Source organism: Scyliorhinus canicula, chromosome 11 (genome assembly GCF_902713615.1).
Source record: "Scyliorhinus canicula chromosome 11, sScyCan1.1, whole genome shotgun sequence".
Taxonomy (NCBI): domain Eukaryota; kingdom Metazoa; phylum Chordata; class Chondrichthyes; order Carcharhiniformes; family Scyliorhinidae; genus Scyliorhinus; species Scyliorhinus canicula.
The window spans coordinates 116,492,207-117,068,922 of record NC_052156.1 but is presented as its reverse complement, the minus strand read 5'-3'; the positions used below and the strand labels follow the sequence as shown (position 1 = coordinate 117,068,922).

The window sequence follows — 576,716 nt, the reverse complement described above, 5'->3', positions numbered from 1 at the left end:
ATCATGACAGTGCAGAAGGAGGCCATTTGGCGCATCGTGTCTGCACCAACCCTCTGAAGGAACACCCTACCTCGGCCCACGCCCCCACCTAGTAACGCAGTAACCCCACCTACCCTTTTTAGACATTAAGGGGAAATTTGAGCATGGCACATTTAACCTGCACATCTTTGGACTGTGGAAGGAAACTGGAGCACCTGGAGGAAACCCATGTAGACGCTGGGAGAACGTACAAACCCCATATAGACAGCCACCCAAGGTTGGAATTGAACCTGGGGTCTCTGGCGTTGTGAGGCAGCAGTCTAACTACTGTGCCACCGTGCGCCCATTATTCCATAAAAAGTGAACGTTCCCTCAGGTCAGTGATTTACTAATTGACTTCCAAGTGTGAGAACTTTGTACACCCTGTGAAGGAGCAGCAAATCAGTGACAGCAGCTTTCAATGTGCAAACGTGCAGGTGTACAAATGTCAGAAGTCGCTGTCCATGTTGCATTGTAATGATGATGATCTGGGCCAGTGTTTCACGGCACCCATATTTTAATCTGCTGATTGATGTCGAGTGGCTTCAGGAAATCAGTCAAGGATTTCAGACATCATAAACAAAATTAGGAGATAACCGATCAATAGAAATTATGTGATCAATTTGGTGAGACCATAAAAACTAAAGAAATAGAAGCTGGAGTCATCTGACCGTTCAAGTGTGCTCCACCATTCAAGAATATCATGGCTAATCTTCTACCTGAGCCCCACCTTCCCAAACTATCCCCATATCACTTAGTACTCAAAGATATATCAGCATCAGTCTTCAATATACTCAATGGGCGGGAATTTTCCGTTATTCCTGCCAGCTGGATCTTCTGGTCTCGCCGACGGCAACACCCCACTGTGGTCCCCCAGAAGAGAAGGGTGTAAAATACAGGGAAGCCCCCACAAGCCAACCTGTAATCCTGGGGTGGTCCTTGAAGACACGGGGGATCTCTGAGTGCCCCAGGGTGTAGCTGTCATGCATGCTCCCAAGGTAGTGGGCACACACGTGAATGATCCTCAGGTGGTGGTCGCACAGGATTTGGACATTCAGGGAGTGGAACCCCTTCCTGCTAAAATAGGGCACGTCCCGATGCCTCGGTGCTCTCAGGGTGACATGCATGACCTGGGGCATCCCGGTGAATGCATAAAATCTTGCAGCCCGGGCATCTTGGTGGACTTTGTCCAGCTCTTGGGTGATATAGTCTGATGCCTGGGCAAACAGAGCATCCATCACCTCCCGGATGCACCTGTGGGCTGTAGATTGTGATTCACCACACAGGTCCCCGCCCGCGCCCTGGAATGATCCAGTGATGTAAACGTTTGGGGCTGCAGTGACCATCATGGCCACCAGGAGCGGGTGTCCTCCTCCGCCATAGTCTCTGTTTGGTCGGACAGACAGGCTGCAGCTATCATTGCCATTGTTTTGGTTCTCCACAATATTTAAAGATGGCTGTAAGGCCTCACAGACGCAAAGCCCCTCACCCCCAGGACCAAGGACGACTCCCTACCTGGAATGCTTCAGCCCCCGACCAAGTCTGACACCCCCTGAGGGGTCCCCCCATCTCCCGAAGCACTGGGTCAGCAGCTCTGGTGTCCTTAAGCTGCATGTCGTAAAATAGAAATGTTTACTCACCTGTCAATCGCCCTCAGTAGCCATTGCACCAGCTCTACATTTTTGGAAAGGACTACTAACAACTTCCTCATGACTTCCCGCTGGGGAATCAGGTAATTCCCGGCAGGCTGCTGTATTCAACTTCAATCTCGCTAATGACATTGAAATGAACGCAAATGAGGGCTAATGATATTCTCGCCATTTTTGGCCGTGATCCGGATCTCAACAGGGTAGCCGGCTGGGTGAATGGCAAAATGGTTTGTGCCTGCCGCGAATCTCGATTTTCCCCTCACCCGCTGCGCCCGGATCCGCACTGCGCGCGACATAGTCTCTGAATCACGCTCAAGGAGACCTAAACTGCACACAGTACTCCAGCCGTGGCCTCACAAATTCTCCGTATAATTGTTGTCAGACTTCTTTACTCTTATATTCCCATCCATTTAAAAAGGAAACAATTAATTTTATTTGCTTTCTTAATTGCTTGCTGTACCCACACGTTATCTTTCTGTGATTCCTTTCCAGGTCCCTCTGAAAACAAACATTTTCCCGTCTTTCACTATATAAAAATTTTTTTAGTTTTTCCTTCCAAAATGGATAACTTAACATTTTGCCACACTGTAATTAAGCAGCCATGCCCTTACACATTTGCCGAACTGTTTATAGCCCCCTGCATTCTCCTTCTCCTTACTCGTCACTTCACCATCATTTCCCTCATTTGACTGATCAATATTGATTATAAATAGCTGAGGCCCGATTATTGATCTTTGTGATGCCCCAGTATTTATAGCCTTTCAACCTGTAAATGCTCCATTTGTCCCTCTGACTTGTTTTCTGGCCAGTAACAAATCCTCAATCGATGCTAATGTATTACCCCCATCCCATGAGTCCTAGTTTTGTTTAATAATGTTTAATTTTCCGAAGATTATTTCTTAAAATAGGCTAGATCCTGTAATAATTGCTCAATGGATTTGAAGTTGCTACAGCTGACACTGATTAAATGTATTATCCAGAAAACAAATCACCAGACTGATTTTTAAAAATTATTTCACGGAATGTCCAGGACCATCATACATTTCCCATAATTAATTGCCCTTGAGAAGGTGATGGTGAGCTGCCTAATTGAACCTCTGCACACCGTCCTGTGCAGGTACACACGCAGTGCTGAAAGGAAGGGAGTTTCAGGATTTTGATCCCATGGCTGCGAAGGAAAGTCATTATAGTTCCAAGTCTGAATGGTGTGTGGTTTGGAGGGGGGGGGGGGGAATGGGGGGGGAGCATGGGGTTTTCCACTCCCACCGAAGTCAATGGAATTTTGAATGGCTCGCCGCATTTTCCAGTCCCTACCCGCTCCGTGACAGGGTCATAAAATTCTGCCCCATGTGTCTACTACTCTTGTCCTTGTAGGTATTAGAGGTCCCAGGCTTGTAAGGTGCTGTCAAAGGAGCCTTGGTGAGTTGTTTCAGTGCAATCCATACATAGAGCACACTGCTGCCGTAGTGGAGGAAGTGAATGTTACTGTAAATGGGCTGCCAATCAAGCAGGCTGATCTGTCTTGGATGGTGTTGAGCTTTTTTAGTGTTGTTGCCGGTGCTCTCATCCAGGCACATGGAGAGTTTTCCATCACACTCCAAACTTGGGATGACCTGGGACTGAGATGATTAGCCTCCATCAGCCACAATCAATTTTCTTTGTGTTAGATATGATACCAACCAGCAGAGACTTTCCCCCCTGATTAGAACATAGAACAGTACAGCACAGAACAGGCCCTTCGGCCCTCAATGTTGTGCCGAGCCATGATCACCCTACTCAAACCCACGTATCCACCCTATACCTGTAACCCAACAACCCCCCCCTTAACCTTACTTTTATTAGGACACTACGGGCAATTTAGCATGGCCAATCCACCTAACCCGCACATCTTTGGACTGTGGGAGGAAACCGGAGCACCCGGAGGAAACCCACGCACACAGGGGGAGGACGTGCAGACTCCACACAGACAGTGACCCAGCCGGGAATCGAACCTGGGACCCTGGAGCTGTGAAGCATTTATGCTAACCACCATGATACCCTGCTGATTCTTATTGATTTTGATTTTGCCACGGCTCCTTGATGCCACATTCGACCAAATGTTGATGTCAACAATAGTTGTTCTCACCTCCCTCTTGATTTCAGGTCTCTTGTCCTTTGTAGAACAAGACTGTAATGAGGTGTGGAACTAGGCCCTGGCAAATCAAACTGAGCATCAGTGAGCAGGTTAATGCTGTGTAAGTGCTGTTTGATTAGCACTGTCAACATCACCTTGCTAATGATTGAGAGAATGCTGATGGGGCCTTAATTGGCCCGATTGGATCCCTCCTGTTTTATGGACAGGACATACCTGGACAATTTTCCATGTTGTTGGGTAGATGCCAGTGTTGTAGCTGTACTGAAACAGCTTGGCATGGGGTAGCTCAGTGTACGGCTAGTTCTGTAGCACAAGTCTTCACTAGTATTGGCAGGATGTTGTCAGGGCCCACATGCAGCATTCAGTGCCTTCTTGATATCGCATGGAATGAATCAGGTTGGCTGAAGCTGGGGACGCTGGGAGGTAGCCGAGGTGAATCATCCACTCAGCATTTCTGGCTGTGGATGGTTGCAAATGCTTCAGCCTTGTCTTTTGCACTGATGTGCTGGGCTCCCCCGTCATGGAGGATGAGGATATTCGTGGAGCATCCTCCTTCTGTTAGTTGCTTAATTGTCCACTACCATTCACAATTGGAAATGACAGGACAGCAGATCTTTGATCTAATCTATTGTTTCAGGGATCCCTTAGCTGTCTATCACATGCTGTTTAGCATGCAAATAGTCCTGTGTTGTAGCTTCACCAGGCTGACACCTCATTTTTAAAAATGCCTGGTGCTGCTCCCAGAATGCCCTCCTTCACTCTTCATTGAATTAGCGTTGATTTCTTGGCTTGATGGTAATAAGTAGAGTGGGGGATATGCTGGGCCCTGAGGTTACAGATTGTGATTGGATGCAATTCTGCCACTACCGATGTCTCATCTTGCCTCATGGATGCCCAAGTCTAAGTTGCTATATCTGTTCTGAAGTCTATCCTATTAAACGCGGTGGCAGTGCAACACAACACAATGTAGAGTGAAGGCAGGTCTGTGCAGTGGTCACTCCTACAATACCTTTATGGACAAATGCATCTGTGGCGGTAGTTGGTGAGAACAAGGTCAAGGAGGTTTTTCCCTCTCTTTGATTCTCTTACCACCTGCTGCTGACCCAGACTGCCAGTTATATTCTCAGAGTTGGCCAGCTCAGACAGTAGTGGTGCTACCGAGCCATTCTTCATGATGAACATTAAAGTCCGCCACCCAGATAGCATTCTGTACCCTTGCCACCTCCACTGATTCCTCCAAGTGGTGTTCACCATGGAGGAGTACTGATTCCTTAGCTGAGGGAGGGCAGTAGGTGGTAATCAGTAGGCGCTTACCTTTCCCATGTTTGACCTGATGCTATGAAACTTCATGGGGTGCGGACTCAATGTTGAGTACTCACTGTGCTGCCATATCTGTTGGGCCTACCCTGCCGTGGGACAAGACATACCCAAGTGCTTGTAATGGTGGTGTTTGGGACATTGTAAAGAATGGCTCTGTAAGTATGACTACATCAGGCTATTGCTTGACTGATCTGTGAGATTGCTCTCCCAATTTTGGGACAAGCCCTCAGATGGTAGTTAGGAGGACTTTGCAGGGTCGACAGGGCTGGGCATACTGTTGTCATTTCCAATGCCCCAGTTTTATTCTTTTTTGACTTTTCTATTGTGTTCTGGTCCAACTGAATGACTTGCGAGGAGCATTTCGGAGGACTGTTCCAAGTTTGCCACCTGGCTGTGGGTCTGGAATCGTGTGTAGGCCAGACCAGGTAAGGATGGCAGATTCCTTTCCCTACAAGGACTTGAGAAAATCAGATGGGTTTTTAATGACAATCAGGGTACGTTTCATGGCATCATTACTGAAACAAGCTTTCAATTCCAGATTTCTTAGATGGTGGGTATTTCTGTTAATAAATGACATGAAAACACTGGCAACTCCGACCCTAACCCGTGGATTGGCAAAACATATGCCAAATAGTTATTTCCAAGAATATTATATCTTGATGATATGCCACCATGGGTGGTACAGTGGTTAGCACTACTACCTTACAGCGCCAGGGACCTAGTTTCATTCCGACCTTGGGTGACTATTTGAAGTTTGCACATTCTCCCCGTGTCTGCGTGGGTTTCCTTCAGGTACTCTAGTTTCCTCCCCCAATCCAAAGATGTGCATATGAGGTGGGTTGGCCATGTTAAATTGCCCCTTGGTGTCCAAAGGTTCAGTAGGGTTTTGGGGATGGGGCGGGTGAGTAAGCCTGGGTAGGGTGTTCTTTCAGAAGATCGGTGCAGACTCGATGGGCCAAATTACCTCCTTCTGCACTGTTCGGATTCTATGATTATGTGGAAAATACTCTCACGGACTTTCTATTAAGTGATAATGCATCTAGTCACCTAGGGTAGAAAAGAAACATGCAAGTTTCTGTTGTGAATAACTATTCACCCAACCCAAGTATTTGACTATCTTCGCAGTAGATTCCATGCCTAGATAAATGTCAGAAGTGTTGTATAGGAACATTCTTTTTCGCTCAGATGTAAAATGATTAGCCAGGTATGAAAACTACCTAACAAGTATTAACTTGTGGTGTTGTTTACCCTCTGCAACCCCAGGATCCTCACACAAGCTGAATGATCTGTGCACATTCGAAACAAAACAAAACATGTCAAAAATCTCCAGGAGCTTTGTCAATGTCAGAAAAAGGGAAGGTAGATTTGACTTTTTTAAATCTTCCTCAGAGGTTTAGTCTACTCGAGTTTCCCAAGTCAAATTATCGTTTGTGATCTTCAATTTTGCTTTCAGAATTTGATCCTCAAAGATAGCTACTGGGGAATCAACTCAGATTAGTGCTCCCTTTGTCAGGATTGACTGTGTAATAATAATATTTTATTAGTGTCACAAGTAGGCTTACATTAACACTGCAATGAAGGTGCTGTGAAAGTCCCCTTGTCGCCAAACCCCGGCACCTGTTTGGGTACAGTGAAGGAGAATTCAGAATGTCTAATTCACCTAACAAGCACGGCTTTTGGGACTTGTGGGAGGAAACCACAGCACCCGGAGGAAACCCATGCAGACTGGGGGAGAACGTGCAGACTCCGCACAGAGCGACCCAAGCCAGGGACCTTCGTGCTGTGAAGCAACAGTACTGATTGTGCGCTACCGTGCAAGTAGCACATTGCCTAATCTAAGACTGAAGAGGTGAACTGGATAAAAACAGGAAATGTAAGAAAAACTCAGCGAATCTGGCAGCATCTGTGGAGAGAGAAACAGAATTAATGTTTCAAGTCCCTATGACTCTTCTTCAGGGCTGCTTCAGAACTGGATAGCCCAGCTTCCCTCCTGTTACCACAGTTATGCTAATTTAAAGACCCAATGAAGATCACTTTTCCAATTAACATCAACAAAACACAGAATAATGAGCATTTCATATAGGATCCTTGGCTGCCATATTCACCTACCTATGTGCAGTTACCAATATAAATCTATTGTGTGTAAGTGAAATATTTCATTACATACCTTCAGAGAAATGTAAAACTTCTATTCAGATCAGTAATGATCATCAGTGCTTTTTTATTCTTATTATTTTCTATTCTCTGTTGAAAACATTGACTGTCTCTCCATGAGGTACCTCAGGCATGACCCCAGAAGGAAACAACAGTTTAGACCAATATTCTTATTCCCCTGTTTTACTGGTGTTCCATTTTGAAGTGTTCAAGACCAGCTCAGGCCAGTATTCTTAGTCCCACATTTTGCTGTTTTCACCTTCTGGGCTTTTTCAGTGATGAGAAACTTTTTAATTATGTGCGATGGAGTAGATGGGCATTGTAGTCAAGCTTGAAACTGATTGTCTGATTGTCTGATTTGTATAGCTTCACTATACAGCCTTCCTCTGACACTTGGTAACTGGTTACTGATTGGATTTTTATTCCACAGTAAGAAGTCTTACAACACCAGGTTAAAGTCCAACATGTTTGTTTCAAACACTAGCTTTCGGAGCACTGCTCCTTCCTAACCTGGAAGGAGTTGCGCTCCGAAAGCTAGTGTTTGAAACAAACATATTGGACTTTAACCTGGTGTTGTAAGACTTCTTACTATGCTCACCCCAGTCCAACGCCGGCATCTCCACATTATAGATTTTTATTGTCAGTTAAAGTTTCCAGTCTCCTTTCAAATTTAATCTGATAGGTATGAAAATTCAGCTTGCGAGGCAACCTGGAAACTGAGCCCAGAATGGGCGGCATGGTAGCACAGTGGTTATCACTATTGCTTCACAGCGCCAGGGTCTCAGGTTAGATTCTCAGCTTGGGTCACTGTCTGTGTGGTGTCTGCACGTTCTCCCTATATCTGCATGTGTTTCATCCAGCAGCTCCAGTTTCCTCCCACAAGTCTCGAAAGATGTGCTCTGAGGTGAATTGGACGTTCTGAATTCTTTCTCAGTGTATCCGAACAGGTGCCGTAGTGTGGCAACGAGGTGATTTTCACAGTAACTTCATTGTTAATGTAAGCCTACTTGTGACAATAATAAAGATTATTATTATTCGAATGCACTGGAAACTGTGCCGATTTTCCTGTGAAGTTATGCTCGACTAGCACATTCAAACAGCATAGTCAAACGTATTTGATTAGTGACTGCAGCAGGGCATCCTCCACCATCACAATGAGGAGTAGGCTTGCAAAGAAATTAGCTCTTCAGAAAACTGATTTAATAATCTTGGCCTGTCTTCTTAATTGGTTTTAACTGACTATAGTTATAGGCCTTATGTACCAAGGGCCGATCTTAAAAATAATGAAAATGGATTAATGTGAACAAGGGTGCCTTAACCTCTTGGTGTACTGAGTTGACCATCCTAAAATGGTGTAACCAGCTGGAACTCACCACTCTACCCCGGACCCGTAACCAATTTTGTGGGCAAACACTTTTGGAACTATTCAAAAAGATCACAGATACTCAAACACAAAGCGTTTGTAGGCATAACCCACACTTAAAATTCCAGTCTTTTGAACTATTTCATTTCACCCTGCCCAGATTCCACTGCTTTCTACTCAAAATCATGTGGGAACTCTCCATGCCATGAAACAATGATGTATGTGGTGCTATGATGAATTTGATGAAAGAGCGCTCCCATTTTCCTGCTTTACTCAATGGGATTGCCTATTACTTTGACTGCAGCGTATGCATTTCCAGTGTCTGATTTTAACGGACGGCGAATCATACCGGCTGCAAATTACCTGCACTGCACTCTCATTGTGGAAAGGTCCGTGCTGACAGGGCTAAACCATAAGACTTGCTCCTGCAGGCTAGGAAGTTCCTCAGACTGGCTTTACTCAAAGTGTTTTGGTTCATGGGGCTAGACTGTTTAAATCATTTGGTGGGAAACTTGCAGGATCAGATGAAATGCTGGTTTTACACGCCACCAAATATTACCAGGGACTTGCGCTAAAGTAAAAGTGGTGGAGTGGGGCCAGCTCCAAGAAACATCTCGACTATGGACATGCAATAAACCAGTAAGCCTCTTGTTTCCCAGTAATTTAACCAATCATGGTATTTATCCATATGGCTGTTCCTTTTTTTCCAATTCGTCATTTGCATAATGGCATGAGAACCATTTAGCCCTTTACTCCCAGCGTCAAATAAAAATATTGGTGGGTTATTTTGGAAGGAAGGTGAAGGAGGTTCCCACTGATGGGAAAAGTAAGTGAACTATGCCCTTTACACTCAAATACACACATACCCTGAGGCAGTCTCTTACTGTGTTTCGTACTTAAATAGGGGAAATACCACGGGAAATACCATGTATAATCATAACATGGTTGGCAAGGCAACCAGTTGTCACAGAAAAGTGAATGGAATATGGTCCCCAAAACAGAGTGAGAAAAAGCATTTACGAGAAACAGAATTTTACTCAGTCCTTGTCAGCGATTAGCAGCATTTTTGTGTATTACAGATAGGCAGACGATGTTGGTTTTCCATTTTCATAGAAACAGTGTGGAATATTGCAGAATATATTCTCAAAAACAGTGGGCAGGATTCTCCGGTCGCCGAAGCGGAAATCGCGCTCTGCGATTGGCCACAGAATACCAGTTTACGACCAAATCGGGGACAGGCCGCTTTCGTGATGCTCTGCCTCCTTCAAAGTGGTGTACTCGCAGAGTACGTCGCGCGCTTTACGCTTTATCGACGCCCTCGAGACGTTGCCTGAGGCCCAGCCCCCCTCCCGATGCTCCGCCCCCAACCGGCCGAGTTCCCGACGGCGCCGGCCGCTTGTGGTATCATCCGTCGGGAGCTCGACATAGCGGCTATGGACTCAGTCCAGTGCCGCCAAAGTCGGGGGAGGGCCGATTCATAGGCAGGAGGGACTTTGACAGGGGCTGGGGGCACTGTTGGGGTGTGGTCCGTGGCTCGTGAGCCGGCCAAAGGGGGGCACTATTTCACGGGCCGGGTCCGCGAGCAGCAGGCGCCATGCATATCGGCCCAGCTGTTGCAGGTTGCCACCGTGCGCATGCGCAGCCACGGACCAGGCAATTCTCCAGGCTGGATCAGCAGCTAGAGCTGGGTGCTCTAAGCTGCCTGCATGCTAGCCCCCAGCTAACTGGAGGATCGGTGGCCATTTTACACCAAATTGTCAGTGGTAAAACGCCACCGTTCCCACGCTGGCATGGGGACACAGCTTCAAAATCGGAGAATCCAGCCCAATACTTAAAAGGCCCTTGTGAAGGGCAGCATGGTGGCCTAGTGGTTAGCACAACCGCCTCACGGCGCTGAGGTCCCAGGTTCGATCCCGGCTCTGGGTCACTGTCCGTGTGGAGTTTGCACATTCTCCCCGTGTCTGCGTGGGTTTCGCCCCCACAACCCAAAAATATGCAGAGTAGGTGGATTGGCCACGCTAAATTGCCCCTTAATTGGAAAAAATTATTGGATAATCTAAATTTATTTTAAAAAAGGCCCTTGTGTGAATTTCCATTGAGGACATTCAACCTCCCCCATATCCCTTAGAACTCTGAAGGAGGAGCTGTAGAAAGCGCAGATAACTAGCTCAACTGACATTTGCACTGTTGTTCCAGGGGTACCATAGCGGCCAGCATGAAGTTTGCTGTCCGTCCTTCAGTGATGCTGGCAATTGTGATAGATACGTCCCAACGTGTTGATATTTAATATAAAGTTGGGAATTAGAAACAACTGCCAAACATAAAAATAAAGGCTGATTTTACAAATGCTAGAGAGCCTCATCCACCAGACATGTAACCTGAGGAATCCCAGGGAAGCCACCATCACGTTCTTCCCATTTGAATAAAAACAGCTTGGGTTGTGGCCCCCTCCAATTTTCTGATCCGCTTGGCGGCCAGTTCCGTGCATTCATTACATTCTATCTACAGAATTAATGAAAAAAAACGACAGGAATAAATATTACTTTCATAAATTAAATATTCCGCAAATAATGCAGCAATGTGGAATGTGCATGCCATGTATTTTTCCATTTATTGTATGCATGCTCGTGGAATCTGCACGTTCTCCCCTTGTCTGCGTGGGTTTCCTCCGGGTCCTCCGGTTTCCTCCCACAAGTCCCGAAAGACGTGCTGTTAGGTAATGTGGACGTTCTGACTTCTCCCTCCGTGTACCCGAACAGGCACCGGAATGTGGCGACTAGGGGCTTTTCACAGTAACTTCATTGCAGTGTTAATGTAAGCCTACTTGTGATAATAACGATTATTATTATTATTTCATGCAATGATTCGTTGGGGATATTTTTGGAATAGCCCCATGATACTACCAGGAACAATCAAACTCAGTCACATCACAATGGTCTCAAATTTTCACTGAAGTAACAAGATTATATTGCGCCTTGGTGAACATATAGCTCCAGATTTCTGTTTCCTAACATTCTATAAGTGGGGCTGGCTAGCATATTGGCTAGACAGCGAGCATGTGGTCAGATTAATGTCAACAGTACGGTTTTTTCTCAGTTCCGGCTGAGATAGATTAGGGGCCTGCCTCCTTGTCCTATCTGGATTAAAATATCATAGCACTTTGCTGTGGATTTACGAATAATCACCTGCTTTCGGGCAGGGAACTGAAGAAAACTATTTAATCTGCTGCGGTGGGCTGTTTAATTTTTTTCTGGAACTGTGCATATTTTTCTTTGGTCATCCATTTGCCTGACTTAAGGAACAATCACAAAGATTCTGTTAGAAATGTCATGCCATATGACTGGCAGCTGGACAATTTAGGAGGCAGCTCCAAACATTGCGTTTTGCTTGTGCTGTTGGGAGGGCTTGAATCTAACTCAGCAGGGGTGTGAGAACCAAGAGGAAATATTAGACAGGAATACCAGGATGCACAAAATACTGTGAGAGACAGATAGCTCTAGTACTGTAAGAGAATGGTAAGTTAATAGGTGAAGTCGGAGTAAGGGACAAAGCAATGACGTCTAAATCAGGGTTACTGTGCAAGTATGTGAATGCATGGAGTACAGTGAATAAGATTGGGGTTGTGGAAATATGATGTTGTGGTGATAACAGAAGCCTGGCTCAAGGAAGGGCAGAACTGGGCGTTAAATATTCCTGGGTACAAAGTGTTCAGAAAAGAAAGGAAAGGAAGGAATGGAGGAGGGGTGGCAGGATTGGTTAAGGGGAGCATTCCAGTGATGGAGAAAGAGGATGTCTCAGATGGTTTAAGGACAGAATCAATTTGGCTGGAGCTAAGGAACAAAAAGGGTACAATTACATTGCTCGGTGTAGTCTGTAGACCATCAACTAGTGAGAAGAATGCAGAAGAAAAACGTGCAGGGAAATTATAGAGAGATGCAAACATTATAGCCTAGTTATAATGGAGAACCTTAATCAACCGAATGTAGATTGGGACAGTGGTAGTGTAAAGGGCGTGGAGGGGTAAAATTTCTTAGATTGTGTTCAGGATAATTTTCCACAACAGTGTATGTCCAGTCCAATAAGAAAGGATGCACTGTTTGAGCTGGTTCTTGGAAATGAGGTGGACCAAGTAGATCAAGTGTCAGTGCGACATTTAGGAGGCAGTTATCATTGTATCACAAGGCTTAGCATGATGATAGAAAAGGAAAATAGGAAAACCAGAGTAAAAAAAAACTAACTTGGGGGGGGAGCCAACTTCAATGGGACAAGAACAGAGCTAGGCCAGTTAGACTGGACTGAAACGTTGTTGGGGAACTTCAGAACTCTCGGTGAGCAATGGGATACCTTTAAAACCAAAATGGTCTGGACATTAAAGGTATATTCCTTTAAAAGGGAAAGGGAGGAGAAACAAATCCAGAGCTCCCTGCATGAAAAAGGAGATAGAAATTAAGATAAGGAAGACAAAATGTACTTCTGGAAGGTGCCAGGTAGAAAATACAATTGAGAACCAAGAGGAATACAGACGATTAAGAGGGGAGGTGTAAAAAGAAGTGAAGAGGGATTGTCAGAAAAGACTGGCAGCTAAGGGGATTTGCACATGGAGACAGGGGTCATGGTTGAGGTAGTAAGTGAATGCTTTGCAACTGCCTTTACCAAGGAGGAAGATGCTACACAGGCCAATGTGACAGACAACAAAAGTCTGTCTGCAGAAGTGTTCAAAATTAATAACGAGGAAGTGTTGAATACACTTTTGACACTTGAAGTGTGAGGTGATGCCTTTTGGAAGGAAGAACATAGAGAGACAATTCAAATTTTTTTTTTTTTTAATTATAAATTTAGATTACCCAATTATTTTTTCCAATTAAGGGGCAATTTAGCGTGGCCAATCCACCTACTCTGCACATTTTTGGGTTGTGGGGGCGAAACCCACGCAGACACGGGGAGAATATGCAAACTCCACACGGACAGTGACCCAGAGCCGGGATCGAACCTGGGACCTCAGCGTCATGAGGCGGTTGTGCTAACCACTAGGCCACCGTGCTGCCCTAGAGACAATACAAAATAAGGGGCAACATCCAAAAGGCAGCATCCCTCACAGTGCAGTGCTCATTGCACTAAAGCGGCATCCTAACTTTTGTGCTCAGGTCTCTGGAATGGGATATGGACCCACAAACTTCAGGCTCAATGATGAGAACAAATACTGAGGTTATTTTACAAGTGTGTGTGTGGCGAGTGGGAAATGACGACCCACAACCTTTCAAAGGGTGAGTTATGTTGTCCACTTCCAGGGTAAACTCAGAAATTTACCCCATGAAGAACTAAACACCAGTAAGAGGATCCCATAACTGAAAGCAGACAGTGTCAGGCATGATAAACGTGAGCAATTGTCATATTTTATATTCTTTATTGCTTTGTAGCAATGTTATTAAAACCTGGGTTAAGGTGCATACAGGCAGAATGACTGCTATATCAGTGACAAAGGTGTTGTAAAAGTGAGGTAATCATTGATTTGCAGGTGAAGTGTTCTGCTAATCGATTTTGAGAACTACTTACTTATTTATTGATAGCTAGCTAATAGAGTATTGTTTAGGTTTGAAGGCCCCCTGGGGTGTAGATAATTTATGAGGGGTATTATATTTGGTCCTGGCTAAATAAGTCAAAGGGGCATCTTGTAAGAAGAGACAAAATTATGCCTTATGCTTTGGGTGCAGATGATGTAGTTAATGGGAGGAGCCAGGTCTGTCTCAAATGTTGGTAGGTCCGAGAACTCTAAAATTAAGTATTTCAGTTTGGTCCTGAAAGGTTCTTTCTCCAAAGATTCTGCACAGAGAAAAACAGAAAAACAAGTAAAACCCCGGTTGTTAACCTTATTCATAAGTGCTATTTAACATATATTGGTTTGCTAAATTGAAATATAGTGGCAGGTTTAGGAAGTAAGTGAAGGTTTCTTATTTTACATAAGAACTGTCGTAGCTGTTAATTGTAAAGCTATCTCTTAATTGCTTTATTAAAACATTTAATTCCAATATTCAACATTTCACATTTTAAAACAAAATATACACACCCAACTCACTGACCCAGACCCAATAAGAACCCTCTCCTCCCCTTCTCCACCCCCCTCCACTCAACAGTCATCGGCAACCAACTTTCCAAAATGCAGAATGAACAAACCTCAACTCTTGTGGAACCCATCTCTATCCCGCCTTAGAGCAACTTTCAACTTCTCCAGGGCTAAGAACTGCACTAGGTTCCCCCCGCTACACTGAGGCACAGGGTGGGGAAGCTGACCTCCAACCCCACAAGACCCGCCTGCGCGCGTTCAGTGAGGCGTAGGCTAAGATGTCTACCCCACACCCGTCTGCAACTCCGGCCCATCCAGAATCTCAAATACGCCTTCCAGGGGACCAGGCTTCACATCTACGTGCAAAACCCCCAAGATGGTGATGAAAATCACCCTCCAAAACGTTTCTGACTTCAGGCAGGACCTGAACATATGCACATGATTAGCAGGGTCCCTCCCACAACATTTGCAAGCATTCTCTACTCCCTCAAACAGCCGGCTCATCCTTGACAGGTGTGCCCTGTACACCACCTTCAACTGTATCAATCCCTGCTTTGCACACAAGGTTGAGGCATTCACCCTCTGCAGCACCTCGCACTACAATCCCACATTCAACGCTGACCCAACTCCTATCCTACTTAGCCATGATCCCCTTATTGTCCTCCAAAATCCTCCCATAAATCGCCGAGACAACCCCCCTCTCCAACCCACCTACTGACAACACCTCCTCCAGCAATAAGGAGGCAGGTAATATCGGGAAGGTCAACAAGACCTTTCTTGCATTGTCCCGCACCTGCATGTACCAGAATTGGCTTTTGGTGAGAGACACCCGGTCAGAATGGTGACGTAGTATGTGAGGGGATTGAGGGAAACATTAGTGGTCAGGTTTCTGGAGCACTATCTGGTGTGCACCATACTGCTGATGATGCACATCAGGTGGAGGCAGGAACCCCCAGGCAAGACAGCAGTTAGAGGGCTGCTGGATCCCAGGACCCTGCTGCCTCCCAGCCTGATGTTGAGCTTACGGAAGAACAAAACAAAGAAAATTACAGCACAGGAACAGGCCCTTCGGTCCTCCCAGCCTGCGCTGATCCAGATCCTTTATCTAAACCTGTTGCCTATTTTCCAAGGTTTACTTCTCTCTGTTCCCCACCCATTCATATATCTGTCCAGATGCATGTTAAATGATGCTATCGTGCCTGCCTCCACCACCTCCGCTGGCAAAGCATTCCAGGCACCCACCACCCTCTGCGTAAAAAACTTTCCACACACATCTCCCTTAAACTTTTCCCCTCTCACCTTGAAATCGTGACCCCTTGTAATTGACACCCCCACTCTTAGAAAAAGCTTGTTGCTATCCACCCTGTCCATACCTCTCATAATTTTGTTGACCTCAATCAGGTCTCCCCTCAACCTCCGTCTTTCCAATGAAAACAATCCTAATCTACTCAACCTTTCTTCAAAGCTAGCACCCTCCATACCAGGCAACATCCTGGTGAACCTCCTCTGCACCCTCTCTAAAGCATCCACATCCTTCTGGTAATGTGGCGACCAGAACTGCACGCGGTATTCCAAATGAGGTACACCCGAGCTGATGGAGACGTTAGGGTACGCAGCAACGCATGGTACCGAGGCCAACACTGCTAGGATGGCGCCCACAGTGGAGATCCTGGTGCACGACTCCAACAACATTGGCGAAGGTGTCCAAGGCATTGTGCATCGATGATAGCCATAGCTGAGGGTCTCTGCAAAATGCCCGATTCACTGGGCGATGTCACCCAGTACCAGGCTGACCTTGATGAAATGCTATGGGACATGGCCCGCTCTCAGCTGGGAATGGCCGAGGCGCTGCAGAGCTAGGTGGGCATTGACGAGGCACTACAAAGCATGGCCCAGTCACTGAGGTGCATCGCCGAGGGCATCGACACCTTGGTGCAGGCATCGGGGAGCCACCAGAGCGTTCAACAGTCAGCAAAGGAACAGGGCGGCACGGCACTGTGCCGGCACCCTCTGGCCCCAGAGAACGCCTGCCAGGGGCATCAAGGGCCACAGGACGAGGTCAGCAGCTGGCTGCCCCACCTATGATGTGCATCCGGGGGACACACCTAGACGTTGTGGTAGAACTAGGGGGACAAAGCCATCGAGGTGAGGAGCGGCGAGGTTGAGGGGATTAGGAAGTGGGTGAGGGGCAGTGGAGGGTTGGGACACCATCGGTAAGTTGTGCAGGTCGGCCGGCGTGGGTCGCGAAGATCGGCCGGCGTGGGTCGTGAAGGTCGGCCGGGTTGGGTCCCGAAGATTGGCCAGTTGGTAAAACTGGGTCCCCGGAAAAAAAGTTTGAAGAACACTGCTCTAAAGGGTATAGGCCTAAAATGTTTAATCTCTCCTCATGACAAACCCCTCGGGCTGGATTCTCCGTTTTTGGGACTATGTCCCCAAGCCGTCGTAAAAACTGTGGCCTTTCATGCTGGAAAAACTGGCGTGAAAAGGCCCCATATTCATAGCGCTGCAGGGGGCTAGCAGGGACCTGTCATGAATCTAGCAGCTTTAGCTGCAGATACGGGCCCCCGCACTTCCGTGTCGGAGGCCGCGCATGCGCATGGCGGCAGCCTCCAGCGGCCTACCGTGCTCCATGGCAGACTCAGACCACAGAGCTGGACCGCCCAAATAGTGCCCCCGATCGGCCGTAAGCCCAACCCGGACTGCACGTCCAAAATTAGCCCGGTCCCGTATGAGGCTCCCCCTGCCCTCCGATTGGCCTGCCCATGACCATGGTGGCCATAGACTGAGTCTGCAGCCGCCACGGCATCACGAATGGCAGGACCACATCAGATCCACTCCATCGGGACTTCAGTCGGTCGGGTGCGGAGAATAGCGGGGCGGGCCTCCAGCAATGGCTGCAGGTAATGGATACACAGCGCGGCGTACTCTCCAAGTACGCCGGTTTTCAGGGGCCAGAGACTCAGGGAACCACCGCCAGTCCCGATTCCATGCACGGAAATGGATTCTCCACCCCAGCGCGGACGCGATTTCGGCGTCAGGGTGCAGAGAATACAGACCCAGATCTCTGGAATCTATCTAGTGAACCTCCTCTGAACTACCTCCAATGCCATTATATCTTTCTTCAAATAAGGGGACCAAACTGTGCACAATACTCCGAGTGTGGTCTTTCCAATGCCTTTTATAGTTACAACGACACTCCCTTACCTTTATACTCAATTAATTTTGTATAAATGCCAACATTCCATTTCAAAGAAGTAATAGCTGTTGCTGAGGTAGCAGGTGTAAGGAACAGGTGAGTGAAAAAGTAGTAAGTTTTCAGTTTCTGCCTAAACTGCTTTGTAACTTCAAGGCAGGGGTGACTAATGAGAGGGGCCTCTTATATGAGTGGGATAGGGGGGTCTCTGATGGGGGGGTCTCTGATATGATTGTCTCTGGGAGGTCGTCTCTGATATGGGGGTCTCTGCAGGGGTGTTCTCGAGTGAGAGTCTCTGATGAGGGGTCTGATGGGGGTCTCTGGTGGCAGGGTCTGATGGGGATCTCTTGTGAGGGTCTGATGGAGATCTCTGGGGGAGGTCTGATGGGGATCTGAAGAGGGGTCTGATGGTTGGCCTAATGGGGTCTCTTGTCGGGGGTCTGATGAGAGTCTCTGGTGGGAATCTCTGGTGGAGATCTGGTGTGGGTCGTGGTGGGGTTGTGTCACCCTCATGCATGTGTTGAGGGGGGGAGTGATGCAGCAATTCTCGTTGTTGGGGGAGGGAGTAGAATTTGAATTGTAGTGGGAGGGGGCCAGTCTGCAGCCGCCAAGTTGGGTTTACGAAAACTCAGACCACATGTGACCTGTGCGGTCGGGAACTCGGCCCATCGGGGGCGGACCATCAGGGGAGAGCCTCAAAGCGACACGCTGATACTATCACAGCAGCAGGCGGCGCGCTCCTCGATGACCCCGATTTGGAGGGGGCGGAGCAGCTGGAATATGACTCCGGCCCGGATTCAGTCGCAAACTTCGGTCAGCAAAGGGGCTGGTTTATCACAGTGGGCTAAGTAGCTGGCTTGTAACACAGAACAATGCCAGCAGCGCGGGTTCAATTCCCGTTCCGGCCTCCCCGAACAGGCGCCGGGAAGTGGCGACGAGAGGCTTTTCACGGTAACTTAATTGAAGCCTACTTGTGACAATAAGTGATTATTATTATTATTATTATTAAACGGGGATTCTCTGCCCGATCGCCGAATACGATTTTGGCGCCGGGCAACGGAGAATCCAAATGGAGATTCCAGACCCCTATTATTTCTTACCATAAAGCTCACCCCTTGTGCATAAAACACTTTTTGCGGCATTAACCCGTCAAGACGTAACTCAAAGCGTAATTGCTGCTTCCATAGACTTCTCGCTTGGCATTCTCAATAATTCCCAAGGCTTTCATCACTTAATGGGAACTGTTCTGTCTGTTCTCTTGTCGGCCGTTAGTTCAACAGAGCCCATGCCAAACACTATCCTCTTTCTGCTACAGAGCAAGCTCAGTGTTAAAAAAAATATACATTACGAGATTGGTGGCTGGAATTCCACTGATGAAGCCTTTGATGATGCTGATGATCTTGCCGGGTCTGCTTCCAGTATTATCCATCAACTGCGCATCCAATTTCTACTAGCCCAAGCCAGAGACAGCTTTCTGTTCTGCCAATGGCGTGAGCTGGAATGATGCAGCAGTATTTTCCCTATAATGAGAAACAACGGCATGTGTGGCCATCCTTTGCTGCTTATTGATGCTGGAATGTCTTCAGCACATGGAAAAAAATAGAGTATCCAAGAGCTCGACTGTTTCACAGATTGCGTTGAAAGCATATATCAACATGATTATCTGTCCTTTGGCAAACTTGCAAGTGAATGAAATGTGCAAAATGCCATCAGGTTCAGAATTTCATTGAGATACATACAAAATTATTCCACAGGGAAAGAGATGCAGCACAAATCAAACAGGAATATCCAAATCAGGAAGAGAAGTCCAGAAAATAAGGGATATTCCACAGTTGTGCCAATGTGTAGTGATCCTTTCAGCTCATGAATCCACATGAGTTCAACCTAAGGTATTTTGTAGGTATCTGATCACACACAGAGTCACTGTATAGCACAATCAGCAGGTGGCAAGAACTTGTCCGTGCTCTGTTAGGTCTCTCCATATCAACCAGAGAACCAACGATTACCTGACAGAGAAGGAAGTTGATTCATTTTACTTGATCTGTCTAGTCACCTAAAGATTACTTTGTTTAGTCATTCCTTTAGAACTTATAAAAAAAGAACCTCATGATCTAAAACAGAAGGGTGCTTCTCTCTATCATTACATTAACATAAATACTTTCCCCTCACTGGCATCATGACTTGGGCCTGATGGCCTACGACAGCATTCCTAATTCACAACTCCATGTGAAACATCACTGTCAGATTGCCTTGAACCATTTGCTTCTTGACATAAAATATAGGTAGAAAATCAGAAAGATTTAGCAATTTATAAAATTAGGCACCAAACAAAAGTTTTCTCTTCAAGAGATTGTTGTTTAGGATTATTGTTCAGGCTCCACACAGACAGTGACCCAAGCCGGGTCCCAGGTTCGAATCCCGGCTTGGGTCAATATCTGTGCGGAGTCTGCATGTTCTCCCTGTGTCTGCGTGGGTTTCCTCCGGGTGCTCTGGTGTCCTCCTACAAGTCCCGAAAGACGTGCTGTTATGTAATTTGGACATTCTGAATTCTCCCTCTGTGTACCCGAACAGGAGCCGGAATGTGGCGACTAGGGGCTTTTCACAGTAACTTCATTGCAATGTTAATGTACGCCTACTTGTGACAATAAAGATTATTATTATTATTTTGAAAACAATTGTCATACGAGTTGAGTGAGGCCCGTCTTCTTGTTCTTTTTAAGCTTAGCAGAGATGCTGGAATCAGTCTTTTGCAGTTCTAAAGCCAGGTTCACAGTTGGCTTGTGTTTTGGAGAAAAAACTGGCTTCAGAGAAGACACGGAGATGAGAAAGTTAAATCTAAAGAGAATTTCTCCTGGGGAAGTACTTCACCTTGTGCAATCTTAAAGGTTCATTAGCCTACTGAGGGAAAAAACGTTTTCCTTCGTTTTCATGAACCTCTTGTGCTCTCTTGTGAAACTGCATCTTTGTCTCTACTTATGGCTATGATCTTTGGGTTGAATCAATGTTTTCTGGAGCAGGCAGGTTGTAGGGACTATTGCTAGGTATTCCACTGCAACATTTAAAAGACGAACAGGTACCAGAACAAGTGTTCCCTTTTTGTAAACATGATCACTAATTAGAAGCACATAACAAATATATACTTCTTTTTTTTTAATAAACATTTTATTGAGGCATTTTTGGTATTACAACAACAAAGTAAACAATGTACATGAATCAATAAACATAGTGCAAAAGCCGTCTCCCTCCCTTACAGGTCCCACCTTTATTAACACCCTACTCTAAGGTGGCCTAACCCCAACTCACAATTAATTTTCCGCAAAGAAGTCAAATGGTTGCCACCTCCTGGTGAACCCTAACAGTGACCCTCTCAAGACGAACTTGATTTTCTCCAAATAAAGGCTAGCCATGTCCGATAGCCAGGTCTCCGACTTCGGGGGCTTTGAGACGCTCCAAGCTAGTAGTATCCGTCTCTGGGCTACCAGGGAAGCAAAGGCCAGAACGTCTGCCTCTTTCTCCTCCTGGATTTCTGGATCTACCGACACCCCGAAAATCGCCACCTCTAGATTCGGTGCCACCCTTGATTTTAACACCGTGGACATGACATCTTCAAACCCATGCCAAAATCCACTAAGCTTCGGACATGCCCAGAACATGGTCCGCTGGTCCTCTCGCACACTTTGCACACCTGTCTTCCACCCCAAAGAATCTGCACATCTGGGCCACAGTCATGTGAGCCCGATGAATGACTTTGAATTGTATCAGGCTGAGCCTGGTACATGTTGTGGACGCGTTGGCTCTACTCAATGTGTCCGCCCATAGACCATCCTCCATCTCTCCTTCCAGCTCCTCCTCCCACTTGCGCTTCAGCTCCTCAGTCTGCGTCTCCTCTCACCCCATAAGTTCCTTGTAAATGTCAGAGACACTCCCTTCTCCCACCCACCCTCTGGAAACTACCCTGTCCTGTATCCTCTTGGTGGTAGGAACGGGAATGTTGAAACCTGCCTACGTAGGAAGTCCCGCACCTGCAGGTACCTAAATTTGATTCCCCTCGCTAACCCAAACTTCTCCTCCAGCGCCCTCATACTCGGAAAGCTCCCCTCTATAAACATATCCCCCATCCTCTCAATCCCTTCTCTCCGCTATATCTGGAAACCCCCATCCATACTACCCGGGGCAAACCGGTGATTATTATAGATTGGGGACCAGGCCGATGCTCCATCTGCTCCCACATGTCTCCTCCATTGCTCCCAGACTCTCAGGGCCGCAAGCATCACAGGGCTGGTGGAGTACCGTGCCGGTGGGAACGGCAGAGGCGCCGTTACCAAAGCCCCCAGACTGGAGCCCTTGCATGAAGCCACCTCCATACGCTCCCATGCCGACCCTCCCCCCACCACCCACTAACAAATATATATTTTTAACTAGGCCAATAGCTGGTCTTGGTCAACGGCTCTTTGAAAGCTCTGGATGTGTATTTATTTTCAATTTATTGTGCAACACCACCAGTGTGTAAGAGCCTATAGTAAATAGAATGTGATCATAATACAGGTATTCATATAAGGAAACAATCTGCATTTATATTATACCTTTTAGAACGACAAGATGTCCCACAACACTTGTATTTTTGAGGTGTAATAACTGCTGTCTATTGCACTGCAATCTATCACATGCAAAGTAATACTTGCTGGAATTTTAGGTAGGAATTGCTGAAAAGTGGTGGATTGTCTGTAGTAAGTTGGGTGAGATGGGGGGGGGCACTGTGCCCATCACCTACCTGCCTCTGCTGGTACTTTACCAGTGGTGGTTTAGGTGGCAGGCAGCTTACCCACTCTTAAACCACTTAAGGCCTTTAAGTGGCCAATTAATACCAGTAATAGAGGGCAGCTTTCCTACGGACTCTGAGGGCTTCCACTTTATCAGACACTCTATGGCCCGTGGAGGACTCCTTTCCCTCAGAATGAACCCACCCTTTCACTGAGGCCTTATTGATTGGCCTCAGTGAAACCCAACCCCACTTGCTTGCACTCCAGGGTTACCTCTATTCTGGCCATTCCCGGGATTGCTGCAGATCCAAGAGCAGTGGCCACCGCTTTCAGTGGCTGGGGCTGGCAAGCTGCTAGACAACCAGATAGCCATCAGGAGTCATGCATGTCCTTCAGATGTCTCTGGAAACCCTCTATGTTCTCTAAGGGCACGTAGACAAGCAACATCTGGTGGGCTGCTGAAGCCCATGTTCAGGAGTCACAAAGTCCTTCAGTTGCCGGCCAGAAAATTGTGAGAGATTATGCAATGGAGTAGAATTGCAACGTTGCCCCAGCTCACTGAGTCACCTGTGTTAGAGTTCATTTGGGGGCGTGACACATCATCAGTTCACTTCTGAAATTCTGGAATTGATATTCCTTTCAGAACGTTGCATATTTTGCTCACTACAGAAGCTTTGGAATGGTACGTCAGTCTAAATGAATCACTGTCTGGTCCAGTTACTGTCTGGTGCATTTCTTAATACTAGGTTTTATAGGTCAAGTTAAAAGCTATGTTGAAGTTATTTGCCATGATTTAGCTAACAAGGCTCCTACCTCTGAGATCCTTCTAAGTTAGATTACTAACAATATTATACTGCTTCAGATACTGAATCACAAGGAAGTGTCTGATGGTAGGCTGCCTGATGTATGCACCCAGCATGCAAGGAGTGACCTTCTAAAATTGCAGGGAAGGACCCTGTTTAATGTTTCAGCTGTTTTTTCCCCAAGAGCTCCAGGATTCCAACATTGGGACCAAGTGGCAGTGAGACTAGCTCAGTCATTTTATGGATGATGAGTCTGGTCTCAATCTGGCCAGATGAGAGGACCAGCAGCTCTGAAGTCTCGGCAGTTCCACTCAGGCAGGTGAGTGGCAAATGGCATTATCCATACGGTCCATGCATAAAAGAGTGACTCATCGTGATAAGGTAATGCCTCATAGCCTTACTGCAGTCCATCTAGTCTGCAGGCGGAGTGACCATTGTGGGTGCCTGACCCTTCCACACAGAGAGCTGAGATGCTCAGGAAGTGCTGAGCCAGGAAGTGCTGAGACAGGGGCTGATTTAGCTGATTTAGCTCACTGGGCTAAATCGCTGGCTTTTAAAGCAGACCAAGCAGGCCAGCAGCACGGTTCGATTCCCGTATCAGCCTCCCCGGACAGGCGCCGGAATGTGGCGACTAGGGGCTTTTCACAGTAACTTCATTGAAGCCTACTTGTGACAATAAGCGATTTTCATTTCAAGTGGGGTCGGCATCGAGGGCACCAGCAAGCATTGCTAATGTCATGCCTCTGTGAGCTTTATCCCTCTATCTTGATGCACTCACTGCTCTGGAGGGTGCTGCCCCACAACCCTTGTGGACAACCTGTAGAGCATCAACCACATGGCCCACAATCCAGTGGGTGATTTGTAAGAGTGAAAGCATGAAATAGATACCTGAAACCCAAATGTTCTCAGCTCCACTCTCTCTCTTTGCTCAGGATAGCCTACAGCACAACAGGGGAAAGAGAGAGAGAGACAAGGAGAGAGAGAAGGAGAGAGAGAGAGAGAAGACGGGAGGGAACCAATCTGAACTGAAGAACGTTACAGAGTTTGAGGAGTCGGCAGCTGAGTTGATACTGGAGGAACCGGACTGAGCCTGTGCAGATAGAGAGGTCAGTGTGCAGCTTCCATCCAGTACGGATCTATGCAGAACATCACACACAGAAACATAAGGGCCACGTTTTGCTCCCTGTTGGAGGTAGCTCATGCAGTCACTCACACTCTCCTCTCTCACTTACAGATGAGACCAGGAAGAGGGGAAGGCCAGAAGAAGTAACCCTGTCCAGCTGTTCCACCAGCCCACAGACGGCCAAGGGCATTGGGGAGGAGGAAGAAAGTGCACCTATAGAGGCATCACAGAGTCACCTGTACTCTCCAACAGCCCAGAGACACACACCTCTGTGGGTACTAAATCTAGTTTAGACAGGGTCTAACATTCCGATAGCCACCGCATGCGCACACAGAAGGAAGCAGGACCAGCCAAGATCATGGTACTTGGAGGTTGGGGAAGAGGCGACTGCAGTGTCTGAGTCAGATGATGAGCCTCTGGGATCAGGATGAATGGGCAGGACCTGCCTGAGATGCTGGAGATGCAACGGGAGGCAGGGGAACATCAAGCAGAGGTAGCGGATGTTTTATTAAACTTCTAGCAATATACTACTGAATGTAATATATGTTACTCAATACTATTCTATTTCTGGTTTTCTGAAACTTGATGAAAAAGACTCAAAGTCGTCCAGTAATAACAAAAGATTTATTGAGTAACTGAACAATAATTTTGTGAGTTCTTTACTTTAATATTAATACTAGCAATAAGGTTAACAAGGTCTAAATACAGTAACTATGTTTAACTACACTAACACTCTGAGCTAATCTACACTCCTGCTCTCTCATCACAGTACACCCAAAAGAGAGCGGGGAGCAGAATGAGCTTGCTTTTATACCCCTGTTAGTACTGCCCTCTAGTGATCACTTTAACCCCTTATGTACATGCACATACAGAGATCACTAAAGTGGAGGCCTCAACAGAGAAGTATAGGAAGCAGAACAGTCTGTTTGCCTGCTCTCTATTGAAGTGGTTCCAACCAGCGTGCACAGGATGGTGAGCACCATGGAGATACCCATTCAGCAGAACACCTAGTTTCTATCGAAGGTGCACTCTGACGTGGACTCCATCACTGTAGGCATGGTTGAGCTTTTGTTGTGGCTACGTGAGAGGGGAATGGGGAACCACAACCTCCTTCCAGATGCCGTTTCTCATCAAGGAGTCAGGCAGGGGCTCATACCACATCCCGGAAGTTCCTGCAGTGTGAAGATCCACTTCCTGGAATCTCCTGCAGTGTGAGGATCCACATCCTGGAATCTCCTGCAGTGTGAGGATCCACATCCTGGAATCTCCTGCAGTGTGAGGATCCACATCCTGGAATCTCCTGCAGTGTGAGGATCCACATCCTGGAATCTCCTGCTGTGTGAAGATTCACATCCTGGAATCTCCTGCTGTGTGAAGATTCACATCCTGGAATCTTCTGCAGAGCAAAGATCCACTTTCTGGAATCTCCTGCAGTGTGAAGATTCACATCCTGGAATCTCTTGCAGTGTGAGGATCCATATCCTGGAATCTCCTGCAGTGTGAGGATCCATATCGTGGAATCTCCTGCAGTCTGAAGATCCACTTCCTGGAATCTCCTGCAGTGTGAAGATCCACTTCCTGAAATCTCCTGCAATGGGAAGATTCACATCCTGGAATCTCCTGCAGTGTGAGGATCCACATCCTGGAATCTCTTGCAGTGTGAAGATTCACATCCTGGAATCTCCTGCAGTGTGAAGATCCACATCCTGGAATCTCCTGCAGTGTGAAGATCCACTTCCTGGAATCTCCTGCAGTGTGAAGATCCACATCCTGGAATCTCCTGCAGTGTGAAGATTCACATCCTGGAATCTCCTGCAATGTGAAGATTCACATCCTGGAATCTCCTGCAGTGTGAAGATCTACATTGTGGAATCTCCTGCAGTGTGAAGATTCACATCCTGGAATCTCCTGCAGTGTGAGGATCCATATCGTGGAATCTCCTGCAGTGTGAAGATCCACATCCTGGAATCTCCTGCAGTGTGAAGATCCACTTCCTGGAATCTCCTGCAGTGTGAAGATCCACATCCTGGAATCTCCTGCAGTGTGAAGATTCACATCCTGGAATCTCCTGCAATGTGAAGATTCACATCCTGGAATCTCCTGCAGTGTGAAGATCTACATTGTGGAATCTCCTGCAGTGTGAAGATTCACATCCTGGAATCTCCTGCAGTGTGAGGATCCATATCGTGGAATCTCCTGCAGTGTGAAGATCCACATCCTGGAATCTCCTGCAGTGTGAGGATCCATATCGTGGAATCTCCTGCAGTGTGAGGATCCATATCGTGGAATCTCCTGCAGTGTGAAGATTCACATCCTGGACTCTCCTGCAGTGTGAAGATCTACATTGTGGAATCTCCTGCAAAGAGAAGATCCACATCCTGGAATCTCATGTAAAGCGAAGATCCGCATTTGAAATTTCTGTCGTGTGAATATTCACATCTTCGAATCTCCCACAGAGTGAAGATCCATGTGGTTGATGCTTCACCCACCCACTGCTGCATGTGGTGTTCCAGACTCCATGGCTATTGCAGGTATCCACCTTTCACTCTCTGCAATTTCCTCAGGCCTTCTTCCAGGTGAGTCCTGACATGTCCACATCACTCTGGGCCAGAGTTCCAGAGCAGCGTGATATCCTCTGGTGGTGTAAATAATTGGGCAGGGGGGACAATTCCAGTCAGGGCTTCATCTTAATCATTAATGATATGCAATAGTCATATTTTTTTTTTGACCAACCTGTCCTTCCCCACTCTATTGGTGTGTGTGTGTAATCTTCAAGTGTGTGCTGTGAAACTCAGGGTGTGTTTTATTATTTGATTTAGATTGCTTTAAGCATAATAAAGCTTTCTTTTTTTGAATAAATTTAGAGTACCCAATTATTTTTTCCCAATTAAGGGGCAATTTAACATGGCCAATCCACTTACCCCGCACATCTTTGGGTTGTGGGGGTAAAACCCACGCAGACACAGGGAGAATGTGCAAACTCCACACGGACAGTGATCCAGGGCCGGGATGCGAATCCGGGTCTTCAGCGCCGTTGGCAGCAGCGCTAACCACTGCACCACCGTGCCACCCACAATAAAGCTTTCTTTGTCAAACTCAAGAAAACCTGTCCAATTGGTTCTTTGGTGATCACAGCACGTATCGAGTTAAGTACTCACTAATTTGGCAAGTGCATCCATTAAAAAAAAACACAGTTTGCGGTTAAACAAGGAGGGAAATAAGGGGACATTCAGCCTGTTATTCATATGGTGGCATATTTGCACCAAAGGATGAGAGTGCACAGCTATTGCAATACAAGCAGGCATTGAACCTAGGAATTTACTATGGCAATCAGGAGAGATTCAGTTAGTACGCATGTTACAGTGGGGACAAAGGAGGTTTCCATTGGTTTCCATTGGTATGATGTGCCACATAATGTGGTTTAACTGTTGAAGAGGAACAGATTTGCAAGCTAACCTTCTGCAGATTTAATCTTCAAGTGACCTTTGCTATCTGTGGTTGAATTGAGATAAAATGTTTGCAAAACAATTTTAAGATTAGAAATGAAGTAAATGAAGAAATGTCCCACTGGCCAGTTTGAATGATAGACAAGCCTCTGGCCCCTACACATGCCCAACATCCCAAAAGTACAGGATATGTGAAAGAAGCCTTGCTTCATTTGGAGACACGATGGGCCCGTGGTCTCCCTCCGCCCTTTAACAATTCTGTGATTTTGTGATTCTGCCATTTCCCCCTCCCCCAATTCCTTTCCCCTCATCCCTCTGAGGAATTCACAGGCTTCCATTTGGCAGTTCCCTTTCACAGGATGATCAAGGCTCGGAACAGATGTGGAGAAATGTTCCCATTTCTCCACGCCCTCCCTTTGACATAGTGCTCACAGAATGTACTTCATAAAGATTTCCAAGTAACCGATTGCTCGGTGAAGAATTTATTTCCGAAACGCCGAAATGTTTGTGAAGCAGAGCCAGACAATGCGCAATATCTCAGAATGTTGCATCTACTTCAGTTAAGTCCTTGGATTTCATAAGCTCATTGCCGCTGCGTTAAATTTTAATGCAGAACACTTGGTAACACTAGAATGGTGAAAGAAACTTTGTAACATTAATGAAGCTGTTCTGTGACCTCCTGGTGCCGACAAACATCATAGGAGAACACGGCTTGTACAATTAGGGAAGAAAGCTATGGTAACAGTGAGTGCCATAAGTTTCTCATATCAGTGATATAAATGTTAACTAGAAATACTGTATTATTAGGATGTTCAGAACTGTAAGGGCTAACGTGGGACTGGGGAAAGCAGTACTGATGATGTAGAGCAGGCTTGTCCAACAGGCAGCTCGGGAGCCTTTCAGTGCAGCCTGATTGTGTCCCTTGAAGCCACTCTATATGTCCCGCAAAGCCCCTCCATGTGCCCCACAAAGTCCCTCTATATGTCCCGCAAAGCCCCTCTGATGCACTATCAATTACGACGAGACGAGAGTAGAATGTAATCAAGGCTTTATTACATGGAGATGTGTGGCCTCCTACAGCAGCTGATGAAATGGCTGCTGTACGGAGAGCACACATATTTATACTCCGCCTACTGGGCGCAGCCAGGGGAAGGGTGTGCCGGGGGAAGGGAGGGTAGCGCCGGGGCAGAGGGGGGGGTGTATGGGGAACCAGCTGGTGCCAGGTCCCTGAGGGAGACTGTGTCTTGGCGGCCGTTGGGGTACGCTACGTAAGCGTGCTGCGGGTTGGCATGGAGTAGCTGTACCCTCTCAACCAACGGGTCCGCCTTGTGGAGTTGCACGTGTTTATGGAGGGGAAGGGGTCCTGGAGTTGCCAGCCATGTTGGGAGTGAAACTCCGGAGGTGGACTCCCTGGGGAAGGCAAAGAGACGTTTTGTTAGCCGCGGTGCACAGGAGCGACCGAATGGAGTGAAGTGCTTCGGGGAGGATCTCCTGCCAGCGGGAGGTCGGGAGATTTCTGGACAATAGGACCAGCTGGACCGTCCCATTGTCCCGCTCCACCTGCCCATTTCCCCGGGGGTTGTAGCTGGTCATCCTGCTTGAGGCAATGTACCTGTTGAGCAGGAACTGGCGGAGCTCATCACTCAAAATGAGGATCCCCGGTCGCTGTGGACGTAGGCGGGGAAACCGAATAGAGCGAAGATGGTGTTGAGGGCTTTGATGACGGTGGCAGACGTCACATCAGGGCATGGGACGGAAAAGGGGAATCAGGAATATTCGTCGACCACACTGAGAAAGTACATGTTGCGGTCAGTGGAGGGGAGGCGCCCTTTGAAGTCCACGCTGAGGCGTTCAAAGGGGCGGGAGCCCTTCACCAGGCGTGCACGGTCTGGCCGGTAGAATTGCGGTTTACACTCCGCGCAGACCTGGCAGTCTCTGGTGATAGCCCTGACTTCCTCGATGGAGTAGGGCAGATTGCGGGCCTTAATGACGTGGTAAAAATGGGTAACTCCTGGGTGACAGAGATTGTCGTGCAGGGTCCGGAGTCTGTCCACTTGTGCGCTGGCACATGTACCTCAGGACAAGGCATTGGGGGGCTCGTTGACCTTACCGGGGCGATACAAAATCTCGTAAGTGTAGATGGAGAGCTCAATCCTCCACCTCAAGATTTTGTGTTGTGTGTTGTTGAACATGTAGGCAACCGACCGTTGGTCAGTGAGGAGAGTGAATCTCCTGCCGGCCAGGTAATGCCTCCAATGTCGCACAGCTTCAACAATCACTTGGGCCTCTTTTTCAATGGAGGAGTGCCGAATTTCGGAGGCATGGAGCGTGCAGGTAAAGAATGCCACGGGCCTGCCTGCCAGGTTGAGGGTGGCGGCCAGAGCGACATCTAATGCATCGCGAGGGGATGTAATGTAAGGGGAGCGTATCGTCGACCGTGTGCATCGCGGTCTTGGTGATGTCAGCCTTGATATGGTCGAAGGCCTGGTGAGCTTCGGCCGTCAGTGGGAAAACGGTGGATTGAATGAGTGGGCGGGCCTTGTCCGCATAGTTTGGGACCCACTGGGCATTAAACGAAAAGAACCTCAGGCATCGTTTGAGGGCCTTGGGGCAGTGGGGGAGGGGGAGTTCCATGAGGGGGCGCATGCGATCGGGGTCGGGCCCTAGAATTCCGTTCGGAACCACATAGCCGAGGATGGCTCATCAGTTCGTGCTGAACACACACTTCTCCTTGTTGTAAGTTAGGTTGAGGAGAGTGGCGGTGTGGAGAAATTTGGAAAGGTTAGCGTTGTGGTCCTGCTGGTCATGGCCGCAGATGGTGACATTGTCCAGGTACGGTAAAGTGGCCCGCAGTCCATACCGGTCAACCATTTGGTCCATCTCCCATTGGAAGGCCGAGACTCCATTGGTGACGCCGAAGGGAACCCTGAGGAAATGGTAAAGGCGGCCGTCTGCTTCGAACGCAGTGTATGGGCGGTCCGCCTTACGGATGGGGAGCTGGTGTTGGGCAGATTTCAGGTCCACTGTTGAGAAGACACGGTACTGTGCAATTTGATTGACCATATCAGATATGCGTGGGAGGGGGTACGCGTCGAGCTGCGTGTTGATGGTCTGACTGTAGTCAACGACCATCCTGTTTTTCTCCCCTGTTTTCACCACTACCACTTTAGTTCTCCAGGGGCTGTTGCTGGCCTCGATGATACCTTCCCGCAGCAGCCGCTGGACCTCAGACCTGATGAAGGTCCTGTACTGGGCGCTGTACCGTCTACTCCTGGTGCAACGGGTTTGCAATCCGAGATTAGGCTTGCAAAAAGGGAAGGCGGGTTGACCTTAAGGGTCGCAAGGCCGCGCACAGTAAGGGGTGGTAAGGGCCCGCCAAATTTCAGGGTTAGGCTCTGGAGGTTGCACTGGAAGTCCAGGCCGAGTAGCAAGGCAGCGCAGAGGTTGGGAAGGACGTAGAGGCGGAAGCCGCTGAACTCTACACCCTGGACTGTGAGGGTGGCGATGCAGTACCCCCGGATCACCACGGAGTGGGATCCGGAGGCCAGGGAGATTCTCTGGTTAGCGGGGTGTGCCGCAAGGGAGCACCGCCTTACCGTATAGGGGTGGATGAAGCTCTCAGTGCTCCCGGAGTCCAGAAGGCAGGATATCTCGTGCCCGTCGACCTTCACCTTTTTCGAAGATGTCGCTTGGTTATGCGGTCGAGACTGGTCAATCGTGAGGCTGGTCGTTGGCGGTTGCAGGCGATGAGCGGCCCGATGAGGTGCCCGACGCGCACGGGTCCTGAGACGGGTAAGATGATGGCGTCCATGGGCTACACGTGTCCTGGGGCAGGCACGATGGCAGCGCCCATTGGTTCTGAGGCAGGCAAGATGGTGGCCCCCACAGGTCGCACGTGTTGTGAGTAGAGCAAGATGGCGGCGCCCATGGGCCGCACGTGGTCTGAGGAGGGGAAGCTGGCGGTGCCCACTGGCTGCACGTGGGGGGGGGGACATTAGCGGCGATTGGGCGGGCCTGGCACACTGCAGCGAAATGTCCCTTCTTGCCACCTGCATTGCATTGCTCTGTATCGTGCAGCACTGCCGGGGGTGTTTTATCTGTCCGCAGAAGTAGCATTTGGGTCCCCCGGGGTTGGTTGGATGCCGCGCGGCGCAGGCGTGGGGTTGGCTGGGGGGTTCGCTGATGGGGTCCATGATGGGGTGGCCGTCGGCGGGGTTCATGATGCACAGGGGTGGTGGGCTGTGCGGTCGGGGGCAAAAGCCTGTATGTTGCGTGAGGCGACTAAGTGAGAGCGCTGGTTTCTTGGTCGCCGCGAGGTCAAGCGTGGCCCCTTCAAATAGGCACTGGCGGATGTAGTCAGACCATATGCCTGTAACGAATGCGTCTCTCATTAGCAGGTTCGAACGTTCAGTGGCCGAAACGGCCTGGCAGTCACAGTCTCTCTCCAGGGCGAGCAGGGCACGCCAGAAATCTTCCACAGACCGGGAAGTTGGTGCCGCGTGGACAGGAGGTGCCTGGCATAGATTTTGTTGGTCCGCTGAGTGTAATTCTCCTTCAGTAGCGCCATGGCTTCAGCGTAGGTCGGCGTGTCCTGGATGAGGGGAAAAACATTGGAGCTCAGCCGCGTGTACAGAATCTGGAGCTTCTGTGCTTCTGGGATTGGGTCTGGCGCAGACCCGATGTAGGCTTCAAAACAGGCGAACCAATGTTCAAAGTCCTTTTTGGCATTGTCTGTTTGAGGATGCAGCTGCAGGCGATCCAGCTTGATGTGGAGGTCCATCTCTGAAAAATCTCTGTGTAATAAATTGATGCACTATCAATTACGACAAATGAGAGTAGAATGTAATCGAGGCTTTATTACACAGAGATGTGTGGCCTCCTACAGCAGCTGATGAAATGGCTGCTGTACGGAGAGCACACACATTTATACTCCGCCTACTGGGCGGAGCCAGCAGGCAGGGATCTACCCCCGTACCAGTAATACAGGGGCCTTACTGTAAAACCCATATATACAATATAATACATTAGTGGTGACTACCACACCCTCCAAGTGCCCCACAAAACCTCTCTAATGTGGCACATGAAGCCACTTCTGGTAACTTCTAAATGCAGATGAGTGAAATTAAAGATTTTACCTGGGGCTGCTCCTCCAATCACAGGCTGTTCCTTTCCAGTGTTTGCTGGCTACAGGCTCACTATTGAACCAATCAGCAGCAGAAGGAGGATAGAAGCAGTCCCTGATTGGAAAACAACAGACACCGTCGGCGGTGAGTGAGCTGAGGGCTGCCAGACCTGGGTGAAGTGAGGGTGAGGTGGGGCTGGAGCCCAGGGAAACCAAAGTTCTGGTACACCTGGAATGGAGATGGCGTGTGTAAGAAAAATGTTGAAACAGGTAGAGTCACAAGGAAGTAGTGGGTTGCAATAGATAGCTGGTGGAAGTCGGCAAAATAATAATCTTTATTAGTGTCACAGATAGGCTTACATTAACACTGTAATGAAGTTACTGTGAAAATCCCCCAGTCGCCACACTACGGCGCCTGTTCAGGTACACTGAGGGAGAATTCAGAGTGTCTAATAAGCACGTCTTTCGGGCATAAAGATAGTGGGCGGTATTCTCTGTCGGCCACCCCTGAATTCGGACAAGGCGATTGGGCGGTGAATCAGTTCCAACACCGAAATTGCGGCAGGCGCTGATTTCACGCCAAATCGCAATTCACGCACGTACAGTGAACACCATTTACATATCATTAGCGTACGGGGGCAGATCCCTGCCTGCTGGCTCTGCCCAGTAGGCGGAGTATAAATATGTGTGCTCTCCGTACAGCAGCCATTTCATCAGCTGCTGTAGGAGGCCACACATCTCAGTGTAATAAAGCCTCAATTACATTCTACTCTCGTCTTATCGTAATTGATAGTGCATCAATTTATTACACAGAGATTTTTCAGAGATGGACCTCCACATCAAGCCGGATCGCCTGCAGCTACATCCTCAAGCAGACAACGCCAAAAAGGACTTTGAACATTGTCTAGCCTGTTTTGACCAGTATTCTCTGGGGCCTCCACGATTTTCTGCCTCCGATAGGCCGAATTCCCGACGAAACCGGCATCGTGGCTAACGAGGGAGAGAGAGGAGGTAGGACACAGGGAGGCGGGACTGCACTGCTGACCCTGACACTGGCTGGGGTGGAATGGGTGGGGTGGGGCAGGGGAATGGGCCGTGTGGCCGGGGTGACCCCCACGGGTCTAGTGCAGTTCCCAGGCACGCCATCTTGTTGCGCATCCACTGACCACCCAACTTGGCCCCTGGTTCTGCATAGTGACACCGACTGTGTGGGTGTCCCACCAATCTCCACCTTCCACCTCTACAACTTAGCCCCACTCTCCATCCCACCACCCCCACATCATACCCTCCACCATGTCACCCCTCCCCAGCCGCCACCCGCCAGCGAGGTATCATGCAGCCTACTCAAGGGCAAAGCCGACAGTAGCCGATACGGGGGCACCAGAAGGGGGCCGTGGAGCAAAGAGCTGGCAAGGATGGTGCCAGATGATGGTACCCCTGGCAGCAAGGATAGGCGCCAGGGCCAGAGGCCACCATAGTGCCAGGAACCGAAGGGCCAGGGGTGCGGGGTTGGGGGAGGGAGGCATGTGGGGCCAGAGCCCTGTAGCCTGTTGGACCTGGTTGGGCATTGCGATGTGCTAACATGTCAGCCTTTAACCCCTGCATTCAATGGATATTGGAATTCAACCAGCAATGGTGGCCTTCCTGCTAGTCGTTGCAGACCTGGGGGATGCCCTGGGCTGTACGAGCTGGAGCTGCTCGAGGAGGAGGAGGAAGATGCTGCAGCGGAACCTGCTGGAAAGGAAAGGAAGCAGCCACCCAGGATGGAGAGCCGGTCGCCCAACAGGCCGAGGAGGAGGTGTAAAAGAGGCGACGCATGAGGCCTGGTGTGTACCGGCAGCGCCTGTCATTTGAGGACCTGCCACACCGGCCATGCCGTTGAAGACTCCTGCTGAGCACGGAGACAGTGCGACATATCTGCCAGATTACTGTGTGCCTGGCACTGTGGGGAACGGGGCAGGACACCCACTCCCGGTGGCCATCAAGGTGACGGTCACCCTGAACCTTTATGCCATGGGGTCTTTCCAGGTGCCAAATGGGGACCTGTCCAGGATCTCACAGAGCTGGGTGCACGGGTGTATCGCACTATCATGGAGGCCCTATATGTTCATGCTGCACAGTATATCCATTTCAATGTGGACCGAGCCCACCGGGATGCCTGGACAGCGGGATTCGCTGCCATCGCTGAGATTCTCCGAGTCCAGAGGGTGATCGACGGAATGCTTGTCCTCCTACGAGCACCTGCAGATAACAGACTGCTCTACACAAACTGAAACGGTTTCCACTCGATTGCCCACAGTACCAGTTCCCTCCATCCACCTGGGTAATTCCTGCATGCGAGCTGGCCATTCCATCACACGGTCCCATCAGATCCCTGGGATGATGGTGATGGGGATGATCGGGGGGGGCACGGGTAAGGGGGGAGCCCAACCCTCCCCACCCTCAACGTCCGCCCATTCCCTCCTCTCTGGCCTGCCGAGACCAGCCCACCCCTCAAACCCATCTAACAAAGCACCGATGCAGGTTGCAACAGTGGTAACAGGTATTTAATGTGCACAAATATGTACAGATACATGCCCCAGCCCCTATGACTAAACTGTGCCTTGCACCCGTGCCAACTTAACTGGTGTCTTTCTGGCCTTTCAGGCACTAACGCCATGTCTAGGTGGATCCCCGGAAGGTAGAGCAGGAGTGGAGGTGGCCTGCTGTGATTCCTGCCCTGCGACCTGGGACCCCGTTGGCGGGTGTCTTCTGGGGCACCCGGGCCTGAATGGGTCTGGCTGCTGCTCGGGTGCTCCAGTTGTTGTGGTGCCAACTTGTTCTGCCCACTGCCCACCAGATACGCTGCGGCGAGGAGGGGGGGGGGCAAATCCGAGGTGCTGTGGTCTTCCAGGACCTCCCTTGCAGGAGTCACCAGTATGGGCGCCAACACCTCCTCCTCCTTCGGGGTGCCCGATGCTCCGAGATACTCCATGGGTCGGGGGTACGAGCGGAGTTATCCACTGAGGCTCCCCCGCCACCTGGCATTGCCAGTCCTGGAGGCCCACTCTGGTCTAGACCAAGGGCAGCACGGTAGCATGGTGGTTAGCATAAATGCTTCACAGCTCCAGGGTCCCAGGTTCGATTCCCGGCTGGGTCACTGTCTGTAAGGAGTCTGCACGTCCTCCCCGTGTGTGCGTGGGTTTCCTCCGGGTGCTCCGGTTTCCTCCCACAGTCCAAAGATGTGCGGGTTAGGTGGATTGGCCATGCTAAATTGCCCGTAGTGTCCTAAAAAGTAAGGTTAAGGGGGGTTGTTGGGTTACGGGTATAGGGTGGTTACGTGGGTTTGAGTAGGGTGATCATTGCTCGGCACAACATCGAAGGCCGAAGGGCCTGTTCTGTGCTGTACTGTTCTATGTTCTATGTTCTAAAGTCTGCATGCTTGTGGCCATGAGCACAGAGAGCGGACCATCTCTGTCTGGGACTGCACCACATCACGATGCAACTGTGCCACCACCTTCTGGGTCTGTGTCACATCAGCCAGTGAGGGTACCATCTCCCTCTGGGACTGGGCCACCTCCCTTCGTGCCTGTGCTACATCGGACAGCACCTGGGCAATGCCATCAGCGTTCCCAGCCATGGCCTGCTGTGACTGGGCCATGCTGAGGAACGCCGCTGTAATTTCCAAGTGGCTCTGGCACATCGCAGCCTGTGAGACAGCACCCTCTCCTGGGCCTTGGCCCCCATCTGCACAGAATGCCCCAGATCTTGGACATGCTGATCCATAGCCTCCAATGCCTCCACCGTGGACACTACACGTGCGGTGTTGGCCTGGGTGGAATGCATGGCCAGCCGCACCTCCTGCTCCTGCAAGTGGTTGGACTCCTCCAGCTGCACCTGCAAGTTCTGGATGCTCACTGACAACACCCAATGCAGTAGCTGGCTCGGCGACTGGTGCAGCACGATGGTACAGTGGTTAGCACTGTTGCCTCACAGTGCCAGGGACCCAGGTTCAATTCTGGCCTTGGGTGACTGTGTGGAGTTTGTACGCTCTCCCCCTGTCTGCGAGGGTTTCCTCCAGGTGCTCCCTGGCAACTTCCCTTTCCTTTGGGCTACCGACCATGTCCAGGGCCTTCTACTCAGCCATGGTCAGGGTCACAGGTCTAGGGATCCCACTCCAGATTTCTCCCGTTCCCAGGTGGCATTCTCCTGTGGGGGGGGGGAACAGAAAACAAACAGTGTTAAACAGTCCGACGCATGCAGTGCAGAGGGTGGGTAGCTGATGGCCCCAGTGGCCAGAGCACCCAGCTATGGTAGCCGGTATGGGTGCCGGCATGTGGTGCAGGGTGGAGGTATGGACGTCCTCCATGTTGGGGTGGGGGGGATGGGGGTTAGTGCTAGGGGCACAGTGCTGCCTCCCCACCCTGGCCACCCTGAGGAGGTTGTGCATTTCATTCCTGCACTGCTGGCCGGTCCGAATGGTGTTGCTGACCGCCTCTGCCACCTGTACCCTGACATGGCAAATGGCGGCAGCTGGCATCCTCCTTCCCGGGCGGGGGTAGAAGGTAGCCTGCCTATCTTCCACCGCGTCCAGGAGGGTCTCCAGCTCGGGTTCAGTGAACCGGGGTGCCGCTCTCCTTGCTGCCACCTTATTGGCTGGGATGGTGTGTGTAGGTAGTGCAGTGTGTATATACAGCTGCAGATTGTCAGCCTCCTGAGTGCCAATTGTGAAACCAATGAATCCAGCACCGTTTCTCATTGGAATCAATTGTGTTCCATCTGCCGCCAGGTCTAGCTCCTCCTCAGCTGCTGGTCCAGGGTCCAGGTGCGATGCCAGTTTTGCTGTCGTGGAACTCCATGAATCGTGCCCCGGTGAAGGTCCCCAACTCCTTAAGAATGAAGAAGTAAGGAAACAGTCTGACCTGAGAGAAGTGCGCGAAACTTGAAGACCACAAATCCACAGTTGGATATCACCTATAAAGCCTCATTACAGAAGGGCAGTAGAAAAATCCACTGTGCAGCGTTAAGTGGCCTCCACCAGAGCATTCATTGCAAGACCCGAAATAAAGCAGAGAGAATGAATGAATTGCAAAAGGGTAAGTCAACTCCAAAACAAAGAGGCTGAAATAAGCATTTAAATTCATTGCATTCATCAGGCAGCCTGGCAGATCGATCTTTTTCACCAGCCCAGCTTGAAGAACGCTGCAGAGCCAGCCCCATGGTTGTAAATTGTGCTTAGTGTCCAAAACTGCCCTTAGTGTTGGGTTGGGTTACTGGGTTATGGGGATAGGGTGGAGGTGTTGACCTTGAGTAGGATGCTCTTTCCAAGAGCCGGTGCAGACTCGATGGGCCGAATAGCCTCCTTCTCTACTGTAAATTTTATGAAAAGCGATAAGCAAGCAAAATTTCACAAGCGAGTTCAAAAGCCTGGGAATGCATAGACTCTTTTCTAAATGAATGCTACAGATTGGGCTGAAGATTGTGCTTACGGGGATCTTAAGTCTGAGTTGGTAAGGAACCACACAGTAGTGGGAGTGGCTGATGATACTCTTTCAGACGTACTCCAATTTAGAAAGATCCAACTTTGCAAAAAAGCCACAAAGTAAAGGCCCTCCAACAGGGACAAAGGCTAAAATGGTGGCCTCAGGCTAAAATGGTGGCTGGCCAAGGCCAAACCGCCCGATCCGGGGAAGGTCACCAACCCCCTCCGGCGAGCTACGGGCCTAGAGCCTGGCAGGTACAAGCAAATAAGGTGAAATAGAACAAAACCTCAAAGGAACACCTGAAACAAAGGGGGCTGGGGGGATGGGGAGAGGAGAGAGAGCGGGGGAGGGGGAGGGGGGGGCAATCGACAGGGGGCGAGAGAGAAAGCGAAGTGAAATAACTTTACATATGTAAATACATGACAATCACCTTTTGTAAGTTATATATTCCAATAAAAATATTGCACGATAACAAAAAAAGAAAGGGTGAGTCGGTGGGGGGGGGGGGGGGGGGGGGGGGGGGGGGGGGGGGGGTTTGGGGAAGTGGGGTTGGGGTTTTGGTGGTTATTTCCAATGTTTAGCCTTTGTAAATTGTATCTGGTCCACTCAGATTTGTTTATTTTGTCTTGTATAAAATGAAAAACTTTAATAAAAACATTTTCGAAAGAGAAAAAAATAAACAGTTATTGTTCAACCACACAAGTCTTTAGACCTTGTCATGATACAACATGCAACCGTACGATCTACTTGCATTATCAGCTGGAGCCTAAACTTAATAGTAACTTGGAATTGCTAACAGGAACAGAAGTGCATCCAGCTAAGTGACTCAACACTGCCAGTTACCAGTAAATACATGTAACAACGCTACAAGATGTAGTTTGATTGTAAGAATTTAAAAGGTCCTTGTAAAATGTTCAGAACATTTCCTTGGGGGTGATTGTTAACAATCAGCAATGACGTGAAATACTGATCTTAGACTGGCCTTACGTGATGTGTAAGAGAAAACTAGCATTTCATTTGCCTTTTTTTTTTATAAATGTTTTTTTATTGAGTTTTCATATTTTATATATGACAAATTACAAGTTATTAGAGAGAGAGAAAAAAAAAGGAAAACACAAAAATTTTACATGAATATTTACAGGTAAGCATCTTCATAACAATAATTGTGGCCGCCCCCTTTAGCCAGCATACATATTTTACATTCCCCAATATGGCCGAGGCACATGTTTATAGGCATTTATTTATAGTTTGGTTTTGGGCCTTGGCTTGCCATCAAACCCCCATACCAAGCCCGTAGCCCCCCCCCCCCCCCCTCCCCCCGGCTACCTTCCCCCGATTCCCGCCCATTTTCCCCTGGTTCTTGGCCACCCGACTATTCTTCCTCATGTACGTTGGCCACAAACAGGTCCCGGAACAGTTGCATGAATGGCTCCCACGTTCTGTGGAAGCCGTCGTCCGACCCTCGGATGGCGAATTTGATTTTCTCCATTTGGAGAGATTCCGAGAGGTCGGACAGCCAGTCTGCAGCTCTGGGTGGTGCTGCTGACCGCCAGCCAAACAGGATTCTACGGCGGGCAATCAAGGAGGCAAAGGCAAGGGCGTCCGCCCTCCTCCCCAGGAATAGATCTGGCTGGTCTGAAACTCCGAAGACCGCCACTATCGGGCATGGCTCCACCCTCACCCCCACCACTTTGGACATAGCCTCGAAGAAGGCTGTCCAGTACTCCACAAGTCTGGGGCAAGACCAGAACATGTGGGCGTGGTTGGCCGGGCCTCTCTGGCACCGCTCACATTTGTCCTCCACCTCCGGGAAGAACCTACTCATACGGTTTCTCGTTAAGTGGGCTCTATGTACCACTTTTAGTTGCGTCAGGCTGAGCCTTGCGCACGTGGAGGTGGAGTTGACCCTATGCAGTGCTTCGCTCCAGAGTCCCCACCCGATCTCCATCCCCAGGTCGTCCTCCCATTTCCTTCTTGTTGCGTCCAGTACGGTGTCGTCCCTGTCTACCAGTCGGTCATACATGTCACTACAGTTCCCTTTCTCTAGGATACTTGCGTCCAGTAGGTCTTCCAATAGTGTCTGTCGTGGCGGTTGTGGGTACGTCCTTGTCTCCTTTCGTAGGAAGTTTTTGAGCTGCAGGTACCGTAGCTCGTTCCCCCCAGCTAGCTGAAATTTCTCTGTCAGTTCGTCCAGTGTTGCGATCCTGTCGTCCGTGTATAGGTCCCTGACTGTCAGTGTCCCGCCGTCCTGCCTCCACCTTTTGAAGGTGGCGTCGGTCAGTGCTGGTTTGAACCTATGGTTGTTGCAGATGGGAGCCTTGTCCGACATTTTGTACAGGCCAAATTGCTGCCGCAGTTGGTTCCAGGATTGGAGGGTGGCTGTCACCACTGGGCTGGTGGAGTGTTTTTTGGGTGGGGATGGGAGTGCTGCCGTGGCGAGGGCCCGGAGGGAGGTTCCCATGCAGGAGGCCTCCTCCGCACACACCCACTCGGCTTCTGGCTCCTGGATCCATCCCCTTACTCGCTCGGCTGTTGCCGCCCAGTGGTAGAATTGTAGATTCGGGAGGGCTAGCCCCCCCCTGGATTTTGTTTTTTGTATGACCTTCTTTGGGATCCTAGCATTTTTACCCCCCCATACGAACGCCATGATATGTTTGTCCAGCGCTTTGAAAAAGGCCTTGGGGATGTAGATCGGAATGGATCTAAACAGGAAAAGGAACCTGGACAGTACGTTCATTTTGATCGTCTGGACTCTCCCCGCGAGGGAGAGCGGGAGTGTGTTCCATCTTTGCAGGTCCTTTTTAACTTCCTCCGTCAGGCTGGTGAGGTTCCATTTGTGGATCCCTTTCCAGTCATGGGCTATTTGGATCCCCAGGTAGCGGAATTTATTTCGGGCTTGTTTGAACCACAGGCCCTTTAGTGCTGCCCCCCCCCCCCCCCCCCCCCCCCCCCCCCCCCCCCTTGCGGGTGTACTGGGAAGATCTCACTTTTGCTCATGTTGAGTTTGTAGCCCGAGAAGGCTCCAAACTCTTTCAGGAGCGCTATGATTCCGTCCATGCTGCTTTGTGGGTCCGAGATATAGAGGAGCAGATCATCCGCATAGAGTGAGACTCTGTGCTCTCTACCTCCCCTTCGGATCCCCCTCCAATTTTTTGCTGCCCTGAGCGCGATTGCTAGCGGTTCGATTGCTAGTGCGAACAGCAGCGGGGATAGTGGGCATCCTTGTCTGGTGCCCCTGTGCAGCTGGAAGTATTGGGAGTTGGTATTGTTGGTCCGTACACTCGCCATGGGAGCGTTGTATAGGAGCTTTACCCAAGCGGTGAACCCTGTTCCAAGCCCGAACCGCTCCAGTACCTCTATGAGGTATTTCCATTCGACTCTGTCGAAGGCCTTTTCTGCGTCCAGGGAGACGATCACCTCTTGTGTTCTCTCCCCGGAGGGGGTCATTATCACGTTCAGCAGGCGCCTGATGTTCGCGGTAAGCTGTCTACCTTTGACGAAGCCCGTCTGGTCCTCTGTGACCACCTCAGGTACACAGTCTTCTAGCCTTTTGGCTAGGATTTTGGCCAGTATTTTGGCGTCTGCGTTCAGCAGAGATATGGGTCTGTATGACCCACATTCCGTTGGGTCTTTGTCTTTCTTAGGTATCAGCGAGATTGAGGCCTGTGCTAACGTGGGTGGCAGTGCATTTGCCTTTTTAAGATTTTTTTCTGTTTACATTCAAACTTTAAAAATTTTTGGCCAAGGCTTTCCGCTATTGGGACAGTCGTTAATCCAGGCACGTTATGCACACAAAATTGCACTCGTTTTCAGAAATACTTTTTTATAGAATCATGAAATTTTCCAGCACAGAAGGAGGCCATTCGGCCCATCATGTGTGATAGAACATAGAAAATAGAACATTACAGCGCAATACAGGCCCTTCGGCCCTCGATGTTGCGCCAACCTGTGAAACCACTCTAAAGCCCATCTACACTAGTCCCTTATCATCCATATGTTTATCCAATGACCATTTAAATGCCCTTAATGTTGGCGAGTCCACTACTGTTGCAGGCAGAGCATTCCACACCCTTACTACTCTCTGCGTAAAGAACCTACCTCTAACATCTGTCCTATATCTCCCCTCAATTTAAAGCTATGTCCCCTCGTGCTGGACATCACCATCCGAGGAAAAAGGCTCTCAATATCCACCCTATCTAATCCTCTGATCATCTTGTATGCCTCAATTAAATCACCTCTTAACCTTCTTCTCTCTAACAAAAACAGCCTCAAGTCCCTCAGCCTTTCCTCATAAGATCTTCCCTCCATACCTGGCAACATCCTGGTAAATCTCCACTGCACCCTTTACAATGCTTCAACATCCTTCCTATAATGTGGCGACCAGAACTGCACGCAATACTCTAAATGCGGCCGCACCAGAGTTTTGTACAGCTGCAACATGACCTCATGGCTCCGAAACTCAATCCCTCTACCAATAAAAGCTAACACACCTTACGCCTTCTTAACAACCCTATCAACATGGGTGGCAACTTTCAGGGTCCTATGTACATGGACATTGAGATCTCTCTGCTCATCCACACTACCAAGAATCTTACCATTAGCCCAGTACTCTGTCTTCCTGCTACTCCTTCCAAAATGAATAACCTCACACTTTTCTGCATTAAACTCCATTTGCCACCTGTCAGCCCAGCTCTGCAGCTTATCTATGTCCCTCTGTAACCTGCAATATCTTTCCACACTGTCCACAACTCAACCGACTTTAGTGTTGTGGTGAATGTGATTCACACTGGATTATAATCTGTATATACATGGGTCTATATTGTAAGTGCAGTTGCACTACCTGTCCTCCAGGGGGAGTAGCTCTGGGAATGCTCGAGTTGTACGGGGCTTCTCCCTTGGCTCTGCCCAGGACTCCTCCCCCCCGAAACCGCTGTATAAAGATCAGTGCCACATGGTCAGCCGGCCAGTTCACCGAAAGTTCAATGACTAATAGGCTGACTCTGTTGTGAGTATATTAAAACCGCTATTCTAATCCTACAAGCACGTGTCCGTAGAATTGTTGGTTCCAACAAGTGTCATCTGCAAATTTACTCACCCATCCTTCTACGCCCTCCTCCATTTATAAAAATGACAAACAGCAGGGGCCCCAAAACAGATCCTTGTGGTACGCCACTAGTAACTGAACTGCAGGCTGAACATTTCCCATCAACCACCACCTTCTGTCTTCTTACAGCGAGTCAATTTCTGATCCAAACTGCTAAATCACCCTGAATCCCATGCCGCCGTATTTTCTGCAATAGCTTACCGTGAAGAACCTTATCAAATGCTTTACTGAAATCCATATACACCACATCAACTGCTTTACCCTCGTCCAGCTGTTTGGTCACCTTCTCAAAGAACTCAGTAAGGTTTGTGAGGCACGACTTACCCTTCACAAAACCGTGTTGACTATCCCTAATCAAATTATTCCTTTCTAGATGATTATAAGTCCTATCTCTTATAAACCTTTCCAAGACTTTGCCCACAACAGAAGTAAGGCTCACTGGTCTATAGTTACCGGGGTTGGCTCTACTCCCCTTCTTGAACAAGGGGACAACATTTGCTATCCTCCAGTCTTCTGGCACTATTCAAAGATTAAAGCCAAAGGCTCAGCAATCTGGCTTCCCAGAGAATCCTAGGATAAATCCCATCCGGCCCAGGGGGCTTATCTATTTTCACACTTTCCAGAATCGCTAACACCTCCTCCTTATGAACCTCAAGCCCTTCTAGTCTAGTAGCCTGTATCTCAATATTCTCCTCGACAACATTGTCTTTTTCCTGCATGAATACTGATGAAAAATATTCATTTAGCACCTCTCCTATCTCCTCAGACTCCACGCACAACTTCCAACTACTGTCCTTGACTGGCCCTACTCTTACCCTAGTCATTCTTTTATTCCTGACATACCTATAGAAAACTTTAGGGATATCCTTGATCCTACCTGCCAAAGACATCTCATGTCCCCTCCTGGCTCTTCATAGCTTTCTCTTTAGGTCCTTCCTAGCTAACTTGTAACTCTCGAGCACCCTAACTGAACCTTCACGTCTCATCTTTACATAAGCCTCCTTCTTCCTCTTGACAAGTGATTTAACTACTTTAGTAAACCACGGTTCCCTCGCTTGACCACTTCCTCCCTGCCTGACTGGTACATACTTATCAAGGACACGCAGTAGCTGTTCCTTGAACGAGCTCCACATTTCAATTGTGCCCATCCCTGCAGTTTCCTTCCCCATCCTATGCATCCTAAGTCTTGCCTTATTGCATCATAATTGCCTTTTCCTCAGCTAGTCCCAGGGCGACATGGCTAGTCCCATTCCCCAGCCCTATCTCTGTAGCCCTCTAAATTCATCACTTTCAAACAGATGTCCAGCTCTCTTTTGAAATCTCCGATGGAATCCACCTCCACCACTCCCCCAGGCACCACAACTCTCTTAATAAAGATGTTTCTCCTCATCCCACTCCTAACTCTCTTGCTGACCATCTTGAAATTGGGACCCTGAGTCATTGACCTACCCACTAGTGGAAACAGAATATCCTTCTTTGCTGTGTCAAAATTGTTCATAATTTTGAACACCTTAATCTTTTCTGCTCTCAAGAGAATAAGCCCAATTTCTCTAATCTTTCCTTGTATTTAAGATTCATTTTAGTAAATCTCCTCTGCACTCGCTCTAGGGCTTTAACATCCTTCCTTAAATAGGTGCCCAGAACTGAACACAATACTCCAAATGTGGTCTGACCAATGATTGGGAGAGGTGTAGCGTCACTTCCTTGCTTTTATATTTTCTACCTCTATTTATAAACACAAAGATCCTATAAGCCTTCTTAACAACTGTTTCTTCATGTCTGGCCAGCTTCAGAGAATTATGCACTTGAACCCAAGGTCCCTCTGCTCCTGCCCTCCCCTCAAAGTTGTACCATTGAGCTTATATTGTCTCCCCATGTTTCTTCTCCCAAAATGCATTACCTCACATTTCTCTGCATTGAAACACAGCTGCGAGGTGTCTGCCCATTTAACCAACTTGTCAACGTCCCTCTGAAGTCGCTCAACGTCATCCTCACAATTCACTATTCTCCCCAGCTTAGTATCATCTGCAAATTTTGAGATATTTCCCTCAACACCCTTCTCTGAGTTGTTTATATAAATCAGAAAAAGCAAGGGTCCCAACACTAAGCCCTGGGGAACATCATTTCAACTCATTTCCAGTCTGAGAAATGCCCATCTATACCTACTGTTGAGTTCATGCAAGTGGTCACACAGGAAGCATAAGGAATGAAAGGTTTATTTGCAGTCGGACAAAGACTTATATACACTGGGCCCAGAAGGGACTACGTGCCCAGCCCATACTCAAGCTGGGGTTTTTGGTTTGCTCTCCCACTGATGTGGGAGGTCCGCCCCTCAGTGGGGAAGCTCATACTCCACAAGCCTTATCAGCCCGGCCCCATGGGTCCCTTGTAGGTTACAACACCTATCTTCTGTTTCATATCTTTTAGCCAACTTCTAATCCATGTCACCAAGGATCCATCAATCCCAAACATTTCTAATTTGCTAACCAACCTGCCATGTGGCACCGTATCAAATACTTTCTGAGAGTCCAAATATACAACATCCACAGCACTACCCTCATCTACAGCCTGTGTTGCCTCGTCAAAGAACTCAATTACATTTATCAGACATGATCTCCCCTTGACAAAGCCATGTTGACTGTCTAGTATTAAATTATTTTTCTCTAAGTGGACATTTTTCTCATCCTGTATTATTTTTAAATTTAAAACATTTTTAGAAATTGAGTGTCCAATTCATTTTTTTTCAATTAAGGGGCAATTTAGCTTGGCCAATCCACCTACCCTGCATATCTTTGAGTTGTAGGGATGAAACTGATGCAAACGCGGGAGAATGTGCAAACTCCACATGTACAGTGACCCAGAGCCGGGTTCGAAACTGGGACCTCGGCGCCATGAGGCAGCAGTGCTAACCACTGCCACCGTGCTGCCCCACATCCTGTATTATGGCCTCCCTCAGTTTTCCCACTATTTATTTATTTATTTTAAAAAAAATTTTAGTGTACCCAATCTCTTTTTTCCAATTAAGGGTCAATTTGGCATGGCCAATCCAACTAGCCTGCAGATCTTTGGGTTGTGGGGGCGAAACCGACACAAACACGGGGAGAATGTGCAAACTCCACACGGACAGTGACCCAAAGCCGGGATTGAACATGGGACCTCGGCGCCGTGAGACGACAGGGCTAACCCACTGTGCCACCGTGCTGCCCATGTTTTCCCACTATTTATGTCAAGCTGACAGGTTTGTAGTTTCCTGTGTTATCCTTTGCCCATTTCTTTAAAAATGGGGTCATATTTACAAACCTCCAGTCCCCCGGGACTAATCTTGTGTTCAGATAGGCCTGGAAAATTTCTGTCAATGGCTCCACAACTTGCTTCCTTCCTCTCTCAGCAATGTAGGATTCATCCCATTGGGTATGGCGACTTCCCTACTTGGAGTGCTGTCAGCCTTTTTAGCAACTCTTATTTATCTATCACTATACAGCTCAGTTGCCCAACACCCACATTTTCGACTGGGCCATTGTCACCATCTTCTATTTTGGTAAAGACAGAAGCAAAGTACTGATTTAATACCGCTTCAGTGAGCAGTTTACCTTGCTTGTCCCTTATGGGCTCCATTCTATCCTTCACTAATCTTTTACTATTAATATGTTTGAAGAACGTTTTTCTATTTGTTTTAGCACAGCCTGCCATAATTTCCTCATGCTTCCTCTTAGCCTTCCTTATTTCTGCCTTAGCCTCTCTCCTGCACTTGAGATGCTCTTCATGATTTCCATTGCCATTATTATTCTGGCATTATCATCTGCCTTTTTTTATACCTTATTTTCTCCACAATAACCTTAGTCATCCAGGGTACTCTAGATTTGGATACTCCACCTTTATTTCTTAATGATATGTCCCTAGCTTGCACCCTATTCATCACTCCTTTGAAAGCCTCCCATTTTTCATCTACTGTTTTATCCACTGAACTGTGTTTCCAAATAAACCTGCTCCAGTTCAACTTTTAGACCCCTAAAATTTGCCCTCTTCCAGTCAGGGATCTAAATCCGTAACTGATTTTTATCCTTTTCCAACATAATACTGAACCTTATTATATTATGATCGCTATTTCCCAACTCCTTTCCACTCTGATGTTCTCCACCTGGCCTGCCTCATTTCCTTGGAGCAGGTCCAGCATAGCTTCCTCCCTGGTAGAACTAGAAAGGTACTGCTCCGGAATGCTCTCCTGCACACACTGCAGGAATTTATCCCATTCCATGCACCACACTCTACCTTTCTCCCAGTCTACCTTAGGGTAATTGAAATTCCCAATTATCACAACCTTCTTGTCGTGCAGATTTCCATAATCTGCCGACAAATGCTTTTTTCTACTTCCTCTGTACTATTTGTAGGTCTATAATAAACATCCCCGTGTCTGCGTGGGTTTGCTCTGGGTGCTCCGGTTTCCTCCCACAGTCCAGAGATGTGCAGGTTAGGTGGATTGGCCATGATAAATTTCCCTTAGTGTCCAATAAGGTTAAATGGGGTTACTAGGGTTCCGAGGATAGGGTGGAGGTGTGGGGCTTAAGTGGGCTGCTCTTTCAGGGCCGATGCAGACTCGATGGGCTAAATGGCTTCCTTCCGCACTGTGAATTCTATGTTCTATCCAGCAAAATAATTGTTTCCTCCGTTTCTCACCTCTAACCATATAGATTCTAATTCTCTACTTCCACAGCTTGTCAATGGGGGGTGGGAGAATCCCCGGGGGGCGGCGCGAATCCCGCCCTGATGTCGGCTGCCGTATTCACCACCGCCGGTTTTCGGGCGGGGGCGGGATTCCTGCCACGTCGGTCGGGGGTGGCCCCCCAATGGGCCGAGCAGTCGTCCATTTTTGGCCAGTCCCGCCGGCGTGAATCACTCAACTCACGCATCGGCGGGATCTGGCAGGTAAGTGGACGGGGCGGTCCTCGGGGGGGGGCGCGGAGGGATCCGACCCCGGGGGTGCCCCCACAGTGGCCTGGCCTGCGATCACGGCCCACCGATCTGCGGGCGGGCTTGTCCCGTGGGGGCAGTTCCTCCCACGCCGGCCAGTCTGCGCATGCGCAGAACCACACCGGCCATTTCGCGCATGTGCGAGATCACGCCGGCCCTTCAGCACATGCGCGAATTAACGCTGTCCCTTCGGCACCAGCTGGAGCGTTGCCAACCCCTCCGGCGTCCACCTTGCCCCCGAAAGTGTGGAGAATTCCGCACTTTCGGGGGCTGTTGACGCCGGAGTGGTTGGCGCCGGATTTCCCGCCAGCGTGAGGACTTAGTCCTCAGAAGGGAGAATCCTGGCCGGGGTTTCCCATTGAAGCCACCCCATGCCGCTGAGAAACCCGTTGGTGGGAGTGTGAGCCGGCGGGGACAGAGAATCCCACCACCAGCGAACAGCCAGGCAATCCTGCCCAATATTTCTATTTAAGGGAACACTTCCTCAAACTGTCCTTTTCGCAAAGGAATTATTCACGTTTATATGGCTGCCATCCTACTGAAGTACATCTTGAGACAGTAGGGTGGAAAATTTGTACGATATTTGTCATAAAGTTATATCTGATCCAAAAGTGCTTAAAACTTAGGTATAATGCAGAATAATGTCTCATTTTCCTCTTTTCTCTCCCTTTAAAGCATATAAGCTTGACATAGAACATAGAACATACAGTGCAGAAGGAGGCCATTCAGCCCATCGAGTCTGCACCGACCCACTTAAGCCCTCACTTCCACCCTATCCCCGTAACCCAAGAACCCCGCCTAACCCTTTTGGCCACTAAGGACAATTTATCATGGCCACCCACCTAACTTGCATGTCTTTGGACTTGGGAGGAAACCGGAGCACCCGGAGGAAACCCACACGGACACGTGGAGAATGTGCAGACTCCGCACAGACAGTGACACAGCAGGGAATCGAACCTGGGACACTGGCGCTGTGCTTGTATCCACTTGTGCTTCCGTGCTGCCCATTCACTTGTGCATGTCAATGACGGTATTTCTTTGTTGTATATTTTTTGGCATTATTTTAATATGACAGTTAGACGAATTATGAAACCCAACATGTAGAAGAAGGCAATTTACTTACTTTTGTTCACTAAATAAGATGCACTCATTATTTCAGTAAAATTATTTTCCTACTCAGTAAAAATGAAAAAAATGCTGAACAATACATTTCTCTGCAGTCTGCGGCAGGATAGTGCTCAATCCAATAGTGTTATCTTCCAAGCCAAAAGCCAGCTTTATAATGACAACCGGATAAGGGAGGAGTTGAATGGCATTTCCACAGAATCTTGTTTATGATTACATTCTTACACAGAACATAGATAATCTTATGTTTTGCTATTAAGAGAGAATGAGCCAGAATGATCCACTTCTATCTAATACTGTCAGCAAATAGACAATTGAAAAATAGAAACTGCTATTTGCAGCTTCATGCATTGTCTTCAGGCGTGGCAATAGAATTCAAGTTACCATGTCAACAACTTTTATCAAATGATAAGAGTAGAGTTCTCGCCAAAATATTCACATTTTCTTACCAGAAAGCAAGAGTTGGAATTCCTCTTACCCTACCCCCACACCAGTTCAAACCATGATTATTTACTTTTATCCATTGGAGAATTTAACATTCTGCTGTGGTCTGGAATCTGTGCTGAGAGTCATAGAAAATGTAGCTTACAGCACATACAGATGTCATTCAGTTTATTATGCCAAGACTGGTGATAGTTCTAAATGGAGCTACCTAATCTAATCCCACTGGAGTGCAGTGGGCAGCATTCCTGCCTCTGAGCCAGAAGCTCCAAGTTCGAGTCCCGCTCTGGGAGTTAATGGCCAAGGAAGGTGTGTTCATAATATAGTCAAGCATTTTGATTCTCAGCCTGCAAATCCTTCCAAAATGCCTATGGCAGGTGGTAAGAGTGTGAGAGTCACCTGGTCAGCCAGAACCTACAGAAGATAAAGAGAAGCGACTGCAGTACCTTGCCAAGCATGGGCCAACGCATGGAAGCCCATGTTTGCCAATGCTCAATTAGGGCTTGATACCTGAAGACAGAACAAATCTAATCATATTTCCCCATCCTTTTCCTGTAATTTTATATCACATCCTCGTTTATATAATTATAAGAATTTCCCGTGCCACCAACTTGTGGTAAAGTATTCCAGTGTGCTCCAGAAATCTTTTCGGAAAAGATGTTTCCCTTAATTCGGCACTGTTGGAAAATTGGTTATTTGAGAAGCTGTGGGGAATTGATGAGTGGAAGTTAGAGGGTTCTTTACAAGAGAGAAATATGGCACAATCCAACGGGAATGTTTCTGAGGGCGCTATTGCCCCAAAAGGCAACAAAGATCTCTAGCAAGTGTGCTTACCCGCGTGTTTCCAGGCGTTCACAATTCCAATGAACACATGGGAATTCAATATGACTCGTGTTGTATAAGGGGCCTGAACGGGGAATGTGTGACCGAGGCTGCACATAGCCCCATTTTGTATTGTGGGGAGCTCAGCCGCCAGAACTCCCTATTGTAGCGAGAGATCTCCGAGGCTCCCAAAATGATCCCCGACCACCCCCTCAGCCGGAATGCACTATGCAGTATTGCCTTAAGATTTATCTCAAGACATGAAACAGCATTCTCTGCTGCACCGAGGCTGTATATGCAGATGTCTCTTCTCCAGTGCTTTGGGGAGTCTCGCTCCTGACCCTTGGTTCTGAGTGAACGCTCCCTTGCACCTTATTATTCTCCTTGTGATTTTTGTTAACAGCACCTCGTTGTTGCCTCATTTCACACTGTTTACTAATGCTGACTTATTCATTGTTCTCAGCCTGTTGTTTGTCCTTGGAGGCCATTTGATTAATGACCTCAAACGATGGGCTAATTATTAAACTTCAGCAAGGAGCGATGCAGAAAGAGTGAACCAAATAAGCGCTTTTTGATTACTCTGAATATACTAATTCTGTTGTTTATTGAGTGAATACATATCTCTTAAATCAAAATGTTCATCTTTATTAGCACTCAGGAAAAGCACAGAGAATAACTTTAGCCATGAATTGATCAAATTCTGCAGTCATCCGTGTTCAAGGCCAGAGGAACGTAAATTCCTGTTCAAAGTCAAAGGACCTTTGCCTGGTCTGTCAAATTTTCCATCCCGTCCGTGACGATTCGCACCAGGGACAGGACCAAAAAATCCAGGCTTTAGATTTTGCCACGATCCAAAGCTAGAATGGCCCCCAAAGTATTTTGCCTAGAACTAAAGGCTCAGTTGACAGGGGTAAACGTTGTGACTTGGTGCTCCTAATTTAGAGCATTCCCCAGTATGAGCGTACATCAGGAATTTGGGTATAAGAGCCAGTCCACTCAATGTTCACAGTGGCACAGTGGTTAGCACTGCTGCCTGACAGCGCCAGGGACCTGCGTTCGATTCCGACCTTGGGTGAGTCTGTGTGGAGTTTGCACTTTCTCCACGTGCCTGCATGGGTTTCATCCGGCTGCTCCAGTTTCCTCCCACAGTCCAAAGATGCGCAGGTTAGGTGGATTGACCATGCTAAATTTCCCTGTAGTGTCCAAAGATGAGCAGGTTGAGTGGGGTTATGGGCGAGTTGGGTCTGGGTGGAGTGCTCTTTCAGAGAGTTGGTGCAGATTTGATGGGCTGAATGGCCTCCTTCTACAATGTAGGAATTCTATGGTTCTATTTCCAACTTTTTTCGCACTCATGGGGTCGATGAGCAAATCTAGGAAAGTCTGACAGAATATTAAACATGAGTTAATAAAAAAACAGAGATATGAAAAGAAGCAACTTGCTGAGCAAAAAGAAACAAAGCTAAATTCATAATTTTAATTATGAGTAAGAACTAAAGATGATGATTCAAGAGTGAGTGTGTGTATATGGCTCACTCCCAGTCTCAGAATGCTCAGTCACTCATCCTCACCCACTCAGTTAATGGATGTGAGTATGTGGTGGTTTAACTCACTCTTACTTAGCCGGGACCCTGTTTTGCCTCGTACCTCCTCCACCTTTCTCCAGATTCCTGGAGTCCAGCTTCACTCTCCGAACTTTGACCCTGCTCCTGCTCCAGCTCCCATTCATGCTTCCACTCCAGGACATGCTCCCACTCCAAACCACGCTCTTGCTCCAGGCCATGGCTCTGTTTCCAGCCCGGCTCTGGATGCACATCTGGCCTTAGCCCCACTCCTGGAGTGGACACAGACAAGTGGTAGGCCGGGTTCCAGACCGCAGGCTTCCGGATGGACAAGCCTATTCTGAGCTGTGTGGGCCTTGAATCAGGCACTCGGACCTCCACAGCAGAATTTCCTAAGCTTGAGGAGATAACATTTACCCCATTGTCACCTGAATGAATTGAACAAGCATAGGGAATCTCAGTAATTTTCACATTTTTGTATGTTTATGTATTTATCATTATTTTGTATTTTGACCACTGTACTTCAGTGAATGACATTTCAAATAAATAAGTGTGCCTGAAACACAATGGCAGGAAGTCAGTATATTCCCGGTTAGTCCAGGGGTTAGTCATCTCACTTGGCTGGATGGCTGGTGATGCAGAGCAAGGCCAGCAACATGGGTTCAATTCCTGTAGTGGCTGAGGTTATTCATGAAGGCCGAGAATGCCTGACATGTGGTGATTCTCAGGTTAAATCACAACCAGTCATCTCTCTCCCCATCAAAGGGGAAAACAGCCTATGGTCGTCTGGAACTATAGTGACTTTATATTCCCTGTGAAAAGTTAATCAATAGAGGATGCTTACTCCAACAGATGTAATGTGTACAGTCTACAGTAATGATTTTTGAATGTCTCTAATTTGAAGTAGCATCTATTAAGTTAAGTTCCTCCATCCTCTATTAATGCATTAATGTTTAACAGTTGGATACACAGTTCATTGCAGATTGTGTCAGTATTGCCGAGATGAATGGGTAATGTGCCAAATAACATTGTTGGCTCCATTAGAAGAGTATCAAAAAACTGGCAACTAGTGGTAATATTTATTAAGAACAGAAAATCAGCCTTAATTCTCATCTTTGAGTTTAAATATCTTCAAGACCCTGCCTCTCCTTATCTCTGGCCTCTCTCCCAACCTTTCAGTCACCCTCACCCCACCCCAACCCCTCCCCCCAACCCCCCAGAATTCTCTGTTCCTCTGATTCTGGCCTTTAGCGCATTCTCCCCATCATCCCACTATAGGTGCCCTTGCCTCTAGTTATCTAGGACCCATGTTGTCGACTTCTCCCTCAAAAGCAGTTGTTTTCCCACCTCCCTCTCCTCCCTTAAAACCTCCCTCTTTATATCTCTTCACTTAATTTAGTTGATTACCCCTCTGAGAGGCACCCATTGTTTTCTATGTTCTCCATGTGCAAATTGTGGTTGAAATCCACAGAAAAGCTAAGGTTTAAACATAGCTCCAGGTCCATTTGCTATCCTTCAACGTACGTGGGTCTATACTTTGGATAACCAATCTATCGTTTTTTTCCGCCATCACCCCAGACTCATAGGGTGTCAGCAAACTCCAGGTTGGGGGTGTCAATATCTGAATGCGGGACCATTATACCTTCTCAGCCACTCCTCTAATCATCAAGGCTCAGAATCCTTAATGGTGTAAGAAAGAATTGCACCAAAACACTTGGGTCGAAGGATTTTTTTTTGAGAGGGAGGCAAGTACTTAGTGACTGGAAGGTTTGCGTTTCATGAAATGGAAGGACTAAGTAATGAGCAATAATCCAGGCGGAGAGGACTGGGTGGGATACATGGCAGGAACAGACCATTCAGATGGAGTCGAACGAGGCAGTGGACAGATTTGAAGATGAGGACGGAACTTGTAGTCAATTGTATGGCGCACGTGGGTTCAGTGGAATTCGGAATGAATGGGCATGACAGACATGTGGTACCAGAGTGACAAATTCTGAATTAGCTGAAGTGTGTGAAGGGCAACAGACTAAAGGAGTTGAGCTGGAGACCAATCAGGTCACCAAGGCTGTTCACAGGCAGATTAACCCTTGGATGGTAACATGGGAATTTGCCAAACACATGCATTTTGTTTTTTTTTTAAAATAAATTTAGATTAGCCAATTATTTTTTCCAATTAAGGGGCAATTTAGCGTGGCCAATCCACCTACTCTGCACATTTTTGGGTTGTGGGGGCGAAACCCACGCAGACACGGGGAGAACGTGCAAACTCCACACGGACAGTGACCCAGAGCCGGGATCGAACCTGGGACCTCAGCGCCGTGAGGCGGTTGTGCTAACCACTAGGCCACCGTGCTGCCCTCACATGCATTTTGTTAAGGTTGAATTAGGGAAATTTTGATTCACAAAGAATATAAAGTTCGGCATGGAGCTCACAGAGCTGAGTTTACTCGCCTTGCTCAGCTCCGCTGGCACAGTGATCAGAGAAAAGTTGCTGAGCATTCTTCTTTGACTTTTTAGGGAACTTCACTGAGGGAAGGTGGAGCTGCTTCTTCATCTGAAGTAGGCCAAAACGATCTATTTTAATGAGGAGAGCAGTTGCCTTATATTGCTGCACACGTGCATTTGCAAAGATATGCAAAGAATCCTGCAGCTATCCTACACTTTCCTGGTCCCACCACCCTTCCTGATTCTGTCCAGGACATAGCCAGAGAAATCAGCCCTTATAAGAATAGAAGTAGCTCTGGAGTTGACGGAGGCAGAAAGATAGAGTCGAATCTCATCAGCATATGGGAGTTAGTCCCGTGCTTGTAGATAATGTCACAAAGAAACAATACATCAATAATGGATCAGAATCAACCAACAATGACGATTCAAAGTAAACCAGAGGAACAACTCTTGCGTGCACAGGAAAATAAATAGTTTGAAAAGATGTAGTGACCACAGTGGCATAGTTTTGAGTGGAACCAAAAGAGTGCCGCGCCATTAAATGGACTTTGGAGGAGAGTGGAGTGGTCAACTGTGTGAAAGGTGTTAGGGAGGATGTGAAGCAAACCTTGGTTGCAACAATGGATAAAATAAATAGCTCTTTCTGAGACAACTGGTTTCAGTGACTAGCTGTAATATTTCACCACAAAACTGTTATTTTTACATGAAGAATGCTATCAGTCACTTCTTAATGTGACCAAGAATACTGAACAGCCCATTCCAAAGTCTCCAAGAAACACGATGGCCTCCACTTTACCCTGGATGGTTACATGAAAAGTAAGCTGGATGCATGGTTGATAGTGGGTATGGAGTACTGAGGGTTGTGTCCATTGCAACATGTCTGAATGGGACACATTCAATGAACCAGCGGATGCAACTCCACCCATATTCAATTTGCTTTTGCCTGAAGCATAGAACATAGAACAGTACAGCACAGAACAGGCCCTTCGGCCCTCAATGTTGTGCCGAGCCATGATCACCCTACTCAAACCCACGTATCCACCCTATACCCGTAACCCAACAACCCCCCCCTTAACCTTACTTTTATTAGGACACTACGGGCAATTTAGCATGGCCAATCCACCTAACCCGCACATCTTTGGACTGTGGGAGGAAACCGGAGCACCCGGAGGAAACCCACGCACACAGGGGGAGGACGTGCAGACTCCACACAGACAGTGACCCAGCTGGGAATCGAACCTGGGACCCTGGAGCTGTGAAGCATTTATGCTAACCACCATGCTACCCTGCTGCCCCGCACCTTGAACTTTCATGGTTTTGGCAAGAAGTTGGATCATGCCAGTTTGAACTTCCTTGTACATAATCTGTAGAAGGGCTGTTTATTCAAAGGTCCTGTTATTATTTGGTCGAACGTATTCCTCAGAAGTGTCACAGGAGCTTGTTGATGCCAAAACTAGTTTGAATCTTTTGGCCAATCACTGCAAATTTCTGAAATTTAAAGCTTGCTGTAATATGTTTTTCTACAAGGTTCGATAATGATTTCACTCTGTTGATCATCTTCGTTTTATGTAATGGACTGTTTACATTTAATTTACAAAGTTGCCAGTATAATTTATAATAATACTGTAGTTGCAGGAGTGTTCAAAGTAACACATTTTTCAAATTAATCTGTGCAAATGTTCATCTTGAATCCATATGTTTTTTCTTAAGATTCTCCTGTGAATATGGTTTGCTGGCACTTTGTGCTGTGTATTCATGTTTGTTCCTCGTTGTAACAAGGTCACTTTAAGAGTCCTGATCACATGACATGTCGATGATGTCATCAGCCTGTAGAGTAAACACCTTTCCAATAAAGGTCTTGTTTGTTTGTATCTTCATGGTCTGCAAGCCTATCCTTTAAAAATATCACAAGGAATATTGGCAATGAGGAGGTCAGAACCACACTGGCAGACTCCCAGAGAAGTTCAAAAAAAAAGAAAAATCAGGAACTTCTGCTGGCGGCATGTAGGAGGAGGTCGCATGTTGAGATGCTCCCACTACAGTCCTGAGTTTTAGGCCCTTTTCACCTGTTTTGTGTGAGGAAAATGGCATGAAAATTTATCCCCATCAAGAGTAATTGATGGAGGAGGCCAAGAACTTTTGGAAAAATCAGGGTGGAAGAATTCAAACACAAGTCCACCAGGAAATTCCATCACAATGGAAGGGTACGTGGAAGGGAAGATGGCGAAGGTGAGTGGGCCGGGAAGGGCCGCCTATATAACTGTGAATACATCGACGGAGGTGACGGCGGTGGAGTTCGAACGACAGTTCAATTAACACTGTGAGAGGCAAGGGAGGGAGATGCTGGAGTCCCTCAAGCCTTCGGTGGAGGACTTGCTGCCCCGATAAGGGAGATGCTTGGAAGAACGTCGAAGACAGTGTGGGAGCAGGGCAAGGCATTGAAAGGGGTGGAGGAGGCACTGTCAAGTGACCACCTCGCCTTGCTTGAAGCTGAAATGGCCAAGATGGAAGATTGGAATAGGGGCCTTTGCGCAAAGGTGGAGGACATTCAGAACCGGCCTCGGAGGCAGAACGTGCGTATTTTGGGGTTGCCGGAGGGTATGGGGGGACCGAGGCCAACAGAGAAATACTGAGGAAGTTGATGGGGGAAGAGGAAAATGTCCCCCCCATACAATGAAGTTGGATAGGATCTACCGATCCATCTGGCCGAAGCCGCGAGTGAACAAGTTGCCAAGGGCGGTGATCATGTGCTTTCAAAGCTACCAGGCGAAGGAGAAGGCATTGAGCTGGGCCAAGCAGATGTGGGAGCAAAGTAAGAAGGGATTGTGATTCAAATCTACCAGGTTCTCACGGTGGCTTTGGCGAAAAGGAGACCATCCTTCAATAAAGCAAAGGCGGCGCTATATGAAAGTGGATTGTGCTTCGGGATGGTATACCCAGCGCGCAATGAGAGAGACCATTATTTCGAGATGGCAGAGGAGGCAGATGTGTTCTTTCAAGCAGAAAGACTGGGACTTGGCTGATCATGGCGGATGATCATGAGGACTGGTCGTGGCTGGTCAGGGCTAATGTTTTGATAAATTTTTATGTTCTTGTTTGCCCAGCTGTTAGAACATATAGTGCAGAAGGAGGCCATTCGGCCCATCGAATCTGCACCGACCCTCAAGCCCTCACTTCCACCCCAGCCCGTAACCCAATCACCCCTCCGAAACATTTTGGTCACTAAGGGCAATTTATCATGGTCAATCCACCTAACCTGCACGTCTTTGGACTATGGGAGGAAACCGGAGCACCCGGAGGAAACCCACACAGACACGGGGAGAACGTGCAGACTCCGCACAGACAGTGACCCAGCGGGGAATCGAACCTAGGACCCTGGTGCTGTGAAGCCACAGTGCTATTCACTTGTGCTGCCATGCTGTTCTTTTTTTAAATTTAAAAATAATTTATTTTCCAATTAAGGGGCAATTTAGGGAGGCAAATTCACCTACCCTGCATATCTTTGGATGGATGGCAAGTATTTGGAGGACCCTACCCCAGAGCTTATGGCGAACAGGAAGTTGTTGCAGGGACAGTTTGACCTGGTGTCCGTGGATAAGGCGGTGCAGCATTTGAGACGGGTGAGGGGGGCAGTATATGAATACGGGGCGAGGACCAGCAGGCTGCTGGCTTGCCAGTTGAGGCGGCAGGTGGCGTCCCAGGAAATCATTCAGATACAGAAGGTGAATAGAGTGTTTGAGGCGTTTTACAAAGTGTAGGGGGAGCATAGTGTGTCTCTGTAGCAGCTTCAGAAGCTACATTTTAAAAGCTTGGTGAGCAGGCTGAACACAGGCCTAGAGAGATGGGATATTCTGTCTCAGTCGTTAGCTGGGCGAGTGAAAACGGTGAAGATTAATATCTTGCCACGGTTCTTGTTCCTGTTTCAACGTCTGCCAGCGTTTCTACCAAAGGCGATCTTTGTAGGGGTGGAAAACATGATTTTGTCGTTTATATTGGCAGGAAAGGATACGAGGATCTGAAGAGTGCTCCACTGGCAGTCGGGGGGGTTGGGGCTGCTGAAACTGATTTCCTAGTATTGGGCGGCGAATGCGGCAAAGGTGTTGGGGTGGTGGAGGGATCCGGAGTCAGGTTGGGTAAAGGTGGAGGCCGGGTCGTGTGAGGTGAAAATGAAAATCGCTGATTGTCACGAGTAGACTTCGATGAAGTTACTGTGAAAAGCCCCTAGTCGCCACATTCCGGCGCCTGTTCGGGGAGGCTGGTACGGGAATTGAATGGTGCTGCTGGCCTGCCTTGGTCTGCTTTCAAAGCCAGCGATTTAGCTCAGTGTGCTAAACCAGGTGATGGGATTGCGGGCACTGGTGACAACCTCGCTCCTGCTCAGTGCTGGCAGGAAGAGAGTTCCAAGATTTTAAACCAGCAGAAGTGATGGAACACTGAAAAATGAAAAATGAAAATCGCTTATTGTCACGAGTAGGCTTCAATGAAGTTATTGTGAAAATCCCCTAGTAGCCACATTCAGGCGCCTGTCCGGGGAGGCTGGTACGGGAATTGAACCATGCTGCTGGCCTGCTTGGTCTGCTTTAAAAGCCAGCGATTTAGCCCAGTGAGCTAAACCAGCCCACTGCATTGTCACATTGGAGACCATTCAGCTCACTGTACTCGAGTTACTAGCTCAACTTTAACTGAAGCTGAGTATTCTTTTTTTTTCAAATATTTTTTATTCTCCTTTTTCACATTTTCTCCCAAATTTACACCCACCAACAATAAACAATAATCAGTAACGAATGTAATGTCAATCCCCATATCAATAACAGCGATCCCATCCTCCCACCAAACCCCAAACATTAGTCCGCACGTTCACATAAACAAATGACAAAAAGGAATCAGGAATCACCCATCGCCACCATTAACACACACCGCCCCAACCCCCCCACCGACCCCGCCAACTAATGTTCGATGTTACCCAGATCTTGAAAGTGCATAATGAATAATCCCCATGAATTGTAGAACCCCTCCGTCCTTCCCCTCAGTTCAAACTTAACCTTCTCAAGAGTCAAGAATTCCAACAGATCCCCCCGTCAAGCGTTTGGGCGATCAACGAGGCAAAGGCTACAACATCTGCCTCCGCACCCATTTCCAACCCTGGCTGGTCCGACACTCCCAGGGGCCGGGGTCCAGTTTCACGTGCGTCATTTTAGAAATTAACCTAAAATCCTCCTTCCAGTAATCCTCGAGCTTTGGCCAGGACCAAAACATATAAACGTGATTAGCGACACACCCCCCCCCCCCGAGCAATGTTCACTCACATCTTCTACTCCTTCAAAGAATCAGCTCATCCTCGCCCTTGTGAGATGTGCTCTGTATACCATCTTCAGCTGTGTCAGCCTCAACCTCGCTCACGAGGTGGAGGCATTCACTCTCCGGAGCACCTCACACCAGAACCCCTCCTCCATATCCTCTCCCAACTCTTCCTCCCACTTTGCTTCGATCCCTTTCCAGTGGTGCCTTCTCCTCTTCCAAAATAGCTCTGTAAACCGCTGACACTCCCCCCTTCTCTAGTCCCCCTGTCGTCAGCACCTCCTCCAGCAATGTGGAGGCCGGCTCCACCGGGAAGCTCTGTATCTCCTTTCTGGCAAAATCTCGAACCTGCATGTACCTTAACATTTCCCCCTGCTCCAGCACATACTTCGCTTCCAGCTCCTTCAGTCCTGCAAACCGACCCCTAAGAAACAAATATTTTAGAGTCTTAATCCCCTTCTCCTCCCATTTCCGAAAATTTCCATCCCACCTCTCTGGCTGAAATCTGTGGTTCCCCCGAATGGGCATTTCCCTTGACCCTGCCCCAAACCCGAAGAGTTGGCGAAACTGCCTCTAAATTCTCAATGAAGCTATTATTACCGGACTCCCTGAGTATTTCCCCGGGGCTATCGGGAGCGGTGCTGTTGCTAGTGCTTTCAGTCCCGACCCCCTGCACAAACTCTTCTCCATTCTGACCCACTGGGAATCAACTATTCTAATCCCAATTTTATTCCCCATATTATTCATTTAAATATGTGTGCCATCTTTAAACAATGGCCTGAATTCTCCAGATAGCAGACGGTCGCCACCTGCCATTCGAAGAAGCCATGGGGAACACATCCCTACTATAAAAGCTCAAGAGGCCCAAGAAGGTAAGTTGAAATGAAGTTTAATTCAACAACAAAAGACAAAGGCTGCAACGCGGCTACAGTCCAAAGGTCCCAAACGGTATTAGTAATCACGTCAATTCCATCTGGGCCGGATTGTATCAGGCAATTTTTCTGAGTCCCAGTTGATGGGGCTCCATCCACTGGCGGGGCAGATTGTATTCCACAAGTCCCATGGAGCGATCAATTGGGATGTCCCCGCGTGAGTCTCGTGAGAGTGAATCACATATCCCCACAACGTACCCCCCCCCCCCCCCACAAAGTCCAATGGTCGTCCTGCAGCTGGTTGCAGATGGGGGTGTCTTTCTCCGCTTTGCCTGTGGCTGTTCTTCTAGCAGCTGTGGGGCTGGGTCGTTGGCGGGGGGGGGGGCACGGTATGTCAGGACGTGCCTTTCTGCTGTTGAACACCAAGGGGTTATCTGGGAGGTCTGTCTCTGACCACAATGTTCTCTGAGAGCACTGACACTGTCCATATCTGATGCCGAGTCGTCCACTTCCTGCAGGCCTGGGCTCAGGTCCTTGCTGGGAATTATTTTTTTGGCTCAAGGATGGCAATCAGGGGGATGAGAGACTGATTCATCTGATGTTGCTCTGCGGCGTGCTCCCTGCACTTGAGGTGGTCCACGTATTTTTGCACGGTCCGCCCTCTATCCTTGACCATATATGAAACCGACCCTATTCTCTCCATTATAGTTATGGGCGGTATGGTGGCACAGCGGTTAGCACTGCTGCCTCACAGCTCCAGGGACTCGATTCAAATCCAACCTCGGGTGACTGTGTGGAGTTTGCACTTTCGCCCAGTGTCTGTGTGAGTTTCCTCTGGGTGCTCCGGTTTCCTCCCACAATCGGGGATAGGATGGGAGATTGGGCCTAGGTGGGTGCTGTTTCAGAGGGTCAGTGCAGATTCAATGGGCTATTTGGCCTCCTTCTGCACTGCAGGGATTCTATGATTCCAGTCCCTGGGTCCACTGGGTGCCTTTCCCGAAATTCCGAAAGTAGACAGCGTTCCCGGGTATAAAACCTCTGTCACCTGTTCAGTGATCGTGATTCTTCTTCTGGACAAACTGTGACTTTAATCGACTAGGACAGTGCCTGCCTGCGACTGCTCTGCTAGTGGGAGCTGCCTACAGGGCTACTGCTCTTTGTACCTCCCCTCAAGGGGTGGAGCCAGGGGCGGAGCCCACAAAGGCACCAATATGATACATCACAGGTAATACCTTACAATGGTCCATAGGTGGAGCCCTCATGGGCAACAGAGTGGTACAGTTACACATATGGTGAATGGTTACTGCAATACGTTCACTATAATCAACCCCTGTTAAAGAAATGAAGTCCGGCGGGTGTGAAGGGTTCACAAGTTCAGGCTGTCTGGCGCCCGCGCTGTGATCGCCGAAGCTCTGGTATCGCAGCTGGCCCTGGTGGCGAACTCGTCCGTACGGGCATGGGTAGTGAAGTTGTTGGTGCGGGTACGCCTGTCTTCTGGAGCTTCGTTCCTGTGGGTTGGTGAAGGGGGAATGGTGGGGGGGGGGGGGGGGGAGTTGCGGGTGGCATGTAGGGGCGGAGGCGCTGGTCAGCGTAGGTTGGGGCAGGGTAAGTTGCAGTGGTAGTGGAACCTGCGGGCGCTAGGTCCTGGAGGGAAACCTTATCCTGTCAGCCGTCGGGGTGTTCTATGTATGCGTACTGGGGGTTGGTGTGAAGGAGCTGGACCCTCTCGACCAGGGGGTTGGACATATGGCTCCTGACGCGTTTGCGGAGTAGGACGGGCCACGGTGTCTTCAGCCAGGACGGAAGCGAGGCCCCGGAAGTGGATTTCCTGGGGAAAACAAACAGGCGGTCATGAGGGGTCTCGTTTGTAGCCGTACAAAGGAGGGACCTAATAGAGTGGATTGCGTCCGGGAGGACCTCCCGCCAGTGGGAGACTGGGTGATTCCTAGACCGTAGGGCCAGGATGTCGGCCTTCCAGACCGTCGTGTTCGCCCTCTCCACCTGCCCGTTTCCCCGGGGGTTATAACTGGTAGTCCTGCTCAAGGCGATGCTCTTACCGAGCAGGTACTGATGCAGTTCATTGCTCTGTGAACGTACGTGGGGAAACCAAACAGGGTGAAGACACTATGTAGGGCTTTAATGATGGTGTCAGCGGTCATGTCGGGGCAGTGGATTGCAAAGGGGAAGCGGGAGAATTTGTCAATAATGTTGAGGAAATATGTATTGCGGTTGGTGGAGGGGATAAATCTTTGAAATCGATACTGAGGCGCTCAGAGGGCCGGGATGCCTTTACCAGGTGGGCCTTATCCGGCCGATAGAAGTGCGGCTTGTACTCCGCGTAGATCGGGTCATGGCTCTGACCTCCTCAGTGGAGTAGGGCAGGTTGCGGGCCTTGATGTAGTGGAGAAGCCGGGTGACCCCTGGGTGGCAGACGTCATCGTGGATAGCCCAGAGTCGATAGTCTTGCGCGCTGGCACACATGCCGCAGGACAGGGCATCTGGGGGCTCGTTGAGCTTCCAAGGACAATATACTATATCGTAATTATAGGTGGAGAGTTCGATCCTCCACCTCAAGATCTTATCATTCTTGATTTTGCCCCGCTGTGTATTTGTGGTAGTATGACTAGGGGTATTATGGTACCTTGGAGTGTGAGCTGCCATTGGTGAAGAGAACTCGCTGCCCATTGGCCCAGGTATGTCATGTGCCTCTCAGCCGATTGGCTGAGAGGTAGGTAGCTCCGCCTACGAGGTGGGGTATAAGAACCCGTGTTCCCTGGCAGTCAGCCATTCTTCTGTAAGTCTGCTGCCGGGTCCACTTCTTGTGTATTAAAGCCTATCGTTCAGACTTTATCTACGTTTCGTGTCCATTGATTGTGCATCAATTTAATACATAAGATTTTAAAGGATGTAGCTTCGCATCAAGCCGGAGTGTCTTCGACTCAACCCGCACGCAGCGAATGCAACAGCAGCATTTAAGCACTGGCTGGCTTGCTTCAATAGCTACCTGAGTACAGCCGAAAACGTCCCAATGAGGGAACGGAAATTGCACATCCTCCACTCGTGCGTCGGCACCGCCGTGTACACGCTCATAGAGGACACGACAGACTACGACGCGGCCATGGACTTACTTAAAGGACATTTCATACGGCCGGTGGACCAAGTCTACGCTCGGCACTTACTGGCCACGAGGCAGCAACTACCTGGTGAGTCTCTGGATGCATTTTACCGTGCCCTCCTCGTGCTGGGTAAGAACTGCAGCTGCCCACAGGTTTCTGCGGCCGAGCATACCGAACGTCTGATCAGAGACGCCTTCGTTGCAGGTATGCAGTCCTTGCAGATCCGTCAAAAACTTTTAGAGAGAGAGAGACTTTAAGCCTCACGGAGGCACGGGCCCTCGCCTCCTCCCTAGATGGTGCAAATCGGAATCATCGCACGTACACCCCCGACCGCGCGGCGGCCCCCTGGGCAGCGTGAAACGCCAGCTCCCTCACCCCCACGGACTCGGACCCCCCCCCCCCCCCCCCCCCCCCCCCCCCGCCTGCGCTACAGGGCACCACGATAAACCCACAGGGCCCCGCTGCTATTTCTGCAGCCAGGCAAAGCACCCCCACCAGCGCTGCCCGGCCCGCTCCGCAGCCTGCAAGGGCTGCGGCAAGAACTTTGTGGCCGTTTGCCAATCCAAAGCGGTCGCTGCGGTCCCGAGCAGTGACTGCGGGTCCTCCTCCCCGCTCTCCTCAGGGGCCCCCTGCGACCCACGGACCTCGCTGCCCCACCCCCACCGCCACGTGCGATCCCCGGGCCTCGCCATTTTGGCCCCCCGACTCCACGTGTGGGGAACGGGCGGCGCTATTTTGCCCACCCCCCACCATGTGCGGCCAACGGGTACCGCCATCTTGGATCGGCACCGAGGACCCCGCAGGTGTCTACTCTCTGCCTGATGACGATTCGGAGTTTCTGCCATGACTCGCCTCAATCACATTGGACCAGTCGCGGCTCGCACTCTATCCACCTCAACCACGAAGATCCTCCTCAACGGCCACGAGACAAGCTGCCTGCTGGACTCCAGGGGCACAGAGAGTTTCGTCCACCCCGCCACGGTAAGGCGCTGCGCTCTTCCTGTTTACCCAGTCAAACAAAAAATCACTCTGGCCTCCGGTTCGCACTCGGTCCAGATCACGGGGTGCTGCATAGCGGACCTCACGGTCCAGGGGAGGGAGTTTAAAAATTACAAGCTTTTTGTCCTTCCTCACCTCTGCGTGGCAGCACTCCTGGGGTTAGATTTCTAGTGCAACCTCCAGAGCTTAACATTCAAATTCGGCGGTCCCTTACTGTCTGCAGCCTCACGTCCCTCAAGGTCGATCCCCCGTCCTTGTTTGCAAATCTCACCCCGGATTGCAAACCCGTCGCCACCAGGAGCAGCAGGTACAGTGCCCAGGACTGGACCTTCATCAGGTCCGAGGTCCAATGGCTTCAGAAGGAAGGGGTCATCGAGGCTAGCAACAGCCCCTGGCGAACACAAGTGCTGGTGGTAAAGACCGGGGGGAAAAACAGGATGGTCATAGACTACAGTCAGACCATCAACAGGTTTACGCAGCTGGACACGTACCCTCTCCCATGTATCTCTGACCTGGTCAACAGGATCGCGCAGTACAAGCTCTTCTCCACGGTGGACCTCAAGTCCGCCTACCATCAGCTCCCCATCCGTGCGAGTGATCGAAAGTACACTGCGTTCGAAGCGGATGGGCGACTCTACCACTTTTTAACGGTTCCCTTCGGTGTCACAAACGGGGTCTTGGTCTTCCAACGGGTGATGGACCGAATGGTTGACCAATACGGTTTACGGGGCAACCTTCCCGTATCTCGATAACGTCACCATCTGCGGTCACGATCAGCAGGACCACGACACCAACCTCCGAAAATTCCTCCGAACCGCAAAACTCCTTAATCTGACCTACAACAAGGACAAATGCATGTTTAGCACCGACCGTCTAGACCGGCTACGTAGTGCGTAACGGAGTAATAGGCCCCGACCCTGAATGCATGCGCCCCCTGATGGAGCTTCCCCTCCCCCACTCCCTCAAGACCCTCAAGCGCTGTTTGGGCTTCTTTTCATATTACGCCCAGTGGGTCCCCAATTACGCCGACAAAGCTCGTCCCCTCATCCAATCAGCCACTTTTCCCCTGTCGATGGAGGCCCGCCAGGCCTTTAGCCGCATCAATGCAGACATTGCAAAGGCTATCAATGAGCCCCTTCACTTCCAGGTCGAGAGCGACGCGTCCGATGTAGCTCCGGCAGCCACCCTCAATCAAACGGGCAGACCCGTGGCCTTCTTCTCCCGTACCCTCCACGCTTCCGAAATCTGCCACTCCTCAGTCGAGAAGGAAGCACAGGCCATAGTTGAAGCTGTGCAACATTGGAGGCACTATCTGGCCGGCAGGTGGTTCACCCTCCTCACAGACCAACAGTCAGTGGCTTTCATGTTCGACAACGCACAGAGGGGCAAAATAAAGAACGACAAGATCTTGCGGTGGAGGTTCGAACTGTCCACCCACAATTACGACATCTTGTATCGTCCTGGGAAGCTAAATGAGCCTCCCGATGCCCTGTCCCGCGGCACCTGTGCCAACGCACAAGTGGACCGCCTCCGAACCCTCCACGCGGGCCTCTGCCGTCCGGGGGTCACCCGCTTTTTCCACTTTATAAAGACCCGTAACCTGTCCTACTCCATCGAGGAGGTCAGGACAGTGACTAGGGAATGCCACATCTGCGCAGAGTGCAAGCCGCACTTCTACCACCCCGAACAAGAGCATCTGATAAAGGCGTCCTGCCCCTTTGAAAGTCTCAGCATGGACTTCAAAGGTCCCCTCACCTCCAACAACTGCAACACGTACTTCCTCAACGTGATTGACGAGTACTCCCGCTTCCCGTTCGCCATCCCCTGCCCCGACATGACCACAACCACCATCATTAAAGCCCTACACACCACCTTCTCCCTGTTCGGATTCCCCGCTTATATTCATAGCGATAGGGGGTACTCCTTTATGAGTGATGAGCTGCGTCAATTCCTGCTCAGCAGGTGCATCTCCTCCAGCAGGACGACCAGTTACAACCCCGGGGTAATGGACAGGTCGAGAGGGAGAACGGTACGGTCTGGAAGACCGTCCTGCTGGCCCTACGGTCCAGATATCTCCCAGTCTCCCACTGGCAAGAGGTCCTCCCAGACGCCCTCCATTCTATCCGGTCACTCCTCTGTACATCCACTAACCAAACGCCTCACGAACGCCTTCTTGTTTTTCCAAGGAAGCTTTCCTCAGGGACTCCGCTCCCGACCTGGCTGGCTACCCCCGGGCCCATCCTGCTCCGGAAACACGTGCGGGTGCACAAGTCGAACCCGTTGGTCGAAAGAGTCCAGCTACACCACTCTCAACAGGGGGTGAATGTGGTAGTATGACTAGGGGTATTACGGTACCTGGGAGTGTGAGCTGCCATTGGTGCAGAGGACTCACTGCCCATTGGCCCAAGTATGTCATGTGCCTCTCAGCCGATTGGCTGAGAGGTAGGTAGCTCCGCCTACGAGGCAGGGTCTAAGAACCCGTGTTCCCTGACAGTCAGCCATTCTTCTGTACGTCTGCTGCCGGGCCACTTCTTGTGTATTAAAGCCTATTGTTCGGACTTTATCTACGTTTCGTGTCCATTGATTGTGCATCAGTATTTTCGATTGTGAAGGCTACCGATCGTTGGTCGGTAACGAGGGTAAACCTCCTACCCGCGAGGTAGTGCCTCCAGTGCCGCACGGCTTCCACGATGGCTTGGGCTTCTTTTTCGACCGAGGGGTGTCAAATTTCAGAGGCAGTGAGGGTGCGTGAAAAAAATGCAACTGGCCTGCCAGCCTGATTGAGGGCAGCGGCGAGGGTGACCTGTCGCGTTGCTCTCCACCTGGAAAGGGACGGACTAGTCCACCGCGTGCATCACAGCTTTGGCGATGTCCACCTTGATGTAACATCAATTGTCCAATGGGGAGATGTCCCTTTGGCCTATGGTGGCCATCGTGTTTGACCATGATGGTGTTTTGGTGGTGTCTGGGTCAAGTAATTCCTATCGTTGGGAGGGTGGGGGGCAATGCTTGTTGGAATGGGGCCCGGCCTACACTGTGTACGTCTGAATCCATGGAACCCTCGAGCTCCAGGAACCCCTTTTCCACATTCTTGCAGGAGAGCGACGGTTCTATGGCCCTTTTTTAGATCCAAGGTCAGTTCTGCTAACAGATTCCTATGAGTCACCATATTGTTAATGCCCCACACCAAACAATCTCCCAAATCTCTCAGGGAGCAATGGGCCAAAGTTACAATGCTCTGTCACCTTGTGAAGCCGCATCAGAAATCCCATAACTGATTACCTAGGGGTTCGCCTCGTCTGTATTAAAACGGTATCTCTGCATTATTACCGATGGCTTAGGGTCGTAATGATTTGCGACAAATTCGCTAAAGGTTCCTGCGTCTGGGGCCGCCTGGTAGATGGGGCTCTTGATTGTGCTGAATGTTTGGGCTCACATGCGGTCAGGAATATTACCTTTCGTCGGCCGTCTTCAACAATATATTTGCTTGGAAGAAATACAGCATCCATTCGGTATACTGGGCCCAGTCTTCTACGTCTGTGTCGAAGGCCTCTAACCTCCTGAAAAGTGCTATTTTTAAAGTCTCGCCAACCTCGCTCTCTTGCTGGGAACGGTGTGGTCAGGACCTTGGGCTGAATTCGCCGCCATCGGGATGCTCAGTTTTGCCGCAGCCCAGGGGTTTCCCAGCGGCATGGGGCTGCCCCACAATTGGAAACCCCATTGATCAGCTGGCAAAATGGAGAATCGCGATGAAGTGCTGAACCAGAAATCTGGCACAGCGGGACGGAGAAACGCCACTCAATGTTTTCCCCGTTGCCAGTACAAAAGCTCACGAGGCCCAAGGAGATAAATTCAAACAAAGTTTAATTCAACAACAAGAGCAACAGCCATAATGTGGCTTAAGGTCCAAAGGACTCGATCATGCCAGTCCCAATCTGGGCTGGGCTTCTCCCCAATAAGGCGATTTTTACAACCCCAAGCTGGGTGGGCTTCTCTCCCCCCCCCCCCCCCCAGTGGGGGAGCTCGTATTCCACAAGTCCCACTGGGAGATCAATTGGAGTGTCCTCATGGGTCTCATGAGGTTTATTACACCTGCCAACTCCAACTATCCCACAGCCAATCAACATTCCAATGAATGTTGATTAGCTGCAGGCGGGTCTTCCACCCCCCCCCCCCCCCCCCATAAGAGGTAGTCAGATTGGGCGGCAGCTCTCCAGTCCCTGCAGTGGAGCAGGGGTCACAGGTGTTGGGTGTATGGCATGTTTGAAGGTCACTGAGGCTTAAGGGGAGGGTGCCCCAGTCAGAACAGGAACTTAGAAACTTGGGTGTATGGCATGTTTGAAGGTCACTGAGGCTTAAGGGGAGGGTGCCCCAGTCAGAACAGGAACTTAGAAAGAGCCCCTTCCCACCCCGCACATCTCGCTGAGATCTAACTTTGATTCTTCCTGGCCTTCCCCCACGGAGGAGCAAAGGTCCTGCAATCCTGAAAATGCAGTGGACAGAAGAGGAACTGCACCAATTTGCCTGAGCCAAAGTACCGGAGTACGGTAAGTGCAAAGGGACCCAGGGTGGAGTGGTCAGGGAAAGCCTGGGAAGTAGCAAGGGGTCATTTAGGGTGTGGAGCAGGGGTCACAGGTGTTGGGTGTATGGCATGTTTGAAGGTTACTGAGGCTTAAGGGGAGGGTGCCCCAGTCAGAACAGGAACTTAGAAAGAGCCCCTCCCCACCCCGCACATCTCGCTGAGATCTAACTTGGATTCTTCCTGGCCTTCCCCCACGGAGGAGCAAAGGTCCCGCAATCCTGAAAATTGAGGCTGAGTGGGAATCGGCCCTTTCTTGGCTATTAGTTAGGCTCATAAGGGCCTCAATTTGGGCAAGGGCAGGCTTTCCATTTAAGGCCTTGCATGTGCCAGCACAAGATCACTATGTGGTTTGGTTGGTTGGGAACCTGGCGGGAATCCCATCACTGCAATTTCACGCTCCCCAGCGCCCCTTCTCGCCTGCCAGTATCAACCTGCTGGTTGTAAAATTCAGGCCAGTATTATAGCCTCGGTTCTAGTCTCCTACTTGTGATCATGCATTTCCAGATTCCAGTTAACCTATCTGAAAGATTTCTCCAACCTAGATAGTGATTTGTGGTAAAGGACTCCGCTCACATTCTCTCTAGCCTTTTTAATAACCTTGTTTTTTCAGCTACTTTAAGGTATTACTTTTCCTTGATGAGAACAGTATGGCTGACGTTGTGGTCCAGGCTATATTTAGGGTTGGAATGCACAGTTGTTGGTGCAAAGCCAGCTTGTGCTGTGAGCTGACTGCTGGCAATTTTGTAGAGGTCACCTTATTTGCATAATTAGTCATAACTGCCTGCTTGTGCAGGGAACAGGGAGTAATCACAAACTCACACTTTAACAGAAATTTGTAGAGAATGGCCATGTAACAGTAAGTTTCTGGATGGTGTGCCACTTTTGCTAATACTGATGTGTAGGTTGGCACATTACCATTACTGTCCACTTGAACAAAAAAATGCAAGTCTTTAATTTATATCATATTTACCGCAGCCGTGGGATGATCCAAAGTGCTTTCCAAGCAATTAAGTAGTTTTGAAGTCTTGTCACTGTTGTAATGTAGAAAACGCTGCAACCAATTTGCACATAGCAACCACCCATAAACAGCAAAGTAATACTGACAAGATTATGGTGAACAGACTTGGGTGGGGGGGGGGGGGGGGGGGGGGGGGGGGTCAAGAAGTGAGTTAATCACAGTAGGATTCCTAGCCTTTGATCTGCTCTGGTAGCCACAGTATTAATATGTTCAGTTACTGATCCACGGTAACCCCAGGATGTTGGTTGTAGTGGACTCAGCGATGGTAATGCCATTGAATGTCAAGGGGCGATGGTTAGATTGTTAATCTGAAAGAGTTAGAGGGAAAAAATTGCTTCCTCACGGTAGCATGGTGGTTAGCATCAATGCTTCACAGCTCCAGGGTCCCAGGTTCGATTCCCGGCTGGGTCACTGTCTGTGTGGAGTCTGCACATCCTCCCCGTGTGTGCGTGGGTTTCCTCCGGGTGCTCCGGTTTCCTCCCACAGTCCAAAGATGTGTGGGTTAGGTGGATTGGCCATGCTAAATTGCCCGTAGTGTAAGGTTAATGGGGGGATTGTTGGGTTATGGGTATACGGGTTACGTGGGTTTAAGTAGGGTGATCATTGTTCGGCACAACATCGAGGGCCGAAGGGCCTGTTCTGTGCTGTACTGTTCTATGTTCTAACTCCAATGTAACTATTTAAAGAACCCTGACACAGCCTTGCATGGGATTCCCTCCACACACACAATCCACCAGCGGACTCGCATTCAGCCTCTGATCTTCGGGTAAGCGTTCTCCAAGGCGGCCATGCAGAATCGCCGAGCAGAAACTTCTAGCCAAGTTCCGCACACATGAGCACGGCCTCAACCGGGACCTTGGATTCATGTCGCATTACATTCAAACCCCCCCCCCCCCAAATCTGGCCTGTGCTTGCGAAATCCGACCAACTGTCCTGGCTTGTGACAATTCACACCTCTTTAACCTGTGATTATCCCTCTCTCCAGTTGCTCTGTAGACCTGTAGACTTAATTACCTGCAAAGTCTTGCATTCAAAGTATCGTATTGCATCTTTGACTTTGTTTCTGGAACCCACCTCTTCGTTAACCCGAGGAAGGAGCAGTGTTCCGAAAGCTAGTGATTCAAAAAAACCTGTTGGACTTTAACCCGGTGTTGTCAGACTTCAAACTGTGCTCACCTCAGTCCAATGCCGGCATCTCCACATCAAGGATAGATGAAGGGGAACCAGCAGATGTAATATCATAGATTTCCAAAATGTGTTTGATAAGGTATCACACAAAAGGCTACTTAATAAGATAAGAGTCCGTGGTGTTGAGGGTAGCATATTTGCACGGATAGAGGATTGCTACCTAACAGAACATGGACAGTTCGGATAAGAAGGGCCCAGGGCATCTCATCGATGGCGGCAAACCCCACTGCCGGGCATCCAGGTGGGTTCGGTCCACATTGAAGTGGACGTATTGATACGCCTGGGCATATAGGGCGTTCCTGACGGCATGGATGCACCTGTGCCTGTGAGATCCCACTCAGCGCCTGGAAGGACCCCGCCACATAAAAGTTCAGGACGACCATCATCTTGACAGCCAGCGGGCGGGGGTGTCCTCCAAGTCACCCCCGGGGTGCCAGGTGTGTCATGATCTGGTAGATATGGCACCATGTCTCCCATCTCAGCCGGAGTCTTCAACGGCATGCCCGGTCCGGCAGGTCCTCAAATGTCAGGTGCTGCCGGTACACACGAGGCCTTATGCGGCACCTCCATGGCACCTCCTCCTCCTCAGCCTGTTGGGCGGCTGGCTCTCCATCCTGGGCGGTGGCCTCCTGTTCCTCTGCGGCACTGCTGCCCTCTCCGCTGCTGCCAGCTCAGCTGCTGCAGCTTCCTCCTCCTCGAACAGTGCCAGCTCGTACAGCCGTAGGGCATCCCCCAGGGCTGCGGCGACTAGGAGGAAGGCCACCATTGCTGGTTGAATTCCAATATCTATTGTCTGCAGGGAGTGAAAGGCTATGTTAGAGTGAAAGAAATGTTAGCGTGGTACATACCCCTGTGCCCAACCAGGTCCAATGGGCTACATGGTGGCCCGGTTGGCACTGCTGGCTCTGCCCCCGCATGTTCTTCCTCCTCCCGTACCCGCACTGCTAGCCACATCCCCCTGTAGGAGCTACAGTGGGCATTGCCCTGGGTGGGCTGCCTGATGCCCCGCCGGCGGGGTGGCAGCCAACTGGGTGCCGGGTGGTATGGCAGAGAGTGGGGTGCGGTTTGAGGGATCGGGCCACCCATACGGCCAGTTTCACTCTGCAGAACCAGGGGCCAAGATGGGTGGCCAGTGCAGTGCGCAGCAGGATGACTGCCTTGCTGGCTATGATTGGACTCCCCCCGCAGTCCCGTGGAGGGTCACACCAGCCGCACGGCCTGTTCCCCCACCACCCCGCTCCCCTGTCCTGGCAGGGACCCCTCCCACCCCACCCCAGCCAGCCTGGCTAGTGTCCGGCTCGGCAGCCCACCGTCGCGTTTCTCTGTGTCTTACCTCCTCTCTCTCTCCCTCATCAACCCCAACGTCGGTTTCACATTTTTTAAAAGCATAAGTGAACCAGGCCGTTGGGAACTCGGCCCTTTGAAGACGGAGAATCGCAGAGGCCCTGGAGAATACCAGGTTGGGCCCGCTAATGACATGCAAACGGTGTTTACTGTACATGGGTTCCGGAACCCATTGACGCCGCTGTCGAGGTGACGGAGAATTCAATTTGCCGTCAAATCGGCAGATGCTGCGATTGTGGTGTCCAAACCTATTCTCCACCGTTTTGCAATTTCAGCGGCAGCCAATGGAGAATCCCGTCCTGTGTCCTTGGATGAGATAGGGGAATGGAAGATCTTTGGTAGTTATGGGCAGTTCTGGAGACATGGAGGGCTTCGCTGGAGGAGATGAAGAAAAAATGCAGGAAGCGTTGGGTGTTCATTTGAGGGGAGGGTGTGTGTGGAGTGAGGCCCTATATAGGATAAACTCTACCTCTTTCGTATGCAAGAATCAGCCTTATACAGGCTAAAGTACATGATTAAAACACGCATGAGTGGGTTCTTTATGGAGATGGATGACAGATGTGAGCCTTGTTCAAGGGGGCTGGCAAACCATTGGGACATGTTTTGGTTCCTGCCCTAAATTAAGAAAATTCTGGGAGTCTTTCTTTGAGACTATGTCAGAGATTTGGGGGATTAAGTTGGAGCCACGCCCATGGGTAGTGATATTTGGGATATCGGATGAGTCAGAGCTGCAGGAGGGAAAAAGGGCTGATGTATTGGCCTTTGCCTCCCTGATAGCCTAGAGGTGGATTCTGCTAGGGTGGCGGACGCTAAAGTCGCCGAGGGCGATGGCATGGATGGTACATCGAACAGAGTTCTTACATCTGGAGAGAATAAAGTACACCATTAGGGGGTCGGAGCAGGTGTTCTCTTCAAGATGGAGGCTGTTTATCTCCTTTAAGAATTCATAGTCTTCAGCAAATAGAGGGAGGGTAGATAGGGTTGGGTGGGGAGGGCTGCACAAAAACAGACTGAAGGGTTGAGTTGGTTGGTTGTTTGTTTATTATGAACATTGTATAAAGTTTGATGAGCGTTGTGCATATAGTAAAATAGTAAATGTCCTCAAAATAAATATTTAAAAATCTATACAAGGCACTAGCTGGACCACACCTGGAATACTGTGAACAGTTTTGGCCCCCTTATCTAAGGAAAGATTTACTGGCATGACATGAAATGAAAATCGCTTATTGTCACAAATAGGCTTCAAAGAAAGTTACTGTAAAAAAGCCTCTAGTCGCCACATTCCGGCGCCTGTTCGGGGAGGCTGGTATGGGAATTGAACCATGCTGCTGGCCTGCCTTGGTCTGCTTTCAAAGCCAGCGATTTAGCCCTGTGCTAAACAGCATTGGAGGCTATCCAGAGAAGGTTCACTAGGTTGATCCTGGGTATGGAGCGAATTCCTTATAGGCGAGGTTAAGTGGATTGCGCCTGTGCTCATTGGATTTTAGAAGAATGAGAAGCAACCGTACTGATATGTATAGGATTCTCAGGGGGTGTGACAGGGTAGCTGCTGAGAGGTTGTTTCCCCTTGTGGGTGAATCAAGGACCAAAGGCCAAAGGGCATAATCTCAGAGTAAGGAGTCACCCATTTAAGACAGAGATGAGGAGGAATATCTTCACTCAGAGAGTAGAGAATCTGGGGAATTCTTTACCACAGGGAGCTGTAGATGTTAGGTCATTAAGTATGTTCCAGGCTGAGATAGACAGATTTTTAATCCGTTAGGGAATCAAGGGAAATGGGAATAAAGTGGGCTATTTGAGGGTTATGTCAGATCGGCCATGGTCTCATTGGATGGCAGAGCAGATTCGATGTGCAAAATGACCTATTTCTGCTTCTACACCTCATGGTCTTATGGACCCACCTCTCTGGTCTGCCCTCCCCCCCCCCCCCCCCCCCCCCCAACTCCGATCTGCTCCACCCCCCTTCTCTCTGGTCCGACCCACCACTCTCTCTGAACTGACATGATCCCCCCCCTCCCTCATTCGATCTAACCTAACCTCCGCCACCCGGTCTGCACCGCCCCCCCCACCCCCCCCACCGGGTTCCTAGTTTGACCCCTCTCGCCTCCCCAGTCCGACCCTCTCCTGTCTTTGGTACCCCCCTCCCCTCTGTCCATCCCTCCTATCTGGTCTAACCCCTGCCACTCTCCAGCCCGAATCCCCTCCTCTCTGGTTTGACACCCCTCTTTCTGGTACAAACCCCCCCCACTATTGCCTGAACCACTTACCTTTTAATTGCCGCTTTAAACATTAATGCCATTAAAAGGGGGTGTTTCTCACCACTCTGTGCCCCAGTTACTTCACTGCTCCTGTCCCACCCAGTCTGAGTGAGGAAGGTTGGGCAGGACAGTGGCTTCGAATCCCCGCTTGGGTAAATCCACCGAGAGTGGCAATCCGCCAGAGATTGGCACTCTGAGGAAGTTACTGGCCAAGATTTATCGAATCACAAACATTTCAGAAAAAAAAACATTTGTTCCATTCTGCCTGAGCCCTTCAACCGATGACACCTCTGCCATACCACAGGCGAGGTAAACCCCAGCAAGAGTCCAATGCCACTTTTCTCTTCCCTTCCCAGAAGGAAAAAAGCAGTTCAAAATGATCAAAAACTAGTACTACTGGAGGCCCAAACTCAGGTATACATTTTGGACCAGTTTGCACAGTCATTTCCAAGTTTTCTGTTTTTTTTCTTTCTAGCCACCAAAAATTAAGAGAATACCTTTGGGTTGGAAATATAACAGTAATCGTTCTGAGTTTGTGCATGCCAGGAACATTCCTTGTGGTTTTCCATCCATAGATTGTAAGGACTGCGGTCGCAATTACCAAATGTGTGCTCTGCATTGGGAGCAAACATTCAAGTTACCGAGTGATTATGGTATTGGAGCAGCAACTCAGAGTTCGTGAATTCACAATCATCCATGACAAGTTTTGAAATTGTGTTCAGTGACCTATCTAGAGATCTTGAAATCTGCCGGATTGTTGTAAAATCCAAACTGCTTCACTGCATCTTTTAGAGAAGGCAATCTGCCACTTCCACCTGATCTCACCGACATGTGTCTCCATAGAATCCCTACAGTGCAGAAGGAGGCCATTCGGCCCATCATGTCTGCACCGGTCCTCCAAAAGAACATCCTAGCTAGGCCCACTCCTTCCACCTTATCGCTGTGACCCCATAACCCCACCTAATTTGCATACCTTTGGACTCCAGGGGGCAATCTAGCATGGCCATTCCACTTAACCTGGACTGTGGGAGGAAACTGAAGCTCCTGGAGGAAACCCACATAGGCAGTGGGGGAGCATGCCAACTCCACACAGACAGTCACCCAAGGTTGGAATTGAACTTGCGCCCCTGACGCTGTGAGGCAGCAGTGCTAATCACTGTGCTATTGTGCCGCATCGAGTAGCACACTTTCGGGTTAACTTCTAAATAATCTCACAGAAACTAGGAATGGACAAAAAATATTCCAATACCAGTCTTGCCCACATCCCAAAATTAAAATAAAAACAGGCGCAAGGTGCAACAATTTCCCTTCATCTAGTTTACAAGTGTATGGGGAAATAGAAGGGCAGAGGTATTAATTGGATAGTGTTCTCAAAGAGCTGGCAGACACATTATGGGATGGATAGCTGCCTTCTGTGTTTTAGGATTATGCAGCATCTTCAACAGTTGCCAGATTTGGAGCACCAGTGATATGAGCTAATTGGCCGCTAATCACTTCAGGATTTCTCTTCATTGTTTTCTGACGGAACCTCCCTAGAAGCTGGTTTCAGCCCGAAACCAGCTGCAATTGGGTGCAGTGCTGTTTGACTGAAATGAGTCTGCTGTGAGCTTTGTGAAGTGCTTCGTAAAATACAAAGTTATAAAAGAGAAAGGAAAAATCAACTGGGATCTCGCCACCTGTATTTCTGTAGTCATTCGCTAAGGTGAGATGCAAGTGATATCCCACAAGTTTGCCATGGGCAGGGGTGTGCCGATGGTTGATCGGGAGTTGTTCCTGGCATCTGAATGCAGACGTGTCCATGTGAGAAATTAGTGTCAATGTTTAGGAAGTGGTGTGTGGTCAGCGCGTAGCTTCTGTTGGGTGGTACTGCTTACAGCAGAGCTAGTGCAATCAGGATGGGCAGGGTTTTCAGTCAAATAAGGGGCAGACGGCTACTTAAGATACCCACCTCAATATGATGAAGCAAAATAGACTTACATTTATATCGTGCTTTTCTCAACCATCAATATTTCAAAGTGCTTTACTGTCAATTAAATGCTTTTTTAAAAGTGTAGTTACTGCTGTTAAGTAGGAAATGCAGTCGCTAATTTGTACACAGCAAGATCCCACAAACAGCAATATGGTAATGACTAAACTTAAGCAGGAGAATCCGGTTAATAAGATCATGAAATGTTGGTCCGAGACAATAGAAGAGGTCCTACGTGACTGCTTGGAGTCAGTGGATAGAACTCAGTGACCAACCTAATCGAGCCAGGTCTGAGGCGTTCAGATAGGCGTCCCTGAGCTACACAAGAAATCCAGATACTGCCTCTGCAAAGTCATCAGGGATGTCAAGAGACAATACCAGACTAAGCTAGAGTCACAGACTAACGTTACAGACTTGCGTCGGTTGTGGCAAGGTACAATACAACATAACGGGCTACAAAGCAAAGCCGAGTAGAATCTCTGGCAGCAACACAACCCTCCCCGATGAAGTCAATGCATTCTATGCTTGGTTCGAGCAGGAAACCATCAAACTGTTGTCAACTGCCCCAGCAGCCTCGGACACACCTATACCTACAGTCACAGCTTCCGAAGTCAGATCGGTCTTCTTAAAAGTGAACCCTCGGAAAGCAATGGGTCCTGACGGGATCCCTGATCATGCACTCAAATCATGCACGGGCCAACTGGCAGATGTGTTCGTGCATCTTCAACTTCTCCCTACTCCTACATCAAAAAGGCCATGATCATACCTGTGCCAAAGAAGAACCAGGCAATGTGCCTCAAAGACTACCACCCGTTGAAATGACATCGATCATTATCAAATACTTCGAGAGGTTGGTCATTGGTCACATCAATAGGTTTGAAAACTGCTTCTTCTCCGCTGTTACAAGACTCCTGAATGACCCTCTTCTGGACTGATCTGATCTCTTCACACATCTTCTCTACTGAGTAGTACTGCACTCTGTATGCTCATCCGTTGCCTATGTCTATGTATTTACATTGTGTATTTATGTATGTCCTATGTTCTTTTCATGTATGGAATGATCTGTCTGGACTGCACACAGAGCAATACTTTTCACTGTATCTCGGTACATGAGAGAATAAAACAAATCCAATCCAATCTAAATCGAAAAATCTATTTTTTGTGATGTTGATTGATGGATAAATAGCAGCCAGGACATCAGGGAGAACTCTTCTTCTGAGCAATGCCTTGGGATCTCTTGCACCCACTCAAGCAAACAAATGGGGTGTCGGTTTAACATCTCATCCAAAAAACCTCAGAGCAGAATAGGGTGAAAGCGGATTCAGGAAAATGATCAGTGAGTTCATGATTAAGGGAGTTGTGAGGGAAAGACCCACTGTAATATCACTGAGAATGTAGAGAACAATGTCCTTGCTTTGTCCATTTCCCTTTCATACCAGGACTTCCCCGTGGCATTATTTATTCCATATTCAATCTTTTATGACAGACACATCAGGTTAATAGGAGAGAACAGTAACACGGTTAATGGCGCAAATGTATTTCCTTATTTGTGATAATTAACACAAGAACACTGACTGTTGGTCATCCAGTGAACTTGCATTAGATTTTATTGTGGCGTTGGTGTTGTCTTCAGCATTATTAGCTATGGTTTGCTATCAGACTACAGGATGTCACCCATGATGAACTTCACCCTTCAATGCAGAACTTCAAATATTGGGTTGACCGCGACTAAAAGAACAATAGCCCACACCCAGCACTGCCAACTTGGCCAGCTCCATTGCGAAGATGGGCCAAATCCTCCACAATTTTCAAGGATACGGGTCAGCACTTCAACAAGTTACAGTTCACAGCATCTCGGAGGTCTCGTGGATCATAGTCTACATGAGCGGATATTTTGAAGATGTGCTCCTCCCATGCAAAAAGATGCCTGTCCTCCCCAAAAAAGTAACAACCTGGCCCTTCATGCCCCATGTCATGGTATGCCCCCAAACATCCCTTTTGGCCCCTCATCCATTGTGTGACCGTCAACAACTACAACAGTCCCTCAAGCCATGCCAAGGATCCCATGGCCACTCATGCCCCCTATGCTAATCTGTGTCCTCACCGACCCCAATTGCCCCTCATGCCATCTATGTCAAGCTGTGCACTTCCATGCCCAATGACCCACAATATACTGTTTAGAAACAATGGACCCTATGATGGCAATAGAGTGAATTTAAAAATCTTTTTAAAAAAGTCATTCATTCAGAACTTTCAACAAAAAGAAAAACACAACAATATAAGCAACAACACCCCCCCACCCCCAGGTACAGACCCCAGCCAATATTGCGTACACAGACAATGTCACCTTCCCCAACCACCAGGCGTTGGTTCTCCTATCCTTACTCATCACTCCCATGTCTCCCCTTTCCCCCCTCCCTCCCCCCTGCTGACAGCTTAATTCTTCTCAAAGAAGTCTATGAATGGCTGTCACCTCCGAGCAAACCCCTACAACAAACACCACATGGCAAATTTAATTTTATCGAGTTTGAGAAATCCCGCCGCCATGTCGCTAACCCGCACACCCGCTGGGCTCCCTGGTCTTCCGACACACTAAAGATCGCCATCTCGGGACTTGGAACCACCCTCACTTTTGAGACCTCTGACATAACGTCAGCAAACCCCTGCCAGAAACCCCTCAGCCTCGGACATGCCCAAAACATATGGACATGGTTCACAGGACCCCCTTCACAGCGCCCACACCTATCCTCCACCTCCTCAAAAAAACCTCATCCAGGCCACAGTCATTTGTGCTCTGTGGACCACCCTAAACAGGCACATGACAAGGATGCATTAACTCTCCTCAGGGCATCCTCCCATAACCCAGTCACGTACCGGTGCCCACACTGAACCCCCTCTAATCCCATGTGCTGCCTTCACTGTCCTCTCACACTCAGGGCTGCCACTATTACCGGGCTTGTGGAGTACCGAGCCAGCGAGAACGGCAGAGGTGCCGTTAAGTGACCAGCCTGGTCAGGGGGCATCTTGCCCCGCCTCCCCCCCACGCCGATCAACCATACTCTCTCTTGGGCCAACCTCCGGCCCATGTCCCGCACCTCCCCAGGCCCGCCCTCGGGTGCCCACCGTACTCGATCCTCCTCCCCTTACACTTTAAATACCCTTCCCCTGTCAGCAGTACTCCCCCCTCCCCCAGATCCCCCAGCAACAACCTCTGCCCCCATCCCCCCCACTGACCTCCCACTCACTCCTCATTTCACTTCCGTGAACTAGCCCGCCCAGCTAGCCTGGCAGCCCCTGCCCATGGTGCCTAGCATGATTCTCCCCCCCCCCCCCGCTCGTACATTAGTGCAAACAAACCAAACACAGCCTCTCCCCAAGCCCAAACAAAGACAGCAACCCCCCTTCTCTTAACAAAAGAACAAACCTGAAGCTAATAAAGAAAGAAACGGCCCCAAACATAAGTTAACAGCAACATCACGGTATCTCCACCAAAGTTCAATGTCCTCCTTCTCCTGCCAGTTCATTTTTCCGACAAATTCTGCCGCCACATCCACCGAGCCAAAGTACAATTCCCGGCCTTCGTAGGTCACCCACAGACGTGCCGGGTACAGTAGCCCAAACTTTATCCCCATGGGGCTATTTTATTTTAGGGCTCTAATGGATACCCGGGCTGAGAAAGAGCCCAGAAATCCATGAGTCTGTTGTCTTACATGTGGTCAGTCAGCAAGGTACCTTTAAGATGGCCGGCAGCTGTGGGCTCATGATGCAGCCTGAAGCAGTGACTTAATGAAAGAAGAGAAAGCTGGGCCTATAATAAACACGTTCTGAGGAATAGCCTCAAGATACTTCTCCAGTATACCCAGAATTCACAGTGATGACTTTCTTGGCCTCATTCCCAATGCATTGAACTGAAAACGAATCAAAGATTTTTGCTCAGTTCTAGAGTGGCTTAGCACAGTCTTGCTTTCTCAGCAAATAATCACACAAATAATCCACAAAGTTGAAAGAATTGCTTGATTTTCTGTTTTGCACTTACTGACCCGGGGGGCAGGAAATGTTCCCCAAGGTCTCTTTAAGTTACTCAGACATTTTTTGAATACAACAAAGAAACTATCCACATATGATATTGTGGAGAAGCAGAATGATCTGGCCGATCTCCACATGCCAGGAGACAGCTCAACGCTCAGAAGCCTCTACTCCAGGTCCCGGAACAACAGATTTCCATTTTAGGAAAACGGATAGCACAGCACAGAAGGAAGCTATTCAGGCCATCGAGTATGTGCTGGCTCTGTCATGGATCAATTCAGATTGTCCCACTTCCCTACTCTTTCCTCAAAACCATGTATTTTTTCCCTTTCAAACAAGCATTTATCAATTAACTCTTGACGGCTACTAATGAATCTGAATCCAGCACCCTATCAGTCCAGTGCATTCCAAATCTTAATCCACGTGTTGCGTTAAAAAAAAAAATCTCCCTCTAGTTATTCTTACTCCCTCTAGTTATTCTTATTCTTAAATCACCTTAATTTTGTACCCTCTGGTTATTGACTCTTCAGTCTCTGTAAACAGCTTCTTTTTATTCACTCTCTCTAAACTCTTCACGATTGTGAACATTTCTATCCAATCATTTCTCTTTCCTCGTTCACTGGAGTAAGAAGAGCCCCTGCTGCTCAAATCTGTCCAGTAATTTAAATCTCTCATCCCTGGAACCATTTTAATAACTTTTCTGTGCCCCCTCCAAAATCTTCATGTTCTTCCTAAAGTATTGTACCCAGAATTGGACACAATCCTCCAGCCGGAGCTGAAATAGTGATTCATTTCGATTTAGCATAGCGTTCTAGCTTTTAATGTCTTGGCCTCTATTTACAAAGTCCATGATCCCACATGCTTTATTACCTCCTTTGTTAATCTGTCCTGCCATTGATGTGCACAACCACTGCCAGGTCTCTCTCTTCTTGCACCCTTTCATAATCACGTCTTATAGATAGTATTTCCTCTCCTCCCTCTTCCGACAAGAACATATCACCTCACCCTTTCTGCATTGAATTTCAGCCTTCATGTGTCGCCAATTCCATCACATTCTTTCTAACCTCTTGAGGTCTTACTATCTTCCTCACTGATTGCTGCATTTCCAAGTTTTGTCACATCTGCAAATTTTGAAATTCTTTTCCTGTACGCTCAAAATGAAGTCATAAATGTCTCTCCAAAATGACAGTGTGCCCAGTACTGAATCTTGGGCAACATTACTGCAGGTCAAATTAATCATATATGATTTTCTCTTAAAATAAATCTGTGCTGGATCTCTTTCATTACTCCATGGTTGTCTAAGCCGTTCTTGATTTTCTCCTGGCTTATTGTATCAAAAATCCTCCTCACTACATACATTAACCGGCTGGCCTGTACTTGCTAGGTTCATCCTTCTCTTCCTTGAACAAGGGAGGAACTAATTGCAATCCTCCAGTTTTCTGACAACACCCCTGTATCTTAAGAGGATGGGGAGACTGACCAGCACCTCCGCAATTTCTCTGCAATCACCCATACTCCCCTCAGCAATATAGGATGCATGCTATCTGACAGAGTGGCTCATCCACTTTAAGCACTGCCAGCGTTTCCGGTACCTCCTCTTTAACTATTTTTATCTCATCCAATATCTTGGCAACCTCCTTGTTTACTCTAACTTTGGCAATGTCCTTTTCCTTTGTGAACACAGATGCAAAGTGTTTATTTTTCAAAAAGTGTATTCCTTTCTCAGACTGACAAAGCCATTACACAGAGTGGACAGGGCAAGCCCCTCATCCATCTCCTTGCTTGCTCCAAAAAACAATTCAAATTCAAGTTCAATACCTCAGCCATGCCTCCAATAACAGACAACCATTTCAATCCCACAGCAGTCCCACAGTTGCTCTGACAATCCTTTTTACTGTTAATATGCCTGTAATATGCCTTTGGATTCCCGATATGCATTACTCCAATTTATTATTGCTTCAAAAATCCAGAATCAAACTGGGAGCAGAGAGCAATGAGGCTTAATGGATCTTAGCTCAGAAGCAGTGTATCTGAATGGTTGTTCAAAGATGCACCTGGGCAACCCCTCCTTCCAAGTTCTCGGGTAAGGATTTCATAGCAATCTCCCTGCATTGGGAAGATCTACAAAATGTGATTTAAATCGCAAACTTCAGATGGTTCTGACAATATTGTTTCCATTTAGCCTCAGTAAGCATTGTTCTTAAATAGCCTTCTCTATAGCTGGATGGGAAACAGTGATCTTGCAATCTGATGTGACCATGAATTCACTAAAGACACGATTGGAAGTAAATAGTGGTTTTAATAGTCTTACAACTGTGCCAGCCTGCGACCAGAGGAACTGAGAGCAGGCTTACGGCTGCAACACTTTATACTCCCAGTAGTGGGAGGGGCCATGGGCGGAGCCAAGGGTCGAGCCCTGTACAAGCTCCTTATCTCCCCCTATGGGCAGAGCCGCGCAACGGCTCACATACAGAGCCCACAAGGACATAACATAATGCAATGCAATACAGTGTGAATTACAATACAGTATAATTCACCACACAATCATCTCATGGGTTGACTATTTTCCAGAACAAATGAATAGCTCAAGGCCCGTGAGGGGGACCAAGATGATATGCCTCGGGCAAGTGCTGCCTGCAACAACAAATTGAAAAGACTTGGGGCTTTTTGATGCAAAGGCTATGAAAAGGACTCCATACCATGTTAGAGTTCTGTGACAATGAAAATTCTGCAGGATCCTGGCCTGTGGCCCAGTTTTTCTGAGTATATGTAGCAGCTGTTCCATATTTCCATGTGTCTTGCCAAATGAAAGGGCTCTTCCCATGTCATCATGTTTGTAAAAGGAGTCTTCAAGTTCATACATCCTCATCAGATCATTCCTCAATCCAAACATGGTAACGTTAACCCCATTCTCCAGAAACGCATTCACAGAGCAGAAGGTGACCATTGATCTCATTGTGCCTCTGCTGGTCCAATGAATCGCACTCCTCTGATCTTTCCCCATTGGCCTGTAAACATCTTCTATTCAAGTATTTAACCAATTCTCTTTTGGAAGTTAATATTGAATCTGCTTTCTTCCTCTGTCAAACTTTGCATTCCGGCTGATAACAACTTGTTTTGTTAAAAACGTTTCTCCTCATTTCTCCCCAGGATATTTTGCCAACTAACTCATATCTGTATCCTCTGCTTACTGACCCTCCTGCTAGTGGAAGCAATTTCTCCTGACCTAATCTATCAAACAGATTATTAGTTTGAACACTTCTATTCTCCCTTGATCTATGTATCTATGAACTCTTTGCTGCTGTCGAGAACCATCTCAGTTTTTCTAGTCTCTGCACATAGCTGAAGTGGCTCATCCCTGTTCCCATCTCCTCTGCACCAACTCCAACAAACTCCAATAATTGACTGCTTTCTAAAGTGTGGTGCCCAGAATTGGTCACAATGCAGTAACTGAGGGCTGATCAGTTTCTCATTAGCAAACTCATGGACAGGATTCGCCCAGGATGCGCATACATGGGGATGATGTCAGCAGACGCTGACGCTCCCGCGCATGCGTGGACCAGCGCCGGCCGGCGGAGTCCCTTCGGCCCCAGCTGGCGCGGAGCCAAAGGCCTTCCACGCCGGCTGGCGGGGGCGCAAACCACTCCGGCGCCGTCCTAGCCCCTGAAGGGGCGGCCCGACGCCGGAGTGGTTCCCGCCATTCCACTGCGCCATTTCTACCCGCCTCGCCGATTCCCGGAGAATCCCGCCCATGGTTTCCCACTTTCAATCCCATGTCTTAATTGTAGTAAACTATGGGCATTCCCTTCTGTACCCTTTATTAATCAATCCTTATTACCGCAACTATACTGGGCTCATAGGCACATAAACCTAGGTGTGTGCGATAGTGGGGCTCATTCCCTTTGCCTGAATTACTAGCCTCCAAGCTTCCCGGATATGGGGCCTTGGGCCTCATTATAATGAAATCAGTAAGGGTGTAACAACCAGGCCATGAACAGTAGAGAAAAATGAGAGATTGGTTCTGGGGGGGGGGGGGGGGGTCAAGGATCTTTCATGGTCAAGGTTCGGAGATTGGGGTCAGGAGCAGCAGTGATGGTGGGAGGAGAGTGGCCAGGTTGTGGGAGAGGTGAACTGCCATGATCATTTCCTTTAATATGGGTTCAAAACAAATCAAGTAACTAAATTAAGTTAGTTAAAAAACGCGAATTACAATGGCAGGGTAGGTGTTATGTTGCAGCTGTGGAATGTAGGAATTTTTAGACACCAAGGTGATCCATTGCTAACAGGTCTGCAGGAAGTGTAAGCAGCTAGAGAACTTCTAGATCAGGATTATTGATCGAGAAGCTGAACTGCAAACCTTGCACAACATAAGGGAGGGGGAGAAATACCTGGACACTTTGTTCTAGAATACAGTCACGCTTCTTGGAATAAGGGGCTGGATTCTCCGTTAAAGCGGCTAAGTGCCGGTGCCAGCGGAGCATGTGTGGTCTTTTATGACTGGAAAATTGGTGTGAAACTCTCACCGATTCCGGCACCGGTGAGGGACTAGCATCGGCGGTGACTGAAACTCCCACCACGTGCGCCGAAAATGGCCGGGTTCTGGGCCATGCATGCACCCAGCTGAGGACCTGCAGTGGCCGTGCTGTACAGCATGGTGCCAGCTGTGTGTGAACCCATAGCCCACACCCAAGCTACCCCCTGCCCACCCTCCACCAGTCTCTCCACCGCACCCCCCCCCCCCCCCCATCTCCCAGCCAGTGGCACGGATCCTGGCTGAGTGTGGCGGCGCTGGACACAGTCCGCAGCTGGCACGTTGGGTTCCTGATTGCTGGGACCATGCGTGTACCGCGCCGCCGGGAACTCGGTCCCTCGTGGGCGGAGCATCGTGGGTGGGACGGCCAATGATGCGCCAATGTCATTGAAACGGTGCGTGTCACAATGACCCCAGTTTAGAGGGGGCGGTGTATGATGGACCAGCGTCAAACCAGCGCCAGCCCCGATTTCAGCGTGAAAATCCATTCTCCACTCGATCGCCAAACATGATTTTGATGTCGGGCTATGGAGAATCCCATCCAAGGTCTTTGTTTTAGTCGGCACTGACGGACAGGAGAATGTGGTCGTGAGTGAGGAAGTTAAAGGGACTGAGCAGACAGTAGTGGTGGAGCCTCAGACTTTGCAATTACCAAACAGATTTGAGGTGCTCACAATCTGTGTAATGAAAGCATGGGTGCAGGGTGGATAAACAGACTAGCCATGGCGCTATGCTACAGGAAGCCAGTCAAGCAGAGGGAGCAAACAGGAAATGTAGTCATTGTAGGGGAGAGTATAGTGAGGCAGAAAAGACACTGTTCTCGGCAGCAAAGAAGAGTCCAAAAGACTGTGTTGCCTGCCCAGTGCCATAGTTTGAGTCAGCTGCTGAGGACTGGAGAGGAATTTGCAATGGGAGGAGGAGGATCCAGTTGTCGTGGTCCATGTAGGCACTGTTAACATAGACAGCACAAGGAAAGAGGTTCCGTATAGTCAACATGAAGAGCTAGGTACTGATGTGCTATCTGTGTTGGTCTAACATCGACTGCAACTGGATGCAGTAAAATGAGAAACAGGCTTCCGACACAGGCAATGGTCCAACACTGTTTTATTGAACCCGTTGATTGCTGTACATAATCTGCTGTGGGTTGACATTCTATTAACCTAACGGATAACCTCCTACTGGCTTGACCAGACTAGCTCTCTATCACATGGTGATGATGTTCATTGGCCTTTGCACTGCAACTATCTCCCTGGCTGTGTCCTGTGTGAGAGAGGGAAAGCCTTAATGCCCTGTGGGCTTGAAGTGGTGGTGTCCTGTCTGGTGATTGGTTGTTCCGTGTCGTGTGTGTTCATTGGTTATCCTGTGTGTCAATCACTGCCTGTCTGCATCTCATGATATACATGAGTGGTTATTATGACATCTCCCCCTTTTAAAATAAATTTTGGAACGTGGCTGTATATGCACGCATAACTGTGTACAAGTGGGGAATGAATGAACATATGTACATGGGAAGCTGTCTATTGTGCAGATACAGAGCAAACTGAACAAAATTTACAAGATTTAGGTCTATAGATTCAGTCTTTGAGGTGGCCGACGAATTCCTGTCGATCGCCGCAGAGGTGGAGGGGGGACGCCGGCGCCTGGACAGGTGGGATGGCTGCCATCTCGGTGGCCTTGTGGACAGGTGGGATCTCTGCCAGATCGGTGGCCTCGTGGTGCAAGATGTCCGGAGGAGGCATGATGACATGCGGAGAGGTGCGGTCGGGTGATGGGCAGGGAACTTTACGCAGCGCCCTCCTGTTGCGCCGTAAAATGGAGCCATCAGCCATTTGGACAACCGAAGATCTGGGAGCAGCCTATCTGACGACAACAGCTGGGGCTGACCAACCTCCCTCAGGCAGCTGAACGCGAACAACATCGTCGAGAGCCAGCGCAGATACGTGGCATGAGCATCATACGTGATCTTTTGCTGGTCCCTGGATCGCTGCACCTTCTACAGCACCGTGAGATGGTCAAGGTCTGGAACATGGATGGTTGGAACAGTCGTCCTCAAGTTGCGGTTCATAAGCAACTGCGCCAGAGACAAACCAGTTGACAGAGGGGTTGCCCTGTATGCCAATAGCACCAGGTGGAAATCCGAGGCTGAATCTGCAGCCTTGCACAGCAACCGCTTGCCAATGTGGACCCCTTTCCCGGCCTTCCCGTTTGATTGCGGGTAATGGGGACAACATGTGATATGACTAAAGTGGTAGGATCGAGCAAAGTCGGCCCACTCTTGGCTGTAGAAACATGGACCGTTGTCACTCATTGCTGTGAGTGGTATCCCATGCCTGGCAAACGTCTCTTTGCAGGCTTTGATGACGGACTTTGACGTGAGGTCCGCCAGTTTCGCCACTTCCGGTTAGCTGGAATTAGTCGGCCTGGAGCACATAATCACACCCATTGGCGCGAAAGAGGTCTATCCCCACCTTGGACCACAGAGAGGTCACGATCTCGTGCAGTTGCAGCGTTTCCTTGGGCTGAGCTGGTTGAAACTTCTGGCATGTTGTGCAGTTGAGGACCATGTTGGCAATGTCTTGGCTGATGCCAGGCCAATAAACTGCCTGCCGAGCTCTGCGTCGATATTTCTTGACCCCCAGGTGATCCTCATGGATCTGTCTGAGCACCATGTTTTGCATGCTTTCGGGAATGACGATTCTATCTAGTCTAAGAAGAATCCCCTCAACAACCGTCAGCTCATCCTTAACGTTCAAGAATTGGGGGCACTGCCCCTTTTGCCAGCCATGGACGAGGTGCATCATCACGCTCTTCAGTAGGGGATCTTTGGCAGTTTCTTTGCATATTTGTATAACTCGTTTATCAGTGGCTGGGAGGTTGCTGGCACACAGCTGCACTTGTGCTTCAATGTGGTGAATGAAGTCGCCCTGTTCACACGGCGTGGTGATGGACCGGGATAGGGCATCCGCGACGATCAGCTCCTTACCCGGTATGTCAACGAGTTTAAAGTCATATCGGCGGAGACGAAGAAGAATGCGCTGCAGCCGAGGTGTCATGTCATTTAAATCGTTTTGGATTATGTGGACTAAAGGCCTGTGGTCTGTTTCCACCGTGAACTTTGGCAGGCTGTACACATGATCATGAAACTTGACTATTCCTGTCAGGAGACCCAAGCACTCCTTTTCGATCTGGGCATACCGTTGTTCGGTCGGAGTCATAGCCCTGGAGGCGTATGCCACTGGAGCCCAGGACGGGGAGTCGTCTCGCTGGAGGAGCACCGCCCCAATGCTGCCCTGGCTTGCGTCAGTGGATATCTTGGTATCCTTGGCTGGGTCAAAGAATGCAAGTACTGGGGCTGTGGTGAGCTTCGCCCTCAGCTCAAGCCACTCTGCTTGACGTGTGGGAAGCCACTGGAACACTGTCGACGCTTTTACAAGATGCCGGAGGGCTGTGGTGTGGGATGCAGTGTTGGGAATGAATTTCCCGAGAAAATTCACCATCCCGAGTAAACGGAGGACCCTCTGGGGTCTTCATGGCATTGATTGCCAGCACCTTGTCAGCGTCAGGTTGCACACCCTGCTGTGAAATGTGGTCACCCAGAAACTTGATAGCGGACCTACCAAATGAGCATTTGGCCCTGTTGAGTTGGAGGCCGTTTTCATGTATCCTCTGGAAAACTTGTTTGAGGCGAGCAATGTGATCCTCGGGCGTCGTGGACCAGATGATCACGTTGTCCACATAGACTCGCACCCCCTCGATGCCCTCCATCATTTTCTCCATAATGCGATGAAATACTTTGGAAGCTGATATGATACCAAAAGGCATGCGATTGTAACAATACCTGCCGAACAGAGTGTTAAACGTGCACAGCTTCCGACTGGACTCATCCAGCTATATCTGCCAGAACCCAAGGGAGGCGCCCAGCTTGGTAAAGAATTTGGCATTAACCATCTCACAGGTTAACTCTTCACGCTTCGGGATCGGGTAGTGCCCACGCATGATGTTGTGATTCAGGTCTTTGGGATCAATGCAAATGCGGAGTTCACCAGAGGGCTTCTTGACGCAGACCATGGAGCTGACCCAGTCTGTTGGTTCCGTGACCTTTGAGATGATACCCTGGTCTTGGAGCTCTCATAGCTGCATTTCCAGATGATCCTTGAGAGGTACCAGCACCCAGCGTGGTGCATGGATGACTGGGATGGCATCCGGTTTGAGCAATATCTTGTAACGATATGGGAGCATGCCCATTCCATCAAACACGTTGTGGTATTGCGTGAGAATGTCGTCTATCTCAGCCTGGAGATTTACATTGGGCGAGGCAGTCGCCGGTGTCAAGGACATGGCATGGATACGCTGGACCAAATTTAGGAGTTTGCATGCACGAGCACCGAGCAGGAATGCCTTGTGAGGCCGGATGATCTCGAATCATAACGTAACTTTGATTGCCTTGTGAGATACACCTAGCTGACACAAACCACCAGCAGCTATGGCATTGCCATTGTAGTCAAGGAGCAGGCAGGTTGGTGGAAGAATGCTAAGTTGGTCTCGGATGCTGTTGAGGTCCGACTGTGATACGAGGTTTGCAGATGCGCCAGTGTCCAATTTAAATCGGATGCGAGACTGGTTAAACGTGACGACAGCACACCACTCGTCATCAGGATCCACAGTGAGGATTAAAAGGTGGTTTGCAGGCACGGTGGAGGCCAGCTCACGCATGGTGATTATGCCCACCCAATATGGAGACTCGAGGCAATCAGCATCGGGGTCCGTTGGGCTGTAGGGATCTGAATCCTGCATGCCTTGTTGTACGCAGTGGACATGTCTGAGCTGCAGCTGGGATCGCTGGTTGTTGGTCCGTGGAGCGGACCTGCATAAGGCCGCTTAATGCCCAGCCTATCCACACTGCAGACATCGCCTTCCTTTGGCTGGACATTGCCGCTTTAAATGGGCGGAGCCACAATTTGGACACGTCATGACGCTGACGTCGGCGCGTTCCGTGTGCCATCATGCATGTGCATTGTGGTCGGCCGACGTTCGCACATGCGCATCGGGGTTTTCAGCCTCATCGTCCACCCGGTCATGGCGCGCATGCGTGGGGACCCAGGAAAAGCATGCGAAACGGCCACTCCTCGATGCTCAGGCCTTGCATTTTTGCTATGGCCTGCACCCTTTCTACCTCGTGGGAGACTAGTTTTTCATTTTTTGGCACCCTGATGCGGGAGTAACAATTCCTGGCATGCTCATGGACAATGCACCTTTCAATGGTGACGGAGAGGGTCAACTGTTTGATTTTGAGGAGCTTCTCCCGCAGGGAGTTGGACTGGACCCCGAAAACGATCTGATCCCGGATCATGGAATCAGCCGTCGAGTCATAATTACATGACTGCGCTAGGATGCGGAGATGGGTCAAGAAGGACTGAAAAGGTTCATCCTTACCCTGAAGCCTCTGCTGGAAGATGTACTGTTCAAAGCTCTCATTCACCTCAATGTCGCAGTGGTTGTCGGATTTCAGCAGAACCGTCTTGAACTTCGTCTTGTCTTCGCCATCGGCAAACGTGAGCGAGTTATAGATGTGGATGGCGTGGTCCCCCGCAGTCGACAGAAACAGCGCGATCTTTCAGGCATCCGATGCTGCCTCGAGGTCAGAGACCTCGATATACAGGAGGAACTTCTGTTTGAAGACTTTCTAGTTGGCGCCGAGGTTGCCGGAGATCTGGAGTTGTGGAGGATCTTTTCCATGCCGTTGGATGGCTGCAATGCTGGTCATTGCAGATTCACTCGAGGTAGGTTCGTTAGAGTTAATAGCTCTCTGGTACCATGATGTGTTATCTGTGTTGGACTAACATCGACTGCAACTGGGTGCAGTAAAACGAGAAACAGGCTTCCGACATAGGAGATGGTCCAACACTGTTTTATTGAACCTGTTGAGTGCTGTACATAATCTGCTGTGGGTTGACATTCTATTAACCTAACGGATAACCTCCTACTGGCTTGACCAGACAAGCTCTCTATCACATGGTGATGATGTTCATTGGCCTGTGCACTGCGACTATCTCCCTAGCCGTGTCCTGTTAGAGAGAGAGAGCCTTAATGCCCGTGGGCTTTATAGTGGTGGTGTCCTGCCTGGTGATTGGTTGTTCTGTGTTGTGTGTGTTCATTGGTTATCCTGTGTGTCAATCACTGCCTGCTGGCATCTCATTGATCTACATGAGTGGATATTATGACAGGTACCAAATTAAGAAGCAGAACCTCAAGGTAATGAACAAAAACAGAAAATACTGGACAATCTCAACAGGTCTGACAGCATCTGTGGAGAAAAGGGAACTAATGTTTTTGTTTCAGATTCCAGCATCTGCAGTAATTTGCTTTCACCTCAGACCCCCTAACAGTAATCACAATGTAGGACTAGGTACACAAGAAGAACTATTGGGTGCTTGTGAAAAAGAGACAGCAATAATCAAGGGTGATTGTAATCATAGAATTTATAGTACAGAAGGAGGCCATTCGGTCCATTGAGTCTGCACTGGCTCTTGGAAAGAGCACCCTACCAGGCCCATATCTCCACCCTATCCCCATAACCCAACCCAACACTGGGGGCAATTTAGCATGGCCAATCCACCTAACCTGCACATCTTTGGACTGTGGGAGGAAACCGGAGCACCCGGAGGAAACCCACGCACACATGGGAACAACATGCAGACTCAGCACAGACAGTGACACAAGCCGGGAATCGAACCAGGGACCCTAGAGCTGTGAAACAATTGTATTAACCACTATGCTACCGTGTTGCCCCCATAATCTCCATAAAAACTGGGAAATCAGATTGGCCTGCACAAGGAGTTCATAGAACGCTTTTGAGATAGTTTCTTAGAGAAGCACGCTCTGGGAGCAACCAAAGAGCAAGTTGTATTAGACTTGCTATTGTGTAATGTGGCCAGATTAATTAATGACCGCATAATTTAAACACCCCTAGATAGCTTTTCCACAATATGATTGAATTTTATATTCAGTTCGAAAGGGAAAAGCGTGGGTCTATGACTAATATTTTAAACCTAAATAAGGACAACTATGTGGGCCTGATAGCTGAACTAGCTGAAGTGAACTTGAACACCAGGCTAGGGGTTACATCAATAGAGAAGCTGTGGCAGACATTTAAGGGGATATTTCAGAATATTCACAACACGTATATTCCTACTATAAAGACAAATTCTAAGGGAAGGTCCCAACATCTGTGATTAACTAAAGAAGTTAAGGAAAGGATCAAACTTAAGGAAAAAACATATGCAACGGCAGAAAGATGAGTGCCAGGTCAGATGTTGGATTGCAATATAAAAAAATGGCAGAGAATGACTATATGGATAATCAGGAGAAAAAATTTAGAGTATGAGAGGAAGCTAGTTAGTAATGTAAAAATTGAGAGTCAGGGTTTCTGCGGGTATTTAAAAAGGGAAAGAGTGAGCAAAGCGAATGTTGGCCCTCCAGCAAGTGACAAAGTTAATGAAAATGAAAAATGAAATGAAAATCGCTTATTGTCACGAGTAGGCTTCAATGAAGTTATTGTGAAAAGCCCCTAGTCGCCACATTCCGGCGCCTGTCCGGGGAGGCTGGTACGGGAATCGAACCCTGCTGCTGGCCTGCTTGGTCTGCTTTAAAAGCCAGCGATTTAGCCTAGTGAGCTAAACCAGCCCCAGTTAATAGTCGATATCAGCCACGCTGGGCCACAACAACCTGCTTTTCGGAGCAACGTGGCCGTTGGATCATGCCCACTGTCTCACTTAATCCTCATCCTTATACCTGCCAATTGAACAGGTTTCAGGACTTCTTTTGTGACTTTTGAAATTCTTTATCGTTCAGTAAGATCTTGTGTGTCACCTCATCAGCTGTTCAATTTCCTCCCCTCTATGTTACCTGTTCAATTTCCTCCCCTCTATGTTACCATCCGCTTTTGTCCTTAATCCTTCCTGCCCCCACCCCAGGAAAAATGTTTCCCTTTGTTATTTTTTGCACCTCATTCACCTTTCCCCTAGCTCTGCATTTGCTTATAAACTGTTAACATCTTTAATCTTGCTCCAATTCTGATGCAAGATCATTGATCAGAAATGGTTGCTGGAATTCTCTGGCTGTTGGGATTCTCTTTTCCCACTGGGAACGCACCCCCATCCTTGGGTTTCCCGGCAGCTTTGATGGGAAATCCCATTGACAAGTGGCGGGAAGAGAGAATCCTGCTGCCATCGAACCGCTGCGAAACATGTGGCTGGGGGACCAGAGAACTCTGTTTCTCTCTCCACAGATGCTGCCTGATCTGTTGAGTATTTCTAGGGTTTTTTGTTTTTATTACAGGGTGCACACATTCACAGGAATGTGCTTTTGTTCATGGTGTTGACACTTGTTGCCAGCTATTGCCTATTCTTCCTGCTTTGTAAGGGGCAATGAAAGGAGTCCGCACTGAGTTGTAGAGAAAAGCAAAATTTATTTTACTCAACGCATTAACTATTATGTATAGCGGCAGTAGTTTGCTACCGGGTCTTCAAGCGTTGGTGTCTGACTGGTCGACTCTATTAATACAAAGGCACATTAACTGTCTTAAGGGTCCCCCCACCCCTATCGGGGGAGCTCGTATTCTGCAAGCTCCATGTGGTAGTGGATCATCCCTACCCCGTGACACCCGTGAAGGTTATAACATTTTAGTTGTGATGGCGTGACTATATTTGTCATCTCATGGAGAATGGAGTGGGAATAAAGCTGAGGCTTAGACTGATAGACTATTACAGCACAGAAGGAGACATTTCACCCATCTGCCTGTACTGACTCTCTGAAAGAGCGAGTTAATAGTCCTGCCCCTTCCAGTTAGCCTGGCAAATCCCCCCCCCCCCCCCCCCCCATTCAAGTAGTTATCCAATTCCCTTTAGACTGTAATAATTACGTTTTCTTTCACCACTTTCAGGTAGTGTTCCATTGAGTAAAACAACATCTCATTTAGCCACCAGTCAATTTTAAAAATCTTTAGCCTCTGGTTACTGACCCTTTGACCACTGGAAATATTTTGTCTTATTCGTGTCACCAAGACCTTTCATGATTTGGAGCACCTCATTAAAACTTCTCTTAACTTTCTCCGCTTGAGGGGGAATAACAATGAGGCCTCCAGTATTGAATCAATTTAGTAAATTTTACTGATTTTATGGGGGATGTTATTTACAATAAAACTGTTTGCGGTGTTCCATAGTTAAATGAAATGGCATTTTCAAAGTCTGCCAGACAGTTCTGAAAAGTGTTATTTGTTTGGCAGGAGTGGATACAATTGTTCTGGTTCCTCTCTCTCTGTAGTTCAGGGTGGGGTGTATGGGAGTTTATATTCCCACAATTACATTACAGTGTCAAAGGAAGGAAACTGTCTGTACACCCAGCCAAAGAACTTTGATCAAATTTAATATTACTGTGGTATGATGGAAAAAGGAATCTCGGGTGCTATATTTTAATGTGATTCCATTTCACCAAATATTTTAATTAATGGGGAAGAAAGAGAAAAGAGAGTTTCTATCAACTGTATTTCTGGAACTTTCAGGGGATTTTATAGAATTAGTGGGAATGATTAAATGGTACATTTTGTGGTAATTTAAAACATTATAGAGCAGGAAAAACAAAATTATGGTCATGTACCTTTTTGCATTAGTGCAGTTGACAGGACATATATATATATGTGTGTGTGTGTATATTGTATGTGTGTGTGTATATATATATATATATATATATATATATACACAATATATTAATATAAATATTATATATGTATGGATATAGGCTTTTCAATCAAATTCACTTGAAAGTCAGTACCCTGGCAATAATATGTGTTTAACACTGAGTCATTGTTAAAATTGGTCTGAACTTATCAAAGCTTGCATTGTGTCAGAAGTCCAGTGCTGGTAAGTATGGTTATGTGCATAAAACAACGATGAATAACATGGCTGTTGATTTGTCTCCAAATGTGACAACATGCTGGTAAACATAGATTTAATTAGTAGCTGGTTTGTATAATTAATGTATCCTGTGCAGCTGTCTGGGGGCATGAAAGACAAATTACACCCTAGAAGTCAAGCAGTTAATCATTACCCATATTTCTCTTCATTTATTTCTTTGCTCGGAGGCTTTTTCTACTTCTACATGGAGCCAGCAAGATCCAGACTGCGTGGAACCATTTATTTCTTGCAGGAATTATTGGGGGGAATTTCCATCTTCTTATCACCTTGAATTGACAAATGAGAAGGGCTACAGATTTAATAAAATCTGTTTCTTTAAAATATTGCTGGTTTTACATCCCGTTTCAAGCAGAGGCTTAACTAATATATGCGTAAGGATATGGAGAAAGGTGCACTGACACACTCTGGCCAAAGCATGCTGGATGTTAAGTTCACAGGACAGCCAATGAAATCTGATGGTCGGAAGACATTGGGAGGAATTGCAGTCTAACACCAAAGGTTCTGTTGGGAACTGACTGACAAGGACCTGAGATGTGAGTGTGCAGACACAGGTACAATTCAGCACCATGTAAACCCATACCTCCATAGTGCTCCAACTATAGAAGGCCGAAGGACATTAATGAGCAGGTTACCAATGTAACTACCCTGATTTGCGGATGAAGGATGTTTGGAGCCATAAGATGTGGGTGCAGGAGTAGGCCATCCGGCCCATCAGTCTGCTCCGCCATTCAATGAGATCATGGTTGATCTGGCATGATAATCCTCAACTTCACTTTCCTGCCTATTCCCCAGTAAGATTCCCATACTGATTAACAATCTGTCTATCTCAGCCTTGAATATACTTAACGACTCAGCCACTACAGCTCTCTGTGGTAAATAATTCCACAGATTCACTACTCTCTGAGAGAAGAAATTCCTCCTCATATCTCTGCCTTAAATTGGTGACTCTGAGATTATGCCCTCAGGTCCTAGACACTCCTACAAGGGAAGCATCCTCTAAGCATCTACCCTGTCAAGCTCCCTGAGATTAGATCATTTGTGTAGCCAAAGAGAATGATGTTTGTGCCTGGACTGGTCAGACAAACGGGTGTTGAGAGAACCGGTGAAGACGTGGAGCTGGATATTGTCAGTGTACTTGTGGAACCTGGTGGCATGTTTAGATGCGGATGATGATTAAGAGGCAGTATGCTGATAGGAACTGGGAGGAGGCCAAGGATTGATTATTGGGAGACTTCAGAGGTAACAGTGCAGTGGAGGAAGAGAAATCATTTTAAATGATTCCCTGTTTATAAAATGGAGTCAGCCATTAAGTTAAACAGTGAAGAAGAGGGGTTGGTGGAGATGGTATACCATAATAAAATGTTGCAGTAGGGTCAAAAAAGATGAAAAAGGGTGGTTTCCCATGGTCACAGACACAATGAGCGTCATTTGTAACTTCAACTGGGGGTGTTTCAGTGCCGTGGCAAAGATGGATACCTGATTGGAGGGATCCAGACATTATATTGCAAGAACTCTAGACACAGACTGAGGAGGAAACAGTAATTTAAAGGACATGGGAGAGGTTGGAGTTGGGGTGGTAGTTTGAAAAGTACAAAGGGTTCAAGGGTCTTTTCCTAATGAGAGGAAATTGTAAAGGGAGCAGAATATTAACTGAGTAGAATGAATCTAATTACAATATCTACTGGCAAGGAGGGTCAGTAAGGCATATTGGTGGTAATTGAGTCAAAAGACAATCAGATGGGTTTCAAGGACAAGATGAGAATGGTGTTATGATCTGACAGGTGGTAAGTGCTATGCAAACCAAGTCCCAAAGGGAAACTTGGCAAACTATCACAACTCTTTTTTATGTTTTTAGCACGAGAAGATAGGTGTACTGAAGTCAGAAGTCACAAATTCCATTAACTCTTTTGGGATTTTAACTATTAAATTAAAATATTTATTCACAAAATAAAAGAAAACTTAAATGCACATGATTACATTATTACCGTTATAATTAGACTTACAGAACATTTCCCCAAAAGATTTTCTACTTCGTTAGACTCACAAATAATCACCTCTTCAGGCAAAAACCCTTTTAGATATTTAAACTTTAAAATCAAGTAACAATACCCCCAAGGCAAAGATATTATCACTTTAATGAGGCATACCACATGATATATCACTCCTCTCTTCCACTCTGCTGTTGAACCTCAAACTTCAGACACTTTGCTGTTTGCAGCCCGAAGCTCTTTCTGGGTTATTTGGTTAACAGATTTAAAACTGGTTTCTGGAAAACAGAGACTATTTGCTTTGAGACTGCTTCACTTTGCCTCTTCACAATTTGTTCCCAACACAACGTAACACTCCAAGGGACATTACATGGTCACTTCCCCTGAGCTCTCATCCTCCCTCCTGCCAAACACACACACCCCCCCCCTTTCATCTTGATTCCATTGTCTTTATCCTTCTTTCAAATTCACCTTTCTCAGAATATAATTTAAAAAACTTTTTCCCCTGTTGGCACCACTTTCACGTCAAATAGAATAGAATAACCTCATTTCTTTGTTTATGTCCTTTCCTAAGATGAACACCCTTTTTACACCATTTGAAATTTAACAACTGAACATACCAATCCTTCATTATCTCCTCATATAAATTTCTACCCATGTCTGATTTGCTTTAATAAAATTCAGCATGGCCATATTTGCATGGGTACCTGCCTTCTAAACCTAGACCCCAATGATGCCCGCACCCAGTCCCCAGCATAAATAAATTATGTCCGCAAACGCACAATCCGACACCCTGCTTATTTGCTTCAAAATGGAGAGACCATATAGGAGAGGAACTAGAGAAAGATGCAAGTTCAGGTGTAGGTCAGGGGCTGCATTGGAGGAAGCCCGTCTTGATGGGCAGAGGATGGCGAGTTGTTGAAAATACAGCTAAATTGATGGTCTTGTTCTTAATGACAAAGAAGTTTGTGCGTCCTTTAAATATATTTTTAAGTTTATTTAAATATTGTTGTCATGTAGAGTTTACAAATGAAGTCAGCTCTAAATCATCAAAGCACTTGATAATCGTGAAACAGCCTGCTGTACCCCCATACTGCCCATCAGAATGACCACCGCTTCCAGAACAAACCCCCAGTGTTACGTAGAGTCTAACATTACAATTCATTGCACGGATATATGCAGTGAATTGAATGAAATGTAGAACTTAGCAGTTTTATAATGTGAAGAAGAAATCGCTTGTATATTTTGGCATTTCATTGTAATATCATGCCATGTAATTCCGCAATAATTAGACTATCAACAATTGCAATGCTGTAAAAATGCTATGTTAGCTCAAATATCACAGTCAAGAAGTTAGTCTATGAACCCAGCAAACTGTGTGAATGTGAATTTGCCTGTTTTTTTTATTCTGGGTCATGACCGAGCATGTTTTTGGCAGTTACTCCTGAGAATATAAAAATTATTTAATCATGCTCTTGATTGCATCTACAGTGATCATTGCTTATTTTGTTTTCAAGTGCCTGCTGTGATTGCCTGTCATCTTCAAGAATGTAACTGAAAAATGAAAATGAAAATCGCTTATTGTCACATGTAGGCTTCAAATGAAGTTACTGTGAAAAGCCCCTAGTCGCCACATTCCGCCGCCTGTTCGGGGAGGCTGGTACGGGATGTAAAACTGATGTAAATCTGAGAAATTCTGTAGGTTCGATCAAACATAGTTCTGATTTTAGTCGGGATTGTCAGTGCAAACATTTTGGAATTCAAGTAATTATTGTGGTATTTGCAGATGCATTTTTGGGAAGAGAAGAACTCACTTTTGCATTTCGCTTTATGATGTACCCAGAACATTGCATCCAGTCAATTACATTCAGAACTGCAGTCACTGTTGATGCTCAGACAAATGCTGCAGCCAGTTTGCACACAACAGTCCTGCAAACAGCAAACTGTTGATCGGTTACAGGTAGTGTTAGTTGAGGAAGTGACATTCACCACTGGAAATTCTCCCTGTCTTTCTTTCTGTAGCACCAAGGGTATGGTGAACAAACAGAGGGAAACTGAGCCTCATCTGAAAGACAGCACCTCTGACAATGCAGTGCTTCCTCAGTACTGTACCGAGTGCTAGGGCTGCATTTTCTTGTAGCGATTGAAGAATCCAAGTCCTCTTACGGCTTACGAAATCTGAGCACGCCTCTGAACCTCGTTCCTCTCATATTTTTGTCTCATGGGCAGGGAGCGGTCATAAGGCATTGGAGCAGAAGTTGGCCATTTGACTATCAGGCGTATTCCTCCATACAATGAGATCATGACTCATCTGAGGTTGTTTTTACTGGGTCAGGTTTTGTGAGCTGTGTTCTAGTGAAAGAGGAGTACGGAAGGAGTGTGGGTACAGAAATGGGCTGGTTAAAAGGCCTGCCCAGGTTTTCAGGGACAGCAGCTCAGTTCCCACCATTGTTCTTAAGTCCACTAAACTCACTGCTCATCCTCTCAACCCCCACCCACCCCAAAGACTTCTCATGCTTCCCATGTCCCCTCCACATCTCCTTATACTCCTCCTGCCCCCTCATACTCCACATACTCCCTCATATTCCCCATGACTCTTCATACTCCCAATGCTCCCTCCATGTACCCCCATGTATTGTCTATAGCCACTCATCTAAAACCCAGTATGGGCAGACCTCAGGATGTCTTTGAAATGGAAATTTAAAAAATAAACTTCTAATAATCTTATCGAGCTATCATTCAAACATATTTCATAATGAAAAAAGCTCTTTCATGAAGGTCATTCAAAAAAATTTAATTTCCTCAAGTTGTCAATATTTTGTAAAAAAAAACACTTATTCACTGATCACATCAAAAATAGACAATTCTTTAATAAACTTCTAAAACTGTCAATCAAACTGTGAACACAGCCTCCTGCTGCAATAACTAGTTCACAGCTTTTGAAACTTAGCTAAGCACTCATAATGGACTCAGCTGTCAGAACAAACCCTAGAAAATCAAAACAATGGAGTCTATTGAAATATTTTTTTAAAATGCCTTTTTTCTAAGATACACCAGATGTCCTGTCAATTATAACAGTCCAGGAGCAGGTTACTGCTTCTATTGTTCGCCAAGTGAAAACTGCTTGAGTCTTTTTTCAATTTAAAAGGATTCTGTGTATTTAAATCACTTCAGGTTATTACATTAGTGATCCCAAGCAGCGTTTGCATCAGTTTTCAATGCAAAAGAGCACTCAGTTACTCTAATGCATCTCAACACTTAAACAATTCTGATCAATGTAATGGTCAAGTTACCTTTTCAGGCCAGGACCCTATGGTGAATCACTGCAGTTAAATACATCTACATTACAATATGGTCTATATAGTGACATTTGAAGTTGTCAAAATATTTAACATATACCTGTCAGAATGCTGCTGACTTCTCAGTTGGCTTTCCCCAGTGGTCACAAATTCTCCAACAAGGCAAGTTTTTTGGGGGCTTCCAGAACCCGCAAAAGCTCATTAAAAAAAAGTGAGTGGGCAGAGGAAATTCTCATTTCCTATAGGCCTCATCATGGCAACCAGACCTCCGGAGAGGTGCGTGAAAGGTTATGGTCTGAAGTCTTCTGAACCACGTGGGAAGACCACATTCAAATAGAGCGGGGCCAAGAAGGGAGCGGAAATGAGCTTTTTTTGGCAAAAGCTTCAAGATTTCAAGTATCCTGATGCCATGCCCACCTCTGCAGAGAGATGAAAATTTGGTCCCTCGTCTAAATTATGTGTTCAGTTCTTGGAACGGCGTTTCGACCCTTGACCTCTGACTTAACCCACTGAGCTAAACTGACAGAAAGAAGGGAAACAATAAAAAAAAGTCAAAAATATTAATAAATTGACAATAAAGTACGTTATGATTTTGGTTCGATTATCTTGAGCATTGCTTTTTTTTTAAATAATTTTTATTGAGAAATTTTGATTTTATACAACAATAACGCACCTTAGTAAAATACCGAAAATAACAATAATATTAACAATCATATACATTCGCCCCATCCCCATGAACAACCCAGCATTTTAACAACAACGCAAATTAACACACTATAAAGTTACAGAATAAACACTACAATAATGCACCCCCCCCCCCCCCCCCCCCCCCCCCGGGTTGCCTCTGCTATTGACCCAGTTACCTATTTCTGAGCCAGGAAGTCCAGAAAAGGCTGCCATCGTTTATAGAACCCTTGTGTTGATCCTCTCAGGGCAAATTTGACCTTTTCCAATTTTATAAATCCCGCCATGTCACTGATCCAGGTCTCCACACTTGGGGGCCTCGCATCCTTCCACTGTAGCAGAATCCTTCGACGGGCTACTAGGGACGCAAAGGCCAGGACCCCGGCCTCTTTCGCCTCCTGCACTCCCGGCTCCACCCCAACCCCAAAAATCGCGAGTCCCCACCCTGGCTTGACCCTGGATCCAACCACCCTTGACACCGTCCCCGCCACCCCCTTCCAGAATTCTTCCAGTGCTGGGCATGCCCAGAACATATGGGCGTGGTTCGCAGGACTCCCCGAACATCTGGTGCACCTGTCCTCACCCCCGAAGAACCTACTCATCCTAGTCCCGGACATGTGAGCCCGGTGCAGCACCTTAAATTGGATGAGACTAAGCCTCGCACACGAGGAGGAAGAGTTGACTCTCTCCAAGGCCTCCGCCCAAGTCCCGTCCTCTATCTGCTCCCCGAGTTCCTCCTCCCATTTAGCCTTCAGCTCCTCCACTGACGACTCCTCCACCTCCTGCATTACCTTATAGATGTCAGACACCTTCCCCTCTCCTACCCACACTCCCGAAAGCACTCTGTCCATCGTCCCCTGCGAGGGCAGCAAAGGGAATCCCTCTACCTGTCGCCTAGCAAACGCCTTTACCTGCAGGCATCTGAACATGTTCCCCTGGGGAAGGCCAAATTTATCTTCCAGTTCCCCCAGGCCCGCAAACCTCCCGCCAATAAACAAGTCCCTCAATTTGCTGATGCCCGCCCTTTGCCATCCCCTGAATCCCCCATCCGTGTTCCCCGGGATGAACCGATGGTTGCCACCCAGTGGAGCCTCCATCGAGCCCCCTGTTTCCCCCCGATGCCATCTCCACTGTCCCCAGATTCTTAGGGTCGCCGCCACCACCGGGCTCGTGGTAACCCTCTTGGGGGAGAGCGGCAACGGTGCCGTTACCATGGCACCCAGGCTCGTACCTCTACATGACGCCATCTCCATTCTTTTCCACGCCGCCCCTCCCCCCTCCATCACCCATTTACGCACCATTGACACATTGGCTGCCCAATAGTACCCCAGAAGGTTGGGCAGCGCCAGCCCGCCTCTATCCCTTCCTCGCTCCAGGAACACCCTCCTCACTCTCGGAGTCCCATGTGCCCACACAAAGCTCAGAATACTGCCGGTCACTCTCCTAAAGAAGGCCCTGGGGATAAATATGGGCAGGCACTGAAAAAGGAACAAGAACCTCGGAAGCACTGTCATTTTGACGGACTGCACCCTCCCCGCCAACGACAATGGCAGCATGTCCCACCTCCTGAACTCCTCCTCCATCTGATCTACCAGTCTGGTAAAGTTATGCTTGTGGAGAGTCCCCCAGTCCCTGGCCACTTGCACCCCTAGGTACCTAAAGCTCTCCCCTGCCCTCCTAAGCGGGAGCCTACCAATTCCTTCCTCCTGGTCTCCAGGGTGCACCACAAACACCTCGCTCTTACCTAAGTTAATTTATAACCTGAGAAGGTCCCAAACTCGGCTAGTAACTCCATCACTCCCGGCATCCCTCCCACCGGGTCCGCCACATACAGTAACAGGTCGTCGGCATACAACGACACCCTATGTTCCTCTCCACCTCGCACCAAGCCTCTCCACCTCTCTGAATCTCTCAATGCCATCGCCAGCGGCTCGATTGCCAGTGCAAACAACAAGGGGGACAAGGGGCAACCCTGCCTGGTCCCTCGGTAAAGCCGGAAGTACTCCGACCTCCTCCTATTCGTGGCCACGCACGCCATCGGGGCCTCGTATAGCAGCCTTACCCATCTAATGAACCCTTCACCAAATCCAAACCTCCCCAACACCTCCCATAGGTACCCCCACTCCACTCTATCGAAGGCCTTCTCCGCATCCAGCGCCACCACTATCTCTGCCTCCCCCTCAATCGCCGGCATCATAATGACATTCAGCAATCTCCGCACATTCGTGTTCAGCTGCCTTCCCTTCACAAAACCTGTCTGGTCCTCATGCACAACCCCTGGCACACAGTCCTCTATCCTGGTGGCCAGGATTTTTGCCAGCACCTTAGCATCCACGTTGAGGAGAGATATGGGCCTGTATGAACCACACTGCTGGGGGTCCTTGTCCTTCTTTAAAATTAACGAGATCAGTGCCCGTGACATCGTCGGGGGCAAAGTCCCCCCTTCCCACGCTTCGTTGAGTGTCCGCACCAGCAAAGGGCCCACTAGGTCCACGAACTTTTTATAAAATTCCACCGGGAACCCATCCGGCCCCGGTGCCTTCCCTGACTGCATCTGCCCGATCCCCTTAACTAGCTCCTCCAGCTCAATCGGCGCACCCAGCCCCTCCGCCTTCTCCTCCTGCACCTTCGGGAAAGAAAGCCCGTTGAGGAACCTCTTCATTCCCCTCCTCTCCCCCGTTGGCTCCGACCGGTACAGTTACCCGTAAAAGTCCTTGAAGACCTCATTCACCTCTACCCCCTTCCGCACCACATTCCCACTCTTGTCTCTCACTCCAGCAATCTCCTTAGCCGCATCCCGCTTACGGAGCTGATGAGCCAGCATCCTACTCGCCTTTTCACCATGTTCGTACACTGCCCCTTGTGCCTTCCTCCACTGTGCCTCCGCCTTTCTAGTGGTCAGCAAATCAGATTTAGCCTGTAGGCTGTGCCTCTCCCCCAACAGTCCCTCCTCTGGTGCCTCTGCATACCTCCTGTCCACCTCCAGCATCTTTCCCACCAGTCTATCCCTCTCACTCCTCTCGCTCCTCTCCCTGTGTGCCCGGATGGATATCAGCTCCCCACGAATTACTGCCTTCAGGGCTTCCCAGACCATCCCCACCTGAACCTCCCCCGTATCATTCACCTCAAGGTACCCCTCAATACTTGCCCGGACCCTCCTACACACCTCCTCCTCCGCCAACAACCCCACATCCAACCGCCACAATGGACGTTGGTCTCGCACCTCCCCCATCTCCAACTCTATCCAATGCGGAGCGTGGTCGGAGATTGCAATGGCCGAATACTCGGCCTCCTCCACTCTCGGAATCAGTCCCCTACTCACCACGAAGAAATCTATCCGAGAGTAGACCCTATGTACGTGGGAGAAGAAAGAGTACTCACGTGCCCTCGGCCTCACAAACCTCCATGGATCCACTCCACCCATCTGATCCATAAACCCTCTCAGTACCTTGGCCGCCGCCGGCCTCCTACCCGTCCTAGAGCTGGACCAATCCAGTGAAGGATCCAACACCGTATTAAAGTCCCCCCCTATGATCAGACCTCCTGCCTCCAGATCCGGGATCCGTCCCAACATACGCCTCATAAAGCCCGCATCGTCCCAATTTGGGGCATACACACTAGCCAGTACCACCTTCTCTCCTTGCAGCCTGCCCCTAACCATCACATACCTACCCCCCTTATCCGCCACCACCTCCGATGCCTCAAACAACACATTTTTCCCCACCAGAATCGCCACTCCCCGGTTCCTCACATCCAACCCCGAGTGGAAAACCTGCCCCACCCATCCCTTCCTCAGGCGGACCTGGTCCGCCACCCTCAGGTGGGTCTCCTGCAGCATCGCCACATCCGCCTTTAGCCCCTTCAGGTGAGCCAGTACCCTTGACCGCTTCACCGGCCCATTCAACCCTCTCACATTCCAGGTGACCAACCGGATCAGAGGGCGTCCCGCCCCCCTCCCCCGTCGGCTAGCCATAGCCCGTCGACTGCCCGCCCCAGGCCAGCATCCCCTGCTCAACCCCGTCCCCATAGCGACAACCCCTCACCTCTGTCCCCCCAACCCCCACCAGCTCCTTCTTGCCCCTACCAGCAGCAACCCGGTATTCCCCTTTCCCCCCCTCCCTTCCCCCCCAGGCTAGGAACTCTCCCAGCCGCGAACCGTCCTCCATTGTACTTCCGTGGGTCAGCTAACTTCTGCTGACCCCGGAAACTCCCGCCAATAGCCCGACCCCTCCCGAAGTGGGATCATCCCCCATCCTATCCCTCCTCCTGGCACCGCTCCAGCGCGGGGAAGAACCAGTTAAGGCCCCACCTCCCCCGTCACCGTCTCCGCCCCCCAGCCCCGCAGTGCGGGAAACCAGAGGAAAGCCCGCGCTTTCGCCCTGCCCCACCACACCCTTCTGACGCAGCTCCCAAATATCAGCCCCCCTCCATACCCCCACTCCGACATAGAATACAACATACCCCCCCGACCCTCCCCGCAAGATATACAGCCCAAACAATGCCCCAAGCACAAAAACAAAAACATAGCAGAACAACCCCTCCGTAAATAACCATATCAAAATTGCAAAAGTACTAAAACAAGACGAAAAAAACCGAAGAAAAAGAGAACACAGCAACAGCCGAATCCAGCACTAATATCTTACAGCCGACCTCGCAACCCCCAACCCCTAGTTCAAGTCCAGTTTCTCCGTCCGCACGAAGGCCCACGCCTCCTCCGGGGAATCGAAATAATGGTGCCGGTCCGAATAAGTTACCCACAGGCGCGCGGGCTGCAACATTCCGAACTTTATCTTTTTTCTATAAAGCACCTCTTTCGTCCGATTAAATCCGGACCGCCGCTTAGCCACCTCCGCACTCCAATTCTGGTAGATCCGCACTACCCCATTCTCCCAATTGCTGCTCTTCACCTTCTTGGCCCAGCGCAGCACGCAGTCCCGATCACTGAACCGGTGGAACCTCACCAGCACCGCACGCGGGGGTTCATTCTCCTTAGGCCTCCTGCCCAGTACTCTGTGTGCTCCCTCCAGCTCCAGGGGCAGATGGAGAGACCCGGCCCCCACTAGCGAACCCAGCATTACAGCCACATAGGCTGTCAGGTCCGATCCCTCCGCAAGGCCCAAGATCCGCAGGTTTTTCCGCCTCATGCGGTGATCCAGCTCCTCGAAGCGTTCCTGCCACTTCTTGTGGAGTGCTTCATGCCCCTCCACCTTACTCACGAGGACCACTGCCTCCTCCTCTCGTTCAATGGCCTGCGTCTGCAACTTCTTGATGGCAGCACCCTGGGTGGACTGAATCTCTGACAGCCTTCTGTTTGTTTCCTGCAGAGAGCTCAGTACTTCATCCTTGAATTCTTTAAAGCAGCGCAGGAGATCAGTTTGTTGTTTCTGGGCCCAGAGTCTCCACTCCTCTGGAGCTCTGTCGGTGGCCATCTTGGATCCCTTCCCCCGTTTTTTCTGAGGAGCTGCTGCTGTTTTTTCCACCTTTCCACTCCGAGTTCGAGTCATGGACTGCAGGGAAAGTCGTTCAGCACACCTTCCCCCACCGGGAGACGTCGAAAAATTTCCGTTTTGGGCTCTCAAAAGAGCCGAAAAATCTCTTTAAAACGGGAGCTCCCACATGTGTGGCTTACTGTTGCATAACTGCCACTGGAAGTCCCATCTTGAGCATTGCTGTTTCTGATTGATAATTCAGATGAATCCGAAAGGTAAATTGAGTTTATGCTGAACCTCAGATCAGGTGTTGACTTGTTAAAGTACATGAATTCCAGCCCTCCCATAACTTGGCAAAGCAAAGTAAACATTTATATTTTGACGGAGATTGCACTGGCAAATCATTAAATCGTTGAATCTAGATCATAGTCATAGAGTTTCACAGCACAGAAAGAGGCCCTTCAGCCCATCATGTCTGCGGTGCCCATCAAACACCTATCTATTCGAATCCCATTTTCCAGCACTTGATCCGTAGATCCCTTGGGGATGTCAATTATTCCCCATGATGAAGCTTGTCATGTAAAATGAATGTCTGAATATTTGACAAACTGGTCTTTAGATCTGTGGAGCACGAAAGATTTGTTGGAAGCTATTTGTTTTTCCACACGCTGGGTGGTTTCATTTGCATTTATATTGCTGCATGGTTTCCTGTTACCAAAACGTCTGATATTCTCCCATTTTCTTTTATTTTACAAGAATGTCACTTGCAGTTTAATTTGAGAAACAATTTGCAAAGGTTTGACCAAGGCCCAAAAGCAGGTGTGGTGATCACAATATGCGATTAACCTGTGCCCATTTGTTGCGGGCTGCCTGTTCATTGACATGACTGCAGTATGCGGCCTGTGTTGAGTGCACTGTTGAGTGGCTGCATGCCTGAGGAGGAGATATGTATGAGCTTATGTTAGCCATGCTATTTGAATTCAGCCTACTCCTCTGAAATAGAGGTGTGCTTTGTCTTGAGCAGGTCCTCGAAGTCCTTTAGACACAAATATAGCACAACATGGCAAAGAGCTGGCTCCAAAATTCTCCGTGCAGCAATGGTAGCCTTACTGCAGGAGCTGGACGGTAGGAAGCAGGTTCTCTGTCCACAGGGGATACAAGACCTTCCAGATCACCTCTGAGAAGGCAATGGGAGTGATGCACTATCAATTACGACGAAACGAGAATAGAGAGTAATCGAGGCTTTATTATACAGATGTGTGGCCTCCTACAGCTGCTTCTGAAATGGCTGCAGTTCGGAGAGCACACACATTTATACTCCACCTACTGGGCGGAGCCAGCAGGCAGGGATCTACCCCTGTACCTGTAGTACAGGGGCGTTACCGTAATACCCTCGTATGCATTGCAGTATATACAATATAATATAACAGTGGTGACTACCATATTCACACCCTGTTAAAAATGAGTCCAGCCGGGTGGGGGGGAGGGGGGGGGGGGTGGAAAACTATATACATACAGGTTGTCATTAAAATTTCAGAGGAGGTTACAAATTTAGACGATCGGGCGCCTTGATCCGTCATTGAGAGCGCCGCAGTGTAGGTGGCGAGTCAGGCGTCGGCACGGTCGTCGGTGACTCCGGGAGCGTTTCGCCATTCTCTTCATCCGCGGGTGGGACCAAGGGAAGGATGGATCGTCCTGGAGCGGGGGCTGTGGGGGGATGTGCAGGGGGAATGGAGGGTAGTGCTGGGACAGAGGAGGGGGGGGCGGTGCGGGGACCCAGCTGGTGCCAGGTCCCGAAGGGAGACTGTGACTTGGCGGCCGTTGGGGTATGCTGCGTAGGCATACTGCGGGTTTGCGTGGAGTAGCTGTACCCTCTCAACCAATGGGTCCGCCTTGTGTAGCCGCACGTGTTTACAGAGGAGAACGGGTCCTGGAGCTGCCAGCCATGTTGGGAGCGAAACCCCGGAGGTGGACTTCCTAGGGAAGGCAAAGAGACGTTCATGGGGGGGGTTTCGTTAGTCGCAGTCCAAAGGAGCGACCGAATGGAGTGAAGGCCTTCAGGGAGGACTTCCTGCCAGCGGGAATGTGGTGAATGTGTAACCACTATAATTCACACTGTACATTACTGTGTCCCTGTGGGCTCCATCTGTGAGCCGTTGCGCGGCTCTGCCCACAGGGGGAGATGAGGAGCATGTACAGGGCTCCATCCTCGGCTCCACCCCCTTCAGGAAGTATAAGTGCTGCGGTCCTGCGAGTCCGCCTTCAGTTCAGCATAGTCACAGGCAGGCTCAGTTGTAAGCCGATTAAAGCCACAGATTACTCCAACTCGTGTCTCTGGTTGAATTGATGGTCGCATCAATTTAATCGGCTTAAAGAACTACGATGGAATCAGCCCTCAAACATGACCAACTAGAACTCGATCCACAGGCCACAGACGCAAAGGAAATTTTTTTGCATTGGCTTCGGTGCTTCAAGGCCTACCTGGCTGCTTCGACGACCTCCTCTGTTTTCAGATGAACAGAAACTCAGTCTCCTCCATCGTATTTCTACTCAACTTAATGAAGCTGACTCTTATACTGAGGCCCTCGCGATGCTTGACCACCTGTACGTGTGGCCCGTGAACAAAGTCTACGCGCGACATATCTTCACGACTCCTTGCCAGCGCCCTGGGGAGTCGCTAGAGGACTATCTACGCGACCACAAAGCCCTAGCACGCGACTGTAACTTCCAGGCTGTGACAGCCTCTCAGCACATGGAACTCGCCGTCCGAGACGTGTACGTTGTGGGGGTCCGATCAAATTATGAGAAAGGGGTCCAAGACCCGGAGGACACGGTAAAACTGGCGACCTCGTTGGAGGTCGCTTTCCAAAGCCTAACTGCGTTCCCGGCCGATCACGCAACCCCATCGTGGACCCCCAACCGAAGGCTGCCCCAGGCCTGCGCCGCACGGCCACCCGCCCACCCCAGAGGACTATCGTGCCATTTTTGCATCCAGCCCCAACACCCCCGACAGCAATGCCCGGCCCGCAACGCGACCTGCAGCAGCTGCAGGCGAAAAGGGCACTTTGCTAAGGTCTGCCTGGCCAAACCCAAAAACTCGAACACTCGCTCCTCCGACCCTCAGGCTCGCAGACCCCGTAACATGGCAACGTGTTGGCCGATTCTGCCTCCGCACAACATGTGCGATTCATGGGGGCCGCCATCTTGGCCATCCTTCCCCACGCGGCCCACCACGTGCGATCCATGGGACGGCCATCTTGGACGTCATTTTCCTCGCCACCTGCCACGTGCGACCAACGGGGGCCGCCATCTTGGCCATCACCCGCTACCCAACTCGAGCAGTCATCACGGGGCCACTCCAGCACCACCGACCACACCGCCGTCTACCCTCAACTCAGCGCCGTCACCTTGGACCAGTCGCGGCCCAAGCACCTCAACAGATCCATGATGGCCGTCCGGATCAACGGCCATGAGACACCGTGCCTCTTCGACTCCGGGAGCACCGAGAGCTTCGTTCACCCGGACCTGGTAAGGCGCTGTTCGCTCCCAGTATTCCCAACGCGGCAAATAATCTCTCTCGCCTCGGGGTTGCACTCAGCCCAAATACAAGGGCGCATCTCAGCGACTCTAACGATACAAGGCGCCAATTACACAAATTTCAAATTGTACGTGATCCCAGACTTCTGCGCCCTGCTCCTCCTAGGACTGGATTTCCAGTGTAACCTCAGGAGCCTCCCACTCAGCTTCGGCGGGCCCCTGCCCCCAATCACTATATGCAGCCTAGCAACCCTGAAAGTCAATCCCCCCTCACTCTTCGCTAACCTCACCGCCAACTTAGGGCAGCATGGTAGCATGGTGGTTAGCATAAATGCTTCACAGCTCCAGGGTCCCAGGTTCGATTCCCGGCTGGGTCACTGTCTGTGTGGAGTCTGCACGTCCTCCCCCTGTGTGCGTGGGTTTCCTCCGGGTGCTCCGGTTTCCTCCCACAGTCCAAAGATGTGCGGGTTAGGTGGATTGGCCATGCTAAATTGCCTGTAGTGTAAGGTTAATGGGGGGATTGTTGGGTTACGGGTATAGGGTGGATACTTGGGTTTGAGTAGGGTGATCATTGCTCGGCACAACATCGAGGGCTGAAGGGCCTGTTCTGTGCTGTACTGTTCTATGTCTATGTTAACTGCAAGCCAGTGGCCACTCGTAGCAGGAGGTATAGTCTGCAGGACAGGGTGTTCATCAGATCTGAAGTCCGGCGCCTATTGCGTGAAGGACTCATAGAGGCCAGTAATTGCCCCCGGAGAGCTCAGGTAGTGGTCGTCAAAACCGGGGAAAAACTCCGGATGGTGGTTGATTACAGCCAGACCATGAACCGGTTCATGCACCTGGATGCGTACCCCCTCCCCCGGATTGCGGACATGGTAAACCAGATCGCACAGTACCGCGTGTTCTCCACGGTGGATCTGAAGTCCGCATACCATCAGCTCCCAATCCGCCCAGAGGGCTGCCACTACACGGCATTCGAGGCAGACAGCCGCCTCTTCCATTTCCTCCGGGTCTCCTTTGGCGTCACAAACGGGGTTTCGGTGTTCCAAAGAGCAATGGACCGAATGGTGGACCAGTACGGGCTGCGGGCCACTTTCCCATACTTGGATAATGTCACCATCTGCAGCCATGATCAGCAGGACCACGACGCCAATCTCCACCGATTTCTCCAGACCGCCCAAAACCTCAACCTTACCTATAATTAGGAGAAATGTGTTTTCCGCACCACCAGGCTAGCCATCCTCGGCTACGTCGTGGAAAAAGGAGTCCTAGGACCTGACCCCAACCGTATGCGTCCCCTCTTACAACTCCCTCTGCATCACAGTCCCAAGGCCCTCAAGAGATGCCTCGGATTTTTTTCGCACTATGCCCAGTGGGTCCCCCGATTGCATCAAGACGGAAATCGCTAAGGCCGCCATGAGTGCAATAGACGAGTCTGTCCCGTTCCAGGTGGAGAGCGACGCTTTAGAGGTCACTCTCGCTGCCACTCTGAACCAGGCAGTCAGGCCAGTAGCGTTCTTTTCCCGAACCCTTTCCTCTTCCGTACTTCGACACTCCTCAGTCGAAAAAGAAGCCCAAGCCATTGTGGAAGCCGTGCGGCACTGGAGGCACTACCTCGCAGGTAGGAGGTTTACCCTCATCACTGACCAAAGATCGGTTACCTTCATGTTTGACAATTCGCAACGGGGCAAGATCAAAAATGACACGATCTTGAGGTGGAGGATTGAACTCTCCATCTACAATTACGATATCGTATATCGTCCTGGGAAGCTCAACGAGCCCCCAGATGCCCTGTCCCGCGGCACACGCGCCAGCACGCAAGACAACCATCTTCAGGCGATCCACAATGACCTCTGCCAGCCGGGGTCGCCCAGCTCGCCCATTACATCAAGGCTCGCAACCTGCTCTTCTCCACTGAGGAGGTTAAAGCCGTCACCAGGAATTTCTCGATCTGCGCGGAGTGTAAACCGCACTTCTATAGACTAGACACGGCACACCTGGTAAAGGCATCCCAGACCTTTGAACGCCTGAGCATCAATTTCAAAGGGCCCCTCTCTTCAACTAATCGCAACATTTATTTCCTCAACGTTATTGATGAATTCTCCCGTTTCCCGTTTGCCATCCCATGCCCCGATATGACCTCCCATACAGTTATCAGAGCCCTGCACAGTGTCTTCAACCTGTTCGGTTTCCCCAACTATGTCCACAGCGACAGGGGTTCATCCTTCATGAGCGACAAACTGCGTCAGTACCTGCTCAGTAAGGGCACCGCCTCGAGCAGGACTACCAGCTATAACCCCAGGGAGAAAGGGCAGGTGGAGAGGGAGAACGTGACGGTCTGGAAGACCGTCCTATTGACCCTACGGTCCAGGAATCTCCCGACCTCCCACTGGCAGGAAGTCCTCCCCGATGCGCTCCATGCTATTAGGTCCCTCCTTTGTACGGCCACGAATCAGACTCCTCATGATCGCCTATTTGCCTTCCCTAGGGTAACTACTACGGGGGTCTCACTTCCGCCCTGGTTGAGGATACCGGGCCCTGTCCTCGGAAAACAAGTTCGGACACATAAGACCAACCCCCTAGTAGAGAGGGTCCAATTCCTGCACTCGAACCCCCACTACGCGTTCGTTGAACATCCTGATGGCCGACAGAACACCGTTTCCCTTCGGGAGCTGGCACCCGCAGGCTCTACTACCACTACCGCCGATGTACCTCCCACACTACACCCCACCCGACTTCCCATGCCCTGCGCCCCTGTGCCTATTTGCTTCCCGCGCTACCTTCCGCCCGACACACCGGTTCGCAGGAACGAAGCTCAGGAAAAACCATCCCCGGAGTCCACACCCAGACCCGCACCGAACATCCTTCCACAGTAATCCGAGACGGCTGCAACACCGGTGCTTCGTCGGTCACAACGCACGATTCGGGCGCCGGACCGACTGAACTTGTAGACCCGTCACCCCCGCCGGACTTGATTTTTTAACAGGTGGTGAATGTGTAACCACTATAATTCACACTTGTGTCCCTGTGGGCCCCATCTGTGAGCCGTTGGGTGGCTCTGCCCACAGGGGGAGATGAGGAGCATGTACAGGGCTCTGCCCTCGGCTCGACGCCCTTCAGGAAGTATAAGTGCTGCGGTCCTGCGAGTCCACCTTCAGTTCAGCATAGTCGCAGGCAGGCTCAGTTGTAAGCCGATTAAAGCCACAGTTTACTTCAACTCGTGTCTCTGGTTGAATTGATGGTCTCATCAGGGAGGCCAGGAGATTTCTGGACCATAGGGCAGCTGGACGGCCTTCCAGCCGTCCCATTCTCTCGCTCCACCAGCCCGTTTCCCTGGGGGTTGTAGCTGGTCGTCCTGCTCGAGGCAATGCCCCTGTTGAACATAGAACATAGGACATTACAGCGCAGTACAGGCCCTTCGGCCCTCGATGTTGCACCGAACTGTGAAACCCCTCAAGCCCATCTACACGATTCGCTTATCGACCATATGCCTATCCAATGACCATTTGAATGCGTTTAGTGTTGGCGAGTCCACTACTGTTGCAGGCAGGGCATTCCGAAGCTCAATTCCTCTACCAATAAAAGCTAACACACTGTACGCCTTCTTAACAACCCTCTCAACCTGGGTGGCAACTTTCAGGGATCTATGGACATGGACACCGAGATCTCTCTGCTCATCCACACTACCAAGAATCTTACCTTTAGCCCAGTACTCCTGTTATTCCTTCCAAAATAAATCCCCTCACACTTTTCTGCATTAAACTCTATTTTCCACCTGTCAGCCCAGCTCTGCAGCTTATCTGTGTCCCTCTGTAACTTGTAACATCCTTCTGCACTGTCCACAACTCGACCGACTTTAGTGTCATCTGCAAATTTACTCACCCATCCTTCTACGCCCTCCTCCAGGTCATTTAAAAAATGACAAACAGCAGCGGCCCCAAAACAGATCCTTGTGGTACACCACTAGTAACTGGACACCAGTCTGAACATTTCCCATCAACCACCACCCTTTGTCTTCTATCAGCTAGCCAATTTCTGATCCAAACTGCTAAATCACCCTGAATCCCATGCCTCTGTATTTTCTGTAATAGCCTACCATGGGGAACCTTATCAAACGCTTTACTGAAATCCATATACACCACATCAACTGCCTTACCCTCGTCCACCTGTTTGGTCACCTTCTAGAAGAACTCAATAAGGTTTGTGAGGCATGATCTACCCTTCACAAAACCATGTTGACTGTCTCTTTTTTTTTTTTAATAAACAATTTTATTGAGGTAGTTTTTGGCTTTATAAACAGTTACAGACATCATCAGAAAGGAAGCAAAAAAGGCAAAAATGTGCAACCATCCACGTACTTTCAATACTTCCATCATACCGTATTGCACAAGCCCGCTCCCCTCCCACCCGTACTACCCGCCATATTTTCCCTCCTACTCTACTCTACCCCCCCCCCCCCCCTCCCCCCACCCCCCTGCTGACGCTCACTCTCCCGCAAAGAAGTCAATAAATGGTTGCCACCTCCGGGTGAACCCCTGCACAGATCCCCTCAAGGCGAACTTAATTTTTTCCATCCCCAGGAAACTTGACATGTCCGCAAGCCACCACTCAGTCTTCGGGGGCTTTGAGTCCCTCCACGCCAATAATATTCGTCGCCGGGCTAGAAGGGAAGCAAAGGCCAGCACATCGGCCGCTTTCTCCCCCTGGACGCCCGGGTCTTCCGAAACCCCAAAAATTGCCACCCCTGGACTCATCACCACCCTTGTTTTTAGCACCTGGGACATGACCCCCGCAAATCCCTCCCAGTACCCCCTCAGCTCAGGGCATGCCCAAAACATGTGCACATGGTTCGCTGGTCCTCCCGCGCACCTAGCGCATTTGTCCTCTATCCCGAAAAATTTGCTCATCCGAGCCACCGTCATATGGGCCCGGTGAACGACCTTAAATTGGATCAGCCCGAGCCTTGCACATGTCGCGGTCGAGTTTACCCTACTCAGGGCCTCTGCCCACAGCCCATCCTCCATTTCCCCGCCTAGCTCCTCCTCCCATTTAAGTTTCAGTTCCTCTGTCTGGGACCCTTCCTCCCTCATGAGCACCTTATAAATACCTGAGACTCTACCCTCCCCTTCGTCCCTCCCAGAGACTATTCTGTCTAGGATCCCCATTGGCGGGAGGCGCGGGAAAGATGGGACCTGTCTACGAACAAAGTCCCGCAGCTGTAGGTATCTAAAATCATTTCCCCCTACCAACCCAAATTTCTCCTCCAAGCTCCTCAAACTCGCGAAGCTGCCTTCCAGGAACATATCACCCACCCTTCCCGCCCCTGCTCGCCGCCATACTCGGAACCCCCCATCCATACTGCCGGGGGCAAACCGATGGTTGTCGCAGATTGGCGCCCAGACAGACGCCCCCATCTCCCCCACATGCCTCCTCCACTGGCCCCATATCCGCAGGGTCGCCACCACTACCGGGCTGGTGGTGTACTTGGCCGGCGGCAGCGGTAGAGGAGCCGTGACCAGGGCTTCCAAACTGGAGCCCCTGCACGAAGCCGCCTCCACTCGCTCCCAAATAGACCCCGTACCCACCATCCACTTCCTTATCATAGCGATGTTGGCTGCCCAGTAATAATTGACCAGACTCGGCAACGCCAGCCCTCCCTCGCTGCGGTTCCTCTCCAACATCGCCTTCTTCACCCGCGGAGACTTTCCCGCCCAGACAAAGCTCATGATCAGCCCGTTAACTCTTTTGAAGAAGGACTGTGGGATAAAGATCGGGAGGCACTGAAAAATAAACAAAAATCGAGGGAGGATTGTCATCTTTACAGTCTGCACCCTCCCTGCCAGCGACAGCGGGAGTGCATCCCATCTCCGAAACTCTCCCTTCATTTGCTCCACCACCCTGGCCAAATTTAACTTGTGCAGCCTGCCCCAGTCTCGCGCCACCTGGATTCCCAAATACCGGAAATTTTCCTCAACTAACCTAAACGGTAGCCCTCTCAATCTGTTCTCCTGGCCCCTTGCCTGTACCACAAACATTTCACTCTTGACCGTATTTAATTTGTATCCTGAGAACTGGCCGAACTCCCTCAGCATTCCCAGTATAGTTCCCATCCCGGCCACTGGGTCCGACACGTACAGGAGCAGGTCGTCTGCATAAAGAGAAACCCTATGTTCAACCCCGCCCCTCACCATCCCCTTCCAACCCTCTGCGGCTCTCAGCGCAATCGCCAGCGGCTCTATGGCCAGCGCAAACAGCAGCGGGGAGAGCGGGCAGCCCTGCCTGGTCCCTCGGTACAACCTAAAGTACTCCGACACTTCTCTGTTGGTCCTGACGCTGGCCCTCGGGGCCTGATATAATAATTTGATCCAATCCACCAATCCCTCCCCGAACCCAAACCGTCCGAGCACCTCCCATAGATATTCCCACTCCACCCGGTCAAAGGCCTTCTCGGCGTCCATAGCCACCACTACCTCCACCTCTCTACCCGCCGGGGGCATCATTATCACATTGAGCAATCTCCTCAGATTGGCCGCCAGCTGCCTACCTTTCACGAACCCCGTTTGATCCTCCCCAATCACCTCCGGTACACAGTCCTCCATTCTACCCGCCAGTACCTTTGCCAGGAGCTTGGCATCTACATTAATCAGGGAGATTGGCCTGTAGGACCCGCACACCTCCGGGTCTTTACCCCGCTTTAATATCAGAGATATGGTGGCTTGTGACATCGTCGGCGGCAGGGTCCCTCTGTCCCTTGCCTCATTGAAAACCCTCGCCAAGACCGGGCCCACCAGCTCAGAGAACTTCCTATAAAACTCTACTGGGTATCCATCCGGCCCCGGGGACTTCCCCGACTGCATGGCCTTTAGGCCCCCCAATACCTCCTCTACTCTAATCGGGGCCCCCAGCTCTTCCACTCGCCCCCCCCCCAACTGTTGGGAATGTTAACCCATCCAGAAACCTTTTCATCCCCTCCGGTTCTTCTGGCGGCTCCGAAGTATACAGCTTACGATAGAAGTCCCGGAATACCCTATTCAATTCTGCCGGATCCTCCACTTTGTGCCCCCCCTCGTCCCTCACTCTACCTATTTCCCTGGCCGCCTCCCTCCTCCTAAGTTGCTGCGCTAACAGTCTGCTAGCCTTTTCCCCATACTCGTACACCACTCCCCTCGCCTTCCTAAGCTGTTCCACGGCCCTGCTCGTGGATAGTGCCCCCAGTTCCGCCTGTAGCCTCTGCCTTTCCCTGAGCAAAACCTCCCCCGGGGACTCCGCGTGCTCTTCATCTATCCGGCCCATTTCCCTGACCAATCTATCCATCTCTGCCCGGTCTGCCTTGGCTCTATGGGCCCCAATTGAAATCAGCTCCCCCCGCACTACTGCCTTTAGCGCCTCCCACACGGTCGCCGCTGAGACCTCCCCAGTGTCATTCACCTGCAGGTAATTTTTTATACATTTCCGAAGCCTCTCGCAGATCCCCTCCTCCGACAGCAGTCCCACATCTAGCCTCCATTGCGGGCGTTGATACCTCGCTCCCCCGAACTGCAGGTCCACCCAATGCGGGGCATGGTCTGAAATGGTAATTGCTGAGTATTCCGTGTTCTTTACCTCCCCCCTACAGTCCCTGCTTAGCACAAAGAAATCTATCCTGGAATATACTTTGTGGACGTGCGAGTAGAACGAGTAGCCCCTTCCTGTTGGCTGTCCCTCCCTCCAGGGGTCCACTGCCCCCATTTGCTCCATAAACCCTTTCAGCTCCCTTGCCATTGCTGAGAGCCTACCCGTTCTGGGACACGACCGATCCAAAGTCGGGTCAAGGACCATGTTAAAGTCCCCTCCCATTATTAGCCTGCGAGAATCCAAGTCCGGGATCTTCCCCAGCACTCTTTTAATGAAGTCCACGTCATCCCAGTTCGGGGCATATATATTCACCAGCACCACTCTTCTCCCCTCCAGCCTGCCCCGTACCATCAGGTATCTGCCCCCCCTGTCTGCGGATATGCCCTCTGCCTCAAATTGCACACGCTTGTTGATCATGATTGCCACCCCTCTGGACTTCGAGTCCAAGTCCGAGTGGAAGACCTGGCTAATCCAGCCCTTCCTTAGCCTGGTCTGGTCTGACACTTTCAGATGTGTCTCCTGCAACATAATTACGTCCGCCCTCAGGGCCCGCAAGTGCGCGAACACCCGCGCCCTCTTAACCGGCCCATTCAGTCCCTTGACGTTCCAGGTGATCAGCCTGGTCGGGGGGCACATCCCACCCCCCCCACCCCGCCGGTCAGCCATAGCCTTTCTCGGGCCGGCCCCTGACCCGTGCGTCGCGCCCTTCCTGGCCCGCCCTATAGCTGCCTCCACCCTCGACCTCCTTTCCAGTGCCTATTTCAAGTCCCTCTCCCGTCAGCAGAATAACCCCCCCCCTCCCCTAACCCCATCCCCCGATACCCCCACCCCTGCCATCTACTGGCTATAGCTTTCCCCCCCATCTGACTTCCTTGACTAGCCAATCTGCTAGCCCGGTGACTCAACACTCCGGCGCCTTCCTGTCCCATTCCCCTTGTTTCCCCGCCCTCCTCCCCACCCACTGGGGCAAGCCGGCTCCAGTGTCTTCCGCGAGCTGCACAAAAAGCCCAAACAGGAAAAAAAAAGGGAAAAAACATAGAAAAAAGAGAAAAAGCACATAAATGTCCATGAACAAAGGAAAGAGTCTCAAATGTTCCGTTTGGCCCCATTGGCCCAGCAAACCATTGAGCAGCAGTCCAGGCACATTCGGCGTTCCTCCCCACAGAAATCCTCGGGCCCTAACTCGTGTCCTTAGGGCCTCCTTTCGGGACCATCCCCAGGTCCCTCACAAAATCCATCGCTTCTTCGGGCTCGGAAAAGTAGTGGTGTTGACCCTGGTGCGTGACCCATAGCCGAGCTGGGAACAGCAGACCAAACTTCACGTGCTTCCTGAACAGCACCTCCTTGACATTCTTAAAGGCTGCTCGCCGCCGAGCCACCTCCTGGCTTAGGTCCTGATAGATGCGGAGCACACTGTTATTCCACGTGCTGCTCCTGGCGCTCTTTGCCCACTGCAGCACCCGCTCCTTGTCCACGAACCTGTGGAACCTAATCACCATCGGGCGGGGGGGTCCGCCCAGCCGCCCCTGCCTTGCCTGCACCCTGTGTGCCCCCTCCAGCTCCAGCGGTCGCGGAAAGGCTTCAGCCCCCATCAGCTGCTTCAGCAGGTCTGCTACAAACGCTGCAGCCTCAGCTCCCTCCGCCCCCTCCGGGAGGCCGACCATCCTCAGATTGTTCCTGCGGACTCTATTCTCCAGCTCCTCTACTCTGTCCAGCAGTCTTCTCTGCCGCTCTTTCAGGCCGTCCACTTCTAGCGCTGCAACCGTTTGCGCATCCGCCTGCTCCTCCACCGCTTCTCCCAGCTCCTTAACTTTAACATCCTGGGCGTCCATCCTCTGGTTCAGCTGATCCACCGCTTTCTGGATTGGGTCCAAGCTGTCCCGCTTCAGCGCTTCAAAACTGGACTTCATTACCTGGAGCATGTTATCCAGCGCCAGCTGGATTGCTGAGTCCGGGTTCCGTGTGTCCGCCATCTTAGGTCCCAGGTAATTTTCTTCCGGTCCTTGTCTCTGTCCCTTTTTCTCCTTCTTCTTCTGCTTTCTGGAATCCCGCTGTTCCATATGCCGCAGCCCGCTCCTCAGCGCCTCCGCTGCCGCTTTCCTTCGCCCAGCTCCTTCAATTTGACCTCTTGGGCATCTGAAGTGGGTCCAAGCTGTCCCTCCTCAGCAACTCCAAACTTTTTCTTTTTCCCTTTGTCCTGGAGGAAGGAAGGTCCGTGGGTCCGCCATCTTAACCTGCAGGTCAGCTTCCTCCTTCTCTCTCTCTCTCCTTCTTCCTCACCTGCTGGCCTCCACACTTACATCCTCTGCAGCCCGCTCTCCTCCTCTGTTCCAGGCAGCCTTTCTGCCGCCTCCGTAGTCCCGCTATCGCGGGGAAACAGCTGTTCCAGCCGGCCGGAGTGAGAGCCCACCGAATGTGCGGCTCACTCGGACATCGCCGCCACCGGAAGTCCATGTTGACTGTCTCTAATCAAATTATTCCTTTCCAGATGATTATACACCCTGGGCGAAATTCTCCAACCCCCCGCCGGGTCGGAGAATAACCCGGGGCCGCTGAAAATCCCGCCCCCGCCATGGCAGAAATTCTCCGCCACCCGGGAATTGGCGGGGGCAGGAATCACCCTCCGCGCCGATCGGCGTGCCCCCCGCGGCGATTCTCCGGCCCGCGATGGCCTGAAGTCCCGCCGCTGGGAAGCCTCTCCCGCCGCCATGGTTTGAACCACCTATGGTGGCGGCAGGATCGGCGGCGCGAGCGGGCCCCCGGTGTCCTGGGGGGGCGCGGGCCGATCGGACCCCGGGAGGTGCCCCCACGGTGGCCTGGCCCGCGATCGGGGCCCACCAATCGGCGGGCGGGCCAGTGCTGTGGGGGCACTCTTTTTCTTCCGCCGCCGCCGCCATGGCCTCAACCATGGTGGAGGAGAAGGAGAATCCCCCAGCGCGCATGCGCCGGTGGTGACGTCAGCGGCAGCTGACGCACCGGCGCATGCGCGAACCGGCGAAGGCCTTTCGGCCAGCCCCGGCGGCGGGCGTCAAAGGCCGCTGGAGCTGGTTTGGGCGCCAGTCGGTGTGGTGCCAACCACTCCAGCACGGGCCTAGCCCCTCAATGTGAGGGCTTGGCCCCTAAAGAATTCCGCCCCTTTGGGGAGGCCCGACGCCGGAGTGGTTGGCGCCACTCCGCTACGCTGGGACCCCCCGCCCCGCCGGGTAGGAGAGAATCCTGCCCCCTATCTCTTATAAACCTTTCCAAGACTTTTCCCACAACAGAAGTAAGGCTCACTGGTCTATAGTTACCGGGGTTATCTCTACTCCCCTTCTTGAACAAGGGGACAACATTTGCTATCCTCCAGTGTTCTGGCACTATTCCTGTAGACAATGATTACTTAAAGATCAATGCCAAAGGCTCAGCAATCTCCTCCTTAGCTCCCTAGAGAATCCTAGCATAAATACCATCCGGCCCAGGGGACTTATCTATTTTCACACTTTCCAGAATCGCTAACATCTCCTCCTTATGAACCTCAAGCCCTTCTATTCTAGTAGCCTGTATCTCAGTATTCTCCTCGACAACATTGTCTTTTTCCTGTGTGAATACGGACGAAAAATACTCATTTAGCACCTCACCTATCTCCTCGGACTCCACGCACAACTTCCCACTGCTGTCCTTGACTGGCCCTACTCTTACTCTAGTCATTCTTTTATTCCTGACATATCTATAGAAAGCTTTAGGGTTATTCTTGATCCTACCTGCCAAAGACTTCTCATGTCCTCTCCTGGCTCTTCTTAGCTCTCTCTTTAGAGCCTTCATAGCTAACTTGTAACTCTCGAGCGCCCTAACTGAACCTTCACGTCTCATCTTTACATAAGCCTCCTTCTTCCTCTTGACAAGTGTTTCAACTGCTTTAGTAAACCATGGTTCCCTCGCTCGACTACTTCCTCCCTGCCAAACATTTACATTCCTTGAACATGCTCCACATTTCCATTGTGCCCATCCCCTGCAGTTTTCCTCTCCAGCCAATGCATCCTAAGTCTTGCCTCATCGCATCGTAATTGCCTTTCCCCCAGATATGACTCTTGCCTTGCGGTATATACCTATCCCTTTCCATCACTAAAGTAAACGTAATCGAATTGTGGTCACTATCACCAAAGTGCTCACCTACCTCCAAATCTGACACCTGTCCTGGTTCATTGCCCAGTACCAAATCCAAAACGGCCTCGCCTCTCGTTGGGCTATCTACATACTGCATCAGGAAACCCTCCTGCACACATTGGACAAAAACGGACCCATCTAAAGTACTCGAACTATAGTGTTTCCAGTCAATATTTGGAAAGTTAAAGTCCCCCATAACAACTACCCTGTTACACTCGCTCCTATCCAGAATCATCTTTGCAATCCTTTCCTCTACATCTCTGGAACTTTTCGGAGACCTGTAGAAAACCCCTAACAGGGTGACCTCTCCTTTCCTGTTTCTTAACTCAGCCCATACTACTTCAGTATTCGAGTCCTCATCAAATGTCCTCTCAGCCACCGTAATACTGTCCTTGACTAACAATGCCACCCCTCCCCCTCTCTTACCACCTTCCCTGAGCTTACTGAAATAAACCCCGGCACCTGCAACAACCATTCCTCGCCCTGCTCTATCCATGTCTCCAAAATGGCCACAACATCGAAGTCCCAGGTACCAACCCATGCCGCAAGCTCACCCACTTTATTCCGGATGCTCCTGGCATTGAAGTAGACGCACTTTAAACCACCTTCCTTCCTGCCGGTACACTCCTGCAACTTTGAAACCTTACTCATGACCTCACTACTCTCAACGTCTTGTGTACTGGAGCTACAATTCAGGTTCCCAATCCCCTGCTGAACTAGTTTACACCCTCCAGAAGAGCATTAGCAAACCTCCCCCCCCCAAGGATATTAGTACCCCTCTGGTCCAGGTGTAGACCATCCCGTTTGTAGAGGTCCCACCTACCCCCAGAATGAGCCCCAATTGTCCAGGAATCTGAAACCGTCCCTGCAGCCACGTGTTCAACTGCTCTCTCTCCCTATTCCTCGACTCGCTAGCACGTGGCACGGGTAACAACCCAGAGATAATAACTCTGTTTGTCCTGGATCTAAGTTTCCACCCTAGCTCCCTGAATTCCTGCCTTACATCCCTATCCCTTTTCCTACCTATGTCATTGGTACCTATGTGGACCACGACTTGGAGCTGCTCCCCCTCCCCCTTAAGGATCCCGAAAACACGATCCGTTGAGCAGGTACTTGCGTAGCTCATCGCTCATGAATGAGGATCCCCGGTCGCTGTGGACGTAGGCGGGGAAACCGAACAGAGCGAAGATGGTGTAAAGGGCTTTGATGACGGTGGCAGTCGTCATATCGGGGCATGGGATGGCGAAGGGGAATCTCGAGTGCTCGTCGACCACGTTGAGAAAATACGTGTTGCGGTTGGTGGAGGGGAGGGGCCCTTTGAAGTCCATGCTGAGGCGCTCAAAGGGGCGGGTGGCCTTCACCAGGCGTGGACGGTCTGGCCGGTAGAAGTGCGGTTTACACTCCGCGCAGACCTGGCAGTCTCTTGTGATAGCCCTGACTTCCTCGATGGAGTAGGGCAGATTGCGGTCCTTTATGAAGTGATAAAAGCGGGTGACCCCTGGGTGACAGAGGTTGTCATGCAGGGTGTGGAGTCGGTCTACTTGTGCGCTGGCACATGTACCTCGGGATAGGGCATCGGGGGGTTCGTTGAGCTTACTGGGGCGATACAAAATCTCTTAAGTGTAGGTAGAGAGCTCGAACCCTCACCTCAAGATCTTATCATTATTGATCTTACCCCACTGTGTGTCGTTAAACATGAAGGCAACCGACCGTTGGTCAATGAGGAGAGTGAATCTCCTGCCGGCCAGGTAATGCCTCCAATGTCGCACAGCTTCTACGATGGCCTGGGCCTGCTTTTCGACGGAGGAGTGCCGAATTTCGGAGGCATGGACGGTGCGGGAAAAGAATGCCACAGACCTGCCTGCCTGGTTGAGGGTGGCGGCCAGAGCGACGTCTGGTGCATCGCTCTCGACTTGGAAGGGGAGCGTCTCGTCGACCGCATGCATCGCGGCCTTGGAAATGGCGGCCTTGATACGTTTGAAGGCCTGGTGAGCCTCGGCCATCAGTGGGAAAACGGTGGATTGAATGAGTGGGCGGGCCTTGTCCGTATAGTTCAGGACCCATTGGGCGTAGCACGAAAAGAACCCCAGGCATCGTTTGAGGGCCTTGGGGCAGTGGGGGAGGGGGAGTTCCATGAGGGGGCGTATGCGATCGGGGTCGGGCCCGAGAACTCTGTTCTGGACCACATAGCCGAGGATGGCAAATCGGTTTGTGCTGAACACACCTTGTTGTAGGTTAGGTTGAGGAGTTTGGAGGTGTGGAGAAATTTGGAAAGGTTAGCGTCGTGGTCCTGCTGGTCATGGCCGCAGATGGTGACATTGTCCAGATACGGGAAAGTGGCCCGTAGTCCGTACCGGTCAACCATTCGGTCCATCTCCCGTTGGGAGACCACGACCTCGTAAGTGACGCCGAAGGGAACCCTAAGGAAATGGTAAAGGCGGCCGTCCACTTCAAATGCGGTGTACTGGCGGCCTGCCTTGTGAATGGGGAGCTAGTGGTAGGCAGATTTCTGGTCTCCTGTCGCGAAGACTCAGTACTGTGCAATCTGATTGACTATATCAGATATGCGAGGGAGGGGGTACGCGTCAAGCTGCGTGTACCGATTGATGGTCTGACTGTAGTCAACGAGCATCCTGTTTTTCTCCCCAGTATTCACAACTACCACTTGTACGGTCTACTCCTGTTGGCGACAGTTTCTGGTTTGCAATCCGGGGTGAGGTTTGCAAACAGGGAAGGAGGCCACTGACAGTAAGGGATGGTCGGGGCCCGCCAAATTTCAAGGTTAGGCTCTGGAGGTTGCACTGGAAGTCCAGGCCGAGTAGCAGGGTAGCGCAGTTGGGGAGAACGTAGAGGCGGAAGCCGCTGAACTCTCCGCTCTGGATGGTGAGGGTGGCAGTGCAGTACCCCCGGATCGCCATAGAGTGGGAGCCGGAGGCCAGGGAGATTCTTTGGTACCGCGAGGGAGCAGCGCCTTACCGTATTGGATGGATGAAGCTCTCAGTGCTCCCGGACGCCAGAAGGCAGGAAACCTTGTGCCCGTCGATCTTCACTGTCGTCGACGCTGTCGCGAGGTTGTGCGGTCGTGTCTGGTCATTCGTAACGGAGGCCAGGAGTGGTTAGTCGGCTGCGGTTGCAGGCGATGAGCGGCCCGATGAGGTATCCGACGAGCAGGGATCCTGAGGCGGGGAAGATCGCGGCACCCATGGACCGTACGTGTCCTGAGGCAGGAAAGATGGCGGCGCCCACGGTCCGCACGTGTGAGGCGAGCAAGATGGAGAGGAAGATGGTGGCGCCCACGGGCCGCACGTGTTGTGAGGGGAGCAATATGGCGACGCCCGCGGGCCGCACGTGATCTGCAGGGAGGGAGATGGCGGCGCCCGGGGGGTCGCACATGGGGGGCGCCGGGGCAACCGAGTGGGCCTAGCACACAGCAGCAAAATGTCCTTTCTTACCGCAGGCCTTGTAGATCGCGCTTCGTGCCGGGCAGCGTTGTCGGGGGTGCTTTAACTGTCCACGGAAGTAGCACTTGGGTCCTCCGGGGTTGTTTGGTTACCATGCGGTGCAGGCCTGGGGTTGGTCGGGGGCGGTCGCTGACGGGATGCACGGTAGGGCGTTCGCTGGTGGGATCCACGATGTCCAGGAGGGGTGGCCCACGCGATCGGGGGCATATGCTTGAATATTGTGTGAGGCGACCGTGAGCGAGACTGCTAGTTTCTTGGTCGCCGCGAGGTCGAGGGTAGCCCCTTCTAAGAATCGCTGGCGGATGTAGGCCGACTCTATGCCTGTAACGAACGCGTCTCTAAGTAGCAAGTCCGAATGTTCAGAGGCCGAGACGGCCTTACAATCGGAGTCTCTCACTCGGATTTGGAGGACACGCCAGAAATCCTCCAAAGACTCACCGGGGAGTTAATGCTGCATGGCGAGGAGGTGCTTGGCGTAGATCTTGTTGGTCTGCTGCGTGTAGTTCTCCTTCAGTTGTGCCACGGCCTCAGCGTATGTCGGTGCGTCCTGGATGAGGCGGAAGGTGTCCGAGCTCAGGCGCGTGTAGAGGATCTGGAGCTTCTGTGCCTCTGAGGGTGGTTCAGTCGCAGATCCGATGTATGCTTCGAAGCAAGCTAGCCAATGTGCGAAGGCTGACTTGGCGTTGTCTGCTTGAGGGTGCAGCGGCAGGCGATCTGGCTTGAAGCAGAGGTCCATCGTTTTAAAATCTCTGTGTAATGTGTAATAAACTGATGCACTATCAATTACGACGAGACGAGAGTAGAGAGTAATCGAGGCTTTATTACACAGAGATGTGTGGCCTCCTACAGCTGCTTCCGAAATAGCTGCAGTTCGGAGAGCACACACATTTATACTCCGCCTACTGGGCAGGGGCCTTACCGTAATACCCTCGTATGCAGTGCAGTATATAAAATATAATACAACTGGTGACCACAGGGAGAATCTAGCCATCTAGGAAAATGGCAGGAGTAAAGCCCCATGTGTTGGAAGAAGTTCAATGGGCGGGATTCTACCGTAACCGGCAAGGCGGGGGGTCCTGGCGGGATGGAGTGGCGTAAACCACTCCGGCGTCGGTCCGCCCCAAAGGTGCGGAATCCTTCAGGGGCTAGGCCGGCGCTGGAGTGGTTTGCGCCCCGCCGGCCGGCGTGGAAGGCCTTTGGCGCCACGCCAGCAGGGGCCGAACGGACTCCGCCGGCCGGCGCGGGTCCACATATGCACGGGAGCGTCAGCAGCTGCTGATGTCATCCCCGCGCATGCGCAGGGTGTTTCACTTGCGCGTCAGCCATCGCGGAGGCTGACACGGCCGACGCGTAGGAAAAGAGTGCCCCCACGGCACAGGCCCGCCCGCGGATCGGTGGGCCCCGATCGCGGGCCAGGGAACATGGGGACACCCCCCGGGGCCAGATCGCCCCGTGCCCCCCCAGGACCCCGGAGCCCGCCCCCCCCGCCGATTCTCCGACCTGGTGAGGGGTCAGAGAATCCCGCCCAATGACTTTACTTGACTAGTTAAGGTTAGTGAATGCATCTTCAAAAATGTTTCAATGCGTGGAAGTGTGCCATTAGTCTCACATATTTCTCAATGCACCATGCCTCTATCAATCATGTATCTGCAAACTCCAACAATCACAATTCACACCTAACATTCACAACTTTCCCTCACTCTCATATAATTAGCACTGCTGCAAGCCCCTCACCCTTATCTCACATCTTACACATACTGCAAGCCATTCACCTGGCTCAGCTCCCCATGTCGGCCCATTGATGGGCAAAGGACAAGCCCATCCTCCAACTGAGGAGGGTAGGCAGTCTCTTGAAGCAGAAGGGCCAATATAATGTACTCCATCTCAGAAGAAGCAAGAGGATACACTTGCAAGTAAGTGAGAGAAAAAGAATGCCTCTCAAGGTTGAGATGCCCTCTCGCCAACATTTGCAGCTTTAAGATAAAAAGCCCTGAGCAGCGAGGCCAACATTCTGGAAGGGAAACTCCTCCCCAGGGTGGCCTGCGGTTGTAGCGGAAATCATGCAGGCAGAGGGCCTCTGAGCCTGCCTTTATTCTGCCACTGTGAGGCAGCCTCACAGCAGCTTCACTCTTTCCTAGGCACATCAGTGGAACTTGGAGGCCTGAATAAGCCATTGATCAGCGGAATTAGTTACCAGCCATTTGCAGGTGGGCAGCCCTCGCATGCCCTTTCCCCATCCCGAATCCGGGAAAATGGCCTGGAGATGGGATGACATGGGAAACTGCACCCATCCACCACTAGGCCTGCCTCCATTGGGGCCTAACATTTCAGGCCTTTGTTTCAAGGGGACACCTGTTGATCCCCTTCTCTGTGGAAAGGGGCTTCCAGTTCCACAGAACACTGAACCTTTTCCAGTTAGACTTCCCATGAGTGCGGACCATTCTAAATGGCACCCATGTATGTATCTGGTCAACTGGTTCCTCTCCCACTCAATCACGCTACTTTCTCTGCCTAAACTATGCACTCCCTAATGAGTACTACTCATCCCATCTCCCTGAAACTCCCCGCCATAGTGGAACTACTCTACAGGATGTAAGGAAGCTACTCAAACAGTGTCTCCTCCAGTTCCGAACCAAAATCACTCCAACCTCTGGCATCAAGCTGCAGTATGCTGATGACGTTTGTGATTGCGTACACTCAAGAGGCCAAATTCCAAACTATAGTCGTGCATTCACGGAGGTGTACGAAAGAATGTGCCTTTGGCTAAACATCTGGAAGACACAGATCTTCCACCAGCCTGCTCCCATGGCCAACACTGCCACTGCCAAAATCCACGGCGATCCATTGGACAACGTGAATCATTTCTCATACGTTGGGAGCCTCCTTCCCAGTGAGGGCAAACATCAATAATGATATTCAAAGTGACCTCCAATGTGCCAACGCAGCCTTCGGCTGTCTGAAGAAAAGAGTTCTTGGTGAATAAGTTCTGGAAACTGGCACCAAGTTTATGGTCTACAGAGCTACAGTGCTACCTGCCCTTCCGTACGTGTCAGAGACATGGACAATGTACAGCGGACACTGTAAATCCCTGCAGAAATGTTATCAGCGATGCCTCCACAAAGTCCTACAAATTCAATGGCAGGATAGGTGCTCCAATGTCAGTGTACTCATTCAGGTTAACAACCCCAGAATTGAGGCACTGGTTATAGTTAATCAGCAATGTTGGGTGGGCCACATCATCCACATGCCTGACACAAGGCACATAAAACAATGTCTATCCGACTTGTGCTTTGTCACAACAAGGGGTTACCAGGAGGCAAGAGGAAACAATTCGGGGACATCCTCAAAGCCTCCCTGAAAAAATGCAACTTCCTCACCGATCTGTGGGAATCTCTGGATCGAGATCGCCCCAACTGGAGATGAAACATCCACAAAGATGGCAACCATTTTGAGCATCATCGTCAGGTGGAGGCCAAATGCAAACAGTGGAAGGAGCTGACCAAAATCTGAGCATCTCACTCACCCACCTCAACAACCACAACAAACAGCTGTGGCAGAGTGAGCGGATCCAGCTTTGGACTTTTTAATCATCTCAGGATCCACAACCCCGGAGTGGAAAAAACTCATCCTCAGTCCTCAGGCACTGCCTAAGAAAGAAGAAAGCATGCATGGCTTTGTTATGCTTGAAAACATCAGTGAGAAGGGCTGTCTTGTCCAAGTCAACTGAAGCGGTGAGACTGATCTTTCAGACCCATACTGGTCTTTATATGAAGCTGGGTGATTGTGTGATAGAACAGTACAGCACAGAACAGGCCCTTCGGCCCTCGATGTTGCGCCGAGCAATGATCACCCTACTCATACCCACGTATCCACCCTATACCCGTAACCCAACAACCCCCCCCCCCTAACCTTACTTTTATTTAGGACACTACGGGCAATTTAGCAAGGCCAATCCACCTAACCCGCACATCTTTTGGACTGTGGGAGGAAACCGGAGCACCCGGAGGAAACCCCCGCACACACGGGGAGGACGTGCAGACTCCGCACAGACGGTGACCCAGACGGGAATCGAACCTGGGACCCTGGAGCTGTGAAGCATTGATGCTAACCACCATGCTACCGTGCTGCCCCATGGTTATCCCATTGGCAAGTGGCAAATGTGAAGCACATGACAGGCAGCGGGCAACGGTACTGCGGAGTTGTCTGGCCTTTGGTGTTCCTTCGAATGAATTGCCTTCTTGAACTTCTATTCTCAGATTCAATGCATACAATACAGCCATCTCCCGACGAGCATAATATGCTGGCTGTCCTTTTTGGGAGAGTGTGGTATCAAAGAAATAAATTCTTCTTGATTCGCCTTATCCAAATCCATTTGCCAACAAAGAAATAGAGATTTGGAGTGCCGTACCACATTGTAACTAATCCCAGACTCCATTTCACTTCTTCACATCAGGTTTTCTCTCATTTTATTTACGCCCAGCTCAAACTGTCTTGGCAAACAATGACGCGACGCATCATTGAAATCCATTTTGAGCTTTTGAAGATAAAATTGACCCCATGCTCACACAATTACTTTAATTTGGGCGTGGTTATTTACATTTGAGCCTCTGGCCAGATTTTCCACATGCCCAATAAATGAGGTCCTGGCGCCGGCACAAAGCTGTGCACATCCTAACTATTCGAGTGAGCTGACCACAGAAAACCACAGGCAGCCAGTTCCTTGTGCTTCTGGCTAGCTTTCCTCTGGCAGCAGTCCTTCCTAAGTTCACTTTGTCAGGGTTGCAACATCAGCTCTCTAAATCAGTGGCTTCAAATTCTTTCCTACAGTTGCTTCGAAACCAAAACACTTTATAAAGCAATTTTGAACGATCCTATTTTTGAAGAGTCGCCATTTCCTTTTGTATTGTTTACCAATTACAAATTAGAAGAGTGGTGCCAGTCGTCACAATTAGAACAAGATGGGTGAGCATTGAAGCCAAAATCAAAGCTAGAAGGGTTCTGATTTACTGTTGGGAGTGTTATTTTTCTTTCTTTACGTTATGTGTGTAACCTTTCGTTAATATCTGGTGATTATTTTTTCTTTGGAAAGGTACAGTGTACAATATTGTGAGGGCAGCACGGTAGCACAAGTGGATAGCACTGTGGCTTCACAGCGGCAGGGTCCCAGGTTCGATTCCCCGCTGGGTCACTCTGTGCGGAGTCTGCACGTTCTCCCCGTGTCTTTCCACCGGGTGCTAGGTGGATTGGCCATGATAAATTGCCCTTAGTGACCAAAAAGGTTAGGAGGGGTTATTGGGTTACTGGGATAGGATGGAAGTGAGGGCTTAAGTGGGTCGGTGCAGACTCGATGGGCCGAATGGCCTCCTTCTGCACTGTATGTTCTAATATTATAATCGGTACAGAGGTTATATGCAGGGTAGGAAGATTTGATATCTGTTGAGTGACAAAGGCACAGGTCTCTATTTAGCCATTTCCTTGTGAGTTACTGCTGCACTAACTGGTTCAGACAGACAATAAGGACCCTCACGAGACAAGAGCATGTGTCGGATATAAGGCCAATAACATTGCAGTCCCGTGTCCGGCCTCCTCTTTATCATTAGCATGATACCAAGATTTGTAACATGACTCCTCAGGAGTTGAAGTAGATTTTGCTGGAGAGAGTCCCAGGGTAGACTAAGGGAAAGTTTTCAATTAGATAGTGAAAATATTGAAATATAGAAGTAAAACATGATATCAAGATTCAGCTTTAAAAAAAGAGTATGGATGAAGAAAGAGACATGCCACAATAGCCCAGTTCTTAGGAATGGCTCAGCTGCTGTAAGAAAAAAGGTGCATTTCCGTGAGTGTCCAATATATGTAAGGGTTGATTATCCAATCATGTCACGGTGCCAGCATGTTGCCAGGCAAACTGATCTTGTCAGATTTTATGCAATCAGATGACAATGATAATTTGTACTTCCTTACAGCACACATGTAATGTGGGGGTCGTCTGGAGAACTAAGAGGAAGCCCTGTTTCGCATCCTCTGGGGAAGGGCCAATTGAGTTAAGTGCAAATATTAGGGCATTTAACTGGCTAGCACATGCTTCCCAGGATATGGGAGCACATTTGGATGAGGAGGCCCACAAGTGAACTGGCTAAATGTGAGCAGCAGTGGGATAAGGCCCTTAAGCGGGCATTAATTGGTGTGTGGATTTGACAGAGGTAGTCCTTTTTGCTGGTGTCAGCCACATCCTACTTCATAGCTGTGTGGATGCTCAATATGTAGTGCTCAACACTCGCACAGCTCTTACTTGTGGCTCCACGTACCTGCTTTGAGTTGAATATTGGTTTTCAGGCCAATTCAGGTGAGGGTAGCATATAGGTTGGACTCCAAATGTGATGTCCCTATCTCCACCCACTCATTTTTTAAATGCACATCACAAAATCTGCCTTTACTAATGTAGCAGTGAAAATGGGATTCCTCTACTGGCGCCGTGGCATCACAACATAGCTGTTAGACAACTATGAAGTTAATTGGCGGAGGCAGTGTTTCTTATATGTACAGTTAGGTTGGGGGGGGGGGGGGGGGGGGGTGACAGCAGTGTAGTGTTCCTTGTGTTGCTAATTCCAGGATGGTTGGCGTAGTGTTCACAAAAGACCAAAAATAGCTTTTATATTGAGCAAAGCTATAGATTTATTTACACTACTTAACTGGATTCGACGCTTACTCCTATATAACAAACAGTTGACAATAAACATAAATCTACACTCATCTACTACTAATCTCTACACTGATACAATAACTATGATCTGCTCTCAGTCGCACTATCTTTCTCCAGGCTGCCCTCTAGCTTTCTCTTCAACCTCTCACCCACAAGGCTTAGCATCGATGTCTTATATAATTCTGCATCTTGCTCCCTCTCAAGTTGATTTGGACATAACATTAATCCTTTCAGTTCTGTACATTTATGATAATGTCACAAGCAGGATAGAGGCCTTAGAGTGAGCCAATGAGAAGGATCACTCCATCTTCAGCCAGAAGTGCCAAGTGAATGACCCATCTGGGCCTCCTCCTGAGGTTCCCAGCATCACAAATTCCAGTCTTCAACCAAATTGGTTTACTCCATGTGTTATCAAGGAATGGCTGAAGGCACTTGATACAGTAAAGGCTATAGGGCCTTGACAACTTTCCGGACCTAGTACTGAAGACTTGTGCTCCAGAACTTGCCGTGTCTCTAACCAAGCTGTTCCAGTACAGTTACAACACTGGCATTTACCCAGAAATATGGCAAATTGCTCAGGTATCTTCTAGAATCATAGAATTTACAGTGCAGTAGGAGGCCATTCGGCCCATAGAGTCTGCACCGACCCTTGGAAAGAGCACACTACTTAAGCCTATGCATCCACCCTATCCCCGTAACCCGGTAACCCCACCTAATCTTTTGAACACTAAGGGACAACTTAGCATGGCCAATCCACCTAACCTGCAAAGCTTTGGACTGTGGGAGGAAACTGGAGCACCCGGAGGAAACCCACGCAGACACGGAGAGGAAGTGCAATCTCCACACAGGCAGACACCTAAGGCCAGAATTGAACCTGGGTCCCTAGAGCTTTGAGGCTGAAGTGCTAACCACTGTGCCACCATGCCGCCCGAAAAACAGGCAAAATCCAACCCAGCCAACTACCGTCCCATTAGCCTACTCTCGATCATCAACAAAGTAATGAAAACTGACCTTAACAGTGCTATCAAGCTGCACTTATTGAATAAGAACTTGCCCACTGACACTCGGTTTACGTTCCACCAGAGCCATTCACTCTGGACCTCATTACAACTTTGGTCCAAACATGGACAAAAGAGCTGAACTCCAAGAGGTGATGTGGCAGTGACTGCCCTTGACACAGCATTTGACCATGTGGGACATCAAGGAACCTGAGCAAAATTGAAGTCAACAGGAATTAGGGGGGAAACTGAGCACTAGTTGGAGTCATGCCTAGCACAAAGGAGGCCAATCAACTCAGTCATCGGGATATCACTCAGGACATTGCTGCATGAATTCCTCAGGGTAGTGTCCTAGGCCCAACCACCTTCAGCTGTTTCATCAATGATCTTCCCTCCATCATAAGGTCACATGTGGGGAAGTTTATGGATGACCGTATGGTCAGCACTCTTTGTAACTCCTTAGATGCTGAAGCAGTCCATGTCCATATGCAGCAAGACCTGGATAATATTCAGGTTTGGGCTGATTAGTGGAAAGTAACATTTGAGTCACAAGTCTGTTAGGCAATGACCATCTCCAACAAGAAAAAATCTAACCATCTCCTCTTAACATTCAATGGCCTCACCATTGCTGAATCCCCCAGTATCAACATGCTGGGGTTACCATTGACCAGACGCAGAACTATACCAGCCCTATTAATACTGATGAGCAGGTCAGAGGCTGAGAATTCTGAGGCGAACAACTCACCTCTTGACTCCCCAAAACCTGTACAAGGAACAAGTCAGGAATGTGATGGAATACTCTGCACATTCTGCTCCAATAACACTCAAGAAATGCAACACCATCCAGGACAAAGCAGGCAGTTTGATTGGCATCCCATTCACATCCTTTAATATTCACTCCCTCCACCACTGATGCACAGTGGCAGAAGTGTGTGCCATCTACATGATACATTGCAGGAACTCACCAAAGTACCTTCGAAAGCACATTCCAAACATGCAATCTTTACCACGTAGAAGCACAAAGGCAGGACATGCACACAAGCACCATTTCCCTCCAAGCCACACACCACCCTGATGTGGAAATATATTAACGTTCTTTTACAGTCACTGGATTAAACACATGGAACTCCCTTTCTAACAGCACTGTGGGTGTACCTACAACACATGGACTGCAGCAGTTCAAAAGGCAGAACACCAGCAAGGGCATTTAGGAATGGGCAATAAATGTTGGCCGAGCCAATGATCCCCACACCCTGTGAACAAATATAAAACAGCTCACCGACTCCTTAATACGCATGCCACTGCTGCCAACTCAGCAGCTCTTAAAGGGTTGTTGTTTAGATTTTACTAACTGTTCTAAATTTTGGATAATAAACTTGTAATGATCCCCATGAGACTCGCGGAGATGGCCCAATCGATCTCCCCATGGGGGTTGTGGAATATGAGCTCCCCTGATGAGGGAGGGGAGGGAGGGGGGGGGGGGGGGGGGAGGCCAGGCCCAACAGTGGGGCTCATTAATTTCCCAAGATAAAAATCAGCCCAAGAGGGAGCTGGCATCTCAGGATGGTCCCGGCTGGGACTTGGAGTTTTAATTAGTTGCTGTATTTCCTAACTGTGAGTACGAAATAAACTACTTTTGGCGTACTTTTTTGGTGTTCCTCATTGGCTACAATAAAATTTCAGGTTAGAGAAGAATACAGATGTAGAGATAGTGCAGGAGTGTCCCATTCATCAGGGTTGCCCTAGAAGTATTGTGACAGTTTCTGCAATGAAGTAGGATTAATCTCTTCATAGTTAAGGAAGGCACACTATCAGAAATAATGTTTAAAATACCTGAGTGTAGGTGGCGGAGGGAGTGAATTCAGTCTTACACATGCATAGGTCATAGAACATAGAACATAACAGCGCAGTACAGGCCCTTCGGCCCTCGATGTTGTGCCGACCTGTGAAACCACTCTAAAGCCCATCTACACTGTTCCCTGATCATCCACATGTTTATCCAATGACCATTTAAATGTCCTTAATGTCGGCGACGCCACTACTGTTGTAGGCAGGGCATTCCACGCCCTTACTACTCTCTGAGTAAAGAACCTACCTCTGACATCTGTCCTATATCTATCCCCCCTCAATTTAAAGCTATGTCCCCTCGTGTTAGCCATCACCATCGAGGAAAAAGTCTCTCACTGTCATGGGTGGAAATGTGAAAAGAAAATTTGAAGTCAAGTTTACTTGTATAAAAGAATATTCAGAATTTGCATTTGCCTACTTTAAGTGTTAGGAGGATGCATAATCTCCCTCGACCTGGCGCAGCATCACTGAGGCAATATGCAAAGTACTCAGACATGTATATAAATTGTCTTAATGGTACCAATATGCTACTAATATTGTACATAAATCTGGCAAGTTGCACCCACCAAGCACACTGGCAACAGAAGTCACTTGCATGCTCAGGGGCCCCATAAATTGATTGGGCAGATGGGTGCTATCATCTCTCACATTTCAACATATGTTGGACATGCAAGAAAAAGTCACATACAATAATTCAGAATGACAGCAAACTGGAGTGACCTTTTCCATTAGCTCACAATGAAAAGTCTACCCTGAAACTTCTGGGGCTGGAGGCCAGAGTTTGATGCGTGTGATCCATATGAAGGTGAGCCCCTAGTGACCAAGGTCCTACTTTTCTCAAAGAAAATGCTTTGACTGAGGCTATCTCCAATATACAACACTGTTATTTGTCTGGTTTCAGCATTGTTAAGGACCAGATTAAGCACACTAAAATACAAGGTACATTGGACCTATTGAGATAATGCCCATCTGCAGGATAATGGTAAGAGTTGGCACAGATAATGTGCAGTCCTGCAGGCCTGAAGCCTGCTGCTACTGCTGTCCATAGCTATTCTTATCTTTTAAAAAATATATAAATTTAAAGTACCCAATTCATTTTTTCCATTTAAGGGGCAATTTAGCGTGGCCAATCCACCTACCCTGCACATCTTTGGACTGTGGGGGCGAAACCCATGCAAACACGGGGAGAATGTGCAAACTCCACACGGACAGTGACCCAGAGCCTTGATCGAACCTGTGACTTTGGCATCGTGAGGCAGCAGTGCTAACCACTGTGCCACCTGCTATTCTTGTCTTGCGCCATCCTTACACACCCACTACATGTCGTTTCCCTGCAACCACTCTGTAACATTCATCATCCAAACACGCCTTGATTGATGCCTTTTTCTGCTGCTCGTCATTGTCTCCTTGAAGAGATCTCAGCTCTGATCAAATAGCTGAAATATTGATATTTTCTTTTCTGGATATCACTTTTTACAGTTTTTTTCACTCTTGCTATTTCATGGACCACTTCATTAGTTTTATGATCTGTAAATGGAATTTTTATCAATCACATTTCAAAGGCCTCTATTTTCTTCCACATACATTTACTTATTATCCAGGTTTCTGAGGCGTACAGGGAAGTGGATAGAATATAACATCTTACGAGTTTCTTTCTCTGTTACAGGTTTGAGTTTTCTTGTTAATACATCTTCATCTTCACAAAATTATTTGTGGCTATCTCAATCCTTCTTCTAACTTCAGCATCATACCTGCTATCTTCTGTTATCAATTGTCCTAAATATACAAATGTATCTACTTGTTCCAATGTGACAGCATCCACTTCAATCTTTTTCTAGTTTCTTCAAATGTATTCCTAATGACTATCATTACTTTTATGTTTTTGGGTTCTATTCTAAACATCTAGATTTTACCTGATCCCCGATATTTTGTAGGGCCTCTCCTAATTGTGCGAGTAGCGTTGTGTCGTCAACATACCGCAAGTTTGCTATGTTCTTGCTTTCAATTTGTATCTCTGGACGTATATTTAACTCTCTGAATATTTGTTCTGTATACTGAATATTTTTGCTGATAGTACACAGTCTTGTGGTACTCCTCTCTTCACTTGAAGCATCGAACTTCAATCACCAATCTAGCCTGATGCTTGCTTTTTGGTTACATTGTAGACTCTGGATAAATTTTACATTATTACTGTCAATGTCACATTTTGAATGGCACATCTATTAACTTTTGTGCAAAACGCAATCAAATGTTTTTTCATAGTATTTGAAGCATGCATACATGTTTTTGTTTACTTCTAGATATTTATTGAAAATTGTTCTTGGGTTAAATATTCTTTCTCTTGATCCTACTCCAGGTCTAAATTCAGATGGCATTTCACCAATTTCTACTTCAAAAATGTGATTATTTCAATCTATTGTGACTTTCAAGATCACTTTAATGAGATGACTCATTAGGCTTATTATTCTAAATTGTTTTGTGTTCCATTGTTTTAGGTTTCTTCGTTAACTTAATGAATAATGAATGACGCAAGTCACTTGGAATGTATCCTTTGGTATATGTTAAATCACAATTCCTTCTTATTACTTCTAATTCTGTTTCTGCAAGGACTTTTAGATGTTCTGTTATTACCTCATCTATGTCTGAAAGTTTTCCTGTACTCATCAATTTCAAAACATTCTTTACCTCTGATATCATAATGTTTGGTCCTTCAATTGACTGTACATCTTGAGGACTCCCTCGATTCTCCTATTCTGTGATAATGCCTCTCTATATGATAAGGTTGTGTTATTATCTTTGAAACCATTCAAAGCCTTTAAATCAATATTCCTCTGCCTCTTGCCATTCTGTCCAACCTTAATTTCTCCACAATTCTGGCACATTTCACCAAGATTCCTGTGACATTTATGCATTGTTTAAAACGTCTAAGGGTCTAGCACTGATCAAACACATAGAGTTGAAATATCAGTCCAGAATTGGGTTCTTCAGAGACGGAACTTCCAGCCATTTGAGGTATTTTCTCCTGAGATGGAAAATTTCCTTACTGGGGAAAAAATACCCGAATGGTTGGATATTCATTGGGTTTGGGGGTGGATGCTAACAAGAGTTGGGCCTGATACCTACAGAAATGGAGGAAGGCAACCACAGGGACTGCCAAAGAGGACTGGTTAAAAGGTCTATCTCAGCACCCTGGAACTCTGTCTCCATTGTGTTAAAACAAAAGAACTGCCCTCTAGCTGACACCCTTCACATTCTTCATTCCATCCCCACACTTCCCATGCTAAATCTATGGAAACTCATGCCGCTTCATGCCCCTATACCCACCCTCCATGATCCTCCACACCCTAAATGCCAACTAATGCTCCTGAACCAACTCTCATGGTCCCTCACACCCTACATGCTAATCAATGCTTCTTTACCCACACCCATGGTCTTTTACACCCCACATGCCTACTTACTGCCAACTCATCATAACCCATTACCACCACTGAACCCTCTAGCCCTTTAGAGCCCCTATTCCAATTCATACCAACCCATTCCCCCACACCCACCATCCTTTGCCTTAACATCCTCAATGCCAACTCACCCAGTATCCACCACGGACAGACCTCATGACCCATGCTGAAAATAAAATAAAATTCTAAGTATCAATTACAGACTTCGCTATGATAAAAAAAACACTCATGATAAAAAGCCCATTCAATACATTTACATATAAATAAGCATATGAATTAGGAGCAGGAATAGGCCATTCAACCCTTTGAGCCTGCTCCTCCATTCAGTAATATCATAACTGATCTGATTCAACCCAACAGGCATACCAAACCAGAGACTCCAATACATTGGTTAAACAGGATTTCCCTTTTACAAAACCGTGTTGACTCTGACTGATTGCCTTGAGTCTTTCCAAATGCCCTGCTATAACATATTCAATGATAACTTATAACATTTTCTCTTATGACAGGTGTTAAGCCAACTGCCATATAATTTCCTGTGTTCTGCCTCCCTCCCTTTTGGGATAAAGAAGTTACATTTGTGATTTTCCATTCTAATGGGACCTTCCCCGAATCTAGGCAATTTTAGAAAATTAAACCAGTGCATCAACTATCTCACTAGCCACTTCTTTTAAGATCCTAAGATGAAGTCCATCAGGACCCGGGCACTTGTCAGCTCCAACAATTTATTCAGTGCCATTTCATTGGTGATTTTATTTTCCTGAGTTCCTCCCTCCCTTCCATTTCCTGATTTACAACTATTTCTGGGATGTTACCTGCCTCCTCTGCAGTGAAGGCCAATGCAAAATACCTATTAAAAAAAAACCCCAGAGAATTCTGGACAAATTCAAAAGGCGCAGGCCTGGCAGCATCTGTGGTGAGAGAAACAGAGTTAACATTTCAAGTCCGAATGGCTCTTCTACCATTCCAGGAAATTAGGCTTTCTTTTACCTTCGGGTATCCAATGCTAGATTGAAGCACTCCCAATCAAATATACCACAGTTCAATATAAATTTTCTGCCTCCCCAGTATTAATAACCTTTTATTGTCACAAGGATGAAGTTACTGTGAAAAGCTCCTAGTCGCCACATTCTGGCGCCTGTTCGGGTAAGCCGGTACGGGAATTGAACCCGCGCTGCTGGCCTTGTTGTGCATTTCAAACCAGCTGTCTAGTCCACTGAGCTAAACCGGCCCTTATATATGCCTCAACCCTAGCATCAGAAGAGTGCCACGTCATAAATGTGTCGGCCTTTTTTGAAATCCTGGAGCAGCCACCGTATGGCCTCTCTCAGAAAGACTGTCAGTTTAACGGGAGTTGAGAGTGAGGTATTGTGCACCCATATCTACCAGGAACTTGTTTCGAATTACACAAGCCCATTTTATAAAGAACACTTAAAGGCAACACTCAGAGGTGAAAGGTCAGTGTCCTATACACTGTGCCCCCAGGCCTCCATTTGAAAAAGTATTTTATATTTGACAAAATATTCTTTGCAATTTTATGAAAATAACTTCATCCTTTTTCACATTTGATACTGGAAGGGGGGTACTATAATTGCAAATGATAACATGGTATTTAGGAACATATCTGACTGAGAATTTTGTAGACACAGGCCCTTCCAAGAGAAATAAAAGATTGCAGACATATGGTTTATGGCTTATTGTGCAAGCATATTGATTCCAGACTTTGCCATATAGAGTGTGGCTTAACTAAACCATTTCCTTAATCATGCATAGGCTCCCTCACATTTACATTCCACTTTGGTTGGACTGCTATCACTGCCTGGAGTCATGGCAACTCTGTCGTATGGCAACTTTCTAAAGTATGTCTGAACATCTAAATTTAGACCACTTTCCATTCAGAGAAATGATTTGTAAACAATCATGTTTTGTAACCAGTGCCATTTTGCCTGTGAGAGTTTACCTGAGCAAATAACTCCATTAATAAGTAGTGGTGAAAAAACTGCTGCAATTTTGTTTCAGGAATGCCAGAAAATAGACAGCTAATAGAGAGTCTAAATTTAGTAACACTGGCCAGGTGTACACATTATTTTATGAAGATTAATGCAAAAAGAAATATTTTTTTCCCCTCAGCTGCATTGTTCAAATAATGGAAAGCAACTGCAATCTGATGAACTGGATTTTGAATTTATTTGGTATTGTGAAATCGATAATAATATCTGTGATCAAATTTGCTGTACTCTTGTGGGAGGTGAACTGAAGTTAAGAAACCCATGAAAGAAGTGAGCCTGGGATATTTCTTCAAACTAGATTACAAGAGGACTGGAAGGCACAGGCTCAAACTAGAAAAAGGCAAAAACAGAACTGAGTTCAAAGAGTTCTACACAGAGCTAGTACTCAATACATTGAATGGATATCTCGGTGTAACAACGACACCTTTATTTATATAGCACCTTTAGCAGAATTAACATAGTCCAAGGTGCTTTGCAGGAGCATTATAAAAGAAAATTTGATCAAGTTTTTGCTTGACTCGGAACCAATGTAGTTCAGCAAGTACAGGGGGTGATAAGTGAACAGGACTTGGTACGATTTAGGACAAGGGCAGCAGAGTTTTGGATGATCCCCAGTTTACAGAGGGTGGATTACGGAAGGCCAGCTGGAAGTGCATTGAAATAGTTAAGTCTAGGGTGACAAAAGTATGAATGAGGGAGTTACAAAAGCAGATGAGCTACAAGGGCAAATTTGAGCGAGCATATTGTGTGCAGTTCTGGAATCCATATTATAGGAGGGAAGTGACAGCACTGGAAAAGGATGCAGAGGAGATTTACCAAGATGCCTGGGCTGGAGAGTTTTAGCTCTGAAGAGAGATTGGATAGACTGGGGTTGTTTTTCTTGGAGCAGAGGAGACTGAGGGGGGACATGATGGAGATGTATAAAATTATGAGGGGCATAGGTAGAGTAGACAGGAAGAAACCTTTCCCCTTGGTGGAGGGGTCAATGACCAGGAGGCATAGATTTAAGATAAGCGGCAGGAGATTTAGAGGGGATGTGAGGAAAAACCTTTACACCCAGAGGATGATGAGAGTCTGGAACTCATTGCCTGAAAGGGTGGGTGGAGACCCTCATCACACGGCAGCATGGTAGTACAGTGGTTAGCACAGTTGCGTCACAGCTCCACGGTCCCAGGTTCAATTCCTGGCTTGGGTCACTGCTTGTGAGGAGTCTGCACGTTCTCCCCATGTCTGCATGGGTTTCCTCCGGATGCTCCGGTTTCCTCCCACAGCCCAAAGCAAGTTAGGTGGATTGGCCATGATAAATTGCCCTTATTGATCAAAACGTTTAGCAGGGGTTATTGGGTTACGGGGATAGGATGGAAGCGAGGGCTTAAGTGGGTTGGTGCAGACTCGATGGGCCGAATGGCCTCCTTCTGCATTGTATATGTTCTATTGGTGGTTATGCCTTCAACTGCCTGGGTCTCCAAGCTCTGGAATTCCCTCCCTACACTTCTCCACTTAGTGTTCCTTCTTTCAATCGCTTCTTAAAATCTACTGTTTGACCAAGCTTTTGGTTGTCTGACATAAAATCTCCTTAGGTTCTGTGGTGTCAAATTTTGCTTTATAATTCTCCTGTAAAACACCTTAGAACGTGTTACTATGTTAAAGGTGCTATAAAACATAAACTTTTGTTATCATGGCCTGGATATCCATTCAGTGTGTTGAATAATTCTTCTGTGTAGAACTCTCTGATGTTTTGTATTTGTCTTTTTCTTTGTGTCTAATATGACTCCCAGGTATTGGATAGACTGGTTTGACCTCAGGCAGTTGCTAGGGAGAGCAATGGAATCAGTCGCTAGGGATCAGAGTTCAAAATTGGGACCATTGGCTTCAGTCTTCCCAATACTTAATTACAGGAAATTTCTGCTCCTCCAGTACTGGATTTCGGATAAGCAGTCCAATAATTTTCCAACAGTGCAGGCGCCAACAAAAGTGGTAATGAGGTCACGCTAAGTGTTGTCAACATGGAAATTAATCATAGAATCATAGAATCCCTACAGTGCAGAAGGAAGCCATTCAGCCCATTGAATCTGACCGACCCTCTGAAAGAACACCCTACCTAGGCTCACTCTCCTGCCTATCCTCACAATCCTGTAACTCCACCTACCCTACACATCTTTGGATACTAAGAGACAATTTAGCATGGCAATCCACCTAAATTGCATACCTTTGGGCAGTGGGAGGAAACCTGAGCACCCGGAGGAAACCTACGCAGACTTGGGGAGAATGAGCAAACTCCACACAGACAGGCATCCAAGGTTGGAATCAAGCCCAGGTCCCTGGTGCTGTGAGGCAGCAGTGCCTTCCATATGGTGTGTTTTCAGATGACATTGCTGAGGGGCAGCATGTAGATGAGAAATAGTGGGTGGCCAAGGGTAGACCTTTTGGAGAACAGCAGAAGGGGCAGTGCAGGAGCAGGAAGAGAAACCATTACAGGTTTGGCTACGATTAGGAAGATCAGAATTGAAACAGGTGAGTGCAGTTCCACCCAATTGGACAACAGTGGAAAGGCAGATCAAGAAAGATGAAGGAGGATAGTTTACCTCTTTCACAGTCACATCGAGTGTCATTAAGAGCTGTTTCAGTACTGTGATGAGGGCAGAAACATGAATTATTTCAAAATATCACTTAATATAATGGAACAGCTGTGCCTACTGAATACGGCATCAAACTGCCTGTCGAGGGAAGACCTCTGCTCCAAAACTAGCTGCACCTTTAGCCAAACTGTTCCTGTACATGCATTCACATTGGCACCTACCCGACAAAGTGGAAAATTGGCCAGGAACATACAGGTGGATTTGCTACACACAACTGCCAGACAATGTCCATCTCCAGCAATGGAGAGGCTAACCAACTTCCCTCATTAAATAAGATTACTATTATCATACCCCCTACCACCAGCATTTTAGAATCACCATTGTCCAGAAACTGAACTGGACTAGCCATAAATATACAGCAGCTACAAGAGCAAGTCAGAGGCTGGGTATTCTGCAAAGAGGACTCAACGCCTGGCGTCCCAAAGTCTCAAGACATTTAAAACCTCCACACTATCCAGGACAAAGCAGTCTGCTCGATTGGCACCTCTTCCAGCACCTTCCACTACCAATGCATGGTGGCAGCAGTGCATACCATCTGGAAGATGCACTGCAGCAACTCACCAAGGCTCTTTCAGCAGTTTGTTCCAATCTCATTGGAAGCAGCCCCTTGGATCACCACCAGCAACACGTCCTCTCCAAGTCACACACCATCCTGACCTGGAAATATATTGCCGTTCTATCACTGCCACAGGATCAAATTCTGGAATTTCCTCCCTGGGGGGTGTATCTAGACCAGATGACTGCAGTTTTCAAGGAGGTGGCTCGCCACCAAATTTCCAAGGCCATTTAGACCAAATTTCCAAGGCCATTTAGGGATGGGCCATGAATTCTGGTATTTCCAGCACATCCCACATCCCAAGAATGAATAACAAATGAAAGGTAGCCAGTATTTAGACCAAAACATGAATACACTAAATCCTGGTGTTTTCTCTGGAGCTTTTGTGGGACAAGACCACCCATTGTACCAGTTTTGAAGACAGCATGATTGTAGAAGTGAGGAGTCATGGGCCTGACAGCTCACACAATCTGTATGCTGTCTGCTGGTGCAATTTGGAGCCTATATTGTGGGTCCAGTCCTGGGTCACACCTGGACCCCTGAATAATTGTATCATCATAGGATCCCAATAGTGCAGAATGAGGCCCAACAGGTCTACACTGACCATCTGAATGAGCACCCTACATAGGCCCACACCCCACCCTATCCCGGTAACCCCACCGAACCTTTTTAGACACGAAGGAGCAATTTAGCATGACAACCTCATCTGCACATCTTTGGACAAAAGACAAACATATTTATGGGCCCCCTTACAAATAATGCCAATGCGATTGCCTCTATTTCCTTTTGAGTGACTTGGCAACGGCTCTCTTGGACCTGGCAGATTCTGTCAGCTATCCTAGCCTCCTTTAATGGGCAGCTCCTCAGAATGTGCCTGAAGAAAAATGAGCTCCTTTCTGGCAATTTAATTTCCAGAACTTCCCCAGACTCTGGTGGGTTAGTGCCAGTAAACCTGGGCAGGCACACCAGCCAGGCCATCAATCCTACAGCTTGTCAGCTCTCAAGTGATTCATACCTGGAAAGACCTCCGTACTTCAATGGAGGCAAAACCTGCAGGATCATCCATGAGGCATTTAGACAATATCATTGTGGATTGTGTTATCTGCTTTTCCTTAAATCTGAAGTACGGGGCTAGAAACGCGTTTGCCCCACTTTCTGAGTGCAGGGGTCACAATTTACGGTCTGCCTGAAATGGTTGGAAAACAAGGTGGGTAACTTATACAATTCATGTGCGCACCTCAACTCCATGATTACAACTTGGCCCAAAATGGCTTCGGCATTGGTGCTGAACTGGTCCTTAATGCTGCCGTCATACTCTGCGGACCCAGGAGGGCAAATAGTGTTCTGAACTAGCCGTCAGCTCCAGGCAGCCTTCCCTTTTTCACAGTGCTCTCCCCCTTGTCAAAGGGAAGTTACAAAAATGCACTGGTGGAACTGCTGAATAATCACTTTGGAGAACTGAAGGACATCTGTAAAAGGGCTCCCTATTTTGGTGACCTATCCTGGGGGCACTGGTCATACAGACAGATGCAAGGACACCTGGACTCACTTACAACTACTTATTTTGTGAACTTGTCTTTTAGGATTGTTTTCCTCAGCTGGGATAGCACAACTTTCAAACTGCCACAGTTAACTTGCAAATCATGAATCTTGCTGTCCTAACTTAATTGACATCTTGTGCCTATAATTTTAATAAGTATGAAAGGTTTGTGAGGCAGTGGGGAACAAGGCTATTAGCCTGTTCCTGACTTAGGACAGTGTTGTAAATAATAGCAAAATGTATCAATGAAAGTTTAACCCGATGGTGACATCTATTATAAATCCTATTGCTGGTGCTGCAATTTGAAGCCCCATTTCCAGAGTGCGTCAACTTACAATTCATTTGTTTTCTGAATCATAGAAAGAGTTGCCACTGATGCGGTACAATATCTCGCAGTCTGCAATGACATGACTAAACTCATTATTTTTCAAAATTGTTCTTCCGGCACCCACTTTTACCAATGTGCCGACCTTCGCGACCCACGCCAGCCAACCACCGCGACCTATTGCCCGACCTTCGTAACACCCCATTTTCACTTACCTTTAATACGACAGGTGAGTCTGCTTGGTCCTCACAATCTCACTCCAATAAAGTTCGCAGGAGAAGAGGGCTATGCATATCAGGTGCGGAGTTCAGCCGGTTTCTTTGTGCTGTCTTCATCTTTGTGAGGACAGAAAATCCAACCTCTCAAATGTAGGTTGTTGTGAAGGGCAAAAGCAACATGATAGTCCTTGGAGAGGCTATCCAGAATGCTGACAGCCTCGGGGACTCGTGGCGTGTTTTTAATGTGCTGTCACAGGTGAGGCACAGAAGTTCAGTCTCTTCATTTGGAGTCAGCTGTAAGTTATTATTTGACTCTGGGGTCTCAACCTCAAAAGGATTTTTCACCCACCTCTTTTCTTTCAAATCTGCAATTTCTAAGTGCGGCACGTGGCACAGTGGTTGGCACAGTAGTCTACGGCACTGAGGACCTAGGTTCAAATCCCTGGGTCACTGTCCATGTGGCGTTTGCACATTCTCCCCGTGTCTGCTTGGGTTTCACCCCCACAACCCAAAGATGTGTAGGTTAGGTGGATTGGCCACGCTAAATTGCCCCTTAATTGGAAAAGAAATATAAGTGGGTACTCTAAATTTATTTTTTAAAATCTAAAATTTCTCCTCTAGAAAGTAGCGACAAAAGCTGTTGATTAGTGCAGCCAGATGTGACTGAATATGGCTTGCCAGTCTGTAGACAGTTCCCTTACTAACACTGTTTTCTTCGATGTGCCATAGCCGTTTGGGGAACATGTAGTTTTGGCTTTGTACTCGCATTTACCAACTTTTTAATGACTTTTGGAAAGCTTTGATTTCTTCACAGTGCTAAAAGCAATCATCATCCTTCCCTTGCAATTTGAGTTTCAGTTAATTTAGAGTTGAAAAGACGTCTGCAAGGTCAGAGTTAGCATCCAAGCTTCATCACCAAACAAATCAGCCAGAGGGGATGATTTCTCAAGGAGGAAAGCGTGAATTTCATATTTCAGTTCATAAACTCTGATAAGCACCCAAACCCTTGACAGCCAATGTACTTCTGTGTGGAACAATAAATGTGTGTGCTCAGCCCCATATCAGAATGCAAAGCCTCAAAAAGCCTGGTATTGAGTGCACTGCGTTTAATAAAATTCACAGCTTTCACAATTTCTTTCAACACCACTTCAAGATCGGATGGAATTCCTTTTGATGCCAATGCCTCAATTGAACAAACGAATGATTCCAAACAATGTCCTGACCAGCTGCCTCTTCAATCCTTATTATAACTCTGCTGTTTTCCCAGTCATGTTGATTGCCCCATTGCTTGTGATTCTTCTGCAGTGAACACAGTCGAGCCCACACTTTCCAACCTTACACTATTCAATGCTTCAAATACCTCTGCGTCAGTCATGCTGATTGGTAATGTCAGGCAACACAGCAAATTCTCAACAAATTCATTGTGCCAAACATACCTCACATAAATGAGCAAGGTTGCACAATCTGAAATGCCTGTACTTTCATCCAGTTGTATTGAGAACTCCTGTGCCGACTTTAAATGAGAAATAAGCTGAGATTCTAAATTCTCAGCAATATCATAAATTTGGCAAGACACTGTGTTATCAATAAGTGTGATGCATTTCATTTTTACAGCTGACCTCTCATCTAGGACCATACGAACCATGTCTAATACTGGAGGAGAATGAATCTCTCGACCAAAGTGTGGGCCATTTTATCTTTAGCTACATGGTAAAAGTTAACATATAAGAGGCTAAATGTACTTTGTCATTCAATGTTACATTTCTGCTAAGGACTTCAGCTGGTAATTTGAGTTCTCACTGCATCCTTTGAAAAGAATCAAGTGGTCTGTCCTCAAACTCACCATGCTTAGTCTTCAAATGCCTTTTAAGTTTTGAGGGTTTTAAACTTTCATTTTCCAGTACTTGCCTGCAGATAACATATATGGGGCTTTGCATCCTGATTATCATTGGCATAATTAACAAAGCCATCCATCACGAAATCATATTTATACTACTTTGTTCATGATTTCAGCTTCTTCTTAATAAGCTGTTCACCAGAGGCTCTGAAGCTCCGTAGACAGCTCACACTAGCACTGCTTTGTCCTGCTGTGGACTCTCTTGAGCAGCTCACACTAGCATTAGCTTTGTCTGACCGTGGACACTCCTGAACAGCTCTTACCAGTAGATTCAGTTGTGAGATCCAGGTTTGTTTGTGTCTCTGACCCCCTCTTCCTTATGACAAAATGATCCATATTCAGTTCTTCACAGTCCTGTTGCTCGCTTGCTTACAGTTAGCAAATGAAGGAATCTCTCCTATCTGACTTTGCGGCAGAGGTACGGACTTACAGGGTGCATGACGTCAGTGTAAGTTCCGAGCACATGACCTGCTCACTGTCGCCACTTCTGGCGGGAAGACTGTGAATTCAAAGACAGATCACTACCTGCCTGGTCACTACCGGCATTCTCAACTTAAAGGCCGGTCGCAACAGTTGGACCCTTCTTCTGCGATCGGGAATGCCGTGACTGATCTCTCTGCAACCCTCCTGACACCCGCCCGGTCACAACTCACAGCTTGAAAAACCCTGACCTAACTGATATTAACCTGATGCAGACCAACTATCTAGGAAGCCTCGTAAAAGGATGCCAAAAACAGAGGAGGTAGTAACATGTGAGAGTTTTCCTTCTTTTCATATAGGTGCAATGCTCATATGATTGCAAACCATTTGCTAGACTTTCATGATAGCACGTGTTTAAATGGAGGTGTATCGTGCTTTCTTCTTTGTCCTTTGTTCTTCCTCCAAACTATATCAAATTGTATAGAGAAGCTATTGATAAAGGTTTAGTAATGAATCAGTAACATTGGTTTAATTGGAAATTATTTATTTTCCCTGGTGGATGGTCCACTTTGGTTAGGTCACTGCCACTTTCCACCCCAAGCCCCAACTCACTATCAGGGGGTCTCCAACGGCTCCCCGCAACCCACCAAATCCCCTGGCCCAATCGCCACAGCGTGAAAAATGCCAGCTTGGCACTTTGGCAGTGCCAACCTGGAACCCTGTCAGTGCCCCATTATCTGACAGTGCCACATGGGCACCTTGATAGTGCCAGACTGGCACCCAGGTGGCACTGCTGGGCTGACAGCCAGGTGGCAGTGCCAGGATGCCAGGTTGGCAGTGCCGGGTGCCCAGGTTGTCACCAGTAGTGCCAGGATACCAAGCTGCCCAGAGGGTATTCAGTTGGGGACCTCCAATCCCCCGGGAGAACCCCACCAATGCCATTCCACCGGATCCCTGTTTGTGGAGACTCGTACAGCGCTCACCCAAGGCAAAGGGGATAGATCCCAACGCCTCAGGTACCTCGGGCGGCAGATTTCCTTCCCTGCAGGACATTACTGTCCCAGATGGTAGTTGATGAAACTCTACAATGATCTCATGGTCATCATTAGATTTTTAATTCCAGTCCCACCAAAGTCAATGGCAATTTGCATGGTTCATAGAATCATAGACTCAAAAAATTTACAGTGCAGAAGGAGGTCATTCGGCCCGAGTCTGCACCGGCCTTTGGAAAGAGCACCCTACTTAAAGCCCACGCCTCTATCCTATCCTGTCACCCAATAACCCCACCTAACCTTTTGGACACTGAGGGGCAATTTAAATTTTGCATGGCCAATCCACCTGACCTGCACATCTTTGGACTGTTTGAGGAAAGCAGAGCACTCGGAGGAAACCCAAGACATGGGAGAAAGTGCAAACTCCACACAGTCACCTGAGGCTGCAATTGAACCCGGGACCCTGGAGCTGTGAAGCAGCAGTGCTAACCACTGTGCCACCGTGCCGCCCATCCCACTGCCAGGGAACCCATGGTGGAGGTCAACTTTGGCACACACTTTTTACATATCAACATACTGATCATGGGCAGTAAAGGGCATGATCGACCGGCCGTATCTCGCCGGAAAGGGAGCAAAACACAGCCAGTAGACCCATGAAGAGGCCTCCTCCGGGATTCCCACACTGGGCGGGACCCAGTCTCGCACAGCTAAGTGAGTTTGGGAACCAGGCGGAAGAGTACATCGGGGGATCTCTCAGGTGATCAGAGGCCCCCAGGCGGTTGGCCTCTGGGCAGAGTGGGATCCTGGCATTGCTGATGCCATCTGGGCACTTTGGCACTGCCAGCCTGACACCCTACAAGTGTCACCCGGGGGCCAACCTGGTACTTCCAGGGTTCCCAGGTGGCACTGCCTTGAATGAAAAAATCTTAGCACTTAAAACAGGTCCAGGGAACACACAAGACAGAAAAAAAATTAGATTTTCTTGCATTCTAATGGTTGAGAAAGAGTTTACAAGTAATGTTCAACTGTGGTCGAACCAAGATACTTCAGAAGATCAGAAAAATATATTTTTCTCTTCTTTCCTAATGTCATGGAATAAAAGTTTAAACCAGTTTGGCTGTTCTCCAATGCTGTTCCCCAGTGACCATTACTTATGTGTCGGTCCCTCACACTGATATGGCTAAAGTGAAGTGAGTTAATGCAAGAGGATAGTTAGAACACAATTCAATAACGTCAAGTAATCTCCAAACTTTGCAAATCTTTTTCACTCCACTGCAATCCCTGGAGCCTCTTTAACTGTTAAGAATTCTTGATTTTTTTTCTCATTAAGTTGGTAATCAAAGACATGAAGGGAGTGGGCTTGGATTTATTATAGTTCCTTTCACAACCCAAGGTTGAAAATTACTTTGTAATTATTAAATTATAGAACAGTACAGCACAGAACAGGCCCTTCGGCCCTCAATGTTGTGCCGAACCATGATCACCCTACTCAAACCCACGTATCCACCCTATACCCGTAACCCAACAACCCCCCCCCCCAACCTTACATTTATTAGGACACTACGGGCAATTTAGCATGGCCAATCCACCTAACCCGCACATCTTTGGACTGTGGGAGGAAACCGGAGCACCCGGAGGAAACCCACGCACACAGGGGGAGGACGTGCAGACTCCACACAGACAGTGACCCAGCCAGGAATCGAACCTGGGACCCTGGAGCTGTGAAGCATTTATGCTAACCACCATGCTACCCTGCTGCCCCTAATTATGTTACAAAGCTAACCTGTAAACATAATACATAAATGTGCTCACTTTTTATACATCAGTCTTCTTGCATTTATACTGCCTTTCATTAACCTGAGCCAAATCCTTAAAAATTTCCAGAAGCTGATTTTGGAATTCACAGTGCTTGACAACTCGTAAAAGTGAAGCAATGGCCCATCGAAAGGTCATTCTTTGTTAGATAATAGTTTATTGGATTTCATTCCTTTTTCACAGGTAACTTTTAAAAGTTGGATGTGGAGATACCGGCGTTGGACTGGGGTGAGCACAGTAAGAAGTCTTACAACACCAGGTTAAAGTCCAACATGTTTGTTTCAAACACTAGCTTTCGGAGAACTGCTCCTTCCTCAGGTGAAGCTGAATGACTGTTGGTGACTAGCCCGCATTTACAATGAAAAATGCAAATACAGACCAAATGTAAACACGATGCACTAAAGAACATAATAATAGGTTGGCTATCAAGTTCACCTGAGGAAGGAGCAGTGCTCCGAAAGCTAGTGTTTGAAACAAACATGTTGGACTTTAACCTGGTGTTGTAAGACGTTTTAAAAGTTTGTAAGTGGTCTAAGACTTTAATACATGTTAAGTAGCTACTTTTCAAACTGAAAATGAGGAAATTAACTAAACATTCAACAGCGGAACATTTAATTAACACACATTGTAAACAATTGGCTGACTGTCTCTTAGTGGCGTGATGTTAACTCACTTGTGGGCTGGTACTTTTTGTTTCCATAGCAATGTGAAATCAATATCAAAAATAATGAAGAAATCAGGAAGGGTTCAGTGGGAAATAGCTGTTCTCAGATGTGCAGTGAACTTGCAAATCCCCACGTACACATAAGTCTGAATCTGTGTGCAGCTTCTGGGTGAAGCTGAATGACTGTTGGTGACTAGCCCACATTTACAATGAGAAATGCAAATACAGACCAAATGTAAACACGATGCACTAAAGAACATAATAATAGGTTGGCTATCAAGTTCAGGATTCTTTGTATGGCGCATTGTAGTGTGTGTGTGCAGTTTAAAGAAGTAGATATTACCAGTCTATGGAAAAAGTCTAAGGAAGTCGATTCAAGGGGAGGCGGTGGTGGCATAGTGGTATTGCCACTGGGCTGATAATCCAGAGACCGAGGGTAACACTGTGAGGTCCCAAGTTCGAATCCCACCATGGCAGATCGTGAGATTTGAATTCAATAAAAATTCATAATTAAAAGTGTAAAGATGACCATGAAACCATTGCCGATTGTCGTGAAAAGCCACCTGGTTCACTAATGTCCTTCAGGGAAGGAAATCTGTTGTCCTTACCCGGTCTGGCCTACATGTGACTCCAGACCCATACAGCAATGCAGTTAACTCTTAACTGCCCCCACGGAAGTGACCTAGCAAGGCCACTCCATTCAAGGACAATTAGAGATGAGCAACAAATGCTGGCCCAGCCAACAATGCCGACATCCCAAGAACAAATTTTGAAAAAATTCAAACTTATAATTGATATGAATTTTTATCAATAAAGGGTAAAAGGTGGTAGATGACTGCACGAAAAAGTAAGGCCTATCTTATTAATTTATTGAGGCCAAAGTGACAGGTAGTGAAAGAAGTTGACCACGTCTGACTATATGTGGCGGGTTGATCACCAGGACTAAACTTATTGCAAATTAAGAAAGAATTGCTGAAAGCTATTGGTAATGCTGCCTTGCAGAAGTGTGCAAATTGTAACAATACTAATTTCAAAGCAACTCTTTGAGAAATTTTCAACATGGAAGGAAGCCATGGTGCCAATGCCAGCTGACAGGTAGCCACACAACCCAATCTTGCTTTCCAACCTTTGGGCCATTCTTAAATCTTGGAAGGTTCCTACCTCTATCACCCCTTCAGGCTGAGAATCAAGCTCTGGACTGAACCATTTCCCTTTGAATCCCCTCTAAACCTCCGACATCCTACCGTGAATCAACGACCTTCTGGTAATGGACCTGAACGAAGGGGGAAAAGCTCTTACACTCCACTCTATCTGGGCCCCTGCACGATTTTATACACTTCAGTTATACCTTTGCTTAGCCTTCTTTGTTGCAAAGAAAATAATCCCAGCCTATTCAATCTCTCCGCAGAACATATATTTTCTGATCCAAGCACCATCCTTGTAAATTTCCTCCGCATACTCTCTGGTGCAGTAATGTCTTTCCTGTACTGCAGTGACCAGAACTAAACACAGCACTCCAGCTGTAGTCTTACGAGTGTTTTACTCTATAGTCAGTGGTTGCATAATTCAATTGCTTGAGCTGTGGCTAGAAACATAGAAAATAGGAGCAGGAGCAGGTCATTTGGCCCTTCGAGCCTGCTCAGTCATTCATTATGATTATGGCAGATCATCCAACTCAATAGCCTGATCCTGGCTTCCCCTATATCCTTTGATCCCCTTCGCCCCAAGAGAGGAGAATGTCTGGATTTGGAATCAGAGTAGGGTTCGCTTGGCCTTCCCACCTCTCAAGATACGCAGAAAATGTATCACGCCTTACGATGGAGAAAGGAAGCTGAACACCAGAGTGAGTCAGCTAAATTCATACGTTACTGCAGTGATGCCTATCATCCTCTAGTACAAGAACAGAACTGACCAATTAGGATGAATCCTAATTAATTTGTGACTGGAACATAATTAAGGCCTCAAGTGGTCGGGTGGGTAGTATAAAATGTGAGAAAATAGTCCTCATCAGGCCTCAGTACTAAGTCCTCTTACTGCTCTAATATTATCAATTTATTTATTGTCTCTCATCTTGTTTTTAAATCAGTTCAGGATTTACCTCCATGTCCCAATATATTTTTGGTTTGGAAACAGGGATGTAATTATTACTGATGCTTCACTGGCTGCCGAGAGCATGCTGAAGTAATAGAGGTTCTGTCTTTTGGATCAATGTTTAAACTGAAGCCTGAATTCACCTTTTATGCTGAGGGTTAGTAAGGGATCCTGGCTTTGTAAATAGAGGTATAGAGTATGGAAGCTGTGGTGAACCTTTACTAAACCTGGTTTGGCCTTAACTCAAGTATCAAGTCCAATTCTGAGCACAACATGTTCCGAAGGAAGTGAAGGCATTGGAGAAAGTGCAGAAAAGATTTATGAGAATGGTTCCAGGAATGAAAGATTTCAGTTAAGAGGATAGGTTGGAGAAACTGGATTTGTTGTTCTTAGTGAAGAGAAGTTTGGGAAGAGATTTGATGGAGGCATTGAAAATTGGGAGGGGTCTAGATGGGGTAAATAGTGAGAAACTGTTCCATTTGTGAGAAGGAGTAAGATTCAGAGGACACAGATTTAAAGTGATTGGCAATGGACCTAGAGGTAACATGAGGAAGACGTTCTTACGCAGTGAGTGGTCAGGATCGGGAAGTGTTCGACTATGCTGGAGACAGTTTTAATCACCACATTCATCAAGGAATCACATAATGATCTAAAGGAAAATGATTTGCAGGATTAATTGAAAAGACAAGAGAATGGGGCTAGCTGAGTTGCTCTTGCAGAGAGCCTGCATGAACATGATAGGCTAAATGGCCCCCTTCGGTGTTGTAACCATTCTAAGACTACGGTTTTATCTGTTGCCATAAAATCAATTAGCACATGACCCCTGTGTTCCCTGAAAACCCAAAGGGGGAAATTTTCACTGAACATCTTAGCTACCGAAGAGGTAAGGAGGTGGCCAAGATGGGGCTTTAAGCCAAATTGCTGGTGTTACTCATTTTTTGGGGGAAAATCTTTTTAGTGGCTTTTCTCATATTTATCAACAGTTGTTACTTATATACATTGCATTTTTCTTGCTCTCGCTAATTTGCTTTATTTTACAGAGAGGTTTGTTTTGTCCTTCATTTGACTAACTACATACATTTTGCTTTCCTCTGGATCGGCCTATTATATCGCCCTCCCCCCCCCGCCATTGGTTTCAGCACCCTTCCTCTGGTCTTGCGGTTTCCTCATTTTTCTCTCCCCCCCACCACCCCACCCTCCCACCTACCCCCTCCCCCCCTCCCCCCCCCCCCCCCTCCACCCACCCACCCACCACTTTGAGCTGCATTAGGCTTAGCCTTGCGCAGGAGGAGGTGGAGCTCACTCTGCTCAGTGCTTCGCTCCAGAGTCCCCATCCTACCTCTGTCCCCAGTTCATCCTCCCATTTTTGTCTGGTTCCGTCCAGTGGTGTTCGGGTTCTGTTCAGTAGCTGTCCATATATTTTCCCACATAGCCCCCCCTTCTCGCTGCTTGTGCCTATCAGGTCCTCTGGTAGTATGCTTTCTGGGGCCCCTGGGTACCCTACTGACTCTTTGCAGAGGAAGTGTTTTATTTGAAGGTGTCTCAATTCCTGTCCTGTTGCTACTTTCCACTTCCTAATCAGTTCGTCCAGTGTCGCCAGTCTGCGCCCTACGTAGAAGTCCCCGACCGTCTGTGTGCCCCCGTCCCGCCTCCAACTTTCGAAGGTGGTATCCAGCATGGCTGAGGGGAATCTGTGATTGCCGCAGATGGGGGCCATAAGGGACATTTTGGTTATCCCAAAGTGCTGTCTCAACTGATTCCACGTTCTCAGAGTGGCTGCTACCACTGGGCTCGTTGTGTACCTTGTTGAGGAGGATGGGAGTGCTGCTGTGGCCAGGGCCTGGAGGGTTGTTCCTTTACAGGATGCATCCTCCATTTGTATCCAATCTGTGTCGGGTCCTTGTACCCATCCCCTCACTCTTTCTGCTGTTCCTGCTCAGTGGTGGTATTGTCGGTCCGGTAGTGCCAGGCCCCCTCTGACTTTCCTTCTTTGCAGTGTCGGTTTGGGGACCCCCCCCCCCCCCCCCCCCCCCCCCCCCCCCCCAAGCGCCATGATTAGCCTGTCTATGTTTTGGTAAAAGGCCTTGGGATGAAGATCGGGATGGATCTAAACAGGAAGAGGAACCTTGGCAGTACGTTCATCTTGATCGTCTGCACTCTCCCCGCCAGGGGGAGTGGGAGTGAGCCCCACCGTTGAAGGTCTTTTCTTGCTTCCTCAACCAGGCTGGTCAGGTTCCACTTGTGGATCTGTGTTCAGTCTCTGGTTATTTGGATCCCCAGGTAACGGAATCTGTTCTGGGCCGTTTTGAATGGGAGCCCCTTCAGCTCTGGCCCTCTCCCATGTGGGTTCACTGGGAATGTCTCGCTTTTGCCCAGGTTAAGTTTGTAGCCTGAGAGGGTTCCAAACTCTTTCAGTATTTGCTGTATTGCCTTCAGTCCCTCCTGTGACTTCGAAACATAGATGAGCAGGTCATCTGCATAGAGTGCTCTCTGTCTACTCTCCGGATTCCCTTCCAGCTTTTTGCGTCCCGCAGGGCTATCGCCAGGGGTTCGATCGCTAGTGTGAACAAGAGTGGGGACAGGGGGCAGCCCTGTCTTGTTCCTCTCTGTAGCTGGAAGTATTCAGAGCTGGTGGTGTTAGTTCGGACACTCGCTTTGGGAGCGTTGTACAGGAGCCTCACCCAGGTGGTGAACCCCGCTCCTAGCCCAAACCGTTCCAGTACCTCGAGGAGGTAGCTCCATTCGACTCTGTCAAAGGCCTTTTCTGCATCCAGGGAGACGGTCACCTCTGGTGTTCTCTCCCCGGGGTGGTCATTATCACATTCAGCAGCCGCCTGATGTTTGCTGTGAGCTGCCTACCCTTGACAAAGCCCGTTTGCTCCTCTGCGACCACCTCTGGTACGCAGGCCTCCAGCCTTTTGGCCAGGACCTTTGCGAGTATTTTCGCATCCACATTCAGCAGTCTGTACGATCCACATTCCGTCAGGTCTTTATCTTTTTTGGGTATTCGTGAGATTGTGGCCTGCGCTAGCATTGGGGGCAGGGTGCCCCCTGCCAGTCAGTCCGTGAACATTCCCCTTCGGTGTGGGGCCAGGACAGATGCAAATGTTTTGTAGAAGTACGTCGGGAACCCACCTGCATGGAGCTGATGCTCTCCATGATTTCTCCCAGGTCTATTGGTGCTTCCAGCTCCCCCCCTCTGTCTACCCCCACCACAGATAGTTCCAGTCTGTCTAAGAACTGTTTCATTCCCGCATCCCCGTCGGGGGGCTCCGAGGTGTACAGTCTCCGGGAGAAGGTCTTGAATGTCCGATTGTCCTCCTTTGGCTCTGTTACCAGTCTGCCTTTGCGATCCTTAACCTGTGCTATTTCCCTTGTGGCAGCCTGCTTTCTCAGCTGGTGAGCCAATAGGCGCCAGCCTTGTCTCCGTGTGCGTAGGAGGTCCCCCGGGTCTAGCGGAGTTGGTACGCTGCTTTCCTGGTGGATAGCAGGTTAAAGTCCATTTGCAGCTTTTTCCTCTCTGCCAGCTGCTCTACGGTCAGGGCCTCTGAGTATTTTCTATCGACTTCCAGAATGCTGTTGCCTGGCCACCCTCTCTTCTGTTGCCTTTTTTTTTACCTGCTATGAATATGGCAATCAATAAGGCTGCCCTTCTTTCTTTCGATCTCGATATTATATTGCTCAGAGTTGCCAGGTATCAAATGATTCCACCACAAGGTTCAACCGGGTGCCGATCAAAGAGCCAAACATCAGTATCGTAGATCATAGAATTTACAGTGCAGAAGGAGGCCATTCGGCCCATCGAGTCTGCACCGGCTCTTGGAAAGAGCACCCTACCCAAGGTCAACACCTCCACCCTATCCCCGTAACCCAGTAACCCCATCCAACACTAGGGCAATTTTGGACGCTAAGGGCAATTTATCATGGCCAATCCACCTAACCTGCACATCTTTGGACTGTGGGAGGAAACCGGAGCACCCGGAGGAAACCCACGCATGCACGGGGAGGATGTGCAGACTCCGCACAGACAGTGACCCAAGCCGGAATCGAACCTGGGACCCTGGAGCTGTGAAGCATTTGTGCTATCCACAATGCTACCGTGCTGCCGTTAGTTCAAGATCAAGGGTACTTTATTTACACACACAATTAATCACGCAACATAAACACGACTAGTTAAACTACACCTATCAACTATGACAACCTGTACTTAACTTCAGGCTCCCGGCTTAGGTCAGAGGAACAGTGGTCTTTGTTCGAATCTGGATCTACTGGGTCTGGGGAAGTAACTGCTGCTCAGCTGGGCTCATCCGTCTGGTAGCGGTCGTTGAACTTGAACTTGCTTCTGGTGGTGCTGCAATTGGAGGTGGACGTTGCCAAAGCGGCAGGTTCAAGAGAGGCCAAACACATCCTTGGGGAGTTTCGCGCTCTTTTGGGTGGTCCTTCGGTTTAGACCCCATTAATTGGGTAGTTCTTGATCACTGTATTCGGATTGAACCAATAAAGGGGCGGGTGCCTTGATGGCTGGACGTGTTCTAAGCGGTCATTGACCCTGTTTTTGGTGCTTTTTGAGTCAAGGGAGTGGCGCCGAAATGTCTGGGATTGTATTGGTTACTCAAGTATCAGTCTTTTGTCTCCCGGAGATGGGCCATCAAAATGCTAATCGGTTGGGGGTTTTGATGCTGTCTGGATTCTTTGCTCACTAATATACATTCAGGCTTTGAACCTGCCTGAACCTTACATTGTCCATTTTGCCCTTTAGGCTTTGCGAACGTCCATGTTTCTTGCCGTAAGTGGCCATCCCAGATGGCTACAGTTCCCTATCTCTTCTTGTCTTGTAGGCTATGATCTCTCCTCTGATCACAGCCTTCAGTGCCACCCAAAATGTGGAGGGTGAGACCTCCCCGTTTTGCTTGTTACTAACGTAATCGCCTATGGCCTGCAATATGTTTTGGCAGAAAGCCTTGTCGGCCAGGAGGTCTGTGTCCAGCCTCCATGTGGGGCGCTGGGCCCGGCCTGTCTCCAACCTCACATCCATATAATGTGGAGCTTGGTCGGAGATAACGATCGTGGAGTATTCCGTTCCCGTGATCCCTGGAAGCACCGATTTCCCCACTGCAAAGAAGTTGATACGGGTGTATACCTTGTGCACCTGCGAAAACGAGAACTCCTTTTCTCCCGGGTGCAGGAACCTCCATGGGTCCACCGTTCATCTGTTCCATGAAGGCCCCTAGCTCCCTAGCTATGCCAGACATTTTCCCCGTTCTGGGGTTTGATTGGTCGGTCAGTAGATCCAGCACACAGTTAAAGTCGCGCCCCATAATCAGTCAGTGTGTGTCAAGGTTGGGGATTTCCGCCATGGTCTTCTTTATGAATTGAGTCGTCCCAGTTGGGAGCGTATACATTTACCAGTACGGCAGGTGCCCCTTCCAGGACACCGCTGACCATGACGTACCTTCCTCCTGGGTCCGTAACTTTTTGGTTCCCGAAAACCTCGTCCTTTTGCTAATTAATATTGCTACCCCCTAGCCCTCGTCCCGTAGCATGAGTGGAACGTCTGTCCCACCCAGACCTTCCTGACCAGCAGTCGGTCCTTCTCCCTCAGGTGCGTCTCTTGTAGGTGGATTATGTCGGCTTTTAGGCTTCTTAGGTGGGCAAACACTCTGGATCTTTTCACTGGGCCATTGAGTCCCCTTACATTCCAGGTAACAACCCTGGTGTGGGGTTTCTCATCCCCAGTCCTGTGTGATCACCCATACTTACCTGGTGGACGCGCCCCTGCACTCCGAGGTTTCCCTTTGCTAGGGGGCCGTCCAAAATGGCCAGGGTCACTGCTCTCACCATGGGGTCGGGCCCCCTTTGCCCAGGGGGCACCCAATGTGGCCACCAGCTGTGTGTATGCCACAGGGGTCGCCCCTGCGCTCCGGGGTCTCCCTCCGCCCTGATGCCCTCTCGAGTGGCTGTTTGCAGCATCCTCTTGGTTCCTCGCCCTGCTCCATGCCCGCCGAGGCCTATGTCTGTACTGCTTCACTACCTCACCCTTCTCTTTGCTTCTCATTTGTTCTGCGTTCCCCCCAGACTACTCTCCCCCCCGCACCCAGCCCCTGTCCCTTTGTCGTCATCCCCTGCGTTCTCCCCCCCCCCCTCCTTGTGCCAGGCGCTCCCCCTCCCCTGAGAGGCGCGCCGCGGCCTTCCTTCCTACCTGCCCTCCCATTCTGGCCCTCCTCGCTAGTACGGTGGCCCTCCTCCCAGTATTTGCCCATTCTGGCCCTGTTTAACCTTTCTCCTACTGGCCCTTGTCTCGCCCTCCTGTTTGCTTTCCTCACCCTCATTTCCCTCGCTCCACTCCCCCCCATTGCATTGAGAGAGGAGACAAGCTCTGAGGCAAGACAGCACAGTCCCGCGCAAGGCATAGCACACGTGCACAGTTCATGAGTCCATTGTCCTTGTTTGCGGTCTGTCCTCCGCTCTTTGTTCTGGTTTTCCCTTCCTTTTCCATCCCCATGTCTTTCATTGCGGTTGCGTGTGCTCCTCTCCCAGCTTGTTCGCTCTAACAAACCCATCAGCCGCTGCTGGGGTGTTAAAATACAACTCTTTCCCCTCAAATGTTACCCAGAGTTTGGCCGGGAATAACATCCCCTGCTTTTAAGCAGTGCTGATTTTGCCTTGTTGAATTCAGTCCTTTTTTTAGCTAGGACCACCCCAATGTTCTGATACATCCTTATGGTCTTCCCTTCCCACGTGCTCGGTTTCGTTTGCTGGGCCTACTTTAGGATTCTCTCCCGGTCGACTTCCGGTGGCGGCAATGCGGAGCTAAGCCGCACATTCGGCAGCTCCTGCTGAAAACGGACTTTGGGGCTCTTTTCAGGGCCCCTACGGAGCTGTGTCGGCAAATCCCGACGTGGGAAGAGGACAGGAGTCGACCCCTACGGTCCTATGGTCCGGACCAGGAGTGGGGTAAGGAGAAAAACGGAGAAAGCACCTCTGAAAAAGCGGGGGGAAGGAAGACAAAATGGCGGCCGGCAGAGACCCGGAGGACTGGAGGCAGTGGGCTCAGGAGCAGCAGGCGACTCTGCTGCGCTGCTTCCAGGAGCTTAAGTTGGAGCTGCTGGAGTCGTTGAAGGTAACCACCAGGGAGCTGATGGAGACCCAGACAGCCCAGGGGGCTGCGATCCGGGAGCTGCAGAAGCAGGCCTCCGAAAGGGAGGATGAAGCCGTGGCCGTCGCGGGGAAGGTGGAGATGCACGAGCCGCTCCATAAAAGATGGCAGGAGCGGTTCGAGGAGCTGGACAACCGGTCGAGGAGGAAGAATTTGCGGATCCTGGGCCTCACGGAGGGGCTGGAGGGGTCGGACCTGGCGGCCTATGTGGCGGTTATGTTAAACTCGCTGATGGGGGCTGGGTCCCTCCAGGGGCCCCTGGAGTTAGAGGGGGCCCACAGAATTCTGGCTAGGAGGCCCAAGCCGAACGAGCCGCCGTGGGCGGTGTTGGTGCGGTTTCATCGGTTCGTGGATCGTGAGTGTGTGCTCCGGTGGGCCAAGAGGGAGCAGAGCAGCAAGTGGAAGAACACGGAGGTGCGGATCTTCCAGGACTGGAGTGCGGAGGTGGCGAGGCGGAGGGCCGGGTTTAACCGGACGAAGGCGTTGCTCCATAGACGGAGTGTGAAGTTCGGCATGTTGCAGCCGGCGCGTCTGTGGATCACCTATAAGGATCGGCACCATTATTTTGAGTCCCCGGAGGAGGCGTGGGCCTTTGTGCAGGCCGAGAAATTGGACTCAAACTGAGGGTCTAAGATGGGGGATGCTGTATAATACTGTATTTGTATTTGCTTGGTGTAATGTAAGATGTGGGTTGGCCTTAGGGTGGGTGGGGTGATGTCGATTTGTCTTTTCTGTATGGGTTTTTCTGTAGGGGTCCGGTGGACGGGTTCGGGCAGAGGGGTAAACGGGGAGTTTGGGGAGCTGGTGGGAGGGACTGACAATGGGAGTTGCCCTAGAGGAGGCGGGGCCGGGCAGGGCGAAAGCGCGGGCTTTCTGCGGGTTTCCCGCGCTGGGAGATGGTGGGGGCGGGGTCAGGACTGAGAAGCGCGGGTCGTTGCTGGCTGTTTTCTTTTCCCGCGCAAGAGCGGGGGGGGGGGAGGATCCATTGACGGGCACGATGGAGGAGGGGTAGTCCCACGTGGGGAGGAGTTGGAGGTAGGGCGGGAGTCCCCGGGGTCAGCAGAAGTTAGCTGGCTCACGGGAGTGCTATGGAGGGAGGGGCGCGGCTAGGAGGGGTCCTAGCCTGGGGGGAGGGGGAGGGGGGAGCGTACCGGGTTGCTGATGAAATGGTCAGGAAGGAGCTGGAGGATGCAGGGGGTGCTGGAGGGGGGGAGTTGCCACCATGGGAAACTGGCAGAGCGGGGGACGCTGGCCGGTGGTGGGCAAGGGATGGGGTATGGCTAATCGGCAGGGGAGGGGGGCAGGGAGCCCTCTGATCCGGCTGATAACCTGGAATGTGAGGGGGCTGAATGGGCCGGTCAAACGGGCCCGGGTATTTGCGCACCTGAAGGGGCTGAAGGTGGATGTGGCCATGCTCCAGGAGACACACCTGAGAGTGGTGGACCAGGTTCGGATGAGGAAGGGATGGGTGGGCCAAGTATTTCACTCAGGGCTGGATGAGAAGAGTAGGGGGGTGGCGATCCTGGTGGGGAAGAAGGTGTCGTTTGAGGCGTTAAATATGCTGGCTGACAGTGGCGGGAGATATGTGATGGTGAGCGGTAAGCTGCAGGGGGAGCGGGTGGTGTTGGTGAATGTTTACACCCCAAATTGGGTTTATGCGGCGTATGTTGGGCCGCGTTCCGGACCTGGAGGTGGGGGGCCTGATCATGGGGGGGTACTTCAACACGGTACTGGATCCCCCATTGGATCGATCCAAGTCCCGGACGGGTAGGAGGCCGGTGGCGGCTAAGGCGTTGAGGGGATTTATGGACCAGATGGGGGGGGTGGATCCCTGGAGGTTTGCGAGGCCAAGGGCCAGGGAGTACTCGTTTTTCTCCCACGTATATAAGGCCTACTCGAGGATTGATTTTTTTTGTCCTGAGCAGGGGGTTGGTTTCGAGGGTGTAGGATGTGGAATACTCCGCCATTGCCATCTCAGATCATGCCCTGCACTGGGTGGACCTCAGGCTGGGGGAGGAGAGGGACCAGCGTCCGCTTTGGCGCTTGGAGGTGGGACTGCTGGTAGAATAGGAGGTGGCCGAGAGGGTTCGGGGGTGTATCGAGAGGTTCCTTGAGGCCAATGACAACGGGGAGGTCCGAGTGGGGACGGTCTGGGAGGCATTGAAGGCGGTGATGAGGGGGGAATTGATCTCCATCCAAACCCATAGGGAGAGGGGGGAGCAGAGGGAGAGGGAGAGACTAATAGGGGAGATGGTGCGGGTGGATAGGAGATATGCGGAGGCTCCAGAGGAGGGATTGCTGGGGGAGAGGCGTAGCCTTCAGGCCAGATTCGACCTATTGACTACCAGAAAGGCGGAAGCTCAGTGGAGGAAAGTGGTGTATGAGTATGGGGAGAAGGCGAGCAGGATGCTGGCACACCAGCTCCAAAAGCGGGACGCGGCCAGGGATATTGGGGGAGTGCCGGATAAGGCTGGGAAGGTGGTGCGGAGGGGAGTAGATGTTAATGGGGTCTTCAGAGACTTCTATGGGGAACTGTACCGGTCGGAACCCCCGGTGGAGGGGGGTAGAATGGGGCGCTTCTTGGACAAGCTGCGATTCCCGAGGGTGGAGGAGGAGCAGGTGGAGGGACTGGGGGCGCCGATCGAGCTGGAGGAGGTGGTCAAAGGGATAGGGAGCATGCAGTCGGGGTAGGCGCCGGGGCCGGACGGGTTTCCGGTGGAATTTTATAAAAGGTATTTGGACCTGTTGGGGCCCCTGTTGGTCCGGACCTTTAACGAGGCAAGAGAGGGGGGGGGGGGGGGGGGGGGGGGGCTTTGCCCCTAACTATGTCACGGGCACTGATTTCCTTGATCCTGAAGCGGGACACGCACCCTCTGCAGTACGGGTCATATAGGCCGATTTCGCTGCTAAACGCCGACGCTAAGCTGCTGGCAAAGATCCTGGCCACTAGAATAGAGGATTGCGTGCCCGGGGTCATTCATGAGGACCAGACGGGGTTTGTGAAGGGAAGGCAGTTGAATACGAACGTGCGAAGGCTCCTCAATGTCATTATGATGCCGGCCATGGAAGGGGAGGCAGAGATAGTGGTGGCATTGGATGCGGAGAAGGCCTTTGATAGGGTTGAGTGGGAGTATCTGTGAGAGGTGTTGAAGAGGTTTGGGTTTGGGGAGGGGTTCATCCGGTGGGTGAGGCTGCTCTACGAGGCCCCGATGGCGAGTGTAGCCACAAATAGGAGGAGGTCGGAGTACTTTCGTCTGTACCAGGGGACGAGACAGGGGTGCCCCCTGTCCCCCTTGCTCTTCGCGTTGGCGATTGAGTCCCTGGCCATGGCATTGAGGGAGTCAGGAAACTGGAGGGGCCTGGTGCGGGGTGGGGAGGAGCATTGAGTGTCGCTGTATGCGGATGACCTGTTGCTGTATGTGGCGGACCCGGTGGGGGAGATGCCGGAGGTGATGAGGATTCTTAGTGAATTTGGGGGTTTCTCTGGGTATAAGTTGAACCTGGGCAAGAGTGAGTTGTTTGTGATGCATCCGGGGGATCAAGAGGAGGGGATTGGTAGGCTCCCACTGAAGCAGGCAGGGAAGAGCTTCAGGTACTTAGGGGTCCAGGTGGCTGGGATCTGGGGGGCCCTGCACAAGCTCAACCTCACAAGGTTAGTGGAGCAGATGGAGGAGGAGTTTAAGAGGTGGGATATGTTACCGCTGTCACTGGCGGGGAGGGTGCAGTCTGTTAAGATGACGGTGCTCCCGAGGTTTGTGATCCTGTTCCAGTGCCTCCCCATCCTTATCCCGAAGGCCTTTTTTAGGAGGGTCAACAGGAGTATCACGGGATTTGTGTGGGCGCATGGGACTCCGAGGGTGAGAAGAGTGTTCCTGGAACGGGGCAGGGATAGGGGGGGGGCTGGCGTTGCCCAACCTCTGTGGGTACTATTGGGCTGCCAACGCAGTGATGGTGCGTAAGTGGGTAATGGACGAGGAAGGGGCAGCATGGAAGAGGTTGGAGGCGGCGTCATGTGTGGGCACGAGCCTGGAGGCGCTGGTAACGGCGCCGTTGCCACTCCCTCCAATGAGGTATACCACGAGCCCGGTGGTGGCGGCTACCCTCAAAATTTGGGGGCAATGGAGACGGCATAGGGGAGAAGTGGGGGGTTCGATGGAGGGCCCAATACAGGGGAACCATCGGTTTGTCCCAGGGAGCATTGATGGCGGATTTCTGGGCTGGCACAGGGCAGGGGTTAGGAGGTTAGGAGGGACCTGTTTGTGGAGGGGAGGTTCGCGAGCTTGGGGGAGTTAGAGGGGAAGTTTGGGCTCCCCCGGGGAACATGTTTAGGTACATGCAGGTGAGGGCGTTTGCCAGGCAGCAGGTGGAGGGGTTCCCCTTGCAGCCCCCACGAGGGGTGCGGGATCGGTTGCTCTCGGGGGTGTGGGTTGGAGGAGGGAGGATTTCGGACATATACCGGGTGATGCAGGAGGTAGACGAGGCCTCGGTGGAGGAACTGAAGGGTAAATGGGAAGAGGAGCTGGGTCAGGAGATTGAGGAGGGGACGTGGGCGGATGCCCTGGAGAGGGTGAATTCCTCCTCTTCCTGTGCGAGGCTTAGCCTCCTACAGTTCAAGGTGCTGCATAGGGCCCACATGACTGGGACGAGGATGAGTAGGTTTTTCAGGGGCGAGGACAGCTGTGCTAGGTGTTTGGGGAGCCCAGCGAACCACGGCCATATGTTTTGGGTGTGCCCAGCGCTGGGGGAGTTTTGGAAGGGGGTAGCAAGGATGGTGTCGAGGGTGGTGGGATCCAGGGTCAAGCCAGGTTGGGGACTCGCAATTTTTGGGGTTGCAGTGGAGCCGGGAGTGCAGGAGGCGATAGAGGCCGGTGTTCTGGCCTTTGCGTCCCAAGTAGCCCGGCGGAGGATCTTGCTCCAATGGAAGGATGCGAGGCCCCCAAGCGTGGAGGCCTGGATCAATGATATGGCAGGGTTCATTACATTGGAGAAGGTGAAATTTGCCCTGAGGGGATCAGTACAAGGGTTCTTTAGGCGGTGGCAGCCTTTCCTGGACTTCCTGGCGGAACGGTAGGGGAATAGGCCGGCAGCAGCAGCAACCCGGGGGGGGGGGGGGGGGGGGGGGGGGGAGGGAGGGAGGGGGTTTGAATCGGTGGGAGGGAGAACTGTGTACATGGGTTTGTGGGATGTGGTGGGTGTTATCTCTTTCCCTTTTGTTGTTTGGGTGTTCTTTTGTTTTTTTCTTTTGTTTGTAGTTGCTTTTGAAGTTGGGTGGGTATTGTTCTTGGGGTGTTACCGCGGTTGTTTTGTTAATAGAGTTGAGATGTTTATATTTTGTAAAAATTTCAATAAAAATTATTATTTAAAAAAAAGTGTATCTTAAGTGCAGCAAATAGGTTCCATACAGTCCACATGGTTGTTGCTTCTTCAAAGAGGTTGATAAGGCTTGTTGTGCAAGAACCTGAGATGGTTGCATTTCTTGTCACTAGTGGATTGTACAACTGCATGAAGCAAGTGTGCAGCCAGGAGAGTATCCGAGGGTAAGTGGAGCCCATGGCATACTGACAGGATGACTTCCTTATAGCTACTTAGTCACAAGTCTCAAGGATTTATTTCTGGAAAAGGTCCAGTTTTTGTACAAAAACAATCTTAATCTGATCTGCCAGCCCTCTTTGTTCTCCTTATCCGATTTCTTTTCCCCGGTTCTGATCACAGCTGAAAGTGTTCTCCCTCCGAGTCACCTCTCCACTTTTCAGCCTGCCACTCCACTTTCCCCATCCCATCTAATGAATTCAGCCAGGGAAACTGCTATTGCTCTGCCCATCAACCAATTGATGGAAATTCTTTTGAGCCCCAGAATTTAAAGTCAGGGGAACCTTGGACTGTGAGATGGGAATCCTGCTCTCCATATTGTCGTGACAGTGGAGCAGGATCCTGGATTTTCAGGGCCTGTTTCTTGACTGCTTGGAGATTACTCCACATTGCCCACTCTAATCTACAAAAGCTATTTGGATTCCAGACCAGAAGTAAAACAACGATTGTGGTATTTAGGGTGGGAAAAACACATATTATTCTCCTCATCTTCATAATTACTACAAAAGTACCTGAAAAGGAATAATCTCTAATGAGGAAATGCTCGAAACATTACCTTTGCCAGCTGCTCTTTTTTGCACTATTTTCCCCAAAGCTATTTAATTTTCCCTGGCAGCAGAATATATTACAGCTCTGGTCATAGGTTTGTCCATGACTGCTGGCTTTGTGTTCCCCATCTGAAATAGGCCTCTATGTTGTTGAATGCTTTAGTTAACTCTCTGGAGAACTGGGTAGACGCATTCCAGGAATAAGAAAGCTTTGGCAGATCTCTGCTTCCCATCTAGTTTCAACTCTACCTCCTTCACCAGCCATATTTATTACCAGTTGAGTCCAATACAACATGGGACAAGCATCAGGTGGTTGATGCATTTGTGAAATTACATTAAATAGCGAATCAAGGTTATTGAATGGAGTTAATTTGAAATTTTAACTATGAAGTCCTTTATTTCAGAATTCCAAATCCTTTGTGAATCTCATGTAAGAAGGTTTGTGGAACTGAAGCAGACTGGGGTATTGTACCTTGCAACGCACTATGTTTGTGAATCTCTTGTGCTATTCCACATAGTGAGTTGGAGAATGCACTGCTTTCAAAACACAAAATCAGTGTGAACAACACAATGTGATGGAAAATATTACAGGAAGGAAGTGTGATACCCCGTGGAATTCTGCAGGGCTCAATATATTGCAAGCATGACTCTGCCATAGTTTTGGTTAGTGATAAAGGAATCTGGGTAAATGTTGAGTTTGTTCAATAGTGTCAGATGTGAGATGCTGAGTTAGTTCCATGAGCTTCTTCTGCTGCTTTTACATCCATTGACATGTCAGTTTAGAAACCTCTAGTCCCAGGGTCGCGGGCAATGACTGCCCGAGGCCATCGGCAGAAAGGGAAAAACGGTTTGGTTGCTAGACTGGTAGCGCGGGGGGGAGGGTGGGGGGGTGCGCGCGGGGGAGGGTGTGGGGAGGATTTTCCAGGGGGGATTTGTTGTGTTATAATTTAAAATGTAGTAGAGGTAAATGTTTGTATCGAAAAATTTCAATAAAAATTATTTAAAAAAAAAAAAGAAACCTCTAGTCCTAGAAATTGTTTCACACCACACTGATTTTACAGATTCCAAACAGGGGCACACAGTGGGAAACATTAGGGCTGACTACCATATTAGCAAATGAGCCTGTATAATCATGCCAGGTTGAGTTTTTAAGACTACTTTGATGAGGACATTTAACCTGGATCAGCTGTACTAAGCCTAGCCTTCTACAAATTCCGACAACGAGTCTTTAACAGCAAAGACCCATCCAAGTCAACAGCAGTCCTATCGAACAGAGAAGTTGTCATCACCACTCTCTTGTACTACAGTGAGACCTGGGAAACGTTTCAGTGACACATAGAGCACTAGAGAAATACCATCAGCAATACCCCAGCATTGCATTCCACCTTCAGTGGGAGGATCGTTAAACAAATGCTAGTATCCGAATCCAAGTCCACAAGCATTAAGGCAAAACTGCTAAATCAACTATGCCTGTGGACATTGTGTCTGGGTATCTCTGCCAGTTCCTGTTCTCTCGGAGCTCAAATGGCTAGCATTCTGGGGAGGACAAATAAATGCTTCAAAGACACACTGAAGCTCTCCTTTATGCATTGACCTCAAAGACTGGGAGGAACTTTCTACCAATCGTTCAGAGTTATGACAACTTGTCCATCAATTTGCATCACACTGTGAGTCCCAACACCTTAATGATGAGACAAAGCTGTGGCCAGGAAGGAAAGAAAAGGAAGCAAATCCTGCACTCAGGACACCACTACCTTGTGAGATGTCCTGCCTCCTGTACCCACAGATCTGTGAGAGAGTAGTCCCTCAAATCGAAGGACAGCTGAAATGTTCAAAACAGTTGCTCGACTCTTTGCGTACGTAAATGGGGGGCTTAACCCTTGTTTGTTGCCCATTTGAGATATTCATTAATGATTGAAATGAAAATGAAATGAAAATCGCTTATTGTCACGAGTAGGCTTCAATGAAGTTACTGTGAAAAGCCCCTAGTCGCCACATTCCGGCTCCTGTCCAGGGAGGCTGGTACGGGAACTGCAGTGTTGCGCATGCAATGGTCTATATACTCACAGACTGGGCAAACTAAATCCACAGTTCCTAAAGATCAGTTCTAATCATTAACTTGCATTATTGTGGAAATGCAAAGTACATGAGTGCTCGTCCTGGCTCCACATTAAATCCCCCAGCTGCCACCCACTGCTTACCTCTCCTGGGCCTTCCAGAAGAGTTTGGCCAGCGTCAGAACCTGACAATCTTTGTGCTTCCTTAGAACCGGCAACATTCTTCTGGTTTTGGGACGGTTGGCCCTTGAGAATAAGGAATGAGGCCTATATCCTGCTTCCACCCTCACGAGAGTGTGCGCTGTTTATGCAGCACCTGGATAAGTCCTGCTTCTCACCCTGAACGACTGTAATGGACCACAGCAAGGAGATTGGGGAATTCTGGAAGTTACGCAATAGCATCGTGGGAGCAGAGCTTTTGCGTAGCTGAATTTCATATTAGAATATGGGTGCCAAGATCAACAACAAGGACGGCCAAATAAATGGGTGAAAAATTCTACACAATGTACTGACTCCTTGTGTGAATTCCCCAAATGTTCCCCAGCGGTGTGAAGCTGTATGCCAGGAATGTTCAGTTCTAAAATCTATCCCCAATTCATTTTAAAATGATCTTCAATCAATCGGCATTTTGAATGTCGCGAGTACTACCATGAAGTGTACAATGCAGCCAACATACCTATACCTAGAATATGTGAATTTATTATGAAAATTAATAATTGAGTTATTAATTATGCTATTCAGGATGATGATGACATTTAGAGAGTAATATTATTAATTATTAATCATTTTAATGTAAAGTGTAGGGACGCGCTGTAACCATCGCATTGCACCTGGTGTGGTTCTGGGCGCGCCAGGTGAATAGCAGGAAAGGCCAAAATCGAGATTCCTTCCCAGCGCAAATCTGTTTGCAATTCACCTGACCCGTTCCCAATGGTGAGTTCCAGATCTCGAGCAAAAATAGTGCGCATATCATTAACCCTCATTTGCATTCATTTCAATTTAATTGGCAATACTGAAAACAAATGCAGCAGCCTCCTGGGAATTATCCAACACCCCCGGGGGTATAATTCAGTACTCCTTTTCAAAAACGTGAAGTTAGCACATTGTCTGCTGAGGGGGAGTGACGTCTGAGTCGCCATTTTCATTTTCCGGTATGCAGCTCCAGGACACTGGAACTACTGTCTCAGTGCTTGGAGGGGGTGTGGTACCGCTCAGGGGGATTTGGCTTGGCTGGGGAGGGGGGTGGGGGGCTGAACCATTCCAGTTCGGGGGACGCCGCTGGGCTGGGGGGTTGAGCGGCTTTGCGTCTGTGAGGCCTTCAAGCCACCTTTAAATATTTTGGAGACCTATAACAAGGGCAACCACACCTGCAGCCTGTCTGTCCTACCAAACACTGCCAGGAATGAGCCCTGCTGTGGCTTCTCTGGTGACAGTCAATTTCACTGCCTTTAACTGTGAGCAGCCTCTAGCTTCACAGCTGATGGCTATTGCAAATGAAGAACTAGCCTTGTCAGTTGTGAGAGCACTTCACACTTCTCAACTCTCAAGTGCCTTGTCGAGGGCACATGTGCCATGTCTCAGAGGATAGTTGGTGCACTGCATTTCAAGCAGCCTTAACAGTGTGCCTGAACTATTGGAGCGTAAGCACCATTGAGGCAGCTGTCAACAATCAAACACTAAAAAGCTTGGCTTCAGCAAGGGAGATCCTCTCCCAGCCGAAGGCTAAGTGTGTGGTTCAGGAGAGCGCATCTGAGCAGGTCTCCCTAAATGTTCCCGGCAGAGGTCTGGGGTCTAGCTGCACCTGATATGGCCAGGGATGAGTGTGCAGAGCGAGGTTTACAACTGGCATGCTGGATCGCACTCTGAGAGAAGGTGGGAGATAAAAGGGTGGGGGAGGCTTGTGGGATTTGAGGTTCTTTGGATGGAAACCCTGATTGTCTGTCTATCTCCTTTTCCAACTCCTTACAGGTACCAAAATGGTAGATGGTATCGGTCCTGCAGCGGCTGCCCTCATATTGCTTGTGGCAGCCCAGGTGGACGGACGCCGGAGAGGGCAGCAGCGACGACGTAGACTGGAGGCAGCACCCCATATGCAGGGCTGCACACCCTGAAGAATCAGTCACCCATCAGGCTGAGGAGCAACCCAGAGGGGGAGCAGTGACGGCCCAAGAGGTTGTACAGCCATTGTTCGTCTTTCAATGAAATAATGGATAGCATGTACTGCAGAAGACTGCGTCTCAACAAATTGACAGTGCTCAGCACCTTTGCCACATCCTCACAGACCTGGTACCTTGAAGACAAGGAGGACATCCGCTCCTGGTGGCCGTGAAGTCCACCACAGCCTTCAACGTTTATGCTACCAGTTCATTCCAGGGCTAAAGTGGGGATCTGTGTGGTATTTGACATTCTACAGCCCACAAGTGTATCCGGGAGGTCTGTATGCCATGGCATCAGACTTTAGCACCTTTGATTTAGACCAGGCCCAACAAGATGCCCAGGCTTCAGGATTTGCTACCATCGCCAGGATGCCCCAGGGCATGGGGGCAATAGATGGCACACATGTCGTCCTGCAAGCATTAGGGCGTCAGGGAATGTCCCTTGTTAACAGGAAGGGGGTTCCACTCCGGAGGAGGAGATGTAAGATGGAGGACAGCACAGTAGCACAGTGGTTAGCACAGTTGCCTCACAGCTCCAGGGTCCCAGGTTCGATTCTCTGCTTGGGTGACTGTCTGTGCGGAGTCTGCATGTTCTCCCCATGTCTGCGTGGGTTTCCTCTGGGTGCTCCGGTTTCCTCCCACAGTCCAAAGATATGCCGGTTAGGTAAATTGGCCATAGTAATATTGCCTAAAAAGTTAGGTGGGGTTATGGGGATAGGACCAGAGGATTGGGCCTGGCTAGGATGCTCTATTGAAGCAAGGGTCGGTGCAGACTCGATGGGCCAAATGGCCTCCTTCTGCACTTTAGGGATTGTATGATTCTATGATTACAGTGGAAGAAAAGTTCCAAGGGTTAAAGGGAGAAATATGTTGAATTTTGGGAACAAGAGAAAAGTACAGTCTGCAGGATTCTCTATTGGCAGAATCCCCCTCAGTGCCATTTCACAAGTGGTGTGGCATGGTGGCACAGTGGTTCGCACTGCTGCCTCACGGCACCAGGGACCTGGGTTCAATTGCGGCCTTGGGTGACTGCCTGTGCGGAGTTTGCACGTTATCCCCGTGTCTGCATGGGTTTCCTCCAGGTGCTCCGATTTCCTCCCACAGTCGAATGATATGCAGGTTAGGTGGATTGGCCTTGCTAAATTGCCCTTAGTGTCCAAAAAGGTTAGGTAGGGTTACTGGGTTACGGGGATAGGGTGGAGGTGTGGGGTGTTCTTTCTAAGGGTCGATGCAGACGCGATGGGCCGAATGGCCTCCTTCTGCACTGTAAATTCTATGTCTATGACAGGCGCCAACACACCCAGAGGACTAGGGCGACCTTCATCCTCACCAGATTCTCCGAGGACAAGGCTGTGTCTGTCAGCTCACCCCACCACAATTTCCCTCCCTCCCTCCAGTGCTCCAGTGCTTCCTTCCCCCTTCCACATTTCCCCCTTCCTCCAATACCCCCTCTCCCTGCCCTCTCATTCTCCACCCATCCATCACACCACTCCTTCCCCAACCACCCTGTTGTTCTCCTCTCCCGCCCCCCCCCCCCCCCCCCTCCCCACAAAGGGTCTGTGCAACATCACTGCAGGGTGATGGGCCTATGTTGGCACTGACAGCAGGTCAGTATACAAAGCAGAAGGGTGATGATAACTCACTGTGTGGAAAGCTGTGGTGCTCCTCAGTTTCTGTAGAAGTCTGACTCCTGTCTTTCTGCTGACAGCGTGCTCACACCCATCCTCTGATTTGGGTTTGCATTGCGGTTGTTGATCTTGGACCACTGTGCCCGGGGTGGGACGGGGGCTGGGGGGAGCGGAGGACAACAGGAGGAGGGGTGCAAGCAGGCCCTCTGTGAAGATTAATGTGACAGATGCATCACGTATCAGGTGTAACATGCTTTGACAGTGAACATTTGGCATTTCCATTCCTTCTAGCTACAGACACTAACCCCCCTCCCCCCCCCAGTGTCCACTCAGTCCTCTCAATCTTCTTGATCTTTCATGGTGAACTGCTATGTCTAGGTGACTCCCCGGGTTGCACATCAGAGTTGGAGGCAGCCTGCTGCTTTCCGCGCGCCTGTGGCTTTTGATGCCCTTGGTGGACATCCTCTGGAGGGCCTGGAGACGGTGGGTCCCGGCCGACCTACTGGTGTCACAGGCATTGCCGTGCCACCCAATTCTGCCCACTGCCTTTAAGCTGTGCCAGTGTCAGGAGGGGCCGTTCGGAAGAACTGGAGACTTCCGGGTTGCTCTCCAGCAGCTCCTCCCACCTGATGGTGCCCTAGGACATGGGGGACTCTATGTAATGGAGGAGCAGCTGGAGTGAGCTCCAGATGTCTCTGAGTCATCTGGTTCTGCCAGTCCTGGCGGCTTCCCATTCTCTGCACCACGGTGTTGATGCCCTCTGTGATGCTCCTCAGTGACTGGGCCATGCTCTGGAGTGCTTCAGTAATGTCCACCTGACTTGTCCCTCAGTGACTGGGATATGGGCCAGGATTCTCCCCTACCCAGCGGGGCGGGGGGTCCCGGGCGTGTTGGAGTGGCATGAACCACTTTGGCGTCGGGCCGCCCCAAAGGTGCGAGCGTCTCCGCACCTTTGGGGGCCAAGTCCTCACATTGAGGGGCTAGGCCCACGCCGGAGTGGTTCCCGCATTTGGCGCCACGCCAGCTGGGGCCGAAAGGACTTCACTGGCCGGCGTAAGTCCACGCATGCACCGGAGCGTCAGCGGCTGCTGACGTCATACCGGCGCATGCGCAGGGGAGGGGGTCCCTTCCGCCTCCGCCATGCTGAAGACCATGGTGAAGGCAGAAGAAAAAGAGTGCCCCCATGGCACAGGCCCGCCTGCCGATCGGTGGGCCCCGATCGCGGGCCAGGCCACCGTGGAGGCACCCCCCGGGGTCAGATCGGCCCGCGCCCCCCCCCCCCAGGACCCCGGCCCCAGCCCGCACCGCTAATCCCACCGGTAAGAGAGGTGGTTTAATCCACGCTGGCGGGAGAGGCTTGTCAGCGGCAGGACTTCGGCCCATCGCGGGCCGGGAAATCGCCGCGGGGGGCCCGCCGACCAGCGCGGCGTGATTCCCGCCCCCACTGAATCCTGGGTGGCGGAAACTACGGGACACAGCGGGGGTGGGATTGACGCCGGCCCCGGGCGATTCTCCGTCCCGGTGGGGGGTTGGAGAATCCCGCCCATGATGTTGAGGCCCTCAGCCTTGGTCGTCACAGACCCACAGAACCATGCCTTGAACATCACCACTCATGACATGGACATCGTGCTTCAGAACTTGCACTGTGGTCACCACATAACAATGTTGGCCTCAGTGCCATGCAGTTTTGGCACCACCTCCTGTGCCTGAAACCTATGCGACTCCTCCAGTCAGCCATGCACTCGCTGGAATGTTGCTGACATCCCCTCCTGAATGGCACAGCTATGTCCTATCATCTGCATCAGCTCTGGGAGAACCTTATCCAGAGACACGACATCTAACTGGGATCCAGCTGAGCCCTGGAATCCAGCAGACCTCTGATTGCTGACTCCTTGAATAACCCGCCTCCACCTGATGTGCATCAGCAACTGTGTGCCGCTCACCAGATAGTGCTCTACAAGCCTGACCACTAATGTGGCCCACCGAGATGTATGTGTCTGCGCTGGTGGAAGGTGGGGGAGATAGCTGGAGATAGCATGGGTCACTACAGTCAGTCGGCATGGCGTTCCGGAGGTTGGCTGGTTGGTAAAATTGGGTTAGTGGATCCACATCTCTGTGGTCCAGGCCAACCTCACTGTCAGTGACTGCTCTCTCCAGTACACACCGCGATCGCCGGGGCCCGATCTTCATAGGGCGTGAGGACTCAGATTTCTAGCATTCCGACCCTGATCTTGGCCCTTTCCCGCTTACTACGGGCTATCTTCTTCTGCGGGGACAAAGAAAGGGCATTGTGAACCGCAAGTTTGGGGAATCTATAGCAGTTGGTATGTGTGGGCACCGCACGTGAACATGAAGGGGTGGTGCTGGTGGGTGCCAGAGGGTTCTGAGGAATAAACATGAAGATCGGATGTGGGGAGGGTGAAGGTGTCAACTAGTGATTTGTGCAGAGAGGATTTGGGAATTTGAGGAGCAGCCGGTGGAACTAATGCCCGGAGAGAGGTGGTAACTTACCCTGCAGCTTGGTGGAGGTCATTGGTCTTCTTCTGACATTGTACGGCAACTCTCCTGGTCATGCTGCCCGCACTGATAGCCACTTCCTCCCAGATGGCATTGCTGACTGTGGTGGTATGATTAGCATAGCTGCCTGCCATTGGTGCAGAACACTGGCTTACCATTGGCCCTGGTCGGTCATGTGCCTCTTGACCGGTTGGTTGAGACCAGTCATGTGATGGCTCCCCGATTGGTCGAGAGGCTGAGTTAACCCCGCCTCCAGGGTGGGGTATAAATACCCAGTACTCCCGGCGGTCGTCCTTATACTGTAATCGACCGAAGGGCTAACATCTAGCTGATTAAAGCCATACTTTTGTCCAGCAACTCGTCTTGCGTTCAATTGATGGTACATCACGGACCCTGTGCTGGTCCTCTGACCCACTCAGGGGAACAGGATGTCCCGCCTCTCATTCATAGCGTCGAGAGGCCTGGCCAGGTCAGCAACCCTAAAGTGAGGAGCAGGTCTGCCTGCTACCATGCTTGTGCATTGACTGGGAGTGAGTGTTGAGGGAGCGTTTAAAAGCAGCTCCCCCTTTGTTAGCGGCAAGAAGCTGAAATGCGCATCCAGTGAATCAGTCGGCGAGACAGCCAGTAATGGTGAGAAATGCGTTGGGGCTCATTTGTAGCTCTGAGTGCTGTTGAATATGGGCCGTGATCTCGCCAGCGCAGCTGCTGAGGAACATCCTGCGAAATGCGCCTAAAATGGCACTTAGAAATGTTTGGTTGAATCGCGTCCACTCTCTCTGAAACAACATCATGCATCAATATTGCAGAAAAAATGAGTTCTAATGGATGTTTGCACCCATTTCTGTAACAAGAAGACATGTAACGTAAATAACTTTCAAGATTGCAAGGCAAATTCTGAGAGTAACAACTGGTAGACTTTGGGAAAGTGTTAGAGTGGAGTTTACGTAGGCTTAAGAAATGCAATAATAGATGGAAATTTGACTTGTTGGGACAGATGATGAAAGAATTGGAAGAACAGAAAGGAAATGAGGAGGGTAGATGAGCCTTGGAGTTGGAACAAACTTTAAGGGTGGACCTGGTTTGAGAGGGAGCTGGTAGGGCCCAGAAATAGTTGTGGGTGTTGTGTGTGAGATGATCACTTATATGTACAACCTGAGATAGAACATAGAACATAGAATAGTACAGCACAGAACAGGCCCTTCGGCCCTCGATGTTGTGCCGAGCAATGATCACCCTACTCAAACTCACGTATCCACCCTATACCCGTAACCCAACAACCCCCCCTTAACCTTACTTTTTAGGACACTACGGGCAATTTAACATGGCCAATCCACCTAACCCGCACATCTTTGGACTGTGGGAGGAAACCGGAGCACCCGGAGGAAACCCACGCACACACGGGGAGGACGTGCAGACTCCGCACAGACAGTGACCCAGCCGGGAATCGAACCTGGGACCCTGGAGCTGTGAAGCATTTATGCTAACCACCATGCTACCGTGCTGCCCTTTTTTTTTTCCCCAACAACCCAAACTCCAGGTGTGTTTCCGAGAATTCCCTCACCCCCCTCCAAACACCAGATCTGAGACATGTTTTGGGTGCAAGACATTGGAATGGCCCACTGAGCCAAGGTGGGCTGGTTAGAAGAGTTTGAACTATCCACCCCCTCCGCTACCCCTCATGCCCCCCCCAATGGGCTTGCTCCCTGCAGCCTTTATCTGCACCAGCGGAAATTTCCAAAACTGGGATTGGGTTGGGAATCCAGGAATCGCACCCACCATTTTTAAATGAATTCCCGCGTCGTCTTGACTCTGCAAACGTCTGATGGGAATTGGGAGAAGGGATTGTCTTCTATGAGTGTGCAGTAGACTCAGTACATTTCAGGTTTCCTACTCTTGTGGTTGCCCCTATTTATTCCTCCCAAGATCCATCTGGCTGGTCCAAGCTGACACCAGGTACAGGCCTGTCTCCAGCTAGGGCACAGGCTCTTGACGACATGGAAGGAATGTGAATGCAGCAGTAGGACTGGGCCTGGGCCAATGAGACTTGGGACACCCTGATGATAACAGCTTGAAGATCCCAAGTGTTTGCCGCCCCCCTGGAGGGTGTTTGTTAACTGCCAGTTTGGTACTAGCCCGACAATTTGTTCACCCATCACCCCATGAATCACTGGCTCCTCCAATTGATGGGTTACAGAGATAGGTTCTGTTACCAGCCTCTTTAGGTACGCCCCTCTGCTGGGTACCCAACAAACATTGTTCCTGGAGAATCAGGTATGTATGTCCCTTCCTACTGCATTGGAATGGATCGTGTGAACATACACTTACTGTGGTGCATCTCAAATCACAGACACTCCTGGGTCAGTGTACAGGTGAAGGGGACCTGATGTAGGAGGTCTTCATCCTTTTTTCTGCCTCTTCCCTGGGCACAGGGAACACGTATGACACGGGATAATTTGCTTTGTAATTTATACATTGATGAAGAGGTTAATGCTATGTTCAATGGCGGATCAGCATGATCCAATCTTTCAATGTAATTAAGGGAATTACTGGAGCAGTTGTATAGGTGTATTTTGCATTGGCGCAGAATGATTATAAGTTAGAATCATTGGGGTGGATTATCTGATCAGGCATCCAAATAAACATCAGTTAAACAGCATGTAATGAGCACTTGCCTGACAGTGCGCTGATCTTATCTGATTGTGTGATAGTCTCATTTACATAGTGAGAGAGGTTCTGGCACGGCGTATGACTGGAATTGGGGATTTGCCAGAAGGATGCTGGAGGTTTGAACATAACATAGAACATACAGTGCAGAAGGAGACCATTCGGCCTATCGAGTCTGCACCGACCCACTTAAGCCCCCAGTTCCACCCTATCCCCATAACCCCTCCTAACCTTTTGGGGCAATAAGAGCAAGTTATCATGGCCAATCCACCTAACCTTCATGTCTTTAGACTGTGGGAAGAAACCGGAGCACCCGAAGGAAACCCACCCAGACACGGGGAGAACGTGCAGACACCGCACAGACAGTGACCCAAGCCGGAATCGAACTTGGGACCCTGGTGCTGTGAAGCCACAGTGCTATTCACTTGTGCTACCCCATGTTGTCCTGAAGCAGTCCTTAAAGGGCTGCCATTAAGTAGGGGGTGGCGGCAGGGCTGGGAGCAGGGCAAATTTAAAGTGCAATGGCCCTTTAAAACTAAATAATCACATAAGAAATGTTCATAGCAATTGCAAAGGTATTTTTTTAAAATGCTTATTTCAGCCTTTGGAAAAGGTTGCTTGGGCAACAAGATTGTCTGGAAAAAACAATATTTAGCCAAATGAATGTGGGAGAGTCAGGAAATGGAGTCCATGGCTCGGTGACGGAATACCGCAACATTGCAACCACCTGATTGATGCTGATGGTGTGGAGTTGACACAGAATGAGGTGATGCAAACATTGTGTAGCAGAATGTGTGTCATTCTTTAGTGACAATTGTCCGAGTGAGTGTGCTAAAAAACACATCAAATTCTGCATGACTTGCCACCCTGTGAACTGAACCCAGCATTGTTAAAGCCTGCAGAACTGACATGGAATGTCTCCCAGGCCTACTGCATATGGCACAAGTTGGAACATGCCACCCACCCTTGATTTAAAAGCTGGCATTTCCAAAAGGGATGAATGCCAGTTTTGAAAGCTGGCAGAAGCCTTACTGTATAGTAGCACAGTGGTTAGCACAGTTGCTTCACAGCGGCAATGTCCCTATATGTGAGGAGTCTGCACGTTCTCCCCGTGTCTGCGTGGGTTTCCTCCGGGTGCTCCGGTTTCCTCCCACAGTCCAAAGATGTGCAGGTTAGGTGGATTGGCCATGATAAATTGCCCTCAGTGTCCAAAATTGCCCTTAGTGTTGGGTGGGGTTACTGGGTTATGGGGATAGGGTGGAGGTGTTGACCTTGGGTAGGGTGCTCTTTCCAAGAGCCGGTGCAGACTCGATGGGCCAAATGACCCCCTTCTGCACAGTAAATTCTATGAAAGACGTGCTTTTAGGTCATTTGAACATTCTGTATTCTCACTCAGTGTATCCGAACGGGAGCCGGAATGTGGCAACTAAGGGCTTCTCACAGTAACTTAATTGCAGTGCTAACGTAAGCTCACTTGTGACAATAAAGATTATGAAGATTAATTTAAGGAAAAAGTTGATGAAGCCAACAAACAGCTTAGAACTCAGATGCAACCCCAAGGTCCTGACAGATAAGCTTTGCAACTTTTCATTGTTTTACAGTGAATCAAAATACGTGGGCCGGAATTCTCTAACCGTTGGGATTCTCTTTCCTTGCTGGCAGTGTACCCCCGCAGCGTGGGGACTCTTCAATGATAAATCCCATTGGCAAGGGGCGGGATTAGAGAGTCCCGCCTCCAGTGGAAGGCGCGCCTCCAACACGAGGCAGGGGGACAGGAGAATCCAAATTACGTAGCTACAAGATTGGAGGTGTAATCTTAAGGACATGCAACCTTGAAAAATTCTAAATGTTGACTTGAAAAATGAAGCATTCTACTTTAATTTAAATTAAAAAGGAATATAAGATGCTGTTTGGATCTTTAATACTTCATCACATAGGTAACCTCAAGATGTACTCTCTCGCATCTGTTTCTCTTCCTCTCCCCTGTTCAAATATACTTTGTAATTCATTCAACTCTTCATTCCCTCACCAAGAATTTTTTTCCGACATACTGGGCGGGATTCTCCATTCCACCAGCCCTGTTTTCTGGCGTGCGCACCCCTGCTGGCAGCGGGATCTTCTGTTCTGGCAGCCAGCCAATGCGGTTTCCCATTGTGGTCATCCCACGCCATTGGGAAACCTGCGAGCGTGGGTGCACTGCCGGTGAAGCGGAGGATTCTGCCAATGGAGAATCCTGCAGACTACTTTTCTCTTGTTCCCAAAAGTCAACTTATTTCTCCCTTTAACTCTTGGAATTTTTCTTCCACTGTAATCATAGAATCATACAATCCCTAAAGTGCAGAAGGAGGCCATTTGGCCCATCGAGTCTGCACCGACCCTTGCTTCAATAGAGCACCCTAGCCAGGCCCAATCCTCTGCTTCTATCCCCATAACCCCACCTAACTTTTTAGGCAATATGACCATGGCCAATTTACCTAACCGGCATACCTTTGGACTATGGGAGGAAACCGGAGCACCCGGAGGAAACCCACACTGGCAAGGGGAGAAAATGTAAGCTCCACACAGACAGTCACCCGAGGCCGAAATCAAACACGGGTCCCTGGCGCTGTGAAGCCACAGTGCCAACCACTATGCCACCATGCTGCCCTGGTGCTCCCTTCCCTTCTCCAACCCTGTGTTTATGCTGATCTCCAACCTATTCCCTCAGAGAGGTGGAAGGTTGATTCCTCTCCCTGGCTCCTTCATTGGGATTTATTTTTTCCCTTCCCGCACATCCTCTTTATCGTGAATTTTCTCGCTTAATACCACTTTACACCAGTGTTACTGATCCTATAAAACAGCTGCTTTCCCAGTACTCTGCCCTAATGGATCAGTCTCTGTCCCAGCGCCAACCCCATGTGCACCAAAGGGATGGGGTCTCTCTCATTACTGCTCCACAGGTACTGCGGCTAAAAGAAGGAATATACCATACTGAAAATGGGAACTCCTGTTCTTGTGAGCACTCCTGCCCAGAAATTGAGATCGGAATCCTTTCCACTAACAGCACTGGCGAGCGAGAGAAGAGACTAACCCTTCCGCACTTCACAGAATCCCTACAGAGCAGTCGGAGGCCATTCGGCCCATTAAGTCTGCACAGGCCCTCTGAAAGAGCACGCTACCTAGACCCACTTCCCCACATTATCCCCTTAACCCCACCCAACTTTTGGACACTAATGTGCAATTTAGCATGGCCAATCCACCTAACCTGCATACCATTGGACTGTGGGAAGAAATCGGAGCACCCGGAGGAAACCCATGCAGACACGGGGATAATGTGCAAACTCCGCACAGGCAGTCACCCAAGGCCGCAATTGAACCCAGGTCCCTGGTGCCGTGAGGCAGCAGTGCGAACCACTGTGCCACCAAGCCACACCACTTGTGGAATGGCACTGAGGGGGAAGCATATCTGACCATTTTAAATGACTGTACAGTGATAATTCTTTTCTTCTGAAACCCAAAGTGGATATACAGAGATAGTGGGATCAAGACATTATTGAGACACAGTCCCTACCTCCTTTAATATATTAATGCCATTTCATTATTGCTCTCCCTGATGTTTGTTACAGTAATAATTCAGGATTTGGCCGATTCCTAAATATCACATTGTAACAGGATTGAGTGCATTCTAAAAGTGAATTAACAGCCTCCCTCCCAATTAAACCTACTGGAAAGCAGATATACTAGTTACAGCCACGGGATCAAAACATTCTAACATTTTAAGGTACAGTCTGAAGAGTGTTTTCAAGGATGGGGAAGGGAGGGAGGGGTTGTATGGTGGGGGCTGATGGGAATGGGGCTCTAAATGGGCCACCAATGATCATTGTGCCCAGGAATCCCAAGAATAAATAAACTGAGTTTGTGTATGGCCTAATACACCAGAAGAGGTTTTGTTGGCCATACTACTGGCTTCCGTGGAGACCAAGGGTCAGCCGCCATGCTGGGAATGCAATGTTGGCCCCAGCATAATACACATCCGACCTTGGAGTTGAAGAGCTAATGGAAAACATTGGAATAAAGTCCTCCCTTCAGGAAATTGTTTTGAAATCAAAGGAGTTTCAACGTCTTTGAGTAACTCAACACTTACAAATGTAATTTATTTGATTTGCTAAAATTATTACCATTCCGGTGGAAAGTTTTCTAATTTCTGCGTCCCACTGATGTAACATTCCAAAGCACTTTGCCCTTGCTCTTTGTGCCCAGTAATGGCAATGGCACCCTCGCCTATTGTTGCACCTTAAATTGTTTCTAAATGGGACGCACAAGAAAGGTCAAATTTAATGGAAAGTTTACGATGCAAAGTCAGTTGTAATTTATAACACATATCCAACTTGTTTATTGCAGCTAGAAGAATTTGTATGTGCAGATGAGTCAAGGCCAGTAAAAACAAAATATTCTCATCGGATTTTACGACTATTCCCATTTCTCCTATCCATTAGACTCACAGGCAGTATTAAAAAAGCACAATGCATGGAAACATTAGCAATTCTCTAATTCAACTGAATGAACACAGCGGTCTGTGTACCTAACCCTTTCCCACTCTAACTGGCCTTTAACTGGCTGTAAATTCACTTTGAGAATATAGTAGATCCTGTTGTAATGCGAAATTTAGGAATCAGCCAAACCCTGAATTATTACAAAGGATGCATTGTAACTCATTTGGAACTCATCGCTGCAGAAGGCTGTGAAGGCCAAGTCATTGAGTGTCTTTAGATAGATAGGTTCTTGATTAATAAGGGGATCAGGGGTTATGGGGGGAAGGCAGGAGAATGGGGATGAGAAACATATAATAATAATCTTTATTGTCACAAGTAGACTTACATTAACACTGCAATTAAGTTACTGTGAAAAGCCCCTAGTCACCTCATTCCGGCGCCTGTTCGGGTACGCCGAGGGAGAGTTCAGAATGTCCAAATTATCTAACAGCACGTCTTTTGGGATTGTGGGAGGAAACCGGAGCACCCGGAGGAAACCCATGCAGACAGAGGAGAACATGCAGACTCCACACAGACAGATGCCCAAACCAGGAATCGAACCTGGGTCCCTGGAGCTATGAAGCAACAGTGCTAACCATTGTTCTACCGTATCTGCCATGATCGAAAGGTGGAGCAGACTCAATGCGTTGAATGGCCTAATTCTGCTCCTATCTTATGGTCTTATGATAACAAACATCAGGGGGAGCAATGGTGGAATGGGATTAATATATTAAAGAAGGTGGGGAACAGTGTCTCAATAATATCTTGTCAGTGGAGTCAGGAAAACTGTCTGATCCTACTATCTCTTTAATTTTAATATTGCTCCACTGCTTGCCTTTCTGGTTTGTATTAACAGCTTCTGCTTTTTGACTCTCTGCATAACATCATTCAGTTTCACATACAAAGTTGATCCTGCTGCAATTGGGGCATGTGCACATTACAAAGTCACAGTACTGGGCAGTATGTATAGGGACTAACTCATCATATGTATTTCTGTGATGACAGGGTCACCTTCTGGAACTCTTGACTTCTACCATCAAGAGAAACAATATTATGGGAATATCTGCACCTCTGCACTTATTACTATTTCCTCTTCATTGCTGATTCAAAATACTTAAATTTCCTATTCAACAGCATTTAACAGCTCCCAACATGTGGGAGAATGTGCACCACAGGGGCCACCTCAGTTCAAGAAACCCCAGTGTCACCTTCTCAGATAACTGGGAATGGGCAATAAGTGTGTCTTTGAGAGCAAATGAAACAAAATGTGAAGATGTATTGTGATGTACTTTGGATCATTTGACCTATAGGAGGACACCACTCAACATTACTTTGATGAAGTATTTTGGGTGATTGAAATTTCTGGCTACGGACATTTTGTCAAATTACTGCCATGTTGGGGGCTGTTTTTCAGCAGACTCTGTAACATCTGTCACAGTTTCCTTTGTTCACTTATGGGATGTGGGCTGTCGTCGCCCCCTCCCTTCGATTGGATCTGAGTTGTTCTCCAGTTCCATTGCTGCTCGATCCCATGACAGTTTCTGTTCCATTTCTTCTTCCATTTTATTTTCTCACTCCCGGAACATGATGGCTCCCCATTGTCTTCACTTTCCACCTCAGCAGACTCCACATTCCTCTTCAGTTGTTTCCATCACCTTCAACGCAATCTCAAACTAGACACATTTTCTCTTCCCCTCCCTTTCCAATATTCCAGAGGGGAATTGCCTCTGTGAAACCCTGGTCTGCTCCTTCATTACCCCTAATATCTGCTCTTTTTCTCCCAGCACCGTCCCATGCAAGCACAGAAGATGTGACAGCTGGCATTTCACCTCATCCTACAACACTGTCCAGGGCCACAGTTTCCAAAATTACGAGTGGGAGTGTAATGAGATCGTTCAGTTTCACCTACAAAGTTGACCCTGCTGCAATTGGGGCATGCATGCATTACCAAGTCACAGTCCTGGATAGGCTTTTGCTTATTTCTGAGCAGAATGTTGAGCATGCGCCCTCTGTGATTTGCCTTCAATTATGGAATTTCAGAATTGCTTACTGAAAATATGTTTATGATTTCCCAAAAAGAGCAATCCGAGGGGAGGTAAGGATAAACCAGGAAATTACAGGCCAGTCAGTCTAACCTCAGTGTGGGGGAACTATTGGAAGCAATGCTGAGAGACAGAATTAATCTGCATTTGGAAAAATCAGGGATTAATCAGGAACAGTCAGCATGGTTTTGTTAAGGGGAGGTAATATCTGGCCAACTGGAATGAATTTTCCAAAGAGGTGACCAGGTGTGGAGATGAGGGGAATGCATTTCATGCTGTCTACTTGGACTTCAGCAAGACTTTTGATAAGGTCCCTCATGGGAGATTGATAGCGAAGGTAAGAGCCCATGGGATCCAAGGAATTTTGACATATTGGATCCAGAATTGACTGAGTCGCAGGAAGCAGAGGGTGATGGTCAAGGGATGTTTTTCTGATTGGAAGCCTGGACCTGTGGGGTCTGCAGGGATCACTATTGGGGCTCTTGCATTTCGTGGTTTATATACATGATTTAGACATGAATGTAGGCGCGGGGGGGGGGGGGGGGGGGGGGGGGGGGGGGTGGGGGGGGGGGGGGGGGGGGGGGGGGGGTTTGACGGATAGTTTGCGGATGATACGAAAATTGGTGGGGTGTGAAATAGTGAGGAGGATAGCCTTGGATTACAGGAGGATACAGATAGACTGGTGAGATGGGCTGACCAGTGGAAAATGGAACTAAATACAGGTAAGTGTGAGGTGATGCACTTGAGCAGAGGAGACTGAGAGGGGACATGATGGAGATGTATGAAATTATGAGAAGCATAGATAGACAAGAAGAAACTTTTCCCCTTGGTGGAGGGATCAATGACCAGGGGCATACATTTATGGTAAGGGGCAGGAGGTTTAGAAGGGATGTGAGGTAAAACGTTTTCACCCAGAGGGTGATGGGAGAGTCTGGAACTCATTGTCTAACAGGGTGATGGAGACAGAGACTCTCAAAACATTTAAGAATTTTTTGGGCGATGCCAAGGCATACAAGACTATGGGCCAAGTGCTGGAACATGGGATTAGAATAATGTTATAACCCGCATGGGTTTTACGGGGTAGGGTTGATTAACTGCCCCGTGGATCTTGCAGAATACGAGCTCCCCCGAAAAGGGGGCAGGGACTGTTAACAATCTTCAGATGTATAAATAAAGTAGGCCAGTCAGGAACTGATTAGAGAACTCCCAATAGGAATCTATTGGAGCTGTGCATAATAGTTATTGTAAAATAAAGTAAGTTTTTGTTTCGACGAAACTCGGTGTGGACTCTTTGTTGCCCTTTCAAAACTGGCAACGAGGGTAAAAGCTGGATAGCTATCAGGCTGCTGAGCCTCCTCTCTCTTGGGTTGGAAATTTGTTTTCATTATTCTTCTACTACTCGAGGCAACAAAGTAGTCAAAAACACCTCACCCAGTATTGGTCCCCTCCCCTGAAACTTTCACACCTCCACGGCCCTATTCTACCAGGCTCCGATGGCCTGGGTAAAGCTTTGCATCCCATTGTGGAGAAAGTGCGTGCCATCCAGCAGGCCCCCACCCCGATGGACACTCAGAATTTTGCTCTTTCCTCGGTCTCGTTAACTATTACAGGATGTTTCTCTCGAACCTTGCAACCACTTCACTATCATAATGGATCATGTGGTGAATGTGATTCACGCCGGATTATAATCTGTATATACATGTGTCTGTATTGTAAGTGCAGTTGCACTACCTGTCCTCCAGGGGGAGTAGCTCTGGGAATGCTCGAGTTGTATGGGGCTTCTCCCTTGGCTCTGCCCAGGACTCCTCCCCCGGAAGCTGCTGTATAAAAGCTCAGTGCCACATGGTCAGCGGGCCAGTTCACCGAAAGTTCAATGGCTAACCGGCTGGCTCTGTTGTGAGTATATTAAAACCGCTATTCTAATCCTACAAGCACGTGTCCGTAGAATTGTTGGTTCCAACAGATCATAAGCCTTTTCTTGGGCTTTTCAAGGATGATAAGACAATTCCACCCGTTGCCTCCACGTGAATCCAATGCTGGACTTTGTTACTAGCTGCCTTTGAATAGTCTTTTGAACATAGGCTGGAGACACTAATTGTGAATGCCGACGCATTCAGCCGGTTGCCTTTGTCGATTGGCCCTTATCAAACCCCAGGACAGTCGAGGTAGTCGCAACTCTGAACTTCATGGATACTTTACCTGTCATGGTGTCGCAAAACCGTGCATGGACCCAGATGGAGCCAACCCTATCAAATGTTCGGCACATGGTCTTATATGGTGGACAGCATCGACAGCTCCCAGAGGAGTTCAGGGCACTTTCCTCCAAGCTGTCTAAGTTCACTGTAAAGGATGGTATGCTGCTGTGGGGTATGCGTGTAGTCACCCAAGAAAAAGGGCAGGAGTTCATCTTAAATTACCTCTACAACAGTCATCCAAGTATGTCCAAGATGAAAATGCTTGCTTGCAGTTATGTATGGTGGCCAGGCCTCAATGCGGACGTTGAGAAGATGCCCAAACAATGCTCCATTTGCCAGGAGCATCGGAAGCACCCGCCAACCATGCCCCTGCATCATTGGAAATGGCCAAGCTGGCCGTGGGCGCGTTTCAATGCCGACTTTACCGGTCCATTTCATTCAAGGGTTCATGTTCCTTTTGTTGATTGACAACCATTTGAAGTGGCTCAAAGTGCACAAGATGTCGGGAGCTACTAACAGGGCAACTATTGAGAAATGTCATTTATCGTTTTGCACGCACAGCCTCCCTGAAGTACTAGTCACTGATAACAGCACTCCTTTCACAAGTGAGGAGTCTCCCCGCTTTTGAAGGCAACGGGGGTGCAGGACATTCGTACAACCCGGCTTCCTCACTCCTTAGTTACCTATGTTGTTGATACCAATGTGTACCATGGCCACTGGCTGTTCATCTCCCTTCTCTAGAATGCCCTGCAGCCGCTCCATGACATCTCGGGCCCTGGCACTAGGGAGGCAATATACCATCCTAGATTCACATTTGCAGCCACAAAAGCGACTGCCTGTGCCCCTAACTATTGAATCCCATTTCACTTTAGCCCTGCCACTCGTTTTTCTCCACCCATCTGAGCAGCAAAGCCACCTATGGTGCCATGAATTTGGCTGCTGCTGCTCCCCCACCCCACCGAGGGGAAAAATCTTCACATTTTATTCACAATGTTACTAACTCAAAGCGAGAGCAGCTTTCTTAAGAGGCATAAGGTGTAATCCTTTGATCTTCATAGCATATTCACTGATTGGGTTCAAAATTTTATTAGATTTCATAGTTAATACCAAGATTCCACTTCTTGTCATTAGGATATTTTTCAGGGCTATATTCAGTTTTAGGAGTTGGACTGAATTTGCATTGCGCACATGAACACTCATGTGGGAATCTGAAGGTCATACAATGAAATCCACTACACACCCAGGCAAATGTTGCACCAGGGTCAAAATCAACCTTTTCCACCTATTTTGATCATCCCACGCAATGCCCTGATAACCCAAACATGTAGTATCACTGAGACAGTGACATCATTTTCAGCTTATTTCACTTCTTATGCAGCTGCACTTCACAAGAATTCAATCTTTTTTTTATTTGTTCATAGTATGTGAGTGTTGCTGGCTATGCCAGCATTTTTGTCCATTACCAATTGCCCTTTGGAAGGTGAGGTCGAACCACTCCCTTGAACTGCTGCAGCCCATGTGGCGTAGGTACGCCCGCAATGCTGTTAGGGAGGTCGTTCCAGCATTTTGACCCAGTGGTAGTGATGGAACAGTGATGTATTTCCAAGTCAGAATGGCGTGTAGCTTGGAGGGGAACTCGCAGGTGATGGTGTTCCCATACATCTTGCTCCCCTTGTCTTTCAAGGTGCTGGAGGTTGTGGGTTTATAGCCTTGGTGAGTTGCTGAAAGAAAACTTGTCGAATTGCTGCAGTGCAACTTGTAGATGGTACAAACACGCGTCCCACCCTGCGACGGTGGAGGGAGTGGATGTTGAAGCTGTTGGATGGCGTGCCAGTCAAGCAGGCCACTTTCTCCTGGATGGTGTTGAGCTTCCTGAATGTTGTTGGAACTGCACTGATCCTACCACTGGGGTTAGTGACTAGGTTGGGTGAGCTGTATGACTCCCTGGGGTTAGGGAAGATAAGGTATGAGTTAAGGGGCTCTGCAGGGGGTTTGAGAAAGGTAGGGGATGTTTGTGACCGTGTTTGAGGGGCTGTTTGTTGCAGGGGGGGAGGAGGGAGGGTAGGAGGGTGAAAAAGGGGAAACATCTGTGTAGACTGTATAGTTGATTGTTGGAAAGTATGTTTCCCGGGGTGTTTATTTGGTGTAACCATTTTTGATACATGTTTGTAATAAAATACATTTTTAAAGAAAGGAACTGCACTTATCCAGGCAAGTGGAAAATATTCCATCACACTCCTGATTAGTGCCTTGTAGATGGTGGACATGCTTTGGGGAGTCAGGAAGTGAGTTAATTTCTGTAGAATTCCCAGCTCTTCCATTTCAGTTTTCGGTTCATAGTCACCCCATGAGTTTTGATAGTTGGGGGGGGGGGGGGAGGATGGTAATGCCATTGAATGTCAATTGGGAGATGGTTGGATTCTCTCTTGTTGGACAAAAAAGTTACAATGACCTTAAATGCATTGAGTTATGTACAATAAACAAGCAGTGGACTGCACTTGTTTAGTTTTAAAAAACAACTCTTCCACTTCAGTTAGTAAAGATTTCACTCCTCTAATGACTCAGCTTGTTCTGGCGAGGGTTAGCGGAGGGCCTGAGGTTTAATCCCAGTCTATTGTCAATTAGCTGCTCTCACCCATTAGTATTGAAAAGGTGACAAATTAATCTTTACACTTGAAATCTTGCTTTTTATCTTGCCATTTGTTTAGGGCCAGTTAAATGGATCTTGGAGGGAAAAGCCTAAAGCAAAATCAGCACAGAGAGGGTTAACTACAAGACAGGAAACCCTGGGACTACTGTGTCATTATTCAAATAAGGAGAAGAATTCTAGATATCGAGTCCTGGAATTCAGGGTATATAATCAAGACCTGTTTGGTAAGAGTAAGCCCTGTTAACAGTGTTAAGTCGTATAAGGCCAGATCTAGTTTAGATGGCAGAAGTGCTTCTTTGCCCAGAGAATAATTGACGCAAGGAACAGGCTAGCATCTCATGTAGTGAATGCTGTTATGTGAGAGTTGGACCGAGTTCTGACTGGCACGTCACCTCTTACAAAATGTAGGTACTACAGGGAACTCAGGGCCAGAGTAACCCGGCTGGATTGGTTTCAATTCCCTAGGGATATCTGAGATTTATATTCCCTAGATTGGCCCAAAGTCTTTTGCCTGTCCTCGAGATCGATTTTGTGTGAAGTGGAGAGTATATTTATAGTGATGCATAAGATATCACAATTAGGTGGGCCAGGTTTGATGGACCAGAGAACTATTTTCCTGTCCATCTTTGTTTGTACATTCATAAACCTATTCTCCTCTCCTCTAAGGCTGACATTGATGCAGAGATCCAACATTGTATCCAATTCGCAAGCGCCTCCTTTGGACATCTAAGGACGAGAGTCTTTAATGATCATGACTCCCATGCCGACACCAAGATCCTTGTATACAAGGTGGTCATTCTCCCACCTCTTCTATATGTCTCAGAAACTTGGACTACATTCAGACGCCACCTCAAGGCCTTGGAGAGGTACCATCAACATTGTCTGAGATGGTATTCTCCACATCAGCTGGGAGGACAGGCGAACTAACATCAGTGTCTTTGAAGGAGCCAAGAACACCAGTATCGAGGCCATGATCATCTGAAACTAACTCCATTGAGCTGTCCATGTGCTCAGGATATCAGAGTCCTGAAGAAGAAGAGGACAAAGGAATCTTTTTTTAAATTGCCACAAGTAGACTTACATTAACACTGCAATTAAGTTACTGTGAAAAGATCCTAGTCGCCACATTCCAGCACCTGTTCAGGTACATGGAGAGATAATTCAGAATGTCCAACTAATATTTGTTCATTAATCTTTTGGACTAAAATTCTAATGTGTTCACCAAAAAGAGGGAAACAATTTTCATTGTTGCCCGTCAGTCGTCATGGACAGATTGGAGACCCTTTTTAACCATTCATGGGACGTGAGCATTGCTAGCAAGGGCAGCATTTGTTCCCATCACTATTTTCTCTGTGGTGGTGGTGAGCCATCTTCCTGAGCTGCTGCAGTCTATGTGATGTAGGTCCACCCACAGTATTGTTAATGGGGGATTTTATGATTTTGACCGAACAACAATGAAGGAACAGCTATATAGTTCCAAAGCAGGATGGTGTGCGACTTGGAGGGGAACCTGCAGGTGGTGGTGTTCCAATGTGTCTTCGCCCTTTTTTCTAGGTGGCAGAGATCGGGAGCTTGGAAGCCTTATGTAGGAGGAAGAGGCTTTTTGAGTTGCTGCAGTGCATCTTGTGGATTGTACACACTGCTGCCACTCTGCACTGGTGGAGGATGCAATAAATGTTTAAGATAGTTAATGTGGTGCCAATCAAGGTGGCTGTTTCGTCCTGCTGGTGTTGAACTTCTTAAGTGTTATTGGAGCAACATTCATCCAGGCAAATGGCAAGTATTCCATCACAAACCTGACTTGGACCTTGTATATGGCAACCAGGCTTTTAGGACTCAGGCAGTGAATTTCTTGCCACAGAATTTGCAGCCAATTATCTACTCTTGTAGCCATAGAGTTTCTTTGGCTGGTCCAGTTAGGTTTCTGGTTTATGCTAACACCCAGGATGTGGGGGATTCAGTGATGAGAATGCCATTAAAAATCGAGGGGAGATGGTTATATTCTCTCTTGTTGGAGATGGTCACTGCCTGGCACTTGTTTGGCATGAATGTTACTTACTGCATATGAGCCCAAGCCTTATATTGTCCACGTCTTACTGCATACAAGTCGTTGTGAGACATAAAGGATACCATTGCACTATTTTGAAGCAAAGAGGGGAATGTTCCTGAGTATCATGGCTAATGTTAATGTCTCAGCTAGCATCCTTAAAACACAGATTATCTAGCCATTTATCTCACCACTATTTGTGGGATCTTGCTGTGTATAACGGTCATGTCCCTTCAAAAATATTTTGTTGGCTCCAAAGTTTCATGATTGGCCCCATCTGAATGCAAGATTTTCTTTTTTTCACCAATCATTTATTTTTGAAATACTTGGCAGATACTTTGCAAAATAACATGCTCCATCAATATATCAAATACAAGATACACACAAAGCCGAAGTCTTATTAACTCCTTCGATACACAACCATTCTTGTAATTATGTTACTGCAGCCCACAACTGCCCTAAACAGCCGAAATAATGACACATCCATCTCTCCAAGGCCAAGGGGCTGCAGTGGGAACATCAAATGTCCAATAATGAACTAAGAGGTTCCAGATGTTTTGTTGACCTTTTTTAGAACAGACACTGGGGCCTAAAGGGTTACTGCAAAACTGTGTACCTCAGAAACCTAAACTGATCGAATTCAGCTCATAGATGAAACTGCACATCATCGTTATTTTCTATCATTATTGCACGGCAAACACAATTAAAGTGCAGGAAGAACGCACTGGCATCCAGAATGTGTTGTATTTGGTGAGCTTTTTAAAAAAAAAGATTGTTCACAGTACATTTGCACCAGGGTGTTTTGCATGGGATTTTTCAGTCCCTGCATGTGTTTTCAATAAGCTGCAGAAAATGAGGACTGCACACTGAGGTAAAATTCAGGGCTCGCGTCCTTTCCCCGTGCTAAAAGAGTGTGTATAATTGCTCCAAATGCTGAAGTCTCTCTGCTTCTTTTTTAATTTTTTTCTTCAGCGGGCCAAGGGAAGGCTCCAATGGATGCATGTTCCCTGGCATTAGCATCTCATATGATTATACATGACAGGCTATTTACTTTCAGAGGCCCTGCAAAGGATAACCAAAAAAGGCCATGTAGCAAGACATTTTTGGCAGCAGGCAACAGTTTTCAGGGGTTTTATAAAAAGTCTTGTTTCTTGATGAGTGGCTTCCTGAGCATGCCTGGGGAATGACAGGCATTCCTGGACAGGGGGAGGGGAGCTGGGCTGGGCTGGGCTCAGCCTGGCCTTGGACACTTGCGATTGGTTCCTAATCAGAAACAAGCCAACAGACAGCGCAATGCTAGTGGCTGTCAGCTGTAAACAGAGGGGAGATGTGTTCACTTGGCATTGACGTTGGGAGGGGCCTAAGCCATGACTGGAGTTTTGTTGAATAGAACTGTGTGTGTGTGTGTTTTGACTGCCTGTACTTCCCCGCAGTGTGTGTAGCTTGTGTGCTTTGAAAGCCGGCCAGCGTTGAACCGAACAAGAGGTAAGGCATGGCACTGCTGGTATTCCTTCCAGTAGGGCATTACTTCAAAGGAAATTAGAGATTTGCGGAGAAACAGATTTAGGATGAATGTCTAAACTGTTTTTGGAGCCGGTTAAACTTTTTTAAAAAATCGATCTAAGTGAAGATGGGAAGGACCGGCCTGATTTGCGCACAGACAGTGAAGACTTCTTTCAAGGGGAAACGATAGAGAAGCGGGGAGGGCGGGTTCGATATTCATTTGTTGAAACGCTGAAGTAATCGAAATGTTTAGTTTGTGCCATCTACAATTTTAAAAAAGTGAATTGGCTTTCAAGTAAAATCGGGGCGCAATTGTAAACTTTTCCTCACAAGAGCAATTTGCAGACGAGTGCGGGCCAGCTTTTCTTTTTTTCGCCTGTAAGAAATGCTGCCTATCGTGTTTTCATCTTAAACGCAGAAGGGCAATTCGGACATTCTGGGATCAGCAAACGGCCGTCCAGTGTGTCGATCTCTCTCCCCCCCCCCCCCCAAAGTTGAGGGCAAACGTTTTATTCTAATCAATTTGAGCATATTCCGACGATTGAAATTGTTGCTGAAGTTCATATCTGATCTCAGTCTCGGCGTTGCTTCAATCTGTTCATCATCACTGCAGGAATGTTGTAGCGTTTTCTATCCTGTGGAATAACTGGCTCTTTAAAGTCTCTTTCTCTCTCTCTCTCTCTCTCTCTCTCTCCCCCCCCCCCCCCCCCAACCCAACAAAGTTCATCATCCCAGCGCCCCCTCACCTCTTCCAGATCCTCAAGACTATTTTTTTTTGTAAGAAAGTTTTTTTTCTCATGATCATTTCTGTAATTGTACATGTGAACAGACAGCTGATGGTCCTGAGAGATTCTCATGTTGGGTGAAGCTCCTATTGTATTGGCGGCTTAGGGTTGTGGGGTGGGGGGGAAGTTGGGGAAGGGGTTGAAGTTCTGAGTGCAAAGCAAAAATGAGACGATTTAAGATGCATACTTGAGAATTGTCTGCTCCAGTGAGCTCCTTTGCTTAATTTGCTTGGGAAGGTTGGCGGCGTGCCAGTATTTTGAAAAGTAAAGAGGTTAGCTAAATATTTGTTGGCCTTCTGTGAAACCACATCTGATAAGGCATCCATGTTAGGAAAAAATGAAGGGAATGCACTCAATGCATAGGCCTTATAAGGAGTAAATTTAGCTTGGTGACAGACGATGGATTTGACCTATGGAATGTAAGTATGCATTTGAAAAAGTTCTGTGGGATTTTTGTACACGCACAAGCAGAAAAAGAAGTGCAGTTTATTTGTTGTCTATAATGTATTACATCTTCCTGTCCATTGCAAGTGTCTGACTATACTATAGTCTGCATTGCATGATTAAGCATTGTGTTATTGCTAACTTTGAACTGTACATATTTGCAAGGCCTATAAAATGGTTGCTGCTTAGATTCTGATCTAATTAGTTATCTGTATAATCATGCTTTGTTATTCTTTGATTTTGCTATTTAATAGTTCCGAATACATAATTGAAGTGGAGATTCAAAAATCCAATCATTTAATAATAATAATCCAAACGGTCTGGAAATGTATAATGACTCCTTTTTATCAAATGAAGCAGCAGCCTTGCCTTAGAACACTGTATAAATAGCTGACTTTTTTTATCTGTCTCTTTGTTAATTAAACCCTTTCTTGATTAGACAGGTTGAAAGCATTCTTTGATTTACGATTTGTGTTTTCCACTGGTAACTTTGGGACTCTCTGGATTTAGGTAGCTGAAAATATTCCAGTGCAAACCAGAGACTGCAAAATGGCCCAGCCTCATTAGATCTGTCTGATAGTGATGGTAGTCAGGATTGCATAGATGTCTGGGCTTTCACTCGAGGGAGCTGCTGCTAAAACATTGCAACTGATTTGAGAACCTGAACTAGGGAATGCTAATTATGTGAAAGGCTTGGGCTGCAAAAAGAGAAAAGGAATCACCCGTGCTCTTTGACAGCTTCTAATTAAGGGTTAGTTTAAACCACAACCATAGCATTGGTGTGAAGCAGTTTCCACTTTGCATGAACACTACGATTGTATTGCAATCGTAGCCTGACCCAACATGACACAGGGGTGAAAGAGATTGGGACTCCTTGATTCTTCCTCTACTTCACAGTTAAGCAATTAACTGATTACATACATAAGTTCAACATCTCTGTGAAGCCAGCACTGCTTTGTCCCAATGCTAAACCTGTAGGGTGAATGTGGTTGTAATTTCCTGGCTGTCCTTATTAAAAACTATGTTGTGTTGGACTAAATAGTATGGATGCCTAGGGGTCGAAGGCTTGACTTCCAGGTCCGCACTCATGCAAGCATGGCTTCACCTAGGCTGGAGTCTTCTGTCCTCCCCAGTTGCAGGTTTCGAGGCAGGAAGACATTTAATCAACGGGGGGGGGGGGGGGGGGGGGCAGTGGGGACCTTGCCATCTTCCAGCCTCCACACCGATTCCATGGTAGGAAGGCCTGTCGTCAGCTTTCCTGCTTCACTGCAATGTTCACTTAAGGGCCTCATCCCACTGCAGCTATCATTAACCCAGTGGCATGCAGGAGGTTCATTGTGTACGGAGCACGACAAGCAAACCTGTGTGAGAATGCTTGCAGGTTCCCAGGGGAGGTCCCCCGTTTAATGCCTGATCAAGGATGGTCGTGGGAGTGGCAGCTGTGCAGTATTCTCTGCCTATGCTACTGAACTCCCATCCCAACTGTCACTCGACTGTGGCCTGGGATGCAGTGATGATGCTACGCCTCAAATGGGTGTCTTAACGCCAGTGGCCACTGCCTCCTCAGTGGCGCTGTTGTTCCAAGTAGCAGCTGGTCTCTGATTGGCTGGCAGCTCTCAGCAGATGGGACTTCAGTTCCATCAATATCCTTGACCCTGGGGCACAGCCCTCCCACTGCTGGCCTGTCAAGTGTCTGAATGGCACGTGATTAGTGGACTTTTCCAGAAAGAGGTGAAATGGGGTTTTTGCTTGCTTTTCAACCGCAGGCCAAGATCCCCAATCGCCGTCAGGTCTCCACCACCGGGGAAGATGGTGGCGGGGAGCACTGAGGCCCCGTGCTGGCAATATTGTGGGGACCCCTTGGCTGACTAAGCAATCAGGGTGCCCTTTTCAACGCGTGCCCAATTTCTTTGAATCCATGTTTGCTGGTGTGTTGAAGACCCACCTCTCACTGCAAGGGCAAAACTCTTCCCCCAACCTTCTGAAAAAAAATTCTAATTGTGGGTGGATTGAGTTGTAAATCGTCCCCAACCAACTGGGAGGAATCGACAGCAAAATGTTTTGGGAGAATTCTGCCCCAGAGTTGGGTGTGCCAAACAAAGGACTGTACATCAGGAAAACAAAAAAAAAGGATGAACATTGCATGTTGCTGATTTCTAGTGAGTTTTGATTATATTATTAAACCTACAAAAGAATTTCTATGGGAATTGTTTCAATGTATTGAAAGGTCATACTGGAGCTTATGGTTCGAATAATTCTTATTCAAGCCCAAAAATTACATCTTTAAAATAGAGCTTGCATTGCATTTTCTCAGGATTTATAAGCATGTTTTTGGATAGAGACATCAATCATTAAAATGTATTAAGTATTTTGGGTTAAAGCTGGAAGTTGTAAAACAGAAGTGATTCCAGTAGAAAACAGACAACAGGCTGAACTCATCAAGCATCGTAGCCTTGTGCCCTACTTTATTTCATGAAGAAATTCCATTCATTGCTTTATAGCAAGGAGCAGCCTTATCTTTCTTTCAAAAAATTCAATTGACATTCCTTTGCAGGCACTTTGTTGTGAGAAGAGTTATATTTCCATGTGTGGCAGTGGCAGGCTGGGACATGTTCTGTGCCTGCCAGGAGATGCCAGCAGAGAATCTGGATGATTTTGGTTGAGGGTACTGATTATCGAGTGGTTGGTGAGGTGAAAGACAGAAAATGCAGGGTTTCTCGCCAAGCTCGGCACCTCTGCAATCTGCAGGTGGGGAACTGAGGATTTGAAAGGTCTGTACCAGCATCTTAAATTAGAAGGATGGGAATGTTGGCTTTGAGACAGAACATACAGCAAGGACATTAAATATGGAAGCCTTCAAGGCTCAAAAACAGCAATAGGTTACAATAAATGTGCACCAAACATCCGTTCATGCTGTGGTTACACCAGGATTACGCCTGCTGGTGCTATCCACTAGTACTAGATCTGTTGCAATTTGTGGTTTCATTTGAAGGGCACCTCATTTCCATGGCCATCACGCTGTATACAGACACATTTTAGGTGTTTCCCTGCCCCTCTCTATCATATACTCTGGTGCCTGTGGGAGTGGTATTTCAGAGACCCCATTTAATTCTCCTTTTGGTTTCCTCTAAAAGGGTGCTAATGATGAAAATTTTGAAAGAAGAGTGACCGGTTTCTGGGGTCCAGACCACTTGATGGGCATGGACATCCTCTGTTGCTTCCCATTTTCACCCTTCTAGATGCCAATACACCTTATCTCACTGGCCACCAGACCCGGATCCCTGAGGGCCAGGGAAACGGGATCAGCCAGAGTAAGGATTCTTCATCAGTAAACCAGCTCCAACGAATCACTGGCTTTTAAGGGGTGGCTAAAGGCTCTTCCCTGAGCAAAGTCTCAATGTCGGTTCGGGGCCAGCACATCCAGAATTACAGTGGACGTTTGATGGAAGGGCCAAGGAAATTTAGTGACATTGTGTCATTTGAGTGATGAGTGCAAAGTAGCTGGAGATTAGTGGTGCATAAGATTCTTCTTTGGTTAGATCTGGGATGCATAATCAAGCCAGTTTCTTGGTATAATAAAACGGACAACACTGCCATTGAACATCGGCATAATGGTGGCAACTGAACAGCGTACTCCATGTCATCAGTATGTTTGCTCATGTGTCTTAGATTTCCTTTGGTAATGTTGGATGCAGAACTAGAAAAAGTCAAATTTATCTGTGCCGCTCTATAGGAATTAATCAAATCATCCCAAATTAGTGAAGAAGTGGGGCTTTTTCAGATGGATTATTCTTTGGAACATCTAAGCTGCACTACAACAGATGGTGGTGTTCCTGACTGACACTCATAATCCAGTGTGGAGAAATACAGAGTACTGGGCACCAATGACCCAGTAGCAACTCCTTACTTGACAATGATGACCTCATAAGAGAACGTACACAACTTTTATTATTTCAGGGGATGTGGGTGCCACAATAATGTGGGCAATAAGAGAAGGTGGTGGTGAGCTGCTTTCTTAAAGTGCTGCAGCCCATGTTGTGCGGGTATGCCCACAGTGCTGTTTGGAAGGGAGTTCCAGGATTTTGACCCAATGGCAGTGAAACAGCGGTGACAATCTGATATAGAACATAGAACAAAGAACAGTACAGCACAGAACAGGCCCTTCGGCCCTCGATGTTGTGCCGAGCAATGATCACCCTACTCAAACCCACGTATCCACCCTATACCCGTAACCCAACAACCCCCCTTTAACCTTACTTTTTAGGACACTACGGGCAATTTAGCATGGCCAATCCACCTAACCTTCCTAATATCTTCCTTTCCCTCGCAGTCCCCCTCCAGTGCTAATCCTGATGCCTCCACCACCACGCTGCTCCAGCAAGGGGAATTCAGCTGAAGTAATTATCTATCTGGAATTTTTTGGCGCGTGTGTTTTTAGACAAACGTGCTTGACGCACATCAGTACTATTAAGAAAGCAAAGTAGCGCGGGTGCTGGAAATCTGAAATAAAAAGAGAGTCTTAGCAGGTCTGACAGCATCTGCAGAGAGAGACAGCAGTGTTAATGTTTTGAGTCCAATATGACTCTTCTTTGGAACTTTGCATCAGTATTAATAGTAAACAGCACTCATACAAAGATGGAGTGGCCATTGACTTTGAGGTAGAGTTCCCACTTCTGAGGCAGAAGGGTTGGATTCAAGCCCCCCTCCAGACAGCCTTAACAAGTGTAAATTGAATTGTTGCCCAGCAAAGGCACTCATAATCTAATAGGTCGTTCTCTCCCATCATAGACTAAGGGCGGGTCTTTCTGTGTCGCGCCTGCCCTGGGACCGGAAGTTCTCACCCGAGATCAATGGATTTTTATCTTGTCTGTCAAATTCTCCGTCCCATCCGTGGAACTGGAAGATTTCCACCTAAGGACGTGATTTCTGGCTCTTCCTGCTGGCGGGATCTTCCAGTCCTGCTGTAGGCACCTCTTCCCATGGCGGATTCATCAGAGGCGGTACAAGCAAGCCACGCAAAATGCCGTCGACATCAATGGGACCGGAAGATCCCGCCAGCAGCCGGGGGGCATTTCGCCCTAATTGAGATTTAACTAGCCTTGTTTGTATCTTAACTATGAGAAAGCACCCCGAGAGGTCAATTTAAAATGAAGCTGGTGAATTACGGAGCAGAATTAGGCCACTTGGCCCATCGAGTCTGCTCCGCCATTCAATCATGGCTGATATTTTTCTCATCTCTGTTCTCCTGCCTTCTCCCCATAACCCTTGATCCCCTTATTAATCAAGAACCTATCTAGCTCTGTCTTAAAAACACTCAGTGATTTGGCCTCCACAGCCTTCTGTGGCAAAGCGTTCAACAGATCAGCCACCCTCAGGCTGAAGAAATTCTTCCTCATCTCTGTTTTAAAGGATCGTCCCTTTAGTCTGAGATTGTCTGCTTCTAGTTTTTCCTACAAGTGGAAACATCCTCTCCACGTCCACTCTATCCGGGCCTCGCAGTATCCTGCAAGTTTCAATAAGATCCCCCCCTCATTCTTCTAAACTCCAACGAATACAGACCCAGCGTCCTCACCTGTGCCTCATGCAACAAGCTCTTCATTCCAGGGATCATTAGTAGCTGTATTATTATCCACAGATGGAAAAGTTGAAAACCAAGAGGAAGGATCTTATAATGTTCCCTAGTTAAGTGGCTCAAGAGTCTTGCACATGGGACTTGAGTCAAGACCTGCTCTATGGCCCAAGACAATAAATGGATGAACTAATTAAAGACTGCTATGAACACACATCGTCTCTCAGCCATACCTAACAAAGAGTCTCGCTAACCCATATGCATAGAGCCATGAGCTTCTGTTCCCTCTAACTTAATGCTCGACACCTGTACACCTTTTAAATATCGACAAAATTGGAATCCCAAACTACTGCTTATTTCTTGCTTATCTTTCAAAATGGTGTCCCTTTGTTCAGTGCTGATAAAATATGTACATGTTTAAATTTTAAAAACACTTTTTTCTTTGTAATGAGCTTTTTGAGAAGCTATCAGAATTTCAAGTTTCCCATACTCTGATAAGGATACAGCTACTGCAGCTGATTCCTGTAATTCACCAGCTTTATTTTCAAATTGGTTTATATTTTATCACTCACACAGTCTCCCACATTCCCCTGCACATTCTACATCCTAAAGGAAGTGTTCAATTCTTTTTCTACTTTATTACTCCTCAGTACAACTTCAGCCGCAGTCCTCCCCACCCAATCTGCTCATCTTAACATTATTACGTTCCATTCAGTCTTTTTTTTACTTGAAATATTTAGTCCTCTTTAAATTTTATTGCTTCCTATTGTCAACCACGAGCAATCAGCTGGAATGTTACTGGAATATTTTATCCTCGTTTGTAGCCTGTTGCATTGCTGTGTCTGAATAACCATCCTAGTGGTGGGTGTGAAAGGCACGAAAGTGTCCAATCAGCCATGATCGTATTAAATGGTGGAACAGGTTTGGCGGGCTGAATGGCTTTGTCCTGTTCCTATGTTCTTAACCGGATCACTAAACATTGAATACCACCAATAATGATAACAAGATCAGGTGCAGTGCTGCAAGTCAAAAATTGGCTCTTTATATATTGCTGCTAACAATTTTTCTGAAACCTGAGGTGACCATATAGTTAAGCAACGGTATCATGGGTGAATGTCCTCTGGCACATTCGTGCCACACAAGTTCCAGGCAATGACCATCTCCAGCAAGAGAGATTTGAATCACCACCTCTTGACTTTTAATGACATTCCCAATGTTGAATCCAGCACCATCAATATCTTGGGGGTTACCATTGACCAGAAACTGAACTGGATCAACCTAATAAATACCATGGCTATAAGAGCAGGTCAGAAGCTAGGAATTCTTTGGTGAGTAATTCACCCCCTAACTCTCCAAAGCCTGGCCACCATCAATAAGGCACAAGCCTGGAGTGTGATGGAATGCTCTCCACTTGCCTGGATGTGTGCAGCTGCAACAATGCTCAAGAAGCTCAACACCATTCAGGACAAAGCAGCCGACTTCATTGGCATCCCTTCCACAAACGTTCACGCTCTCCACCACCAAAGCACAGTGGCAGCAGTGTGGGCCATCTATAAGGTGCACTGCAGGAACTCACAGGCTTCCTTAGGCAGTACCTTCCAAACTCAGAATTATTACCACCCGGAAGGACACGTGCAGGAGATACATGGAAAGACCACAACCTGGAAATTGTCCTTCAAGTCAACCCCCATCCTGACTAGGAAATACATCGCTGTTCCTTCACTGTCACTTGGTCAAATTCCTGGAACTCTGACCCTAACAGAGATAGGATGCACCTACATCACTTGGACTGCAGCAGTTCAAGAAGACAGCTCAACATCTCCTTATCAATAGCAATTAGGGATGGACATTAAATGGCATTGCCAGTGCCACCCACATCCCATGAACGAATCAAAATAATTGTAAGTGCTAGTAAATGTGTCTTGTTTTGAAAAAGAATTCATTAGTTCATAGATCTGCCATTTATCACAATCATGGCTGATCATCCAACTCAGTAGCCTAATCCTGCTTTCTCCCCATAACCTTTTGATCCCATCCGCCCCAGGTGCTATATCTAGCCACCTCCTGAATATATTCAATGTTTTAGCATCAAGTGGTAATGAAGGCTCACCACTCTTTGGGTGAAGAAATGTCTCCTCATCTCTGTCTGAAATGGTTTAACCTGAATCTTCAGGCTGTGACCCCTGGTTCTGGACACACCTACTATCGGAAACATTTTCTCTGCATCTACCCTGCCTAGTCCTGTTAGAATTTTATAAGTCTCCATGAGATCCCCCTCATTCTTCTGAACTCCAGCGAGAACAATCCCAACCTAGTAGATCTCTCCTCATATGACAGTCCCGCCATCCCTGGAATCAGTCTGGAAAACCTTTTGTTGTACTCCCTCGAGAGGAAGAACATCCTTCCTTAGAAAAGGAGACCAAAACTGCACATAATATTCTATATGTAGCCTCACCAAGGCCCTGTATAATTGCAAAAATACATCCCTGCTCCTGTACACAAAATCTCTTGCAATGAAGGCCAACATACCATTAGCTTTCTTTACCGCCTGCTGCACCTGCATGTTTACCTTCAGCGACTGGTGCACAGGGCACGCAGGTCCCGCTGCACACTCCTCTCTCTCAATTTACAACCGTTCAGGTAGTAATCTGCCTTCTTGTTTTTGCTTCCAAAGTGAATAACCTCGCACTTATCCAAATTATACTGCATCGGCCATTGATTTGCCCACTCGCCCAACCTGTCCACATCATGCTGTAGATCTCTGCATCCGCATCACAGTTCACCCTCCCACCCAACTTGGTATCATCTGCATACTTTGAGGTGTTACATTTTGTTCTCTGGGTAATAAAAGTTAGAAATGTCAAAGAAAAAGTTTGAGAAGGGAAAGACAATTTCTGTTTCACATTTTTGAACTTTTCACAAAACTTTCACTGCTGCTTTCAAGTCTGTGACATGTTCACTTGCAATGTTTTTCAACAATTGTTAGTGATTAGAACAAATATCAGTCACTCTTAACTTGTAAGGAGCTTGGAAAAAGCTTTTAAAAAATCTTTTTATAATTTACTTACTTACATTAACATTCCCTGTTTCTGACCTCTTTTTCCTTTGCATCTTCATTGAACTCAGAGCAAGGCTCCTCAATTTCTGTGTTGCAAGACGAGCATTTATTGCCCATCCCTGACTGCTCTTCAGAAGGTGGTGATGAGCCAGATTTTCCCTGAATCTCTGAATTCATGTGGTGAAGGTACTTGCACAATGCTGCTAGACATTTTTGCAAAGTTGAGATGGCATGTGATTTGGAGGTGATGATGTTCCCATAGGGTGAATGAGCTTGCATTTGTATCACACTTTTCACAACCTCCGGATGTCCTAGAATGTCTTCAGTTAAGTTATTTAGAAGCGTAGTCACAGTTGTAATGTAGAATACATGGAAGTCAATTTGCACGCATGAAGTCCCCACAAACAGCATTGAAATAATAAACAGATGATGATCTGATTTAATCATGTGGATCGAGCAATAAAACTTGGCCTAGACATCTGGGTGAATTTCAGTTTTTGCAACATTTTGCCTCATTACTTTTTTTTGTCCAAAAGGCAGCACCTTCAACAGCACAGCAGGTTCTCAGTACTGTACTGGAGTCCATATCAACTTAGATTTTTTGTACTCAATTCTTTGGAGTGACAGTTTGACCCACAATTTTCTGATGTCTAATGAGCCATGCTCCACTCCAGTCAGGTAGACATTTATAACCTGGTGACACCGACCACTTGTGAGGCAAAGTGCGTCCAGATAGAAGACGTTTCACCCGCCTCCAAATAGAAAACAATATTCCACATCACTGAGTGTTGGCTCCATTCAAAGCTACCAATCTGATATACTTATGAAAGGTTGGGGACCACTGGTTTATATATCATGGCACACCTCTACCATAAAAACATTTTGTGAGACACCTTTTTTTCTCTGCCTTCTTCCCTGACTGGGAACTTTGATTTTAACTTCTTCCTGTCCTCTCTCGCTTCTCCCGGGGATTTTGGGTGCATGGAACTGTTAAGTCTTCAGCTCCAAGTCCCGTTGGTCAGGTGCATGGTGGCTCTTACCCAGCCTTCGCAGGCGCGGAAGGCCCAAGATTTGTTGGGTTTTGGAAATGCCAACTATAGAGCTGAAGACGAAGATTAGTTTTAACTTAATTGCATGAATTTGGAATCATGTCAAACCTTTTATCGTTGGGGGGGGGGGGGGGGGGGTCTTCACAGCACACCAATGTGCTGCTAGTTGGCCACTGTTTTAAACTGTTGGAAAACCACATTTTAAAATTTATCTGCAATTCCAGATTCCTGAATTCCAGACGAAAAGTTTTGTTTCTACTGTAGATTTGCAAGTCAAAGTGACAGTATTTCACAACAGCTATTCCATTCATTCTTCCCAATCTTGCCTAATAGTTACACCTCGGGAGCAAATTGACAGGAATAAATTTTGAATGATTAGGGCTGTAACGCATGTTTAAACGTATAAAGAGCAACAATTACTCAGTTTCCATAACTGATAGTGAACTTTCCCTCACCAACAAGGGCCAGAGGTACACTGTGTTCTGTTCTCCTTCACTGCATAAGACATATCGCCAAACCGCCTTCTGGTGATGTTCAAGGTAACTTACTTCGAACATTCCAAAAATATTGAGTTAGAGAATAGCAACGGCAGAAGTTACCCTGATACAGTATTTAAAAATATGCAATTAATGGTTTGCAGATATTTATGAAGTAACATAATATTGTATTAACATTCTTCATTAGGCTTTCACTCAAATTCTTTTGACAAATCAAAGTTGGAAACTTTAAATGCCTATCAAATGTGAACAGGCATTTTTGTGCGTGGCAGCTATGGAAAGATCTAGTGGGAGGGAGGAGTTTTGCCAAGTGGCTCTGACCGAACTCCTTAGATGGATGTGGAGTGAGCCCAAGACCAAGTACAGACATATTTAAAGCACAGTCAGCTGGTAATGTATGTTGCCTTTCTGGGTTTTTCAGTGAGTCTGCCTTCACGCTGTAGGAAAGGATGGGAACAGGATTAAAATTGCAAGCTCACACTTGTCCTAAGTGATCGCTTGAAACGAAAAATGCATTGAAGAGTATGAGAAACGTTACAGTGTGCCTTTCAATCCGACTGGGTTTAGGAATAACACAGCAATTGTAACTTTGGTTAATCTTAGCTTATTGAAGTTATACTTTTCTGTCTTTAGGACCAAGTTGCTTTCAAAGATAACATCCAAATACCTATAAAAAGCTTCCCCCTTCGAAATATTAAATATGAGTCTAGCAATTACTTTTTTGTGATACCCTTTGCACAAAATATTTCTTTGTTTGCTATTTTAAGGCAGGCATTAAATGCCTCCTGTTATTGACATTAGACGGCACGGCGGCACAGTGGTTAGCACTGCTGCCTCACAGCTCCAGGGATCCGGTTCAATTCCGGCCTCGGGTGACTGTCTATGTGGAGTTTGCACTCTCTCCCCTTGTCTCCGTGGGTTTCCTCTGGGTCCTCCGGTTTCCACCCACAGTCCAAAGAAATGCAGGTTAGGTGGATTGGCCATGCTAAATTGCACCTTAGTGTCCAAAAGGTTAGGTCGGGTTACGGGGATGGGGTGGAGGAGTGGGCATAGGGTGCTCTTTCCATCGGCTGGTGCAGACTCGATTGGGCGAATGGTCTCCTTCTGCGCTGGAGGGAATCTTTGATGAAGATTAAAACAGTATCACACAAGCTCATCAAATCTGCATCACAAATGGTAATTTCTTGCCTATACTTGAAAAGATTTATTAGAATATTACCCCATAAAATGTGCCCATGACAAGTATACACTAGATTCAAGCTGATACCTGACTCAAATTTAAGGCTGGAATGCCAATAGAATAAGCTATCTTTTATTCGCTGCCATTGAACAGACTCCCCGTTCCAAGAAATTCTGGCCTTTGCTAGGAGGATGGCCAACGTAACACTCAACCCACCCACCAAAAAACAGGAGAAGATGGGAACAAGGTGAGAAACCTTCTCGATAGCATTTCTCCTGATTTTCATGCCCATGCTGCCTCCAAACCTGCCCCCACCAGCCTGGAAAATTTGCCCAATAATATTGTGGAATAATGCAGCATTGGAATCGAGTAGAACTGCGGTGGAACAGAATATCAGAGAATTTTATTGGCATGGAATTATCAGAGGGGCAAACTGGAATGGAATAGCGTAGAAAAATGCATTTGTCTCCTCTAGTTCTTGTATGATTAGCTAATGGGAATAGTTTTCCTTTGTCTTTCTTATATAATCCTGTTACAATCTTGTACACCACTATCAATTCGCCCCTCCATCACCTTTATTCCAAAGGGAACAATCCCAGCATCTTCAGCATAACCTTGCTGCTAAAAAGCCTCATCCCTGGAACCATAGCATCCCTACAGTGCAGAAGGATGCTATTCGGCCCATCGAGTCTGCACTGACGCTCTGAAAAAGAGAACCCTACCTAGACAACCAATATATCATACCAGTCATCTTTAATTATCTAGGCATATGAACTCCAGCTCTCTCCGTACCTGCACACCCTTTAGCTCAACGGGCTGGATTCTCTGGCCTCCCAGCCGATGTTTCTTGGCAACGGAAGACGGCATGCCTTTCGCTGGCGGTGGGATTCTCCGCTCCAGCCATTGTCAATGGGAATTCCCATTGAAACCATCCCACGCTGCTGGGGAACATGCAATTAGGGGCTGTGTTGTCGGCGGGATAGGGGAATCCAGCTGCCAGCGAACAGCTGGAGTATACAGGCCAAAGGGAACACCCACTAATGGATTTAGTAATGGGGAATGAATCAGAGCAGATATGAGAAGTGAAAGGTAACCTAGGTAATCGTGACCTTATAATATGCTTTGATATGAAAAGAGATAATGAAATGAAATTCAAGGTAATAGATTGGAAACAAATTTGATTGAGAGGCTGAGAATAGACATTGGGAAAATAAAATGGGTAGCTATATTGGCAAAGAAACATATAGACCAACAATGGAAAACATTTAAAATGGTGTTCGACAAGAGTGCAGGAAAAATATATTCCACAGAAAGAGAACAAAGTAACCACTAGTGGGATTCGGTTAATGAATAAAGATGTAGGTTGGGATTTTCCATCCCCATTGTGGCGGTACCTGCTGTGGGAGATTTGGTGGCCCAGCCAAAATTCCACTGACTTTCAGCGGAACTGGAAAATCCCATTCGTAATGGATAAGTTGAGGGTTAGGACGGAGGCACACGTTTTGTGCATTGACAGTGTTGGAGTGCTTGATGGAACGACTATGCCGAGATTAGGATAGAAGTGCAGCACTAGTACGCAAGAATCTCAACACCATCCAAGACCAATTGACACATGTCCTATGAGCTGAAACATTCACTCCCTCCTACCGGTGCATTGTGACAGCAAAGTGTACCAGATACATGATGCACTGCAGCAAGTCCCCAAACTTCCATCAAAATCAGAGACAAACAAGGGCAGCAAATGGAAAGTCCCCACCAGGTCGGTTTCCCCCGCAAGATCCACACAATCCTGACACGAAATACATTGGTGTTTGTTCACTGTCACAGGGTTAGAATCGTGGAATTCCCTAACAGCAGTGCTTGTGCCAAGAGGACCTCCCTAGCAGCAGTGTGTGAGCAAACAGTACACCGACCGCCGGAGTTCAAGGAGGCTCAACACCACCATCACGAGCAATTTGGAATGTCAGCAAATGCAACGCCCACATTTGATGAAGTGAACAAAAGAAATAATAGTGAGTAGCGCTGGAGTAGAACCGAGTAACAGGGGCTAGTACTGAAATAGAACCGAGTAGCAGGGGCTAGTACTGAAATGGAACCGAGTAGCAGGGACTAGTACTGAAATAGAACCGAGTAGCAGGGGCTAGTATTGAAATAGAACCGAGTAGCAGGGGCTAGTACTGAAATAGAACCGAGTAGCAGGGGCTAGTACTGAAATAGAACCGAGTAGCAGGGGCTAGTACTGAAATAGAACCGAATGGCAGGGGCTAGTACTGAAATGGAACCGAGTAGCAGGGGCTAGTAGTGAAATGGAACCGAGTAGCAGGGACTAGTACTGAAATGGAACCGAGTAGCAGGGACTAGTACTGAAATAGAGCCGAGTAGCAGGGACTAGTACTGAAATAGAACCGAGTAGCAGGGGCTAGTACTGAAATGGAACCGAGTAGCAGGGGCTAGTACTGAAATAGAACCGAGTAGCAGGGGCTAGTACTGAAATGGAACCGAGTAGCAGGGACTAGTACTGAAATGGAACCGAGTAGCAGGGGCTAGTACTGAAATAGAACCGAGTAGCAGGGACTAGTACTGAAATAGAACCGAGTAGCAGGGGCTAGTACTGAAATAGAACCGAGTAGCAGGGGCTAGTACTGAAATGGAACCGAGTAGCAGGGACTAGTACTGAAATAGAACCGAGTAGCAGGGACTAGTACTGAAATGGAACCGAGTAGCAGGGGCTAGTACTGAAATAGAACCGAGTAGCAGGGGCTAGTACTGAAATGGAACCGAGTAGCAGGGACTAGTACTGAAATGGAACCGAGTAGCAGGGACTAGTACTGAAATAGAACCGAGTAGCAGGGACTAGTACTGAAATAGAACCGAGTAGCAGGGACTAGTACTGAAATAGAACCGAGTAGCAGGGACTAGTACTGAAATGGAACCGAGTAGCAGGGGCTAGTACTGAAATGGAACCGAGTAGCAGGGGCTAGTACTGAAATGGAACCGAGTAGCAGGGGCTAGTACTGAAATAGAACCGAGTAGCAGGGGCTAGTACTGAAATGGAACCGAGTAGCAGGGACTAGTACTGAAATGGAACCGAGTAGCAGGGACTAGTATTGAAATGGAACCGAGTAGCAGGGACTAGTACTGAAATGGAACCGAGTAGCAGGGGCTAGTACTGAAATAGAATTTAGTATTAGAGAGGAGTGCTGGAATGATCAACTAACAGAGCCACACTGCCAATGAAAAGAAATTTGCTATCTGTGAGCAGTTCCACATAAATACTTGGTACCCAGATGCAAGTGCATCATAAGTGCACAGATTGCGTTAATTCTGAATTATTCTGGAAAGTCTTGCAAAAATCTCACTCTCTGTAAATTACTCACAGACAGTCCGCAAGGATAATATGCCATATGAAAGGTAATGATACTAAAGTGTGTTTATATGAAGCGTAGCGTAAAACAAAAGCTTGCACTCTTTTTATTTGTCAGAAAGTGTCATATATTCACCCAGTTGGTCTTGAAACCAAATCAACTCCATATCAACAAGCATCTTATGTAAATGCACCTTCTCCCTAAATATTCCCTGGCTATAAAACATTGTCCCACCTGATATGCCTTAGCTTATTTACAAATTCTATTTGTAAATAGAAAGCTTTGGGTAATGACAATAGATAAGATATTGAGGGCATTTAAAAATTTATTGGATAAGCATATGGATGATAAGGGCATAGTGTAGGTTAGATGGCCTTTAGTTTTTTTTTCCCCATGTCGGTGCAACATCGAGGGCCGAAGGGCCTGTACTGCGCTGTATCGTTCTATATGAATAAGCAAAATTAAGGTCCAACTTCAAACAGTTTGTGATATATTAGTCAGAACCAGCTGCAAAATAGTTACAGCCGTCAGATGTCTGCTGTTGGTGACGTTAGTTTGATGTAGGAATCGACCCACCCAAGGTTTTGCCCTTTTTATTGGCTGAAGTCATTTAATCCTAACCAAACATGTCTTCAAATATGAGATCATGGCAGATTTATCAGCCTCTGGCACACAGTATATTGCCCCAAGTACAATAGGGAAAAATGTCAGGGTAATTTCTGTGATCATAAAGAGACCCAAAGGGCTTTTCATTAGCTTATTCAAAAACTATCAACCTTATAAAGGATGGTATCTGTAATGAGACATATCATAGTTTTAATTACATGCAATGCTTTTAATTACAATAATAACACAGGCTGACATTTAATAAAAGTTTATCATCAAATCTTTCCATTACTGTCATTGGTCTCTGAAGGGAATATGATTCCTGAGTATTCATGATGTATCACTTAGTAAATAGCTCCACAGTATCTGGAACATTGCCATAAAAAAACCAAAATTCTCTGATCATGTAGAGTTCAGTTGAAGTGAACTGCATAAAAAAAGACACAATAACTGTTCCAAAAAGACAGACCACCAAGGTCAAGGCTAAGACCCACATTACCATCAATCCGTGCACTTATGACACAATTGCATCTGGATACCAGTTGTGTTTATTTTCAACCTGGCTTTGTCAAGTTGTCCATGTTTCTTTTAACCAAATCTATCCATGTGAAATAGCTTACTCAGGGAAGTAATAGAAAGAACGATGCTAGGATATTGAACTGATTTGAACATTTTACCCTTAAATACCTTAAGCACTGTCTACTAAAATATCAGAGGTAACATGGGATAAGAAGCCACAAGGTCTCTGACGGATGGAAATGGTCAATGCTAATCCTGCAACGGCTTCTCTTTCAGGAAACCGAGATAGATCGGTAATGGGGACTAAGGTTTAGTCCAAGTATTTCTAATGATGCCTTATGGCTTATCATGGTCTTCCAAAGTCTGCTTAGTTGCCTTGGGAAGTGGGGAGTAACTTCCCAGAGTTTTTCCAATAAATTGGCCGCTGTTGATCAGTTGGGACTTTTTTGTCTCACAGGTAACTTGTCATTACTCGCACTTGAAGAGTGGGAGTGTGGTTGCACATGTTACACCATCTAATAGATTACAGCAGCAGTCGTTGAGTCCTCTGGTCTTGTCTCCCCTTTCTCCTTTTATATGTTCGATGTTGCAATTGTTTTAATAGGCACAGAAGGAGATAGCAGTATATTTGTTCACTAATTGCTGCACCATCTCTGACAAGTAATATTTGTGCTGTTTTAAAAATTATTTTAACAATATGATGTTACAGTATACATTGAACGCATGGTGCATATTTCTGAATTTAAATTACTGCCCGCTGCACGCGTAATTGTCACAACAGAAACATTTTATCGATGAAGGCTGTTACGACCAAGACCCTCTAACACTTCCATCTCCAATCTCTTGAGCACAAGATTGTTTCCCTTGCAGTTCATTCCTTCTGCTACTATTTTTGTGCGGGTCCATCAAAGAGCAAGGCTGAGAAATATATTTTGCTATTTGAAATTGCACAAAACCTTCAAATGTGGAGCATTCGAGGGTCCGAATGGTTTACTTCTGCTCTGATTTCGGAACACATGTCAAACCAAGCCCTTGATCTGAAATTAATCCAATTACTTTAGAACCATTGGTTCACTACAATTCTAATGTGACCTGACTAACTCAGAAAGAATTCAGTGTCCAGTGATCAAATGTTATATTACATGGCCAAATGTCAGCACTTTAGGTTTTCCTGCTGTTGAGGGAAGGCAGTATGATGAAGATTAACATCTAGACAGTGAGTCAAAGCCTTCATGAGAAATGTCTGCCATTGGTTCAAAGAAAACTGCACTGCAGTGCAACCACAAGAGAAGACTTGATTTGCCAGAACTAAGCACCGACACTACCACCCCCAATGCAAAGAAGCAGGGAAAGAACAATTCTGCCAGCACGTACGTGCAATGTTCAAATAAAATGACCATAATACAAGTTCCTTACGTTCGGGTGTGCAACAAATTAACCTATCATCTCTGAATTGATGTTTGTGATCAGTGTTTGCACTATCCATGCATTCATTATCATGGAATTGCTGGTCATCATCAGATTTGGGAGTCTTTGGGGGTGGCATGTTTGCAGTTCTCCAGAGTCAAAACAATCATTTTGAACTACAATATGGCATGACTATATCCAAATTTCCAGATAGAGTTGGTGGGAGGGTGAGCTGTGAGGAGGATGCAGAGATGCTTCAGAGGGATTTAGACAGGCTGAGTGAGTGGGCACATGCATGGCAGGTGTGGTATAATGTGGATAAATGTGAGGTTATCCGCTTCAGTAGCAAAAATAGGAAGGCGGATTATTATTTGAATGGGTGTAAATTGAGAGAGGTGAATACTCAGAGAGACCTTGGTGTCCTAGTGCATCAGTCACTGAAAGTAAGCGCGCAGGTACAACAGGCAGTAAAGAAGACAAATGGTATGTTGACCTTCATAACAAGAGGATTTGAGCACAGGAATAGAGATGTTTTACTGCAGTTGAATAGGGCGTTGGTGAGGCCATTTCTGGAGCATTGTGTGCAGTTTTGGTGTCCTTATCTGAGGAAGGATGTTCTTGCTATGGAACCAGTGCAGCGAAGGATTACCAGGCTGATTCCTGGGATGGTGGGACTGTCATGTGAGGAGAGACCAAGTTGATTAGGATTACATTCCTTGGAATTTAGAAGAGAAGAGTGAGAGGGGATCTCATAGAAACTTATAAAACTCTAGCAGGACTAGACAGGGTAGATTCAGAAAGAATGTTCCCAAGGTGGAGGAGCCCAGAACTAGGGGGTTATGGAGGATAAGGGGTAAACCTTTTAGGACTGAGGTGAGGAAAAATTTCATCACCTGGATAGTGGTGAATCTGTGGAACGCGCTACCACAGAAAGTAGTTGAAGCTAAAACTTTGTGTAATTTCAAGAAGGAATTAGATATGGCTCTTGGGCCTAAAGGAATCAAGGGATATGGGGGGAAGGCGGGATCAGGGTTTTGAACTTGATGATCGGCCATAACAAATTGCGGAGCAGGCTTGAAGGGCCAAATGGTCGTCCCCTGCTCCTGTTTCTATGATTATGATCTGAAACATGCATCGTTTTTCATGAAGCCACTTGCTACAAATGTAATGGTTGATCATGAATCATTTCACTTTACATGCAGGTTCGAGACTTTGCTAGAAAGGAGATACAGTGCTTCCCAGTCGAGCCGGCTTCCACATTGCTGGATGAGGTGCTGACAATAGGGGGACTGGAGAAGGGGGTAGTATTGGCGGTTTGCAGGGCTATTTTGGAGGAGGAGAAGGCGCCGCTAGAAGGGATCAAGGCAAAGTGGGAGGATTAGAGTTGTGAGAGGATATGGAGGAGGGGTTCTGGTGCGAGGTGCTCCGGAGGGTGAACACCTCCACCTCGTGTGCGAGGTTGGGGCTGATACAGCTGAAGGTGGTGTATAGAGTACACCTTACAAGGGCGAGGATGAGCCGGCTCTTTGAGGGGGTAGAAAATGTGTGTGAACGTTGCGGGGGGCACCCCGCAAACCACGTTCATATGTTTTGGTCCTGTCCAAAGCTGGAGGATTACTGGAAGGAGGTTTTTAGGGTAATCTCTAAAGTGGTGCACGTGAAAGTGGACTCAGGCCCTCGGGAGGCCATATTCAGGATGTAGAACCAGCTGGGGCTGGAAACGGGCGCGGAGGCAGATGTTGTAGCCTTCGCCTCATTGATCGCTCAAAGGCGGATCCTGTTAGGGTGGAGATCAACCTCTCCACCCTGTGCCCTGGCATGGTGGGGGGATCTGCTGGAATACTTGACGCTTGAAAAGGTCAAATTTGAACTGAGGGGAAGGATGGAGGGGTTCTACAATTCATGATCATTATTCATTATGCACTTTCGAGAATTGGATCACATCGAACATTAGGGGGGGTGGGGCTGGTAGGGTTGGGGGGAGAGAGACTATGAGTTAATGGTGACTATAGGTGATTCCTGATTCCTTTTTGTCATTTTTTTATGTTAACATGCGGGCTAATGTCTGGGGTTTGGTGGGAGGATGGGATTGTTGTTATTGATATGGGGATTGATATTACATTCGTTACTGATTATGTTTTATTGTTGGGTGTAAATTTGTGAGAAAATGTGAAAAAAGGAGGAGAATAACGATATTTTTTAAAAAATGAATCATTGCACTTGCTCCATCATGACTATCTCATGAAAGATGGCTGTTTTGTGGATTTGGTTTCTGGGACAGCTGATGTTTAAAACTCTCCTTTGATTGTCAGCCTGTTTAATTGTGACGGGTGTTGTTTACCATTCCGTTTAATCTCTGTACTGCTACGATGACAGGGGTTAGCTGAGGAATCTGTGGGGACAGTTTTGCTAACCTGACATTAATCAGATGAGTGGTGTATCTGTTCAACCCGCTTGATGAATTGGGCAGCGAGCGTGATTTATTTTAAAAGTCCGACCTCGTTCTAATGTGCATGGCAACTGCCAGCACTGAACTCAAACACCGAGGGGCACTTCGCTGAATGTTAGGTTGGGTAGTCAAGAGGCCTCATCTACAGAGTGGAGCTGAAAATGTGTCACTTAAGGGGAAGAAGGAATCCCAGACTTGTGTGTGTGTGTGTGTGTGTGTGGGGGGGGGGGGGGGGGGGGGGGGGGGGGCTGCTAAGGGACCAGTGGAAGACCAAAGTTGCAGTAAGGACAATCATTTTATAAGTTTCTTATTTATTTCAGGTGAACCACCAAAATCAAGCCCTCTCCAAAAATAAAATTAGGCAGGTCTCGGGGAGGTAATGAGATAAAAACCTCAACCTGCGAGTTATTGTGTAAAAGTATTTTAATAGGGACAGTTCTTTAAAATAGTGCAGAGAGTTGGTTAAGCTTCTTAACATTTATTGTGATAGATATTTACTCTGGGCTACACCAGCTTTTATCTAATTCTTATCGAGTTCTCTGCCTGAAGGCTGGTCCTTGGTGATTATTCACAATACCGTGGCAAAGCGACATGGTATTTGTACTACAGGCTGAGGCTAGGAGACAGTCTCTGAATCTGCCTCAGCCAGAACAGGAATCAAACACCATAGTGTTAATTTGATCCACGTACTGGCCCCTAGCCAGTTGAGCTAACTGGCCATTATAAACTAGTCAAAAATTGGATTGGGTTTTGTTTATTGTCACATGTACCGAGGTACAGTGAAACGTATTTTTCTGCCAGCAGCTCAACAGATCATTAAGTACAAGGAAAAGGAAAGGAAATAAAAAAAATATATAATAGGGCAACACTAGGTACACATTGTAACTACATAACAACGGCTGTTATGCTGATTGTTTTAAAAATGCTGTTTGTTTTAATATTGCTGCCTGATTTCCCAACAAACTCATTGTAGTTTTTCACCTGAAATGCATCGTCCATCAATGTTATTTGTCCGTTAGAGGAATAAAATATGTAGAAGAGCCCATATGCCATGTACGATATATTGAAAAAAAAAGCTTAATTGTTTGCCTTGAAATCTGCTATCTAAGATTACTTCCCATAAAGGATCGATCGCCACTCAACCTGTAGGATATCCAGGTCTTGACTATGGAAATGCTTTTGTGTTGGGCATGAGAAAGGGTCTTGGAGAAAATTTGAATCCTAATATCTACCGCTCACCAATTTGCATCAAACTTTAAAAAAACATCAGAGATATTGTGTACAGTATTGGACTCCTTATTTAAGGAAGGATGTAAATGCATTGGAAGCTACTTCAGAGAAGGTTCACCAGACAAATACCTGGAATGGGAGGGTTGTCTTGTCAGGAAAGGTTAGACAGACCAGACTTGTATCTGCTGGGGAGTTTAAAAGAGTAAGAGGCAACTTGATTGGAACATATAAGATGCTGAAGGGTCTTAACAGGGTGGATGTGAAGACAATGTTTCCTCTTGTTGGAGAATCTAGATCTAGGGGTCACTGTTTTTTTTAAACAAAAAAGATCACCCATTTAAGCTCAAGATGATGAGAATTTTATTTCTCTGAGGTCATGTGTTGTTGAAACTCTCTCTTCCACAAAAGGTGTGGAAGGAGAGTCTTTCAATATTTTTATGGGAGAGTTAGTAAGCAAGGGGGTGAAAGGTTATTGGGGGTAAATGGGAATGTGGGTTTGAGATTCCAATCAGATCAGCCACAATGTTATTAAATGGCGGGACAGGCTTGAGGAGCCAAGGTGCCTACTGTCATGTGAGAGTACCTTTAAGAAATGGGTGTTTATCAGATAGCTGTAGGGGCTGTACCTTTAAGAACTGGGTGTTTATCGGATGGCTGCAGTGATGTCAGAGTCTGGTGGAGCTGGGCTGTCTGTCTTTCACTTTTGTTTTTGAACAGGCAGCTGCATTTTTGTTTTGTTTTGAGAGCTGAATAGCTACAGTCACAACAAGAAGGTTTTAGTCTCTCTCTCTGCATTCTCCAGATCCTTTGGTGATTTAAAAATAATACCTGTTTCTGTAGAGAAGTTAAACCTGATGTATTTTTGGAAAAAGGGTTTATTTTGTCTTATGGATGTTGCACGGAAAGATTAAGAGTTACTTAAAGAGCACTGTATTCTTTGGGGGATTTATTGGTGTTGATAGTTGTTAAGATGTTTACTGAGGGTTTATAAAGTGTTAACTGTTTTTATAAATAAACATTGTTTTAATTTAAAAGTACTGTGGATCTCTGGTGCATCACACCTGTAAAGTAGGCCCATGTGCTCCCCATAACCACAATGTATTAAAAGTTTTTTTTTTACAAACAATTTTATTGAGGTATTTTAGGCATATAGAAGAAATGACATTGTACAGTACAAACAAAAAAAGAAGTCAAGACACAAATTCCACATTAAACATAATGCAAACCAAATGCAAACCATGGCTCTGTTCACACAATGTATTAAAAGTTGTGGGTCAGGTGAACTCCATGATACACTTTGGGGTTCTTTCAACCCTGGCCCATAACACGACTCCTGCTCATAATTCATATATTTACATCCCTGCTCCAGAAATAGGGTTATCTATATCTGGTTCTATATTGGAAATATCTTTAACATATTTAGACTGTCAAGTTAAAAATAGTAAGTTTAATCAGGAGGACAAACATATTTGAGAGTGTGTCCATTCTATTTTTCCTTTTAAAAATTATGACTTTCCACCAAATATGACTACAATTCTTTATTTATTGAAAGGACTGGCTCTAATTTTAGTCCAACGACAGCGCAACGATATCAAATGTGGGAACTTGCAGAGGGCAAGCCAAGGTTGTATGCTTGTTTATAGAAAAATGCATCTGTATTTGCAAATGAAATAGTTTTGGAAATATATGTAATTATGCAGCATAGCAGACAGGACTTGGAACAAGTTCAAAATGTTCCAGACGCTAAAGATGACAATAACGTGAGCTGCAGTAGAGGATAGACAATATCGTTAAACGGATAAGATTTTTTTCACTGGAGTCACGCTGACTTTCTTGTGTAGTCCTACTGATGCCAGGGCCCGGGACTAACTAATGTGAGTTTTAAGCGCCATGATGGCAGTTGGAGAATTTGAATTCTGTTTTTTGCGACCATCAAGCTTTCGGATTGTTGTAAAAGTACAACTTGTTAACAAACCTTGGCCTTTAAAATGACACATGTCCCTTCATCAACGTAGTTTATTCTTAACTGTCCTCTGAAGCACTCCTCATGATGGCAACTAAATGCTGACCCTGCCACCCAAATCCTAAGAACATTAAATATACAAAAAAGAACAATTCTGACTTCCTTATTCTCCTTCAGGCTTGGCAACAACTGCTAATGAATTGAAACGTACCCAAATGTTGTAAGAGCTAATGCCCCTTTTCTATATACAACTTACCACAGATCATGATTTTAGTAGTTACAGAGGAGTCTGGAAAGGAGAGTTAAATGAATGGTTTATTGCCATAGAAAAGCATAAAAGTCCAGTCCCAGCTGGGACTACTCTGCACTTGGCTCCTACCTGGGCAGGCTTTTTAACGTCCTGAGTTAACTAGCCCGCTGAGCTTCCGCCCCTCAGCAGGTGAACTTGTACTCCATGAAGCTCAAGGGGAGATTAATTGGGTCGTGCCCATGGACCTTGTGGGGGTTACAACAATGATCCAATTGAATGGCAGAACAGGGGAAGAGGGTTGGAAGAGGGCAAGGTGTTGTAACTTCTTTTCTGATATTCCACTTTTGTTTAATTGTCCACATGCCATTTAATTTCACCTATGAGCAATTCCCTGGTCCCACCAATAAATGAGCTCCCTGCAGGCATCCAAGACGACATCAGAAGTTGTCAAATGTTCTGCGTGCATTGACGGGCATAGATTGTGTGCCTACAGGGACATCATCATTCTAACATGATTTACATTATTTAAAACTGACCAGTGCAAAAGGATCGGCTGTTATTATGTCAGTACCTGTTAATGTTCAGCTTTTGCTCCAAATTTTACAGCAGCTTAATCGCAAAATGAACTGTGGTGATAGCGTGGTTGTGTTACAATTCACCGACTGATCCCTAGGAGTCACATTAGTATATAAGTGAATGTTAGAGTCAGGTGACCTCAGGCTGACTCGGGAGCTGAAAGAGAGAGATTGTGGTTTGTGCATGTTTACACTGTTATTCATCTGTTGTTTTGTATATATTTGACCCACTGTTAATGATAATAAGTCATCTCTAGCTTTAGCTACAAGTGTCCTTGTAATATATATCAGGCCATCCAACAAGAGCATTACATGAACCACAGCAGGTCATATTATTGACTGATCTTTGAGTTTGGTATGCTAAACTTGGATTTGCTTGGTAGCCAAACAAATGTGAAACTGAAGTCTCACACATTCTGCCTCCTTTCACCGTTAATGTTTGTCACCACTGAGTTCCTGAATCAGTGCGCTCCTCCCATTTCTGCTGGCATGGCCCACCCCCACACCTCCATATCATATGTGGATGGATGTATTTGCATTAAAAACACATTGCGTCTTTTGAATTCCGAATGTAAGTTAGGCAATGGAGCCAAAGAATGGGCCAAGGCTTGCACCATTGTTATGTGACAAAGCTCAAAGAGAAGCACGTGCCATTTTATGGAAGGTTCCTACTTTTGCAGGAAGGACAGAGATTGCCTGCGTCCTTTCGGTGGAATACTCCACTCCACTTATTGGTACACCTCCATGGCAGAGGTTTCCAGTGTGCCAATGCCAAACATGCAGCGTATATTACTTGTATTAATTTTTCCAGAGTTGGTACAGAGACCACCTGGGCGATTCTTATGCAAGAGTACTGCTTCACATTCAAGTGCAGCAAAACTGCAGACTTATAAGTTCAAAAATGAGCCAGAAGGCCATTCTCTGTCTAGGAACGGCAGCTGTGCAGGCCCTCCCTTGCGGCCCAATCTCAGCGGAACCAAATCCTGCTATTCACATATTCATTGGCACTCAAGGTGCAGTGGAGCATCCTTGACTTCCAGCGTGTTTAACCTGCGGCGATAAGTCAGTTACATGCAGCACTCGCACACCAGTAACAAAAGCATCAGCAATCTGCAAAAGCATTTCTTCAGCAGCATCATCAGGTGAATCAATGTCAAGCACCAGGTCCTGTAGCATCTTCTTGCTTCAAATCAAAATGTCTTCTGGACTCATTCATCCTCCTGAGCCTGGTGTTGCAGCACCCAGGCATCTTAGAAAAAAATTGTCTTTCTTTCCAGATCCAGGTATCTTCAGCCAAAAGCAGAAAACACAAGCTGCAGCCGTGAAGCTAGAGGAGTAGTGACCTTCAGCATTTAACCAAGAACAGGGCTCTGTCCTGGACATGTTTGGTAGGACAGACAGACAGAAGCTGTAATTGCTCTTGATGGGTATGCACAATATTTTAAAATGGCTTGAAGACGAAAAGCACCCGCCCCCCCCACCCCCCCCAACCTGGCCAGGGGCGAACCTCGACCTGGAACACACAACCTCCCAACCCCCAGTTGGGAGGTTGGTCGACAGCCGCCATCCCGGGAAGAAGCTTGCCTCAAAGCCAAAACATGTTGGGAATCGGGCTAAACTATATACAAACATACGCATTATGAGCAGGAGATGGTCACTCAGCCCCTCAGGCCTGCTCCATAATTCAATAGGATCATGGCTGATCAGATTGAAAACTTAGCCCTACATTCCTGCCTACTCTCCTTGTCATCAAGAATCTTTCTAGTTCTTTATAATCTTTATTAGTGTCACAAGTAGGCTTACATTAACACCGCAATGAAGTTACTGTGAAAAGCCCTTACTCACCCGACTACGGCACCTGTTCGGGTACACTGTGGGAGAATTCAGAATGTCCAATTCAACTAACAAGCAGTCTTTTGGGAATTGTGGGAGGAAACCTGAGCACCTGGAGGAAACCCACTCAGACACGGGGAGAACGTGCAGACTCTGCACAGTGACACAATCTGGGAATTGAACCCGGGTCCCTGGCACTGTGAAGCAACAGTGCTAACCACTGTGCTTCGGTGCTGCCCACATCCTGCCTTTAAAATACTCAAAAACTCTGCCTTTTGAGGAAGAGTTCGCAAGATTCATGGCCCTCTGAAAGAAAATATATTCTCTTCATCTCTGTCTTAACGGAGTCATCCCCTATTGCAGAGAGTGGATCTTTTGCCCCTCAGCAAGGGGAGGCCCCACCCTCACAAGCTGGCAGTTCTCACAGTACCGCAGGCGCCAGAGCTCAGTTGTGGTCGCTGGCGGGTTTGGGAAGGAGCACGAAGGGTTGCCACAGAAAGGTGAGTGCTGCTGTGTTTCATCTAGGCCACGAAAAACAGCCTGCCCACGGCACCTGTATTAACAAGCCTACCTAGTCTATAATTCTTTATTAAGTATGGCAACCAATTTTGGGAGGCATCAGCTTAGGAGGTGGGTCGGGGAGGCAGGTAAGTGGTGGGCTTTGACACCTGACATATATTTTATCAACATGCCAGCCCAAAATATGACCAGTGGGAAGGGGGTGTATTATCCAGCTCATTAACCAAATGTTCCTTTCCGCACAGATGCTGAGTGACCTGCTGAATATTTATAGCATTTGTTTCCCCCAGATTTCCAGCATCCGCAGTACTTTGCTTTTGTCCTAATACCTCCTTACGTGGCTCGGTGTGAAATTTGATAAGATGTTCCTGTGAAGCCCACCCCGTGGCATTTTACTACGCTGAAGCCGCTATGTTAATACACGATGTTGCTGTTGTTTATTCCTGGGCTGAATAGCTGCTGGACTGGCCTTATATCTGAGTGTGTCCACTCCTGTAAATTCTGTCAGGCCCTCCTTTGTCAAAGAAACATGGAAATGAGGACTCGGCTTTTTTTTTGAAAATTCTAAATTTTGAATTTGAATAAAATCCTGAAAACCACAAGGCGTCTCAAACGGCCAAGAAGCACAAACAGACATCTCCAGTAAACTATTCAGCAGTTTGGACGTCTACCAACCTGCAAAGTGCCAAACATTCAGCTGCATACCCGCTCTTAGACCACAAGAGAATTAAACACAGACCACCATTATACAGCTAGGAATTACTGCTCTTTACAGTGAAACAAAATGACAAACTTTTAAACAAAATTATAGTACGGCTTAATAAGAAGTGATGGAGCGCATATGGTCGGTCTCAATTTCGCAAATGTCAGGTCTTCCCCAGATAGTCTCTCAAGGTTTTGTGGGGCTTGACCATTCCTTAAGCAAACCACCATTTGCTTAAAATCGGAGGTTTACTTTATTACCCAATAACGTTCATACATTTGGTTTGTATTATAGAGTGACCAGTCACCTCGTACATGGTTTGGATAGTGAGATTGTCCTCTTAAGTTCTCAAATGTGTTGCTGCTGTCTTCTGGAAGATTAATTGATTTTCCAGTAAATGAGACGGGACTGAATTGGCAAGTGAATGAATTAGATAAATATTTGAAGCAATTAATCTCATCAAAAATAACTTGATTCTGTACCGTTTCTAATTTAAAAAAAAACTAAATACACCATACTAGCCCTATTAGTATGCTAAACATTGGCTTTCATTCATTCAATTTAATTTTATTGTCCATACAGAAACTCATTTGGGTACATTACTCTTATGTTTTAAAAAAAGTACGTATTAAAAACCATTCCAGTCAATGAGTCCCACCCTGAGTGCACATCCTTATCCACACATCAAACTCCTTGTTCAGCCTTCTCATCGAAAAGGATAAGTTCACGAACTGATTTGTTCTGCATCTAAGAGATTGTAGCCTTTTCCCTGAGCGTGTCCAACACTAATACTGAGATAAGGGGTGATTCTTGGGACAGTCCTTGAAACCATAAGCAAGATGTGGCTCCTCCCTGCGACTCTGAGGCACCATTTTGGAAATGACTCAACATATGTGGGCTGGAATTCTCTGTTCCTGCCGGCTGTGGTCCCCCCCCCCCCCCCCCCCCCATGGGTTTTCCAGCAGTGTGTGGTGGCTTCCATGGGAGTCCCATTGACAAGCCCGCCCCTCTTTTGTTTCATCACTGGGGGTTCAGAGGCCAAGTATCCAGCACTTATCATGTTGAAAGCATTGGACTGTAGGAACTTCGAGTTAAAACAGCTACTCCACAACCCCACCCAATTCCACCCCCTTCTCCTCCCGAGTGGATGCTCCAATAATGATCACTTTCTGATTTGGGTAAAGGAAAGCCCGGCTGCTTCAGAAAGACTGACCCTCATTGTTTGATCAGAAGACAGTCCACATTCCACAGTCTGATTGTCTGGCTTGACTTGCACATGTATTTAAATCTGAAGATCCTGAGGCTTGATTAGAGATTACTTTTTCTCTGTTCCCTCATTCACTGCTTCTCTGAAATGTAGTCATCAAGGATTTTTGCTACTCTCATCATCACTCCTGTTAAAAATATAAATCTGAAACTTAATTCACTTTGACCGTGTTTCTAATCACTAATTATTTAAAGTAATGCCATATGTTTGCATTAAGAAAGAAATAACTTGATTTTGCATGGCACTGTCCACTACTTCAGGCCATCTCAAAGTGCTTTACAGTGAGTTAAATACTTTTAAAATGTAGTCACTGCTGGCTGTAACACTCTGATATACCCACACCCCTCACTATAACACTGACATACCCTGTATGAAACATGGTCGTCAGTTTGTGGTCAGCAAGGTCCTACAAACAGCAATGCGACTGGATAATCTGCTTTAGTGACATTGGAAAAGGAATACATGCTGGCCTGGACACTTTCAATGGGTGCAGAGAAGGTGGTGGCCACCTTGTTACTTCGTAGATCATAGAATTTACAATGCAGAAGGAGGCCATTCAGCCTATCTAGTCTTCAGCACCGGCCCTTGGAAGGGGCGCCCTAGTTAAACCCACGCCTCCACTCTATCCCTGTAACCCCACCTAACCTTTTGGCCACTTAAGGGGCAATTTAGCCAGGCCAATCCACCTAACCTGCACATCTTTGAACTTGGATTCTTGACACCAGGGAATTGCCAGGCCATTTCAGCTGACAATGAGTAGGGTATTGCTGTTGGACTGGAGACACATACAGGCCAAACAATGCAAGGAAGGCAGACATTGCACCCTAAAGGACATTAGCGACAAGATTTTTTCACCAATCCACTGGTTATGTTCTTCCCATTAATGACGAAAGATTTTGTTCATTAATTAATTATAACTAAATTTAAATTTCCCAGCTGTGCTGGTAGGAGATCTCCAGTGCTCTTTTTCAATATGGTGTCATGGGTGTACCTGAATGAGCAGATAAAGACTTGGCTTGACATTTCATCTGAAAAAAGGCACTGTGTCATGTGCTGGTATTGTAATGTCAGCCCGGATTTTACATTAAAACCTCTGAAGTGGGATTTTAAGTCCAGTAATTTCTTGACTCTGAGGCGTTTAAGAGTGCTGCCACTGAGGAATGGTTGACACCGGTTGGAAACTGAAGTCATCCAGTTCTTTATATGAGCTGTAAAAGACTTGACGTATTTACTAGCCTGCTAACTCATTGAAAGAAAGGGACTGAACAGTTTGTAGTGAAGTTTTTCGGACAAATAAAGAAGAATTACACTGAAAATGGATTAGAATGTCTAATTGCAAACAAAGACAGTCTGACCATTTCTACCCATGATAAAAATCAAAATTATTGGGAGTGATTTTGGTTCCGTCGTCAGTGCAAATGGCGACGCGGGCGCAAAATCTTGTGAAAACCGGGTTAAGAGATTCTCACAAGCGAGATCTTTTCTCTCCAGTTTTCCATGCCACTCGCCGGTGATGTAAAGAGGTTCATGTTCCCAAAGGGCGAAAATGGCATTTTAATTCCTTTACATAATTAGCAATCCTCACCTCCACCACGTGATCACTGAATATTCAAACTCGCCAAGTGACGCCACATTACAACAGATTTTGAAAAACTATTCAGTCAAGGGGATATCCCTGGGGGCGCAAAGATAAACATAATAATGATCACTTATTGTCACAAGTAGTCTTCAATGAAGTTACTGTGAAAAGCCCCTAGTCACCGCATTCCGGTGCCCTTTTGGGGAGGCCGGTATGGGAATTGAACCCGTGCTGCTGGGATTGTTTTGCATTGCAAGCCAGCTATTTGGCCCCATGGGGGGGGCATGCCTGCCTATGCCCTGATACTGTCCACTGACACTACCCACTGGCACAGGTTGGCATTGCCAGGTTGCCTGCTAAAGCCACCTTGTGCAAGACAGCAGTGCCGGGGCGGACTGTCTGGGGAACCCCACTTGGAGCCAGGCTCTCGTTCTCTTTGTTGGGGAGGTCGGGTGAAAGCCCCCATACTTGGTGGGGTGGGGGTGATTGGGAGGGTTTTTTCCTTCTGTGCTCATCGGGGCGCCCTTTAATGATGGCACCCCGATCTCTGGAGCCGGCCTTTCCGGTTCTGTGAGGCCCTGCCCCGGTCACAGTGACAGTGTAAACTGCGCTCACTGATCAGACTGGCTCAAAATATGGGCTAAAAACTCGGCTGTGCAGCTGGAAAGCGAGACGCCAGGTTTCAGTCAGAGCCTGTCACCCTGACAAAATATCAGAAAATTCCGCCCATTGTGTTTGGAAACCTACAAAACGAGGAATTACTTTTCCAATTGTGGGTTTCAGTGATAAATTTGCATTTAAAATTATACTGATGTAAATCATGTCTATAGTAATGCTTACACATCAGTCTCATCTTACATTTCAGTCTCTCAAGTCTGTTCATGACCCCATGAATGATCGTAATTATAGGAAGAAGCATTCCAGAGATTCATATCAAACTGTTAGCTAGTCATGATATGCTGAGCATAGATCTGCAGAAGAAAGAGGCCATCTAATTACAGTTACATGTCACATTTTGAGTACTAATATTCTACTTTTCAGAACACAAACCTCTTTTTTTTAAGCATTTAACTTCTGCAAGATAACATTGATTAAATTATACTGTGCACTGAAAGAAAAGGGAATGACAAGAATTTTATAGCATTACTCAATCACTTGTGCTCATGGGCATTTAATTTTCTGTTAAATTGCAGCATTGACCAACACCATGGCCCATGGTGAGTCAGAGAGTACACTAATGAATAATGTCTAAAGTGCGACTGCTAAAATATGAAGTAACAGGAAATGCAACATGTTAAGGGCGAGAGAAATGAGGGATAATCTCTCCTTTTCCCACCTCATGACTAACCGCAACAAGATGTGTTTTGAAGAAGTTTTTTAACCCCTTGAATGCTGTGATTTTTCAAGAACTGACCGAACTAAATGTCTTTTTCAATACTTGAGCTGTAAATACAACAGCATCCACTCACTCCTTCACACCCACGCATGTAAGAAAAATTGTTACAAAAGATGTAGATGTTTACAGCATGGAAACCGGCCCGTTGGCCCAGCTTGTCCGTGCCGCCCAGTTTCTATAATTAAGCTAGTTCCACTTGCCCGCATTTGGCCCATATCCCTCTACCCACCCTGCCCATGTAACTATCTAACTGTTTTTTCAAAAGACAAAATCGTTCCAATTGCTCACCACCCTCTGTGAAGAGATTTCCCCTCTGGTCTCTTATAGAGTCAGAGATGTAGCATGTACTTGGATTACTAAAAGAATAAAGAAGTCAGTCCTCGAGATGATGATTGGAAATGTTCCACGGCAGAGGTTTCTCTCTTGGTTCATGCGAAAGAATGGAGGTTGCAGGTGACTCGCTACTACCCTCTCTACACTCAGTGTCCAGGCCAACATGTATTACTTTACCAATGTCACTAAAGCAGATTGGCCAGTCACATTACTGTTTGTAGGACCTTTGCTGACTACCATGTTTCCTACACACGACTCAATCCTAGTGGCTTATTCCCAACACTTCTGGCAGGTTTCTGACTTTCGGTTGATGTTGAGGCTGAGCACATATAGTGAAGTTATAATTCTGTAGGTAAAATGAATTTGCCCCACTTCTGTACCCATGGGTGAGGTTCTAGGTGGGGAGTATTTGCTAGGCAAGATGGATCCACTCAGTGTTCCTCGTCCCAGACAGCCTGTTCTGAATTGTCCCTGTAAATTAATAAGGTATTTCCCATTCCGAGTCAGTTTCTGTCATGTGACCACAACGTACTCATTGTCTGTAGTATGAGGATATGGCATATAAAGTGTTAATGAGGGACTGAGTACAGTATCACCCACACAGTGATGAAAGATAACATCGAAGGGTCAGTGTAATGTTGGACAGAGCCCTCTGTAGAAGCAAGCAAGGAGACGGTTCCTAATTTTACTACTTGTGTCTCCTTTAATTCAATCATGTTTGGCAATCAAGATGGAAAGAACAATCCTGTATTTATGTAGCACCTTTACCATCCTCAAGGCTTCTCAAACAACAAAATGCTTTTACAATGGAATCACAGTTGCTCTGATGATGAAAATGGCAGTCAGCCTACAGGTAGCAAGGACAAGCAAGGACATCAACAAGTGCAATCAATCTGTTAATAGTGGTGTCGGAGTTGACAGAGGAATTGGTAGAGACAGCAGGATATAGTGCCGCAGAATTTTTTATGCTTCACCTACAGACACGGGTGACCTCAAATTAATATTGCATCTGAAAGATACATGGCGGCCTGCTACCAGCAATCTCTGCACTGACCAATAGAAGATGTGGAAAGCAATTCTTCTCCGAATATCTCTTTCTTGCTATGAGAAAAGGAAGTACCTTTTGCATGCTTGCTTTCCCTAGTGAGGCAGTTGCAATCAAGAATTCAATAGACCGTGGGGGAATTGCATACCAGAACCTTTTCTGGCCCAGATTTCAACGTTTGACTTTTGTGTCAGGTTGAATCTGGATCGGTCATTTGCCAAGAAATGTCACTCGTTGATCAATAGTTTTCCTATCTCATTCCGTATATGTAAATAATAGTCTCATTCTAGAATAACATAGCGTGAAAAAATGCATGATTCATAACATGAATACATGGCTCTATACTTCATAATTGCATGATTTGTAATTGCATCCATAGGATATGGTGTGGGCTCTTAGAGATAAATGTTACAGCATTTGTGAATGTAGTTAAAATTCAGTTAATTAAGTAGGGGCAGCACGGTGGCACAGTAGTTGGCATTGCTGCCTCACAGCACCAGGGACCTGGTTCAGTTCCGGCTTTGAGTGACTCTGTGTGGAGTTTGCGCGTTCTTCCTGTGTCTGCGTGGGTTTCCTCCCATAGTCCAAAGATGTGCAGGTTAGGTGGTTTGACCATGCTAAATTTCCCCTTCATGTCCAGGGACCTACAGGTAGGTTAGGTGCGATAATGGGGGCAAGGCAGGGGAGTGGGCATAGTTAGGGTGCTCTTTCAGAGGGTCGCTGCAGATTCAATGGGCCGAGTAACCTCCTTCTGCACTGTAGGAATTCTATGGAACTTGCTACATTCTTCAGTTGTTTATTCTCAACTCATGGTAACAGGGAGGCTAGGATGGAATGAGGGGTTAAGGTTGTTTTATTACCTGTCTGTGCACTACCCATGGCTTCTGATTTTTGACTATCAATGGCCAGGCTCCTGTTTATAAATTAACCTACAGAAATTGCAGATGATGATGTTGTCTGGAGTTGGACTTCTGTACCAGGGTTCTTGAAGTGCACACTAAGGTGCAAGGAAGTCTCCATTTACGCATAGGTTTCCAGTGTAGTTTCCCCAAGTTTTATCTACATTCCAAACCAACCATCAGCTTTAAAGATGTTTAGGTCAAAGTTGATTCAAGTTAAATCCCGTCATGCCATCTGATACAGAAATCAAATTCTTGAAAGTGTCCTTGACAATCGGTGTAACCAACATTAATTACGGAGAACAGGTTAAACGCTAATGCACTCCATAATTGGAGTGAACATGAATGATACCCTGGAACTCCATATTTGGATAATGACTATGTTTGTACCAGCTAGTTACCCAGGCTCCGCTGTACTCTGAATTATTGAGGTTAGATTACATTGGTTTTTACGTTACGAAACTTTACCTTCAGCTGGAGATATAAAAAGCTAGAACTCAAAATGCTAAATATATAATTGCCAGGGGAAAATAAACATACTCTTTCCCATATTGTGACTACACCAATGTACATGTATGGCAAAAAACACATTGAGGACGTGGTATTTAAAGTGGTGTATGACAGCTTGTTTACAGAGTCTCATAACTCTGTAGTCTGCAGTTTACTTTCTTTCTCTACAATTTAAAATCAAGAGCTTTAGCTATAAGAACTGTCATTTGTCTGACATTTTTATCCACTGGACTCAACAGAACATTCAGGTTAAAAAGTGTGCTAATTTATGTAATGCTACAAGAAGTGGTTCGTGGTTCTAATGTAGGCAAAGTTCCATTCAAACATTAATGAAATGATAATAGAAATAAGTAAAGGAGTTGGTTGAGTTGTGTTTGGAGGGGTGGGTGCAGGGTGAGGTGATAGGGAAGAAATGAGCAGGCTTGTAGAATTTCCGAATCCCTCCAAAATGTGTCACCCCAGTACACAAATCATGATTCTGTCCGGAGACATTTCCTGAGCTAGTTATCTTTGACCTGTAAGTGTTCATTTTCTAATTCAAGGGGAGGTGGTGGAGTAATGGTATTAGCATTGGACTCCTACTCCAGAAGCCCAGGTACAAATCCCACCACAGCAGATGACTAAATTTGAATTCAATAAAAATCTGGAACTAATAGTCCAACGATGATGTGAGACCATTGTTGATTGTCATAAAAAACCATTTAGTTCACTAATTGCCAATAAATTACAAGACAAACTTGATGACTACCATGATAGCTGAATTGTCTAGCCTTGTCTGCCTTGCTACCTGTCCTGCATTAAAAAAAATAGTCTTTGACCATGCCTTCAGTTTTCCATCCACTTCCCCTCCTTTTCCCAGTGCTTGGTCCAGCCTCCATACCAGAAGGCACTCAGAAATGTCTTCCAGCACACTGAGCACGATAGAGATGCAAACTGTTGTTGGGATGCAACAAAGCACAGCCCAAAATTAATTTTACATTTTGGATTAAAGTAATAAAAGCATGGTAGCACAGTGGGTAGCACTGTAACTTCACAGCTCCAGGGTCCCATGTCCGATTCTCAACTTGGGTCACTGTCTGTGTGGAGTCTGCATGTTCTCCCTGTGTCTCCGTGGGTTTCCTCTGGGTGCTTCGGTTTCCTCCCATAAGTCCCGAAAGACGTGTTGTTAGGTGAATTGGACATTCTGAATTCTCCCTCTGTGTACCTGAACAGGCGCTGGAATGTGGCGACTAGGGGATTTTCAGAGTAACTTCATTGCAATGTTAATGTTAGCCTACTTGTGACAATAAAGATTATTATTATTGCATCACTTTTGTATTCTTCACCTCTTATTAACTGTAGAACAAAGCATCTGAGAAAAGCTTCCAGATGGGGTTGTCAGCGTTTTTCACTGGGAGTGGGAAATATTGGAATGTGTGGAATATTACCTCATAGTCAAAGGATTATGCCACCCAAACAATGCTTCCGGACTAACTCGCAATCAAAAGCTGGTTTTAAACTACATTACTTAGAAAGCACCACAATTATTGAAGGTTCCACCATTTCAATGAAACACATGGGGCTGGATTCACTGTTTTTTGAGGCTAAGTGCTCAAGCCGGTGTGGGAACGATGACGTTTCGCGACACCAAAATTGGCGCTGAACCCTCACCAATCCTGTGACCAGTGAGGGGCAGCAGCCACGCTGGGTAAAACTCCCGGCTGCACGACAAAAGTGGCTGGAGAATGACAGGCTCCGTGGCTTTTGGGTCCGTGCAGGTCGGTCCGTGCACACAGCGATGACCTACAGAGATCGCACCGTAAAACATGCCGCCGGTCGTGCACGGACCCCACCTGCCAAATAGTGCCCCCCTGGCCACCCCCCCCACCAGTCCCCCCAGCCCTCGCGGAAGCCGCCCCAGCAACCAGCACAGTTCCCGGCCGACTGTGGTGGCGCTGGACTCAGTCCACAGCCGCCACGTTGGGTTACCGACTGCTGAGACCACACGTCTCCCGCGCGGTCAGGAACTCGGCCCATTGGGGGCGGAGCATCGGGGTGGGCCTCCATGTGACGCGCCAATGCCATTCGTGCGGAGGATAGAAAACCGAGATCAAACTGACGTCGCCCCCGATTTGGGCGTCCGAACGGATTCTCTGCCCAATCGCCAATTACGATATCGCCGTCGGGCAACGGTGAATTACGCCCATGAAGTCTTATGCAGAACATGAAAGATTTCAGTGCACTATCATAGAATCCCTACAGTGCAGCAGGAGGCCATTTGGCCCATTTAAGTCTGCACTGACCCTCTAAAAGAGCACACAACCCAAATCCATTCCCCCGGCCTATCCCGAAAAACCCTTAACCTGACCTACACATCTTTGGCCACCAAGGGGAAATTTAGGGACAATCGACCGAACCTACACATCTTTGGACTGTGGGAGGAACCCGGAGCACCCGGAAGGAAACCCACAAGGACTTGGGAAGAAAGTGCAAACTCCACACCGACAATTACCCAAGGCCGAAATTGAACCCAGATTCTTGGCGCTGTGAGGTAGCAGTGTTAACTACTGTGCCACCGTGCCACCCCAAAGAGGAAGGATTTGTCCTGGTGCCCTAACCAACATTGCACCCTTAACCAATGCCATCATGATGAAGCAAATGGGAATAAATCACATTTGGCATGTGTGGAACATAGCCGTGTGAAAATTTGATATTTTTTACCTACGTATAACAATAGAACATAGAACAGTACAGCACAGAACAGGCCCTTCGGCCCTCGATGTTGTGCCGAGCAATGATCATCCTACTTAAACCCACGTAACCCGTATACCCGTAACCCAACAATCCCCCCATTAACCTTACACTACGGGCAATTTAGCATGGTCAATCCACCTAACCCGCACATCTTTGGACTGTGGGAGGAAACCGGAGCACCCGGAGGAAACCCACGCACACACAGGGAGGACGTGCAGACTCCACACAGACAGTGACCCAGCCGGGAATCGAACCTGGGACCCTGGAGCTGTGAAGCATTGATGCTAACCACCATGCTACCGTGAGGCCCCTTGCTACCGTGAGGCCCCTAGGGTAGGTCTAGGGAATTAAAAGCAATTCAATGGTGGCAAAAAGCATTAGAACGTCTTGAGGATGTGAATACTGGGAGATGATCATAAACCTCTTTTGTGAACTTATGTCACTCAGAAGTGCTTATTTTGCAATAATCTGTTCCTGAAGGCGTGGAACAGTGCTAAAGAGTAGCAATGTGGTATGACATGGTCATGATTAATGTACCACAAGTTCGATTTCCTGTATGATGGGCTTAAGCTGGCATCAGCGTGATGCTGAGCAGATCGGAGATGGCTCTTCCCCACCCGTCCAAGGAATAGCGACATGCCTTGACCACCTTTATGTTCTGTTTAGGGAGCAACATTGTCAGAGAGTTTTTGAAAAGTGACCTAACTTCTTCCTGGCCAGGGATTGGAACCTTTGAACATAAAGAACGTAATGTTTTTTTCTTCATTTTACAGCAAATTTATTTTTTTCTTAAAATAGGCAAAGGTAGATGTTGCAAGAGTATTTAATCAATCCATTTTGCATGTGAAATCAGGCTTTTCAATGGCAAGGAGGGCAAGTGCGCAAAGAACAAAAATATATTTAGTGTCAGAGATTGTATCTTCTTTTTAAAATCAGGCTTATCTGAACTAAATTAATATTCAATTTAATTTGGATTAGAAGTAAATCAAGAATGAATGGTTTGATTTGATCCAGTTATGGTTATCAAATGCTGGTGTCAGAGCTAACTTCAACTGTAATCTTTAAGAAACCCAGCTGCTGCAATATAACCGAAAATGCAATGTCCATCAATTTGACAAAAAAAAACCCATATATGGCCTGGGAGATATGTTGCATTGCACAATCAAGATAGCCACACACCAACACCCACGCATCAAGTTTCCCAAAGCAGTTTCATATTTCATTCTCATAAACCCAAATGGAGAAAAGGAAAACTGTTACTTTCATGCTATACATTCATTTTCTACTCTCCCAAGATGTATCTAATCCTTTATAAACCAGCGATGGAGAATGGTGCTGAGAGTTGCACCTCCTCCACAAGGTTCTACGTTGCATTTTCTGTCAGTAGCCTTTTTGCCATATGTTGTTCTTCTTGCCTCATTAAGCTAACTTCCTTTTTTCCCACCCTTCCACACCCAGGTTATATTGAGCCTTGATGATTAAGTCAACCTCAATGCACTTATAAGGAGTGAAATGCTGAAGTGCAGCTTTGCTAAATGGGACAACGTTAGGAATCAGATTTGGGCTGGTTGAGCCATTTTAATGCACAAATTGCAGCATAGGTGGAGCAAAAAAGAGTCAATTATCTGACTTTGTGCTCCCATCAAGTGAGCATTCAGTTCAGAAATTCAGCTGCTCACCACTCATAGCTGTAGTATAGATTTAAAAATTACTGACATAGTATAGCCAAGTTTCCAGTATGCACTAAGGTATGAAGACTCCATATCGAACAAGATTTCTGAAATAGAGTTTTGCCTAGGTGTTGCTCATCACATGGACAGAATGGGCAATATGGTAGAGAGCTTTGCATGCTCCTTAGGGGCAGGATGGTGGCAAGCACCACTGCCTCACTGTGCAGGGACCTGCTTTTGATCCTGATCTTGGGTGACAGTTTGTGTGAGGTTTGCACGTTCTCCCAATGTCGGGCGCTCCGGTATCCTCCCACAGTCCGAAGACGTGCAGGTTAGGTGGATTGGCCATGCTAAATTGGCCCTTAGTTTCCAAAGATATGTAGGTTAGTTAAGGGGTTATTGGGTTAGGGTGAGGGGAATGGGCCTGGGTCGGGTGCTCTTTCAAAGGGTCGGTGCAGACTCGATGGGCTGAATGGCCTCCTTCTGCACTGCAGCGATTCTATGATTTACAACCCACTAGACCTGCTTTCTAATTAATGCTCAGGCTCTCAAGTCTGCATAGAAATTCCACCCGGAGAACTCGAACTCCATGTGTTTTCAAATGATACAAGCATATCCGTTAGCATTTTCTGATGCGTAGCCTTCAAGTTTCTAAACCACAGTGCCGAAAGAATAAATTACAAAGAACTCAAAGTACCATCCCTCTCCTGTACAGCAGTTTTCGCGATATTGGTTTAAATGCTAGCAGTAAAATTCAAACAAGCAACCTCTTAACTGTGTCCTTAACTTGAGCATTAGGTGCCAATCTATTGCACCAATATTTTGAGAGCAGCCGTAAGAAGGTTTCAGCAGCCTTGAACCAGACTACACTGTTTCCACTTGTCCTTTACTTGAAGTGAAGGTCAAAACATAAAACGTCGACGTCACTGCCACTAAAAAAAAATCCCCCTCTTGTTGCATTCAGAGTCAAATCTTAACCATTTTTGGTGTCTCTGACAAGATCCCAGTGGGCTGTTACCAGGTTTAAACTTCATATAATTAAGTTAGTGACTAATGATTTATGAACTTGAATTGTGTGAATTGTGAAGCTGTGTTTAATTTAATAAAATCTATGGTGTTTGGCCACAGAGTCTGCAAAATGTTTTCATTCCAGAGTAAGCATCATATCCATATTTGGTGAGGTGGATATAGGCCAAACCAGCCACAGAAGCCTGACGCATCACACGCACACAGACGTTTTGCAATACCTGGCATCCAGTTATTTAGAACAGCTCTTCCAAAAAGATCTGCTAAATGAAATCAGCTTTATTAATGTCTATTCAAAACTTTTCAAAGAGCTCTGCAAAGAACAGTTCTTACTGTTTAACAAGAACACTGTTGCAATGACATACGTGGAATGCTGTGTTTGATAATAGCTCACTTCTGATCTTGCCTGCTGTATTGTCTTTTGCCAGTGCTCTTAGAACCAATTAGGTTCAAAAATAATATATATGCGTGTAAAAAATAAGATTGTAGAGAGAAAAAAGAAGCTGTCCTTGTAGGAAGAACCTCTAATATGTTGTCCTCTAATGAGTGTCTGAACTGTAACCCCTGGGCCACATGCAGCTCGAGCTTTTGGGCCAAGAAACTCACTTCCTTCAGAGGGTGCACAAGGGTTTAGTGTCGGTGTGAAATGACTTCTGAAGGGCTCAAGGAAGAGCATTGTAATCAAATCTGCCTCGTGGAAACTGAACAAAGATACTGTTAAGGATTCCTGGGTTACTTACCTGCCAGAGAGTTCCCCAGTTTCTGCTATTTCCAATTTTAATAGACACTTCCAAAGATGCAGATATCACAGAATTGGAATCACAAGTTATCACAGTGCAGAAGGAGACCAGTCGGCTCATTAATACATCCTCGCAAATCCAAAAGGATCTTAATTCACGTTATGCCAATCAGGGTCCCAATGCAATCAGTCTCCAATGTCCATTTTAACTTTGACCCGAGCAGAGCAGCTCAGTTCCAGACCGGTGAAGGCAGTCTGTGAAGGTGACAATATGCTCCAGTAGCTTTTCCTCTCTGGGCCAGGTTGAGTATTCTATTAGAACCCTTATGGAAAGCGAATGCCTCCCCTGCTCTGAAGCCCATCCTTCTCCCCCAGACTTACCTGAGGAGTGGCAGGCAGTCTTTGGCCACCCAATTTCCCAGTGGTCAGCATCCATTTTGAACCCACTCGTGCAGGTTGTGGACCAGCTAATGAAGTTAAGGTCACAATGGCTTCACACTGCTGCAAGCAGGTGTTAAATTAACTGAAACCACCAGTTCCTACAGAAAACCTGCTGAAAGTTAAAACCTCTTCCTAGAGCCTGGGCTTGACCTAGCTTGGCATGAAGCAACTGAAGCTACAGATATGCTCTCCTACCATATGGTTGGCTGGCACACATCAATAGCCCTGGTTTTCCAAGTGCTCATCTGAATCTGTTGAATTTTCTGGGTACAATGTAAACCCATCTAACCTCAGTCTAAATAATTACCTGTCTGGCACTCCAAACATTTACATTTCTAACTGTTGAGAGAGTCAGCTTTGCCTTGCACCTACCCAGAAATGTACAGTGTTTTCCCAACACAGCAGCTAAAGTTCAGGCAGCAGCGAAACAGTGTAACGTTCCAGACAGTGCCTGGCTGTAACTTAACCAGCAGCTACCGATCTCACATATGTAGCTGAAATGCAAACTCATCATTTGTGGATTTATTTTGCCTTGAATTGTGGGTGTCCCCTAGGTTTGGAAAGGGCGCTTTGTTGCCTCTTTGGTGGATAAATCCTGTATCAGAACACTACCTTCTGCTAGCACCAGCAACTTACAAAATACGCCAATAAATGGGAACACGGACTTGAACATTCTGGGTGGCCCCTGTTGAGCATTATAGTGTACACTTTGAGACCCCTGAAGACAAAGGGGTAGATTTTAATCCTCCTAGCATGTCCACCAGAAACCTTAGTGTGGTTGTGAGTGGGTCTGACAGGACTTTTCACATGCCTCTATTCCTGAATTCTTGATCTGCACGTGCATGGTGTGAAGCTATGCATTTGCGAAATCTATCTGTAAAAGTCTTGGACACTCTTCATATCATGTGTCACCCTTCCGTTAGACGCCCTTTCTAGTTGACTTGTGGCCTAGTTCTGGACATTGTACCCCACACACAATATATATTTTTAAAAATTTAGAGTACCCAATTATTTTTTCCAATTAAGGGGTAATTTTAGCGTGCCCAATCCACCTACACTACACATCTCTTTGGGTCATGAAGGTGGGACCCACACGGACACTGGGAGAATATGCAAACTCCACACGGACAGCGACCTGGAGCCAGGATCGAACCCGGGTCCTCAGCACCGTGAGGCAACAGTGCTAACCACTGCACCAGCGTGCCGTCCAGCCACAATATTTTTTAATTGTAATACACAAGTTTTATCTTTTTAATACTAGTCTTGCAGTTGCAATCATCATATAACACTAGGTAATTTGAGATAAATTCGGAGAGATTGAGATTACACGGCATAAGAAAGTGACTGCAAAAAGCACCAATCCTTGGAGAAATACAATTCAGTGACCTCAATTTGACCTCCTGGGGGTAGAATTCCACCTCGAAGAGACTCTATAATACCTATCAGTGCCTTCAAATCTGACTGAAGAGTTATTGCATGAAGTGTTAATTGTTCATTTGAAGGGGAAAATAAAAGAGTTTGACATTTCAGATGTGGCACACAATGTTTTCTTTTATCCATTCGTGGGCTGTGGGTGCTGCTTGCTGGACCAGCATTTATTACCCATTGCCCTTGAACTGAGTGGCTTTCTAGGCTTTTCAGAAGGCATTTAAGAGTCAAAGTCTTTGCTGTGGATCTGGAGTCACATGTGAGGCCACACCAGTTAAAGATGGCAGATTTCCTTCCCTGAAGGATATTAGTGAACCAGATATATTTTTACAACAATTGGCAATGGTTTCATGGTCATCATTAGGCTTTTAATTCCAAAATTTTATTGAATTCAAATTTCACCACCTGCATGGTGGGATTTCTACCCAGAATCCTCGAGCATTACCCTGGGTCTCCAGATTCAAGCCTGATGAAAATACCACCGGGCCTCCACCCGAATGTCAGATTTCCTTCAAGTAGTTTTGGTGGAATTTAGAGCAGTTGTGAGTAAGTTGGCTGAGCAATTTAACTGGCAGGACCACAGTGAAATCTAACGGGCAAAATAAATCCTGTCCCTTTGCATGATTCCCTTTCCTCTGTTGGGCAGAAAATGGGAATGCTATACATGTGTGAAGAAAATATCCTAATAGCGAGGTATTACAAGACTTTTTATGTGGGTTTTAAGGGCTGACAACTGGTTCTACCTTGACTTGAACCTTGCAGGAAAAAAAGTATTGCTCATATGAAATCCATTCACTCATGCAGACTAATCTTTTTTGTAGTTAAAAGTAGCCTTTTTAAAAAATTCCCAATGTTTTTAAATGATTTTCTTTCTATTTTTAATTGTTTTCTCTTTCCACCCTCCCAAATTTAGCTTCTTCCAGGAATTTAGTGATCACCATGTACAGATATTTTGATAATAGTTGAGAGCCACGAGAATAATTTATCTTGAAAGTCACTCCCTTTCCCCCAACAAGCAAAAGGCAAAAGCTTTGCTTGGCACTACCCTCGCATTTCCACATGCTAATGAAAGGATGAAGGCATATTCAATCACTCTGATATCGAGGGACACATTTGCGAAGAAATTGCTGAGAATTAAGAGTGTCGTTATAAAGCAGGACTTCAGTTATCAAAATAGAAACTGGAAGAGTAGTAGTATAAATGTCAGAGAAGGGCAAAAGTTCCTTGACTGTTCATGAGAATTTTCTAAAGCAGTATGTTTGCAGCCCAATGAGAAAATCGGCACTGCTAGACATAGTTCTTGGGCATCAGATGGGCTAAGTGAGTCAAGTCTCAGTAGGAGGACGTCTGGGGGCTAGTGATCATTGTATCATAAGGTTGAGGTTGGCTGTGGAAAAAGGACAAGGGTCAATCCAGAGTAAGAACAATGGCGGTAAACTACTCAAAAGTGTGAATGGATCAGATGTAGATAAATTGGAAATAAAGATTGGCAGGCATGACTGTAACTGAAGAATGGACTACCTTCAAAGAAGGGATAGTTCTGGCACAGTCCAGGTACATTCCCACAAAGGGGAAAGGTACTGCAAACAAATCCAGAGGTCCCTGGATGACTGAAAAGACAGAGGCTGGATTCTTCCACCCCGCCCGCCGCATGATCGCCACAGGTGAGATGCGGACAATGGAAAAGGCCATCGACCCCGGGTGTGATTCTCCGGTTGATCCCACCCAGAGATTACAGAAGAAAAAGTATATTAAAAAAAAATTAATTTAGAGTACCCAATTATTTTTTTCTTCCAATTTTAGGGGCAATTTAGCGTGGCCAATCCACCTAACCTGCACATCTTTGGGTTGTGGGGGTGAAACCTACACAGACATGGGGAGACAGTGCAAACTTCACACGGACAGTGACCCAGGACCGGGATTCGAACCCAGGTCCTCAGCGTTGCAGTCCCAGTGCACCACATGCCACCCCAGAAAAAGTATACGTGCAACCAATATCAGATAGATAATACAGTTCGGAACCAGGCTGAATATAGAAGGCTCAGAGGAGAATTGAAAAAAGCAACTGAGAGAAGCAAAGAGAGGGAGTGAAAAGAGTGTGGCAGCTAACATAAAAGGGACTCTCAAAGTTTTCTAGAGTCATACAAGTAATAAAAGGGTGTTCAAAGGAGGAATGGGCCTGATTAGAGACCACACATGGAGGCAGGGCATGGCTGTGGTATTAAATAAATACTTTGCATCTGTCTTTGCCAAGAAATAAGATGCCAAGCAAGTCATGGTGAAAGAGGAGGTAGTTCAAACACTTGGAAGGTTTAAAACTGATGAAGAGGAGGTATTTAGATAGGCTGTCTGTATTTAAATTTGACATGGCTCTGGTACCGGATGAAATGCAGCCAAGGATACTGAGGGATGAGGGAGTGGAAATTGCGGCACGGGCCATAATTTTTAATTTTTTTCAGTTAGATTCGACATGGTGTCAGAGGGCTGGGTATTGGCAAGCACTATGCCCTTCATCAGAAAATGGTGTCAAGATAAGCTCAGAAACTACAGGCCAGTCAGATTAACTTCACTGGTGGTGGAAAAACCTCTAGAAACGATCATTTGGAACAAAATTACCAGTCACTTGGGCAATCGCGGGTTAATTAAGGAAAGCAGCATGACTTGTTAAGGGTAAATTGTGTTTAACTGACTTGCTTGAGTTTTTTTGACAAAGAAACAGATGGGTTGATGAGGGCAATGCTGTTGATTTGTTGTAAATGGACTTCCAGAAAGCAGTCGGAAAAAGTGCTGCACTTGTGAGCAGAGCTGTAGCTCATGAAATAAAATGGAGAGTAGCAACATAGATACAAAATTGGCTGAGTGACAGGAAAGTAGTGGTTAATACTGTAGTTGTTTTCCTGACTGAAGGAAGGTTTGTAAAGAAGTTCACAAGGAGCTGGTGTTAGAAAATGTGTTAATATGTATTCATGACTTAGACCTTGGAGTTCAGAGCACGATTTTGAAATTTGCAGGTGAAAAAGTCTTGGAGGTATTGTGAATTGTGAGGAAGATAGTGTAGCACTTTAAAAAGATATGGACCAGTTGGTGGAATTGGCGGATAAATGGCAGTTGAGATTTAATGCAGAAGTGCGAAGTGATTAATTTTTGTAGAAAGAATACGGAGAGACAATATATACCAAAGAATTGGACACAATATTCCAAAGTGGGTGGAGGAGCAGAGGATCCTGGGTGTACATAAATAATTGAAGAATAATTGAAGGTGGTAGGGCAGGTTGAGAGAATGGTTAATAAAACATATGGCATGGGGGCATCGAGGACATACAAACATCCGAATTAGAATTAGAAGTAAGCCACTCAGCCCCTCCAGCCTGCTCCACCATTTAATAAGATCATGCCTGATCTAATTGTGACCTCAGCTGCACATTCCTGCCTGTCCTTGAAGCAGGGAAGTTACGTTAAACTTGTATAAAACACTGCTTCAGCTGGAATATTGTGTCCAATTCTGGGCACCACATGTTAGGAAGGTTGTGAAGGCATAAGAAAGAGTGCAAAAAAGATTCATGAGATCCCAGCTGTGAGGAACTTTAGCTACATAGATAAATTGGAAAAGCTGGGACTGTTCTCCTTTAAGAGAAGTTTGAGATGAGATTTAATCGAGGTATTTAAAATCTTTGAAGGGTTGGGGCAGACTAGATGGAGAGAGGTTGTTCCCATTGGTGGAAGGATCAAGAACCAGGGGGCACAGATTTAAGGTCATTGTCAAAAGTCGCAATGGCAACATGAGGATTGGATTTTTGTTTTTTAAACAGCAAGTGGTTATGATATGGAATGCACTGTCTTGAGAGTGTGATGCAGGTAGGTTCCGTGAAGGTATTCAAGAGGAATTTGATAATTATTTGACCTGGAAGAATGTGCAGGGCTACAGGGAGAAGGCGGCACTCGGCAAATTGCTCCTTCAGAGAGCCAACACAGACACGACAGGCCGAATGGCCTCTATCTGTGCTGTAACCATTTCATGATACTTTGAGCAAATTAGTGTACAGGAGTGGTAAGCTGCTACTGTCATATATTTTGTCCATTTGCTACCTCACATGGATTAAGATCTTCAAAACAGAGTTGTCCTGGGTGAGCAATGAAATGAAAATCGCTTATTGTCACGAGTAGGCTTCAAATGAAGTTACTGTGAAAAGCCCCTAGTCGCCACATTCCGGCGCCTGTTCGGAGAGGCTGTTACGGGAACTAAATTACACGACTGCCATTGATTCCTTACATTATCGCTATCCTGTGGGCAAACGGCTGAACAGGTTTGCCATACGTTTGGGATATTAATTGACAGGACTCTATGAACCCCAGTTTTTATGTTGCCTCCTTATCTGTGTGTGATATAGTGGACATTCATTGCATCTCAAACAGGCAGCAGATTAGGGAGTATGCAGCAGTCTTTGTAAGTAGCAATGGTTTTGAAAGAGATAATGTTTATACATAAACATTAATGCTTCACCTTATTAACAGCACAGACTAAGCCATATCATAAAGTGTGCCCATAAATGTATTGCGATACAGTAAATTACTTTTAGGAGAAAAGTAACAGGACGACTAAGGGCAGCTACATCTGGAATTGTAAGTCATCCTTTTCCAATAACGATTGATTTCCCAGTTGTACTTCGGATAAATAGAAAAGTGACCCATCAACTTATACCGTATATCATTAAGTGATGAAATAGTCTTGTTTAAAAAGAATAATGTTCATTTAAATAGTTTTCTCTCCAGGATAATCCTCTGGCATGTTGCTGTCACCACATCCTGCTTTAGTCTTGAATAACTTATATTATAGTGCTACAAGAGTTTACCACAAATGCAGCAACAGGACATTCCTATGCCTTTGCAGTAGATGCTGACTCGGTCATGGATATGTTTCATAGGTTAAAAAAAAGCACCATGTGGGGCTCATTTCCCAAAGTCCCTCCATTCAAATGATCGGAGGATGCTTTAATTGCAATCAAGTTAACTAAATAATGTCCTGCATTAGAGCTTTGTTTGTACTAGAAAAAAGCAACTTGTGTATGGAACGCTTTGGCAGAGGAAGTAGTTGAGGGAGGACATCTTTTCTGTGAAAAATAGATAAACAATCAAAGTAAAGGAACATACAGCACTATCATGAGAGAACAAGGTAATAGTAATAGTTTTGGTTTGCTCTCACCAAGAGCCAACACACAGGCAACAGGCCGTTTTTTATGTTATAAGCCTCTGGTTCGAAAGATAAAGGATATAGTGTTCTGTGACGTTGAAAATACCAGAATTTAGAGGGTGTATTTATATGCTCAAGTCCTCCTGTGGGGAATTGGTGTGATTAAGAAAACCCAGGTAAGTGTAGCCTGAGAACAATCAGAGGGCAGTTGTAATAGCGTGCACATTTCTGACACAAGAGAGTTCATCATGGGAAATTAGGGTCATAATCCTCATTAGTAATGCTGGACTGCAGAGTCGCCCTTGGTCTCCTGTTAATTGACCTATTTCTCACAGAAATCTGTTGTAGATCATGAGAAAAGTGTCAGAAACTTGAGCTAAACGGACCTATAGTGTTGTGGTGTTTGTAGCAGGAACGTCTTGCCATATGTCTCTTCTAGCATGTTACCAATAAGCTAATTTGATTGACTACATCATACCATTCTGCTTGGATTTTGATTCTCTTCATAGTGTTGATGTGCTTTGTTACTTTACAATTGCCTCCTATTGATTTTAGATTGTGCTAGGTTTTTTGAAGGGCAGAAGAGGAGCACCTAGATGGTGCAATATCTCTGACCAGTTTCAACCATATCTAGTTAACATTTTCTTTGATTGATCTCTGCATCCTTTTCCCACAGATACAACAAAACAGTCAGTGTATTGTACGCAAACAAATATTCAGCCCTATAGTGGGACAGTAGGACCAGCTCTCAATCAACAGAAGACCTGTTGACAATCTACCTGTCTGTGAGTATACTTAGAGTTAAATATAATTGATTTGACACTGTCTTTGCAACCTCTTGTTTACTTGACATGCTCAGTTATCTACATAATATTGACATCTCTGCATTAAATTTTGCAATTACCATTCTCAATCTTGCTTCAGCCCTGGTTGCATGTTAACACTATATTATTTTTATATTTAATATTCAGGCGTTTTTAGCATTGGGGAAACACTGCAGCTAGTTAACACTGTAAGGATCTGCAATAAATAAGTTACATACATAAATTTTATAATCCTGGCACTAATATTATAATTTCGAGGTAGTGCACAACTTGCTCACTTTTGAAATGTAATTATTGTTATGAAAACAAATACAGCAGCTAATTTTTACAAAAAATATTGCTTTAATTAACAAAAAGGATGACTGGCCAGACAATTTGCTTCTTGGTGGTACTGCCTGAGTACTTTTTAGAAATTAATTTTACCGGATGTGTGTGTCGCTGGCTAGACCACCATTTTTATTGCCCTTGAGGGGGTGGCGGTGAGCTGCCTTTTTGAACTGCTGCAGTCCCTGAGGTGTGGGTACACATACAGTGCTGTTAGAGAGGGAGCTCCAGGATTTTGACCCAGCGACAGTGAAGGAATGGTAATATAGTTCCAAGTCAGGGTGGTGAGTGATTTGGAGGGGAACCCCCAGGTGGTGGTGTTCCCAGATCTCAGCTGCTCTTGTGCTAGATGATAATGGTCGTGGGTTTGGAAGGTGCTGCCTAAAGAATCTTGGTGAGCTCCTGCAGTGCATCAAGTGGGCTGCTTTGTCCTGGATGGTGCTGGGCTTCTGGAATATTGTTCGAGTTGCATTCATACAGGTAAGTGGAGAGTATTCCATTACACTCCTGACTGACTTGTGCTTTGTAGATGGTGCACAGACTTTGAGGAGTCAGGATGTGAGTTTCCAGATTTCTAACCTTTGACCAGCTCTGGTAGCTACACTATTTATATGGCTAGTCCAATTCAGTTTCTGATTATTGGTAATCCCCAGAATGTTGATAGTGGGGGATTCAGCAATGGGAATGCCATTGAATATCAAGGGGAAATGGTTAGGTTCTCTTTTGCTGGAGATGGTCATTGCCTGGCACTTGTTTGGCATGGATGCTGGAATTCCTTACCTAGCAGCATTGTGCAAGTACCTTCACCACACGAACTGCAGAGATTCAGGAAAAAGCTGGCTCATCACCATCTTCGCAAGAGCAGTGAGGGACGGACAATAAATGCTCTCCTTGCAACTCTTGTGTCTCAATAATGAATTAAATAAAATCCTGGAGAAATGAAGACGCCTTGCTCCCAGTTCAATAAAGATGCAAAGGAAATAGAGGTCAGAAACAGGGAATGTTAACGGAAGTAAGTAAATTAAAAAAAATATTATATGGTTGATCCAGTTCAGTTTCTGGTCAATGGTGACCGCCCAAGACATTGATAGTGGTGGATTCAACATTGGGAATGTCATTAAAAGTCAAGGGTCTATGATTAGATCTCTCTTGAGAGTCATTAATAGTCATTGCCTGTCATTTGTGTGGGGTGAATGTTACTTGCCACTTGTCATTCCAAGCCTGGATATTGTCCGTTTGGACATGGACTACTTCAGTCTCTGAGGAGCCGCAAATGAACAAAGAAGAAAGAACACGACAGCACAGAAACAGGCCCTTCGGCATTCAAGCCTGCACCGATAATGATGCCTATCTAAACTAAAACCTTCTGCACTTCCAGGGTCCATATCCTCCTATTCCCTATTCATGCATTCATCAAGGTGCCTCTTAAATGTTGCTGTGGTATCTGCTTTCACCACCTCTCCCGGCAGTGCATTCCAGGCACTCACCGCCCTCTGTAAAATATTTGCCTTGCACATCTCCTCTAAACTTTCCCCCTCGCACCTAAAACTTATGTCCCCCAGTAATCGACTTTTGCACCCTGGGAAAAAGCATCTGACTATCCACTCTGTCCATGCCACTCAGAATTTAGTAAATCTCTATCAGTTCGCCCCTCAATCTCAGTTGTTCCAGGGAAAACAATCCGAGTTTATCCAACCTCTCCTCATAGCTAATACCCTCCAGACCAGGCAACGTCCTGATAAGCCTCATCTTTACCCTTTCCAAAGCAGCCACATCCTCCTGAGAAGTGTGGCGACCAGAATTGTATGCAATATTTCAAATATGACCTAACTAAGATTCTGTACAGCTGCAACACAACTTGCCAATTTTTATACTCCATGACCCGACCTATGAAAGCAAGCATGCCGTATGCCTTCTTGACTACCTTATCCATCTGAGTTGCCACTTTGTAACCTGTGGACCTGTACGCCCAGATCTCTGTCTGTCAGTACTCCTAAGGGTTCTACCATTTACTGTATAATTCCCACCTCTATTGAATGTGGCTATTGAATGGTGCTGAACATTGCGCAGTCATCCACAAACATCCCCAATTCTGCTTTTGTAATGGAAAGAAGGCCATTGATGAAGCAACTGAAGATGGCCGAGGATGCTACCCTGAGCAGTGATGTCCTGGAGCTGAGATGATTGACCTCCGACCATTATAACAATCTTCCTTTGTGTCCAACCAGCAGAGGATTTTCCCCCTGATTCCCAGTCACTTGATTGCTGGGGTTCCTTGATGCCTTGATGTCAAGGGCAGTCACTCTAATCTCACCTCTGGCATTTAGTTCCACTGTCTATGTTTGAACCAAGGCTGTAAAGAGGTCAGGAGCTGAGTGACCCGAGCGGAACCAAAACTAATCATCCATGAGCAGGTTATTGTTGAGTAAGTGCCGCTTGATAGCACTGTTAATGCCCTTTGTTAATGTCCTTTGTTTTACTGACGATCGAGAGTAGACTGATAGTGTACGGGACATAACTGGTCAATTTTCCACATTGCTGTATATATGCCAGTGTTGGAGCTGTACAGGAACCCGCACATTTAAGAAACACTTAGATGAGTACTTGGAAAAACCATTGTACACAAGGCTACGGACCAAGTATTGCAAAATAGGATTAGAATAGATAGATGCTTGATGGCCGGCACAAGACACAATGGGCCAAAAGGCCTCTTTCTGTGCTGTAAAACTCTTATGGCTTTATGACTCTAAATTAATTTGCACAGAAGAAATGACTGCCACTTTCTGTATCATCATCCTTATTTGTGGGAAATAACTTTTTAGGTTACTTTGGGCTGTGGGAGTTGACATTTTCAAAACCTTGGTACAGTACTAACGTAACGACATTGATGATAAGCTTTGTAAGGAGACTATTCCCAGATTTGCAAGGAACATTACTTCCCTAAAAATAAACCTTCAAAGGAGCAGCAGTTAATGACCCCTTAAGTAAAACTACTTGAGAGTTCATGGTATTTTTGTGCTAACTAGTCTCTCAGTGTTGAGTTGACATCAAGAATCCTATGAAGTTGATAAAGTCATGCTGTCAGATGGAAAAAATGGATGACCATGTGGGTGGTTTTGCTTGGCCAGGAGTGCTCTTTGTGAAGATGAGTCAACATTGTCTGGGGGCTGACAGATTTTTTTTCAGGTAAAGCTGAAATATTAATACAAGCCTCAAGAGGAGCCTGGAGCAAGCTGAAAATATGTCAAGATAAACCTAGGCTACCTTTGAGGACGCTCTTCAGACGAAAAGTAAAGAAGCTGGAAGGCTTGAACAGAGTATGAACTATCTGGTAAAGAAAGGACAGTGGGTCTTTTCAAAGAAACCTGAAGCATTATAGAAACTTGGAGAAAGTAGGAGCAACCCGCAGGGTTTTAAACAAACACCACCAAGGGTATTATATTTCATATTAAATTTCTTGATGGAAGGGACTATCTGGAATTATATGGTATGTTTCGGGAATGTGTATCTCTTGTCTCATGTTGGTGGCCTTTATTTAACATATTAAACACATCAAGAGTCAGATAAATATCGTTAGGAATTTTTGATGATGCTGGAAGAGAAATTAAAAGAAACCTTGTTTTGCGTACAAAACTAAAATAAGCTCATAATCTTATATGGTTTACTGACACCCCTAACTTTCCACATTAATTACATTAATGAAAACACTTTGATCAACCAGCACGCCCCATAATTGTAAATTTGGTCGTAAAAGATTGGCCAAGGTCAGTTACACCGTCCCAGGCTTTAGGTCGATGTCCCTTGTGTATAATTGCTCGTTTGATTTTATGAGTCTGTTACTATTGCTGCTGATATGCTCGATTGGCTAAGCCTGGTTTTGAGTTACAGGAGAGGTAGACAAACTAGACCGAGATAGAGCACGGAAAAAACCTGGTGCACACGTAGAAACTACTGTCATCTCTGCATAGATCTGAGATACATAATACACAACATTCACTAATTTTCAATGCAAAGCTCATGTAATGGCTTCGAACCAATGGTTTTCACGAGTCGCCATCCAATCCTTGCCATTGCCCATTAAATTCTGTCATGGTGGACTGCCGGAAATGGTGATTGTAATGTGTCACTTAGCAAGGTGAATGTAACAGAATTTATGACTGATATTCTGAATATATATCACCTGCGGCATCAGTAGTTTTGCTGCTGTGATATTGAAAAATTATATAATCATTATTACGTAAAGTCTGTTCTTGATATTTTCCTAATAACACAATAAATTTTTATCGCAGAACAAGTAAAATGGGTTCCAGCTGTGCTGAGAGAAATGGGACACCTCTGTTTTTGTCAGATACACCTTAATAGGATTAATCTCAGACCGGCATATTGATGGTATTTCTAAGGTCACAGAACATTTTTTAAAAAGGCAGGATAAAAAGATAAATAGACTGACGAAAAATGTTATGAGGCTATATTCCAAATCATCGTGTTCAGAGGAGCTAAAACAAGTAGCGTTTATCAGGGGCACTGGTAGCCATTGTCACCAAGGCCCTCGGCTCTGTCCATTCTGCGCTCATCCCTTTCCCCTCCCTCCTATTAGGGTTCTCCTAATTTTCACCTTACCCCACCAGCATCAACAATCAATAGATCATCCTCTGCAATTTCTAGCAGGCCACCATGGTGCATCACCAGACGCATTTCCCCTCTCTTCTTTCACAATTCTAAAGCGATTGTTCCCCCCATGACACTCTCTGGTCCATTCCTTGATCACTCCTTCCCCTTTTCATGGTGACTTTCCTTTTGAGCAAATTAGATGCAGCACCTAACCTTTTACCTCTTCCCTTCATTCCAGTTAAAAATAGCTGTTTTCTTGCACTTTTTTCAATTCAGTACGCTGTATATATCTAATACATGTATATGTATGTATTTACATTGAATTTACAGTGCAGAAGGAGGCCATTCGGCCCATCGAGTCTGGACTGGCTCCTGGAAAGAGCACCCTACCCAAGGTTAATACCTCCACCCTATCCCCCAGTAACCCCACCCAACACTAAGGGCAATTTTGGACACTAAGGGCAATTTATCATGTCCAATCCACCTAACTTGCACATCTTTGGACTGCGGGAGGAAACCGGAGCACCCGGAGGAAACCCACGCACACACTGGGAGGATGTGCAGACTCCGCACAGACAGTGACCCAAGCCGGAATCGAACCTGGGACCCTGGAGCTGTGAAGCGATTGTGCTATCCACAATGCTACTGTGCTGCCCAATATTCTGTTTTCACTGCTAACAGTTCAGTTTCCTTATACATTCAGGAGACCAAATGCAGATCAGTTGACCATGTTTGCGGAACATCTCCTCAGTCTGCAAGCGTGACCCTGAGTTTTCAATTATCTGCCATTTTAATTTCCCACCCCACTCCCGATCTGAACTCTCTCTTCCACAGCTCTTACACTTTTCCAGCAAAATGCTTGAGGAACAGCACCTCACCTTTTGATTAGGCACTTAATAGTCTCCTGGACTCTACATTAAGTGCAACAATTTCAGATCGTAACCTCTTCCCTCAGTTCATTTTTAGATGACAGCTGTGATGATTTGCCCATTTACTGCTCCTTTACATCCATCTTTTATTTTGTTACTTGTTCCATTGCCACCTTGGTGGCACGGTGGCACAGTGGCTGGCACTGCCATCTCACAGCGCCAGGGACCCAGGTTCAGTTCCAGTTTGGGTGACTGTCTGTGTGGAGTTTGCACTTTCTCCCCATTGTGGGTTTCCTCCGGGTGCTCCGGTTTCTTCCCACAGTCCAAAGATGTGCAGGTTAGGTGGATTGGCCATGATAAATTGCCCATAATGTCCAAAAGGTTAGGTGGGGTTGCAGGGATAGAGTGGGGAGTGAGCCTTGACGGGGTGCTCATGCAGAAGGTCGGTGTAGACTCGATGGGCCGAATGGCTTCCTTCTACACTGTAGGGAGTCTATGATTCTTTTGGCCTTGAACCATCAATGATTTTGTCATTTAATCTCACTTGCCTTCCAGCCTATCGGAGAACTTACCTTATCTTCTTTTCCCCCCTCTCCCCGCCTGTGTACTTGATGAGAACCGTTTTCACCTCCACATAGACTCAAGAGATATGGTTCATGAGCAAAATGATGAAGGCCAAAGCTGTTAGGCTGCTCAGAGCTTTGGGGAAACTCCTCTGGAGGAATAGTTTGGGCCCTTTCCTTTTCCTGGTCTTGTCATTAGGACTTGAGCCTGGCCTCCTAGCCTGCCACAAGGAGACCGCCTCCAAGGTGCCGATGGCCTCCTCATATGCTGGGGTTACTCTATTGTTAGGGAGGAGCAGTGAGGCTGCAAAGTCCACCCTAATTGGGACCGTAATCAACTTAAATCGTGTTGACAGCCGACCCAGATCCCCATCTACCCACGGAAAATTGTCCGTGCGGCCGAAATGTGTTGGGAAGCCATCGCATTGTGGCTCCCCTCTATTTTCCTGGCTCCCCTGTCCCCAAGCTTGCCATCACTGGCTTGGAAAATTCAGCGTTTTGTTTGGTTAAAAAATTCATGGAAGGATTAACTTATAATTAAATGAATTGAGTCCATTATACATGTTTTTGGTTTGTTGCCTTGGCTTTGATTCTCACCCCAGATGTGGATTAATACAGGGTTTAGAAGTGAATATAGATAGTGCAGCCACTAAAAACCCCTCAGACTGCCTGATTAGAAATATACTAGGATCTGGGTTTGGAAAAGGAGTGCTCCAAAAGAAAGATTTATCAATCTAGCAGACAAAAATAAAAAATATTATAATCTGTGCATGAAGGGCAACTGGGAAATTCCTTCCTGGACCTCCCTGCATTATGCCGGATCCTAATTCAGATTTAAAACCAGCAGTTGGAAGATTTGTGAGAATAGCCCAGGTTAACTATGCCTCTACGGGGAGAAGTTCATTTGCATTTAGTACTTTATGTGGGGCGACACAGACATGCATTGATTGGGGCTGTCTGGAAAGGAATATATCACTTTAGTTACGACACCCTAGGAAATTCCAGCCCACGTGCCCCAGAAGCACAACACAAGTGAATTGACTAATAATTCTTCTAAAAATTCACGAAATCCTTGGCCATTGGCTGCCCAAAATTACAGTCACCGGGTTTGTAAGTTGAAACACAATTAGCTTATTTACATAAAGGATGAAATATGCAGTAAATGCAACTGAATAACAACAAGCTTAACCCACTGCCCTATTTAATTGCCTCACTCTCTAACTGCCCCCCCCCACCCCCACACACACATACAAGACAGACAAATAGAAGGAGTGGGTGGGGAAGGCGGTGAAAATAATAAGGGTGAAAGTCAAAAGATAAGAGTCTTTGCCTCCAATGGTGGTTCTACAGCAGGCTTATCTCAGCATGCTGGTTGATCAAAGCCTCTGGTTTACAGCCTGTAATGATCTTACTGTAGTTCAGAAATGTATTACTCAGAGCGTTTCTTGGCGAGGTCCCTTGGCTTCATATCAGACCTTGCTTTTAGTTTGTGGTTTATTTCCAGGCCTCTTTCTTTCTTGAAGTACTTTATCTCATCTCAAACCTTGCCTTCAGCTCGTGGTTTGACCTCGGGCTTTTGCAGTTCCAAGAGAATAGTATCCCGACCTTCTGGAGAGAGATTACTCACAGTGGCTTTATGGAGAGAGTTTAGCTGGATTGTTTGGAGAGAAATAGTTTCAATCCTCCACCCAGACTGTAGAATCAAAAGTGAAATCAAACTCAAGCCGTGTGCCTCTGAAAATCATATCAGTGGGATCAGTTCCAATCACCACCTGTTACCAGATAGAGCACCACCTTTTAGGCCACTTCATTGGCCACCAGAAATGTCAATCAATCCGAGTCATCACTGATGTCAGTTTCAAATAGCACAGCCTTCTGGATCTTCCCGTTTGAAATAAAGGTGCAGGTTGCTGCTTTGCCTTAAAGTCACAGGTCCATTAAACAACCATGGATCAGAAATGTAACAGCAAAATAAAAGAAAAAGGAAAATAAGGGAATAAACAGGAACAAACAGGAAGGGCCTTTACACTCTGAAGGAGCATGACATGAACACATTTCTCCTCCACATAAACATAAGGAGCAGGAGTAGACCATCTGTGGAGGGGGGGGCACTATGGGGGGAGGAGGCACTGTGGGGGCCCCCCCGGGGTTGGATCCCCCCCCTGAGGACCGCCCCCGCACACTTACCTGCTAGGTCCTGCCGTGCGTGAGGTGATTAATTCACGCCGGCGGGACTGGTTAAAAATGGACGGATGCTCGGCCCATCAGGGCCCGGAGAATCGCCGGAAGCGGCCCACAACTGGCATGGTGGGAATCCCGCCGCCAACCGAAAAATGGCTCCGGAGAATAAGGCAGCCGGCAGTGGGGCGGGATTCGTGCCCCCCCCCCCCCCCCCCAAGGGGGATTGTCCGACCCGGGGGGGGGGGGAGGGGGCAGGCTGTCGGAGAATCCCGGCCACTATGTTGGGTGTTGGTGAGGGAAAATGCTGAGTTTGGCCAGTGATTCAAAGTAGTTACTTACCGTGGATCTTTCTCAGATCTCAAGTATCTCATCTACAATTGTAACAGGGTCCTCCCAACTTGGTAGTTATCAGGCACACCATTCCACCATGACCTGAGTACAAATGTAGCGTTAAAGATTATGTTCTGTGGTAGTGGGGGCGAGCCTGCGGATATGGGGCCAGTGGAGGAGGCATGTAGGAGAGGTGGGTGTGTCTGTCTGGGCTCCAATATGTGATAACCATCGGTTTGCCCCCGGGAGCATAGATGGGGGGGTTTCGAGCATGGCGGCGGGTGAGGGTGGGGTGGGTGGGCGATATGTTCCTGGAGGGGAGCTTTGCGAGTTTGAGGGGCTTGGAGGAGAAATTTGGTCTGGTAAGGGGAAACGATTTCAGGTATCCACAGATGCGGGACTTTGTCCGCAGACAAGTCCCATCCTTCCCACGCCTCCCGCCAATGGGGATCCAAGACAGAATAGTCTCTAGAGGGGAAGGAGGAGAGCGTAGAGTCTCAGATATTTATAAGGTGCTCATGAAGGGGGAAGAGTCCCAGACGGAGGAACTGAAACTCAAATGGGAGGAGGAGCTTGGGGGGAGATGGAGGACGGGCTATGGGCGGAAGCCCTGAGTAGGGTAAACTCAACCGCAACATGTGCCAGGCTCGGCCTGATTCAATTTAAGGTCGTTCACCGGGCCCACATGACGGTAGCTCGGATGAGCAAATTCTTTGGGGTAGAGGGTAAGTGTGTTGGATGCGGGGGAGGACCGGCAAACCATGTTCACATGTTTTGGGCATGTCCGATGCTGAGGGGGTACTGGGAGGAATTTGCAGGGCTCATGTCCCGGGTGCTAAAAACAAGGGTGGTGATGGGTCCAGCGGTGGCAATTTTTGGGGTTTCGGAGGACCCGGGAATCCAGGGTGAGAGAGAGGCTGATGTTTTGGCCTTTGCTTCCCTGATAGCCTGGCGACGAATACTGCTGGCATGGAGGTTACTCAAAACCCCCGAAGACTGAGTTGTGGCTTTCGGACATGTCGAGTTTTCTGGGCATGGAAAAAATTAAGTTCGCCTTGAGGGGATCTGTACAGGGGTTCGCCCGAAAGTGGGGGGAGGGGGGAGATTAGAGTAGAGTAGGAGGGATAAATAGGCGGGTAGTGTCAATGGGAGAGGAGTGGGCCTGTGCAGTATGGTTCGATTGAAGTATTGATTCTACGTCGTTGTTTGCACATTTTTGCTTTCTTTTTGTTGTTGTCTGTAACTTTACAATGCCGAAAAATACCTCAATAAAATTGTTTGTTAAAAATAAAATAATGTTCTGAGAGTATGGTTGATAGCTGATTTTGAGTGGCAGCTCCACATTTAGAAACAACAATTCATCAATTTAGAGAAAATTTGATTTGCCTTCCCTGAAATATTTTAGTAATTTTTGCACAAAACAAGCTGAATCAAATCATCAACTGCAAGGTGAGTGTATAGTTTCTCCACATCAATCCAATAGTCGTACTTGAATAACAGATGGTATTCGGGCAACTACTCAGAGCTTTGTGTACTTCTTAATTATCCAACATCAGTATAATAATGCAGAATTCGAGGAGTGACCAGACTTCTTAACTTATTCTTGGTACAATACATGCAACCTACTGTAAAATTGTTCTCATTGATGCAGTGCTGTGCATCAATGTTCGGAGTATGTTTATCCAGTACCAAGCAACTTTCCAGAATTTTTCTTGGATCATCGCTAATGAATTATTCACTGGAGTTCTTGGCTCAAATTCAGCCTGTCTCTAGAAGTGTGCCGTATCAGAGGGGGTAAGAAATTATGGGTGGGATTCTCTGGTCCCCTAGCCGCATGTTTCTTGAGGCGCGCTATTCGCTGGTGGCAGGATTCTCTACTCCCGCCGCATGTCAGTGGGATTTCCCATTGAAGCCAGTCCACGCTGCTGGGAAACCTGTGGGCGGAGGCGTGCTGCCGTGGGAAAAGAGAATCCCAATGACTGGAGAATTCCAGCCTATATGTATTAACAGCCCTGTAAAAGACAACAGCAAAAGTTTGTAGAGCTATGGCATGGAATTTTCTGGCCTTGCCCGCTGCTGGGATCACCTGGTCTCACGGCAAATCAATGGGCTTTTATTTGGCCTGCCACATCCCCCATGACTGGCCCCACCACAGCGGAGCCGAAAAATCTCGGATATTGTTACTTTAAGGGTAGTTGCAGCTTCTACGATGGTTGTAAAGATTTCATGAATACATTGCAGTGTTTCCAAAAGTGGACTAAGTGAGCTGCACAACACTCGAGTTCCCTTTTTGGTGGCTGGATAACTGGTGGTGTTGCTGGGCGAGGTTTGGCCGGTTTAGCTCCATTCGCTGGACAGCTGGTTCATGATGCAGAGTCAAGGACAACAGCACGAGTTCAATACCTGTACCGGCGGAGGTTATTCATGAAGGACTGTCTACTTAATCTTGCCCCTCACCTGAGGTGTGATGATTCTCAGCTTAAATCACCGCCAGTCAGCTCTCCCCCTGAAAGGGGAAAGCAGCCTATGGTCATCTGGGACTATGGTGACTTTAGTTTATTCACTTATGACTGCACAGCACCATGTGCAATTCTTCAGACACTGAAGCAGCCCTTACCCACATACAGCAAGACCTGGATAACATTCATTCTTGGACTGATAAGTGGTAAGTAATATTTGTGCCGCACAATTGCCAGGATGTTTTCCCTGTAGTACAGCAGAACAACATGCATGCCAAGAGGTGGAGAATCATTGCCAACATGATGCTGCAGTACCCACAGGACATGGGCACAATTGTAGACAAATTGCAAACATATTCTCTCTGACAAGCAGAGTGAAAAATCCACCCTCATAGTCACCGTACTCTGCAGACATGCCACGTATCAGATGGGAGTTTGATAAAGTGAGTAACCCCTATCTACTGCACATTGTTTATTTTCTGAACATGATAGGTCAGTGAACCATCTTGCAGATGACTATCTCTAATACATTCAGAAAGCATTTACCTGAGGTGTGAGCAATCTAAACCTTGGCACTAACGTGGAATTGCTGGCTCCAAGATCCATTCAAAGAGATTTTTCCTTTATCGCCGGAGATAACCCTGACCTTGATGCCATTGTAAGAGCTGCGTTTGGCAGTAACAGCCACTGATTTTCATGGCTCAGTCACCAGCATGGTTTTGGACACAAGTGGATGCATGCAAGCTTTTGGGGGGGGGGGGGGGGGGGGGGGGGGGGCATGCTTGTTTATGGTTTTGTTTCAGCACTGCGTACCGCACTATCAGTAAGGTGGCTTAATCAGCACCTGGCCCCACCAGGCATTTTTATGGCACCACCTTCTGAAGAGATTCCGCAATGTAAGTAGGTAATTTAGTCTTCAGTCAAATACTGAGAGGCCCGAAATTCCTCATTCAACAAACAGGAGACCTCTTTTTTTCCGAAGTAATGATGAGAAATAAAGTTAGCGGTAACTTGTGGGACTTCAGAGAATGCAGTTCCATTCGCTGGCTGCTAATCATGGGGAAAAATATGGGCAGCCTTCCATTAAAAAGAAAACTGTCACTCCAAATTAATAGTTCCTCAAAAGATGTATAATATGTTGTGTTAAATGCAACACCTGGGTACTGCCAGGGGAGCTCAGCTCCGTTGCTCCAAACATGGACAAAAGAATTGAATTCCAAAGGTGAAGTAGAGACACTGCCCTTGTCACCAAGGCAGCATTTGACTGGGTATGACATCCAGGAGCCCCAGCAAAACTGAAGTCAATGGGAATCATTTGCAAAGTTTTCCACTGGTTGGAGTCATACCTAGCACAAAGGAAGATAGTTGTGGTTGTTGGAAGCTAATCATCCCATTCTCAGGATATTTTGGCAGAAGCTCTTCAGGTCTGGACCAACCATTATCAGCTGCTTCATCAATGACAACACCCCCATCTTCCACCATAAGGCCAAAAGTGGGAATATTTGCTGATGATTACACAGTGCTCCTTTAAAAGCACATTCCAAACCCGCAACCTCTACCGACCAGAAGAACAAGGGCAGCAGATGCACGGAAATGCCATCACCTGCAAGTTGCCCTCCAAAACATACACCATCCTTACTTGGAATTAAACCTCCGTTCCTTCATTGTCACTGGGTCAAACACTTTGATCTCCCTTCCGAACAGCACTGTGGGTGGACCTACCCCGCATGGACTACAGTTCAAGACAGCGGCCCACCAGCACCTTCTCAAGAGCAACTAGAGATAGTCAACAAATGTTGACCTAGCCAACAATGCTCACATCCCATGAGCAAATAAAAAATGTGGTAACAGCTTTAGTTGGTTATGTTTATTTTATGCTCATTTGTGGTAATAGCTTATAGACCCAAGAGAACAGGGAATCAAACATTATGGGGGAGACTCTCAAGTAAGGATTGCCAGTTACTTGTCCGAAAAATAGGTGAGCAATGAAATCTGATGTAGTCCTTTCATCCTCATTTATTCGGCTGAATCAACTGTCCAACAGGCCTTTGATTGGCCTCTTGCACTCTCGCCCAAAATGGGTACGAGACTGCCCTCGTGCAAATAAATTAAACAAAGTAAGTTGGTTCTTAAGCCTGTTGCAGGAAATTAATTACAATTTTAAAGGAGTGATGGAGGACACAGGTCAGTTGTATTTCTCCAGGCATTGAAAGGCCTAAATGAAGGTCCAGAAGAGCAAGAGAAGACCACACATATCAACCACTCACCCATCTGGGCCCCTGCCCTGAACATCTACTCATGCTATTGTCACAGCAATAGTCCTTCCTGCCTGCTGTCGTAATCATTCACTAACCAATTTACCATCCAATGGGATGAGCCCCCCCCCCCCCCAAATGATTTTGGGGTGGACTGATGCTTAGTGTTCACCGCCAGTATTTCACACATTCGGCATCCAACCCACAAATCTTGGCACAGCCCTTAATTTTGAGAATTCAAGTATGTGGTTCATCATGGTTCTGGAGGGTCTTCCAATCCCTGCTTGAATTCTGATAAGTGCTTGCAAAATAGATCTTTACCATATTAATAATAATGTAACTGAATTTTTACAATACAAAAGTAGGCCATAGGGCCTATTGCATCTGTACAAATGTACCGTTATCATCTAACACATCTTGCAGTTTACATAGTCGGAAGCATTTGGTGAGGCTCTGCTCCTGGCATGAATCTCACTTGATAGGAACACAGGTTGGTGAGGGTTATGAGGGTCATATAATTTATGGTAGCTGGATCTTTGTCAAATTCTTCAATTCCCGCTATGGTCAAACAATCCTTGCAATCAAAATTTACATCTGATAACAGGCAGCTTGTCACAATGATAAAGCTTCTTGAAGGGGATGTAACTAAATACTGTTACAGGAAAATACTTAACAAACATCATATGCGGCTTAGTTCTATTTATTTTATGTTTAGGTTACTCCTTGGTGGGTCTTTACCAATTTACTAAAGTGCCAAGTGAACAAGAATATCCACATAGATAGCATTCACTGGACAGCAATAGAATTACCGTTCACATACTCTTCTCTTTGGTGATTGTGAGCCAGTTTGTTTTGTGCTCAATGAGTGTTAGTAAATACTTGTCAGAAACCAGAAATGAATTACAAAGGAATGCTCTGTGATGATTGCTAACAAGATTGTAAATCTTGATCTCCCTAAACGCTGTTCACCGGACATAGTGCAAGGGATTTGTCTTGATGTACAAGTACATTAATCCTGTGCTTCTTTTCATTTATTATTTCAACAGATGGATGCAATCAGGCCTCCACAAAGGAGTACTGTAAACTGAGGTTTTTTTGTTTAAAGTTTAAAAAATCCTGGGGAGATGCTGTATGATGAGCCCTTAAGAGCCGATTCTGTGTTTCTGTAATCCTTGTAAGGAGCCACGCTCTCTGAGAAAGCTGGCCAGTGAAATAGGCCAAAACGATTGTAACCCTATCTTCAAATTGTTCGGCTTTTGAGTGCAGCTATCCCTCAGGGAACACTGGGTACCCTTTAATTCCCATACTCAATCTTAAAAGTTACAAGCCACCAGCTTTACTCTGCTTTGGAATAACAAGCAACGTTGACACGACAGTCCTATTCACAGGACAGGCAATGTTATGACTGACCTGAGTGAGATTGGCTGATTTGTTTGTAAATGTGTTTGTATTCTTTCCCCAATTTTCCCATTCTTTTCCAGTGTCGTAATGTAAGCAAGGAGGGTGTTCAAACACCTCCTGAAATTGCAGTAAAACTTTTAAAATGGGATCGCTTCTTTCAAATGAGCGAGCTTCAGATCTTTTGACCAAAACAAAGAAAATATTCGAGGGCAACTCTTCGAACAATGAAAACCGATGAGCTTGAGTTTCGAAATGCTCTTTGGGATACTGCAATAATATGAACAAAATGATTAATAGCCTCGCCCAAATTACTGGTACTTGGGCTTTGTGCTTTGTCCGACAAGACTATTTTATCTTTAAGCTATCGTATTTGAATTGTTGAATTAATGGAAATAATAATTGACAAAATGTCAATAATGTAAAGGAATATGGTGATAGTGTGGGGAAAAAGGCATTGAGTGGATGATCAACCTGAATGGTGGAGCATGCTTAATGGGCTGAATGGCCTCCTCCTGCTCCAATGTTCCTACATTCTAATTGAACCTTATTGTGAAATACTTAAATGAAAAATAGACTTTTTGAAGCAATTCTGTTGGTTTGGAAAGCTCATGTTCTCAAATCCATTCCCCCGCCCATTCATCCCAGAAAAAGAACTTAAGAACCTCCGCTACTACCCTGTATCCCTTTCTCTTGAGGGTGAACGCTGAAACTGGATGAGTGTTCCACAAGCATCACAGCCTCTCGTTACACCTTCCCCAAGTTTAATACCCATTCATGATTAGCTTGCGCTACACTCGTTTCAGATTCAAATTAAAGTTTGGTTCATTCACAATCCTCCAGCAAAATCTGAAATAAATAAAACTGGAAGGTATTATTTATCAAGAGTCAGAATTCAATGATAAAAAACCTACAGTGAACAAGAATATCCAAATAGGGAACATTGTTACTGTTCACATTCTCTTTGGTGATTGTGAGCCAGGTTGCTGTCTTCTCAACAAAGCTGCACTCCATGGGCGGGATTTCACCGCCGCTTTGGAGCAGGAGTAGGGCCATAAAATGCTGTGAGCCATTCAAAGGTTCATTGACTTTGGTGGGACTGGGAAATCCCATCAGTAGGAAGGGGTATAAAATTCTGCCGTGTGTGTGTGTGTGTGTGTGTGTGTATGTGTATGAGTGAGACAATTTTCAGAGAGGCCTGAGTTTCTCGTGGATTCAAACCAATGTCCATGGATGCTGGCATACTTTGTCAGACAAAATGAACAGGATCACAACATTGGAACGTGATATCTTTAAAGTCGTAGGAATTTGACTTACCAATGCCAGAGATAACTTTCTCGAATAAGATACTTATCAGAGCAAGGGCAGAGCTTGTCATCACCCCCTTCTGTGTCACCAGTCTCATTTTACAAATAGCTAAATTTTATTGAATGAGCATCCAAACTATCAATGGCCACCTGATTGCTCCATTTACACTGGCAAATTGGAATAACCATTATGAGCCAGCCACAGACCTCCAAATCTTTGGCTTCACAGGTCTGCTTTGGTGCATACTTTGGAATTCCAGGGGTGAGGCAAGGATTATCTCATCTTTCTGTTCATTTCCATTTGTCCTAGCTTGCTTAATCAGACCGACTGTGTTGTTCTGACTTGGGATTTACCTGCCAATAAGGCGACAGCTTAAAGATCAGCTATTTCCAAACCTCTCGAGCCCTCAAACTTCCAAAAGGAAAAATTAGCAAAAGGGAACATGAGCACAAATAATCCTGCCACGGTTCATTCATCCAGGTTGTTCATGAAGGCACCGCCTTCTCAACCTCTCATCTCGCCTGAGGTGTGGTGATACTCAGGTTAAACCACCGCCAATCAGCTCTTACCCTCAAAGGGGAAAGCAGCCTATGGTCATCTGGGACTATGGCGATTTAACCTACCTTAGCTGGTAGGGTAAATGAAAGATAACTGCCTCAGATTACCATGATTCTGATTTAGAAGAAATGGTAACCATTGGCATCAAGATGCTGTAATTCCAAATCTCTTCCCGCATCCAGTGGTGCACAAAGGCAGTGTGGTGAATGTGATTCACACCGGATTATAATCTGTATATACATGTGTCTATATTGTAAGTGCAGTTACACTACCTGTCCTCCAGGGGGAGTAGCTCTGGGAATGCTCGAGTTGTCCGGGGCTTCTCCCTTGGCTCTGCCCAGGACTCCTCCCCCCCGAAACCGCTGTATAAAGATCAGTGCCACATGGTTAGCCGGCCAGTTCACTGAAAGTTCAATGGCTAATAGGCTGGCTCTGTTGTGAGTATATTAAATCCGCTATTCTAATCCTACAAGCACGTGTCCGTAGAATTGTTGGTTCCCACGATTTAATATACTCAGGAAACAGTCGAAGAAATCATGGAAGCAGCCCTCAAGCCCGGACGCCTAGAACTCGACCCAGAGGATGCAGAGGCTAAGGAAATTTTTTCCCACTGGCTGAGATGTTTTAAAGCCTACCTGGCAGAAGCCAGCACCGCCGGAACAACGGAGGAATAAAAACTCAACCTACTGCACGCGAGGGTAAGCCACAGAATATCCACACAGCTAAATCCGGCCGGTTCTTACACCGCAGCGCTGGCAATATTGGACAAAATGTACGTTAGGCCCATTAACGAGGTTTATGCACGCCACGTGTTTACGACCCGCCGTCAGCGACCTACAGAAATGCTAGCCGAGTTTGTAAGGGACTTGAACAATCTTTCCAATGACTGTAATTATCAAGCCGTTACCGCGGCTGAACATAGGGAGCTTGCTGTGCGGGACGTTTTCGTAGCGGGCCTTAGGTCTAACTATGTGCGCCAAAGACTGCTAGAAAAGGGGGCCCAGGACTTAGACACTACTGTGGAGGCTGCTACCACTATGGAAGTTTCCTTCCGCAGCCTCACCCCGCGACCTTATCGTGGACCCCCGACCAACAGTCCACCCAAGCCTGTGCCGCACGGCCCCCCAGCTACCACGCTGCCAAAGCCAGTTACTCTGCTGCCCCAGCCAGCTACTCGGCTGCTCCAGCCTGCCATTTCTGTGGCCAAAGCCAGCACCCGCGGCAGCACTGCCCGGCCCGTAACGCGACCTGCAGCAGCTCCGGGCGAAAAGGACACTATGCCAGAGTGTGTCTGGCGAAGAAAGCCCCAGCCTCTAACCTTCCCATGGCTCAAAGCACTCGTTCCCTGAAGTCACAGGCCTGCAGGCCCTGAAATGCTGCAGCCTGTATGTCGACTCCGCCCCCACCCGACATGTGCGACTCATGGGGGCGGCCATCTTGGCAATCCTCCTCCATGCGGCCGGCCATATGCGACTCATGGGGGCAGCCATCTTGGCAATCCTCCTCCATGCGGCCGGCCATGTGCGACCCATGGGGGCGGCCATCTTGGGATCCATCCCCTTCAAACTCTGAAACTCACCTCGACGACTACGAACTCAGAGGGCAGTCATCACGGGGCCACTCCAGCACAGCTGATCGAGCCGCCGACTACCCGCAACTCAGCGCAGTCACCCTGGATCAATCCAGCCGCAAGCACATACGAAGTTCGATGGCGGAGGTCCAGATCAACGGGTACAGCACGCCATGCCTCTTTGACTCCCAGAGCACTGAGAGCTTTATACATCCAGAGCTGGTAAGACGCTGTTCGCTTGCTATTTTTACGGTGAGCCAAACTATCGCCCTTGCTTCGGGCTCCCACTCGGTCCAAATCCAAGGACGCACCGTTGCTACGCTCACAATTCGAGGCGCTAGTTATTCTAAATTTAAACTTTATGTCCTGCCCGACCTCTGCGCGCCACTCTTATTTGGCCTGGATTTCCAGTGCAACCTCAAGAGCCTCACCCTCAGCTTCGGCGGGCCCCTGCCCCCACTCACTATCTGCATCTCCCCCCCCCTCCGCTCTTCGCCAATCTTACTCCAGATTGCAAGCCAGTAGCTACTCGCAGCAGGCGATACAGCCTACAGGATAGGGTCTTTATCCGATCGGAGGTCCGACGGCTGCTCAGTGAGGGGATCATAGAGGCCAGTAATAGTCCCTGGAGAGCTCATGTGGTGGTCGTCAAGACCGGGGGAAAATTTTGCATGTTCGTCGACTACAGCCAGACCATAAATCGCTTTACGCTCCTAGACGCGTATCCCCTCCCCAGAATTGCAGACATGGTTAATCAGATCGCCCAATATCGGCTATTTTCCACGGTGGATCTGAAGTCTGCATACCACCCGCTCCCAATCCGCCTGGAGGACCGCCACTACATGGCATTCGAGGCCGATGGCCGCCTCTTCCATTTCCTCCGGGTCCCTTTCGGCGTCACTAACGGGGTTTCGGTGTTCCAACGAGCAATGGACTGAATGGTAGACCAGTACGGGCTGCGGGCCACGTTTCCGTATCTGGACAATGTTACCATCTGCGGCCATGACCAGCAGGACCACGACGCCAACCTCCACCGTTTTCTCCAAACGGCACAGAAACTAAATCTCACTTATAACAAGGAGAAATGCGTTTTCCGCACAAACAGACTGGCCATCCTCGGCTACGTCGTGGAGAACGGAGTCCTGGGCCCAGACCCGGACCGCATGCGCAACTCTTAGAACTCCCCCTCCCCCATGGCCCCAAGGCCCTCAAACGGTGCTTGGGGTTCTTCTCATACTACGCAAAGTGGGTCCCTCAATATGCGGACAAAGCCCGCCCACTCTTTAAGGCCACACGATTTCCCCTGACAGCTGAGGCACGCCAGGCCTTCAGCTGCATCAAGGAGGACATCGCCAAAGCAGCCATGCGGGCGGTGGATGAATCCACTCCCTTTCAGGTTGAGAGCGATGCCTCAGAGGTAGCTCTAGCAGCCACTTTAAATCAGGCAGGGAGACCCGTTGCATTTTTCTCCCCTACCCTATCTGCTTCAGAACTCCGACACTCCTCAGTCGAGAAGGAAGCACAAGCCATCGTTGAGGCTGTTAGTCACTAGAGGCACTACCTCGCAGGTAGGAGGTTCACCCTCATCACCGACCAACGATCGGTAGCCTTTATGTTTGACAACTCGCAAAGGGGCAAAATAAAAAATGATAAAATCCTTCGGTGGAGGATCGAACTCTCCACCTATAGTTACGATATTAAATATCGACCGGGGAAGCTCAACGAGCCCTCGGATGCCCTATCCCGCGGGACATGCGCCAGCGCGCAGATCAGCCGTCTGAAACCATCCACGTTGACCTCTGCCATCCAGGGGTCACCCGGCTCGCCCACTACATCAGAGCCCGAAACCTGCCTTTCTCCAACGAGGAGGTAAAAGCCGTCACCAGGGACTGCCCGATCTGTGCAGAGTGCAAACCGCACTTCTATAGACCGGACAGGGCCCACCTGGTCAAGGGTTCTAGGCCCTTTGAACGCCTTGCGATCGATTTCAAAGGGCCACTCCCCTCCACTAACAAGAACATTTATTTTCTCAACATCATCGACGAGTTCTCCCGATTCCCTTTTGCCATTCCATTCCCTGATATGACCTCCCACACAGTCATTAGGGCCCTGCATAGTGTCTTCACCCTGTTCGGTTTCCCCAGCTACGTGCACAGCGACCGGGGTTCGTCCTTTATGAGCGACGAGCTGCGTCAGTACCTGCTCGACAAGGGCATCGCCTCGAGCAGGACTACCAGTTACAACCCCAGGGGGAACGGACAGGTGGAGAGGGAGAACGCGACGGTCTGGAAGACCGTCCTACTGACCCTCCGGTCTAGAAAACTCCCCCAATGGCAAGAAGTCCTCCCAGACGCGCTCCACGCAATCAGATCCCTCCTCTGTACAGCTACAAATCAAACCCCTCACGAGTGACTCTTCATTTTTTCTAGTGGCACTACCACGGGAGTCTCACTTCCGGCGTGGCTGAGGACACCAGGCCCGGTCCTCCTGAGGAAGCACGTCAGGGGGCACAAAACTGACCCCCTTGTTGAAAAGGTGCACCTCCTCCATTCCAACCCCCAGTACGCATTCGTGGAATTCCCGGACGGTCGCCAGGACACAGTATCCCTTCGGGACCTGGCACCCGCTGGATCCAGCCCCCCCCCCCACCCCCGCTGAGGAACCCCTTACCCCGTTCCCTATGATGCCGCCCCCTCACGCTCCCGATTCCGCAAGCTCACCCCATCGGTTCCACAAGCCAGAACCAGCCCGCCCCCAGCGCCCCCAGTCTCCGGTCGAGCCAGAGGTGTATAAAGTTCGGACGGGACCCGCCCCGGAGTCTGCCATAGTACCCCAGCTCTCAACACCCACCCAGTCACCGCAAGAGGCTGCAACCCCGGTGCTCCGCAGATCGAAAAGAACAATTCATCCACCGGACAGACTAAATCTGTGAGCCACCACCCCTGCTGGACTCGATTTTTTCACAGGGGGTGAATGTGGTGAATGTGATTCACACCGGATTAAAATCTGTATATACATGTGTCTGTATTGTAAGTTCAGTTGCACTACCTGTCCTCCAGGGGGAGTAGCTCTGGGAATGCTCGAGTTGTACGGGGCTCCTCCCTTGGCTCTGCCCAGGACTCCTCCCCCGGAAGCTGCTGTATAAAGATCAGTGCCACATGGTCAGCCGGCCAGTTCACCGAAAGTTCAATGGCTAATAGGCTGGCTCTGTTGTGAGTATATTAAAACCGCTATTCTAATCCTACAAGCACGTGTCCGTAGAATTGTTGGTTCCAACAGGCAGACATTTGTCTGTTTCTGTAGCTAGTAATTCATGGAACAGGTCACAAGTCCATTGCCAGGGGCTCCACATCAAGCGTGTCTGAGCAAGAGTCTCTCCCGCTCTTAACCACCAGCCATTGCTGTCTTTGGAAGAATTTACAGATTGACACTCAACCAGTGTGACCCCATTAGGAACACACCTTCCTTGGCCATCAAGTCCTGGGATGGGACTCAACCCCAGAACTTATGGCTCAAAGGCAGGGACCCTACTACCCGCTGCGCCACAAGAGCCCTCTAGGATTCTGTAATTACTCCAGTCTAAATCCCATTGACTCTGAACCCTTCACAACTTCTAATGGAAAATGTTAAGTATCTGGATACATTATTAATGGTTCTAGGAATAAATATTGACTTGGAAAATCAAATATGTCACATCATGTGATGGATCGTGTGCAATTGGATTAGAGAGTATGCTCTCTGTGGAAGGTAGCAGATCAGACTTCAATCTTGGGGATGGATGAGTGTTTTCAAGGTTTGCTCTGTGATTTTTAAGATCAGAGATTATTTCAACGTTTTTCTTTTGCACTTTCAGGAGAGCCTTGGCTGCCAGAAATTTACATTGGAATCTAGATAACATATTTGATTTTCTGATTAGAAATATGAATTAGATTCCTATGATTGGAAAACTATACCGAGTTGTACCTGAGTTTCAAGCACATGTTGCCAGTAAATGAGACTCCTCATGGGAGAGTGAGGTTGGTAAATTAGCTCTCAAGATTTCCCTCAGATTAATTGTGAGGGATGGACTTCATGATAGTATCTATGCTGCATGATCTGCAGGAGGAACACACTTGAATGTTTTTATTTCTGTTAAGTTTTCTTATGTTCAAACAATTAATGGTAGATGTTGGAGAACATTTACTTTGTTTCTGCTGGAAGTTTTAAGGTTTTTCAGTCAAACAAATTCTTTTGTATTATGTTTGAGCTGGAAAAGAACCTATGGTTGTTTAACCCCCAAGGGATCAATGATACTGAGAACAGTCAGAGGGACCAATGAAAAAGCACAAGGATATAATTAAAAGGTTGAAGGATAGCCCAGCAAAATCATAACTTTTGAGCCAGTGCCAGGGTCATCATGGGATGATGAAGTGTTGAACAGTCTAATCGGTTTAAATGGTTGTTTGAGAAGCTCGTATAAGGGAAAGGAATTAAAGATTGGTACTGACTCAAGTCCTCCCTTCCTTTGTCATTTTTTAAACATTAAAATGGCTAAATGCCAACAGTAAAATATGTTAATATTTCATCTCAAATAATGTCACTTTAAATCGTCAAAGATAGAAACTTATATGGACGTTGTTCATAATTTATATTTTATTTGCCTATTTAAAGTTTCTGAAATTTAATCAATCAATGTCAAAATGAATTTTCCAAAGGAAAGTTATTCATTTTCATCTGAAAAGCTTTTAATGTCTCCTCTTGGTGAAAATGTGATTCGACACGGGGATTGGTTGGTTATTAAATGTCTCATATTCTTCTTCTTATATTTCAGATGATCTTGAATTATGCTCCCAGTAATTACAACATTTTAAAATAATAGTTCTTATTTATTATTAAATAATCAGTCATAAAGAAACAAAAATGAAAGAGTAACTTGGAGCGATGTTGAAATCCTGATCCCCGGACCCGCCCACTTCTGATTTCAACAGAGGCAGGGTGGTGGAGAGAGGGGCCAATGTGCTCCCCAAGAGGCGGGTTGGTACTTTAAATATTATAATGAAGCTTTATATTTAACTCTGGTTGGTAGGGTTTCCTGAGCTTTGGGAGATCTGGCAGCTACAGGGAGGTGTGGGCTGTTGGATCTAGGAGGTAAGTGCGAAACCCCCATGATCAGACACCTGGCCAAACACTTTTCCTATCTCGCCCTAACCCTTCACTCCACCCCCCCTCAAAAAAAACCCTCTGATCGCCACCCTCTCCCCTGTGACTCCCAGAAAACTATAAGAATATATTTCATACCATTTAAAGGCCTTATTTACTATGGACAAGAGACAAAAGGGAAGTTTCATACATTGGAACCATCATTTCATTTTCAATGGATGGACAATTACAGGCAATACCACCCTACTTACCAATCACTTACCTCGCAAATTGTTCCTCATACTTCGATCTTAGTGCCAGTAACATTAAAGACTTAAATCTCATGAAACCTGCCAAGGTAAGATTGGATAAGCTAACTTTTAAACTGAAATGACCTATCGCATATACTGTACACAATTTCCCGGTGGAATCATTGCTAAAAATGGGTTTAACAGTGAGAAAGCTCAGTACATAAGTTCAGTGTTCAGCTTCTGCCAAATTTACAAAAACCTTTGCAGCCGTGCACTTGAAAACATTCTTTGATACACACAAATAAAAACTCGAGTTTATTTTAAATCATGTTGTACCCTTGGCCAGCGGCGTGCAGAGGTCTGGTGATGCCCGGGGCAAATCTTGATTATATGCCCCCAAAGACTCAAGTATAAGGCCTAATATACTGAGAAATATTATGAGAAAGGAAAACATTTTGAATATATAAACACAGATGAAACATGAAATAAACGCTTTAAACATAGAACAGTACAGCACAGAACAGGCCCTTCGGCCCTCAATGTTGTGCTGAGCCATGATCACCCTACTCAAACCCACGTATCCACCCTATACCCGTAACCCAACAACCCCCCCCCTTAACCTTACCTTTATTAGGACACTACGGGCAATTTAGCATGGCCAATCCACCTAACCCGCACATCTTTGGACTGTGGGAGGAAACCGGAGCACCCGGAGGAAACCCACGCACACAGGGGGAGGACGTGCAGACTCCACACAGACAGTAACCCAGCCGGGAATCGAACCTGGGACCCTGGAGCTGTGAAGCATTTATGCTAACCACCATGCTACCCTGATTTATTCGATTTTAATATTAATCAATCAAATTTATTAAGTTCTTTTCCCCAAATGATACCTCCTGTCACAAAACACCTGAACTACTTCATTTTTTACATCAGCTGTGAGAAATTCTTTTTCAATGCTTATTAAAGCCAGGTTGGTCAGTCGCTCCTGTGACATAGAAGACCTCAGATATGTTTTTATTAATTTCAGTTTTGAAAATGACCTTTCACAGCTTGCGACTGAAAATGCAATTGTAAGCAGTAATCTGTATGAAACACACAGCGTCGGAAAGACATCCCTCCCATACTGCAGTAAAGACTCCAGAGCATCTTTAGGATCAGGGGGAACTCTAGTCCCTCCAGCTCGAAGGAGCATCACAAAATCAATAATTTCGTCATATAACTGAATTGCAACCACATCATTGTCATAATAATTTGCAAAGTCTGAACATTCCTTTTTTAATTTCTCTCTTTCTTGTTCATCTCCACTGATAATTTTGTGCAATTTATATCATAGACTTGCAAATTAGTGGTATCTGTATTCAAATATTAGCATGTTAAGGAATAAATGTCTCCAATTCCGAGATTAAATGCCATAGCAGTCCTCTGATCATCCAGGCTTCACTCTTACTACATCCCACGTAAATATTTCATTAAATATCACCAAAAAACCTATAAAAAACGTAGTTGCACCCGTTCTAGAGCTATTCACTGACCTCTTTATCTTTGCCATCTCTAAGGTATAGGACGGCTGCCTGAGGTTAAATTGCGCTGTAAGTTAGTCAATTTCCCCTTAGCGCTGGAATTCTAGGGATATTGTTCTCTTCTTCAGTCATTTTGCTTTGCAACACGGTAGCATAGTGGTTAGCATCAATGCTTCACAGCTCCAGGGTCCCAGGTTTGGTTCCCAGCTGGGTCACTGTCTGTGCGGAGTCTGCACGTCCTCCTCGTGTGTGCGTGGGTTTCCTCCGGGTGCTCCGGTTTCCTCCCACAGTCCAAAGATGTGCGGGTTAGGTGGATTGGCCATACTAAATTGCCCGTAGTGTCCTAAAAAGTAAGGTTGAGGGGGAGTTGTTGGGTTACGGGTATAGGGTGGATACGTGAGTTTGAGTAGGGTGATCATTGCTCGGCACAACATCGAGGGCCGAAGGGCCTGCTCTGTGCTGTACTGTTCTAAATCTAAATCAATGGGTGAGATGTTATGTCTCAAAAGTTGCGCCTCCCTCCTCTGCAACCCCCATGGAGAAGGATATGAGCAGAACGTCATGGAAATACTGTTATGACCCTTGTGGAAACAACTACAAACAACCCAACTAAGACCAATATACAAGACTTCACTTTTATATTAGCAATCACACCAAAATCAACGTAAATTAAACATGAATTAACAGGAAAATTGCAATAATATGACCGATAAATTACACATAGCAGATACAAAGACATATCTCACACATTTCGGTCAGCTCATTCAGCACGTATCGCTTTCATTTCAGCCACAATATCCTTCAAAACGTTGAACTTCTTCAAATCAAATTCCATCTTCATTTCTCTAAAGCTTTAGCACCAAGTCTCATCAAACTACTTCACCCAATTTCCACAAATATAATTTTCACAGTCAACACATTTCCAGATCCCTTCTTCTTCACAAAACCCTGGTCATGTGGGGCCTGTTTGTGCACTATGCCAGTGCATAAAGGGTCCCCAAATCCAGATATAAAAGCTCTGTTCAAGATCCGAGCTCCAGCAGCTTGCAGTCAAGTCTCTGAGAATCTCCCCTGCACCCTGCTGACCCTGGGCTTTAAGTATAAAGGGTAAGAGGGCAAAAGTTAAGAGGCCATGATGAATTTTTATAAAATACTGGTTCTTTCCCAAATGGGTGCCCCTGGCCCAAATGTCAAATTCTGGGCACGACAGTTTAAAAGTTGACAGCTACAGAGAGGGTGCAGAGAAGAGTTTTAAAATAGATCAAATAAATAAAATAAATAAATGAATAAATAAAACTCACCCATGGTGGCAATGCCGTCCATTCTGGAAAATTCGCGCCCTTTCTGCTCCCTCTCCAGCCTCTGCAGTGCGCAGGCGCGCTCGGGCCGACCGCGGTGCGCAGGCGCGCTAGGGCCGACCGCGGTGCGCAGGTGCGCTAGGGCCGACCGCGGACCGCGGTGCGCAGGCGCGCTCGGGCCGACCGCGGTGCGCAGGCGCGCTCGGGCCGACCGCGGCGACCGCGGTGCGCAGGCGCGCTCGGGCCGACCGCGGTGCGCAGGCGCGCTCGGGCCGACCGCGGTGCGCAGGCGCGCTCGGGCCGACCGCGGTGCTGCCCCCATCCAGTCGCTGCCCGGGGCCAGCGCCCCGTCGGCCCCCCCCTCTGCACGCCGCTGCCCTTGGCACAAAAAGTAAGGATCTGATTTAGTATGTTAATGGGAATTGCTAATAATGTGTTGGTGGTTCCCTTCTTTGCACCAATCTCCACTTTCCATCTTTGTCAAATCTCTAGAACGTTTCTAAAAACTCTTATGAAAACTGCTTAATATTCCATCTAATAAGCTTCATGAAAGTCTCTTGACCGCAATATTAGAGAAAGCATCCCCACATTGACTCGGCAATTAGGAGCCAAACACATTAGCAGGTTTAGTGGAGCAGTTTGTGTTTGAGTTCATGCCAAGAATATTCAAATTTCACTTTGTGCAACAACTGAAACAAAGATCAGGGGCTGAATTCTCCTTTTCAGGGACTATGACCCCACGCCATCGTGAAAACTGTGGCCTTCCACTCCATAAAAGCTGGCGTCAAAAGGCAACATATTCACAGCCCCGCAGGGGGTTAGTAGGGAGCCGTCATGAGTCTCGCAGCTGCAGATATGGCCCCCCTGCACTTCTGGGTCAGAGGCCGTGCATGTGCACGGCGGCAGCCTCCAGCGCAAGTGCCGTGCTCCATGGTGGACTCGGACTGCGGAGCTGGACCGCGCAAATAGTGTCCCCTATCGGCCGCGACCTGGACTGCCCCCTGGACTGCCTCCTCAAACATACCCCAGTCCAGTATGAGACTGCTCTCATGCCGTCTGCCCTCTGATCGGTCCGGCCCAGACCATGGAGGCTGTGGACAGAGTCCGCAGCCGCCTCGCAAGTATCCCGAATGGCAAGACCATGTGTGGTCCACGCTGTCGGGACTTCGGCCAGTCGGGGTCAGGGAATAGCGGGGCAGGCCTCTGGCAATGGGGATACGGCAATACGCATACTCCCCGAGTACGCCGCTTTTCAGGGGCTGGAAAATCGAAGAACCGGTGCCAGTCCCGATTCCCATGCATCAAACTGGATTATCCGCCCTGGCGCTGGACCCAATAAAAAAATACGCTCAGCCCTAATAATTAAACGTGGGAAGTCTAAACAAATGGGCCTGATTGAAACAGAAAAAAAAGCCATTTTTAAACTTCAGAGGTGTTCATTTCTATTTCAAAGCAGATTGCTTGTCATTCAATGAAGTGGACTTGCTTTTCTTAAACTTTAAATGGCAGGATAATATTTTTCAAATCTAAAGATCTCTTGACATTTAAATTACAGTCCAAAACATAACAAGAAATATTTCATCACCTTTTTCAACAGTTTTGAATGCGTTATTGCATTTTCTCCATGGGAAAAGTACTTGAATGCATCTCCACACTTAAACAATGTTGATCAAGTAATGGCCAAGTTACCACTTCAGGACACAACCCTATGATGAATCATTGCAGTTAGAACAGGTCTATGTTACAATACAGTATATATTAAAAACATTTTAAGCTGTCAAACATTTAATACAAACCTGTAGAAATGTTCCCGATTGCACAGTAGGTTTCTTCCAGTAGTCAGAAACTCTCGAATGAGGTGTTTCTTTTTCATAAGAATCACAACATCCCTATGGTGCAGAAGGAGGCCATTCAGCCCAGTGAGTCTGCACCAACCCTCTGAAAGAGCATCCTACCTGGGCCCGAATCCCCACCCTATCCCCATAATCCTACCTAGGGGCAATTTATCATGGCCAATCCACCTACCTGCACATCTTTGGACTGTGGGAGGAAACCAGAGTACCAGGCGGAAACCCACACAGACAAGGGGTGAACATGCAGACTCCGCACAGACAATCGCCCGAGGTTGAAATCGAATCCAGGTCTTTGGTGCTCTGAGGCAGCAGTGCCAACTACTGTGCCACCAGGCAGCATTTACAAAAATCACGAAAATAGTGGCGGCCAGGTGGGTTGGTGCGAAGAAGGGAGTGGAGTTGCATTTGATAGTTTAAAACCTCATGATTTCAGTCTTCCAGACCCCATTCCTATCTTCATCAGGAGATTAAATTGCAGCCCAATGTTAAGGTAATCCAAGGATGTAATCTTTATCATTGCCCGTAAACGGATGTTGTCCCAGCATCAGAGATGGGTTTCTACTTTTAGACATGAATGCAGCTGAAACAGTGGATACAATCACAAATAATCCAGTTCAGTTTCCACTTTAAATCCGTACAGTAATTTATTTTTCGGTATATTGCTAGCAGGTTAAAAAATATGTATGGATAATAACAATAAATAAAATTACTGTATCACAGAGATCTAACTTTATTAAAATATGTATTAAATAAATTGGATTTAATAGAGAAGTTCAAAATCCTGAAGGGGCTGGTCAGAGTTGATGGCTAGAAAATGTCCCACTTGTAAAAGGATGAAGAACGAGAGGGCACAGATTGAGAGTGATTTACAAAAGAAGCAACTGTGATGTGAGAAAGAAAACGTCTCACTTGGCGAGTGGTTTGGATCTGGAATGCATTGCCTGGGAGTGTGGTGGAAGCAGGTTAGATTGGGGCTTTTAAGAGGGCATTAGAGTTGAGCTTGGATGAGTTTTTTCCGGGGATAGCAGACGGATCTGCGAAGTGTGGGAGGGGGCAGGCGAATCATGATTATATGTGCTGGGAGGGGGGAGAGAGGGGGGAGAGAGGGGGGAGAGAGGGGGGGGGGGGGAGAGAGGGGGAGAGAGGGGGGAGGGGGAGGGGAGGGGGAGGGAGAGGGGGGAGAGAGGGAGGGGGTGGGTGTGAGGAGCTGGAGAACTTTTGGAAGGCGGTGTTCGGGACGCCATTAAGGATTGCAGGGGTTGCGGCGAAGCCGGACCCAAAGTGGCGATCTTTGGGCTGTTGGAGGTGCCGGAGCTACTGTAGGGTAAGGGCACCGATGTCATGGCCTTCGCCTCTCTGATTGCCCAGCAATGGATACTTTTGAATTGGAGGTCGGCTACGCCACCGGGCATCGCGGCATAGCTGGGGAAGCTGTAAGAATTTCTCAGGTTGGAGAAAATTAAATTTGCTTTAAGGGGGTCAGAGGAGGGCTCCGAGGTACGGTGGAAGGCTGGCTATGTTTGAGGAGCTATTTGTCGTGGGGAGGGGGGGGGGGGGGGGGGGTGGGGGGTGGGGGAGGGGGTGGGGGGGAATTAAAAGGGGAAAAAAATAAACTGGAGGATACTTTCATCGTAAGCTTGAGTTATTTTGTTGAGTGTGCTTGCAATAAAATATCTTTTTTTGAAAAGGGGATATTAGTAAGGTGAGGATGTCTACCCCTCAGCTCTCCCACCAGCATTCCTCCGCCTTTGTAAAATTGATCTTGTAGCTGGAGAAGACACTAAATCTATCCAACACGTTAATGATCGGGGGAACCGAGATGGCTGGCTTCGACACAGGCAGCAGCACGTTGTCGGCATAAAGCGTAATCTTGTACTGGTTATCTCCACGTTCCAGCTCTGATATTAGCGCTTCTGCCTGATCACCTCAGCCAAAGGCCAACGCAAATAACAAGGGAGATAGGGGGACATCCTGCCTGATCCCTCTCTGGAGCCCAAAATTCTCCGACCTAAAATCATTGGTGAGCACCACCGGCACAGGCCTGAATCCAATTAACATTGTCCTCACCCAGCCCAAACCTCTGCAACGTATACACCAGATAGTTCCACTCATTCCATCATAGGCTTTCTCTGTATCCAAGGAGATTGACAGTTTGTCCAGGGCCTGCTTCTGAAAGGCCTAAATCATGTTCGACAATTTCCTCACATTATCACTAGAGAACCTGCCCTGAATAAACCCTGTCTGATCTTCCTGAATAATTGTCAGAAGGATACTCTCCAGCTGTTTCGCCAGTATCTTTGACAACAACTTCAAGTCAACATTCAAAAGAGAGATTGGCCTGTAAGAGGCACATTGCTCCGTATCTTTACCTGTCTTTAAAATCAGGCAAAGGTTTGCCTCACGAAGTGTCGGGGGCAACAGTCTTGCCTCGAAAGAGTGACAGTACACACCCTACAATGGTTCCATCAGCAGATCCTTAAACTCCCTATAAAACTCACACCCAGGACCATATGGCCCTGGGGCCTTGCCTGATTGGAGCTCCCCAATAGGCACAGTCACCTCGTATTTAGAGATAGGAGCATTAAGGGCCAAATAGGATATGAAGTCCCAGCTGGGTGGCGCAGTGGACAACGCCAAGGGCCCAGGCCACTGTCCGTGTGGAGTTTGCACATTCTCCCCGTGTCTGCGTGGTCTCGCCTCACAACCCAAAGATGCACTAGGTAGTTGGACTAGCCACGCTAAATTGGGGAAAAAAATGAAGTCCCTGCCTCCAGTGTGTGCACTGCATATGTTTCAACTTTATTCCATGTGGAATGTGAGATTCATGTCACCGTCCTGTCAGCCTACTTACCATGTGCAGTCCTGGACAATCAAGGCATCCAGCCCCACCGCCAATTGTTAAAGTTCATGTTTGTCTCGCAAAAGAAGTTCAATGACAGTGACATATTGAAATAATCTCTGTATGAGGGCTCGTAAAGTTAAGCATTCATTCACATCCGCAAGATGAGACATATCATGAACCAGCAGGCTAAATGCATCCATGTGACCCATTTGTGACTATTGTGGAACTTTCTTAACGTATTTCATCGTGCTCTGGCACAGTGCTAGCCCTTGCTTGATGCTGCACTGGAGAGAGGCTCCTGATCTGCAACGCCTTGATGGCATTGGTGGGTATCCCCTGTGCAACTGAGGCCTTGAGGGCCCCGTCACATTACAAGAACCATAGGAGCTTCTGTTACCATGGCAGATGGACGGGGAAAGGCTGCCCACATCAGAGGTTCTCTGAGAGGTGCTTCCAGATGGCGGCAGCAGCAGCTCACCCTCCGCTGGCATTGATAATCGCCATCTGCAGAAGAGGCTTCACCTGCACAGGAGACACAAAAAGGGTGTTAGTTAGCATTGGAAACCTTTCAACGACTGTACGAGATCATAATGCTCAGCACGATTGCAGTCATGAGCTGACACAATGCAATCATTATAATCACACTGCACCAACATCACAAGCTTTCCACTGAGGAGCTTCCCCACCATTGAACACTGGGACAGCAATCTTCCTATGCGTTTAGTCATGCCCAAACCTCAGACTCCCTCCCATTTACCCTTTCCCCCTGTGTACTGGTTTCACCCACTTGTCATCTCACTGGACCCACACCTTCCTCCAATGTCACTTGTGCCAATCTACCTTAAGGAATCAGCTGAGGAGAATGGGTAGTGTCAGGATGGCCAGCTCAGGGAAACCACCTACAGTTCTACCTCTTCCCCCCGGCATTGTGTGCAAGCTTCTGAAAATTGGTGCAACATTGCAATAACTAACGCTGTTAGGTTGATTGACGTCATCCTGTCTTCAAGGTGACAGATAAATGCATGTTCAATACAATTCTTGGCCCAGAACCAAGACCATGTATACCCTTCGTGTGTACAGGTTCTGCACCCTTCTCCCCTTGAGAGCCACAATGACAGGCCCACAGAAGTGTCGGCACAAAGATCAATGCAATTGCTACATAATGCTGACTTGACCCTCCGAGCACCTCACAAGCCTCCAGCATTTTTGAGGCTGCCCTGCAGCTACCTGACACAAGAAGAGACATACTGAGGATTTACTCGCCCTAGCTGACCTCAAGAGGTTACTGAGCCTCGTCTGACTTGCGCCCATGTACGAGGCACTAGCTCCACGCTGCTTCAACCTCCTGCCAGGCTGCTTGTCTTACCAATGAAGCTCCCTTCTTCTCGTCAGCTGGCATCAGTTGCTCACACCTGTTGCACACAGCCCAGAGGAGAGCGCAGAGGGATTTTTCACCAAACCTCAGGGCTGCTTTTGCCCTTCTTCCTTTCTCCTCCCCTCGCCCCCTTGCCTCGATCACTTCTGGAGGAAAAGCTGCTATAGCTAAACAGCTCTTCTATATTTTTTAAATGTATTTTATTCCAAACATGTGTAAAAAAACAGCAACATATGCACAAACGCATTCCACAAACAGTTCAGTTTGTAGAATTTCTCCCCTTTTTACCTCCTCCACCCCCATCCCCTACCCTCACAACGAACAGTTCCTCAAATATTGTCATGAACAACCCCACCATGTCACGAAGCCCTCCGCTGGATCCCTCAACTCAAATGTAATCTTTTCCAGCCAGAAAAAAATCATCCAAGTCCCTCAGCCAGGCCGCCTCCCACGGCGGCGTATCCGACATCCAATTTGGCAAGATCCTTCTCCAGTGGGTCCGGCACTTCTGATACCCCAACGATCCACCATTAGGTCTAGCCTGACCTCCACCCCACAACCTTAGATAGCGTTCCACACACTGCTTCACTTTATTCCTCACAAAATCCAGAGTGGCTGCAGAGTTAAGATGCTGGACCTTATAGTATTTTGTAAATGTCCGGATTCAACTACCTTCCACACAGATACCAGTCCAGCAAAAAGGGGAGTGTTATTAGATACAAGGAGGTCTGGTGGTGCAATGGGTAATGTCCGTGCCTCTGAACCAGAAGATCTGGGTTCAGGTCACACCCTGGACTTGATGGCCAAGGAAGGTGGATTAAGGAAGGCAAATGGAATTTTGGCATTTGTAGTTTTAAAGGAATAGAGTATAACAGTAGGGGAGTGTTGCTGCAACTACACAAGGCATTGGTGAGACTACACCTGGAGTATTCTGTACAGTTTTGGTCCCCTTACTTTGGAGGGATATAGTTATATTGTGGGGCAGTTCAGAGGAGATTCACTAGATTGATTCCAGATATTAAGTATTTGTCTTATGAAGAGAGATTGAGCAGTTTCGAAGAATGAGAGGAGATCTAATTGAGGTACGTAAGATGATAAAAGGTATTGACAAAGTAGATGTAGAGCGGATGCATTCTTTTGTGGGGTAACCTCAAACGAGAGGTCAGAGCTTTAGGGTAAGGGCTAGCAGATTTAAAACAGAAATGAGGAGAAATTATTTCTCTCAAAGGGTCGTGAATCTATGGAATTCACTACCCCAGAGTGAGGTAGATGCCGAGACATTGAGTATAGTTAAGGAGGAGATAGACAGATTCCTAATTAGTAATGGGTTGAAGGGTTATTGAGAATGGGCAAGACACTGGCATTGAGGCCGAGATGAGATCAGCCATGATTGTATTGAATGGCGGGGAAGGCTCGAGGGGCTGAATTGCCTATTCCTGCTCCAAGTTCTTATATTCAAACAGGTTGAGTATCAATCTGCAAAATCCTTCCAACCTGTCAATGGCTGGTGGTAAGAGCAGGAGAGACTCCTTGTCAGCCACACTTGATATGGAGCAGTGCCTCTCAAGCTGTAAGCCTCTGGCAAAGGGCTAGTGACGTGTTCCAGGAATTACGAGCTGTGGAAGTGCTGTCTGTCTTGTGCGCCTCGAGGTGCGGGAAGTGAAACAACAGCAACATTATATACAAATGTGTGAAACATTCAAATGGATAATTCAGTGGCCTCAAGTTAGGAGATTGTAACTTGACATTATGTTCCATTAACACTCAAGGCCTTTGAGACAACTTGCTGTATTTCACTGATGTTTCAATCAGTTCAGTTGTGCCAGTGTTACTGGAACTATACATGCGCATTCTGTACCAAATTCAGAGAACCTAGATACCAATAGATAACACAGCACTCCTGCCTGCCTATTTCATTGCTTGTATCTCTGCCTCTTGTAGAAATTCAAAAGGAAAGTAGAGTTTGCTTCTAAATGAATGTATTTTAGAACACAGATGAGGACATGAGAAGCTTTTTTCCGCTTTGTCCCTTTGAATCGCTACATTCATGTTTTATTGTGCAGCTGGTTAGTTTTATTACAGTTATTTATGGCACACTGTTGTTATCCAATTGCTTTTTACAAAAATAAATGGACGTCATCAGCTTTTGCCATATCATTGGTTCCATGAAAAGCTCATTGTTATCTTGAGGGCATCAGTGAATAGAGGATATGCCAATGGATTAGAAACAAGCCAACATGGTCTTATTATTAAGAATGAAAATAAAACAAACCTGAATAACTATAGACCAGTCTTTCAATAGCAATTGGCCAAAAGATCTGTGGGAATCAGCATGGCCAAGTATCAAGTAAAGTCAGAACAAAAATACTCATGGGGTGTCCAGATATTTGTTTACAGTTGAAGGGTCCCAGTACATAATAGCTGCTGGCTCTTGGGGTTTCTCACTGGAGATTCAGAAATCTCCTTTAAGAACTCTCAGTTTGCAGTAATAAGGTATTCTGGTGGGTTTTTCAATCATAAATAACAAGCGGTTTCAGAAGAAATAGAGAAGGGGTAAGGGTATTGATCTTGTGGCAAACTCTTTGATTATCGAAAATTCCAGTATCTCTTTTACATCAGGATCATGAGATCTTTCTCTGAGAGCTTCATAGACTCTGTATCTCCATAAAGCAGCTTGTATTCTTCACAAATGCAACATAGGGTTGATTTAACCACCGTGTTGTGCCTGGCGTGGATCTGGGAATGCCGGTTATTTAGCGGAAATCGCGATACTGCAGCAGGTTGTTTTTGCTGCTTGCTGCTGCTTGTATTTGCAAATACCTGGAGGCTGCTGTAGCTGTTTCCTTCCTTTTCTGTAGCCAAACAATTAGGACAATTAACTTTTAGACACCCGGGTCCTGGAATACCGGGCTCGGGGACGAATGAGTCCAGAAAGCAATCCAGTTTGAAGCAAGAAGGCTGTGTGACCTGGTGCACGACATTGATCCAAATGGACCACCTGATGATGCGCTGAGGAAATGCTTTGGCAGATTTCTAATGCTTTTGTTGCTGGTGTGGTGAATGCTGCATATAACTGGCACTTCACTGTGGGTTAAACACGCTGGAAATCAAGATGTTTAACTGGGGATATCCTCGTGACCATAGGGTAAGTGTGTGGTCAGGGGAGGGCATCTGAACACGGTCCCCTTAATGTTCCTGGCAGGGTTCTGATGTCTAGATGCTCCTGCTGTGGGTGAGTGTGCAGAGCAAGGTTTTCCAGCGCAACTGGCTCGGTGGATGGCACTCTCAGAGAAGGTGGGCCACATAAGGGTAGCGGAGGCTTGGGGGATTCAAGGTTCCTGGGTGGAAGCCCTAACTGATTGTCAGTCTCTTTCCTACTCCAATTCCTTACAGATATAGCAATATAGCTGGCTATGTTGGTCTCGCCATGGCTGCCTTTGCAGTGCTGGTGCAGCCTAAGCGGCCAGATGTCAGAGAAGGCAGCAGCGGGAACACAGGCTGGAGGCGGCACCACATGTGCAGGGGGCTGCCTCCTGACCTTGACGACCTGGCCGCCCATCAGGCTGAGGACCCAGAGGGGTATGCCAGCGACGGCACAAGGCGTACATGCGTCGTTGGTCTTTCAAGGGGTTGACGGACAGTATGTGCTGTAGGAAACTCTGTCTCAACAAAGAGACAATGCGACACTTGTGCTATGTCCTTGTGGACTTGGCACCCTGTGGAAGAGGAGGACACCCAATCCTGGTGGTCATGAAGGTCATCAAAGCCCTGAACATCTCTGCATCTGGTTCATTCCACCGCCTTGCTGACGGTCTAATTTTCCTTGCAGTTGTCGATGAATGGCTGTCACCTCCGAGCGAACACCCGCAATGAGCCCCTTAAGCAAATTTGATTTTCTCCAACCTGAGAAACCCCACCATGTCGCTGACCCAAACCCTCGACTTTGGAGGCTCCGAGTCCCTCCATCCCAACTGAATCCGTCTCTGGGCCACCCCTTAACAGGAAGGGGTCCCACTCCCTGAATGTTCAACTTGTGTATGACCACCGCCTCTGGATCATGCACTTGTGTGCATGCTTCCCAGAGAACGTGAATGACAGCTACATCCTGGACCTCTCGGAGATCCCTGCGTCTTCGAGAATCACCCCAGGATGAATGAACAGTGAAGTACATCTGAGTCAAGATGGTGCACGACTATGAAGAGGTTGCCCTGCAGTGGAAGTAGTTTTGGTTGCAGTTGGACACACTACCCAGTGGGATAAAAATTGTTTTTTTTAAATTCAGCATCGCTGGCTAATTACCCTTGAACTGAGTGACTGGGTAGGCCATTTCAGAGTCAACCATTGGATCTGAAGTCACTTGTAGGCCAGACCAGGTACGTACAGCAGAACCAAATGGATGTTTATGACAATCAACATAGGTTTCATGGTCATCATTACTTTTAATTCCATGGTGGAAGTCAAGCCAAGATTCCCAAAAGATTACCCTGGATTACTAGTCCAATGATAATACCACTACACCACTGCCTCATCTTGGTGAAGGGATGTCAACGTCTGACCGCACATTCTGTCACTGAGTCCTATTTTCTCGTTTGCTCTATTTATGTTTGGGTCTTGGTAAGTTTTGAAATGCCTTTTTAAGAATGTTGCCATGTAGTTGGATAAACCCTGACCCAGAGCACCAAAATCGGTCAGTAATGTCAACAAGGGATGTATGAAAATCAATGAGAACAGGATGTAAAAGTTTATCGGCAGCACGGTAGACAAGTGGATAGCACTGTGGCTTCACAGTGACAGGGTCCTAGGTTCGATTCCCTGCTGGGTCACTGTCTGTGCGGAGTCTGCACGTTCTCCCCGTATCTGTGTGGATTTCCTCCGGGTGCTCCGGTTTCCTCCCACAGTCCAAAGACATGCAGGTTAGGTGGATTGGCCATGATAAATTGCCCTTAATGTCCAAAAAGGTTAGGAGGGGTTATTGGGTTACGGGGATAGGGTGGAAGTGAGGGCTTAAGTGGGCCAGTGCAGACTCGATGGGCCGAATGGCCTCCTTCCGCTCTGTATGTTCTATGTAAACTTTATATGTGGCATGATGTACCCCCAAACCTGGTACATCATATAACCTACATACATACTTAGGTGACAGCTAAACTCACGAGTACTCTGCCTGTGAAGAATCAAAGTTTAAAGCTGGGACAGACGGAAAAGTTCATATCATAACAAATGTTTGTGTAAATATCTAAATACTCATCAGTTATGTATCCTCGTTTACTGCTATTATTCTCAATCTCCTGACGAGGGTGAAATCAAGTAAAAGTATTTGAAGCCAAGGTCAGCTGACCCTCAGGAAGCACACAAACCGCAATATTCAGGCTGCCCCTCTCTGCACACAAATTGCAAACTGTTTTCAGCGCTCACTGACTTTCTGAGCTTGGATTCCAAAGGAAGCGGAGGCCTCCAGCACTGTACAGGAAACAATCAAAGAGTTGGCCTTAAACGCCAGATTCCCTTCAGAGTTTTGCTAACCACTGACAGCTCTGTAAACAAAGAAAGTGAGGGCAGCTTTGCCTTTTCTAGCAGCCATCCCGAGACGCGGACTGCAATCACTGTAAAATGAAGGGCTGTCTCGTGGTGCTGGGGAACTTACGACGGTGATTACCAACAGGTATTAGCATTTGGTGGACTAATAGATATCAGGAAAAGATATACTTTGATTAAACCTCAGGGATTGGCTTGTCTGAGAAGGTCTGATGCGTGGAAGGAATTAAGCACTGTGAGACTCCTGGGTGGTCCCAGGGATGCAATGCGCACTTGCTTCTACTTCTCGTTAGTCTATTCAATTGGAAACATTTGATACTGGTAAGACAAGAGTTCTGAATATTTGCAGCACGCTATATGCGGGGTTTTGTTGCAACATTCTATGTCACACAGTGCAACTTGAACAAAAGAGTGTTAACATTTGGAATGGTGAGGTTTTAAGTGACAAATTGACTGTTATGCATTTAACAGACCAAAGGCCTGCTGTTCGGCTCATTACTACTGGATGGATGGCGACAATCCGCAGAATTATACATTTTAAACATGCTCCTTGTTTTCTCTGAAAATCTTTCCTACATTTGTTTAACATCTGCATACGGTGCTGATAGATATGAACGGTTCTGCTTGTTAAATTAATCCAGACTGACAAAATAAAAGAGCAGACTTTTTTCATTAGAAACTTGGTGTGGTAAGATTTCTAGAATTGTTAGTATAGATACACATATTTGCACACATCGATGCGCATGCACGAACCCTCTTGCAGTGTTTTAGTCATTCTTTTCATCATTTATTCTTTTCAGATTTTTACCAAGGCACAGGAGAACATTCGTCTGTAAACCATGGATATGGATGAATTTGAGCGCCGTCGGGAGGAACGCAGGAAAAAGCGTGATGAAATGCGCCGTGAGGTGGAAAGGTAATGGTTCATGTGCTTTTGTACTCGACTAGTAAATTCTATGGCCAGCATTTACGGCCCCACTACCACTGGGATATTCCGGTCCTGCCGCAAATCAGTGGAGTTTTGGCTGGCCCGCTGCATGGCCCGGAGCGGGTCCCGCCACGGAAGGCTTCTGATTCAATATTTCTGATGCATGATGGAGATGCTGAATTTGGATGTTGGGCATGGAGGTAGGACATTCTTGTCCTGTGTAATGCAGTGCCAAAATACTGTCAGTCGTGGATCAGGGCGGGAATTCTCCGGCTGTTGGGCTTTGCTGTTCCCGCCTGCAACGCACTCCTGCCTGCGCGCAGGTGTCCTGGCAGAGTAGAATGGTTTCAGTGTGAAATCCCATTGACAAGCAGTGGGAGTAGAGAATCCCGCTGCTTGCGAATCACTGAGAAACACTGGGCTGGGGGACCAGAAAATCCAGCCCCAGGTGTTCGAGCCCCCCTCTGAATTCCTGATGCTGGAAGACTTGTGCTCTGTGTAAATTTACCTCTGATCACAAACTTGTAAAATCCGCCATTGAGCAGGTGCAATTGTAAATCAATATTATTTAAAAGTATTTTATACATACCAGGTATATCTGGGAGTATTTTTAATCAACGATTAAGAAATATGTTAATCTGCAGTTTTCTGCTTGCTTAATTCAACCTGGAGAAACTTATGCAATTCTAAGCAGATCCCAATTCTAACTTTGCAATATTGCTACGATGCATTATGGTAAAGAGAAAAATAATCTGCTTTGTATAGTATCTCACCAGTGTTGCATGTTCAACAAATTAAGCTTTTAAAATGCAATCTCTGCTGTTGAGTAGGAAAATGTGGTTGGAGGATTCCACAAACATCAAATGAAATGGCAGACCAGTTAATCTGGCTTTTTTTCATTTGGGTTGTTTTAGAGAGCAGTGTTGGTCAGCACACTGGACACTGATTATCACTCTGGAATTTTAATGTATCTCTGAACCAGACAATCAGGCGGGATCTCTGGATCTCTGGCAATGCAGCACTCCGACAATACTGCATTCAATGCTGCATCTAGTCCAAAAAGGTTTGGATTTTGCCACAGTGGAAAAAGGCTTCTTAAATAATTCATTAATTTAGATCATACAATATATCGGTATACTTGCCAAATGTCAAATTTTGTCAGATATTCTCATGTGCAATATTAAAGGTGCTATATAAATGCAAGTGCCTGTTTTGTAATTTAAGAGTAGTATGGGCAAGAGTAAAGAACAAATTAAGAATGGAAAAGTTTGGAAAAACTGTTGGTTCAAACTGATCAATTATATGGGGCACACCAAGAGTCCATTGACACCACGATCCAATATTAGTATTTAAAACGTTGAAAATGTACTACATTTTAAATAGTTCTTCGGCCCCAAAGTTGGAAACCACTTGTAGGCAAAAACAAAAGATCTAATAGTCCCCAGAACATATGTGTGCAACAATGTTTAAAGAAATTTAAGGTTCCTCTATCATCTCAGCTCTTTACGAAAATGCAAACAAATAGATTCTTAACCATAGCAACTAGATATTCTGAGAGACCATCCTCGTCAGATTAAAGTTCCACACAAGAATTCCCGACTTGCAACTGCTCCGCATTTCTTCCAGGATCTTTTCAGCCTAAACCTTTCCAGAAATGCAGAACATAGCATCCCTCTCAGAACTCCATCAAAGTAGAGTAGAGTTGGGGGAAGACAGGACACCCCCACTTTTTAGGGCACTAGCTATCCCATGGTAACATTAGAGGTCAAGTGTGAACGTTAGTGAAAAGCTGAGTAGATGTAAGAATTGGGTGTAGGGTGGTAGGTAGATGAGGTGGATAAGTGGGCAGGGTAGGTGAGGTAGGTGGGTCGAGTTGGTGAGGTGGTAAGTGGGTATGGTAGTGGGTTGGGTGGTAGCCTGTTTGGCTTGGGAGGAGTGATCAGGTTGGGGTGGGGAACTGGATGGTGAAGGGGGCAGATGGGTTGGGTTGGGTGTGTGGTGGTGGGGTGTTAGTTGGGTTGGGACAGTTAATTGGTTTGGTTGGGTTTGTCACATGGCAGGGAGTAGTTGGCGGCATTATCGTAAAGTGTAGCTGGGTCAGGTCAGGGAGCTAGTTGTATCTGGTCAGCATGGGTAGCTGGGTGGTGGTGGTGGGTGGACTGGTCTGGTCGAGGGGGGGAGCGGTTGAATCGGGTGTTAGTCTGGGAAGGAGCGAATTCCAGCCTTCCAGAGCTTTTTAGTAGCATGGTGGCAGTGTTGAGCAAACTGCTGGCATTTAAATCTTTTCAGTAATTCTTGGGGCACAACTTTCATGGTGGGGAGCAGGAAACAGGAGCCAGGACTGTTTCTGGGTCCCAAACCCACCCCATGCAGAAACGGTCACTGACCTGGAATTTTGACTGTGGTGCTCCTTCATTGACATGGCGATTGGTGCACTAAGTAAGGGCAGTGGGTGGGCCTTTGAAGCTGGTGAGCCAATCAGAAGCCTGCCAGCTTCAGAGGAGCACCTGACTGCGGTTAAACTGCCAGGGCGCTTCAACAAGAAGGACAGAGGAGGTAGGGAGGGTCTCTCGGCTTGGCAAAGCTTCTGGCACCCTGGCCTGCCACTGACCCCTCGCCTCCAGGGAATTAAAATGGCACCCATCATATTGGCAAACTGGACTGCAACTGGAAAATCCCTTCTCGAGGTTCTCAACAAGTTGAATTGTCTGCTCACCTTGTGGGAGCAGGTGGCCTTGCCAGGCTCGAAACCCAAATCCATCAAAATGCTGACATTGGTAATGGGTTAGGGAAACTGGCACCCTGGCTAACCTGATAATTTTTAGGCTCTGCTGCCCCTGGTCCCAACCTCCTAGGGGCCTCGACAGGTCAGCCTTTGATCTGCAGGCTGCTGCCGAAAGGACAATAACAGAAATAAAGACCAATATATTGGATGGAGCATTTCTATTTGGTTGGAAATAGAAATGAGTACAAAACCCACTTACAACCAATGAAAAACAGACTTGAGACAGGTACTTGATGGGCTGGATTCGCAAGTGTCCAAGCCGTGTGTTTGTCGGCAGCGTGCCGTTCGCTGATGACATGATTCTCTACTCCCGCCGCTTCTCAATGGGATTTCCCATTGAAGCCATCCCAAGGGATGCGCTGCCGGTGGGAACAGAGAATCCCAACAGCCAGCAAATTGTGACAATGTGTACACTATGCAGGACCTATTTGGCAAAAACTGTGGGGTGGGGGAGGTGGTCCTCTGGTCCCCCCGCAGCATGTTTCCTGGCGGCGTGCCATTCGCTGGTGGTGGGATTCTCTACTCCCGCCTCTTGTCAATGGGATTTCCCATTGAACTACCCAAGCCGCTGGGAAGCCCAGCGGTACGCTGTCGGCGGGCACAGAGGATCCCAACAGCTGAAGAGTTCCGGCCCTGATGAGATATTGTGAGGTAAATACATGGCAAATTGAGTGCGTATGATTTTTGACATGGTGATATTGAATGCACTGGCAATCTTGGTTGGGGGCTGCACAGTCAGAGGTTTTGGCTCAACGGAGACCGTCACCAAGTCTCCGGTGAGGCAGAAGCTGTCAGTTTATGAGTGTGCATAAACCAGAATTTAATCATGTGATGGAAAGCTGCTGAATAAGAAGTGGCAATTTGGTTCTACTTGGATTAGTTGTTCCTTTCTCCTTCATTTTTATACAGTGAAACGCATGAATCTCTTTCCAAAGCTCAAAGATGAAGGCTTACATCTGTTTCCTTTGATTCGTTGGGCCCTATTTATATTTTTGAGTTAGTGCAATCGTCTTTATTTAGCTGTAATTGGCATGGAGTAGAGCAGGGGTGGGCAAACTTTTCCGTGCAAGGGCCGCATTCAGAAATTCACAATTCACAAAGGGCCGCATAGTATATTAAGTAAAATAATTACTTCACCCGGTTATGATTCTGGGCGCCTCATATAGAACATAGAACAGTACAGCACAGAACAGGCCCTTCGGCCCTCGACGTTGTGCCAAGCAATGATCACCCTACTCAAGTCAACGTATCCACCCTATGCCAGTAAGTAATCCAACAGCCCCCCCACCCATTAACCTTTAAAAAAAAATTTAAAAAAAAAATAATAATTTTTTTTTAGAAAAATTTATTTATTTTTTTTTTTTTTTAATGACTTGGTGGGCCGCAGAAATACCTTTGGCGGGCCGCATGCGGCCCGCGGGCCGTAGTTTGCCCACCCCTGGAGTAGAGGGATAATTCTGCGATCCGACACTCCCAGTGGAGAAGATTGGGAGCATTGGTTGGAGATAAGGCTGCAACATTGCGAACCAACCTCCAATCCACAGATTTCCTGGTGGGATTGCAGAATTGTCTCATTGCTCCCATTGTCCCTCAGGTTTTTCCACCCGCACTTTATTTTTTAAAGCAATTATTTTTGTTTGGGTTTGACATTAGCTAGATACACAACACACCCAAAATAACAGTCTGCATTTCGAACCCATCACAAAATATTTTGTTTAATGCAGAGGAAACATTTCTATTATTTTGTTTTTCAAATTATGGGAGGGAATGCAAAGAGAGTTAGAGGTTAGAATCCTTCACGTTATGAATGAAGATCATGGTCATTTCACTCAACTGTAGGATTACCAGTGCTGGAAGCTGTATTTGAAATATCTCATCACATCCTGGTCAGGACATCACCAGTTACATTAGCAAACATGGCAGCACATTAATGCTTGGGAAGATTCCAAATCAGTAATTGGGATGATTGACTTGTCTCTCAAGCTAGATTGAGAGAGGAAAAGAGGAGAGATTCTCCCTTCTGACGGCAGAGTGTTGACGCCGTTGTAAACACCGGAGAGTTTAACGACGGCGTCATCGAACTGCTATGTGTAGTGATCCTCTGCCGCATAGGGGGCCAGCACGGCAGTGGAGTGACTCACGACCGGCGCAAACTCGCGCATGTGCGGTAGGTTCCTTCTCCGCGTCGGCCCTGACGCAACATGGCACAGGGCTACAGGGGCCGGCGCTGAGTCAACGAGGCCCCCACCAGGAGAGGCCGGCCTGCCGATCGGTAGCCCCCCCCCCCCCCCAAATCAGGCCGCAGGATGGAAGCCGAGGTCCTACTGGGTAAGACCACATGTGAACGGCACCTGCGGGACTTGGGCTTTCTTGGCGGCCACTCGTCCCATTGAACCGTATAGAGCCAATGGCGCCGGCGGCAACAGTGATCAGAGAATCAGCGGACCGGCAGGGTCGGAGAATTGCCGGCGGGCCACGGAAATCGCGCCACGCCGCAGGCACGCACTTTTCCGCAGAGCGGAGTATTGGCGCCGGCGTGGCTGGCATGGCACCGGTGGCAAGCTGCTCTCCGCGGCCGGCCCGCCGATTCTCTGGCCCGTAAGGGTCAAGCGGCTGTAAAAAAAGAGCTGAGTCCCGCCGGCGCCGTTCTAACGTGCTCTGGACCGGTGGGACCTCGCCGTGTAAGGGTCGTCTGGCAGCCTTTGGGGGAGGAGGGGGGTCCGACCCCGGGGGAGCCTCCGATGTGGCCTGGCCCGCAATCCGTGCCCACCGATCGACATGCCGGCCTCTGTGGCTGGGGGCCTCCTTTCCTACGCGCCGGCCCGTAGTCCTGCGCCATGTTGCGCGGGACCGGCGCGTTGAAGGAGGTTACTGCGCATGTCCTCGTTGGCACCTATCCAACTGCGGATGCGCGGATCCCGCGGCACACATTTCATGCCGGGATCTGCAGCTGGAGCGGCACGAACCGCTCCAGCGCCGTGCTGTCCCCCGGGAGGGGCCAGAATTAGTCGTGGGAGTGGCCTGTTCACACCGTCGTAAAAGGCGACGGCGTTTATGACGATGTGGACACTCTGCCGCGGGAATAGGAGAACCCGCCCATGATCTTCTATCCAATTTCCTACCATCTTCCTATTGTAACAATAATGTTGTGAAATCTTTTAGGTAGACTTGAGAAGGCATATTGGGCCTCAGTTTGGCACTTCATCCAAAGAAAGGTGTATTTTCCATTAACGGGATTCTATACTGTATTGCAAAAATGTAGATAATTATGGAATCAGTTTTCTGTAACACTGACTGGAAATATTTATTCCCCAAGCACAAAACACAAGATAAAGGGATAGACATATATAGATTAGGCCTTCACATCTATACGGTCCCACCAGCATTAATCTCATAGCTTTTCCCAGCTGGAGGAAACCATCTCAATGAGATAAAGCAAGGAGGCAGAGGGTGATAGTTTTTGTGACTGCAAGCCTGTGTCCAATCCAGGGATCGATGCTGTATCCCTTGCTGTTTGTAGTATATATTAATGATCTGGATGCAAATGTATGAAGTATGATCAGTAAGTTTGCAGATGATACAAAAATTAGTGAGGAGGAAAGCCTTAGATTACAGTACTATATAAACAGTCTTGATTAGATGGGGAAATTAGTGGCAAATGGAATTTAACCCTGTTTACTGTGAGGTAATGCATTTTGGGAGGACTAACAAGGCAAGGGAATATATAATAAATGGTAGGAACCTTGGAAGTACAGAGGATCAGAGAGACCTTGGTGCGCATGTCCATAGATTCCTGAAAACAGCAGAACAGTTAGATAAGGTGGTGAAGGAGGCATATGGGATGCTTGACTTTACTAACTGAGGCATAGAATATAAGACCAGGAAGGTTATGCTGGAGCTGTATAAAACGCTGGTTAGGCCACAGCTGGAGTACAGTTCTGGTCGCCCCACTATAGGAATGATAGATTGCACTAGAGAGGGTGCAGAGGAGACTCACCAGGATTTTGCCTGGCCTGGACTGTTTCAACTATCAAGAGAGATTGGATAGGATAGGGTTGTTTTCCTTCGAGCAGAGAAAGCTAGGGGGGACATGATTGAGGTGTACAAAATTATGAAAGATGTAGATAAGATGGATAAAAAGGAACTTTTCACCTTAGTGGAGGGGCCAATAATCAGGGCCATAGATTTAAGGTAAGGGGCAGAAGGTTTATGGGGGATATGAGGGGAAACTTTTTCACCCAGAGGGTGGTGAGAATCTGGAACTCACTGTCGGAAAGGGAGGTAGAGGCGGGAACCTTCACAACATTTAAGAGGTATTTAGATGAGCTTTTGAAATGCTAAAGCATACAAGGCTATGGGCCAAGAGCTAGAAAATTGGATTAGAGTAGATAGGTGCTTGATGGGCAGCATGGACATGATGCATGAAAGGCCTCTTTCCATGTTGTAAAACTCTTATACTCTATAACTTCCAGGCAGTGCATTCTAGATCTGAACCACTCTGTGTGAAAAAGCTTGTACTCACATCACAGTTCCTTCTTTTGCAAATCACTTTAAATCTGCGCACTCTTGTTATTAATCCTTTTATGTGGAACAATTTCTCCCTAGCTACTCTGTCCAGCCCCCTCATGGTTTTGAACACCTCTATCAAATCTCCTCTTGGCCTTCTTTTCCAGGAGGGAGAACTGTATCAAACTCTCCAATCTATCCTCATAACTGAAGTTTCTGATCTCAGAAACCATTCTTTCAAACCCCTTCTGCAGCCTTTCCATGTCATGTTCCTCTTGGCTCACCACCCAGAGGCCCAATTTGAGTAGTGCCCAGAGAAAGAAGGGATTCCAGCAACTTTATTTTTGACACAAGGAACCGGGTAAATCCCTTTCATGTCAGCACGAAATGGGCAGCACGGTAGCATTGTGGATAGCACAATCGCTTCACAGCTCCAGGGTCCCAGGTTCGATTCCGGCGTGGGTCACTGTCTGTGCGGAGTCTGCACATCCTCCCCGTGTGTGCGTGGGTTTCCTCCGGGTGCTCCGGTTTCCTCCCACAGTCCAAAGATGTGCAGGTTAGGTGGATTGACCATGATAAATTGCCCTTAGAGTCCAAAATTGCCCTTAGTGTTGGATGGGGTTACTGGGTTATGGGGTTATGGGGATAGGGTGGAGTTGTTGACCTTGGGTAGGGTGCTCTTTCCAAGAGCCGGTGCAGACTCGATAGGCTGAATGGCCTCCTTTATAGAACAGTACAACACAGAACAGGCCCTTCGGCCCTCGATGTTGTGCCGAGCAATGATCACCCTACTCAAACCCACGTAGCCACCCTATACCTGTAACCCAACAACCCCCCCCCCCCCTTAACCTTACCTTCTGCACTGTAAATTCTATGAAATTCTATGTCCCAGGATAAAAACACTGAGCTGAGTACCCAATTCATTTTTTCCAATTAAGGGGCAATTTAGCGTGTTCAATCCACCTACCTTGCATATCGTTAGGTTGTGGGGGCGAAACCCACGCAAACACGGGGAGAATGTGCAAACTCCACACGGACAACCCAGAGCCGGGATCGAACCTGGGACCTCGGCGCCGTGAGGCAGCAAGGCTAACGCACTGCCCTCGCTGTGGGGCATTTTGACTATTGTTTTCCTAAACCACAACTGGAAAGCCATTCTGGCAACTTCAAGCCATCAGCTGATTTTTCTTCCTTCACTCAAAACAGTCCACCCTATCAGCGGTTGATCTGTACCAGGGGAAAGAGGTGGGCCATGCGAATGATTCGGATCACTTCAGGAGGAATGTATTTGAATGCACCTGATCTGCCTGGCTCTTGGGCTATGGGGACACAGGACAATCTACTGTTACAGTTCCCCAGAAGCCTTAAGCTGAAAACGAACCAACTGACTGATTGTCCATGAAGCAACTTGTACATGGATTAGATTGCCAGTGGTGAAAACACTTGTGTCCATTCCATGTGGTGCTTTGATGGCAAATCTGCGGTGAATAGGATTCTTTGGCAACTATTGAAGTTTAGCAAATCGATAATTTGAATTTTCTTTGGTTGGCAAGCTTGACTTTACCTGGGAGAGAAGGAAAGGATTTAGGACTGTCGCAGTGTTTTGATTTATTTTTAGGATCATTGCAAAAACTATTTGATGTGCTTCTGATTAAGTTCTCAAAAATATAGGTGCTACATGAATGCAAGACTTTCCACACCTCAGGGTGTCCCAAAGCACTCCTCTTCAGCCATTGAAGTACTTGTCTTCAAGTGCGGTCACTGTTGGAACACAAAGAACTCAACAACCATTCACGCACAGCCAGATCCCACCCAACAGCAATGAGATAATGGCCAGGAGATGTCTTGGTGATGTCAGTTGAAGGATAAATGCTGGGCAGGAGAAAGAGGAGATATGCCCCTCCTCTTTGAATAATTGATTTTCTTTAGGTATATTGCAGGAACAGTTTGACTGGGTGAACTTGAGTGTTGCCGAATGAGAGAGTGCACAGGATTTTAAGTTTGACCAGCCTAAGTTTTCACCCATTAAAATTTGAGTAGGCAAATCACATGTGCATCTGCCCTCATGTTAAGTACGTTCATCACTGGAAGTGTCCTGAGCTCTTTCATTTGCCCTGTTGTAAGCAAATGCCTAACAAAATCCATTCCGGGAAATATTTCACCACAAATTAAAAACGACATGTACAGAGTTCAAATCCAGTCAGACATTGCCAGTTAACCGTTTGATCGGGGATGTCATGCATAGTGGGGAGTTGGTTTATGAGTGTGCATTGCCTCACATACTGGCTCTCATCATTGAGTTTTCATGGGCGAGCGTCAGTGATTTCAATATTCACAGCTGGTTGGGAGGCCCAATGCCTTCAATGGTATCCATCCGTGAAATCATAGAGGGACATTTTTGTGTGGATTTTTTTAATGGGGATATCGATGAGAATGTTGAGGTTGCTTAGTTTAAAAAATATAGTTTGATACAAAACACGGACCCAACCATTTTCTGCAGTCAGCACAACAACGCTTTCCAAAATAAAAGCAACTTACTGCGGATGCTGGGATCTGAAACCAAAGAGAAAATGCTGGAAAATCTCAGCAGGTCTGGCAGCATCTGTAGCGAGAGAAAAAAGCTAACGTTTTGAATCCAGATGACGCTTTGTCAAAGCACTTTCCAAAAGGTACCTCTAAATATTCATAATACCCTTTTTTAAATAAATATTTTGCTTGAGGCATTCATAACTAAACGTCAAAGACAATCAAAACCAAGACAAAAAAGAGAACAAACAGGAGATCATGTCATATTTGTAATGATATGTAGACATGTAACCAATGGGTAATCAGAACTAGACATGTAACCAATCAGACCACCCAGCTGTGGCATCACCACTAGAGGGCATTACACGACCACTATAAAACACAACACACACAGGCTGTCCGCCTCACCCAGCAGAGACTGGAGGAACAGGAGTGTAGCATACATCTCACGGCACCACATGTGGCCTAGATAAAGTTTGTACAGCTAGTCAAGTTTACTGTGTTACTAGAGTTAGATCAGCAGAGTGTCGAACTCATTAGCTTTGCCGTTACTAAATAAATACTTTCAACTCACTTTGAGGACTGGAGTATCTTTCAACATTGTCTATGGTTAGTAGTGACTTATGTTACTCAAATAACATAACATAATAATAGTAACCAACCTTCCCTACCAGTTCCCCCCACCCTCTCTGCCTCCACCGTTTCATATTAACCCCACAGCCCCCACCCTCCACTCCTGCTTCCACCTTTTCTTATTAGCCCCAGAGGGCCCCCCAACCGCCTCCCACCTGCCCCCACATGATCACTGCTGACTCAGCTCTCCTGGAAGAAGTCAATAAACGGTTTCCATTCCGGGCAAACCCTTCCACCAATCCCATCAAGGCAAACTTAATTTTCTCCAGCCGAAGGAAATGTGCGAAGTGACTCATCCACCCCCCTCCCCCGCGGTTTTGGTGGCTCCGAGTCCCTCCACCCGATCAGGATCTGTCTCCGGGCTACCAGAGAGGCAAAGACCAGAACGTCGGCCTCTCTCGCCCCTGGACTCCTGGGTCTTCCGAAGATGATGCATTCACCCTCTTCAGAATCTCCTCCCATAATCCAGCCTCCAACTCTCTCTCCCCCCCCCCCCCCAGCTCCTCCTCCCACTTACGCTTAACTACTCCCTATCGGGGCACCCTCCCAATCCATTAATTCTTTCTAAATCTGTGACACCCTGCCCTCACCAAGCTCTGTTTTCAACAGCACCTTATCCTGCAACCTCATGTGCGGCAGATCAGGAAAGGGCAGCACATGTTTTCTCGCGTAGTTTCACACCTGTAAGTATCGGAACCCGTTGGGCAACTCGTACTCCTCTACCAGTCCCTACAAGCTCGGGAAGCAGCCCCCCACGAATAGATCCACAAACTGCTCGATCCACGCCTGCTGCCAACCCTGGAACCCCGCGTCCAGCCCCCTGGGAACGAACCAGTGATTCCTACAGACTGGACCCCAAATTGAAGCCCCCTCCAGCCTCAGGTGCCGCTGCCATTGTCCCCACACCCTCGGGGCCGTCACCACCACCAGACTAGCTGAGGAGAATGGCAGAGGTGCCATCAACTGTTCCTCCAGGCTAGTGCCCTAACACGAGGCTGCCATCATCCAATCCCATATTGACACCTCCCCACAACTGACATCCATGCCATGACTATATTTGCCACCCAGGGGCCAGTCAGAGGCCCCCTCTCCCATCAGCTTTTCCAGCATTCTGGCACATGCGTGGCAGCGTCCGCTTGCTCGATGCCTTCAGGCATCCCTACAATTCTCAAGTTCTGCATCCGGGAACGGGTCTCAAGGTCCTCTCCCTTCTCTGTTGCCACTTCTGGGTCTCCCTCATTACTCCTACCTCGGCCGCCAACGAAACCAACTGCTCCTCGTGCTCCCCCACTGCCTCCTCCACTTTTCAGATGGCCTGACCCTGAGACTCCATCATCTGCTCCATTCGATCGATTCAGATATACAGCCTTGGCTAGGTCATCATGGGCCTCTCTCCCATGCTGGCTGAACTTCTTGTTTCAGAAGTCCACCAGTTGATTCACCAATCATTGGATAGGCAGTGCAGGCCGTTTACCCTCCACCATCTTAAGCTATGGCGCACGAAGATTCTCCTGCTCCAGCTGCTCCCTTCTTCTCAACCCACTTCTGGTCCGTGGATCCATCCACCAGTGCCACCAATGGAGTCAGACTTCCCTCTGGCAAGCCCTACACTGTCTTCAGCCACACATCCAACCTCCGAACGGGGAAAAGGTCCGAAAAACCAGCCTCGAGCGGGAGCTGCCAATTGTGCGACCGCTCACACCATGGCTGCCATCGGAAGTCCACAATAGCCTCTTTAGAATAAAATTTCATAGAATCACTACAGTGCAGGAGGAGGCCATTCGGCCCAGCGAGTCTGCACCGACCCTCTGAAAGAGCCCCTACTAGAGGCTGGTTTAGCACACTGGACCAAATCACTGGCTTTTAAAGCAGACCAAGCATGGCCAATCCACCTAACCTGCACATCTTGATCCCTGGCCATGCTGATCTCATTGAAACATGGAAAACTGCAAAGTGTTTTGACAGGCTAAGCGCTGAGAGGTTGATTTCCCTGTCTGGAAAATCTAGAACATTGGGGTGGAGGGGGAGGTCTCAGGAAATCAAAGGATATGGGGAGGAGGTGGGAAAGTGGAGTTGAGGCAGAGATCAGCACTGACCGTATTAAATGGTGCAAGGGCCAGAAGGTCTACTGCTACTCTTATTTCTTGTGTTTTTACAGTGCAGTTTCTTATGGCGACTGAACATGTTTGCCTCTGCTTGCCATTCATCAGTAGAGCAGCATTAATGCCTAATGTTCAAATGATTGCAGCTCAAACTGCTTTTCTCTTTGACCTGAAAAGAACCATTCACAACAAAAAGGTTCTTGGATGAATCAAAAGGCACGTAGACCTGCGATGGCATTGGTGTGTCAGTTTGCTTTGGGAGTAAACTAATTGCTTTCAAAATGGAGGGAGGTTCCCCTTTATCTGCACGCGTGGATAAGGGGTTACTTGCTGGGAGGCACAGAGCATCTCTCCCGCAGCCAGTTAGGAATCTCTCTACATGCCCTCTTCTTCCTTCAAACACCTGAGATAAGACAATTCCCATTGGAGAAACTCATTACTGTCAAGCTGGGGGCAAAAAAGAACAAATCAAGTTGGATAAAGTGGCACAAAGGGTCATGCTATTGGCCGAAAGAAAACCATCAAAATCATCAAGAAATAATTGGAGATGCAAATCTAATCATCTCTCTATCGTCAACAGTTGTAGAAAATCTACATTTGGTGGAAGTCCAAAACCAGAGCTAGAAATGTAATAATAATAATCTTTATTATTGTCACAAGTAGGCTTACATTAACACTGCAATAAAGTTACTGTGAAAAGTCCCAATTGCCACCCTCTGATGCCAGTTCAGGTACACTGAGGGAGAATTCGGAATGTCCAATTCACCTAACAAGCACGTCTTTCGGGACTTTTGGAAGGAAGCCGGAGAATCCGAAGGAAATTCGCACAGATATAGGGAGAACATGGAGACAGTCACCAGAAACACCTTTACCCAGAGAGTGTTTAGAATGTGGAATTGCTGTCACATGGAGTGGTTGAAACAAAGAGCAGAGATTAGGGCAGCACGTGGAGCAGTGGTTAGCACTAGGGCTGTGGCGCTGAGGACCCGGGTTCGAATCCTGGCGCTGGGTCACTATCCGTGTGGAATTTGTACATTCTCCCCATGTCTGCGTGGGTTTCACCCCCACAACCCAAAGATGAGCAGGTTAGGTGGATTGGCCATGTTAAAATTGCCCCTTAATTGGGGAAAAAATAATAATTGGTTACTCTAAATTTATTTAAAAAGCAGAGGTACATTAGGAGGGAAGTTAGATAAACAAACATTGGGGGGTGGGGTGAGGAATAATGTTAGATGAAATAGGGATGGAAGGAGGCTCGTGAGCATGAAGACTGCCGTAGACCTGTTGGGCTGAATGGTGTGTTTTGTGCTGCAAATACTATGCAATGTGTATTTTTTAATTTGATGGCCTTTAAAGGCAACACGTTGTACATCTGAGTTTTGGAGAGTGATGTGTCCGCCATCTCAGTCAAAAAAGATATTGACATTTAAGCGTCAGCTAAAGATGGTCCTGGATTAAACCATTTTAAAAAGCCCCTGGTTGATACTTATGCCTTCGCTTCCTAGTTGCCCCACTGTCACCCCGCCCCCCACTACCTGCTGATTCATGTAGGATCTTCCATGAGTAATGTGTATTAATGTAAAGACTTGCTTTTAAAATAACAATGAAGCGGTCAGTGGAACCAGCGACTGTGGTGTTAACAACTGCATTTCTTTCTTTGAAACTCTGATTTCTCAATGGTAGCTGCCTTATTATATAAATAACGTCTCGCAGTTAGTAATACGATCCAGTCTCATTTTCCATTTTTGTTCTGGAATCTTGAGAAAAAAAACTCTGATTCACACAGGTCCTTTGTTAGAGAATTCGTTAGGGTCTGTGCAAAGCCTGATATAAATAGTAACTTAGTATTTGTGTTTGTGATAATCTCTAGAGAGGGTATTTTTAACTGCACATAATGTTTATGATAGGAAATTCTTCAGATACTAATTCTCCCACTCCTAGCATTGCTTTTTTTGTCCAACTCTTGTAATGTTCAAGGTTATAGTGAGTCTGTTTGAATGCAGTGCCTGGTTAGAAAATGCTAACCGTGGCACTTTACAATCTATTGGGAATCCTGCAGGTTTCTTGGGTATATCGGTCTCTAAACTAGATATCGTACTGAGCTGTCAGCACAAATGTTTATATTGAATGAATGCTTTATTTCTGCAACACATGGAACTATTGCTTGAGGAACAGCAACAGTAAGCCAGCAAATTTTATACTCCCAAGGAAATGCCCCCTCTCTGCACTAGCCCATTACAGCATTGCCAGGACCGTCAATTGGCTAAGAATGACCGTTTTAAGAGCAAACTGGTATTGAATGGTCATGTAAAGATCCAGGCAGCAGAAAAGTGGAACAAAGATTACTTTAGCTCATACTGAACTGAGTGGCCATGGATCGTATTTTGCATTTCTGTGTTTGTCTGCACATCATCGTTACATGGCTTTTTTCCCCACTCGTTTAATTCTGATAAATCCTTTTCAAAAGACGCTGCACCGTAGACAGTCGGAATCACACATCGGGGTAGAAGGGGAAAGTGATCTCTCAGCATGTGGCTAGTAGATTACTCTGGGCGAGGGCAAAATGTTACCTTTGGAGTCAGACATAGGAAGTTTCCCCATTGGCTGAGGGTGAGATGTTACATTGCGTGACAATTCTCCATTGGCTGAGGGAGCAATTGCCGGCTGGCCAACCTTTCACCGAATCCAGGCTTTGTGAAATTCCTGCCAACTGAGATTTCAACCAGAAACAGGCGGAATTTTCCCCACTGCCACCACCTCTCCTTCTGCCACTGTGTGTTTCTCAGCAGCGGAGGCAGCTCGTCATTGGCCTTTGGCGGGATCTTCTGGTTCCGACGATGCCTACGGCCTTTTGCATGGCTCGCCCGTCCTGCCGCCTGGGAAACCGCTGTGGAGGGGGCCACCTTCGGTGGGACCGGAATATCCCACCTGAGGGCAGGACCGGAAAATCCCACCCAGTGTCTATCCCCTTAGTAAATAACAGCGCAATGGCCGGGATTCTCTGACCTCGCCAACGGCTGGGAGTTTTGGCTGAGCGCCAAGTTCTCTGTTCTTGCTGGCAGCAGTGTTGGGGCGAACTCTGGTTGGAGAATCCCAGCCGATATGTTTTCATAAAGGCTGACAACCCATGGTGATTCCACCATGGAACTGCTAAAAGGACACTACATCCGACCGGTGAATCAAGTTTACGCTCGGCACTTGCTGGCTACGAGGCAGCAGACCTGGTGACTTGTTAGACAAATTTTACCATGTGCTCCTTGTACTGGGGAGCAACTGCTGCTGCCCGCAAGTTTCTGCTAATGAGCACACCGAACTGTTGGTCCGAGACGCTTTTGTTGCGGGTATGCAGTCCCCACAAATCTGCCAGAGACTTTTAGAAAAGAAGACTTTGAGCCTCACGGAGGCACGGGCCCTCGCGAACTCACTAGACGTTGCTTACCGAAATGCCCGCTCATACGCCCCCGACCGTGCAGCGGCCCCCTGGGCAGCGTGGAATTCTTCTTCCCTTATGGACTCTGAATCACCTCAGGCCTGCGCTGCGAGACGCCCTGGAAACCCCGCTGGGCCCTGTTGCTATTTTTGTGGACAGGCAAAACACCCCCGACAGCGTTGCCCAGCCCGATCGGCAAAGTGCAAGGGCTGCGGTAAGAAGGGCCATTTTATGTCAGTCTGCCAAGCCAGGGTGGTCGCTGCGGTCCCGGGCGGCGACTGTGGGACGCCGCCCCAACTCTCTCCACGGGCCCCGTGCGGCCCGCGAACTTCACAGTCCTCCTCCCCCAACGCCACATGCGGCCTCCGGGCGCCGCCATCTTGTTCGTCCGACGCCACGTGCGGGGGGCGGGCACCACCATTTTGTCCATCCCCGCCATATGCGACCAGTGGGCGCCGCCATCTTGGACCGGCTCCGAGGACCCCAGCGCGGGTGACTACGCACCGCCCGATGACGTCTCTGATCTCCTGCCACGACTAGCATCAGTCACCTTGGACTGGTCTCGACCCCACACCATCTCTACAGCGACGTCGAAGGTGCTGATCAACGGGCACAAAACGTCCTGTCTGATCGACTCTGGGAGCATGGAGAGTTTCATACACCCCGACACGGTAAGACGCCGTTCTCTTCCTGTTCATCCCGTCAATCAAAAAATCTCCCTGGCCTCGGGCTCCCATTTGGTTGAGATAAAGGGTTATTGTGTAGCGAACCTCACAGTCCAGGGGAGGGAGTTCAAGAATTCCAGGCTCTAAGTCCTCCCCCACCTCTGCGCGGCCACACTCCTGGGATTAGACTTCCAATGTAACCTCCAGAGTCTAACATTTAAATTCGGCGGCCCTATACCTCCTCTCACTGTCTGCAGCCTCACGACCCTCAAAGTCGATCCCCCATCCCTGTTTGCAAACCTCACCCCGGATTGCAAACCCAATTGCAAAGAGGGGGAAAGTTTAAGGGAGATGTGCGGGGAAAGTTTAAGGGAGATGTGCGTGGAAAGTTTTTTACGCAGAGGGTGGTGGGTGCCTGGAACGCTTTACCAGCGGAGGTGGTAGAGGCGGGCACGATAGCATTATTTAGGAGGCATCTAGACAGGTATATGAACGGGCGGCAACAGAGGGAAGTAGACCTTGGAAAATAGGAGACGGGTTTAGATAAAGGATCTGGATCGGCGCAGGCTGGGAGGGCCAAAGGGCCTGTTCCTGTGCTGTAATTTTCTTTGTTCTTTGATACAATGCCCAGGATCAGGTCTTCATCAGGTCCGAGGTCCGGCGGCTTCTGAAGGAAGGGATCATCGAGGCTAGTAACAGCCCCTGGCGAGCACAAGTTCTGGTGGGAAAGACCGAGGAGAAGAATAGGATGGTCATAGACTACAGTCAGACCATCAACAGGTTTACGCAACTAGATGCATACCCTCTTCCCCCTTATATCCGACCTGGTCAACAGGATCGCGCAGTATAAGGCCTTCTCCACGGTAGACCTGAAGTCTGCCTACCACCAGCTCCCCATCCGCGCGAGCAATCGCAAGTACACTGCGTTCGAGGCGGACGAGCGTCTCTACCCCTTCTTAAGGGTTCCCTTCGGTGTCACAAACGGGGTCTTGGTCTTCCAGCGAGAGATGGACTGAATGGTCGACTGATACGGTTTACGGGCAACATTCCCGTATCTCGATAATGTCACCATCTGCGGCCACGACCGGCACGACCACGACACCAACCTCCGCAAATTCCTCCAAACTGCAAAACTCCTGAATTTGACCTACAATAAAGAAAAATGCGTGTTTAGCACCGACCGTCTAGCCATCCTCGGCTACGTAGTGCGAAATGGAGTGATAGGCCCCGACCCGGAACGCATACGTCCCCTGATGGAGCTCCCCCTCCCTCACTGCTCCAAGGCCCTGAAGCGCTGCCTCGGTTTTGTCTCCTACTACGCTCAGTGGGTCCCCAATTACGCCGCCATAGCCCGTCCTCTCATACAAACTACCACTTTCCCCCTGTCGACAGAGGCCTGCCAGGCCTTCAGCCGCATCAAAGCGGATATCGCAAAGGCCACTATGCGTGCTATCGACAAGTGCCTCCCCTTCCAAGTCGAGAGCGACGCGTCTGACGTAGCTCTGACAGCCACCCTCAACCAAGCGGGCAGACCCGTGGCCGTCTTCTCGCGCACCCTCCATGCTTCCGAAATCCGCCACTCCTCGGTCGAGAAGGAAGCACAGGCCATAGTAGAAGCTGTGTGTCTTTGGAGGCATTACCTGGCCGGCAGAAGGTTTACCCTCCTCACCGACCAACGGTCGGTGGCCTTCATGTTCGGCAATGCACAGCGGGGCAAGATAAAAAATGATAAGATCTTGCGGTGGAGGATCGAGTTATCCACCTACAGCTACGAGATCCTGTATCATCCCGGGAAGCTAAACGAACCTCCTGATGCCCTATCCAGCGGCACATGTGCCAACGCACAGGTGGACCGCCTCCGAGCCCTCCACGAGGACCTCTGCCACCCGGGGGTCACTCGCTTCTTCCATTTTGTGAAGACGCGCAACCTGCCCTACTCCATCGAGGAGGTCAGGTCACCAGAAACTGCTACATCTGCGCGGAGCGCAAGCCGCACTTCTATCGCCCAGTAAAAGCGCATCTGATCGAGGCTTCCCGTCCCTTTGAACGCCTCAACATGGACTTCAAAGGTCCCCTCCCCTCTACCAATCGCAACACGTACTTTCTCAATGTAATTGATGAGTACTCCCGGTTCTCGTTCGCCATCCCCTGCCCCGACATGACCACAACCACGACCTGTTCGGGTTCCCCGCCTACATACACAGTGATAGGGGATCCTCCTTCATGAGCGACGAACTGCGTAAATTCCTGCTCAGCAAGGGCATTGCCTCAAGCAGGACGACCGGGTATAACCCCCGGGGTAACGAACAGGTTGAGAGGGAGAACGGTACGGTATGGAAAACCGTCCTCCTGGCCCTACGGTCCAGAAATCTCCCAGTCTCCCGCTGGCAGGAGGTCCTCCCAGACGCCCTGCACTCCATCCGGTCTCTGCTCTGCACTTCAACTAATCAAACACCTCACGAACGTCTCCTTGTCTTCCCCAGGAAGTCTTCCTCAGGGACCTCGTTCCTGACCTGGCTGGCAGCCCCCGGGCCCATCCTGCTCCGGAAATACGTGCGGGTGCACAATTGGGACCCGTTGATTGAGAGGGTCCAACTGCTCCACGCTAACCCACAATACGCGTACGTGGAGTACCCCAACGGCCGACAAGACACGGTCTCTCAACGGGACCTAGCGCCCGCCGGACCTCCTCCATCACCCTCGTCACCAGCCCCCCCCCCCGCACTGGCACCCCTCACCGTAGCCCCCTTCCCTGGACAACCATTTCCCCCACAGGCTATGCTGGGACCCCCCCACCTACAACTGCACTCTACAGACGCTCCCCTCCCTGGTCCGCCAACCCCCTCACCTGCGCCGCCTAGAGGACTAGACGCCCCCACCCCGGCCCGACCATCCTCACCAGCGTCGTCTAGAGGTGTTGAAGCCACCATGAGAACCGGATCATCGCTCTCGGAGTCATGGATGCCCGCATCTCCATCGACGTCTCCGCCGAAGCTCCGTCGATCGCAGAGGACGTCCAAGGCTCCCGATCGCCTGATCGAGTCAATATGAACTATTGATGGGCCTTTTTTTTCTCCTTTTGTTACACACGCCATGTATATAAACACAATTTCTGTCTCTGCAAATAGTTACGGGCCAGTGGGCAGCCGCCGTTCGAGAGGAGTGTAGTACCATACCACTAGTCATACTACCAGTAAGTTATCCCACCCGCACGGACTGCCAGTCATGGCTGGTCGGCCAAGCAGGCCCCCCCCCCCCCCCCCCCCCCCCCCCCCCGGTTCCGTTCTCAACAGGGGGTGAATGTGGTAGTATGACTAGAGGTACTACGGTACCTGGGACTGCTGAGCCACCATTGGTGGAGAAGGCTCACTGCTCATTGGCCCAATGGTTTGTATTTCATTGGTCAGAGTGTACGGTAGCTCCGCCCAGTGAGGCGGAGTATAAGAACCCGTGTTTCCCTGCAGCCTGCCTTTTCTGTACTCGCGCCGCTGGGGAAACATCTTGTCAATTAAAGCCTTCAATTCGGACTACATCCCTGTTTCAGTAGTTATTGATTGCGCATCAATACTGTGTTTTCTTCAATTAGGCCTCTGTGGATTTATGCTGTGCAGAATTAAACGGCCTTGCCCAAGCTGCTGATATTAATTCTCTTTTTAAGTTTGACCCACTCAGGAAGTTAAGGATAGTACTAGAATGAAAGAAGAGAGAGAGAGCATCAAGCCTGAGCATGAGAAACCACCAAAGGGTCACCAAATCGTTGATAAAAAGGGAAAAAAATAGAATGAGAGTAAACGAGCCAGAAACATAAAAAAACGACTTTAAGAGGTTTTACACATAAAAGAGAAGAGAGTAACTAATGTAAATTGGTTACTTAAGAGCATAAGTTGGAGAAATTATCCTGGGGAATGAAGATATGGCAGTGGCTTTGAACAAATAATTTGTGTTTGTCTCTACATTTGCTGACGATACAAAGCTGTGTGGAAAAGTAAGTTGTTGGAGGGGACATAGAGAAGTTGCAAAGATATATAGACAGGTAAGCGAGTGAGCAATGAGATAATGTAGGAAAATGTGGAATTATTCACTTTGGTCATAAGAATAGAAAAGCAGATTTTTTTTGAAAAAAGGACAGAAACTTGCCAGTGTTGATGTTCAAGGTGACTTGGGTGTGCTTGTACAAGGATCGCAGAAGGTTAGCATGTAACTGCAGCAAGCAATTAGGAAGGCAAATGGCATGGAAGCATAGAAACGTTAGAGCACAGAAGGAGACCATTCGGCCCGTCTTGCCCATGCCAGCCTGAGGACACCCAGGTGTGCTCTTTCTAACCCTACCTTCCTTCGCCTGGTCCATAGCCCCGTAGCTTAGAGCACTTAAGGTGCAGATCCAGGTACTTTTTAAAAGAGTTTATGGTCTCTGCCTCCACTACCAACTTGGGCAGCGGATTCCACTACCATCTGGGTGCCATCTGGGTGGGTAATAAGGTTCTTCCTCATGTTCCCTCTATACCTTCTGCCACCTATCTTGAATCTATGTCCCCTGGTTCTAGAATTCTCCACCAAGGGAAACAATTTTATCCTGTCCACCCTATCTCTTCCCCTCATAATATTGTACACCTCAATTAAGTCATCCCTTAGCCTACTTTGTTCCAAGAAAAATAACCCCAGCCTATCCAATCTCTCCTCCTAGCTGCACTTTTCTAGCCCTGGCAACATTCTTGTAAACCTCTGCACTCTCTCTCTCTCTCTCTCTCGAGCAATAATGTCCTTCCTGTAATGTGGCAACCAGAACTGCACACAGTATTCCAGTTGTAGCCTCGTCAGTATATTGTACAATTCCAACATTATATCTTTACTTTTATATTCTGCACTCTGCCAATGAGGGAGAGCATTACATATGCTTTCTTAACAACCTTGTCAACTTGAACTGCTGCCTTTAGGGACCTGTGAATTTGGATGGCAAGTCTCTTACTTCATATTAAGCATGTTAGCCTTTATTGCAAGATGATTTGGAGTAAAGGAGTAAAGAAGCCATATCTAGAATATTGTGTGCGGTTTTGATCCCCACATTTAAGAAAGGATATACTTGCATTAGAGGCGGTACAGTGAAGGTTAAAGCGTCATAGGGACTGAAAACAATGGGCGAGATCTTCTGGCTGTTCATGCTGATGGGATCTTCCAGTCACACCGAAGGCGCACCCCCACCGTGAGGCTCCTGCCGGCGTGAGGTGGATTTAATGGGAAACCCCATTGACAGTGGCAGGGCCAGAAGATCCTGCTGTCAGCCAACGGCGATGGGCTGCTTCTCACCACCGAGGAACACCGAGGCCAGAGAATCTCTCCCATTAACTCTGTTCCTCGCTCCACAGGTGCTGCCAGATCTGCTGAGCATTTCCAGAATTTTCACTAGATTGGTCTCTGGATGGTTGGTTTTGTTCTATGATGAGAGGCTGACTGGGTCCACATTCTTTGGGGATTAGAAAAATGAGAGGTGATCTTATTGAAACATACATGATCCTGAGTGGGCTTCATTGAGTAGACACTGAGAGACTGTTCCCATATATCTGTCAACTTTGACAAACAGTCATCCAGACTCGAAACATTATCTCCCTTCTCTCTCTACAGATGCTGTCAGACCTGCTGAGATTGTCCAGTATTTTATATTTTTGTGTGAGAGATTGTTTCCACTGGTTGATGAATGTAAAAATGGGTGTGTGGGGTACTGTTTCAGTATAAGGGGTCAAACATTTAAGATTACGATGAGGAGAAAATTCTTCACTCAAAGTGTTGTGAATCTTTGGAATTCTCTATCCCAAAGGATTGTGGATACTCCATTGTTGGATACAACTAAGGCTGAGACAGACAGACATTTGGTCACTTAGGGAATCCAGGGATATGGCGGGTGGGCAGGAGAGTGGAGATGAAGCTCAATATCAGCCATGATCGCATTGAAGGGCAGAGCAAGCTCCACGTGCCTTGTCGTCCACACCTGCTCCTATCTCTTGTGTTTTTGTCATCTCTTAAAATGAGAATGTTAATAAGATAGAATTGAAGTCTTCCCATTTCAGACACCCAGGCTTGCTTTTCAGTCACCCATGGGGGCAGATTTTGATTTGGGTGAGCCTTGAAAATAGTTGTCTCTGAAGACTCCATGACATGCTGGTTTTTTTTAATGGAGGTCAGTAGGGGGAGCCTGTAACCCACATACCTTTAATTAACTTGCTGCCAAGCTCATTGAACTGCTTGCTCATGGGCTGGAGAGTAGCAAAATCAAATTTGTAATGCTAAGAAGGTGAAGAGTGAACTGTCTGGGACACGATGCTGCACAGATGTCGGGGTCACAATGGGGAGCCATTATTGATTGTGGCTGCTGCTGAAAAATCATTAAATAAAATGGAAAGCCAAACTGAGGCCTCATGCGGTGGGACAAATTTGCTCTCGCTTGAGCAGAGAGGATTAAGTACCTGATGAATGAGCATTTGGGCACTTAACTATGAGGCTGCTGGTCCAATGCCCTCTGGCCTGCTCCAGTGTGCACAACATCGACAAACACAGTCATGGCTGTCATCTGCCTTTGATAATCCCCTTCAGAACTAGTTCTTGCTTTCCGGCAATGTGCGACCCAACCAACTGGACGCCGTAGTCCCCTCCGGTCCAATTGGGGTCTTGACATTTAAAAGTGGTATTGCATCACTGATGTTGACAAGGTGCTGAACCAGGCTCTGGAAATGACCTGGGTGTTGGGTTCCAGTCCCCTGATTGAAAGTTCAGACCCCATTTAAGAAAGGATATATTTGCATTAGAGCAGTACAGTGAAGGTTCAAGCGTCATACGGACTGAAAACAATGGGTGAAATCTTCTGGCTGTTCATGCGTAAACCCAGAGTGAAAGATGCCTCTACAGCAGGGTTTCCAAAACGTTTTGAGCAGCGGACCCCTAGTGATCTCCCAGGAGCATCAGGGAACCCCATGCATTGTCATAATATCGACGCCACTTTTACCTCAAAATAGGTGCGAACACAGAAATCAAATGTAAACAAGTCTTTTCTGGCTATATCTGTGCATGTATTAGGAATTAGAAAAAGGCACATAGTGACTACATGGCCCCCTCACGTTAAACCAGGCCAAGCCACCCTCCTATGGTCCCAAAACATTAACTACTTTAGGAGTGGGTAATCTGATAATCTTTTTAAAATTCTCCTTTTAAAAAAAATACTTAAGTCTCTGACCTTTCGTTATTTTTAATAGGAGGAATGATGTTGGAAAACTCACATAAGACACACTAATGTTTCTCCCCTACTAAACACCCTCTCTCTCACACACACTCATCCCCTCTCTAATACACACTCAACCCCCTCTCTCTCACACACTGATGTACCATAAATTCGACTCAAGACACAATTAGGATCCGAACTGTGGCTTTAATCAGCTAGTTGTTAGCCCGGTGGTCGACTACAGAGAAAGGCCGACTACCGGGAACTCTGGGTACTTATAACCCGCCTCGGAGGTGGGGCCTACTTGCCTCTCGACCAATTGGAGAGCAGTCACATGACTAGTCCCAACCAATCGGACGAGAGGCACATGGCCAGCCAGAGCCAATGGGAAGCCAGTGCTCTGCACCAATGGCAGTGCTCATATCCATACCACCACACACACACACTCGCCCCCTCTCGAACACACACTCAACCCCCTCCCTCACACACTCACCCCCCTCTCTAACACACACACAACCCCCTCTCTCACACACTCACCCCCCTCTCTAACACACACTCACCCTCCTCTCTCACACACTCACCCCCTCTAACACACTCTCACCCCCTCTCTCACACACTCACCCCCTCTCTAACACACACTCACCCTCCTCTGTCTCACACACTCGCCCTCCTCTGTCTCACACACTCACCCTCCTCTTGTAATCGCTTGCAGGGCCTTCTGTGTTGGCCCAAGATGGCGGCGCCCAGGACCCGCACGTGGAGTCAGGGTCCCAGGATGGAGGTGCCCAGGTCCCGCACGTGGAGCCGGGGCCCCAACATGACGGCGCCCATGGCCCGCACATGGCGTCCGGGGCCCAAGGTGGCGTCGCCCGTGGGAACCTCGTGGCGGCCTGGGGCAGTGTCAGCGGCGTCTGTGGGCCAGTCGGGGCGGCTGGGAGTGAGGGTCGGGAAGACCGTGGGGCCGTTGCGGGGGCCGGGAGGCGGGCCGGAGAGGTCGGTGCGCGGCGCTGGGCCCTAGGGGGGCCCGGGGGGGGGGGAGCGATCCACGGGCACTGCGTGGAACAGCAGCGACTGACTTGGTTTGGCAGACCACCACATAGTGGCCCTTCTTCCCTCAGCTCTTGCACAGAGCGAAGCGGGCCGGGCAGGGCGGGCGGGGGTGCTCGGAGAGACCACAAAAATAGCAACGGGGCCCCGCTAGTTTGTCGGAGCGACCCGCGCCGCAAGCTTGGGGGGGTCGGGGTCCACGGAGGACGGGGGTGGCGCGTGCCATGAAGTCCAGGGGGTTGCTGCACGGCCGGGGGCGTATGCGCGGGCGTTCAGGTCAGAAACCTCCAGGGAGGTTGCAAGAGTCCGTGCCTCAGATAGGCTGAGGGTGTTCTTTTCCAGCAATCGTTGGCGGATAGGGGAGGATTGCATGCCAGCAATGTAAGCGTCTCTGATTAAAAGTTCCATGTGCTCAGTCGCTGAAACTTGGAGACATGCGCACGTTCTCCCTAGAGCTGCGAGGGCCTGGTAAAACTCGCGAGTGACTCACCAGGGAACTGTTGTCTAGTCGTCAGGAGATGCCGTGCGTATACTTCGTTGACCGGCTGGAGAAAGTGTCCTTTGAGAATCTCCATGGCCGCATCATAATCGCTTTCGTCCTCAATCATTGGGTAGATCGCTGTGCCCACACATGAGTGGATGATGTGGAGTTTCTGCTCCTTGGTGGGCTTGCCGGCTGCAGTTGTCAGGGAACTATTAAAACACGCCTGCCAGTGTTTAAAGATTGCAGATGCATTTGCAGCATGCGGGCTGGTGCGGAGGCAGTCAGGCTTGATGCGTAGCTCCATTCCAAAATTCTAGCTGATTAAATTGATGTACCATCAATTCAACTCAAGACACAATTGGATCCGAACTGTGGCTTTAATCAGCTAGTTGTTAGCCCGGTGGTCGACTACAGAGAAAGGCCGACCCCCGGGAACGCTGGGTACTTATACCCCGCCTCGGACGTGGGGCCTACTTGCCTCTCGACCAATTGGAGAGCAGTCACATGACTAGTCCCAACCAATCGGACGAGAGGCACATGACCAGCCAGAGCCAATGGGAAGCCAGTGTTCTGCACCAATGGCAGTGCTCATATCCATACCACCACACACTCACACTCGCCCCCTCTCGAACACACACTCAACCCCCTCCCTCACACATTCACCCCCCTCTCTAACACACACACAACCCCCTCTCTCACACACTCACCCCCCTCTCTAACACACACACAACCCCCTCTCTCTCACATACTCACCCTCCTCTCTCACACACTCACCCCCTCTCTAACACACACTCAACCCCCTCTCTGACACACACTCAACCCCCTCTGTCTCACACACTCACCCTCCTCTCTCACACACTCACCCCCTCTCTGACACACACTCAACCCCCTCTCTCTCACACACTCACCCTCCTCTCTCACACACTCACCCCCTCTCTCTCACACACTCACCCCCTCTCTCACACACACTCAACCCCCTCTCTCTCACACACATTTCCCCTCCTCTCACACACACACCATCTATGACACACACTCGCCCTCTTTCTCACACACACTCGCCCTCTTTCACACAACACTCACCCTTCTCTCTCTCACACACACTCTCCCTTCTCTCACACACACTCGCCCTTCTCTCACACACACTCGCCCTCTTTCTCACAACACTCACCCTTCTCTCTCTCACACACACTCTCCCTTCTCTCACACACACTCGCCCTTCTCTCACACACACTCGCCCTCTTTCTCACACACTCACCCTCCTCTCTCACACACTCACCCCCTCTCTGACACACACTCAACCCCCTCTCTCTCACACACTCACCCTCCTCTCACACACACACACCCCCTCTCTCTCACACACTCACCCCCTCTCTAACACACACTCAACCCCCTCTCTCTCACACACTCACCCCCTCTCTCTCACACATTTACCCTCCTCTCTCACACACACCATCTATGACACACACTCGCCCTCTTTCTCACACACACTTGCCCTCTTTCTCACAACACTCACCCTTCTCTCTCTCACACACACTCGCCCTTCTCTCACACACACTTGCCCTCTTTCTCACACACATTTTACCCTCCTCTCTCACACACACGCACACCATCTCTCACACACACTCGCCCTTTTTCTCACACACACTCGCCCTCTTTCTCACACACACTCTCTTTCTCACACACACTCGCCCTTTTCTCTCACACACACTCACCCTCCTCTCTCACACACACTCACCCTCCTCTCTCACACACACTCACCCTCCTCTCTCACACGCACTCACCCCCTCTCTCACACACTCACCCTCCTCTTTCACACGCACTCACCTCCTTTCTCACACACTCGCCCTCCTCCCTCACACGCACTCACCCCCTCTCTCACACACACTCACCTCCTCTCCCACACACACACTACCCCCAACACACATGCTCACACGTCTTGCACACACACGCCTTGCACACACACACACTCTTTGCCCCCCCCCCCACATACACTCACTCACCCCCTCTCATACACACTCAACCCCCCCTCACACACGCATTCACCCCCCCCACACACATACACTCCTCCTCTCTAACACATACACTCACTCCTCGCGCACACACACTCTTTCCCACCCCCCCACACACACTCATTCCCACCTCCCCACACACACTCACCCTCTCTCATACACACACACCCCCTTTCTCTCACACACACAAACTCAGACACTCACCCCCTCTCACAAACACAGTTACCCGCAACTCTCACATATGCACACTCATCGCCAACTCTTACAAGCATCTCTTTGAGGCCCGAACCCCACCCCCACCCTGGGCTTTACTGGGCAACCACAAGATAGAATAAGCCAAATGGGTCAATCAAAGAATTGCCTCTCTGATCACTGGATGCTAATAGGCTTGCTCCAAGAGGCCTTGCACTGATTGACACCTATTTAATTGCTGTTGGTACAGAGGCTGGTGCCTGCAGTGCAAGGTTTAGTGCGTGTACCGTTTGTTTTTTAGTACAACTGTGTTGTGAACTGTTTTAATCATCGAAGTAGTATCCTACACCCCCCCCCCCCCCGTACGTTGGTACTGAGGGAAGGGTACCTTGTTTCTCCAACACAAAATTAGCATTTGTACTGTTTGGCCGTGTACATATTTTTTTACTGTTTTAATAAAAAGATATGCTGTTAGTATTTTAAAAATTGATCGGTTGGTTCTTTTGAAAAGACGTTTGCCGGTCACATGGCAGGTGCCAGTTCCAAGAAATCCTAGGGATCCTTCGTGGACACCCATGACTTGTGAACCCATGCTCTACTGTATCCCAGCTCTACCCTCAGAAAAGCAATATTTACTTCACAGGAGTGACACTTTGGATGAGATTTTCTGGCCCTTCCTGCCAGCAGGATCGTCTGGTCCCGCTATAGGCAGCTCCCCAGGGTGGGTTCCCCAGCAGTGTCTTCAATTCAGTAGTTATGAGGAACTTTGTGATTTCCTGATGGTGTGAACAAAGCTATATAACTGCAAGCTCTTTCACAATGATATACTTTATATTGCTGAACACAAAATACATCTAAACTACCTCTGTTTATTCAAAATCACGCCCTAGCTGTACAGAATTTTCCAGCTCCTCCAGACCTGTTGTGCTTTGATACCATCAGTAACAGTGACCAGGAAAACAAATCCAAGTAAAACATACAGCAATTTAAAAAAAACTTTCCAATCAGTATGTTGCACTGATTAAATTGTTCTGTGTGGCCTGTGAACTTAATTCCAGGCCAAGGAAGATCCTAAGCAAAAGAACGTGAAAGTCTAATGTTAATTAAATATGTTTCAATGAATGTAAACTGGCATATAATTAATTTCCTGAGATTCTGACCCGGATCTTTCTGTGTGCTGAGTTCATCGCCAGGAAATGAGTAATGGGAAGCAGGCACATTCTGAACTGACAGGAAGTCAGCATTTCCAAGAGGACACACTATGTTTTGAGAATACTCCAACATAGTACGTGAGCCACGAATAATTTGATGTGTTGGTAGAACATTTTTGCCTGTTTTCTTTTTAAATTTTCTCCCAGAGTTTTGGCTCGAAACATTTTTGTTTTTGGTTTTGCCATAACCCCGTTTGGAAAAAACGGAATTCCAATCGGGATTCCTAATTTTTCCCTGTTGTTTGGAGAATGAAAACGTGGGTGAAAGGATTCAGGTCAGGTCAGATTCCATCTGAGGTGGTTCTCCTTGCCCACCTTCAGAAGTGATGTCTACATGCAGAACTACAGAATATATAAAGGAAACTATATTTTTTTTCAGGTTTCTGTTCACAAAATAAATAGTGGCAAGATTGTTCGCTCCTACCACCTGGCCTCCATTCAAACTCTGCCATTGAAGCGCAGCACCAAGTTTCTCTGACTTCTATGTATCTAGTTCATCCCAAATTGCCACAGGAAGCTCTCAATATGAGTCATTAAATTAACAATTGTGTGGAGCTCATGGACTTTGAGACCACCTATTCAGCGGCCGTTGCTACTTCCCTCTCTTTCCCTAGTTTACTAAACCAAACATCCGGAAAGCTCCCCTGCCTGAATTCTCAATCTTTCTCATATTTCTCTTTCATCTCCCTGCATAAGCTCATCTTGTCCATGAGGCCCACCCCCTGTCATCTCTATCCCATTTCCACCAGACTGCTTAATTTCATTAAGATAAAAGCAAATCATTGCGGAGGCTGGAATATGAAACCAAAATAGAAAGATCTTAAAACCTTTCCCGGCAGAGAGAACGGAGCTAATGTTTCGAGTCTGGATGACTCTTTGATTTTGCCCCAACTGTCATTCATGGCCTCTGTTAATTGACCGTCTTATGGGTTCCCTCTCCTCAGATACTTCCTCCCACCTCTTCAAATTCACAAATATCACCCTACCCTTCTATAAGCATATGCTTGACCACTCTCTCCTCTCAAACCACTGCCCCATCTCCAAATTCCCGTTCCTCTCCAAAGCCACTGCCCAAATCCATTTTCTACAGCTCCATGTTTGGAACCCTCCAACTTGTGCACGCTGCCTAAGAATTTAAAGAAGTCTTATCAAGTCACAAATTACATCCTATGTGATTGCGATAAAGGTAAACAATCCCTCTTCATCTCTTTCAGCCTGCCTGCAAACTTTGACATGACTGGTGACATCATCCTCAACCAATGCCTCTCTACTATCATCCATTTGGATGGGACTGCGCACACCTTTCCATTCTTACCTATCCGGTCATAGCCAATGTATTACTGGCTTCTCTTCTTTCCTTCGCACCATTATCTCCAGTGTCCCCTAAATATATTGGTCTGTTTCTATTTCTCATCTACATACTGTATCATTGGCGACATCAACCAAAAATAAAGCATAATTTTCACATTTTTATAAAATAATATAAAATAAAATTTGAACTTCTCCTAATAACTGAAAGAATTACATCATGAGATTTCATGCTTTAAACAAAACCTTTACTGTGTAAGTGTTAAACTAAGTAAGTATTACTAAGTTTACACTATAATTTGTAAACACTTATTCTTTAAGCCCAAAAACCCAACATTACTATTCTTATTTTTTTTTTAACTTCCCAAACGTCCCCTTATGCTTTACAGGATCCTATGTGTTTATTCAATTCTCCTGAGACTAAACCAAGATGTGCTGCAGCTCTCAGGAATTCAGTTTGATTCTCCTCCGTGTACCCACTACTCTTTAAGATATGAAATATCCTGGGGTCCTTCCAGCAGCGTACAGCTAGGTAAAACTCATACTCCACTTCAACACTTCACGATTGTGGACTCCCCATCTCAAGCAAGGGTTTCACTTCATTGTTGCACAGTCTCTCTAAATTGAAAAACACTGTTGATTCCTGACAGGCTTCAGAAGATTATAAGCACCAACCAAACTCTCAGAGATAAATCCAAATGAAAAAGAGACCTCCGTGCATAACCTATTGCTGTAGCAGCATGGCAAACCAGGGATGCTCCAGATAGAAATTTACATTAATTATCTCCAACTCACAGACCTTGCTTTGGAAAACTGTATGAATAGTCCCTTATTGAGACAGCTGTAGACTCTCTGTCTCCATCACGAAGCCTGAGAAACCCATTGTTTGGTGTCCTCCCACTTCCAACTCTGATCTTATTAAATAAACATAGGCCATCCTTTAAATTGGTATGTTTCCCACCTTCTTAACTGTTGTTTTAATTTATCCTGCATTTAAGAAATTCAATCACGAAACTAAAAATTATATTCCTAAACCAGATACATCATGAAATTACATTTGCTTACCAACATATAGCTGATGGCACCCAGCGCTACCTCACTACCATCGCTCAGCTCCTCCACTGTTTCCAAATTGTCAGCCTGCACGTTCAACATTGAGCGGAAAGTTCCTCCAATTAACCATTGGGGACGATCAAAGCCATTGTCTCCCTTCCCCCTCCAAACTTCACTTGCTCGTTATCGACTCCATCCCTCTCCCTGCCAATCCTCTGAAGTTGAACAAAACAGTTGCAACTTAGGTATAATATTTGGTCATGAAATGAGCTTCCAACCACATCCATACAATCTGAAAGGCCACCTATTTTCACTTCCGTAGCATCTCCTATCTCCACCTCTGCCCAATGCGTCTGCTGCTGAAATTCTCCATCCATGTCTTAAATTACCTCTTAACTTTACTATTCCAGGATTCTCCTGTTCTCCTGGTTGGTCTCCACCAATCCTGCATGCCGACAACCCCACACTCACCCCACCATCCCACTCTCTGTTAACTCATAACGTCATCCAAAACTCTGTGCCTGTGTCTTAGTTCACTCCTGTTGCACACTGGCTTACGTTGGCTCCCCATCAAGCAGCATCTCGATTTTAAAATTCTCATTCTTGGTTCAAGGCTCAGAGATAACTATAAACAGCTGCAGTGCACTGATATAATGAAGTCTAAGTAGTCCCCAAGAGCATCATTGGACACTCGGTAGGCATGTTGAGCGGCACTTCAAACACATGGACAGATCAGTGGCCTCATGCAACATAGCCCTGCCTGAGGCTGATAGTCTATTTCCTTACATATAGATGTTTCAGACTTTGTTGTCTCTGGGGTCCATCCTTTGCCAACCACCCTGGATATTTCTTCGGAAATAACTTTGCAAGTACTTTATCTGCAACAACCTCCAAACATGCCTGGGAAGTTGGACAAAGACCAATGACTTCTGCTTAAATGCACAACAACAGATGTAGCCTCTTTTAAATAGTGGTACAGCCTTTATGAATTCCAGCTATGTAGTGCTCCTCACCCCCCACTGGCAGAACAGACCCCTTGAGCAGGCCCAAACGGCTCTGGAAATTCGTTATGCATGGTTAATGAAGCTAAAATCAGGAAATCCTGTACCATGTCGCTAAGAACGAAGTTCCGTGCTCCAAGGTCCCACTGCTCTGGCACTCGTACCGGAAAATGTACCCTATTAATATTTTATGAAAACCATATCAAGATTTATTTTCTTCATGTGATACTCATAATCCTTATTGGCATATTGCCATTTTTGCACATCTGCGGAATATTTAGAGGTTCTACAGCCCATTCTACATTTGCAAATAAAACCTTTTAATTGTAGACGCGTGAGATTAAATTCACATTTCTATTTCTTCACCCGTTTTACATGGTGGAAAATCTTAAATCTTTTCTTAAAAGTCAGTTTAATATGTAACATCACAACATATTGCAATTCTTCACCACCCCCAGATTTTAGTTTGCATGACAGACATTTTTCTCCTTATGACTTTTTAAGGGCTCTCAGCATCGAGCTTCAGGTGATGGTAGTGTGAGTCACAAATTTCAGTTCAGAGGTCAGCACACTGAATACATGGCCCTAACGCTCTTACAGTCATTAATTTTAAAGGGCAGGTAATCGGGCGGCTTACAAACACACATGTTGGACCTCAAGCCTAAACTCTAAATATACTTTGTTGGTGTTTGAAGCTCTGTGATAGGAACAGTAAATAATTAGCCCCTAATTTTCTGTGGGCCATATTTTTGTCTTTTCAATAATGTTCGTGACAAAATGTATTGAAGAAGAAAGGAAGTGTCCTGGTATGTGAAAATGCTGAAGTACTCTCAGGCTGTCCTGCTAACGTCAGGAGTAGGCTCAGCCTCATCTGGTCCTCGTAACTGATAGTTTGTCCCTGCAGGTCATGTAAGCAGATGACAGTCAGTTATTGATGTTGCATTACCAGAGGCAGTAAAGATCACTCTCTTCTCATTTTGTTTCCAAAGCTTCCTTCCAAGCACTCTGAGGAAACATCTCAAGAATTGATGTTTTAGCATGTACAACGTCATAATATAATGCCTTAAATGATGTAGTACCTGTTACGCAGACATTATGGGCACCCGCACACTGTCGGGAATGAGCGGGCATGAGTGTGCTGCCAGCGAAGCGAAGGATTCCCCCGACGAAGAATCCAGCCCCAACGATCTCAGAAACTTTATACGAATTATTGGTTAATTTAATTCAATTGCGTTGGGACTCTGGGGCCTGTCGGGCTGGAATTGACCGCGCACTAGCCCAGAGTGTCGTAACAACCTCCTTTTTAGGTTCGGAGGCCGCGATGGGAGGTCTGGACATTAAAGGCGCCCCGATCTCTTCCTGCACTGGCGAGTGGAGTTTCTCAGTGTAGGAAATGGGACTAAGTGCGACCTCGGGAGGGCATTCCCAACTGAGGCCCCAAAATGTAACAGAGTCACGTTTCATTGCGTAGTCTTTCTCAGTTTTGCGAGTGCCGGGAAAAACCCAGCTAAACGCGCTCGACATGGCGCTCTGTTTCATTTCCATTAAATCGCATCCATTGTTTCTCATGTAAGGAGATCACAACTGTACACAGTACTCCAGATGGTATTTTACTCAAGCTCTGTGCAATTCTAGCTTAATTTCCCTACTTTTATATTCCATTCCCTTTATAATAAAGACAAGTTATTAGTGATTATTAATTATTATTTATTTGTGATTATCTTATTTATGAACCCTAGTTTTTGTCTGGGAAACATCTCTTTGTCGACCCTGTCAGCCTTGATCTTATTGAATGGTAGAGCAGGTTCGAGGGGCCTACTCTTGCTCTAAATCATATGATTGTAAAATGCTTTATAATTTGAAAGACATCTGATAGATCACCTGTAAGTCTATTTTCTTAACTGAAGGTATGGATTGTATCATCGCACATCCTGATACACCAGTAATCAGTAGCACAAGTAGACGTGACGGATTTCAAATTGGGGGCTGTCCCAAGGTGAAAGAGAATTTACTGTATGAGTGCAGCCATTTGTGTGCCTACTAACAACTGTGAATGGACAGACTATTTTCCGCCAACACCTGGGGGGGTGGAAAGAATGTTCGTAAAGTAAGGTTTATGAGGTGATTAATAAAGCACTTTCATTATAAGGCAGTGAAATGTTTCAGCTCTTTGAAGGAGAAGGAAAAAATGATTCCTGATGTCTCAGAAAAGCCGTGTAACCATGGCTGTTGACAGGTCTGCGATCTCCATGCCTGACTAGAGAACAAATTTGGTGAAATGCATGAGCAAACCAGGAGCCTTCCTGAACAGGCATTTGAAGCAGCGATTTGGATGCCTGTTTTGTTTTGGATAGAGGCCTGGGGAGGGGCTAGTCGGGACCTAACAGTATGCTTTAGAAAAAAGGCCTGAAAAATTACACTGTCTTCGTAAATTAGGTGCTCTATTAGATGGCATGAACATGGACCTGGTTGAGGAGCATGTACATGTTAAGCCAGCCCAAATATGTTACATACTGCCACTACAGTGTGTTTCATTCCCATTTTTCTACTTTGCATTTGGGAACTAATTCTTCAATTACAATCGTAGAGCCATTTGTTTTGACACGGCACCAAATTTCATCGTTGGGGTAATGTTTTTTTAATCAACTAAGCACATTAACCTCTGCGCAATGAAGGACAGGCAGGTTGCAAGGTACATTAAAAGAGAATCTTGAAGTCTTGATAAGTATTTTAGTGCTTGGAGTCTAGATTTTAATCTGTTTTGTTGGTGCATGTGTCCTTCTGCCCTGCGTACTTTACTAAAGATAAGGTAACGTTGCCATAATCCCAGATGACCATAGGTTGTTTTCCCTTTTGAGGGGAGGGATGATTGGTGGTGATTTAACCTGAGAATTGCCACACCTCAAGGAAGGGGCAAGGTTGGGAAGGTGGGGCCTTCATGAATGACCTCGGCCTGTATGGGAATTGAACCCATGCTGTTGGCCTCGCTCTGCATCACAAAACAGCTGTCCAGCACTTCACTATTAGCTGCTAAGGGAATAACACCAGTGGATCCCTACGTAGCTTTTTGGAAAACTGTAAGCAAAACAGAAGACCAGTTGTCTGTGTCGTGCCTAACCCTGACGAGCTTGTGTCAAAACCAGCGAACTTCTGCTGTAGTCAAAGCCAGAATTTACTGTTATCATGCAAAGGTGTGTGATGACGCAGAGCTCAAAAGGAGTGTGAATTGGTTGTTCTTGCTTGGCCTCATTCATCAGTGCTATAGGGCATTTCCCTATGGTGCCTACTGATCTAGGAGTACATAAAATGCTGGGCATTTTAGGTTTTGGAATCCCTCCCTCATCCTTTCCTGCTCCCCCATTCCAACCAAATTGGTTGTAGTTGTGGTAGCCTTTTGGATTTTGTTCACTGAAACCCCAAAATGTATGGATTTATAAAAGCGTGCTCGAGTCCCGCCTCATTAATGATTCGCTGATTTTGCTTCATGCTTCGTGGCAAGCAACTGTTGTTCCAATTTAACCATACCACCTTCTGCTACTGTTTGCATGGAAGCAAGTAGCTTCTAACATGGATCAGATGGTCTAATGTTCTAACTTCTGCCATTGGAGAGTAGGCCGATTAAGGACTGTATCACTACTCAACTCAAGGGGCCCTAAAATTTGGATTTCTGCATTAAATCTGTAGTTTTCTCTCGATCTTCATCATTATTACCACATCATTACACTACCTGTTTCTAACTTGTGCTTTCTACTCCACATCAGCGTGATAGGCCAGAATGTGTTATTTACCTGTCCAGGAGCTTTCCATTGCTGTTCAAGTGGGTGGTGCTGTTGGGTTATCCTAGATGACATCTGGGGCTGGATTTTCCGGTTCCCCAACCACGTGTTTCTTGGCGTTGCACCATGTGCAGGCAACTGGATTCTCCCCACCGCTTGTCGATGAGATTTCCCATTGAAGCCATCCCACCTCGCTGGGAAGCCCACTGGGGGGGGGGGGGGGGGGAGGGCGCAGACGAAAGGAGGCCCCCAGCCAGAGAGGCCGGCCCGCCGATCGGTGGGCCCCGATCGTGGGCCAGGCTGCCCCCCGACCCTTCCACGCCAAGTTCCCGCCGGCTAAGAGCAGGTGTGAATGGTGCCGGTGGGACTCTGCTTTTTTATGAGGGCGCTCGGCCCATCCCGGGCGTAGAGCGGCCCCAGACCGGCGCCGCGCCAACCACACTGGCTCCAATGGCGCCGATTCTCCGTTCTGCGGAGAATCGTGTGCTGGCGGCATGGCAAGATTTATGCTGGTGGCGGGGATTCTCCGGCCGGCCCTTTGCTCAGAGAATCCCGCCCAGAGAATCCTAACGGTCTTGAGAATGCCAGCCCTGGTGTTGTTCCCTGGTTCTTTAGAAAAAAAAGGCAGGATTAATGTTCCCTCTAATACCCCCTCACTGTCCGCAGCCCATTTATTGTACTGGGTAGTCCCTTTAAGATGGCCACACAAGTGCGTATCTTTAAGGGACCACTGTTTGTGTGCAGCCCATTTATCACCTCCACAGCACATTCCTGATTGCTGCACATCAATGCAGCTGAGAGGGAACACTGCATGTTTGATGAACTGTTTGCCGAGAGGCCCAGCAGAAAATTGCATGAGGGTTGAAGCACTTGCTCTGCAAGCCTACCTGATTTTCCTTGAAATCCGGCAGGTAGAAGCAGGATACTGCCGTATGTGATACTCTGATTTAACATGCGTGGTGCACAAAGCTTGGTATTGGAAGACCCACATCATAAAATCTGCCCTTCAAGATTACATGAACATACTTAATCATTGAGTAGAGTCTTGTTCTTGCATGCACTATTATGTTTGCCTGAACATGGTATTGTAACATTGCGCACATTACAGAATATGTATGACACATGTGATTGATTTACCACACAGCAGTTCATCTGTGCATCACTCAAATCTCCACAGTCACAGCATCTTAACGTGTCTCTTGCATAAATGTGTCCTCATATGCCTTGAATTTCTTTCCACTACATACTTTTTTTTACTGTGCCCTGTGGTCGTGTGCCAATTTTGTCTTAAAACAAAAGAGCACTGTGTGTGAGACAGAGTGACTTGACCCATGGAAATTCCTTCCTGCAGCAAATTCTTTTTGCCATCAAGACATGCGCAATACCATTTGCATTATCCTGCTACACCATTTCACTTTTACATCCTTGTTTGTTTTGGCTTCACTGTGTTTCTGTGTGCCAGTACAGTGTTATTTTTACCTATGTCTTTAACAACCACAGGAGTCCTATACATGCCTTCTACTGCTACATTGTAGACATATACTTGCCTTACCTTTTATGTTCTCTGGATCCTGCAGTATTTTTAAGGGCCTTCCATTAGATCTTACAAAAAGTTGCCAGCAGTTCAAATTCCTTGCCACATGTTTGCACGGACGATACCAGAACTGAGAGGCTATGCATATCGGGAACGTGCGAACAGGTTGCGTCTCTTTGCTCTAGAAAAGAGAAGACTGGGAGATGGCCTGACGGAGGTCTTTTAAGAATGGTTTGATGGAGTAGGTATAGGAGTTCCTGTGTTGCAGTGTGTAACCTCTGAGGCCCGCTCTTGGACTCTAAAATAACAGCAAAATACTGCGGGTGCTGGAAATCTGAAGTCAAAACAGAAAAATGCTGGAAGAACTCAGCAGATCTGACAGCACCTGTGGAGAGAGAAACAGAGTTAACATTTCAAGTCCATATAGAACATAGAACAGTACAGCACAGAACAGGCCCTTCGGCCCTCGATGTTGTGCCGAGCAATGATCACCTTACCCAAACCCACGTATCCACCCTATACCCGTAACCCAACAGCCCCCCACTTAACCTTACTTTTTAGGACACTACGGGCAATTTATCATGGCCAATCCACCTAACCCGCACATCTTTGGACTGTGGGAGGAAACCGGAGCACCCGGAGGAAACCCACGCACACACGGGGAGGACGTGCAGACTCCATACAGACAGTGACCCAGCCGGGAATCGAACCTGGGACCCTGGAGCTGTAAAGCATTTATGCTAACCACCATGCTACCGTGCTGCCCTCTCTCCACATGACTCCATATGACTCCTCTCTCCACAAATGCTGCCAGACCTGCCGAGCTCTTTCAGCATTTTTCAGCACTCTTATGTCCAAGGAAGGCACATTCATAATGTGGCAAAACGACCGAGTATCAACTTGTAAATTGTTCCATCATACGCAGTAAGAATGGGAAAGAGTCCTGGTCAGCCGTGTGATAGGAAGAAAATGGCAGCCTCCACCATCCCTATTCATAGCCCAGGCTAGAGCATACATGTAAAAGTGTATGTTGCCATAGCAACTTGGACTCCTTGGAGGATCAGTTGGTTGGTCGGATGGTGTCGATCCGATTGGTGCCAATAAGATCCATCCCATTCAGGCTGGGTTCAGGATCTGTCTCCTCGCCCTGCCTGTGGTGGAGGTTGCGATGCAGTGGGTCGGATCTGCCTTCGGGCAGGGAACTGAAGAAGAAGAAAGAGTGTTGGGGGGGGGGGGTGGTGTTCAGAAAAAATTTTTCCATTTGCGAGCAGGACCAGACACAAATATAAGAGTGTCAGATGAAACAAATAGGGAACTCAGGAGTGTGATAACCCTGAAAAGGACCACGAGGAATCACTCCTCGATCTTCCAGTGCCGCCCAAGTAGCAGGGGCCTCCCAGTGAGGACTTGTTACCATAGAGGCTCGTGCTCCATGGTGCGATCGATGAGTGATTCTTTGTGGTCCTCGTGAGGGGTATCACAAGGAGAAACCCTTTTTTTTTTAAACCCAGCATGCTGTTGGAATGTGGAGCTTATCACTACAAAGAGTAGTTGAAGTAATAAGCATATATGTATTTAAGGAGAAGCTAGATAGCAACATGAAGGAGAAGGGAATTAAACTGATAGGGTGGAAAGACTTGTGGAGAATATAGATGTTAGCATTGATCAGTTTTTTGCACATTCTATAATTCTATGCAATTCTATTTTGTCTTCCTTCGTTCCTGAGTATTACATTTGAAGCTTGTCCTCCACACCAAAATAATGGCCTCAATTGTGCAATTCACAAGCATTTGTAGGACCTGGTAACTAGAAGTGTTTGGGCACTGGAATTTTTTTTTTAATTGCTCACTCTTCAACTACATTGATTATAATTTTGGGTATTTATACTTACGGCGCGTGAAAGAACAATAGTCGTCAATCACAATTTAGTGTAGTTTAGCACTGTCATTAATGAAACTCGCAGAAGTTCTGCACCTTGCCCAAAGTTTAGCAATTAAAATAACATTCAAAAAGTTTAATCCCTGATTTGGAAAAAGTGGGAGACAAGTTGGATTAAGTTGTGTAAACCTTGAACCAACAAGTGAGTTCACAAAAACATGGAGAAATTTTCACTGTCAACATTCTTTGCTTCATGCATTGGAAAACATCGAATAACCGTGTTGGTAGCACACAGGAAATTTTCTATCTGTGTTTAGGATGTTACTAATGCATGGTAACAGGAGGAAATCTCTGTCCATAACTAGTAAAACACACAACTGGGGCGCGATTTAACGGAAATGAATCAGGGTCCCGTGTCAAGCGTGTTTAGCCAGGTTTTTCACGGCGCTGGAAGTGCTGAGAAGGACCCTGCTATTAAACAGGGCTCTGCTTCATTTCTGGGCCACAGCAAGGAACGCTCTGCTGATCGTCTGAGAAACCCCCCAAGTGCTGGTCCACGTTTGTGGCAATCAGTGCTAAATAGGGCCCACTCAACGCTGGGTAGATTCAGCGTAGATATATTCAAGTGAGACTAACTGCTCACTTGCATATGCAAACTTGGTCCAATCTCAATGGGCGAGATCCAGATCATGATGCCTCGCGGGATCACGTTTGGTCTTGCGAGGCGTGACGGGGCTGGTAAATCCTGCAAGAGGCCTCTTGTGAGATTTGTTGGCCTCGTTAGGCCCCGAGTCGGGTGCGGTGAGGCCGATAGATCGCGCCCAGTGTCATGGTTATGTGGTTCATGAAACATAAAGGAAGGTGTTGCACATAGTAAAGATACAACTCCGCATCGTGTGAATGTGAAAATTATTCTAATTCTGATAACGTTGCAGTGTGGGGTTAAAGCGGTCAAGAGTTTGAAATTGTGCTTTAAAATTTACAGTGGCAGGAAATATGCTGTAAAATGCGGAAATTCTTGAAATACACAGAGCAGCGCAAGTGATTCAGATTTACAATCTTTGTCAGAATTTGAATTTAGAGGCTTGAGTGAGTCCCTCTGTAGGAGTAAAGAGAACAGGAGGCAGGGTCTGTGGCAGGACTGAACCTGAGTTCTGAGTCAGGAATGCTGAAATCCAACACATGGACACAGCTAATGTGTTCGATGCCAGCAGGTTAGTTTGCTGAAATGTTGGAAACAGACGTTACAATCATGGTCAGAAAAGGAATGAAGAAATTTCTGAACATTTTGTTTTGGATTTTGTTGCGTATCTTTGTCACGATCTTCAATTAGCAAATCACATCTCATTTTGTTCTTTTGATGTCTCTTCATTGCCTCCCTGAGATGCTCTTTGTATGTCATAATCTAGTTCCAGCTTTTGAAACGTATGTCCAACCAGTCAGCTCGTTAACTGCTTCTCCCTGACAGTAGTCATCATTGCTGAGTCCGAGCTTTATCTGTTATTCCTTTCAAATTAATTGCTAAATTCACAGATATTATTGCAAAGGAGACTGTCCATTGTGCCAATACTAACTCTTCTACTCAAACCCAATTTCCTCAGTCTTTCTTCCTAATCCTTTTATATTCTTCCTTGAGGACTATCTATTCCATTCACTTTTCAACTATGTCACCTTCTCTGCCTCAGCGCCTATTTAAAGCATTCTAGAAAAATCGACTCACATTATACACATTGTGAATTCATGTTTGCTCCTAGTTGGAACAAGGTCACTTTAAGACTTGGATCATGTGACATACTGATGACATCATCAGCAGTTTAGGCGGGCCAGCAGTCTGTCTATTCGAACTGCCTGTGAGAAAACACCTTTCCAATAAAGCTCTTGTTTGTTTGTATCTTCGTGGTGTGCAAATCTATCCTTTGAAAATATCACACACATTGCCTGATATTTAATCCCATTGACTGAAATAAACTGATTATTACGCTGTGTAAAAACAGCCGACCCAGCAGTGCCCATTTTGTATCACTGCCCGAGTTAAATTTCGACAGTGTCATGTATTCTTCTAGTTCCCATTTGTTTTTTTCATGATGACCCTGTCTATAGGAAGTCTTGTGGTGCAGTGGGTAGCATCCCTACCTCTGAGCCAAAAGTTTTGGATTCGAGTGCCATCCAGGACTTGATGGCCAAGATGGTTTGCTCATTGCATGGGCAACCTGTAACCTTTTTTTGATACCAACAGCAGGTGATGAAAGAGGGAATGTTTCCTAGCCAGCTGGAACTATGTATTAGCTGCAGTGCAACAGCATTCTAATGTTAAAAGACTCCACTCGCAAGCTCTGGCCATGGTCTCTGTGCAAAGCATCCTCTTTGTTTCAGAGACTGAGAGAGAGAGAAAAAATTCTATATACGTGCTTCCCTGTTATCAATTTGCCAACCTGTGGAAATTATACTTCACATGAGCATCTCAAATACTTCACTCAGTTTGAAATGTATTGATTTCTCCCTCTGTCCCCCACCCTACCCCAAACCAGACCCACTATAGTAATATTTCTATTCCCGTTCAAAATTAGATCTAAATCTTTGAGCCTTTCTTCTTTACTCTTCATTCTGATATACTTCTAATTAATCTGTACTGTTGCACGTTTTACTGTGGTTGTAAAACGCGTTTATTGGAGTGTATTAACACGCCTCCGAGTTCGACGTGTGCTTAACACTACTAGGCTCTGTTCTATGTAATTATTTAGCTCTGGAGTCGCCAGTTGCCGTATAGGCAACGTCACAAGTATTCCAAGGTCAAGTTCAAAGTAATAAAGACGATACACCGATTAGTAAAGTTCAAACGATCAATATTTATTATACAGTTATAATAAATACTCATGCACACACTAAGAGACTAAGCTATAACTAAACTTTAAGTGAACAGAATACTTATCTAACAGGAACAGGCAAGGTCAGAGAACGAGGCCTTCGTCCTGGTCTTGTACTGCAGCCTTCAGCAAGCGTTCTGGTACTTGGGAGTCTAGTGGGCTTGGATCGCGTAGCGAGCGTTGAACTTACGGTTTCGGCGGCTGGTGCTCAACGGCTGGAGTCAGGATGCAAGATGTCAGTCAGAGCCGGAGCACGAGTTTAACAGACCGGGCTCTGTGGGGAATTTGCTTTTATACCCCTCTCTAATGTCCTTGCCCCCTTCTAGGCGGGCTCTACCTTTCGGTACCGATTGGAACGTTTCCAAACGGCTACCTTCGAAATCCTCCAATGCGGGGCTTCCCTCGATGTTGGGGGGTGGTTTCGATATTCTTTACTCTGGTGCCATCCTGTCTGCTCCACCAATTAAGTGCTACATTGAGATGGAAATGTTGCCATTGTGTGTGCCTGGATCTGGGCTGCCTCATCAGAATGTTAAGCGCTTTGCCATTAACACCTTTGGCTTGGAGATCTGCACCTGGCCAGAAAACTGGTTTGCTGCTTGCAAAATGCTAATTAGTTGAGAGCAGGCTGTCTGTTCTCACTAAACAGGCTTTCCCTGCTGTCTTCCATTTTAGTTTGGCTCAGTGTCCATTTTGCGTGGCCAGCATGGCTACATTCCCTCCTTGTGATCCTCACAATCATACTATTGTGAAGGATCACCTATGTACTTTGCCTTCCTTGTGTTCTGACCTCTTGCCAGTTCCTGTTCTACTCTGTTCTTAAACTATGGGAAGAAGAGAAAATTTTTTTAACTAACATTTCTACTTGGCCCTATGTCAAAGGGACATGCATTACTACAACTGGGAACCTCTACCTATCACTATTAACCTTAACCTTAACTTAACATTTCATCACTCTAAAATCTTAACCATTCACACCACAACATCACACTTCCCAACTCGGCAGTCGAGTATGGAACAATATAATACATGGCTGAATTTTTATTTACAGAGTGTTGTAATCAGTGAGGGGTTGAGGGGTTTGGTGGAATCCGAAGATGGGGGATTGAACTCTATAGATGGGTGAGGTGCTGGAACGAGAGGCTCTCCTCTTCCATTTCCTCAACCTGAGGGTCTGCACTAGTATGATGAGGATCGCGATCACCAACAGTGATTCGATTATATAGGACATGGAGTACCACGTCATGAATTTAGTACACCAGGTCTGAACCTCGCTGATCAGAGCTGAGCACTGGGGGTTTGCTGTAATTGAAACATTTACGGTGGGGGTTGTGGGGGAAACGTGTCTTGTTTCCACACATATACATATGACATTAAACAGTAATAAGTGGGCTTCCATCATTTTGCTGTTCTTCTTCTTTCTCTTCCTTCTTCCTCCGGTATTGACAATCCTGGCTTCGACCTCTGTCTCGTCCTTTGAAACTATGGGATCAAGCACAGTATCTGTCAATACACAGTTTAAGACCTTTACTTGTTAGTGCACCTGTCTTTCAAATCCCAATTGACCCTTTAAAATGACTGGCTAAGTCACACCCTGTGACTCCCCTCATTTTTTTTTCAAAAAGCGAATTTAAAGACCAGCATACACCTAACAATCCTTCCTTCTGCGAGCCGTCTCGCAGGCTTTGCTGATTTACCATCCGAATGTTCCCGGATGTAAATAGCATGTGGGATGGCGGCCGAAGGGCTACCTAACGTAAAATGAAAACAAACTTTGAAACAAACATCCGAATGAGTTGCGTATGGGCCGCTACGGGTACGAGTTGGATGGGATCCCCGGGTAGGGCGTGCTGTGCCATACCCGAGCTTGGCTGACCAAGGGTTGGTTCTCAGACAGGGCGGGTCCTCAGTGCCGTTTGTCCACTGCCTGAGTAACCTGGAAAGAAACGGGTACGAATGTGTTGACCATGACTTGCAGCCTCTATTTCGCCGAATAGAGGGGCACCTAAAAAACCAAGGGAGCCAAGATGCTCCAACTGAGGACATCACTGAAGTTCTCAGAGATATCTGCGGACAAGCTATTTGGCGTGTGGCCTTACAACTTTGGAAAGGATCTCCAATCAAACCGAAGTTCTCAAAAGTTTCGGCAGACAAACTAACGTGTATGTGAGGTGGTCACAATCTTTTCAGCTGAAAAGAAGATGTCCATCCTCCAGCTGATCAATGTACAATCCTGAGACAAACAAACATAAAACGAAGACAAACATACGTGCAGGTTCCATCAGAAAGGACATCGTTTCCCTCAAACGATTCCTATCTTACATCATCTGGACACCTCACTTTGATTCTGCCTCTGTGAACAGGGTCACAAAGGGGTTGCCGTGTCGGGAGTCAGACACCGTGTCGTCCTGCTCTCCCGGATCCCACACCCTTGTGTGGATCAGGCATGAAACTTTGGAATTGTGTGACCGGGGGTCACTTTCATCATTGCGGACAAGTCTGTAGGAATTGTCCCTGTGCCATTGTGTAGTGTCGAGTGTGTTGTCGGGGTAGTCGGGGTCGGGTGGTGGTTCTGGATATTTGAGGTAGGTGACTTCCATGGGGTCACTGGAGTCAGGGTCGTAGCTGGTGCAGTGTGGGCTGTATGGCTGTGTGCTGTCGCTGTCTTCAGAGTCAGTGTCAGTCCTGCTGTCTCTGCTGTGGCAGCTTGTGGGCGTGTCGGGGCGTGGTCTGTTGTGGTCTGTGGGCGGAGTCGTGGGCGAGTCCGTGGATGAACTGGTCTGTGAGGGGGATGGTGGAAAAGTGTCTCTGGTGGGCGGGGTGAAGTGTTCTGCTGCATCCAGCAGGACATGGTGAGCATGGTTGGCCTGTGTTCCATATGCCTTTAACTGGTTTATATGGAACCACGCGGTCTTCCCATTAGGATATTTGATCCTGTAAACGGAGGGGCTAATTTTGTCCGAAATTGAGTAGGGACCGGAATATTTTGGAGCCAAAAAACTGCTGGGGTTATAAACAGATAACATTACCTGTTGCCCAACCTGGAATTCTGTGGTGTGTACGGTCTTATTGAAACAGGCAGTCCGTTGCTGTCGGCGTTTCCCTAGCTGGACTGCGGCTGCGATCTGTGCAGACCTCACAGTCTCAACTAGATCTTTAACTGCCTTTTCATGTGTGAGGGCCGTCACTTCGGGGCTTGTCATGTCCAGTCCTAAAAGGAATTCTGTACCTTTCATAGGACGTCCGGTCATGAGTGTATGTGGTGTGTATCCTGTAGATGTGGAGACAGTGTTCCTTATGAACATAAGTGCAAAGGGGAGCACTGAATCCCATGTGGAATTATTCTCTTGAACCATTTTCCTGAGGGTCGTTTTTAGGGTCCGATTCATGCGCTCCACAATCCCGCTGGACTGTGGATGATACGCAATATGGAAGTTCTGTTTGATTCCGAATATTGTCAGGACGTTCCTCATGACCCGTCCTGTAAAGTGAGATCCCTGGTCCGAATCGATACTTCGGGGTAAACCCCATCTCGTGAAGATGTGGTGGGTCAGGATCTTTGCAGCTGTCTTTGCTGTGTTTGTTCGTGAGGGAAATGCCTCTACCCATTTGGTAAAGGTGTCGATGACCACCAGAACGTATTTATAGCCATTCCTACAAGGGGGCAATGGACCTATAAAATCGATCTGGAGGTTTGTCCAAGGGCCGTTAACTGGGCGAGTATGCCGAAGTTGTGCTTTCTTAGAATACCTCTCCGGGTTATTCTGTGCACAAATAAGGCAATTCTCTATGTAATGTGTGACATCAGTCCTGAGATTAGGCCACCAACAGAGTTGCCTGAGGTGCCTCGTTGTTGCATCAATTCCCTGATGCCCGTGTCCGTCATGGAACAAGGCAATCATCTGATTCCTGTCCTGCTGTGGGACCACATAAAGTTGGTCCTTAATGATCACACCCTCATGTGTGGTCAGTGTGTGTTTAAAGTGCTCGTATGCAGGCACAAAGTTTCCCTTGAAAACCTCCCTGAGGTCTCCGTCCTGTTTCTGTGCTGCTACGAGATCTTTAACCTCTGTTTGTGAGACTTGTACTGCACTCACAGGGGCGCTAGCTGGTGCGCTAGCTGGGGGGGTCCATAAGTGTCCTCTCCTGGAACCTGCCTTAGCCAATGCGTCGGCTTTTACATTCCCAGGGGGTGATGACCTATGGTGGCTGCGAACTTTTATAATGCCGAAGGTCCTGTCCTTCGCTTTCTCTAGGATATGCTGGAGTAAGGGGGCTGATGGAAGGGGTTTCCCGTCTGCGGAGACAAAACCTCGTGTCCTCCACAGGGGCAGAAAATCTGTTAGGCTATTGCATACATATAAGCTGTCTGAATATATGTCTGCTGGGCTGGGGAAAGAATCGGGGTGGTCCACTATATACGCTATGGCTGCTAGCTCTGCTGCCTGCGCGCCTAAGTGACCTGGTAACTTAAGAGCTATCTCTTCGAGAGCGCGCCCCTGCGCGTCCTCTACATAGATGCCGCATCCTGTGATACGCTCACCATTTAAAACTGTGGAGGAACCGTCTACATAAATCCTCAAGGGTCCACACGTGTCTGTGGGCTGGGGGCTTTGTTTTGGGTTCCCTATCTTCCTGGGGGGTGTTTTTGCTAAAAAGGGTCCTGTGTTATGCAGGGGAGCTACAATTTCACAGTCATGGGGCTGTCCGGGGTATTGGAGGTTGTCTGCTAAGTATGTGTGTGTGCGTGTCCGTTTTACTGTAATGTCCCGTCCTTGTAAAAGTAGGGTCCACCTAGCTGCCCTAATCTGGCTAACTGAACCGTCCTTCAGTCGACCGTCTAGTAGTAGCTGTGTGGGTGTGTGTTCGGTTAGAATGGTGATGGGGTTTAGTCCGGTTATGTATGAAAAATACTGTACTGCCCAGAAGACAGCAAGGAGGTGCCTCTCACAGGCTGAAAATCCTTGTTCTACCGGGTCTAACAGTCGGGAGGCATAAGCCACTGGTCTTAGCTGCTCGTGCCGTTCCTGAAGCAACACGGCCGAGAGGGTCAGATCTGTGCTAGCTACCTCGATTGCGTACGGGGAAAGTTGGTCGGGGACTAGCAGCGCGGGTGCTGCACTAAGGGCTCGTTTTAACTCTTCCACAGCGCCTGTATGCTGCGGAAGCCATTCCCAGGGGGCTCCTTTCTTAAGGAGGTCTGAAAGTGGGGCGGCTTTTGTCGCGAATCCGTCTATGTGGTTCCGACAATAGCCAACCAGTCCTAAAAACGACCGGAGGGCTGATACATTCTGGGGAAGGGGCAATTTGACAATCGAATCAATTCTTTTGAATTCGATCTCGCGTTTGCCGTGCGTGATGACTGTTCCCAAATACATCACTTTACTTTCCAATATTTGGGCCTTTTTCGGGTTAACTTTACAGCCAATTTCAGTTAAGAGTTCCAGGAGTTCGGCCAGAAGCGAAATGTGCTCTGCCTTTGTGTCTGTCTGCAGTAGTAGGTCGTCTACATACTGTACCAGACATTCGGGTCGGGAAAATTTTTCTAATCCACTTGCCAGCTGTCGGTGGAAAATGGAGGGTGAATTGTGGAATCCTTGTGGGAGGCATGTCCACGTGTACTGCTGAGTTTTAAAAGTGAATGCGAATTTGTATTGGCACGCTTTTGCCAATGGTATGGACCAGAATCCGTTACTGATATCCAATACCGTGAAGTACTTGGCGTTGAGACCCTGCTTGAGCATGGTCTCGGGACTAGTAGCTACCGTTGGGGCTACTGCGGGGGTTACTTTATTGAGTTCCCGATAATCGATGGTCAGACGCCATGATCCATCGGGCTTCCTCACTGGCCAAATAGGGGCATTGTTGGTGGAGGCTACCGTTCTCAGTACACCTTGGTCCAACAAGCTACCTATAACCTTTTCTATTTCCACCTCTGCCTCGAGGGGAAATCTATATTGCTTTTGCGGTCGGGGGTCCTGTCCGGTAACATGAACTTGTCCAGTCATTCTGCCACAGTCATGACGGTGACTTGCAAATGCTGTCCTGTGTTTGTTTAGTAGGGCCTTAATTTGTCTGTCGGTGTGGAGCGTAGTCAGGTCGAATGAGTACTCTCCCACTGCGCTAATCCGATTAGCGTAGTCTCCTACTGTGAGGGTGGCTGGGGCTCTGTCTGATCTAGCCATTCGCCAGACACACTGGTTCACTGGGTCGAACGACAAGCTATGAGCGTTCATAAAATCTATCCCCAGGATGTGCTCTGCTGTCCGGGGAAGATTTACTAGAACTACGGGGTGCCTTGTGCTAATGTTCCCTAGCTGAATTGCTATGGGTGCTGTAATGTGTCCCTGCTGCGAGTGTCCTGTGAACCCGCTAAGTGTAATGGTGGAGGTGGTCGGCCACGTGTCTGAGTGTGCCGTGGTTGTGGAGTTAATGGTGGTGCGGGATCCTCCTGTGTCCCACAGTAACTCTATGGGCTTCCCTTTGACTTTCGCTGTGACTACGGGCCTCCCTGATGAGTCCCATAGTGTGTCACAGACCCAAGTGGGGGAGCCCGAACACCGTCAGTTCGTCTCGTCCACATTGGCGGGTCCTGACTGTACTATCACATTGTGGATGGGTTTTGCCTTACTGCGGTTCAGAGTGCCTGTCTGCTGGCCTCTCTGAGATCGCTGGGGTGCATTACACTCTTTTGCCCAATGCCCTAACTGTCCACAGTTATAGCATTCCTGTCCTTTCTGTTGAGGGCTGCTCTTGCCTTCATTTACCCATGCGGGCTTCTGGTGCTCTCTGACTGCTTGGATATCTGCAGCAGCCTGAGCCTCTTCTGGGGATCTAACTTTTCCTTTTGCCTGAAGCGATTGCTCCCAAGCGCGGGACAATCTTTTCAGGACCCATTTTTCGTTATGGGCCTCTTCTGAGGGGTCATAGCTATTGCAAGCGCTCTGTCCTGCTTCTGTTGCGTGTGAGATAATTGTGCGCGTCCACTTAACCATGTTTTCGCGGGTTAAATGCGCTCTATCTAGCTGTCCGAAAACTGCGCTGAAATGAATCCACAGCCTTCCTGCGAATGCTGTGGGGTGTTCGGATCTTTTCTGCCTGCACTTATTCAATCCTTCTACGGGGTCACCTCTATTGTACCCGATGGCATCTAAAATGGCGGTGTGCATCTCCTCTAGGCTGCCTCCTGCCACGTTCTGTGGGTCGGGGAGGGCTGCTACTACACTCTGGTCTAAACTCAGCACGGTGAGCTTAACCTGCTCTCTCTCATCCAGGCCGTACATGGTAGCCTGCTGTTTTACTTTAGCGAAAAACTGGTGGGGGTCTGCGGTGGGGAGGAACGGAGTGATCTTTTCACAAGCGTCCCTTAGCTGGGTTACTGTTAAAGGGGTGGTGTAAGTTATGTCTGGGGCGCCTTCTGATTCGGCTTTTCTCTGCGTGGTTACGGGATTCATGGGTGCGGTTATGGTCTGAGCTGTGGGGGGTTGGGGTGCCTGTCGTTTCTGCTGAGCTGCGGGCGCACATGTTCCCTGAACATAACGCTGCGCTGTCTCACTTAATTCCTGCCAATCTGGGGCGTTTTCTCCATCTAACTGTGCTCCAAAGGTGCTTTGGAAGCCATTCTGCACCGAAAGCAGAGATTGCAATTCCGCAATCTGTTTCCTGCATTTCGCGTGGTCAACTGTGCTTTGTCTTTGTTCGGTCGTTGCAGCATGGAGTGCTCTCAAAGCTGCTTTGAGATCAGAACATTGCCTCTGCAATGCCTCCACCTGCTTTTCCGATTCCTGTCTTATCAGAACGGCACGTTGCACGTCCTGATAGGCTTTCTCATACTGGGTCTGGGAACTGTTCAGATGAGCTAGACAAGACTGATGAGCCCTCTTGGCATCATCCACCTCTCTATCCTTCTCTGCCAACTTCCCTTTGAGATCCAGGTTCTCCTTCTCGATGTCCCTGACATCGACCTTACTCATCCTATTCCTCTCTTCTAAATCTGTCCGGAGCGTCCTGATGACCTCCTCTGCGCCTCGCAACTGTGCCAAGCAGGACACAATCGCCATCGGCTTGTGTGCTTTACCTAAATTCTTTTTGTGTATTTGAGAGAGGTTCTCCCACCAAGTATGACCTATACTCCCGGGACCTGTCTCCTCATTTGCACAAAACTCTTTCCAAAGGGGCCATCCCTTTCCTTGTAAATATTTGCGGAGTTCCAGCTCCCACGTGGGACACTGGCCTACTCTGCTACTGCTGCTGGTCGCTGCGACCACAAACTTTGCTGGATCCATCAGACGTTCCATTGCCTGCATGGCCATTTTCTCTGACTCTCTTTGTATAATTTGGAACAGGGGGTTGCTGGGGTGGTGTTTCGAGAAAAGGGTACGGCTTACGCTATTTTCCGATCACAAAACTACCGAAAGTTTGTCGCAACAAAAAGCTTTCAGTTTTACCTTACAGCCCTGTTAGTACGCATGCACTAAACACACTTCCGAATTTCGCTTATTATTTTGAACACCTTGAATACTTGTGATCTCTTTCTTTCTCTGCAATTTGGAGTCCTAATTCAAATTTCAGGGTCCTGGACACTGTGGTGTTTCCACTTACAACAGGGTCCCGGCGGATGTCGCCACTAAATGTTGCACGTTTTACTGTGGTTGTAAAACGCGTTTATTGGAGTGTATTAACACGCCTCCGAGTTCGACGTGTGCTTAACACTACTAGGCTCTGTTCTATGTAATTATTTAGCTCTGGAGTCGCCAGTTGCCGTATAGGCAACGTCACAAGTATTCCAAGGTCAAGTTCAAAGTAATAAAGACGATACACCGATTAGTAAAGTTCAAACGATCAATATTTATTATACAGTTATAATAAATACTCATGCACACACTAAGAGACTAAGCTATAACTAAACTTTAAGTGAACAGAATACTTATCTAACAGGAACAGGCAAGGTCAGAGAACGAGGCCTTCGTCCTGGTCTTGTACTGCAGCCTTCAGCAAGCGTTCTGGTACTTGGGAGTCTAGTGGGCTTGGATCGCGTAGCGAGCGTTGAACTTACGGTTTCGGCGGCTGGTGCTCAACGGCTGGAGTCAGGATGCAAGATGTCAGTCAGAGCCGGAGCACGAGTTTAACAGACTCTGTGGGGAATTTGCTTTTATACCCCTCTCTAATGTCCTTGCCCCCTTCTAGGCGGGCTCTACCTTTCGGTACCGATTGGAACGTTTCCAAACGGCTACCTTCGAAATCCTCCAATGCGGGGCTTCCCTCGATGTTGGGGGGTGGTTTCGATATTCTTTACTCTGGTGCCATCCTGTCTGCTCCACCAATTAAGTGCTACATTGAGATGGAAATGTTGCCATTGTGTGTGCCTGGATCTGGGCTGCCTCATCAGAATGTTAAGCGCTTTGCCATTAACACCTTTGGCTTGGAGATCTGCACCTGGCCAGAAAACTGGTTTGCTGCTTGCAAAATGCTAATTAGTTGAGAGCAGGCTGTCTGTTCTCACTAAACAGGCTTTCCCTGCTGTCTTCCATTTTAGTTTGGCTCAGTGTCCATTTTGCGTGGCCAGCATGGCTACAGTACTCCTTTTCCTGTGGTTCTAATATCCTCCCTTTACTATCATGCTCACAACTGCACACTGGGGTAATTATGACTGGCTGCTCATATAAACCAAGCAATATTAAATCACTCGTCTGTTTTACATCTCTCCTGATAATTGCCCACTTTACACTCTTGCCCAATGCCAAAGTTGCTCCCAATGGGTGAAATGTTCCCAGATCCTGTGCTAGCGCCGGGGACTTGCTTACTGTTGATGGATCATTGGAAATCATCGATGTGGTTGCCTGTGATGCTTCATCCAATTAAATCAACATTACTGTAGCATCAGTAACGGAAGGTTGAAGGGAATTTGTCTTCTTGGTGCCCCAATAACAAGCAACAACATGAAAGCAGACCGTGCCCAGCTCTCCACATGAACGGACAAACTGGAAAAGGCAGGTCCCAGACTTGTGGGGAGTGGCACAATTGAATTCCAGTGTCTGTTGTAAAATCGCATCAAATAGCTGCAAATAATTTAAAGTGAAAGCATGTAACCCAAAGCAAATGATTTGCACTTACAGTAAAAGAACCATTCTGCGTTTGTATTGTTCATTCACTTGATGATTTTTTTTTCAAGCCTCTGGCATCTCCCTGCAGGTGATTGTTAGATGATGGCAATAAAGTAATTGAAAAAAATGAAATCCAGAGAAAAAGTTTGTGTCCCGTTGACATGAAAGTCCCTTTCGAAATCCTGCAGCACCAGACTTTGCCAATGAGTTCAGATTAAGGAAATGACTGACAGGATATTGGTGGGTGAACCCTTGATGTATTGCCCAACATTCTTCCGTATGGTTGGAGCTAATATCCACACTTGTTAAAATGGTGGATAGAGGAAGGCCATAAGAATGCATTAAACATACAGGATAATATTTAGAAAGGACAAGATGTTGCCAGGATATATGTTGGAGTAGAGAAGGCCAAGAGGGGATTTCATAGAAGATTCATTAAATGACTAATGAAGCAATATCTTCTCTTTTTTTTATTGATGCATGGGTAGGGTGGGTGGGGTTGGGGGGGGGGGGAGCTGTAGATATCGCTGGCTGGGCCAGCATTTGTTGCTAATCTCTAAGTGCCCTTGAACTGAGTGGCTTGCTTGGCCATTTCAGAGGGTGTTTAAGAGTGAAGCACACTGCTGTGAATTTGGAGTCAGATGTGGGCCAGACCAGTTAAGGATGGCAGATTTCTTGCCCAAAAGAACATTAGTGAACCAGGTGGGTTTTTATGACAAATTGACAATAGTTTTATGCTCATCATTGGGTTTTGTTATGGGAGAGGTGTTTTCAGAACCAAAAAATGTATCATGGAGTTCAACCAACCCCCACCTTTAATGGATTGTTGCTTTTGAAGCACACAGTTTGGTCTCTAGGTGTGGTATTACAATTATGAACACGTGGGTTTTTAAACACAAAACAATGTTTATTCCATGAATTCAACTTAACCTTTTAAATAAATACTGGGTCACTTGACACCCCTTACTTCAACGATAACCCCGAGAATAATACAATACTAAATAATCCCTCAAAATGTTCCCTCAAACCTCGAAAAGACTTCACCTTTAACAACAGACATGGTTACATTCAATATACCTATAGTCTTTGGATTTTCAGACATCAACAGACCAGTTCTGTGTTTTCTTCTTGCAGCATTTTGCAAAACACCCAAACACTCCCAGCTTTCTCCTCAAACCGGCTTTCTCCTTTCAAACAGCTCACAGCAAACCAGCCAGGCACTTTTCAGCTGCTCTCTCTCAAACTGATACTAAAAGCAGAAGTGAGCTCAGCTCCCCCCACCCTCTAACATCACTTCAGTAATATGAGCTGCCTCATTTCTTAAAGGTGCATTGCTTAAACATCCATTTCTTAAAGGTACTCTCACATGACAGTTTTTAATCCCAGATTTGTTTTTATTGAATTCAAATTCACCATCTGTCACAGTGGTGGGGTTCAAACCTGGATCCCTGGAACCTGGCTCTCTGGATTACTAGTCCAGTGACAATGCCACCATGCCATGACCAACTGGGAGAAGCATTAAAGAAAGGTCATCCGTTTAAAATTGTCTGTGAGATGGCGCGGAGAGGGTTAAGGAGAAAATGTTTTTACACAAGGAGTGTTGGATTGCAGAATGGTTTGAAAGGAATCAGAGGCAAAGACCATTTCATCTTTTAAAGGGATGGGTAGGTGAATGTTTGAGGGTAGGATTGGAAAGTAGATGTGCCGGGAAGGCAGAAATGATGCATTTCTTTGTTGGTTCTGTGAGGTGGTTGGTGCAGCTGAAAAACCTTGCCCTAACTGATTTTTTCAATACCGCTGGTAGTTCAGTCGGGGGAAGAAAAGTCTTGGACAACATGTTTTGTTCAAACTAGTGCCCCATTTATCATTTCAGGTTATATTTCTTGCAATTGCCACTAATCGCAGGCTCCCCCAACTCGTGGCAGTGCCAAGCTGCCATTTTTCACTCAGCGATGACCGGGGTGTGAGGGGAAGGGGGTGCGGGTGTGTGGGAGAGGTGCAGAGGCCTGACCCCTTATAGTGGGCTGGGGGGGTGGGATGGGAGGTGGGAGGTTCGGAGTTGCATCAGGAGCTTGAGAGATCGGGACGCCATTTAAAAATGGTGTCCCTATCTCTCGCTGCACAGCGAGCAGAGCTCCTCAGTACAGTAAACGGGGCTGAGTGCAGCCTCGGGTGTGCGTTCCCAGCTGAGACCCCCTATCTAACCGGATGGCCGTTAGATGGGGTGTTTCCTGGCTTTGCGAGTGCCCGGACACGTGGCTAAATGTGCTCACTAGGGGACTCTTTTCCCATTTAGATAGATCAGGTCCTTGCTGTTTCACAGAAAATCTTGCACTTCATATTAAGCAAGAAGAAATATTAATCAGAAAGCTGCACAATGGTGTGGTAGTGCTGCTAAATGTGATTAAAATAAATCATCACAATAAAACCTTAAAAAATTCCAGCTCTGTTTTTGACAAAGAAAACCCCTAAATCCACTTACAAAGCTTTTAAAAATACAGAAGTTTCAATAAAGGGAACTTTCCTAGACAGTGTGATGCCACCAGGGTACATATTTCTGTGCAGGGCCTCATTTTGCAGTGAACAGAGTATTTACTTTTCATTTGATTTTTAAAGTAGGAACGCTTTACAGGAAAAGGCGATGAGTTAGCCAAGATTGTGACACAGTTGGAGATATTTTTAGTTTCATTTTTGAAGTATAAGAAATAATTCTATTGCAGTTACAACAGTTAAGAACCAGCTGTAAATCACATTGTGCATTACATACAGGGTGGAGCCACGATCATTGAGTCCTAAAGGTCAGAGGTCAGACAAATTCTCCCAACGTTTAACCAAACCTGTCCATGTCCTCTCTGTCAGTGGCAAGATGGCAGCATAATTTGCATTGACATAGTGCCTTCAACATAGTAAAACAACCCATTGTGCTTCACAGGAGCACAACCAGACAAAGAGTCAATGAGCGGTTCAAATAAGTAGGTTTTAAGAAGCTTCAAAGGAGGAGAGAGGGGTGGGATTCTCCATTTCCCACAGCTGCGAGATTCTCGGCAGCGCGCCGTTCACTGGCGGTGGGACTCTCTGCTCCCTCCGCTTGTCAATGGATTTCCTATTGAAGACACCCCACCCCATGCCCCACACAGCATTGCTGGAGGGAACAGAGGATCCCATCTGCCGGAGAATTCCGGCCAGAGATTTAGAGAGGTAATTCCAGAGGTTAGGCTGAACTGAAGACATGGCTGCTGCTGATGGGATGGAGAAACGAGAGGCTGTCAGGTTTGTAGGTAGGTGCTGTGGTTGGCTGTGACTAACTGGGGGACCTCCATGGGAAGGAAGAACCTCCATTCCATGATACAGAACATTTGATACTCTGCATTAGCTGTCCCATAAAGAATTTTAACTTTGCTGAGGGTTACACAAAACATGGGCGGGATTCTCCCCTACCCGGCGTGACGGGGGATCCCGGCGGAGGGGAGTGGCGGCAACCACTCCGGGGTCGGGCCTCCCCAAAGGTGGGGAATTCTCCGCACCTTTGGGGGCTAGCCCCACGCCGGAGCGGTTGGCACCAGAAGACTGGCGCAAAAAACCGGCGCCAGTGGCCTTTCAAGCCCGTCGCCCGGCAGCGGGGCTGGGCGAAAGGCTTTCGCTGGTCGGCGCATGTGCTGGCGGTGACGTCACCACCGGCGCATGCCGATGTGGGTTTCTCTTCCGCCATGGCGGAGGCCGTGGCGGCGCGGAAGAGAAAGAGTGCACCCAGGGCACTGGCCCGGAGTCTGAGCGGGGGGGCCCCTCGCGGGCCTGGCCACCGTGGGGGCACCCCCCAGTGTCCGATCACCCCGCCTCCCCCCCAGGACCCCGGGGGCCCGGTCCCGCCGCCGATCCCGCCGCCACCAGAGGTGGTTCAAACCTCGGCGGCGGGAGAGGCCTCCCAGCGGCGGGACTTTGGCCCATCGCGGCCCGGAGAATCGCCGCAGGTGCCTCGCCGATTGGAGTGGCGAGATTCCCGCCGCCGCCACTTCCCGGGTGGCGGAGAATCTCTGCCACGGTGGGGGCGGGATGTTCGGCGGCCCCAGGCGATTCTCCGACCCTGCTGGGGGTCGGAGAATTTCACCCTATATTTTTAAGTTATAGAACATAGAAGAACATAGAACAGTACAGCACAGAACAGGCCCTTCGGCCCTCAATGTTGTGCCGAGCCATGATCACCCTACTCAAACCCACGTATCCACCCTATACCCGTAACCCAACACCCCCCCCCCCCCCCCCCCCAACCTTACTTTTATTAGGACACTACGGGCAAATTAGCATGGCCAATCCACCTAACCCGCACATCTTTGGACTGTGGGAGGAAACCGGAGCACCCGGAGGAAACCCACGCACACAGGGGGAGGACGTGCAGACTCCACACAGACAGTGACCCAGCCGGGAATCGAACCTGGGATCCTGGAGCTGTGAAGCATTTATGCTAACCACCATGCTACCGTGCTGCCCCTTTTTTTCAAGTCAGGAGTTTCAAGTTCATTTATAATGGTAAATGAAACAGTGAATTTTATTTTCACAGTTTTTATTTGAAGAATTGATGATGTATGAATATTCACTGTCTCACATTTCTCAATTTCATCCCAAAGCACTTCACACTCAATGGTTTAATTCTGTAATGGGCAACCTAGGTTAGTGAGTGAGCCACTTGAGTGGTCCTCCTTCATCTCAGTGAGCCGCAAGATTGAAGTCAGGCTTGTTGATTAACTGCAGTCCTATAATAGATGCCAAATATTTCATAACGAGTTATAGAAAGTGCTTAATCATTCATATATTAATAGGGCTGCCATCAACTTCAAATGGTAAAAACAAAATAAATACTTATACTTTGGAAACGGAGGGAGCCAGTCATTGTCAACACTGAGAGCAATCAGCATGTAACTTACTTCACTTGCTCTTGCTTTATGTGCACTTCACTTCAGTCATACCAGTAGGGAAAAATCCACATGGACAGAAACCAATGTATGAAGACCCAGAAGGCAGAGTAGCTGAGTAAACAGTGGTTTATTCAAGGTCAAAGGAAACGCCCGCTACTGCGGCATAGATGCACACTATAAATCCCAGTTCGGACTACCAGGATGCCAGTCCCTGCCTGGGGCGGCTTTTCATAGAATCATAGTATCTATGGCATGGAGTCAGGCCCTTCGGCCCAAACTGATCCATGCCAACCAAAACGCCCATCTAAGCTAACCCGATTTGCCTGGATTTTGCCCATATTCCTCTACACCTTTCCTATCCATGTATCTGTCCAAATGCCTTTTAAATGTTGCCAGTGTCCCTGCCTCAACCACTTCTTCCCGGCAGCTTATTCCACATACGTACCACCCTCTGTGTAAAAAGTTGCTCCTCAGGTTTCCATTAATTCCTTCCCCCTTAACTTAAACCTATACCCTCTAGTTCTCGATTCCCCAACACTGGGAAAAAGACTGAGTGTATTCACTCTATCCATGCCGCTCATGATCTTATACACCTCTATAAGATCACCCCTTAGTCTCCTACGCTCCAAAGAAAAAACCTAGCCTGTCAAATTTTTCCCTGTAACTCTGTGCCTTCCTGGCAATATCCTTGTAAATAATTTCTGCACTCTCTCCAGTTTCATAACATCGTTCTTATAGCAAGCTGACCAAAACTGAACACAATACTCCAGGTGCGGCCTCACCAATGTCCTGTACAACTGCATCATAACTTCCCAACTTCTATACTTAATGCCCTGACTGATGAAGGCCAGCATGCCGAAAGCTTTCCACACTGCCGTATCTACCTGTAACTCCAACTTTAGAGAACCATGCATCTGAACTCCAAAAGTCCCTCTGTTCCACGATACTCCCTAAGGTCCCACCATTCACTATGAAAGTCCTACCTTGATATGATTTTCCAAAATGCAACACCTCACACTTATCTGCATTGAACTCCATTTGCCATTTCTCGGCCCACTTCCCCAGCTGATTAAGATCCTGCTACAATTTTTGATAAACTTCCTCACTGTCTACAATACCACCTATTGAGTGTTTTATACACTCTAATTACGAGCCCACTAGCGAGGAAGCTTGTATTGCATGGGTCCCACGGGGAGATCGATTAGGGTATTCCCATGGGCATCGTGAGGGTTATTACACAGTGGAATGTGGCAACCCTGCACGACGGTCAACAAAATGTCTCGTGGGCTGCACTCAGAACCCAGATGGGCTGCATGTGGCCCCCAGGCCACAGGTTTCCCACCACTGGTTTAACTACTAACAGTCACGGATTTTGATATGTCAAAGACTAGCAGATAAACAGTGCTTATTCCCTTGATCCACCTGAGATAGTCCCATTAGTTTCTTCCTCTTTTTCTGTGAGGTGTTTCTGGAAAGAGCAAAGATTAAGGGAAATGGGTAACATAGGTAGGCGTGAGTAATCCAATGAATATGATGATTGGGTAAAATGACTCTTTTGGCCTTCCCAAACTGTTGTCTGTTGGTTTTGTTTGCCCGTTAGAGATTCAAGGACCAATCTTCTGGATGTGTTTTCCATCAGTGTTTCGTCTCATCCATCAGGAACACAAGTCAGAATATCGTAATCGCACTCCCAAACGTTTCTGTGCATTTCTTTTAGGTTTTCACTGTCAACGTATACTAAAATGGTAAAAAGAAAATAAATACTATCACTTTGAAGCAGAGGGTCAGCCTGCAAGTGTCCATCGTGCACTCATGGTGGGCGAGGCTGCATGTCAGGAACAAATAGTAAGGGAACCACCCCCCTCACCAGAATCATGGAATTCATTCTCCAGTGTTTTGCCGGATCTTATTGGAATTTGTTCCTCCTGCTTCTAGATATAGAGGAAGATTTTACTCTTAGGCACTTGAGTGTAAAGTTTCACCTGGGCAGAGAGTAAAAGAGGGAAATTGAGCAAGGAAGATAACATGTCCATAATGGATCATATCCGATATTCCTGTCTGCATTTTTTCTAATAAATTGTCTATTCTCAAATACTAAAGAGGAGAATCCATCCATCAAATATATAAAATTATATATTTATACTTTTCTAAATTGTGGCAAAAGGGCGAGAAAATACGATCAGAACAGACAGTCCCACTCTCGTTGGCACTGGGATATTGGACCAAATTATTTGTGCTGAATGTATACCCTCCAACTCTGGCTTCTTTCCCATCTCTGAATTTTATCCACCCTTGACTGCCATGCTTTTAGTTGTCTCAGCCCTAAATTTCGTCCTTAAACTTCTACACCCGTCTAACTTTTGTTGTGGTATAAATTTAAGACAGCGGGGTGGTGTGTGAGTGTGTGTGATTGGGGGGTTGGGGGGTATCTAACTAAACCTGCTGTGCATCACCAAACAAGATACAACGTATATATTCAAGTATCGGTTAGGCATATGACAGGAGCAATCCTAGAGACCAGACGTTGCATGTAGTTCCATCTCCACAAAACCCACCTAACTGAGTTTCTGAACCGCTTTGTTTGGTGTGTTTGTGTAAGGTGGAAACCTTTCCCCCTTCCTTTAAAATGCTCTTTTAAAGCTAGCTCATTTACCAAGCTTTTGGTCACCTGACCTACCACCTCTTTGTGATTGGTGTCAAATCTTTGTTTCTTTGGGCGCGATCTAACAGAAAAATGTCAAGTGTCATTTGTGGCAGGTTTTGCTGAGAGTTTCCCGCCGGCGAGTTCCCCACCACTATCTAAACACACTTAGTCACTTTTTTGGGCCCTGGGGAGTTTATCACTGGTTTAGCCCACACTTAGGCGCGATTTTAGGCGCGATTTAACGGCCGTGTCGCGCTTGAGTGAGAGTGGGACCCGGCAGGATGATGAGCATTTGTGACCTCAGCTGCCCCTAGCCCCTGATGGTGTCTCCGCACTCGGTGCCCTCCCAGTGATCCTTGAATTGCTTAGCCTTCCGTGCTCTAACTCTGCATCTATTGTGTGTTCCCAGGATGCACATCAGAGGTGGAGGCAGTCTGCTACTTATTGTATCCAGTTGCCTTTGATGCCTCTGGCGGGCATCCTCTGAAGGTCCTGGAGGGGGAGGGCCCCCCGGGCCATTTGTCGGTGGCACATGTCTCGTTGTGCCACTCTGTTCTGGAAGATGACTCCGAGACGAGTCTTTGTCAGAGGGGAGGATCTTGGGGGAGCTGGTTGCCACTCCGCCCGGTTGGTACCCATTGGGCCCTCGGGGTCACCTCGGATGGAGGGGCAGCTGGATTAAGCTCCAGATGCCACTGCCTCACCTGGCTCTGCCAGCTCTGACGGCTCCTCAATGTCAATGTCTGCACCATAGCGTCAACTCCCTTAGCGATGCTCCTCAGTGTTTGGGACATGCTGTGGTGTGTCTCGACAATGTCCATCTGAGACTGGGACACATACCCCAGCGACTTGGACACGCCGAGGCCCTCAGCCATGGCCCTCACTGACTGAGCTACGCCTTGGACACCTCCACTTATACTTTCAACATTGTGCACCAGGCTCTCCACTGCAGTCACTATCCAAGCAGTGTTGGCCTCGATACCACGCATTGCTGGTGCCATCTCCTGCGAGAGAAGCCTTTGGGACTCCTCCAATCGGCTATGGGCCTGCTGGAGTATCACTGACAGTCCCCTTTGAATTTCATGGCCGCACCCTTTCGACTGCATCAGCTCCTAGTAAACCTGGTCCAGAGTCTCAGACCTCCGACTGTTGTCTCCACAGGATGTTCCTGCCTCCACCTGATGATTATCAGCAATTGTGTGGTGCTCACCAGATTGTGCCCCAGAAGCCTGTCCACCACTATTGTCCACCGAGATGTGTGTCTCTCCGATGGTAGAGGGTGGGGTTGACAGCTGTGATGCATCTATGATGATCTCCTTGGAGCTCCACTCCGACGTGTTCTCTTGGCAGGTGGGAATGAGGACCACCTCGGATAGGCCAGCACCATTGGATGGTGAACCTGCAGGGGGAATGGACACGGGTCAATGGGAGAGAAAGATCATCATGTTGACTTTAACAATTCATGTGTGACAGCTCATCTGGGTGTGGCCGATGGGTCCTCACCTCTGCGCTGTGCGTCAACCTCTACTTTGGTGACGGATCTGTCCTTGGCCGCCCCTCGTATGGGATGAGGACTCTGATGTCTGCCGCCCATCTGAGCCCTCTCCCATCTGTTGTGGGCCAACTTCTCCTGTGTGGCCTCAGGCGTCGTGCATCATGGGGAAGGGGGGGGGGGGGGGCAGTTTTGAGCAGCACTGCTGGAATGGGAGGGCTTGGGCATGGGTGATGCCGGGTGCACGGTCTTTGGGAGAAGGGGGCGGTGGCAGCCAGTGCCAGGGCGTTGGTGCAACTAATCCGTGCGGCCCGGTGGAGGTCATTGAGCTTCTTGTGGCACTGGGTGCTGGTCCGCCTGGTCACGCTTCCCGAGCTGACGGCCGCTGCCACTTCCTCCCAGGTGGCACTGGCTGCCCTGTGACTGACCCTCCGAGCTCCTTGGGGGAACAGAGCATCCCGTCTGCACTCGACCGCATCCAGCAATCTGGCCAGGTCTAAATCCCTGAATCATGGGGCTAGACTGCACATTGGCATGGCTGCGGGCTGTGTGGGGTTTGCTCTGTGGGATCGGTTTAAGTGCTGTTCACGCTTGGGATCTGGTGGGCACAGTCCCGGTGAATCAGTTGGCGGGACAATCATTTGTAGCCGTGAGGCCTCGTTAAGTGGACCATTAATGTTTGAAACTGGTGACTGCCTAGCTGGGTTCACCATTGGGAAACTCATGGCCACGCTTAGAAACTTTTCCACTAAAAATCATGTCCATCTAATTATTTTCATCACTGGGGAGCTGAACTTGTTGTCTGGACCGGCTGCTCAGACATTGGGGTGCCATTTTGGGGTGCTCCTGATTCCGACACCTTGAGACAGGCGCACTGGCTTTGTAGTGCCACCCAGGAGGCAGTGCTAAGGTGCCAGCCTTAAGGTGCCAAGGTGCCCACGTTTCAGGGGAGGGTCAGGGGAATCACTCTGCACTATATCTGGCCGCCTGGTCCATATTTGTGTGAAACAATATTGAATGGAACCTGGCTGGGACTCCCTGGGGAGGCCGGTAGATCCCAGGTGAGCATGCTGAAGTCAGTTTAAAACCCAACCTGAGCGAGTGCGGCTTGGCTATGCCCATTATGGGCGGCTCCTGATTCCGACACCTTGAGAGAGGCACGCTGGCTGCCAGGAAGCCCGCAGGAGGCTTCACCCGGCATCTATCGGTCACACCGCGCTCATGTTCGAGCGCAACATATCTGGTAGATCACGCCCGTTTCTTCTGTGAAGTGCTTTCAGACATTTGGTTACATTAATTGCACCATATAAATGGAAGTTGTCATTGTATAAATACCCCCCCGCCCTCCCCCTCCCTCCCCACACACATGTGTAGCTAGTTCAACTTTAAAGGTTGGAAAAGAAGGGGAATCTCATCAGCAGTAATTCAACTAAATTACTAGGGGGCTTCTATTACAGGCAATACTATAGAAAGCTAGGATCATGTGACCCCCGATCCGACCACAGAACGTAATTATAGCCTCTCCCCCAAATTATGATTCAGGCTCAGGAGAGCTGTGGATGCATACAGTATATCTGCATGCAAGTCGAAAGTAGCACAGTGCCATCTTGAAAGAGAAAGTCAGGGCCATTTAAATGTAATGTTTCACCCTGTCAAAGTATTCAGCTGTGCTTAAGAGCGGCTCAGTCGACAGCAGAAGAAAGAAATCCAGTCAGAGCCTGCAGGAGGAATCTGCTCTTTCAGTGATGACCAGCAGAGCACAAAGCAAACAGCACTGGTCAGCTTTCTCTCAGTAAGTAACCATTGAAAGAGTGTCTGGTGTGTAATACTGAGCTTTGTACAAACACGGTCGAAACATGCATGAGACAGAAAGACAGCAAAAACCCAGTGTTTAGTGGAAAGAGAAGCCAATGTTCTTTTGAGGATTCCCCCCCCCCCCCCCCCTGCCCTGCTATTGCTTCCTTTTCCTTAAAATGGGCAGATTACGTTTCAGCTCATGTTGTTTAATTGTTCTACCTCCCCAACAAAGACAGCACATGACAAAGTCTTACTTTGTGCATCCTGTCACCGCTAATCCACTAAGGGCTTTCAATATCTGTGCTGCTCACTTTGATAGGCACCACTGGGTTGTAAGAAAGCAGAATTACAGACAATTAAGCTGTAGTTGAGGTCAGAATCTTGTCATGGTGAGGATTCAATTGATGCACTGCCCAGTCGAGAACCGTGCTCAACATGCCTGCCTGCTCGTGTGTTGCCAGACAGTAGTCTTGTTGTTGGCTTTAGGTGGACAGGAGTTGAAAACTATTCAGAAATGAAACGCACGCACACAAACAAGTCATTGTTTACTTCTGCACTGATGTTCAGGGTATTATTAATGAGAGTTACACTATCGGGTCATTATTGGCATGAAATGAGTAATAATCAGGGCACATGTAAAGCTGCATTAAAGGAGTATACTCAGCAATGAGTGACGTTGTGATGACTAACTAGCTTTTTGATGAGTAATTCGCAAACAAAGGTCCGTTCAAATTGTCAAGTTTTGAATCGTGGCACCAATGCCAACATGATCTCGCCGTGAGCTAATTGTAATACTTATTTCAGGCGGGAGCGGAAATTTTGTTTTTTTGAGTTCCTGGCACAACTAGGTGTGCCATGTTTGGAATGTGTACTTTCAGCCTCCACGTTTTCCATCCATTTTTATCTCTGTAATTAAGAAATGGTAACAGAGCAAGCCCCACTCAAGCCTTGACTGCGAGCTGACCTCCTCCCAGAGTACCGGAAGACTCACCCATTCCCTTCCTGCACTGTTTTGACTAACTGCAATTTTAAATTCGAAGTGGTGGGGACACCCGTCTCAAACCACTTGGGTCCTCTGCAAGTATGCACATCGGGCTCTGATGATGCCATCTGGGCCTGATTTGTGATTATAGCCTGAGACCTTGAGCAGAGAACCGGAAGTGACAGCTTCATGAGGCCATACCTGTCAGAAACAGCGTCCTGGACCAGACCAGGATGTGTAACTGCACTTCTCTGGGCTGCACAAGTAAACCCCAGGCCTCCCTATCCCCAGGCTCAACCTCTTCCTCCGATCACCTCTGACCCCCACCCAACCTAACCATGTAGCTGGCCGTGAGGGACCCCATTCCCACAGATCTCCAGTGGTAGCCTTCTGTCCTCTGAATTCATGCTTCTGCACACTGACCAGGCTGTGATTTTGTTTGTTTCAATAAAGAGATAAAGTGTGGGAAGGAAAGTTTCTCTGCATCTTAGCGTGTGAGTTTGTCACTTACAGAGATTAAAATGGGTCCTTAGTTTGCAGCTAGCTCCACTTATGGCACGTAATGTCCGAACTTTCCAGGGCACTGTATCTGGGCGGGGCAGGTAGGTAGGGGGAAGACCCCATGGGTGATATGGGGAACTCTCCTACCCATCCTGGTAATTTCCCAGATAAAGATTGTATGGCAATTCAAGTTGCCCAGAAATACAAACTTCTGCTGGGCAATTGCTCAGCACTGGGATCTATTCAAAACTGTGATTTAAATCGCAAACACCAGATGGTTCCAGCTGGTTCACACCAAAAGAAAAAGTTAAAAAATGTTTTAAAATTAAAACCAGTTCTAGCTTCTGGGTAACTTGACAGGTCCACAACGACCGCCCACCCTCCGACAGCCCCCTCGCCCCCAAATCCCTGGAGTATCCCTCCCCCCACGACTGTCTTCGCCTCACACCCAGCCTCCTTGAATGTCCGATTACCAATGCCAGTGCCGCAAAAAAACAGATGCGGCCTTCTTCCATCTGATTCTGCAGCGTTCGACTGATGGCCTCAGGTGAGCACTGTCCTGTCCAGTTCCTGTCCGGCATAAGTCAGCAGGTCAGGCAAGACAGGATTGAGGAGATTTCCAGGTAAGATAGTAGGAGCCGGGTGGCAATCCGACTCTGCCACTCGGCAGAAGTTTAGGCCCAATGTGAAATTAGCCAAGAGATTTCTGACACAGCCACTGGTGAAATTGGGCCCACAGGTATTTGCTGCACTTCACAATCTCACTCTGAAAGGCTCCAAGGATAGCTGATGTCTGAATTACCTTTCAGAGGTTCAGATGAAGCGTCAGGTCCAAGTAAAACGCAATCTTCTGTGGCTGGCCTGTGGCTGACGTGGAACTGCAAATCTGAAATGTGAACATTCTTCACCCATGGGGAGCAAAAATCTACAAAGTAATTTGCATAAGCCCTTTACATGGTAAAACACTCCAAAATGCTTCACAGGAACAGGAATTGATATAGAGTCACATAAGGCGAGAGAGAGGGCGCGTTTTAACTAAATGGGAGCAAAATCCTGTACCGAGCGTGTTTAGTCGCTTGTTTCCCGGTGCTCGCAGCGCCAGGAAACAGAACGGCTATCATAAGTTACTCGGGTTAGATACGGAGCCTCAGTGAGGAACGCGCGGCTGAGGTCGCACTTAGCCCTGTTTCCAGCACTGAGGAGCTCCGTCCACCGGTGTGTCGGGAGATCGGGACGTCATTTTTAAACGGCATGCCAATCTCGAGCCACCTACACAACCCCCCCAAAGCCCACCCAAGCCCCAACTCAGAGGCCCCCCCCCCCCACAACACCCACGCAGGGCACCCTGACCCAAACGCTGCCATGCGGAGAATGCCAGCCTGGCACCTTGTCAGCACCAGTCTGGTACCCTGCCAGTGCCCCTGCCATGCCACCTGGTCACCTTGCAGTGCCAGGCTGGCACCCATATGGTGTTTTGCTGTGGCGCGCTGGTTTTTGGGCACAGTGTGCTCATTCACACCCATAGACAACGTGCTCCAGATGTTTTCCAGAACAAATAACCAGTTGGGACCAGTATTCTTATTTCTCAGTTTTTACTGTTTTTAACCTTTGGAGTTGGTAGGTTTTAAGGTGCATTTTGTAGGATGAGAGAGATGCAGAGATGTTTAGGGATGAATTCCAGAACCTAGAACTCAGGAAGCTGCAGGCGCAGCTACCAGCAGCGGGGCAATGGAACTGGGATGGAAAACTTCAGAATTGGGGGGGGGGAAGTCTGTAATATACTTCATTATACTGTATTTGATCCAGTAAGTGAAGAGCATGGTTAAATTAGAATAAACCCTTCATCCCATAAATTCAAATTATAAGCAATTCATTGAATATATTTAAAATTGTTCCTTTTTGTTGCATTTATCCAGCTGTGTGAACTGCGCATCCACCACAATTCCTGGAAAGCTATGGTGGTGGAGAGGGAGCACATCTGAGGAAATTCTCAGGCTTTGCTAAAAGAAATAACTTTGAAAATCGAGCACATCCGAAATTAAGGGGGTATTTGATGCAAACGATTGGGGGGGGGGGGGGGGGGGGGGGGGTTTGGGGGGTGGTGTGGCCTTGCCCGTTGCCTGGATGGGCCAGTGAGGCCCCCACATTTCCTCCTTTCAGCAAGGTCCGCAGAATCGGGCACTTGAGTGGCCAGCAGCACGACCAGGAATATAGAGGAAGCACAGGCCAAAGGTAAGTGAAGGTAGAATGGGGGTCACTGGACAGGAAGCATCAGCAGCCGCAAAGGTATGGGTGTCATTCTCGGGCTTGTTTCTCCGCCTGCCCCCCCCCCCAGATCAGGCACTGACTACCTTTTGAGCGAAGGACATCCACCCCCACCCCAGTTGGTGCCCATAAACAAGCCAGCCTTCCTGCCTGGTGATTCCCCACTCCTGCTGCTGGTTAAATACCAGCAGTGGTGGGATGAGGCCTTAAGTGAGCATTGATTGCATCAATTTCCTATGTAAAGGCCCTAATTGGCAGCAAAATGGCTAGGCTGTGCATGAGCCTTAATGCTCGGGAGGTAATCGAGCGTAGACGGGAAGGTGGAGGGGTCCCCACCTGCCATTCTCATCCTATTAAATGCCGACCCATCTCCATACTCTATCGGGGGAGGACAGTAAATTCCACCCAAAATCTCTGCAACATTGATACAACATAGATGAGAAATCAGTTCACCTGTGATTGGATCCAATGTTTTGACGTGAGGTTATAGTCCTGAAGAAAGATTCAAAACATTTGGGGCTTTGTTGACTGGAACGGATAATGTAAAGGGGAGAATCTCAGAAATGTGCTAAAATCACGAAAGATATTAAAATGGTAAATAGCGAGAAGCTAGCTAAGGATTTGATAACAAAGGCACATAGGCTCAGGGTGATTCTTAGAAGATGAAGGGCAAATGTAGAAGAACTGTCCTTCACGGAGTGTTATTAGAACATAGAATGATTCCTCACATGTTGAGGTAGAGACTGTGATATAGTTGACCAGTGAGAGTATCACACAAAGAGATCACAGGCCTGCCATAAGTTTAAGGCACTGAAGTCCTGCCTCTCAGGCTCCCGATCTGTAAAGGATTTGGTAAATGTAACCAATAATGTAATTTGCATGGAGACTGGAAGTGAATCTCAGAACAAGCGGAAAGGTTGCTTGTGAGGAGATACAATAAAGGTGCTAAGGTAGGCACAGGGCTGACTGACTTCTTTCAGCGTTTTGATTGCTGCAGTTGCGTGGAACAAACAACGGGGCATATACGTCCCACACATTGAATTATTATTTTTGAACAGATTGAACAATTAAAATTAATTTATGCAGAGGACGGCCAAAAGTGTTCCTTTAGCTTAAATCCAACGTAACTAACATCAGTGCCCTAGAGCTGCTGAAAGCATTGTTTGATGGACAGTCAAAGCAAAGTTGACTTGTGCCCACTTTATTTTCGGATTACCGTGCAGTATTGTTGCTAATTCAACATTGCATTTTTTTTATCTGCAATCCGAAGCCGAGGAGAGGACCCTTTGTTCTTGAAGTTGTATCTTATGCCTGTTCAGAAACAGTTTTTCTTTTCCGATCCGAATGTAAAATAAACAGGATATTGAAGAATTGGATGCACCCTAGACTACGTAAATAAGTCGCTCACATGAGAATTAATAGTTAAAAGCTCATCAAAAGCAGCCACATCACCAAACAGCTGAATGGAAAGGCCCCATTTTACAGACTATCATAACAAACGCGGTTTGCCATAGGATGGGAACAAAAGCATTCATTTGTCCATTGATTTCCTTCCACTAGCCAACGTGCCCTGGAGCAGTAATCATATACCAAGATAACTGAATACAGGCATTGCCTACTGTGTCTCACAGTCCAGGAGCAAATTTTTCATAAACTTTGGATAACTGGTATAAACCGATGCTTTCGAGACAAAGAAACTCGAGGTCCATTGAAACCCAAGTAAACTCAATCCCATTTACCTCTCAGCATTTCTCCATGTGCAACACATTTGGCAATCGAGTAGCTTGCAAAGTTGTTTTCATACAAGCAGCACTATCCGATTTCTGCCTAAAAGCAAAATTGTACCTGTAACGCTGACCGTTTTGTCATTGTTAACACAACATTCACAATAATAAAAGCAATTTATCACCTCCCTTAGGATGTCTCATAGGTGCCGGGTGGCTATCCGACTCTGATTGCCATTCGGCAGAAGTTCAGGCCCAATGTGAAATTTGTTTGAATTTTGCTTCACAAAATGCAGGATGAGACATTGGCAGCGGGATTCTCTTACCCCCCCCTCCTCCCTGCAGTGAATGGGAGATTTGGCTGCGCCCCGTATTATCCGTCTTCGCCAGCAGCCGTAGTAGGGCAGACTTGCAACGGAGCATCCTGGCCTAAAGATGACCTCTGTTTATTTGCGTTGACAGTTGTATAAGATACCATGGCACCCAAGAGTAACATGGATTGATTGGTAAATTATATGAATAATAATTTCATCCATGTTTCATGGTGCTTGTTGAGGGAGGAATCTTGTCCGGGATATCCGGATAACTCCTTACTCTTTTTAATGGAGCCAGTATTGTCCAAATGTATACCTATGTCAGTGTGTTGGCTGGCAGAGTCCTTGCAGTGCTTTGAGTTCACCTGTAACATTTCACTTACCTATTTGAGAGTGATCTCGGACAATGTCCTTTACAACTCATTGAAAGGAGGACCAGCTGAGACTAAAAGTTCAGCCATGTCAATGGGGGCCGGTTTAGCTCGGTTGACTGGACAGCTAGTTCGTGATGCAGAGCAAGGCCAACAGTCGGTTTCAATTACTGTACGAGCTGCGGTTATTCACGGAAGGCCCCACCTTCTCAACCTTGCCCCTCGGCGGAGATGCGGTGATCCTCAGGTTAAATCACCACCAGTCAGCACCCCCCCCCCCCCCCCCCAAGGGGAAAGCAGCCACTGGTCATCTAGGATTTTATTGTACATTTTACTTCGAGTGGTGAGTTCAACTCTGGACACTAACATGAACACTCAATAAAGAGTGAGCAAAAAACTCAATATTGTTTCCTCCACAATAAAGGCAATGTTCGTAACTCCCAATGCATGCTCACCATGAGATGTGCCAGTACATTTAGCTTTCTGACTATGTCTCATAAAAAACTGATGATGTACGCATGAGTAAACTGAAACCAATGTAATGTGAAATTTAATTTTGAAAAATACCTGTGCCACTGTTGTATTTGCAGCAAGTTTAAGTTAATGGCAATGGAGTCAGGCAACAGTGGAGTCAGTTGTGACCGGGATGCAACGTCTCTCAGTTTAATCAGGAGGCTCTTTAATAGTCCAACCACACCTGCTGCATTGTCAGCTGATGGCGGGTTTCACCAATGAAAAGCCTCCCCCACCGCTGAATTGCACGTATTTCCCATGCATGCCGTTGGCACTTAGAATTTCAATTATAATCATAAGGGAAATAGCAGATAGAGAAGGTGGCGCACCGTTCCAGTTACAACATTGGGAATCTCACACTGTTGGCAAAATCCTGGCCTTTTTGCCTCATTCAAAAAGTGGTATCTCTAATACATTGGTAGCTCAAGGCATGTATTAGGGCTTGAACTCCATCTTAGTCAGAAGTGAGACCACTCCCAACCTGAGTCGTGATTTGTTTAATGATATCTACATGTAAATTGTATTGGCTGCAGTCACAATAAGGACCCAGTTTTTGCTGTTGTTGTACGAACCAATGAATGAAGCTCCGCCAAGGGAGTTTGAGGAGCAGGTTTGAAATTAAAATGTAGAACCTCGCAAGTAAAACTCTGGATTGTCTGAGCTATATACACATTCTTAAAATGACTGGGACCAGTGACCTGGCAAATCGGCAAAATAGGGTGGTGATAAGACCTTAAACTAATGAAGGAGGGTGTGCAAGGATGCAGAAAGGGTGAACTCAAAAGTAATAAAAGAAATGTTAAGGTTTATAAAGTGGCGTTATGGATAAAAGCAAGAGGAGTGAGCCACGGAAGAACAGAGAAAGGTAATAGAACATCAGGGAAAAGTGGAAAAAAAAGCTAAAAGCTCTATATCTGAATGCATGAAGTATTCACAAGAAAACAGGTGAATTAATAGCACGACTAGAAATAACTAGGCTTTTTCTATTAGTCATTATGTAGACATGGTCGCAGAATGACTGAGCTTGGAAACTAAACATTCCAGGATACTTAACTTTTAGAAGAGATAAGTAAAATGCAAAAGAAGCGGTTAACTGTAATGTTAAAGGTTGGGATAAGCAGTCGAGAGAAAGAGTCTTAGCCTGCAAAATCAGCATTTAGAATGAGTTTGGGTGGAGCAACAAGGGACAGAAAATATCAGTGGGCGTAATTAATGGCTCCTCACTGTAGTTGTCGTGTAGTGAAGAGTATAAATCAGGAAATTAGAGGTGTACGTATAAAGAGTAATCCAGTAATCAGAATGGATTTTGTCTTCATGTAGACTCGACAAAGCAACTTTGTAATGATACTGTGGCGGATGAGTTCAAGCTAGTTTCCTAGATCAGTATTTTGAGGAACCAACTTGGGAACAGGCCAATTTAGATATAGTATTATGCAATGAGGAATTATTAATTTATAAACTTATAGGGAAAGAGTCTCTGGGGAAGAATGATCATAATACGATGGAATTGTATATTGAGTTTAAAAGAGATTTAGTTCAGTGTAGCATTGTTGTCTTGAATTTGAATCAAGTAAATCACTTAGGCATGTGGGGCAAGTTCGCTAAGGGAGATTGGGAAATGATTAGAAGATAAGATGATGCAAGAGTAAACATTCAAAGAAATGATTCCTAATTCATAATGAATACATATTCCCTCAAGGAATAAAAACCTATGGGAAAAATGGTGCAACTGTTGCTAACGAGAAGTTAATACATATTAATTTAAAAGAAGAGGCTTAAAATGTTGCCAAAAGAATAATAAGCGACAGGGTTGGAAGAACTTTAGAATTCAGTAAAGGGTGATCAACTAATTGATAAGAGAAGAAGTGACATATGAAGGTAAATTAGTGAGGGCCAAAAAACATTGTAAAAGCTTCCAGACGCTATGGAAAAAGGAAGATCTTGCAAAAGTAAACATGGCTCTAATATAGGCAGATACAGAAGAGATTATAATGGGGAATACAGAAATGGCAGTCGTTAAACAAGTACTTTGTCTTCATCACAGAAGACACAACAACCACTCCAGAAATTGACCAAGAGTGGAGCAAGAATGAGGAATTTAAAATAACATATCAACATAGAAATAATATCAGAGAAATTAACATGATTAAAATCTGACACACCTGCACACTAGAGTTCTAAAAGATGTAGCTGTAGTGATAGTGGGCTCGATTCAACTAAATAGAAAAAAGTCCCATAGCGAGCGTGTTTAGCTTCCCGGCACCGAGAAACACATGGCTATACAACGTGCTTTGTTTTGTACAAAGGGCCTCAGCGGGGAACGTGCGGCCAAGGCAGCACATAGCCCCGTTTTGTACATTGGGGAGCTCCGCGGTGCAGTGTAGCAAGAAATGGCATCACGATTTCCGAGGCGATCCCCAGCCCCACCCATCCCCCACAGCCCGAACACACTATGGGAGGCCCAACACCCAAGCAGGGCCAATTGCACAATGCCAGACTGGCATCCAGGCAATGCTGGCACTGCCAGGGTGTCCGGATAGCATCAGTGCCAGGGTAGCATCCGGCCTGAAGGGGGCCAGCTGGGGGCCTCCGATCCCCCGGGAGACCCCCACGAGTTCCGTCTGATCCCTATTTCTGGAGACCAGTGCTGAACGGCACTTGCCCGAGGTCTCCGAGGCGAAGGGGATGAATCCTACGCCTCGGGTACCTTGGGAATCTGCTCATTAGAGTGAGACTAGCTGTCTCGCTCTAATAAGCAGATTTGCCAAAACATGCTCCCACCCACAATGGGCAGGATTTCAATCGCAACATCTTGTGAGATCGCATTAGATCTCGCAAAGCGTTGAGAGCCAGCTAGAACCCGGAAGTGGGGCCTCCCAGTTCTCATCGCCCATGCTCCCTCTTGCCGATCTTTTTCTGGTGCAGCATGGCCATTGGATCGCGCCCAGTGGATCCATTGCTTTCTATCTTTAGAGAATTTTCCAGATTTTCAAATCATTCTCTGCGGTTTGGAAAATAGCAAACCTAACCCCGCTATTCAAGAAAGGAGAGAGAGTGTGAAAATAACCCAATTTTCCTGACATCAGTGGTAACGAAAATCAGGGATGATGGAACAGGGCACTTAGAAGGTCATTACAATTGGTTAAGTCAACACAAATTTCTGAAAAGGACAAATCTGTTGGGAGTTTTTGAAGTTATAACTAGCAGGCTAAATAAGGGATAACCAGTAGGTATGGTATGTGTGCACTTTCAAAGCCTACTCGATACGTTACCACACAAGTGGTGATTATAGGAAATTACACTCGTGGGATTGGGGGTAATATCTGGGGGTAATAAGCAGGGTTAAAGATAGCTAAATGGACAGAAATCACAAAGCAGAAATAAATGGCTCATTTTCAGGTTGACAGGCTGTATCTAGTGGGGTAACGCACAGGTAAGTGCTTCGGCCTCAGCTGTTTACATGCTATATTAGTGACTTGGATGGTGCTTTGGATCAAAGTTTGCCGGAAATAGAATGCAGACAGATTAAATGAGTGTGCAAGAACATGACAGAGAGGATATAACAGGGAGAAGTGTGAATTTATCTACTTCGGCAGGAAAAATAGAAAAGCAGAATATTTTTTCAATGGTGGGAGACTTTGGCCAGACTTTTATGCTCCCCCCCCCCCCACCCTTCCAGACGGGTTCCAAGGAAGAGAGGGGTGGGGGGGGGGGGGGGGTGGAGAGCGTACAATTGCATGGATGGCAATCCCTCTGGGATGCCTCCCGCTCTGATCCAGATGCAATGTCATGGTAGGTGGACAGGGCCTTGGATGGGAAGCCCACCCATGCCCCTGTTAAGGCCCTTAAATAGCCACTTGATGGCAGCCTGAGGGCCTTTTCCCGCCCAGCCTCAGTTTTTGGACAGGCAGGAAATCCAGAAACCACCACCAGGAAGAATAGAGTTTCAACTTGAGAGAAAAAATTAAGTTTGTACACCGAAACCATGCCTGTTAACAGCTACTATTCATGGAGATGAGAATATACAGCAAGATGCTAAAGGAACAACCTATTCACTATTATTTACTTTTTTGCCGACAATAAACGTTAAGGCAACCCCTTGTAAGCTAACATCCCGAATGCTGGAAAGGGCTAATTCCTCTTGGGCTATAGCACGAGATGGGTGACACCACATTAGCCTACATAGGTATTAGGAGCAGAAGTAGGCAATTCAGCCCTTCGAGCCTGCTCCGCCATTTGATCAGATCATGGCTGATCTCTTCCTGGGCTCAAATCCACCTCCCTACCTGTTCCCCATGTCCCTTTAACAAGTTTTTAAAAGCAGAAATATATCTTTCTCCTTCTTGAAACCATTTAATGATTCAGACTCTGCAAATTCACCACCCTCTGTGAGAAATAGTTCCTCCTATTGAGGTACAATTGACGGCAATCCCTCTGGGAACCCACCCGCTCTGACCCAGATGCAGTGTCATGGTAGGTGGACAGAGCCTTGGACAGGTAGTCGGCCCATGCCCCTGTTACGGCCCTTAAGTAGAGCAGCACGGTAGATAGCACTGTGGCTTCACAGCACCTCGGTCCCAGGTTCGATTCCCAGCTGGGTCACTGTGCGGAGCCTGCACGTTCTCCCCGTGTCTGTGTGGGTTTCCTCCGGGTGCTCCAGTTTCCTCCCACAGTCCAAAGATGTGCAGGTTAAGTAGATTGGCCATGATAAATTGCCCTTAGTGACCAAAAAGGTTAGGAGAGGTTATTGGGTTACGGGGATAGGGTGGAAGTGAGGGCTTAAGTGGGTCAGTGCAGAGATGGGCCGAATGGCCTCCTTCTGCACTGTGTGTTCTATGTTCCTCATCTCCGTTTTAAATCTACCGCCTCTCAATCTACATCTGTGCCCATTGTTCTATATTGCCCTACAGGGGGAACATTTGATCTACATTTGCTTTTTCAATCCCCTTAGTATTTTATATACCTCGATCAGATTGCCTCTCGATCTTCTAAACTCCAGCGAATATAAGCCCAAATTGTTTAATTTCTTCTCGTACATCAACCCTTTCATCCCTGAATCAATCTGGTGAACGACTTCTGAACTATCTCCACTGCCACCACTTCCTTCCTCAAATAAGGAGACCAAAACTGGACACAATAATCCAGATGTGGTCTCACCAACACCCTATACAATTACAACAACACTTATTTACTTTTATACTGCAGTAGACAATAAACGCTAAACTTCCCTTTGCCTTTTTCCTTGCATGCTGTACATGCATACTGACTTTCTGCATTTCATGAACAAAGACATCCGGATCCCTCTGCCCAGACACATAGAACAGTACAGCACAGAACAGGCCCTTCGGCCCTCGATGTTGTGCCGAGCAATGATCACCCTACTCAAACTCACGTATCCGCCCTATACCCGTAACCCAACAACTCCCCCTTAACCTTACTTTTTAGGACACTATGGGAAATTTAGCATGGCCAATCCACCTAACCCGCACATCTTTGGACTGTGGGAGGAAACCAGAGCACCCGGAGGAAACCCACGCACACACGGGGAGGACGTGCAGACTCCGCACAGACAGTGACCCAGCCAGGAACCGAACCTCGGACCCTGGAGCTGTGAAGCATTGATGCTAACCACTATGCTACCGTGCTGCCCCAGATTTTGAATCTGAATGGAAGAGTAAATAAATTGAATCGTGAAAAAGGTTATCCACCCTATTGCGGCACTTTCCCACACCTATTGCACTTCCCAACAACTGCTAAATATTTCATAGCTCTCATGCTGAGGGGTTTTCCCATGTCTTTCCCATTCATACACATTCAATACACACTACGTGCATGGAAAGGATTTACAGGTTAATAATCAACCTGTTTTGGCCACATCATCACAGAGCTGTTATTGCTCAGAAGGAAGCCATTCGGCACATCATGTCTGCACTGCACTTCAAATGAGCATTACGAGTTGTGTTCCAGTTAGTTTCTTCTTCAGTCCAGGCTTTTAGATAGATGTTATGAGGCTTCACTGTAGACTCACAGAAATAGCAGGCATATGAGAGAGAGCGAAAGAGAGACAGCTTCTTTCAGGATCTAAAAGCTTCTGCCTTCAGACAGTAGAAGATAGGAGCAGGAGGAGGTCTTTGGGCCCTTTGAGCCTGCAGACAGCAGAGAGAGAGCGAGAGAGAGAATGTTGCCTCCACCTTGAGGTTCCAGTGGCTTCTACTGGGTTCTGTCCAAAAATAAATCCACCTGAGAGGAACTAATCACTGTTGGTTGCCGAGCATCTTCAGAAGTCTTGTGGTGCAGTGGGTACTATCCCTTCATCTGAGCCTGAAGCCCTGGATTCCAGTCCCTTATCCAGGACTTTGTGGTCACAGAGGATGCAGACAAAATTTAAAGATTTGAAATGAAAGAAGCAAAACGTGGGATGGAACCTTACCATATTTTTTCAAAATGTCAGGCTCAGGCTCAGGCTGAAAACCGGCATAGAGCTCTCCAGTTGCACAGACCAGTTTTCTCTCCATATCCTAGGCCTCTTGAAAGAAACAAAAGAGTGGGCGGGGTTTATGCCATTGCTCTGGCGATGTGAGGCCTGAAAGAGCCAACAGAGAATGGGCTGCCATCTTTCAAGGGTCCCCACATCAGAACAGAAGTATAACCCCCCCCCCCCCCCCCCACCACATGGAGGTATCAGGGGCTTCCCTGTCCCCCAGCCACCGCTAATCATTGGGGGCTCAACCTCCATGGAAGTATTGCCGGCATTTCGCCACTGCCCCCCGCCCGACACACACATTTTATCACTCCCCCTCAACGTGCCTGCAAGTTTACCCCTGCAGCCCGCTCTCCCCTCTCCCCCCACCAACACACATAAATGGAAACCCCCACACAAATAGGGCTCCTAAGAGGGTCTGCGCTGGCACTCTTCATCCCCAGCATAGGATGTCACTGCCAGGGTGACATTCCTAACCTGTGTCAGGGCAGTACCCTGGCATGTCAATCTCCCCCCGGAAGCTCGAGGATTCCCCTAGACTGAATCCAGTTTTAAAAAAGGCTGTTGTAAACCTCGCCAATGTGATGTCACGTCAGGAAGAGCCCAGGTGACTTGGTTTTGTAGCAGCAAAGAGCAAATTATGCCTCATCACTTGGTCACAGTATGGACCATTGAATTTTGTGAGCACTTAATCTTGAAGGAAGACTTGGTCTCCAAATAGATGGCCCTTCTAAGAATGGGATGAAAAGCATTGACATGGATGTTTACACAGAGAATTTAAAATTGAACTGGAAATTAGGAAGTTACATTGGAGAGGATGATCAAATAAAATATTAATTGGGCTGTACTGCCAATACAAATAGTTGGAATACAATAGAGCTACTTGTAAAAATTGCATATATAAAATTGTATTGGCATTATCTCAATGCAAGCCCTTTCTTTTTTTACTAATGACTACTCAGCTGTCAGGAATAGTTTTATTGGGCGGGATTCTCCGCCCGCCCGCGATGGGCCGAAGTCCCGCTGCTGTAATGCCTGTCCCGCCGGCGTGAATCAATCCACCTCCCTAACGGGCGGGGCCGGCGGGGTCCTTGGGGGTGGGGGTGGGGGGTGGGGGGTGGGGGGTGGGGCCGCGCGGGGCGATCTGGCCTCGGGGGTGCTCCCACGGTGGCCTGGCCCGCGATCGGGGTCCACCGTGTGGGCACTCTTCCTTCCGTGTCGGCCACAGCCTCCGTCATGCGTGGGGATGACGTCAGCAGTTGCTGACGCTCGCGCGCATGTGCGGATTTCCGCCGGCTGGCGAAGTCCCTTCGGCCCCGGCTGGCATGGCGCCAAAGGCCTTCCACGCCAGCCAGCAGGGCGCAAACCACTCCGGCGTGGACCTTGCCCCTCAAGGTGAGGGCTTGGCCCCTAAAGTGCGAAGGAATCCACACCTTTGTGGCGGCCCGACGCCGGAGTGGTTCCTGCCACTCCATCCCGCCAGGACCCCCCACCCCGCCGGGTGGGGGAGAATCCCGGCCAGGATCTACAGGGATTAACCAGCAGAAAACCTTGACTGGAGACTAAAGACAGTGACCACTGTCACTCACCGTCGTCCTGAAAACAGATGCCTCATTCCAACACTCAGGGTAGCACGGTGGCACAGTGGTTAGCACTGCTGCCTCACGGCGCCGAGGTCCCAGGTTTGATCCCAGCTCTGGGTCACTGTCCTTGTGGAGTTTGCACATTCTCTCCGTGTTTGCGTGGGTTTCGCCCCCGCAGCCCAAAGATGTGCAGGGTAGGTGGATTGGCCATGCTAAATTGCCCCTTGATTGGAAAAAAATTAATTGGGTACTCTAAATTTATGACAGAAAAAAACCCTACCACTCGAGAGTTATTTTAAAAAGTAACCATTAAAGAAAAAACACATGCCTATGGGAGCAGCTCATCCACCATGACAATTTGAGCTCTGGCAGAATTGTGAATTGACATCATCCTGGTCTTTATCCCATTTGGTTTGCATGGCACCATGCTATGTGCTTTTGGAAGTGAATCTCTTCCAAAGTAGGCCACCTGGCTAGGATTCACATTTTTAGGAAGAAATGCTTGGGGTTTATCAATTTGACACAGTGCGTATTCTGAACCATCACAGTCACTTTTGTTCAAATCCCAAAAAAGCAGATTCATTCAGAGGCTGCTGCTGTTACTCCAGGTATGCCGACCTTTTGAATTAAGCTAGCAGCAATGGAAGGGTTCTGGGTAGTTTTATAGCTGAGGTTTCGCATTAAAACCACTGAAACGACAGCACGTCAACCCTTGTCTGACGCACCCAATTTAAATGCATTACCAGCCCGCCGACTGAAGTTAATTTGGCTTGTCACTCCTACAGGGTCAGATGTTTCATCGTAGTACAGTAGAACTACTGTATGCAATTTTTAAAACATCTTTAGCAGTGTTCCAACTGTGTTTTTATTCCATAGGTGGTCTAATTTTCATGTGGTCTGGTAGGTTTTATAGTTACGTCAAGATCATATTCTCTATAGCAACTGGTCCTGCTTTCGGAAGGACAATGAGCCTTTATTTTCATTTTGCTGGCAATCTTGACTGGTTCTTAATGAAGAACAAATTATGTTTTCCACATTTGGGTCAGGGCAACATTTGCTGAACTGGAAAAGTTGTCCGATACTAATAATTGCATCAAATGTGCAGCCCAGAAACAGGCCAGTTGGTCCAACTGGTCATCTTCCACATGGACCCTTCCTCTCCTCATCATCAAATCCTATCCATATAACCCTCCGTTCCTTTAATCTCGCAAGTTCGGAGATCGGGTGGCAAAACCGGATCTTCATTGGACGCTGGCGGGATCTTCCAATCTAGCCGACGTCCATGGCATTTTGTGTGGTTCACCCAACCCACCCCGGGGCGTCGCTTTCGGTGACACAGACGGGAAGGGTTTGGGGAAACCCCCCCCATGTTTCCCCATCGAACCCTTCTGTAATAGAACATAGAACAGTACAGCACAGAACAGGCCCTTCGGCCCTCGAAAAACAAAAAATGTTGTGCCGAGCAATGATCACCCTACCTAAACCCACGTAACCCGTATACCCGTAACCCAACAATCCCCCCATTAACCTTACACTACGGGCAATTTAGCATGGCCAATCCACCTAACCCGCACATCTTTGGACTGTGGGAGGAAACCGGAGCACCCGGAGGAAACCCACGCACACAGGGGGAGGACGTGCAGACTCCACACAGACAGTGACCCAGCCGGGAATCGAACCTGGGACCCTGGAGCTGTGAAGCATTGATGCTAACCACCATGCTACCGTGAGGCCCCCAAATCTTAAAGATCTCTACCAGGTCACCTCTCGGACATTGTACAGACAATTTTGCCTAAACGTTCTGATTAAATGGCTGAAGTGGGGACCCCACTCACCAGTACAACACACACTGGAATTCTGTGCATAATGCACCAGTGATTGTCCAGTATGTGTTCAGAGCGAGTGGCTTGTATTTGTCAATTTAGGCACTTTTCTTTCTTGGAGAAACATAAACAGAAGAAGATTCAATGATGTTTTCAATAATTAATATAGAATTAGTTAGAAAATAGGGTTGCTTTGCCTGATTGGGTGTATTTCTGGAGGTTACGTTCCATGGTGCCCTGCCACAGACAGCCCCTTACTCATTCTCACACCATTGGAAAGCAAACACATTCACTGGGTTGAATTTTCCCATCCATGGAGACAGGCTGGGAAAAGGGAAACATGGCAATATTGCTGGAGAAGGTGTGGAGAAGGGTGACCATTGTTGTCTTGCAACTATGGCATATTTAATCATCTTTAAATAATTATTGTCACAAGTAGGCTTACAGTAACACTGCAATGGAGTTACTGTGAAATACCCCTAGTCACCACATTCCTGCGCCTGTTCAGGTACACAGAGGGAGAATTCAGAATGTCCAATTCACCTAACAGTATGTCTTTCAGGACTTGTGGGAGGAAACCGGAGCACCCGGAGGAAACCCACGCAGACACTGGGAGAATGTGAAGATTTCACACAGACAGTGACCCAAGCCGGCAATCGAACCTGAGACCCTGGAGCTGTGACGCAAAAGTGCTAACCACTGTGTACCGTGCAGTGACACAGCTGCTTGTGAATGGAGTCACTTATGGGCCTAATTAGGGGCCGCTTCCTGCTCCTCCTGGGGTGTGCTGGCACATGGGATTTTGCCAGGTAAAGTCTAGCAGCCTCCCAGCAGATTTGCAGGGTGATACTCCTTTAATGGGCACACCGTGGCCCACAGATGTTCCCACAACAGGACCGTGCCCATGAAGCCAACACCATACCTCAAAGACTGTTTGCGTCACCTTCGTATTGAGGTGACCTTTCCCTGAACCATAGCCTCAGGACTGGCCACGGTTAGCACTGGTGCTGCTGAGGCAGCTGGGCTCCTGGCCCTCCGATTGGACCTGCCGCTCTTGGGGGAAGACTGCCATCCGTAATTGTACGGTGCCCTGGCATCGGCCTACTGATTGTCCACTGGTGACAAAATGCTGCCTCAGAGATGGAGTGGTGTGGACTCCCACTTTCACACCCCAGTGACTGTACTTTAACTTCCTCAGAAAAATTCAGCTATTAACTGATTGGATTAATTTTGCCTATTTGTGAGGGACAGTTTCTCCATCTTCAATACTTTTATATATTTAAAAAAATTAAAGTGTTCAATGGAATTAAAAACAGTAACACAATTTGTTTCCTTGCCCACAATTTGCTTTTTTTCTTCTGGGTTATTCACTCCTGGAAATTAAGACTCCAGGGTCATACTCGAACATTAACAGGAGTTTTCCTTAGGGTTGCCAAAAAAGCAAATGGAAAGAGAAATATGGGTTAACATGTTAGCAATTACGAAATAATTCATTACTAAATAATTTGTATTACCGCGCTTTACACATGCATCCCGTTTGCTGAATATTGGTACTACATCTTTACAAGTCAGGAGTGTGATGGAAATACTCTCCACTTGCCTGGATGAGTTACACTCATGAAGCTCAACACCATCTGGGACAAAGCAGCCCTTTTGATTGTTACCCTGTCCAAAAACATTCACTCCCTCCACCACTGACACACCGTGGCAGCAGTGTGAACCATCTACAAGATGCAAGGTGTAGAAATTAACTGTAATGCAGTGTCAGGTTTGACTATGTGCTCAAGCCTCTGGAGTGAATCAAGAAAAGAAAGACATTTCTCAACAGTGCTACACTATCAGAGGTACTGCCCTTTGGATGAGATGTTTGTCCTCGCAGGTCGACACAAGCCACTATTTGCTGAAGAGCAGGAGAGATGAACCTGGCTTATATTTGCACCTCAGCCATTGAAACAAATATCTGGCCGTTATAACATTGCTGTGCACCCCTGGTCGCTGCCAGCGGGAACTCAGCGCGTAGGGTCGGCGGGGGGGGGGGCGGCCTGTGGGGCGGGGAAAAGCGATCCTTCACCGGGGGGGGGGGGGGGGGGGGGGCCTGTGGGGCGGGGAAAAGCGATCCTTCACCGGGGGGGGGGGGGGGGGGGGGGGCCTCCAATGGGGGCCTGGCCCGCGATCGGGCCCCACCAATCGGCGGGCTCCCCCCCCCCCGCCTACTTTTCTGCGCGGCCGGCCCCTGAACACCGACGACATGTTGAGTCGGGGCCGGCGCACGTAAGAATCCCCGGGCAGGGAGGCTGGAGCGGCTTGAGGCTCCAGCGCCACGCTGGTCCCCTGTGGGGGACAGAATTGGTCGTCCCCGTGCCCATTTCACGCCATCGTGAAATGCGACGGCGCTGTTAGCCAGACTGTTAAAGGCAAACCCCTGCAACACTTTGTCAAGCACAATCATGGACCAACCTAATGGACGTTCATGGCCATCCGGTATGGTACCTGGAAGAGGAACAGTTTGGTTAGACCAAATACATGTTATACTGGTGGTGTCCTTAAATGGACACTTGTGCTGACTCTTGTTAGATGACATTGGGGCCTTGGTGTCGCCCTTATTGGCCAATCAAAATGATTATTTTGAGATTCGCTGCCTGTTAATATCTTGTGTTACGAGCTTCTAATTATCGGAATTATTCCGCCAGGTCCCTCAATAATAGCGAGACCAAGTACAGCACCACACCCTGTTACTTCCTATTAATTCTATATGTTTTATATAGGACTCCCCATCACTTCCCGGTATGATTCATCATCAAAAACGTATTATTCAGAAGCTTTTGCATTGAATGTGAAGCAGTGTGTGGGGGAATGGAATCTTTGAACCAAGTTGATTTGGCCCAGCAGTGGTTGTTATGAGAGACTGAACATTAACTATAACAATGAACGTGAAGAATGAATTCTCTTGTGTCTTCAGAATGACCACTCAGTGGACAGATAACGATGAAGAAGAACTTGCTAAAGAACGCCGTCGCAAAGCTCGTCAGGACCGACTGAGGGATTCTGCACTCAGCCCGGACACTCTGGAATTCAATTCCCAGAACAGGTAGAGAGGCGCATGATTGAATGGGCTATGGGGGAAGAATGGGCAGTGGGACAAATTGGCTAGGTCTTTAAAGAGCTGACATAGGCACACTGCGCCAATTGACCTTTCTGTGCTTTATCAGTTTGTCATTTGCATTTTTAGCTATCCAGCAGATCACATCTATACGGCCAGAAAATGACAATCTTTTCAACTCAAGCTCTCCCGTTCAGCCATGTTGCAATGAAATTTCACAGCCCCCAGTGCACGCCACTGACTAGCAGTCATATAATTCTTTGGGAAAATTCTTAGGGGCCTCACGGTAGCATGGTGGTTAGCATCAATGCTTCACAGCTCCAGGGTCCCAGGTTCGATTCCCAGCTGGGTCACTGTCTGTGTGGAGTCTGCACGTCCTCCCCGTGTGTGCGTGGGTTTCCTCCGGGTGCTCCGGTTTCCTCCCACAGTCCAAAGATGTGCGGGTTAGGTGGATTGGCCATGCTAAATTGCCCGTAGTGTAAGGTTAATGGGGGGATTGTTGGGATACGGGTTACGTGGGTTTAAGTGGGGTGATCATTGCTCGGCACAACATCGAGGGCCGAAGGGCCTGTTCTGTGCTGTACTGTTCTATATAAAAGCAAGATTACAGATGATAAGACCCTCTAGCTTTCTTGATATTTTTCCTGAATTGGTCCAGTTTATTTTGTTTGTTTACAAAAAAAATATGCATGAAGATGTGATAAATAAGTCGGGGTTCTGCTCCAAATGATAGTCCACTGCCTCTCAGCTGTGTGCATCTGTCGATGCCAACAGAGGTCAGGGTTAGGCTTGACTGTGATGCTTTCCATGGTAGAATAGCTTGGTGTTGACCACCGCCTCAGACCTACATTAAAAATTGAGTTGGATGTGAAAGGACACTTGCCATCTGTGGGGCTTATTCCACAATTACCCATTGTTCTCTGGTGGGCTGTCTGGGTTCTCTCTTTCTGACCTAACCAGACCTGCAATTAGGGTTCCCTATCCACTTTCTCTCCGCGGTCCCTCCCCTCCGCCGTCCCTCCCCTCCGCCGTCCCTCCCCTCCGCCGTCCCTCCCCTCCGCCTTCCCTCCCCTCCGCCGGCCCTCCCCTCCGCCGGCCCTCCCCTCCGCCGGCCCTCCCCTCCGCCGGCCCTCCCCTCCGCCGGCCCTCCCCTCCGCCGGCCCTCCGCTCCGCCGGCCCTCCCCTCCGCCGGCCCTCCCCTCCGCCGGCCCTCCCCTCCGCCGTCCCTCCCCTCCGCCGTCCCTCCCCTCCGCCGTCCCTCCCCTCCGCCGTCCCTCCCCTCCGCCGTCCCTCCCCTCCGTCGTCCCTCCCCTCCGCCGTCCCTCCCCTCCGCGACCCCTCCCCTCCGCGACCCCTCCCCTCCGCGACCCCTCCCCTCCGCGACCCCTCCCCTCGCGACCCCTCCCCTCGCGACCCCTCCCTCCGCAACCCCTCCCCTCCGCGACCCCTCCCCTCCGCGACCCCTCCCCTCCGCGACCCCTCCCCTCCGCGACCCCTCCCCTCCGCGACCCCTCCCCTCCGCGACCCTCCCCTCCGCGACCCCTCCCCTCCGCGGCCCCTCCCCTCCGCGGCCCCGGCCCCTCCCCTCCGCGGCCCCTCCCCTCCGCGGCCCCTCCCCTCCGCGGCCGCTCCCCCTCGTCTCCGCTCCCCCTCGTCTCCGCTCCCCCTCGTCTCCGCTCCCCCTCGTCTCCGCTCCCCCTCGTCTCCGCTCCCCCTCGTCTCCGCTCCCCCTCGTCTCCGCTCCCCCTCGTCTCCGCTCCCCCTCGTCTCCGCTCCCCCTCGTCTCCGCTTCCCCCTCGTCTCCGCTCCCCCTCGTCTCCGCTTCCCCCTCGTCTCCGCTCCCGCTCGTCTCCGCTCCCCCTCGTCTCCTCTCAGCTCTCCCCCGCTCTCTCTCCCTCGTCTCCGCTCTCTCTCTCCCTCGTCTCCACACCCCCTCGTCTCCGCTCTCCCTCGCCCATTTGGCATCGGGAAGAGAGGCTGGAGCAGCATGAACCGCTCCAGCACCATGCTGGCCACCTATGGGGGCCAGAATAGGTAGACCCCGAGCCCGTTTCACGCCGCCGTGAAATGCGGCGGCGTTAACGACGGCGCGAACACTGGGCGGAATTCTCTCTCTCCCCCCCCCCCCCCCAACGCCGGGTGGGAGATTCGCCGGAGTGCCGAGCGAGTCCCGGCACCCGCACGCAATTCTCCCACCTCCCCCAAACCGGCGCGGCGAGATTCACGGCTGGCTGCTGGGAGAATCGGCGCTCGACGTCTGTAACGGGCGAGCGGCGATTTTCCGGCGGATGGGCCGAGCGGCCTGCCCAACACGACAGGTACCCGCAGATGCCGTCCACACCTGGTCGCTGCCGGCGGGAATAGCGCGGGAACGCTGGGGGGGGGGGGGGTGGCTTGTGGGAGGGGGAGGGGGGTTCTTGCACCGGGGGCGGGGGCCTCAAAAGGGGTCTGACCCGCGATCGGTGCCCACCGATCGGCGGGCCAGCCTCTCAGAAGGAGGACCTCCTTTCCTCGGCATCCCCGCAAGATCCATCCGACATCTTCTTGCGGGGCGGTCGCGGGGAGGACGGCAACCGCGCATGCACGCGTTGGCGCCAGCCAACCCGCGCGTGCATGGGTGACGTCATTTACGCGGTGCCAAGGCCCGGCGCGCGTAAATGACACGGTGCCGCTCTTAGGGGGCTGGGAGCGGTCTCCGACGCCGGAGTGAAACACTCCGGTTTTCACTCCGGCGTCGGGGCTTAGTCTCCCGATGGGAGAATTGCGCCCACTTAGTCTCCATTTTGGAGAATCGGCCCATTGTTTTGGACTCGACTATTTTCTGTGGTAGCGAATTCCACAGCTTCACCATTCTCCGGGTGAAGAAACTTCTCCTCACCTCAGTCCTAAAAGGTTTACTTACCCCTTACCCTCAAACTATGACTCCTAGTTCTGGACCTCCCCCACCATTGGGAACATTCTTTCCAAATCTACCCTGTCTAATGCTGTTAGAATTATGCAAGTTTCTATGAAATCCCCTCTCACTCTTCTAAACTCCAATGAATATAATCCTAACCGAATTAGTGTCTCCTCGTATGACAGTCCCGCCATCCCAGGAATCAGCCTGGTAAACCTTCACTGCACTCCCTCCACAGCAAGAACATCCTTCCTCAGATAAGGACACCAAAACTGCACACAGTACTCCAGGTGTGGCCTCACCAATGCCCTATTCCCTGTATAATTAGTTCAAGCTCTTACTATCCTGCCCAAGCTCATTGTAATTCTCCTTGTGTTTTCCACATCAGCTTAGGCCTCGCCTCCAGCACTCGTCCTGCACCTCTGTTCATGATTCCCATTTCCTGCTATCCTCTTCCCTGTTACACTCACTCCTGCATTTACTTGGTTACTCTCTACATCTCTCACTGCTCTGTTTTATGTTTACATTACCCATGTCCTCACTTCCTGTGCATTCCAAAGATGCAGACATCATTTGGTATTACCCCAGTTCAAACAATTCCCAAGAGAGATTACCCTGTCATTTCCCACACTCCAGTACCATGCTTTACTCCACTGCCTGTTTGAAGTATGGCAGTGAGGCCCAGCTCTCTGAAAGTTAAGTTTCCGATCAGGCAAGACAGCAATAACTTGCATTTCTATAGTGCCTTTAACAAAGTAAAACATCCTAAGGTATTTCTCCAGAGCAAAAAATTGTTATAAAAGTTGTGACCAATCACTTGCTCACAGTGGTCGGAATGTAGCAACCATCTTAAAGGATGAGAGAGAGGTAGAGAGCCTGGGGGTAGTGATTTCCCAGGTTAGGGGCTCGAAGGTTGAAGTTAAGGCTGGGGCGAAAGGAGTGTGATAATTTGGGCAGCAAAAATAATTTTCTGGTTCCGATGCGACAACTGAGGTATGGTATAGGTTTTTTTTCCCCCGGCAAACACGCACCTGCTCGGGTCAGTCCAGACTTGTCCAAGATCATTTCCCATTCACTGCCGTTAACACAGAGCTCTCCATCCATTCATAACTTTTAAATATAAAAGGCCAGCTCCAGGCAGAGAGTGTTCCAATTATTTATTTATTGCTTGCTGTACCGAATAGAGTCAGTCAGCGCCTGCCAAATTTTATACGCTGCCTAATCCTCTTATGACACGTTATATTTCATATGTTCAATTTACAACAAGTGGTTTTTGCTGACTTTTACCTAAAATGGAGCCAGTTTTACAGAGTGACAACGCCCGTCACCCGAATACAAAATATAAGGGGGTGGGAAAACATATTAGGGAAGTTACATACTGTGATGGATGTGCCTGACCTCTGGCCCACACAATTTTCGATCCATTGAATCCTGCTTGTTGAGAGTTGGATCTGCTCACATGGCTGAAATGCACTGCCATCACTTGGAACCCTGTGTAGGAGCAATTAATGGTCAAACTTGGCATTGAGCTCCGGAGGTAGCAGCAGGAAAACCTCTCTGGATACGTTCGAAGTATCATGAGTCCAGTTTATTGCCCTTTGTTCTCAACGGGGGCTAATTTGGATAGTCACCAAAAAGAAGTTGCAGTGATGGTGACATGCGGTTAACTGTCGCCTATTCAGTGTAATGTAGGCAGTACACCAACTTCATGCTGCCTGTTGGTTTGAATGATTAAAACGTTCAGTCAGTGCTAACAATGCTATTCACCTGAAATTACAACTTGCTGGCACCACTTAAAGCTAGCATGCATCTCTCGGTCCCTCTTGGAGGGGCAGTGTGACAGGAGCAGGCACTGGCAGTCATGCAGGAAAACAGTGAAGGACGGCACAACTTTGGAGGAAGTCTGCTCTTAAGCTTTTCAAACGCTGCACGGTGGTCTTGCTGGTGTGGTGGTATGATTAGCATAGCTGCCTGTCATTGGTGCAGAACACCGGCTTACCATTGGCCCTGGTCGGTCATGTGCCTCTCGACCGGTTGGTTGAGACCAGTCATGTGACGGCTCCCCGATTGGTCGAGAGGCTGAGTTAACCCCGCCTCCACGGCGGGGTATAAATACCCAGTACCCCCGGCGGTCGTCCTTATACTGTAATCGACCGCAGGGCTAACATCTAGCTGATTAAAGCCATACTTTTGTCCAGCAACTCGTCTCGCGTTCTTTGCGATGTCCGCTTTGATGCAGCTAAAGGCCTGGCAGGCCTCTGACGACGGCGGGAAGGTCGTGGACTGAATGAGGGGACGGGCCTTGTCGGCGTAATTGGGAACCCATTGGGCGTAGTAAGCAAAGAAACCCAGGCAGCGTTTAAAGGATTTGAGGGTGTTGGGGAGAGGGAGTTCCATCGGGGGCGCATGGGGTCGGGGCCTATCACTCCTTTACGCACTACGTAGCCGAGGATGGCTAGACGGTCGGTGCTAAACACGCACTTATCCTTATTGTAAGTTAGGTCAAGGAGTTTTGCGGTTTGGAGGAATTTTCGGAGGTTGATGTCATGGTCCTGCTGGTCGTGGCCGCAGATGGTGACATTATCGAGGTACGGGAAGGTAGCCCGTAATCCGTACTTGTCGACCATTCGGTCCATCTCCCGTTGGGAGACCGAGACCCCATTCGTGACACCGAATGGAACCCTGAGGAAGTGGTAGAGGCGCCCATCAGCCTCGAAGGCGGTGTACTTGCGATAAGCGGACTTGAGGTCCACAGTGGAGAAGACTTTGTATTTCGCAATCTCGTTTACCACGGCGGAAATACGGGGGAGAGGATACGCGTCCAGTTGCGTAAACCGGTTGATGGTCTGGCTGTGGTCGATGATCATCCGTTTTTTCTCCCCAGTCCGAAACACCAGCACTTGGGCTCGCCAGGGACTGTTGCTGGCTTCGATGACCCCTTCCTTCAGCAACCTCTGGACCTCGGACCTGATGAAGATCCGGTCCTGGGCGCTGTACCATCTGCTCCGGGTCGCGACGGGTTTGCAATCGGGGGTGAGATTAGCAAACAAGGAGGGGGTGGTCCACTTTGAGGGACGCGAGGCAGCAGACAGTGAGGGGGGTATAGGGCCGCCGAATTGGAAGGTCAAGCTCTGCAGGTTGCACTGGAAGTCCAGTCCTAGGAGTGCCGGTGCGCAAAGGTCGGGGAGGATAAGGAGTTTATAATTTTAAAAAACCTTCCCTTGGACCGTGAGGTCCGCGATGCAGCACCGGGTGATGCGGACGGAGAGCGAACCGGAGGCTAACCCGATTTAGTGTTTTACAGGATGGACAGGGAGCCCGCAGTGTCTTACCGTGTCAGGGTGTACGAAGCTTTCCGTGCTCCCGGAGTCCAGCAGGCAGCCCGTCTCGTGCCCATTGAGGTGGATTAGCGTCGATGTCTTGCGAGCGTGCGTGGACGTGACTGGTGAAGCTGAATGGCCGCGAGCCGTGGAGAAGACCCATCATCGTCGTCGGCCGAGTAGGTGCTGGCAGGACCTTGTGTGCCAGTCCAGGATGGCGGCGCCCAGGACCCGCACGTGGAGTCGGGGCCCCAAGATGGCGGCGCCCAGGACCCGCACGTGGCGTCCGGGGCCCAAGATGGCGGCACCCGCAGGACACTTGTGGTTGCTGGGGGCGGGGTTAGCGGTGCCGGCGGGCCGATCGGAGCGGCTGAGAGCGTGGGCAGAGAGGCACGCAGGCCGGGCGCAGGGGCCCGGGGCGGAGGGGGGGGAGATATTGGCGCAGTGCGCTGGAAGGTCCCGGACGGGCCCGGAGGAGGAGATCCCCGGTCGCTGCGCGGTACAGCAACGACCGATTTGGCCTGGCAGACCGATGAAAAATGGCGCTTCTTCCCGCAACTCTTACAAAGGGCAGAGCGGGCCGGGCAGCGCGGGCGAGGGTGTTTGGCGAACCCACAGAAATAGAAGCAGGGCCCCGCGGACTTGTCGGGGCGTCCCGCGGCGCAGGCCTGAGGGGGGTCGGGAGCAGTGGGGAAGCGTGCCAGGAGGCCCAGGGCGCTGCAGCGCGGCTGGGGACATAGGCGCGGGCGTTTAAGTCGGCGACCTCCAGGGAGGTGGAGAGAGTCCGTGCCTCAGTTAGGCTGAGGTCGTCTTTTTCCAGCATCCGCTGGCGGATAGCGGCGGACTGCATCCCAGCCACGTAAGCATCTCTGATCAAAAGTTCCATGTGCTCAGTGGCTGAAACTTGGAGGCAGGCGCATTCCTCCCCAGGACAGCGAGGGCCTGGTAAAAAGCATCTAAGGACTCACCGGGGTGCTGTTGTCTGGTAGCCAGCAGATGTCGGGCAAGCACTCGGTTTACCGGCTTAAGAAACTGTCCTTTCAGCTTATCCATGGCCGCGTCGTACTCTTTTTCTTCCCCTATCATTGCGTAGGCCGCCATGCCCACGCTGGAATGGAGAATATGAAGCTTCTGTGCCATGGTGGGGGGGCTGCTTGCGGTCGCCAGGTAGCCATCGAAACACGCCAGCCAATGCTTGAAGATTTCCGATGCGTTCGGAGTTTGCGGGCTGATGCGGAGGCATTCGGGCTTGATCCGGAGCTCCATCTTCAAATTTCTAGCTGATTAAATTGATGTACCATCAATTGAACGCGAGACGAGTTGCTGGACAAAAGTATGGCTTTAATCAGCTAGATGTTAGCCCTGCGGTTGATTACAGTATAAGGACGACAGCCGGGAGTACTGGGTATTTATACCCCACCCTGGAGGCGGGGTTAACTCAGCCTCTCGACCAATCGGGCTAACATCTAGCTGATTAAAGCCATACTTTTGTCCAGCAACTCGTCTCGCGTTCAATTGATGGTACATCAGCTGGTAGGTCTGGAAAGCAGCGGAGATGTCCCATTCTATCAGGGGGCCAGGTGGAGGCAGATCTCTGGCAGTAGCAAGGCCCCAATCTAGCTGGAGTACCACAAGACAATATCTTTGTGCAAGGGCAGTGAAGGCATCTTCAAATGTTATCTCCTTCCAACTACCCCAGTAACCTCGGCCATCGTTCAATTCGCTACACCCCCATCACTCACTTGGCAAAAATCTATTATTCAGGTCTCAGACCCAGCTTTCATCTGCTTCACAACAACATCGCACACTCAGCACTTCTGGAAGCCTTGCACTGAGATCTCACTGCTTAATTACTGTCAGCTATTCAACTATGACAGCCACACCACTGAAACACATTACACCACACTCACTGACACATTGACCTCTCTTTTGCAGGAGATGGTGGCGTATAAACAATATCAGTAGTTGTTAACCAGACGAGTAATGGGGCTGAAATATGGAAGTTGATGACATCCTGTCAACTAATTTTTGTTTTCACATCCCCGTACAGCAGCAGCACCTGTAACCCCGTGCAGCAGCTGCAGCATCCGTAACCCCGTGCAGCAGCTGCAGCACCCGTAACCCCGTGCAGCAGCTGCAGCATCCGTAACCCCGTGCAGCAGCTGCAGCACCCGTAACCCCGTGCAGCAGCTGCAGCATCCGTAACCCCGTGCAGCAGCTGCAGCACCCGTAACCCCGTGCAGCAACTGCAGCATCCGTAACATCATGCAGCAGCTGCAGCATCCGTAACATCATGCAGAGGAATTGGGACCTTCCTCTTTCAAACCCTTCAACTTAATTGTCTTTCGGTTGATATATATAAGAACTACTTTTTTGAGCCTATGCTGCCTGTGAGCTGTTATGTGTGCTGACTGTGTGTGGTGAAAATCACAGCCATAGAAGGCCTTTGATTTGTGGACCAGTTAGAGGACATCTCCGTGCAAAAGATCTTGGGTCTTGCATTGCACACATTTAACAAAATGGCAGTTATGTGAGCTACAGTTTCTCTACTCTTGACAGGATTGAGGGGAACAGATTTGATTTTACAATGTGCAGGATCCACTGAGTCTCCGAGCTTCCGCTCCACCCACCTTTTTTGAGGGGGCATTAATAGATTTTCCATGTCCTGTTGCTGGCCAGCCACATGAATTGTGGTTTGAGACTGACTATTTCCAGCAGAACTATAAGATGCCTTGAAATCATAAAGGGAGTGCTGTAAATGTCCGATGGTGCCAGCGTGATTTATGGTTCTAAAAAAAAAGTAAGGATATCCTTTTCTACAACCAATGTTTTATTAGTCACTAAAGTGCAATCAAATAGAAGACCTTTGAACTGTGAGGAATTTACAGGGAGGATTAAGTATGAGTGTTTTCATTCAAAAGGGAATTGGAAGTGCATTTGCCAAAGAAGATTATAAAAGACATTCAGGCAAGATCAGAGAAGTGGTAGTTCAGTAGGCAGCTCTGATCAAAAAGTGTATATTCAATAAAAGTGAGTGGCCAGCCCAGAGACCCGGGGGCCGAGTGGCCAGCCCAGAGACCCGGGGGCCGAGTGGCCAGCCCAGAGACCCGGGGGCCGAGTGGCCAGCACAGGGACCCGGGGGGCGAGTGGCCAGCACAGGGACCCGGGGGGCTGAGTGGCCAGCACAGGGACCCGGGGGGCTGAGTGGCCAGCACAGGGACCCGGGGGGCTGAGTGGCCAGCACAGGGACCCGGGGGGCTGAGTGGCCAGCACAGGGACCCGGGGGGCTGAGTGGCCAGCACAGGGACCCGGGGGGCTGAGTGGCCAGCACAGGGACCCGGGGGGCTGAGTGGCCGGCACAGGGACCCGGGGGGCTGAGTGGCCGGCACAGGGACCCGGGGGGCTGAGTGGCCGGCACAGGGACCCGGGGGGCTGAGTGGCCGGCACAGGGACCCGGGAGGCTGAGTGGCCAGCACAGGGACCCGGGGGGCTGAGTGGCCAGCACAGGGACCCGGGGCCAGAATGGCCAGCACTTTTTGCCTTCCCTATCCCTTTTTAACTTTTGGATAGTTATCAAGGTGTGTGTCTGGGGAACTGTGAGCATGCAGCTTGTTGTTCCCTTTCAAAAGGAGGGATTTCACAAGCAACGTTCCCATGATTTACCTGCTCGCGTTTCCTTTGGGCGGCATCAATCCCAGTCTTGTACTCTGAGGTTTATTCTAATTGAAATGATTTCAGAAGGTGGCCTGCAGCCCACTGATGTAAATCTGAAATGTGTTGTCTTAATAGCATGAAGGTCCCAGTATCCTATGGTGCCTTGAAATATTCCAGGATTGTCTCCTTCATCGCTCTTTATGCAAGGGTGAATTTCTTGGCATCAATGCTGAATGTTCTTTTTGCTGAGTTGAACCTGTGCCTCCTGATCCAACTCTTGCAATTTATCTTTAATATTCACTTAACTTTATCTTCTATGCCTCTATTATATTACCTCCCAGATTGTCCTTCCCAGGCTGAAAATCCCTAATATCTCCTGTCTTTTCTCATAACACCCACACCTTTGACACTAGGGATCAACCTTTTCTCCAGATTACTCTAGAGCAGTGTTTTGCAAACTTTTTTTCCCCGGGACCCACTTTTACCAACCGGCCGACCTTCGTGACATACTATTTTTGTTTACCTTTAATGTGATATATGAGCTGCTTGGTCCTCACAATCTCACTTGCTTGTTGTTCAATGGTATGTTTATGCTAAGGACTTCAGCTGATGATTTAAGTTCTTGTTGCATCCTTTGGAAAAAATGTTGTCCTCAAACTCATCATTCTTCGATTTCAAATGCCTTGACGTTTTCAGGGTTTTAAACTTTCACTTACCAGTATTTCCTTGCATATAAAACACATGGGCTTTGCATCCCGATTTGCATTGGCACAAAGAAATCATCTTTGTACTGCTTTCTTCCCAATGTCAGTTTCTTCTTAATGGGGTGTTCACCTGAGGCCCTGGAGCTCTGTATACATTTCACAACAGCTTTGCTTTGTCCTGCCGTGTACTCGCCTGAGCAGCTCTCTCTCCAGCAAATTCAGTTGTGAGATCCTGGCCTGATTGGGTCTCTGGCACTCTCTTCCTTATTACAAAATGATCCATGAGCCCCTGCCTTGGACTTTAATTTGGAATTACTTTTTGATCTATTTTTTGTTCTAAAAATGGCCCCTCCTCCCTGAGGAAATACTGCAGGCGAGCTTCTTCAAAGTCCTATTGCTTGCTGGCAGCTACAAGATGGAGAAATCTCTCCACCATGATTTTGCGACCAAAGCATGAACATTCAGGGTGCGTAACCTGCTCTTTGCTGCCACTTTTGGTGGGAAGACGCCATTGTTTGTATTTAAAGGCTGGTTGTGGCCGGCATTCCTTTTTAAAAAAAAAAGATAGTGGGTGAGATTCTCCGCAAATGCAGAGAGTCGTAAAGGCTGCCGTGAAACTAGCCGTGTTTCACGGCAGCCTTCACGCCCGTTCCCGGGACCCGATTCTCCCCCCCCCCCCCCCCCCCCCCCCCCCCCCCCCCCATTGGGGCTAGGAGCGGGACCCCGGGAATCACGGCTTCGCGGCCTTAATGACCGTCGTTAAGGCCATGCGCCAAGATGATGCGCGGCCGGCTCCAACCCGCGCATGCGCGGGTGACGTCATCACGCCATTGACGGAATCCGCGCATGCGCGGTTCTGCATTCCTCCACCGCCGCCCGACAAGATGTGGCGGCTTGATCTTGTCGGGCGGTGGAGGGGAAATAGTGCGTCCCTTTTGGACGCAGGCCCGACGATCGGTGGGCACCGATCGCGGGCCTGTCCCCTCCCGAGCACAATGGTGGTGCTCCCGCCCCAAACGGGCCTCTGGATGCCGCAAACGGGCATCCAGCGCCCGTTTTTACGACGGCAGCAAGCAGGTGTGTTTGTTGCCGTGTAAAAACGGGCGTAAAGGCCCGGCCCATCGGCCGCGTTTTTTACGGCGAGCGACGATTCGTGACGTGGGTCGGGCGAGGGTGGGGGGAGAATAGCGGGAGGGCGTGAAAAATGTCGGGAGGCCCTCCCGCTATTCTCCTAACCGGCGTGGGGGGCGGAGAATCGCGCCCATGGTACTGGGACAGCCCACTGACTCGGGAGAGGGTGATACTGGGACAGTGTGCTGATGTCACGAGGTGATGGTCTGCCCCACTGGGCTCCTGGCCGCTCTCTAGGTTATGGAGGAACACGCACGGGAGCCATGGTGAGTGGAGCTGCAACTCTGAGAGCGGGGCCAGGATGGACCTGGAACGGGACGGGCTGCTGGGGAAGGGCACCGAAATGGCTGAGAGGGTGAGCAGAGACAGGGGGAGTAGGGCCTTGGACCTCAGGCTTGCACACTGCCGGTTCCACCTGAGGGGACACACATGCACGAGGCGGTCGGCATTCCTAAAACCCGGTCGTGGCCATTGGGCGCTTCTCCCACCATCGGTAACGCTGCGGGCAATCGATCCGCTATCCTCCCAACAGTTGCCCACAACCCACCCGCAGGTCAATACCCACAGTTTGTAAAACCCTGCCCTAGAGCTTTAATTGTATCTCTTGTGCAACATGAATTGGAACAGTACTTAAAGCGTATTGAGCACCATAAAATATTAATTTAAGTTGAAAGGAATTAAGACAATTTCAAAATGGGACAATATCCTTTCATTTTGCCCCTTTAAAAGGTGCATTTTAAAAATATTCGTGGAAATAAAATAATGCATTTAGGGAATTGTGCAGCACAGATCCTGGCCAGAAATCTAAACCAGCGTTAACCTGTTTTGAGTCTAAGAACTAAAAGTTTATATTTCTTTTAAAATTGCAGGAATCTCCTATTTTTCAATTAAATTTGGAGTACCCAATTCTTTTTTTTTCCAACTAAGGTGAAATTTAGCGTGGCCAATCCACCTACACTGCACACCTTTGACCCAGGCAGACACAGGGAGAATGTGCAAATTCCACATGGACAGTGCCGGGACCAAACCCGGGTCCTCAGCGCCGTGAGGCAGCAGTGCTAACCACTGCGCTACCATGCCGCCCTGCAGCAATCTTCTTCACTCAAAATCCAAAGCATCAAAATTAAATATTAGTGTGTTTTGTGATTTTGGTCGCAATGGTTTTGACTGAACTGTGAGCTAAGTGGACTGGGCCACGAGCTTAGCACACTTTCCAACAGGCAGTATGCTCATCTCTTTGCTCAGAAGCCCCAGCTAATATTTGGTCACTACCGCTTTGGCTTCACCAGCCTCTTAATACTAGGTAGCTTCTTAACGTCATTCCAGCTTGGGACTGTCGTGGTCCACTTCGCAGAATATTAGAACGGCTGGTGCGGCGACTCAGGGTTGATGCTGATTTTTTTCACTTCGGTAGCACTGACATCGAATATCATAGCCCTGCCCAAAAGTCTCTCTTTCCAGAGCATTTTTAAAAGGTGCTGAAACTTTAAATTAAAACAACATCTGCAGAATCCAAGTTAATAAAATCAGATGTCTCTGGATAGCAGCAGGATGCCAGCTAACCCAGCCAAGGCTCGGATAAGATTCCCGAAATAGTTTGGGAACTTGTTCTGGATTTCAGCCCATGAACTTTACAAGGGAGACTGAGAAACAACAGAAGATTCAGATTGCAGTATCCTGTTGTTTTAAAATGGTGAGAAAACTAATTAGATGCAATGTTCGGTAGACACCAAATTTTGCCAGCTTGCACTCAAATCATATTATAATCGTGTTGCAAGACTGAACATGATGGTGAAAAAACAGTTCGACCAGAACCTACTTTGAAAATGACTGGGGTCAACCGCATAAGGTAGCTGAACATTTTTAGTTGAAAAGATATCATCTTAAGCACCCTTAAGCACAACTGTAATTCAGTTGGTCAGCAGCATTTGTGGATTAAGGATGAAAGATCATGACCTGAATTTATAACCCGGCCTTCCTCTCTCCACAGATTCTGCCTGACCTGCTGAGCTCTTTCAGTACTTCAAAAAAATTATTTCTGGGGATTTGGACATTGCTGGCTTGGCCAGCACTTATTGTCCATCTCTCATTGCCCTTGAGCATGTGGTGAGCTGCCTTCTTGAGCCGCTGCCAGCCATGAGGGGGAGATACACCCACAGTAGTGTTAGAAATGGAGTTCTAGGATTCTCACCCAGCAACAGCGAAGGAACGGCAATGTATTTCCAAGTCAGAATGGCGTGTGAGATAGAGGGGCATTTGCAGGTGGTGGTGTTTTCACACATATGCTGCTCTTGTCCTTCTAGGTGGTAAAGACCATGGGTTTGGTAGGTCCTGTCAAAGTAGCCGTGGTGATTTGCTGCAGTGCATCTTGTAGATTGTGCACACTGGTAGTGGAAAAATTTAATATTGAAGGCAGTGGATGGGGTGCCATCTGTGCGGATTACTCCTGGATGGTGTCGAGCTTCTTGAGTGTTGTTGGCCTCACTCATCTCGGCAAGTGGAGAGTATTCCATTCCACTCCTGACTTGTGTCTTATAAGTGGTGGACAGGCATTGGGCACTCAAGAGGTGAGTTACCTGCTGCAGATTTCCAAGCCTCGGAGCTGTTCTTGTAGCCATTGTATTTATATGGCTGATCCAGTTGAATTTCTAGTCAATGGTATTCCCCAAAATGTTGATGGTGTTGGATTCAGCAATTGAATGTCAAATGGAAATTATTGTTTTTTCTGTTGTTGGGAATGGTTATTACCTGACAATTGTATGGCATGAATGTTGTTCCAGTCCGACTGCACAGAGTACTTCAGTGTCTGAGGAGTTGCGAATGGTGATAAATGTTTTTATCACCAAAATGTGCAATTTTGTGTTTCAATTTCAGATTTCACCAGTATCTGTGCAATTTTTGCTTTTTGACTGTCATTCAGTTCTGTTGCACTGTTAGTCTCTGCTTGGCCAAGTCCTGGCTTTGGCCACTGTCTGTGTGGAGTCTGCACGTCCTCCCCGTGTGTGCGTGGGTTTCCTCCGGGTGCTCTGGTTTCCTCCCACAGTCCAAAGATGTGCAGGTTAAGTGGATTGACCATGCTAAATTGCCCTTGGGTTAGGTGGGGTTACTGGGTTACAGGGATGGGATGGAGGTGTGGGCTTAAGTGGGGTGCTCTTTCTAAGAGCTGCAGGCTCGATGTGCCGAATGGTCGCCTCCTGCTATGAAGTTTATATATATCAAAAGAGGCTTGGTTGTAATCTGGAACTGCCATAGTTACGCAGGTTTCCTCCTGAACATCCAAATTCAAACATAGACTGGGTGTGAAGCATACACCTACATTAGACTATCAGATGGATATGTAACAATCAAAAATTATGTAATGGAAGATTTAAAATACAGCTTGTTTTTTTTTTGTGGATACTCGAGCAACAGGGACGAATGTTAGTAATCCAGCGACTTTTCATTTGCAAAAGGATGTTTTGTCTCTTTTATTCACATATTAACAGCAGATAATGGTTGGGAATCACCACCCCACGATGCCGGAATCGCAATCGGCGTCCGGCCGAAATCGAGTTTCGCACCAGGCGCCGAACCGACCGCTATGCTCCACCCCCACACTTGAGGCAAGATCGGGGTTCACACCCACATACCAGTGGCAGGATGCAAATGAGCCCTAATGAGCGATTTGTATCCTCTTAGTGGGCCAGGCACCAGAGTCTCCGGGACCTCATGATTCTTCGGTTCTCTGAGCCGGGGATCAAGTGAGCAGGATTCACAACAAGTATTTCCAAACGTGTACCTGATATTGTGGACTTCGCAGTGGGCCAAAGGAGTAATTCCATCAGGGAGTTACCCAAAGTCCATTTGAGGGCCAGACTCCACCTCCCCCTCCCCACAATGCACGACCTGCCCACTCCACCACTATGAGAACCCACTGCGCCCTCGAGACCCCTAAATAGGGAGACCCCCTGAATATTGGGACCCGCCACAGAGACCCCCCCCTAATTAGAGGGACACTCCCAGAAACTCTCTGAATAGGAGGAACCCCTCCCCTCCTCTCCCCACACACACCCCCGCAGAAAAGAGACCCCTGTCTGTAAGCTAGAGAACAACCCAGACCGGGGCAATGAAAAAGATTACTGTTGTAATACTTACCTGGGCACACACCTGCTGGCTCAGACAGAGGAAGCGCCACGCGACCATTCGTAGAAAGATAAAAGCAGTGAACTGTGTTTAAACCTCTCGGATCCTTTAGCTGCAAGCCATTCATTCATTTCTCAGTGGACTGTGATTGAGAATTCCATAAACATAGATGTCAGCTTTGCTTCATTCACCATCCTCCATGAATGAGTATGCAACCACAATGTTTACAAACATCAACCACTCCAAAGAGAGTTAAGTCCATTCCAATTACCCTCTTCACGCTTGGGAGGCACGGTGGCACAGTAGTTAGCACTGCTGCCTCACAGCTCCAGGGACCCGGGCTCAATTCCGACCTCGGGTGACTGACTGTGTGGAGTTTGTACTTTCTCCCCGTAACTGTGTGGGCTTCCTCCGGGTGCTCCGGTTTCCTCCCACAGTCCAAAGATGTGCAGGTTAGGTGGATTGGCCATGATAAACTGCCCTTAGTGTCCAAAAGGTTAGGTGGGGTTACTGGGTTACGGGGATAGAGTGCAGGCTTGGGCTTAAATAGGGTGCTCTTTCCAAAGGCTGGTGCAGACTTGATGGGCCAAATGGTCTCCTTCTGCACTGTAAATTCTATGAATGATTTTGAAGTGCTGAGATGGAAACTGACAATACTTAGCCCTCTTCACTTGAAGGAAGGGCAGCGGAATCCAGAAAATCCAGGGGTGGGGGTCTGATTGGGGGGGCTGTTTTGCAATGCGTGGGAGAGCCGTGGCCCTTGCTATCGGGCCACATGCTCAAAATGGCAGCCCGATAGTCGGATTCCCTCGGAAATTCCTCATATATATTTAGCCATGCATAAATTTGCATGGCAATGGATGTTGAATTGGGTTGTAATTTCATCAGTTCCAAGTCACATCTAGTGGAAAAACATAGGGCTGGATTCTCCGCTGTCGGGATTCTCTGTTGCGCCGGCGACCCGGGCTTTCCCAATGGCATGGGACTGGCCACAATGGGAAACCCCACAGGCCGGCTGGCAAGACGGAGAATCCCAGGGGTGCGCCGCACCAGAAATCTGGCGCGGGATGGAGAATCCCGTCCATGGGCTCCCAAACGGAGAATTCTGGCCATTGTATTTTGACATGCATATGGAGAGTGAGAGGCTTTTACCTGTGCAGTGTAACAGGGAGCTCTGAACTCAAAGTAATGCAGGTTGGATTACAATCAGTTCTCAAAACATTTTTGTATCCTCCAAGCTAATTTATAATGGGTTGTGCTGGCTTGTTTTTCAGCCTATGTTGCAAGAGTTGATCTCAACTAGCCAGCAGTAAGAGTGCTGAGATTAGCTTGAATGGGCCTTAAAGGTGCCATCAAGAGGTATGAGGCGAGATACAGAATCACCAATTATCATATTAATGGCGGAGCAGGGTTGAAGGGCCAAATGACCTAATCTTGCCCCTATTTTTTCTATGTTTCTATGGGTACCTTAGTTTAGACTGGGATAAAGCAGAGGTTCCCGATGGCTGTTCAATGACATGTAAGAAATCTGGGGGGGTTTTTGGAGAAGGGGGTTGGGACAAGACTTTCCTCCTTTCTTCTGAAGGTGCTGACTTCTTGTTGAAATATGGTTCCGTGGGAAACCGACATCTCTTGTATTTCCAAAACAACCTATCTTCACCTTGACACCAGGGGGTCAGCACATTACCCCCAACGCGAGGGGACATCTTAGCTGAGCCGTACAAAAGCAAAAGACTGCAGATTTCGGAAACGTGAAATAAAAACCGAAAACGCTGGATATGTTTGAAGGTCAGGCAGCATCTGTGGAGAGAGAGAAAGGCAGAGTTGATGTTTCAGGTTAATGATGTTTCATCAGAACTGGGAAAAATCAAAAACAATGTCAAAATGTGCCTTAATCAAGTGGAAATGGGGAAGGTGAGGGAAGAACAAAGAGGCAGGCCATTGGTAGGTTACAAGACAGGAGAGATTGTATGAAAAAAGAAGTGGCGGTGCAGGGCTAACGGGTGCAGTCATGGGACAAGTCAGGGCGGCAATGCTGCCTCATAGTGCCAGGGATCCGGGTTCAATTCCAACCTTGGGCCACTGTCTGCAGGGAGTTTGCACATTCTCTCCATGTCTGCATGGGGTTCCTCCGGGTGCTCCGGTGCATTAAAAAAAAATTGACCCTTGGTGTCCAAGGATGTGCAGATTAGGTTGTGTGGTTACTAGGATAGGCATGGGTAGAGCATTAATTCGAAGGGTCAGTATAGTTTGATGGGCAGAATGCCCTGCTTCTAGTGTAGGGATTTCCTGATTCTATGAAAAGAGGTATCTCGAGGAGGTGTGCATGGCAAAATCATGAAGAGCTGACACCCAAAAGCAAATAGAAAAAAAGGTGAAAACCAGAACAAAACCAAAACCTGCAATGTAAAAAAGAAAATAAATGAGGGGTCGTGAGGGTGTGTAGAGATTAAAGTCTGAAATTATTTAACTCAATGTTGATACCTTATTGAGAGGCGAGGTGTTGTTATTTGAGCTTTCGTTGCGCTTCAGTGGAACACTGCAAGAGACCGAGGTCAAAAAGGTCAGCATGAGAGCAAGGTGGAAAATTAAAATGATCGGCAAGTGGAACCTCGGGGGTTACACAAGTGGACTGAATTGACGTCTTCTTCAAAGTGGTCACTCGATCTGTGTTTGGTCACCACAGTGTAAAGCAGGCTGCATTATAATCAGTGAATACAGCCTACTAAATTGAAAGATGTATGCTTACAGCTGAGCTTTGATCCTGTCCGCCACAGACAGAGACATTTACAACAGAGATCGTGGGAGAGCAGGCTGTTTTCTCATCTCGGGAGCATTAACTGATGGCTAAATCACTGACCTGGTGAGATAATTCATCTCGTCGCTGGCTGACAATCAAGCTTGGGACTTTCTTGTTCTGTGTGAGTTACTTACTGAGTACACTGTACTCATTTCGTCATCTGGGAAGCTTTCAAATGATTGTTACTGGAGCTAGAGATATTGGAATCACTTATCAGTTTGTGGATGATTTGGTGCAATTAACCTTAAATGGGCTGGTTTAGCTCACTGAGCTAAATCGCTGGCTTTTAAAGCAGACCAAGCAGGCCAGCAGCACGGTTCGATTCCCGTACCAGCCTCCACGGACAGGCGCCGGAATGTGGCGACTAGGGGCTTTTCACAGTAACTTCATTGAAGCCTACTCGTGACAATAAGCGATTTTCATTTCATTTCATTTCAAATGATGTTACTTCATGCAGACATTGAAATTAATAACACTGTTTATCACTGTCCTGATGGCCTGTTGTATTACAACAAAGAAATGTGACGTGTAAAAAGTCACTTAGTCATCTTGATGTGCTGTATGCTCAGGAATGAAACACATCATCTGACCTTTATCAGACCTTGTGCACTGTTCACATAAACACAACATTTAGCAGGGCTGTGTTCCCAGATTGGAGTCTCGTTACATGGAAGCAGGGTTATATGCTCAGAAAGAAAGGGTTATATCATCACTGTTCCAGTTATGGGGCGAAATTCTCCAACCCCACGCAGGGTTGGAGAATTGCCTGGGGGCGCCTAAAATCCCGCCCCCGCTGTGGCAGAGATTCTCCGCCACCCGGGAAGTGGCGGGGGCAGGAATCTCGCCCCGCCGATCGGAGAGGCCCCTGCAGCGATTCTCCGGCCCACATGGGCCGAAGTCCCGCCGCTGGGAGGCCTCTCCCGCCGCCAAGGTTTAAACCACCTCTCGAATGGCGGGCTCAGCGGCGCGAGCAGGCCCTGGGGGGGGGGGGGGGGCGATCGAACCCCGGGGGGTGCCCCCATGGTGGCCTGGCCCGCGATCGGGGCCCCCCGCTCAGACTCCTGGCCAGTGCCCTGGCTGCACTCTTTCTCCTTCCGCGCCGCCATGGCGGAAGCGGAAGAGAACCCCGCATCGCGCATGCGCCGGCAGTGACGTCAGCGGCCAGCTGCCGCTGATGTCACTGCCGGCGCATGCGCGGACCGGCGAAAGCCTTTCGGCCAGCCCCGCACCGGGGGCGCAGGTTTTTTGCGCCAGTCTTCTGGTGCAAACCGCTCCGGCGCGGGGCTGGCCCCCAAAGGTGGGGAGAATTCCCCACCTTTGGGGAGGCGCGACCCCTGAGTGGTTGGCACCACTCCCCTACTCCGGGACCCTCCGTCACGCCGGGTAGGGGAGAATGCCGCCCATGAGGCTCCCAAGCAATGGAAGGTGCAAGAAATGGGGCGCGGCTGAATTGCCCATCATTTGAAATCATTTGATTATCATTAGATTGAAGTCAGTGAGTAATTGAATTCTACTCATTATCACTGTACATTATTCATAGTATGTTGTTGATTTGGGGGCAATCATGCCATTACTTTTTACATAGAATTTGCAACAGAGAAACAGACCATTTCTTCTCTCTCACTTTTTATGCTCCACACATGCTTTCTTCTCCCTTACATCATTTAGTCTAATTAATATGTCCTTCTATTTCTTTACCCCTCAGGTGCTTACCTGGCTTTCTCTTAAATGTATCTGTGATGTACGACTTCATAGCAGAACCCAGACCATAGAAGTTCAAGCAGACCAACCAAAATTTGAAACCTATTGCGAAAATGGAAAAGAATTAGGAAGGAGATGGGGAGGGAGGGAGGTTACAAAGGATATCCATTACTAAAACAGGCCATTCAGCACACATAGTCTGTACTATTAAGTTGTCGTCCATCGCTTGGAGAAACGGATTGATTAGATGCTTATTCATGCCCAATTTACACTAATTTTACAGTGAAATTGCACCACACGGACACATCAGTATTAGAAATGCAGCTCACAGTTTAATTCCAAAGTACGGAGCACAGCAATGTGAGACTTCAAGAGGGGAAGGGGAGAGCCTCCTACCTCCTGGGGATGGCACCCCATCGATTGTTTTCCCATTGTGGGACAAACCTGATTCAAAACATTTTTGTGTGGTTCCCTGCCACCTACTGAAACGTATTAACAGTGGAATGAATAAGGTGAGTTTTAGACACACCTGCTGCTTTTGCAGGCTGAACATTTAAATGTAGCTGTTGGGGAGAGACACGTGGAGCTCCCCTATTGGGCAAAACAATGTGCAGTGGAAATGGACAACAAGAGAAATCTGACCTCCTATAACAAACCTGTAGCGTGGGAGAATGTCCCAAAGTGCTTCACAGCGGCACAATCAGAAGGTACTGAGCCACAGGAGGAGTAAGGAAAAGTTTAGTCAAGGTGCGACTTAAATAGGATGACAGGGAGGACGAGGACAGAGGGGTTTTATGGAATGGCCGGGCGAAGAGTTCAGGAAAGAGGAGATCAGAATGGCTTTGGGAGGTCATTCCAAAATATGGAGCCTAAACAGCTCAAGACATTGCTACACATATTGGGACAAAGGAGGGAATGATTTAAGGTTTAAGAGAAGCACTGCTGGACTAAAGCTGCCATTTGGCTTCCGGTTCCCTGGAGTTGTGAGGTACCAGTGCTAGCCACCGTGCCGCCCCACTTGTTACTTATTTGCTGTTGGTGATCCAAGAAGGCCAGAAAGATGCACAGTATTTGGGGCGACATTTTAGCTAATTAACTCAAACGTATTGATCAGTTTCTCAATTCTTTAGTGGCAGTTCATAAACCATCTAATATTTTTTGTGGCGTCCTTTGAATTCTAGCCCCCAAGAGTTTTAAGATTAATTTACTATTGGTCACTGGAATATTTTGCGTGTAAGATTAATGGATACTGGCAATACATCAGGTCTACCCTAGGTTGGGTTCAGATTCCAAGAATTATGCAGAGTCCCTCATTTGGGTGCAAATACTAACAAAATGATGTGTTGGCACGTGTTTAAAACTGGAATTTTCATTTAATAGTAACTTGCAGAGCCAAACCAGGTCCTCTCAACACACACGGTTCCACTGTTAATGAAAATAAAGAGAAATGAGATCATTTATAATGGCCTTCCTATATATGGAAGATACGTGGGGTCCACAAACTTGGTATTAACTGGTTCTGGTATTTGTGCATAGTTTGTGCCCATTTGGAGAATTGATCTTCAAATCCATGTGTGAATGTTGGTAATTGCTCAAAAAAAACATTGGTTTCATATTAAGTCACTGAATAGACCCCTGACCTGCTACTGACCTGATCTTACGATTCTTGAGAAAACATTCATTTTGATTCACAACGAACCATAAATGGATATGATTCCACTTAACCTCATCAACCCCTGAATGCTCATCAGGGACAATCTGAAAGTTAACTGGATGACACAGCTTTTAATTTGGACTAATGAACAATATTTTGGCTCAGTATTGCTTAGCAGTGGGGAAAGTCATCTGGAGTTAAAATGTAATTTCTCATGGACAATCCTGTTTTCTGAGAGTTTGTAATGGGTTTTATATCTGCAGTTAAACAAGCTAATCTAAGAATTAGTCATTGGTATTTGCTTTTTGAACAAAATCTGCAGAATTTTGTTCATGGTGCTAATGGCCTTTCAAGGTTTGACATTCTTTTCATTTTTATCAGCTGGTTCATTAAATAACAAGCGTTGAATGTGAATGACAGCCTATCTTCTTTTTATTCCATCTCACAATCGTGCCAAAATAAAAGTTTCTTCAAAAGGTTTTGAAAGTGTTTGTGGACATGAGATAGCACAAGTTTGGCTTGGCTGGCTGGAGCTTAGAAGAGAAAAAAGCCTTTTAATCATGGCAGCAGACAATGCCATGCACTCGATATAAGCTTCCTCAGATGTTCTCCTACAGTTCTATTGCAACTTCTGCAGAAGAGCCAAGGAAACTGTACAGATGCTGTCAACACACTTTTATGCCAGCAGATGAGTGAGGTGAAACCCCACCCTCAAGAAATTGGGGCTGGATCCTCTGCCTCGTGTTGCCCGTAGCGGACTTCCTGGTGAGGCAGAGAATCCCGCATTAGTGAAAAAAATGAGGTCAGTGCTGAGCACCGGCCCTTTATATTGCTCCAGTCCCTGCCAGCGGGAGGATGCTAATGAGTTATACTCAGCGGACTGGGCACCATATCCGCCAGGCTTACGCGATTCTCCGGTCCTCTGGGCTGGAATCACATGAGCGAGAATCACTACAGGCATGGACAAATGTGTACCTGGTGTGATGGATCTCGGGTGGGCAAAGAGGGTAACGTCTTGGGGGGGGGGGGGGCTGACCCCCAAGTCCATCCATGGGCCACACCCCCCCTACCTCCTGCAGAATGCAAGGGTTTTCTGGAGGGGGGTGTGGCTATGTATAGGGTCTTGGGGGCAGTGGGGAAGGCGGGTGGGGGGTTGCTCTGTGGGGGTGGGGCGGTAGGTCAGGTCACCCTGTACTTGGAGAAAGGGGGGGGGAAACCAGATAATCTGGGGTGGGGGGGGCAAAGTTTCGATGCAGGGTTGGAGGTGGCCATTCAAAATGGCGGCCCAATAGCGAGATTCCGTCGGAAAGCCCTCGCAATCCTCACCACGCATAAATTTGCGTGCCGAAGGATTGGGAATTGCTTCCTGATCTGCGCTCCCAGTGGAAACGCAAATCAGTTGCAATTCAGCTCAGGCGAGAGAATATAGGGCGGGGTTTCTCCGGCAGCGCCCACCCAGCATTCGGAAATTCCCGCCCATGGTCAGTGGACCTTTACATGGTCCATGTTCCGCCCATCGCAATCTTAAAGTGGGCGGGCGGAAGAATTCAGCCCATAGACCCTCTAACAGAGAATCTTGCCCTGGTGTTTGTGATTTTAAAATATGCAATGCCAAATTGATGGGAATGACTATTGGCACATCCCACAGATCCATAATATATTTTAAACAGTTCTGAACTACTCCATAATCTCCCAGGAGAATGATAATACTCATTTAACCTTTTACAGGGCACGCTTTGCATATTTCCAATTTCAAAATTCCCCAAAATTGTTTGACCCCGTATCAGTGATGTTACTGACATTGTTATCAATAGCCTTGGAATCTATTAACATCCACGTACATTAATATGATTCTTTATTATCATGGCTCAGTACTGTATGCATAGATAAAGACACTAAAGTTAATCAAGCAAGCTTGGACTGTCAAATCATCACAAAGAGTTACATTGAATTTGTAATACAGAAACGGTTTCGGAACACCGGGATTGGATTTTCTCTTACAGTTGTGAAATGGGAGCTGGGTCTGTTTTTGTGTCAAAACCTCTCTCTGGTGGGAAATTAGTTAAGACCATTGAGGCTGCTGGTTGTCTTGAGGGAGAGGATTTGTGCTGAAGCCTGCCACTGCACCACAGGGAATCAAGATGTCCCAGGGGAGCCTCAGGAGATACATTATTAATAAGTCCACAACGTGTTAATTGGCCTCTTAATAGATGCAAGCTTGAGGCCCGCGCTGGTGCCCCGCCCTCAGAAAATTGGGGAAAGTAGGAAAGCAGAAACAAGTGTAAGATTTCTGGCAGCACAGTGTCAAGGCCATTTTTTTCACTTGGCCCTCTTCATTTCCACCCAGTCGCAGCGATACTTGTGGTGAATGTGATTCACACCGGATTATAATCTGTATATACATGTGTCTATATTGTAAGTGCAATTTCACTACCTGACCACCAGGGGGAGTAGCTCTGGGAATGCTCGAGAATTGTACTGGGCTTCTCCCTTGGTTCCGCCCAGGACTCCTCCCCCTGGAGCTGCTGTATAAAGATCAGTGCCATGTGGTCAGCCGGCCAGTTCACCGAAAGTTCAATGGCTAATAGGCTGGCTCTGTTGTGAGTATATTAAAACCGCTATTCTAATCCTACAAGCACGTGTCCGTAGAATTGTTGGTTCCAACAATACTGTGCCGATGTTTGTGCTTTCCAAGAATCTCCTCCCATTCTACTTCGTATAACAGACGACACAAAAGTTGGCCATGAATTGCATATTATAGAGGATAGCTGTAAACTCCAAAATGTTACAGATGGGCTGTGGAGTAGGCAGGCAAGTGTCAGATGGAGTTCAACTCTGATAAGTGTGAGGTAATGCATTTAGGGAGGTCAAACAGTAAAAGGGAATACACAATAAATGCGAATATACTGAAAAGGATGGATGAAGTGAGAGATCTTGGCGTGCAAACGCACAGGTCCCTAAAGGTAGCTGTACAGGTAGATAAGATTGTCAAGAAGGCAAATGGAATGCTCTCCTTCATTTGTAGAGGCATAAAATTCAAAAGTAAGGATATAATGATGGAACTGTATAAGACACTGGTAAGGCCACAACTGGAGTAGTGTGCGCAGTTCTGGTCACCACATTACAGGAGGCTTGTAATAGCTCGAGAAGTAATGTTGCCAGGGCTGGAGAATTGAAGCTAAGATGAGAGACTGGAGAGGTTGGGGTTGTTTTCTTTTCTCTGTTCCATGATTGAGGTATACGAAATTGTGAAGGGTAGAGATAGAGCAGACAGGAGGAACCTGGGCCGGGATTCTCCTGCAATTGTCGGGACAGCCCGACGCTGGCGCCAAGAGTGGGGCAAACCACTCCGGAGTTGGGCGTTGTGAAATCCTCCGCACGTCCGGGGGCTAGGCCGGCGCCGGCAGGGTTGGCGCTGCGTCAACCGGTGCTGAAGGGCCGGCGCGAGTTGGCGCATGCGCAGAACCGCCGGTGTGTTTCCTGCGCATGCGCAGGGAATTCCTTCTACGCGCCGGTCCTGGCAGAGCCTTACAGAGACCGGCGCGGAGGGAAAGAGTGCCCCCACGGCACAGGCCCGCCCGCAGATCGGTGGGCCCCGAACGCGGGCCAGGCCACCGTGGGGGCTCCCCGTGGCCGGCGTCGGAGGGGGTCAGAGAATCCCAAACCTGTTTCCTTCTTTGACAGAGAGTCCTAGAACCAGGGGCAATAGACTCAACCTAAGTAGCAGAAGGATTAGAGGGGACATGAAAAACCTTTTTCACAGAGTGTGGCGGGTATCTGGAATTTGCTCCCTTAGTCGGTGGCGGAAGCAGAGAAGATGGGATTAGAAACGTCACCTGGGTTGGCGTGGACAAGATGAGCCGAATGGCCCCCTTCTGTGCTCCCTCTCAGTTTATCATTTCATTCCTTTCTCCTTAATTTCCCTATTTAGCTCCTCCGTAAATCCACCTATGCCATTTAGCATAATTGCTCCAGAGCAAGTCCAACTTGTCTCACCATTTTCTCAATAAAGAAGTTTCTCCTGAGTTCTTCATTGGATACTTTTGTGACTGTTTTATATTTATAGTCGCTGGTTTTGGTCACCCTTCAATTATCATCACTGATAACTGCTCAATAAGTTGCTGCGATCAAGAAAGACAGTCACTCATAGAGATAAATTGTGAAGTTGGTGAAGTAGTGTGCATTTTCCTGTTCCTCGCAGGGTAGTGGCAGGGTGGGATTTCCACTCAAAGCTGTGATTTCACTGCAACCCTGACCCATTTTTTCTGGGTTTGGGTTTAGTTGCCGTGCGGAACAGACTTCTGACAGGATCCTTCTCACAAAAAGAGGGAGTCCATTACTGTAAGGCCCCTAGAACTCTGGCAGGATTTCTTAAAGAGGGAAGAAGCAGCGCAATAAAGGAACTGTACCATTTTCTGTAAAGACTGAGGTTGAGGCCTAAAAGTGTGTGAAACCCTTATGGAGGGAGACAAGGTCATTGCAGGGTTTTTCTCCCTCAAAGCATCAACTTTGGGTGACCAGGCTCACCGATTTTGCAGCATTTTCCACAAAATTGTGAATTTGTTTCACTTCATCCTATGAAGCAGGAAAGGATTTTGCAACAAAAAGGTTAAAAGGGAAAGATGGAGGTTGATATGGAGGCTAATGAGTGGAGTAACGAGGATACTTGTTTGAAATGGCATTCAAAACGTATTTAATTAGTGTTAAAACCCTTTAAATTTTACATATTGGTGCAGCAGCATTGGCTAAGTGAGAAACACATACACTTAAAGAGTAATATTCCAGTGTGGAGTTTGGTCAACTGAAAACATTTAAGAAATTGTGGGGGTCCTTTTAAAAGTAATATTTGTCCTTTAAAATCATATGAGCATAAGTGTGTAATACAAATATGGTAACAATAAATCCTCTTCCATCACAGTGCATTGGATGAAGAAACCAAGGTTTCGAGAACTCAAATTACGATGGATGAAGACAATGATATTGCAGAGCGAATGCAGAAACGAGAAGAGCGACGCCAGAAACGTCTTCAAGAGGCCACGGAGCGCCAACAGGAAATTGATATAACAGCGAAAGAGGAAACTCACGATACCGCAAAAGAAATCCGTAGAAATGAGAGGGAGAGGGAGGAGGAGGAGGAAAACAACCAGCGGAACAAGTGGCGGCAAGAGTTGGAGCCAGAACCTGAGCCAGAACCTGAGCCTGAACCAGAACCTGAGCCAGAGCCAGAGCCAGAACTAGAGCCTGAACCAGAACCAGAGCCTGAACCAGAACCAGAACCAGAGCCAGAGCCAGAAGAGGTGGTGATGCCAAAAAAGAAGATTGTAGAAGAAAATATTGAAAAACCATATCAAATTGAAAAGGTACAGTAAAATGAGCATCTCTACAAATAAAATGCCAACCATTACTTTAATCATTTTCCCTCAGCTCACATGTCCTTACTGCATCATTTTATTTAAATTTTAACTTGCGTGCAGGTATAAATTTAGGGTAGGTGTGCCTATTCCTATGTCTGAGTGAGTTGGATCACCTGGTGGAGTGTATGAAGGACAATTGCACAAGGAAGTCCCTACCTCTGCAATACAGGCCATTCAATTTTTCATCTTTTAAGCTAGTGGGTGAACTTCCTTCATCTTTTTTTTCTCGGTGTGCTGCACCCAGACAACGTAGTGTTTCTTCTCTTCCCCCCCCCCCCAAAAACCAGACAACATGGTATCCTCCTCTCCCAATCCCCACTGCACAGGACCAGGAAGGTTTACTTCAATCTGTTTTCAGTTAGTTAACTGCTTGGTGTTTAATTTTGAAGTAGCTATGAACTCAACACTTCGACTCTGAAATAATCTGCAGTCAATTTTATTCCTGTAACTTTGCCTCGACACTTCAGCCTGATCTTTGTTAGTGACTGCGCATATTTCCATTCTCTGCACGCTTCCATATTCAGTGCCATATTCTGGATATTTCTGCTGATTAGATTAATGTTAAAGAACTCAATTCACTTATAACCATTAATGGGCAAGGGTGAGAGGAAATGTTTATCCAGTCTGTCTGGATGAGATTCAAACTGAGTTCCAGGGTAGAAGAGCAATGCTGGTGCTGGAGGAACATTTGTTGTAATTGTAATACATCATTTTATTTAAAGATTGCTTTGGAATGTTGACTGGTTTCTCTCAAAGTTGAAACTGAGGGGTAGAAACATTCACCTGGGGAGGCATTGCAAGACTGGGGACTACAAATTAGCAACCTGCAGGGTTGGATGTAAAGCGGGGCTGGGTGAAAAATGGGCTGCCCATTCACTATCACCCATGACACATCTCTGTCCCTAGGCAGTCTGAACTTGGGGAACCACAAAGTAGATTTCTTATTGAATAAGATTAGCTAAACACAGGAGTCGGATCTATTTTGTTTTGGCACAAATGGCTATAATGCTTTCACCTACTAGACCATTGAGGAGCTAATCTCAGCTAAGTCTGCAGTTGGGTTGTTAGAGCCTCTGGGGCCTGGGATCGAGGAAGATAAGAAGATAGTTGGGGTCCTTGCTATTGATTGTTATTCTATCTTCACCGTGTATGAGAAGGCACTCGGTGAGAAGAGAACTGGACTCTGCTGAGACCCCCAACACAGGTGAACGGTTTGTCAATACTCATTCTTCATGTACTAGGCTAGAGCATGGGATCGGAATCAATGTTAGCAGGAGAGAGAGATTATGAGACAGTAAATTTTACGCATAAGATTACAATTATATTATAAACCTACCCTATCTTTTTTTTTAAACAATGGTTAAAATAAACAGATAAATCATCGACCCAGTGACTACGGTTCCTTGTGGGACGCATGCAACTTCCCCACTGACTTATTTGGCACGTGTTATGCCTACAGTCCCATCCTGCTCCAAATCCCAGAATTGGCTTGATGGCGTCCCCAGCTCTGTCTTGTGTCACGTGTCTGCGTTTGGTGTGAATATATCAGCAATAGTGTTTTGGGAAGAGTGAAGCGAAAGATGTCAGAAGGAGCTAGCTAGCTCACCAACAGAAAACTGTAGGTGGCCTGTCTATAAACTTGTTTTAAAAAAATAATTGGGTACCCAATTCATTTTTTTCCAAGGGCCAATTTAGTGTGGCTAATCCACCTAACCTGAACATTTTTTGGGATTGCGGGGAGCCAAACCCACGCAAACACAGGGAGAATGTGCAAACTCCACACAGACAGTAACCCAGAGCCGGGATCGAACGGGAGACCTCAGCAGTGCTAACCACTGTGCCACCATGCTGCCCCGGCTGTCGATAAGCTTAATAAAAAAAATCTATTGGAATGATTCAAAACATCAATAATGGAAAGGCAGCAATTAAGAACAATGTTTTATTTCACACAAACTTACAAAGTTCCACTTTTAGTCTGAAGCCTACCCTCATGGTTTGGAGCTCCGCCTTAGATTCAGGAGTCAGTAGTTCCCTTTATTATGCAAGTCATTTTCCAAGTTACCAAGAATGACATGGAATTTTACACCATAGAAATAGGCTATTCAGCCCTGCAGGCTTGCGCCAGCATTTCTGTTCTACACAGAGTCTCAGAATTATTACAGCGCAGAAGGAGACTACTTAGCACATCGTGTATGCAGCAACTCTCCAAATGAGCATTATGACTTAGTTCCATTCTACTGCCTTTTCCCCATACCCTTGCACATTGTTTCTATTCAAATAATCATCTTGAATGCCTTGATTGAACCTGCCTCTTCCACCATTCCAGGCAGTGCATTCCAGATCCGAACCAGTTGCTGTGTGAAGAAGTTTTTTCTCACATTGCATTTTCTTCTTTTGCAAATCACTTTAAATCTATGCCCTCTTGTCCTTGATCAATTTATGAGCAGGAACAATTTCTACCCCCAACCTCTAAATGCAGATTTTGAACATCTCTATCAAATTTTCTCTCAGCCTCGTTCTCTCCAAGAACAGTCCCATCCTCACCAATATATCCTAATGACTGAAGTTACTCATCTCTAGAACCATTCTTGCAAAACTCTTCTCGCCGTCTCTGCAAGGTGTTCTCTTCTCCATGAGAGTCCTATGCTCTCATCATAGGACATCCTTCTCCTCCCAGGACTCAATTCAGTGGCCTTATATCCTTCTCTTAGGTAATGAGACTAAAATTGTGCCAGAGTAGGCTCACCAAAGCCCAGTGCAGTTGCAACATTTCCTAACTCTGAATTCATTTATTTATTTACTTTATGTATTTAGTTGAGCTGGATAAAGCCCTGAGCGGTGCATTTTCTTCTAGAAAATTTGCAGAAGCTCCGATTAAGGATGTCTCTATTTTTTTAAATAAAACTTCCGCTTTCTGTAAACCTTAATTTGAACCCGTAAATCTTTTAATGCAATGCTTCCATAGGTTCACTCGGCTCAGTTGCTAGCACTCCCATCGCTCAGTCAGAAGATTGCAGGTTCAAGTCCCACTCCAGGGGCGAAATTCTCCAACCCCACGCAGGGTCGGAGAATCGCCCGGGGGCGCCGATAATCCCGCTCCCGCCATGTTCAAAATTCTCCCTCCCGCCATAAAACGGCGTTCTTCAAATCCCGCCGCCCGCCTCGGAGAACGGCTGGCGCCGGCAGGATGCCATTGTTTATTGAGGCTTAATTATTCTCCAGCCCGGATGGGCCGAAGTCCCGCCGCTGGGAGGCCTCTCCCGCCGCCGAGGTTTAAACCACCTCTGGAACGGCGGGATCAGCGGCGCGAGCAGGTCCTGGGGGGGCGGGGGGCGATCGAACACCGGGGGGTGCCCCCACGTTGGCCTGGCCGGCGATCGGGGCCCCCCGCTCAGACTCCGGGCCAGTGCCCTGGCTGCACTATTTTCCTCCGCGGCCGCCACGGCCTTCGCCATGGCGGAAGCGGAAGAGAACCCCACATCGCACAAGTGCCGGCAGTGACCGCTGACGTCACTGCCGGCGCATGCGCGGACCGGCGAAAGCCTTTCGGCCAGCCCCGCTGCCGGGGGTGCCGGTTTTTTGCGCCGGTCTTCTGGTGGCAACCGCTCCGGCGCGGAGCTGGCCCCCAAAGGTGGGGAGAATTCCCCACCTTTGGGGAGGCCCGACCCCTGGGTGGTTGGCGCCACTCCCCTACTCCGGGACCCTCCGTCACGCCGGGTAGGGGAGAATGCCGCCCCAGGACTTGAAAATCTAATCTAGGCTGATACTCCAGTGCCGTACTGAAGGAGTGCCACTGTGTCATTCGTGCAGCCTTTAGGATGTGATATTAAACCAAGGCCTTCTTGCCCCGACTCCTGAGAAAGATCCAATGGCACCGTGACAAAGACCAGTATCCAGGCCAATGTCCCTTCCACAGCCAAGAACAGTTGAAAGGTTTGTGGGATCTTGGTGTACAATTGGTTGCTGCCTTTACCAACAAAACAGCAATGACTTCAAACATAATTTCTTGGCCATGAATCACTTGTCCTAAGGATGGGATAAGGTTTAATATAAATGCATGTTCCTTCTTTTTATCTAAAAAGATCATTCTGAATATATTGTTTTTAATGAAGGGAATTGAACTTGCTGGCAGGATCACTAGAGAGCGACCGAAAGAATGGGAGATCAATAGAGCATAAAATTGGAGCTCTGCTGGAACAAACAGCAGAAATATTAGACGCCAGTGAAAATGTGCTCATAAATGCAAGAAGAAGTAATCTTAAAATAAATAATTATGGACCTTGGAAACCTTACAAGAAACAAATCAACCGATGGTGACTTGGTGCATTATACACTTAGCTCTTATTTTCCATCCTCCTTCACATATTTTTAATTGAATGTTGTTGAATAACACATTTAGAACACGAGTTTAAAAACACAATTTCACTTTTGATGTTGCTGAAGTCTAGTTTCTCTTTTTCTGAAAAGAAATGAGCAGCAGTTTTATTCTATCAATGTACACGGATGTTTATCAACATCATTATTGTCAGTCTAGATATATTCCAATGATTTCAATCTTCCGCGCAAGAAGTCTTACAACACCAGGTTAAAGTCCAACAGGTTTGGTTCGAATTACTAGCTTTCGGAGCACTGCTCCTTCCTCAGAATTCGAAACAAACCTGATGTTGTAAGACTGCTTACTGTGCTCACCCCAGTCCAACGCCCTTAGAGCAGACTACTTTAGTACAGTAGGAGGGTCACTGACCCGGTGCAACATAATTTTAATCCAATAAGAAAATCACAGAGTACAGAAATTGTGACAAGGAGGTGGAGCCCAGCAAACTCTCCATTCCCCATGCCCATCATCATTGTTTCCACTCCTCTCAGCACAGAGGTGACAAGTAATCCCTGGGGTAGTGGTAAAGGCTGTACTTTTATGGGGAAAAAGAGTCTTATAGTGAGTACATCTTTCTTCTACAATCTCCTTAATTAGGTTCTGTTTCTGAATGCGCCTTCTTGATTCAATCAGCTTTTTGATTTTAGTGTTGCTTAATTATCACAATCCCAATTTATGGCTTCTGTTTAATACCTTCCCCAAGGGGCCACACTTCTGACAGTGTAGCACTTTGACAGGACAACACTGAAGTGTCAGTTTAAATTCTGAACTATCACTTTTGAAGCCCATGACCGTCTCAGTATGAAACAAGAGTTCTAAACATCAGCTAAGCTTTTAGATTCTGCTTTTCGAATTTGTTTGCTGATGTAAGCTATGTTTTGATATATATTATGGAACAAATAAAGAAGATTAGTGAGTATACAAGGGGAAGGTTGAAGGTAAAACTCAATGATTTGTGTACAGTAATGATAAAGATCATAAAAATATACACAGAATATCCGGTTTAACAATAAAATACCAATAATGTTCTGCAGCCTTGCGTTTACTTTAATAAGCCCGATATTCAGAAAGCGTCATCTAAGGATACCGTCATATCACTACTTGAGACCAATATCTGTACAGTGAAGTGCGCAGCTGGCATGCGTGAACTGTATGGTCAGCTCAGAGTTACAATGAGCTCACATCAAACATGTGCAGTGTTGCACTCCCAGCACAGTTAATTTTTAATGTTATGAGAGGAAGGATATGGTGTCAATTATCTAACACTAAAAACAAGGCACTGATGCGAGTCAGATAGCCGACCTGATGTTAAGAGTTAGGATGGCCCCTCAGCCACTTTGCATTTATAGAAAAGCAGGACAATATTGGGTATTGTAACAGTTTTCTAAGCGGGATACAACATGGTACCAATCTAGAAACTGTATAAGGTTGTCACTCATTAATACTGGAGGTTATTTATCTTTAAGGAATACTTTACTTTGAGACTGTGGGTGTCCTGTTAATACATTCTTGATGAAGTAACAGCACCTTGCCCAATAGCTGTCTTTGCGACTTGGAAGTCAGCAAAATAAACCGTGCCCTTGCAATGTTTTGCTAGGGGTCTGGCATTAACGATCTGTGATTGGTTGATATTGTTTCAAGAACACTAAATCTAACAAAAATTAATCAAAGCTAAATCTACACAACAGATTAATGATGTTTCAACCCCTTGTCTTTATTTTTAAAAACAAAAATTGCAGAAAAGCCAAGTATGGAAGGAAGAAATTGTTGAGCGGTCAGAGAAGAAGGTATCAAAAGCAGGCCCGGAGAACGGAGAGGCTCTCCACGAAGAGATTGCACAGAAACACAAAAAAATGGAAAGAGTGTTGAGGTAAGAGCAGAAGTATTATATTCCCTTCATTTACACTTGTCTCTAGGATTTTGAATGATGCATCTGGAATGACATACTAATTGAATCGAGTGACTCACACCTTAGTTCCTGCTCTTTATTGGTTTAACAAACAACAGCATCTGTGCAAAAAATGAAATAAGCAGCCCACTGTAGCATTGCCAGGCTGGTGTGTTTTCATAATTTTCATAACGTTATGGAGTGACACTAGTCAACATATGCAAATATAATATTTTTAAAAATATATATTTTTATTCTCCTTTTTCACATTTTCTCCCAAATAATCCTAAACAATAATCTGTAACAAATGTAATGCCAAACTACATATCAATAACAACGATCCCGGGCAGCACGGTGGCGCAGTGATTAGCCCTGCTGCCTCACGGCGCTGTGGTCCCGGGTTCGATCCCGGCTCTGGGTCACTGTCCGTGTGGAGTTTGCACATTCTCCCCGTGTCTGCGTGGGTCTCACCCCCACAACCTAAAGATGTGCAGGGTAGGTGGATCGCAGGGCAGCATGGTAGCAGTGTGGATAGCATAATTGCTTCACAGCTCCAGGGTCCCAGGTTCGATTCCGGCTTGGGTCACTGTCTGTGACATCCTCCCGTGTCTGTATGGGTTTCCTCCGGGTGCTCCAGTTTCCTCCCACTGTCCAAAGATGTGCAGGTTAGGTGGATTGGCCATGATAAATTGCCCTCAGTATCCAAAATTGCCCTTAGTGTTGGGTGGGGTTACTGGGTTATGGGGATAGGGTGGAGGTGTTGACCTTGGGTAGGGTGCTCTTTCCAAGAGCCGGTGCAGACTCGAAGGGCTGAATGACCTCCTTCTGCACTGTAAATTCTATGATAATGATAATTTGCCACGCTAAATTGCCCCTTAATTGGAAAAATGGAATTGGCTACTCTAAATTTATTTAAAAAAAAATAAAAATAACAATGATCCCATCCTCCCACCAAAGCACCAAACATTCGCCCGCATTTTAACATAAACAAATGACAAAAAGGAATTAGGAATCACCCATAGTCATCAACACATACAGTCCCCCTCCCCCCAACACCCCGCAACCCCACCTCCAATGTTCGATGTAATCCAGTTCTCAAAAGTGCACAATGAATAACGCCCATGAATTGTAGAATCCCTCCATCCTTCCCCTCAGTTCAAATTTGACCTTCTCAAGTGTCAAAAATTCCCAGGTCCCCATGCCAAGCCAGGGCTCAGGGTGGAGAGGTTGATCTCCACCCTAACAGGATCCGATTCAGGCGATCAACAAGGCGAAGGCTACAATATCTACCTCCGCATCCGTTTCCAACCCCGGCTGGTCCGACACCCGGAATATGGCTTCCGAGGACCCGGTCCAGTTTCACGTGCACCACTTTAAAGATTACCTTAAAAACCTCCTTCCAGTCATCCTCCAGCTGTGGACAGGACCAAAACATAAGAACGTGATTCTGCCCCCCCCCCCCCCCCCCCCCCCCCCCAAAAAACGTTCAAACACATCTTCTACCCCCTCAAAGAGCAGGCTCATCCTCGCCCTTGTAAGGTGTGCTCTATACACCACCTTCAGCTGTATCAGCCCCAATCTCGCACACAATGTGGAGGCATTCACCCTCCGGAGCACCTCACACCAGAACCCCTCCTCCATACCCTCTCCCAACTCTTCCTCCCACATTGCCTTCATCCCTTCCAGCGGCGATATGTAAATGCTATTATCTGCTGATTACACACGCCAGCCTTTTAATCCAAATGTTTAGAACATTTTGATATTTTAAAGTCCCTAAATTGGCTCAGTGGTAGCAAATAATGCTGGTGTTCTCTATTTCACTACTGTCTGGCAAAGTTTGCAGAAGTATTTTGAAGAATTCATTGCTGAGATTGATAAATTTAGAACAATTGCTATTTTAGGGACCATTCAAAGATGCTGACATTGTGTAACCCACTGACACTCCAGCTTGCTCTAATGATGTCCTGGAAACAGACTGAATGCACACACAATTATTTATTGAATTGATATTGTAATGATCCTCGTAGAGACTGGTAACTTTTAAAATGCAATTTCACAATTGCACAACAGGATCACATGACCAGATTTTGTGTTTTAACACTTCTACTGCAAAAAACTAAAATCACCATCATCCAAAATATGACTATTAGGAAGCTAATGTGCTAAACTATTGAAAAAATAACCCCACTTCGAATTCCTAACATGACTCAAAACGCCATGCCATGTTTATACATTATACAATATTCCCTGCAGAATGGTACGGCGGCATTCTCTGATCCTGAGGCTAAGTGTTGATGCCATCGTAAATGCCGTTGCGTTTTACAACAGCGTCAGCAGAACCCTAGGAGCAGCGATCCTGCGCCACACGGGGCCGGCACGGCACTGGAGCGACTCGCGCAGCTCCAGCTGCCGATACCGGCTTCGGGTCGGGCGCCACGCGTCTGCGCATGGGTATCCTTCTCCGTGCCGGCCCTGACTCAACACGGCGAAGAGCTACAGGGGTCCGGCGCGGAGGAACATAGACCCCCACCAGGACAAACCGACCCACCGATCGGTAGGCCCTGATCGCGGGCCAGGCCACCGTGGAGGCTCCCTCCCCCCTCCCCCGCCCCCCCCCCCCCCCCCCCCAAACCAGGCCGTGCCCCGCAGGATGAACCCCGAGGTCCCGGCTGGTAGGACCACACGTGAACAGTGCCGGCGGGACTCGGCCTATCTCAGCGGCCACTCGGCCCATCCCGTGCGGAGAATCGCGGGGGGGGGGGGGGGGGGGGGGGCGCGTAGAACGGCCCCTAACCGACGCTGATTTTCCGGTCACCGGAGAATCAGCGGACCAACGTCGCGTGAATCGTTCTCTCTCTCCCCCCCCCCCCCCGGTGATTTTCCGACCCGGCCTGGGGTCGGTAAATCCCACCTGTAGTATTTTCAGGAACCTGTCCAAAATTGCTCCCTGCTTCCATTAGGCTCACTTCTCCCGTTGCACAGCCATAACATCCAGTGTTTGCCAGAGGGCTTCTGAAAATCTCCAAACTGACTTCCGGCAGTCAGGTCTGATCCTGTGACTCCTACTCACAGACACGGCAAGGTGAATCTTCTAGCGTCCTTAAATCTCCACAGGCCCCATCTCTTCAATTCAGAGTATGAGCTCCCACCAGCAACCTGCTTGGTATTAACAAAAAATAGCCTTTAGCTGTAGTTCACAACAGCTGCTGATTTCCTGGGACTCGTACCTCCATATTCAGGGTCCCAAGTCCATTAGTCTGGTAGCAGTAAAGCTAGCTGCCTTTTTCTTTATCTCCAGGTGCTGAGAATTGGTACTTGCTTTGATTCTGGGCTCCTGTACATGGCCACTAGGTCACATGGGCTTATTGCTTGCCAAAACTTGTTGGAGGTTACATGTCCTTCTCCACTCTCCCATTTTTCATTGAATTAAAGGAAACAGTTTAAAACATAACCATCTGATAAAACCTCACATTCATGACATTGTTAACTACGTCATTGAAAATATAGCAATTCTTTTGTAGTGTCAGCTCTCAGCGATTGCACTCGTTACTATTTTTCAAGGTAAATGTACTAGTCATACGCAAGTGTTAGTGAAACAATAATGTGGGTTCTTTATAAGAACATATACAGATAATTTTCACTAGAATATGACTACGCACACATTTTACTCCTGGTCCTGCTACTTGCTGACTGCCTGTAAATCATGGGATTAATACATCTCATCCTATTGTTGTGGTATTGATTGATAGTAGTTCAAGATATTATGATTCCTTAAAGGTATTTGGACATTATATCACAACATCCCCCTTTTTCTAAACTAAAAGTTTACCTTTAAAGAATCAAGCTGTTTATGTGAAAGCAAAACAAACTAACATTATGTCAAAATAATCATTACACTATCATACAAAACAATACATTTACAAATCTCTGAAGTGTATTGCTGCTTTACTTATCTATCCAGACTTAGTTACAATGATTTTTGCTGTCAACTGCTGTACAATTTCAGAATGCTGGCCAGGGGTGCTTTGTTTATGTTGCATTTTAGACTTTGTTCAACTCGCAAGAGGATTATTCGGTTATTTGGGATTTCCGCTGCATTCCACGTACCATCAATTGGGTGTTTTATTCAAACTTTCTGTTTGATGTTCAGTTTAGGTGATCCATTTCCCGCATGCCGGTGATGGGCATCTTTCATCTTCCCTTGCTTTTTGAATAATACATCATAATCTCTTGAGAGTATCAATGAGTAATGACTGTGGAGGTTTGTCCACACTTATTTGCTGGATAGTAATTCCACGTTGGTTCTCCATTATGAAGTTTGCAGGCTCGGAAGAGGTATACATATTTAGGTCAAACAGTGTTGTGTAGCCTCTTGGCTGATGATCTGTGTTACAGTATTAGGTGATCATCTCCCAGTATAAACCGTTTCTGATAGTGATCCTTATTGTCTGCCGTTCCCGTCATTCACTTCATAACACCATGAATGGTGACCAAGGACAGGTTCTTGCATACCAGTAGACCTGCAATCTCTGGACTCGCGGTGTCCACAATGTAACATATCTGGGGTTGGTTTTCGTAGGTTCCCAGGGATTGAATTCCTGAGCCATTGTAGGAGGTGAGTTTGGCATGGGTTCATTAAATCATCACTTCCACTTCTGTGGGTAGATAGTTCTCGGTGTGCATAGTGGGTGAATATTTGCACATGCACGGGTATCCAGTTTTGCATATGGCTTATGCTGACCCTGCATCTGTAGGCTTTTAATCTGGATGGTAGCAAAGGCTTCCGTGTCAATGCATTCTTTGATGTTCAGCATGCCAAATACACACTTCGATGATCGGGTCATCCTCTTCCTCAGCTTGGCTGGACATTATATGGACCTTGTCTTCACTCTGATACGCTGCGCTCCTGGTTGAATGGATTGCTGCAATGTGTCTGGCTTCAGGTTGTGACTTCTCATAATGTCAAATAACTTGCGTTGGCCTTTGCTTTCTGCATTGGCGCCTTCTGCTGGCATCAAATGTATTGTTTACTACAGGCTAGCCTGTATTGGCTTTTGTGCCAATGGTGGACAAATTCCACATAGCCTGGAGGCTGTCTACCCACTAGTCTGGCTTTGCACTTGTAGGAGTTTTCATGGCACAACCTTTGGGTTGGACCAAGAGGTCTTTTTGGAATGCTTCATTGGGGTAGATGATATCATGAGCTTGATTGTTCTGTTGACTATCTCTGCTGATGTTGTGACGAATGTAGGAATTTCAGATATATCTTATTTGGTGCAGTAAGGGTTAAGGGTTAAAAGCCTGGGTAGAGTGTATGTGACTACCGCAGTGGAGTTGCCATTAGTGAAAAAATCTTTTTATAGTCTTCTGGCTACTGGGAGCTGTTCCTGAACAAGGTCTTCCCAGCCTAGTCTACAGTATTTGTTTCCCCAGCAATGGACGCTGTCCTGTCTATGAGTTCTACTTGAAGTGAGACTGCCTGCAGTCTGCTGTTCAATTTCTGTCACTGCTTAAACTATGCAGCAGTTAGACTTTTACTAATTAAACTCTCCCAGATATAACAATCCTATTGGGACCTGATGTCTGCTAGCTGGAGTGAGGCATGATCCCAGAATAAAGGTATAGAGTGTGTCAAATCCCTGTAAAACAGCAGAATCCTTACAATGGTGAATCTTGATGGTTATTTCACTTTCTCGCCAGCTCTTTGCTTCTGTTGCAATTTAAGAGCTAAAGTATTTTGTTGTCAAATCTTCAAAAATCTTGCTGCCATTTTATGTCCTTTTTTGTTGTAAACATACCAAACATACACTTGATGTGGAGATGCCGGCGTTGGACTGGGGTGAGCACAGTAAGAAGTCTTACAACACCAGGTTAAAGTCCAACAGGTTTGATTCAAACACGAGCTTTCGGAGCGCAGCTCCTTCCTCAGGTGAATGGCGAGATTGTGGGCTCAGGTCCTGCTCAAGAGCCCTGCACATCAGTATGGTATTGTGGGAGAACTTCACTATTAGAGGTGCTGGCCAGGATTCTCCGACCCCGGAGAATCCCCGGGGGACGCGAAAGTCGCCCCGCTGCCCCGACGCCGGCTTACCTATTCTCCAGCACCGATGCTCGGGCGCCCGTGGGATCGCCGCCGCACCAGTCGGGGGCCATTGAAAGTGCCCCCCCCCCCCGCCGATTCCTCGGGCCCCAAGTTTGGCTGGACCTGGAATGTGTGTCTGCGGGGCCATCCTGGAGAGGGGTGGGGTGATCCGACTCGGGGGGGGGGGGGGGGGGGGGGGGGGGGGGGGTGTCCACGGTGGCCTCGCCCACGATCGGGGCCTACCGATCAGCGAGTGGGCTGGTTATGTTCTTCTGCGGCGGGCCCCTGTAGGGCTCTGCCATATTGCCCGGGGGCCGGCGGGGAGACAGGAACCCATGCGCATGCACAGAATCACGCCAGCCGTTCTGCACATGCCCGGAATCACGCAGCGCGCATGCGCGAACTCACGCCGGCTGTTCCGCGCCGGCTGGAGCTGCGGGGACCATTCCGGCGCCGACCTAGCCCCCTAAGAAGGGAAGCATTCCTCAATATCGGGGACCGTTGACGCCGGAGTGGTTGGCGCCTCTTTTCACGCCGGCATCAGAACCTGGCTGCGGAACTGGAGAATCCCGGCTGTTGTCTTTCAGATAGTGTGCCAACTGCCTTGCAGACAGATGTAAACAAAATCCAGTAGCACGTTCCGCAGAAGAGCACTGATGACCTCCCTATGTCCTGGCCTTTACTCTGAACCAACATCTTTGAAACTGGCTATCTGTACTTTTATCTCAACTCGGGACCTTGCTATTAGCAAACTGCCACATTTTCTTATTACGAAATGTTAAAAGCACTTCATTATGGATGGGATTCTCCGGCCTCCCAGCCACGTGTTTCTCGGCAGTGGGAGGCGGTGCACGGTTCGTGGGTAGCGGCAGGATTCTCTACTCTCGCTGCTGTCAGTGGACTTTCCAGTTGAAGCCACCCCATGTTGCTGGGAAACCCGCAGGCATGGGTGCGCTGTGGGCAGGACCAGAGAATCCCTCTGTCAGTATTCTCTGGCCTATGTTTTTGGCTGAGTCATGCTAAAGGCAGTACAGTATACACAGAATGATTTGGTTAAACACAGAGGCCACATTCTTCAACGAGCATTGCTGAACTTGAATGGAGCATGGATCAGAGCTTGGAAGACAACATTGTGGTTTCCATTTCTCCTTTGGAACTGGTTTTCCAACAGGAATGCTGAAATTTATATTTAACTATCAACAAAATTCACAATTTCATGTCGATTTGCCAGCCTTGTTGAATATATGAGTCAAGAAATTTAGCAAAGTAAATTATTTTTTCATAAATAAATCACCATTTCTTTTGGGGCAGAAATCTAAATGGCTGGTCCAAGACATGATAATTGAGATTTAGATTTTTTAAACTAAAATTAATTATAAGAGCGTTATGGAGGAAGAAGGACATCCAGAATAAGCCTGCACTCCCTCTGTTCACCACCCACCATGCCATGTACCGCTTAGCAGCGTGAACAGTTTTGGTCCTTTTATTTGAGGAAAGATATACTGGCATTGGAGGCAGTCCAGAGAAGGTTTACTAGGTTGATCCTGGATATGGAGGGATTTTCTTATGAGGAGAGGTTGAGTAGGTTGGGCCTGTACTCATTGGAGTTTAGAAGAATGAGAGGTGACCTTATTGAGATATATAGGATTCTCAGAGGACTTGACAAGATAAATGCTGAGAGGTTGTTTCCCCTTATGGGAAAGACTAGGACCAGAGGGCATAATCTCAGAATAAAGGGTCCCTCATTTAAGACAGAGATGAGGAGGAATTTCTTCAGAGGATAGTGAATCTGTGGAATTCCTTACAGCAGAGGGCTGTAGAGGCTACGTCATTACGCATATTCAAGGCTGAGGTAGACAGTAAGGGAATCAAAAAAGCTATCCGTATAAGGTGGGAAAGTGGGATTGAAGATTTTTCACAGCAGGTCAGTCACAATCTCATTAGGCAGGACAGTGGCGCAGTGGTTAGCACTGCTGCCTCGCAGCGTTGGTGACCCGGGTTCAATCCCGGCACTGGAGCACTGTCCATGTGGAATATGCACATTCTCCCCATGTCTGCGTGGGTCTCACCCACACAATTCAAAAAGATGTGCAGTGTAGGTGAATTGGCTACCCTAAATTGCCCCTTAACTGGAAAAAAAATAAATTGGATACTCTAAATTTTAAAAAGAAGTCACGATCTCATTGAATAGTGCAGCAGACTCGAGGGGCTGAATGGCCTACTTCTGCTCCTGCATCTTATGGTGTTTGAATATATTGAAAATCTTAACTAGACTAACCCTGACTAAACACAAATTGCTTTCTCCTTGACTTAATACAAGTGCACTGAGATGGAAGCAGTATACCTTATGATGTCCTCTGTCTTAAATGTTACTGTTTTGGCAATGTCAAACTGAATTACCAAAAATGGAGGAACTGTGAATGAATGCAAGATGGGCTCCGTGTTTCAGTCATTTTGAAAGCTCCCAGATTGCATCAAGGATGGCGTATATTAATTAAAATGGCTTCATTAAGAAGGGCTACTCAAAAGGGCAGAGTTCAAGACCAAAGTGTAGCCTCATAACATTCTGTTTTTTTCCCTTTGGTGGGGGGAGTGCAGCCGTTCAGAGTCCAAGTCGACCCAAGAGGCAGAGGAAGCGGCTGCCAAACTTGAGGCAGAGCGGAAGTTGGAAGAGCTGAAACGCCGCCAGGACGAGAAAGAGAGCGAAGAGTTTGAAAAGATGAAACAGAAACAGCAAGTGGCTGTAGTGGAGCTGGAGGAGCTGAAGAAGAAGCGAGAAGGGCGCAGGAAGGTACGAGAAGAGGAAGAGCAAAAGCGGCAACAGGATGAGGCGGAAAGAAAAGCAAAGGACGAGGTAAGCATCAAATTCAGGGATGTGCTGACCAGGTGGCATGAGGTATGGTGGGAGGCAGTGATGCCTCGAAGGTGCACATATGCATGGCTGTGCAGCTATCTGGAATGTACCATGCATTGAAATAAATAGGTCGCTCACAGCAGCAAGCTTGTGTGGTGGGGGTGTGGTGATGCAGATTTGACCATCCGACCCTGCTATAAAAGCACCAGGGGAGAGATGAACTGGGACATGTTTGAGTAGAAGTTTAATGTTATCTGTTGGAGGTAACTTGTGTTGGGACCAGTGAAAACTGTGAGAGAATGGGACCAGTGAGCAGATAACAATCTGCTGCAGTGATCTGGAATGTACCACCCAGTGAAGTAAAGAAGCCACTCAAAACTTCATGAAATTTTACCGACTCTTAAAAGGTAAGCTGCCACGTCAAAACAGTAGCTCACAGAGGAGTTTGTAGTTCACCCAGTATAAACAAAAATTAGAGGGAACATTATTGGAAGGGCATTAGACCATTCTAGCTCTACTCTCATGTCGCATTCAAACTCTCTGCTCACAGTGGTTGCTTGCTCCTCACCTCAAACTGTCCACTTTACCCTTCCTCTTTGGCATCCCATTGCACCTCTTCTCACATCCAATGCTGTTGACTCCACTTTAACAAAACGATTTCTCGCTGTTTCAGGAAATTAGGTCAAACGTGAAAGGAGGTGAAAATTCACACAGCTTGAAATTCTGTGATTAACCCATAAACAACATTAAAACTGCATTCCTCTTGCCAAACGGTGAAATGGAAGCCTCATAACGCCTTATTCCTATGCTGTAAATTCTGTTTAATGAAAGGACGAGGCACTAAACACAAGCACTCCCCTTCTGGTTCAGTGAGTGGTTTGAAGTTTGCTGTTTGATTATGGGTCTGCACTGCATTGGCCTTTTGCACACAAGACCATAATATTGCACTTTGAATCGTGCAGTCTGCACCAGGACATATTTCCCTGGTAGCTCAAACTGCATAGAAAAAACTTCAGGGTGATTTCACCTCCAACCCCAAACCCCTGTTCTAATGTGGACAGTAGATCAGAAGAAAGTCTGCATAAATGGAAGAAACTGCATGGGCAGGATTTGTCCCCGCACCCCAGTGGCGCGTTTCGCAGGAGCGGAGGCAGCCTGCCATTGGCCGCCACCAGGATCTTCCGGTCCCACCGCTGTCAAATGGGGTTTCGCATGTATGCACCCCACCTCCCCCTTCTTCTCCCCCCCCCAAACCAATGGAGATCCCACGGTGGGGACTTGCTGTCGGCAGGACTGGAAGATACCTTTGGCCAGTCCTGGTCCGTTTCTTCTGGGGTCTTTATTGACAAAAGATTGGAAATACTTGGAGGAGATTATTGCCATTTATCTTTAAAAGTGTTGGGAAACTTGGATTTGTGCATGAGGATGGGGACCTTCCTAACTGAGCCCGTGAATCGCCAACGTGGATCGTGATTTTGCTCCAACTCTTCCCCCAAGTCCCAGTATTGCAGCTGGCATTTCCACACCCTTGCCACATTTGTACAAAACTCCTGTTGTCTCCCTCCACCTGCTCTACATTTCAGTGTTGTTGCTTTACTGAGTCCTGCTGCTGCTGCCTCTCTTCCTCTTGCAATGCAGTGCTTTTAAATTGTTGCAAAACTTTGCAGAAACTAATTTGCACTCAAATGTCGGTGATCTTTTACACTGATTTGGGGTAAATTGTGCCAAAAAAGCTCAACAGAGCAAAAACCAACTCTTGTGTTTTACATGGTATAATGTCCTCACAAAACAACAAATCATCTAATTTACTATGAGTAATGCCACATTTATTTATGTACATGGTAACACAAATGTATGATACACAAGGTAGCATAAACATTTTAAATAGTCTGTGTTCCTGAGCTAAAGTCTGAAACTGGCAATTGTTTTCCAATCTGCAAAACTCCCTGACCAAACACCAATTAAACTCTGCATGGAGCTGTTCTGAAGAAAGCCCCAGCCTGAAAGATCAACTTGTTTGTTCACTCCACAGATGGGGCAGCACGGTGGCACAGTACCAGGGACCCAGGTTTAATTCCAACCTTGGGTGACTTGTCTCTGTAGAGCGCACGTTCTCCCTGTGTCTGTGTGGGTTTCCCGAGTGCTCCAGTTTCCTCCCACAGTCCAAATATATGTTCAGGTTAGGTGGATTGGCCATGCTAAATTGCCCCTTTGTGCCCAAATGTTGGGGTGGGGAAAGGGTGGGGAGTGGGCCTGTGTGGGAGGATCTTTTGGAAGGTCGGTGTGGATTTGATGGGCTGAATGGCCTCTCTTCAATGTAGCGATTCTATGGTTACTGTCCCTAATGCATTTAGTGCAACTTTATCACACTATAAGTTAAACATCCCAGGTTATTTTTACAGACTTATAGAAGAGTACATTAGAAGCAGTTGAATTGAGATCTATATACCTGATCAGATACCTTCAATGCAGCAACCATCAAACCTTAATGGTTTTGCTGGGAATGAGAAACAGTAAAAGCCAATTAGTACTCACTTTGTATGAAGTGCCTGGAAGTCCTTTGGCTGCAAGTTCAATATTTGATCTTGTTTTTAAGGAGGAGAAGAGGAAGCTAAAGGAAGATATCGAGAGACGAAGAGCAGAGGCAGCGGAGAAACGGCAGAAACCAGAAGACATTGAAACAACCAATGATAAAGAGCCCTTCAAATGTGTGAGCCCCCGTGGCTCCTCTTTAAAAGTATGCACTTGGCGAACAATAGTATGTTCACCCTCCTTACTGGGGCAGGGAACAAAAAGATATATGAATTTAAAAATATTAATTAAAATTTAATTATTGGAGATTGTGTAGAGGAAACACCGTAGAGGTCATGTTCCGAGGCTCTACTATCAGAGAGGAGGGTTTCACTCGTGCCCAATGCACCCGACCCATTGTGTTAACGTCCTGTCTCTGACACTGGAGCCTATTAAGATTCCGTGCCCTGAGCACAGTCTTACAAAGTTGTCCCTCAGGTTTTAAGAAGAAAAATACATTGCCACCTACTGGCCAGCTGAGCTTGAGATGAAGTTTTAGTGTGTTATCTCTTTTACACAAATTACCCCAGGCAATTTTGTCCCTTATGCTTTCTCTAGAGGTTGTTGACTCCTCCTTCATGGTTTCCAGTTCCAAAAGCCATCAGACCACACCCCACTGGTACCTCACTAAATGGTCAGACAGGACCCCCGTTTAGCTTCTCGGCAATGTGTAGCACTCACTCAGTCCTGCACTGAAGTCCCAGCCTACATTTTGTGCTCAAATCTCTCAACTGGGACTTGAACCTACAACCTTCTGAGGCGAGGGTGACACGTGCTTTCTGCACTCGCAATCTGGGCTGAACTGTTTCCATGAACCATTTTGATTTGCATGGTGTCTCCTATTGATTCATAAAAATGACAGAATATTATAAATGGTAATGTAAGCCGGGCTCAGTTTGTCGCATTCTTGCTCCTGAATCAGCTCGCTCATAAAGGCACATAATCTGGGCTGACATCTCTGTGCAGCATTGCTTGAGGTGGGAGGCTGAACCACTGCCTTTCTGGCTTGTAAAAGATCCCTAAGTACTGGGAAAGAGCAGGCTGTTCTTCCAGTATATTGGCCAAATTCCTTCCTCAACTAAAACTGCCAAAAAATAGATTTATTTCAAAATCCGGGATGTAGGTGTCGCTGGCTAAGCCTATCCATCCCTAATTGCCCTTGAGAATGTGGCGGTGAGCTGCCTTCCTGAACCACTGCAGTCCATGTGGTGTAGGTACACCCACAGTGCTGTTAGGGAGGGAGCGCCAGGACGTTGACCCAGCGACAGTGAAGGAATGGTGGTATATTTCCAAGTCAGGATGGTGAGTGACTTGGCGGGGAACTTCCAGGTGGTGGCGTTCCCATGTACCTTGTGTTCCTAGATGGTAGTGGTCGTGGGTTTGGAAGGGTGCTGCCGAACCAGTCATTCATCTCACTTTAGCATTTGTGGGCATTAACACAATAACTGCATTTCACAACAATTCATTGGATATGAAGCACTCTGGGATGTCCTCGTGATATGGAGAGGAATTGTGGAAATGCTAATTCTTCTCTTTTGCAAATCACACAGATTTTAAAATAACCTTGGACATCTCCAGAGTCCAATTCAAATGTAGTTCAAACAAAAGTTAAGGAAAATAAGTTTGATGTTATAATGGGAAGATTTAAATCTTTAGGCAAGGCTCGACATTTTAAGTTATTATCCACCATATTTAACCATGATGTGGAGATGCCGGCGTTGGACTGGGGTGGGCACAGTAAGAAGTCTTACAACACCAGGTTAAAGTCCAACCTGGTGGTGTCTGACGTCTTACTATATTTAACACATAGTGAGCAGCAGTAGCAATAGGACACACTTGTTTTAATTGTCATTAACAAAGTATGATTATCTTAATAGTACAATTTCTAGTTCAATTGTTTGTTTTTCACAATCTTGCCTGTAACCCAAAAACCTATATTCTCATCCATTCAGCTTGTCACAATATCATTATACTTACAAAGTAGGAAATATCACTACAGTTAATAGAATAGGATACTAAAGTAATAAAAAGGACACAGCAATGGTTCACTAGAATTCACCAAAGATTAGGTTTATAGTTTTATAGAAAGACTGAGCATTTGCACTGAAACAAAGAAAGTTGAGGAAGAATCAAAATTCCTTATTTCTGCTTGTCTGCACTCAGGCGTCAGAGACTGAGAATTATTAGCAGAAGAATGAAGCGGCAAATCACATGAAATATCTTTCACACACAAGAGTTATTGGAGCATGGGGCACTTTACTACTAATTACTACAGAGATTAGAAAGCCAACTTTGCAACTGTATTGCAAGGAACCATTCTGATATGGTTTATCGGGTATGAGGGAAAGAAAAATGTGGAAAGATTTGGGGGAACTGCAGTGATTTGGAATAAATGTTTTTGGCCCCAGTTGAAGAGTCAGCAACTGTATGAACACAACAGGCTGATTACCTCTGACTGAGCAATGCTTTCCGGAGTTCGATGACTAAGACACCCCAACGTTTAACATCCTTCATTTACATATCTCGATCTTTCTGGAATCTGTTTCAGATCTGCCGGTATATCTGCATCCTGTTTACCGTATGTGTCTGCCCATTTGATATACAGTAATCCTTTAAGGATCCCATTTTAATTTTGCAGAGTTGCTGTGTCCTGTCTTCTGTTCCTTTTAGAATTTGAATACTGTGCACCGATGATTTGATGTAACAATCTAAAAGACAGACTGCTTCATGAATTGATTGTTTTGCTGAACAGGTTCTTTGTGTTGAGTGCATGCTGGGAGTCTGCCATCATTAACCCTTTCGCAACTATATCAGAATTCATACCCAATGAAAAACACGTTCCGCTATTCAATTGAGAGGAACATTCTAATGTTAGGGCCTACTTTGACATTTACTTTTAAATTCAAATTTTGTGGGGTAAAGCATAACAGCTTCCCGGAGGACCTGACCTTCATAATTGGTCAGAAAATGGGAGATTCACAATTTGAAAGTGGCTGTTAGATGCAGTCATGCACAAAAGCACACGTTATAGTTACGCAGACAGAGAGCGAGATTCAGACACAAATTAATACCAATTTATCGTCTGCTTCCATTAATCTTGTCTCGCCCTTGAATAGTTCTGTCATCTGAAAAATGAAATTAATGCAAATTGCTTATTGTCACAAGTAGGCTTCAAATGAAGTCGCCACATTCCGGCACCTTTTCAGAGAGGCTGGTACGGGAATTGAACCGTGCTGCTGGCCTGCCTTGGTCTGCTTTAAAAGCCAGCGATTTAGCTCTGTGCTAAACCAGCCCCTTTCCCCATTATCCAAATTCTATTGAAAAAGGAACCAATTTTTCTTCTTAATTTGTGTCAGCGGTTTTCTGATAAGTTGACCGAACATCCCCCATCAAATCCTAAAGACAGAAATAGTATCACAGTACTTCATAATGGCTCGACATATTTGATACTGATTCAATCTTGATGGACCATTTTTCATTATATCTGGTTATCATTTCAAGAAATTGAAATATGATTCCATGGAATCCTTACAGTGCAGAAGGAGGCCATTCAGCCCATCGAGTCTGGACTGACCCCTCTCCGAAAGAGCACTCCACCGCAGCCCACTCCCCTAACCTATCCCTGTAACCCCGCACGTTGACCGTGGCCAATCCTCCTAACCTGCACATCTTTGGACTGTAAGGGGCACCCGGAGGAAACCCACGCAGCCATGGGGAGAACGTACAAACTCCACACAAACCGGAATTGAATTCGGGTCCCTGATGTTGTGAAAAGGTTAATGAAGTGGCTGAAGCAAAGTCTTGTCTTTCTAGTCTGTTATAATTTGACTAAAAAAAAAATGTCTAAATTTTTTCATACCATACAGCTTCCAGCTACCCTCACCCAAAGTTACAGTCATTATTTTCACTCGGTCAAGGGGTTGTTTGTGAACAGTGTAAGCTCCAAAGCAGTCTGCACTCAAAAGTCTAGGAATAATAAAGCTACCACAGGGGGTTTATATCTGTCAGCAAATGGAATATTCTGCATCAATAAAAATGCTTTTAAGTCTGCCATGAGCACCAGCAACGTGAACAATAAGATTTCCAGAATGCTTTAATATGGATGCATTCTTCAGTCGAGGAAGAGAACCATTTTGAAGGGTCAAGTGATGTGAACAAAGGCATTCCTTTATGTTTCCACAGTTTTTTGCTCGGGCCCCATTGTGTGGCCTTGTCTTGAATGTAGCAAAGTAGTTAGAATTAGTGAGGACTGTATAATACAAATGCACACATTACAAAATTGTGCATAGCACTTAAGTGCCTTTTGGTGGCACTACTGAGAGCAGAACCGGTTTTAAGCACATAGGCACCATCTGCAGGCATTCAATAAAATAACAGCTTTAACAATATACCTAAATCTGATGTGCAACTTGAATTGTGGCAATAACAGTAAATTCACCAACTGTGATATGCATTGAAAGTGAGTGTAGGTAGGAGACTGGGTTAAAACATTGCGGTAAGATGAGCACTTGAAATGCCACAGCATATAAGGCTACAAGCCAAGTGCTGGAAAATTGGATTGGAGTAAGTAGGTGCTTGATGGCCAGCGTGGACACAGTGGGCCCAACAGTTTCTTCTTCCCATGCTGTTAAAACTTTGACTCTTAAGATCTGTATTTGCAAACTCCAGTTGCCACTGGGAGCTTTGAATTGGTAAATGTGCCCCCAAAAAAACACATTCTAATCTCTTTATGTGCCACTATCAGCATCCTTATTAACACACACACACAACAGTATAAATCTGACCCTATTTCCAGTTCTCTTCAGCTTTGACAAAGAGTCATCCAGACTCAAAACTTTAGCTCCCTTCTCCACAGATGCTGTCAGACCTGCTGAGATTGTCCAGTATTTTCTGTTTTTGCCCTAAAAAGAACTGACTGCCAAAAAAACAGAAATGTTATAAAGAAACAACTTGATGACGATGAGGTTTACTGGACTTTGGGGTGCAGGTTCTAAAAGATGGCTCCTCAGACCATCTAATTGTATTACAATTGGAAATAGCACATGAGTCTGAACAGCTTTCTGCAGCGCCAACCAAGAGAGGTCATGATAGAATTCCTGAAATAAGTCTCAATTCAATGATGATGCTAAACAAAGGCCGGAATTCTTCGGTCGTTGGGATTCCCTTTTCACGCCGGCAGCGCACCCCCGCATGCGGGTTCCTTGCTAATGTGGGGTGGGTTCCATGTGAAATTCCATGGTCAAGCGGCGGGAGTAGAGAAATCTGCCGCCCGTGAACGGTGCACCGCCGCAAAAAAGCTTTGGGGAGCGGAGAATCCCGCCCAAAGCGTAACATTTTAATATTTCTCTGAACCGTTCCTAAGAATTCATATTAAACCAGAGAAAACATAATCCATATATGAACACCATACACAGCAGAATAGCAAGTGTTACTTTGTGTATGGACTTTCAATTGTGATCAGGATTACTCCTTGAAGGAAAGTTTGAAAAAAGATAGAGATTCCCTTGGTGGGATAATACTGATGGTACAGAACTTCACCTAAAATCTTTAGCATTAAACTGTCCTCCAGTAAGTATGTTTTTGACATTTTCCCCTTTCAGCTTGGCATCAGTAGCTAACTCACTCCTCTGAAGCTTATTTCAGGGATGGGATTCTCCAGTTCTCCCAGCCCCAAGTTTCTTGCGGCCGCTGTTCACTGGTGACGGGTTTCACTTTTTTCCCCTTGAAACCAGCTCATGCCGCCGGGAAACCCACGGGCGGTGGTGTGCTGCCGGCAGGAAAAGAGAATCCCAATGGCCGAAGAATTCCAGCCCGGGCCTAATAATTCAAGGCATTTAAAAGGCATTTGATCAGAGTTGGAAATGAACAGGAGATTGCAACATTATCCCCTTCATCAAATACTTTAATCCTGGGAAAACTGGCTTCTGAAGCATTGGTTTTCTCCTGATTGTCCCATCCAGAGAATTGCAACCCAGAGTGGGGCAGCACGGTAGCATGGTGGTTAGCATAAATGCTTCACAGCTTCAGGGTCCCAGGTTCGATTCCCGGCTGGGTCACTGTCTGTGTGGAGTCTGCACGTCCTCCCCGTGTGTGCGTGGGTTTCCTCTGGGTGCTCCGGTTTCCTCCCACAGTCCAAAGATGTGCGGGTTAGGTGGATTGGCCATGCTAAATTGCCCGTAGTGTCCTAAAAAGTAAGGTTAAGGGGGGGTTGTTGGGTTACGGGTATAGGGTGGATACGTGGGTTTGAGTAGGGTGATCATTGCTCAGCACAACATCGAGGGCCGAAGGGCCTGTTCTGTGCTGTACTGTTCTAATAGAGTTTCCATTTCTATTTTTGGTAAATTAAAATGGAAGGAGGTTGCTTGCAGTGTTATTAGGAAACTGTCAGGACATTTTCATTCGGTGCCGGATACAGAAAGATTAGGCATGGAATTCCTTAAAGTTTGTTTTCCCGCAGACTCTGATCAGGTGTGTGAGCTTGTTACCGATTTATGCAGTGACTTTTGTGAGTTAATAATGTCCAATATTCTCCGCTTAGCTTTGTCATCGCCTGAGCTAATACGAATCTCTCTTTCCATATTGGATTTTCAGATTGGAGAAAGGGCAGACTTTTTGAATAGATCAGCAAAGAAGAGGTAAAACCTTCATGCAACACCTTTTCATCATTTGAATGTACTCACTTGTCAATCAAGACTATTAATATTGTAAACTCATTTGTATTCGCAGCACTACAACCAAGACTTCACGCCCAGTATTGGGTGTCTCCAAGATTGACAGTAAATTGGAGCAGTATACCAGTGCAATTGAGGTGAGGCTACAGAGCAACTATCCAAGTGATATTTGCAATTTTTCTCAACCAGTTACAGTAGACTAGTTCTGGGAATCTAAATTCTGCCTGAAAAAATTAAATATCCAGGGGAATTTCTCAATTTTATTTAAGACTATAAAGTTTCAAAGTTTACTTTGAACTCTACAAAGTAGAACGCTTGATTTAGTGTCAGACATTCAATCATTGGTAAGTAATCCGAATTATTTTAATTATTTAATTAATTTAATTATACAAATGCAACTCGATCTAGCAGATCAGTTTCTTTGTTTATCAATCAATATTGGAGCGAATTCTCCACCTCCCAAGACGCGTGTTTCTCAGCAGCATGCCAGCGTTGGCCGCGGGATTCTCCGTTCCCGTTGCTGACCAATGGGATTTCCCATTGTAGGCACCCCGTGCTGCTGGAAAACCCACGGGCGGAGGTGCGCTGCCAGCAGAATGGAGAATCCCAACGGCAGAGAATTCACTCCATTGTCTGAAATGTTGCATTCTTAGAATGTTAATGCATAATCCCTTATCCTGTCATTTTAATATTTGCACCTGCGTAACATCACATGTCTCTGCCCTGCCTGAGACACTGATCCATTCTTTTGTCACCTCTAGGCTCACCTATTCCAATGCTCACCGTGCCGCTTCCACCTTGCCACCCTCCTTTAAACACGAGCTTATCCAAATCCTCAGGCAGGATTCTCCAATAATGGGGTTATGTCTCGAATCACTCTGGACTTTCCTGAAGAAAGTCCTGAGTGATTCTCCCTACCTGCAGGGTCCCGGAGTGCTTCTCGCAGCGCTGGCTGCGGATACGGGGCCCTGAACTTCTGTCAGTAGTCACGGCTGTGCGACACGGCGGACTCAACCCACAGAGCGGCACCGGGAATGTAGGCCCCCCCTCCCGAGATCGCACGTGCCCGCAGGTCTGTGATGCCTGATCGCCCCCCCGGCCGTCCATGAAGCCACCCCCCCAGTGATAGATTCCCCCCACCAGAGTCCACAGCCGCCACCAGCCGTTCGCGACGGCCGATAGGTGGGTAGAACCACGTCGTCAGGAACGCGGCCAGTTTTCCTCGGAGAATCGCAGGGTGGGGCTCTGTCAATGGCCCCCTATCCGCGTTGCGTAGTTCGGGGGCTGGAGAATCGCGGGAGCAGCGTCAGACCGGATTTCGGCGGAAACGTCCGTTCGCCGCCACACCCCCCCCCCCCCCCCCCCCCCCCCCGTGCCGATCGCGATTTTGCCGCGGATGCTCGGCGAATCCAGCCCCCCATCTGTGATTTGCATCATTCCACCATTGGAGACCATGGGCGCTTTTTAACAGAAATTAAACAGAGTCCAATGGAAGGCACGGGTGTTTCCCAGTGCAGGTAGCGCTGAGAACGGCCCGGCTATTAAACGGGCCTCTGTTTTGTTTGTGGGTCTTGTCAAGGAATGGCCTGCCGAGGCCGCACTTAAGCTCACTTCGTGCACTGCTCAAAATGGCGCACCGATCTCTTCACTCCCCACCGCAGCCTCCAGACCCGCTCCCCAACTAACCAATTAGAGAGTCATCGAGCCCACTGCACCCCCCCCTAACAAGGGCAGGGCACCCCCAGGCCCAATCCCCAGCACTGGCAAGATACCGCCTGGACACCTTAGAACTGCCAGCCTGACATCCTAGCAGTGCCCCTGCCAGCCCGGCAATACCACCTCTGTACCCTGACATTGATAGAATGGCACCCTGGCACTGCCAGGGTGCCCAGGAGCAGTGCCATGGCATCTGGGTGGCATCGGGGGTGCCAGGTACCACCCTGCCCAGAACCTGACCACCCAGAGGCTGCCAATCACCTGGGCGACACCCCCCTCCCCCCCAGGTGCCAGTATGCCTGGTCTATGTTTGTGGATAGCAGTGCTAAACGCCGCCCGCCTGTGGTCTACGAGGCAAGACCATCTGATCTTGGGCCTGGGTAGACATATTCAAGTTAAATTAATTACTCACTTGTATATGCAAATCCAGATCCCTACCTCAATGGGCAGGATCCAGATTACGCAAGATCTCATTTTATCTCGCGAAGCGTGACGAGGCCAGTAAATCTTGTGAGAGGTCTCTTGCGAGATTTACTGACCTCGCTGTGTCCCGGGTCAGGCACAACGAGGCTGCTAGATCGCGCCCACCCCTTCAGCTGCCAAGACTGTACATTTTGAAATTCCCTTCACCCTTGAGACACTCCTTAACACCAACCCTTTGACCAAGATTTTGATTATCTATTCCCATGGGTGGGATTTTCTAGACCTTTTCCCCGGGGGGGGGGAATCATCTGGTCCCACCGAAGGTGACCCCCTCCTTGGTGGGTTCCTCGATGGCAGAACGGGGGAGCCACACAAAATAGCACAGACTTGAAGGGGCCGGAAGATCCCGCTGATGGCCGAGCCGTCTCTGCCGTCAGAAAACATGCCTTAGGGGAGGTGGAAAATCTCGACCAATATCTCACTGTATAGCTTGCTGTTAAATTTATAGGAGCCCAAAGGTGCTTCGCTCCATTATAATAAAGTGAAGCACCTTGAAATATTTCACTACATTAAAGGTGCTACAAAAATACCGGTTTTGTTGTTGCTGCAGAAACTCTTACCCAGTGCCCTTACTCTGTTAGAATTTTAATGCATAACGCTGTGCTGACTGCCATGCTATGTTCTTCTAAGACAGCGTCGGTCACTTAGCTAATCTTTTTCTGTCATGATTCTCTGTTTTGGTCCTTTGTCATTATCTCTGTTTTGAGTAAGTGCCCTGTTGGTGCTATTTTAATCCTCTCTTACCTGCCTCACTGACTAATTCTGTCTGTTGTTTCTGTACTTTTATTCACTTTCCAATTCTCTCTGTTCCCTCACACAGTCTCGCAGGTTGTCTCTGCTGGGTGCCTCTGCCAATTCTACAAGTAAAGCAAACGTGATTGTAAACTATTCTGCAACTTCCCTGACACTCGTTGTGTAATCTCTATCTCACTGAGTTTAGGCACAGTGGGCTGAATCTTGAAACGGGTAGAACTGGGTATGTAGGCGACGTTTCTGTTGGGAAACCAGAAAGTTGGGCAGGCAGCAATCCAAAAGGGGGCTGCAGCTGAAGGTTAGATCAGATGTTGCTGTTTAAGGGGAGCATGGAGGGTTTGAATCCTCAAACTCCGTCAGAGAGTGGGAGGAGAGGTGGAATCTACCCTTAGCTGGTCCGGGGTGCGGGGACAGCAGACAAATGGGAGATTATGGTCCAGGTTAAATCGGAGGTGGCCAGCCCACTTTCCTGGAACAAAACCATAAGATGCTGGAAAATCTCAGCAGGTCTGACAGCATCTGTGGAGAGAGTATAGAGCTAACGTTTCAAATCAGGATGGCTATGGACGACTCCTGGGAGCGTGCTTGCTGTCTGTGTCCCCCTCTTGTCCCCGCACTCTCAGAATTGTTAAAACTGCGATACCAAGAAAATCCTAAATCTCAATCTTCCTAAATAGCGTCAAATGACAGGAAATGGTGATCCAAAAGCTCTCCATTGATTTTCTCGTCAAATAATCGCAGTAATTGAATCTTGGATAATGATTTTCAAAATAATTTACTGACTGTACCAATGGCAATGAATACCGAGGCTTTAGTCTTTCGACTATTAACGCAATAAAATCCAGGGGTTTCATTTGTAGTTTAACTGATGAAAATTTCAGAATTAGTGGCTCATCCACATTATCTAAAACCTGAGATTAGGCTACAGTTTATTGCTTAATCTCTGGCATTATCACAAGTGAAGCTTTGTGCACATTTGTGTATTAACCTCCTTTGGACATTATCCCTAAACTGTTACCAAAGACTTTCCGATGAATTGCAGGGGAATCCCTATACACAGTATTGAATACTTCTGTCAATTCTGAAGCTGTCGTCCACGGTGTTATAACCAATGCAATCTACCTTGACGTTACTACTTGTACATTTACTTACTCAACTCTTTTAATAGAGGATTCAGATCACTATTGTTTACACTTAGGGTGCCAAAGCTGCGAAAGGAGGCAAATCATCAGCTTCAGATCTCCCACTGACAGCGGAAGGAGTGCGGAACATAAAAAGCATGTGGGAAACTGGTGATGTCTATAGTTCTGCTTCCCCAACTAATAAGGGAACACCGAACAAGGTAAGGTATCACTTTGGGATCTTCCTGCCCAAATCAGATCATACGGAAGTAGAATGTAGGTAGGATAACAGCGTGATATAAACCTTGTCTCATCACTGTGCTCACACTAGCATGAAATTGCTCACAGATTTACTGCACTTTGTTCTTGATATCATGTGAGTCTTGTGTTTCTAACACTTTATCCCATGGATAGCTTTTGATGCTGTCAGTCCTGTACCTGTGGAGAGCATGCTTGTGTTTCTAAGAGTTTCTTCAATTTGTCTGTTCAAGAAATTTGATTGGTTGTTGAATAAAATTTCAGCTGCAGTAATTTGAAGATATGATTCTGCAGTCTTCATCATGTCTTCATTATTGGCAGTATTGCTCACACACTGGTACAGACTGAGCAATGTCATACATCTACATAAAGACTGAAAATATTTTTTTATATTACCAACATCTGTGGGTTAAAGAGATAAAAGTTGTAAACCTGCTTAATGTCACAGCATCATTCTACATTAAACCGGTCTATTCGATAGATTGGGGATTGTATATGTTGTTTCTCTCACAGATTAACGAGAAAGGATTTGCCCAATCCTGTGAAATGGGGAGAGTTCAAAAGCTGTCTCCACCATAGCTTAAAAATTAAGAATTGCATTAGCTCAATGTTGCCTGAAATCCCCAGGGTTTATCCCTAATTTATTGATTGCAATATTTAAAACATTATTTTGGTAGCAGAGCTGGTACTTGCACACTTAGTAAGCACCTTGATAACCGTGCCTTGATGTATTTTTAAACTCCCGTGGAAGTTCTCATCAGAAAAATTTGGCAGGGCAGATAAACTGCAGCAGGTGATGAAGCGAATCGCACAGAAATTTTACTCCAGCAGGGTTCAGCAGGAGTAAACCGAGTTTGGGAGGGAAAGCTAAATTGTTCCCAGATAGCAGAACGTCCAAGTTTGAAGGTTCACTCCTGGTAGTAATAAGGAATGTAAACAGCGAGAGGAACTTGCCCTTTCAAAAAATAAACATCGGAGAAAGTAAAGAGAAAAAACCAAAATGGGTCACAGAATAATACAACCCACAGGAGGTGGAAAATGTCTAATTAATCATCCCCCAGTGCCTTTTCCCCTCAGAGCCCTGCATTATTTTTATTTCTAGTATTCATCCATTCCTTTTTGAAAACTACTATTAAATCTGTCTCCACCACCCATTCAGACAGTGTGGGTGGAATTCTCCAGCCCTTCCCTTCTGTCAGGATCTTCAGGTGCCCAACACTGAACACATCACCAATACAATGTCCCAGTATCAAACCAGTCAATAGAATCCTGAGCGCTGTGAAAGTTCTATTGCCCTGATATGGTTCAAACTGCAGACAGCCTTCTGATCCGAGCTCGCACATGTTACCATTGGTACGTAAGGTCCACCGTGAGCAGGGTACCTGAAACTAATAGCAGTGAACTGATAATTGAAAATCTACTTAGTGGGTGCCACTGCCAGAATCATGTGCGATAGGCTCAGAAAATCCTGGGTGTAAAATATGAGACACTTTCAAGATGCATTGTCAGGAGTGCCTAGCCTCTAGTTCAGAATTACTTTGTGTAATTTAGAAGTATCTATTGTGATAGCAATATTAAGGACTAAACTCCTGCACTCATTATATTCTGGGAGTGCTTCAAAGGAACAGACATATCATACTTTTGAGTATAAAACAATTCCAATTAAAATATTAAAGCATTTTACTCATTTGTTGTAATCTTGGATTTTTTCTGCAGTCTTTCTTACTCAGAACAAGAAATATTTGATAGCAGTGGGCGATGCTCATTTGTGGTAAATTGGTGTATTTGAAAAATAAATTTGTCAGATCAAAGTTATGGCCTTAGCCTGACCTAATTCAGAATGGGCAGAGAATATTTCAGGAAAAGAACTAAGTCATTCTTCCACTGTGAGCTAAATGTTGTGGTGACAAGCTTTGAAATCTCTATTGAAACTTGCATGCGATCACACAAAAGCTTCACACGATTCTGTTTATGGCTGTCCTTGTAGGAGGTAGCGGGTCTGAAAGTTGGCGTTGCCGGTCGCATCAATCAATGGCTCACCAAAACTCCTGAAACAAACAAATCGCCTGCGTCTAAACCCTCAGTAAGTTGCCCCAACTATTCACTGCTTTACAAAAAAAACTTCTCACCTCAGGGCAACCTGGCAGCTAGGATACCAGCCCGTTCCACTTTGAACCAGGATACCCAACTCTTAAATCGTGTCCTCTAAATGAACTGGGCTTGTCCCAGAGGGAGAATTATTCCCCGTCTCAGCCAATCTATCTGGGTAAGGGGAGAAGGCTGAATGGGGGGATGTGGATCCCAGGCCACATCACCTGAGTATGAATCCAGGTAAGTCTTGTCTGCTGGAGATGAACAAACATTGGCAACATGTTTGCAATTGTGCATGGTTACATTATTCAACCTTCATTGCCTGAAGAAGTGGCTACACCATGGTAAAAGCAAAGAGGAGAATATTTGTAACTCACAACATTGGTACCTAATAAGCTGCCTTGGTTTCACTGAAATTGCAAAAATGACACACACATCCTAATTTTTTTGTGCTTGATTTCCTTTTCTGTCTGTCCATTTTAGATTAAGGAATAATAAAATAAAAGTGACTTTCTATAGCATGGAACATAATTTGCTGAAACTCACCACCGATGTACATTTTTCCAAAACACTTAGACGGATTTGGAACAGAACCTCCCAATTCAACGGCATGATATTTATGCAATAACAGTGTCTGTGTTGCGTGGGCATAATTGAACAGGTAGACAAGACATTCCTGTGTTTTCCTCGATGATTGACACCACACTTCAGGAATGAAAATTAACTTGGTCCTTTCTGAAAGTTCCGTTTTCATATTTTCAGCTTTGTTTCGATCAGAAGATCGAAAGATATATGGCCAAATTCCAAAGTACTACATTAATGCAACCAAGCCCGAAGCCCACCTGACCTTTTAGTGCGAACACTAACCTGTGATACGTAACAAAACTTGATGTGGCATGTGTTGTTTATGGTTTTCTCTTAACTTCATTAAAAAAATGGTGTTTGTAAAACCTTGGGCTGGATTCTTCTGCCCCGCCCTACGCAAGATTGACACGTAAAGGTCCATTGACATTAGGCGTGAATTTCTGGTCACCGGTCGGGTGTGGCCGGAGAATCCCGCCCTTTATCTTTAACACGCCTTGTATCATTCTCATTGACGGTGTTACAAACATGGTCCGGGAACGAGCACCAGCAGTTCAGAGAAAGTGAAGAAAATTTTACTTAATTGGGGGAGGAGTTGGAATAATCCAAAACTGAAGTGTAATAGCAATGTTCTTTGCTTTACAACTTTGCCACATCCATGATTTACACATAGTATACATATTTGTTAGTGTTTGTAGAAAAGAAAGTGAATGACTTCAGACTGAGATAAAACATCAACCAAATGACTGGTATAGATAGAGCAGCCCACAAGAATATACTTTTTTTAAAAAAAGTTGCTAGTTAACTAATTGATGAATAGTTGTTCCTAAATCAAAAAGTCTGATGGTTATGCATAAAAAGTATGAAAGAGAACAATTTTTGTAATGAATATCAAAGGCTATTAAGTATTTTATTCTTAAACTCCCCCATCTCAAACACTGAAAGAACCAGCAATGCTTTGATCTGCCTATGTGTTCCTGAAAGATAGAAATCAATACAATTATGGTATAGAATACTGTACTTTAAGTAGTTTACAGTCAAGCCTTGTTAACGCAAGCCTGTGGAGGCTGACATAATAGGTCTTTTTTATCAAATATTTAAGTAGTTAACAACTGAGATCAGGGCCCGTGAATTCTGTGGCGCTTCAACAAGGTCAGTTTCTGGAGCAGCTCAATTACATTCAAATCGACTCCACAGCACCGAGGCTTGTCACTCAACTCTCCAGTGTTTATACCCTACACAAACCTCTTCCCACAAGAATTACATCTTCCCACATAGTCCCATATCACCCTGCTCTTTTCAACCTCATGTTCGCTCCCTTTAAATGTGCCAGTCCCACCTGCTTCAACTACTCCATTTGGCAGTGTGCTCCACTATTCTCACCGCTCTCTGCGTAAAGAACTTCCTTCAAAATGACATATTGAGCTTTAACCAGACTGCTGCAAAAGTGTGAACCTTATTAAAAGACCGCTGTAAACGGACGGATGTATTTAATAACAGGAATGAACTCAGTCAATGAAGGTGCTCATGCAGAGTTTCATAAAATGCTGGGAAATGGGTACTAGGATCAGTGGACTGAATTGCAGCCCACACGATTCTGAGTACACAAATCAGCTACTTAGTGGATGGAAAGTATTGTCGACTATGAATTGGGCACACTGAGCAAAATGGTATTACGATGCAAATCAACCACAATCTAATTGATTGGCAGATCAGGTTTGAGGGGCTAAGTGGCCTGCTCTTTTTTTTCCCAATAGGAAGCTAGGCATGGTAGGATAAAGCACATGTACTCAACTCTCAATCCTCAAGAATTCCCATCCATTGAAAATCTAACTTAAGAACTCAAAACTGCAAGGACTGTGATTCAGTATTGCTGACCTTGACAGCCGTTTCCTTGCATACACTCCTGCCATGCAAAGCTCTGGGGTGGGAGAGCCCAGTCATGATATTTACCTTATGCTGGTTTGAAGCTTTTCATGAACTCCTACCATAATAGGCTGTCTCTATTTAACAGGTGAGACCCTAGGACAATGGCAAGTTCTGACTAAAATGGTTTTGGGGGGGGGGGGGGGGGGAGTGGGCAATAGTTAAATTAGCAACCATGTAGTGGCAAGACTGTGAATATTATCAAGCATTTCTGTGATTAAATTACAACCTTATCCATACCAATGCTTGTTGAAACCATAACATTAGATTCATATTTGAAACCATAACATTAGATTCATACTATGTTCCTTTGTGCATACTGCAGTTCAATGGGACTATGTCAAAGGTATCCAGAAGTGTGCAAAACAAAATATTTTATTTTTCTCCCAATTGAACAGTGATCATTATGTACTGTGTTAGTATTAGACATTTCTCTCTGCTATGCTTTGATGCATACACATGATATATTCATAACTGAGTCTCCATTATTAGTTCTCAGTTGAAAGAATATCAGTTTTAGAATGTAAATAATGTAACAATCAAGGGTTTTCTCAACATGGCAATTTAAAAGCCAAAATTACATGGTTTAACTTCCCACTTCAATTGAAAAATTATCACCAGTCTCAATCATGATGTTATACTGCAAAATTTATCAAATGCAGGTACATGCAGAAGAACAATGATAACATTTAGAGAAGTAAGGAATAGACCACAGGCCAGAGATGGAGGAAAACACAGTTCTGAGTTATAAGGAGAGGAGGCTAAAGATACAGGTGCAAGGCTATGGAGGAATATGAAAACAAGATGCGAATTAAAAAATTGAGGTATTTGGAGACTGGGTGCCAATGAGGTCTGGGAGAAAAAGGGTAATGGGTGAATTAGGTTATGGGCAGCGGTTTTTCATGAGCTCACGGGGGAGGTCACCTAGTAGATCATTGAAATAGTCAAGCCTAGAGTTTATCAAGGCAAAAATGAGGTGAGCTGAGGCAGGAGCAGAATGGGTTGAGATTACAAATGCCTTGGGTGCTGAAGTACACGTGGTCAGGGTTCATCTCGGGGTTAAATGCAACACCAAGGTTGTGAATTGGTGTATTAAGACTCCAGCAATTTCCAGGGAGAGGGATAGATTCCGAGGCTAGGGAAGGAGTTTGTGGCAGGGACTAAAGAAAGTGGGGTTGATCTTGCTGATACTTAATTGGAGGAAATTTCTGCTCATCCAGTACTGGATATCGGGACAAAGAGTTTGACAAAAAAAAAACACACTAGCGAAATCAAGAAAGGTGTAGAACTGAGTTCAGGCATCAAACATATGCAAACTGATGTTGTGATTTTGGATGTTGCATGTGGATGAGAAATAGGAGGGAACCGAGAATAGATCACAGAGATCCTGCTGAGGATGTGGGAAGATAGCCATTGCAGGTTATTCTCCCAGTTGTGACTGAATAGATGAGAATTGAACCAGGCAAGGACAGTCCCACTCAGCTGTTTGATGGTGGAGAAGTGATCACCCATGTCAAAGGTTACAGACAGGTCGAAAAAGAAGGATAATCAACCTTTTCCATCGTTTCACAAGAAATCATTTGACCTGTTTCAGTATTGCGGTGGGAGGGGGAAAATTTCCAAATTTGAGGGATGAGGAAATGGAATTGCAGGAATCATGGGCACCGATTTTGGAGGCAACAATATTTTCAAACACTTTGGAGGGGAAAGGGAGGTTGGAGATAAAGCGGTACTCTACAATGACAATGGGGTGAGGGATGGGTTTTTTATGGAGGGGTTGATGACAACCGAGTGGAAGGGGAGTGGATCAGTAACTGAGAAGAGGAAACTATTAACAACGTCATTTAACATAGGGGCTGGTGGCGGGGTTATTGGATTGTCAGAAGTCTGTGGGGTAATATGATCTCGGGAGCAGGGGCCAGGTCCCATGGATAAGATGAGCGTTTTTGAGGAGAGAGATATATTGCCATATCTTCCACGCATCAGGACAAATGCAACAATGCCAAATTTCAAACGATCACAAAAATTTACATGAGAAAAAGGTGTTGATTTGTTGGCAAGTGACCATATGCAGGGAACCATTCTCTGAAAGCAAAACGAGTATGTTCAACCCTTGCACCATTTTTGAATCACCCAGGCGCTCAAGAAGCCTATAGTTCCCTGTTGCTTTTTCCAAGGCAACGCCTCGGCCAACCAGAGTCGAATAGCCAACCAATCAGCACACTTTTCTCCTGTCGTTCTGATCTTTTGAAATTTGGCATTCTTGCATTTGTCCTGAGGAGTGCAAAACAAAAAGCCTGGGTCACATGCCGCTTATTTCAGCAGTCTTAAGGTTCTGTACTATCAAGCAACTGTTTGGATAAGATGAGCTTTGAGAGGGTGTGACGAGAAATAGGAGAGGAAGACTGGAGACTGGTGCGAGTCTGGGTGAGGACAAGAGGAAATCCTTCGGGGATAGTTTGCTCTGTGTGCTGGGGGAAGGGAGGAAAAGAGCAGAGGCATCAGCCAGCCAAACAGCTTCACAGTAGAGGATAGAGGAAATACTGATGACAGTTGAGGGATTGATCTCGGCTCCCAGAAGTACCTGAGAATGCTTCCAAATGCTTGATGGAAGCTGAAGACTGTGCATTGTCAAGACTGTATAGCTCACCTTTACATCTCTAAAGATTACAGTCAATAGATTCATTAGACTTTTGACCTCAATTTTAACGATGAAAAGAACAATGGGCGCAATTCTCTCTCTCTTCCACCCCCCCCCCACCACGCCGGGTGGGAGAATCGCCGTTTGTTACAGGCGAGCGGCGATTCTCCGGCCTGGATGGGCCGAGCGGCCTGCCCAATACGACGTGTTCACGCCGACGCCAACTACACCTGATCGCTGCTGACGTTAACAGCTAGAGAACGATGCAGGGGCGGCCTGGGGGGGGGGGGGGGGGGGGGATCGAGCACCGGGGGCGCTCAAAAGGGGTCCGGCCCGCGATCGGTGCCCACCAATCGGCGGGCCGGCCTCTCTGAGAGATGCAGTCCTTCCCTCCGCCGCCCCGCAAGATCACTCCGACATTTCTTGCGGGGCGCCCATGGGGAGGATGGCAACCCCGCATGCGCGGGTTGGCGCCGGCCAACCTGCGCATGTGCGGGTGACATCATTTACGCGGTGCTAAGGCCCGGCGCTAGTAAATGACGCGGCGCCGCTCCTAGCCCCCCGGCGGTGGGAGAATAGGGGGCGAGGAGCGGCCTCCGAAGCCGGAGTGAAACACTCCGTTTTTCACTCCTGCGTCCGCACTTAGGGCGAGATTCTATCGTAAAGGCTGCCGTGGGACAGGCCGTGACCCACGGCAGCCTTCATGCCCACTTCCGGGGCCTATTCTCCCCCCCCCGGGCGGGGCTAGGAGCGTGGTCACGGCAGCGCGGCCTTGACAACGGTCATCAAGGCCGCACGTCAAGCGTCACGCCGGCTGACGCGGCCGATGACGTCGGCCGCGCATGCGCAGTTGCCGCCTTTTCCCTCATCCGCCCTGCAAGACGTGGCGGCTTGATCTTGCGGGGCGGCGGAGGGAAAAGAGTGCGTCCGTTACGAACGCATGGCCCGTGATCGGTGGGCACTGATCACGGGCTTATGCCCCCCTTGGTGCCAATCAGGCCCGCAGATGCCCCAAACTGGCATCTGGCGGCCGTTTCATGACGGCAGCGAGCAGGTGTGTTTGCTGCCGTGTTGAAACGGGCGTGAAGGCCCGGCCGCTCGGCCCATCGGCCTCGGAGAATCGCCGCTCGCCGTAAAAAACGGCGAGTGAGGGGAGAGAATAGCGGGAGGGTGTGAAAAATGTCGGGAGGCCCTCCCGCTATTCTCCCACCCGGCGTGGGGGGTGGAGAATCGCGCCCTTAGTCTCCCGTTGGGAGAATCCCGCCCAATGGCTTCAGTGTTTCTGTGCAGGCAGTGACTGGTGCTCTGACATGGCAGTGAGCAGTCTTTGTTCTGGGATTGGCTCATTTCATTGCTTGAAAACTAGTTACCAGACCATAGTGAAGACCTTTACATGCCAATTAGTCTTCTGCAGTGCTCACTCCAAGGGAATAATAAACATGCAGCATGTGCACATAGTTTATGTCCCAAATAACCAGTCTTGCATACAACTGAACTAAATATATAAGTATAATATATAAAAACCGAAAATGCTGGATAGACCCAGCAGGTCTGGCAGCATCTGTGGAAAGAGAAACAGAGTTAATGTTTCAAGTTTGCATGACCCTTCTACAGAATTGCTTTTTTTCTTTCGTGGCAAAGGTAGGATAGCACAATGTGTTAATAGGAAAACAGATGAGTGCTCGATTGAGGAATAAGACAGACATTTCCGAAGCGCTGTAATCGAAGGGGCATCACTGGAACAAATACAAAGGAGATGGAGAAACTGAGAGAATGGGATGAAATCCTCACAGGGAGCTGGGTGTGGTAGCTTTGGGAGTCAATAGATTTATAAAGAATATTGGTGGTCAGTCTGTCGCCAGAAATGGAGACCGATGTCAAGGAAGGAAAGCAAAGTGTCAGAGATAGACCATGTGAAGGTGCGAGAGGGGTGGAAATTGGAAGCAAAATCATTGGGCGCAATTCAGCCACCGCGTTGTGCCTGGTGCGGAGCCAGGCATAATGGTTGAATCCTGCGAGAGCCCCAAATCGGACTCCACGCCAGGCACTTGGTCAATTGCGAGTCACCCACTTTGGTCTGTATCACACCCTCGCTGGTCGTGATCAAGATAATGATGTTTAAATGAGACATTAGGCTCGTTAAAATACCTGGACTCACCTGGGAGTCAACGGCTGCACCAGCAAGACTTCGACCGGGTGCCATTTAGCACTAGTTTCCACAAACATGGATCAGGTAGGGGGTGGGCTCACAGGGCATTAAGATACACCCACGGGTGGTCGGGGACAAGATAGGTTGTACCTAGCAGTGCCACCTAGGCACCCTGACTGTGCCACCCAGGTTGGCACTGCTAGGGGTCAGACCCTGGGGGGAGGGGGATATTGCCCTTTAGAGGGGGTGGTTTCAGGGGCCACGACCTCGAAAAGGAGTGGGGCTGGAGAGATCGGGGCAGCTGGTCAAAATGGTGTCCCGATCTGTGTAGCAGGAAGCCAACTAAAGTGTAGCCTCAGAAACTCTGTGAAGCCCAAAATAACAGCAAAGTGTTGGTGAAAAGCGGGGTGAATCTCGGTGCAGCCAAACAACCCACCAAGCACGCCTAAAAGCAGACTTTATTTTATGTCCGTTGAGTTGCGCCAATAAATCTTTCCAGGCTCAATCGAGAGCATGAAGCAGCACCGATACAGTCATCCATGTAACAGAAAAAGTTCTGGGAGAGGGCCTGAGTAAGACTGGAACAAAGAATGTTCCACATACCCCACAAAAAGGCAGGCATAACTGGGACCCATGAGAGTGCCCGTAGCCACATCTTTTATTTGCAGGAAGTGAGACAAGTTGAAGGAGAAATAGTTAAGTGAGAGAACGAGTTCAGCTGGACGGGGGAGAGTAATGGCGTATGGGGATTGTTCAGGCTGCGGCTCGAGGAAGAAGTGAGACCCTCCTGGTGGGCAATGGTTGTGTTGAGGGATTCAACATCTATAGTGAAGAGGAAGTAGTTAGGGCCAGGAAACTGGAAATTATTGATTTGACATAGGGCATCAGAGGAATAGCGAATGTAGGTGGGAAGGGACTGGACGAGGAGTGAGAATGGAGCCGAGACGGGAAGAAATTGGTTCAGTTGGGTAGGAACAGGCTGATACAATGGGTCCACCTGGTTAGTCCTGTTTGTGAATTTTGGGACGCAGATAGAATTGGCCAGTGCAGGATTGGGGGACTGAGGTTGGAAGCTGATGAGGGAAGACCTCCAGCGGCGATGAAGTCAGTGACAGTCTTGGAAACAACTTTTATAATTCGGCGGTGGGCTCATAGTCCAAGGGGAGGGAGGAGGAAGTGTCTGAGAGCTGGTGCTCAGCCTGTGCAAGATAAAGGTCAGTGTGCCATACAACCATCAATGCCACCCTTGTTGGCAGGTTTGAACAGAGTGCGGCAAGTTCATACGGACTTGAAAAGTTAACTGTTTCTCTCTCCACAGATGCTGCCAGACTTGCTGAGTTTATCCAGCATTTTCTGTTTTATTTCAGATTTCCAACATCTGCAGTATTTTGCTTCTATCTAAGCATGGTAGCACGGTGGTTAACACTGTTGCTTCACAGTGCCAGGGTCCCAGGTTCGATTCCAGGCTTAGGTCACTGTCTGTGCAGAGTCTGCACGTTCTCCCTGTGTCTGCGTGCCTTTCCTCCAGGTGCTCCGGTTTCCTACCATAAGTCCTGAAAGACATGCTGTTAGGTGAATTGGACATTCTGAATTCTCCCTCTTTTACCCGAACAGGCACCGGAATGTGGCAACTAGGGGCTTTTCACAGTAACTTCATTGCGGTGTTAATGTAAGCCTACTTGTGACAATAAAGATTATTGTATAATGGTTTTGGTCAAAGAAGGGGTTAAATTGAAGTTGGTTATAAAGTACCTATGTGAATCTTGTGTGTGTGTGTGCAATATTTTGTTGTGACTGGTGGAGGAGACATTTAGCTCTGAAGAACACATCATCTCAGACTGAAACCAGGGGGTCAGGAGTTTGAATCCTAACTTCAACAGAGATTCAAACTCAACTGTTCTAATTGTCTCTAATTTTCCAGTTCGCAATTGGCAGCGATAAAACTCCACTTTGGAGAGAAAGACGGGGGGGGGGGGGTAAAATCTCATAGAATCAGCCCTGTCTTGATGAAGTCAGTGCATTATTAGCCACTCAAATGGACCTGTATAGGTTGTCTGAATTCCGTTTGTTTATCTCGAATACGCGCTGTAGTGGAACAGAGATGTGAGAGCTGTAACGTGGAACTCTTTTTGTTTTGAAACTGTGCATGTTTAGTTTGTGCTGCTTTTTTCTGTAACACTGGGGGATAATGAAACAACAAACATTGAAATGACTGGATAATGTCAGTATAATGCATGTTCCAGAGGTTGTTATTGAATTCTCCACAAGAGGGAGGCAACACACCTCTAAGGAATTTGAATTGGACTTGCGAGTAGCTTAAAGGTTTATGCTTACTCGTGGCCAATTTCATGGTTATAACCTTGTTTCTGTGCTTCATATGTATCTACCTTACAAATCTCCATTCTTATCTCCAGCAGTGTTACACTTGTATAAAGCACCAACAGTTTGTGTGAAGTTAATAACTATTGACCTCTCCTGTTCTCTTGACTAGTTGGTTCCTCCAATTCCCTTCTTCATGCCTTCATTCATTTCTCTCGGCTTGGCGTAGCTTCTTCTACTTTCTTTCTTCTACTTCCGGGAGGTCAGGGGAATCTTGTGAACAATCAGGTAAACCTGCATTGATGGCTTTATCGTTCATCCAGGGCTACAATATTTTGAGTGCTCCAAAATGTGATTTTATATTTTTTTGCCAAAAACAAGTTCATGCAACACAACATCATTGCTTGTAAGTAACTGAACCTGCAGCTGATGAGGCCTCCTCTCCGTTTTGCTGTGATATTCTCCCGTAGCAATCGTGATGCCAGAAAAAAGGCTAAATGCCCTGCTGCATAACCAGTTGTGTTAATTGGTGTTGGCCAAAATGCAACAGTTGTTGTACTACTGTAGGACAAATCGCCCCTCAGACCTCTTAATTGATGTAGGTAAATTACATTTTACTGAGAACTGTTGAATCTATAGATTGGGGTAAAGTACTTCCAATTAAAATCCAATGTTCAGTAGGATGCAAAACAATTCTATTCTTCAGCACTTCACTTTTACACAAAAAGAAATAAGAAAATCTAGAAGCTAGTGATCTTTTCCAACACCCCAGAATCTCCCGAGCTACAGAATATATCAAGGTGAGTGGCACTTTACTGATCCACTTACAATCCCATTGGATAGCAATGTCTGACTATGTAAAACATTGAAAGTCAGTTGCTTTGTCAGCAGTATTCACCAAGCAGGCCACGTCAGAAAGGTGAGAGTCACCTCAGCCTGGATTTCGAGTGAGCAGCCCAGGGAGGGTAACAACAGAGGCCTAAAAACTGAGGCCCTTCTGTCGGCCCTGGAGAACATTCTGTGCTGCAAGAGAATCCGGGAGAGGGGAGAGGAAAAACAAACGTAAAATGGGAACTTAAAGATAGCCAATCTAAATCACCTTTTGTAGGCCGCCCCCAGCATGTCAGCCAGAGCTAAGTTTAAAGCAAGATCCCTGAGGTGGAAGAAAAATGTTGCCCATCTGCTTTCCCATCCAGTCCTGATCTCTTTTGAAAAAGAGATTTCCTTTTAATCAATAACATCGGAATCCTGCAATTCACATATTGTCCTTTGAGACATTCTTAAGGATAAAGTGATTGGTAAATAGGTTCCAGATGTAACAGCACTTGCCCTTTTGGGACATTTGGCTGTAAGTACCTACTTTGGTGCACTCGTAAATCATGCTGTACACTGATTTAGAAACAAAAACTCGCATTTATCCTATACCTTTCACAGCAATCCGAAAGCCCTTTACAACAAAGTACTTTTGCAATGTCGTCACTGGTGAAATGTAGGAAAGGCGATAGCTAATTTGCAGACACCAAGCTCCCACAAACCGCAATCTGATAATGACCAGGTAATCTGTTTTAGTGACATTGATTAAGAGATAAATATTGGCCAGGACAGTTTGCCTATTTCTCTTCGAAATATTGCCATGGGAATTTTACACCCACCTGAGAGGGCAAATGAGACCTCAGTTTAACATCTCATCTGAAAGACAGCACCTCCAATGGTGCACAGCTCCATGTTTCACTGGCCTGCCTACCCACCTTGATTTTAGTGCAAAGTCCTGGTATAGGACTTGAACCCATAACCTTCGGACTGGGAGACACGGTGTTACCAAATGAACCATGGTTGCCAGACATGTAAATAGTCTGATAGCGTCTGGGGGGAGGAGGAAAGCATTGTAAATGTGGTATTGTGCATTTGTTAAGGAAACTCACAGCAAACACACAGAATCCAATGAAATTAGTTTTCCTTCTGTGCTATGTAATACATAAATGAGAAAAAACGACAATCGTGTCTCATTTAGTCACTATTGCAGACTGCTCCTCACATGTATGTTTGTATATATCTTTCTGAAAGTTCACTACCGTTTCCCGCTAACTTCTATTCCTTGAAGCTGGTTCTGATAAAGAGCATTTCTCTTATCTGCATACGTTTTCAATTGCAAATCCTAAATTGCCGACTGTCCTTTTACCTATTAGTACATTTTAATTTTTTAAAAAACATCGAGATTGATTTTCAACTTGCTGCCTAACATTGTAGATCGTCTGGTTTTCATTTCCACTGATTTAAACATAAAAGGTACCTGATTCACAACAAGGTTTAAGCTGTCTGAACTGATTTACTGTTGTAGCAGTAAATCCAAAACAGCATTGTAGGAAATAAACTGCCTTGATGCTGGAACTTATTCATTCGCCCTCCTCTTAATATATATATGCATAATAAGATCGTGAAGAATTGCAGAAAATGAATTTCGAGGGATATTGACATCTGTGTAAGTTTCCGATTAGATACTATTGTTACTATGATATATTGATGGATTTTAATTTTAATACTACTTTCAAATTATCTGATTTTTGTTCAAAGAGACTGGTCTCAAATTCATAAAGGTGCCAGGTTAATAGAAGCACACTTCACCTTGTTTTCTCTTCGCTTGCTTTACATACACACTAAATACAAAATGGTAGTGTAAGCAGAATGCTCGTCACCATCACCAGATACTGAAAAAGTGCACATTGTGTCGGGTCCTTTATTATTTTAATTAATCTGCAATTTTCTTCTTAAAAACGACTTACAATTCTTTATATTTCTAATTCCAGGATGTGAAACCAGGAGATGTATCAAGCAAGCGGAACCTCTGGGAGAATAAGACTGATTCTTCCAATGGAAAGTCAGCCACCCCATCTAAGGTCATCATTGGATAGGAGACATACATCTATAGTCATACACATTTCTACGTTACGTTCAGATATAAACTGTTATATCCCCGGGGTGACTGTACGAAACAGCAATATCCACCAGGGAGCTATTTAAATGTTATTAGTTGATATCCAAATACTATGCTGAAATTGTTGATGCAGTTCTTGTAACTTATCAAAAAATGCAAAGTTCTGATTGGTAGTTAGTGTCTAAGATGAATAAGTGAAACCTGGTTGTCAAAGAGTAAAGAGCAGGAGAGAAATTGGTATCAAAATGGATTTTCCAAAGTTAAAATTTCCATTCACTAAAACTGGTGTTGCTAATTAATTCTAGAACACCTGATTCATTCAGAGAAGCTGAATTGAAATCACACCCTTGACAGTTCCTTCAATTTGGCTGCTCTATATTGGTGAGTGCAACTAGTTTGAAAGCAGCCAAATCATAAAACACATTCCACTGAACTACTAACGCACTAAGTGCAATGTGTTATAGGTCAAAGCAGTCACAATTCTTTCAAAGGGTCGCGGCCCTCTGCTTTCTACCCAGTTTTCTAACGCTGCATGCTGACTTGGGCCAAGATTGTAGTCCACTCCTAGCCTGCACTGCTCAGATCCAGCTAATGCAAGGTGCAAGCGAGCAGCCTGGAGATGGACTTCTTACTCTTTAGTCTTCCCTTGCTCTGGAGAACTGTAGCTGGGCTCTGCCCAGAACATGGCGGAGATCAGGGAGCCAACAGTATCATATAAATGAGCATCTGCCACTGTCTACATTACATTTTGATGCTCTACCATGCTGTGTAATTACATCATCAACTGTATGCCTACTTACCAACCATCATAATTTTGCAGTTTTGAAGGCTTTGTCAGTGGTCAGCTTTTGCAGGCACAAATTAATGCAATCTGGCTCCGTTCTACTCCCACCCATCCAGTTGCAATGTACACACTGGATGAGCCCACTTCTTCTGTGAGCATACTCGCAATGCAAATGGCCCAATTGTTATCATAGGTTGTACCATTGTGGTAACAGGAGTTCCCAAGTACATCATGCACATAAAGGAATGTCTGCCACAAGTGTTGGGAGTTTGTTGTAGGGGAAGCATTAGCCACTGAACTTGGGTGTCAGTAGAATTGGAGATAAATGGTTGGGTGTGGTTGGTAACGAGATTAGTAAGTGCCGGCAAGGAAAGAGGAGGATGCATATGAATAGGGGATCAGGCAGAACTGATGACAAAGGAGGGAGGGGGGTATGGTTGGCAAGGAAAGGTGAGAGGAAATTACTTGTGAAAGGAAAGGACAAAATCGTTGTCATGGGAAAGGGAAGATGGCATGTCAAAGGGAGAAAAGCAGGAAATGGTTGGCATGGGAAATGGCGGAATGTATGAACAGGAGGGAATCAAGGTAGATTGCCTAGCATAGATTGAGTATAGTGGTTGGAGAAAAAGGAAAATATGATAGAAAATAAAAGGGAGGGAATGGGGGAATGAAGCAAGAGAGGAGAGAGGGAAAGGGTAATGAAGGAAGATGTGAATCCACAGTAACAGGCAAAAGTAAATGAAGGTGGAGGGAAACATCTGGCAATAGAGGGAAGGGGGAAGTAGATGGTAATGAAGTGGAAGTATATGGTAATGAAGTGGCAGAAACTGGGAGCAGACCTTTTGCCAAGGGGGGTATGGATGAGAAGACAGGAGAAGTGTTTGGGGGGGGGGGGGGGGGGGGGATAGGAGGGGTGTTGTAATACAATGGTGATTGCATGAACTAGCAAAGTCAAATCTCACCAGAACAATGTGTGTTAGCACCTGGAGCCTTAGCCGATTCAAGGAAAACTGGCAAATCTTCTGTAATTGCCTAGAATGCCATTATTGTAAGAAATTTACAAAACTCAGGTTAAAAACATTAAGCCCACTTGACGCCATAAAGTCCTCTTCACTAACATCTGAGACTCGGTGCATGTGCAGCAGAAAATGCCAAGTGGACAATCCTACTTGGCTTTCCTTGAGGACCTCACAATAATAAAGTCCAACCATTTGGTTTCCCTCTATGTTATATTGAGGGACTTAATACATTGGATAAAACAAAGGCCCTAACGATATCCTAACCTGCACTTCTGAAGAAAGGTCTGTCCAGCTGGTCTAGAGCAATTCTGGTGATCACATCTACCTGGCAATGTGAAAAATTTCTCTCACATGTTCTGTTCACAAATAGCAGCAACGCAATCCACGCAACTGGGTTGAATGCCCTTGTATTTGTCATAAGGTCAGGAGAGGGGCAGTCGATTGATAATTGCCTAGTACTTAACTCCATTCACACGCCTCTATGAAATAGTCCCTGTCAACTTAGAGAGGAACCTGGATGATTAACTGTGGAGGGTAACATTTGTACATTCTCTACAACTAGAAAATGCTAAGATATGTCCTCTGAACTAAATGGCACCACGAGTGCTGAATTTACCACCATCAGTATCTTGAGTCACCATTGACCAAAAGTCACTAGATCAGCCTGATCAATACTATGACGACCAGAGAAAGGCAAAGCCAATGAATAGCTCATCTCCTGACTCCTTACACCTTGAAAAACTTATGCACAATTTTGCAGTGAGGGCTGCTACCCTGCTTAGCACTGGTTCTTTATGCTGATGAGGAGCATCTACCTCAGTGTCTCTTGAAAGGGTGGGAAGTTGTAGATCAGTTAAGAGTGCCAATAGGAACTAAGCCGGGAGGTTTAGATTCATCATCAGCTGTCCCTTGCTTCGAGGATAACACCTAAGGGTTGCAAGTTTCTGCCATGGGTCTTCGTGAAGAGGCTAATTCTAAACCTGCAAATTTATGAGCACATGGGGCAGGTCATCCCACTTGCTAGTGGTATCTGGAGTACAGGATTTGCTTCCTTTTTTTTCCTTCTCTGCTGCCAATCTGCCTCATCGTCAAGACACCGTGACTCAAAGTGTGATGCGCTTTGACTATCGAGACACAGCGTCAAGTCCATTGAAGTTGGTTTTGCAGGAGTTTTGCCTGAATGCTTGTGGAGACAGCTTCCAGAAGAGCACTAGTGTTTGCTGGATGGTCCTCCGATTGAATCCAGAGGATTGGGGGGGGGGGGGGGGGGGGGAAGATTGTTCTTTTTCCTCTCAAATCCATAGAATGAATGCATGGAATTGTGATGTGAGCAAAAGCCCACCAGCTTTGAAAACCTCAGCTGGAATACCATCAGGCTTTGTTGTTTTTCATTCATTTGATTGCTTGTTGCAGTTCTCCCAGTGATGATGGTTCACTGATGGTTTTTATCTTCCAGAGGACCATGACCCTATCTTTTTGCATGAAACACATTCCAAAGTTGTGTTCTCAAGTTTGGATTCCTTCTTGAAGCTTGCATATTTGTATTTCTTCTTTCTCTCCTCCAGTGCAAGCACAGAAATCCTGGACACGCATTCTAGTTGCCGATACATGTCAGGACCTTTCTTGAGTCGTCAGCCTTTTGAGATTGTGCCAATATTTCTGAGGCTGTTGGCCAACGTTTGGCATGGATGCTTCTAACTTCTTACTATCTGTTCTTGGGTGTGAGTCCTTCGTAGATGTGGTGCAGAGGTTTGATGGGCAAACTGAAGAGAAATAATTGAATTATTTAAATAAAAAGGGTAGTACTGCCTGGGAGGAGGATATGGGCTCAGAACAGTATAATTTAAGCACTAGAAAAATGATGACCGTCTTTCCTTTGTTACACCTAGATTACAGCTGGAAGTAAGTACAAGTCAGGCTCAGCAGGCGATCACTGTGGTTACGCTAATGGTAAGTGACTTTCAGAAACACTTCCAATGGAAAATTAACATTATGGCCAGATACCTCTGGACTTATTCACTGCACTATTTCGGGCTTCACAGACAGTTATTACTAATGAATGCTAGCAGCTGAACACTGGATTTTTAAAATGTCTTCAACATGCGTCAACAGAAAGGCTGCAAAACCATAAAACTAAGTAAGTGACAGTTTAGAACAAACTGTACACTTGCTCTTCTTGGGGAAACTAGGGAAATGTCATTGTGATAAATGGCTAGCCATGTGTCTGTTCAACGTTTATGTCCCTGTTCAATCACTATATTTACAGAAACAGTGATAAATCATGTGTTTATTCCATGCTGAGAATGTTTTAACATGTTAGGTGGCTGGTTTGCATCGTATTATCTAAATTTATATAGGCATAGGAATCTGAACCATGCTTGCTGCATCACACGTTGGGTTATGTGCTGTTAAAATGAGGAGCATGTTAGATTTGACCATTAATCACTCATTAGCAGCGCTGGGATTTTAAAATAGCTTAACAAAGGAAACCAAGGAGAAATACGAGTCAGATCATTTTAGCTCACAACAGCTGGGTATTATTCCTGTTTATTGTACATAGCAAGCAAGATTAACAACTTGTCAGGCACATGATAGCCGGACAGGGTTGATCTGAGTTTGAATGGCAAGGCGTTAAGTAAGGCACATTGTGGAACCTGTTCAAAAGAAACCGTGAAGCTAACAATTTGATACAGATTTGACTTTCATTCTACATGAACTAAGATCACTACAGGCTACGTTTTGCCGACAGATTTTTAAAATAAAATCACAAAGTGCTACAAATACTCAACAGGTGAGGCAGCACCTGTGGAGAGATAAACTGAATCCGTGTTCCAGGGGCGCTGGCGTCTCATCAGAGTGGACGATGTCAGACCTTACAGCAAAATTTTCTTGTCCTTCCTTCCCGCGGGACCTTCCAGTCATGCCGAAGTTGACCCACCGCCATGAATTCCCCAGTGGCAGGACGGGCAAGCCATGCAAATTGCCATTGGGTTTGGAGGAAGCTGAAGATTCTGCCGGCAGCCAATGGCGAGCCACCTCCGGCTGGAAAATCCCAGCCGAGCAGTTTTTAATCAAGGTTCAAGCATGATACTCAAAATTGACTGGCCATCTCATCTCTCCATAACACGCTGGGTGTACTCTGCAGCAAATCTGGCAGTATCCCTGGAGAAAGAAAGAGTTATATTTCCAATCTGTTTCGGGATATGCATTGGTTTTGCATTATACCATATATTTCAAACCTTTCCCATTGTTTATTTTCCCCATTTACTCACCAACAGTTCAGCCCAGACAATTTATTCCTCATTCTTTAGAAATGTTTATTAAATTTAGAAACCTGGTTTGTGCCCTTTTAAATCAAGTATAAAACTCAATCATATTATGGTCAGTATTCCCAAGATAGGGACTGATTAACTCAGTTTCTATGTTGCTAGGGTGTGTGGAGTGTGGTTCAGAATAACCGACAGTCGTGGGCTCAATTCCCATTCCAGCTGAGGTAGACTTGAGTCTACCTCTGAGTCCTGCCCGAAGAGTGGAAGGCAGTGCAAAGAACCATGGACAGAAAACTGCACTTCCGGGTCAGAGGCCGCGCATAGAACAAAGAAAAATTACAGCACAGGCCCTTCGGCCCTCCAAGCCTGCACCGATCCAGATCCTCTATCTAAAACTGTTGCCTATTTTCTGAGGATCTGTATCCCTCTGCTCCCTGCCCATTCATGTATCTGTCTAGATACATCTTAAATGACGCTATCGTGCCCACCTCTACCACCTCCACCGGCAATCCGTTCCAGGCACCCATCACACTCTGCATATAGAACTTTCCACGCATCGTTTAATACAATCGTTTTTATATTGGGCACTTTTTAAATAGAGTCAATTTACTGAAAAATATGTTAAGATGTCCTTTGTTTTCTATAGGTTTAAATTGTTTAAATAGATTCCATTCACTCCAGAGCGCTGTTAAGAAGTCTGTTGGTTTAAATAGATTCCATTCACTCCAGAGCGCTGTTAAGAAGTCTGTTGACTGTACTGTTTTTATTGGGCTGGTGATGAGTTGGGCTGGCGATGAGTTGGCTGGTGATGAGTTGGGCTGGCGATGAGTCGGCGGCGATGATTCGGCGGCGATGAGTTGTCCCATTCCCTCCCCGTGGAGCGCCATGCTCCATGGCGGACTCGGACCGCGGAGCCAGACCCAAGAAAGAGACCCCCCGATCGGCCGCGCGCCCGACCCTCAAACCCCGCACATTAATTCTCCAGCCGCCTATAAGGCCCCTGCCCCCCCCCCCCCCCCCACGGTCTCCAATCGGTCCGCCCCCGACCAGGGCGGCCGCACACTAAGTCCACAGCCCCACTGCCAATAGCAGATTAGTTCCCAGTCGGGGGCGGAGAATTGCTGAGCGGGCCTCTGGCAATGGCCCACTGGCCGATCAGCATACTCCACAGTGGAGCCAGCCGCAATTTCGGCGTTGGGGTGCGGAGAATCCAGCCCATGGTGTCCTGACTAAATGCTTTTCCAATTTCCATATTTACACATGCCGCCCACTGCACCACTATAATCAGGAGGTGGTTCTCAAATCTTTTCTGTTGAAGGATCACATTTCAAATGACTAAAGATCATAAGATGACAAGAAATAGGAGCAAGAGTAGACCTTTCAGCCCATCGAGCCTGCTCCACCATCCCATAAGGTCATGGCTGATCTTACTGTGGCCTAACCCCACTTTCCTGCTTGTCCCTGTGACCCTTGATTTGCTTGTTCAGCAAAAAAATCTGAATAGTCAGCCCTCAATATGTTCAATAACCCAGCCTCTCCTGCTCTCTGGGGAAGAGAATTCCACAGACTCACGACCCTCTGAGAGAAGAAATTCCCCCTCCTCTCCATCTTAATTGGGAAACCCATCATTTTTAAACTGTGTCCCCCAAGTTCTAGGGTGCGATTCTCTGGAAATATTTCTGAGTTCATGTGTAGCGGGTTTTTCAGGGTGTTTCCCGACAGCTTTGCCAGTGAGTTTCCCACCGCTATTCAATGTTACTTAGTAATTTTTTGGAGCCCTGGGAAGCTTCCCACTGGTTTAGCCCACACAGGGCGTGATCCTCTGACCACACTGTGCTGGAAAAGCATCTCGCCGCGGTGCAGCATGACCAGTGAAAGCCAGGAGACCCCGCTCACGGGATCTACCTAGCTCGTTCCGCCTCGCAAGATTCAACGAAATCTTGCGAGACGTTGCAAGGGGAATCCAGCGCACAATGGGCGGGATCACATTTTAGCAAATTGCATATTAGAGTGAGGCAGTAAGCCTATCTCTAATGTGTAGATTCCTAAGGTAGCTGAGGCTTTGGGGTTCAATCCCTTCACCTCCAGGACCTCAGGAGAGCGCTGTTTCGTACTGGTCCCCACAAATAGGGACTAAATGGAATGGCACTCGTGGGGGTCTCCAAGGGAATCGGAGGCCCCTAACTGCATGCCCTTGGGCAGGGTGGTACCCTGGCACTGCTGGTATCACTTGAGCACCCTGGCAGTGCCACCTGGGTGCCAGCCTGGCACTGTCAAGGTGCCCTGGTTGGCATTGCCAAGCTTGCAGTTTTTGCGCGCACACGTGATCAAGCCAGGATTGGCCACCTTAGGTGTCGTGGGGGCCAGGGGACCCTCCCATGTTGCTTTTGGGATGGTGCGAGGGTTGGGGATTCTTTTCAGGGACTCTGAGATCGGGACACCATTTTTAAATGGCGTCCCGATCTCTCGCTACAATGAGGGTTCCGACGAGCAGAGCTCCCCATTGTAAAAAAACGGGGCCATGTGCGGCCTTGGCTGCACGTTACCCGTTCAAGCCCCTTATTCAAAGCAAGCCGCGTTGAATAGCCATATGGTTCTTGGCACTGCAAGTGCTGGGAAACACGCAGCTAAACGCACTCGCTCGGGGACTTTGTTCCCTTTTGGGAAAATCGCGCCCTTGGAATTTTCTTTAGCAAGGGGAGCTGAACTCCAAAGTCGAGCCCCCATTTTGAGAGGGTGCCCCGATCTCTAAGTGAGCTTGTGGGTCCCCCACCGATGGGCAATGTCATAGGCACATACACATAGGCACTATCCCACACCACCAAGTGAGGAGACCCCACTATGTGGTCCCTGGGGTCCCCCTCTTCAAGCCCTTCCAGGCCCCCATACAGCACCCCTCCCAGGACCCCCACCCGTCACACACCCCCCTCCCCCCCCCCCCCCCCCCCCCCCCCCCCAACCTCCTGGCGGACCATACTTTATGCCCTACACACCCCTACCCTTCAAATCCTCCCCCCACCCTCCTTTCATGGACATGGTCCCCCCTCGGGCCCTGACCTGACACTTGGGCACCCTTGCACTGCCACTCTGGCACCCAAGCAGTGCTCCTGTCAGCTTGGCAGTGCCATTCAGGCCAGCTGTGCACTGCCAAGGTGCCCATGTTCCAAGGGAGGGCGAGGGAGCCATCCTGCACTGACCCTGACCGCCGATGGCCAGTGAGACCCCCGGGTGCCGTTACGCCTGGTTCACACTTGTGTGAACCGGTGATGAATGATGCCCGGATGCAGCCTCCCAGGGGAGGGAGACCGGTGGATCGTGGGCAGGTAGGTTTAAGACCTACCTCCGTGAGTGTCATTTAGTCTCTCCGCTTTTGGGCATAAATCTGACCCCAACATATAGCGGGACTTGGGTAAATCCACAAGACGCGGAAGCTGTTGGGAGACCTGAGCAAGGGCTCTCCTGGAATAGTCCTGCCATGTTGTGCTCTCGCTTAAGCACAACGTGGCAAGAGAATCGCACCCCTAGATTTTCCCCATGAGGGGAAGCATCAGCATCGACCCTGTCAAACACTCTCAGAATCCTACATATTTCAATAAGATCACCTCTCATCCTTCTAAACTCCAATGAGTGTTGGCCTAACCTGGTCAGCCCTTTCTCATAAAACAAACCCCTTCATTCCAGGAATCAACACAGTGAACCTTCTCTAAACTGCTTCGAAAGCAAATGTACCTCCTGAATCAAGGAAGCCAAAACTACTCCGTGCAGGAAGTAATTACCCCCCCACCTCCATCTACAGATTATATTATACAATACTAATATCAAAGCACTGTATGCAATAAAATTACGTAATAAAATTTTTAAGAAAACAGTTATTACTTCCAGAAAGCAGGTGGTGGCAGGAAGCAGAACTTGGAGAGAGCAGGGTCATGGGGACAAGAGATTATGGAGAAAACACAAGCGCAGTGGGGAAGGCTGGAGCGTGGAGGGGAGAGCAGGAGCACAACTCTGGTTGCCATACGTTTACTTACACTTGACAACAGCACTCTCATGTCATTTCCGTGAACCTCTTGGAAAATCTCCACAGACACCCAGGGGCCTGAACCCCAGTTTGAGCAATATATCAGAATCTTGCATTCTTTTCTGTTCCTCGATACTATCCAAAATGTTTCCTCTGCCTGAACGCTGTTACTGTTATCCTTTATTTCTGCTGATGGAATTGCTTCTTTTTTTATACTGCTACTACTTTTTCATGTTCTCTGCATTTTATGAACATCAAATGGACTAGAATATTTCACTTCTAATCCTGCCCTTTTACATAATGATGTCAAGAGCATTATATCCTTTAAGGAGATTTTTGCGACGAGGTCCCTTATTTTATTTCTTGTGTTGTGCGCATTGCGTTCTGATGTTAATCTGTCAATATTATCTTACTTTGGATCCATTCTGAAAAACCCATTTAATAAGCCTTAGGTTCAGTTGTGCAGGTGTCCATCCGACTACCATTGAAAATCGCTGATTGTCACAAGTAGGCTTCAAAAACAGTTACTATGAAGAGCCCCTAGTCGCCACATTCTGGCGCCTGTTCGGGGAGGCTGGTACGGGGAGTTTGTTTGTCAGAAGAGCAGTTGTAAATCAGCCCCCCCCCCCCCCCCCCCCCCCCCCCCCCCCCCTCCCCAAGAGAGAAGCAACATTAGTCATGACTGGATTTATGATTCCACAGCAAGGAGGAAAAAAGACACCAAAGTCAACTGCTTTTTATTGGTGAAATAAAAGTGAGATGAGAGCCAGATCTTTAGAATGTGGAGTCACACAGAGACTATTTTAGGAGGTGAGTGCAGAACTCAAGGATGCAATTTGGATATTCGGAGGTCTCGAATGAGAATAGAGATTGGAAGAAATTATTCATTGACTAGTGACTACTGAATAGGCATTCCAATGCAGAGTGGCCAATGTCGTATTTAATTCCTTCAAAAGGTCAGAAAAAGGACAGAAGCGGAAATGAAGAATAAGTGAAGATGAAGAAACTAATGGCAGCTGGCTAGATTGGAAGGATGGTTTTGTAGACAGACATTTTGGGTTTTGTAAACTTTTTTTTAAGCATTTTGCACAATCTTTACTTTTGACATTAAGTTATAGATCAACAAAGTGGCCATTGTTTGTACATTGCTGTCAGCACTATTGACTGGAATGGGGGTTTCTCATTCCAAAGATGTTTTGCGTTTTTATCCCTTGGACCAATTATATATGTAATCCTTGCTAGATTGTGAGGGAAATGGTAAATTGTTTCATTGTTGGGACGTTTCCAGTCCCAATTCTTAAAGGGGGCCAGGGGAAATTACCATAGAATTCATGCTTGTCTGGTGAGACGGACAGACATGCATTAGATTCATGGTGGTCCTGTAGGGGGTTAGCATGTGTCTGTGATTTTTGGTAGGAATGTCTGAGTCATTCAGCTGCAGGTCAGGAAATTGAAAATTCAGCCGGCAGATTTGAGTGACAACCAAGTCGTTAAGCTTACCACTTTCTAATCAGGAAAATAAGGGGCCTGTTGCTTATGTTACCAACCCATATAATCAGTTAAATACTATATCAGAGCCACTAAATCGGAGCCACATGTACATACTTTAATAGTTCATTGTTTTTGATAAGCATGCCTTTCAAATTGTTATTGGAGGGTAAATTGGGGGTTAGCTGGGACTAGAGGATTTATGGGTTATCGTGCTGTCCTACTGCAGTTTTGCCTAATTCCATTAGTAGGGACGAAAAGTAACTCTCCAAAGTTTCCGTAAATTGGCCTCTTTTGTCTGTGTTTCCTTAATGATTGTGTGAATGGGGCAGGGGCTGGACATGGTACTTCAGTTGTGTTCCATTTTTTGGACAGTTGGATTGATGAAATGGCTTCCCCGGCCTCATGTAACATTAATTCTGATGCATGCTTAAAACTAATAACATAAAATTAATTGTGATATTTTTAATCTTCTTTACACATTTCAATGAATAATGTGACATTTTAAAATGATACCCCACTGCAATAGAGGGCATATTTTATTCTAAATTAGTCACATCTCGTATGCAACGTATTTTGTCGCACAAAGAAGTGGTGTACATTATGTTGTTTATTTTACTTCTTGCTTTATTCAACTGCATGGATTTGCTCAATTTCTCTCTCTTTTTATCAGCAGGGATGGTACATTATGAAAACGAACCCTAAAGAGATCTTCACAGAATTCCGGTCCATATATTTCTGAGATGCCTAGATGAGCTTTTTTTAAATATTTATATAATATTTTATTAACGAATTGGTTCACATTATCCCAGTCAAAGCCTTGTGTATTAGCACTGTATTACAAATCCACACATTTGCAATTGATCTTCACAGGTTTACCACCTTTTTACAGATCACTGAGACCCTTATTTTGAAAGAGAAATGTGCTGTGAAATTTGAAGATTTAGAATATTGATAATACGTCATCTACTATAGAATAAAATTAGATATAGCAAAAGGAACATTTTGATCATGAATTCATTGATGATTTAAACAATAAATACCATTAAGATTTTGAATTATGACTTTCTGCTCACTTTAAAATGCTCTGCCTAATATGTTATAATTTTTACATTTTTGTTAAAATGTTTAAATGGATTTAAAATTTGATTTGTAATATTGGTACTGATTAATGATTGTTTCATTTTCGCTTTGAACGGAGAAAATGGAGCAATAGTGGTTTATCACAGATAACGTTCACAACTTCTAGCTTTGTAGTTTGATTAAAGATAGAATGCTTTTAACTAGCTTGAAATGCTAGATCATTTATTCAGTAATAAACCAGTTAGCAGCCAAAATCACAGTGCTTTTGAAATAATCACATTTTCTCACAAAAGTTAGCTCCATCATAACTGGCCTTAGATGTTCAAAGTGAGTACTCAAACAAACAAAAAAATACTGAATCTGCCTCAAAATTATAAAAAAAAACTCAATATATTTTAAGGTGTGAATGAGTGTGTGTATGTGTTGATGTGTGTGTCTGCAAGGAAATAGGACAATAGGATGTGGTATTAGGAGATTTTTAAAAAAGGGTTATGAGTTCTCTAAAACACTGAACTTCCACTATGCATGTCACAGGAGTTGTACCGCATACCTTCTGATGTATCGCACTTTTATTCACATCTTAACCTGCATACATGGCAAATACACAAAGAGTTCGAATTCCTGATTTTTGAAGGAACTTGAAAGTTTGAATACGTGTTAGACTGGAGCAGTTTAATTTTGGGACTGAATAGGAAAATAGGCTTTCATCACTCCTTGTGTACGTTAGTCATCTCTGCGTAAAGTTAAATGAAGGTGAAAAATCGATCCAAAGATATGCTACAACAGCTTCGCTACAAAACGTTAACCATTTTGTATTTCTCTTGGTTTACATATAACATGAAATGCAAATGCACTCAATTATTGTATAGGTCTGGAAATAAAACTATGCAACTTTTATCTTAAATTGCCTGCTTTCTGCCATTTTGTGAACACCACAAATAGTTTTAGGCAACTGCATTTTTTATTAAAAATGTTTAAAACAATGTATTATGAAAGTGGCAATTCACAATAAATAGATTATTTCTATAAACTGACTTTGCTGGAGAACAAGTAAATTTTAAACTGACAAAAAATAATTTTAACATGTTGGATTCTATGCTTGAAAGGGGTTGGAGTAGACAAATAAATATTACTCTGGAATGGGAAACAGAAAGCTGGTCAAATAGGTATTCATCTTCTGTTGCGGTGTGTGGAATACAGGATCTTGTCTTTTGTGATGTTCTGGTTGTACTGGCTTGCTTCCCCTTTTATAGAGGCAGTGAAGCATGACTGGGGATGCTGATATTGGCTAGGAAGGGATTCCAGATCATCCTAGTTCCAAAAACACATCTGTGTGATGAGATTAACATATCTCTTGCAAGTATTTTGTGAACACATTTGTGGAGGTGGCCATGCATCACAGAGCATGGAGGTACTGCCTTCTTGTGAACGGGGAAATGTACAGCCACACCAATCTGTGCATTATGTCAGTAAATCGGGTGATATGATGGGGAAATTCTCTGTCTCTGGTGAGATACCCATTAACTCTCAGTTCTCTGTCGAGGAGGGCCAAGATGATTATGAAAGATGCGAACAAACTGGTGACTGAAACAGTTAGATGTTGGAGCTTTATCTAAATATGTGTGAGAATGTGCTATCTTGGTAGCAGCCCTCCAAGCATCTCTGCTACAGAAAGGTGTGACTGTGTCCGCGTAGGTTCAATAAATGCTTTTTTTGAGTTGCGCTTTCCACGTTGTGCTGGATAGCATTTTCCTACATACGTCTCCATCTGTCCCCTTACATTCTCTGAAAGACCCAAACCCTTTTTAGGCATGGCAGCATGGTGGAGCAATGGTTAGCACTGTTACCTCATGGCGCCGAGGACTGGATTCGATCCTGGCCTGGGTCACTGTCCGTGTGGAGTTTGCACAGTCTCCCTGTGTCTGCGTGGGTCCCACAACCAAAAGATGTGCAGGATAGGTAGATTGTGACAGAGAAATTTCAGCTAGCTGGGGGGAACGAGCTACGGTACCTGCAGCTCAAAAACTTCCTACGAAAGGAGACAAGGACGTACCCACAACCGCCACGACAGACACTACTGGAAGACCTACTGGACGCAAGTATCCTAGAGAAAGGGAACTGTAGTGACATGTATGACCGACTGGTAGATAGGGACGACACCGTACTGGACGCAACAAGGAGGAAATGGGAGGACGACCTGGGGATGGAGATCGGGTGGGGACTCTGGAGCGAAGCACTGCATAGGGTCAACTCCACCTCCACGTGCGCAAGGCTCAGCCTGACGCAACTAAAAGTGGTACATAGAGCCCACTTAACAAGAACCCGTATGAGTAGGTTCTTCCCGGAGGTGGAAGACAGATGTGAACGGTGCCAAAGAGGCCCGGCCAACCACGCCCACATGTTCTGGTCCTGCCCCAGACTCGTGGAGTACTGGACAGCCTTCTTCGAGGTAATGTCCAAAGTGGTGGGAGTGAGGGTGGAGCCATGCCCGATAGTGGCGGTCTTCGGGGTTTCAGAACAGCCAGATCTATTCCTGGGGAGGAGGGCGGATGCCCTTGCCTTTGCCTCCCTGATCGCCCGCCGTAGAATCCTGTTTGGCTGGCGGTCAGCAGCACCGCCCAGAGCTGCGGACTGGCTGTCCGACCTCTCGGAATCTCTCCAAATGGAGAAAATCAAATTTGCCATCCGAGGGTCGGACGACGGCTTCCACAGAACGTGGGAGCCATTCATGCAACTGTTCCGGGACCTATTTGTGGCCAATGTACAAGAGGAAGAATAGTCGGGGGAAGGTAGCGGGAGGGGGGGGGGGGCTACAGGTTCGTTACGGGGGTTCGATGGCTAGCTAAGGCCCAAAACCAAGCTAAATAAACATGTTGAGGGGGGGGGGGGCGCAGTTACTACTACGAAGATGCTTACCTGTAAATATGTATGTTAATTTTTGCGTGTTTGTTTTTGTTTGTTTTTTTTTTTCTCTCTCTCCTAACAATTTGTAATTTGTTCAATATAAAATACGAAAACTGAATAAAAACATTTATAAAAAAAAAGGATAGGTAGATTGGCCATGCTAAATTGTCGCTTGATAGGAAAAAGAATTGGGTACTTTAATTTAGAAAAAAAAAAAAAATCCTTTTTAGACTTTTTAAAGTGATATCTGTGTAACCTTTTGTTTTGCAGGTCAGCTACACAGCACCAATATGTTTCATTTTTGCACAACTGACACTGCACAATGCCTCAGATTAATCATTGGTTACCATGAGCCAAAATGTTATGCTCCCCCTCCCCCTGGTGGGTTTTTAGGTGGACATGGGAGTGTAAAATTGCAGGGATGGGATCCCCTCCTGGTTCCTGCCTGCTCGACCTCACCACCATTGACCAAATTGAGGCCCTGAAGTGGCCAATTATTTCCCAACTGGCCTCGATTTCTAGGCTGGCCAGCAGATTGAAGGTCCATGGGGGAAGGTCAGAAATAATCCAACTTGGATCTGGGTTGAGAAGATATCCTTCTGGCTAAGGGGTAGGCAATTCCCCAAAGGCTCAATGACCGCCAGACCTCGTTCCCTATCCTCCACGTTCCCCCCACAAGATCATCCCTACCCATCCCACCTGGAACCCCTGACACTTCCTTGAGTTCCCAGATTTGGTTACAGGCCTACTGGTATCGTTTTTCATCTGGCCACAGCAGTGCTGTTGCTGCAAGAACTGCCAACCAATCAGATTGGCAGCTGTCCACTTTCGAGTGAAGGGCTGAAGTCCCTCCTACTGCCTATTAATGATCATTTTAATGTAAAATGGTAATCGGAGATCCAGAATCTGCGGGGATGTATTTATCATCATTTAAAAAATTTAGGTCACCAAGGAGGCTTTGTGGTACAGTGAGTAGCATCCCTGCCTCTGAGCCAGAGGCCCCAGGTTCAAGTCCCACTCCAGGACATGCTGGCCAAGGAAGCAGCGTTCATGATGTGGGCAAACAGGTTGCGCATCAAACTTGTAAATCCAAAATAATGACAGGCGGTATGAACAGTAGAGATTCTTGGTCAGAGATATATGACCTCTGTTCTCACTATCTAGCTCCAGGTATGTAGTACATATTGCCACAGCAACTCTGTCTCCTCATGGGTGGGAGTTGACGAGCAAAGAGTCCCTGCCTGTTAAATCTTTTCTGATGCTTGTACCCTGACATTTCTGGTATCATGTTGTAAATTATTTATTTATACAGTGTCAATCAGTGGCATATCTGAGCAGCAATTTCCTTCCAGTAATAGAGTGTGCTATATGCAAGCAGACGCTTACAAACGTACAATTCCAGTCTTCCCCTGAACAGAAACTTATTAGCTTAATAAGACAGATATCATAAAACTGTGAAATGAACCACCATAATACATTGTACTTCTGGGGGAAGTGGTGGTGTAGTGGCATTGACGCTGGGCTAGAAATCAGAGACCCAGGGTGATGCTCTGGGGACCTGGGATCAAATTCTACCACGGCAGATAGTGGAATTTGAATTTAATATATACATGGAATTAAAAGTCTAATGAAACCATTGTTGATTGCCGTCATTTTGGTTCACTAGTCCTTACCCTGTCAATGTAAAGTGATGTGATTCATTCTTAAATGCCCTTTGAAATTGCCAAGCAAGCCACTTAGTGAAATCAAACCGCTAAAAACAGGTCAATAAGGAATGAAAACGGGTGGACAACCCAGAATCGACCAAGGCACTATAAATGACGATGACAGCCCTGGCAGAGTCCTCCACCCCAACATCGAGGGGCCAAAATTGGAAGAGTTATCTCCGGACTAGTCAAGCAACAACCTGATATAGTCATACTTACAGAATCATACCTTACAGATGATGGCCCAGACACCACCATCACCACCCTAGGTAAACGTTAAGACGACAAGAAATAGGAACAGGAGTAGGACATTTGAACGTTGGAACCTGCTCCGCTATTCAATAGGACCATGTGCCAGGATTCTGCGATATCGCGATCAAGTGTTGACGCTGGCGTCAAAACCGACACGAGCTTCAACGGGCCCCCACGGAATGCGTGCGCTCACCGATCGGTAGCCCCCCAATCGCAGGCCTAGCCACCGTGGAGGCCCCCCCTGGAATCAGATTCCCCCCCCCAAACCAGGACGGCCCCCGCAGCCATAACGCCGAGAATCGGCGGCCCGGCGTCAGAGCGGTGTGGTGGGATACTCGTGCCCCCCGGCGATTCTCCAACCGGCGCGGGCTCAGAGAATCCCGGCCATGGTTTTTCCAACATTCCTCAACTCCACTTTCCTGCCCTTTTCCCGTAACCCTTGATACCCTTCCTGATCGAGAATCTATCTATCGCAGCCTTAAATATGCACTCGGACTCTGCCTCCACAGCTCTCTGTGGCAAGGAATTCCAAAGACTCACAACCCTCAGTGAAGAAATTCCTCTTCATCTCAGTCTGAAATTTCCTCCCTTTATTCTGAGACTATGCTCCCTGGTCTCCCATGAGAGGAAACATTCTCTCAGTATTTACCCTGTCAAGCCCCTTAAGAATCCTGTATTTTTCAATGAGATCACCTCTCATTCTAAATTTCAATAAGTAGAGACCCAACCAGTTTAACCTTTGCTCATTTAACAATTCCTCCATACCGGGAATCTCTGAACTGCCTCCAATGAGATAATGGACTGCATTCTCAACCGCCGGTAGCCGAATTCCCAATATGGAGAATCCATATTGGAAAGAAACAGGATTGGCGGAGGTTTCCGATGCTCTGATCCCACGCCAGTGGTGGCATCGAGGTTCAGGTCCTGTAATAGCGCGAGGATGCAAATATGTCAAATTGACCCATTTGCATCCTATTAATGGACTGGGCATTGGATTCTCACTTCCGTGATTTTCTGGCCCTCTAGGCTGGGATTCAAGTGGGCATGGATTGGTGTAGTTATTTCCCAGAATAGCCCTGGTTCGGTGCACCTTATGGTGGGCCAAGGGGTAAACTCTTCAAGGTGGCTGCCGCCAAAGTTCACCAGAACTTAGACCCACAATCCAAATCCTGCCCACCCCACACGCATCAGCTCTTGAGGACATCAAAACAGTAAAGTGCTCTTTCTTGCTCTTTTTCTAGGCAGAAAGTAATTTACTGCTTTTGATATGGCCAAGAGCTGTCAATCATAGCTAGATGTTTATAAACATTGGTTAGTTAAACAGCAAGGTGCTTGAGATCTATCCAAGCATGAATGGACATGAAATTAAACAATCCAGACGGCTGGCTGTGCAAGCTGTAAATTACAGCCAAATATAAGCAATTTCCCATTGATGTGAAAGAAGACCTTGCAGATCAAAGATCTGAGGGGGTTTATTAGAGTTGTGGTTTTTGCTTTCTAAGAATTTACAGCTGCTGGTTTTTTTTGTCTGAGCCAGCAAGTGTAGGGCACAGTTGAGTCTTAAAGCAGTGATTTTTTTCACTGTCTCTGTCTGGTCTGCTCTCTGGTCTCCAAGCAGGACACTCAGTTATGGGGTCTGTAGACCATGGCAAAACGCCTGCAGTCACACACTTCGACTGATGTGTTCTTTAAAGACATTTACGCACGTACTCTGCCATATTGAAACCAAGAAGAAACCACACACACTGGATTCTGATGAAACAATCACAACTTTATTTATCAAATAGCTAAAGCATGCAAAATCATTTAACATTGATGACAATATTTCTGCCTATCTTCCCAATACCTTCCCAGTAATACTTCCCGTGTTGTGCACAAACTTGTAAGGTTCTGGCAAAGTTGGCAGGATGTAGAAGTTTGTGGCTCTCTCTCTCTCTCTCTCTATCATAGTTGACATTCTAGGTAGAGTGTCCTTCAGTCTTGGGTGTAGGTTTCATGGTCGATGGAATGGATGAGAGTGAGAGATTGAAGGTCAACCTCTAGAATATATACCTTCCTGGTATTTTCCAGAATGTTCTGTCATGTCCTCTCATCAAGGTGCAGACCTTAATTGGTTTTGATGTGTCCTGGAACATTGGCTATCAACCTTATTCCAAATGCTTTGTGCATTAAGGGTTTCAGGTTCCTGAGACATCAGTCCCGGTCCTGCCGAGGTGTAACCTGTCCAGTTTGCACTGGTCCCACCTCCCCAGAACTTGTCCCAATGTCCCAGGAACCTGAAACCCTACTCCTTGCGCCATCTTTCCATTCACGTATTCATCCGATATATCCTGCTATTTCTACTCCGACCAGCATGTGGCACTGGTAGTAACCCTGAGATCACCACCTTTAAAATCCTACTTTTCAACTTGCTTCCTAACTCCCTATATCCGGCTTTTAGGGCCTCGTCCCTTTTTTTTAAAACCTATGTCATTGGAACAGATGTGTACCATGACCACTGGCTGTTCACCCTCCCCCCTCCAGAATGCCCTATACCTGCTCTTGAGACATCCTTGACCATGGTGGCAACATACCATCCTGGAGTCTCATCTGTAGCCACAGAAAGGCCTATTTATTCCCCTTACAATTGAATCCCCTGAAACTATTGCATTCCCACACTTTTTACTTCCCCCACCCCTCCGGGGAACAGAGTCAACAAAATTAACTTGCTGCTTTCTTCTGAGGGGCCATTCCCCCCAACAGCATCCAAAGTGGTATATCTGTTTTGCAGGGGAATAGCCATAGGTGATTCCTGCACCACCTGTCTAATCCTCTTGCTCTGTCTAGTCGTCACCCATTTCCTTCCTGTCTGTGGACTCTTAACCTGTGGTGTGACCACCTCTCTTTGTGTGCTATCCATGATACTCTCCATCTTGCACATGCTCCACAGTGTTCCCAGGCACCGCTCCAGTTCCAAAACCAGGACTTACAGGAGCTGCAGCTGGAGACACTTCCTGTACACATGCTGGCCCCGTGAACTGGAAATGTTCCCAACTTCCCACATGCAGGACAAAGAGCACACCAAGGCTTGGAGCTCTCTGCCATGATTTAGCCCTTAAAATTAACTATCAAATTATATCCAGTTCTCTAGGGCCCTTCTTCCCTGATCCTTGCTAATGTAGAATATAGCACTTTCAAACTATAAACCATAATAGACCTTACAGACTATAAGTGATAAAATGTGTAAATGCTTACCCACCCTTACACATTACTTACCAATCAGCCCTCTCCCCTGTAACCTCTACTGCTGCATCAGGGCAAGACCACTCTCTGAAGATTTAAAAGTTAGAAAGCAAAGATAAAAAATGCACCTCTTTCTCATCTGTATCGAATTCCTACTGTGCTGCAAATTCCCAATACCCACACTCCTTCTGGCTGTGTCTTAGTCAGGAAGTGTTCTCTTCCACTGCTCATGTGCAAAGCTCACTGATAACTGGTATGTCCTGTCCCACCAGCAAGACAGCCCCAGCAGAGTTGTATACAGTTGGGAGAGAGTTGACCTGGGAGTCCTTAACATTGACTCCGGACCACATAAAGTCTCATGGCATCAGGTCAAAAATGAGCAAGGAAACCCCTTTCTGATCACCACATACCGCAACCCCCCTTAGCTGATGAACCAGTACTCTTCCACGTTGAATAGATAGTAAACAGTTGAGTTTAGATAGTAAACAATATCATGGTTATGATATTTCAAAATTTCCTGGGTTCTGGAAAGGTCCCGGTGGATTGGAAACATGCTAATGTGACGCTACTATTCAAAAAGGGAGAGAGACAAAAAGTAAGAAACTATCGGCTGGTTAGCTTGACCCTTGTGGTGGGGGAAGTTGATGGAATAAATCATTTAAGGAGGAGATGACTGAATATTTGGAAAGACCAAGCTCAATCCACCATTGTCAGGTTTTATGAAGGGTAAGCCATGCTTGACAAACTTGCTCGAGTTCTTTGAGGACGTAACCAACAAGGTGGATAATGGGGACCTGTGGATATGATATATCTAAACTTCCAGAAGGCGTTTGACAATGTGTTGCATAAAAGACTGATGCAGAAGGTGAGATTGCAGGGGATTGATTGTAGAGTACTAGATTGGATTGAGGATTTGCTGACTGACAGAAAGCAGAGGGTCGATAAATGGGTCCTTCTCTGGCTGACGAACTGTAACTAGCGGGGTACTGCAGGGGTCAGTCCTCAGAGACCTCAACTGTTTACAATCTATATAAATGATCTGCAAGCATAGACATAATGTAACATAGCAGGCAGTGAAGAGGAGATAATTAGTTTACAGACAGATATAGATAGGCTGGTAGAATGGGCCAATATTTGCCAGATGGAGTTTAATGCGGATAAGTGTGAGGTTATCCATTTTGGCCATAAAAATAGAAAAGCAAATTATTATCTAAATGCAAAGCAGATTCAAAATGGATCTGGGTGCCTTTGTTCATGAATCACAGAAAGTCAGTCTGCAGGTACAGCATGTAATAAAAAAGACAAATGGAATTTTAGAATTTTTTGCAAAAGGACTGGAGTATAAATGTAGAGAAATGTTGTTGCAATTGTATAGGGTATTGGTGAGAGCACATCTGCAGTATTGTATCCAGTTTTGGTCTCCTTATTTGAGGTTCGCCAGATTGATTCCAGGGATGAAAGGGTTGATGTTTGAGGAGAAATTGAACCGTTTGAGCTTATACTCGCTGAAGTTTAGAAGAATAAGAGGTGATCTGATTGAGGTATATAAAATACTAAGAGGGAGTGGTCCGGGGAGAGCTGATCTCCATCCGGGCCCATAGGGAAAGGAGGGAGAGGAAGGAGAGGGAGAGACTGGTGGGAGAGATCCTGGATGTGGACAGGAGATACGCGGAGGCAGCGGAGGAGGGGTTGCTGGGGGAACGGCGCAGTTTGCAGGCCAAATTTGACTTGTTGACCACCAGAAAGGCGGAGACACAGTGGAGGAGGTCGCAGGGCACGGTATATGAGTATGGGGAGAAGGCGAGCAGGATGTTGGCGCATCAGCTCCGCAGGCGAGATGCGGCTAGGGAAATTGGTGGAGTGACGGATAGGGGTGGGAATGTAGTGCAGAAGGGGACAGAAGTAAATGGGGTTTTTAGGGACTTCTACGAGGAACTGTACCGGTCAGAACCTCCGATGGGGAGAGGGGGGATGGAGAGCTTCATGAACAGGTTACGGTTCCCAAGGGTTCAAGAGGAGCTGGTAGAGGGGCTGGGGGCGCTGATAGAGTTGGAGGAGCTAGTCAGGGGGATTGGACAAATGCAGTCAGGTAAGGCGCCGGGGCCGGACGGGTTCCCGGTGGAATTTTATAAAAAGTATGCGGATCTGGTGGGCCCCCTGTTGGTGCGAGCTTTCAATGAGGCATGGGAGGGGGGGGGGGGGGGGGGGGGGGCTTTGCTCCCGACGATGTCGCAGGCACTGATCTCTCTGATCCTAAAGCGGGATAAGGACCCCTTGCAGTGTGGATCATACAGGCCTATCTCGCTCCTCAATGTTGACGCTAAGTTGCTGGCGAATATCCTGGCCACCAGGATAGAGGACTGTGTGCCAGGGGTGATACATGAGGATCAGACAGGATTTGTCAAGGGACGGCAGCTCAACACGAATGTGCGGAGACTGCTAAATGTTATTATGATGCCGGCAGTGGAGGGGGAGGCGGAGATAGTGGTGGCGCTGGATGCGGAGAAAGCGTTTGATAGAGTTGAGTGGGGGTACCTGTGGGAGGTGCTGGAGTGGTTCGGATTCGGGGAGGGATTCATCAAATGGGTGAGGCTGCTCTACGCGGCTCCGATGGCGAGTGTAGTTACAAATGGAAGGAGATCGGAGTACTTTAGGCTCTACCGTGGGACCAGGCAGGGGTGCCCCCTGTCCCCCTTGCTCTTTGCACTGGCGATTGAACCTTTGGCTATGGCGTTGAGGGAGTCAGGGAGATGGAGGGGTCTGGTGCGGGGTGGGGAGGAACATCGTGCATCGCTGTATGCGGACGACCTGCTGTTGTATGTGGCGGATCCAGAAGGGGGAATGCCGGGGGTGATGGAGCTGTTAGCGGAATTTGGGGGCTTCTCGGGCTATAAGTTAAATTTAGGCAAGAGTGAGGTATTTGTAGTACACCCGGGTGATCAGGAGGAGGGAATTGGGAGACTCCCATTTAAGAGGGCAGTGAAGAGTTTCAGATACCTGGGGGTGCAGGTGGCCAGGAGTTGGGGGACTGTCCATAAGCTTAATTTTACCAGGCTGGTGGAGCAGATGGAGGAGGAATTTAAAAGGTGGGACATGGTGCCACTATCGTTGGCGGGTAGAGTGCAGTCCGTCAAAATGACGGTTCTCCCGAGGTTCTTGTTCCTTTTTCAGTGTTTGCCCATCTTTATCCCTAGGGCCTTTTTTAGAAGGGTTACGAGCAGCATCATGAGCTTTGTTTGGGCGCATGGGACCCCGAGGGTGAAGAGGGTCTTCTTGGAGCGGGGTAGAGATGGGGGGGGGGGGGGCTGGCGTTACCCATCTCTCGGGGTATTATTGGGCGGCCAATGTGTCGATGGTGCGCAAGTGGGTAATGGAGGGGGAGGGGGCAGCATGGAAACGGATGGAGAGGGCGTCCTGTGGAGATACAAGCCTGGGGGCCCTGGTAACGGCGCCGTGGCCGCTCCCTCCTACGAGGTATACCACGAGTCCGGTGGTGGCGGCTACCCTCAAGATTTGGGGGCAGTGGAGGCGACATAGGGGAGAAGTGGGGGGCTCGATGGAGGCTCCATTAAGGGGGAACCATAGGTTCGTCCCCGGGAACATTGATGGGGGATTTCAGGGTTGGTACAGAGCGGGCATCAGACAGCTGAGGGACCTGTTTATTGATGGGAGGTTTGCGAGCCTGGGGGAGTTGGAGAAGAAATTTGGGCTCCCCCCGGGGAACATGTTCAGGTATCTGCAGTTAAAGGCATTTGCTAGGCGGCAGGTGGAGGGATTCCCTTCGCTTCCCGCGAGGGGGGTGAGTGACAGGGTGCTTTCGGGGGTCTGGGTCGGAGAGGGGAAGATATCTGATATCTACAAGGTTATGCAGGAGGCGGAGGAGGCGTCAGTAGAGGAGCTGAAAGCTAAGTGGGAGGGGGAACTGGGGGAACAGATCGAAGACGGGACATGGGCTGATGCCCTGGAGAGGGTTAATTCTTCCTCCTCGTGTGCGCGGCTTAGCCTCATCCAATTCAAGGTGCTGCACCGGGCCCACATGACTGGGACAAGGATGAGTCTTTGGGGGTGAAGACAGGTGTGTCAGGTGCTCGGGGAGTCCAGCGAACTATGCCCATATGTTCTGGGCATGCCCGGCGCTGGAGGAGTTCTGGAAGGGGGTGGCGAGGACAGTGTCGAGGGTGGTAGGATCCAGGGTCAAGCCAGGCTGGGGACTCGCGATTTTTGGGGTTGGGGTGGAGCCGGGAGTGCAGGAGGCGAAAGAGGCCGGTGTGCTGGCCTTTGCATCCCTAGTAGCCCGGCGAAGGATCTTGCTACAATGGAAGGATGCGAGGCCCCCAAGCGTGGAGACCTGGATCAATGACATGGTGGGTTTCATTAAGCTAGAGAAGGTCAAATTCGCCCTGAGAGGGTCGGTACAAGGGTTCTTTAGGCGGTGGCAACCTTTTCTCGACTTTCTGGCTCAACGATAGGGTATGGGGACAGTAGCAGCAGCAACCCGGGGGGGAAGGGGGAGGGAAAAGGTGGTTGGGGGGAGGGAAAAGGTGGTGGGGGGGGGGGGGGGTAAAGGTGGTTGGGGGGGGGGTTGCGGACGATGACTATGTTTGTTTATTTAATTTTAATTTATTTTGAAGTTCTTTTGTTGTTCATTGGGGTTGGGGGGGGGGGGGGGGATGTGATACATGCGTCGATACGGCCTGGGGGTGGTACGGTTATTATGGGTTATTTTGTTGCATTTCATTGTTTGTCGTTATGTTTTATATTTTCTGTAAAAAATTCCAATAAAAATTATATTTGAAAAAAAAATACTAAGAGGGATTGCTAAAGTAAATGTAGACCAAATGTTCCCCCTTGTGGGTAATCTAGAACAAGAGGTCACAGATCTAGGTAGAAAATTGGCAGATTTAGAACTGAGATGAGGAGGAACTGCTTCTCACAGAGAGTGGTGAACTCACTGCCCCATAGTGCGGTGTAGTCCGAATCATTAAATGGTTATCATTATTTGAATCATTAAAGACGAAGATAGATATTTTTCTGATATTAAAAATGGGTTAAAGGGATATGGGGAACAGGCAGGGGAGGTGGATTTGAGACCAAGAAGAGATCAGCCATGATCTGATTGAATGGCGGAGCTTGCTTAAAGGGCTAAATTGCCCATTCCTGCTCCTAGTTCCTATGTATACCACTTGGAGGAAGCACTGAGGGTGGCAAGGGCATTGAATGTACTCTGGGGGATTTCAATGTCCAACACCAAGGGTGGCTCAGTAGCACCACTACAGTTCAAGCTGGGTGAGTCCTTAAGGAAATAGCTGCTACACTGGGCCTGCGGCAGATGGTGAGGGAACCAACAAGACGGAAAATCATACTGGACCTCATCCTCACCGACCTGCCTGTCCAGATGCATCTGTTGATACAGTATTGGCAAGAGTGCAGAGTTCTGGTGGAGAGGAAGTCCCATCTTCACATTGAGGATACCCTGCATTATGTTATATAACACTGCTGCATGTTGTTTGGCACTACCACTGTGCTAAATGGACAGACTGTACAATGATGAGCCACTGTGGGCCATCAGCAGCAGCAGAATTCTACTCAACCATAATCTGTAACCTCGTGGCCTAGCATATCCCCATTCTACCATTACCACTAAGCCAGCGGATCAACCCTGGTTCAATGAAGAATGCAGGAGGGCATGCCAGAATCAGAACCAGGCATATTAAAAATAAAGTATCAATCTGGTGAAGCTACAACATAGGACTACTTTCATGCCAAGCAGCAAGTGATAGAGCAAAGCAATTCCACAACCAACGGATAAGGTCTAAGATAAAAGCAAATGATGTAGAGGTGCCGGCGTTGGACTGGGGTGGGTACAGTAAGAAGTTTGGAAACACCAGGTTAAAGTCCAACATGTTTTTTTCAAATCACTAGCTTTAGGAGTAAATGACTACGGTCTGAAACAAAAAACAGAAAATACTGGACAATCTCAGCAGGTCTGACAGCATCTGTGGAGAGAGAAGGGAGATAATGTTTCGAGTCTGGATGACTCTTTGCCAAAGCCAGGGAGAACTGAAAATGGGGTCAGATTTATACTGTTGTTGGGGGGGGGGGGGAGGTTTGGAGCAGTGGGGCTGGATAGAGGACCAGCAATAGGTGGAGATATTGACAAAGATGTTGTGGACAAAAAGACATAGGGAATGCAAATGGTGGTGATCAAGTCTAAGAAGGGCACTGATAGTGGCATTTTAAGAGGTCAGAACATGCTAATGGTAGAACAAAGGTAAGCAGTAGTCAAAGGACAAATCGGAACAGGGAACAGATGGGTCAAGTAGGTTGGGGTGCGGGAGACAATGGCGAGGGAAAAACAGATCGATGGAATAATTGAAAACAGGGCCTTCTGTTCCTAATGGTCCAATGTCCTTATTTCAAAACAACATGCAATACTCTATCAAAAAATTGCATCTATATTTTATTAAGATTCAGAATAAGTCACAAAGAGAACGTACTATCAAGATGCCGCAGGTTAGAGACAACATTAGTACTATCCTTGTTTATCATGAAGCCTTTGTGTACTCACACAATAACAGTTTAATATTTAAATTATTTTCTTAATGTGCATCTTCCTTTATTCTTTCATGGGATTTGGCCAGAATTTGTCTCCCATCCCCAATTGTCCTAGAAATTAGTGACTTATTAGGCCATTTCAAAGGACAGTTAAAAGCCAATCACATTACTTAACACTGGAGTTACGCATAGGGCGGCAAATTCCCTTCCCTAAAGGATATTAGTGAACCAGATGGGTTTTTACAACAACTAATGATAGTTTCTTGATCACCATTATAAATTCAAATGTATTCATTAAACTTTAATTCCACTGGCTGCTATGTTGCGATTTGAACCCATGCCCTCAGGATATTAGTCTGGGCCTTTAGATTACTAAATCAGTGACAGGACCACTACGGCACCAACTTCCCCTTGTTGCAACAAAAATAGGGGGCCGGTTTAGCTCAGTTGGCTGGACAGCTGCTTCGCGATGCAGAACGAGGCCAACAGCGTGGGTTCAATTCCCGTACCAGCTGAGGTTATTCATGAAGACCCTGCCTTCTCAAACTTTCCATTCGTCTGAGGTGTGATGATTCTCAGGTTAAATCACCACCAGTCAGCTCTCCCCCTCACAGGGGAAAGCAGCCTGTAGTCATCTGGGGTGGGTCCTACTAAAGTAAGAAAACCAATACCATTTTTAGTTGGAAACATACTTAAACTGTTCATATATAGAATCGCTGAATTTAGTCACAGCAGAGTAAGGTGTGTCCATGTCAGCATTATGCAGGGGCAAATCAGTTAGCCCCACTCCCCAGCCCTTTTCAGTAGCCCTTTATTCTTTTTTCTCTTCAGATTCTGGTTTAATTCTCTTTTGAAAGCCATGATTGATCCTCAGGAAGCGCATCCCAGAGCCAAACACTCACCGTGCACTCTTTGTCAAAGAACGGGCAAAATTTTGTGGGCTTTGACAAAGTGTCATCCAGCCTCAAAACGAAAGCTCCCTTCTCTCTCTACAGATGCTGTCAGACCTGCTGAGATTGTCCAGTATTTTCAGCTATTGTGTACATTGCACACTGTCTGGATACTAGGAATCAATTTTGGTGCCTTTCAATGCCAGCTCAGTTGTATGATTACCATGAATCATTACATGTCGCTGAGAAAAATATTTACATTACAATTTAGAAATCAATGCGTTCTGAGTCTTGTGGGCTAATTCAACTTCGGGGTTAGTGCAGAACAGGCGGTAACGAATCAGCTCATCTTGCACTCTGTACCTTCTTCACATTTCAATCACATTGACATCAACCAGCAAAGTGTAAAGCAGACTGCCGATATACTATTGTACGTTTTGCACTAATGAGCAAGCGGACATTTACTCATCTATTTGGCATTCTGGAGACCACATACTGAATTTGAAAGATTTACTGCACCTGTCAATGATATGCATATAGGCAAACTAGTGAAGGGTTAATTATTACATCTCAGTTTAATTCAAGCACTAGAGGGCGCCACCAGTTCTCAGTGTATATATATCAGACCTCAGGGAATGCTGTGTAGTTGGCAAAGGAGAAAGCAAGAGAACAGCTCAAGGAATATATTAGATTAGAGAGAGTTAACACAAGGATATTACTTGATTATTGATTATAGACAGATTCAATATTACTTTATTATTAACTATAGCTCAGTAGCGTGTGCGAACTTCATTTAATTAATGGTTATCCAATGAATTAGATTTGTTTCAATCTAATGATTGCTGGTTTCTTTGTCATCAACTCAACGGACCATTCTGGATCAAAAAAGAACAGCGACATATTACCACCAAGGGTAATATAACAATGATGGCCCAGATTGATGTTAGTATCGACAGTGCAGCTATCAGATTCTGCTTTCATTGCTGCTCTGAAAAAGACAGCAACTTCTGAGATTTTACGTGCTCAGTTAAACACAGAAATCCATAAGTTTCTGTCAGTTATTCTATTTCTCCTCATTAAGAGTGCTGTTGATGTCTCCTCACACTTCTATTAAATCAAAGTCACTTAACTGATATAACCATTGCCATTTTACACGATTAGGGTGTGATTCTCCAGCCTCGTTACGCTCTCGCTCAAGCGAGATGTCCGGAGATAGGGGACAAGTGTTTGGAGATCAGCCCACATTGCGGAAAAAAGTGACAGAGGCTTCATACTGGTTGTGCTCCAGAGTGTTTAATGTGTTATACAATTCCCCACTATCCTGATGGTGCTGCCCCCCCTCCCCCCCCCCCCCCCCCCCACTCGCTTTTCACTCCCAACCTACACCTGACTCCCCCGGTGCCCCCCTCAGTGATGCTCGATACGCTTGGCCTTCCTAGCTCTTCCGCTATGACTAGGTGCACATCAGAGGAGGAGGCAGCCAGCTGTTTACCTAGTCCCGTGGCCTTTGGAGGGTGTCCTCTGGGGCTGGAGGGCCCCGGTGCACTTGTTAGTGGCACATGCATAGCCGTGCCCTCCTGTTCTGTGTGCGGACTATGAGATGAGGCCTCATCAGAGGGGTGGAGCTCAGACGAGCTGGTGGCCACCGTCGCCACTCCATTGAATGGCACCCAGCAACCCCTTCTACCGGTTGGTGTCCATAGGGCTCTGGGTTTCACCTTGGGATGGACGGGCAGCTGGTTCGAGCCCCGGCTGCCCCTGCATCATCTGGCTCTGCCAGTCCTGGCGGCTCCCCAATGTCTGCACCATCATGACGATGCCCTCGGTGATGCTCCTCAGTGATTGTGCCATTGAGTGTCGCTGACATCTCCCTCTGAATGTCCTGACTGCATTCTAATGTCGCCATCAGCTCCGGGTAACCCTGTACCAGAGTCTCAGCATCAAGCTGGGATCCAGCTGGGTCCTGGAATCCAGCAGACCTCCGACTGCTGTCTCACCTGCGGGTTCCTGCCTCCGCCTGATGTACATCAGCAGCTGTGTGGAGCTCACCAGATTGTGCCCCAGAAGCTTGACCACTAACTTTCCCACCACGGTGCATGTAACTGCATTGGTGTAAGGTGGGGATTACAGCTGCGACGTCTTTATCGTGTCTTCCTCAGACCTCTCCTCCAAGGTGCTGTCCTGGGAGGCTGGAGAGGGGGCCACCGGGATGGGCCGGCGCCATCGGCTTGTGGACCTGCTGTAGAATGGACATGTGGTCGGTGGAAGGGAGGGTCAGTCAGTAAGGCAATAATAACTCACGTTTGACAGGTCCTCTGCATGGGGCCCGGTGGTTCCTCACCTCTGCAGCTTCTGCCAACCTTGCAGAGGTGATCACTCTGTCCTCGGCCACCCCAGTCACAATTTAGCCATTTAAAATGGCCACCTGCAAGGGACCAAGGGAATTACATTCAATTTGGGACACAGACAGGAACACAGCCTCTGTGTTGTGCAAAGAAACCAGACCTGTTTAGAAACCTCCAGTTCATTGAAGATCGATCACCATTTTCCCCAAGACAATAGCATTCGCATTAAGGACCATCAACGATAGCAGACTAACCGGTGCCACACGCCCCCCCCCCTCTTATTTGGAAAGGCCTACGTGCCTGGAACAATGATAGGACACCCCCCCCCCCCCCCCCCCCCCCCCCAGCCATCGAGGCATCCATCCCTAATTGGCTAAGAATGATGAAGGTGATCGACACCCTATCGATCCACTGGACCTGTAGTCATCTGGGATGGCCACTTACAATAAGGAACATGGACGGTCGCAAAGCATAATGGGAAAAATAGACAATGCAAGGTTCAGGCTGGCTCAGAGCCTGAATGTATATTTGTGAGCGAAGAATCCAGATGGTATCGAAACCCCAATCGATTAGCATTTTGATGGCCCATCTCAGTCAGACAAAAGACTGATACCTGAGCAACCGATACAATCCCAGACATTTCGGCGCCACTCCCTGTACTCAGGAAGCGTAAATAACAGGGTCAATGACCGCTTAAGACAATCCCAGCCATCAAGGCACCCGCTCAAATCGAATATTGGCTCAAATCGAACACAGTGATCAAGAATTACCCAATTAGTGGGGTCCAAACTGAAGGGCCGCCCAAAAGAGCACAAAAACCCCCAAGGATAACGAGAGAGACCACCATGTGTTCGGCCTCTCTTGGACCTGACGCTCGGCAACGTCTACTTCCAATTGCAGCACCACCAGAAGCAAGTTCAAGTTCAATGCCCGCTACCAGACGGACGAGCCCAGCTGAGCAGCAGATACTTCTACAGAACCGATAGAGCCAGATTCGAACAATGGCCACTGTTCCTCTGACCTAAGCCGGGTGCCTGAAGTTAAGTACAGGTTGTCATAGTTGATAGGTGTAGTTTAACTAGTAGTGTCTATTTTGCATGATTAATTGTGTGTGTAAATAAAGTACCCTAGATCTTGAACTAACTAACTGGTGTTTGGCTCTTTGATCAATATCCGGATGAACCTTGTGGTGGTATAATTTGAAACCTGGGGACTCTGAGCAATATAATATCGATATCCAAAGAAAGAAGGGCAACCTTACTGATGGCCATTTTTATAGCAGGTAAAAAAGGCAACAGACCTGGAGTAAGGACCGCCCAAAAGGGCGCGAAAGAGACAAAGCATAAAAAGCCCTCTGCACTAGGGATCAGCTTCTTTTGGGACTGGCCTGTGCGCGACCAACTGTAGGAGAACAACCAAGTTCAAGGACCTGCGACCATTCCTGAAGACGAGCTCAGCTGAGATGAACCCAACAACTTCCAACCAACCACGTGGTGAGGGGCGTAGGGGTGGGTAACGCACGCAACTGTATTGATCCAACGACAATCATGATGCAGATCATCAGGTTCGTCTTCATCTTGTCTGTATTTTCCTCTGTCTTCTGGTATATTCGTACCTTCCTGGTGGTACAAGCATAATATCTGTTATTATCTTGTTGTTTAATATCTTGTTTGTCTGTCTGTTTCTCCTTAACATCAATTTCCCATTTAGAATCGTCACCATATGTGACTCCCTCACTTTTCTTTTTAAACAACCACAATAAGATAGTGACTCTCGTATTAAATGCTGCTGAATGCAGGTCTTTGGAAGTTGCCTCCAAAATCAACCACCCTTCCTCTGGTAATTGGAATAAATAATTAGTAAAAAGATTCACCACAGCTGTGACCTTCGCAGATGGAACATATCTTATCGTGCTCAACACCTGTGCATTGTCTGCCACACTTCATTAATAGGCTCCCAGGGGAATCTCAACCATTTTACATGCAGCTCTTTCAATAGTCTCGGCTTGTAATATTGCTGTCCTCTCTCTGGGTTTGGCAAAGTCTTCAGTCAATTGCGGTTCTGAGCTCAGCTGAATGCCAATAGTAAACCCATTAAGTATTTGGCAAAAGCAAGCTGGCTCCATTTAATTGGGTGTGCCCAGCTTTTAACAGCCTTAATTGTTACTTTCTCAACCGATTCAGAAACATATTCCAACATGTCACTGTTAACAATTACTATTCTATGTTCACAATAAACTGTTTCATGGTAAATTGCAAGACTTTCGGGGGGGGGGGGGGCTGACTCACTGGCAAATTCATCCTGAATGTCAATTTTTCATAGGTCTTCTGGTTAATGAGAGAGGAGAGGGGTCCATGATGGATTCTGCAAAATATGTTCTTCCATTATTTGATAATACAGTTGATGCTTACTTGCCAAATGATCTTTAAATTTAGCTTTGAGATAAACACCTTTTCAGCACTGTTTTAAGTCCTCTAGCAGAATCCTGATAACACTGTTTATGGGTAGCCTGTGATCTCATGTGTCGGCTCTGATGTCTATAGTAGGTCTGCTGTAACAAAAGCAACAGGTGCAGAACATTTGTTGATGAAATAGATTGTGGGAATGAGTCAAGATAAAAGTAATGCCATACTGATAACATATTTACAACATAATGTGTGCAGATATTGCATTTACAATACTATTTACCCATCTTGCAAAACGTGCTTACCGTGTAAGTCACCTGTCATGAGAGAGTACCTTTAAGAAATGGGTGTTTATAAATGGGTGTGTATGTAAATATCTGTAGTGAGAGTACCTTTAAGAAATGAGTGTTTATTACAGCACTGATGCCAGAGAGTGGGTGGAGCTGGGCTGCCTGTCAGCTTTTTACTTTTGTTTTTGAGCAGGCTGCAGGGTGTGTTTTAGTTTCGTTTTCAGTGTGGGAGCTGAAGCCAGACCAAGCAGGGGTACTGCTGTTCTCTCTGCCATCAAAAGACTATCTCTTGATCATTTGGTGAATTCAGAATTATAAATGTTTTCAGTAGTGACTTTAACCTGATGTGCTTTTGTTAAAGGTTTTGTTTTTAAGTCGTATGGATGTTAAAAGGAAAGCTTAAAGGATTACTGAGTGATGTAGTCTTTGGGGGTTGTATTTGAATTAATGGTTGCTAAGATATTCACTGTATGTTTTAAAAAGGTTAACTTGAGTTCATAGAATAAACATTGTTTTGCTTTAAAAAACACTTTTCCATTTCTGCTGTACCACACCTGTAGAATGGGCAGTGTGCTCCGCATACCACAATCTATTAAAAGCTGTGGGTCAGGTGAACTCCATGCGACAATTTTGGGGCTCTCTAAACCCTGGCCCATAACAAATTGGGGGCTCGAGGGGGATAAAGTCTATCTATTGGATTGGCTTAGTGAACTTAAAGACAGTGAGGGGTGAGCAAATTATGGTTGCTTTTCAGGTGTGGTATTTCAGTTTAAGTAGGGAGCGTGTTATGGACAATGGCTCCTTCAGAGGCTCTGAAGTTTTTGGGGGTGGAGACGGTCACACGCAGTACCTTACGAACAGAGACTAAAAGCAGACTGTTAGATTTGGAAAAAACATTGCAGTTAACATTACCTGACAAAATGTGAAACAATGAGGTAATTATGGCAGTGGCTAAGCATTTAAAGTTGCCTGAGATACAATTTGACTAATTGGAAATAGCAAAAATTCAGTTACGAATTAAACAAATGGAACACGAGAAAGAATTAAAGCAGCTTGAATACGAAAGAGAGAGAGGAATTAGAAAGAGAAAGAGAGAGAGAGGAAAAAGAGAGAGAAGAAAGGAAAACAGAAAGAATAGCCCTAGTCGAACAAAAAGAAAGAAAAAGGGAGATACAGATCAGGGAAAAAGATAAAGAGAGAGAGTTTGAACTTCAGAAAGTGGACATGAAACATGAGTCAGTTAAAATTGGCAGACGTAAAGGGAAACATACAATTGGTGAATCGTGATGAGGACAGTGAGAAAGAGCGTCAAAGTCGAAGGCTTGGTGGGAATCTATTTAAATATGTCCAAACATTGCCAAGGTTAGACGAGAAGGAGGTAGAAGCCTTTTTCATTTCATTTGAGAAGGTGGCTAAACAAATGAAATGGCCATAGGGCATGTGGGTATTACTGATTCAAACAAAGCTGGTAGGTAGGGCTAGTGAAGTGTTTGCATCACTACCGGAGGAGGTATCTGGGATGTATGAGGAGGTGAAAAAATCCATCTTAGGTGCATATGAACTAGTGCCTGAAGCCTACAGACAAAAGTTTAAAAATTTAAGGAAAGAACCTGGTCAAACATATATGGAGTTTGAAAGGATCAAACAGAGTAATTTTGATAGGTAGATAAGAGCTTTGAAGGTATGAAAGTATGAAGCTCTCAGAGAAATTATACTTTTGGAGGAGTTTAAAAATTCAATTCCTGGCCGCTGACTCCCTTTCTCTCGGTGTGTGTGTGTGAAGATGGCGCCGATCGAGGCCAACAAGTCGCGGAGACGGGCCACACACTTGCCGGCGCACAGCAAGTGTGGGAGTGGTGGAGAGGGTGAGCGGCGGCTGGCGGCCAGAGAGGAGGAGGATGAAGAGGAGAATAACCTGTGGTCGTCCATCCTGAGTGAGGTGTCCACCCGCTCCCGCTCCAAGCTGCCGTCCGGTAAAGCTGTGCTGGTGACCGGAGAAGATGGATCTGGTAAAACCACTTTAATAGCAAAATTACAAGGTGTAGAGAACTACAAGAAAGGTAGAGGAATGGAGTTTTTGTACCTCGATGTCAATGATGAAGACATTGATGATCACACTCGATGTAATGTTTGGATCTTGGATGGTGACACTTACCATAAAGGTCTCCTGAAATTTGCAGTTATGTCTGATAACATAAAAGATACTTTACTTATGCTGGTGGTGGACATGCCCCGGCCTTGGATGGTAATGGATTCATTACAGAAGTGGGCCAATGTTGTTCAAGAACACATTGACAAACTAAAAATACCACCAGAAGAAATGAAAGAAATGGAACAGAGTTTTGTGAAAGAGTTTCAAGAATATGAAGAGCCAGATAAGGAAATACCAGTTTCACCACAACGAAGAAATGTATCACAAGAAACAGATGAAGAAAGTGTGGTCTTGCCTCTCGGTTCAAATACACTTACACATAATCTTGGGATTCCAGTCCTGATAGTTTGCACCAAGTGTGATGCAATTAGCCTACTGGAAAAGGAACATGACTACAGAGATGAACACTTTGACTTCATTCAATCACACATCCGTAGGTTCTGCCTACAGTATGGTGCAGCACTTATTTATACTTCAATAAAGGAAAATAAAAATATTGATTTAATGTATAAATACCTTGTCCATAAATTATATGGGTTTCCTTTCCATTCGCCAGTACTAGTTGTGGGAAAAGATGCAGTATTTATTCCTGCAGGATGGGACAATGAAAAAAAAAATAGGAATTTTGCATGAAAATTTCCAGTCTTTAAAAGCTGATGACAGATTTGAAGATGGCATTATGAAGCCTCTAGTAAGAAAGTTTGTACATGAAAAGGAAATTTTATCAGAAGATGATCAAGTCTTCCTTATGAAGCAACAGTCTTTTCTAGCAAAACATCCACCTCTCTCAACAGGAAGACCAGTGGATTCCTCAACAAGAGTTGCTGGAGGTTCGCCAAGAACACCAAGCCGATCTGGAAGTGCCAATGTTGTTAATGTAATTCCTATTCAAGCAGGAAATAAAAAGATTGATCCCAATATAAAAGGCGCTGCAAGTGAAGGTGTTTTGGCAAACTTCTTCAACAGTCTTCTCAGCAAAAAGACTGGCTCTCCTGGAGGAGCTGCTAGTAACTTACAAGGCTCTGCAAAGAAAGGTCATAAACCAGTCTTAACAGATGTACACGCACAACTGGACAGAATTGCACGTAAACCAGAAGCTGTGTCTCCAACCCATACATCCATAGCAGAGGACAAAGCATCCCGAAGAAAAGCTACCAACGTGATGCTTAATACAATACCCTGCTGTTGGCTTTGCCTCTCCCTTTTCCTTCAGGATGTGTACTGAGGATCAAAGGCTGTTTTTGAAGTATACTGGACTACTACGTTTTGAGTCTTTAATGAGTTGTTCAATGTATGTAAGGAAACTGTATTGAGAGGAAAATACAATGCTGCAAAAGTGATTCTGGTAATGTGTTTTCTGAGAGGAAAATTAATGAGATGAGCTTAATTATTGGGACTTGCATCTTTGTTCAAATAATGCTAATTTGCAGCCATTGTTGATGTGTTATCTGTAAAAAAAAAAATTCAATTCCTGATTTAGTGAGAATTTATGTGGAAGAGCAGAGGGTTAAAAATGTGAGATTAGCAGCAGAAATGGCAGATTATGAATTAGTTCATAAATCAAAGCTTAGTTTCCGACATCAGTTTCAGCCTGTGAGGGATAGAAACTATGGACATGAGAAATACTCAAGTGGTAAAGGTAAAGGTGATCTGATGGGAGATAATAAAGAGAGTGTACCTCAGATTAAAAAAGAAATCCAGGAGAGTGGAAGAGACATGAAAAGTTTCAAATGTTTTCACTGTAATAAACTAAGCCATGTAAAGTCACAGTGTTGGTGGTTGAAGAAAAGCACTGAGAAGGCTGATGTGGTAAAAGAGGATAAGACAGTGGGGTTTGTTAAAAGGGTAAAGGAAAGCCCAAGTGAAGCAAAGGAGGTGCAAAAGATTGTACAACCTGATCAAGAGGTGATTGATAAGAAGGTGCCAGATCTCTTTAAAGAATTTACTTGTGTGGGTAAAGTTTACTCATGTGTATCAGGAGGAGCAGGTAAAGAAGTCACAATTTTAAGAGATACGGGAGCTAGTCAATCTTTAATGGTAAGAGATGAGGAGTTGTGTAGTTTGGGAAGAATGTTGCCAGAAAAGGTGGTAATATGTGGAATTCAGGGTGAGAGGAGTAGTGTTCAATTAGATAAGGTAAGGTTGGAATGTCCAGTGAAGAGTGGTGAAGTGGTAGTAGGAGTAATAGAGAAACTATCTTGTCCAGAAATACAGTTTACCTTGAGTAAATGATACAGCTGGATCGCAGGTGGGAGTGATGCCTACTGTAATTGATAAGCCAGTGGAAAATCAGTGTTGAAGGACGAATATCCTGGGATTTTCCGGATTGTGTAGTAACAAGAGGAGAAATCAAAGAGTGAAGATGACGTTGAAGTGCAATTATCAGAAATGATTTTTGATTAGATGGTTGAAAAAGAACAAGAACAGGTGGAGGACGAGGCGTGAATTTTATTTCAGGAAAATTGGCAGAATTACAACAAAAAGATATAGAAATAAAACGGATGTATCAGAAAGCAGACACGGAAGAGGAATCTGAATGTTATTACCATAAATGGGATGTCTTGATGAGAAAATGGAGACCTTTACATATGCAGGCGGACGAAAAGTGGGCAGAAGTTCATCAAGTAGTATTGCCAGTAGGGTATAGAAAGGAGGTGTTGCAAGTTGCACATGAGGTACCAGTGGGAGGTCATTTGGGAATAAGGAAAACTCAAGCTGAAATACAAAAACCTTTTTATTGGCCTGGACTACATAAAGATGTAGTTAAATTTTGTCAATGATGTCACAAATGTCAAGTGATAGGGAAACCTCAAGCAGTGATAAAACCAGCACCCTTAATACCCATTCCAGCATTTGAGGAACCTTTTACAAGGGTCCTAATTGATTGCATAGGACCACTTCCTAAAACAAAAAGTGGGAATCAATAACTTTTGACGATAATGGATGTGTCTACTAGGTTTCCAGAGGCCATTCCAGTATGTAATATTACAACTAAAAAGATTGTGGAGGAGTTACTTAAATTCTTTACTTGATATGGACTACCCACAGAAATACAATCGGATCAAGGATCGAATTTTACCTCAAGATTATTCAAAGAAGTTATGGATAGCTTAGGAATAAAACAATTTAAATCAACTGCGTACCATCCAGAATCGCAGGGAGCGTTAGAAAGGTGGCATCAGACATTAAAGACAATGTTGAGGGCTTACCATCACGATTATCCAGAGGATTGGGATAAAGAAATTCCATTCGTACTGTTTGCAATTAGGGATGCACCTAATGAGTCAACCGAATTTAATCCTTTTGAACTAATTTTTTGGTCATGAGGCAAGAAGAGCTCTTGAATTGATTAAAGAAAAATTTTAGGGAATGATTAAATAGAGCAGATGAATTGACTAGACAATATTTAAAAGTTGCACAAAATGTGACGAAACGGGTCATGTACAAGAAATCCAAAGTTCGTAGTTTTGCCAGTGGAGATAAAGTTTTAGCATTGTTACCAGTGGTAGGTGAACCTTTAAAAGCAAGGTTTTATGGACCTTATCAGATTGAAAGGAAATTAAGTGAGGTGAATTATGTGGTAAAAACGCCAGATAGAAGGAAAACTCACCGAGTGTGTTATGTGAATATGCTTAAAAGGTACTTTGAAAGGGAAGGAGAGAAAAAGGAGGAGGTTTTAATGATTCTAACTCAGAGTGACAAACCAAATCTGGATGACTGTGATTTTGACATACCTCAAATTAAATTGGAAAATGAGGATGTTCTTAAAAATTGGAATAAATTGTTAAGTTACCTTCGAGGAAAAATGAACTGACCTGAAAGAGTTACTGATATCACATGGGCAAGTTTGTAGAGATAAATTGGGAAGTATTAAAATGGATATACGTGATGTAGATGTGGGAATTCTTGTTCCAATCAAACAACATCCATACAGACTTAACCCTTTAAAATTGGCACAGGTTAACAAAGAGTTTGAGAGTATGCTTAAAAATGGCATAATTGAAGTGGGTTGCAGCCAATGGAGCTCACCCATAGTGATGGTACCAAAACCAAACGTTACCCAACAGTTGTGTGTGGACTATAGAAAGGTTAATGCGGTTACAAGAACGGACTCTTATCCTATCCCACGCTTGGAGGATTGCATTGAGAAAGTGGGACAAACAGCTTTCATTGCCAAACTGGATTTACTTAATGGTTACTGGCAGGTACCTTTATCCGAAAGGGCAAAGGAGATTTCAGCTTTTGTGACTCCAGATGGTATATACCAATTCAAAGTTCTGCCATTTGGCATGAAAAACGCACCAGCCACATTTCAACAGTTAACTAACAAAGTCATTTCAGGATTACCCAATTGTGTGGTATACATCGACGATCTGGTAATTTTCAGCCAGACATGGACAGAACATTTGAAACATCTGATGGAGTTATTCGATCGACTTCAGGAGACGGGTTTGGTGATAAACCTAGACAAAAGTGAATTTGGAAAAGCCCAAGTCGCTTTCCTTGGCCATAGAATCGGACAGGGTTGAATAGTCACACGGGATGTGAAACCAACAGTTATTGAGGAGCTTTCAATACCCTCAAGACAAAGGGAAATAATGCGATTTCTTGGCATGAGTGGATTTGATCGAACATTTGTGAAACATTTTTGTAGCGTGGTTGCTCCACTGATGGACTTGCTGAAGAAACGTCAAAACTTTCAGAGGACAGCGGACTTTCAATAGGCATTTGATGGCCTGAAAGCTGTGATAACCAATGCTCCTGTGTTGGAGAATTACAAGGGACTCTGCAATCAGATTGAACTAAAGTATCTGACTTTAAAGAGAAATGCCGAGGCGTAGAGAAATGGACAGATCATGTAGAGACATTTTTGTTCAAAGCGACTGTCAATCGAGAAGGATTTCAGTTGGAGGAAGAAGAACAAAAATGGACTATATTATAGTACCTGTTTGCGTGCGTTGTTTTTTTTTAAACAAAAAAGTATATTTACTGTGTGCATTTCTTAAAGGATAGTGAAAAGGTGAAAAATTAAACCATCTTGAAGTTGATGGTTTATTTTTTGTTCTTGGGGGGAGGTGTCATGTGAGAGTACCTTTAAGAAATGGGTGTTTATAAATGGGTGTGTATGTAAATATTTGTAGTGAGAGTACCTTTAAGAAATGGGTGTTTATTACTGCAGTGATGTCAGAGGGTGGGTGGAGCTGGGCTGTCTGTCAGCTTTCTACATTCATTTTTGAGCAGGCTGCAGGGTGTATTTTAGTTTCGTTTTCTGTGTTGGAGCTGAAGCCAGACCAAGCAGGTGTACATCTGTTCTCTCTGCCATCAAAAAACTATCTCTTGATCATTTGGTGAATTCAGAATTATAAATCTTTTCAGTAGTGACTTTAACCTGATGTGCTTCTATTAAAGGTTTTGTTTTTAAGTTGTATGGCTGTTAAAAGGAAAGCTTAAAGGATTACTTAGTGTTGTAGTGTTTGGAGGTTGTATTTGAACTAATGGTTGCTAAGATGTTCATTGTATGTTTTGAAAAGGTTAACTTGAGTTCATAGAATAAACATTGTTTGGCTTTAAAAAATACTTTTCCATTTCTGAATTCTGACCAGGGGATCCCATTTACAGGGGCATCATTCTCGCCGTTGATCACCTAACCAAAGAAAATCATATTTTCCGAATCATTTCAAAAAATTCAATTGGACCTCCTTCTCCGCTTTCTCTACTCCATGAAAATAATGCCAGGCTCTCCTCATCACTGTAGTTTCTCACGCCTGACATAATCCTAATGAATATAAAAACTGTACTTAAAGTTCCTAAGTAAAATATAAAATATTAACTTTGTGTGATGCCTTTATCTAAATGAGCAAACACTTCCAAAGAACTGTGGCCTTGCGACTAGTTGGCACCACTCCTTTTAGCCCCTTTTCACCAGATTGGTGAATTTAGTTTGAAATCTTTGCAGCATTGATACATTTTTCTGCCCCTCATGTCACATGATTCTTATCACCATTATTCTGATTGCACATGTTAATTATTGTAGCTCCAGAGGAGCATGCCAATATTAAAAATCAAGTGTGAGGTCAAAAACAGAACTCAGCAATTATGTGGACTGATTTTGTCTGTGGTACTTGCTGTTACAAGGTGCTTAAGCATCTGAAAATAGATTGGTGTCAACTAATTTTGAGGCCACAGTGTTCGATCAGGAAGGTAAAGGCATTTAAAAAGTTAACATTTTGTATTTTACAAATGGGAACTTAAAGCACAGCTTTTGTATTCATCAGGCTTGTTTCAGATATGGGGAGCTGCCGTTGTGAGATACTGTCCTAAGTTTCTTTCACACTGTAATGGAGAAAGTCCAGAGGATTTTCTAAAAATGAATAAGAAAAGACCATTTGCTTTGGTTAGGTGATCATTGGACAGGAGTAGGCCATTCAGCCCCTCGAGTCTGCTCCACCAATCAATGCGATCATGTCTGATCTGTGACCTAACTCCATATACCTGCCTTTGGCCCATATCCCTTAAAATCTTTGCCAAACAAAGATCTTTCTATCTCAGATTTAAAATTAACAACTGATTGAACTTTAACCCTCTGAGTGAAGAAGTGCTTCCTAAAATCTGTCCTGAACAGTCTAGCTCTAAGTTGTGGACTACGCCCCCTAGTTTTTAAATCTCCAACCAATGGAAATAGTTTATCTTTATCGACCCTGACTTTCCCTGTGATCGATGGTCGGTGATCATCAATTCAAATAGGGAGTGAGAAGGTTAAAGAAAATCCCAGATTGTTGAAGAGAGGGTGTTTCTCAATGAGTGGTTGGATCAGGGACCAATTAGAAGCAGAAGACGATGTGGGGCTGTTGATGTAGAGCAGTAGGATTAGTTTTGATTCCTCTGGTAAAAAGCAAACAAAATGCAATGAATGGCCTCCTACTGTGATATAAACATGTATGGTTGAGTGTATAAATAACAGTACAGCTGGTGCTAACTTCCAGTGGAATTTAAATCAGACCTGGAATGTAACACAAAGTGCAAGTTGCCTCCCAGCTAACTTTAACTCTATGGCTGTGCACAGTCCCTCGCCCCCCATCATAAAACTAACACCTGCTCATGCAGCCTTCCTACGCAAAGTATTCAACACGATAGATCCCAAATAGATCTCCAAACATCCAGCTTCTCCTCATAAATCAATGAATGGGAGAAGGGGTCAGCCTCACTCACCCCTTTCCACAAGGATATGTCCTCTCAGCCAATGGGATACCCGCGGCGCGGTCACGGGCCGCCCGGGCGCGCGCTAAATGTGGCCACGCGGAGGGATCGCGCACTTTGCCAGGTGTTCGGGCGAGAGCGGCAGAGTTAGCAGCAGCTGCCCCGGCTCAGGTAAGACAGCCAAATCTGCATTGCATGCCTGACTACTATCAGGCGCTGCGTGTCCTTATTGAAATGTGCTGAAACGGTAAAAATATGAAGTCAGCGTGTAAGGAAAAAGAATGCAGGAAATTTTCTGCTCCAACTTTTTACCTGAAGGGAAATGTCTGTACAGTTTATGATTCATATCATGCCCCCACTCAGGCACTAGTTTTAATAGATGCACTTGTGCATACAGCCAGTCATTGGCTCCCAATGAGACGGCAACCTGCAACCATATAATCGCAGGTTCAAGCCTAAATTTCAGCTTGAGATTTAATGACTTTCAGGGGTTGTCCAAGTCATTTTTCTTTTTCGGAGGACTTTTAAAAAAAAAATGCATGTTTCAGTTTTCTTTTCTCCCAAAAGCAACTGGGTGTTCAAGCACCTGTTGTGGGATCATGTTGATGATACATGTTTGGAAATTGACTACCATGAGCATGAAATTGGTCAAAATGCATCATGGTGTGATGACTGACGTTTGATATGATGGAAGTCCCAAGTTGGCTTCAAGACCTCAACTAATTTTAATAAAAACCCAGATGTTTATGGCCTTTTTGTCCTTTATGTCAACAGAGTAAGGGAGACTGGGAGACTAGAGAAGAGATTTGTGAGGTATTGACAATAGTGATAATATCATTGGGCCTGGTGGGGAGTGTTGGAGTTGGGGGCTTATTAGGTGCTGTGCTGTGAAATCGGCTACTATGCCTGCCCAAATTTTTTTTAAAAAGAGGTGGCAAATATTGTAAACAGATGTTGATATGGCTCCGGAATGGTAAGACCCCAACTACCAAACTTCTTGGACTGCTTATGGAGGAGAGACCGTTCAAGTGCACTGAGATGGTTTGCCTAGATTTCCAAAAGGCACACAACAAAGTTCCACCTGCACAGCTGTTCACACTACAGTAAAATACTTAATTTTAGAAGTGCAACAGTGCAGGTTTCCTGAAGGTTCTGTGTATTTTGAACAAGATTTTTCTAGGGTTCTGGAAGCCAGTGTGATTGACAAGCTTTTGTGGGGAGCAAGCCTGTAGCAGAAGGACACAGCTGAGCAACATGAGAGAGATTCTGGGGGGTTCTAGTGAGGGTGAAGGGGAAGATATTGTGGTGGAGGGGAACAGCTGGTAGTACTGGCATTGAGTAGGGTGTAGTACAAGCCTGTACCAGACCCCAACAGTTGCTATGAAACTGGACATAATTTATTTAATTTGTACTTTATTTAATTTGTAAGATGCGTCACTCCAGGAGTGATCCTGTGCACAAATAGGGATATGCTGTATTAAATAAACAATAACACAGGATTTAAAAAAACTTACAATAACCTGTTGAATGCTGCTTAACAATGAAATGAAACACAAAACACATATCTCCACTCAAGCAAAGCCCATCTTGGGTCAAAATCCACTTTTAAATGTTAGCAGACCCAGTAGTCCTTGCTGTACTATTGAATAAAGTTCCTTTTTATTACTGTATGGAGAGAGGAAGAAATCGCTTCAGGAAACAGCTGCAGCTTCTTGTCTGTTGTCAGACTGTTGTTTATCCTGCCAGCCTTTTTAGAAACTGCTCCTATCCTATTCACAGGCAATCTTTAGCTGAACTCCAAAACCTGACATAACACCAATTTCATCAACCTCTGGTTCCTCCCATTGACTACACCACCTTACTAAAGGTAAACACAATGGGTGCGATTCTACCACTGTGATGTGGCCAGTGTTGATCTGGGCATGCCAGGTGCACCATGGGGGAGGCCCAAACTGGACTTGGGTCTAGGTGCAAAACCTCGCTCAAGCACCCGATGTGATCATACTATGGGAATGATCCAGAGAATCCTATTTAAATTGACTATTAGGCTCACTTAAATATGCACGGCCTACTTGAGGCCACATTCATGGCTGCACCAGTGAGGCCGAACACGGGCACCGATTAGGACTGGTCTCCACAAATGGAGACAAGGCGTGATGGCTACTCTGACATCTTGGATACCATTGGAACCTCACAGGTAGTCGGGAACCAGGAAGGGCAATTCCCTGGCTCCTTGGTACCCTGGCAGTGTAGAGATGCCTGATTGACACTGCCAGCGGTTGGGGCCCGAGGTGGTCCATGAGGGGAAGTATGAAGGGTGGGGTTTATAAATAGGTTTCATAAAGGTAGGGTGGGATCCTTAAAGGGGGAGGTCTTGAAAGAGAGGGTGGGTTGCCCTGAAGGGTGGGACCTCAGCAACCCCATGGTGGGTGTCCTCACTTGGGGCAGGTGGTAATGCCCATGAATGTGGAGGTGGCACTGCCCGTAGGTAGGAGGTGTAGGGGGCCCACAAGTTCATTTAGAGACCAGACACCCTTTCAAAACACCACCCTGATCTCTGAGGAGTAGGTCTCAACAGTGAGTTCACACACACACCCCCCCCCCCCCCAACCGCTGAAAATGTTTCAATGTGGGCTAGACCGTGGAGAAACTCCCCACGGCCCAAAAAAACCAACAAAAATGTTGGTAAAGCCAGATCAGGCTCTCGCCCAAAACGTCAGCAGGAAACACATCGCCAAACTGTCCCACAATGACACTTAGTCCTTTTTTGAGTGAACTGCACACACCCAATGCATCTCCCTTGTGTCTGGGCTTAGCTACACCCGGAGACTGCCATGTGGAAGAATACAGGAATTGCCTTAAAAGGCAGCCTGCTGCTGCTTTAGTGCTGTAAGGCCTCCTATTGGCCCACCAGTTTTGAGATCCCACCATCCCTAAGTTGACAACATGCCAGCCCTCTGGCCAATGGCCAGTTCAGGGGGAAATCCCAACTGGGTCACCATTTTCCTCAACGTGTAGACATTGGACCCTGACCTTGGGTTCCTGAAACTGCTGGGCAAATCCTGGTCACGGACATTGATTTATTCTCTCCTCTGATACTGTTGAGTGTTTTCAGCATTTTGTTTGTAGCTGCAATAAATCCCAAATACAATATTTTGCTTTGTTGAGGAAATGGCATGTAGTGAATCAAATTTAAAGACTTTGCAGACTTATTATACTTGAGATTTAATGGTTTGAAATTGAACTTGGCCAGGAATGCAAAACAGTTGGCATAAAAGCAATTTATCAATTTGACTGTGATTGCAACTTCTTGAAAGGTCTGATCCTTTTATTTAAAAAATCTTTTGCTCTACCACATTTCTTCCAATTGTTATTTGGAAGTAAGCTTCCAAATTGTATTTTTCTTGTAGCCTAAAAGTCAGAAGCATGTTGATTGATATGGTGGTATCTACTAAATAAGCAATGTTGAGTACCATTTGCAACTTCTTAGATGCTGAAGTATTGTGTCCACTTGCGATAAGATCTGTGCAACATTTAATGGAAAATAGCATTCATGGTAGACAACAACCATCTTGGACAAGACTGAATCTAACCATCTAACCTCTACATTCAATGGCATTGTTTTGCTGAATCCCTACTATCAATGGGTGTTACTGAACTGGACCAGTCATATACTGTCTGGCTCAAGAGTAGGTCAGAGCCTAGGAATTCTAAGGTGAGTAACCTATCCCCTGACTCTGTCTATGCATACAAGTCAGGAGCGTGTTGAAATACTGTCACTTCCCTGGATGAGAGCAGCTCCAACAAAGCATTCTAAAAGCTTGACACCAACCAGGACAAAACAGTCCACTTGATTTGCATCTTCTGCACTAACTTGAGCATTAATTTCCTCCTCCACCAGCCTGCACTGCTCCCACAGTGTGCCATGTACCAGATGCCCCAGATGCATTGGAGCAACTCACCAAGGCTCCTTTGGCAGCACCTTCCAAACCTGTAACATTTATCATCTTTTTAAAAAATATTTATTACAGCATTTATAATATTAGTACTTTTAAACAAAGATCCAACAAACACAAAAAACCCACAATAACGTAGCCATACATCTACCATCTCTAAAGACTAGGGCAGCAGATGCATGGGCACTCCTCTACCTGAGAATTCCTCTCCCAAGCTCCACAGAAGCCTGATTTGGAACTAGATCGTCGTTCCTTCACTGTAATTGGGTCAAACCCCTGGAACTCATTTCCTAACAGCTATGTGGGTGTACCTGCACTAGATGGGACTGCAGCACACTAGAAGGTGGTTCACCAGCACCTTCAGGGCAATTGGGAATGGTCAATAAATGCTGGCCTAGCCAGCAACATTCACATCCCATGAAATAATTTTTTAAAATATCTTTGCCGTTTTTGTGGGGAGAGCAGAGTCCTGAAATAAATTGCCCTTTTGGGCACACAATGGAGCTTGTCAGTAAAACATGGGCTTCGGCTGCAGCAGATTTTCTTTTGAAAGGTTTAGCTGTCATAAATTTAAACCTGTCCCATTTTATTCTTGCTAGGTACGTCACTATTGTGCAGTGATGGCAGACATTGAAGATGTCTTAGAAGAGGTGGAGTAAGTATAACACAACTGTTAGAAAATAGATACAAGTGTATTGGGTTTACTTTGTTCATTTGAATATAATTTGCAATTTTTCTCTTGCTAACAGGGAGGAAGTAGAAGGTAAGACATTCATGATAGTACAAAAGATTTTTAAAATTTACTTTGATATTTCAAAGATTGTCAACTTGTTTTTTTTACAACTTTTTCTTTTCTACAGAGGAAGAACCAGCCATAGAAGGTACGAGATATATATTTTCCAACATTTCTTTTTTTTGTTAACAATATTTTGTGATAAAACAAAATGTCTCTACTTGGAGATGGTGTTCATTTAAACTCAAGTTATGCAGCATGTTGATTGTGTGGGTGTAAAAGTATTTGGATTAAGCCAGGCAAAATAGATTGAAATTTTTTGGACAGCCACTGATGCAAGAGCAATTTGTGGTATCCAGTGAACTACCAGTTCCTGGAGTAATCAATGGAAAAAATTACTACTTCCACTTTATCAAACCTTTGTTAAGAGAAGGCAAACTGGAATATGTATTGGGAAATTGCTAACATGTAACCCAGGAGTTTCCATTCATTTAAACAGATCAACCGTGATCTTAATGAATGGCAGAAAAGGCTCGATGCTCATAAGAGTTGCTGATACACTAGCATGTGCATCCAGGGAAAAGGCATGCACTTGGAGCACAATAAGATTGGAGCCCTGTCTCCAATTTACATTCAGAAATTGGTGATGGTGTACCCAACCTGAGCTCCTGTCCGCTGAGGGTCCTTGCTGATTGAGCAAACTAATTAAACTTTATGTATCCTTTTGTTTTCTATGGTAACCATTCTTGGGCATGAGAGCCTATTTACCAGTTGGCAAGATTGGTCTCACTGGCGCTGAGAATTCAGGCAGGCCTCCCTTTTATTGGACATTCACTCAATTAGCAGACAGCATGGTTTCTAGGCAACGTTTTGGGCCTGCCTGGGATATGCAAAGATTTCACAAAACTACGTTAACACAAACTAATTGGTATCCTCTTCCTGTTGTAGACTGAATTAGTCCTGTTTTGTTGAACTTGACTATATTTACTTAGTACGTTTGTGTATGTGTATGCGTGTACCGTGAGCAGCCCAAGAAGCATTGGAATTCCATATCAATTGTGATATTGCTTTGTACCATTCCTTGATTCATTTCCTCCTTCAGCCCATCCAGCAAATGGCAAGAAACACCCTTCAGTGCTTTTATTTAAAAGGATTCTGGTTAAATTTTTGTAGACCATGAGTAGACTTTTCTTTTTGGACTTGTGTTGGCTGGCTACAGTAGTAGCACTGACTTTTTTCTGAATCAATCTTCATGGTTTAGGAGGTTTTCTATACTTACTTTCAGCACAGTTTTATGTTATGCTGGGTCCAGTTGGGACTGGAGGATGAGGAGGAACAGCTTCAAGAAATACCTGCAAAGACCAGGCCATTCTCCTAAAACAGGGTGAAGGAGAAAGCAGCATAAGGGGCCACACACCATACTGGTTTTCGGGCACCATATGTCCTATCTGGGCCTCACTAAGGGATAGTGCATCAGTTTCACAACTAATGTTGTCATTGAGACATAAGCACTAATTGAGGCAGCAAGTAAAAAGGGCTGGGAATTTTCCAAGGATAACCACCTTTTCACATTGGCTGTGCTGAATATACCAATATGTTGACAGCAAGGAATTCGCTCCCTGAATGTGCACAACATGTCCTGCATTATGCATATTTGTGCCTGCTTTCCTGGCAGTAGTTTGCTTTTATCCTTCACCAGTCCTTGATCACCCACTCTTCTTCCAGTACAGTGGGTGTTAGGACTGCTTGGCGACAAGGGGTAATCTCTGAGTGTGGCGACTCGGGGATTTTCACAGTAGCTACATTGCAGTGTTAATGTAAGCCTACTTGTAACAATAGTAAAGATTGTTATTTAACCCTCTGGCCCATGCCCCCCTGTCAGGAACCGAAGCACTGAGCTAAGTCAGTGATTACAGGAGCTCTAAACAAACCATCAGCCTTCTGAAGCAGAAGTACAATGATTGTTTTTTGTATTGGTTCCTGGGATGTGGGCTATGCCAGCATTTATTTGCCCGTCCCCAATTGCCCTCGAGGGTGATGATGGTGAGCTAACTTGAAACTGCTGCAGTCCACGTGGTGCAGGTACGCCCAAGTGCCTGTGCCGGTCTGAATGTGATCTTCAGTACTATCCCAATAGACTCTCTGGGTCTCCCTTTGTGCTTCATACTCCCATTATTCCTCACTGTGAAGGGACTAACCCGTAGATATAGTAGAAAGAAGAAGTGGAGTTGGCAGTAGCAGGATCAGGAAGCTGAGTGCCAATGAAGAAGCAGGATTATCACCACCCACCAGCTGCCACATTTTTGTTACCACTATGCAATCCCTAAAGCAGGATCTTCACACCCACATGAATGCCGCCTAAGGGTATGCTTTCTTAGTTATGTAGAATATTTAAGGCCAAGAATAATGTAAAGAAAAAGGATAGCAGCATTTGATTTATCAGACTTCTATGTAATAGTGAATATTAAGAACCACCTTTTATGCAAAACCGGAGAAGTCTCTGCACACGGGATTTATCGGCAATATTGGTGCGAATTGCACTGAATTGTGCGAGGTTATAGATTTTTCTTTTGGTACAATCCAATTTTTATGGCTGAACTTAAAAAAAAAAGACTACTACTGGGAACCAATGCATTGGACAGTGTTTTAGAATGTAATTTTATTAAAGTTTGCACTTAAAAAAAATTTGTTATATTGAAGAGTGGTGACAGCAGTTTATTAATACAGGTGTAAATATGTTTTATTGCAAGAATTTTTAATCATTATCCCGCAACTTGAGATTAACAAGATTTTTTTTAAATTAAAGGGTTTTAAAATTGTACAGAATAATTTTTCCAGTTACATTGGATGCATTTAGTTGTTTCTTGCCAAAAACAATTATCAATGTCTATTATGCCCCCCCCCCCCCCCTTAATTTTAAGAGCCTCCACAAAGTTGCACAAACTGACATTAATTAGCAAAATCTCAGTTTGATTTGGCGTGGGAGTGGCAATATGGTATGGATGGGACTAGTTTCTAATTTGTGATGTTTTCAAAGGACTGCAAAAAGCTGCAGACACTCAGTTTGTGCATAAAATTCCTCAATCTTTAATGGTAGTTGGCCAATTTCAAGCTAACGGTGCTGAAAAGATCAGCATGGCCTAATGGAAGCCCAGTGCTGCAGCCTCTGTCCTGTTGCTCTGATGAAGTGGTTCGTATGGTTACAGATTGGGAGGTAATAACACAGATAAATGACCACTGAGGGGGCATGAGGCACCCTCAGCGGGTGACCTCCAAGGAGATGAGATGACATTCTGTTGCCGCTTGCCATTATTTGGGAATGTCTAAAGCCAACAATGGTACAGAGGGCCTGGGGGAGGAGCGTGTGTCTGTTATACGGAGTTGCTGCATGTACCTGATTCATTTGATGCCATTGCTGATCTCCGCACTGCCCACAGTTCTACATGAAAACCATAACAATGATATGATGCTCCTGAAGGCATTTTACAGATTCATGTTTTAAAAGATGGAGGAAATATATGAACACCAAGCTAATACAGCGGCAGTTTCCATTCCTGTTGGTAGTTTTCCTCCATTGGTTGTTGCCCCACCGCATTGTTCGTTTAGCTGACTGCTATGGTTAACTGAAGACTTCTGCAAGTTGGAGCTGGGATTCTATGTTCTTGGGACATTGCAAGCTGTTTTGGTGATTGATACCTCCAGTGCACTTTTAATTTCCCTGAACTCTCCTTTCAGTAATCTGCTTTCTGGGTTGGCCTATCGCTCTGCCCTTCTGTGCAGTTGTTCCCTCCCTGATCTTCCTTTACTGAGAGATTCATTTGAGAGTACCAGTGCTTCCAGTTCAGTGGAGAAGAGCATGATGCGAGTTAGGAGACTTGCCTTAACAGCAATGCTCAGATCTTTACACTTGCTTCTGTCATTACAACTGGCTTCCATTGTCAACATTCATCCGCTTGGTGTCAGGCAGCTAGTCTGGAGAATTTTTATCCTTTGCTGTGGAGGAGTGCTTCCCTCTTGACCAGAAACCTTTGAAGCAGTCTTGTGGTTTGGGGCTTCAATGCTTTCTCTGTGCCATTGTGAGCATCATTAGCAAGGCCAACATTTATTGCTCATCACTCATTACCTTGAGAAGATGGTGGTACGCTACCTCCTTGACCTGAGAAGTGTAGGTACACCTTCAATACTGTTGAAGAGGGAGTAGGACTTTGACCCAGCAATGGTGAAGGACCAGCAAGTTCAAAGTCAGGATGGTGTGTGGTTTGGAAGGACCTTGGATGTGGTGGTGCTCCATGCATCAGACGTCAGGAAGGTGCTGGTGATCCAGCCTTGGTGAGTTACTGCAGTGTACCTTGCCATTGTCACTGAGCTTGTAACAGAAGGAGGCAGTGAATGTTTATGGTGGTAGATTGGGGTATGGATTTTCCTGGATGGTGATGAGCTTCTTGTGGTGTTGGACCTATACTCGCCCTCATGCAGATGTGAATGTTCGATCACAATCCTGATTTCTGCCTTTTAAATGGTGGACAGGCTTTTAGGGGAGGCAGAAAGTTGCACCAGTGTTTAAAGAGTTTACACCAAAGAGTTTAAGAATTACAAACTGCCTTTAAATGGCATTGTTTTTCCCCACCCCCACAATTATACAGTTTGACAGTGAACAACACAAGCATCAACAGCTCACCAAGTTTAATCAAATCGTGCACAAGCACAAAAGGTTTTGCCTCTTCTAGGTGATTGGGCAAATGCTGAATTTTTCAAAACCAAAACCTCATAACAGGCCAGGTACTAATTTTGAGATTTATCTGACCTTCCAAGCACCTGGGTTGCCTAGCTGATTCATTGATGGCATTGCATGAATTTCTGCACAAAATCAAAATGTCAATGGTTGCTGTTCAACTTTCTATTTAAAACTTTTCTCATAGATGAAGAAGAAGTAAAGGAAGATGTCAAATTGGAAGAAGGTAATATAAGGTCAACTTTCTAATGGGCACTTCGTGTGCAGGGCCTTATCCACCAGGAAATCATGGATGTGATCTGTACTATTTTTCAATGTTAACATTGGGCTCAGGTTGGTGGATTTTAAAAATTGGTCCTCACCAACACCGCTTGGTTTAGTTGGTGGCAACCTTTACTCAAACCTTGTGCAGAAATTAAATGAAAATCGCTTATTGTCACAAGTTGGCTTCAAATGAAGTTACTGTGAAAAGCCCCTAGTGCACAATCTGGCTGAACATCCCGTTGCGTCACTGAGTATTGTATTTTCAGAGGTGCTCTCTGACAGATACAGCATTAAATCAGGGTCTTTGTCAGCCTTTTCCTGTAGTATGTTTAAGACCCCATGGCTGTATGCAATGGATAATAATTTGTTCTCCTAGTGTCCCGGCCAGCATTCCTGAGTTCCATCAAACGTGATCTTGGTTTGCCAAAAAGATAACTATTAAGAAAACAGTCCTTGTGTTTTCAATGTAATAATCCATGTTTTGTTGTAATCATTTGCATCATGGAAATATTGTGCCCTAAAGTTTATCGTGACAGTGGGTCTTTTTAATTCTTTCTTTGGATGTGGGTGTTGCCAGCAAGGCCAGCTTTTTGTTGCCCATCCTAATTGTTGCAACTTGAGTGGCTTGCTCAGAGGGCATAGTGGGCCTGGAGCCGCATTTAGAACAAACTAGGTAAGAACAACAGATTACCTCCGCTGTCTTTTACTGTCTAACGTGATGGTAATTAACTTTCCTAAATTCTTCCAGACTTCGCTACTAAGGAAGCTTATTTTTATATTAAGTTATTTGCAAGTTGGTTTGTTTGATTAAACAATAGAAAATAATGGATATTTTGAAAGATTCATCAGTAGTGTATTAATGTACATGAATCATGCTGATTTTGTTGAAATCACCAAACTATGATCCATCAAAATTCTAGGACAAACCACTAAGATGAGGTATTGCATATCAGGTATACCCTATTAGATGTCCCTTGTTTGAGCCATTCAATGATTTTTATATATACTGTGCATAATGATTATCAGAGGATTTCCCAAGGGGTATCAACACTCATTGTATACCAGTGAATACCAACACATCGACTTGTTATTATCAGAAGAAAGCCAGCAATAGTGTGGAACATGTGCTCAGACCAGACATTGACTTGTTATTGTACTTTCCATATCTGACTGATACACTGCACTACACACTGAACAACCATCTCATGAAGGTACAAATATTTGTCCATAAGCTGCTATTATCTTTTTACTGAATGCAGTTAATGAGGTTGTAGTAATCTTGAAGGGGTGTGGGTGGGGGGGGGGGGGGGGGGGGGGTGAACACATGACCTTGTGCTGTTCAATGTTATTTATGCATCTGCAAGAAACACACAATTTTGGGGTGGGCAGGAATTCACTATCTCCATCATTACGTCCAAGGTCAAAGGTCCAGTGACCTATTTATAGGTCATCTGGACAGCCATTCGCTCGCTGCAGGCCAACTATTCTGGATTCTGCATCCACAAAAATGTCCGAAGATAGGCAACATGTGGCCCCACAGTTCAGTGATGCCTCCACCAGGTTGTCCAGGAAGGGTGGGAGGTGAAAACATGCTGGAATCTGAAATAAAAACAGGAAATACCGAGCAATCTCAGCAGGTCTGACCGCGTCTGTGGAGAGAGAAAAGGGAGCTAACGTTTCAAGTCTGGATGACTTTGTCAAAGGTGGGAGGTGCTGTTTGCAGGGGATGGCAGCAGAAAGGCCTCCTGTCTGACCATGGCAGCCTGGACATGGTGGAATGTTAGCACTATAGTGGGGTCCAGCACAAATGTCTAGCAGTGCAGGAAGAAGAGATGCCCAGCAGGAAGAGGATGGATGAATGTTCTTTCACTCTGCCATGGTAAGTGCACCATTTGCTCACTGCAAACTGATACTCGAGGGCAGTGTGCAAGTGCACAAGGATTTGTTATGATCCATGACCAGGTTTCCAAGTTGGTAGTGAGATCCGGTTGGGGACAATAACATTGTTTAAAGTAGGCAAAGAAAATGAATAATGTCATGGGTTTTCAACAAACAAACAAACTTGGCTCTACAATATCAGAAAGATGGAACAATTCACAATAACCATCTTGATTTAAATTGGGCGTAATTATCATTTGAGGCTGCCAATAACTGAAATGAGGTACAGCTAAATTTAACTAATTTTATTACCATGGATGCCTTTGCCAAAGAGTTATGGCTCTGTTGACTGATGCTTGCCAAACTGTCAAATCGTTCATTGCTAATTTGTACTTCACTGTTTAAATGAATTGCATTGGGAATTGCTGTTGCTGTGGCATTAACCTCTTGGCCAAGGCATTATTCTAAATGAGAATTGGTTCGCAATTGACTTACCTCGCTAACTAAAGGTTAAATAAATCTTAATTACTGAGCGTTAGTGTATATGAGGTACATGTGAATTGTGGTCAAACACACCACACTTCACAATAAATGCCATATGTGACAAAAACAGGTTCCATGGATTTCTCATCAAGCCACCCAAACTTTCTGAACAAAGTTAACCAATCTCGCTGAAGCTTTACCTTTCATGCAAGGATTTCCAATCTTCACTCTCTCTCAAATCTTCCTTTTGAATTTTAAAGTGGCTCCAACTATGACAGTTTCTACAATGGCCCTCCTCACAGGATTTCAATCTCCTATCCTGAGATTCTGTTCCCCTGGATCAAACACCAATTCAAAGCACAGTTTCTGCTCTTTGATGTGCCAAGCAGTGAACGAATGCTCCAAAGGGGTGTCTTTATACCAACTGTCCAGTGCTTTGAGACACCAACACTCAAGTGCCTACTCTGATCTTCAAGGCTGTTCTTGAGCCCTCTTCAATGACAAAACACAGGCAGCATCAACATGAACTGGCTCCAGGTTTTCAATCTTGGGGTCTCCTAAGATTTTGATTTGTGAACATGCACAACTTCAGTTCTTGGGCAAAATTTTGGACCATCTCCCTGTTCACCTCCCTTGACACCTGTTTGGACACATGCTGGGTATGGCACTCCGATCTGACCTGGGCTTTTGTGTGCAAGGCCTGTCCTGGGTCCAAAAAACATAAAAGTTGCTGAATTTTCATGCATGCAGCCTGCTTCTGGCCTGCACAGGTAGTCAAGATGCATCGGGGTTTGGAGTTCCCAACCTTCGTGACCAAAGCAATTTTGGGCTTCTTAACTGACATCTCAAGTTTGGGTTGCAGCAGATCATATATATTCACTGGTTGGCAGCCACTTCGTGCTCTCCATCTCCTTGCAAGAAAAGAGGTGGGAGGAAAATGGCCATTGTTGGTTGGGGAGGAGCAGGACTGTGCCTGTGCTTCAGGCCAGGTAGGGCTTCCCCAAGGAAGTCAGTAAGGATGCCTCTGATCAGCAGTGTCAGCTGTGCTCACTTGAACGGAGATGTAGTGCTTAGTTGATCTTTTCTCTATTTCAGATACCAGTAAGACATTGAACAGGGGACTGCAACCCAGACTAGCGTAGCCCCAGCCTCAAACTCTTTGAGGAAGATGCTTCAAAATCCTCAGGGGATGCGCTGTCACAGCGTTCACCTATACCTTCCACCAGTACAGATAGTCACCTTGGTGGGTCCATGTTGTAGACTAGGTTTGAGGTCACAATATGGCAAGCACATAGTGACAGCGGAGGTCTCTGACACTGCTGGAGACCAGGTCCCTGCTGAATCTCACTGATGGAGACCAGGTCCCTACTGAATCCCACACAGATGAGGAGCTTCTGGACCCAGCCCTTAGACTTGTTGGCAAGAGAGGCAGGGAAACACGAGGCCGAGTTGGCGGAGACCGTGTGCAGACTCGACCAAAGGCTGGAAATCCTGTTCATGTTATGTCTGCTATCGTGCTCCGGTATGTGGCACTTGGCTGCTTCTGGAAAGGGTTAAAGTCACTACTGTTATTAGTTTTAAATCACCAGGATCGATTTACACCTGGGAGACCCAGGTCCAGCTGAATACACAGTTTCTGCTAGATGTGTATTTGGACCTGTATGCCATTTCTCTATCCATGGCGCAGTGAAAGGTGGACATCTCTGCTTCCCTCCAGGTGCCCCTTCTCGAGGAATCGGGGAGGTGCCTTTGGGCACCCACAGGGGGTAGGAGTGCCAGGCAATCAACCCCAGGTCTCTCCATGGGTTCTATGCTGCTCCATCTCCCCTCTGCCAGTGACCATCTCATCCGCAGTTGGTGTCATGTGAGAGTACCTTTAAAAGATGGGTGTTTATAAATGGGTGTTCGTAAGTATCTGTAGTGAAAGTACCTTTAAGAAATGAGTGTTTATTACTGCAGTGATGTTGGAGTGGGTGGAGCTGGGCTGTCTGTCAGCTTTTTACTTTTGTTTTGGGCTGTTTGCTGCTAGGTGTGTTTTAGTTTTGTTTTCAGAGCTGGATAGTTGCAGTCACAGCCAGAAGGTGTATTAGAGTCTCTCTCTGTAATCTAAAGACTGTAAATTGATCCTGGTGATTTAAAACTAATAACAGTAGTGACTTTAACCCAGTGTTCTTCAAACTTATTTTCCGGAGACCCATTTTTACCAACCGGCCGACCTTCACGACCCACGCCAGCCGACTTGCGCGACCCACCATTTTCTCTTACCTTGTTTGCTGCTGACAAAAATGGAGGAAATGGTTTTGGGTCCCTTTGGCCCTCGTATACGCTCCTCCAATGGAACCTGTTGGATGAAGGTGACGCCTTCTGGTGTCGGAAAGTATGGAGCCTCCATCTGTCCAAAGTTCTGATTTTTTTTTTTTCTGGAAAATTTTATCAAATAATTGATATTGTGTTTTAAACTTGTGTTTAAAAAAAAAAAAATAAAATGAATAAAATAAATGAAAAAAAATAACAATTAACTGAATAGACTAAATGAATAAAAACCACTACAGAGCTTATAAAATAAAAAGCTGCAACCGTTTATTAAAATAAAAATAGCGGCCGCACTGCGCATGCGTGCGTGTTTGTGCAATGCGGGCAAATTTTTTTCTTTTAACATGTTCGCGGCCGCTTGCAGCCGGCATTATGAAAAGCTGGCTGCTGCGGGGGGATTTGTGCGATCGGGTGCGCCGCGGACAACAGCTCTGCGACCCACCCGTGGGTCACGCCCCCGACATTGAAGAACACTGCTTTAACCTGATGTGCTTCTAAAGGTTAACTTCTTATGGAAGTTAAAGGAAAGCCTAAAGGATTAGTTAGTGTTGTATTCTTTGGGGGTTGTATTTGAATTGATGGTTGCTAAGATGTTCACTATGTTTTAAAAAAGGTTAACTTGAGTTCATAGAATAAACATTGTTTTGCTTTTTAAAAAAAACTTCACCATTTCTGCTCTACCGCACCTGTGAGTGGGCCATGTGCTCCCTATACCACAATCTATTAAAAGTTGTGGGTCAGGTGAACGCCATGGTACAATTTTGGGGTTCTCTAAACCCTGTCCCATAACACTGGTCACGTCAAGGAGGGGGCACTTTAGGAGATCCTTAGCAGGTCAGGGATCGTGGGACCACAGACCACCAGAGGATGCCTGCCAAAGTCTTCACAGTCAACACGGCATAGCAGTTGGCAGGCTGCCTCCACCTGTACTGTAGATGTTGCACCGGCACCTAGACATATAAATAGGAACATTTAAATTCTAAGACGTAATGAAAGCACACCGGTAACGTGGATGTGTACACTCATATGTGTAGATTTGACACTTGTAAATATATGTTCCCTTTCACTGTTTGGCAGTCTCCTGGATTCCATGTTGTTGCTGGTTGCTTCAGTAGTTGCAGACATTCGTCTGAAACCGGGCCCCCCTCTCTGATTGATTGGATTCTGATAACTTCCCTTATATTTAGCTGTCCCATATTATCAACATAGTGATTAATCATGCACATGTGAGATTATTGAGTAGGGCAGCACAGTAGCATAGTGATCAGCACAGTTGCTTCACTGCTTCAGGGTCTCGGGTATGATTCGCAGCTTGGGTCACTGTCTGTTCGGAGTCTGCACATTCTCCCCGTGTGTGCGTGGGTTTCTTCCGGGTGCTCCGGTTTCCTCCCACAGTCCAAAGATGTGCAGGTAGGTGGATTGACCATGCTAAATTGCCCGTAGTGTCCAAAAAAAGGTTAAGTGGGGTTACTGGGTTACGGTGATAGGGTGGGTTTGGGTAGGGTTCACTTTTCAAGAGCCGGTGCAGACTCGATGGGCCGAATGGTCTCCTTCAGCACTATAAATTCTAAGCTGGATGCAAGTTGTCTAGCCACTAGTCATGCAAACTATTACTTGCAGCTCACCATTTCGTGACCTCTGAAAATGTGTTCATTGAGATCATCTGCTGCTGTGAAATGTGGGTAGTTGAATATGCAGTGTCAAGTAACATTGTAGATGCTGCTGTTTCAAGGCTGAGACAAGCTCTGCACTGGACTTGCCCAATCATCTTTGTTGGGGGTGGGAGGGCACATTTTCACTATTTTCTCGCCCAAGGAGTGAATTTCAGAAAGATGAGGTGTAACATTACATTACACATGAATTCAAAAAGTTGAGGAGGTATGGAGGAAAACAATTTGAGTGTGGGGGGAGGGGAAGCGATGCCAAATTTTACAACGTTACAATGGGTAATTAATAAAGATGACTGTCGTGTTGTTCACCCTGGGGTAACACGGACTGCACGCGATGCAGTTAACTCCTGTATACACCAAACGTGGGCGTTGGTTCAATATAAGATTTATTGAACAACAGTAATGAAACACACAGCTGCCTGTGAGTTGACTCTCCTACTCTGAGTAAACTGTAGAAGGTGTTGAATGATCTGTACACCCTGACTGTCACTATAGTTGTCACCAGTGGAAAGAGGCAGAGTGCTGATGCTTCGTGTGTTTTCTAGTTGGAAGCCCCCCCCCCCCCCCCCCCCCCCCCCCCCCCCCCCTCTGGTGTCCTGTCTTGTGATTGGTCATGTTCTGTTTTGTATATTGATTGCCTCACCTGGGTGTCTGTCACTGCCTACTTTAACCTCATGATGTGCATGGGTGCACATTATGACATGCCCCCCTTTTAAAAAAATAAAAAAATAAAAAAAATTGTCGGCTGCTTAGAGCATAAACAACATATTTACAAGAGTAACTATATACAGAAATCGGTGAGTGGATGGATATTTACATGTAAGGTGTCTAGCATGCAGGAAGATAACAGCATACATACAAAGGAACTATTATAAGTCCAGTCATTGAGGCTGTCGTCTAATTCTTGTGGACCGCCTGAGAGATGGAGGTGGAGATGATGGTGTCTTGACCGATTGGCATGCAGCCAGTTTGGTGGCCTCGTGGAGTGAGGTGTCTGGACAGGGCAGAACGACATCTGGGAAAGTGAGATTTGGTGGTCGGCAGGCAAGTTTGCGTAGTGCCCTTCTGTTGCACCTTACAATAGATCCATCAGCCATGCGAACTGCGAACAATCTGGGAGCAGCCTGTCGAACAGCAACAGCTGGAGCTGACCAGCCCCCAGCAGGCAACTTGATGCGAACAGCGTCCTTCGGAGAGAGCACCGGCAGATCCGTAACGTAAGTATCATATGTCAGCTTTTGCCGGATTCTGATTTGCTGCATCTATGCAGCACTGGAAGGTGATCCAGGTCAGGTACATGAATGGCCGGAACAGTCGTCTGCAGGTTACGATTCATAAGGAGCTGTGCCGAAGACAGACTATCGGACAGAGGGGTTGCCCTGTACGCCAGAAGAGCAAGATTAAAGTCCGAAGCTGAGTCCACAGTCTTGCAGAACATCTGCTTCACGATGTGGACCCCTTTTGCGACCAGCTGGTAGGAGGTCTCATTGCTAACCATTTACAATATTATTCACAGGCATACTGCCAACACAACAAAATCCGTCTCTGGACTATCAGGGAGACAAAGGCCAAGGTGTTGGCCTCTCCACACCTGTACTCACAGATCCTCCGACACTCAATATCTCCACCTCCGGACGCTGAGCTACCTCTATCCCCAAAATCTTAAACATCACATCGAAAATCCCTTTCAAAACCCCCCTGACCTCGGACATGCCAAAAACCCCTGGAAAGAACGGACTCATCCTGGAAACTGTCATGTGGGATCTATGTACCAAAGAACAATACAGCACGGGAACATGTCCTCCAAGCCTGCACCGGTCACATGCCCTATCTAGACCAACCTCCTGTTTCCTGTACCCGTCTATTCATGTGCCTATTCTGATAAGTCTTAAAGTTCGCTAACATATCTGCCTCAACCAGTTCACTTGGCAGTGCATTCCAGGCCACCACCACCTCCCCAAAGGTGCGTAATTCTCCACACCTTCAGGGGCTAGGCCCGTGCCAGAGTGGCTCCGGCTCCGCCGACTGGCGCCAATGGCCTTTGGAGCTACGCCGGCCGGCATCGGAGTTGGCCGAAAGGACTTTGCCTGTTGCCGTGAGTCCGCGCATGCGCCGGAGCGTCAGCGGCCGCTGACGTCGCCACCGGCGCATGCGCGGTGGAGGGGGTCTCTTCCACCTCCGCCATGGTGGAGGCCGTGGCGGCGGCGGAAGAAAGAGTGCCCACACTGTGGGGGCCTGCTCGTGCTGCCAATCCCGGCCAGCACAGTTGGTTTAAACCACGTTGGCGGGAGAGGCCTGACAGCGGCGGGACTTCGGCCCATCGCGGGCCAAAGAATCGCAGTGGGTGGCACGCCGATCGGCGGGGCGTGATTCCCGCTCCCGCCGATTCCCGGGTGGTGGAGAATTCCGGCCACGCCGGGGGCGGGATTTACGCCGGCCCAGAGTGATTTTCCGACCCTGCGGGGGGTCGGAGAATTCCGCCCACTGTGTCCAATTCTGGTCACTGCACTACCAGAAGGATGTGGAGGCTTTGGAGAGAGTACAGAAAAGGTTTACCAGGATGTTGCCTGGTATGGAGGCTGAGCTATGTGGAGAGGTTGAATAAACTGGGATTGTTCTCCCTAAAGAGAAGGAGGCTAAGTGACGACCTGATAGAAGTTTATAAAATTATTAGGGGTATAGATAGGGTGAACAGTTGGAGGCTTTTTCCCAGGGCAGAAATGACAATTACAAGGGGGCAGAGGTTCAAGGTGAGGGAGGAAAGGTTCAGTGGAGATGTGCAGGGGAAGTTTTATTTACACAAGAGGGAAAAAAACCTTGCCTTAATGCTTTTTAACTCACCAGCACTTCCTCCCTCATAATAACGACCTGCTCTAAAGTGTTTACACATCCCTCTGAGATACCACCAATCAACATATCCTTCCTTTGTGAATACCGATGCAAAATACTCATCAAGGACCTCCCCACCTTCCTCTGGTTCAATACATAATTTCCCTCCTTTGTCCTTGAGTGGGCCAACTCTTACTCTTTCTACCCTCTTGTTTCTAATATGCCTTGGGATTCTCCTTAATCCTGTCTGCTAAGGACATTTCGTGACCCCTTTTTGCCCTCCTAACTCCCTGCTTGAGCTCTTTTCTACTTCCTTGTATGCATCAAGTGCTTTATTTGTTTTTAGTTGCCTGTACCTCACATATGCATCTTTTTTCTTTTTGACAACATTCTCAGTTTCCCTGGTCATCAATAGTTCCTGAATCCTGCCTTTCCTGCCCTTCCTTTTTACCGGCACATGCCTGTCCTGCACTCCCATCAACAGCTCCTTAAAAGAGTCCCACAGCCTCTCTCAAACAACAGCCTCCAAATTCTGCCCAATCCGGTTGTAGTTGGCCTTCCCCCAAATTGAGCACCTTAACCCTAGGACAACACTTGTCCTTTTTCCATCTTCAATTGAATAAGACTTAGCCTAGCACACGATGAGGATGCATTCACCCTCCACTTCTGACTCCCATTTTTTACCTCCGCCATCCAGCTAATGCTCTCAAACCCCGCACGGATGAATATGCATTCAGCAGCAGGATGGAACCCTTACCTGCACTATGTATAGGGGAAGCCAGCCATTTTCAGTTTGGTTGATGATTGCTGTGTTTGTAGAAGAGTTTGTATTGCCATTAATTAAATACTTAAAACATGTAAAATACACTCTTCTAACATGGCAACATGGCTTGTCCACAAAGTTAAAGACGGTGAAGTATCTTAGCAGATATCAGAGTGCAGATAAAATTTGAAGTCTCATTGGAGCCACAGAATATCATCAGTGTGGAAGAAACACCACAAGGAGGAGACGAGATCTTAATTGTTTGATCTAAGCATTGTTAGCCAACCGCTTCATTTGAAGTGCCAGTACAGGGATTAGAATTGATAACTTTTTTATTGCAAAAATGGCAAATTATCAAAATGAATTTTAAAATATTAGAATTGACAAGATAATGAGAAAATAATCAGGCAGAGTCAACATGGTTTTGTGAAAGGAAAATCCTGTTTGGCAAATTTAGTTATTTGAAGATGTAACAAGTAATATGAATAAAGGGAATAAATTGATGATGGGTTTTTGGATTTAGAAAAGGTAGATGGCTGTTGACTGTGGGGTGACTGTAGATGCCCTTGAAAGTTGGACTTGTGCAGTTCTAGCCTTGGAATGCCCAGCTTCAGACTCTAGCACCATGAATGGCAGCAGTGTAGGTTGTTTGGCTGCTGAGTAACAATTGCACTTTTGGAGTGAGTGATGGAAGGATGAATGTAGTCATCCTGAGGCAGGACAGTAGGTTTGTACTGCACAGTGTGATTGTCATTCTCCTGGGACAACGGCTCCCAAATCCTAGAAATTTGTTGGAGGATGTATTACTGACCGTTGTGACAATTTGCAAGCTGCTTTGAACACTGGTATCCATAACCATGATGACTGCAGTCTGCGCAATCACAGCAACAAGCTGAGCTTCAGTCTGAGCTACCACTGCAGCATTCAGGCATTGCGTAAGGAATAAGTGCAGGAGAGAACCATACGATTCCTCAGACCTGCTCCGCCACTGTGTGCAATCATGGCCAATCACCTGCCTCAACACTGCTTATTCCCCAAAACCTTGATTTTCCCCAAAGACATCAAAAATCTATTAATCTCAGCCTTCATTCTGCCAAATGCGGGAGCATGCATACACCTCCATGGTAGGGAATTCCAAGGATCCACAAGGCTCTGAGTGAAGAAATTGATCTTCATCTCGGTCTTAAATGATTCATCCCTTATCCTGAGACTGGGTTTTCAGATATTTCTCTACAATTTTTAATTTAAATGTGAGGGTGGCAAAAGGGGCCTCCTGCATCCTATGGGAAATTTACAGAAGATTCTAAAGATGCTGTCAACAACTGGATTTTGGATGTCACAAACTGCTCTGATTACCTTGCACATTTTTGGCCAAGTTAACCTCGGCTGTTTGCTTATTAATAGGCCATTATACCTAGGGGTTATTAATAGGCTATTATACCTAGGTTGAAATCTATCTACTATTATAATTCTGCAGAGCCGATTTCCAACCCCCTGCCCGCAACACGCATTTTGGCGGAGTTTGCAAGAGGCTTTGTCTGCCAACCATGCATATTTGAAGTTGCAGCACATTCATTCCTTTCTTTTAGTTTTGCATAGATGGGATTTTGAGGACCGTGCCCTCAGATTTCCTGACTTGCAAGTTCAAAACTCAGGGCTCTGATTGCATCTCCAAACAGTAATTTTAATCTGCAAACTGAGGTTACTTTACATCCAAAGCTTGATGAGCAAATTGCAAGAGCATTTCTGTTTACTCAGTTTTTTTTTTTCTTAGCACAGCAGAAAATACCATTCGACCCTCATGAACAATAGATTCAGTCAGGTCCAATCCTGTATGGAATTTGCTCGGAGCAGGAGCCTAGACGAGGATTAGATGAAAATGTTGGGCAATTTTAGCAAGCAAAATTCCATTTGGGAGTGTGTTTGCATTGAAGTAGCCCTACAAATTCACATTTCCATTTTCACTACTGTCCTGGAGGGAAGGAAATCTGCCACCCTTATCTGGCCTGGCCTACATGTGACTCTAGATCCACAGCAATGTGGTTAATCCATAAAATGTCCTCTGGAAATGGAGTAAGCCGCTCAGTTCAAGGGAAACTGGGGATGGACAATAAATGCTGGCATAGCCCGCAATACCCATTTGTTGTAGCCTTTGTTTAACCCCATTCTTTTTTCTTTTAATTCTTCAATTTTCATCCACTTTGAAGAAGCTCCCCAAGGTAGGTTATTATTATTTATTTTCTGAATTCCAGTTAATTAACCTTTCTGCGTGGCCCAAATAATGAACCAGGACAATCCAATCTTTTTTAAACCACACAGGAACTTTGTCCCTCAGCAACAAAACCAGCGTGTATGGATTAACTACAGCTGTATAGTTAATTGGAAAATTGCAGGATGTACATTGTCCTCTCACACTGCCAGTAAGATGTGGTTAACGGGTTAGGAGGATCGGGGTTATAGTGCGGAAGTGCTAACACCAAACCATTCTCCCTTTTGGAGCCCTCCTGGTTTGAAGCAAATTATAATAATGTTTAGAATTATTACTAAAATTGATTTACATGCAACATTTAGTGCTTGGATCTGCCAAGCCTGTTAATTTGGAACAATATTACCATTTGTGTTTTTCGGTGTTAAACTGTCATTTTTCCAACCAAAAAAAAAATTCCTAGAGTCACAAGTCATCGGACATTTGAATGGCTCGCCGCATCCACCATGGGGGGGACCCGTTGTAGTGGAGACGTAAAATCCTAGCGCATCTGTCCTGGATGCAATGGGGGTAATTTTCAAGTTATTGTCGGGTGGTAGCAAATCTAGTGGACGTTTTGTACCCCACCCGATCACCTTTTCCATTGACTTAATGGGAAGCAGTGTAAAATTGGCAACTAATTTTCAATTGCCCAATTATTTGTTGCCGATTTCATAAATTGTTTTTTATTTTCTCTCCTCTGGCTCGCTCTCTTTTAGCAGGGGAAGCGGAAGAAGGTATGTTAAATTTAATGATTCATTTTTTTTTTTGTTTCATCATTTGCATGGACTCTGAGCACCTTTTTAATGACCGGTAGGTGACAAGTAGTTGTAGACAATTGAAAGACTTCTGTAAATGAAAATCAAACCAAAATTGATTTTTTGCTTTCACTTAGCTGCAGAGTATGGAAGGAATGATCTAGGAATTGGGCATTAAACCTCATCTGGTCAAACAAACTGTTTGCTTCAGAGTGACACACTTGTTTGGGCACCACAGAGAACCTGAGTGAAAATCCAGCTAATACTGATGGGGACATTCCTCCTCTGTCTGCTGAGTGCGTAGGCCGCATATAAAATAGCTTTGACCAATTCCGAGTGAAATACGTCGACAATACAAAACTGTAGAAATTATAGAATGTAATTGGGATACTTTTGCAGTTGTGTGTTGTTGCACAGAAAAGAAGGATGCTTAATACATATCTGAATTATACTTAGCATGGGCCTTCAGGTAGCTGATGACTGTGGGGATGGGGGAGATTGGAGGTTTATGATAGAGTGATCGCAATTTTGACCTGGTGCCCTGGTGGATGGGACAGTGGGGGGGTAAATCAGGCATGATGAAGGGGGTTTGGGGGGGGCACTGGTCAGAGACCTAATGATGGGACTGGAAGCCTTGTGGGAAGGTTACTGGGAAACTCCTCTGAATGATGCCCAGGTTTGGAAGCTAGTTGTAAAGGCAGTCGCCACCTCGGTGAATTTGCCTGATTTTGTAATGCGTGGGGGACCCTGTCAACTAAAGTCAAAGTCCCAAATCAGAATGACAGTGTTGCTTGCATTTTCGTTATCCTATTGAAACCACACTCTCGAGTCAGGTTGGTCACCCATCCACCTTCTGATCTCAGTTGATGCTGGGAATGGGCGAATTAGAAGTATGCTTGGGTCTACCTTTCAGTCTTTAACCTTCCACCTAACCTAAACCTGTCTTTTAAAGTTGCAATTGAGGACAAAGTTTGGAAATTTACAACTTGCTGCATAAATTTAGAATTAGCCAAAAGTAGGGGCTAGGTTCTTCAGTTCCCCAGCCGCGTGTTTCTTGGTGATGTGCTGTTTGCTGGGATTCTCTACTCCTGCTGCTTGTCAATGGGACTTCCCATTGAAGCCACCCCACACCACCGGAAAACCTGCGGGCAGGATGCGCTGCCGCTGGAACCGAGAATTCCAGCCTAGATTTTCTTTATGATCGTCCATCATCGTGCATTTTCTAATGTTGTTTGTTTTTCTTTGTTACAGAGGAGGCAAAGCCTAAACCAAAGTAAGTCATAAATGTGGTTATTTATAGAAGATAAACTAAACAGTATTAGAATGTCCTGTGAAATCTGTCAAAAAGGAAGCTGGGTCCAGGCAGAGAATTCTAAATGCCCAGCCACCCCTTTGTTATATGAATATCCTGATTCAAAATACAATTCGGAGGATCTCAAAACCAGCAACCCCTGAACCAAGTCCATACCAGATTTCAGATCCTGCTGGTTTTCATGAAAAGGTCCTGAGGCATTTCATAGTTCCTGTAGTGTAATTAGATAACGATTGACAGTGATCATGTCTAACCATTAGCCACACTGAAGCTGGATTTGCTTTGGTGAGGCCGCAACAAAAATTGTGTTCATTTTGGGCCACTGGAGCACGCGAGAAACACTCTGGATGGAAGTTGTACAGAGAGGAGCAACTCTACTCCACCTTTTGAGGTCGGGTGGGGTCAAGTTGTTCTGACCACTTGAGCATGGAAACAACTGATGTACAAAGCTCGGAAGGCACTACGTCGATGCAGCAACTCCTTAAATAAGGCAGTACGTTTATTATTCACTCATTTAGTAGCAATCAAAATCCTTCTTTGACCCACTTTTTTTTTAAAAAAAAGTCTGATTTTTGGGTATCTGGATTTTGAGGTAGTGTACCTGCATTTCCTCATTATTAACATAACTCTGTATAATACACCAAATGCCATCAAATTAGCAGAATGTTTCTAGGTTTTTCTCAGCGTAGGCTATCTAAAGATCATCAGCACATGTTATGAAAGTGGCACATTGTTGTTGATGGTAACTGAAACCCAGTGGATGGTGTAGAAATCTCTGGTGTGACCTTACTGTGTACGGTGTCGATTTGGTGCCTTTTTGTTGGCCCAGGAATCCTATCTGCAAGTCTCAACTTGCATTGCTCCGATGCATTCTTGACCTAATGGGCAGGCTTTGGTTAGACATAAGGTTGTATTATTTGAGTAATTGCCAACCCCAACGTGCACTTGCAACTCCCTCTGTCACAGAGCATCTCCAGGTCAATCGCTGAACACTGGTTAGCCTTGGGTGCTCATGGTGTGGGATTATGCCATTGTAATACCAACAATTGTGCACAACTGCGCTTGGCATTCCCTCATTTGAGATGGGGATCTCCTGGAAGAAGCGGTGTGCTAATGGTTTTGCACATTTCGCTATCTGTCAATGACATGCCAGGCAGTTGATGCTGAAGATAAAGTGAGATCTTCAAACCTCCTGGGAGAACCATTTTGGAAGGAAGTGGTCCATGGGGACAATGGCGTCCTGTATGGATCTTATCATGAGTACCCGAGTCTGCTCCTTGGAATGTCTTCCTTTGTCACCCTCCTCAGTGGTCTCTATCTGAGGGGAGAGGGTCCTCCTCCTCTTCCCCCACATAATTCTCTGATAAGTAGCGTACGTTGCTGCCTCTGGTCCTTGGATATGAATGCCCCTTCACTGTGTCATTTAATGCAGCAGGGCAACATGATCCTCAACATCTTCATAAGCGGGCTTTTAAAAATGTATTCTTTAATGGGATTTGGGTGTCGCCAGCAGGGACAGCAGATGTGGCCCATCCTTTACTGCCCTCTGTAAGAATTGCCAGACGATTTCATAAGGCAGTTAGAGTCAAACACATTGGATCTGCACATGACTGTGATAATGATCAACAATCCCTTCTAGACTTTTCTGCAACCCATTGGCACAGTTGACAACAGCATCCTCCTCCAATGCCTCTCCTCCATTGTCCAGCTGAGTGTTCTCACCTGGTTCCACTGTTATCCATTCAGTAGTGGCCAGAGAATCATGTGCAATGCCTTCTCCTCCTAAACGCATATGGTTATTGCTGAAGTCCTCCAAGGATCTGTTCTTGATCCCCTCCTATTTCCCATCAATGTGTTGACACTCAATTAAGTCTTTCAAAAACTCCTCCATGTATCCTGATAACATTCATTTTAATCTCATGATTGAATCCTGCACTACTTCTGTGTTTTCAGACTACTTATCCAACATCCAATACCCTTTAGTCAAAAATTCCTCCAGTCAAACTTTGAGAAGTTCAAACACATTGGACGTGATTCTCCCAAAAGAGAACAATGTCCCCTAGCAAGCACGTTTAGCCACCTGTTTCCTGATGCTTGAAACCTAGAAACACATGGCTATCAATGAGATTCACGTTGTATAAAAGGCCTGAACGGGGAATGCGCGGTGACGCCGCACACAGCCCCATTTTGTACAGAAGCTCCCTCGACGGAACTCCCCAGTGTAACGAGAGATTGGGACGCCATTTGAGGCCTCAAAATGATCCCCAACACTCCCCTACAGGTCTCGAGGCGAAGGGGATGAATCAAGTCTTGGGTGCCTCCGGAAGCTACAAATTAGAGTGAGGATTACTGCCTTGCTCTAATATGCATATTTGCCAAAAAGTAATCCAGCCCGCAATTGGCAGCATTTACATCGCAACGCCTCACAAGATCACCTTTGATCTCGCGAGGTGTGGTGAGCCATATAGATCCCTGGAGTGAGGTCATCTGGCTTTCATTGGCCGCGCTGCGCTGCAGCAAGCTGCTTTTCTGTAGCAGCATGGCCATTGGATTGCACCCATTATCTTTAGTCCCAGTCTCAAGGTACATTCCCTCATAGCTAATTCTATCCCTCTGCCTGACCACTGTTTCAGGCTGATCCAGACTGTTCACAGCTCAGCATCCTGTTTGACCCTGAGTTGAGATTCTGAACTCCTATCCTCTCCATCACCAAGATATGACATTCAGTGGCATTACCATCCCTGAATGCCCCACTATCAACATCCTGGGGATTTTAATTGACCATAAACTGAACTGGACTAGCCTTATAAATACTGTGGCAAGGAGGACAGAGGCTGGTAATTCTGAGATGGCTAACTCTCCTCCTGAGTCATTAAAGCCTGACCACCATCAACAAGGCACAAGTCCAGAGTGGTCTGGAATGCTCTTCACTTGCTTGGATGAGTGCAGTTCCAAAAACACTCAAGAAGCTCAACACGATCCAAGACAAAACAACCCACTTGATTGCCAGTCCATCCACAACCTTAAACGTTCACTCGCTCCACCACAGACCTGCAGTGTATACCATTTACAAGATGCATTGTAGCAACTCGCCAAGGTTCCTAGAAGGACAAGTGCAGCAGATAAATGGTTACACCACAACCTGAAAGCTCCCCGCCAACACTCAACCATCCTGACTTGGAAATGTATTGTTGCACTTTCACTGTTGGTGCCAAAATCCTGGCGGTCCCTCGAGTGTCCTTGCACCACATGGGTTGTAGCATTTCAAGAAGTTGGCTGACCACCACTTTCTCGAGGGTAATTAGGGCTGGACAATAAATGCTGGCCTCGCCAGCGACTGCCAGATCCCATTAAAGAATAGAGAGTGCCTACTCCCCCATCCATCTTCACCTTTTGCCTCAGTCCATCTTTTGTTGAAACTCCACCAAGTCCCACCCCGATCTCATTGGTTGACATTGGTTTCCAATTCTCAAAGGCTGTAATTTTAAAATTCTTATCCCCACATCCAAATCTTCCATGACTTCACCCCTTCGTATCTTTAATGTTCAACTTTCCAAGAAGTCTTAAATACTCCGGGTGCGATCTAGTCCGTCCTGGGCGTGATTAGCGAGATTGTTTGTTCTTTGCACAGATAGTGGCGGTGATGACCCTGTTATCTAATGGCACCCTGTTGCTATTAAAGAGCCCGGTGTGGAAACCCCCCCCCCCCCCCCCAGGCCGCACTTTGCATCATTACCTGCATTCCAACAAGCATCCAAGGCTGAATGGCACCAGGTTGGGGTCTCCTCGGGGATGCCGGGTGGCCGTTCAATCCAGCATCAGCAGAGTTAAGTGGGTTTCTAAACTAATGTAACTCTGCGAGACTGGGTCCCACTCATTATTGCTGGGATCCAGATCGCGAGATCTCGTAGGCGTAAGCATCGTTGGGAATCCAGGGAGAGGCCTCTCCTGGGATCTACCGGCTGCGTCCTGCCCCATTCTGACAGTATGTGGCTGGTAAATTGTGCACTCCATCTCTTTTTTTTTTTAAATTTTGTTTTCCATTTGTCTTTATTTGGTTCAATGTCCATTTTTGTTATGACACTAATAGTTTTGCAATGTTAAAAATGCTATAGAAGTGCCTGTTGCAGTGATTGTGCATTGCAGTATTAGTGACGGACTCGCCTTCATATTACATCTTTTATGGCGCCCTACATATTATCAGTGCAGAAATTCAGAATCAATATTTAATTCTGTGCCTCTCTCTCTCTCTCAGGCTATTTATACCCAGTCTTGCTCCCAAAATTCCTGATGGTGAAAAAGTTGACTTTGATGCAAGTATATTTCCTCCTTGATTCATGTGGGTACATATTCAGATTGATGTTGCCTGTGTGGTTCTTCCTCTTACAAGAGCATAAATCAGAAAACTTTGGCATTGATGTCTGTCTGGATGAATTCCAGTGCTCCCAATTTTCCAGTGATTAGTCTGGGTGAGAATTAGGTGTGCTAACCTCTGCGCTCAATTCCTCAGTTTGTAATCCGGTCAAGTGAGACTCCGATTTAGCCGGAAGAACTTCAAGATAATTTACTCTAACAATGTCGTATTATGCTTTAATCTTCAAATCTGATATCACTAAGATTTTTGAATACAGTTGGTGGGATTTACCAACCATTCCGCCGCGTGTTTTTTGGCAGGAGTACGGGCTGCCAGTGGGATCTAGCAGTCCCGGCGATGTCGACGTGATTTCACATTGAAAGCACCCTTGCCGCCGGGAAACACGTGCACTAGTGTGGGACCGGAATTTACCGCCGGTGTGAAAAACCGGTGAATCCCGCCCTATAACTGGACATTCAAAGATACTTTTTAAAAATAGTATAATTAAACATTTACAAATAACTTGGTAGATCGCTGGCTTTCTTTTTGAGTGTCTAAATATTATTATTTTTTAAAATAGTATAATTAAACATTTACAAATAACTTGGTAGATTACTGGCTTTCTTTTTGAGTGTCTAAATATTATTATTTTAAAAACCCACATTAATGACTTTTCAAATGCAATCTTGCCATTATGTCTGCAGCTATGGCAACTAATTGTATCTGGCAAAGTCTCTTAAACACCAGAATGGATAAATTAACAACTGGCCACTTTTTTGGTGTTTTGTTTGAGTGGAAGAAATGCTGAACACTTGAATTTGTGAGCTATCTAAAAATCTCTTATCCAGCAATCTTGCGCTGGTATGTTTCTTCTAGGACTGGGGCTCAAACTGTTGACGACTAACTCCATAAGCATGAGTGCTACCAACAGAACCAAATTGCCAGCACAAATAAAGTTCTGTAGGTGCTGTTACACCTGCTCTTGAACCATTATTCTTCACTTCCTTGTTCCATCTCAATCTCCTTTAGCCTTGCCTTCATCCCTTTTGTCATTAATGTCCCCTGTCTTGCATCCTATCACAGAGCGTGCCTTTTGCTCTTTTCCCACTCCCCCATTATCCCTACCTCTGTCTTTATTTAAAACCGGGGCATACCTAACAATTTGAAGTTCTGACAAGTGATCATCAACCTGAATCATTGGACAGAATCTTATCAGCTGCATGGAAGCGGCTTTGAAGATCAAGGAATTTATTGAAGTAACGCATCAGGTCGGCTACCCAACAAGATTCACACTCGCACTCTCTCTCCTCCAAGCAATCTCGCCAGAGGCAGGGTCAGACATTTACCATCCAGCTGATGACTACCTGCTGCTGCCAATTGGTGGTATTGAAGCGGCATCTTGTGGGCATATAGGCAATGCTGCAAATATCCTCCTATCTGTGGCTGAGGCCTGGCAGGTAGCTGGAGATGGCCCTTGGATGAGAAAGAGAGAGGGATCTTGTTATGTGTCTCTTCCCCATCTGTGTGCAGATGTAGCCACATTTATTTTTATACATTTTGTTGTGTTCAGAGGGCATCTCCAATTTGATGTGCCCGCACTGTCTCCCTCCTACAGCAGCAGTGCCTTTCCTGGTGGGTATGTTGAGCACTCTCAACCTTAGGTTCTACCATTGGTCCTCTTTGCTGTTGAACCTACCCTCTGTCCTTTTAATTGGACAGGGCCCCTGGCAATGGCCTGTTAAGTGGCCACCTCCAGTATGATCATAGATACAAGTGGCAGTCCTTAAATACCATCTGGAAATGGACTCAACTGCTGATGGGAAAACTAAGATGGTAAGATTTGACCCACGAACTCTGTTTCTCTCCACTGTTCCCACTAGATCAGCTAAATGTTTCCCGCATTTTCATTTTCTGTTTCAGATTTCTAGCATCTGTAGTATTTTCTTTCTGTAGTAACATTATTCTTCTCTTCCAGAGGCATAAAAGAAACCAAATTAAATTAGCACCCCATTTTTGCATCAAATTTGACCAAACCTATAATTAAATCTCATTAATTTCAAAGCAGAACCTATTTTGTACCTTGATTCGCGACACGGTAATGCAATTTAAAGATAGCCTAAAATACCAAGTTTCCTTGGAACAAAAGAACTATCGCCAGCAACAAGGCATCATATTAATTGATTTCACATTTTCCCTTCTATCCAAATAGTTGTACAAGAACAAATTCTAATGGCGACAGCTGCTTTAGGTAGAAAACCAGATTACGTCATGTTGTACCATATCTGTTCTTGCTGGAAAAGGAATCTGAAAGAGAATTTTACAAAATCATACTCTGGACTCATTAGGAACACATAGCAGGAGTTTTGGCCATAATTTTCCATCCATTGCGATTGTGCCTCAGTTACCAATAGGCCCTCTTGTTGGGCATGACTCCAGTACATCTTTTTGTGGAATTATCCCTATAATGCACAACCAAGACACCGGGTGTGATCCACCAGCCATATCCTGCCTGATCAGGGGCGCAGTGCAGCCGGGAGAGACCTCCCCCAGGCTTCCGGACGGCAATGCAGTTCGCGAGATGTACCCATAATTTGAGGCGTCGTGATGTGGGTGGAACCTAGGCTCGCTAAGTGGATTGGAGAACCCACTTAACCGTGCCGACACCAGACCAACCCCCTCCTTGTCTCCCCAGGTGGGCACTGATTTGTACTAGTCCGCGCAAATGTGGCACGGCACCTGGTGGGTCTCCCAGGCCATAGGTGATCAGGCACAAGGCAGAGTGGCTCCCTGGCTCTCCCAGGGCACCTTGGCAGTGCCTGGGTATCAGGATGGCACTGCCAAAAGTCAGGCCTGAGGGGTAGGGGCATGCCCATGAAAGGCCGGATGAGGGGGGGTATGATCTTTATTGTCACAAGTAGGTTTACATTAACACTGCAATGAAGTTACTGTGAGAAGCCCTTAGTCGCCACATTCTGGCACCTGTTCGGGTACACGGAGGGAAAATTCAGAAGGTCCAAATTACCTATCGGGTCGTCTTTCAAGACCTGTGAGAGGAAACTGGAGCACCCAGTGGAAACCCATGCAGATACTGGAAGAACGCACAGACAGTGACCCAAGCCGGGAATCGAACCTGGGAACCTGGTGCTGAGAAGCCACAGTTCTAACCACTGTGCTGCCCCTCTGAAGGGTGGGGGTGGTGAAGGGGTCTCCAGAGAATTTGGAGGGGGGCTTGTGGGGGACCCTCAAGCTCACTCTGAGGAGCCGGTCTGTCCGGTTATCTCAGCTCCCCAGTGATGAATAAAATTCCAAGAGTGCAATCTACCAGCCATGCTCTACTCAAAAAGCAGCACGCCATAGTGCAACGTGGCCAGTAACTGCTGGGAGACCCTGATCCCAGGGTCTACCTGGCTTTCCATGACTCGTGAGATCTAGCGTGATCCCGCTAGTTGTCACAACGTGAAGCCCACCTATTGTGGGCGGGATCACTTTTTAGCAAATCTGCATATTACAGTGAGATAGCTAGTCTCACTCAAAGATGCATTCCTGAGATCTATCCAAGGTGTTGGGATCTATCCACTTCGCCTTGAATACCTTGGGCGTGTTCTGTTCAATACTGGTCTCCACTAATGTGGACCAGATGGAATGGCACTCGTGTGGATCTTCCAGGGGATTGGAGGCCCCCAAGTGCATGCCCTTTGGACAGGCTGGTATCCTGGCACTGCTGATACCAGCTGGCCCCCTGGCAGTGCCACCTGTCAAGCTGCCATTTTTGATTGTGTGCCGGTGATCGGGACACCATTTTTAAACTCTGTCCTGATCTTTCCCTGCACTGATGGAGTTTTGCTGAGCAGAGACCCTCTGTGCGGGAAACTGGAATGCTGAGATCCCGCATCTAATCCGAGTCAAGTTAGATAGCGTTGTGTTTCTTGGTGCTGCAAGCACCAGGAAACACGCAGCTGAACATGCTTGCTAGAGGACAAAGTTCCCATTTGGTTAGTTTGTGCCCCAATTTTGGGCTAGCCCGGAGCGAAATTCACCAGTGCCAGCAACAGTGACTAAGTGAGGTTAGATAGCTGTGTCGAACTCTCCATTGAGTCAGGGAGCAACCTCCAGCCTGACCCACCTGAAATTACACCTTTCCGTTAGACCACGCCCAGAGTCTATAAAGGTACAAATGACTTGCACTGCTGATGTAATAAATCCATACTCTTCGCCATCAGTAGTGTTATGTCTCTTTTGGTTTTGCCTCTAGGACATTCAGAGAAAGCGTATGGAAAAGGATCTATTGGAATTGCAAACTCTCATTGAAGCTCATTTTGTGAGGAGAAAAAAGGAGGAAGAAGATCTCGTTGATTTAATAGCGAGAATTGTACGGTTTGTTTCAAGCGCTAGAACCTATAATAAAGCTAATGCTTAATAATGCTACTTTTTGAAATTATTGTTCAGTAGTGTATATAAATATTTAAGTGTTGAGCTTGCATGATATCTGTTTCCTAGAAATTTCAGAACAGCCATCTCATAAAATGATGTGCCTCGGTGTTTACAGATCTAAAACAGTGCTGCTATATAGTTTTTGTATATGTTTGCAAAGAACAACAGTCCTTGATGTGGTGTTCTTTGTGATTCTTGTATCAGGATGGATGTCATACAAAAGGATACATTAACCCTTTATATACTAGACATTTTACATAATGTCACACTCGAGCATGCTGAATTAGTCCGAGTGACATTTCAAGTTGTCATTTTAATGTGCACTGTTTTAAGCCCTGGTTTTGTCTAAAAGACCTGAAGCTTAATTTACAGAGTCTTCCAAGTGTCAGTGGAGATCAGAGAATTGAGTGTAAAGGGGCTACCGCCAGACCCTGGACACTCTGTCCAATTCTCTGACCGGTGCACCCATCAAGTAAGACTCTTTTTTTTTCTTGCAAGGTTTAAACAGTGTATTTTATATTCAACTTTTTAGGTTGTAAGAAAACCTACAGCATGCTAAGGCAGATGGCAGCAGCGTTTAGTTTTTGATCATTCTCACGAATGTCTTGGCAGCCTCAATACTAACAACATGAATCATTATCTGAAGATCCAAAACTACATCACAGTTTGGTGCTGTGGGCCCACTCCCATTAAAAGAGCTGGGTTGAAATGTCCTCTTTATTTCTTCTCTGCAAAAAAAGTGCCTGAAATAGAGTAAAACAGGAATGTTTTAGCAAGCAGTTTCAACTCTCCTATTGCAGGTGCCAGATGTGAAAAAAACAGCTTTACAAACTTTGTCAACCACCCTCACATAAATCAATTCTTGCCAAACAAACCTGACAGATGTGTTAAACATTCTGGTATATTTTATAAGCAGTAATTTAATCAATAACTAACTGTGTGCTTTGTTTCCGAAACATATGTTCGTTAGCTACTGTGCACAATGATGAGCACATGCAGGGTCTCTCAGAGTTAAAATAGCAACTATCACCAATGTTAAACATTACAACCAGTTTTAAAACAAAACAATTATCTACAACTGACTCTTGAAACTAGAAGGTTAGACGTGGAGACAGGGGATTCTTGTCTGCTGCCTGGAGAATGATATAAGCCCCTCGTTGCCTCTTTTTGGGAAGACCTGCTGGATCTTTCGTTTTTAGTTTTTCCAATTAAGGGACAATTTAGCGTGGCCAATCCACCTACCCTGCACATCATTTGGGTTGTGGGGCAGGGCTGAGATCCACTCAGACACGGAGAATGTGCAAACTCCACAGGGACGGTGACCTGGGGCCAGGTTCACACCCGGGTCCTCGGCACCATGAGGCAGCAATGCTAACCACTGTGCCACCTAACCTGCTGGACCTTGTTTCACTCAGGAACTTGACAGGGCAGCAACAGGATTTGTCTCATGTTCAGGGGCTGCTGGGGGAAGTCTTGCCTACAGAACTGCTGACCAGTCGGACCAAGGGCCTGAAAGCAGCCCCGCACGGGTTTGCTTGCCATTCTTCGCAGCCCGCCGCCAGGGATAGTGGGATGAAGCCCTTGAGTAAGCATACATTTTTCACTTGAGGGCCTCAGTTGGTGGTGGGGTGGAAAAGTCGCACACAGGCACTCCCTCCCTGGACTTAATCAGGATGGAGGTGGGAAGATGTGGAGTCCCTACACCCACCCTCCCAGCTGATGAAATACTCCCCATATGGTGTTCTTTGTGATGCTCTTTTCAGGATGGATGTCCTGGTGTTCACAAACACCACAGAAGCCAAGTTCGTTCATGAGGCTAACATTTATTTACACTACTTAAATTAAGCTCGGCCACTTGCTCCTATAGTAAACAATAATTATAGTAATCTACACTCTACGAACACTAGTCTTTAGACTCCTAACTCTAACTCTACACTATCCTCTCTAGCTCTCTCTTATGCACTCTACTCCAGCCTTCACACTCTCCCAGAAGTCTCTGTCAGTGCTTTATATAGTCCTGCATCTAGTGGTTAATTGTAACATGACATTTACTCTTTGTATACTGGGCAGCATGGTGGTGCAGTGAGTAGTACTGCTGCCTTACGGCGCCGGGGTCCCAGGTTTGATCCAGGCTCTGGGTCACTGTCTATGGAGTTTGCACATTCTCCCCGTGTTTGCGTGGGTTTCACCCCCACAACCTAAAAGAAAATGTGCATGGTAGGTGGATTGGCCACGCTATAATTGGGTATGCTAAATTTATATTTAAAAAAAACCTTTGTATACTGAACATTTCTATAATGTCGCACCCCATATCACCAAACTCTGCACAAGGGGATACATGCGATTCCACTGAGCATGTGGATTTTCAAAGATGGTGGCAATAAATTCCCAGGAATGACCAAATTTCGGGGCAGTCTGGGACCCTGTTGCAGAAGCTCATGAGTCGGACTACATTAGAAAGTCATGTGCCGATACCAATGTCAGCGGTGTGCTCTTAAAGCTACTTGACCGCTCCTGTGGAAATATTTTCCATATCTCATTGGCAGCCCTTCTATAGAAGGAAAGACGTGCATTCATGTAGCACCCAGTCACACCCTTTCAGAATCATCTCTGCTATTTCCAGTTAATTAAATCCGGTGACTGTTTTGATGACCAGTAAATACTTTTGCTATGTTACAACTTAGGAAGCATCCTTGTACCCAATCCTTTTTTTTATCATTGTTGCTATCTTCCCAGGAAAAGCGTAGGGCGGAGAGGTCTGAGCAACAGAGAATTCGAGCTGAAAAGGAGAAGGAACGACTGAATCGAGTGGCTGTAAGTACTTTTTATTTGTTCATGGAACTTGGGCGTCGCTGTTTGTGCCTGCAATTATTGCCCATCCCTAATTGCCCTTGAGGGACAGTTAAGAATCAACCATATTGCTGTGGGTCTGGGGTCACATGTAGGCCAGACCTGGTAAGGATGACAGATTTAAGGACATTAGTAGAAACAGATGGGGTTTTTACAACAATTGACAATGGTTTCATGGTCAACTTTAGATTTTTATTGAATTCGAATTTCACCATCTGCAGTGGCAGGATTTGAACTTGGGACCCGAGAGTACTCTGGATCACTAGTCCAGTGGCAATGCCACTACACCACCACCTCACCCTAACTATGTGGAAGTTACGTGGATCAGTGCACAGAGACCAGATGCCTTGGGTTCAATTATTGATGCGTTGTCTCACCTTAAAAACAGTCAGATTGTGAAAATTGGCATAGGCTCTTGATGTTCACTCATCACCATTTGGTGCAAGCTGTGAAAAAAGCCCCATTAGTCAATGTTTGGGAAGAGCAATATTATACTAATATGTTGGCTGCCTTACACACATGACTCCCTGATCGTCCTCTGGCATGGCCACTTGAGGGAGGTATCATAGAATCTACAGAAGGAGGCCTATATGGAAGAGCTATCAATTTGCTCCTACTCTTCCCTTGAGCCTTGCAATTTTTTGTCGCAAGGGTGGAGATGTACCCTAGGATAAACAGTGGCTTGGAGGGATAGGACTAGTGTGGGGGAGCCATACCAAGTTTGATAATGCAAACTATATACCTTGAAGTACCTATGATAATACAAATCAATTTAAATTGAAGGGATTGCTATGTTCTACAATTACATACATCACTAAATATTTGGAAATCACATATGAGTGGAGTGTACTCGGGGGTTTTGTTTACATTTTATATATAAGATTTACCTCCAAACAATGCAGTTTAAGTCCACATGTTTATTTACTTTGAAATATCTCAGCAATCACAGGATTTCTATACAAATATTCACAGCCCTGGCTTTTCTGGTTTTTCTGAGAGTTTCTGTTCACTTTTTTGCTCTCATAGGCTACCATCAATCAAGTACAGTGAATGGATCAGCCAACAGACTTAATATAATCAGAAAACAAACAGTTAAATAATTGAACACAACTTTTGAGCAAAAATTACTTTAACTTCTAGATGCCTGAAGCTAAGGGGCAATAGGTGGAAAGCTTTTTTTAAATTTATGCTCACAATGCAAATAAATTTGATTTGATTTCTGAACCTTGCTCTTCTACCCCCTGCCTGCATTCTTCAAGGTTTCAGGCTTTTGTCTAGCAGATCATAGCAGTTTAATATCTTTATGGCAACAATTATATTTTCATCATTTTAAAGCAAAAAATACATCACTGAAATTATTCTTAAAATCGAATTAATACTTTATATTTTTTAACTTTTCACAATAAATCTTCCCTTCTTTTCACCTTTATGTTGTGGGAATATTGTACTTGCACACACCTGGTGTGTACCAGGGCAAAATTTTCTCCCTGAAGTTTGGGCGGAATTGTGATACCAATAAGAAATCGCACTGGAAATGGATACAAATGAACTGCCTAATATTTAACCATTTAATGAAAATGGCAGGTGAACAAAATAAGCGAGAAAGTAGCACCTCGCCAAGATTGCAAGGAAGAATTTTCCAACCAATACATGAATGAGAAGCAAATTGCAGCCCAAATAATTATAACAAATAACGTAAAACATCCGAATTCCAATGACGCTAACCGTATTCTATCGCTTCCAAATTCATGCTGAAAAATCACTATTTTGCAAAAAGAAACCAGGAAGTGGCAAAATCGTGATTTAGTTCGGGCATTTATAAATGCTGTACAATTGATGATTTCGTGAGATATTGTAAATAGATAGGGACAGAAAATGTTTTAATTGTCAACAATACTTATCCAGAACCTGGTCTATTATGACCAAATCTTCCTTCTCTACCCTACAAATACGAACATTCTGAAAGATTTTTCATGCTTTCTGTACGTAAAGATGCTTCCTGACTTCTGTCTTAAACTTTCTTAAACTTTCACCAGTTGTAACACATATGGTCCTTATTGTCATGTCCTGGCTTACTATATGTACATACCAAGGTTTCTACATATTACAACATTTAAAACCACAATGTCCGATGTTACACTGTAAACGAACCCTGAATGGTTGGGTACTAATTAATTTATTGAGACTCTTGAGGCTGTACAATGTGTATTCAATGGATTCAGATTGTGAGCTCAATGTAAAAATTGGAAACCACATCAAAGGAACTCCCAAGGATGGGTTTGGTCCATGAAGAGCAGCTGAGGAGAACTGGTCATCTTGTGCAGTGCTAATTCTGATTTGAGAAAGGTGATAGGACGATGAATGAAATTGGAAGTACATTAACACTGAAAACCAACAAAGGAAGAGCATTGCAAAAGTTATTACTCAGTAAATTTTCATCTTTAATGTTTCCAGACAATAGAACCTATGGTAGCCTGGTGGTTATAGTATTCTATTGCTAAGCCAGATGTCATAAGTTCAAACAACACAATCAAACTATTTTCAGACTAAAACCTTATATGCTGGTAGCACAGATCAGGAATTGTCTGAATGCAGAGCTGTAGAAAGGTCTGCAATGAAACCACCAAATTCTAACCCCAAATTTTTTTTAACATTTTGAAATTGACTCTTCCATAGGAGGAAAAGATAAGAAAAGAAGAGGATGATCTTCGGAAAAAAGTAGAAGAGGATTTCAAGAAGAGAAAGGTTCTGTCTAACATGTCACAGCACTATGGAGGCTACCTACAGAAGGTACTTCAGTGTCTTAACACTCATCACAGAATTGTTATAGGGCAGAAGGAGGTCACCAGGTTTGTCTGGTACTCCAAACTAGCAACTCACTCAATGGTACACTCCTGCACTCTTCCCTATAACCCTGCACATCCCTCCTCTTTAGATATTTATCTGATTCCTTTTCAAATGCTTTGATTGAATCTGCCTCCACCACACTCGGGCAGTGGATTCCTGACCTTAACGACTCACTGCGTGTAAATGTTTTCCCTCTTGTTGCTTTTGCTTCTTTTACAAATTGCTTTAAGTCTGTGTTTCTTGTTCTTGATCCTTCCAGAGTGGGAACAGTTTCTCCCAATCTCTTCTCTCCAGACCCCTCATGATTTTGAATACTTCTTATCAAATCTCCCTTCAGCCTTCTTTTCTCCAAGGAAAACAGTCCGTTCCTTATCATGAGAACAATTCTTGTGCATGTTTTCTGCACTCCCTCCATGCCTTCAAAGGTGACCCTCAAGAACTGAATGCAATTCTCCCATTGAGGCCAAACTAGCATCCTACACCAGTTTAACACAACCTCCTTGATCTCGGCTGGAAATCTACAGTCATCGGGATTCTCTCTTCCCGTTGACAACGCACTCCCCTCCACAGGGTTCCCGCGGCAGGGGGTGGCTTCAATGGGAAAGTGCATTGACAAGCGGTGAGAAGAGAGAATCCCGCTGTCAGTGAACGGTGCGCCGATGAGAAACAAGTGGCTGGGGGATCAGGGAATCCAGCCCTTTGTATTTTAGGCCACTATTAGTAAAGCTTCTGCATTCTTTATTAACCGCTCTCTCAAACCTGTCCAGCCACTTTCAGTGATTTATGCACATGTACACCAAGGTCCCTCTGCTCCTGCACCCCCTTTAGAGCTGTTCCCTTTATATTACATTGTTTCTTCACATTCTTTCTGCCAAAATGAATCGTTTCCCATTTCTCCACATTGAGCTCCATCTGCCTCCCATCCAAGCATTCCACCAACTTGTTTCCTTTTTAAGTCCTACACTATCCTCCTCACAGTTCACAATACTTCCACGTTTTCTATCATCTAAAAATTTTGAAATTGTGCCTTATCTAGGTCTAGGAATTTGTATCTGGAAAAACAAAGGACTGACCCATGGGGTATTCCACTATAAAACCTTTCTCCAAGCCAAAAATACACCCATGACCCCATTTCTTGTCACTCAGCCAATTCCATATCCAAGCTGCTATAGTCCCTTCTGTGAACTACAGCTTTATCCACAGGTCTGTTGTGTGGCACAGATGCCTTTTGGAAGTCAATGTACACCACATCAACTGCATTGCCCTCATCGGCCCTCTCTGTTACCTATTCAAAAAGCTCCAAATTAGTTAAACACAGTTTTTTCCCTTTGGAAAGCAATGCTGGAATTCTTTTAATTGATTTGCATTTCTCAATGTGACTATAAATATTGTCCCAAATTATTGTTTTTGGAAATTTACCCACTACTGACTGACGTTAAATTGACTGGCCTGTGGTTTCTGGACTTGCCTATACCATTTTTGTTGTTGTTGCCATTCTTCACTCTGGCATCAACTCAAAGTCTAAGGAAGACTAAAAAGTAATGGCCAGTTCCTCCTCAATTTCCACCCTCTGTTCTCTCAGTTTCGTTGGATGCCTCTCATTCAGTCCTGGCTCCTTATCCAAGGAATTACAGCCTGTCCAACACCACCTCCTTACCAATTTCAAATACTTCCTAGTCTCTGAATTGCCTAATAATTTATGGTCTGGGTAGCATTGGCTTCCTTGGTACAAAATATTCATTTAACATCTTGAAGATGTCCTCTGCCTCCATGCATAAATGGCTTTCTTTTCCTTTCTATTCACCCCTACTCTTCTTACCAGCCTTTTACTATTTATATGCCTATAGCAGACTTTGAGATTGCATTTTATGTCAGCTGCCTGTCTCTTTTTCATGTTCTGTCTTTGCTTATTTGCCTTTTCACCTTCCCACTGAACCTTCTGTATTCAGCCTGGTTCTCAATTGTATTTTCTACCCAACATCTCATTGATTTACATATTCTAAGGATTCATATATGCTTGGATGTAGTTATGCTAAAGTGAATCATTGTTTTCTATAATTTGGTAGATAATTAAAGATTTTATTTATGCAGTCTGAAATGAGTATGATGTGATGGCAAAATACTTGCAGCTAAATTGTTGTTTTGATAGACTGAAAACCGTAGAGGTGGCAAGAAGCAAACTGAGAGAGAAAAGAAAAAGAAGATTCTTGCAGACAGACGCAAACCTCTTAATACAGAGCACCTTAGTGACGATAAACTCAAGTAAGAGCTTGCAAGTAAAATCTACAGTAGCTGCAAAAGTAGTTGCCATGGTGATAAATTGTACAAGTGCTGCCAGGACCCGCTAACCTTTTATCAGTTTGTTAACTGTGACAAATGTGGGTTGACCTTGTTAATGTGTTCCTCGCCCCTCTATGTTTAGACTGCCAGCTGTATACACATTATATACTTGGATCAGCTATCTAAAATCAAGGAACAAGAATAACCTGTTTATGGTCCCCCTTCCAAACTAAAAGCTATTGTAACACAACCTTTTTGAGGAATTGCGTTTCTTACAACAGTTCTGAGCAAAGATGAGGAGCAATTTGTTGAATTCGGGCATTGATACACGTACACTTGTATGTCTATGTGGGAATATATGACTAACGTGCCTATCCCATTATCTGTCACATTTAGGGAGAGGGCACAGGAACTAGCGGATTGGCTGTTGCAACTCGAGGGAGAGAAGTTTGATCTGTCTGATAAACTGAAGAGGCAGAAATATGAAGTATGTAGAGTTCTAACATGTTTTGTTCTGATATCTATTCACAGAATTTTACAGCACAGTCAGAGGCGATTCATCCCACTGTGTCAATGCTGTTTCTCAGAAAAAGCTATTATTATGCTCATTTAAAATATTCCACATGACACATCTCTTGCCCAATTATTTGAGTCATTGAAGGAACAAAGAGGCTCAATTTCTGGTTGTTGTGAAAATGCTGCTCTACTATACCTAGGTTTGAATCATTCAGCCCACCGATCTCCCTAATATCCCTACCACTATCCACAAATATAAATTGTCTTGTTGCCCATAAACAGTGCATACATTGACTAAAAATCAATGATTACAAGAGCAGTAATGTACTATCCTAGTAAGCTGTGAGGAAATAATTGCAGTTGTGGGTTTTTTAAGATGTAGGCCGCGATCGAATGGCCACCTTGCACCTGAAAAGGAGCACATCATTGGGCAACATGGCCGATAGAAGCCTGGAGACCCTGCTCCGGGATCTACCCGGCTCACAATGCCTCGCGCGATCTAACGCAAACTCGTGAGATGTGTGATGAGAATCCTGCCCATTGTGGGTGGGATCACCTTTTGGCAAATCTACGTATTAGTGCACGACAGGTAGTCTCACTCTAATATGTAGTTAGCCGAGGTGTTGGGATCTATCTCCTTCACCTCGGAGAACTTGGGTGAACGCCGTTCAGTACTGCAGCCACAAAATGGGACCAGGCGGAATGGAACCTGTGGGGGGGGGGGAATCTCCCAGGGGATTGGGCTGGTGCCACATGGGTGCCAGCCTAACACTGCCAGGTAAATGCTACCATTTTTGTTTTGGCAGGTCAGTGTACAGCTGGGGTGTTGCAGGGGGTGCAGAGGGGGGGCCGGGGATTACCTCGTCGTGGTTTGATTGGGACGCCATTTGTAAATGGCATCCCGATTTCTCTTTCTCTCGCTCTCGCCTTCTCCCTCGCTCTCGCCTTCTCCCTCGCCCTCTCTCTACACTGAGGAGTTCCGGCAAGCGGAGCTCCTCCGTGCAGAAAACGAGGCTACATGTTCCCCGCTGAGGCCCCTGATCCAACCGGGGGCATCTTAAATAGTAGGGTGTTTCTCGGTGTTGCGAGCGCCTGAAAACACGCAGCTAGACGTGCTCACTATGGGACGTTTTTCCCCATTTAGTGAAATTGTGCCCATAGTCCTCCAGAAATTCTGCAAGCAGTTTTCTGGTCAGTGGACTGGGTTTGTGTAGCTTGGCAGGAAATTCTGTTCACTCCATAGTTGTACCTTTGAACCCATTCAAATTCCAGGGTCAGGCATTTGTATTCTATTGTCAGGCACAACTGGGGACCGTATCTCATTTGATGGGACAAAAGGAAATTTGCTGCAGTCTTGTCAGTTGTGAAGTTTCCTCCTGGTGCTAATTAATTATTGGAAAAGTACAATCTCCCACACTCAGAATCCCATGGCAATGCTAGAGTCTAGTGGCACACTTGACCCATTATGGCAAAGGCAAAAATGGCTGCATTATGTACTTCCCTCATTGTGTGGCATCATAATATGTCTGCCAGGAAACCAAAGAAAACATTTTGGCAGTAAGAAAAAGAGTTGAAGTTAAATGCTTTTGGGTTCTAGCCAATCCAACCAGATTATGGAGTTTTTACACCGATTTGGAATTCAGCTTGATTGACTTTTAAAATATATCTATTCACAGCTTAGGTGGTATTGTGTTCACTTCACAGTTCCTTAGTCGCTGATTCAAGTCTAGTAGAGTAACTGAATGAAGCTTAAATTGTCCAACCACTCTCAAGATGATTCTATTGTATGAACATAACAGACAAGGAAATAAAAGCTGATCCATTTGAGCCTGTTTTACACTGGCATAGACCACCTTACATGCTCCATTAACCAACCAAACCAACCCCTGGTAATCGTACAGTCTCTCCACTTCTGCAACTGCTAAGTATGTAATGAGAATTATATTTTGGCGAAGGAAACCTTGACTATGTTGCTGTTAGCCCTCCAGTTGCTGTTAGCCCTCCAGTGGCAGATTTGCTATCGATTATGTTCTGTGTGATGCATTTCTTGTTTACTTGTTAGACAAATGTAAAATCTAGTTTTATTCAGTATTTAAGTCTGAGCATTATTGAAGCATTAGAATCATACAACACGGAAAGAGACCATTCAACCAATCATGTCTGTGCCAATCCTTTGAAAGAGTTATCCAATTAGTTCTAGTCCTTTGCTCTTATAGCCCTGCAAACTATTCTGTTTCAAGTAGATGTATCGCTGTGCTTGTGTATATAATTCCCTTTTGTAAGCTACTACAGAATTAATCTGCTTCATCTACCCTTTCTGGCAGTGCATTTCAATTCGTAACGACCTGCTGTGTAGATGCGATTCCTCTGGTCTCCCCTCTTGTTTTTCTTGCCAGTTACCTTGAATCCAATTCCTCTGCCACGGAAACATTAAAAAAGAAAAAAAAAATCATCACCAAGACCCAGCATATTTTGAACACCTTGATTAAATCTCCCCTTGATTTTCTCTGCCTGAAGAAAAGTTCCAGCTTTTCTAATTTCTCTCCACCGAACTGGAATCCTTCATATTCCTGATGTGATTGTTATAATTCGAGGGCAGTTGGATAGCCTCATCAGCAATGCTCCATTCCAATAAAAGGAATACTCATTGGTAAATCACCTCTGCACCCTTGTCCTGGACTTGGCATCCTTCCTGATGCCCAGGGTCCCGTACAGAATTCTAGCTGAGGTGATTTTATAAAGGTTCAGCAGGAAGTCTTTGCTTTTGCATTCTTGTGCCTCTATTCTAAGCCCAGGTTGCTGGAACAACCTCCTTTCCCCCCCCCCCCCCCCCCCCCCTGCCACCATCAACGATTTGTGTACACACTAGGAATTTTCCAGCCAAAAGAGCTACTTTGAATAAGAGCTGTGGTGGAAATTATAGATTCCAAAATGAATAAACCCTGGGTGAGAAATTCTGGGGCAGATGTTTATTTTATATATTTACTAAACATCTGGTCACAGTCTCAAGCTATTATCAACTCCAAGCTAATCATTACAGCATCAGCTGAATAGAACTGAGCAAGAGTAATTTTTTTTCCCCCATTCTTGTCAACTGGATTGAAAAAAAATTATAGTTTGTGCGTCTTTCCCCATAATCAGTGTGTTTTGTCACGGCATAGGCAGAGCAGCAGTGTGAACATGGATAATGTGGAGAGACCATGGCTGGCTCGTATGGGCATATGAATTAGGAGGAAGAGTAGGCCATTTGGTCCCTTGGCTCATTTGATTGTGGCCTCAACTCGACTTTCCTAACTACCCCTTAGGTCCGGTCTATCCACCTCGACCTGAAAAATATTCGGCAACCCAGTCTCCACTGTTCACTGGGGAAGAGAATTCCACAGGCTGACGATCCTCTGAGAGGAAAATATACTCCTCATCTGTGTCTTAAATGGGAGACCACTTATTTTTAAACCGCGCCCCTTCAAACTCAATTCGCATAAGAAAACTGGAAGAAATAAACAAAGATAGTTGACTATATTTATGGATCATGTTCTGAGAATAGCATAAATGGCTGCCGGTTATAGTAATGATCTGACCAACATTTATTCCTCAATTCGTGAGGTCTTTACGGGTTGACCACATTTCCTTCCTCTGGGGCACTTCAAAAAGTATTCATTGGTTGTGAAGCACTTTGGGATATCCTGAGGCTAGGAAAGGTGTTACATAAATGCAAGCTTTTCAAATATTGATTAGGATGCTGATGAGTTCATTTGGGCATATTAGTTTTTTTCTCTCTTCCATTCTGGTAATGATCTGTGCATGTTAATCTCGAGGATTAACAATTGGGGAGAAAAAAAATAACCAGAAGAGAAAGCCCTGCGCGGCGTTCATCTTGGGAGTGTATCAGGCTTTAAAGAAGATTCTGTCGTTAAGTTAGAAGCGGACACTGCTACACTAAGGCATACAGATTGTTGTTTTTTGATGCAGTTTAGCTGTTCACTTTAATAGGTCTCAAACTCACTAGTTCTTTACAGACAGGACAATAATCTTGCTACAAATATTATTGTTTCCAGATCAGCCTGCTGCAGATTAGAGTCCACGAGCAGATGGGAAAATTGTAAGTAAAAAAAACGTTAACAAGACATTTTCTTCTGTCATAGGTACCACAGTCCAGTACCTTTCTGTTTTGTATACAGGGAATTAATACGAGTCATTCCTATTAATAAAAAGACCCAATAAACAGCAACAAATTGAAAATTTTAGAAATCCTGCCAAGGACATAAAAGTCAGGACATAGTCTTATTTTATTCATCAACTGGAGGTGCTTATTTGTACATAAATTTGCTAAATCTGACTTCCGTATGTGTTGTTTGCAGACAGCACAGTGGCAGAGATCTGCCCCGTTTTGGTAGAGATCTGCCCCTTTTGTCTTATGCTCTTGGCGTAGCATAAGCTGTTTGCTTGATGTTCACTCTGACAAAGGAAGGTTCAGACGTGGAGATAACTTCAACACGTTGATTAAACTATTTACAATTCTCCTACTCTGATTTGTCACTACTGTTAATCCTTTTATAGCTACTCAGACTGACAAACCAGTCTGCTACAATCCACGTGGTAGGTGTGATGTTGAATCAACCCTGTGTCTGTACTCAGAGTGTCTCCACTGGGAAGAGAAAGATCATGTGTATTGTGTCCTTTTATATATGGGTTGGTGTAATGCCCCCCTGTGGTAGTGTGTGTATCGTGAATGCCCATTGGTCGTGTCCTATCTTACTGACCTATTGGTTGAGTGTCTGTGTGTCATGTCTCTGGTGCTCCCTCTAGTGTATAGCTAGTCTACGTGTACTTGCATTAACCCCTTGTGTATCTACACATCCCATCCCTTTTTTCGTGTTACATATTTTCCATACATTGTTAAAGAAAATTGAACAAAAAACAGGTAGATAAGCGATGCTCTGTACAAGTCAGGATAACTGTGATCACTAAACAATAAGTGCAAATCATATGTGTGAGTCCAAAACCCATCAATTATCATGGTCGAATGTCTTTCTTGTTGGGTTGGTGAGTTGGTGATTTTGATGGTGGCATGTCCTTGTGAACGCCATCAGTGTCCCTGTGCATAAGGAACCAAGAAGTGGTCAAGTCACTTCGTCGTCTGATTTGGAGTCTTTTTTTTCTTCCAATACTTGTGATAGCGATGTTGGATGGCATCAGTCCTGAAAGCCAGGTTGCCTGTTGGTAGTGCAGCACACGTGAATTGGGAAGATGCATCGTCCTGCCATGGTATGTCATTGTACTGAGCTGAGCAGTAACAGTGTCCCTCATGGGCAGAGTTGTGCCATGTCGTACCAGTTGTAGTTCCAATGGTGTAGTCTTTGTCATGCTTGCTGTCGACGATGTTGTCTTTGGTACACATCGTGTCGTTGTCTTTGATATGGTTTTCATAGGTTGTGATGTTGTGTTGGATGGTTCTGTTGTTGTGTTCGCTGCGCTCAAGGACCACACTCTGTGGGGATAATACGAGTCCTTCACACAGTTACTCGTGTCAGCGTGCTTTGTGGCATCTTCTGTTTTCTTGAGCGTGCCGTCACTGAGTTTGTAGCGCTCCCCGTCTGGAGTCAAGTCCAGCTTACTTGAATCAGCTTTGGCGTTTGGTTGCTCCCCATCTGGAGTCTGGTCTGTTTCACCTGAGTCAGTTTTGGTTTGTCGATGCTTCCCGTCTGGAGTCCTAGCAGGTTCACTGGAGTCAGCTGAGATTTCTTGATGCTCCATGTCGAGTCAAAACATTCAGGGATGCATTTGCTTGTGGAGAGGCTCGAGCGAAATGAGGTTTGAAGTAACGTGGTGTCACGAGTGGTCTCACTGTGATCGTCGAGTGCCTCTATACACACTAGCTGAGGTCTGTCACATTGCACATCTTGTATGGGAAGTGGGATGCCGTCTTCACTTGTCTCACATAGTGGATAGAGCCTCAGTAGCTTCTTGGTGTTCTCGGGCTGGGTAGACTGTCATAGTCGTCTTGCTGTTCACTGGAGCATGGTAGACTTTCATAGTCTTTCTGTTGTTCACTTGAGCGTGGCAGACTTGCATCGTCTGCTGCTGGTTGCTCAGAGGAGGTTGCTAGACCCTCATGGTCTTATTCATGCAAGGACTGCGGTGTGGAGTCTTGCGTTGCTTCTATCGTGGAGTCTGTCCACGAGCTCGCTGTGGAGGCTTGTCACGCGAGTCAATTTCTGTGTGGAGATGTGCAGTTGTCTCGCTGTGGAGTCTTTCATCGCTTTCTGTGTGGAGACTGCGACCCTTTGGTTCGTGGACCACTCTGTGTGGCAGCAGGCCGCTCTCTGTGGGCTTGTACCACTCTCTGTCTCTTGGTGTCAGGCCACAGCATAATCCTGCACTCACGAGTCGGGATGTCAAATATGCTGGGCTGAAGATCCTCAAATCCGAAGAACACATCCGCGTCTCTGTTGGATTCTTCACTGTAGAACACATCTCGTTGTAGTTTGTATTTGGTACTGGGGTCGCCATCTCTAATGAAAAGCCTTCGTCTGAGTCGTAGTCTTCTGGGACCATATCATCACTTTTTGTGTCGGAGCTGGCATTGGGCTCGTGATGTCCAAAGAAGAAATAAAGGTCGGAGTCGTAGTATTCAAGGACTGTATCATCTCTTTGGGCGGTGCTAACTGCTTGTTGCAGGGTTCTGCGGAGATTACTTTCAGCTACTGTTCGAATTTCAGGCATTGTGCTGTCGTTCCAGGTGAAAGAATCAGGTTTTACAGCTTTAAAATTTTTTTTCGTGTTTTGGGACACTTCCCCTTTAAGTGGGTGTGATCCGGGGCCTCTGATGTCACGAAGCATGTGACATCGGTCGTAGGAAGCGATTGCGCATACGCATATCGCTGTTCCTTTACTGGGGGCCTTTTTCGCAATTGCACATGCGCGGCTTCTTGCGCAAACGGACCTTTCCATTCCATGCGCTTCTCTCGCAACTGCGCATGTGCAGTACCTTTTTCAAGATGGCCGCCAATCAAAATTGTCGTTCTCTGCTCCGGGAATTCAGCCTCTTGGTAAATACTGGCGCCTCTTTTACTGTTTTATGTTGGTTTGTTTGTGTTTTCCTCGCAGTATTTACCGAATTTGTCCAGGACTGCCTGGAAGTCGTTCCTGTTTTGCCCTTTGGAGAACTTGAATGTTTTAAAGATTTCTTCTGCTCTGGCACCGGCGATGGTGAGCAGAAGCTCTGTCTTTTCAGCATAGGCCACGTCTTGTAGGCTGGCTGCTACCTGAAAGATCTCAAACCTTTGCCTGAATGCAGCCCAGTTTTTGCGGGATTGCTGTGGCACTTGAGCCGCTGTGGAACCAGAATCTCCATCATCTTGCCTGGGTGTTGTTGCTGGTTGTCACTGCTTGCTGAGTTGTAACTATATGGATTGAAACAGTCACTCAACTGGTACCATGTCTTGTTATGCTCTTGGCGTAGCATAAGCTGCTTGCTTGATGTTCACTCTCACAAAGGAATGTTCAGACGTGGAGATAACTTCAACACGTTGATTAAACTATTTACAATTCTCCTACTCTGATTTGCCACTACTGTTAATCCTTTTATAGCTACTCAGACTGACGAACCAGTCTGCTACAATCCACGTGGTAGGTGTGATGTTGAATCAACCCTGTGTCTGTACTCAGAGTGTCTCCACTGGGAAGAGAAAGATCATGTGTATTGTGTCCTTTTATATATGGGTTGGTGTAATGCCCCCCTGTGGTAGTGTGTGTATCGTGAATGTCCATTGGTCGTGTCCTATCTTACTGACCTATTGGTTGAGTGTCTGTGTGTCGTGTCTCTGGTTCTCCCTCTAATGTCTAGCTAGTCTGTGTACTTGCATTAACCCCTTGTGTATCTACAGTGATGCATATCACCACACCCCTGTGGTGGCATCTGCTGCGGGAGATTTGGTGGCCCAGCAAAGTCCGTTGATTTTCGACAGAACTGGGTCATAGAAACATAGAATCCCTACAGTACAGAAGGAGGCCATTCGGCCCATAGAGTCTGCAGCGACACTCTGAAAGAGTAGCCCGCCTAGGTCCACTCCGACCATCCCACCCTATCCCCATAACCCTCCAACCTAAATTGCACATCTTTGGACATCAAGGGGCAAATTAGTATAGCCAATCCAACGAACCTGCACATATATGGACTGTGGGAGGAAACCCAAACAGACACAGAGAGGGTGTGCAAACTATACACAAGGCCGGAATCGAACCAGAGTCCCTGCCGCTGTGAGGCAGCAGTGCTAATCACTTGTGCCACTGTGCCATCCTTTTGGTGAGACTGGATGATCCCTGTGGCAGAAGGGGCTGGAAAATCCCACCCAGTATGTTTCAAATCACCTAATTTTATAATTTGAGAGTTTAGATTCTTTTAAATAACAGTGCAGATCAAATCATTTATCTTCAGACACACGTTGAAACAAAAAAGCATTTCCAATGGTTATGCAATTCTGATGTATTAAAAGAGTTGTACACCAGTGTTCAGACTTTATCATCAAAAATGAACTCCATTAATCCCACAAATTAGCCAGGTCAAAACTATAATCTGTTATTTGAAGCAAATTAATTTCTAGGGGGCGGTGCGATTTTCCTGCCCATTTGGCGAAGGCGCAAATCCCATTATGGCTGGAAAATCTCTGCCCTAGTTGCTAATATTGGAATTGATTTACCACCCTGCCCACCCCCTCCAATTCCCAGCCATGCTAATATCCCTCACCTTTAGCTTGCTTTGAGAATAGCTGAAACTCGGGAGGGAGGGACATTGTAAATAGAATTGTGAAGATTTCCGTTGGTTGGAATTTTGGAAGAATTGCAGATGAATGTGTTTGTCACCTTGCCTGAAATATCAGCGGGAAGAAATTACCTTGCATGCATTTGTATGATCTATATTTATAGAAATATAAAGTTTTGAGGGGGCCTGAAGGTTCAATGCTATGAGGCTATTTCCACTGGTTAGGCTCCCTAGAACTAGGTCATGGGCTTCATTTTTTTTCATTGGCCATTTCTGAGGTGAGGACATATTTCTTCACTCAGAACTTTGTGAATTGCTAGAATCCTCTATCGCAGAGAGCAGTGGGGTGATGCTACCTGCATATGTCTAAGACTCGAGTTGGATTGATTTTGTGAATCGCAATATGGTGATCGGGTAGAAAAGTGGAGTTAAGATGGAAGATTAATCATCATCATGTTGAATGTTGGAGCCGGTGCAAAGGGCCATACGGCCTCCTTTTTCTATTTTTTAAAATTTTCTTATTGTCTTCCTGTTACTATGTTGCAACCAGAACAAACAAACACCCTCTTAAAGTTGCTCTCAATTATATCACCAACATTTAAATGATGACTATGTATGTATAATAACTTCAGTGTCAGCTGTAACTGATGCCTCTGCATCAGAAACTTATGGATTCAAGACTCTCTCCAGACATCAATTCAAAAATTATAAAGATTGACAACAGCGTGCAGTACTTAAGAAGTGCTTCACTGTGGGAGGTACCATCCATCAGACAAGATGTTAAAACTGTTGGTCCTCTGGAATTGATGTACCAGATCCCATGCCACTATTTTGATGAAGAGCAGGGAAATTATCCCTGATGACCTGCCCAATATCTACTCCTCAACGTCGCAGTGTATCTGGTCATGATCGTACAAGTAACAATGTGATATTGCCAAGTGCATATTGGCTGTTCCATTTCTTGCATTACGACAGAAGCTACCAAGTTATTTTTTGAGCTATAGGGTATTGTTGGATATTGGAGTGGTGTGAAAGATTGTAAAGGCAAGTCTTCTCCTTACCATTAGATCGCTTGATAATATTTTCCTTTTTTAAATCTAATTCATTTTAAATCCTTTGCCCTGTATGTACCTTTTACTGCACAAATGAACACCAAATGTATTTAATAATGAGCTAAAAATTAATTTGTTCCATATTTTGGGTCACAATTCTGATCTGCTCACAATTTCCTTGAAGGGAGTAGCATGGAAGTTTAGTGCTCCCACTTCATTACCATGACTGTAGTGTGGGGCTGAATATCTTCCTGGCTGTAATCTGCCTCATCACCTTTACAGCTGCCTCCTTGCTCAACAGGATGCCTAAGAGCCAGTCTGCTCATCTTAAAGGCTTTCTGGCCCTTTATAAGCACATTTAAAACCTGGAAAATGGAACACAAGGACAGAGAAATAGGGTTTCAGGGTGACAGACATAGCACTGAAGCAATGGGGGGGGGGGGGGGGGGGGGGGAAGAGAAATTTCATGGTTCCACAAGAGGTCAAGTGACCGTCAATGACCACCCTCCGAAGGGAGTGGGTGGAGGTGGCTGTGGAGCTCAATTCCAAGAGTCTGGATCTGAGGATCTTGCAGTAATCCCACAAGAAGCCCAATGACAACATTTGGGTGCTCAAGGTCAGTGAATGAATCTTCAGATGACATGAGCTGCACACCACATGGATAACCTCATGCTGCTCAATGCACCACAGCTCCACTCACCCAGCTCTATTCAATGGTACACGTGATTAACACCCAATTACTCTACTTCCCCATCTCACACACTTACCAAGCCTGCAAACCTCACGCCCATCTCTCATTGGCTTCAAGTACCTTCAGCTGTGGTATATTCATCACCCAAACACAATACAACACAATCACTGTTCTCTTCGCCTGGTTCAAGTTTTAAAAAGAAAAAAAGTTTACTACTTTTACGCTGATGTCATGTCGGGTAGGGTGGGGAGGGAAGTAAATTTCTAATGTGGGGGACAATATGGCGGGGTAGCCATATTGGAGCATAAAAATTGACAAGTCATGTTGCAGCTGTGTAGCACCTTAGTTAGGCCACACTTGGGAGTATAGTGTTCAATTCTGGTTGCCACACTACCAGAAGGATATGGAAGCTTTAGAGAGGGTGCAAAAGAAAATTACCAGGATGTTGCCTGGTATGGAGGGCATTAGCTATGAGGAGAGGTTGAATAAACTTGGTTTGTTCTCACTGGAACAAAGGAGGTTGAGGGGCGACCTGATAGAGGTCTATAAAATTATGAGGGGCATAGACAGTGGATAGTCAGAGACTTTTTCAGGGTAGAGGGGTCAATTACTTAGGGGGCATAGGTTTAAGGTGCGAGGGGCAAGGTTGAGAGATTTACGAGGTAAGTTTTTTTTACACAGGGTAGTGGGTGCGTGGAACTTGCTGCTAGAGGAGGTGGTGGAAGCAGGGACGATAGTGACGTTTAAGGGGCATCTTGATAAAGACGTGAATAGGAGGGGAATAAAGGGATACAGACCTCAGAAGTGTAGAAGAGTTTAGTTTAGACGGGCAGCATGGTAGGCGCAGGCTTGGAGGGCCGAAGGCCCTGTTTCTGTGCTGGACTGTTCTTTGTTCTTTGTAACCTGTTAATGAGATGGTACCGTATTATTAGTTCCCTGAACTTCCTGGGTGGGAACCTCATTATGTCACTGATGGAGGGTGGGGGGGGGGGGGAGAATATGAAAATGTGACCTTGCCGGCGAGATCCTTGTTTCTAGCTCGTCTTGCAGCTCGCAAGATTTGCACTCATGGCAAACGTGGGTGGAAATCCCCCACCCACCGGAGGACACTGAACAGACTTATGGACACTGCTGGTGAACTTTAAAGAAAAGAATAAAATGTGTATTAAACAAGAAACTATGACCTATAATACACCATTCCTTCACCCCGATTATACCTTTACAGATATATACACATGTGTAATGATGACACCAGTTATAAAATCTATCTTGTAGTCTAATGCAGTGTTTTTAAACTTTTTTTGCCCGGCACCCTTTTTACCAACTGGCCATTCTATGCGACCCATGCATTGGTCGGCCTGTGCAGCCCACACACTGATGGCCGACCTTTTTAATGTGACAGGTGAACCTGCTTGGTCCTCAAAATCTCATTTGCTTTGTTGCTCAATGTTACATTTCTGATAATGACTTCAGCTGATGATTTAAGATCTCACTGCATCCATTGAAAATAAAAAAGAGGCCTGTCCTCGAAGTCGACATGTTTGTCTTCAAATGTCATGGACGTTTCGAGGGCTTTAAACTTTCATTTGCCAGTGCTTCCCTGCATATAACACACAAATTTTGAATCCTGATTTGCAGTGGCACAATGAATAACCCATACCTCAAGTAATCATCTTTATGCTGCTTTCTTCCTTTTTCAGCTTCTTCATGTGTTGCTCACCAGAGGCCCAGGAGTTCAGCAAAATGGTGGAATACATGATGTCAGTGTATAGGGCGCGTAACCTCTGCCACAACTCGGTGGGAGGACTCCCATTTTTTGCTGACATAAAAACTGGTACTGGACAGCGTGCTGATGTCCGGAGGAGGCAGTCGACCCCATTGGGTTCCAGCCCTGCGCACTGCTTGATCTGGCACCCAGACACTGGTTGGCCAGCAATCTCAAAAGTCCGTCATGGCCAGCATTTTTAAAAGCCGGTCACAGCTGTTGGATGTTCCGTCTGCGATCAGGAACGCCGCGACCGAGCAGCGCAACTCTCCGAAAACCCATGAGTCACGGCCCTGAGTTTGAAAATCTCTGTTCTAATGTTCACAGAAAGTTCATAGCCCATGTCAACAAATAGGCAAAATGTGGTCGGACACCCCAGACTCCAAAACCAAGTGGCAGATGTCACGCAAAACAACTCTTATGGGTTTCTCCATTTCCCCCAGATACTTGTCACACTGAGAGAGCCAACCGGTATCACTGTCACTCTGTCTTTTGACATGGAAGTTTTTAATCTCTCACTCTCGGGAACATGTTGGTGTTGTCTTCCAAACAGCACTTTCTCTCTGATGTCTTCACCAAGGATCCACCTCCAGTGTTTCAACCTCTCCTTCTGATGTTCCAATAACCCTGGATTTCCATGTATGTTGAAGCTCTGCCTTCCACCCAATCTATCAGGTGCCCAGCCATGCCAACAGAACATTACTGCTTCACAGCCCCATAGTGATAAGTCACATGGTTCTCCTTGGATCTCCTGACTTTTCATGAGTCTATAGTGCTTTACATCTGCTTCCTGCACCCTTGGATGCGAGCTACTGGCAGCGTTGCACCCAAACGTTGGTGGAATGTGGCCGCTAGATAGTGGGAGATCCCTCTTTTGGGATCTAGCCTGCTTGCCGATCCCTTGCGAGACATGACACGATCTCGTGAGTCATTGTGATCTGAATCCCACCAATTGTGGGCGGGATAACTATCTGGCAAATCCACATCTTGGAGCGAGACAGCTAGTCTCACTTTAAAATACTGCTCACCTGATCTATCGAGGCCCTGGGTTCTAACCCATAAGATATAGGAGCAGAAATAGGCCACTTGGCCCATCAAGTCTGCTCCGCCATTCAATCATGGCTGATATTTTTCTCATCCCCATTTTCGTGCCTTCTCCCTATAACCGCTCCGAGACCTCAGGTGAGCACTGTTCAGTGCTGGTCCCCACAAATGGGGACCAGATGGAACGGTACATGGTGGGGGTCGCCCAGGGGATCGGAGGCCCCAGGCAGTTGCCCTCCTGGCAGGGTGGCACCTTTGGGCACTGGCTATGCCAAGGTGCTCAGGTGGCACTACCAGCTGGTAGGGGCCAGGTGCTAGACTGGTATTTTTCCCACACTGGGGATCAGGACTGGGGGTGTCCTGCCCATGTGGGGTGCGGGAGGGCCCGAGGGCCCTCTTGGAGGAATGTTTATTGGTCACGTTGGGGTGGCCCAGCGATCGGGACGCCATTTTAAAAATGGCATCCTGATCTCTTCCTGTGCTGAGGAGTTCTGGTGAGCAGTGTGGCTTCGGCGGGGCGTTCCCCGCTGAGGGCCCGGATTGCAACCACGTCCCGATAGCATGGTAAGTGTCCAGAAATACCCAGCTAAACACGTTCGTCATGGGACTTTGTTGCAATTTAGTTAGATCGGGCCTTTTACCTTGGAACCCTTTTTTCTTCTACTCCTCACTCTGATCTTCACTGAACAGGATCTGTCCGCAATCTCTGCCCTTGTTCTTTGTCGTAAGTGGCATGTTGGGACATTTTCCTGTTCTTCCCTGGTTTTGGAAGTTTCTGTTCTTTAGTATGGGATGTGTTTTCTACCCTCTTGCATGTTCCTCTCTGTTGCAGCACTTTCTGTGGAATGCTGCTTCCAAATGAACTGAAAACAGCATTTCTCTTGTTGCTAGGCAACAGTATAGTTTTCCTACTTAAATGCCATAAAGCCACATTAAATATGCAGGCATGTAAACAAATTTAGACTTGCATTTCAACGTTTTTAAAGTGAAACTAAGACCTAAAGTTCTTAATTGATATTTGTGCAGTTTGGTGTTAAGCTTATTCCTCAAGCACCCAAATAAGAATATAACTTACTTGAAACTATCGCTTATTTCCTAACACTTGACACATGTCGAAAATGTAACTTTCAAGGTAAGTTGCCTTGTGATTGTCATTTTTTCATCACCACTGGGCACAAATCCATGTAATTGTGAATACAACAGTGTAAAATATATAAACAAATAGCTCAACAATGCTGATGGGTAGAACTCCTACAGAGTTCGGACTAGTGTGATATTTTGTAAATGCTGTGCTTTCAAAAAGTACCTCAGTTAATTCTGATAATCCTATTAATCTGATGTGACAACTGTAGATCAGTGTTCTCCAAAGAGAAAACAATTCCACCTGCAGTGCTGCTATTTTCATGCTTCTTGAAATCATCCTCTGACTCTAACAATATAGTGTCTAAAATAGTGGAGGTTTTCCCCGCCTAAAATTTCCCATATTCTGGAACAGTCCCAAAGTTTGGAAAGTTAGAAAATGTAACACTGCGAATGAAGAGAGGAGTGGGAAAGGTAACCAGGAACCAACATTTATTGTCTATTCCTATTGCCCTTGAGAATGTGGTGGTGAACCACTGCAGTCCACATGGTGTAGGTACACCCACAGTGCTGTTAGGAAGGGAGTTTAGGATTTTGACCCAACAATAAAGAATCCTTTTGGTTTTTTTTATTATTTGCATTTTTTGCTCCATGTTCCCAGAGAAATATATGTTTAAAGCTAAATAATATTATTTGTTGAAAATCAAAAATCTTGATCTGTATGAACCTGCATATTCATTGGCATGTAACATTTTCAAAATGGAAGCAATAGCAAAGCACAAATTCTGCTGGCTTCCAGTTAACCATGAGTTCTTGAAGAGCTTAACATGTCAGTACATGTTTGAATTTTCCAACCTTTTTTTAAAAATAAAAACTAAATCAAAACCACTAGGCATGTAGAACCCTATTGTTGTATTCTCAAGAAACTAATAAAGATCCCATTATTATAGTATACGAGTGTACCCATTAATTGGAAAAGTTATTGCTGGAGTGTGCCCAGTTAGACTTGTTTGCGCATGTTTAGATTTTTACATTTTTTGTGATGCTGTAAGGTGGCAGCTGATAAAACCTCAGCAAGGGGGAACAGGCCATCCTTACTGAACAACAGGGCAAATAGTGATTGCCTTAAACCAATGAGATTGAAGGATTGAGAAATATACAGAGGAAGGACTGAGAAGAAAGGCAAATTAAAGTTGGTGAATTCAAAGTCAAATCGAGAAAGGAAAGAGAAATAAAAGGAGGAAAAGAATGATTGATTTATAAGAGAAGGAAAATAGAGACAAAGGAAAAGTAAGAATTTTTTAAAATGCCATTTAAAAAATATTCAACAATTCACAGCCTGAATAAACAGAGTAAGAAGTCTTACAACACCAGGTTAAAGTCCAACAGGTTTGTTTCAAACACGAGCTTTCGGAGCGCAGCTCCTTCTTCAGATCCTTCTTCATGACGAACGTGTTTAGCTGGGTATTTCCGGACACTTGCCATGCTATCGGGACGTGGTTGCAATCCGGGCCCTCAGCGGGGAACGCCCCGCCGAAGCCACACTGCTCACCTGAAGAAGGAGCTGCGCTCCGAAAGCTCGTGTTTGAAACAAACCTGTTGGACTTTAACCTGGTGTTGTAAGACTTCTTACTGTGCTCACCCCAGTCCAACGCCGGCATCTCCACATCATGAATAAACAGATGCATGGGGCCAGTTTAGCTCAGTTGACTCACCTGAGGTGTGGTGATCCTCGGGTTAAATCACCACCAGTCCACTCTCCCCTTCAAAGGGGAAAGCAGCTTACTGGTCATCTGGGGCTATGGCGACTTTACTTACTTTAGTGTGCACCAAGCACACTACAACAGGTCCTCTGTTAATCTTTTTCATGCTTAAACATGACCCTGTGGTTTCCATGTAGGCAGAGGTATTTCTGCAGGTTGTTCAAGTTCAGAGTTGCCTTAACATTATCACGGATAAGCATCCAGAGATGAATATCATTTGAAATATCAGAGTTGTGTACCTATAAGACTACCTCTGGTTTGGATGTTATGAGAAGAGCCCTCCTTGTCCACTCACACTGCAGCATGAAGACAGGCAAAGGAGAGTGGCATTGCGGCCACAAGGTAACATCAATTTCTGCCTTCTATGATCAGAAAAAAGCTCAGATTCCTCCAGTAAACTCAACATAGTCCTTCCACCAATTTCATCTCTACATCAGTCAAAAGTACCTAAATTGGTTGGCCTTTTCAACCAGCCCCAGAGCAGGATCCAGTTTTCTTCTTTGCACTTGTTTCTGGAGTGCATAAGGGAGGCATTCCTTGCACATTCGTTGACCAATTGTGTTGATCTAATCAACCCATTGATTACATGATCATGCACATTCATCCTGATATGGGGCATGTGGGAAGCGACCCATCAGCACTTCCCACACTACAAATTTGCAAGTAGCCCTGTATAAAACCACTAGAAGAATGGATTTTATGCTCAACATTACTCATTTTCCCTGTTCCATCTCTCTTGTATATGTTTTAAATACTTATCCAATTAAACATTCCATTAAAAAACTTTTTGTTTGGCAGTCAGCAATTAATGCAGGAAACGTTTCGGGCAAGCCATTACACTTCAATTACAATTATAGCTCCACTTAATGGTGTTTAAGAGAATTTTTTGTCTCTGCATTAAATGGCAGTCTGATGTTCCTTCTTCCTCCTTCCTTGTGGGTGTCTCTTATTGTCGTGGCAGTGTTTTTATATTGTGCTGTTGAGAAGATAGGTTGAAGAATTTTCAAAAGTGAAGCAGGAATAATTGAAATGAAACCTTGCTTGATGCCATCATTTGCTGGAGGCATTCTTGTCTCGGAGTCAGAAAGTTAGGGGTAGAAGCCAGAAATGTGAGCATATAATCTAGTTGGCACTCACAACTATGCACAAAGTACAGCCTAAGACTTTAAACTGAGAACTCGTCTGCCCTTTTAGTGCGATGGAAAAGACACAATTTGAACAAGAACACTCCATGTACCCAGTCATTTCTGTGGGCGAATTGGCTGCCAAGTTTACAATTTCACATTGCGAAAGCGAATGCCGTTCAAAAAGTATTTCATTGGTTGTTGGGATGTCCTAATGTCATTGAAGGTTAACACTTGATGCAAGTTTATTTCTTTTAACTTTATGGCATCTTTACTGATCATATAATTCAGGGAGTGGGATTTTTTCAGAAATCGGCAGTGGTTGGATGGAGGGGAGCGGTGAAGCCGTCCTGACAGCAATGGCAGCTTTCTCCGCCATATAGTCCAGGACTTTGAGGGGAAAAAAAGTTATTCAATGATCAGATCCCATGACATACTGCTGGCGGTGCAGCCTCTAATTAGTCTGCCCCTCCACCAGCTTAGAAAGCTGAGGATCGGGGTGCCATTTTTAAAGGCTGCCCCAGCGCGGAGAAAGCAAAGCCACAGTTTATCCTGGCACCCCTTTTCCCGGGCATGATCCTCTTCACTCCCTGAGCTCTGCACTCACTTGTGTTCCCTGGGAAGTCTGTTCACCAGGTACACAGTTTGGAAAACCAGTCGTGATTCGCACCGTTCCACCATCACGTCGCCATACATGGATTTTATGACACCGGGGGAATGATTCTGAGATAGGGGCCTGATAATATGGTAATGTATCCAAATTATGTTCCCGACATTGAATGGGGCCCATCACTGATGGGATGGAGGGGCAATCCCGTCATGCATTTACACTGATTAACACACAGCTTTGTAGTTCTCTCAATATATTCTTCTCCCGTTGCCTGACACTAACGGGAGCAGAAAATCCTGCCCAATTAGGAAAGGGGAAGCTGGAGCATTGACTATTCATTGGTGGTCAGGACATGAGCAGGTGACTCAGTCATTGACATTTACATTGTGCAGCTATCTACCACCCAACAACTGCTGGATCATATCTTTCAGCTTCTATTTTCCACTGTTTTATAATTTAAATTCTTAATTTCAGCTCCAATAATGTTTGTATCCTATAAAAGGTTTACAGCCTATAAAACATTCCAATGTGACAAAAGTCCTCATGAGGACTTGCTGTGTTCCAACAGCTATCTTTATTTACTATATACCAAGTGGAAAAACTCTTGTTGCCAATAGCAATATCTAATAAACAGTGGCCTCAAAGGACTGGTATTGTTTATGGTCCCACAAGCAACACACAATATGACAAGTTCTTACCTGTTAGATGGTTTTGATTAGAGAAAGTATTGTTTTTAAAAAAAAAAAAGTAGTATAAGCATGACATCTTCATGTACCCTTAATCTCCGATCACCTTTTAAGGTTACAAGTTGTTGGATTTTTTGTCTTGGCCAACCTCCACCCCCAGCGCTGTTGCTTGACAGCCCCAGGGTCCCAATTTCGATTCCCGGTTTGGGCCATTGTGTGCGGAGTCACCTGCACTTTCCCCCCATGTCTGCATGCGTTTCCTCTGGGTGCTCCGATTTCCTCCCACAAGTTCCGAAATAGGTGCTGTTAGGTAATTTGGAAATTCTGAAGTCTCTGTGTACCCAAACAGGTGCTGGAATGTGGTGACTAGGGAATTTTCACAGTAACTTCATTGCAGTGTTAATGTAAGCCTACTTGTGATATTGATTAAAGATTATTTGATTGTATCAAGTTGAACTATTCAGCTGCAAGGTTGTGTTTTTGCTGCCCTTCTAATGTAGCCGTATGGTCTTTAGACTGTTTCCATCAAATTACTTCAGGCCTGTTAAATTCTTGCTCAGCAGGAAACTGTAAACAGGGCTATTAATCTTCAATCGCACAATTTAATTTGCATCATATTTAATACAATACAAATGGATAAAATGGCTTACTATTTTCATGTTCGTGAGAATTACCGATTGGGAACTAGGTAATAGATAATGTTTGACACAATACTTTAAATTATATAATAATGAACAATATTTTTGTTTGCAAACGTACAGCAGTGCAAAAGGAGCTCGTGGCAAGGGTAAGGTGAGTGGTCGTTGGAAGTAATGATGGACTGGGCGCATCAACAAAGGAAGCAAAATCTTCTGATATCTCCCACCTCTGGACTGAAATCTGCGGGGGGGGAAAAAATGTTAAATATTAAAATAATCACAAAATACTTTAAGTTCACTTTTTGATATGGAGAATTAAATAAATAATAGTCTGACTCCATTCATTACGTATCTCTGTCTCCATTCATTACGTATCTCTGTCTCTGTGGTGTCTAAAATATTGGCTGGAATTCTCTATTTAATAGTCAGGATTCACTTTTCCCGCTGGCAGTATGACCACTGCCAGCAGGTTTCCCCGTGGCCTGGGGCAGTTACAATGGAAAATCCCATTGACAAGTTGCGGGAAGGTAAAATCCTGCCACCAGCGACTAGCACGTGACCCAGAAACACGCAGCTGAGGAAGCAGAGAATCTTGCCCATTTTGTCCCCAGAAATATGAATGGAGTGACCCAGAAACACGCAGCTGAGGTTCTGGAGAATCTTGCCCATTTTATCCCCAGAAATATGAATGGATTCAGATTAGTTTACCTTACTGTATCTAAAATATGTATTTCAAAGTCACCATGTTTGAAAATAATGGGTGGAATTCTCCCTCCCGCCAGCCCGCCAATGGGGTTTCCCACATCGTCGGTAAATCCCTGGGCTGCCGGCACAGCGGAGAATCCCAACAACGGAGAATCCAACCCAATTGATATCAGTGGGGGGGGGGGGGGGGAATTGTAAATGTGCACATTAAAACATTTACAAAATTTGAGTGGTCTAATATCTTTACTGGCGCAGAATCTATTCAATGTGAAACTTGTTTTAAAAGTATTCTACCACATAAACAAAAGGCTGTGAGGCAAGATCAACATGTTCCCTGCAACCAGTGCTCACTATTTAAACTCTCAACCATTGCTCACTATTTGAACTCTCAACCAGTGCTCACTATTTGAACTCTCAACCAGTGCTCACTATTTGAACTGTGTGACAGAATTAACCAGAGGTTTTTTTTTAAATCGCTCCTCTCCACGGTAATGGGATAGTGGCTTGTTTATAATCAAGACCGTCAAGTTGCCAGCCTGTTCCTGTACTACCAGCATTTTAACTCTGGCTTTGTCTTTGTGGCTCAGATGCCTGTCTGAGACATTTGTCTAAAAGGGGTGCTGTGAGAGACTAATAAGCACATTGTGCACAATGGATGCTCCACTGAGTCAAATTCATAAGTCAACGGAAAGATTGGTAAAACTTGAAATTATTTTTGTGGCGCTCTGCTGTTCCACAACAATAATATGGGCCAATAAAGCCCCAGGCTCCAGCCACCGCCCCCTTCCATTGACCTACTTTAGTGCTGACCAGGTCAACCTACTGGTCATTCAGCGTTTGGTGGAGATTTGCAGCAGACACCTGTTTGAGGCATGCAGCTCCCCACCGGCATGGTATCATAGGCTGAGTGCTTTAAATACCTTGGATCTCCCACCAATAGTAAGGAAGCGAGCAAGATCTGTCAATGGGCAAATGCCTCCCTCAAGCTTTTGCACTTTTGTTTTACTTCCAAATAGTTTCACATTTAAAACTTGAATTTGATCATTTGAAGATTATTATGTGTTATTTGTTCCATGGTTCTGCAGCAGGGGTGACAGTGTCTATGATCTAACATGACAAGAACTGACCAAATACACACGTTATGAATTGAGATGCCTACTTAAACACTCAGTACATAATGGGATGAATTTTGCAAATTGAAACTTTGCATACTTGCAGTGCATATCATCGATTCAGACAGACAGGCCAGTTCACTATATATAGCCTTCTGCTCATATTTGCCACAATTGCACAATGGGAATTTGGACAAGGGCTTAACACACCCAGGATAGGGTTGGGGCCTCGGGATGGAGAAAGAGGAGAGATCAAAGGCCTCGCAGTAAGGTTCTGGAGAGTTGTGAAAGTTGTAGGACCAGGTGTCTAAATGCAGGATATTGACACCTATCTCCTGGATCTAAACAATCCTCGCCATCCTTTAGCTGAGGTAATTGGTTTTCCAGCGTTAAATGTAAAATGGTGCATAAGAATTTTTAAAAAATATTAATTCAAGGGATATGGGCCTCATTTGCAAGACCAGTGTTTATTGCCCATCCCTAATTGCCCTTGAGAAGATGGTGGCATGACAATTTGAAGACAACTACATTGTACTGGGCCTGGAGTCACATGTAGGCTCAACCTGGTAAGAATAGCATATTTCCTTCCCTAAAGGACATTGGTGAACCAGATGAGTGTTCACAACAATGGTTTCATGGTAATCATTAGACTTTTAATTTCAGTTTTTAAAAAAATTGAATTCAAATTCTATCCACCTGCCATGATGGGATTCAAAACCAGTTTCTGCCAGGGTCACTCAGCTCCTGACCTCATTATAGCCTTGGCTCAAACATAGACAAAAGAGCTGAACTCCAGAGATGAGATGAGAGTGGCTGCCCTTGATATCAAGACAATATTTGACTGAGAATGGCATCAAGGAGCCCTGACTAAAGTGGAGTCAATGGGATTCAAGGGGAAAACTCAATACTAGTTGGAGTCATATCTATCATAAAGGAAGATGGTTGTGGCTGTTGGAGGTAAGGCATCCAGGTGCTGGGACATCACTGTAGGAGTTCCTCAGGGTAAGGTCCTGGGTCCAATTATCTTCAGCTGCTTCACCTATGACCTTCCAAATAAGGTCAGAGGTGGGGATGTTCACTGATGACTGCACAAAGTTCACCATTCACAATTCCTCAGATACTGAAGCACTCATCATGCAAATGCAGCAAGACCTGGACAATATCCAGACTTGGGCTGACAAGTGGCAAGTCACATTTGTGCCACATAAGTAGAAGGCAATGACCATTTCCAATAAGAGATTCAAACCATTGGCCCTTGACATTCAATGGTATTTTCATCATTGAACCACTCACTATCAACACCCTGGGAGTTACCATTGACCACAAACTGAACTGGACTCGCTATATAAATACTGTGGCTACAAGAGCAGGTCAGAGGCTAGGAATCCTGCGACGGGTATCTTCCCTTCTGACTGCTCAAAATCTGTCCACCACCTACAAGGCACAAATCAGGAGGTGTGATGGAGTACTCCCCACTTCCCTAGATGAGTGCAGCTCCAACAACACTCAAGAAGCACAACATCATCCCAGATAAAGCAGCTCGTTTTATTGGAACCCCTTCCATAAACATTCATTCCCTCCACCTTCAATGAACAGTGTGTACCATCTGCAACGTGCACTGCAGGAACTCACCAAGGCTCCTCAGGCAGTAACTTCCAAACCCACAACCACTATCATCTAGAAGGACAAGAGCAGCAGATACCTGGGAACAGTACAACTTGGAAGTTCCTCTCCAAGTCACTCACCATCCTGATTTGGAAATATATTGCCATTGCTTCACTGCCACTGGGACAAATTCCTGTACTCCCTCCCTAACAGCACCGCGATGTACCTGCACCTCAGGGACTGCAGCAGTTCAAGAATCCAGCTCACCACAACGTTCTCAAAGGCAACTGGGGATGGGCAATAAATGCAGGCCTAACCAGCAATGCCCACATCCCGTAAATGAATTTTTTAAAAACTCACTGTTACCTTTGCAGTAAACATTGCACCCATCAGATGAGATGATTGACCAGCTAATTGGCATTGGTATTGGCTGAGACAGAAATGTTGACAAGCAGTGAAAGCTTCCATTGTGTTCTACGTGCAATGCCATTTTATATATTTACCTGAACAGGTAAACATGGACTTTGCTCAATATATCATCCAAAGGACAACCTTACCAACAAGTATTTCCAAATGTTGTCAGCTAGACTGTGCGTTTCTGTCTTAAAGCACAGTCTGACCTGCAACTTGGAGGTGAGAGTGTTTCAAACTGATACAATCTGACACACCTTTTCAAATTATTTCACTGGAGCTAAACAGCTCTGCTCCACTACCACACCTGAACTGTTGCAATGATAAAAACATCAACTCAACATTTGATTCACTTGTGTTACTTTTATTTTCTATTGCCACAGCCTTGGCTTAGTATTGATTGACTCCTCCTATAGTTCTCGCATTAGTCACAATCACAATAAATAATGGCCCAGAGCTTCCACTCAGCCATAATTCCAGGCACATTGTCGCTTCCCACAAGTTTTCTGCTCCCAGATTATATTGTACATTTTCAGCCAGGACTTCCAGTCCTTACTTCAGTGGAAATGAGCCAGCACAGCCTCTCCAGGGCAGGTCTGGGTCACTCGAGGGCTTCCTCTCATTTACTACAGTAGCTGCCATATTCAGCTAAGTTTTGAAAGGTCTCAAGTCTTTTGATGAGTGAGTGGGTTAGTGAGTGGATGTGTGTGTGGGTAATGCTTGGCAGTCAGTATAGTGCTTGGGTGGGTGGGGAATGTGGGCTCAGGTGGATTTGGCAGGGTAGTCAGTTGGAGGCCTGGTTAGCTTGGATCACTGGGGTGGCTGGGTCGGGTCCAAATGGTGACTGGGGGAGTCTGGTGTGGTGATCAGTAAAGATGACTCATCACTCAGTTACACTAGAGGTTAAGTTGTTGAATATTTCCAGTGTAAGTATTCAGGAAAGTGTCAGACCTTTGTGTGGTATCCTGAGCAGCCTTGGAAAGCTAAAGCTCCTGGGCATTTACAGTGCATGCATATGTACTAGGACCTCCGCAGCGCTCCGATGTGCAACCACAGACTGAAATCCAGATTTTCTATTGTTGGACATTGGACGATTCAGGCTAGTAATGTGAGATCCAATTATACAAGCCTTATAATTAAATGCAACATTAAATATGTTTTACCTTTTCTTGAATATAGAATACAGAATTATCTCCATTTACTTTACAAATTCAAATTTTGAAAGATTTGGGAAATTTGAGATGAGTCAATTAAACCAACAAAAAAAGAACAAATTAATACATTTTCCACCTGATTTATGTACAAATTCTCTCTGGATTATTTTGGCTTGAGTTAAATATAGAATGTGAGTTTGACATCCTGGCCTTCCATTCAGTTAGATGAATAACTGAAATCATACAACAATTGTTTTGAAGATGAAAAGTTGATATCCAAAAATAGTTTAATAGATCTATTTTGTCCTCCCTAGGGACTTTATCAAGACAAGGAAAAATATGCAGGTTCTGTCTGTTTGCATTGATGTCTGTTTAATCTGTTATAATTAATAAATAATACTTCATAAAGAAATTGCAACAAATTGCAGAAAATATTGGAAACATATGCACTTCTGATAACTCACCAAGTGAAAGATGTGCATGTTGGGTGGGTCGGTCATGCCAAATTGAGCCTTAGAGTCGAAAGCTGTGCAGGTTAGGTGGGTTGGCCATGAACAATGCGCAGGGTTACCGGGAGAGGTCAGGGGAGTGCGCCTAGGCTAGGGTGCTCTTTTGGAGGGTCGGTGCAGACATGATGGGTTGAATGGCCTGTTTCTGTACTGTAGGGATTCTGTGAACAAAAATGGAGACATACCTGCGCTTAGCAACATACAGTTTAAGATTGTGCCACATGCTTTTTTTTAACATGGCATTTTAGTTATAATTGAGCACAATAACCTAATAAAGAAAGTCTTCAAGAAAGAGAATTGAAAGCTATCTTTTTCCAGTTATAGTTACTCAGCACATTGATTTAGAGTAATATTAAATGAGGCAGGTGAGGATGAGACTGCAGTTCGTGGGGTTGATTATCTGATACAGCACTCGCATGCAGAACAAGGTGCATACAAGTTCTATATCAGGGATTTGGGCACTGTAGTCATCTCAGATGGCCACCTGCAAAGGACCATGGGAATTATGGCCAACCCAGGACTCAGGCAGACTCAGAGCTTGTGTGTGTATTTGCAACCCAGATAGCTAGACGCGATTGAAACCCCCGCTCGTTTGCATTCTAATGGCCCTTTCCCCAGAACAAAAGACCTGTACTCAGGTAACCAATACAGATACAGACTAATTGGCGCCACTCCCTTCAGTCAGGGAGCCCAAGCAGCCAAGGTTAATGACCGCTAAGGACATGCCCAGCCATCAAGGCACCCGCCCCTTTATTGACCAAAATCGAAGGCAGTGATCAAAGCCTGTCAAATTATTGGGTTCAAGTTAAGGACCGCCCCAAGAGCGTAAAATCCCAGAGGGTTAAGAAGAGACACAGCCATGTGCTCGGGCTCTCTTGGATCCGGCCTATGCCAACCCAAGTGCAGGATAACGACCAGACAGACAAGTTCAAGACCAACGATCGCTACCAGACGGATGAGCCCAGCAGAAACATAGCCACTTCTTCCACCCAGCCACGCAAGATCCGGACAAAGGCTTTGTCCATCTGCATAGAGCCAGTTGCCCTGAAGTTAAGTATAGGTTATTGTAGTTGTTAGGTGTAGTTTAACTTGTAGTGTTTTGTGTTGCATGTTGAAGTAATCCTTGTGTGTAAATAAACCACCTTTGAACTTGAACTGACTAGTTGTGTGGTCCTTTGATCGATATCCAGTAAAGCCTTGTGATACCTGGAGACTCTAAAGAGCATCATTATTAATTGGCAACATTATTGCTGACTCTGGTGGCGATTGGCAACAGCACAATATTCAAAAGACCAAAATAGGACAAGCCATGGAAAAAGACTTAAGAAATCAGAAGCACAATGGGACTTAGGATTCCTAGTTTAAGATTCTCTTAAGGTTAACGTGCAGGTTCAGTTGGCAGTTAGGAAGGCAAATACATTCACATTCATGTCAAGAGGATTAGGATACAAGAGCAGGTTTTGTATTTCTGAGGCTGTATAAGGCTCTGGTCAGACCCCATTTGGAGTATTATGAGCAGTTTTGGCCCCATACCTCAGGAAGGATGTGCTGGCCTTGGAAAGAGTCCAAAGGAGGTTCACAAGAATGATCCCTGGAGTGAAGAGCTTGTCGTATGAGGAATAGTTGAGGACTCTGGGTCTGCACTTATTGGAATTTAGAAGGATGAGGGGGGGAATCTTATTGAAACTTACAGGATACTGAAAGTCCTGGATAGAGTGGACATGGAGAGGATATTTCCACGAGTAGAAAAAACCAGAACCAGAGGGCACCACCTTAGACTGAAGGGAGGACCCTTTAAAATGTTGTCAGCCAGAGGGCTGTGGTGGCCAAATGACTGAGCGTCTTTAAGACAGAGATAGATAGGTTCTTGATTTGCAGGACATTGCCACTTAAAGTGGGCGGAGTCACAGTTGCCGCACGTTGTAGCATCAGTACGCTAATAGCGCCACCGCGCATGCGCAGTGCGATCATCAGCTTCGCCGTCCACTCATTCAGTGCGCGCATGCGCAGGAGGCCGTGAAAAGCACGCAAAATGACCACCCTCATCCAGGCTGAGGCCCTGGAGTTGCTTGATTGCTTGGACCCATTCTGCCTGGTGGGGACCTTGCCGCCCCGTTTCAGCCACTTGGATGTGTGAGTATCGATTAGTGGCGTGTTCATGCAGCACGCAGGTCTCGATGGCAATCGCAAGGGTGAGCTGCTTAACCTTGAGGAGCTGCTGGCGTAGGGGGTCTGACTGAACATCGAAAATGATCTGGTCCCGTATCATGGAGTCGGAGGTGGACCCGTAATTACAGGACTGCGCAAGGATGCGGAGGTGGGTGAGAAAAGATTGGAAAGGTTCATCCTTACCCTGCAAACGCTGTTGGAAGTCATAGCGCTCGAAACTTTCATTCACCTCGATGTCGCAGTGACTGTCAAATTTGAGGAGGACCATCTTGAATTTTGATTTGTCTTCACCTTCAGCAAAAGTGAGAGAGTTGAAGATGTGTATGGCGTGGTCCCTGGCCGTGGAGAGGAAGAGAGCGATCTTCCTGGCGTCGGAAGCAGCTTCCAGGTCTGTGGCTTCAAGGTAAAGCTGGAAGCGTCGTTTGAATATCTTCTAGTTGGCCCCGAGGTTACCGGTGATGCAGAGCAGCGGTGGAGGGCGGACGCTATCCATTTTGCAGGATGGCTGTATGCTGGTCAAAGGCAGATCACTTAAGGGTAGAGCTAATAAGTTCTAACATCACGTACTGGTACCATGATGTGTTGGGTACTCTGGATCTGTGGAGACTGTGTTTACCTCAGCAGTAACACATACAGGCTACCAACACTTGAAATAGTACAACACTATTTTATTAAGCTAGGAACTGTTGAACATACTTTTACTGTGGGTCGACACTATGTTAGATTAAACTGAAGACCTATGCCTATCCTGACCAGTCTATACTATCAGCACATAGTAAAGATCTGTGCTACAAGCTGTGAGCTCTGTCCTTCTTAGAGGCTGCATCCCGAATGAGTGGGAAAACTAGTGCCCTCTGTCTTTATAGTGAGTGTGCTCTAACTGGTGATTGGCTGCTGTGTTGTGTGTGTTGATTGGTCTTGCAGTGTGTCAGTCAGTGTGTGTCTGCACCATGATATACTGATGTGTATATTATGACAATCTGGGGTTATGGGGAGAAGGCAGGAGAATGGGGATGTGGAAACTATCAGCCATGATTAAATGGCGGAGCAGACTCAATGGGCCGAGTGGTCTAATTCTGCTCATATGTCTTATGGTCTTATGTTCGCCATACTCAAGTTCCAAATATGTCCGCATGATAGAACATAGAACATAGAACAGTACAGCACAGAACAATCCCTTCGGCCCTCGATGTTATGCCGAGCAATGATCACCCTACTCAAACCCACGTATCCACCCTATACCCGTAACCCAACAACCCCCCCCTTAACCTTACTTTTTTTTAGGACACTACGGGCAATTTAGCATGGCCAATCCACCTAACCCGCACATCTTTGGACTGTGGGAGGAAACCGGAGCACCCGGAGGAAACCCACGCACACACGGGGAGGACGTGCAGACTCCGCACAGACAGTGACCCAGCCGGGAATCGAACCTGGGACCCTGGAGCTGTGAAGCATTTCCCGTAACAGCCTCCCCGAACAGGCGCCGGAATGTGGCGACTAGGGGCTTTTCACAGTAACTTCATTTGAAGCCTACTCGTGACAATAAGCAATTTTCATTTCATTATGCTAACCACCATGCTACCGTGCTGCCCACTAAGATGCACTGGGAGAGTTTCTTTTTGTATCTGCCGTTAATTAAAAATATCATTCAAAGCAATAGAATGACACAGAAACAAAGCAGAAACATCGTGCTTTTAAAATTTTAACTTTAACAATAAAGCAAAAAAGGCAAAATCAATAACACTAAAACAAATAAAGGGAGGATAAAAAATCATTATTAAAATGGTAAAACAAATAAATAAATTCAGAAAATCAAAGGAAGAGATTGGATGGAATCATTAATTGAAATCCAGCCCGGATTGATTCACCTTGACTTCACATTTGGGTGCAAGGATCCATGGGCGATTCTCCATCCATAGCAAAACCTCACAAGAATAAGGAATTTTAATCCAAGATGCAATATCAATGACTACTTAAGAGTAATTTTTCAAGCATCTGCTCTTCTTGCAGTTTCAAATATCAGAAATTCAGGTTCTGAAGAAGTACACTTGATTTTTAGGCTACAAAAATTTTCAAAGGATGGAAAATCATTCAGGCAATGATTGAGGTGTGCTGTTCTCTTGCCCCGGAGATCACAATTTTCAATCCCATTACTGCAACAAGAGTACACGTCAGTAAAATGACATCTCATAAGGAAAAAAAATAGAATTGCATCTGATGCGAGCAGGGTATACTGAGATTGTGGTTGTGGTTTAGACAGTAGAGGCCAGATTTTTCAAAACGGAGTTGAGAATCTGATATCAGATGAATGCGAGGTCCCAACTCTGTGCTTTAAGACCATAAGACTTAGGAGCAGAGGTAGGCCATTCGGCCCATCGATTCTGCTCCGTCATTCAATGAGATCATGACTGATCTGATATGAAAATCGTCAACTACACTTTCCTGCAATATCCCCATAATCTTTGATTAACAATCTGTCTATCTCAGCCTTGAATATACTGAAAGACCCAGCTTTACAGCCCTCTGTGGTAAAGAATTCCACAGATTCATTACCCTCTGAGACAAGAAATTCCTCCCCCTCTCTGCTTTAATGGGAGACCCATTGCTCTCAGATTCTGCCCTCTGACTCTCCCACAAGGGAAACCAACCTCTCAGCAGCTACCCTGTCAAGTTCCCTGAGAATGCTATTTGTCTTGATAAGGCTAACTTTCATTCTTCTAAACTCCAATGAGTACAAGTCCAACCTACTCAACTTGTCCTCGTAAGAGAATCCCTCCATAACCAGGATCAACCTAGTGAACCTTCTCTGGACTGGTTCAAATGCGAGTATATCTTTGCTTAAAGGGGTCAAAACTGTTCAGTTTCCTAGGTGTGATCCAACTGGTGCCTGGTATAGTTTTAGCAAGACTTCCCTATTTTTATATCCTATTCCTTTTGAAATAAAGGCCAACATTCCATTTGCTTGAATGGAATCGCTCTTTTGGCACTATTTTCAAATGTAAATGGCCAAGCTCCAAATTAGAAGTGCTGAACGCCTGCAGGAGGTGGGAGCTGCTTGTCTGGCTCACGGCAAAGGCAGGTAGTGGCCACATTGGGAGCTGCTTGCTGAGGGAACCAGGCAGCACCTGACAGGACCAGGAGGATAAGGTGGTGCAAAATGGCCATGGACAGCGAGTCCAGGTACAACACAAGCTGGCGCCATAGGAACATAGCAACAGGCGTAGGTCATTCAGCTCCTCGAGCCTGTACCACCATTCAACGAGATCATGGCTGATCTGTGACCTAACCTCAGACACCTGCCTTTGGCCCGTATCCTTTAATATTTTTACTCAACAAAAATAGATCTATCTCAGATTTAAAATTAACAACTGATCTAGCTTCAACTGCTGATTGTAGGAGAGAGTTCCAAACTCTACCACCCTTTGAGTGAAGAAGTCCTTCCGAACATCTCTCTTGAATGGTCTAGCCCTAATTTTTGGACCATGCCCCTTAGTTTTAGAATCTCCAATCGGTAGAATTTAGAGCATCCAATTTTTTTTTTCTAATTAAGGGGCAAGTTTAGCATGGCTGATCCACCTACGCTGCACATCTTTTTGGGTTGTGGGAGTGAGACCCACGCAGACACGGGAAGAATGTGCAAACTCCACACGGACAGTGACCCGGGCCCGGGATTGAACCTAGGGCCTCGGCGCCGTGAGGCAGCAGTGCTAACCACTGCGCCAGCGTGCCGCCCTTGAGCCGATTTTCTGTTGCCAACCCTTCGAATGTCGTCAACTGTACCCGAGGCAGTGGGATCGAGTGCCACCCTCCTGGAATGCAATGTTCAAATCGCTCTGCACCCTGTGCCACTTGCACTGCCAAGTGGAAATCCAGCTCTATGTTTTAGGAGGACAAATTGTGAAGTCCTGGTGCATAAATTTAGCTGGTAATCCCTTGGATGGAGAAGATGGAACAAGTGATTTCACTGAGGAGTTTAAATTGTCAAACAAATTCAGTAGGGCAGGCACAAATAAAATATCTCCTCTGATGGAGGAATCAGGAACAAGGGGACAACATTGTAAAGGTTAAAGTGGGGCCACTCTGGAGGAAAATCAAGAAGAACCTTTTCACTGAGGGTCATAGATATATGGAATGCACCCTTCCAAATGGCTGGGCTGCATCAGTTGCAGCATTCAAGACTGAGAGCCTTGATAGGTCTTTGTTAGGTAAAAATATCTAGGAATTTGGATCAAATCCGATTAAATGAAGTGGAGGAGAAATCAGTCATGATCTAACCAAACAGTTGAGTGAGCACAAAGGACTGAACAGCCTACTCCTGTATTCATAAAATCCAAAGAATCCATATAATCCCTACAGTGCAGACAGAGACCCTTTTGCCTACTAAGTCTGCACCAACCCTCCAAAAGAGCATTCTACCTAGGCCCGTTCAACCACCCTATCCCGTAACCCCAAGCATTGATTATGGCCAATCCATCCAACCTGCATATCTTTGGACACTAAGGGGCAATTTAGCATACCCAATCTATCTAACCTTCAGATCTTTATAGATTGTGGGAGGAAATTGGAGCACCCAGAGGAAACCAGGTTTACAGGTGGAGAACATGCAAACTCCACAGTCACCCAAGGCTGGAATCAAACCCGGGTCCCTGGTATTGTGAGGCAGCAATGCTAACCACTATGCCATTGTATTTCCATAGGATAAGGGCGTATCTGGCAAGGCCATCATTTGTTACTCTCTCCCCAACTGCTCTTGAACTGAATGGCATCTAGGCCTTTTCAGAGGACGTAAGAGTCAACAACATTGCTGTGCATCAGGAGTTACATGTAGGCCAGACCAGGTAAAGACAGCAGATTTCCTTCCCTAGAGGATATTAGTGAAATATATGGGTTTTTTACACCAATCAATGGCAGTTTCATGGTCACCATTCCCAAAATTAGCTTTATTTGAACCCATATCCCCAGAGCATTAGCGTAGGCCACTGGATAACCTGTCCAGTGACATTGCCACTGTGTCACCCTCAGCTATATGCAGGTACCTAGCTAAGCAGAGTGAAGGAAGCTTCATATTCGGCTTAGTATATTATTGCTGGTCCTGAGCACCAAGAAAAGTATATTGTGTTATTGTCCCAAATCTTGATGGGTATGATAAAGGCAAATAATAAGAAATTTGGGCAAGGTTTTCAGGCCATTCACGGCGGTAGGATCTTACAGTCCTGTCCCCCTGCCCCCCCCCCCCCCCCCCACTCCCCGCTATGGGTTTCGAGGGGCGCATTCAATGGGAAACTCTTTTGAGAATGGCGGGGGCAGAAGATCCCACCACCAGCCAATGGTGGGCGGGCTGTCATCCGCCGCCGCAAAACAGGCCACGGGTTGCTTGGTAATTCCTGACCCTTGATGTTTTGAAAAAAGAAGTTACAGAATGGAAGAACTTTAGACCAATAGGCTCCACAGTGATTTCAAAAGCAAGACAACCTCTGCATTAGATGAACCAAATTGTGAGCCAGATGGACAGACTAAGATATTAAGTTTGGTCAAATTGCGCTCATTTGCTGCTGTGGCGACTTGGGAAGCGAGGTGGGAAAAATCATGAGCTCGATGAGAAAATAAATTATGAGTTGGATCAGCGTAACCATGAGCTAGCGAAGCTGCAACAAGAGCCCGATGGCCTGAGTCATGCAAAAGGGTGGAGGAATACTGGAGATGGGCTGAATTCTGCAACAGATCAATTCAGCTGTCATTTCTCTTTGTGATCCTTACCTTTATTTTCGTATCGTGGCCTATATTTCGATTTAGAGAAGGAGAAAGCCTTAGATATACTTTATTGGAGAACAGCATATTATTCCTCTCTTCCTTTACACCGTATGGAGTTAAACTGGTAAAAGGAACATTGCCACCTCTAGTAGGCTAGAAAATGAGTGATTGAATCCAATAGATTTCTGATTTCTGTGTTCTGGTTTGTTTTGCTTCCCTTGTCATTTTTGCTGCAATGTGAAAGAATGAAACTTGTATTTGCATCACACCCTTCACTCGCACTGGACCTTTCAAAGAGCTTTACAGTCAATTAAGTCTTTTTGAACTGTCGTTATAATGTAGGGGACACGGCAGCCAACATGCTCAGAGCAAGCTCCCACAAATAGAAATGTGATTTTGACCAGGTATTCACAACAGGATTCTCTGGCTGCGTCCGCCCGGCGACTGGAAATTCCTGCCCGAGGTCAATGGGCCTTTACATGATCCGCAACCCGCCCGTGGCAATCATGCAACAGGCGGGGCAGAAGAATCCGGCCCTCAGAGAGATCCTGGCTGGGGGACAAATGTTAGCCAGGACACCCGGGATAACCACCTTGCTCTTTTTCGAAATAGTGACACAGGCTCTTTTACATCCACAGGAGAAGGCAGACAGGGCTTTGGTTAAAGGTCTCATCTGAAAGACACAACTTCCAGCACTGCAGGACTCGCTCAGCCAGTCTCAATTTCTGTGTTCACATCCTGGAATGAAACTTGAACCCTGACCAGCTGAGTCACTGAATGAAAAATAATCCACAGGAAACCAGCTGTTTCCTGAACCTTCTGGGTCTCCATGTATTTCATGTGTTGAAAGTAAAGATACCAGTAACTCTTAATTAGGGCAATCAAAAGATGCCCTTTCAGAAGCTGACTCAGAACTCTCGAGTACGTGTTGAACTATACAGAGCGGGTTCTAAATCACACATTTCTAAAACCGTGACATGATCCACCTTTTTCGACAGAAGTTAGTGTGTCACTCCGAAAAAATCGCAAGTGCTGGGAGGTTTGGCAATATGATAATCAGAACAGCTGGCAAATAAGGGTAAAGTCTCCAGAAGGAGCGATGGTTGTCAACCAAATGCAGCCAGCTAAAAGTGATTCTGCTCCTTATGCTGGATGTAAAATGATAATAAATGAATGGACACTAGACTTAGCCCATCACAAATCGAAACAAATACATATGAATCATATTATTAAGGTTTCTGCAGTTTCATTATCAACCAATGATCCTTAAGGTCTCCATGGTGAAGCTACATAACAACAATGCTGACACTTTGCGTCATTGGTTGTAAAGCACTTTGAGACATCCTGGGGCATGAAAAGCACATAAATGCTTCCTTTCTTTGTCATTATGACAACAGGAAGCTAATTCTGCAAACTCCACCAGTTATTTCCCATATCAGTCTTCAGGTAATAAACAACAAAATCATCAAAGCAAAACGGAAAATTACCAAAGCAAAACTCCATTCGCGTAACAGTTTTGCTTTTGCAAAATAGGTACGTTTATTTTCCCCCCCCCACCCTCCCACTACCTCCACTGGTCAATAAATTAATGGCTAGAGGGCATAAATGTAAAATGGAGCGAGAAGCTAGAGTAGATTATTTTCACACGGAGGGTTTTTACATTGAAGGTGCCCAGCCTGATACAACAGCGGATGCAGAACTCACAATGTTTTAAAAAGCAAATGGATAGCATTTAAATGAGAAGAACATACCTAAAAGGCATTAAGGTGGACAAGTCCCCAGGTCCGGATGGAATCTATCCCACGGTACTGAGGGAAGCGAGGGACGAAATAGCTGGGGCCTGAACAGATATCTTTGCAGCATCCTTGAGCACGGGTGAGGTCCCGGAGGACTGGAGAATTGCTAATGTTGTCCCTTTGTTTAAGAAGGGTAGCAGGGATAATCCAGGGAATTGTAGACCTGTCAGCTTGACGTCAGTGGTAGGCAAACTGTTGGAGAAGAAACTGAGGGATAGGTTCTATTCACATTTGGAAGAAAATAGACTTATCAGTCATAGGCAGCATGGTTTTGTGCAGGGAAGCTCATGTCTTACAAACCTATTGAATTCTTTGAGGAAGTGACCAGGATGTTGCCGGGTATGGAGGGTGCTAGCTATGAAGAAAGGTTGAGTAGATTAGGATAGTTTTCGTTGGAAAGACGGAGATTGAGGGGGGACCTGATTGAGGTCTACAAAGTATGAGAGGTATGGACAGGGTGGATAGCAACAAGCTTTTCCAAGAGTGGGAGTGTTAATTACAAGGGGTCACGATTTCAAGGTGAGAGGGGGAAAGTGTAAGGGAGATGTGCGTGGAAATTATTTTTATGCAGAGGGTGGTGGGTGCCTGGAACGCTTTGCCAGCAGCGATAGCATCATTTAAGATGCATCGAGACAGATATATGAACGGGAGGGGAACAGAGGGAAGTAGATCCTTGGAAAATAGGCAACAGGTTTAGATAAAGGATCTGGATCGGCGCAGGCTGGGAGGGCCGAAGGTACTGTTCCTGTGCTGTAACTTTCTTTGTTCTTTGTTCTATGCAAGATAAATGAGAAAAACATATGGAAAATGGACTGAGTGACTAATACTTCCAAAGAATCGCCAGAGATGCAATGGGTCAAATTACCTTCTTCCTTGTGTTAAAATTATTTAATTTTTAAACATAAATGACCAGTTGGAAGGGCTGTCGTTTCGAACACTTCAGTCATAAAGATGAATAAGCGATTTAAAAATCTGGTTAACTTACACACCTAAGCAAGAGTTTGCATTTAACAGCAAAAGCAACAATAAAATTGCTTTTACTGAGTGATCTTGATGTTAATCATGTGGATATATTAATTTGAATATAGAACAACTGCATCTGCCTGAAGTAAATCAATCTCAGTACCAGAAACTTTCTTATTGCTGACATTCTCTGATCAGGCAAACTACAATAGCTCAACAGGCACCATAGTGTGGCGACCCGGGGATTTTCACAGTAACTTCATTGCAGTGTTAATATAAGCCTACTTGTAGGGTGGCATGGTGGCACAGTGGTTAGCACTGCTGCCTCACAGTTCCAGTATCCCGGGTTCAATTCTGGCCTCGGATGACTGTGTGGAGTTTATACGTTCGCACTGTGTATGAGTGAATTTCCTCCGGGTGCTCCAGTTTCCTCCCACAGCCCAAAGATGTGCAGGTTAGGTGGATTGGCCGTGCTGAATTTCCCCTCAATGTCCAATAAGGTTAGGTAGGGTTACTGGGTTAAGGGGATAGGGTGAAGGCGTGGGCTCCTTCCAAGGAACGTTGCAGACTTAATGGGACAGATGGCCTCCTTCTGCACTGTAAATTCCATAGTTCTAACTGGGGGAACAATCTACCAGTGTTTCTTGAACAGAAGCAAGACCAAGGAGGGGTAAATTATTTACAAAAGTATTTCCCTTCCACATTTTAAAAACGTGCCTGTCAGACAAATGGAAATCAAAACAGTGCCTGCTGTTTAAATATTTTCACTGGATTTGGGGGAGAGATGAAATGAATGCTTCCTGTCCTCAGCTTTACTGATCTGTATGTATTAAAAACACAATTTATTAATGCTGGAAAAGTCAAATATTGTTCGGACTTTCAGACGGGTAACAGCTGGGGCACGGATGAACTGTGATATTTTATAACCAGTGCAAATCAGGCCACTTGTAAAATTTTAGCAGGTCCACATCAAGTTGATTGAATGATTGCTACAATATTTGCTTTATTACGCCTTCTATTTCTCTAAATATTTAATCCAGAAGCTATTTTCCAAAACTAGTAACTGAAATGGTATTTCCTTAGATTTCATAGTTTTGAATACTAGGCAGATTTAGCACTCCCAGTATGAAGCCACATTCAAAGGGAGCAAAGGTCTGAGACAGGTCTACAAACGTGCTGATTCTCCATCAGATGCTTGTACTGCTTGTACCATTCCCTGTTAGAAATATGGGGTCAGGGGCAGCACGGTGGTGCAGTGGTTAGCATTGCTGCCTCACGGCGCCGAGGTCCCAGGTCTGATCCTGGCTCCGGGTGACTGTCCATGTGGAGTTTGCACATCATAGAATTTACAGTGCAGAAGGAGACCATTCGGCCCATTGAGTCTGCACCGGCTCCTGGAAAGAGCACCCTACCCAAGGTCAACACCTCCACCCTATTCCCATAACCCTGTACCCCCACCCAATACTAAGGGCAATTTTGGACACTAAGGGCAATTTATCATGGCCAATCCACCTAACCTGCACATCTTTGGACTGTGGGAGGAAACCGGAGCACCCGGAGGAAGCCCACGCACACACGGGGAGGATGTGCAGACTCCGCACAGACAGTGACCCAAGCCGGAATTGAACCTGGGACCCAGGAGCTGTGAAGCAATTGTGCTATCCACAATGCTACCAGCAAAACCCACATTCTCCCCATGTGGGTTTCGCCTCCACAACCCAAAGATGTGCAGAGTAGGTGGAATGGCCACGCGAATTTTCCCCTTCATTGGAAAATATTGGGTACTCTAAATTTCTAAAAAAAAAGGAGTATAGGGTCAGTAACTTACACAAAAGAAAGGCCCCTTTTTCTCTAAAATAAACACTTTAACATTTGACTGTTCAGAATGAGGGGACAGCGAATCAGTGAATTAATTTGTGGCTCTTATAAGCTCTGCCCTGCTTCGATTGCTCTGGATCAATGGGTGCAGCTGAACATGAGCAGGAAGCACTAGAAAATGCTCAACAAAGCAAGCAGCTTCTATTGAGGGAGAAGTAGAGTTAACATTTTAGGTTGATGACCTTTCATCAGAATTAGTAGAAAGTTGTCCTTTTTGCGCAAACACATAATGAGGCAGATTCTCTGGTGCTGAATGAGTGTGGGGAATGGTGGTGGGACACAATTTGCATATCCAAGGTTCACACAGACAGCTGCACACGTGAAAGTACAGCTGCCTTCAACAGATCCAATTTTTTGTTGGTGAGATGTCCAAAACATGAACTGTGAGATTTACACTTTTCAAGAGATGATTTAAACTCACCACATTACTTTGGAGGTGGGAAGACTATCCTTTTAGCAGAGCAAGGTACCCTTTTAGTTGGGCCCAGGGGCACATTTGGAAGAGGCCAAGTGCCCTTTAGACATGAATGTGCATAAAAAGTGGATAAACAGATTGTAACTGTCTAGCTTTAAAACTATTTAACTCTCCTGGCTTTTAAATTGAAAAAAAATCAGTTTAAAAAGTCAATACTTGCTATTTCACTCTGTCTGCTGACATAAACATGAGGGTTATAATTATATAATTTGTGCTGTATGACTGATTTCTCAACTTATAAGAATCACAGTAGTGTGCTTGTTGGTTCACAATTGGATTGACAACTCTGTGCTTACCTGGTCTTTGGTCTGGGGCTATGAATACATTTCTTTGTTTTTATAAGGGATTAAGTATTTGAATGAAATGTTTGCTTTCATAAGGGAATGAGTAGATGAAGGGATTTAAATGTAGTGAAGAGGTTTTTATGAATGAGTGTTTTTTTTTAATTAATGAAGTCTTCACATGTTTCCTGGAGTCTGCCCATGGTAGATACTGGGTGAGTTGGCAGGAGGGTGTAAGAGAAAATAGTCGTGGTGGGGGGCATGGGTTGACATGGAGTGAGGTGAAGTTGGAATAGTGGCTATAAAGGGCCATAGGGGTGGGTAGAGGGGCACAGATTGATACGGAGATCTGAGGATCATGAGAAATGGATGGAGGCATGAGATGACAAGAGGTGGCATGGGGAGTGTATGTGTAGGGTAATGGGGCACAATGGGTGTTCCAGCAGTCTGTTCCTTTTTTTATTGATTTCATTACAAGTCCAAGATCACTGAGGGTTGTCTTTCATCGATCCCACTTCCACTCCCTCTGCCTCCACCCTCCCACCCAAAACTAAAATCTGAACATCGGGAATATTTCTCGGGAGCTGGGCTTGCGGCGTCAGGAATTTCTCCGAGCTCCTGACATGAGAGTGAAAATTCAGGTCCTTGTCCTCGCTTGAGTCTGATATGCGGGCAGAATGATCTGCTAGCCTCGATTAGACTTTCTTCCCACTGAGTGGCCGAAGTGAAGGGTGGAATATCCAGCCATCCTCACCTCTTAAAGGATATTTTTCTTGCTGCATCAAAAATCTGAGGCAGAACATAGTTGAAAAAATGGTGCACTTCCTTTCACAAGGAAGGAAAAGATAAGATATCCTGCTTGACATCCTCCTTCCAAGTCAGAATGGGTCAATGTGCTGTCCAGCATTAATACATAAAACAGAGTCTTGTAACCTTTTTGTATAGTGAGTATATAACTATGATTTTTGATCCTGTGCTCTATTGATCTTCTAAGGTTCCCAGGGAAGGTGGAGGGCAGTGGTTGGATCCATGGGGTGATGGCTAACAAAGATGTGTAACAGTAGAGTTAGGTGATGGTAGGAGAGGTGTGAAGCAATGAGGAAAAAAACCCAAGTGCAAAAAAAAAGACTTGCATTTAGATAGTACCGAGAAGTCCCAAAGTGCTTCACAGCCAACAGCATACATTTGATGTAGGAGAATCAATTTTCCTACATTTTACATGTAAAATTTACAATTTACATGCTGCAAATTTCCACAGTCAGCTGTGATTAGATAATCCGATTTGGTAATGTTGACTGAGGGTGGGAATTGGTCTGGACAGCAGGATATCTCCCCTGCTCTTCTTCCAAGTAGAGCCATAGAAGCTCTTCATTTACTTGAAAGAGGAGACAGGGCCTTGATTTAACATTTCAATCCAAGAGATAACACCTCAAGCAGTGCAGCACTCCGTCTGCACTGGAGTGTCAGCCTAGCTTCCTGGTGCTCATATTTCTGGAGTGGGGTTTGCGTCAACAATGCCACTCACCGAGTCAAAGCTGACTTTCAAAGACCTGAATGCGCCACCTGAGACAGGAGCACAGGTTGTGAAAGGAGTTCAGGTGAGACACACCATGAAGCTATCAATAGAATTCAAGATGTATTTGATTAACTCTTCACAGTCTATGTAGACTGGTGCCCAAAGTATTTCCACAGCTCGTACTTTTGACAATAGGAGTCTACTTGCACTGCTCAGACTCTACCCTCATAATCCACCTGCTAAATACAACTTGACCTTAAATTTTAGATTAAGAAGTCTTAAAACACCAGGTTAAAGTCCAACAGGTTTGTTTTGAATCACTAGCTTTCGGAGCACTGCTCCTTCCTCATTCACCTGAGGGAGGAGCCGTGCTCCAAAAGCTAGTGATTCGAAACAAACCTGTTGGACTTTAACCTGGTGTCGTAAGACGTCTTACTGTGCTCACCCCAGTCCAATGCAGCATCTCCACATCATTAAATTTTAGACAACACTCTAACCAATCACAAATTTAAGTGCTATTGGATTTGCTGACCAATATTTTGAAAGTGCTAAAGAAAAATACACAACTTATTTTACAGCATTCAATAGATTGTGTGCTTAAGATACTGAAGTGGGACTTGAACCCCAACCTCTCTCTTAATTGTGAGAGTACTACCCACTGAGCCATGATGACATCTTAAAAGAATTGTATCGTCCACTTTAGCTTTCTTTTGTCATAGTGGAGGCCATATTGTTGAATTCAGAACAAGTCAGAGAAATGCTGATCTTCTGAATGTTGAGCGGTGATTGTAAAACATTGCAGTAACTTTCTGTGGCACAAGATGAATGACTGAGAAGGCGACAGCACAAATCTCATCCTGCCGCACCTGCCCATATGCCAAGAACAAAGGGCCTGTGAAGGGGGCCAGTGTTTGTGGTGGGTCCTGCACACGGATGAGGCCAGCCACAACTCATTCTGCACGCACCAGCCCCTGATTTTCTCACATTCTTTCCAATGAATCAGGTGCTGGTGAGCGCAGAGGTCGAAAGTTCCCAGTAATTGATAGCACTGTGGGACAACGACAATCTTTCCACTTTGGGAATGTATCTAATGTAAACGGACAGTGGGATAAAAGAGTGCCTGATAAATTTTAGTAACAAATGTACCATTGCACCTGAATTGTTAAGCAAAATATTTCATGCTGTTAACAACGCACAGACAAAACTCACAAATATATATAAATCATGGCAGCTCTAAGAGACTTCTTCGAGTATTCAATTTCATTCCAGTTTACAGGACAAGATGGAAACACCCTCAGGGAGGATAATTTAAATTTTTATCTTCCATTAGGTAGTTCCAGTGACCTTTCACAAGACCCTTTTAATGTTACTGTAGGTACTTATTTGTGGTGGGTCTCTGACAGGTGAAAGAGATGTTTTAAAATGGCCTTTTAGGCTGTATAGTAAATAACAAGGAAAAGTAGAGTTTCCACGTAGACCACCAACCATGGGTACACCGGTGTGTCATATAGTCATCCTATTTGTCACTGCCAAGCTGGGAGAGACTCCGGACCTCCATGGTAGGTGAAACCCTGCAGAGAATTTCTTTCAAGACAGATGAATATCAGCATGGAAAAGTGGTAACCTGCAGTTCAATGGCATTTAGTTTCCAAGGGTGGACTGAGGAATTAGTCAGGTGCAGGATTAAGAAGTGACTGCGAACAGTCTCCTGTTTCAAATTTGCCCATGCGACATGATGAATTATCAGGAGTTATCTCCCAGAAATGTCATAGATGTTTTACCTCTCCACCGGAGAAAGGATTTTACACATGGTGCCCTGCTGCATAAATGGAAACAGTCAGCCCTCACCAATGTAAATCTGCATGTGAACAGCTATCGACTGTGTAAAGATATCCTATATTATGGCATGCTTATCGTCAAACATTGACATGAGAAACCCTTTCTTTTAAGATGTCATCACGGCTCAGTGGGTAGTACTCTCACAATTAAGACAGAGGTTGGGGTTCAAGTCCCACTTCAGTATCTTAAGCACATAATCCATGCTGACATTACCAGCAGTGTACTGAGAGAATGCTGCACAGTCAGAAGTGCCAACTTTCAGATGCAATGTTAAATCAAGGCCCTTTCTTGGCATTCAAGTCATAGGACTTAATCAAATAGCCGCTCCCTGTGGTGTGCTGGCCAACATCCATCACTGGAACAGATGGATCTGGGCATTATCACATTGCTGTTTGTGTGATTTCGCTCTGTGCAAATTAGCTGTCACGTCACAGAATTTACATTGCAGAAGGAGGCCATTCGGCCCATCAAGTCCGCACCAGCCCTTAGGTAGCACCCTACCTAAACCCAGATCTCCACTCTATCCCCACAGTTCTACCCTATCCCCGTAACCCCACCTTACCTTACCTTTTTTGGACACTAAGTGCAATTTAGCGTAGCCAATCCACCTACTCCTGCACATTTTTGGACTCTGGGAGGAAACCGGAGCACCCGGAGGAAACCCATGGACACACGGGGAGAACTTGCAGACTCCGCACAGACAGTGACCCAAGCCGGAATCGAACCTGGGACCCTGGAGCTGTGAAGGCATTGCGCTAACCACTATGCTACAGTGCTGCCCTAAACATCCACTACATTGAACAGTGACCACACCTCCAAACCATGTAATCAGCTGTGAAATACTTTGGGATGTTCCGAAAGGTGTTCCAGAAATGCAACTATTCCTCGAGCTGGACTCTCCGTTGGCGGGATCCTCTGTTTCGCCGGGAGCACACTCATGCTTGCGGATTTCCCGACGGCATGGGAGTGCCCACAAACGGGGCCCCATTGACCGGCTGCTGGGTCGAAGGATACCGCTGCCAGAGGGGGTGCGCTGCACCAGGAAACAGGTGCGGCGGGACAGAGAATCCCTCCCCTTATCTTTCCATGGGAAGTTGTAGAAAAGTCTCCCTCATTCCACAGATGCAGTGAGTATGTTTAACAGGTTTACCTGTGTCATTAACGGACAGGAGATGAAGATATTTCTAAATAAACCAGGACAATTAATCAGGTTATATAGAACATAGATGATAGAACATACAGTGCAGAAGGAGGCCATTCGGCCTATTGAGTCTGCACCGACCCACTTAAGCCCTCACTTCCACCCTATCCCCATAACCCAATAACCCCTCCCAACCCTTTTGGTCACTGAGGGCAATTTATCATGGCCAAACCACCTAACCTGCACATCTTTGGACCGTGGGAGGAAACCGGAGCACCCGGAGGAAACCCACACAGACACGGGGAGAACGTGCAGGCTCCGCACAGACAGTGACCCAGCAGGGAATCGAACCTGGGACCCTCGCGCTGTGAAGCCACAGTGTTAATGTGGTGAATGTATTCACCTAAGTATGAACTGTCTGTATAGTGCTGTGACCTATGACCTGGAAGTGATGATACGGTCTACTTCCAGGTACTGTACTGGAACCCCGGTGGGGTCCGCCTCTGGCTCCGCCTCACCGGGGCAATATATAGACTGGCCACCTGTGGGTGGCACTCATTTGTACAGCCGACTCTGGCAGGCGAGTTCATGGATAAAAACGCCTAATGTTCACTCGCTCTCACGGTCTCACAGTGAATTGACGGTGTAATAGCTAATTACTGGTGCTACCGTGCTGCCCTGGGGGGAGAGCTTATGGTTTTGGGCATCATCGCTGTTATTTGATGCTGTTTCTCAATTTGATTTTAGTTTTATAGATGTTACTGGTGTGACACTTTCAATTATTGAGTGGAATTCATTTCCAGGATGGAGGTAGCCCCACCCACCCATCTATTGGAGAACCAGCATGAAACCCTCCTTTCCTTTCTCCAGTCTCCGATGCAATTACAAGCTGGACAAACACTTAAATTGGACAGCATTAGATGTCCCACTGGACTAAGTCCCCGAGAGGGTGGAAATTCTATCCCCATGAGCTGCCACCCAATCAGTGACTAGCAGCTCACCCATTGCCGGCAGCGCCACTGGGAACTGATTGGCTGATGCCGAAAATGCTTTGAGGCCTTCACTAGGGTTTAAAATTTTTTTAAAAATTCATTTACGGGATGTGGCCGTTGCTGGCTAGGCCAGCATTTATTGCCCATCCCTAGTTGCCCTTCAGAAGATGGTGGTGTGTTGCCTTCTGGAACCGCTGCAGTCCTTAAGGCGTAGGTACACCCACTGTGCTGTTAGGGAGGGAGTGGGTGCGCCTACATCTCAAGGACTGCAGTGGTTCAAGAAGGCAACTCACCACCACCTTCTGAAGGGCAACTCGGGATGGGAAATAAATGCTGGCCTAACCAGCGGCACCACATCCCGTAAATGAATTTTTGAAAACAGCATGAGCGTACAAAAGAAGCTTCTGGCTGAAACGAATGTTAGCCTACTCAGGGTGATCGAGATGGCCCAAGCAGCTGACTGTGCTGAGAGGGGTGCGTCAGCACTTCAAAGAATGCAAGAGGGAAAGGTGAACCAGTTGTGAGGCGGTATGTCTGCAATGTGTGCAGCCAGGTCAACGGGCACATAGGAGGTTTAGCCATGATTCCAGGAACAAGAGTCAGTGGCCAGGGAAAACATTGGGCCATCAGTCCAGGAGTCAGGGTGACTGTTACCAATGCAGGGGAGATGACCTTCAGGAGCCGTGCTGCTACAGAGAGAGCTTATTTGTTTTCGGTGCAATTGGAAGGGTGATATCCAGGCATGCTGCTGTGCCCATCGGAATGCACCAATTTTTTAAAAAGCAGCAAACCATAGTTCCAGTGAACAAAGTGGAAAAGAATTCAGACGAAGAACCTAAAACATACAGGTCACAGTAAATGGAAGTACACTAAAGGTGAAGATCGACATGGGACACTTGCCAAGGGTGTAGGTGAACAAACTTTTAAACATCTTTGAGGAGAGACCTTTTAGGAACAATTGTGACTCAAGTGTCATATCTGCACAAGGTGCTCAGTTACCTATGATCATTGTCCAGGGACATCGACCAAGCCTGATGGGGTGAGATTGGTTGTGCCAAATCAAGTTGAACTAGTTGGAAAGTTTTTAAATCTCAGACAGCGCCTTTCAGGAAGTCTTAAACAGAGACCAAGATGTGTTCCAGAATGAATTAAGGGACTAATGACCAAGATTTACGTCAACCCAAACTCAACACCAAAGTTTTTCAGAGCAAAACTAGTTCCTTACTCCTTGCACCAGAAAGTGGAAACCAAACTTAAAGCTTGGAAAAACTGGGAATAGTCAGAACCATGCAGTTTTCAGAATGGGCAACTCCCATCGTCTCTGTATTAAAGCTGGACTGCACTGTTAGAACATGCGGGGACTACAATTAACCAGGCAGCCCAAGTAGATAAATACCCAATTCCATGAATTGAGGGCCATTATGTGAAGCTGGGGGGGGGGGGGGGGGGGGCTCACATACACCAGACATGACCTCAGTCATGCTTACTTGCAGCAAGAACTGAATGAAGGTTACCGAAATTCTCTGACGATTAATGCGCATGAAGGCCTAATTCAATAGACCAGATAACCCTTTGGCATCTCCTCAGCCCGTGCACTATTCCAGTGCACATGGAAAATCTCTTCCAGGGCACCCCAAGAGTTGTGGTCTACCTGGCTCCTAATAACAGGAGCATCACAAGAGGAGCACCTGGCAAGCTTAGTAGTGGTGTTGAGAAGATTCAGATATGAGGGAGTCTGACTGAAACGTGAGAAGTGCACTCTTCTAGCTCATGAAATCACGTACCTAGGGTTCAAAGTGGACTCAAAAGATCTACACCCACTTGAAGACAAAATAAGAGCCATAAGAGACCAAACACATATGAATGTAGCAGAATTAAAGTCTTTCTTAGGGATGGTATTGTCATTGTATTCCCAACCTAGCATTGATATTGGCAACATTACACCTACCCACAACACCAGCGTTGGCACTGAAAGGAACCACAGGAACAAGCTACTGGTTTTACAGTCATCAAGCCACTGGTTCATTGAGACCCAAAAAAACCCATCATTCTGACCTGTGTTGCATCGCCATATTAGATAGGGGAAGTTCTATCCTTTACAATGGAGATTGGTTCAAAGAGGCCAATTGCCTTCACGTTGAGAACTTTCTGACGCTGAACCAAAATGCGCGCACATTGATAAGTCGGACTTTACGTAATCTGCAGTGTCTAAAAATTTCACTAGTATGTTTGCAGGCGACATTTCACAATAATAATGGACCAGCTGCCACTACTGGGGCCCCTTCATGTGGATAAGCTGATACCACCATTCGCCTTTTCCAGAGTACAACGGTGGACCCTGATTCTGGCGGCCGATGACTACATCTTTCAGCATAGGCCATGCGCACAGATTTTGAATGTTGATGCTTTGAGTCAGCTCCCACTTCCAAAGAACATGACACCCCGACCTATACCTCAAGAAATTGTCTGAACACTGACCTTTCTGAACACCTTGCTGGTTTGGTCCAGCCACATAAAGAATTGGACACAACCGGACCCAGTCCTGTCCAAAGTGAAACACATGCTCTTAACCGGGTGCCACCATGGTCTGACCAATTAAGACCATACTTTACTCATCAGGATGAACTCAATTCTCAGGTTGGAGCCATACTCTGGGGATCCCGTGGGGTGGTACTACCTCCAGCCTGAGAGCCGTTATTGCAAGAATTGTATAATGCCCATACAGACCAGACAAAAATGAAAATGTTCGCTCGCATGTAGCTCTATCTGGTGGCCTGGCATAGACAACGACATTGAACAAGGGCGAACGTTGCCAGACACAGCAGGCACTGCCCTCTATAGCCAAACTCCTCCCTTGGGAGTGACCTGGATGCCCATGGATGAGGGTCTATCAGGCCACTACATCTTAGGTTGGCCAACTTTCTTTTGTCTTAAAGTACAACCACCCCATGCCACTAGGGACATCCCACTGGCAGAATTAAGGACCCGGTTGGACTTGGTTTTCCCAAGTTTGGTAGGGAGGGTGGAGGTATAGAACATAGAACATAGAACATAGAACAGTACAGCACAGAACAGGCCCTTCGGCCCTCAATGTTGTGCCGAGCCATGATCACCCCACTCAAACTCATGTATCCACCCTATACCCGTAACCCAACAACCCCCCCCCCCCTTAACCTTACTTTTATTAGGACACTACGGGCAATTTAGCATGGCCAATCCACCTAACCCGCACATCTTTGGACTGTGGGAGGAAACCAGAGCACCCGGAGGAAACCCACGCACACAGGGGGAGGACGTGCAGACTCCACACAGACAGTGACCCAGCCGGGAATCGAACCTGGGACCCTGGAGCTGTGAAGCATTTATGCTAACCACCATGCTACCGTGCTGCCCTCATGGCAGGCCTTCCAGAGGAAACAACACACTTCGCGAAAAAGGGACAAATCTTTCCAAGTGGGCGACCGGGTCCTTGTCAGAAACTTTGCCTCAGGCCCACTATGGTTACCAGGCCGGATTGTGGCCAAGTCAGGCCCAGTTTCATACATGGTGGACTTGTCTGGCAGGGCCGCACGGAAACACGTTGACCACGTGAGGAGCCGAGGGATCTCGGCCCAATCTTGTTTGGAGCTGGCAAGCTAGCACCAATGTGGTGGAGCAGGAACAAAGGGGATCCAGGGGACTCGGGGAGGCCCCATCTATGATCCAGGAACAAGCTACAGAAGGGAATAACCCAGCGGGTTTGATTGACTCTCAGGAACAGTCTGCTAAGGTTGACAATGTTATTACCTCCGAGTTTAGGGGAGCGCTATGATGGACCATTACAACATCCACAGCCAGCTGAAGCATCACCAGTCCAAATATATCAGCACCAGCCACGCCGATGCCACCAAGTAGGAGTGGCTGCTGAACCAACATCAGGTCTCATACACCACCTACATGGGCCACTTTAACCTGCTCAATTGTTTTGCCATGGCCGAGAATGGGTTCAAAGTCCGAGTCCGCTTCAACCTCATGGAGAAAATGCTGCAGCCATGCAAACCCCCACCCGACAGGCCTGAGGAGGCCTGAGAGGACGCAGGGAACGGAGGGCAGGAGAGTCCGGGATAACGAGGGAAGGGTGGGGGTATGAAGGGTAGATGGGTGAAGGATGAGGATATATTGGTCAAGGATGGGGGTACATGGGTGAACGGTAGGGGTATATGGATGAAGGGCAGGGCCTATGTAGGGTTCTTTTTCAGACGGTCGATGCAGGCTCGATGGGCCGAATGGCCTCCTTCTGCACTGTAGGGCTTCTATGATTCTATGAGCATAGGAGCCATTTGGGGGATTAAGACGCTCCACGAGACTCAGTAAATCGGATCGGTTAAAGCTGTGACAGACTGTTTTTGGACTCTTTTCCCTTTACGTCCTCAGTCGTATCTTGTATATAGTTACTTGTATATAACTTATTTATTCATATGTTATACAGTGATTTAAGTGGGGAGGGATTTGTCGCGTGGCCCCTTTAATGGGTGCGCCCTCGCAGTCCATGTGACTGGCTAGGGGCCTATCGTTCAGCAGCGCGCAAATTCCAACCAATGAAGAAAAAGTATGTGGCCTGGGGAGCAGGGTTCTGGTCAGAGTGAACCCGGGAGCCAGAGTATTAACACCTGTATAGAGTCTGTGTCTGTATATAAGTTAGTTGCCAATAAACACTTAGGGCGAGATTCTCCCAAAACGGGAGAAATCGTAAAGCTGGCGTAAAACCCGGGCGGGTTTTACGGCAGCGCGCCCCTTCCCGACGGGGGACCGATTCTGGTCCCCGGTCGGGGCTAGCAGCCCGACGCCATAGGCTCCGGCAAGACGGGCTTAACGAAAATCGTTAAGCCCGCTTGCCGGAGTTAGCGCCGGCTGACGCGTCATATGACATCAGCCGCGCATGCGCAGTTTGGAAGACTCCAACCCGCGCATGCGCGGGTGACGTCATCGTGTTTTTGCGCGAAACCCGCGCATGCGCGGGCCGGGTTGCCCCTCAGCCGCCCCGCGAATGGATACTGCGGGGCGGCGGAAGGACAAGTAGTGCGCGGGCATTGGGCCTGCTGCCCGCGATCGGTGCCCACCGATCGCGGGCCCATGGCACCCTTGGCACGGCCGTGGTACTGCCGTGCCAATCGGTGCCATGGTTATAAAAAGCGAGTTTGTGACGCCGTTTTTACGAACGGCAAGACCAGGTGTGTTTGCCGTTCGTGAAAACGGCGGAAAGGGCTGGGACTTCGGCCCATCTAACAGCTGAGAATCGCTGCCGGCCGTAAAAAAACGGCGGCAGCGATTCGGGTCGGGACTTCGGCGGGGGGGTGGGAGAATAGCGGGAGGGCGGCAAAAATGTCGGGAAGGCCCTCCCGCTATTCTCCCACCCGTCGTGGGGGGCGGAGAATTTCGCCCTTAATTCTTCCTTACGACTGCCTACCGGGTATTGCCTTGAAACACACAATCATCTTACAGATAATGAAAGTGCGATTGTCCTTGAGAAGTCCGATGTGAATAGAAGATAACAGTCCTCAGTTTTTAAGAAAGTAAACTCCCCATTACTGGAAAGTGTACTGTCATTTATATTTCACTCTAATAAAGGCCTGGTTAGAAAACCTCTTTTGTGGGACCGGTGATAGATTCCGAGTGATAGAACCACTGTCGTAGAAAGTGAATAATCAGAGTGAGATAACTAAATTCTTGGATGGTATGACGTTTTGAACTTCTGTTAAATGTAAAATATTGTTAAAGCTAGCTAAAGGAGCATTGTGTTTGAAAGTCTTCTTCGCGCATTGGCAAATTGACAATCTGATTCATTCCATGACTAATTTTCTTTTCTATCAAAGTCAACAGGAAAACTAAAACTGAGAACAATCTCAGACCGACTGCTGATTCACTATGACGCATATTTTGTGACTGCCTTATAACATTTCTCTCACACTTATTTCTATCTTAATATACAGCACTCCCACAGCACTTAAGTGTCAGCTCAGGTTATGTGCTGGAGGGCGGAATATTTTTTCAAAGTGTCAGGCTCAGACTGAAAACCGGCCTGTAGCTCTTCAGCTGCACAGACCAGGGACCGGATTCTCCGCATCCCAATGCCGAAATTGCGGACGGCGCCTGGGCGGTAAATCCATTGACGCAGAAATCGGGACCGGCGTCGGTTCGCCGATTCTCCGGGCACCGTAAAGCAGTGTCACCGGTGAGTAGGCCGCGCCGCCTGGAGCCATTGCCAGAGGCCCGCTCCAACATTCTCCGGCCCTGACCGGCCGAAGCCCCGACGGGGTGAATCTAACCTGGCCCAGCCATTCAGGATACTCGTCCGCGGCTGCCCTGGTGGGGGGGGGGGGGGGGGGGGGGGGGGGGGGGGGCGGATTGGAGACCAGGGGGGCCTTATAGGTGGCCGGAGAATGTTCGTGTGGGGGTTGAGGGTCGGGCGCGCAGCCAATCCGAGGGTTTCCTTTGTGGGAGGCCGCCGCTATGCGCATGCGCGGCCTCTGACCTGGAGGTGCAGGGGCCCGTATCTGCAGCAGAAACTGCGAGATTTACTCCGGGTCCCTGCTAGCCCCCTGCAGGGCTGGGAATTCGTGTCCCTTCAATCTAGGATTTTCAGGAGTAAAACGCCACCGTTTTGACGCCGGTGTGGGGACATAGTCCCAATAATGGAGAATCCAGCCCCAGGTTTGTCTCCAGATCCTGAGCCTCTTTGATGAAAAAAAATGAGTGGGGGCGTTTTTGCTGTCAGTTAGGTGGGGCGGGGCCTAATAGAACCAGCGTGCCCGGCTCTATACAGATTAGGGCACCATCTTTAAAGGGAGCCCGATCAGAACTTAACATCAACTCCCCCGAGCGAGCCCCCCCCCCCCCAACCCAACAATAATCGGGCTCTCTCTACCTTTTTGTAATCATGCAAAATCATTGGCCGCTCCCTCCCAGCACCCCTCCCCGTCTACAATCATTAGACTCTCTTTGCCCCCACCATGGAAGCATCGCAGGCATTCCCCCCTCACTACCCTCTGTATTGCAAGTTCTCCCCTCAATGGCATCAGCGCTTGCCTCACCACCACACCTAATGGGAACTCACGCCCCATGTGGTACCCCAGAGGTCCCGCCCATGGCATTGGCCCCTGGCACAGGTTGGCACGGTGCCAACCTGGCAGCACCATCTACATTGGGTACAGTTTCAGGGCACTGCCCGTATATGTTCCTCTCCCCCTGGGGGGCTGTACTTACCTTTGTGCTCCCGGGGGGGAATCTCCTCGACTGATTCAGATATTTAAATATTTGTTGTAAATCCCACTGACGTGACGTCACGTCAGCAAGGTTTTAATTTTCAGTGAGGGGATCATGTGGTTGGGGGGGGGGGGGCTAATAATATTCAGATTTATTTAAATTCATTAAAATGAGGTTCTCACCCTTTGCAGGCTTGAGCCTCATGACTTCACCGCCGAGGGGGTGTGAAAACCGGGAAATGCGATTTCCTCTGGATGTCCGCCTGTATCGTTGTTCTCTCTAATGGCGAAAGTGGCCTGAAAGTCACCCCACTAGAGTCAGAGTGGGGCTTGAACGTACAAACGTTTGACTCACAGTAAAGTGTGCTATCAACTGAGCCAAGCTGATAGATGATTATTGGGGTGATTTTCTGAAGGTATTCTCCTGTTCACTCTGTACAGCTTTGATAGAGCAGCCACTGAAACAGCCTCGGGAAACCTTGTGAAACAGCCTAGCTGATTTTTCATGGGTTTATACGGCTCTTTAACTGAAGACATAGTGGACCAGACAGAGAAGTCCCAGGAATACTCCCATTCTCTGGCCTGGATTTTCAAATCACTGCAACTTCGAGTCCCAGTGGGGTAGTAGGGATGCCAACTCCCTCCTGGATTGGCCAGGAGTCTCCAGGAATTGAAGATCAATCTCCAGGGCACTGCTATGCAGAACCCTGGAGAAAGATCACCAGGATGTTACAAAAGATTGTGGAACATGCCTTTGTTTGCCCTCCTGGCTGTCTGATGAACTGCTGCCACAGTTCCCACCACCAGGAGTTGCTCAGTGTCACTAGTTAAGCCCCAAGTTCACCGCTTGTTCAAGTAGGGCAGTTACATTTTAAAAATAGTGTTGTGCCAGTCAGGCTGTTGAGACCATAAAACTATAAGAACAGAGTACATAGGAGCAGAATTAGGCCATTCGGCCCAACAAACCTGCTCTGTCATTCAATCATGGCTGATATGTTTCTCACCCCATTCTCCTGTCTTCTCCCAGTAACCCCTTGTCCCTTCATTAATCAAGAAAGTATCTATCTCTGTATTAAAGATTTGGCCTCCATAGCCTTCTGCGGCAAAGAGTTACACAGATTCACCACCCTCTGGCTGAAGAAATTCCTCCTCCTCTCAGTTTTAAAGGATCGTCCCTTTAGTCTGAGGCTGTGCCCTCGGGTCCTAGTTTTTCCTAATGGAGGAAACATCCTCTCCACGTTCACTCTATCCAGGCCTCTCAGTATCCTGTAAGTTTCAATAACCACCCCCCCAATCCTTCTAAACTCCAATGAGTGCAGACCCAGAGTCCTCACCCAGAGACACGGGTTTCGAGTTCCTGCCCCCCCCCCCCCCCCCCCCCCCCCCCCACCACTGCATGAAAGTCCCTCTGTTTTTAATCTAGCAAAGTGAGATATGCCAATACTGTATGTGCGAAGAGCTTTGATTTTCAAACGCATTGGTTGGAATTCTCCGAGTGTTGGGATTCTCTTTTCCCGTTGGGTAAACCAGCATCATGGGGTGGATTCAATGGGATACCCCATTGACAGCGGTGGGACTGAAAGATCCAGCGGGGCATGGAAAATCCCTCCCCCCCCTCCATTGACTCTGTTTCTCTCTGCACAGATGCTGCCTGGCCTGCTGAGGGTTTGCTGCATTCGCCATAGGCTAATACTGCCAGTGGGACAGTGTCAGTGCTCCCTATGGCAACAGCAATCCTGAAGGAAGCTGCGTTTAGGTCATTTTAACACTAAGTGCATAAGATGTCAAGCACTGCTACGTAAAAGCACAGCGGTGAAAGCCCAGACTGATTTCTTTTGTGTTTTCATAATACTTTGATGGACAAACGTTTCTTTCTCCAGGCAATTATAAATTTCAAACGTTGTTTCTGAAACACAGCAGCCAGTAAAAGCAAAACCCTTACCTGAAAGCATTTTGAGATCTATTGGGTTGCTTTGAGTGCTAACATTTAGAACGTCTTGTTCCTTTGATATATTGACCTCAAAAAAAGGAAGGCAGAATGTTCCAGGCTACCAAAACACAACAATAGAGAAAATTGATATGATTTGTTCTGAGCTTGAAACGTATGAATTATTTGCTTTGCATTATAGAGAAGACTTATGGTAATTTACCACAAAATTAAGGGAAGTGTGATGGGCTGGATTCTCCGGTCCCCCAGCCGCGTGTTCGCTGGCGGCGGGATTCTCTCTTCCCGCCGCTTGTCAATTGGATTTCCCATTGAAGCACCCCATTAACCTGGGAAACCGGTGGCCTCGGTTCATTGTTGACGGGACCGGAAGATCCCACTGGCGAGAACAGACAGAAAATCCCCCCGACCTTTCAGGTCAACGACCTTCATCAAAATCGAAAGGTCATTTATCTGAAATCTTTTTTACTGTTTTTCTCTCCAAAGGTGCTCCTTGGCCTGACAAATGTTTCCGACAGTCTCTGTTTTCTGAATACATGGCGTTTTACTGTTGTTTTGGTGTAAATATTGTATCTTGCCTCAACCAGACTGTGGTGATTGTTAATTTCAGGGCAAAGGGCGAAGTAAAGGTCACATGGCCTGGGTGTAGAAACACTCTATGGTGAGAAAGATTCCAAGGCAGAGACATTTTTGGGAGCTAGCTACAGCATTGTGACTGCTACACAATTCTTGTTAATAAAAACCTTTTGTATTTTGCTAATGAAATCTGTGAAAGAACATATTTACATCTACTGATGAGAATAAATTATCCTGATACTGCCTCTGGCCCAACACCTGTGAGTATGCTATTTTAATTGAAGTCTAAAAAAAAAAGTACTCACCCAAATGCCTCTCATTGGACAAATAGACCCATTTGATCCCTCCACAGAGGACTGGACACAGTACTTTCAGCATCTTGGGTTTTATTTCCAAGCAAACGAAATAGGAGAAATGCAATGAAATTCTCCTAAGTGTTTGTGGAACTCACTTATTTGCATAACCTTATTTGCAGTCTTACAGTCCCAAGCATGCCCGACTTCAAACCATTTAGTGTGCTCATGGATTTAGTGAAGGCTGAATTGCAACCTCAACCATGAGTCATACTCCAGAGAGCCCCAGATGAACTGGTCGTGACTTACGTTGCTAAACTCAAGCAATTATCAGAGAATTGTGCTTTTGGAGCCACACTAAATGACATGTTACAAGATAGGTTAGTCTGTGGGGTAAGCAATGACACTATTCGATGCATATTTCTTGCAGAGGTTGACATAAATTTTAACTGAGCAATGGAGATATCACTGGCATGGAAAGCACCGAAAAAGGTGCACAAGAACTGTAAAGCGCACAAAATGTGGCATTCACCAGTTAGGGCAGGGGCCTGCTGTCAGCCATGGCGCCTAAGCTGCCAAAGCAGCCGCGAAGTGGGAAACAATTTCAGCCACCAACAAATTCAAAAGGTGCAGAATAGGCAATCAGTCGGCAAATGGAAATGTTACCATATGGAGGTAACCACATTCCTGAATCATGTTGGTTTAAGGAGGCTGAGTTTTTTTCTTGTCATAAAAGAGGACATTTGCTAAAGCAGTGTAGAGTTAAGTCAAGATCGTCGGGTAATCAATCAACTAATATGCTACAAGTTTAAAATGTAGAAGAGCCTAGCACCCCTGATTCTGGTATTCATAAAAGCGTAGAATCCCTACAGTGCAGAAGGAGGCCGTCTGGCCCATCAAGTCTGCACCGACCCTCTGAAAGAGCACTCTGCATAGGTAGACTCCCCTGCCCACCCCACCCTATCCCCTTAAACCTGTAACCTAACCTGCACATCCATGGACACGCAGGGGTAATTTAGCATGGTCAGTCAACTTAACCTGCACAGATTTGGACTGTGGGAGGAATCCGGAGGGCACGGAGGAAACCCATGCAGACACAGGGAGAACATGCAAACTCCACACAGACAGTCACCCAAGGCTCGAATCAAATGCATGGCGCTGTAAGGGAAGCAGTACTCGCCACTGTGCCGCCCACCTCTCTGTTTAACCTAAAAAGGCAAGATGGATGTTATTACTGTAATGCTCTGGTTAAATGGGAAGCCTCTAAAGAAGGAAGTGATACAGGAGCATTACTAGCCACTGTGATGAGTGAGCGTGCACTTCAGTACCTAAGTGATGGAATCCAACCATTGAACTTGAAGAGCATTTCTGCTGAGTTGAAGACTCATACGGGAGAAGCAATAGAAATAAAAAGTACCATAATGGTACCTGTAAGCTATAGAAAACAGTCTACGCAGCTCCACGGGATACTAGTGACGGGTGAAGGAACAAACATTCTCGGCCGTGATTGGCTTAAAGAAGTTAAATTGAGTTGGGCCACGATTTTTCAAGTGCAGAAAGGGGGATTGCCTGAACTGATTAGAAATGTGGGCCTATGAGGGCAGCACAGTAGCATAGTGGTTTGCACAGTTTGTTGTTGAAAACTCACCACTATTCTTAGAATTCCCCCTATACCAAAAAGGGCCGGAATTCTAAATGGTGAACAGGGATTCTCACTCCCTGACTCCGATGCAGGCTTCGGTGAGTGCTATTCAGGTCAAACTATATTTTCAAGTTATCCCCCGGTATAACCCATACCTGCACCGAAGATTTTATCTACTTACCACTTAGTAGCATCAATCCTGGGTCCCGTATTGCTAAGTAAGTAAAGTAGACTTGGGAATAACCACTATTGCAGGTTAAGTTAAGTTATTTTATTATTATATTTTTTCTTTTAAAAGCTGCAATCATTTTCTTTACAGAAAGGTAAAAAGATCTTGCTTCTGGATCCTTCTAGTTGGTTGAAGGGACCTTCAAGCCCACCTTGACAATCAATCTTCTTTAAAGTCTGGTCTTCCTTAGATGTATTAGCTGTCTTATCCCTGCTGCTTGTCTTATCTTTCCCATGACCGAGCTGACTAAGCAGACTCTGCTTCTCTTATTCCTTCTCTCCTTCTCTCTGAGTTCTGGTTCTGCTTCTGTTCTGGTCTCTGGGTTTATATTCTCTTTCTAACAGTTAAGTTTTTATGACCTTATTGTAAATTAACGTATTTCACATTGATTGTAAAAAGTATCTTTGATCTAAACATTCTAATACATTTTGGGCATGGCCTCAGCCCTCAGAGCTGATTACATTGTCCTTTGTGATGTTCAAAGTTCCTTTGTGATATTCAAAAATGCTTTGGTTTCAAGAGGTGTTACTTTGAATTCCTGTCATTTCTATAGTTTTATTTTCCAATTGTGTCCCCAGCTCATAATTTTGACTTTGATTTTGGCTCTAAATTATGTTTCTCGTAGACAGGTTGTCTCCAATTTTCTTTAATTTACCTGATATCGGCAGAACTTCACACTTAGAATTGTCAGCAAATTCAACTGAACCTCATCCTTTCCTTTCCAGCTGCTTACTAAGATAATTAATTTCAATGAAGGTGTGAAACATTGCTTTTAGCGTAATGCTAAAAATCCACTTGGTTATAACTTGAAAGACCTGCCTGTTTTAAACATTCGTCACTTAATTCAACTGAAACCTTCATCCATGCTTTTCCAGATGCTTACTAAGATAGTTACTTTCAATGAAGGTGTGAGCCATTGTCTTTAGCTTCATACAAAAATCCTGTGTGTTTGCTAAGCCTGCTTGAGAGAAAGAATCTGTATTTTATAATCCTGCTCTTTGCAGCTGCTATTAACCCTTCATGGGATCTTTCCCTGTATCCTCTCTTGTTTCTCTCAGACCAGATATTTCCAGACGTCCATGTTTCAAATGACACATCTTTCGATATTTTCAATAACAAGTTGCTTCAGAGCTCCAGGGTCCCAGGTTCGAGTCCCTGCTTGGGTCACTGTCTGTGCGGAGTCTGCATGTTCTCCCCGTGTCTGCGTGGGTTTCCTCCGGGTCTGCGTGGATTTCCTCCCACAGTTCAAAGATGTGCAGATTAGGTGGATTGGCCATGCCAAATTGTCCACCGTGTCTTCCATAGGGTGTAATCCTTGTGCATCTACACAGTGCCTCAGGTAAGTCATCTCAGTGGCTGGAAAGGTTTCTTGACCTAGGAAGAACTAGGCATTATCCAGCCAGTTCATTTCTTGGAATGGGCAGCATCAAGAGTCCCTCTATTGAAACTGGACAAGGCCATCCGCATTTGCGGAAATTATAAGGTAACAGGTAATCAGGCCGCAAAACTCGATAAATATCCAATCCTGAGAATTGAAGACCTATATGCAAAGCTGGGATGAGGCCAATCTCACCCAAAGTTGGATATGAGTCGCACATGCAGCAACTTGAATTAGATTATGCTTTCCAGGGATATGTCACGATAAGCACTAGCAAAGGCCTTTTCCAATATACGTATCTATCTTTGGGCATGCCCTTGCAATGCAATATCCCAAAGGACAATAGAGAGTCTGCTGCAGGGCTACCATAGGTTGTAATATACATAGAACATAGAACAGTACAGCACAGAACAGGCCCTTCGGCCTTCGATGTTGTGCCGAGCCATGATCACCCTACTCAAACCCACGTATCCACCCTACACCCGTAACCCAACAACCCCCCTTAACCTTACTTTTTTTTAGGACACTACGGGCAATTTAGCATGGCCAATCCACCTAACCCGCACATCTTTGGACTGTGGGAGGAAACCGGAGCACCCGGAGGAAACCCACGCACACACGGGGAGGACGTGCAGACTCCGCACAGACAGTGACCCAGCCGGGAATCGAACCTGGGACCCTGGGGCTGTGAAGCATTTATGCTAACCACCATGCTACCGTGTTGCCCCTAAATGACGTCGTTATAATCAAATTATCCGAGGCTGAGCATCTAGTAAACTTAGAGGAGGTGTTAAAGAGCTTTCAGGGGGTTGGGGTTTGCCTCAAGAAACGTTTCCAGCCACTGAGACGACTTACCTGGGGCACTGTGTAGATGCACAAGGATTACACCCTATGGAAGACACGGTCGAGGTGATAAAGGAGGCACCTGCCCCCACAACTGAATTCAAATCGTTTTGATGGATGGTAAACCACTATGGATTTTTTTTAACTAACGTATTGACGGTATTGGTCCTCTTGCATTTTCTAAAGAAACACCATTGTTGATCTTGGAAGATTCTCCAGGAAGAAGCTTTCAAGAGAGTAAAGCAATTGCTGTATTCCTCAGACCTGTTAGTATATTTGGAGCCATCTAAAGAGCTGATATTGACCTGTGATGCCTCTCCATATGGTGTTGGTGCAGTGTTATCTTATGAGATGGATGACAGCTCTGAAAGGCTGTTGGGGTATGTGTCCACAATCCTCTCAGGGACTGAAAAAGGCTACTCACAAATCAAGAAGGAAGGTCTATCATTAGTCTTTGGTATCAGGAAATTCCACCTGCTCTTCCATGGTTGACACTTTACCATTGTTCATGACCACAAACTGCACTTGGGTCACTTTAAAGAGGACACTGTTATCCCGCCAATCACCGCGGAAACAATGGGTGTTC

At 46.8% G+C, this 576,716-nt stretch overlaps 3 protein-coding genes and 1 pseudogene across 13 annotated transcripts; all 4 read left to right on the top strand.

Moving 5' to 3' along the window:
- The first annotated feature begins 193,649 nt into the window (after positions 1-193,649).
- LOC119973313 (non-muscle caldesmon-like) lies at positions 193,650-448,241 on the top strand. 10 transcript variants are annotated; one of them, XR_005462272.1, is made up of 15 exons: positions 193,655-193,811; positions 242,761-242,869; positions 281,927-282,042; positions 364,728-364,856; positions 391,769-392,210; positions 398,379-398,509; positions 407,193-407,463; positions 410,060-410,200; positions 416,626-416,669; positions 416,761-416,842; positions 420,856-420,999; positions 423,024-423,119; positions 432,917-433,032; positions 435,549-439,429; positions 446,931-448,241. XR_005462272.1 is itself a non-coding variant. In XM_038811171.1 (15 exons), the coding sequence occupies exons 3-15, from the start codon at positions 281,966-281,968 to the stop codon at positions 446,957-446,959; spliced, it is 1,725 nt and encodes a 574-aa protein (XP_038667099.1). In that variant the 5' UTR covers positions 193,655-193,811; positions 242,761-242,869; positions 281,927-281,965; the 3' UTR covers positions 446,960-448,241. The 10 variants fall into 10 exon arrangements, 8 of the variants coding, with proteins under 8 accessions (XP_038667103.1, XP_038667099.1, XP_038667096.1 ...); XR_005462273.1 differs by lacking the exon at positions 446,931-448,241 and having other exon boundaries at positions 435,549-435,638; positions 439,369-439,386; XM_038811171.1 differs by lacking the exon at positions 432,917-433,032 and having other exon boundaries at positions 407,208-407,463; positions 435,549-435,638; positions 439,369-439,429; positions 446,928-448,241.
- Positions 448,242-469,673: 21,432 nt separating this feature from the next.
- On the top strand, positions 469,674-471,505 carry LOC119973312 (cytoplasmic dynein 1 light intermediate chain 1-like). The gene is given in 2 exon segments (XM_038811166.1): positions 469,674-470,667; positions 470,669-471,505. Coding segments are annotated over 2 exon segments (1,593 nt in total). The 5' UTR covers positions 469,674-469,689; the 3' UTR covers positions 471,284-471,505.
- Positions 471,506-477,306: 5,801 nt separating this feature from the next.
- On the top strand, positions 477,307-538,025 carry LOC119973311 (troponin T, fast skeletal muscle-like). Of its 2 annotated transcripts, none has more exons than XM_038811165.1 (16): positions 477,307-477,426; positions 481,811-481,866; positions 481,961-481,974; positions 482,072-482,092; positions 486,864-486,902; positions 499,087-499,095; positions 499,841-499,858; positions 501,131-501,152; positions 505,447-505,504; positions 509,798-509,914; positions 512,713-512,790; positions 515,503-515,616; positions 517,823-517,935; positions 518,350-518,440; positions 522,525-522,568; positions 537,807-538,025. In XM_038811165.1, exons 2-16 carry the CDS (start codon positions 481,832-481,834, stop codon positions 537,856-537,858), a joined length of 825 nt encoding a protein of 274 aa, XP_038667093.1. In that variant the 5' UTR covers positions 477,307-477,426; positions 481,811-481,831; the 3' UTR covers positions 537,859-538,025. The 2 variants fall into 2 exon arrangements, with proteins under 2 accessions (XP_038667093.1, XP_038667092.1); XM_038811164.1 differs by having other exon boundaries at positions 499,084-499,095.
- A 27,765-nt stretch (positions 538,026-565,790) lies between these two features.
- Positions 565,791-566,051, top strand: LOC119973722 (annotated as a pseudogene).
- The last annotated feature ends 10,665 nt before the right edge of the window (positions 566,052-576,716 follow it).

What these genes read in the sequence shown, in the direction of transcription:
- LOC119973313 (XM_038811167.1), top strand. Translation starts at nt 281,966, where the DNA reads ATGGATATGGATGAATTTGAGCGCCGTCGGGAGGAACGCAGGAAAAAG. An exon ending in AACCATATCAAATTGAAAAG is followed by an intron (nt 392,211 to 398,378) that starts GTACAGTAAAAT and finishes CAAAAATTGCAG; the next exon opens with AAAAGCCAAGTATGGAAGGA. An exon ending in AGTCAGCCACCCCATCTAAG is followed by an intron (nt 435,639 to 439,368) that starts GTCATCATTGGA and finishes TGTTACACCTAG; the next exon opens with ATTACAGCTGGAAGTAAGTA.
- LOC119973311 (XM_038811164.1), top strand. Translation starts at nt 481,832, where the DNA reads ATGGCAGACATTGAAGATGTCTTAGAAGAGGTGGA. An exon ending in GAGGCAAAGCCTAAACCAAA is followed by an intron (nt 501,153 to 505,446) that starts GTAAGTCATAAA and finishes TCTCTCTCTCAG; the next exon opens with GCTATTTATACCCAGTCTTG. An exon ending in AACGACTGAATCGAGTGGCT is followed by an intron (nt 512,791 to 515,502) that starts GTAAGTACTTTT and finishes ACTCTTCCATAG; the next exon opens with GAGGAAAAGATAAGAAAAGA.